This window comes from Plodia interpunctella, chromosome 20 (assembly GCF_027563975.2).
Source record: "Plodia interpunctella isolate USDA-ARS_2022_Savannah chromosome 20, ilPloInte3.2, whole genome shotgun sequence".
In the NCBI taxonomy this organism is placed as follows: Eukaryota; Metazoa; Arthropoda; class Insecta; order Lepidoptera; family Pyralidae; genus Plodia; species Plodia interpunctella.
This window is the reverse complement of record NC_071313.1, coordinates 4,807,739-5,336,036: the sequence shown is the minus strand read 5'-3', so window position 1 is coordinate 5,336,036 and position 528,298 is coordinate 4,807,739. Positions and strand designations below refer to the sequence as shown.

Here is a 528,298-nt window from a genome sequence, read left to right as displayed (position 1 = left end):
TTTCAGTCCACTACGAAGTCGTGTATAAATCTCTATTATTTCTGCAGAAAAAAGACAATGTTCCAACAAGTTTGAACTCACAGCGGCCGGCGACGGACTTCCGTTTCCGTCTTGACGTACGGCCTGCGTGTAAACGCTTCTATTTTATTACCCTACTGTGTAAAAAGAGGGTGGCTTTTTTGATTCATGTAGGTATGCAGAATCCTACTCTCTCGGTCGGTAAAAACTACCTACAAATAACTTCTCTCTCGAAGGCGAGAAGAATTTTAAAAATGGAACTGAATTTTGCTCTCTAACAATTTTGCAAGATTATTTTCAACAAAGATAATTCTTTTATCCAGTGTCATAAAAAAAATAAACAGGCCTGTACGGATGTGTTCCATATTTCAAATTTACCAAAATACAATTTAAAAAAAAATAATAATTTAATTACTTTTTACTTGCCTCAAATTCGAAATAAAAATTAAGAATGTTTGATATATGTATATAATTATATTTTATCAAAATAATCGATATCTCATAATGAAATAGGATTCCTTTCTAGCCTTGTCTAATAAATCTACTATACTTCTCCATTATTAACCACAAAAACATTGCATCAACAACAACGAACTTTACGAGGGGACGGACGTCCGCGTAACTTTCAAACTTACTGCATGTGAACGGTTAACATGTTTTTAACATGGTTTTGACTGCTCAACTTTGACGATACGACGGGTAGTGATGTCGAACTATCGATTGCTACACTATAGACAGTTGAAATTTAAAAAGTATTCATTGTAAATTAATAATAAATATGAATTTTATTATGAATATTATTATGAATTTTTGTATTAATTTTCTAAATGTTATGGAAGATCGAAATCACCTAGCACAGGCATAATTTGATTTCAAACTAAAAGATGATTCAAAACTCCAGCAAATGTAATTGAAGTCTTTTCGATGCAATACATATATATTTATTTATTTATTATTGTTTATTAAAAACATTTATAGTATCGAAAATGAAAAAAATAAATGTAAAGCGTTGTTGATGACTTGCACTAGTATTGATAGTTCTACATCTTGATAGATGAGTTTAGATAATATTCAAGTATCAAGACGTAATACTATCTAAAACTATCGGTAGTTTTGAACACTATGATTATCTGGTTTCTTCTCAGCCATAAAACGCCGATGCCCAGAGTCGATTTACATTGGTGCAATATTTGTTTATTTATGTATATATTTATTATCATTTTCCAAGTGTCATTGTTACAGGCTTAACCCTAATACGACTACACTATACACAAGTTATAAATATCGATGGAACATTGGAGCATCACTTTAGACGGTTTTCAGCAACTGAAGTCGAACTTGCACACTGCCTTATTGTGTGTTCATTCGTTTTCCAATACTTGTGATAGATGAAGCTTAGGGATATAGTTAAGGGAGAAGCTACATTTTGGCCGCTTCTTAGCCTGCGTGAATTTCCCATGGCAACAGTACTCAACACTAAGGTTGGTAGTATGGTGGGGATAAAACTTGAATTGATAACAAAAAAATACTTTTGGATTTATAATATTCAGTTCGGATTGTAATCAGGATTGAGTAGCAGATAGATTAACACATCCCCTTATTCTGATTGCAAACTTTTAAAGACCGGAAGACTGCGTTTCGGCCTAGGTATTTAGAATTGTAAATTTTTGCGCTCATTCTTTTCTTTCTCTCTTTGCACATTGCTTATTTGCAAGTATTTTATATCTATATAAGATTTGTTATATTTTTTTGATTTATCGGCATTTGAATACTAAGTCGTATATTTGTATTGTGTATATAATCTTCTGAATAAAAAAAAAATTGAGCAGATAAAAATCTGTGAAAACGAATAGACATGTTTTATCGTCCTGAAAATCAACTTGAAAGTCGGACGGGCGCCGTGGTGATCACCACAACACAAACAGAGGTCTTAAATTTTTAAGTCTACCTTGACTTGAGGTTCCGCCCTCGAATAGAACCACCCCGTATCACCTCACGTCGCATAAGAGGCGACTAAGGGACATATAACCTTGGCATCTGATATGCAACAATACTTATAGTATTCCCATGAAGGATTGAAGTCAAAATTTTAATTTATTTTTACGCTGACCTCGGGATTGGTAGCGTCACAATTCCGAATGCAACCAGGAACACGCAAAGATGAAAGAGTAAAAGAGACGGGTCGGGTGACATAGCTTTCCCATAAACACCCTTAATGGAAACGTCCACTATTACTCCAACAAGGTCATTTAACTTTTGACCGCGTTGTCCCGCCATTTTGCAGCAACACTCAAGCTTGCCAGTAATTTCATTGTATCTTGAAGCGGGAGTGGTTTACAGGCGGTACTCTCAGCAACATAAGTTATTTAGTTTTTTTTTCATATATATACTTATCTCTTATCTTATCGTTTTGAGTAAGGGATTGAATGAGAGTCCCTACGGCCAAAGGTCCTCCTATCATAATAAATAAATAATTCCAACTAATATTATAATTGCGAAAGTAAGTTTGTTTGTTTGTTACTCTTCACGCATTATGTACTCGACCGATTATTATGAAATTTAGTACACGTGTAGAATACTGGAATAACATATAGGGATATGTTATTCCAGTTATTTTCTCTCACACGCAGGGACTTTCATTCAATCCCTTACTCAAAACGATGAGATAAGAGACAGTACCCTTAGTGTTTATCCCGAAATTGCCACGGGATCGAAGCCCCGGGGCGCAGCTAGTAAACTATAAAAATAAAAAAATATTACCCTATAGTACCGAGCAGGTTGTTTACGAGATACAGACTCGCGTCTAGTGCGGAGATAGTCAACAACCGGACCGGGGTAGGGAGTACTCACTATTGCTGTAGCAATTAATTTTAATAGTTAATTGCAGAAATGAAAGGTATACCTTTCATCTCTGTAAACAATTAACTACAATCTAATGTCAATTGTGTGTTAACTGTTTCTTATTTATGCTCATTAGAGGATTTATTATATTAATTATTTACCATATCACTTTTATCGCCGACTGTACCTCACAACCGAATTACCTCTCATTGGCGACGTAATGCACTCACTTATTGCTGTAAACTCGTGTCACCGGCTTTTAGTCCATTACACAACTAGTCTATTATTACCAGAAAACTAATAACCGAGAAACGAAAAGCAGTGGTGGTGTAATAGTTAAGACCGTTGTGGATCAAAAGGTTCCAGGTTCGAATCCTACTCGTGCCACACGAGCTGGATTCATACCTGGAACATATGTATACCAATCTGACTCATCCAACCATCAACTGCTTTCGATGAAGGAAAACATCGTGAAATGGAGAAAAGGCAATGGCAAACAACTCTATTACTAGTAGTGCCAAGATAGTTGTAGTGTGTTTCATTCCAAGTAATGACCACGACCTTCAGCCTTGAATAACAATACTGAATAGAGTAATAACCGAGAAAAATAGGTAAATTTAAATTTTTTAAACATCTTTTAAAAACATGCCTATCACGGGTATACAAAAAGACTAAAAGACAATTTTCTTTTGAGATAAATAGAACCTTTGTATTTGTTCTTATTTTATACAGTTTCTTATATAATATTTATATGTATGTACATAAACTTAAAAATATATTAAAAAAAACAGAGAACCCTAGACTCAAAGGCTCAAGAAGAAACCAGGAATCCGCTCAGAGTGATTGACGACGAAGAAATATCGAGAAAAAACGCTATGACAGTAAACAAAAAAAAATTGATAAATCGCGTGTCACTGGCTTTTAGCTGAGGTTCTAATCACAAAGTTACTTGCGAATCTAATTGACAGAATGCGTGTCAGTATCACCACTGTCACAATAAATCTAAGCGGTAATGACATATCAATTTATAGATTTAGGCTATCCTACTCGTGATAGCTAAATATAACCAATGAGCTTTAATATAGCAAACCCTACTCCTTTAGGTTAATGCTTATGTACAAGGTGGTTCGTTCTTATTTCTCTGTGATTAATTGATCTAATTAACTTTTTGGCCAGAGAAAGTACGATTTAGTATTGCTGACTTTACATAGTGTCTGTAGCCTAATTACCCGACTGCAAAGGAAGAATATGGTTTTTCACGTATATCTTGTATGTATATATGTAATATTCTTTATTATTTCGTATCTCTAAAACCGCTGAACGGATTTACATAATTGAGGTATCGCTACATTCGTCTTAGCTGCCAGAGTGTTCTTATAGATGGGTGACGTTAAAAAAATCAAACATGGCGGCTGTGCAACGCCGTTGTAGTTGGTAAAAACTTTTTCGAATACTACAATAAGAATAACTCAACAGAAGGATTTTTAAGCAGGCAAGATTTCTTTTTTGCTGGTTTAAATTTTGAATTCAGAATACCTATTGGTTTTGATTTTGACCTCATTTGTTCGGAACAGTTCAAAAGTCAATTCCTTATGTCACTCACTTTGATCGTGTTCCGCTCAATGACAACGACACAGAGAATCAATTCGGTCGGCGCAAAGAGAAAGAAAAAGAGCTGCAAACTGGATTTTCGCGAATTCAATTCCAACGATACAGGTTCGTGGTATCCGATATTTGAGAGCTCGCCGATTTGTAATAGGAGTATTTCAGTGCCTTGTTTCTTAGGAAGTGAAAATCAAAATTAAATTTGGAATGAAAAAAGAGTAAATTTTTTTATTGGCCATCAATATTTTTTGAAGAGGAATATAACAAATAAGATACATCAACATGTATCTTCAAATCATGTATGTTCTGTCAACACAGAACCTATATTTGCAAAACGAATTAATGTTTTTATTTTTGAAACATCAGTTGCAATCGTATATAGTCGCACGTTGTCAAAAACAAATAGCTACATTTTAATTAAGACAGATATAACGCCACATTGAACTTCATTTGTACTATAGTATAAATGTGAAAGTTGGTCTGTTTATTCGTCTCGCACATCAAAATAGTGCATGGCTTGAGTTAATTTTTGATGTGGAGATAGTTGCACGGCTGAAGAATGACATCAGCTACTTTATACCGAAACAGAACCACAGGCAACTGCTAGTTAATCTATAGGTATATGCCCATACTGTGACACGATATTTCTCATCTCGAATGACTTTACTTTCTTCTCATTCATGTTCCCGATTGCTTTTGGGGTTGTGAAGCCGCGAAGCCCGGGGTCAACGTAAAAAAAACCTTAAAATTTTGAAGATTCGCCTGTGATTTTACAACCGGCCGCCTGCCTGACGTCAACCCTCCTTGGGAATGCTATTGTTACTTATAAGCTGCCCAAGCTGTGTGTCCCTTAGTCACTACGTACGACATCCACGTGAGGATATGGTGCGGTCCTATTCTAGGGCGGAACCACACGCCACCCGAACGACATTACTATAGCACCATTAACAATTGTTCGCCTAAACCTGCATGTGATCTACATCAAAATACGGCTAATATCCCTGCTCACATGTAAATCACCCCCCTAGCCCCCCTTTCATCCCCTTCTTGGACCACTAATCGGCCACCTCGCGCCTCTCCGACCACTAATTAGGTGTAAATCACTAAAACGACTACATTTAGGCGACGACGCCAGCTCACTATTTACTGTGTGGGATTGTGCAAAGATGTTAATTTAAACTTTCGCGCTATTTCGAGGATAACTGAATTTGACTCAGATACAGTATCACGTATCTTTTCTAACGGGGTAGACATAGTCCAAGAGTTGCAAAACTGAAAGACGTATTGGTGAAATTGAGATTCAATATTTATATGTTGCTAGCAGAGATGTCGGTAAATAGTCGTAAAAGTCAAGTCACAATTTAGGCGACTTGAATAAAATCTGACACTAGTTTTAGCAATAACCATGGATTCAGTAAGTACTGTACCTACTAATTAGTATACCATGGCAATAACCCACATAACACTTGAAAATAAATTTTGTCTCTTTCTGTCAATGTCAAAATACGATCACTTTGACATTGACATAAGAGACAAATGACTAAACCATGTTTTAGGTTAACAAAGGGGTAAGTTTTTAAAGTTTGACATTATTTCACAAAAAAAACAGATCTAATCCCCGACCGAATAAAATCTTTGTAAACCCCAAACGGCTTGTCAAAGGTAAGGAAAACAATTAGATGCGGTACACGAAGGTCCGCTATTAAGCGCAGAAGCAACGAATTGAGAGCTATAATGGATGTACTCCAAACATGGATTCAAAGAAATCATTATTCCGCATGCCTCCTTGCGCGACCACTCGGAAAAATAGGAAGGGGAATGGCGCAATCTATCGACGAATATGTCGATAGTAGATTATTTTTAATCGAATGTATACAAAATTGAATTTATGTGAACTTGGAAGGAAAGTTTAACAATTTCTTGAATGTAGTATATATTTTAATAAATAAATCGAAGTACTTACACGTCGTGAATGTACAAATATTTCTTTCGAGTGAACGCTTGGCCATGTGTACATCTAAGGACTTAAAATGTGAAAATTAAAACTCATGTTATTTTTTTGCCTTATTTATCTGCCATACAGCGTTTTTAGATTATTTCCGATAAAAATTAAGTTAACAGCTTTAAACTCTCTTCTTATATATGAATCCTATGAACTAAACATAATATGTATCTCTCTCTCATCCATTACATATATACAGTTATATTCGGAGCTGTTATTCCCCTAAGCCTAGGGTTCGCATCAAAAATCTTTTTTTTATTGATACGAACACTGAACTTTTTTCTTTAAATTTTGAAATTTTTACTTTTACAACCGGCTGCCTGCCTCTTTGGGCATGCTATTCGCCTTTAAAAAAATATATTTATTTTTTTATCGACAGCGTCCCATCACTAAAGCCAGGTACGCCCGAGGCTAACGAAGCTAATCTGCGCTCGAGTGTCGACAATTCGAGACTCAACAACAGAAAATAAGAGGGACTTACTGCGAGTAATGCGCATCAACATTCTAATGTAATGACACCGTTTGTTGCTTTCTTTGTTTGCGGGTGAACGAGATTGTTTTCTATTAATTTGAGCCACAAGATGATTATGAACCTCAAAAACAAGAGTTTTAAAGCCTAATTGTAACAAATGATATGCATAAAGGTATAACTTACACATTTTCTATTCATCTTTTATTTTAATCTTAAATTTGAAAACCATGCTCGTAAGATCAATAACAAAACATAGACAGATTACGAAAACTCCGATCAGTTAACACATAGAAACTTCAACGTATTATGCATAAACCATTATTTACAATCTTATTTACAAATTTTAGTTTTTTTCTAAACTAAATAAACAGAGATTTTGTTAATGTAGTACTAACTTCTGCCTAACAAAATCTACCCAAAAATGCATTTAAAAAAGTCTTAACTGAACGCCATTAGTACAAATTATGATTTATCAGATTCATATGCTGAAAAAGTATTTTCGCGTCTCATGGCAATGCCTACAGAATAAATCAGAATCTTTCGCGTGCTTTGCCGAATATTTACTTAGGCCGCAGTTCTATAGCTGCGTACCCTCCATCGCAAATAGACAAATTCGAAACTGGACAGTTTCTCAACTAGCGTACTAACTTATGCTATGCGTTTTAGATAAAAAAATATGACTGATATAGACGCCATATTATACATTTCACAAATATGACATATCCTATGTTAGATAAATAAAATACTAAACTAACAAAACAATAACCTAAGTGATCTAATTATATAATTATTATATATATATATATATATATATATATATATATATATATATATATATATATATATATACAAAAATCAACACATTCATTTTAAAAAAATATATGAATTATTAACGATTTTGTTTATAGCTGATATAGCGTACATAGCAATGGACTACCGTCCTTACAGGCCTTACAGCGAATGCGACATATGCTAACGTTATTACGCATTGGGGGACATTTTTTACTCATAAATTAAGTGTAGGATAGGAAAACGAGTTTTTCATGCGCAGTCGGTTAAACTCGCTACTTTATATCGTGAAATTAAACGCATAAATTACAAAGCGCAATACATTCCGTGGAAGTTTGTGTGTCGGTCTGTTTTCGCACAGTTCCGGAGTTCATTAGACCAGTTAAATCATAATTATTGTTCGGCGTTATATTTTTAAACTTTAGCCAGATATTTACTACATACTCATTACATGGAACGCTGTATTCCATGTAATGAGAATATAGTAAAATATAGTCTCAAAAAAAGCATTGTTAAAATAGAAAAACCTTCATTTTCTACTTTACATAGTCCTCTTTTGATAAGTAAAATCAGATGATTGGTCAATGATATTTGTATGAGTGAGATTTTTTTATTATTATTAAAGATTAATGTAAGTAAGTCGAAGCTAGCTTTATTAATTTTGTTACAGTTACTTACAATTATTGAAAAATAATACAAGTTTCTTTGTAAGAAACCACGATTACGTCAAAGTCAAACTTGTCTACAAGAATGCACGCAAAATTCCATCTAAAACGCAAACAACGTCAAACATAACCTATAAACAAGACAATGCAAACAAACAACCATTCTAACTGATATCACACAATCATTTACAATTTCAGTCTTACAATGAAGAACGTTTGAAAAGTCGACAGAAATTGTAAAAATTGAAAATCGAAGACAATGTACACTTATCACATGAAAGAAATGTTGTACGTGACAACTTGTAAAAAAACATTGATAAAAATTAGTCTGTACGGCTCTTTATTTCTCATGGGACTATTGGTATCATTGTTACCCCACATTATAATAAATAAGGAACAGAAAACACAAATGAAACGCTTCCCAACAGATCTAAAGTACGTATTATTTTGGTATCCAGATAAAAATAGAAGAAAAGCTATCACTAACAGTACGGAATTTCCTGTGGGGCAAACGGCATTTATCGATCAAAAATGTCCGTATGTGAACTGCTATATTTCGTACAATAAATCCATATTAGCAGACGAAAGTAACTTCGACGCAATCGTATTCAATGCTCAAGATATAAGCAGGATGTCATTGCTTAACTTAACTCTACCTAGATCGCCAGAACAAAAATATATATTTCGGTCCCAAGATCCCGCTGAGAAACATCCTGTATGCCATAGAATTTTCGAGGATTTTTTCAACCTAACATGGACTTACAAATTAAATTCTGATATACCGCAGCCCTTTATTAATATTTACGATAAGACCAACAAATTGATTGGACCACGGAGAAGTGTAATTTGGATTGAAAAGATGAATCACAGTGACAGTTTTCGTAACAAAATCGAGGGCAAAAATAAAGCCGTCGCTTGGATTGTAACAAAATGCAGAACGAAAAACAGTTATTCTGATTTTATAAATGAACTAAGAAGTGAATTGAAAGGGTATAATTTTACTTTGGATATTTTTGGTCCGTGCGGTGACATGAAGTGTCCGGGACAAAGTATTTACTCATGCTACAAAATGATGGAGAAGAAGTACTTCTTCCAGTTGGTTGTCGAGGACGCTATGTGTGAAGACTATGTCACTGAGAAGGTGGTGAAAGCTCTGACTCATTTTATTATACCTATTGTATATGGCGGTGCGAACTATACAAGGTATTATGTTTATTTTTAATAATGCTTTCCGTGTTTCCACAGTAGAAAATGTTTATGTAAACACTCCAAAGTTTCCATGACTTTGTTTTATTGTTTTAGTACATATTACTTTTTCACGCGATTCACGTCAAATAAGAACTTACATAAAAAGAGGATGTTGATGTTAAACATGTGCAACACAGGTGAGTTAGGTAGGTAGTAACTTGCCCATAACAATCGCGACCACAGGCCGAATAGGACATTCACTAAAAAATGTTAGTCAGCTCGGCCGAGTTGTTACGTTCTTAAAACTGTTAGTGGTCGAGTAGACCAAACGATCCTGAAAAAATTAGTGTGTAAAAATACACACGTTTAAGAATTAAGATGGAATACAATATAAGGTGAAATTCACAAACGCATATATCACAACATGAGTTCTTGGAGAAATACTTTTTTGAACATTGTATGTAAAAATTAATCGTTCAACATATTTCAGATTTTTACCGCCTGGCTCCTACTTAAACTTCCAAGAATTCGGTATAAAGAAGCTCGGCGCTATAGTAGACTTCCTCATCAGGTCGCCACAGACATACGACTATCTCTTCGACTGGAAGAACCACTACACATACTCTGTGAAGCCCAGGAGCGACATCTGCGATCTGTGTACGAAACTGAATGACAATGAAGTTAGTCCGCCGCGTCACCATTTTAGACATTGGTGGTACTCTGATTATAAGGACGTGTGCGATAGATTGAAAATTATGACCTTGTTAAATTGGAAATAAGTAATTTGTATAAACATAATATACTAGAAGAATCGAGCATGGGACAGTATAGCACATATTTCTGGGTAACTATTCCGAAAAAAAGGGGCCAAAAGCTACTGGGTCCACATAGTCTAGACTTAAATAAAACAACTGTACAGTAAGTAATGTAATTTGTATTATTGATTGTAATGTGATTTGATTATTTTATTATAAATACACCAAGAATATTATTTGTCGTATAAAATTGATATAAGTTTAATAACGATTTTAAAATATTAATTAATTTAGAACTGTATTAGCCGATCAATGTAATTTAGCTTATGAACAATTAAATAGTTTTCTAAAATACCTAACAAAAAGATCTAATAGATAAATATATAATATCATTATCGTCATCATAATTTTGCCCCTTTTCTGGATACTGACAGACCTACACAGAAACGAGCACAACTCTCCCAGAACAATCAATAGAAAAATCCGTGCGCTTGGAATCGAACCTAGGACAGGCATTTGTTGTAAATTAATTCTTCATTATTATATTTATTTGTTTGTAACTTTTCAAAATCTCAGTACAGAAAAAGATTTCTATATCGGCGCATAGTTTTCAATAAGAAAGGGATATTATTCGACAATGATATATATTATGCGAATGTAAGTAACACATCGGATATAAAGGCGAGAATCTTCAGTTTTGCATTAAAAAGGGCTGCTGATATCACCCCCTAGGGGCGCATCTGTGATCGACGTCCCTAGCTCACATTTATATTGAATACTTTTTTTTTCGGGCACTCCATTCTTCGCTTATTCATCCATCTCCTGAGACGATGTTGTTTTTTAAAGATATCTTATTTCAATCGCTTTGTGATTGATTTCCGGGTGTTTTATCATAAATCTTCAGATGAATATTGGGCTTGAATTATTGGAAAAAAATATTAAAATACTACTTGCGCCCCGAGGCTCCGCTCCCGTGGGTTAAAACATACCCTATGTGTTCCAGGTTATATTCTACCCGTTGGTATACGCGTTATATAGTTGGTATACGGTATTTCATAACAATCCAGTTCAGTAGATTACGCGGGTAACAAACATCATACACACATCCATCCTAGATGATGGGTTCGTATTTTAAAATATATTGTGTGTAAATGGTAATTATTGTAGTCTCAGCAATGGTTCATGCAATTTAATATCTTCATCCCTTACGGGGTAGACAGAGCCAAGAATGGCACAACTGGAAAGGAACGTTTAGCTGTAAGTATTAAGTATTATTTAGTAGATAGTCGCTAGTCTATCGTCTCACTCGAATGAGAGGGAACCAAACCAAAGCGCTTACAAAATGGTACCTAAATTGAAATTCATTTTTCAAACTTATATTTTATTTGGCTAATAGATACTCGATCACTACTTAGCATACTTCTTCTTCTAACGGTGCCTCTCCAACTAGTGAAGGTTATTTTTAAGTCTTTTTGTCTTTATAATATACAAAAAATATTAACTTTCCTTTTTGGAACGCTTTGTAGCATAAAATATTATCCTATATACTTTAAAGACTAAATTGTTTAACTAAGTCTCTCTATTTTTCATCTAATGTAAAATCAAGGTCCAGGTTGTATACACCGCCATGACATCTGGAATCCCGGGATCCAAACAATCCAGATCTTTTATTTGCTAAGTGCAAATATACTTTACTCTCTTCATCACCAATAGGTTGACTGATAAAAAAAACCTCAGGTCAAGTTAAACAAACAAATAATAGTTTCATCAACTTAAAACTTACCTTCCTAAAAGGAAGAATGCCTTCAAAAATTTTAAGTTGGTTGGCGGTTTTACGACCGGCCGCGTGTCTGAAGTCAACCCTCTTTGACTAACTTGCGTAATATAACCTAAAATCTGCACAACCTTGATAGAATGGCTCGCGTGGGGCTATCAGTTATTTAAAGTTGTCAGTTACTGAGTAATGGATGGCGCTGAGTTCTTTGAAACGTGTACAGTCAACAGCACATCAAGTTACCCTGCATGAACCTCTATGGCGCGGTAATAGCGGCGTGTTTGCAATGAATTTAGATAGGTTGATGTGCTGTTGACTATACTAAATTTTGTTTATTTTCAAAACAAATTTTATAAATAACTGATGAGATTTTTAAATGTTGTTTATGAAATATTATCGTATATAACAAAAAAGGAAAAAAAGAAGCCATTTAAATTATATAAGTGCAACGTAAAATGATATTAGTTACTTGTCGTACGCGTCGCTAATAAATTAAAGTTGAGTTGCACCAGTCAACTTTGCCGTTGACTTTAACTAACCAGGCCCCTGACGTGATCTTGATGTTCTGTGTTCACTGAAATTCAGATACAGTCAGCACATCAACTTATCCAAATTCATTGCAAACACGCCGCTATTACCACGCATAAAGGTCATGCAGGATCACTTGATGTACTGTTGATTGTGCTGTACTTAAAATATTGTATAAGGCGGCGTTATTCTTATACATTATCTTCAGTTTATTTCGCGCTTTCCTCTCTCTCTCCCTCTCTCTTTATATTTGTTCATTCGCAATCGCTTACATATACTACAGTTTATACTTAGATGTTTACAAAATTTAAAGTAAGAAACATAAATTCTCGACAGGTATTGCGTAAACGTTATATCAGCTGTGCTACTAGATAGATACTTCATTTCTCAATAATGGATATCAACAATAATCGAAAATAATGTTTATGAAATAAATCTTTAATCAATGATTAAAATAATAAACATGTCTTTTTATGAAGCCAATAATCCCGGATGACATTTTAAAAATTATTATGAACCTACGGAATACGAACAGCACCGGGTATGATGATATATCTACCAAAATAATAAAAGAAGTAGCGTTTATCATAGCCCCCATTTTGAGTGACATTATAAATAAATGCATTGAAAATGGAACATTTCCAGAAAAACTAAAATTGGCTATTATAAAACCGTTACATAAGAAAGATGACAGAACAAATGTAAACAATTATAGACCTATAGCGCTTCTGTCTGTATTCTCTAAAATCTTTGAAAAAGTTATATATGACTGCCTTTACACATATTTTGAAAAGAACAATATATTTTGTGAGGAACAAATGGGTTTCAGAAAAAACAAAAATATAAATATGGCAATTTACAATTTTTTATATAGAATTCATAAAAACATGGACAATAGGAAACCAGCAGTTAGTATGTATATGGATATGACCAAAGCATATGATCATGTAGACCATAAAGTACTATCGCAAAAATTATATTATTATGGTGTACGAGGCAATGTACTACAATTAATTAATTCATACTTAGAAGGAAGAAAACAGTCAACTCATATACTACGCTTCGACCCAAAAACTAAAACAGAGAAAGTATATGCTTCGAAATACAAAACTTTAGCATACGGCGTCCCACAAGGTGGGGTGCTCGCACCTTTATTATTTCTTGTCTATATAAACGATTTCCCAAAGGTAATAAATCACCAAATGTCCTTATTCGCCGATGACAGTGCCGTAGTATTTAGCAATAATAGTCTGGATGAAATTGAAAATGACGCAAACGTTAGTTTAAAATTAATAATAGATTGGCTTACTAATAATAACCTAAAAATAAATCTAAATAAAACTATGACAATGAATTTTCAACTAAGACAAAAATATAACAGATCATTAAATATAAATTATAATAATCAGACGGTAAAAGAGACAAATGAAACAAAATTTTTAGGACTATATATCGACAAAAATTTGACTTGGAAAACTCATCTTGAGCACATCTGTAAGAAACTGAATCAATTTTCATATGCATTGTACATGTTAGGGAAAATAGCGAATAGTAGTGCCCTTCTGACGGCCTATCATGGGTTTGTTGCCTCTAACCTAAGATATGGCGTCATATTCTGGGGAAATGCATCAAATATTCATTGCGTGTTCATAGCGCAAAAGAAATGTTTGCGAGCTATATTAAAGTTAAAACCCTGGGACAGCTGCAAAATACATTTTCAAGAACTTAAGATATTAACACTTTCCGGGGCAGAACGGCGATTTTCGTGATTTGCGAAAATCACAATATGACACAACGCCTATTTACGCTAAAATATTTTTCAATTTATTTGCTAGTACGGACATAAGCGTGAAGATTTCATAGAGTCTATATGAAGTCACATGTTTACTGTCACAACGCAAGCAATTTCAATGGTGTACTGTCACAACAGAAGATTTTTAGCTGCAAACGTGTGGCCTTACACACACATGTAAACGTTCGCATAGTAAGCGTGTCGTGCCGCCACGAAGATAGCCGACGCGCGACTATAGCGCTGTGGTCGGTCAGTAGCGCAGTGCCACAGTGGGGGGCGATCGCTTGCGGCCGCGCAGTTTCAGCACGTGGTGTTTGTGGTTAGTATTTTATTCAATTTATTATTTTCTTGCTTTTTTGGAGTAAAATAATAACATGCCAATTATTTGTGAAATGTGTTTCAGAGAATTGAGTGTATTTTACGATAAAAATGACATATTTTGTACACCCTAACCTGTAACTATAATTATTATTATGTTTTATTGTATGTTGTATATCTATTGCAATCGTGTTATGTTGCTTCTGGTCTGGCTGTCTGTTACAATAGGTATTTTACTTATAGATGGCTACTAGAAAGAAGAGGGCACGTCAAAGCGAGAAATCCAAGACCTTGTTTGGAGCAGAAGAGTCAGGTAGTAGTCATGATCCGTTCTCTGACGTTGAAGGTGAATATGACTCCGACAAAAATTTTGAACCACCCGTGGAATATTCTAGTGGCAGTGAAGAAAGTATTTTTGACACACGTCCGCAGAACATACCCCGATCTCTGTCAGGAAGTGAGGAATCCAGTCAAGAATCTGATGAAAACTCTGAGAGTGATGACGGGACAGAAAATAACTCAGCTGAAACTCAGGAAGAAGGTGAGGATGCCGACGTAAGCAGCGACCAAGAAAGAAGCTCAATTCAGGGTGTTAGGGCTAGATCGCCCGAGCGGGTTTCTGGAGAAGAAGTTACACATCAAGAAGAAAATGAGGTAAACTGCTATTTGATACTTACCTTGAAGTTGAAACTTTGAGTTCAATTTTTTTTATAACCTATTTAATTAGTACAGTCAGCGTCATAAACATCTACACACTTTAGTACCCTAACACGTTGTAATAAGGTGCTATAGTGTGTAGATGTTTATGACGCTGACTGTACATATGTTGTAAAACCCAAAATGCGACTATACCTAAGTTTAGCCGACTAAATTTAGGTGTATCCGCATTTCGGGCTTTAGCTGTAACACATATCGCACTAACAATACAATAAGTAGTGTTGTAACTCAAAATAGGTAATTTTTCAGAATCAAAAAAGACTTATAAATCACTTCCTATTATAGATACACATAAAATGAATGTTTTCTGTGTTTTTGAAATGAAATTTTTGGCATTATTACAACGACGGTTTTATTGACTTGTGGGGCATTGAATTTTACGTTTGTTTATAGTGTTATGTCAAGTTAGATGTATTTTCAGTTACAACACTATTGTATTATTAGTGCGATATTATAAAGGATACAGGTAATTGAGTGTTGAATTGAAACTGTAAAATTTATGTACAGATTTATTTGATTTATTGTCAATAGTATGTTTACATTACTTTTTGTTCATACAGGACCAAAGCAGCAGACCAGAAGATTCACACGTTTCGGAAGAGGAAATCAGCCCAAGTCAAGACGAACCGATTACCGATCGTCAATCAAGCGCCAGTCAACCACCAGTGGCCCTAGTTTCTGATGGAAGAAATCAAGACTCTGAAGATTTTCCTTTGCCGCAACCACAGGCACAAGCTGAAGTGAGAGAGCGTGAGATAGAGGTCAGTATAGTTCAAGAAGAAAATAATGCCGGAAATCAGCTTAGTGTCAGTAGAGGACACAGACATTCGGTGAATCCTGTGCGCCGAGGTACTCCTCCACCAACTGAAAGGATTTGGGAGGAAAATGTATTAGATATTCCTTCATTTGAGTTCAGATCAGCTGCGGAAGGTCCGACTTTTGAAGTAAATGAAAATACCACATGTGAAGCAGTATTTAATGAAATTTTTACACCAGAGATGTTAGAATATTTAGTTGAAAGAACAAATTCTTACGGAGAAGCCCTAACAAATACTAATCGGCCGCATACACGCCATGCGCGAAACTCTGTATTCCGACCAACAAATACAGAAGAGATGAGAAAGTTCCTAGGGCTCATATTATTAAATGGTCATATTCATGTCCCAAACCAAAGAAAACTTTTCACTTACGATGATCCGCTGTACTTCCATCCCGTATTTAATTACACAATGTCCTGTAGAAGATACGAACAACTACTGCGGTGCTTATATGCAGCTGATTTGGGTGCAGATGGAGGTGCAAAAATTGAAGGATTCATCAATACACTGACACAAAATTTTCGAAACAAATTTAACCCTGGAGTAGATTTGTCTCTTGACGAGTCACTGTTGCTATATAGAGGGCGTTTGATGTTTCGACAATATATAAAGTCAAAAAAGGCGAGATACGGAATAAAATTTTACGTTTTAACGACATCTGATGGCTATGTGTTAAATATTAAAATGTATACTGGAGCGGAAGATGCAGATTCAACTGTGAGAAAAACAGATAAATTGGTCCTTCGTTTGATGCGTCCGTATGTGCTAAGAGGGCATAATCTCTATATGGACAACTTCTACAACTCTGTAACGCTTTCAGAGAAGTTAATAGATTTACAAACTCATTCTAATGGAACCCTGCGAAAGTCTAGGAAAGACAACCCAAAAGACGTCACAGGAAAGAAACTAAATAAAGGACAACATGTCTGGGCTAGAAAAGGAAGAGTTTACGTAAGTGCATGGAAAGATAAAAGAGAAGTCTGTATGATTACAACTTTGGACCACCCAGAACTTATTGAAGTGACAAACAGATTTGGTAAAAAGAAAACCAAACCCATAGAAGTTCATAGATACAACCAAAAAATGGCGGGCATAGATCGAGCTGACCAAATGGTCAGTTATTATTCGTCACCAAGAAAGACCATTCGGTGGTATAAAAAGGTTCTTTTCCACCTTTTGGACACGGCTGTTTGGAATTCTTTTTACATTTTCAAAAACTATGTGAAGAAAAACACAAAGTACGAGTTCATAAAATACAGAGAAGAACTGATCCGAAAACTGATTGGATTGAATGAAGAAAAAGGAGTCGATTTAGTACAAAAGTCTCATAAACACAATAGCCGACGATTTGTGGTTCAACCTGATCCAGTGCCCCAAACACAACCTGAAGAAGCATCTGCTTCCCCATCGACTTCCAATCACGGACATTGGCCTACACGCATGATGCCTTCTTCAGCATCAAAGAAGAAGTTTGCATTTTTGTCATGCAAGCAATGCTCAAAGAGTAAAATACGACGAGACACGAGCTATTACTGTAAAGGATGTGACAAATCTCCTGCATTGTGTCCATCGTGCTTCGAAGACTGGCACAAAGATCTCTAATATAATAGAAATGATACTTATATTTTGTTATATCTGAACTTGATACTGACGTTTTTAAGTTTTTTTTATTGTTATGTTTGCTGTGAAGAAGTCACATTTTTGTTTTCTTAAAAATAAATAGATACTGTAGGTAAATAGGTATAATAACAGGGTAAATTACTTTTATTTTATTGTGAGGAAGAACAAATTTTAAGTTTTTGTTAAGTTTCGTTTTATTTTTTTGTACACCCAGTATCATAAAGATTGATAAAACTGTGATTTGATGGAAAAATATGTTCCTACTTAGACTATAAGATTTAACTGATTAAAAAGACTTGGAATATAAAGACTGTATCTAAAGTTTGTCAATTATAGTTATTAAGTTGTAAACAAATTATAGTATGTGATTTAATTAAAGTGACTCTATTTTTTTCCTACAAAAAACACTTCGTACACAGGTATTGTGCAAACAATCATCAAAGGATTTGTAGTAAGTAAATATGCAACTTTACGTTTAATTATATACCAAAAACGTCTAAATCCGTGACGTAACAAGGCGTTGTGTCATATTAACGCAGTACATCTCTATTATTACCGGTCAGCACGTCTATTTGCGCTGACATACCAAGACGTTGTGTCATTTCTTAACTGTTCTTTTGATCAATTTTGGATACATCTCGACACAACGTCTGTTTACGTGTCACGTACTAAGACGTACTGTCAAATCCACAATATGAGCAGCAATGCTATACGACAGTACGCCTATTTACGGTCACGTACCCAGGCGTTGTGTCAGAATTTTACAGCATGCATGTAAAACCACATGACAGTACGCCTATTTACGTGTCACGTACCCAGGCGTTGTGTCAGAATTTTACAGCATGCATGTAAAACCACATGACAGTACGCCTATTTACGGTCACGTACCCAGGCGTTGTGTCAGAATTTTACAGCATGCATGTAAAACCACATGACAGTACGCCTATTTACGGTGACGTACCCAGGCGTTGTGTCAGAATTTTACAGCATGCATGTAAAACCACATGACAGTACGCCTATTTACGTGTCACGTACCTAGGCGTAGTGTCACATTAAGGTAGAGTCTGATGTAGTTATAATGGCAGTACGCCTACGTACAGAGACGTACTGCCATGTCAGCAGTTATAGTATCTTTAAATATGTGACACTACATTTATAGACGTGGTTTGAATTTGTATGAAAAAAAATAGTGCCACATTTGGTACTTGATCTAGTGAATAGTGTCCTTGAAAGTGTTAACTCTCCCATCGTTGTACATTTATGAAACTGTTATTTTTGTAAAAAAGAATATTAGTTTATTTCACCGTGTAGAGAGTCAACGTCGCTTAGACAAGCTACTCCTAGTACCTACAAATACTACATTCCTACACAAGAGTGTATATGCAATGGCGCCAAAGTTGTACAACAAATTGCCTAAAAATATACGAAATGCTAATAACTTTAATACTTATAAGAGAGAATTGTTTAAGTTTCTTATTGACAAAGCATACTATTCGGTCAATGAATACATTAATGATAAATTAGACTAATAAATTGATTTATTTCCATTTGATATAATAGACTGTAGCTTGTTACTGCATGATAGTATTGTATTTATAATGTAATAAATGTAATAAATTTTGTATGCCTTATGGCGGAACATAGAGAAACCCGTTCTTGTATACCATCTACATATATATAATGTACTACCTACCTATGTTCACAAAATAAATGAATTTGAATTTGAATTTGAATTTGAATCTTGATGTAAATGTCAAAATTAAGATTAGATTAGCAATGTCAATACAGTTTACAATATACGGGTTTACCTACGTGTGACGAAACAATTATATTTAGATCATAGATTTCTAAATATAATTGTTTCGTCACACGTAGGTAACCCACGTATATATTGTAAACTGTATTTACTTACATTATGCACAGGCTATCTGAAAAACAGAAATTAATCTCTACATATTTAACCAGCAATACAGCATACGGAGAGACACAATCGGTTTAATAGCTAGTGTGTGCAACTAACACGTAAAATATGTGAGTCACCAATGTTTATAGCCGGGTTTATCGTAAAGACTGCAATTTGGACACCCGAAACTAGATCCCAGGTGCGTAATAGTTCGACGCGTACTATTAGCGCCGATTCCGTGTCTCCTACTACTGATTTCAATTTCGAATCTTGAAATTCAAGCCTCAACAATTATGCCTATGAATTCTCTCTCGTCTCCGCGTGTTCCCGGTTCTAAGAAGAATTCTTCCGTATTCTTTTTAACGACAACATCCTGTGTGTGTTTGTTTGTTCTTCTTTCACACTTGTCAGTGTGTAGATAGCTGATACATATGGGTCGTTACGCGTTTTTCGGATAACACAACAAAACGTAGCCGACTTTCTCACAGCGTTGTCTAAAACTTCTATTTTAAAACCAATTCAAGGTCAACATAACGAAACAAAACGAAACAAATTGTGCAAATAACACAATTATCTAAATCAGTCTTATTACAATATCATAAGATAGACTATCGCATAACCGCATAGCGCCAAAAGTTAACATCGTAACTCATTAGACACCCATCTCTTTTAGCTGAGAGCTGAAGAGTGAGATAAGCTATCGGCGTCATAGGGAATCAAAGAGAATTTATAAGAAAATGAGAATTCATCTCGATGTTTTTTAGTTAAACACTTTCTCTTTTTTTATCTATCGAGTTATGTTAGTAGGTGACGCCGGTGCATCAGGTGCGTGGTGGTTGGGTTAGTGCATCGCCTGCATATATTGCAGTGTCGCATTCCAAACCAATTGCACTGCAATACGTACTTCTCTCACTTATTTATATTGTTATTTATGTTATTTAACATACATAACAATATATGAACAACATTGAAATAGTGAGAACATTGTGTTTGTCAGTGTCGGACATTCTATTATGAAATATTTTTTAGGTTTATTCAGAAACTTGTTTTTTGTAAGCAATTTTTGGACGTTTAAGGGAATCTTTCGCTTCATTACGTATTGATGAAGAAGAAGAGAAAATTCACATTTGCTCCAATCGCCGCCATCTTATCATGTGATCTGATCACTTCCTTATAATTTAAATGGTTTTATTAATACACGTGACACTGCTTTTTAACTAATTTTGAAAATAATGAGACATGAAACATTTTCCTTTTAAGTTTTTCATTTAAGAAGGCCTCTCACTAGCGCCACCATCGCATATTTTTATCGATTTCGAAAGTTTCTTTTTTTGTATAGAAACGTATACGATATTTTTTATATTCTTGTATAGAAACGTTCGAAATCGAGCGATCGGTAGGCGTCCATCTTAATTTGTACAGTAACAGCATAATTAAACTACTACCAAGTTGAAACTTTTTTTTTTGTTTTCGCCAATAAGTAAAATATTTGTTAAAAAAGTGATGGTGGTAATGCAGATTGGCTCAGTCTTAAGTTACGTTGAAATTACAAATTGAATTGTGTGTGTATTCCCAAAGATGTTTGACACCAGCCAAGTTGCCGCAGTAAAATCACAGGTGAATCTTAAAAAAATAGGTAATATAATTTTTTACATGGTGCCTTCGCGGTAAGAGAGAGAAAACTTATTAAATATTAATTTAAAAATAGTTATACAGATTTTAACCTACGACTCAAGGGTAGCATTCTATAAGATCTACGGACACATAATTTCTGACACTTCTCCTCATTCACACCAGAAAATGCAAATTTTGTCTTCCACCAAGTGTCTGACCACGCATAATTCAGCTCAGTGGCGCCCTCTACAAGCTTCTCGAATATTCATCAGCTGATTACGTGTCAACTTGACATGTACTGTCAACCGCTTGTCAGGTTACGTCATATTGGCCTCTATGCTGAGACAATGCGAATATACTGCGATGGGTGGATCGTACATAATATGCTTGATGTGTAAATTTCCTTGTCATATAAAAGGATTTAAGCGTTTAAGACAAAGTCTATTATATTACCTCGCTTGTAAATAAATAAATAATAAATATACATATATACACAAGTAAGTTCGAGACTTGTGTTTATATCCCACAACACAAGTCTCGAGTTAAAATTTTTGTAATATATACATATATAGATGAACACCCAAGACCCAGGTTAATCTGAAAAAGGTCATATTTCATCTCTACCTGACCGGAGATCGAATCCGGGACCTCCAGTGTAGAAGTCCGGCATGATGTCCGGCTATAGAGATCGTCAAAAATAAATAAATATTATACAGATTATTTTTACATTCCTATCCCTTGCGAGGTAAACAGAGTCAAGCGGCGTGAGAGCTGGAGTGAACTTATTGGTGGAATAGAAAAATAAACCTTACATGAGTTCTGAAAACATATTCAAGGAGAGTAAAATCAAGTCGCCTCTCGCAAACAATCGGAAAGCTCTTAGTCTATAAATAAAAAATATATCAAAGGAATTAATTCCCTTGAAAACTCGCTATTGCCTTTAAAATCAGGCGGGTACAAACAAACTGACGTCAGAGATTAGCATAGTGAAGTATCAAGTAGGGTCAGCACACAGAATTCTAAAAAGTGATATAGAATTGGCATCTGAAGTCACTTTCTCTCTCTCTCTCATATCTGAGTGTTGTCCCGACTACTACAGCCCAGGGTTTTTCTTTTTCTTTTCCAATTCGCATGGTCTTCAACCGCCTTAGGTGTCAAACAATTTTGGCAGTCTTATCATATCTTGACGATATCAAGCCAGCAACTTATTGGCTTTGTCCCATCTCCAGGGCCACGTAGACATGGCATGCGAAAATGAAAATTTGACAATCTTTGTCGAAAAAAAAAAAACAATCTATAAGATCTTGTCTAAGTTTATGTATCGACAAAGATTGTTTATTTAGGGGCTGTAGATGACAGAATTTGTTTTGTAGAAAAGATGCATCGCGCAGGCGCGAGCTCGTCGTCACAGCGCATGCGCGTAGACGGTAGCAAGACATCTATGAGCAAACTTCAAATTGGTCATACCAAACAATATTTAAGATACAAAGTAAAACTACAGATATATTCCTCATTGTCAGAACTCCGTGACCCACTGCTGGGTATTGGCCTCCTTCCTGTCTTCGCCAACTTCTGTCCTGGTCATGGGCCATCGTTATGCAGTTGTTCTCAGCAACAACCAGCCACCTGCCTCCTTGTGAATGCTATTGCTCCCTGACAGCCGACAAGACTAATTCCCTAAGTCATTTTTCATTCCCTGATTTCCTCAGTCATTAATTCAGAACTCAGATCATCAACTCACGTTTTCACGAAAATTTTAAATTGTATAGATTTTCTCAAACTGGCATATCGTCCCACAGTTAACAATAGATTCTATTTCTTCCTATTGCTACTAATAACTAAACTCATCGTCAGAAGCGTGTGTCCCTTCTAACCTGAATTATTCCGACTTCTGTGGGTCAGACAAAGCCTGCTGAATATTCGAGTAGGCGATCTCTACGATATGCTAACCAACTCGTCAAGTGACCTACCTGAAGGAAATTAATTTTTAAATTTCGCCTTCATTTTGTCTCATTCGTTGTCTTTTTAAAAACAAATAGTATTATGGTACTATGTTTGTAAATAATTTGTAGTTTTAGTTTTATAGGAATTAAAACATGTATAAAATTGCACATAACACTTTTTTTTGTTCAAGCAAAGACTTGTCCATGTCATATTTTCTTTAAAAAATACAAAAGCTTACTAAATGTCAATCTTATCACGGAAAGTGAAGAAAATTAACAAAGATTAACCTTTTGCAGCTGACATTTTAGAAGGAAAATTAGCTGTATAGATGTTAATACTATGGGTAGTAGATATTTTGTTATTATATGATGCCTGCGCTATTAAAACTTTTTTTTGTTGTTATGTTTTATTTTGGTATTCGCAGAACACCAGCGTCCAGGAACACATGTCTTGACAGCTGATAGACAACAAGAGCATCCCCAAAGAAGGTTGACCTAAGCCTAGCCAAATCATTGGCTTCGGGGCATCACAGCTTTGAATTTAACCGGGAACTCGCGAGGTAGATCCTTTTTCATGCAAACGTTGGAAATGTCTATTAAAATTTGCAATTTTTGATTGTATTACGTACCTACGTACGTACCAAATGTTTTTTCTTTTTTAAAAAAACTTCGTTTAGTATTAATAACAGACAATTGCACGTCAAGGTTCAGTAATAAATAATTTGGAATAATTTTAAATAGCTTGACGTGCTATTGACTGTACAAATGTTAAATAATGGAGTTACGAATAAAACTATTTGTAGTCGAAGTTGGATTAACATTTTTAATTACAGTATTTTTTTTCTTTTTTGTTTTTTTCTATAACATAATGTTTAGTACAAAAATATAAAAAAACTAAGTAAATAAATCATAACACGGTAAAATGGACGGTCATAAAGTTGGTTTTACAAGAAAGGACCCGCCTTCCGAAATTCTTAATTAAAAAAGATCATTTTCGATCAATTAAGCAGCATTTGCACAAAAAAGAATACGAAATCGGTTCAGCCGCTTGAAAGTTTCAATGACACATACAGACAGATCATACTTATTCACAGTGAGACAGGGCCACATAGAGATAGCCATATAGCGCGTGTGGTCGGTGAAATGATTAAAATCATTTAATTTTCAGTCTTTCGTGGTGACTGAAAAAAATATTATTCGATTCTCGCACCATTTTTTAACAGTCGTATAAACGTAACATGACATTTCTATTAAACTTAGACTCCAATTTTATTTTATGTAGGCAAATGTTGAATGCAATAACGACATTCTTAAGGATGTATGTTGAACACACGTTCCACATTCCAAGTGCTTTATATATTTTATAACATAACACAATGTATTAAAAATAAAAATGAATGATTTACATTTTGTCCACACGCAGCCAGATCGATGTATGTCCCATGGTCAAGAGTTAAAAATACACACGTTTGCAATCTATTTCGTCTCCACTATCGGATAGAGGGGTCTCTCTAAGTACCTTTGCTTGACATGTTTCCTAGTACTATTAATATAAGACACAAAATACCTTGCATCTTTTGCCCCCCTCGGGAGACACCTCGCGGACAACTGTCCTGAGTACCACCAATGTCTAAAATGCTCGTAACCACTATTGGCATTCATTTTGTCATCATCATTCAGCATTTGGCACAGCTCACAGATACCGTACCCGGCCGGAGTCTTCCCAATGGTGTAGAAGTTCTTCCAACGGAAGTATTTGAGGTAGATTTCTGGGTTCTTGATAGCGTAGTTGATGAACGCGGCAAGTTTTTCTACTGACATGAAACGGGCGTTCACGTAGGAGCCGAAAGGAAGGAATCTGAAAAATACAATTATTATCAAATATTTCAAAAAGTTTCAATATTGTTCTTTTATTTATTTACCAAATAGTTCAACAATATTATCATTTCGAACATAACAAATTAGGTATTACAACTCTGGATATTATGTGCATGAAACTTGTAGTGCACATAAATATCCACACAAATATTTAAAACAATAAACTAAAAAAAATGCCATCCAGGCTTCCTGGAAGGCTTTTTCAATTTATTTTTTCCATTTAATTTACAATGTGGCAAAATTTTTAATTTAAAAGGGTGTTATTTATTATTTAACTCGTTTTTACACTATTCCAATCAAAGTACCTATTAAAATACCTATTTCTACCTTAACCATCACAAATTTCTTAAATTTCTAACACATACCTATCTACGGTGAAGTTGGAGTACCGAAGGTAGATTGAATAATATTTTTTTCACTCACTGTGTGTAATCCGCTCCTCCGATGACAATGGGCACTGTATTGTGCTGATAAGCCTTCAGCACTTCCTCGGTCACATAGTCTTCTTCAACACTATCCTCGTAAGCGAGATAGAAATAATAATCTTTCTCTATCGCCTTCATACAATCTTCCTTAGGACAAGCTCTACGGTGTCCATAAATATCCATTTTCAGAGAGAATTCTTTTAAAGCGTTCTGCAGTTCCGTCGCGAATATCTTTCTTGGTACTCTAGTGATTTCTTTATTAATGATCCAAGCTACTGCTTTCGTTTTATTTGCTATGATTGCGGGGTCACTATAATTTGTATTTACCATGAGCGGGTTCCACAAAACATTAGGGTTAGGAGCCACAACTTTACCGTTAAAATCTTTCACTTCAATGTATGGAGCGACGATATCCGAATACAGCTTAAAAGTCCACGTCCAATTAAAATAGTTATCAGCGTGGATCGCACAAATAGGAGCAGTGTCTGATGCTATCGTGCTATAAAACACATATTTCTGTCTTGAGGTCCTTTTCTGCGGAAATTTTGACTGGTTCCAGCTATGTAGGACATTGATATCGAATATTATCGCGTCGAAATTCGTGTATTCACCTCCGAGGTACTCCTTAATGGTTGTCAAGAAGCAGTTTGTTTGTGGGCAGTTGCGTTTCATGAATTCTTTCTGTCCGTCTTCGAACGTTGTCAATAGCACGCCAGGGTCAGTCCAAATGAGAATATATTTTAATTCGCCTCCATGTCTATAATTGTGGTATGGTAATCCTTGGTAATCTTCTTGGACGTCGTACACGGTCGTGTAAGCCGTATGGAAGGTGTAGAACGCAAGGATCGCATACATAACGAATCCTGTGACGCTGATAATGAAGAATAATTTAGCGAAAGTGTCAGTTCTCATGGCGTAGGTCATTGTTCAAGAGCAAAAGTCTAATGAAAAGAACATGGCGGCTGACCGAGAGGTAATCTCGAGAATGTATTATTGTGTTGCGAACAAACAGGAAATTCTTGACATTAAAAATAAACAGAGTGGGCAACGCGTGTCTTGTAGCAATCTCTCTGCTGTCATATAATTCTTGATTGTACACATTAGGTATGTGTACAATCAAGAATTATTTGTGATTGAACATACAGTCCATAACATATCGACCTACCTAATTTCTACCGCCTAAATTACCGGCCTAATTTCTGAATAAATGATCTTCATTTTGATTTTACTCAAAAACGGTTTGCGTGCTTGATTGTATATAATAAAATGTGTGACATCAAAAATGTACAAAAACAAAATATAATCAAAAATGATAAACTGAAATAAATGTAAATTTATTTTAAAAAGCACCTAAATGAATTTTATGAAATGAGAAATGTTATTATACTTACTTTAAATTTTAATTCGGAATTTCTTGAAATTTACATTGAAAAGCACAGATTATTTAGACACGCGCGAATTGGCGTGTAAAGGCTAGTTAAATTAGGCAAAAGTCTGAGGCAGTCACTAAGTAAAAGTATTAAAAAAACATCGTAAACGCCGCCGCGCCACCCCCTGTCGCCTTCCGTCTATATACGTCACTTAGCATACAATTTGTTCGTCTTTTCACTGAAGCCCTCTCAAAGGATCTGTCTAGTTGCAGCCGAAAAGCTTTCGAGAAAAATTTTCTATCATTCGGTGTCTCCCTTTATTTGCTAAGACCTGTTTCGTTAGACGTCGTGCGCGTTTCCACAACACAGCGACATACTTGCCAGGTCGAGTTATACATATTTTACTATAATTGGTTCGCTAACTGGCCGAATATGTATATAAATAAGTATACAAGATACAAAATGTCATTCAAATTTATCAAACAGTTGCCAGCCTTCTTGCACCGATCACAACATGCACATTTGATCGGCTCTCAGTCGTTTAAATTTCAAAGCTACATATGATAAATGCTAAATTAGATTAAAACTGAACTACAGCTAATAGGGCAACAATAGCATAACCAAATAGGGTTGACGTCAGGCAGGTTAGGCGGCCGGTCGGCCATTGAAGCTTCGCTAATGTTGAGAAAGAAACTGACTCGGCAAATTTTTGTCAAATTGGTATTGTGAATCCTATTTACAAAAGTCCTGAAGCACAAAACAAGCGAATCTCAGAAAGAAATGACCTCTAGAACTAACAATTCTGAATCTGTTACAGAGAAAAATCAAATATCGTGTCGTTGTAGACAATGGACTCACCTCCCCTTTGCATGTAGAACGTCGAGTCTTCGGCAAATATGGACATCGCGTATGAATTCAAACAGAATTACGTATTCCATAAAAATATACCCCTTTGGCGCACGTGACTGCGAGGCCTTGAAGCCTTCGGTAGTTATTTGTAAATAAAAATCTTATTTTCTATGATGCGAGTGCAAAAGGCAGTGGATTTTTTATCCATGACTTGTAGATGATCGGTTTTCGTTTGATATACGAGTATATATCGATTATTCGATTTTTTTAAATAAAATTATCAAGAACTATAACAATATTGAATAGAGGTTAGCGTTGATTATATCCGCATCTTCCCGGTTGCGTTCGGGGCTGTGACGCCGCTAAGCCCGGGGATACAGCATTCGAAATCAGTTGCAAATATTAAATAATAAACGCCAAAATATTTAAACCAGGTAATTCTCACCGCCATTCGCAAATCAATTTAAAGAGCTCCAAACATTCGGCCACATGTCACTGGTGTCCGATATTTAGGGTTGCCACAACTTTTGCAGCAATTCGGGACGTTTTCTCTTTCTAGAAAAAAAAAAGGACTTCTCCATGCACCTTCTTCTTCTTCACCTTCTACTGGATGTTATTACGGGAAGTAAATAAAATGAACTGCAGAAATTTTACTGGTACAATGCAGTAAAAGACAAGTAAATTACAAGGTATTAGTGAGAGCCGTTTTATGGACCCAATATGCGTTCAAGTTGGAATTTAAACGTGACAATGAGTCATACAATTCAAGTTTAATATAATAATAACAATGCCATTCCCAAGGAGGGTTGACGTCAGGCAGGCGGCTGGTTGTAAAATTACAGCCTTTTTTTACGCTGGCCCCGGGCTTCGTAGTTTCGTAGTAGCTTCACAACCGGAGTATGCAGAGATGTGAGAGAGTTGTACCTATACGACTTGTGGTAACCCTACCGATATTCAATTTTCGATATGAAGCGCGGATTATTTTCAATTATGACAATGGTAATGCACCGTCGGGTATATAGGTTCGAAATCAGTTTAAAGCGCACCAGTCTGGATGTCTTTTTGTTTGTATTCGACATAAATGTGGACGAAATTGTGAATTTTTACGAGCTTCATACTTTTTAACGAGAAAAATTTCTTGAAATTTTGCATACTTACATGTAGTTTGAAGTATTGAGAAGGACCTTTCATCGCGGAAAAATAACTGTTCCCGTGGGAAATTTACATGGGCGAAGCCGTGGACACAAGCTAGTTTCGGAATAACTTCGACCAATTCAGAATAAAATTTCTCCGAACAAGTGTTCATATCACAACTTAATCAGTGGTCAACATAAAATAACATATATATATATATATATATATATATATATATATATATATATATATATATATAGGTACTTACTTAATACTAGCGGCTCGGCCCGGCTTCGCTTGGGAAAAACATAATATAAAGTAGCCCATGTCACTCCTGAAGGTTTCGCCTATATTTAAATATAACATATTTTTAAGTTATTCATTACAAACAAACAAAAATACAAATCTTTCCTCTTTATAATGTTAGTATTGATTGAGTAATGAAGATGTTCTACATTGTAAGGGCCAACGCATGCAGGAATCTTGGAGCGGATGCCAGAGATAGCTCCTCGAAGCTGCGGTCACCACACGAATAGTCTAGCATAGAAATAGGGTTGTTCCATCCGATTACGTCTCATCCAATTCTATAATTTTCCTTACTCATCCGATTTAAGTTATCGATATCACTCTCTCTTTCTCATCTCGCGTAACATTCGGAGCTGCGACGCCCAAACGCCTAAAACACGTAAAAAAATTAACCATTATTTTTTTCCGAAAAATCATTTATTTTTCAATATTGCCTGACGTCAACCCTATTTGAGAATACTATTGTTGACTATCTGTCTGTCTATAAGTGTCCCTTAGTCGTACTCGTATCCACGTGAGGATATGGACTGGTCCTACTCTAGGGCGGGACCACACATATTTTGAGACCCTATTGAAATATATTGTTGATTATTTATACTAACATATTTTTGCCATGCCGTATCTGTAGTCGAAGATCTGTGGTTCATAGTTTTTAAGTTGGCTTTTCCATAATTTCTGACATTTAAAAGTTGAAAAAAGAACACACAGCGAGGCGAGGTGGCAGGGTGCTGAGGCGCGCCATAAATCGTCTGAACATCTCCGCATCGCGGACCAATTAGAACAAGATGTTGCCAGCCCTTGCGTGGACGGCGTTTGCGATAATGAACAAATCTTTATTCTACCTATTTAAATCCCACTGCTAGGAAAAAGCTTGCCCCAACTTCTTCCACATACAAATTAACCACATGGATTCCAACCGACGGATACAAGACAGATCCATACTAATATTATTAAGAGAAAATATTTGATTTTTGTTTGTTACGAATACACTCAAAAATTCTGGAACCTTTAGGTGTAACATAGGCTACTTTTTTATTATATTTTTACCAGAGCGAAGCCGGGATAAGACACTAGTTTGAAGTAAGAAGGAAATGGCGCGCATGTTGCATAAATCGGTCCCAGACAGGCGCCCGCGGCGAGACTTTAGTTTTTAACGAATGCCGTGAAAGCGTTAATTACTTTCGCAGTAATTAATATGATTTAAAAATCTGCTCAAAGAAACTTGGAATTGCAACTAGCTATCTGTTCATTACATTTATTGAAACAAGCATTTTACTTTATCCTACTCGTGCCACATGAGTTTGTATACTAATCTGATCCGATGAAACATCACCCATCCAATGACCGATCATTGTGAGAGTTACTTAACCGCCACTATCGCAGGCCGAGCGCGCTAACCATTGCGCCGTTGGGCTCATCAGAATTAACATGTACTGTTACAATATCCAATATGTACGCATTAATCCCGGCATCCCAGCATTGTTTACAATCAATAGCCTATATTCAACAACGTAATCTACGTCCAGCACCTTTGTCTGCTTGGCCAGTGGCGTAGCTGTCTATGGACAAGACGGCGCCTTCCCAGAGGCCAAGCACGATTAGAGGGCCCAATAACCGTGTCCTTTTTTTTATAACGCACGACGCACACATTTCATAAAGCAGCTTAGTTCCCCAACTCACAAAGAAGATCCCGATGATCAAAGATGAAGACCCCTCCTCAAATTATCTTCTATTCATTCTTGACAACAATCTCCTTCGACATGTGTACAAAAGTTACATAATTAAATTGCTTATTAATAAAACTATTGAAACTGATTATTTTTGAACTTACTTATTGCTAATCCTTTTTTTTTGCAACGAAACAGGGTATTTTTAAATAGGTATATATAATTATACGCTTCGCAGGACTTCGCTATCGAGTTATCAAAAGTTGTAGAACAAATGTTGTTGTTTTTATAGTTTTACCTATCAAATTTTGCTAGATTTCTCATACTTAATGTGATCCTTTATATGTGTGTAAACTTAAACAGCCTATTAGGGGTCCTCAGATAATTTTTGCACCATGGCATATGGTCACCTAGATTACGCCCCTATTGGAACAATAGGCAATGCATCAGCGATGGCCAGCGACATAATCCTGCGTATTCTGTCACGGACTGTTTAGTGTGTAAGGTAATCTGAACCTACATGGATTGATTTATTACAGATTACATGTTTCGTCTGCGGCAAAAAGTGATCTGCACAGTTCCAGCTCTCTATCTAGACTAGACTATCTCCACACCTATGCTCCATTTTGTATGACAGACAAACACATTTTCATATTTATAATATTAGTATTGAAACATGGATAACGTTAAAAATGATTAAATTACATGGCTACTCACTGTATTTGAGGTTTTCACGAGTTCGTAAAATTAAAATTCTTGATTAATTTTAAGCCTTCTTCTATCAATTAATTAAAATTGCTACAACAGATGTGCGAAAATTCGCTGTTTTTTCCAACTACTGAACTCAAAGGTTGCAATAGTCGGTAAACCGAACCAACAGAACTACTTCTCCTAGAGGAAAAATAAATTGTACTTTGTATACAACGCGAGGCTATTACTCTAGAACAGAGTAAGAAGATGAAAATTCTGCATAATATTTTCTTTTTCTCTGAAAGTTATGATTGGGAGAAAATTTTACTAGTGAGATCGCCAACTTTGCCTTATTATAGCAAGTCTGATGTTGCTGGCTCTCACCTGTGCTGATAATGTGGACCTTCCTTATATATTCATGTTAAGGCTACACCCCGAAGTGCGCTTGCACCTAGGTATAGCCAGCTAGATCTATATGCAACCGGCCTCAGGTGGCAGACCAAGGTGTAGCCTGCTTAAATTCGGCAAGACCTTGATGCAGCCCGTCTTCGATGGTTGGATCTAGATTTAGCCTGCTAATGTTCGGCTAAAGCCCGAAGTGCCGCTGCACCTAAGTATAGCTGGCTGAATCTGGGCGCAGCCGCACTTCGGAGTTTAGCCGTAACATATATAACCAAATTGCATGGTCAAAACTAAATCGTCTCTTAGTTGTAATTACAGGGTAATGTGGCAAAGATTCTAGGCCACAAAGTAAGCATCGCGCGTTTAACAAACCAGGTGCTGTGACACCACTTCCATAAGACGATATATTTGGAATAAAAAAATCTTTTTAATTTTTTGAAAAATTCGACTCCTGTCCACAAAATTCTTTCGCCGCTCCGCGCCGGCTCCCGTACTCAAGTCGCGTATGAAGGAAAATTAGACTTTTTAAACTTGCCGCGCAAACTTCGATTTTACCTCATTCCTCTGGAGTTATTTGGTCGTGCAGGTGGGCCGGAGTCTCGCTATTTTCAATATTATTAGTACTAGTATTAGTTTTTTTTATCGATTTCTCAAATATAACTAATAAAAGGATTTGAAATATTACCACAGATAAAGTATTATTCAAAAATTAGACTGTCAAGGTAGATACTTCTTGAGTCTCGTCTATGCTTGTTGCCGTAGCATTTAAAAACCCGGTATTGATTTTACAAATATATAATTTATTTGTTCGTTATAGGTGCTTTATTGTATCTACTTCACCATTCTTCTTGATATCATCTTGTGTAGCCTTGAATATATAAGGAATATATGACGACCTCGGTGGCGCAGTGGTAAAGTTCTTGCCACTGAACCGAGAGGTCCCGGGTTCGATACCCGGTCGGGTCATGATGGAAAACGATCTTTTTCTGATTGGCCCGGGTCTTGGATGTTTATCTATATATGTATTTGTTATAAAATATAGTACCGTTGAGTTAGTATCCAATAACACAAGTTTCGAACTTACTTTGGGGCTAGCTCAATCTGTGTGGTTTGTCCTAATATATTTATTTATTATTTATTTATCATCTAATTTATATTTAGGTACCTAAGTAGTACGTCGAAGAATCTACGGTTGATAAGTTTCATTTCGGAAAAGGTACTTTCCCGTTGGAAATTGACCCGGGCAAAACAGCTGGGTTGTGTTGTGTTGTGTTGTGTTGGCAAACAACAAAACATCATAATCCTTTGTCACTTTTTTAATCTTTTACCATCGTCAAATTTGACGCTGATTTCAACCAGCGCGCCGCTGACGTTTAGACAAAATGGCGTACTTTGCGTTTTTCTGCGCACGTTAAAGTTAACATCAAAGTTGACGGTGCAACCCACCCTTATTAACAATGAATAGAAACAATATATCGACCTTATATGAAAGAGAGAAAGTGAGAGATATATCGTAAATTACCTTAAAAAATTCAACCAAAAACTATAAATTCGAATATGAAGCATTCATACATCAAAATCCGTGTAAAATAACAATAAAAAATTCACGCAACTTCCGCACGTGGCTGTTGATAAACCAATATCAGGATTTATAACGAACGGCCAGAAATAAAAAAAAAACGGAACTACACGGAACAAGTGAATTGTCATTTATTATTTGTCCTATCGGCCGTTTCCGAAACAGCGTTCCCGTGAATAACGACCGCTGTGAATAAATAAAATTATTCTCCTATCTTATAATGCCATGATTGTCTGTGTCGCGGTTTTCCGTTGTTTCGGAGAAAATTACTTTATTTTATTATATTTTACAAGCAAGTTTGAATCGTGGTGTAATGACTAAAACGCCTGTCGAAAGGTTCCATGTTCGGAATCCTACTCGTGCCAAATGATTTTCTGTGTAGTAGACCATTTCATTGACCATCACTTGCTCAACGCTATTGCTTAGGTATTGTCTGCTAGTATACATTTGGGACTCTTAAAGATGGTGACAGATAGATGGAGAAGTAAATAGATAATAAATTGATACAAAATTTGACACCAGTGTTAGCAATAACACACTCGAAAAGAAGAAGAAAAAGCAACACACTACACACGTCAACCACCCAAAAACTCCACGCATCTAAATATGAATAAACTCCCCCCTTAGACGCTAGGGTTGAGAAGGGGGGGGGGACACTTGAAAACATGCTTTTTCCACGTAATACCTTTGAGGAAATTAAATAAACTGCAACACCGCATCATAAGCATCCTTACGAGCGTAGTGAAAGGCAGCGAGCGTGTACATTGTCTCACGGGAAAAAAAAAACTTGTATCACTTTGCCCAGCAGTGGGTCATAAATATCTAGAAAAAAACCATGTATACCTAAAAAAAAACAAGGAAGCACTATCTATCTGTTAAAATTGTTGTACAAATCCTTTAAGTAAATAAAGAATATATTATTATTATTATCAATGATATGCAGTCGACTGTACAGCTTTGTAATTTTACTGTTTATATTAAATCACAATAGAAATAAATAGGTACATTTTATATATTTTTTTCTTGTTGTTGATCTATGATTTCATTAGAAATTGTTAAATTTGACTCTTACCACGAAATTTTGAAATATAAATTATGATAGCAAACGACAATGTCAATTAATACAGTACTGCAAACGTCGACCAAAAAGGCAATGAAACTTTGCTCCGACAAGAAGTCAATGGACCTTCACGCCTCTTCACTCAATCATGTTCTCATTCCTTCTCAAATTGACACTTGTTTATTTTTACCCGTGCATGTTAAGTTGACACTTAACGGAAAAAAATAATTTCGTTTCCGCGACGTGTCGTATCTAACCATGGACACACGCGCGCTTGATATCGCTAGCTATGGTCTACGGATGCTGCGCTCGGCTCTCGGCTTCCTTTTCTTTGGAGGCAAATACGATTTTAGATACTCTGCTACTCTGCTGAATACATAGGCTGCTATTTATGTATCCGGAATAACAAAATTAAACAAACATATATTATTACATATGGTTTTATTGTTTCTCGAAGTATTCTCCGCGATGATCTATGCACTTCTGCATACGATGAAACCAATTTTCAAAGCACTTTTTCCATTCTGATTGAGGTATGTCCAAAACGTGTGTTTTGAACGCATCAACGGCCTCTTCGCGGCTCGAAAAACGTTGACCACGTAATTTATTTTTAATGTTTGGAAATAAATAAAAATCATTGGGTGCCAGGTCGGGGCTGTACGGCGGATGACCCGTCAATTCAATCTTTTGACCCTCCAAAAAATTATTTGTTTCAGCCGACTTGTGGCAGCTAGCATTGTCGTGATGAAGTATGATTCTGCGTTGTGGGTTGTTCTTTCGTATTTTTTCAAAGACTTCTGGCAAACAAATGGTGGTGTACCATTCAGAATTAACCGTCCTACTATTCTCTAGTGGCACTGTAGCTACATGTCCGTTGATACCAAAAAAACAAGCGACCATTTGCTTTAAAGTGCTTCTCGCACGAACAACTTTTGTTGGATTCGGTTCATCTTGAAAGACCCACACCGTTGACTGCTGTTTAGTTTCAGGGTCATAAGCATAGATCCAGGTTTCGTCACCTGTGTAGATATTATAAACAGCTTTTGACGAGCCACGGTTGTATTTTTTTATCATTTTCTTACACCAGTCGACACGAGCCTGTTTTTGATCTACGCTCAAGTTGTGCGGAATCCAACGCGAACAAATTTTTTTAACAATTAAATGTTCGTGTAATATCGCGTGTATACTCGTCATACTAATGCCCAGAGACGCCTCTATCTCGCGGTATGTAACATGACGATCTTGCATTACTAATTGTCGCACAGCATCAATATTTTGTTGTACCACTACCGATTTAGGACGACCCTCCTTAATTTCATCCGTGAGCATAGACCGTCCACGTTGAAATTCCTTAAACCAATAATACACAGTGGTTTTCGATGGTGCTTCATCTCCAAAAGTTAAAATCAGTTGTTCGATGCACTGTTTTTGAGTTAATCCACGCCGAAAATCATAATAAATCATCGCGCGAAAATGTTCACGAGTTAAATCCATGGCAATGAAGACAAGCTATTTTCAAAATTGGCGCCAATTGAAAAAAACAAATGACAGGGACATGAAAAATATTTATTCTCTAGCCGAAGAGTTCTATTTTCAAATGTTGTAATTACTTTTTAAATATTCTAGAATTATTGGCCAGTTCCGGATACATAAATAGCAGCCCTCGTACTTCCAAAGACGATAAGGTGGAGTTTTATCTTACATGACACGATGGTTTCTTTCTATATACAAATTATCTTTTTTTTAACTAATTAAATATAGTTTGTAACACAAATTTTCTGTAAATCTATTTGAGTTTATAATAAATATTTTTCATACCCGGAAACTAGTGTATATATAGTTCGACTATACCTATATATGGTGGGAAATGTGAAATCCCACCCGCTAATGAAAAAAACTGTAGTAACCACTTCCTGATCAATGGGGGAAATAAATTTTAAAAATGGTTAAGTAGGTGTTGGCCTCCAACAAGTTTACATTGTCCAGATTTATTCGATTATAGATTAAATCACCTATTATAGACATGTACATTATCTATGCCCCTAAATTACGAATAAAAAAAGAAACTAAGCAATGATTACATTCCATATTTAAAATTTGAAATCGGATTCACAATTTGAACATATCATAACATAATATCGTATTTTACTATATTTTGGCGGCTTACCTTTCCACCCACACTATATATGAATTGACAGGGCTTTCAATTTTTCTAGGATTCTATCACAGGAAAATACACTACAAAAATAAAATAAGAACAAGAATATACCATAAATACAATTTATAAATTATCGTAAAGTTGCACAGCAAACAAAATATAAGAAAAACTACATCGAATATAATCGAAAATAATAAATGAAATACAAAAAATGCAATATAAAAACGTTTCTGACCATATAATATAGAAGGGGTTTTAGTCGTTAGTAGTCTGACACTAACCGGACGCCTTTCTTCACAGGCATGGCAGGTATCTCCAGCTCTTAATAAAATCCTAACTAATATTATTATACTTATATTATTGACAACCTCGGTGGCGCAGTGGTAAGGTTCTTGCCACTGAACCGAGAGGTCCCGGGTTCGAGCCCCGGTCGGGTCATGATGGAAAATGATCTTTTTCTGATTGGCCCAGGTCTTGGATGTTTATCTATATATGTATTTATTATAAAATATAGTATCGTTGAGTTAGTATCCCATAATACAAGTCTCGAACTTACTTCGGGGCTAGCTCAATCTGTGTGATTTGTCCCAATATATTTATTTATTTATTTATTTATTATAAATGCGAAAGTAAGTTGGTTGTTTGAAGAGGTCTTCACGTTCATCTACTCAACCAATATTTTTGAAATTTTGCATACATGTAGTTTGAAGTGTGGAGAAGGACACACCTTTCATCCCGGAAAAATAACTGTTCCCGTGGGAAATTGACGCGGGCGAAGCCGCGGGCAAAAGCTAGTATACTAATTTAAAAAAAACGTGACCGAATCGGCAACAAATTTATGATGTAACGTTTGTATTTTCAATTTTAGTTTCGTATACAATACAATACAACAATAAAGATCTACATGCGCACAATTTAGTCATCAATACAGAGTTAGTGACGGACAGTCTTGCCGCGATACAATATTACATCCAGAATTTCCAATGACAATGTTTTAAAACACGACCAAGAACAATATAACGTTTGTTATATTATTATAAACATTTCAGTGAGAATATACACACAGACATTCTCACTATTATATTGTAAAACAATGAGACTGGTATTCATCGATTAGTTCTGTTTTTGATGTCCGTGCGGAAGCACTTAAAATGTTCTTTGAAATTGTGTTCGTTGTCCACCTTTTTCTTGTAAGTATGGTTTTTTGTTATACAATTTTTTTAAACGGTCCAACCCGCGCCTGCCGCCTCCATAACATTTTTAACAATTTATTTTAATAAAATTATTTTGTAACGAAAAGTAAATGAATATCATAGCAAATTATGACTTTGTATTTATAACTGTATATTTATGACTTCAATTTTAATGATGTTAATAATTACAATAACAGTAATTTAATCTATAATGTGCCAAATATGATTATACGAAATAAACGTGATTTTATTTTAATAAGGTACACTAGACAAAGGATTTTACCATAGATTTATAAATTACTTAATATTCAATACCAGATTTTAACCAATGTCGTAACTGTTATTGTTTAGCAAATTCCGATTACCTGCGGATTTATGTTATTATGAACACATAAAACTGTATTACAATTCAATATTTTGTATATTATTGTATCGTATTGATGTATGTATATGGGCATATTTTATCGTGTAAACATAAAGACAAACAGGCCTTTGTTGATGATTTATCATCAAATAAAATGGAGAAGCCAATTCTGTGTATTAATGTATATTAGTGTGATGTACAACAAAGAGATTTTACGTCGATTAAAGTGGCAAATTTCACATTTATTTATGAATTATTAATCCACATAACGAAGAAACTATAAAAGCAGTCATTCAGCGCCTAAACCGACACTGCCCTGTCTATGAGCTCCCAACGTGCCATAGTGATGTCAAAATTAATTTGTAACGTCGGGAGTTCCGTCCCGTAACTCTCTGACCTCCGTGATTGTGCCTAGATATACGACAACTATAAGACTATACGTGAATCGGTCGGCTTTGTCTTTAATACGAAGAACACAAAAACAACTAGGGTTTAGAACGATGTAAATAGTTTTTCATTATTTCAGACCACATTGAATGGGGAGTCACTTGAAGAAATGAGTCCGTTCATGTACAGCAATGCTGGTAACGCTGTCAACTTCAATGACATCTACTCCATCACCAACAGCCTATCGGGCAACAACGCTGTACCCGACTTGAAAGAAGACGAGTACAATATCCACATCATCCCCTCACAACTAGTGGAGTTCAGCACAAAAACAACCACTGAATTTTACACAACCCCCATCACCGCTATTCCGCTGCCAAAATACGTTCAGAACATACAGTTGTTAAAAAATTCGCGCAAGCCAATGACGAGCACTATTGCAAAAATAACACCGTATAACAACAGACTTTCGAACATAGATGGAGCAACAAAAAATAATTATTTTACCAACATATTTACCAATGATGGTAGCTATACGCCAAATTTGCCAGCTGAAAAGCAACAAGTGAAGGAAGTTGTTGTTGATACTACAACAACGACGACTACTACCACTACGACGCAAGCTCCCACAACGACAACTACCAGGATACCAGCACATAGAGAAAGAGGAATTTTAGACTTACTATTTCCGCCTAAAAGAGTCCAAACTTTTAAGAGCATGTTTGACACAGTCAAAAGTATTTTATCCTACACGTTCAAGAGATAGTTTGGACATTCTATAGACACAGTGTTGTGTTTTATGTGATGTGGTAAACATTATATGGTACATGAGATAAAGACTACAATTTTGGGTGGATAATTGTATATAATTAGTATCTAATTTTTATAAAAACTAAATGCTATTCAACCTACTTCGAAACAAAGGTTGTGATATATGTTTTGTACAAGAACATTATATATCCTAACCAGTGATAGGTCAGCCAGCCCGACGCAAACCCATCTATAACCCGGGTTTACGCCCGACTTTTTGAGAAGAAACTGGGACTAAACCCATCTATGACCAGATAGATTCTATGTATGGTTTTGTATGGCTAGAAATGATCTGAATGAATTCTAAAAGTATATTTTTACTTATGTCACGTGACGCGATGTGACTTGTCCAATCAGTATCGCTTGTATAGAATAGTATGGAGGTATTCAAATTTCGCTTGTGTCATAGAGTATCAGCAAAATTTGAAAATATCCTTACAATTCCATACAAGCATTACTGTTTTGACAAGTCACATCACGTCACGTAATATAAGTAGGTATTACTTTGGTTCGTGCCTATCAACTGCCACTTTCCAAAGAGAAAGCATATTTTTTCTGTAAATATAACTATGTCAGTATTTCATTGCCTAAAATAAATTAACTAATTATTGTAGCTTTCAGTTCAAGTTATTCACTTTAAAGCTTTGAATAACTCCGGACTGAACACCAAATTAGTGCGTTCCTTCTAATAGCTCCTCTGCTGTCAAGTAAAACAATAAAATAATATTATAATTTACTAGCTGCGCCCCGGGGCTTCGCTCCCGTGGTAATTTAGGGATAACGAGTACCCTTATGTGTTATTCCAGGTTATATTCTAATCGTGTACAAAATTTCGAAACCATCCAAACCCAACTTTTGCATTTATAATTGGTAGGATTACATTCACAGACAACTTTATAGAAATTTAAAAAAGGCTAGCAAAACATCTGGAATGTAATAATTAATAATTTCATAACTTTTTCTGACAATTTTACGTTTTATTTTACTTTTTATGTTACAAGTGTCAACGTCATGTGTGTTTAAAAACATCGCATGACACGCTTACATTGATCTAATATATGCTCAGCCTGATAATAGAGCTCGATTTTGTCTCGCATAAAAATCCAGACTCTAATAAGAAAAAAATACCAAAATTTTTGCGTTTGTATCATAATTAAATTTCAAGACATTTACTCGAAATATTATGACACTGGTGTTTTAATCGCTGTATGACACACGCGTGCATTGATCATTAAACACACGGTCTTATATCGGATATTTCAAAATTAAGTCTCTATTGCAATGTCTATCATTTCCACCCGTGGGCATAATGTTTTTACAATACAACAGCAGAGGAACAGTGTTTGATTAAACTCACAACTAAACTCAACTGTATCAATGTTCAATGTCAAAATATGAAAAACGTCACGATCTGTCAATGTCAAAATCTGAAAAATGACAACATCAGTAAATGTCAAGGGAAGTATCCTGTACCTGTAACACAGAAAGTTCTAAATTAATTGTCCTGAATTGTCTATACGGTTGTATTACGCCTCTAATCAAATTCAGTCCAGACATTTTATTTACCGATAGGTATATCATATGCGGGTAAAGTAGTATATAAGTTTTTGTTGTACGGGTTTTTGGGTTACAAGACTAAATTAAAAAATATTTTAATAACTATTATGTTTTATTTTTGTATAGCTCTCTTCATAGTCGTATTCCTCAGGGTCGTGGTCATTTCGCGAAATGAACACACACAACATTTTTCTTGGCACTATTAGTGGAGCTTGCAATGGCAAGATCCACTAATAATGCCAAGAAAGTGGAGAAGACAATGGCCTTCTCCATTTCACTCATAATAATCAACCAGTGTGCAAATTTCCTCACGATGTTTTCCATCACCGGAAGTGATGGTCAATGAAAACTACTATACATGTGTCAGATTGGTATATAAACTCATGTAGCATGAGTAGGATTCGAACCTAGGACCTTTCGTAAAAGATATTGCTAGCAACAATTGGAAGGGAATGGCGCAGGACAGAGGTTGGCGCAGACAGAAGGAGTCCTATACTCAGCAGTGAGTCACGGTAACCCTGTATCGATTCTCTTCTCTTTTCAATTGTTAGTGTAGTTTAGGCGTGATGTGACTAAAAGCACCCTTACAAACTGTTAAGCGTTAACAAGTCATAGAATTTAATTTGTGGTTTTGTGCCATGGGTTCTACTATTTGTTTTTCAATTACAATTTCATAATTTTCGGGATACCATCAGCATTTTCTGTAATATAATTTATTTAATTTATGTCTTTTAACTTTACTTTTTTGGAACCGGGGATCGAACCCGGGACCTCCAGTGTAGTGATGACCATTAAGCCACAGAGGTCGTCAAAACACCAACAAATGAGATAATAAGAGTATTTTTTTAAATCACGAAAGTAGTAACTATTTAATCTGTCCCATCTCGTGCGCCAGTAGTAAGGCCCCACTCGGCCGAGCACTCGACCCGACGTGATTCCCCACGATTGCACTAATTATACTCCAGCCGAGAGCCCACTCCCGTTAACGCTTGTCTCCAATTAAATTTTTGGGCTTAAGCCAAGCTGTTCGAGCAACACTTGCCAGTTTCACGATTGGTTTGTACTTAAGTTTTATGCTCTCGCTTCACTCGGGAAAACCCGTAATAAATATATATATTTATATATACCTTCCGAAATCACACTATGTATTTAAAAATCCCGCTTCAAAATTCGTTGCGTACTTTTAATGATGATAGTCCCGATGTAAGTATACATAGGGACAGACAAAACAGGGAAGAGTCTCATCCGATAGGCCCCTATTGTGGGAACAAAAGGGGCCTATCGGAATAGACTGCAGGTGCAGGCCGTAGGCTTGTGCTCTGGGCGCCAACGGCGGTCGGCGAGGTCAGTGGTGTCCTTGCGCTCTCTCTCCGCCGCCTCTTTGCGGAGGATGACGCACTCCGCTAAGGCCTGCACCGCTGTCCACGACGTCCCGCTGTCGACCATACGGTGAACAACAATCGGCAGCGAAAGGAGAAGTCCTTTCGCTGCCGATTGTTGTGGGGGAAGCCCCACGACCGCGCACAAGGCTACGCGGTCTTCAGCCCAGGCTGGGCAGTCCTCCAAAGTCTCGTGTCCACATCCGTCGCAGTGGTGGCAAACGGCAGTCAGCTTCCGATCCGCTATGCAGCACAGATACCCTGTCGAATTCAGGTTCGAAAATTCAGATATCACTGGCGTTCAAAAAAAGGGCCGAGCCGACTTCATATGGCAAGGAAAGAAGGTGGCTTCCGTAACAAAACTCATCTTCATTGACCATGATCGACAAACGTGTAGTAAAACTTTTTAAATAAACTTCACGCATACGTCCAAAAAGTTTTTATTACCGTCCAAAGTAAACGAGTATCTTTTGAATCGATAGCGTGAGTCTTAACTTTTTTCGGCCCAACCAGTGAATATTAGCAAAAAGTCATTAAAAGTAAGGGTGCTGTTCATCACTGCGGTGAAGTCAAAGTCTTGGTATTACGAGACCCGGTGGCGGAACTAGCTGTACAAAGGCTCGGGGCAACATTTCTAGGCAGCGCCCCTTTAGGTATACATAAACTTAAACTAAATTTTTTTTATTACTATTTTTTTTGACTGCACATCCTTTCATAGCGAGATCCTATGTAAAAGTGCAGTCGTATCAGACCTTCATAAACGCTAGAAAAAATAGCTTGGCATTTCAAATTTTTTATTTTTATTTTTTACGTTGTCCTCGGGCTTTACAGCAGCTTCGAATATAGCAAACATGAGAGAAAGGAAAGGTTATACAGAAACCTGAGGCGCCTTTTTTTATATATTTGTGCGCCCGGGGCGGTCGCCCAACCGCCCCCTGCCTTTACGCCAATCCTGGCGAAACCCTAACTTATAAAAGTTCATTCATTTAACGCTTCCTCGCTCCCGACTCCTGACGACTGAATTTCAAATTTTCCCGTGTTATGAGTGGTCTCTTTGGTATTAATGTGATTTTATTAACCGACTTTGAATTAGTGTATTAAGTTGTTTTCATTATTCATTTTAATACTGTTTTTTAAAAAATTTCACTGCATACAAACACAAAATATTATAAATATTGTAAAGTATAGTATATTTTTTAAATAGTCACATCTGTCTGTGCTTGTCGCTGAAAATCGGAATACAGAAAATACATTTCAGAAACCTTGGCATATAAGATTTACACGAGTTGAGTAATTTTTTTGTTATTTTTTTTTATAATATCGAATCAACTATCGGTTTAGTGGTCAACTCATTTTTAAATTGACTCACAACAACTGTCGAATAACTTAAAACTGTGCCAAAAATGTTTTACATCGTGAACTCGATATGTACAGACAAGCTATTAGACCCAATGAAACTCTTTAATTTGCAAAAGTTGGTTTTCCGCACCATCGGCCGCTTTTATCCTATTAGTGATAATTAAATCGAACTTACGAATACCGGATTCGTATTCGCGGGTTTAAATTTCAATCCCGCGCTACCAAAACTTCGGGAACATTTTAATCCGGCCGAGTATTGTTTTAATTGTATGCGTAACTTCGAGAATAGCCACCTCTGCCCGCAATCACGATAATAAGGATTAGGCCCGTTCGGGATTTTAATTTTTAATTGGAGGTTATTTTAATGAAGGTTCGCGATATTATAATCGTTTTAATAAAGCTAGTCTTTTAATTGTAATTTATATTGAGCACTGAGAAGGAAAATTAAAATGATGTTAATAAATCGATTTGGTTTAAAGCACAGATTTAAACTAGGTATTGTAGTTTTTCATTAACGTAGGTAGATAGAAGAAAATCGCTGAAAATTAATGACATAAGTACAATTTTACTTTTTAAACACAGAACAATGAAAAACAAAATTTAAACAAACATTAATTTCAAATTAAAATTATTTTTTTATTTCTAACACCTTTCGAACATAATTTCAGTGTTTTTTTTTATTTTAAATTAAAATATGTACCGGTATTCTATAAAGTTTTGTATTTCGTGCAACTTCCTAATTTTTTTATCAATTCCATTGGTGTTCGCAATTCAAATTGGGGCATAAATTATTTTTTACTTTCTAATGCCAGTTCTCTTTTCAAATTCATAACATTGACAATCAGCAGTTGTCGCTGTCAGACACTGAAAATAAAATTATCACCTCCGTCAGCGGATTCAACTCGATTTTAATAAAAGGCGGGAAAAAGTCTCCGATGTCCCCCGATGCTGAGTTAGCTCGTCGTTAACGAATCTGTTTTGATTGAAACTTCAAACCTTTTAGCTTCTGAAGAAGAGTAAATGAATGTATTATAAAATTCTTTGAATGTTTAGTGTTTAGCTTGTTGCCGTTGAGTGTTGTCCGTTAAAAAAGTCCTGTTATATATGTAGTCATGACAATGTGTTTAAGATGTGGAGAAAATATGCCTCAGCATATCACTCATCTATTTTCAGTTTGTTTCAGGAATACATAATTTTAAACAAGCTATTTGGCGATCATTTAGCGATTTATTCTTTTTTTTTCATTGTGAACACAAACCATTAGAAAACTAATATAAATTTCCGCCACCGCAAGTGGGGGCGCCACTTGTCTATTTTTGTCATTTGCATACTAGCCGTTGGTCGAAAAGCACGCGCGCTCTGCACACAAAGGGATTTTCATATTTAATTTTCTGTTTAGTATAATTGCCGACAATATTTCCTCCCGTGTCCAGCGCTTTAAGCTTATTTGCATATGTGAATATTAACAAAATTATCTCGTTTGCTGTTTTAAAACGAATCCTGTTTAAATAAAGCTATTTTCTACAACTATACGTAATGGACCATTATTTTAAACAAGAATGGAATGAGCTTCGAAGAAAAGTCAACAATGTGTAACTTGCGTCATACTCACACATTCATTGATACCAAGAAATGTAACAAGCAGACAACATTTTAGATCATTTTTCCTTCATTATTGAACATTATCGTATTTTCTGTCACTGTGCGATGATGTCTAGATTAATAAAAGCGGCATTATTATGTGCGTATTTAACTGTCATCTATCAATACATACAAGCTCTATTACAGCCGGAGATACGTGAAGAAATATTAGAATTAAATTATATGTTAAAAGATCCAACATTGAAGAGGTTGGAAAGAGAAATGAAGAAGAAGAGAGCTAAGAAAGTTGCGTTACAGCTAGAAATTCCTACGCGACTGCCTACTGATTATAAGTACATATTAAGGTACACGAATGCCTTCTCGCATAGATCCACGAAAGCGAAGGCTGGACAAGAGGAATTTATCATTAAAAAATGTAAACACATAAATTGTTATCTCACAAACGATAAACGACTGCTATTTAATTTCCAATATTACGATGCTATATTGTTTGATGTTGAGAATACTTGGGACTACCACCCGCCGGTTAGGAGTCCCCATCAGAGATACGTATTTATCGCGTGGGAGTCGGCTCAAGACAATCCGATATGTAGCAAGTTGTTTGATGACTATTATAACCTGACATGGACTTACAGACTTGATTCCGATATGAAATGGTCCTACTTCACGATTTTTGACAAAAACGGAACGATTGTTGGACCTAATATTGATATGAAATGGGCGAAAACCATGAACGATACGCCGGATGTTGTGAAAAGTAAATTGGTTAAAAAGAAGAAAGTTGCCGCTTGGTTCGTGTCTAACTGCGATGTTAAAAGCAAGAGAAATGATTTGTATCAACATCTGTATGTCGCATTTGAAAAGTACAACATGTCAATTGATACTTTTGGGGTGTGCGGGACGAAACAATGTCCCAAGGACAGAATGGAAGAATGTTTAGACTTGGTTGAGAGGGAATATTATTTTTATCTCTCGTTCGAGAACTCCATATGTGAAGATTACGTCACGGAGAAGGTTTTGCATGCGTTTTTGCATTATTCCGTGCCTATTGTTTACGGTGGAGCTAATTATTCTAGGTAAGTACGAGTACCAAATATGTTAAACTAGCGACACCCCGGATTTTCGCTCCCGTAGATATTTATTTTATTTTCTACCCGTGTACTAAATTTCATCGAAATTATAACATACTCACATCTGAAACATCCAAAATGTCATTATATATTTTTATTAGTAAAGAAGATTTGGACATGCTCCCGGTTTCATTGTCGGCTGGGACGCCCCAAAACCCGGGCACTGCTTGAAAAATAAAGCATAAAACTTTAGGGTTCAGCTGGGATAATAGTCATGAACTTTTTTTAGATATGATGTTGCTGATCTTGCAGCTTTCCAGTCTTTTGAAAAATTTTGAATGATTTTTTTTATGTATAAAAGTATTATTCTTTCAGGTTTTTACCACCAGGATCATATATAAACGCATATGACGAATCTCCAGAGAGAGTGGCCGATCTCGTGTACGAAGCCGTGAAAAACAGAAAAGTTTATGAAAACTATTTTAGGTGAGTCTCATTTATATTTATTTTAATAAAATAATCTTCGAGCTCTTTTTGCAAAAATCCGGGACTGATATCCCGGATGCAAGCTTGTGACAAAAATATATTTTCCAGATGGCACAACAACTACGTATACAAACCTACAGATGACATTGGTGATGTGTGTACGCTGTGTGAGATGATGAACACTCCCATGGCTAACAGATCGGTGAAGAAATTCAGAAAATGGTGGAACCCTGAATATATAACCTTTAAAGCTGATTGCAAATATTGAAATGGAAAAAAATAGAGTGTAATGAACATCGACAACCAATTTTGAATCACCGTAAAATGATCCAGCTTAAATGTTTCGGTCTAGATATAAATTGATAAAATAATCATAAATATATTTTTTATCTTGATTATACATATAATTTATTGGAGAGAAATATTTTTAATCGTTAATATTGTCTTTTTTAAATTGCAACGGGTTCTTTATGTTGATTGTTATAATGCCCGACTCCCCCCCACTGCGGTCGTTTGACGTGCGTCACTATAAAAACCCTGTACACTGCCCGACGAGACACACTTTTGTTTTGTTTTGTTTAGTGTCAGATAATAATTCTTATATTTATGTTTATGAGTAAATGAGTAAATCTATGATTAAATTGTGTATCACAACTTTTACACAATTTTAAATGTGATTTATTTTAACATGAGTTTTTGTGTGAAATAGGCAAGTACCTACACATTTTTTGTTATATTATATTTATTTAATAAAATAAATATTGATTATTACTATATTTCAGTAATTTTAATTCATATTCGCTCCCATATCGTCGTTTGTCTGTTTGAGGAATACTTGTATCAATTACAACTTGTTTTATTTTAATATAAATTAAAAAATATCTAAATAGGAGAACTTCGTGATGTCACGTCATGTCACGCTTCTATCTAGACCGATTTTAACGAAATTTGATATTAAACGTACAGTGATCCAAGGTCAAAGGCTGACGCGGCCGGAGCGCGCGAGGTCTACAACTCGACTTGGGCCAAAAATACATTTTGTGTAGCACCTTATATTTGTAACGCGATAACTTTCGAACCCTTGGTCTGATTTTGGTGAAATTTATAAAGTATGTAGAATCCGTCAATAGAATTTTTAAGTTCGTGAGGCATCAAAATCGGTTCAGTCGTTTTTGAAATATTCACGATTTTGTAAAAAAAAAATATCGTGTTCGCGAGGTCTAACACAATTTCTTGTTTAGCGGGATATAAAAAGTGAATAAACTGGTCGCTTTCAAAAAGTCCATTCAGACCTGAAGTTTTTCCCAAGCCAGGGTCCGGCAATCCTCTTAGAGTTCCCGTTACAGCTCTCATTATTCAAAGCCTCAAATTTGCGCGGAGATAATTCCAATTAAGGCGGAGTCATCGCCATTGCCAGGGTTCCGTATTCAATAAAACTGCGGCAGTGTATCATACGTACATACATTATTCAAAACAATTATTTTTTTATATAGAAAACCGTATTCAATTGTATTGATTATTGATTCAATTTCAACCCCACAGATTTTGTTTATTTTTTTCCAGTAATAAAATGTAGTTAAGAGGTCAAAAACATTTGTGAATATTGTGAATATAAATGTAAATCAGAAAACTTTATTTGCCAGAAGTGTACTGAACCACAAACCAGAAGGTGCTGTGACCTACTAAAACCATACATCAGAATAATTTCATATAATTTATTCATTCTGCAAGACGAGCCGATATAGTTAACTAAACTTTTAATGACAAAACAAAATTTATAAGAATCTAAGTTTAACGATGATGCAACTTGCACATCTTTTTTATTAATATTATGAATGCGAAAATTTGTGAGTGTATGTATGTTTGTTACTCTTTTACGCAAAATCTACTGGGGGATTGTTATGAAATTTGGTACACAAGTAGAATATAACCTGCAATAACACATAGAGTACTTTTTATCCCGAAATTCCCACGGGAGCGGAGCCCCGGGGCGCAGCTAGTGAAGTAATAAAATTATAAGGAACAGTAACTCAAAGGTACAGCGGTGAAGCGCGATTTTTTATTAGAAATATAATTAAAATTTCCGCTGACACCTTGGAAGATTAAAGCTATTACGTTTTGATGACGAGACCCTCCGTGAAATAAGTATTCTGTGAAATAAAACCTCCCGTTCGTCGAAAGAGGTTTTATTAGTGCTTAGAAACTGAAAATTGTACAAAATCATACCTACATTACATACTTTTGTTTTGGTCTGAATAGTTTTTGAGAAACTGGTGGTTCTCAGAGCGTTTCGACCTTTTGGGCGGCACTGTCTTTATAATTTTTCAATAAGTAGGTTATTTTTATTAACTTCAAGACAAACTTTGATAAAATTTTGACACAAAACATTATATTTTACAAAAATACGCGAGCGAAGTCGCAGACTGCCGTTATAATTAATAAGTTTACATAGACACTGTCATAAGAATCATAAATTGCAACACAACAAACGAAAAAATCTTTTTAGCGTTCAAATCAAACCTCGTTATCACTAAAAGAAATTAAATCCAACAATTTCAAGCTGCAATGAAATATTTATATTGTTGAAATGTATTCGCGATTCCCAGGTGAGCGGGAGCGAGTTGCGGAGTTTGTTCAAGGTGCTGCACTAAAAGTGTGCGCAAGTTATGATTGGGATCCTTAGTACACGAGAGAATTTTATGGACATCACTAACAACACATGCTGCGCCCACACCTACCATGTTGTCGCGCAGATGTTTGTAGCTTTGTATGTTGTCTAATTATTGATTAGCTTGAATTTTTACGCTTGCAAAGAAAATAAAAGGATATGGGACAGTTGCAGTAAGTTACTTGAAGCCTATTAGTTTCATTAGTTGTGTGAATTTATCTGAGTACTTATACGTTCTGTTAATAGCTAATTTTAAATGATCATGCTGTGTACACAACTTTTAGGCATTTAACTTCAGTTCAGTAATGTATAACTCTTGTAATTTTTCTGTATGTGTACCGTAATAAATAAAATAAATAAACAAGTTTCGTAGTATTTGTGGGCGCAGCATAATGAATTCATTATTTTCCATTAATATAATTAGTGAAGTAATATCTAATTGACGCCAAAATTTTACTAATAACTAAGTAAATTTTTGCCTGCCCCAGTGAAATCAAAATTTCAACAGTTTCAAACAGTTTCATTTCAAAAGATTTTTTTTAAATACTTGGCGACCAGGCTTCACAGCCTTGAAAACAAACCAAGAAAGCCTTCAAAGAGAGAGTCGTATCCACATTAAAACCAACGTCAAATTTATCCGGACCAAAGTCGTTTCTCGCGTTTCGGAGTTAAATAAAGTTTCCACTAGAAATGTATGTATTTGCGACTAATGATGTATGCCATCATTCCTCGCTCTGTAATTTAGTATTGCAAACTTAAATTAAGTTTCAACGCATCTACATTTTCTGCCGTTTTTGCTTAAATTGCGGAATATTCTAGATTGTGTTTATATCCTACAGTTTTTAATTTTTATTAACCTCTATTATCCCGCGACTAGACAAAGGCATTCACTCTCTATCAATAGCATCGCTTTATTTTAATGGGCCCAGAGATAACGATGTTTCAAAAAGTAATACATGCAACAACTAGCTACGCCCCGGGATTTCGCGTGGCAATTTTGGGATAAATGTATCCTATGTGTTATTGCAGGTTATATTCTGCCCGTGTACCTGATTTCATAACAATTGGTAAAGTATATTTTGTGTGAAAGAGTAACAAACTTAACATGCATACACACATTCTCACAAACTTTCGTATTAATAATATTAGTAGGATGATATGCATAAGGCAATGTTCTCACTACTAAGGATACCGAAGACCGTGCGAGCCTTTGACTCCAACGCTTAAAGGCTAAGGAAGAAACCGGGAAAACGCTGAAACGAAAGCGATAAACTTCCAATGATTGTAGACAAGCGGAAGAAAAGTTGTTTGCCGCATCAAACATTTACGTTGACATCAAGTGACTTTTGTAAACCTACTAACCTAACAACGCTTAAACATATACCAATCGCGTACATATGTAAACATCTGTGTATATACGCCACTCAACTAATTAAGAAGTAACTGTTATTTTTGCCGAAACTTCCCACCCCCTAGTAATGTAGTTTAAGACACTCAGCAACTTTTCTGTGGTAGCCAACTAGTTAGAGGGAAGGTTTATTAACTTGCTTCTTAGGGATTAAGACTGAGCAAGGTGGTGCATGGCAGTTTTTAGGGTCCCGTACTCATGGCGTACAAAGGAATCATATTTAGACATGCCTCTGTTGTCTTGTTGGGTTCTATCTCTGATACTATAATAGGTTGAAATTAACTTATTTGTACTAAATATTCCTTATATCTATATATATAAAAGCGAAAAACACTCACTCATCACGAAATCTCAAAAACTACTGAGCCCATTTAGATGAAATTTGGCAGGAAGGTAGTTTGTGATTGGGAGACGTCCGCTAAGAAAGGATATTTCGAAATTCCATTAGGATTGATTTTGGAAATGATTCCTTCTTCAAGAAAATTGACTGATTGTAATGACAGCGCGGCCGCAGCGGTCGAAACGCTCTGAGAACCAGAAATATTGGTAAAACAGGTTGAATATAAAATTCTCTCGATATGCAAAGCGAAATGCGATTATTCCAACTGAGTACAACCAAGTAACAAGGGCTCGTTAGTTCTTCAAACTTCTTCTTTTTCTTTTTATTCTTCAGCTATCTTTGTAACGGTTGTCTTGGAGGCACTGTCTTGCTCAACAATTGGCTTCGTATTCTTCGTGTATACACTTTGTGATGGCAGTGGCAGCTAAAAATCTGAAAAACATAGACAAGGCACAAGTTTATGTTTTCAAGATTTTTAGTTTTCAATTGTGTTGCCGATCCATCCGTCCGTCTGTCTGTCTGTTTTTAGTTATCAACCACATATAAATATAACACTTAATTGGCATATACCGATAATTTTCCAACTATAACATATTGTATGTTTCTTCAATTGCAAATAATCAAATTGTTATTAATTTCGATTGCGATAATATATCTTACTTCCGTATCTTCTAATCTTCCATGCCGATACTATAAAAGTGAAAGTTTGCCTGTCCTTACGTTACGTTTTAATTGAGAAGACTTTTGATGTGGAGATAATTTAAGAACTGAAGAGTTGCATAACCTTTTGAGCGGGCGAAGCCGGAAATAACAACAAAGTATAGATAAACTTATATATAAAAAATATTAATATTATACTCACAACATAAAGCAACAACAGCGTCAGCAATTAGCCAGCATACATTGCTGGTTAATTGCGGTAATTAAATGATCGTATACAAACTACGTTATGTTCATTCAATTGCGACGGCGGAGATTGGGGATAGTGTGCAGCCAGCATAAGTGGACTTCAGGGTTCGAAAACGTAGCCGACACGCTCGGAGGAGAGAGAATGATAGAGGAAGTATATGTAACACCAGAGAAACGAACAAAATTGGAAGTCTCAGCGAACGCTGTAGTCAATCGCTTCGGGAAACATCCATCGGGCCGACACGAAAAAGGCGGTCTTCTCCCGATGAGTCAGTATCGACGCGGTCTAATAAAGTCGAAAACAGTACTGGATTTACTAGTAGGATGATGAAAAGGGCGGCGGCTTTTTGGGAGTGACAAATTTTACACAAAAAAAATATGTGTTTTTTCTGTAAAATTTGCCACCCTCAGGTTAGTTTCACTTAAAAAGTTTAACGTTCGTTCTTCGATACAATTAAAAAAAAAACATCTAATAAATATTCAAGACATATTATCATACACTATACATAGATTTGTAGCTAACTCTATTTTCGTGATTTGTCCCTATTTATCAAAAAAAAAATGTTTCGGAGATCATTTAAAATTATTTAAATTTAAGGAGCGGCTAAAATTTGTTAGCCCGCTGACGGTTATGAAAATCCGCCACTGGTCGAAGAGCTTCGCAGACATTTTAGTACCTACTTACAGGCGAACCCTTCGATTTTGTCTCTTTATTTTGGTACATACAGGGTGGCTTCGTAAATACCAGCCAAATTTCGCGAGACGTAATTTTCTTATGTCTTTGGGTGATTTCAAAAAATCGACAATATCAACTGTCATATATGTAATGTCAAATATTTATCTTCCTATGAGTGCTTTGCACCAGTAAAATTTGACATTAACAAGCTGCACAGAAAAACGCAAAGTACGCAATTTTGTCTAAACGACGGCGGTGCGCAGATTAGAGTTAACGTCAAAGTTAACTGGTGCAACTCAGTAAGTTAATTTGCTTAGACTTATGCACTTATTACCACAGATAAATTACCTCTGATAGAGAGACTGATACTGCATTTCAATAATTTATTTTTCAACTAGCTTTGTTTGTTTGTTTTTCTCCGCGAAAGCGGAATCTATCAAGATCAAACATCAATCAAGACATAATTTTCATACAAATTTCACTCCCCATTAATAGTCATTTGAGGGTTGATTTTTGAAAAAAAAAGTAGCATATATTTGAACGGGGCTCTTTAACTACATGCATAACAAATTTCATCAAAATCAGACCAGCTGTTTAGCCGTGAAAGCGAACAGACAGAGAGACAGACTTTCGTGTTTATAATATTAGCATGGATGTTATTTGAATGTGTTGTTCATTTGCACTTCAAATAAACAAGAGATCTCGTCTTATTTTTCGTAAGTTGTTTAATTTCATGTACTAAATACATTGTGTAATAGTTTGGCTAGCGATTCACCGTGCTGTATTCGAAAAATAGAAAATTAAACGTGGGTAACCAATTATAATCACCGCATTATAGCTATATAATCAACAATATACAAACAAAACCCATCCACAGGTGTGGTCAGACAAGAATGGTATATTGTGGATTACACATGACGTTTTCTCTGACACGGGTGCGAAAACGAAGAATTATAAATAGCGTTTAGTATTTACCTAGCTATGTAAAAAATTTTGGGCAATGCTACGTTTTGTTGTTTTGCTACAATCCATGTCAAAAACCATACGTAACCATAAAATATTATAGAAATTTACTATTTCTGTGTGTGTTTTCTGTGTATACTTACTATCTGTTAACCATTCCTTAAAATATAAATGCGGTAACATTTTAATTTCAAATATGTACTTAAGTATGTATTTAATGATTTGTATTTTTATTTTCATAATAAAATACCTTTTTTCGAAAATTATATACCTACCCAAACGTAAAAACATTTTCTCATGTGAAAATTCTATCATTTATGTAATATAATAAAATTACGTTAAATCGATTTTACGTCACCATAAAATTAATTTAACGCCAAGTATCCATTATGATAGACGAGAATTAATATATAATGTGTGCTACGGGTCAAGACAAACGCCAACGTAAGGCAAGAATGAATTATATTACTGACACTGACAGGCACTGGAAAAAAATCCAACGTTTTACGCGCCCAAATTCCATTCGGCTACATAATTTAGCGTTTGAAAATAGAATGGTAAGTAAGTAAACAGCAACAGCGGCACTACATACAGCGAGCCGCATCTCGAATTAACGGCAGCCATGTTTGTTTTTTTCCCGCGCTCCCGCAAAGCGCATTCGGGCGCGTATCTATTCATCATTTAATTTACATTTGAGCGGCCGAACGCGCCTGTATTTGTTTCAGTATAGAAAGAGGTAACTGGCACTATTTTGTGATCAATTAAAAATTTATCGACGACATCCAAATACCTTTTAAATAATTTGCATTATTGTTCTTCTTGGCGTGTCGATGTATTTCCAACGATTCATTCAAATATCCCTGTATAATATTTTGCCATAGGTGGCCGTCATCAGGTCAGTCTGGGTGCAGGTGTTAGGGCACAGGGGACAGGTTTATATTTAGAGTATGTGTAAAAATTAATATACATTGATGACTGATTGACTGACTTTTATTAAATTCTTTTACTCAAGTATTACAATTTTATATCTTGATTACTAACTAATACTGAATGGTTTATAGGTGAAGTTATATAAATTTGGATATTTAAAATAAAATATAATATTCCTACTTACTTAAAAAACTAAACATCGGGCTAGAAAAATGTTGTTTACCCAATCCTTCTCCACCTCAATGCATTTTGTGCTGTACGTTTTTGTTTTACACGAATGTGTAAAATATTAGTTGAGGATCGATTTGTTTGTGCGGATATTTTGCTTTGTAGATTTTACCGTTTTAGTTATTTTTGAATGTTTGATCCGTAACTCAATTCTCAACTCCAAAAACTGACAACTTCGACTCAGGACACACGTCTGTGAAGCTAAAATGAAACTGGACAGAAATTATTTTCCATATAGGTAGTCTGCAGCCGGAACTTTGTGCCATTTAGCTACTCGTTTCATGATTCTACGAAGTGATGGTGCGTAGTTACCGCCAGAAAAGTATCACTCCATATTCTCCGATGGATGACATACATGCTGCAAGGATAAAACTCCTTTACAACTAGGTGACAATAGTATTCGCAAAAATGATTGACGTATCGGTCATATAAACGCGATGTGGAGAAGAAAACGTATGAACGAGGACCCTGGATTCAACCGATTTATAGCGGGGTAAGAATGAGATAGTTTTATCGATGGTAAAACCGTATCTCGACTAAAGATTCTTACATTTCAGGCGGATAAATCTTAACAATAATATCTCATATCTACATATTTATACTAAGTTGTAACAAACTGTAAAATTGAATAGGTATTAACAGCTCCGATTCTGGGCGATTCTTGCCTATAGAATGAAACCCACTAGATTTTTTCTTAAAGCCGATCGTTTGAAAATATTAAAACGTATATGTGTTTAAATGTCATATTTGAGAGGAAAATCTTTAAAAATAAGTGATAAATAATTATACACTTCTAAAATTACATACGTACCTATGACAATCAAAATATTTTTTTTTGGTGACGAAAAATGATTTGAAGCTCTCATGCTTGCTACTACGGAACACTTAATTGATGACTATGACTACGTCATTGATCACTTTTTAATCTATGAAATACTAGCCGCAACCCCGGCTTAGCTCCCTTGGAAATTTCGGGATAAAAAGTATATGTTGTTCTAGGTTATATTCTAACCGTGTATCAAATTTCATAACAATTGCTCCAGTAGATTGTGTGAAAGATTAACAAACATTCATACACACATCCTCACAAACTTTCGCATTTCTGATATTAGTAGGACATAACCATTTAGTCAGTGCATCTAAAGAAATCTTCACTTTAAAAAAACTAAATCATTATTAAATCTAAGAATGACCCTAATAAGTATAACTAAAACCATGGCTGTATAAAAAGCAATTTACGTGTATTATGTATTAAATACGACCACTTCAGATGGAGCGATAAACTGTTCAATGCGGACGTTAAACCCGAATAATGGGTATTGCAAAAGAATTATTTGCTGTGATATTGTTTATACATTTTGTAAGTTATTCTCGCTTCTATCAACCCCATAATGTATATTAGACGTGATACTGATTAAGCAAAACCTGTTGGTACAACTAAGAATGCCGAAGAGTGGAGAAGAAAAAGTAGAAAAGCGGATTCTCGGGCACCGATGATTAACGGCAGGGGATGAAACCGGAAATACACTTTGATTTTCATTGCTTTTCTAGTTTATTTCAGGGACACGCGCAGGAGTCTCAGACGAAACTGCGGCTAAATTGATGCATTTCATCAAACTTTTACCATCCAGTAATCAAGTTAACGGAAAATTAAAAGTCGCCTTGGCCAATGTCCTCAAAGAATCAAATTCGGATATATTCAAACAATCATCGGACGAATATGAATTTGAACAGGACTTAGCCAAATTGAAAGAGCTGGATCTGGCACTGGAAGAGTTTATTATTAGCAATAGTCATCTACTGGATACCTTTCATGCCAGTCTACCAGATTCCGGAAAATCTCTAAAAAATGCCCTGTTAAACGAAACCGAAGTCAACGAAACGGATATAATGAGAGATGCATTAATCAAAAACGCTAGTGCGTCACTAGCCGATATACATGAGCAAATACAGAGAGAAGAATTCGCGGACCATGTAAGCTTTGCAGATTTAATGAAAAAATCAACAATCCACAATTATATACGTGAAAACTTTGTTGACAGCAATTCTAATGATAAACAACAGACAAGAATGAAAAGGGACGATGCGGTATATAAACAAATTGAGTCTAATAATGCTAATATAATGAAAGTGTCATTTTTAAACAGTACATCAAAAGCAGACGTACGAAGCATATCGGACAATGGAGCAGCCGAAAAAGTAATCAATCTTCTGAGAGAAGAAGAAGCCGATGTTGATGAAGATGATAATCTGGAGGATATCGAAGAAGATGAAAAGCCTAAAAAACAATCACAATCACAATTTAAAAAAATACCGGGTAGATATATTCTACCTTTATTACGTAAGTTTATTTTTTTTTTTTCATTGATTTTTTTTTCTTATTATTTTAAAAAAGAGTGGAATTAGCATGTTTCATTGTAGAAAAATAAGTAGGATGTTCTCACACATAGGTAACAAATTATATATTTTGAAATGAAAAATAATAAAAAAAAAATTTACAAATTTATGTAAAAAAAGAAACCTAAAATTTCAAATTTTCTTCATTTTCGAACAAAAAATGCAATATTTAAATTGACAGTTCAAACATTCGAATAATTCTGTAAATTTTTATTTCGTTTGTATGATTTGACTTGTTTTTTTTTTCAGGTGCTAAAAATATGGCTTCGAATGTTGTGAACACCGGTTATCAATCTATAAAGAATGCGACCGGTAGTTTAGTAGAAGCTTTAAAGAAATTTGGGTAGCTGTCAACTTTGCCTTACACATAATTTCTCCCATTTTTTTGTCACAGTCAAAGGTCACTTGTTTTCAGCACAGACAAAAAATATTTTACAAGAATGTCATTTCTAAATTCTGCAAGAAATAAATTCATATAGACATTCCAAATTTGAATCTTATTTGAGAGAACTGCACGATTTTTTCTAAATAATTTTTCTAACATGACAAAGGAATTATTTGATGGAATATATTCTATCGTATTGAGAACACGTTTACCCTTGACGTTTACGAAACCCGGCTTTTAAAAAAGTTACTCAATTGACTAAAAAGAATCTTGGTTCTTGAATTATCTGCTTAGTCAATAAACAACAACGCATTTATTTTTACCTCTTTTTAACATCATAGTGCTAAAAAGAGAAAAACAAACCGTTTGCTTAGACGAATCGATGTAACTAGATTTATATTATTTCAATTCATAAAATTGATCAAAATAAGTACCATATAAAAACCCTGGAGCTCATAGTTCCAACGACTTTTAAATCCCAAACAAGTAATTCAGGAACCGTCTCGGTAAAGTTTCTCTTTCTAATGCAAATAGGTCGACAAATTAATCTCTAAAATGAAGGAGGGATCAAGTTCTCCCAATCGGATTAAATGCTATTGAGCCGACACGATTTATAGCCTAAAGACTCTTTATGTAGCTACTTATAATGAATACTTTTAACGGTTATTATCTCTAATACTTAACAACATTAGAATTCACTCATTCATTCACACAACTTCATCGACTGTGTGGCCAGAGCGGAGTGAGTCACTGAGTGCTGTTTCGGTGGGGTTTTATTGACATGATTCGCCGAGACGACGCGCTAAGAAAAATTACGATAAGTTGAAGTGGTCATTATTTTCACGTGTATCAGCGGCTGCTCACTCACACCTGAAAAAAAAAGTATTACATTCACACAAACAAGTATGTATGAGTATGTAATACATATCCATACTTCCATACTAATATTATAAATGCGAATGTCTGTCTGTTCTTTCACGGCTATTATGTGAAATGTAATACCTACACACAACTTCCTGGTAGCTGATGTATCAGCATGTAGTGTAGGTTCCTCTGTCTTCCTTTACTGGCATGAGACAAGAAAGAGGAACCAACATGACAGAGGAACCAACATCATATGAGGAATGTATACCAATCTTGGTAAACAAACTTAAATTTACAGGCGAACCTTTTAAATTTAAAGGGAGTAATATAAAAAATAGGTACTCATTTTCTACACCATAGATCAGCGATACTCAAACTATGGATCCGCCGGTATCAGGCTATAAGCGATTGTAAAAACGGAAGGAAAGAAGCTGAGGTGGAATAGGTAGAATCCTACTTGTGTAAGAACTAATTAATTCTTATACCTATCAGACTCATGTATAGCAGTTTTCATAGGTCGACACTGAAACCTGCACACTGGTGGACAGTAGTGAGTATGTGACTACCTGCCACTAGATGGCGGTAGGTAGTCGTTAAAGTCATGTCAGTTGCCTTTAGGCGACTTGAATAAAATCCGACACCAGTGTTAGCAATAACACACTCGATATGATGATGATGATAGATCAACACTTATTGGCGGCAATGGAAAACATCGCGAAGGAATTTGACACTTGTGGACAGTTAATTTCAGTATTACACTCTATCTCTCTCATCTCATCTCAGAGAGTTAAAGCACACTTTAAGCTAAAGTATTTTTTATCTCGTTCTATCAATGCCAAATTTTTAAGAAGTGCGATAGTGACATAACATAGTTTAGCTATAAGTATGCTTTATCTTATTTATTAATTACAGGATATGTCTACCGTAACTAAATAGCGGTAGGTACTAGTAATCCATGTTAGTATATCTTTATACGACTTAAATAAAATTTGATGCGAGTGTTAGAAATAACCGCAATAACATATCGGTTGAATAAAAAAGAATAATTGACAAAATTACCGGGCCATAGCACAGCAAAGTTTGGGAAACACTGACATATTATGACTCTATGCACCGCAGCTATTTACTTGTCCTCAGCTCCTCAGCCCCTGTATCGCATTCACATTCACCCAGCCTGGTTACGGGTAATCTTATCTCTGAAGTCATTTCCTGTGACGTGTTATGCTCTCTTATATCGGCAAATGTGAATTTTCAAAGGCAAAATGAAACCTGCACATAACGTGAGACCATAGTTCTGAAATGATTGGGATTTTATCGTAAATTTTTACGTAAACTGTGTTTCAAACTTCTATAAAAAAAGATACTGAAAAACATTCTCAGACAATCAGCATGATCACATGCTATTTATGTCAAAAACTAACTTCTATGTTGAGTTTGTTGACAGTGATATCCTGTGACGTCATAATTTCGGAGTTAAAAAGCACATACCTACATACACTTTAGTCAGAATTAATAAATATTAACTAGTTTAATTAATAAAGGGCTGATGAATTAATGTGACCTTTAAATATAGAATTTGATTATTTAAATATATACCTTATGCATTTTATTTTTACCCAAACAAATAGCCAATTCTTTACAGAAAGAACTAGAAAAAATTATTACTCATAAAAACTATATAGCTCCATGACATTATTTAATAAATGGACATTTTGTTTCACAAATAAACACCAAAGATGTGGCTTTCAACTAATTAAACTCAGTGGACAAGAAATTAGTTAGCTAATGTGAAAATACAATTTTCTCTTGGACTCAGGCACAGAGTAAACATGGTCAGAGGAACGGTTATAAACAAAAATATTTTTTATTTTATTATAGCTGACATATCGTACGACGTCATTATATATGTAATCACTATGGTTCAAGTCATAGAAAGTTATGTATTCAAAGTACGAAATTTAAGAATTTTTATAGTAAAAAAATTAGTATGTGAAAACGTGCAATCTTGCAAAACAATTTACAATTAAAAGTAATTAAGTCGAAAACTTTGAAGAAACAATCCGGAGTCTTAAAAGAATCTTAAAAATACTTATAATTATATTATGTATGCATAGCTTTACACGAATTTTCATTTCATTTAGAAATTTCTAAATCCGCTGAAACTGTACAATCAATATTTTCTCTTATATTAAAAATCTATCCAAGATATTCCTGTATTTGACGTCCCCGCTCGGGGCTAAACCCTTCTCACGAGAATATTTCTAAGAAACTTGCTAGGTAATTATAGCCTACTGTGATAATTATATAAATGTGGTAATTATAGCCCGTGTGAATTTTGTCTACTAGAGACAGAATTCACACGGGGGATACTTGTACGGGGAAGTTGTGAATAGGATTTATTGATAAACACCAGAAACCTCACAGGTCTAAATAGCTAACATTATATACAATAACGTATATTTGAACTAAATATATGCAGGGATACATCACACAGATTAAATTTAGCCCTTAAACTTTAATATAATTATAATTTATGTATATTATTTTCATTTTGAACAAAATACCGAATGTTGCAAATAATATCTCATGTGTTAGTCTTCTGTATTTTATTTACTCTGCAATGCTTTTGTGTACAGAGTGTGCAACTGGATTTAATAATGAAATGGATAGCTATTTTTCCTCATTTGTAATGGAATAAAGCAACCTAATGTCGATGTTATTTTTTAAGGGTTCCTTATTGTTGATAATCTTCACATAGCTAAAAAAACATCTATAAATAATTTTGGCTGACAATATTACTTCAATAGTATATATTTATTAATTCATATTAATTCATTTATTCATTATTCATAGACCTAAATAATTCACCAGGCACAATTTTCATGTAAACTTTCACCCCGTATTGGTCATTGGTCATAATAAGTAATAAGTATTTTATTTGCATTTAAAACGCACCATTCGTTCATATCGAGTGTGTTATTTGAATTAAATCTGACACCAGTAGCAACTGGTGTCAGATTTAATTCAAATCGCCTTAAGGCATCTGACATGATTTTAAGACTACCTACCGCCATCTAGTAGCAAGTACTCGCATATATAGTAAACTGAACTGCCCACCAGGTTTCCTCACGAAGTTTTCCTTCACCGGAAGCAAATGGTGGTCGATGAAAACTACTATACATGAGTATTGGTATTCAAACTCATGTGGCACGAGTACGATTCGAATCTGGGACCTTTCTATCACAAGTGTGCGGTTACCCACTAAGCCACCAGCACTTCGAAATAAAATGCACCACTGAAGTAATATATAAGCATAGTACAGTAAATACCCGTGGGTTATCAGCTGGCACGTCGCCAGCTCGTCTCTAGATACCGAATATTGCTGAATATTAGTCGCAGAACATTTATATTAAATGTACCGAATATTGCTCTTGTGAAAACGCCGCCATATTGGATGTTGTGCTGTTTGCTACCTGTCGCTCTTGGAGTTTTGGAATGTAATATTATAATGATTATACATAATCTTCTATTGCATAAGTAATTAGACGTTATGTTGTTAAAAAAACATTTTATAATTCATAAATCTCAATTTTTCAATTTCGGTCAGCGTAATATTCTTATTGGCGCTTAGAAGTTGTAGCAAGAAATAATCTAATTTTATATAAATACCAAGGTATTTTATCTAATCTGTCTGACGTCAACCCTCATTGGAAATGTTATTAGTACCTGTCATCTGCCAAAGCTACATACACTCACATTAACATGTGTGTGTATGTAGCTAGTATGTAGTCCACATACCATGCCACACTAATAATTATGGCTTATGGCTATCTTTGATAATGAAAATTTGAAAAAAAAAAAATTTTGAATAACAGTTACAGTTTCTGTAGTAGTCTAACCTAAGTACTCATTACAGTGTATGTACTTTGCATGCGTAGGTACTATGTATAACTTGTGGTAAAAATATATCTTGTCATTTGTAAATTTTTAAATTTCGAATCATGAGCTTGTTCGATGCATGGGGGCCAATCACAAAAAAATATTCGGCACTGAAATATTTTATTGGTCAGTTTAAAAAAGGAATCTGAAATGTAACGAATGCCCGCCGGCTTCGAAATTCATAGTTCTATTAGGACAGCAGTCGTGTCGGCTAAAATGTTATGAATAACTAGTGTCACGTTGGCAGCAGCGTCGCACCGTAGTACCTTGTCGTAGTTAATAAAAAAAAATTACAAGTTACCTAATTATACTTAAAGTACAGTTTATTTAGTGTCATATAGTCCTAAATATTAGCCGCATTAGTTAAAAGTTGCCTTTATGCATCCGAAGTAAATAGAGTAGTTGCCATCAATCCAAATTAGTTTACTTTTTTCCAAATGTCAAAAAAAAAGGATTGTGTCAGTGAGATCAAATGACGTCACGTTTATTTAGAGTTCATTATTTCAATATACTTACTACATATAAAATTGTACAATTGAAATTATATTTGTTTATCGTATTTTATTATATTAATGTTTACTTTTAGGTACCTACCATACATTTTATTTTTACCATGTCAACTAAGTACTTAACTGATATTGTCTTGAGCTAAATTAAGTATCTCATAACTTTTCAAACCTCTCAGCACGAAAAGAAAATACTTAGATAATAATCTATATTGCAATTTTATCTCCCACATGAAATTAAACAATTAAGCAGCGGTTTCTCTTTATTTTCGCGGCTTAGCGTTCGTAACTCAATCCGGGATCCCGGCGGGAATGAACTTTTAGAATCCCGCAGGAGTTTGCTAAGTCTATCGATCACGCCCGGCCCTACTCGTTTTGTTTGACTTGCGAGCATTCAGCACCAGTGTAAAAAGAACAACTGGATTTTGCGAAAAACGAAGCGAATCTGAACTAGATTGATCTTTCGACGCTTGTCCTAAATTTTTGCAAGTACTTATTTAGGACGAGACAAGACTAACACGAAATTAAATTTGGAAGATCATGGGCGATAATGGCAGACAATTTGAATTCCAGCCAGTTACAAATATTATCCTTTCCATTAAAAAAAAACATGAAAGCAACTCAGTTTTGATTTTCGAACAACTTTATCTCGATCATCAAGTTTTCCATTACCGATTTTTAATTTCAGTTTTTTTTAACGCTGGCGTAAATCCATAAATCTACTTTTAAAAGAGTCATAGAAAAAAACTGCCATAAATTCTAATTTTTTAAAAGTTCCATATATTTAGGTATGCATTTTTTATTTTTAATGTAAATAGTTTTTGAATAGCATATTACAGAAATATACATAAATCGTCACATATATTTATAAAACAGAAGAGATAGGATATATAAAACTAAAATAAAATGTTTTCCACCGATCGACCTCATCACCCAAGATTGAGTTAGCAACTTTCATCCACAAAAGAAGGCAAACATACGGACAGACGGAAGTTAGCTAGTTAAGCAGCGGTCAGTCGAAATAGGGGTCCGCAACTAATATAACAAAGTTTGAACAACTTGTTATTTATCTAATTCCAGGGTTCAGCGGGATTAGCGCGGGTGTTTTGTAAATGAAGTTTTCTGTTGTGGCAACACCTATCGCCTATGTACATTGAATTGCAGTTAGCCACGATGAGTTACGAACATAAACAAACTTTGTCTATATATTATACCTTATTTGCATTCTATAGAGTTCTGTTTGTTTCATACATGTTACATACAATATTCATTCTAAAGTGACTTAGAGATCTGGCTTTTATTATTTTCACCTGTCCCGATATTTGCTTGTCTGTCTGTAATCAAATCTTGCAAGCATTATTATAATATGCATAACCTGATGGTGCACCCAGGATCGGCTCCCAACGTGGGAACTTCTCAACTCAGGTTTCCTCATGAAGCAAGTGGTGTTCGATGAAAACTACTTACTATATACTATACATGATATATACTATACATGAATCAGATTGGCATACAAACTCACGTTGTACGAGTAGGATTCGCACCTGGGACCATTACACCACAACCGCTGAAGTGTTAGCAATTAACGCACTCTAAAAGAAGAACAGTTTTAAGTTTCACAATAAAGACATCCAACATACAAAATTCTCAGACATTAATCATCAAAAGTGCACGGTACGATGTCGCGGCAATAAACATCAATATAACTCCGGACTCGGATTCTACGGACATATAAACGATGGGAGAATATTTGTAAAGGCTGGGCACACTGGTAGAAAAGAACGCCCGCAGACGTGGCGCTACTGTCACTGCAAATAACAATGTGGCCTATCTGTTACTGATATTTCCTCTTTTAGCCACGGGCCTTCACTCGTGGTACGATCTCTATAGCGGTACTATGATACTATAAAAAAAATCTTCTGTCTATGGATGGAATAGATAGTATTTCGTATTTAGATATAAGTTTGTTTGTTTAGACAAAAAATAGTTTTATTGAAATATTTTCACTCTAAAAATGAACATCTTTTTACATTGCAAATTAATGATTTTAGAAATTTTAATTACATTATTTATCTCAATTATCTCTAATATCTAATGATTTAAAGTGTACATTTCAGTAAATTCATGTAAATATTGTGTACTTTAAAGTGCCTAAATAAACGCAGTTTTCACGTGATTGAGGAACAAACATCAACACGCATCTAAATGAACAACACCATTTAAGTACTAGACTTAAATCTAACTTGTACTAAACTTGAATATAAACCAATTAATTATATTAGTAGGATTAGTTGATTCAGCGAGTGGTGTGCCACGAACCTAACACGTATCTTGAAAGCATGTCACTCCGGCACTATTTGTCATATGCTAAGTGAATTCCCGCGTAGGGCAGGATTTGTAGAATCACTGCCTTGCCTTATCCTTCACCACTTAAATATATTTCTGTAAATACACGATATTCATGCCTGGTTATTTCTCATTGCAATTTTCTTGTTTTAAGTACTGTTTGGGAAATATTTTACTGTGTAGGTAAGTAATGTTGTTAGTTTCATAAAGTTAAAAGAATTGATTCTATTCCTCAAAATTTTTTACTTGAATTTTTTTGCCAATGACAAGCATTTTTATCCGATTTCTGCGCTTACAGTTTAAGATGCTCTTATTAACTCCTATATGGCCCCAGCTCCTATATCCAGAAGGTTATAATCAGAAACAAATAACAAATCCCTCTTTTTCCTAAAAGCAAAACAAAACTGCCCTCGCAAAACAGGATACACGATTAAACAGGATTAAAAGTTAAATTAACACTGGCCGTTATAGTATCGGCCATTATCGCGTTTTAATCTGTTAAAATAATTTAAACTTGGAACGGCGTGTTTTCGGCCAGCTCGCACGCCGCATGCGGGTTCATACCAACCTTTACAAAACAAATTGCGGCTGCAGATTGGTAAATAGTTTGGATTGTGTTAATTTGTTTTTGAACTTCAGTGTGTTGTTGTTGAAAAAAAAAACACTTGTGGTTTTCATTTTGGATATTATTTCAATGGATTTGTGGATGTTTATTTTATTTGATACAGAAATAAGTCTTATCCGAAGACACTTTTTTCGCTATATGGCGTGTTTCGCCTCAGTATTTTTTCATGTTAACAAGAGGCCTAATTGACAGAGAGATATTATTGCATTCAATATGTTACAAAAATTATGTCCGTGTAATAAACCGTTGAGGAGTTCCCACTTCTGGAGCCGTTCATGGGTACACCATCAAGTCATGCTTATCATAATAATGCATTGTCATCCAAACTAAAGGTGTATAAAAACTTTCAGCTCAACCGGTTGAAGATATCTGCTTCAAACTTGTGTTGCAAGATTCTATCCGAAACAGAGACATACATAGTTATAATTCAAGTTAAATAAAAGCTTGTTAAAGTACAATTTTGAAAGAAAACTGAAGTCAATAATCTCAAACAATAATTTTATTTAGAAAAAACTCGAAAACCAACTGTCACATCTCTTTCTATAATCTGGATTCCACCAAGCTCTGAACATATAGAAAGACACCTTCAAAGTAATCCAGGGATCATGATTCAGGTTTCTGCAAAGATTGCACGGATCCAAACCGGTATAGTCTGTGATAACGTAGTGGTTCTTCCACTCGAAGTACTCGTAATAACCGCTACGGTTCTGTATCAAACTGTTCATGGTCTTGGCTAAGTATTCTACGTCCATCTCCATTGCATTTATGTACGAGTTCTGTGGAAGGAAGCTGTGAAAGACATTTTATTTAGATATAAAAAATAATTAAAAACTAAAACCAGGTTTCTAGGAACAAACCAGGTTACTAAAAGCTAATGTCCAACACAATACTTACTTGGGATAATTTGCGCCACCATAGACAATCGGAACAGCATTATACTTGTATCCATACAATATTTGTTCAGTGATATAATCCTCCGCTATCGAGTCTTCCAAAGCGAGATAGAAGAAGTAATTCTTTCTCAACTTCCAAAAACATGGCGCCATCGATTTCCGTTTGCATTCCTTTCCACATTTCCCAAATACGTCTATACTTAATTTATATTTTGCCAATTCTTTTTGCAGTTCGAGTATAAATTTTTCCCGCTCACTGCGGCTGTCACATTTGTCTAAAAAGATGGCCGCTGCCTTGGATTTGGAGTGATATCGAGACTTGGACAAACGGTCAAGTTCCATAGCCTTTGTCTTTAAGGGAAAATATGTGCCCAAGTGTTCGTCGTTAAGGTTTTTGACGGCGAAATTCTGATACGGTATCGTTGAGTCCAGTCTGTGAATTTTGAAATTATGTAACACATGTAATAATAGGAAATATAAGAAAAATTTAAAAAAGTGATATACAAGAAAAAGAGATAAATTAGGTATGTTAGATATAAAAAAAATATATTTTTATAATAGTTTAAAAATATAATTAAATCACAGAATTCGAAAACACAAAAGACTATGGAAAGTTAAATTTTATTAGGAAAAAATAAATATTTAAAATTTATACTATATATTTAGCCACCGTATCATACAAGCCACTTACTTAAATGATTTATTTAATGATAGACTCGGATAGAATTTAGGGCTAGTATAAGTACATTATAATTCTTTTTTTGTTTTGGATTTGTAGTGGATGGCTCTTTATTTATTTATATTTGCATACCTATATTCGGTAAAACGTGTAGGTCTAATTCATTTTGACATCAATTTGTCTATTTGTACTCATGTACCATGTGTCTATTTGACATCAATTTGTCTATTTGGCAAATAAATGTTTTCTTTCTTTCTTTCACTTAAGCTCTGACGAAACATAATCTAAACTAAAAGACTTACTTGTAAGTCCAAGTCCAATTAAAAAAGTCGTCATAAACTGACTTGCAGACCGGATAATTGTCAGAGGAGTCGTTCGCAACAAAGATATATTTTTGATAACCACTCCTCACAGAAGGTAGCTCCATATCACCCTGACTGACATCCTTCGCGTCGAACAGAACCGCATCAAAATATCTCAGATCACCGAACAAGGTCCTGTTCCTACTCGCGTAACAATTTTTTATTGCACATTTTCTCTTTAAAAATACATTCTGCCCTTCTTCATCGAATCCTGGTACGTCTGTCCATAATAGGATATGCTTCATGTCGTGTCGAAATCTTGTGATATTTCTATAAGTATAATGTTTTCTAGGGAAACGACTAATGAAATAACTCATTACGCTTAAGTAAATCAAATGAGGGATTAATTTTGTGAATTTTATTGAGCGAGCCATAGACTAAATATACTCGACCTCACTGAACTCGAGATGCAATGGCAAGAGCGTTATTACAAATGTGTTACTAAATGAATGCGTTCGATTTTAAATCTCTGCGTCGTATTTTGTTTGTTATTTTTCAAGTCGTGCGCAAGGACGTTCTTCGAAATTATCCATCGAGAGATTGTATCACATTTAGAAGAATCATGACTTGATTTGCGATCATAAACAATTTTACTTGTTATTCTTTTCTCTCTCCATTAGCCCGTAGTGGACTAAAAAAGAAGCCTCAGGCTTTAAGTCCGCCATTTACGTTTTGTTATTACAAGTAAAACAAATGAAAAATATCTTCATGGATCTTCATAGATTGTATTTCACTAAAATCAATGTAATACAAAACTACTCCTCTTTTTTTTATACAGAAATTGGTACAGATAATAGAATACTATAATCGTAATTATTTTGTTAAAAGCTATCATTGGGTTCTGGCCTTGTAGAAGAATCAGAAAGAATTGTGTCTAGGTATTAACCAAATATACAATTCATTTGTATTTTTTCTAAACCGGTTAGATCTATTCTATATTCAAACTTATTTTAATAAAATCAACATTTCCGTCCTGAAAACCGCCAACATTCCTTTTTCAAATTGAATAGGCACACAGAAAAGAAAATAATTTGATTTGTCCGCGATTTAGTACATTTTTTTTTACAAAATGGCGACACGTTTTGAGATCGCATTGTGACGTGACGTGGGTCCGGCGGATAGAATTGTCCATTGAAAGAAAATTTGATGGACGTAATTCATTTTTTTTTTACATACAACCCTAACTTAAACATGTTTTTCCATAGATAAAAGTAATATTTGTTAATATATAGGACAATATTTTTTTATTGCATTGTACTTAGGTGATTGTAAATGCAAGAGCAGCCCTTCGAGCCAGTAATATGTATATTTATTTAGTAATATGTATATTTCAATAATAAGATCAAAAACTTTAATGAATCAGAACTTTTTTTGAATATTTTTTATTTTATTTATTTAAGATTTATTGTACAGGAATACAATCTATATGTGTAATAGAAGCGGTGGTAGTGTAATTGTTAAGACGCCCGCCTGTGGATCGAAAGGTCACAGGTTCGAATCCTACTCGTGCCACATGAGTTTGTATACAAATCTGACTCATGTATAGTAGTTTTCATCGTCCACCACTTACTTGAAGGAAAACATCGTGAGGAAACCTACATACTAGTTGATTATTAACTTGTGTGTGAAATGGAGAAGGCAATGGCAAACCACTTCATTAATAATGCCAAGAAAGTTGTTGGGTGTGTTTCATTCCACGTAATAACCAGCCATGACGAATATGACTATGAAGAAGAATACAATCTGTAAAATTATTATTACGATAGGAAAATATATACTTAAATATTTAATTATAAAAATGTGGAGGCAGAAAGCCTTTGCCCAGCACACAATAGGCTACAATAGGCTAACAAAAAAAATAATAATACAGTACAGTACATACGCCTACACTATACAATTAAATATATGCTATAATATATAGTCTCATAAACGAATATGAGAATTTATATATGCAGCAAAAAAAGTAAATTTTATTAACTTAAGACTACAACAAGTTAAAATAATCCGATTCAGAAGCAAAAATCACTAAATTGTACACAATATAACAACCATTATAGTAAGTGTAATTCAGAAATCGTAAAGAGAATCTTATACGAACGACATCAAAAGAACAATTTTCAAGAAAGAATATAATCTTATCTAATAAGAATACGATTTTCCAAGAAGAATACTGGAAAGTACCTGCACATTCTATTATCGTGTTTGTTTGAGATTTAATACGACATATAATAACTACAGTACAGAAAGGTTACTCTTAGATAACGTAACAGTCTCTCTCATCTCCGCATATTCTGTTTCTGTTATTTCACAACCGGCTACCTGCCTGACATCTACCCTCCTTGGGAATGCTATTGTATCCTATCGTCTGCCAAAGTTATGTGTCCCTTTGTCGCCTCATACGATATCCGTGGGAGAAGGTCCTATGCTAGGGCGCCACCACCCGCTACAGATGACTTAAACAGTATTTAGGTTATATTCAAAAATTTTGGAAATATATTGTAATGTCTTACAGAATTGAAATTTTCTACATCACTTCAGCTTCCATGATAATGTATTATTAATGATAGCATGACCTGAGTACACCCAGGATCGGCTCTCAGCGAGGGAACTCTTCACTCTTCAACGGTTGATGAGTTCCCCGCTGTCACCCGCTGCTGCCGCGTTGTCATTACGCTCCTCAATTTTCTTGTGGAAGGAATCATTTCCAAAATCAACCATTCATAAAATTGGTATAGATTAATTTTCTTTTTGACTTTTTTGTTTTAATTATTTTAAAACTAATTGTTGTGTGTTAATATTGGCAAAATTTGTAATGACAGCGAGACCGCAGCGGTCGAAACGCTTTGCGAATGCACCCTAATCTGCCTTTTGGAGCACAGAGGAGCTCAATTAAGATAATACATATTGCACTCGTCCAATCACCGACCATTGTGAGAGTGTCTTAACCGCCTTTATCACGGACCGAGCGCGCTAACCACTGCGTCCTCCTATTAAATATTATTTTTGGTATGTTTCCTAGCAAAAACGGTCAACAAAATTCCAAGTTGTATCTGTTGAAACTTTAATTTGCAATCGAGATGTGGTGATACCGCGCTTCGCTCAGTATTCAGGAGGCGGCGGTGATTTTCCAATGGAAGACGATGTCTTACTGCGTCGCGGGCTTATTCTGTATGATATTTTCATTTCGAAAGTTTTTTTTTTTATGTAGCTCTCAGGTCAAAAGCCTTCCAATTTGTTTCCAACCACTTCTATTCCTCGCCAGTTGTTGCCATACCTTATCGAAGACCGACAGTTCGCCGGTCAGTTTAAAGTCGTTCGAAAGATTATTTATTTATTTTTTAAATAAGCTTTTAGTTCACATAACTAAAGGCAAGACTAATTGTCAGTAATCAGCATGGTAAACATGTGTACTTAAAACATTTCAGCTCAAATTGAAGATATCGGCTTCAAAATTGAGTTGCAAGACCCCACCCGAACAAACATAGGGATAGGGTTTATCATCATTTCAGCTTCTTTGTGCCTACTCTTAGCTTACGCCAACCTCATCTATGCTGTGCCTTTCTCTTCCACGTACAACCTGCGACGTTTATACATACATATTTGTTTCATATTATCAGGCAAACAGGCAAGCGGCTTACCTCATGGTAAGTGTTCACCGCAGCGTGTAGACACCTGCAATACCAGGGATGTTACACTCGCTACCCACTTTATGGTTTGGGGTTTTTTGCCTCAGTTACTGTAATTTTGCTGTAAACTGTACTGTAATCACCCTTCAAACCGGAACACAACAATTTCAACCACTGCTATATGACGGCAGAAAGAAATAAAAATGTGGTTATGAGGTACACCTCCAGAAAACCTTTGTACAAAGTTCTACCTCTGGTATATTGGAAGTTAGGAAGAAAGAAAAAATGTTTTTCTTGATTGCTTGCATTGTATAAAAAAAAAACTTAAAATTATAAAATTACCTACAACGCTCACACAGCAAGTTAAATAAAATGTTATTAAAACAACTTCACCTGTACAATCGCGCCCAGAATAGACCTCCGCCGAGCGAGGCTCACTAATGAGATTCTTTGGCTCGCGGTTTGCATTCTAGATCAGTTGTCTGTCTGTACTGAACTCATTGCCTACTGACGACATTGGGTCGCTTTCTTAGTAGATGTACAGTCGACGGCAAAAGTTGTGGATTAATTTTGTTTGGAAGAAAAATGAAAAGGAAGCTGTGTTGTGTATATTTAATACAATTTAAATGCGAAAGTTGTGATGTGATTGAGGATGTTTGTTACTCGGGCAAACAAAATCCTCAAGACGAAATATATGAAATTTGATACATGGGTTTAGTATAATTTAAATGGCATATAGAGTACTTTTTGTCCTAAACTAATAATTTAAATAGAAACATAATTTGTTTCTAGTTATGTAGTTTTTCCATTTAGATTACATTTTATATTTTTTAATAATCACACTACATTTTTTCTACGATCGTTAAAAATAATTTTTAGAATACAAGTGTTAATAATAGATATAATACACTCGTGGAAATTTTGTTGATTTTGGTTTCTCAAAATGTAGATACATTTATGTTCAAATAATCGGTAAATTCAATTCTGCTTGACACAATTAAGTTAGGTAAAAATATGTTTATAAACATTAAATATGTTATAAAAATTGTTGTTTTCAGTCTGATCTTCCAAACTCACGTAATACGACCATAACGGTTGTATTACGTGAGTTTGGAACCATGTTTGAGCTATAAGTTCTATGTACTTATAAACCTATTTTAAAAGAAATACACATTCTTTTAACATATAAGCGTCATAATACTCAATTGAATCTTCCGTTCCTATAAAGGACACTATGATTTATAATGACCATAACTCATTCAAAAGCTATATAAGGGAGAACAACAATAAGAAAGGACTCGAAAAAATCCTTTTATTGAAACTAGCCTTATCCATTATATAGTAGACTCTCCTCCGGTGCGTGACCATTCCACCCCGAGCGACCCGTCCTTACAACGACAATATGAATTTATTCATGTTTCTGAGTTATAACACTGTTTAAATATTTTTTTAATGACATTTCTTCTCGGCAGTGATCGTTCCTAAATGCCAGTGGTATGTAGCTTTTTGAGGAGTACATACAATTTGAAACATGACGTGAAAATCTAGCCGTTGCCCGTCGCTACGCCCACGGGCACTTTTTTCTTATATCTATAACAAATTTAATCACAATTGGTCCACAGCGTGACATATGTTACTTACATACAATTTGTGTGAGGTACAGGCTACACAAAAATGTATGGATGAAAGAGAGAAGTGTACGACACACGTCGTACTCTCGGCTTTGACGCCATAAAGTCCAGTGTGAAGCCAGCCAATGTTTACACGTCATAAATCGTAAACCGCAATTTACCTTTCATTCAATCAACGCAAATATAAAAATATACAAAAGTCGATCAACAAGAACTTTTATGTTGTTACTTGCTGGTACGGAACCCTTAATGGGCGAGTCCGACTCACACTTGGCCGCTTTTGTAAAATGCTATTTATGACTATCTAAGACTCCTTATCCCTTAGTATGACAGTTCTTATGATGTCCACGGAAGGATACGGGGGCCTATACTAGTGCGGAATATCCTAGCCACCATTGAGCTGCGTCGCTATATCTTGCCGCATTTGAAGCTCAATTAGGTCCCGGGTTACGATTCTCAAATATTCACGACATTCGGCTGTAAAACGTAGACGTCGTTCTAATCAGGACAGGATTGGCTTGGATTTAACAACTTTGAATGACATTAAAAGCTGAAGACTCGAAAATATGTTAGGCTTTACCTCTAGGTACCTACATTCTATTTGCTTTGACTGAAAAAGCTGAGGTTTGCAACTAATCCTTACTTCTTAACATCATAAATGTGAAAAACTAAAGTTCACTGAACGTGGTCGAGACCCTGATCGCCTTATATATCCCAGACATAAAACCGCAGCTTTTAGGGGTAGTTTCCGATATGCTGCGACCAAGTGTTGGAACAACATCCCACCACCTATTAGAAAGAGCATGACATTAAAAACGTTTAAAAATAAACTAAAAAGACATATTCTTAATATTCAAAAGACATAAATCGCAGCTCCATAAGTAATTACTAAAAATTTTTTGTTATATTTATTTATTATATAATAGTATATTTTATTTTATTGAAGTAGGTACATCACATTACAAATTGCTTCACCCAGCACAGTGTAGTATAGCGCCAAAATAACCTTTTATTTCTAGTTTCTGTGTTTTGTATCGTCAGTGTTTTTGTAGTTTTAAGGCATCCGCGGAAGACCAGCGTTGTAGCTCACGCTGCGACATATGCTGAGCGGAGACCTTTTTGGTGTTTTTTTTTTTTTTAAATATTTCATTGTCATGTACATTATGATATGTTGGTGTTCTATTGTACATTTAAATTGCACCGAATAAACATTTTTCTTTCTTTCTTTCTTTCTTTCTTTAAGTATGTTTCATTTGTTTGTCCAACCTAAACTATAAATTTGACAAATTACCCAAACACTATCGTAGCATATCTACGAATAATGCTACGCGTCTACGCCGTAGACGTTAGATCGTCTACGATGTAGGCTACGATTTTGCTACGAACTTTTTTCATTCGTGTGAATTATTTTTTGTCTTCCATAATTTTTTTATAAAAAAAAATAAAGTTTACTATTTAAGGAAAGAGAAAGGACCATACAGATTTATATATGTTTTTCTCTTATGACTTAAGTATATGAAATTAAATATACGTCTATGTATTTTGTATGACTATAAAGATAATTAATTTTATTTGTGAAATTTTGTTAAAATAATTTCTGATTTATTTATTTTCAAAGAATATATATATGACATAATGTAGTAAAGGCTAGATTCAAACTAAAATAACATTGAAATATTTACAAAAATTCCCGGACCCGGCAATTCGTTGCCGCGATGCAAAGTGCCCAGAAGACTGGCGGCATTGCCACATTATATGGCAAAGCTGATTCTTTGAGCGAGATATATATCAAATTGTTAAAAAATAAATATTTTTTTGAAAAAAATCTTTTCCGTATCGTCTAATACAATGTAAACCAACAGCAATGATGCGCGCATATCTGCAATATTCAGTTTTTGCCTGTCTATCGTGTCCCCTGGGGGCCACATCTATGACACATGTGTAGGGCGGAATCACAAATGCGTCCCTTGAATACATTTGCTCATAGGCACGACGTTTTTTGTCGCCATTCCAGATATTGCCATGTTAGAATATTTTATTTAGTTTTTACACTTCGCTTGTTTCGGATATTTAGCTTTTAGGTTTATTTATACTTATTTATATATATTATAGGCTTTCAGGTTTTATTGGTTTGTGTTTTGTTTTTTACATATTATTTTTTTCTCTCTCATCTATCGATTTTTCTGATTGCATTCGAAGCTGTAGCGTCACGAAGCCCCAGGAGCATATGTAATAGGCCTATTTTGGGCAGAATCAAATGCCACAACTATATTAACTTTTTGCACACTAACTTCACTTCTTGTGTAACGTTTGTACATCTAATGAAATAACCGTTAAACACAAATGTTGAACGGTTTCGCCACTGTATATCCTCCCGCGTATGACGTACAAGGCGACTAAACACATGGCACGACTGGACACATGGGTCGTCACAGCTGACAGATAAATACAGCATTCACTTACATGATTGACGTCAGGCCGGAAAATTTTGATGTTATTTTGCACGCAAATCATATTCTATGCCGCACATTTACCAATATATGTTTGGTAATTATTCCTCATGCAATCTTAAACTTATGCTATAGTTGGCACAGTATAATTAATTTGGTAGTAGTCTCACCAACTTAAGAGCACCATTTATCATAGTTGTAACGTTTTGGGGGGGACGTTTAGTTAAGTTTCTTGTATGCAACTACGTATAACCAGATAAATGCATCCTATAATATCATAACCACGAATCTAAAGGTTGTTTGATAGTTTGCATATGTAGAATAGGAAGTATATTTTGTCACTATTAAACTTTACAAAATTGGCCATTGACAGAACGAGACAAAACATACTTTAGCTTAACAAAATATATGCTATCTTTTTTATTGATAACAGGTTTATTCTGTACTCATAATGGTGTTTCCGTCTATAAAACTGTTAGGACGCAAACTTGCCGGACAGAAGCTCGACCACGTGCCGACGTAAATCAATTACGACGCAACGTTAAATAGTTGGCAATATTGCTGGCAACTATGTGAGGAAATTATATCGTGGGTACTACCGTTTTAGCTTTTACAACGTGCGATCGGACTGTGTGTTTGTATGTAATTCCAAAAACGTCTGTCTGTCGTCGGTCAGAATATTTCTCATCGATTAATATTATATAACCTAATCGATTAAAATTATATAAGGTTCTTGCCTATATGTCTATGATATTTATCTAATAAATACCAAAAATATACGAAGATAAATAATAGGTTTCTATTTATATATATAGTTATGTTTATCGTAGTGTAAAAGTTGTACAAAAGTTGGCGTTTATTGGCTTGGTTTGTCCGGCCTACAAAAAATCGCTATCTTTTTATTCGCACAGATATTACATTGTAATGTTCTAATATCTGTATTTATTAGAAGTTTTCTACTATTTCGATCGATCATACAACATACAACTCGAACTGTACTCGATTCAAATTTGAATTTAGAATGCATGTGTGTGACTGGTTCCTTCATGTTTACAATTATAAAACTAATCAAAAGGCGGGACCACAGACTAAAGAGGTTGTCACTTGGCGATAACAGAAGCGGACAATCACATGACAGTGCTTCTGTGTCTTTATCACGGAATTAGTAGGTTAATCCTGCTAATTCCAATGGTAAACAAATATAAAAGTAATCTGAAATCGTGTCGAAGAGTTTATTTTAACGGCTTGTAGATGAATGCAACTCCGGAATAACGCGCGCCCGACAGTGCGGCCGCGATATTGCATATTTTGATTATACTGTACACGGAGCCTATTTTCCTATAGACACTAGCTCCAGACCCACTCATCATATGTTTATTTAATCACTTTCAGCAACAAAAGGTTTCCATTTTTTTAATATAATGATCTAAGTGCGTTTGACCTTAATTTAACTTGATGAAAAGCCAAGATTGAGGTTTAATATGGTAGTCGCAAACTCAAAAAAGGCCTATTTACTCTTGCATTGAAGATCCTTAAATTGTGGAGTGTATAATTTATATGTTTTACCCGAGAGCCGAGACGGGCTGTTAGTACGTAGTAGATTTAACGTAAAAACTGTGCCCGTGAAGGTCTAATTTCTGAATAAATCCTTTGACTTTGAAACACTCGCAGAAATACCGTTGACATCAGCCCAGACGGACGCTTAGCACCGCTGCTAGAAATCGGAGAAGCTTAGTGCTGGTTTGCACTTCACTTCTCACTATCGATTCGAAGTGAGACGCAGCGAACCAATCACATGGCGCTGTGGTTGTCGTTGCGAGAGAGAAGGCACTCACAGAAATAGATGAGGCACTAGTTACCGATTAGAAATACCAAGCGCCCATAACAAAGAAGACATCGATCAATTTGCTAACAACGCGCGGACAGGGTGACCACGCGTCTGCTCCATCTATCTTCATCTCCTCTTGCGGCGCGTTCCCATTGTCACCCGTGATATATAGCCAGTTTTGTTTGCGCCATGCATGTGAAAGAAGACGTACGTATGATTGATTGTGGCTTGTAATTGCGGTTGTTCTTTTGTGTATTGGAAAATTCGTTTTATTTTTGTTATTCTAACTTTTCTGTACGTACCTACGTGTCTAACATTTGCATATATATATAGCTCCATGTAAAACTGCTTTGGTAGGTCATCATTTTGCTAACAATTTATTGCAAATTTGGTAGGTAACTTATTTCTTTACTCCAATTTGAACTTTGACTGAAAAACTGAGCTATTTCACATAAAAAGTGCCTTTTATCGCGAACATGACAAGTATTGTATTTTTTTCCATATCGTTGTGTTTTTCGAACATGTTTGGAATGTGTGTTTAGGGTGATTCGTGGAATATTTTCGTCATTGTTTTATTTTATTCGTGGCTGTTTTTATACCGTATCTTACTAATAGTTTCCCGTGCCGCCTCCAACAATGTCGACTGTCCGTGATTGACTGATATTCCGGGTAATAGTGGATTGAGTGATCACAGCAATCCGACAAGTTTTACTTCCCTGATCGATGGCCGTCGTGCTTCAGCCAAGTGTGTTATTGATTGACTTATTACTGTGATTTCTGGACCCCTTACGATGCTATTATGAGAATAACATACGGACAATGTAGGTCGATATACGAAACTACAATGAAAAATAAAAAAGATAAAATATGGAGAAAATCTAATTCGTTTATTAGAAAATTTCAATGCTAAGCGCGTTTTAACGTTTTTATAATTATAATAATATTTATACGATTACCATAGTAGTAATACTTAAACCACATCGACAATCTCACCACCGCCAAACCCCGCTGCGGCAAAATATATCTAGACCCCATGAAAATTATCTATATAAGTTATTGAAGTAATATGTAAGCATTATATATTACGTCCATACTTACTTGTATGTAAAACAGTAGTTTCGTTTAGGTTTCGAAACTTAAACGAAACTCTACTCTCTCATTGCTTATAACTAAATTAATCAACAGTTGCATGCCAATTATTATGTGAATGTTGAAAAAAAAATCTATTTTCGAAAATAATAACGAGATGAAAAAATTCTGGAATCGAGCGGGAATTGAACCCGCGCCCCTGTCTATCCGGTTTTCGGTGATATAAAAAAAAACATTATTTTACTTGTAACAGTGGGATATGTTGATTAGCTATTTTTTTTAAAGTACTCTCAAAGTACTAAGTACTCTCTAATGAAAATACTGTAAATTTTTTCATCTCATTATTATTTTAAAAAAATGATTAAAAAGCATATGTGACATGTATAACAAATACATTTAAAAAAACAACTAATTTTTCAGTCCATTAAAATTTAATAAGTAGGTAATTGAATAGTGGCGATCGCTCGACAGTCTGAAGTTTAAAGGTGGTAAATACCTAATGGCGTGAAGGCTATTGAATAAAGTTGAGTATTCCAACGCTGAAGTACTCGCCTAAGCCTCTGCAAGTTAGGTGCCGACTCGGAATCTCCCGCCAAACTTTCTGAATTTTTTAAACATTTTATTTTTTAAATCGCCCAAGAACTGGCAAGAGGATTTCGCGACTTAAAACCCACCTCTATTAGTTGGGAAGTTTTATATCCTGTGCTGGAATCACGTCATTTTAGTGTTCTCTGAGTCAGGCAAATATAAAAGTGTTATTTTGAGAGCATTTTAAAGTCGATATCATCTTTTATCTTTACAACTTTTCGCATTTGTAATAGTAATGTTTAAAAATAAGTATTTGTATGAATAATCTAAATTTGATTTTAATGTACTTTAAAATAATAAAAAATAGTGTTCGAAAATTAAATGTGCTTTCCTGAAAAGCACAAAACCCTTTTAACCCGGTTTAACTTTGATATTAACTTTCTTTTCTATAAATCTATGGTCATATTCTAACTTCTAACAGTACGATCGATCGCAAACAACTGTCGCGCGGCAATCTGATTATACAATACAGCGATTTACATCCGGCAGATCATTACCATGTCAAACAAAACTCGGAACCCGGGTTAAAGACAACATCGCTTTGCATTTTTTATCTGCGCCAGTATTCTTCAAACGAAATATGAAGGAATATTTCGAAATTTGAACAAGTTTTTAAAAAGTAAACTTTAACACTTTTGATTTTCGAATAAGTATCTTACCAGCCTATTCTTTTTTTTAGTTAGCCCCTACACTGTGAATTGACAAATCTATCAATCGACCAACATCCATACGTGAATATTCGTAAGGCTGTTTGTGGGTGGTGGGCATGGTGTTTGATGAATGTTGGTACACGGGCGACATTTAGTAGTTATGGTCGTACATTTAAAACTTATCTCGATAAAATTTATAAATTGCAATTGAAGATTCTAAAACATGTGGTAAATAAAAAAACAAGACGTCAGTTCACTCAAAATTAAATTGGCTTATTCAAACATTGCAAAATACTGCCAGTGCATTCTCAAATGACATGTAACTTTCTAAAAGAACAATTTTTTAATAACACAGTTTGTCACAAAGTAAATCACCCTCGAGCTGTTGCCAGAGAGAAACTGTGCACGTCTATAGCCAACAATACGTACGGGCAGAGGACAGCGCGATATCTCCTTCCGAGATTAGTTAACGCACTACCCACCTCTGTAAAAAATGACTTAACTCCTAAAAATATTAAAAATAAACTTAAGTCCTACTTTATCGAACAATTGTGTTAGATTGCAACTTACTACTAGGTACTTGTTTTGTTTAAAGTGGTCTACGTACGTGGTTCCTATATTACTGTTAAGTGATTAATACAAAAATATTTTATACTACTGCTGACGTTGATGCTCACTGTGGACAAACCTCTGTGGTTTTTGTCAGTGTTCTTATATTATGTAATATATATATTTGTTCTTTATATGTGAAATAAAATAAAATAAAAAAAAAACATAATTCCCCGAAATTCTCACGGAAGCGGAGCCCCGCGGTGCAAAATAGTTGCAAAATAGTAGTAATTCTATTTTACAACCCAGTTATGTAGTTCTAAGAAGCAGCTAGAGAACTTAATTCATGATTTCCCAGTTGCTCTAACTCGTAAAATGTAACGATCTCAGATCTAGCCGTCAGTTTGTTAACCCGTATATCACAAACAGCGAACAAACCCCATTACCGACACCAAATCACGAGTTATGATAACCCTAGTACCATAATATGGTGTTATATTATCTCAGGACTGGGATAATTGTTCTCCTAATCAAAATACCTTATGTTTAAAGTTCGGCCCTATTCCAACCCGAAAAAAACTATTTTTGAAGATTACTCAGTAACATGAAAATGTTTATATGTGTATATATATGTATGAAAATGTTGGCGAGTGTGTTATAAACTTTAACTTAACTATTTCCGGTTACTACACATTGTTCAGGACAACAGCATTTACATCCTAACAATTGTATTGCTAGAAAAATTAACACATGTTTCCAAATGCACAGGAGTAAATATCGAAAAAAACACTTCGATAAATCTGAAGAATTCGAGTGTTTAAAAATGTTACGCCTAAAGAGTATTTGATTTGACTGACGCTATTTAAAAATTAATGATTCATAAATAAAGTTGTAGTGTATTCTTAATTTAAATTTCAGAAAAATTCTCTGCGTTACAAACTAATAAAAGGCTAAAGTATTTTTTCATAGTTATTTAACTTTCATATATATTTTTTATTATAGAAATATATTTAAAAAAACATGAAAATTGTATGCTCATTACGGTTATAAGCCTTAGGTTAGACACATAAACCTCCCACAGTAGCCTGCCTAGTCGGCGCATCGCATAGCGAAACTTTCCTCGTAAAATTAGGTATAACCTAAGATCACTCAAGTTGGGGGAATTTATGTTTTATGAGGAAAAATTGTGAGGTGCCCGCCACTAGCATACCTAATTTCGCTTTTACGACGGTGTTTCAGAAATAATTTATCTTGTTATAAAGTTCAGGATTTGGCTGTCGATGGATGGGTATCGCCGATCGATTTTAACTGTTGGAAAGTTCGAAAATTTCTATGGATCTTAGTTACCGCAATTTTTTTTTATTCGAAAAACTACTCTTCGAGACTTTAAAAAAAGGCACCTTTTTTAAAGAAATAGGCTGACAGACGGAAGTTTCTCTCTGTTTTTTTTTTTACATTTCTATTTGATTCACGGCAAAATAACTATACCTAGTATAAGTAATCTAGCTTTTTAAACTAGGTAATTTAGCCTGCAATGGTCTATATAATATTAATAACATAATAACATAACTGAAAATATACTAGCAACAGCGCTCGAAAAATATTCCTTCGAAAATAGAGGGAAAGGACTTATTAACTGGAAATTCTTCTCATATATGCAATAGGCTAGGGACTTGTCATAATTTTAGAATCTGGTCGTGACTAACTGTGAGTTTCGCGACTCATGACACTGTTTACGCCGTAAGATATAAAGACGTGACGTACAACTTCCCATGCGATTCGAACCCAAAACAGCGCGTCGTATCACAAAAGACAACTAGTTTAAATATTAAATTAGATATCAAAGTAGGTAACTATTCATTTACAATTCAATTTTGTGCAATATTGCAGTCTTGCTCGTTCCGAGATCGAGGCAAGCTGTCGGTAGTGCCAACATTATCAGCGTATTGGCGCGACAATTTTCAGATATAGTCCTGCTATTCACAATTTATTAGTATTGTTTCTGATTTTGTAACATGGCAATGGAGAAAACGTTTTATCTACAAACGAGGTCCTTTTGTCTGTTCTCAACATTTATCAGCAAAATGATATGTTACTTACTAGATCTTATTACGTTTTTGATGAAATTTAAAAGGTATATAGGGCCTGTCAATTTTTAAGTTCGTGGGGCATCAAAATCGTTTAAAAGTAGTTTTTGAAATATTCACAATTTTGTAAAAAAAAATGTATTCGCAAGGTCTACGTTCGCGGCGAACAACTAGTTTATAGTCAATCGCGCGTCACGATAAGTCTCAATATAATTGATATATATACATATATAATATTTTAATGTTTTACATTTTTTTTTGTTCTCATTAAAATATATTTGGATTACCTACAGCGTTGCCAGACGTCCCGATTTTTGACTTCAAAATTTACGCTCTGTCCCGCTTTTTTTGATTTGCAGTCGGAAACAAAAAAAACACTACATCGGCATAATTTTGCACGAATTCTATAATAGAAGTAAGTAGGAAATTTAAATTTACAATATAATGTATCTATTGGGTTTTTATTGGAAATAATGAAAAAACTATTTAACTGTATTATTTTGCATCTCTTTCTAGTCCCGCGTTTGACGTAATAATCTCGTTTTTTATTCGTTTCATTAGGTTTGAAAATCTTAGCCTTGTATGTAATCTGACTTGAGTATGTACAAAGTATATTAAAACGGTATACAAATAAAGTGCCCATTATTTTATAATTCTGTCTTTACATACTTCTCACAGATTTTTCAGAGTAATAAAGGAATAAGTTTTGTTGACTCCGAAATCGTAACGTCATAGGAATCAACTGTCTGTCTGTCTGTCTACAAGGTACTTAGTTGATAAATATTTTTTGACATAAAAAAAATTGTTTCACTAGTTGCTGCTAATAATAACAGCAACTAGTGAAACATTTTTTTTTTTCAATTTTAACTTCCCGTTCTAAAATTGAACAGAGGATATCTCTGTCTCTCTGTTCAATTTCAGAACGGGATTTTTTTATTATTCGGGATAACTATTCGAAATTCAAATCAAAAGCGAATCAAAAATAAAATCCACAGACTAGAAAAAGAATAAATTACATACATACTGAACACGTTCTTTATTACACATTTTTCCTTGGTCTACAATATTCCCTGAACATTTTCACTAAGTAATTAAGGTAATCTAGACATGTATCAAGTAGGACATCGGTTTACATCACTAGTATTTAGCTAATGGATCGCCAGAGATAGGGCAGACCTCGGCCGGGAATTATTGTTATACGTAGAACTATTGGCTATGGCAGAGCAAACAGTGAATGGCACGTAATTGATTACATACTTTGATAATGGATATGTTGAAAATAAGTGATTGGTCGTGTGCTGCTGGAAACTGTTCAAGGAAATAGTAGTGTAGTAAGTAGTAGGTAAGAAATAAAAATGTATAAAAATGCATAATAAAATTTACAATCAATTTCATTTCTTTATCAATTTCTTCTTCAAAACATGTCGCTTTCAGTCAGATTTGTATACAACTTCACGTGTGATTTCTAACCTGAGACCTTTTGGTTCACAGGCGGGCGCCTCAAGCATTATACCACCACCGCTTTAGTAGGTATAACTTTTTAGAACTCCAAGAAATACACATGTTCTCACTGTCATTAACTTTTTGGTTTTTGACAATTGTAATTTGGCCCTAAAATTGATTTTCCTCCCGTGGATGCCGTCCAAGGCGACTAATGGATATATGGCAGCTGATAGGCATCAATAGCATTTCCAAGGAGGTCATAAACGTGCATTCCTACGTAAGACAGTCGGCCGGTTGTGAAATCGAAGCTAAATTTTAAGGTTATTTTTTACACTGACTCCGGGCTTCAAGGCGTGACAGCCCCGAGCGTAACCGGGAACATACAAAGATGTGAGAGAGATATATATATATATATATAAATTACAAACTGAAACGAACCGAAACCTTACAAACTGTTTGAACGTATACTGCGAGCAAAGTTAGATGCGATTTTCATTAAAAATGAAACGTTGAGCTTCGCAATGGGCTTAACTTGTGCAACTCCAACTCGCAACTGCTTAGTGGAAGCATTACCTTTATTTTAAAGCAACTTAAATGTTTCAAGTGTTTCTGATTAGAGCGAATTGAATGGTGTTTGTCGGCGGTGGTCCTGTGATTGAAAGAATATTCACGGGACGTTCAAATTCAAGGACGTTCACATCTTACTCGTACAACATGAGTTTGTTAATCTGACTCATTTATAGTTTGTATATTGATAGTTTTGACTTTGAAGGGTGGTCTAGTGATTATCTGAATCACCCTTCGATCGAAAGGTCTCAAAGTTTGAATCCTACTCATGCCGCACGAGTTTGTATGTATCTGAAGCATTTCTAGATTTTTGAAGGATACTAATACATACTTAGTCGAAGATAAATCAATAATCGATTGTATCGATGTTTCATTGATGTTGACACAACTGCGATTCACAGCGGTAGCACCCTTTTATATGGTTTTCAGAGTCAACTACCTATCGACAGCTGAACTATCGATGTTGCGGCTACACTACACTGTGCCAAGCACCTCGTCCTCATAACGACAGTAGGTACCTACGACCGAAAGACACATTTCTAGCTACTTACGTAATTATTATTCTAAGCGCACGCCCCCCACAAGACGACGATAGTTTTTGTCGACACCGATCTAAATTTCTAATCCTGACGCTGCCAAACGGTAGTAAATTAAATCAGATATTACTAAGACGTGTTGGAATTACTGATGAGTACAGTTAACGGCACATCAAACTTGACACAGTCATTGGAAACTCGCCGCTATCGCCGCTACATAGAGATCAATGCCAATTAAGTAATTTGAAGTGCAGTGAAAAGAATAAGGTTGAATTCACACTTAACTACATTGATGATACCTAGTAGAGAATATTCGTATGCTTCTAATAAAGCTCAAATATTTCTCTTTTACGTCACGTCCGGTCTCTTTTAAACTATTTATTTGATGCAAAATTATGATTTTGTGATGCTGGATTATTTTTACAAGCTTTTGATTTTACTTGCATAACTATGTAATGTAGGTATGTCCTTATGTATCGAGAGGAATCTTGCAATTCAAGTTAAGAAGCAGATATCTTCAACCGATTGAGCTGAAATTTTGCACATATGTTTCGTTTGGATGACAATGCATTATTATGATAAGCATGACCTGATAGAGCACCCAGGAACGGTTCCAGACGTGGGAACTCCTCAACGATTTACTGTACGGACATGATATTTTTGTCACAAGTCGTATGCTTTAAGATCTCTCTGACAACAAATATCACTAAAATATAAAAAAATACATTAATATATTCCGTAATTTAGGCACAACAGAATATAATATTATCAAGTTTTTCAGGATGTATGTGTGTATCACAGACCATTTAAGACTAAATGGTATGTGGTGTGTCTTGTGGTGTATTTGTCACTCATTCACAATCAACTGGACGAATTATTATGAAATTTGGTACACGCGCGTACAATACCCGGGGTGCAACTATTATGCTGTAAATGTTAATAAAGTTTTGATCTAGTTGATAACAAGAACGGATTGATCACAGTCAGACCAACGTCGTAGGTGAAACTAAATACTAGCTTGTAAAATACCGGTATTCTCCTCTCAGTTAAAACTACAGTATTTTTTTGCTGTGCAAGTTTTTAATTTAAACTATGCGGGACTTTTGAAATGTTTAATGGGACTGCCTGTTTACCTTAGCAGTGAGCTGAGAACTGAAAATTGGCTACTTTTAGTACGACGTTAGGTACTCATCTTAACTGTTTATTTTACTTGTATTTAACTGTTCGAACAAAAAATATCTAAACTAATATTATATGTTTTATGTGTATAATTGTATGTTTAATAATATGCAAGTTTGTTTGTTACCTCTTTACGCTCTATCTAGAGTCAACCAATCTTCTTGAAATTTTACATACTTACAAGTAGTTTGAAGTATAGAGAGAGGAACATAGGTACCTTTCATCCCGGAAAAAATACTTTTCGGGAGGGCGAAGCCGCAGGCAAAAGGTAGACAGATATAAAAGCCAATGAAGAGGATTTTTTTAAAATCCGTACCTCAAAAGTTAAAAACGGAATACACACATCGTCAACAAAATGATCCAATGATGGTTTAGCTTTTGAGGTACCTAAATAACCCTAATAAACTAAAAATCTTATCCAATAACTGAAAGTCTGTGTGTCTGTTACATTTTTTAATTATCTTAAAATTGATTTAAAACAATCATACATATTCAAACTTTAAACCGAGCCAAGTTCTGCATTACCTCAGGCAATTGAATAATAAAAAGCTAATCTCCTGAAGCAAACGCACCGGAGCTAAATAAATTCCCGTGGAAAAATTAAAGAACTGAAATAGTACAGCAACCAATCTAAGTTGCGCAGACAACTAGCGCCAACTCATTTACCTACGCAAACGTAGACGATTGCTTTTTCTCAAATTCCATTTTAAACTTGAGTTCATGAGGTACCTAACTCACCTTTGTGCCTTTACTAAGAGAAATAAACTGAGTAATGTCTGGAGAAATGCACCAAGAAAGATTAATTTTTGAAGAATTTTCTAAACCGAAGAATTATTGTTATTAGTAAAAATTTGAATTTTTAAATTTAGATACTACTTACTTATTACTTATGACCAACGAAATCGCTAAGCGTAAATATGTCAACTTGGATCATATGGGTGTGTCACTTATAGATTGGATCAGAAACACCATTTGATTCATAAAAGTGACCGTTATCGTCTCTCTGAATTCAGAATAAGCAGTTCGCATAAAACGTAGGGTAGGGGGGACGGAAGATGGGTCTACTAAGCTGTAGACCAAAGACATAATAACTGATAAATTATCTCTGGAGTAGAAATTCCAAAGGCCGAAAAGGTTGGAGTGCATTATAGGAGGCTTTTATCCTATGGAGGATGTGATAAGCTATAAAAAGAAGAAGAAAGAAGATTTTTTCCGGCTGAAAAGAAGCTCTTGAGGGTGAAATATCATATTTTTCATTTTATTCATTAGTATAAAAACAAAAACCTCATTCTACTACAGTCGAATAAAAAAGTATAGGTCAGCTGTCTGTGAATTTCATAGACAAAAACTTTAAAAAATTAAAAACTTATTGGCATTGACACTTTCGACTTTGACAGATAAATTGACAAGTAAACTAAAACAGCTGGTTGGTACACAAAAGATAAAAATCTAAAAATATTACATAAAATCTGTAATAAAATTAGTGAGAACATAACTTCAGTGTTCTTTTCAACATTTCCCAGAAACAAGACTATTAGTACTTCTACAGTTCTAAGTTGTAAGAGTTAGGTTATGTTATTGTGAGTCATTGTGATTGTAGTGAATGATTTGAAAATTTCGACGCAGTACCTTGAAGTTTTCTGCCTTATATGGGTTGAGGAAGTTTTATCGTGTTACCTGGATCAGTTAGAATTTGTAGTTAAAAATGAGTGATCGCGAAGGTGCTAGCAGTTCAGGGTCGCCAGGCCCAGACAAAGGGGAGAAACCTACGAGAACTCCACCTCAATCAATGCCTGCTGGATCAGGGTTAGTAGGTGAAAACATTACGATTATTATATTACCCTCAACTTTTCTCAACTGGTAAACAATAAACTTTATACCTAATCAGAAATATCTACATCTTTGTCTGTATTTTGACAATGGCATACTAAACTAGTTTTGAAATGAGTCACAGATTGAGGTATTGCTCAAAATACTTAATATGATCATGATTACATCTTTTCCTGTTGTGTCCTGCAACAGCACCTGTTGTCACATTTAGACTTCGAGAATTTTTAGGATGATTGAAATTAAAGTGAGATACCCAATTTTCATTGAGTAGATTTTACCTTTTTGGGTAACAATCACACACATCCAAACAATGCATTTATAATATTAGTAAGTATTCAATATATTTTTCAGCCCAAGTGGAGGCAGTTACTATGCAAGTGAGCCGATTCAATTCAGAGTGCGAGGTTCAACCATTACCGAAGCTTCTCCCCCGAAGTTCGTCACTCTGGAGGACATCATGAAAGCTGCGCACGGTATGCAGAACATGGCGCTGGCTCATGAGATTGCCGTCGACCAGGACTTCAAGTTGGAGCCGTTTGAGCCACCAGACAACAGGTACAATAAACATATTAATCACACCTGTAACACTTGCTAGCTAGTGGTTGCTTGCTGGCTAGTGGTTTGATCTTTTTCAACGGTCACTGGATATCATACCGGATACCGGTTCAAATATACCTGATATCTGATTAGCTGCAAAACTGCTGCTTCAAGAAATAAATACATGGCCGAATGGGATGACTACCACCTGGGTTCTAGGTCTTGTGCTAGTGAGGAAAAAAAATTTAATTAGTAAAATGCCAGTTGGCATAGCACAATCAAAAATGTTATGTATTAATAGCAAATAATTTTAATAATGAACATTCTATCATAAATCTGTCATAACAGAACTCAATTGACTTCATAACACTGTTTTGGTATTTTGTGAGCCTCCTTTCACAAAAAGATTAACCATTCCAATTAGATTAATAACTATATAGTTTATAATTAGTTAGTATACAATTACTTCAACTCTGCTCATCAGTATAAAAAATAAACCTTAAATTTTTTGAAGATTCCACTGTGTTACAACCCTACTTTGGAAAACCATTCTTGTCCATGAGCTGCCTTGGCCATTACCGGGCCATCAAATTTAGTCGCCTCTTACAACATCCACAGAAAGATATGTAGTGATCCTATTTGAGAACAGAAACGTAAGCCACACACATTGGCTATATATCGAATGTATTGTATTTTTTTCAGCTACCAAAAACTGGTAAAAGAAACCATGCACAAAGCCTACTTCGACATATTGAGAGAGCAGCTCAACTCAGACCCACCAGAGTACAAGCAAGCTCTAGTACTACTTGAAGATGTTAAACAGGTAGTGATGAAACGAATGAATGAATATTTATTTGCTTTTGAAGAGATACACGTAATAGTAGATGGTTAACAGAATATTGATCACCTGTTCAGCCATTGTCATAGCATGCAAATAGTTTTACAACAATATATATAAAATTACATAATTAATGATCATTAGTTGTGATTGAAGCTGAAATATTCTTGAATTGTGTAGAAATTATGTTCATTGAACCAGTCAATCATTAGTTAGTTTTTTAAATAATCTTTTTTGAGATTGGATAATCCATGGATAAAGATATCTAGTGGATGGTTTTTTGATCTGAATAGTAATTAAGTAGCGATTAACAGAAATATATGTATAATAAAAAATCGACCATAGGTACCTTTACCTGTGGAATGTCACAAATCACGGAAATGAATTCTTTAAACTTCATTTTTATTTTGTATTTTTTACATAAAATATGTCTGCTTTGAATCCAAACCAATTAATTCCCCAGGGTCTATTCTCCATCCTGCTCCCACGCCACACGCGCATCAAAGAGATGATTGAGGAAGTTCTCGATACAGACTTCATAAAGCAGCAAGCCGAGAACAACAGTCTGGACTTCCACAAGTATGCGAACTTCGTCGTCGACCTGATGGCGAAGCTGGCTGCCCCCGCGAGGGACGAGATGATACAGCACATCAGCTCGTTGACTGACACGGTGAGATTAAGGCATTAGCACCATCATCACATTTTTATCAATTTCTTTCGTTTCCTACCGAAAAAAATATATCTTGACAAATTATGTCACATTAGATAAATCGCGGGGCACGGTAGTGCTACCACGAAGTCGAGCGAGAAACGAACAAAATTATTAATTGTATTAATAAAGAAATATCAGTAAGGAACCTTACTTTGTCTTTACCTGGATATCATTACTTTTTACAGAGAAAAAAACAGCCTCATCTCAATAGACTTGGCTAGTAAAAAATACAGGATGTTTTTTATGTGATAATTTTATTAAAAAGTATCATAGTATTCCATTATGCAGTTGACTAAACCGAAGCCAGTGGCATGGAATGAAACACAAAATTACTTACTTGGCACTGTTAATGGAGTGGTTTGCCATTGCCTTCTCCATGTTATACACACAAGTTGATAATCAACCAGAGTGCAGGTTTCCTCGCGATGTTTTCCTTTACCGGAAGCAAGTACTGGACGATGAAAACTAATACACGAATCGGTTGGTATACAAGAGTTGGTATACAAACGCATGTTGCACGAGTAGGATACGAACCTGCGACCTATCGGTTAACCGTTACACCACCACCGCTTAAGTTGTGACATTACAGGTGGACATATTCCGTGCAATCCTGGAGACGCTGGAGGTGCTGAAGCTGGACCTGGCGAACACGCTGATCGCCATGATCCGGCCGCACGTGCAGCAGGAGAGCGTGCAGTACGAGCGCGGCAAGTTCCAGGAGATGCTGCAGCTCGCGGAAGGTGGGCTTCGGGGTTTTTATGGGGCGTCTATACACCAATATAGACGACAATTTGATCCCACTTTCTTTCCTGATTCTTCTTTGATGAACGCAAAAAGGGCAGGCCTAACTGTGGAAAATTGCCCTCGAGGGAAGTAAGAAGTAAGTTGATCAACAATTCCCCCTGAACACCTCTGCTCCACACACCACCACACCAGTATGAGGGGGAAAAGGGATCAATTCAAATATCATCAATTTTTGCTTTACTTCTTTAGCCAAATATCACGCAACTTAAAAAAAAGTTCAAGCTTCTACAATACAATAATATATATTTTTAGTAAAGCATTACATATCACTCTGTGTGAGTTTGACGTCTCTGCATGTTTATCTGTGGCATCGTAGCGCCCAAACGTACGAACTGAAAATAAATACACAATCTTAATTATTATATTATCTATTTATTTATTATCAATAACTTTTGGTCAAAAAACTGGCAAACGCGACTCGTCTTAGCTATGGGTCAATTCAATTTTAACATTTTTTTTACCCACTTTCAGACGGGCTCCAACACACACGGGCCTGGTTACAGCGGCACATAGACAAGGCCGGTCTCAGCTTACCAGTCACCGACCAGAACATCATCAGAAACGTCACAGCACAAACACTAGCTAAGGCCTATCTGGAACTGCTCGAGTGGGACGACAAACATGGCTACCCTGAGGTAATTTTAAGAACATTTTTTACAAAAATGTAATTTTTGTCGTCAGAGATGTCTTCTTTCATTCAAAGGGCGACACAAAAAAACGTACCGGAGAGTTCTCTTCTTGTTTAATTATTTGTGGTTGACCAGGATCGTTATCCTGGTCAACCACAAATAATGCATTGTCATTCATTATTCATTACAAATCTGTATAACTTTTATGACAATTTTAAGCATATGTTTAATCTGCTTCAAAATTAATAGTTACCTTTTATCTTCATGTTTTTATTTACCAGACATTAAAAAAAAATCTTTTAATTCCAGACATTAACCCTAGATGCGCCGCGCTTCGCGGAACTGGGCATCCAAGTGTACCGCCTCGTGTGCGTGGCCTCGCTCATGCTGGTGAGCCCCAGCTGCGCCAGCGACGCCGCCGCCGCTCAGCACAAGCAGACGCTCAAGGACAAGATCGTCATCATCATGGACAACACTTCTAATGACACGTGAGTCACATCTACTTGCCACTTTAAAAAAAAACCACTGACCTTGACTTATGACCTTGACTTGAAATGCCCCCTGGCGGTTGTTGAATGAATGAATGACAAGATTTCCATGCATGAAATGAATGAATTAAAGTGAATATTTCCTCGAATGAAATCATAGAGTGAATGAGAAAATTTTCATAAATGAAATGAATGAATAATAAGCATTCTCTCTCAAGCTGTAGTTTGTATGCAACTAATGCCACACAATAATGGCGTTATTCGTAAAAGTCATGCCAGATACCTTCAGGCGCCTTGAACAGAACCTTGTGTGACATTCTATAAGAAAGGTTCGTTGGTGCAGAATAATATGTCCTACGGAGACTCAAAGTGAATGAAAGCGCGTCTATCAAATTCTAATAACGACTTTGTTATATACGACCGGCTGCCTGACTGACGTCAACCCTCTTCGGGAATGACATAGTTGCATACAAACTACAGCTTACATCGAGTATTCTGAATTCCGAGCACGTGTTTTGTCTCTATTTCAAGTTCAACTATATCCAGTTGGAGCGAGCTACTCTTTTTAAATTATTATATTTTTTTAAAATAATAAATATATTAGGACAAATCACACAGATTGAGCTAGCCCCAAAGTAACTTCGAGACTTCTTTCTACTAACTAACTCAGCGATACTGTATTTTATAACAAATACATATATAGATAAAGACCCGGGCCAATCAGAAAAAAACCATTTTAAACCGAGATCGTCAATGTATGAATGTATTTCTCTAGAGAACTGAAAGCCGTCCTGCCTTCCATAGCCGAGGAAGTGATCCTAGTGACGGACCAGCTTCTGGAAAACCTCAATCAAGACCCGCTCACAGCCGACACTAAGGAGCTTATCCGAACACAGATTATATCGCTAAGGGACCCCGAACATAGGGTGCGGCAGATTGTTCGTAAGTATATTTGGCTACTTTCCAGTTATATACAAGGTGTTTGGTCAATGGTATATAAAGCCGATATTATACCTATATTATACCGTATATTATACCTATCAACATTCTCAGAAAAATATTTCCTTGTGGAAAACATGTCACAATAGGGAGTAAAATTAAGATTTTAGATTATGGTAAAATTAGTGCAGTGCCAACCAAGTTTTTGAAACATTTTGAGGCATGGGTTAGAATTGTACTAGGAGACTAGAACTTAAATGGAGTTTTAAAGTGGCGGACGCTTTCGGGTGGCGTCAAGTAGGACAGCAATACACCATGTATTTCTGTCCTTTTCTATAATTGAGGATGCCACTAAAGAAAAATAAATATTGTTTCTTTTTTTATTTTTATATGAGAAAAAATATTACAAGATATTTTTTTTTTCGTCATCATACAACATATATGACCCTTGGGGTATACCTTGTCACGGCTTTATATAACATTCAACAAACACCTTGTATAATGCGTAGCTTGGTCAGATGACCTACCACGAAACATGCACGATACGTCCACATGCTGTCTCTTTTTCCCATACGCAACCTTAAATATTATAAAACTCTGCCGCGTCTTTCTGTCTGTCTGTTCGTGATAACCTCAGAAATGACTGCACGGATTTTTATGCTATTTTCACCATTAGATAGTGTGATTCCTAACGAAGGTTTATTTATTATATTTTTACCCAAACGAAGCCGGGTCGGGCGGCTAGTCGTGTATAAAAAAGAGAACGTGTGGACGCAGTGACGAGCTACGTGTTTTGTGTTCCATGGCAGTCCCCCAGATTTAAAAATTACGTGATTTACATTTTTTTTTGTTCTCGAAAGTATATTAGTAGTTAGTAATTATTTTTACTCCAATCGTGACGTCATAGCACATTACTTGAAACGATGATGGCCCAGTCATTAAGGCAGTCCGTCTATGATCAAAAGAACCCAGGTTCGATATCTGCTCGTGTCACATGAGTTTGTATACCAATCTGTATTTTGTATAATACGACAGTACGAGTAATTTTCATCGACCACTACTGGTTTCCGGTGAAGGAAAACATCGGAAGAAAACCTGCACACTGGTGGACAGTTTATATCAGTGTGTATGCGACTACGTGCCACTAGATGGCGGTAGGTAGTCGTAAAAGCCATGTCGGATGCTTTTAAGCGGCTGGAATTGACACTTGAACACAGTCGATATTATTAAATGAGCACATCACTATATATAAGCTACGTATATATATTGTTTTTGAAATTAAAAAAAAAAGATAATAAAGAGAAGTATTTTATACAAGGCGTTACTATCTAACAAAATCCTTATATATATAATGAAATGTAGCTTAATCTTTAGATTACTCTTTTTAGATATTGCCGTAGTGGCGCTACTGCGCCGTATTGGCCACTCGTGGACAGCCATAAGGAATACAACTATAAAAAGAAGAATTTGCAACTTGACTGGGTATAAAATAAAATGTATTTGGATCAGAATTATTAATTACGAGATTTACTATTTTTCAGGGTCATTATATTATATTAGAGATGCTTTTTGTATGCAAAATCCGTGACGTCACAATACATCACCGTCATACAAGCTACATATATTTTTTTTACATTAGAAAAAAGTATCTAATTTGACTAGTTGGAAAGTGGCCAATTGTTTAAACTAATTATATTCAAATCTTAAAGAACGGAAGAAATTCCACTACCGATAAGACGCCTATTATAATTTTTTCTAGTCGTCTTGTTCAAAATTGTACCTTGTTTTTGGTGCAATAAAGTGATTTTAGTTACTTCATTTTATGGATGGCAGTTGCGTTCGGGGCTGTGAAGCCGCGAAGCCCGGGGTCAACGTAAAAAAACAACCTAAAATTTTTATTCGACATTCGGCTATAATTTTACCGTCAACCCTCCTTGGTATCTATCAGCTGCCTAGTAGTAGCGTCGCACGACATCCACGAAAGGATATGGAGTGGTCATATTCTAGGGCGGAACCACACTCCACATGTTTTTACTTATTATTATTATTTGCAGGTCAACGCATCCTGGAATTTCTGAAAATCATACTAGTGTGCGCGGGGGGCTCCCGTCAGATCCCTGTGGGGCTCTCGGCCCTCGCCCGGGAGCTGACTTCCGTTTCCGGCACACTCCTGCGCTACGTCATGCACAATAAGGCTGTGTTCACCAGCTACTACATAGATATAGTCGCCGAAGAACTCTCTAGGAGTTAAGAGATGTATAGAGTTAGGTACTAATAATATTTACGCTATAGGGAAGTTTTTAAGGAGCATTTTGTGAATTTCAAAATGGGATTTGTATGAGATTGGGATTGAACAGTATACTATTAAAATATAAATATTTTTATATGTATTTCAATACGACTAACAAACAATTTCGTTGAAAAAAATATATATATAGCTATAGGGGTAACGATCGAGCTCCATGCACGTCTAGCTCTGATGTCTGAGAATTTTTATTTTCATTGGTACAACTTTTTTTATTGTTGTATGTGCATTTGGAATGATATCTTCGTAAAGATATTACAAGCAAACAAAAATACCCAAGTATCTACTAAGTATTACTAGTAGAGTACGGCTAATCCCTAATATACGCAATGTATGTACTGTCAATGAAATTGAACATTTAAACCTTCAAACTTCCCTATAGTACTCCTTTTTCACAAATTTACTACGCTACGATTAAAATTTAATACACCTAATAACAACCAATTTTTAAATGTCTGCATAAATATATTATAGATTATTAATGATATTTCTTATCATACTAATATTTACATAATACTTGTGTCAAGAATAAATATTTGAAAGTTATAAATTTTTACCAAGATTTTAATAGCATTGTATCTGCGTATATTTCTAACAGTAAGTACGTAATTTTTATAAATATTTGTCGAAACTTTTCACATTTAATATTAATCTCTGATTTATCGATGTAATACGATAGATTATTATACTTCTAAGTACATAACCATTCCGCCTTGTATCAAAATAATATTTAGTTAAAGATTCGAAATCAAGAGATTATTAAATGTCATAAAATGTTACTAAAATGTACTGGCAACACCGAAACAGAACGGAAGACCTTAAATCTCATGTCTACGGCCAGAATATTATTTTTAAATCGCATTTTTACTGACCGTGACTAATACTTTTGTAAAACATATAAGAAGTGCATTTATGCAACATTATTATTCGGTCGAGAACAATCGATGGTGTCAATAGCATTGTTTTTCGTTGATAAAAAACTATAACTATTGCCTCATTCTGAACCATCGAGGCACATGCAAAAAATGTCTCTTTCACAAAATGTACCCTAGTCGTAAAATGCCACTTTCGAACGTCTCTTACGCCGAATGTCTCTGGCAAAATGCCAAAGAATGCCTTAAAAAATAATTAACGAGAAGAAAGTTTAGATTTAAAAAATATATGTTTTTCTTTAAAAATCGAAATTTTATGTCCCCGTTGCGACATTTTATGAAAGAGACATTGTGTGAAAAATACATTAATAGAAGGGGACATTTTGCGCATGAACTGCTTTCGATAGTCTTTCTATCGGAGGTTAATTCAGTAAGGGGTTATACACTATGTGTTAGTATATAGTTTACAAATTCTCAAAAGAATTGGATTCCATATCCATTCACACTTCTATACTAATATATTTTAAATGTAAAACTGTGTTTGTCCTTCTTTCACGTTAAAACGGAATAATGTATTTAAAGTGATTTTTTGTATGGATCTCTAGTGATTTTTTGGAAGGGTGGAGTGACATAGGACATAGGTTACCTATAATAAATATACTATTTGGGTACCTTCTTGCCTCGGGCAACGCTATTTTTGAAAAATAATGACAAGAAATTTGTTTAAAAAATACAGTAAAACATGAAATTAAAATAATCGTACTAATATTATAAATACGAAAGTTTGTGAAGATGAATGATGTGTATGTTTTTAACTCTTTCATATAAACTCTACTAAACGAATTGTTATGAAATTTGATACACGGGTAGAATATATACCTACATAGAGTAGTATTTATCTCAAAATTCCACGGGAGCGAAGCCTCGGGGCGCAGCTAGTCATAGAATATGGCTGTGCAGACTACAGTTAATTTGACATATAAATACATGTTTTGAAACCGTACGCAAAATTGTCGAATGTATTTTAAAATCATATTATTATTGTATTTTTCTGAATGTGTTGAACAAAATTGTTTTTTGTTTTATGAAATGTAATCAGATGAACTTGTGCACTAAATAAAGTATCGCTTAAAATTATAATTAAGTTTGATTTATGTATCTTTCGCATCTTCTTCTCTTGTGTTACGGCTCCATCGCTATCGCTAGGCGATGATTCAGATATCCAAACTTTCATAACATATTTCGTTAGAAAGTCTTGAATATCTTATATTGTGATTATAGGCAAAGATCAAAAATTATTAATTTTTTTGGCATCACGTCGCAATTCAAGTACTACGTTTTAAAAAAATTACTTTAAAGAACCTATAAGGACTCTGTTTATTTTTGTGTTAAGGAACTCTTAAACAAGAATAAAGGAGGGCCCTCCTTATTCTTGTTTACGCATTTGTCGAATAAAAAAAAAATTGACGACCTCGGTGGCGCAGTGGTAAAGTGCTTGCCCCTGAACCGAGAGGTCCCGGGTTCGATCCCCAGTCGGGTCATGATGGAAAATGATCTTTTTCTGATTGGCCCGGGTCTTGGATGTTTATCTATATATGTATTTGCTATAAAATTTAGTATCGTTGAGTTAGTATCCCATAACACAAGTCTCGAACTTACTTTGGGGCTATCTCAATCTGTGTAATTTGTCCTAATATATTTATTTATTCATTTAGTTTTAGACACTGGTCTGAAACCAAATGCGTATGCAGCACGTATGTGTAAATCCACAAATCCCAACTAATATTATAAATGCTAAACTTTATTACCTCGTCACGCACACGCATTATCACCTAGATCAATTATTATGAAATTTAGTACCCGGATAGAAAATAACCTGGAATAACACATAAGGTACTTTTTATCCCGAAATTCCCACGGGAGCAAGGCTCCCAGGCGCAGCTAGTAATAAATAAAGATCAGCGTTGTGTCATAATAATGTTTATTACTATCCTTAACAATTCGATAAAATCTAGTCGGAGCCACTGTGTCTTGAAGTCGCGCTGGACGCCGACCCACTCCTGGAGCCCTGGATTAGAAAAAGTACACTTAAAATCCATAAAGGTTTGATTACCAATTTAGGTTCTACTTCTAATTAAAATTTTCTGTATTTCCCTTAGAAACTTAAAAGTGGGAATACTTTTATTTTCTCCCTATTATTACATCATTTGATAGGTCGTCTAACAAATGAGTGTTCATAACTCATGATTTCATTTAGGGGTGGGTCCGTTTGTAAAATATTTTGAAAGATCAAAACTTTTTACTAATTGTGTGTTCCCCTCCTCGATCTAGTAAATGATATCTGGTATGGCCGGACACGTGACAAAATTCATCATAGTAGCAAAAACAATGATTCAATTGGAAAACTATTACTGCTATGTAAGGTACATACGTTAATGAATAATAGACGTTAGTCTCACAAAATCGAAAACAAATTTCATGTAAACATGTTAAAATCTCAGTCACAATCGTTATTTATTTTCATCGAAGCATACACGTGTAGGACATACTTTCGGAACCGTCATAGCGTGTAGTACGACACGCACTTGACCATAATTGGTCAAGTGCGTGTCGTATTTCCCTGCCTGCCTGCAATAGGGCTGTGTGTAAATGTGGCATAGAGCTCACCCGCCTGGAGCCGCTGCGGGACCTGTCGGAGGAGCCCCGCGACGAGGCAGGGGAACTCGCTTTGGAGCCCTAGAAATATAATAGAATAAGTTTATTCAAAAAACTACTGACACACACATAATAACAAAAAAAAAAAGATTTAAAAAAAAAAACTAAAAGTGGGTAAGTACAAAAAGTGATTATGGGTGTGTGCGCTGTAGTAATCTAAACAGACCACAACTCAGTGATGTTATTACTCTAGGAGCAATACACTGATTTTCAGTTGGAGCCTTTACTACTAAGTAGGTTCTGGTGCGAAACATTAGTGCAGTAATATAGTGCTTTAAAATATATACCTAATGAAATATATACTGGGATACTACTATACGATACTAGATAGATAGTTAAATAAATAAACTGTTTATTTGATTCTACAAACAATTTGAAATTAAGTTATTTGTAGACTATTTTCGTATTCTTTGTAGGGACGTTCGCGGGTGCACAATATTGCTTTTACACAACAAAAAAAATTGTCATCTACCCTGACAATTTTTTTTTTGTCACTATCGAGGGCCCTTATATTGTTCGAAACAATTGCTCAAAATAATGACAATTCTTTCAAAGGTATAACAAAAATAAATTAAACAACTAAACCTTCCTTCCTTCCTCAATCCGTGCAATAAGTTTTGAGTTTATCGCAGAGACAGACGCGGCAGAGGACCTTATTTATTTTATAATATAGAATATAATGCTTTTAAAATAGTAAACCTAACTAATATTACAAATGCGAAAGTAAGTTTGTTACCTCTTCACGCTCTATCTACTCAAGCAATCTTCTTGAAATTTTGCATACATGTAGTTTGAAGTATGGAGAAGGATATAGGGTACCTTTCATTCCGGAAAACGAACACGGGCGAAAGCCGCGGACAATAGCTAGTTCTTTATAAATGTTTCGTCAATTCAGAAAATTTTTATGCCGTCGGCGCGAGGACGGGACGATTTTAAAGAAATCTGAAATATAATTTATGACCCGAGATCTAACATACCAGGTGCGGAGGAGCTGCGGTCTACAACTAGTGTATTATACAACCATTTTTTTTCAATGATCTGTTTTACCTTCTCACTGCCCTTGGAACTGGCTTTAGACCCTCGACTGCTAGCTCTAGATCCCTTCCCGCTGCGGGAGCTGGCGCGGGAGCTGGCACGGGAGCTGGCACGGGAACCGGATTTAGACCGGGACCGGGACCGGGAACGGGAACGGGAACGGGACTGGGAACGGGAACGGGAACGGGAACGGGAACGGGAACGGGAACGGGACCGGGACCGGGACCGAGATGCGGATTTGGAGCGGGAGCGCGCCGAGCCCGAACGAGACCTGAGGAAAATATTACATAAATCATGTAATAAAATTAGATACTTTTTTCTGATATTCCACTGCGACGAACTGAAACATAGCAACTATTGTACTACTTTTGAGTTGATCAGATGCGAATGTTCTGCTAGTTATTTTTCATTCTTAACAGACCTACCATTTCTAATTGTCAAAAACATTAATATAAATATGGGTAGGATGTATGACTGTTAGTAGAAGTGATGTCATTTTTTGTGGACTAAAAAAGCGTTACAAATTTTGAAATGAATGAGGACAAAAAAAAATTCAAACCATATATATATTATACATGTGAAATTGGTTTGTCTTTGTTTCACATCAAAACAGAACATTGTATTGAGCTTAATTTTGGTGTGCAAATAGTTGAAGAGCCACACATTATTAAATTGTTTTTAAAAATATACATACTAATGTCATCAACACCAAAGTCTGCCTGTTCCGCTCTCACGACTAAACCGCTGGACTGATTTTGTTAAAATTTGGTATACATGCAGTTAAAGACCCAAATTCAAACATAGCTACTTTTTTTTTCAAAAATCAATCCCCAAATGTCTATAATGGGGGTGAAAATATATTGATAAAAAATATATATTTGTGAATAATATATATTTTTTAATATTACCTAGCCGATCCAGATCGCGCAGACCCAGACCTCGACCTGGACTTCCTAGACCCGGAGCCGGAGCGCGATCTACTCCTGGACTTGGACCTGGATTTAGATCTCGATCGCTCGCGAGACCCGGACCGAGACCTGTCCGAGCCTTTAGACTTGTCCGACCCGGCTGGAGACTTTGAGCCTGACTTTGAACGGGAACGAGACCTGAAATGTTTCCATGGTTTTGGTGAATTTGGCATCTTACATGACTTTGACGACTACCTACCGCCATCTGGTGGCAAATAGTAGTAAATAGTCGTAAAGGTCATGTCAGATGCATTTAAGCAACTTAATTAAAATCTCGACACCAGTGTTAGCTAACACTCGATAAGACAGAAGTGAATTTGGTGAATATAGTGATGAGCAGTGAAATAAGGAAACTCTAAAAAATATTATCTACCTACTACAAATGTAAAAAACAACTACAAAAAAGCGAGAACTTAACTTTTAATATAAAATCTTTTCATTGGATTGTCTTCACTTGTCTGGTAATGTGTCTTTCTTCTTACCACTTGAATTAAATTAAAATAACTGTAAATTAATCTCAATTCCACCAATAAGCCTAGCGCGTGTAACGCAATAGAGACCAAATCAAGGGGTGTGACTTTTGGAAAATAAAATTAATCAATGTCTTTCACATTTTGTGACAACCCTGACTGCATAGTCGACGTGGGCAGCTGTTTCGCTTCTAGTAAGGCCGTTGAACAACTATAAATCTCATTAAACTGCGATAATAATGTTTAAAATCTTATTTAATTTTCACTCACCTTTCCTTATCATTGTTTTGCTCCTGTTTATCTTCTTCTTCTTCTTCGTCGTCATCTTCTTCCTCTTCCTCGTCTTCCTCCTGAGGACAAAAAAGTATGTAAATATTTTTTCCTCTGTCTACTTTTACTGGTAACTTTCATTAGGTTTTGTTAAAGTATGTATTTACGTAAATACAGAACTTGCTGCTCAATGTAAAGACAAAATCTAACTATGCGCACGCGCAGCGACCCCTTCTTTAAACTTCTAATAATATATATACAAGCTGAATGACTGAGCTTCATCTGGATTGTAATATTTGAATATTGTTCATGTAAAATATGAAATTAAACATTATAAAAGACTAAATTTATTTTAAATTACATTGTATTTTTCAAAAAGCTACAAACTACTGGCGTAGGCGACCCTGCGGTATTACCTGTGGCGGTTCCAGCTGTTTCTCCCGCAGCCTCAGCATGCGGTGCTCGGGTCCGCTGAGGGGTCTGTGGGTCACCACGAGTCTAGTGAGCGCCTGCGCGGCGACACCTGCGCGTGCGCGGCGCTTGGACAGCCGCACGCGCGTCTCCAGTTCGTTGTAGTACACACAGTGGTTGCGGACCACCTAAAAGTTAGCGAAGATAGAAATGTATTTATGTATTTTAAGGAAAGTGAATGATTATCAATCATATATCAGATAACTATTAAGATTATAATAATCTTTAATATCAACCACCATTTTAGAGTGAATTTATAATTAGAAATAGAAAATACTTAAAAAATCAAAAAGGATTAAATATTCAATCATTAAAACAAAAATCTTACCAGAAAATAGTTCTCCTCGTAACCCTTAGAAGCCTTACTCTTTACGTTCCAGTTGTACTCTCTAGCCATCTTATACTCGTACGTGTCTCCGTCCATGTACGGTATGTTCTCTACGATGTCGCGACGCCGCTTCTGTATGGTGTCCTCGGTAGGCAGGCAGTATGCCACAAACTGTTCACCACTCTCGTCCATCACACCTCTGGAAAGTAGATTTTTATTTGATATTTTTAAAGGTAAAGTTCTATACACTCCATTCTCCATCTATACACTACCTCTCCTCACACAACTCTACTGCATGAGATTTCTTTTGAAATATGTACAAAGTTTTATTATATGCAGTTTCCTGTGATATTCACAGTGTACATAAAAATGGTATGATGTACATAAACATGAGACTGGCTCTGGACCAGAGGAACTGGTTGCGAAAAAAGGGAGGCCTGTTACCCAGACGTGGGTTGATGTAGGAAAATGTTGAAGACATCAACATATAATCTTACCGAATCATAGCTTGAGACATAGCCTCAATCTGTCCAGCAATATTTTTATCCGATGGAGCAGGATCTGAGTCGAATATGACCTGGGCGCATGGGTACTTCCACATGTCAAAGTCTGGGTACACTGGCATGACCTCCACTGGTGTGACTCCTGGTTTGCTGTAGTGCTTCTCAATCGGCTTCTTGTTGTCTTCAAATGTCTTCTCAATAGCCTTAATCTGACTCTCGCGGTCCATGTACAGGGTTTCTTCACTAAATATCTTCTTGACATTGTAACCCACTTTGGCTTCAACCTATAACATAATTTGTTGAGTACTTAACTGTGTTGTTTTGTGTTCATGTGATTATGGATATAAAACAAAGTTGGGAGATGGACTCAACAGTCACTACACTATGTTCTGAGAAGGTATTAAACCAAAAAGGATACATTTTGTTGCAACAAAATTTAGATCAGATCAGCAGATGCACAGGAATTGTATCATTTAACTATTGTTGTCTGGTGTTCCCACATACAAGGCTTATAGATATGTATAAAATAATTACCTTCTCCATAGACTGAGGCTGGAACCTAGTTTGTTCTGTAGAGATGTACTCCGAGCGACGCAGCCACGAGACATTTTTAGCATGATGGCGAGATCTTTTCGAATCCTGTGGCGTCAACACGTCATCTTCCAATAACTTCTCATCTGCGGGATCCAACACCGCATTTCCATCTCCCTGATATATATCTCGATTTATCAAGTCTATGTGTACACCAAGATCGTGTTCAGTGAGGACTTCATAGCGATAATTCTTCTCCAAAGATGTAGGATTGTATTGTATGAAACGCGTGGAAGGAAAAGGATATGTAATGAATTTCAAATCGAATGGAATGTCTGGTAATGTGTTGCAGTATTTAACGCGTGTTACGAGTTCAGATCTGCAAAATAAGATTGGTTTCTTAGCAAAGAAATACCGCTTTGCGATGAAAAGCTATTGGTATTTACTTACCTTCTCTCCCCGGTCCGTTGGGGACGTTTATCGCGTTCAGGTTCATTAGTTTGCACTGTTGGAGGCATATTTAGTTGATGATTACACTATTGCTATTTACACAACAAACGCCGCATTACCTAAATAAATTAAATTATCATTTTTCATCACACTGTTCATCCGCCATACACAACACAGACAAGAAAGTTTTCGTTACATTACGATTCCAATGACAAGTCACGCTGTCAGATTGACATTGATTTTTTTAAAGTTTTGTTTTTGTCAATTAACCATAAACAATTAACGCCCTATACGCTTTGTAATTTGGCTTGTACTACCTACTAATTCAACACTGTTCACTCTGGGATCTCTGTTATTATTTACCAATTACAACAAGTTGCTTCATAACCACAAAGATGTACCCACAACGTTAACTAAGTTATACAGATGCACAATAGCACAAGAGGGTTGGTTCTTCTACACAACATCTACTCAACGGATTATGTTGAACAGTTTAGGCATTAATTTTGATCTATGGGTTGATCTATTAGGTTTACAATTTCTTTCAGCTGAGAAAAACACGATCTAAAGATGTGACCATTTATGTTGCATAGTTTTGTAATTATAAAAGGGAATCAAGGCATATGGGCTACTTCTCAGAAATCTAAAATAACTAAAACACATTTTATGGAACCTTTGGTGCACAACACGAGTGTCCATCTCGCACTTGTAGGTACAAAGTGCTAGTGGGATATGTCGCCGGTGGCAGTTTCATTTTGATATTTCTTACATTCAGATCATTTTCTATAGTCGGGTAAAGAAAAGGGGACAGTGCATTTTTTTTTTCATATTGTCTATGGAAATCTTAATTTCCTTCCGGAAATTCAGCCAGTTTGATCGTTCACAAAAGTCAGTTCGTTCATTCGTATAGGTCATTGGCTCAAATCGTCGCCATCTTTTCTCCTAATTTTTGTCGGCATTGAGGTATGTAAAATTATAAATATCTCGTTAAATATATGGTTTTGTGCAAGAAGAAGAGTGTGGCTGTTTAGTTAATAGTATAAGTAATTGAAAATACTATTGCAATCGTTTAAACTTTTGTGATTTTGCTAAAAGATTGGTCGACCATGTGGTCGGCTGAAGCCTATTAGCGGTGTACTACGCATTATGTTTTACAGTAAAAATCGTGGTAAATAAGTGGTGTCTGTCGCTTATAATCATATATTCGAAGAATTTTAATTAATGCTTGATGTGTCATATCCTGAACTTAAATTTTAAAAGTAAGCCGGTATGTGACCAACGTGGCGCGAACATCATAACGTTTTTTTATTAATTGTTTTAGAATCAAGTGAAGATGGGTACCGTAGAGCGTTCTGGTGACGACCACACTTCCGAGGTGGAGTCCGGAGAAGAGGAAGAGATGGTTGGCGGCGGTGAATTGGCCCAACACCTGATGAAGAGGTAAGACTGCGGCTCACTGCTCACTGTCTTTATAGGTTAGCTGCGCTCTTGTTCTGTTTTACTACAGGAACAAAGTAGATAAAACTTTCATTGTGATATTTTCAAAATAGCTGTAAAACTAAATGTACCTACATATTGTTAGCTACTTATTTAAATTTTTGAATCTATGCTATATTATTGGTAGGTAATAAGTGATAACTTTTTCTCTTCTCACTCATTAAAAATTGTCTGTTTACATATAGAAACTTATAAACTTATAGGTTTTTAAACCTATTAATGTTGTCACATCAATTTTTGTTGTGTGCTCAGAGTATATAGTTATTAAATACCTATGTAGGTAAGTCCACTATTAGTCTAGGTATACAGTCCACCATGTAAAATTACCTCACATGGACAAAAGATCCATGCGACGTAACTTTATTCAACATAAAGATGAGTTTGATGTTGTATAGACTGATCCTATATAATAAAATGTCTGATGTATGTATTTTAGTGATTTTTCCTAAACATTTCCATGACACTGTATGATTCATACTTAATAGGTTTTTATTCACATTAGCACATTGTAAAATAAAAAAGTATACTGAAATTATTCTTTAAAATCTTTCAGATTAATTTAAGAATTGCTTGAGAAGGGTTAAACTTCATACTTTGGTTTAAAACTGCATGGTGGGTTCATATTGTGTCAATTAGATCACATGTGCCTAATTCTTTGATGGTGAGTCATCTGGAGCAATAAAGACTCGTCCGAAATAATGACTAATTTTCCCTCCCGTGTGTAATAATTCCAAGCAAGTTTCTAACTGTAGCATTACTGGTAGTTTTTTTGCCCACTTTTTAAAATATTATCTTAAATAAATAATATTTATCCTCAAGGAGTTAATGTGTTGTTATAGTATAACTAAAAAAACTCAAATTTCATTATTTACAATTTTTGTTTCTAGATCAGTTCTTGTAAGTACTAATAATGTCTCGTTTTGTAAGATAGTTTTCCTACGTCACTCTATTCATTCATAATTAAATCGTCTCCATGTCGTTAAAATATTGCATTGTTATCCAATTTACATATGAATGCCCAGCTTCTTTACGTTTTGTAATCTGGAAAGTGGGTCAGATACGTGTAACTGCCAAGATTTGATTACAGACAGAGGGACAGAGAAAGACAAAATGGATGAATAGGTAGAGTGAGTGTGATTTCCTCACTTGAAGGACTGCTCCATTTTCTCCGGTGTGTGTCAACTAGTATATAGGGATAAAGAAACTTGACAGTTGACAGGCAATACCAACAGCAGCAGCATTCGTAAAGAGGGTTGACGTGAGGCAGGCGTAAAATCAGCCGAATCTTCAAAAATTTAGGGCTTATTTTTTACGCGGATGCAGTACGGGGCGTCGTTAGAGCCAAGAATGAGAATGAGGGAAAAAACCTACATTCTATTCAAACACACCATGATTTAGTCTTACTTAAATATGTATAATTATCTCCAGTCCATTAATGTTATCAAGAAGTAAAAAATATACTAAAAAATGGCATCAAACAAAAAATAAAACGCATTGTAATCATAGTTCAATGAACTATCGACTCATTCCGCTCCACATGATCAATAGTCGGTTTAATCACATAGCAACTCTATAAAATCGCGGCTACACATACCTAGCTACTCTTGAGCAGTCAATAAGTAGGTAGTCATGATAAAAAACTCCATTGCAACATTTCTTTAGCTAAAGTAGGTATAGGTACCAAGTTTCATGTCGAAAAATCACATTAGATTTCCATTTGAAAATCAAAAAAGAAATAAAAACCAATGTGGAATAATTATGCCATTTACATACTTTAAACATTTTTCAAAATGGAAATAATGCGAAAAGCATATTCTGTGACATAAAAAAATTAATTTGCGATCGTTCATTCATGTCGGCATCTGTCGCTTTCGTGAGTTCGCCGATAATCCGATCAAGTATGTATAGGTAGGTATATCAGTCATACTCTTGATCAATATGGCAACTTTGGTCGGCAATTTCAATCAAAATTATAAAATGCGAAAGTATGTCTGTCTATCAAGCTTTAACGGCTAAAGCGCTGGGCCAATTTTGATGAAAGGAATGGATATGATTAATGACCCGGGGTCAAACATAGGCTACCGCGAAGCTGCGTGCAGGCAACTGCTAGTTCTATTATTATAAAATGAAATCTTGATAGCGTAACGTTGTTTACGTTACGCTATCTTGGATAACGGTCCAATATCTTGGAATTGCTAAAAATAATTTAAATGTGTGCACATCATGAAATGTGAAACATCACGTCTCAACCTATACCTATTTGCTTTTTTCATTTCACTAAATCAAAAATTGTTGGCTAGTGAATATAATTTCTCACGGTATGTTAAATGGAGTTATGCGTGTGATAAATGATTTCTCGCTCATATTTATTGTTTTAGCACGAATGGAAAAAACAACCTCAAATTGTCTCGTCTATCAGAATAGATGCATGTACATGCACGCACATTAACGCTTACACCTTAGGATCTGTTGCCTCTTGCATAAAATCGGTTATGTGCATGTATGTCTGTTAATTTAAAAAACCTACTAGATTGGTACTACATGTAAAATAATGGTAATAATGTTATAAAAAATCTTAAGTTGTAACATTTTTTTTTATTAAATGTAAAACAAGATTTTGTTCAATAGTAAAACTATATTTCCTTATAAACTAAAACTCTGAAAAGTTGATTTTAAAAACCTGCTAAAACACTTTTTATGGCTTGTTTGTGACGCCATAGAAAATGGCAATATTTCAGTGAGGTTACTTCTTGAACTTGACGAAAACGAACACTTAAAAAATATTGTTGCTACATCATCGTCGCTCACAATGAATACTTGGCATTGGTACTTCTATTGTGGAAAATGATTCACCAAGGGAATGGTTACTTAAGACTCATTTGCAATTAAAATGTGTGACTTATCTTCTATGACTTGTGTATGCGATTTTATCTGAAGAATATCTATTAATGTCATCAGTTATGATAAGGAATGATATTATTTCATTATTTTGGATAAGTATGAAAATATAGAAAACGAAACCATCGGCCAGAATGAATTGATTTTAAAAAGACAATTTGCCGTACAGGAAATTCGACCGAATTAAAAAGAAAATTACCAACCAGAAAAAATTAAAAGCTTTGCAAATCTTGCGACCCATAAGATTTATCCATTGTTTAGGTCCAGCTTTCATACGAACCGAAATTCTGCCCCAGATTCTGCTTTGGCTCAGAATGTATAAATTGGGCTTAGGAATAATATCCCTAATAAGAAAAGCCGCAAGCATAAATTAGTTATATTCAAGATTGTGTGATATTTAAAAAAAAAACTTGCAACAATCCGTATGGGATAAATGGGTTTCAGCTAGTATTCGTTCATGTTAGGGTTTTCCATGTTTCACCACTTCATAAAAAAGTAAGATAAGTCTACAACCTGACATTTTGTCAACAGTGGCATAACCCGCAACGAGATGTTGGCGGCGATCACGAACCGCATCCACGCGGAGGCCATGGCGTCGCTGCCGCCGAACGTTCGCCGGCGAATCCGCGCGCTCCGCACACTGCAGAAGGAGTTCGTCGACATCGAGGCCAAGTTCTACAGCGAAGTGCATGCGCTTGAGTGCAAGTACGAGAAGCTGTACAAGCCACTGTTTGAAAAGGTGAGATAGTTTTACAAGCCCTATTGAAATAAACCCTATTTAGTAATAATTTAAACCACTCACCAGGTTTCCGATTTCTTTTAACAAAATGAATGTGTTAATGTCCAGTTTTTGATTTAACACTGAATTGCTGAATCCTATTCTATGCTTATGAATGGATTCTGTGTTCTTAACTTTGGTGCCAGGGGACTGGCATTTCTTTTCTGAAAGGATATGAAAGTTTGGAAATGTTGAAAGTGTCCACCTTTAAATGTTGCACAGTTAGTCTAATAATTTAGCAAGAATTGTACTACTTGGGGCAATGTTCCCCAGAGTGGGAGAATCAATCATCTAGTGCCTACGCTGGAGTTCCCATCTAGTAAATATTAATTATACTGATGTAGTAGCCAATGGTGAAGAAATAAATCAATAATAATAAAATAATAACCCATGCGATTTTCCTCATCAGCGCGCCCAAATCGTAGCCGGTGGTTACGAGCCCACAGACGACGAGTGCCTGAACCCCTGGCGGGACGAGAATGAAGAAGAGGAACTAGCGCGCGCGGTCCAGAGTACCGCCATCACTGACGGCTCCGAGAAGAAGGAAGGCGAGGAGAAGCCAGCCGAGTGAGTTTCACTTTCAAAATTTTTATTTTATTCAACTAAGGATGATATACATCAGTATATCATCTCAATTTGAACAAGTCATAAATTGCCTTCAATGATATCATTTGAAGTAAATTTATAACTTATTGAAGTGATAATTTCAAATTAAGGTTACCGCCGGGTTTTCCTCAGAGGTCAATTAACAAGTGTGGATCTTATAGCTTAGTTTGCATTTATACTGGCAGGACATTCTGAAAAATTAAACTATACAGTGTCAACAACAATATTGGTATAATTGTGAATTAAAATGATGACAATCAACACCATTTAACTGAGAATCATGATTGATTTGTTTAACATGCATCACCAACTGAAGCAAATATAACAATTGACCTCCATTCTCGTCCTCTATCCGTTATAAACTTTATTAAATAATGTTCCAGGCCTACAATGGACCCGAATGTGAAGGGAGTTCCAGACTTCTGGTACACCATATTCAGGAATGTGTCGATGCTGTGTGAGATGATGCAGGAACATGACGAGCCCATCCTCAAGTGCTTGCAGGATATTAAAGGTAATTAGTATTATTATTTCCTGGTTGGGGTTTTCCTAGTACACTAACTGAAATGATGACATATTATTATCACCAAGAACTGAATGTCGTGACAGATAATTTAAACTGATATTCCACAACCATCCCAAATCACCAAAATATAAACAACGAAAATCTGACACTTTATTTCTATTGCAGTGCAAATGCATGACGACCCGATCGGATTCACGCTGGAATTCCACTTCGCGCCAAACGAATACTTCACAAACACAATCCTCACCAAGGAGTACTCAATGAAATGCAAGCCAGATGAGGAGAACCCTTTGGACTTTGAGGGACCCGAAATATATTCTTGCAAGGTATGTAAAGCGGTGGTGGTGGTTCAAACAGATGGGAATCTGTAAACCAAAATTCTGCCCCAGGTTCTGCTTTGGCTCAGAATGTATAAATTGGGCTTAGGAATAATATCCTTAATAAGAAAATCCGCAGACATAAATTAGTTATATTCAATATTGTGTGATATTTAAAAAAAACCTGCAACAACAAATGATGACAATCAACACCAATCAACTGAAAATCATGATTGATTTGTTTAACATGCATCACCAACTGAAGCTTAACCCTCAAGCAATTTACTAAAATCATATGCACTAGACATGTACTAAAACAAATTATCTTTCAGGGCTGCGAAATCAACTGGAAGAAGGGGAAAAATGTGACAGTGAAAACAATAAAGAAGAAACAGAAGCACAAGTCGCGAGGCTCTGTCCGCACCGTCACGAAGTCAGTCCAGGCGGATTCCTTCTTCAATTTCTTCACGCCGCCCACCATGCCTGATGACCCCAACTCTACCTTGGCTTCGGACGTTCAGGTATGTTAATATTTTTTCATTCCTCATCCTTAAGTCCTAGTCAGTAACGAAGAGCCCAAACGGCCCAGAGATTTTTTCTTTTTTGTTGAAATATTACTGACATAGAAATAAACAGCCAGTGTAATTTTAAAAAAATAACGGGCCTGTGTGTTCCATATTTAAAATTTTAAAAAGCAACCTTTATAAGAGCAATAAAACAACTGAATCTCAATCTATCTGAGCGTGTTCCCGGTTACTTCAGCCGTTGAGCGTCTGAGCCCAGGGTATACAAGAAGTGGATCTCATAACGGTGTTATATTCCAGGCGCTGCTGACGGCGGACTTCGAGATCGGGCACTACATCCGCGAGCGAGTGGTGTCGCGCGCCGTGCTGCTGTACACCGGCGAGGGGCTCGACGACGACGACGACGACGACTTCGAGGAGGAGGTCGGTGTACATCACGACACTACACTCAACGGCCCACGCTCGCTTGTAGCGCGGGCCCGGTAGACACAAACACAAACGGGCACTACACACCGAGAACCGCAGACATATATTTGTGAACACAGGCACATTTATTTGCCCGCGCTGGGAATTGAACCGGGTGCTCCGGATCAGAGATCAGGGAATCGAACGCCACGTTTAGCTGTATAGTGCGCTTATTGCTGGCATTTAGATTAAAAACAGGTTAGGTAGGTAGCTGGTTGCTAAACGCTAGCCTATATGAAGAATCTCCAGGTTATAGCCCTTTGATTGATTTTACAATCTTTGTTAAGAAGCAGCTGAAACATTATATTTTGCTCCCAGACCAGCATAGTAGACAAAAAACTAAAGATCGTATATTTCACAACATGCAGTATTGATGTGCGTGCTTTAAATTTTGCAGAATTGGATGTGATTTTCCGTCCGACTGCCTGTCGGACGTAAATTCTCTTTAAGAATGCAATTGTCGCCTATCAGTTGTAAATATTTGAGGAGTTATGATTTCCACGGGTATAATGGTCCTATTCCATATCTCGGCCCTGCTTATGTATAAAAGTCATTCAAAAATCTATAAAACATATTTCAAATATTAAATAGGCGTTAAGACGTTATCTATTCTATACATCAGCCAAGATGGCTAATATACATACATTGCTTCGTTTTATCCTGCGTGAATTAAAAAATAAGCAGTTTATATAAGATTAACTTTAAAATTATATCCTGAAATTTTAATCAACAATATAGCACTTTTAGCATGTATTACACAGCCTTGGGTGTGCGGTTACGAAATTTTATTGATAAGTCGTAGTGAATTCTACAGCCATCTAGCGTTCTAGAGTAGTAATGTCTGCATGGTAGAACCCTGTGGTAGAACTTGCTTGCTTAGTAATGTGTGATTGAGTTGCCCAATCCCTTCCCCAAGGTCTCAGACGGAGGTACAGTATTTTGACGATGGCTGAGCTTTGAGTCTGTGTAGGTAGCAATTTTTATTTGCGTATTAATCATTATTTACTCGTTGAAATTAAGTGTATATTGAAAACTTTCGGCTGCGTACGATTGTGATTTTGAATCGGGGCGATCTCTGATTTGATTTGCCAAATGATCGCTTCCGCTGAAAGAATACTCTTGTCGTTGAAGGTTGAATTTCGAAATAGTTTGAGAAGTGACCGCGTTGCGAACAATTTCTATAGAAAGCTTCTCTATTTTGCACTTCATACTTTTTAAAGACGAGATTATTATTTGCAAAAGCACGAGTTTACATTTTTTACAATGTGGTGTTAAAACGAGGGATCGACTATGATGCAGACTATGGCCTGGACCATCATAGAGTCAGAAATAATATAAAATATATTACGTTTAGGAAACATACTAGTTACGGCTGTTGTTGTTCATGTTCATCAAATATTGAAATTTATCTTCTCTTTATAAAAGTTATAGTTTTCAATGAAATTTAGCACATGTGTAGAATAAAGCCTGGAATTACACAGAGTATATTCCAAATCTCATGAACAGCGCCCCGCCCGATAAGGACAAAAAACTGTCAATATGACAACTGTCAATATGTCAATATTAATGGCAATACAGTTGCCTATACAAACACAAAGCTCAGTCTCCCTCCTCTCCCTCCCCCTAGCTTGGTCATACAGTATCGTCGTCTGGCCGCGGGGACAGCAACCAACAGCGGTGTGTTTGGTTTCAGGAGGATTCGTACTCCGACGAAGACTCCGGCACAGAGGAGGTTTCGGACGCGGACGATTGATGCCCACTCGCTCCACTGATCTAGCGTTTTTACTCTGTAAAGTTGTCTCGTACGCTCGCGGTTCGCCGTGCATAGCCTCCTAACGGGCGTTCCTATCTGTGTCACATTTGGATATCGCTATCCATCAAGTATATTAAATAACATCGACAAGGCCTCTTTCGAGTTATTTAATATGCTTAAGACATAATGGGAACCGAGCCCTTTATATTTGACGCGTAATTTTTTATCGAAATTTAACCAAATATTTTTTGATTTTTCTATACGATATATAAGAAATACTCCTGCGACACATCGGATTTTTTAAATTAGTACATGTGCTAGCATTTTTGTTTTTATAACGCGCTTTTTCAAAGACGAAGAATTTCAAGTGAATGTTGGAAAATAATTGCAAATGAGATTTATCTATTAGTAAAATTATATGGCTAATGAAATATTTTGTCAAAACATGACAATTATCATGTTTGTGACATCTCATTCTTCGTCTTTAAAAAATAGTTTAAACAATTCTATGCATGGTTTATCTCCGGTTCAGATAAATATGTTTTAGAAAGCCAATTGTGCTGAAGCGAGCCCAACTTAGATTTAGAGCGAGAAGCGTATAAGGTGCCTTCTTAATGATTAATGTATAAATAATGCATGTCACTTGTTATGTCTGTTACGTTACCTATACTGCATTTCTAGTTATACAATTTCACGTTTTTATTTATTATACAGTAATTATAGTATTTTTGTTTACGAATTTTACTTGTTCGTTTGTGTACTTTGAAATTCCATGTGATATTATTATTCTCTAAGGCTATTGATGTATGTGTCCAAATTAATGTGTTGTCATTCCACTGAGCTCTTAGCAGCCAACGTTATAGACGCCGGCCATCTCGTTAGTGAATCTCTTGTTATAGTGCCAAACCGCATTTTATATTCATCACTACATCGCAACTGTGATCTTATTCGGAATGTATTAAGTAATAACTTGACAATAGCTATGTCGGAGTATAGATGTATATTTTTTATTTATATAACTTTCTATTGAAGTTAGCATAATACGGTCAATGTTTGCAGCTCTCGTCATACTACTGGTTATGGCTTACGTTTTGGCATGTTGTCACTACGATGACATTAAATTGTATTGCTTTATATACGAGTCTTTTATTTTTGTATCCCGGTTTGCATGATTAGTTGTGCGAGTTTGCGGAATGCAGATGGTTGCAGAATTCACGTTATTATCGATAAGGTAATATTTTTGTGTCGTTTAATTAATGCCAATTGTTATAGCTGCTAAAACCCTCGAGGTCTAAAAAACCTGTTTTGCTTTACGTCGAAATTTACCAATACGCCGTTTAGATTTCGAGGACATTGACGCAATAAATGAAAATCTATTGCTTCAAAAGTAGCACGTGTTTAATATATATGTGTTAAATTTAGCATTGGTTAATTTAACAGGAGGAGGAAGAATGTTCGAGCGAAGAAAGCGAAGATGATGAACCTGCGCCGCGGAGACGCGGGAACAAACGCGCAGTGAAGGGCAGTGGCCAGGACAACCCCGCCGAATGCAAACACCAGTAGCGCCCTCTAGCGCACGAACGGTCCAAACGCACTTCTTAGCTGTAAAGATTCGCGTGGTGCTGTAACGATATGTAATTTATTTTATACGAGTTTTTTTAACACCAGTCTCTCAACAGCTTTGGATCATGAAATATAGCAGTGACCAAAATTTATAAATTTACTTGTGGACAATCGAGATTGTTTTAATTCTATTTCAGTGATTGTAGTATTGTGAAAAGGCTGGTGAGTAAAAAGTAAAAAGTTCTGTATATTATAATAACCGCCGCCGTTGTCTGGTTGAGGTATTTTGAAACTCTGATGCAGAGCTCTTTAATTTTATAGTAACGTTTCAATTATAGTCGACGCGATTCTGTGATTGTTGCAGCCATAGTTGCGCAAGTTGCCTTGTGTAAAATAGGTAGTGGATGCTCTTTTGTTAAGTGAAATATTTCGTTGAAGTTTCGACTGAAAAGCCTCGCAGTAGCTTCTGAATATTTCCACATTCCTTGATGTAACTTGTATGGAATGTATTGTTAAGTTTCCGCCTCATGTCGTTTATTTTCCCAATTTTACTTGCAAAGTAATGGCGTCGAGGCATGTTAGTTGCTAGGTTCCAAGGAATAGTTAGTACCATTAACGGTCTATAAGACGGTATTGTTTTTAATGTTTACGTCCGATGTTATATGTCCCCAATCCAATATAATGCTAAATAGATAGTTAACAATTTACTATTCGGTATTAAAATATCAATTTAGTAGAATAAAAAATTCCGTGGAATGTGTATGGTTATTTGGTGTGCAGGTTTCAATGTGATTTCAACGCTTATTTTTATATCCAAAGTGACATCAGATCCATAAGGTTGTCTTCGAGCGGCAGAGCCCATTGTTGTGTAAGAACATTGGTGTCGCGTAAAGCTGCAATGCGTATACCAGCTTTAGAATATTTGTACACATCTTTTTAAATAAATTTAATAATTCAACTTCATTTCTTTTATTTCATGGGGTTTTGAATGAGTAAAGAAGAATGAATGAATCTTTTCCTAACATAGGTAATAAGGTTCTATTTAAGATTTTTACGAGGGCAGCATCCTGCATCACTAGTCACACCACAACGCTTGATGGCGCACGATAACTAAAATCGAAAACCAATTTTCTAATCAAACGTAAACCAATCTTCTAAACTACATAATTTATTATTATTTATTTAAACTCGTGATAATATATTTGATCAATTTTTTTAGATTTTGCTAGTAAACAAGAAATTGGTACAAATGTTATGGTGGCGCTAGTGTGCAGTTGTTATGTAGTAACAAAAAAACCTCTTCGTAAGATCAATTTATTAACTTTCAAAAGATGTAACAATATATTTAGGTATCACGTTTTGTCTTTTGCACAGGTCAGATCTGGGGTCTCCGAAACATATGTACATCGTGAATTAGGTCTACTAAAATATACACATCTACTTCATTGTGATATCTACATGGAAGCGTTCAAATCCTTTACTTGTATCGTTCGCACGGGCGCGTTTTCGTCGCGCGTTATATATCCATGGAAATAATTTGTGTTCACATGGGTATTTAACGCGATTATTATTCATTCCGATATGAACGGTGTACATTAGTAAGTTGATGGTCGAATGATTTTTTCGCCCGTTCGAACGTGGATTAAAGTCTTAGAAGATAAAATAAATATGAAACTTTGACATTAACTACATTGTCACAAATTAGACCAGTTTCTTTCTAATCTGTCGCAATATATACTCTAAAAATATTGTGTGGTCTGAGGTCACTGCAATTTCACATTGTTGTAACTTCGCGTACACTTGCGTTCAAATTAGACCCTTGTGTAACGTATACAAAGGAGCGTTCCGACTGTTGCGGCCGCGTTATGATTACGATCCCGTCGATTTTCTTAAAGGAATCATTTCTAAATCAATCATTTATAAATTAATTTATTATTATATTTACAGACAAAAAACCTAATTCTTGTCTTAAAATTTGAAAAAATGTTATAGCAACGCAGCTGCAGCGGTCGAAATGCTCTGAGAACCACCCAAAGTTGACTATAGTCTGCACCACGACGGCTGACAAAACAAAGATATTAATAGCTCCCCATTTTGCCGCGGGACTTCTTCGTGGCGCGAATTCTAGCATTTTCGTTTATTGTCTATTAGGAAGCTACAGGAAGAAATTTTCATAACTCAGGCGAAAATCCTAATGTTAAATTAGGTTACCTGTTGGTTTCTTTTTATAATTACCGTTTATTTCCATATTATGGCATTACATTTGGAGGGGCATAGCGTTTTAAAAATCAATAATTAATCAAAACCTAGCGACCGGTCTAATACATTTTCATATCAAAATCTACATTTTGTACTCCTAAATTAATTTATACACTTCATTTAATGTAAGTACGAAATTCTTAAACTTCATAACATTGTATTTTTTTTGTGTGGATGTACTATATTATCTGAAAAACTAAAACAATGCGACCAAACTATTACTTTACACAAATATGGCAGCGTAACAATGATCAATTTTCTAAAACGATTTTATCTACAGCGATATTCATAAAAAAATTGAGCCATGCATGGTTTTCAGTCTGAATTGTCTATTTAGCACCAAATTTGCCTAAAATTAATCATACAGCTAAAGGTATATCGCCACACAAACAACAGGGAATGACACGATATGATTTACAATGATAGATGAAAACGCACTTTCACTGATCCAAATAAGTACGTACTTATTCATAAAAAAATCTTACTTTAGTGGAAATGTGTTGTCTCTTTCTTGTGACGAATATAAAATAAGACAGGGACAAACACATCTTAATATTTTTATGAATCAAGTATGGGTTCAAACTAGTAGTTTTACAGTAAAATGGTCAAAACTACCTTATCTATTGAATCTCGTTTTTAGTATGCTGCCATCATAAGCAAGACAGCGTATCCAAATTTTATTCAAAATCCAAAATAAATATGCTGTGAGGCTTTTCCATATAGAACATGTAAAAAAATCGATAAAAAAAATGGATGCGCTCTTGCTTATGACGTCAGTATGAATATCAATATCTATGAGTAAAGGAATGTCAATAATGCCAAATAGCATTTCGGGACCACTTCATTTAAGTACAAATACACACACATACAATGAAATTGTCGCGAAATGCAGAATATTGACAAGTCCTCTGCATAGTACTTAATGAAATACTGTGGTGTATGTCTTGTCTATCAATAAAATATCTGTCTATCAATGAATTCTGTATTAATATTATTTTTCATAATTTAATTTGACGTTTATAATTGCCCATTTTAAGGATAATAAAACGGGGAATGTATTCAAATTGCTATTAGATGAAATAATCTGAATCACAACAAGAACAACTAAACGACAAGTTTTGATAATGAAACATTTAAATCGATATAACCTTAAAACTCTGATAACATTGCAAATGATTGACCAAAAAAAGGTTATACGAATGTCAACAAGAGGTATTTTAACTTCTTTAGTATTTGAAAATGTCTGGCAGTTGATGTATAAAACTTCATCACAAAGATATGATTTAGTTAATAAAACAATCCAACAAATGACATTTACGTATCAAGACATTAACGTTATAATTGATCTGATTTCTTCAACAGGATATTGAAATGATATATTTTCGAACGTAAAATATACTGACGCAGATTTGATATAAAAACGTAATTTTTCAACATATATGTTTACTGACGTATAAAAATAAATCAGTGAAAAACACGCAGTCTTTCGGTCAATAAATAAAACATTTAAAAAAAACAACTAATATTAAATAAATAAAAATAGACAAAAAAGGGTGAAAAAAATATGGACATGGCATCACTAATATTTTTAAAAATCACTTATATAATCCACCACAAGGCTGGAAAAGGTAACGACAATAAAAACAATGGCCAATCAAACTGAAACATGTTATCAATAGTCATGACTTTTCAACGTTACAAAACAGATACGTACACTGGTATTTTTAATTAGCTGGGATAAATAATTCATTCCATAAAAACGTCAACCCACATTTTAATATTTTTATCACACAAAGTCATGACTAAATCGGTTTTTATATTATCATATGCTAATTAATGTCGATAGACTCAGTTATCGACATCGACATATTGATAGTTATAGATATCTAAAAGTGAATCATACACACGATAAATGTATCGTATCAATACATTTTGAAAACATCCGACCACAAAAACTGCCGGCGTAACGCGATTTTTCAATACCTCTGAGACATTAAATATAGAACCTTAGTGTTAAGGTTCAGTCTTGGTAAGCATGTTCTAATATATTAGACAGTTCTAGTGGTCGATTAATTTATTGCAGACAATCGAACATAATCACTGTAGCAGCTAGAATGCTGCTCGCGCGGGCAGCTAAGCTGTTGTCGCGTCGTCACGCGGGTGTCTTGGATTTTTTACCGAAAGGCAAGTGGATCCGTCGCTTTCGGGGTTTAGGAACGCCTTCGTCCTCCATTAGGGAGGAATCTGTCGATTCCTCTTCGGGAGGAGTGTTGCTTGAAGGCGTTGGTACTTCGTTGTACATTGCTCCTGGAATATGATAAATTTGTTTTGTTTGGCGTATAATTTTCACAAAGGTATTTTCATGAAAAAATTCAGTCGTATTGATTATATGAATTCGAAAATTTAGAAATCGGATGATAGTGAAGAGTGTGGTTGTCCATGAAATGTTTTCACACATCGTGAGAATTATGGAATTATGTGTCATGGGATTACATACGCACGCACTAATCATTTCCATCTAACATCCAACATTCATATCAATTTCTTTTATTTCTTAGCGAAAAATAAAAAATAAATATTTTGACAAATTATGCTACTTAAGAGGGTTTTATTACAGTTTTCCATCACACAATGGAGTCACAATGAACTAATACTACAGAATTAATTTATTTTGTGTAGCATAATTTGTCAAAATCATTGTTTATTTTTCGATAAGCTAAAAATGTGACTGTGCCACCAGTATGTTACATTAATGTATAAAGTCGCTCCAGTCACCTTCAGCCACCGTCTTCTGCTTGAGGAAGGGATGGCGAGGCGACGGCCGGGGCTCGTCCTGGGCCACGAGGTCTGAGCTGCGCGAGCGCGCGATGGCGGCCAGCGGGCGTCGCGGCGGCGGCTGCGGCGGCTGCGGAGGCTGCGGCTGCGGCGCGCATGCGCTGCGCACGGACGCGCGCAGCTGCGGCTGCGACTGGGAGTGCGCGCCGCGGCTCAGCTCCGCGCGGGATAAGTCTTCGCCGGTCCAGTTCACACTAAAATAGTGATATAACCTTAGTTTATCTTTTAAACATTCTATATAAACGCTACTACTTTCTGACAGACACGTTGCCTGAAATTATTTGCCAGTTTTCTTATCCAACACAATAAGATTAGCTATCAGATACTTTATCAGTAAGCGGTGAAAAAGTCACTGAGTCTCACATTTGTTCCTCTGTTATTTCATGTTTTTATAAGCTTTTATTTAATTTGCAATGTAACATGTCTCTAATTTGTCGTCATTCGCTTGAACTGAAATTTTGCCACCTAAATAAAATGCTTGTTGGAAATTGATTCATGTATTATACTAATATTAAAAAAAAAAACTTAAAACGACAATGGATCATTGATCAAGTTTGACTCACTTGTCCCCTCCCAACACGAAGTGCACCTGGTCCCGCCTCCTGTCGTCGACGGGACTCTTCCGGAGCTCATTGAAGCGGCTCACTCTCAGCTCCTCAGTGGAGAGCTTCTTCTCGTCAGGCCGCAAGCTTCGCTCCCGCGCCTCTTGCGCCAGTCGCTCTTCAAGCTGCATCCTGAAAGATATTCTAAGGCTACGGATTGGGTTTTTTAATTTTAATTAGTATTTTTTAATAATATTAAAAATTTGTAGAAAATGCCACTCGTAATTGATTGTACCCAGCTATTCTCTATTTCCATGAATTCTAGCTCATTTATATGTACTTCTAGTTTCAAGTGTATAATTGAATATTTTGTTGTGGTATTGTATTGAAATGAGTTTTTAGCAAGATTCATACCATTTAGTAATAAAAAACCTTGACAGCTGATAGGAGCGCTCACAGCATACCCAAAAATGACGACATCAGGGAGGTAAAATCACAGCCGAATCTTGAAAATTTTAAGATTTATTTTTCCCAGCTTCGGAACGTCACAGCCGAGTATAGAGCTGGCAACACTCAAGGATGAAAGAAAATCAGAGTGTGACAATGATTATTTCCCTTTTAAACTTCCAAGCCATTGCAAATCTATTTACCTGGCTTCAGCCAGTCTCAGATCTAGGGGGTAGTGGGGGGCGTCAGGCTCCTCGCTTCCTGAGGAGTCTTCCCGCCATCCGAAATTATCGGCCACTGGAAGACCAAAACAACAAAATTATAGACAAAATTTATATTACCTATACATACAGAGTTTTGTTTTACTTAGATTTCGATGATGCAGCTGAGTTTGTTTCTAAAAAAATTATATCAAAAATAATATTTTTTATACGTGTACAAATTCGCTGATCAGCTTTCTGGACATGTGTTAAAAATACCCTAATTAATAAAAGTAAATTGTATTGATAACGTTACTTATACATAATTACACAATTTGTAAAGCAAAAAATTGATTTATTTGAAAATATAAATTAAAGTATATAGAAAATATCAAAATCTTTTTGTGAAAGTTTCTACCACGAACATTTTGGTTCCTATTCCTACTTTTGAGGTCCATATAATTGAACACGAAATATGTTTGTGTAATATTTTTTTATGTACAAAATATTTACCAAAAAGCATGTATGAAATAATATGGAAACTCAAGCAATCAATATGGAACAAGCATGTCTAACTCAAAATTGTCTTACCTGCAGCGTGCTAACTTTCAAATAACAACTAGGTCACAAAAAATAACACCGAAAGCACATCTAATCTATGGTCATAGAACATAGGATAGGCGGGGTTCTCAAACGCGTATACAAAAAAAGCCTTAACTATTAAATTCAGTCGAAAATTTATATTTTTATGACTATATTTTTTACCTACATATGCTGCCAATTTGTAGGCCATTTTACTATGATTTTGATTTTTTTATGGACACACCGATTTTTTTTTATTTGCTTTATATATTTTTTAATTTGTTATACTTACGTAAATTAATTTACGTAACTATTTAGTCGTAAAATTATATCAATGTGATTCATTTATTTCATGGCGTCTATGCCTGTTGTATACGCGTTTGATTTATGGTGGCAAAATAAATAAAACAATATCACAATCGTCAAAAGCTTTCAAACGTGCAAAGGAAAATTTTAGAAACTGTTTTAGAATTTTAATTTTACATATTTGACATTACAAACGGAAGCTTCCATTTCAAGTATACATATGAATTGAGAAATATAACACGAATAACTTCAGATTTTTAACACAAAAATTAAACTAAACTATTATATTTATTAATTTGTTATAGAAAGCCAATGTTTGTAAGTTGGCGTGAAAGATGAACAGACCAAGGAATGAATTCTATTACGTGCAGTTACATAGCGATTAATTTGTGCAAATTAAGATATGTGAGAAATGGTTATTCACTACGACTACATAAGAATAACTCTAGGAAGAGCTAGACTAATTCGTTATATTTTTCAACTTGCCTTGCATTTAGATGCTTTTTGTTAAAATTCTTGATCGATTAATAAAAAGCCAATACATATCTAACTGCCAACACCCAAAAGTGAACAATATAAATGTGATAAAGTGCTACCAACGTATTTAACTCAACGAAAATGCAATGGAATTTTCCTAGATTTTTAAATACACTAACATTATAAATGCGAAAGTTTGTGAGGATATTTGTATGTTTGTTTGTTACTCTTTCACGCAAAATGTACTGGACGAATTGTTATGAAATTTTAGTATACGGTCGCCTGGTATATAGCCTGGAATAACACATAGGCACCTTTTATTCCGAAATTCCCACGGCAGCGAAGCCCCGGGACGAAGCTAGTATAATATAATTTGCAACTAAACAATATGTGTAGGTACATGCAATTTAAAAGAAAAACCCACACCAGATGGAAATCGACAATTACTAAAAAAAAGGTTAATTCAACATCTGAACAAACATCTTAATTATTCAGAAGACAATACTCAAGTACAGTGGCGATCATCCAAGCATCACTTTTTCTGGGAGTGAGTCCTTTGCTAGCAAAAATCTATATCGGCATTGTCGGCTCTATCACATTTATTATTCAGCTACCAATGACACTACTTTACTGAGTACTTTCGTTACATCTGTTTTCGAAAAGAACTTTAAAATTCGAATTTTTATGACTGTCATAATTATTCAAATTACCCGATCGGTTATTATATTTGGTCACTACAGACGAAAATGAACTTAAGGACAATAATGCTTGCAAGATTGCGACGTACATCAAATTTATGCCATACTAAATTTCCCACTATACTATATTTCTAGAACTATTAAAAAAATCTTTTGTAATTTCATACATGCTTTTGGTTTCAGGACACACTTAAAGATACATAACAAAAATAGATTCTGATGACTTGTTGTAATGTTGACAAACTATCGGTATCGATAGATTTATAGCGATAAAATCGAACAGCACAATGCTATTTATAGCGGGACTATTACTGTAACTTATATAGTACTGGCATCCGAAATAGCATTCAGCTGCTGCAAGCTGTCGATACTATCGATATAGAATAGCTCAGCACTAGCTTGCCGACTTGTGACAAAGCAAATGTATGTTCTGAATTACGTAAAAAATTGACGAGTTTTTGATGATTTGTATAAAAAATGCCTGAAAGCTTCCTACCGATTGTGATGGCTGCAACTTTCCACAGACATTTATTTAATAAACAAAGTACACTTAAATGCTACGAAATAAATAACTACAAAAGACTTATTTAGTACTTTCAGAATAGAATCAGATCCGAACCAGGAACTATTGCAAAAGCATTCAAAAAAGAAAAAAAATTAAGTACGAATGTTAGAAATTCAGATTTGAGCACTATAAAAGTTGAAGTTTATTATTTATTAATAGATAAATTTTATAATACACTATTTACTTTCAATTAGATGATATTTTTTTAATAAAAAATCTTATTTTATAATACCGTTAAATTTACATTTTTAATGGCAAAACCATAAACCTGAGTATAATAGTCAAAATAGTGGTAAAACGACCGCTTATTCAACAGATATTTTAAGAAAAGACGTCCTTGTAGCGTTGACAGAGAAAACTAGACTTCGTCAAATCTTTCTTTTTACTCATACAAAAAAGGCGTACCTATTAAAAACGGGACAGAGTACTAATGTCTTTTGTCACTCTTATCGCCGGGAAGTACTTCGGAAATGTACTCTCATACATAATTGTTTGTTTTTCTTAATAAAAAAAATATTAAAAAGTACATTTTATTGTAGAAGAATCTAGCTGCCTTCCACATTGCGAAACAGGCTAACATTTCATTTTATAGATGCTTACAGCGTTATTCATAAATAGTTGATGAACATGAACATTTTAATCAAAATATCCCGTCCCTATTTTATTGTCCGATAACAAAAGATAAATACAAAATATATGAAGTCACCCATGTTCGTTAACGTTTTATTTAATTTACTTAACATTCCGATTAAAATTACGATAATAACAGACTTACATTTTATATTAAATCACGCAAAAAATATATAGAAGTATTTTATAAACGACATAATTTTTCTGTTATTTTGTGTTTTGTAAAATCAAATATTAGTTTATAAGATAAAATAGCTTATCAGATTAACCTAAATAAAGAAAAAAATATTTTCTATTAAATCCGTTCCGATACGATTACGATTTAAGTTTTACTATAGTTCACTTTAAAATTTTGAATATTAAATTAAAAATTAATTAATATTCAAAGTTTAATTATAGTTGAAGTACTAATAGCGCAATTAGATGAGTTACATTGGCACTATAATTATTTTACACATAGAAACATACATACACATTACAAATTGAAGGTAACTGTATATAATAATAGACATGTGATCCATTTGATCAGAATACTATCTAAAAATAAAAATCAGGGATATTTACAAAATTTTCCATTAATCAATACATTAAAGTTTTATCCGAATAACTTAGAATGGCTGTTCGCAGTCAAGTCCAGAGCTGCCATCTTAAACGATTCGGATTATACTCTGGTCGTTTAATATGAAGACGATTTTTTATGAACGACTTACCTACATGTTAGCTTACAGTTTAAATTTTGTATTATATTGAGAAAGTTGTTCAAAAGATGAATAGAAAAAAATACCAGGATATTAAAATGATAAACTAAGACTATGCAATTTTCAAACCTAGCGTGTTTAAAAAAGACAGTAGGCATAGGCAAACGGGAATAATAAAATACGGAAATGCATGCAATACAAGCTACTATTTACATTGAAGCATGCGTTATTCTCAATATATTACAAAACATGTACTACCACGAAGAATCATATTTTATGTGTGCGTAGTGCGACTTTGTTATCTCACCATCGAGTCGATTGGCAGTGAGACGCAGGATACCAATCACATTGCGCTCCACTGCGATGCAACGACAACTAAACCGCAGTGTGATTGGTTCGCTGCGTCTCACTTTGAATCGACTCGATTGTGAGAAGTGAAGTGCAAACTCGTACTTCGCCCTCTTATTGGAAGACATTGTGATATACTTTTAAAAATTAATCGCGGTAATGATAAATTAGTACCTATTAACACACAAAACTTTAGTAGTTTTATATATAATTTCTCTAGAAAGAGTAGAAAGCCGATTTTTAACGAATTACATTTTTTCGCCATTGCAATACCAAATGGTCAAGATTGGCTGAAAAACACCCAGTGGCTGGCAACCAAGAGGACATAGGGTCCTTATTTATTTACTACTATTTTTAGACAGATTGTATGTATTCAGGTAGGTATGCGTTCTTGTAGGTTTTAATTACATACGGGATTTTGTTGAGTCCAACATTAATATTTAGGCAACTGAAATATCTATATTTAATTAAGATAAAGTAAATTATGTTAAAATAATCTGCTTCGATTAAAGGCAAAGGTGTGGACGATGCGGTTACAATTGACAATAATACTATAATAATTTCAGCTACCTAATTAGGAATCACAAACCATTCACAGTAGCTAAACCTGACAGATCAAAAATAATTAAATTTGATTTTATTATTGTAAAAATAGGATCGCCATTCACTTTTTGGTGTCATATGAACTATGTATTGTCGGATTTGAGTAAGATTATGACAAGTTTCTCACACTCAACAAGTGAGAAACCTATTCGTCATCGACATAGTACAAATCCCGGTTCAGTCATAGATTTAACTACATTCTTGATAGGTTTCTCACTTGTCGAGTGTGAGAAACCTATCAAGAATATAGTGAAAACTGTGAATGAGTGGCCGGCAGTCAGTCCAGTCAGTCGGCGTGCGCATGCGCGAGCTTACCCGAGCACAGCGACGCGTCGTCGCCCGCGCTGAGGTCGTCCTGCGAGCTGCTCACGCGCGCTGCAATGTTACACACTATTACTATGTCATGTCTGCGACCGAATAAAAAATTTTCGTGCTAAGTCCCGCTAATATCATTGTAGTTATGGGTTCAAAGTGCGAAAGTTTAAGACTGACTATTTACTGAATAAAAAAATGACATTTGGATGATTTCCTGCGGGTCTATCAATTAAATTTACATATATATAATTGAAAGGAATAATTAAAATAAATGGAATTACTCTTATGTAGGGAACAAACTAGATCTCTCACCTCTGGCCCCGGGTCTTCCATTAGCATTCCTGTAGAGAGTACTCTCCAGGAACTGCAGGCCGTTGTTGTTGATTATATTGAAACCGCACAGACGCTCGATCTGCTTCCATCTGTGCATGCGCTCCTGAAGTACATAATGATTAATGTATTTGACTACATTCACTTACAGTGTGAGGTATCACCCTACAATTGGACCACTACATATCCTCCTATGGATGTTATATGAGGCGACTAATGCACATATCATCTTGACGACTAAAAGGCAACGATAGCATTCCAAAAGAGGGTTGACGTCAGGCAGGCGGCGGCTTGTAAAATCATAGCCGAACCTTTTCCGACATTGATGTACACTCGTGATGATATATACTTATAACCGATATAATAAAGTGAGAAAATTATAACAAAGTTCTCTCTCTCATTTGAGTCCAGGATTCGCTTTCCTACTTTTCGACTCTATTTCGCACCAACGTCAGCATCTAGTTGTCAGACCATTTGCCAGCATTTCTTGGGTTTGCCCCTTCGACCAAAGCCAGGCGGGAGCAGCATAGAGACATTTGTTCTCTACGTAATTTGCCGGTCTATGCCAGACGTGGCCGTACGAACTCAAGCGGTATTCCTGGAGTTTATCTGCTATTATGACACAGACGTGAAGACTGGCGCGAATGCTTCTATTAACAAGTTGTCTATGAGTGGTTATTCTTACAATGTCAACTCACCTGTAGCTCCTGAGTAACTTCATTGAGCGCAGTTCTGGCCTCAACTATGGAGCGGTCAACGTCATCTATTGACTTGCCGTGTGTTGAAACAAACGCGCCGACCAAACTCGAACGCTTCTTGCGGAGTTTCTCGCACTGAAATTGATTTTTAGTTTTAGTTTTCCGAAATCGACAGAATTATGTAGATAAAAATCTGTGAAAATATGTGACAATAAGTGTTAACTGGTGTGATTTTCTTCAGACAGGTTTCTCGCAGGGTTATGATTCATAGTTATTGCAAATGCTAAACGAAAACCGGTCCTTCGAGCTGGATACTCACAGCTTCTCTCGCTTGCTGCAGCTGCATGTCCGCCTGCTGCTTCTTCCTCAAATAGGATCTGTTCTCCACTTCGTGAGTCAACTGCAGCCACTGCTGGAGTCCGGGGGGCGGAGCCCAACACCTGTCTTCCAGCTCGCCTTCCGCGCGTCTTAGTTCTGCGCGTAACATCTGGAAATTATTATGAAACTTGTAATATACAAATACGCTGTGGCATCTGGTTCTTCCCTAGAATAGCTACCCACACCATATCTTCACGTGCATGATGAGGCGAGTATGGGATACATAGCCTAGGAAGCTAATAGGTAACAATAGCATTCCCAAAGAGGGTTGTAAAATCAAAACGGAATCATCAAAATTTATTAGGTCTTACGCCGAACCCGAGTTTTGCCCTCCGGGGGCATAATGCATTCATTTTTTACAAACTCTCTTTCTCTCCCATTCATGTTCCATGCTGTGACGCCGCAAAGTCACAAAACACAAAACCCAGTCATTAAATCACAAAGAAATCGTCAAAATTTAAAGGTTAGTTTATACGTGAACACTGCGCTTTGGTTGTTACCTGTCTCTCTTCCTACGCGCATAAAAGTGATGGTTATACACAATTCGACGAATATCAGACATGTTTGTCATATGTTTATTCATTTGATTAGTGTCTGTTAGCAGGGTTACACTACTTCCTTATCTGTCACCAGAACTCCGAACCCAAGCATATTATTTAACAGAACTACAATGTGACAAAATTCACTGTCTTTAACCGTGCCGTTTCCAATAACCTACACTTTTCCGTCATCGTCATCTCTTTCTCTGTTTGTAAAAGTCAATCAAGGTAAAGTCAAACTGGGGATTATTTTCATAAGTGAAAGGCTAGCAACAAATCGCTATTAAATCTCAATTCCATCAATAATCCCACCATACAGCTAAACGAGGCCTCTAAGTTTCGCAACTCTTTGCTCTGTCTAGCCCGTAGTGGTTAAAGACGAGATACTGTGTGTGAATATTTCACACAAAACATATTATAACGTAAATTTTAAAGCTATACTAATACAACACGGAATTCCTTTTAAAATTTGAATCATATAAAAGGGTCGCCTTGCAATTATTGTACATAATAATATTACTATTTACATGTATTTTATTTATTGTTTTATGTTATCTGAATACAACAAAGAAATCTGTATTTACTCGACAATTAAACGTAACGGTGACCGGACGTAGAAAACAAAAGCACATGATAATAAAGACATTGACCCGAGAAAACGAATTTCGATTCTGATTCAGTAGTCCAGAGAAATATTTCACACGATAAGATAAATATTACGAGTAACATTGTGATTGCGATACCAAAATAAGAAGAACCTTTCGTTCGCCCCGTAATATCCATTTCTCATCCCACCTCTCACTTTATCTTTTCTCCACCTTTTGATGCAATATATTTTGTAAAAAAAGCAGTTTACCTCTATTTCAGCTTTGAGCTGTGACACCTCTAAGTCAGATGATGCAGAGTTCAACAGCGGCGTGTCGCCAGCTTCTCTTAATTTCTTCTCCAAATTCTTTTTCTCCGTTGTCGCACTTTCCTGTAAAGAATAAACAAGTAATAAATTATAACTACGAGATGAGCAACAACAAGATATTGCAAGGTTTGAATGCCATTTTTAAAAACATTAATTATTTGGGAAAATGGCATTTTTAATAGACAATTCTTTTTTATTGGGTTTCTCATCTGTACGTTGATATAATTATATAATTTTTGTTTCTCGTACCAATGTGCTACGAGAGCTGATAAGGAGTATGACCCACCACGTGGCTGCAATTCAGATTGGTGGCTTAATGTAACAACATCCTCATAAGTTTCTCATCTGTCCCATGTTTGTCTTGGTTTTGTTCAGCTCATACGTTTCTAGGTAAGATTGAGAAACGTATGAGCTGTTTTAACATTTTCTCATTTTCTGATCGTCTAACGATGAATGAGATTGCCTCACCTTTTCCAATCTCGCACTCTGCAGCTCTTTCTGCATATCGTCAAGCGCTATTTCCGCCTTCCTCAGCTGCTCCATGTCGCGCAACATCCGTTGCACCTGCGAGCGGCTGGCGCGGCCGGCACGCAGCGCCGCCCAGCCGCCGACGACGGCGCCGAGCAGGAGGGACGCGAGGAGCCAGTCTTTCCATCGGCTGCCTTCTGAAATTACGTGTGCATAGCGTTAACAACTCGCGCGTGCGCGATGTGAGACTTTTGACAGCCAACGGAGACGTTAATTTGAAAAAAAAAAAAAACATGTAAATTCACTTAACCCCCCGATGGCGCAGAATCAAGACAGTATAGATAAACAATTGTTGGACCGGTACATTTGCACCGGTTTGTAAGGTCAGAGAATAAAACATGTCCGTGTAGTAAACTATATGCCCGCCACGAAAAAAGTTCTTATAGTGGCCGACAACAACAACGTGGCCGACCTGTTATATTGACAGTTCAACAAATTGCTGCAGGACTTCTTACTTGGCAAAATATTCAATAAAATACTGGCTTACTTAATGTACCCAGATGGTAAGATATAAAGATTACTAAAAGTGTGTTTAGTTCAACTGGGCGTATAAGCTGAGGTAAACTAAACACACAAATTATACCTAAGTATATAATTTACAATTCCAAATCTCAAGACATGTATAGTTCGATTAAAATAGCTAGTAGAAAAGTCGGTTTTATTAATACGAAATCATAGACGAATAGTCAAGGACACCATCTCATCTTTACATCACTGATTTAATATGCGGGCATAAAATATGTTTTTTAAATAGAATAAAGTTTAGACGCTGCTAAAACTGGTACTAATGGGATATTCCAAATATTTTTTAAAATATAAAACATTCTATGTTATGGCGTATTTTTTATATCTGACACTCATATAGACTTATGTGCACATTATATGAACATGACTCAAGGCATAAACTGGTTAAAGTTTCAAAATCGGTCGATAAATTAGGAACGGTAGACGACGACGAACATTGTAAAAAAAACGAGTCACTTTTGTCGTTGGAATGATATCATAATTATATGCTTCTTTAAGGTTTTTATGTAAGAAATATACTTTGAACTTGGTATTTAACTGTGAGAAGTTAACGGTTATTAAAACTGCAATAAATCAGACAGTGACAGAACATAACAAACTTAACTAGCCAATCAAATGATTTACTATACTGGAAACTGGTAGACAATGCTTAGCATTAAATTTACTCTTTCCATATGTATCCCCTGTAAGTGCAATAAATATAAATAAATATGTTCATCTCAATCTAAAATTATTTTCATCTCATTTCATATCCCCCTGCTAGCCAAAGAGCTCTATTTTATGATAATACACCATAGCTTCATTTCATCTTAAACTTAGTACTTCATCCATTAAAAAAACATCACTTGATTCCCCTTTTCACGGTCACACAAGTGCACTTCACACAATTACCACTTATTACTCAATTACCATCATCACTCAGGTCCACATAGCGGCCACTATAAAGCAGATACACACAATACGAGGTTCCTATGGCCAGCCAGGTGTCGAACATTTATAATGTCACACATCACATTGCTTCGACGACATCGTCGATAGACAGAACCGTCGCTGCAAAACGCACGGTACGACTGAACCAAACCAAAACGTTGTTGTAGTGACGTAATCTTAGTGTTACCACGAATTTTGTGATCACAGGATTTTTAACATAAATTGGCAAATATTACGTGCAGTGGTTGATATGTTTGAAATAAATAATATATAAATTTTTAGTATGATTAATAAGTAGTCGTTTCGTCAAATGGCAGTCTGTAATGACTAAGTCAATTTTACTGATAATTTACTAAAATAAGCAGGAAACTATTTTCCTTATTAAAACATTGTAGGCGTAAGACCTATGAAATGATGTCATGTTTGGGTAAACCTAAAATGGCCATTATTTAAATAAACGGTGCCTTTAGGCTATTTCAAACATATTGAGTTTCATCATAAGTGTTTTTTTCTTCATTTTTTGATCTCTATGTGTGTCTCGGGGCGTTTTAAAACATACAAAAATCGAAAGATGTCTTAATTGTCAAAGGTTGTACCAAAATTATGTTATTATGGCGTGATATAGAATACAAAAAATCAAATATTCAATCGAATGAAGTTTTAGATTTTTATTCTTGTAATTGCCTATATTTCACTGCTTGGCGAAAGTCATATAAGATACCTGTCTCTTTTGTGAAAAATGTCTGTTTTTCTCGCCTTATCTCACTTCAGCAATAAAAGCATGGTTTCCTACTGAACCGCGGTTTAATAACACACTACAGGCAGTAATCACGCGCGACCTGTCATTATATTTCTGGTTTGTGCATCAACTTCAAATTATTTATACTAGCTTTTGCTCAAGGTTTGCCTCCCATAAATTTATCCTTCTTAAATTGGTATTTAAATTTTAAAATAATAAAGTTTAGGTAAAATTATTGCCAAGTTCAGGATAATGACATTTTCATGTTGGTCATTTTCCTTAACAATGCGTAACGTAAACGTTTATAACGATCTGTTAAGTACTATTTAAAAGGTTATAGCGTAATAATCATACATACATACTAATATCACGCTTTTAGCGATCATATTGAGAATTCTTCTTTCTTTATCAAATCAAATTATTTATTAAGCCTTTACAGGCACTTTTTCACGTTATATTCTCGAAGATCATATTTTAGAGTGTGTTATTGCTAACACTGGGTGTCAGATTTTATTCAAGTCGCCTAAAGGCATCCGACTTTTAACACTACCAACCGACATACATATAGTAAATATCTAGCAAGTAGTAGCATATACACTACTAAACTTAAATTGACAACAAGTGAACAGGTTTCCTCACGACGTTTTCCTTCACCGGAAGAAAGTGGTGGTCAATGAACACTACTATACATGAGTCAGGTTGGTATAAAAACTAATGTGGCACGAGCAGGATTGGAACCTCCGGTTTTCGGTGTGTATACGAGTACAGTCGGAGAGTGTCATAGGCTACTTTTTGGCGCGGGCTACACCTACCTAGTCCATACTTTATAATATTACTAGCTTTTGCCCACGGCTTCGCCCGCGTCAATTTCCAACGGGAACGGGTTTTCCTGGATGAAAGGTACCCTATATATCCTTCTCAGTACTTCAAACTCAATATATGCAAATTTTCAAGATTAGTTACAAAGTTAGGATATATGCAAAAAATTTTTTAACCTTTCACTATCACGCTGGTTCAATTTAGAATAGATATAGTTAATGACCCGGGATCAAAGACAAGCTACAGCGGACACTGCTGCGGGCAACATCTAATGTTACTTACATAATTCAGTATTACTGGTGATAAAGTACAACATTTTATGCTCAACGTGTGTTATTGAACTAGCAAGGTCAGACATAGTAAGTACAAGTCTACATAATATATATGTTATAACATCACATATTTATAATACATTGACATTGTATTATAAATATGTGATGTTCATCTATTGTATGAAATAGATTGATTGTACCTACTCATATATTATGTTGTAGTTTCGACAAAAAAATATGTAAATTTCCTTCCTGTAGATGAAGCGGTTTGTACCGATGGTGGTTCAATGGTTATGGTCGACTGTGGACCGAATGCCTTATGAGTTGGTATACTAATCGACTAATATATTGTAGTTTTCTTCAGCCACCACACGCTTCCTAATGATAATCATCGTGAGAAAATCTGCACTATAGTTTTTGATTCATCAGCTACACTGTAAAAAGGACTGAAGAAGGCACTCTATTAATATCGACAAAAAGTCGTGTGTGTTTCATTCCACATTGTTGCCACAACCTTAAGCATGAGGAATATGAAGATATCTTTTAGCAAACTGCAGGAAGCAGCTTCGCTCGCGTGATATTAAAAAAAATATCCACGACCTATGTCAAGGTCAAATTTAAGCAACCAGTTTAGCAAGAGGTTTTTTAGCACTCATTCAGTTGTTTTTCAAAATATTAAGCTCGGTCAGGCCAAATTTTATTGGAGCTACCAAAGGATCGTTGATATTATACAAAAAAAATGGAGGCAATGGCCAGCAGAGGGATCAAGCATCTCAGTCCACGTGCACCTAAATGGACCTTTGTCAGAGGTTTCATAATATACATATTATATTTATTAATACACATCCAAGTACATCACAAAATGTCTGTCCTATTACATGTTTTTATCCCCCACGGGGTAAACAAAGTCATGAGCCGCGGATCACTTCACAGGCGGTGGCCATATCCAGAGACCACCACCATTTCCACTTACGAATATTTGGAACATTTTGTAAATTTTTAGGGCAACACTACGAAGAGAAAATAATCATTGTAAATCCATACTAATATTAAAAATGTGAAATTGTGTCTGTTTGTCCTCTTTCACGTCAAAACGGACACAATACTGAATTAATATGATTTTTTATGTGGAGATTCTTCGAAAAGTGTTAGAGTGGCACAGGCTACTTTTTGCCGCGAACAGTACCACGGCTAGCGACAAAATAAAGGAAATAAGTTATTGGAGCTGAGAGTCAATTATGTAAACGGTCGGTTTTTGCGGCGACATCCCACACACAATCATAATAATTTTAGTTTTGACGAGTCATAGCCATTATAATAACATAAAACGATTCAAACTAGTACTGGCAGACATAATTTTTGCACTGTATTCTTTGTCGTTAACTTATACTTTTATAGTAAAATTCATTGATTATTCTTACATAGATTTTATGATGACCCAGAATATTATAAGATTTTGAATGATACCACAGTTTAATGATATTCAAACTGTTCTATGGCTTCGCTAAAGGCGAAAAAGCAAGACAGCGTTGATAATGCAGTCAGGGTTGTCACAAAATATGAAAGACATGAGTACACCATTTGTTCATATATTTTTTGTAATTTTGTGCAATTGAATTTTAAATAAAGACGTGATACCTAATTGTTTTGCCTAAAGTTACAGCCCTCGTTTCAGATCCCAACGTGTCGTTCGTGGAGACGTTTAAATTCAACTCTAGTTGAAGTTAGGTTAGGTCCCTAGTGATAACAATGTTCCAGTCCACAACTAAAGATAACATTGTGGCAATTATAATTATAATTTGTTGTAAACATCTATTGTAAGCTTTATCTGATACAATTAAGATCTATGGCGGTATTATTGAGAGCGACTGTGGTAATTGTTCATAATTGTTGCTACTGTATTTGAAAACTACTATACTACCACAGATGGGGCTATCCCGACAAAATATACGAAATATACGCGTTGTTTATTTGTAAATTCTTTATTGCACAAACAAAATACCAACTTTAAAAAAAGTAATAAAAAGAGACGCGTACAAATATCTCAGAAAGGGATAAGCACATTGCATGCTGTCATAAGTTTTTATTTTTTGGCACAAACAGTCACTATAAGAATCATTTTACGATAAAAATAACATGTTATATGGACAAAACATTGCCGAAAAACAAAACCTACGTATAGAGTGTTGACAACATAGATACTAGTAAATTAGTTGAAGAACAAGAAAAAACTTACTTCTATTTATAGTGTAGAAGTGACAGTTTTTTTTTTTTTTTCATTATTAATTTTACGTTTTAGGAAGTTTGTAGAATCATCGAAGGTGTAACATGTGCGAATGAGAAAAGAAGATGTTAGAGTGTGCCATAATCACAGCGTCTTAGTTAAATTATCAGATTTTAATTAGATTGCCAGATGTATAAATGTTTCAATTTTCTCAGTGTTACCTATTACTTTCTTATTAAATGTTATTGCTAACACTGATGTCGTATTCATACACGTCGCCTGAAGCCATATGACGTAACTTTTACAAATACCGCCATCTTGTGGCAGTAATAGCATACACACTGGTGTACTTACAGTCCGCAGATTTTCTCAGGAAGTCAGTGTCACTAAACGCCTACACTAGGATTTCAAAAGTGATTCACATATTCATCTCTTTGCTGGTTATATGTTCGTAGGCGCTATAATTTTTTCTAAACGATAGAAAGAAAATTATCGCACGAAGTACTCAGCACAGAATTAACAATACTCTCAGATGCCTAGACTCTCCCTCTTGTAAATAACACTATAGTACAATATTTGAGATTGTTAAAACGGAATAAAAAAAAATACTACAATAAGTTTTACTATTTACAAGATAGTTTCATCTGTTCTGTCTATAATCAAATCTTGCAAATTTCTGCAACTTTCGCTTGTCTTACAGAGTTGAAAATTTCCACGTGGCTTTAGTTTCCAAGACAATGCATATGTAATGTGTATAACAAGGATGACCTGATGGTGCATTTAGGATCGGCTCCCGACGGGGGAATTCCTCAACAGTTTACTGTACAGACATGATTCATTTATCATCTCTCTCGCGACAATTACATATATACAAAAGAGATCTCTACAAGCGATAAGTCCGTCGTTGTATAATTTAATATTATATGTGTCAATTATTTGTGTTCCTCTTTATCGCACAATAGTCATTACAATAAAAAATAATGCTATTAAATTGTACTAGAGGGCTTACCTTTAGGTGGCCCGAACAGGACTACGTCCATCGCTTTAAGGGCCAGCTTCTGCTTGTGAATAGGGTCCTTGATGCCCAACACATTGCTCAGGTACTGCATGTTGTTCACAGCCAATCTGTTCACACAATTCCTCATTGGTGAATTTTATCAATTCAGTCTGTATCTTCTAAAAAGAACTGCGGGCCTACCATCAACTTTTACCGAACGATTCCAATGCAACTCAGTTCAATTTAGGAACCTAAAATGAAACGCATTCACACTAAGTTAGTTAAATTAAGTCGATGGTACGAATTTGTGATGCAGATCAGTTTAAGTCGCAAAGTGGATCGCGTTAAGAGATGATGGTAAGCCCAAGTATTTAAACAGACTGAAGGACCTATAACTTCACAGATAATGCCAGATATAATAAATTTTTAACATCTACCATTAAATGATGACAATGACTAGTAGATAATGTGTCGAACCTGGGCAGAGTAGCTCCAGTGACCTTATGCTGCAGGAATAGAGTCTTGTACTGCGGGAGATCAACCGACTGCGACAGCCACTCGACCGTCTGCTCCACTGTCCAATTGTGAACCTTTAATAAAAAAAATTCTACTTTAGTAAGCCCTTCACATATTCTTCCATCTAGCAAAAATCTCAGTTGGATCAAAGTCAAATCATTTATTCAGAAATTAGATCTTCACAGGCACTTTTTCACATCAATTTTTATATTAAACAGTTGAGGAATTCATACTTTTCCTTCCAAACATTCATTGCAAGTTAATAAAAGCGTGTAATAAAGAGAATACTAATTCTACTAGCGGTTCGGTCCGGCTTCGCTCGGGTTAAACCATAATAAATTATACACTTAAAACTTCTTCAGGAATTAAGACTATTAAAAAACCAACATCAAAATTCGTTGCGTAGTTTAAAAAAATGCATATAGGGACAGACAGACAGCGGGAAACGACTTTGTTTTAAATTATGTAAGCTACCTCTGACCGAAGCCAAGCTTCCCAGAGCTCCTTGACGGAGATGTGCATGTCATCATTATGATGGAACGCCCGCTGCCTCTTCTCATAGCCGCTGTCGTACTGCAACTCCTCGCGGAGGAACTGAAACACAAGGTACATCATTACAGGTACATTTTGTATGCACAGATAAAACAGCATATGTGGCAATTTTGGAGAAGATTTTTTAATAAAATCTTAGGTTATTATAAGGCTTAAGGTTATATTGTCTTAGTATTCCTAGTCACGTTTAGAACATTATGCCCATGCTCCGCCGGCCTCTTAATAATAGAGTTTCGAATGAAACTCTGTAAAATGTACGAGTCATTATTCCAAGAGGCGGTAGGCGTTTCGTCCTATGAATTTTAAAATGAGAACACTTTAAAAAAACCTAAATATGTGTTCTGCTATTCGTCCTAATAATATTCTACTACAATATGGGGCCGTTTATAATATTGGGTTATTATATAAAATTATCAATACTTGATGTTTTTATCAAAATTAACTTTTACTTATTTATGTCATTATTAAGATTTAAGTATATATTCACATTTTAGCAAAGCCATAATCTTACGGCATTGCTGAAAATTGGAACCTTGAAATTCTCCGCTATTTTTATGTTGTGTCAGCGATTCGTCAGATTAATGGGTATTTTAGAATGTAATTACATAAACAATGCACGATTTCGCTTTCATTATATGTTTGTTTAACCGCAAATCCGTTTCTAGATCAAACAAATTGCTAATCGAACTCTAATTAGATCGGAAGCAGAGGGAGAAAATATTTTAAAATATATTCAAGAAAGTATTGACGGAAATGCTATGCGTGGACAAAAAGTAAAAAAAAAGTGATATTTAATGGACGTATGGGTCGTTTTTTAACTTACACAAATAAAACTGGCCAGTAACACACAATAAAAAATAAAAAAACTCCGAAAAGATACTAACATCATCGCTCTCGCTGAGGTCAACGTTGCCATTGGCGTCATCATCCAGCTGACCATGGAGCGCGGCTATGGCTTCCAACCCCGCGCGGTCCTGCAGGCACGCCGGATCGTTCTGGCACGCTTCCAGCAGAACTGGAAGAATAAAAAATAAAAATTCAAAAACAGATGTCATACACTTTTGTGTACAAACTTCCGTTCAAGAATAAAGATTCAAAATTAGAATTAAATGTCGTGGTGTCCACGACTTTCGCAGAAATGAACCTTTGACACACCATTGCGGATTCGTTTTTTTTTATATATTGATGATTTTGCTACGACATCTTGAATCTCTTAATTCCATTTATATTATTTCTCTGTTAAACCTTTTTGTACATCACGAAAGAGAAAGACGAATCTGAAGAAGGGACATTTATTTTCCCCTATTTGATCTCATCATCTTCATCAGGCATGCTTGACCCAATACGCGGCCTCAAAGCAGATAAATGGGATATTTGATCTAAAAACAGTCCCACACAATAATCTTTTATCCGATATATTTATAGATACATTATGCGTTTTCAGAGATAACTGTAAAAGGTAGAGTAAACAAGTCTGGTCTAATCTAGCAGGTTAATCTCGACTAAATCATAATAAAGCACTACAAACATTAATTCCCTGTTGGGGTTATCACTTATCAGACCCATTGAGAGTTCGCACGATATTATGACCATAGATTATGACTATATTGTCGTGACGCGACCGAGGATATGTTGCTGGTTTATGAGGTGATTGGGACCGAAAAAACACGGCCTACCGTCCCAATGACATAAGAACTTTTTGGAATTCGTCGAATGGAACCGCATTCTTATGAGAAGACATATTTACAGACATTTTATTACACATCCACACAGTCATTTTGTCCCACCACAATACATAACCCATTCCAAAATAAAATGTTATATTATATTCGGATTTTAACGATGCATTTAAATGGTATTGTGATGTTTATGCATGTCTCACATGCTTCTTAATTAATTATACTCAAGTTCTATTTTACATTTCATTATTATTTTAAAATTTTTACAACTTCATTCTTAATAAACCCATTCAGATACTGCGCTTGGGTCATTGGGACCGCGGTCCGACTATCTAGCGGTCCTAATCGCCTAACGACCCACGTTGCTGGGGAAATTTGCAATGACGTCATCTCACTGAGTCTAGCCTAAAAACATCTATCTTTCACATAGGGTAATTATTGTGAACAATAGGATTTAAGTTATGTTTGAATATCTTGTTGTAACTTATAACTCCTTTGTGAATGGTGCAATAAAGTGTTTATCTATCTATCTAAGTAGCACGTGCCGCACTATTTTATTTTTCCACACATTTCGGCACGAGTTACACCATATGTGGTCTGCATACCTGTTGTGTTAGCTATACACAAGCTGTTACCTTTCAAATATCACTAAAATACATTGGTTATGTGATTTCAGAATTTCAATTCCACCAACCTTCCCACCATCAGCTAAATATGGCCGTTTAGGTCTGTCTATAGCAAGGGATAGACCTGATATATGTATGTGATTTTAGAGATTTTAACATCACATAGCCAATACTTTACTATAGGTTATGGGGCTGTGAGTTTAACACCCAGACTACGTCTATTCCACGAGGGACGAAGACATGATAAACACATTTTTTTTCCTGTTTTAATCGATTTATAATTTCGCATTAAAACGGCAGTTGTGATCAATAAATAAGGATTTCACGACTAACGTAAATCATCATACAATAAAACGTCTGTCTGTATAAACGCAATAAGCTATATTTCTCATTCAATGATTGCTAATTGTTTCATTTCCTGTGGACATTATCACGCGATAATTATCGATTTGATTCCATAGTAGATAGATTGTGTAGTGGTTATTTATTAAGGCACTGACTGAATGCGGTAACTCTGAAATGAAAAAAAAATGTCGGACGATTCTGCTGTGAGATGAGCCGAAGACATAACCAAATGTCGCAGGGTACGTGGTTGAGAGAAGCACAAGGCTGGGATAGATGGTGGAACAGAGGTTTATGCTCAGCAGTGGCCGGAAAAAAGCTGAATTGATGTGGATTATGGATTCTGTAATAGACGCCCATTGTTTTGTACCTGAGCCTTGGTCTTCCTGACCCCTACTACTCGTCGTTTATCTCATTCAATGATAATCTATCCCGTCATAGGTCCTAACAATTTGCACGACCCTTACAGATCATTTGTATCTCTTCTTTTGCAATCATCATCACTAAAAAAGTGACAGAAAACAAAAATAATAACGTTGGGACAAGAGGGAAATATGAACTCGTTTTTATATAATAATAATAATTCTTTATTTCAGACACAAGATCCATATACAACAATACAGTGACAATAAAATCAATAAAATAAAAACATAGAACATTAAAAAAAAAAATTGAAATTATAAATTAAATACCTTCATAATAGGTATCAAGTTAAGAGTTTATGGGTTAACCTTACCCAACACCCATATCTTGAGGTCGTTATAAGTCTTTCTGCCTGCCAGATGATAGTATTTTTACACCGATCAATCCGGGTTATGAAGGACGCTATTCGTTTTCTCTGGATGGCATGAAAGGAGTCAACTCGGGCTTCTGTAAACATTTCTGAAGCGGTACAATAGCGCTTCAGGCATCAGTTGCCTGAACATATTATTATAAGCGACCCTGATGCCATCCAGTGATTTGACAGTGTAGTCGGTCCAGAGTTGACAAGTGTAAAAGTTCTGACATTAAGATCCAAATAGTGTAACTTTCACGTCAGGAGCAGACTGCGAATTTCCTGGCAATCCATAAAGCCCTACGCTGCCGCTCGATATCTGCGTCGTCCTTCAGAGTTGACGTCACGACGTGGCCAAGGTACTTGAATTTGTCAACGATTTTGATTAGTTGGCCGTTGAGACAAACCGCGGGAATATTATCCGGATCGTTTCCCGATCTCAACACCACCATGTCCACCATTATATAAGCCGTATTTGAATTGGTGTTTGTAGCTACAAATAAATATTCCATTTTATGCTATGCGCCTGCGCCACAAACTCGCAAAGGCTCCAATCAATTTATTATCATGTCGGCGTTAATTTCCAAAATGGTTTTCGTGTGGTTCAAACAATCGCCTCTTGTTATGCATCCTCGTTATAATAACATTTCCCATTAACCCAGATATAACTAGTATCAATTTGGACATTTTTGGTAATCGATGTTAATAGAATGATATTTGTTGTACTATTTTATTACTTAGTATTGACCTAGTATATATAGTTTTACATACTAAATCAATATTAACGAAATACACAACACTTTTGGTAATGACCAGTCCGACCAATTTTGGCCATGGCGACCACTTATTTCTACTCCTATCTGTTAATCTGGTGCTCGTAAATGGCTTCTGTAGCCAATGTTTGCGGCTAAATCCCATGTACATTGAGGCATATGGTGGAACCATTCCATAGCCGTGAACTTCCTACGAGGTGATGAAGGTAGACAGCTTTGGCAGCTGATACGCAATAATAGGAAACGCGTCAAGTAGGGTTGACGTCAGTTTGGCGACCGGTTGTAAAATCACAACTGAGACATTGTCTAAAGCGGCTCTTCACACGACCACTGTGTGCTGTCCGCGAAACCGTCCAATTTGCACAAATTTGCTTTTACAACGACCCACCTGAGTCCTAACCCAGTTGATGGCCTTCCAGATGGACCCATGATGATGACCCGGGGCTAGATTCTCAAGAGCAATAAAACCATGTCGACTTTTTTGTCAATGATTTAGCCTTGCATTGAAAGCATTTCAATACATTTTTACCTTTTATATAATACCATTTTGAATTCTCGTTCTAATGTATAGACAGTAAATAATAATGCAGACAGCGAGGCGCTGTAATTGAAAAACTTAAAACTATAACATTTTATTGTCGATTGTTATGACGCACTTAAAAATAAATTCTTAATTAAAAACAATAGTTTACGAACCTTGCAATTGGAAGTGACGTTTGGCCTCCCATTCAACATAATATTAATTTGTCTGATCGTGATTCACACGAGGAGCTTGCCAATACAGACCTAATGTAGTAAAAATATCACAGAGCGGTTCACTGATTACGACAATGTAATAATTGTAACATAATAAGAGTTCATATTAAGACCTATGATAAATCTACGTTAATTACATAGATTGTTGCAATTTAATAGGGAATATTGCTGCAAACGAAGACCAAGAAAACTATATAGACGAAGGAAGAGTGTAACCAAATGAGATATAATATGCCCATACAAATTCCGGCCCAATTAGGTTACAGGTTAATGTGGCAACTTGAGCCGGACACGTGACGAGGGACAAAATACGTCAGTGCTCTGTCTCGTTTCTTATGTATTTATTGTATGAGCGAAATGGTAATTAAGACTGGCTATACGATCCCAGAAATTCAAAGATTGAAGATTTCTAAAAAAACATTTCTTAAAAGTAGGACAAATAAGTCTCACTAGTTCAACGGTTGTTCTAAGAGAATATGACGGAAATGTGCGCTACGGAAAATTACACAACAATATACCTACAAATATTGTATACATTGATGACTATTTGTATTTTGTAAATCTATATCGAGGGCCGTGTCACATGGATTAGAAAATTGAGCAACTGTAAATAAATGTGTATTACGATCGCATTGCTGGCTATCAATTCAATGTCGGCCGCGTAAGGCTTGATGTCCACTCGGAGTGGAAAATATGTGAGTCAAAATATCTAAAACTTTTTGACGATTCGGCTCTGATTTTACAGCCTACCTGTGGACGTTAGTCCACCCTTTTTTGGTATGGCATCGTTGCCAAACTATATTGTTATTATAAAACATTTCTTATTCGATATATTTTTTTAATAGTGTGACCTAGCCGAACTTAGACAGTGAAAATAATGCATGTTATCGATCCATATTTCCATACTAAGATTTAAAATGTTATCTTTGTTTGTCCGTCTTTCAGGTTAAAACGCTACTTTTTGCGGAACAGACTTAAGGCCAGTGCAGACAGATTTATTGTGTGGAACTGTGGCTGGCTGCCGGTGCGTTTGCGTGCACGTATTCGTTACAAGTCCACCAATAAACGGCACCGCTATGCTTTTGGTCTGAGCCGGCCTTTAAGACTGGAATCAAAGCGTGCATTCATGTCCAGTCAGAATCATTTAAGAGTTGAATAAGAGTTTATTGAGATCAATTGGCGTGTAGTGCGTTGTGTTTGTAACTATGCCATTCAGCGAACACTGAATAGTTTAGACAAGACTATGCCATTTACACATCCTCTGGAGAGCCTCAATTTTGACAATATCTGTAGATTTAAATATTAAGATTGTATTGGAAAGATAGAGTCTCTCTCATCTGAGTGTTATCCCTGTTTTATCCGCAGCCGTTGAGCGTCGGAGCCCAGTTTCCGTGTTGGAAAAGTTTATATGTTAGACAAATTAAAAAAACCCCGACTATATTCATTTCGCTACAACTTTTGAACGGCTGAACCGATTTTGATCAAACATATCTAAGAACCACCGCATAAAAATTTACTATCAAATAATAATTATACGTCACGTACACAGACAAACACACTTAACGGTCAAACTTATAATAGGTACCCCTCTTTTTGCGTCGGGGGTTAAAAATGGATCATCTTGGACACATGGTAAAAAAATGTTGTAGCTCTCGTGAGAACTCCGCGATGACAAATACATACCAGTTTTACTCAAAACATGTGCCAAATTACATGAAAATCATTTCACTCATTCTGTACTCATAAACTAAGTAGATTTTGTTTTAATAAAATGTATAGTATGCATGATGTATGACTAGATGTTGCCCGGAGCTTCGCTCCTGCGGGAATTTTGAGATAAAATATAGCCTATAGCAAGATAAGGTACCTTGCAAATTGTGAAAGAATTTTTGAAATCGGTTCGGTAGTTTCGGAGATTACCCGCCTCAAACATACAAACTCACAAACGCTTACCACTTTATAATAATAGTATAGATGTATAGATTTAAATTTGATATTCTTGGTGTCTAGACTTAGGTGTCGGTCTAGCCTAATTAATCTTAAATTTCCTTGATGTCGTGCAAAAAGTGTTAATTTAATCGTTTTACGCAGAACCAAGACAAAATTATGCTCAAGGTTTTGTATTAAGAAATATTACAATGAAAATACTAGTTTACTATTGTTCATTGATTAAATCGACAAAATAGATTAGAGTAAATTTTAATTACTTTATCTATCGTTCACTCATCTTCGCATGTTACGCATTCGGGGCTATGACGCCGCGAACCCAATGGTCAGCGTAAAAATAAAACTTATAGTTAAAAAAAACTCACCATGCACCACGTTTTACTAATGATTACAGAAAATATATAGCCAAGTAAAGTAAATATGAAATCGTTACTGCGGATATAATGTAGTCTGCGTCTTGCTTGTGCAGACAAAGACAAACTATGAATAACAAAGACGGAGGACCTTGTAAACGGAAAACCCCGGAACGATCTACAAATTGCGATTTCCCCAAAATGGTGATGAATTTGCCATTTGTTAACATTTTAACCAAATTGTCGTTTATATAGTTTACGATAATACATACTGAATTATGTTGCTCGCGGCTCCGCCCGCGTGAATTTGAATTTGATGATGAACAGTTGAAGATTTATTGAAAGTTGAATAGATAAGTGTGAATAGGTAACAAATAAATTATTTTCATTTTTACAGTATAAATTCGGAAGTTAAGATAAGGATATTCAGAACTAGCTCTTGACCGCAGCTACGCCCGCAACAAATAGCACCTATCTTGACGGTTTTTCATCGGTCTACTATCTTCAAAGTTTCCTCAGCAGGATTTAAGAGGATGGTTTTTTTTAAATACCTTATTAGACCTCGGGGTTTTTAGCTATGTATTTATCTAAATTTAATACAAAACGGTCCAATGGTTTACACATGACATCTTAACAAACATACGGTAGTATCCGTAAAGGCCGTAATTCATATATTGCTTATCTATTTTCTTAATACTGACATTTGGCTGTTGAAAAGACATGGATTTACACAATGTTTGGCTCAACAGTTATTTAGTTTTAGCAACGCTTGTTTGCTAATCTTATTGTCTGGATTTGCGTATGTACAGAGATGATGTCATATTCTATACTTTACATTTCCTATCTCTTTCTACCATTAAAGACTTCAGACCAAATATAAACAATTTAATCTAAAAACTAGACTTAAACATAAGGCCTGATCACATAGGTAACAATTAGTCGTTAACATTAGTGCTACTAAGTGCGTCGCTAAGGGGGGCAGGGAAGGGCAGATGTCTCCCTTAGTGATTCTAAAAATGTTCTCATTCTAGATCAAAATGAATTTCCTCAGGTCAAAACGAATGAATTCACTAATTCCATTTCTAGCATTCATTGCGTATTACATTCAAAATGTTGACGCGTGAAAAATATCACATCAAAAAAAAATAACATGTTTTTCATATTATTTATTCGCCAACCAAGTGTTACAATGATCTTAAAGTAATTACAATTAGTGCATATAACTTAGTCACCTTTTACATAGGTATTGCGAATTTCGGCACCTCTGTATAATAATATTAGTAGACATTTACATTATATATTCTAAGTCAAGGACTTAGAATACATTATTTTCTTATTATTTATATCAAATTACATCCCTAACCCCGGTCCGTCTGCTGGCGACGCCTTTGAGTGCTACAAGACAATGTCACGGTCACAAATAATTTTACGCGTAGATTGATGTGAATGGGACAAGGAGATAAAAACTGCTTTATGATGAGTTAGTCCACAGCTTCGTATGAATAGAGTTACACAAATATCATGTAAATAGTAAATGGATTTGACAATTTATAAAAATTTGCATATGACTTTGAGTATGGGGGGTTAATATGTTTTGCAGGCATAAATCTGAAAACCATAAATAACCACAAAGAATCCTCAGTGAGCGAGTCCAACTCGTACTTGACCGGTATTTTTTTACCAAATCTCGTAAAGCTATCTGAAAATGGCCTTATAATAATAACTACGCCCTTGACTCAAACTCGAGATGAAATAATATTTCTGCGAATGTCCAATTAAGTACCGAAATATTTATTTCCTTCAAGAGATTCGCTATCTATTTAAACGTGGCCTCCTAATTTCGCAATTATTGGCTCTGTCTAGCCCGTAAGGGATAAAAACGTGCTTTCCGGGCTCTGAGAGACAAAAAAAAAAATTGGACAGATTCGCCTGCCTGACGTCATACCTCCTTGGGAATGCTATAGTTGCCTATCAGCTTCCACTGCTATACACTAAGTCGCTTCGTACGACATCCACGGTTGGTTATGGAGTCCTATTCTAGTCTAACAAGTCGCCTAAAGGCATTATTTGATTGGCATGATTTTTGCAAAAAGTCGGCAACGCTTCGAAGAGCTTGGTGTTGGCAACCTATGTTATTAAAAAAAACTTCAAGGACTATCGCCATCTATGACAATAGTGATCTAAACAGTCACCCAGTGTGTAGCTTCTTCATAATGTTTCCATTCAAACAAGTAGGTGATGGTCTACGAAAACTAAAACATATGAATCATATTAGTATACAAACTCATGTGGCACGAGTAGGATTCGAACCTTTCGACCATTCGATTGTTGTCTTAACCACTGGACCATGGAGTCTTATGTTTAGTATAGGACTTGTTAATGTGATGGAATGGAACATATATTCTGCTGTCAATATTTGTCGTGTTTCATTACACAACCCTCAGCAATGAGGAACACGATTATAGAACTACAGATGGCTATCATCAGTATCATGAACATATATTCATCTCGCTTAATGATCTTATTGACATTGAATCGATGTTGATTGCGACTGCGCGCGGACCGTAGTTTACACCGATTTAAATGACCAACTGGTCAACAGTTGTAGGAAAATAAATAAAAGCAAACCCGAAAGTGAGAGAGGTAAATAAATAAAAAAAACGAGGTCGGTTTTAATGAGAAGAGAAACCCTGACATTGGCCTGGTAATGTGCCGTATACTGATGTAAGTAAAGGTCATCGATGACTACACTTTGGACAAACTTATTTACTTACGTTCATAGTCATTTATTTGCCAACTAAGTTACGTTACTACCTACGACTGATTAGTTACTACTATATATAATTACTACTCCTAGATTGATGCATACAAATAATGAAAGAAATAGAAAATTTATTGGAAAAAATAATTGGTACATGCATGTTACACGTGCATTATTAAAATAAAATTTAAATATGTAATGAGATGGTTTCGATTCATGCTTGAACCATGATTTTTTTATTTCATTATTTAAATATTTTCTGTAAAATACTATCATAGGAATTTAGAGAAATCATACATTTAGACAGGAGCGCAACTGGAATAACGCTATGCAAACATGGAAAGAGCTTCCCGTTATTTTGATGAACGCAGAGATTTCTAAATGGTAAAAATATACCATCACAATAGGACAATGTTCCAAATTGAATGACAAATAACCGCTAATAGTCGAGCATAGCTTCCGAGTGTCGACTATTGACCGAGATATACATAATACTCATTTTATCTGAGACAGATGTAGGCTAAAATCGACTTTATACATACAACAATAAAGTAGATAATATGTCTTACGATTGTCGGATTAATGTAATTACAATTTTATGCTCAAGAAAATAAAGACAATTATTTCTACCTATAAAAGCATGTCGGAAAGAGTGGACTGGACCACATCGCACGTGACTTTATGTAACAATAGTAATCACAATACAGTCGACATCAGATCAACGTATCAATTCATTGGAAATTAGCTTTAATTACAGCTACATAGAAGGCCGCAAAGAAAAACTCGACATGCGGTCAACTGTACAGCCAACGACACGTTTAGTTGCTATAAATGAACCTGTCAGTGGTGGTAATAGCGACGAGTTTGCGATAAATTTATACAGGTGGATATGCTATAGACTGTACCTATAAATACTCGTACAAGTATCAAGATGGTGAGACGCTTGGACTGCCAAAGAATTGATCAAGTAATCGGAATGTCGTGCCAACAACAATACGTTTTTCAAAAACAGACAATACAAACAGAAATGCGTCTTCCTTGTTGTGACGTCTCCTTTTAGACAGTGTAAAATAAAGTCGTTTAAATGTCTCTGTATGTTGGTCTTTCCTCTCCTCCTAAATACAAAAGATTCTAATAAGGCATTGACTTTTTCTTCCCGACACAAACATTTTTTTAAATTTTTGACATTAAATAAACCATGAATAAAACACTTCAAAACCATGCAGTTATATAAAGAAATAAAGACGTAGGGAAGCGAAATTATGGTGATATTACGAACAATTCTATAGCAAACACCATTCTCTTCTATAAACTAAGTTAAATAAAACATTTACAAGTAATAAATAGCGGAATTGGTGAATACCTATATGTTAATTAAATTGCTTAAAAAAAGCTTTAACAACCACAATTAAAATCTACTGAAACTGGCACACACTAAATTCTAAAGGCGCATTCACACGTTGAACGTTGCGGTCGTCAACCAGCGATAGTTTTACGCCTGGGCTCAAACTGGACAGAAAAACCTGTTCAACCTGATGACCGAATGCGTATGAAGCAAGTTGAGTTTTCATACAATCGTGAATTGTGCTGCGTACTGCATTAGGTGTGCACGGGCCTTAAAAGTTTTTGCCCGGACATAAACCAAATTCCGGTTGCGGCCAATCAACGTCCGTTGCTTAGGTTTCATGTGAGTTCATGTGTTGACACATGAAAAAACTAAGCAATGTACTAACGTGTATGCTACTCAAAACTTGGCAAAACAAAATGGTCCTAAGCAACACAAATGCTAGGTTTTCAAGAATGGGAGAATGTCAAAAAATTATGTTACCTACTTTTGTTGTGGCCGTGGACCGACGACCTCACCACTGCAAATAATAGATCACCGTTATAGAAAGTAGTGTTATACAAAAATCTAGACCTTGGGTCATAGATTATTATGATACAGTGTGTTTAGTAACTTGTTTTTTCACATTTGTTTTTTAAGAAATTTAGCTACCATATGAAAGTTAATTTTATTATTAACGTTAAATGCAAATAAACCACAAATAAGCTACGTTGTTATGCCATAAAAGTGTCTTAGTTAACAAAAACTCGCAATAAATGAGACCCTAAGGTAAGATTTCTGGACGATCAAGACGGAAACGTCTGTTACACGTCCCACGTAATTGAAAAAACCATGGAAATTATGAATTTTCCGCCGGACACCTTGTGCGATATTAAGGCTATTTTTCGATTCGATAAATGAAAATAATCCTAGTTATCTTGCACACACTTTTTTCATAACAATTTTTGTAAGTTGTTTACGCATTCTGATTCTATAACTATTTTTACAGTATTACGTGTACACATGTCTTTGTTTCCTATTGAGATAAATAAATGCTAATCAACATGGATTGTCTATGATATTCATTGACTTATCAATAGTCAATTGATCAATGAAACACGTCATTTGCCTTGTCCTAGAGTAGTTAGATATTGTATTGTTTATTTAAATGTATTACTGCATGTCTATACCACGGATATTTTGGGATGTATAGTCCGATTGCAAGTTATTTCGGTATTATTAGTAATACCGTCTGACAGGAGTCTATTCTATGGTATGTGGAAATATCAGATTCCACTACTATAAGGGCTTTGCGACTAGATGCTTGACAGTTTTAATCCAACCAAATCTTTACGAGTAAGTTACGTACCTAGTAACAAAAATGGATGTATGTTGTCACAAACTTAATACAATGACTCACTTTCACAATTTGGTGCCGTGTTCATTTTAAAACACGTGGGTTCAAATTCCACTTAAATCATGAACGTTTCATGAAATTTGAACTTTGCCCCAAAATGTAAATTAGTTTGATAGATTACATCAATCACGTAGACTATAAGGGTGTAAGGTGCAAACAGACAAATTATAGCATTCGAATCTGGCGCCCAAAGCATTGCAAAATGCACATTTATTGAATTTAAAAATAAAGTGGTAGTGGTAGGTAGGTACCTCGTCTGCCGTAACTATCGTCTGCCAGTCATTGATTCGAATTTCGAACGCAAGTGACTCATCACTGTCTCAGTGAACAAAATCAAACTATTACCGACCTTATTACCTTACACATAAGGTCTGTGTACTGGATGATGACATTGGGAGTTCTCGTCTATATTGTGGTAAATTATAAAAGCTAATGTTACCACGGCGATAATCGTTTGGGTGATAAATTTACTAACTACGACATAGGTACGCCTGTTTGCCACGAGGCGGCGTTGTTTCGGTCTCATAAAAGCTTTAGTTAACAAAAACACACAATAAGTGAGACTCTAAGGTAAGACTTCTGTACGATCAATACGGAAACGACTGCTGGTCGTCCCAGGCATCGAAGGATTGATGAAGTACTGAGACCTGGATGCCTTCCAAAGAGCCGATACTAGCAAAAAGTGACGCAGAAAATAAAAGAGACGCGATAGGTACCTAGTAAGGCCTCTGTTATTCTTGTACTTCTCATTATTGCTCCTCACCTCTGTGTTCTATCTTGCTTGACGAGGAAAAATCTATAAGTAGTATATTTTGATATCGTCGAAGAAGGAAAATAAAACCTAATTGGGGGTTTTCTCACATCGTGTATTAAACTTAATGAAGTCTGGCTGCACAGTAAAAATATTAAGTAGTTAAGATGAATAAGAAAAAACTCTTTACGAAAAAACTAAATAAAAAAGCCTGTTACTTAGTAGACGCCGCGACACCGAAGTTCCTTTACTTGGAAGTCAAAAACAGAGATAGGTTTTTGCCGGAATAACCCATCTTTGATAGTAAGTAGGTACCTACCTACTGGCGAGACGGAAATTTATAATCTTGTATCTCCAAGAACCGGTCGAGGAAGCGAACTGCAGCCTGCTTTAAAAAAATATCCGTGAAATTAGCAAGCGTTTATATTAAAACCGCACACATTACTTTCGAATTTTGACATCCACAATCCACACAATAATAATAATAACCATGCATTCATTCAAATGTCATCGAACTTGCCGAATGTAAGGAATTCGAAATTTTAAATTCGTATCTTTATATGCCAGCGTGAAGGCATTTGAAATTTGAAATTAGAATATTTTATCACAGAATTTCGTTATTGCATGGCGTGCCCCGTGTAGCGCCAGTATCATGAGTATAACGACAAGGTCATGAGGCAACACTATGATAAGCAGTCGTAGTTTGTAGACTGCAGCCTATTAACATGCCTCTTTAATTTAACTTGGGTGTTTCTGTCTAAACTGCTCAATTTTAATAATAATAAAATAATAATAATTGTAGTACCTATAATGAAAAAAAATATATACTAAGATTGTTGTTATACACATAAATGCATTAAATATATTATAATACCTAACCGGTTCAAACTCATATAAAAAATATATTCAAAAAAACAATCCATATAATATAATGCTACCTTGTTTTGTTATTATTAATTTGAGTGCCTTATTTCTTTGTTAAAATTTACTAATCTCTAGAAAGTTATTATTAAAAAACAAGCTTCTAGATAATTTTATAGAAATCAATGCTGTACTATAGATATCTATTTCAATAAGTAACTAGGTACCTATAAAGTAAACATTCCTTTTCTAGAATAATAAAAACCAGTTTCATGTATTAGCACTAGTAAAAAAACAAAACAATATGACTAACTAATGACAATTTAGATAAAAATTAATGGTAGGTAACCCTGTAAATTAACTAAAAATTATTAGGTGTAGCACCCAATCAATTCTCCATGTATATCATTTTTATTCTATTCCAATATTATCTAAAATTATTTATGAGAAGAAATTATAAAATGTACAAAAACATACCTACATGACTGAATTTCTAGGTCATTCTATCTTATCACAAAAGATTCAGAGTCAATGACTCCTCCACTTTTCTATCAGTCAAAGATAAAATTATTCTACCATTAATATTGTAACAAAGACATGTTGAATAACAAACAAGTACCTACATGACTGTTCTAATCAGGTGTGACAACATTTTATAGAAACCTCTCGTTTTTCCAATTTTATCAGAGTTTTTAAGCATATTCGTAATTGAATTAATTTTAATTAAATGAAAAATATATCCGACTTGAGCTGCAATGGCAGGCAGGAGATTAGAAAGCATGTGAGACATGCATAGACCAGACCTTAACCTATACATTTGAATACATTAATTAATTTTAAAGTGATACCTTAGGTATTCATCCTTATAATATGCCTTACATAGTGACACAGTAGCCATATTTCAATGGTTTTTATTTACATGCAATAAGAACTATTTTCAGAAAACATTGAAAAATTACTTAGGTATTACTTTGAATCAAAACATCCTATAGATTTCTGATTGAAATGGATACTTGAAGCACTGTCAAAATTGCCATATCAATAATAGATAAATTTAAAAAATCTTGCCTAATCTGAAGTAACTCATAGTGCACAGCACATTGACAAAAATTTGAACAATTATTTAACTGATGGAATATGTTTCAATGATGTAATACAGTAACAAATGTGGAATTGATGTGGTATTCTTTTCCAGAAACCCACACAAACATATGGCTCTTGTTTAGATTAGACACTTTCAGCAAGATTTATCTTGTGTGCCAATAAAACTAACTTGTTGATCATCTTGTACACATCTGGTACACCATTCATGTGGGACATGAGTTTTAACAGATACCAGCTTTATATTGATGCAATAAGGTTTTAATTTTAAAGTTTCACAGAAACAATTACTACTTTGGAAGCACTTTTTAATGTCCTATTGTCAGATTGATGACTGGAAATGTACTTGAAACTTTAGTTTTAATTGTATCTTATATTTTTTGCAAGTTCTTGATAATAGTTAGAACAAAAACTATTTAATAATTAATTTAATAATCCATTAGGTTTTTGTAGGTAGGTAGGTTGTTTTTGTGAAATTAAAGATGTTATAGAGAAGCTTGGGTATAATTTTAAAATATAAACTATTTTAATTCACTGCAAAGAGGCCAATAACAACCAGATTGCAAACAATTCTTGTATTACCATTTAAGGTGAACAGATGTTAAATAAAGAATTTTTTCTTTCATTTGTCCATAACCAGGAATATTGAAGTATCCTCATAGAGAAACAATGTACCCAGTGACGGATATAAATAAACCCGGTAATTAGCAACGAAACTTCAGTGAATGATGCAAACAGGTGTCATTGTGAGCGAGTAACAATTCAAGATCAAACTCACTCTGCTCATTGGATGTTGTGACCACACCACTATCACCAGCAAATGACGCGGTTCTCACTGCGGGGCCCCACTGCTGCCTTCGTCCACCATCTCTAGACTCTATCCTCTCCACATCATCTGCTCTGCATGCATGGAGAGCAAATACGCACCAATAAAACATAAAACCGATACGCATCGTGATCTCTCAATGACACTAATGCATTAACCGCACGCAAAAATACAACACCACTGCCGCTACGTTACACACTATACACATTATAAAAACGAACTTAACAAAAGTCTCTTGTTTTTAAGGCCAAATAACGAACTCGCGTAAAAAATACTAATCTACCAATTTATATCACAGAAAGAAAAATCTAGCGAGGTCCGAGGTCGAAAAAATTTTGACGTTTATATTTCCAAGAAATGACAGCTACGACACGGCTGACAATGACATTTGTCTATGGTGCAATGAAATAAGTTGAGTACCAACATTCGAAAATAACAAGCTTAGTGCGCTTTACACTTGTTTCCATTTCCTTCACGTGAATAGGATTGAGTCTGTGACAAGTTTTATGATGATTTTTAGAAATCGGTAAATGAACGCAACTTTACGTCTATCTATTTACCAAAATATGTCAAATGACCTTGCCAGTTTGTAAACAATACCTTGAAAGAACACAAAACATAATTTTCCTTGTGGTTTAAATCTTAGCCTTTTATCTCAATTTCGTATTTTATTTTGGTTTTTTAAGTTGTAAAACGAGATTCAAAAAGGTAAAAAATGAATATCGATTTCGAAGAAATGGCTGTATTGGAAGAGGAATCCCAAAATGTGAGTACATTGTTTTCTTTGTTTGACACGCTTTATTAATTCTGTTTTTCATTTGTTAGGCAGGTATGTTTTACGAAGCAAAAAATTGTTACAACATTAACATTATATCACTTCCGTATTTTGTACGTACCCATGTCCTACCTTGTTTTTATAATGTCACTTTTCCTTGAGTCATTGAAGACAGTAAGTTCATTGCTCAATGATATGAAAGATTTCATCAGGTCACGGAGCATTACTTCTTAACTTGGTTATACATATATAAGGACCATATGTACTTACTAGTTAATAGCTGTCTCTTGACAAAAATATTTCCTTTTATTGTCATCATAAAATATAGAAAAGAACTACATAATTACAAGTAAATTTATAGTATTTAGTACTCCACATATCAATATTATTATTGTATGTATTGAATTATTATTATTGAACATAATTGGATGATTTTATGTATCGATGATCACTACAAATTAGTCTTTTACAGCCAATGTTTCATCTGTGGTAGTGAGATGCCTTATTTATCCAACCATAGACATAAACTAGCTCTTTCTCATCTGAGCATTTTCCCAGTTTCTTCCTCTCCCTCTCCCCTTGCTCAGCATCCTAACTCATAACATACCTACTTTTTCTTCTCCACTTTGCACAATCTTCGGCATCCTTAGTAGTCAGACCATTGGAATGCATATCCTATGACATTAACAAAAATATATGTCATAATTGATTAAATATTATTGTTTTATTTAGTCCAGCGTAATGTGACCATTCACATGGGTTATCTTGTTTTGCTTATCACAAGTGTCAAGGCTGGACCTGATTGTTTGTGTGCAACTAGAAAAATCTGTATTTCCTGAAAATGTTAAATAATTAAGCCAACACTGTAAAAAACTATTTAATCGTAAATATATTTTCAATTGAATACTTAAAATAACAATAATAAATTGAGTAGCAATGATAGAAATATTATGATTTTCCATTCTCTAAAATGTCATCATGTGCGCCATCTAGTGCCTTCATCAAAAAGTAGCAATGAGTAATTGCTTACTCAATCAAATGATAGATGGCGTTAATAATATAATACACTATATCGGCCATGATTATGACTAGAAGAGAAGTACATCGCTGGGTATTTCTTTGCGTCAGCTGTGTATCAAGACAGCTGATATAGCAGCAGATCCATACTATCGGCAAACAGTTCGAAGTACATTGCTGGTTTTTCCCTGCGATAAAAAACTCGCTACTTCGTTACAGTGCCGTAACTAGTGTTTTGTGCGCCCTTATGCCAGCTCCACCCTGTCGTCGAACAGTTTGCCAAACATTGTTGGATTTATTTACCGCGTTTTACTAATGTTCACGTATTCGTGTCGACATGTGTCTGAGTTCGGCAACATTGCGGAACTGGCATTAGGTTTTTTGTCCTATATGTACATAGTTGTTAGCTGGTACATTGGCATAGTTATTAGCTGGTACCTACGCACTGGCTTCACTCTAAAAGCTTTTTTAAAAATAAAAATAAAAAATATATTTCATAAATAAAATCTCTTTCATCCGTTACTAACATTCAATATTGTCCACAGTGAGTAATGATATAATTAGAATACAATACTCTTTATTGCACCAAAAGTGAAATATACAAAAAAAGAAACACCTATCACCATACAAAATAAAAAAAGGCACAAAGGCGGACTCTTCCAGTCAACCTTGGGGTGGGAGGAAACGATAATGGAGAGAGGTGTTACAGTACCTATTTTGTATTGGAATAGAAATAACATGCTTATCGATCAAATTTAATGCCACACCCACACTGTTGCCGAACTCAGACACACGTCGACGCGAATGCGTGAACATTGCGTAGTTAGTATGAATGGTTTGTCACGAAAGTTTGGCGACTCACGGCTGGGCATAGACCTCTTCCGCCCTTGCCGCTCCGAGCAGGAGCGTGGCGCGATTTGCCGGCCTGTATAAACAAAATGGAAAAGAAAGATCTTTGACCACGACACGAACTTCCGCCCATAGCGTAAACGCGCGCGGAAGTCACCGAGCGAATGGCTGCGCGGCGTCGTCGTGTGTTTTGTTAAGAGCGGGGGGAATAATAGTACCTACCTAAACAGCGAGCGACGCCACGAAATACATTGGAACCAAAACCCAGGTTTAGCATAAAAATATTGCATTTAATTTTGAAGATTTGGCTATGACTTTACAGCCGACCGCCCGCCTGACGTCAACCCTCTTTGGGTATGCTATTGCTGCCTCTCATTTGTTATGGCCATGAGACTGACAGTTGCCTAGTACGACATTCACGGGAAGATATAAAGTGGTCCCCACATGTCATATAGTGTATTATATTTTTTAATTTTGTTGTTGATTATACCTTCTAGGGAAGGAAGTGTTCGCTTCCTAAGTGTAAACATTCGCTTTGGTACTGGTGTGATACTTTCCTCGATGACTTCATGCCCTTCACAGCAATGAGTCATCGCATCGGAGTATCGTGCGTGACCTAGGACATTAAATGCGTCGTTACCTGAATGACTATATGCACGAATGCATACAGTTTTACTACGCAATTACGAGTGTTCAAGCCCACTCTCAATACGTAGCAGTCTTGCAGCGTAAGTATTAATAAAACGTAACGCATTATCTATATACGTTTTATTTTTAGGGTTCCGTACCTCAAAAGGAAATATCCCTGCTAGAATAACTTCGTTGTTCGTCTCTCAAGCTCTTTTTCTCAGGAACGAACTCTTAGGAAACACCTATTCGGGTCTATTTCCGAGCAAGTAAAGAGTACTTTAGCATAGCAATTAAAAGTTATAGCATAGCAATTAATAATAATAAATATTCTTGTAATTTTAGTAGCTCATAATCTGTCATGGTTTCACGCAAAAATACCCTTACTATTACGTAATAGGTACTCTAGGTTCAACGCAATCTATAACGTGAATATAAAAGGAAGAATATAGGTCGGTGTACAGACATATAATAGCATTTAATAATCACATACTTGAAGTAAACAATGTCAGCTGCTAAAATGCAGCAGACCTCATAATTTCTTGCTTTAATGATTTTACAACGAACGTATCCATAAATGCGTAGAGTGTTCGCTGTTACCAAGTGCAGTCGCGATAAGGTCACTTTGCCCAAGGTGGGGGGACAATGTATGTTTACTAGCATTGCTACACCATTCGCATCGTGCGTTGGTCGCATAGCCTGCGGTTCTCTTGCAACATTCGCCGGCGATTTAAAAAGTTGTTTTTAAAAAAAGAAGAGTGAAATCCGCGCGGTGGCCCGACTCGCGCATCGCTTCGCGCAGAATTCAGTTGGTATCGAGGCAGTAACAGAGACGGTCATCGCGCGCCGTGACTTCCACAAAACGTGAGTTATTTTGCACATTTTAATTGATTCATATGAGAAAAGTTCATTACAATATCGTCATTTTGAACTGTGTAGTGTAGTGTTACATTTGTGTCGAAGTGCGTTGAAGGTAAATTGTTTTAGGATAAGAATTGTCATTTTCTGTTTCTACGCCGCAATTCGCCGGCTTGCGGGAGCCTACGACGCAGTTTGGTTGTATCGCGGTTGTTGCTAACTGAATTAAACTGCGTATATAAGAACTGCATGCGTGATACATTTCTTTTAATACAACGCACCATATGATTTATTATTGGAACTGTGCTATCTTCAAGTGGTCATGGTAAGAAGCCGGTAGATTGAATATTCATGAATATGTAGATTTAAGGACTGCATTCGGTATAGTAATAATCCAATTTGTTTACTGTTTGTCAACTCAAATATTGGTAAACAATGTCTACAAATTACAAAATTTATATTTTGGTTCATAAGAACGTCAAACTTTCCTACTTAGGCACCTAAATTTATAAACTAGTAATCTTATTAGACCGCTGTTAACTTGAGGTAAATCCTACTGATGTAGGTATGTCATGACACTGACCTACTATGAAAGACAAGAAAAATTAAGAGAAGAAAATCATTCATCCGGCACTCTTAGTACCTAGTAAATAAATATTATCAATTCCACTTATTATTTCTAGAATATCAGCCAAATTTTGGTAACAAGTTCGTAATAGGTAGGCGCCATGCAATTTAATTTTATTACTGTTGTTTTGGTTATTTGAACAACGATTTTTTATTTATTATTTCAAATAGTTCAAATAACCAAATATATATATTTTATATATAATTGGTTATTTGAACAAGGTTTTTTATTTGTAGCTTCTAAGTCTCAATTAAATCGCCAAAAGCTTTATCAACTTCAACAAAACCATTCACACGAACATTGTTATATTCTCTTTCTTTGAGAACCTTGCCACCGCGTCACTCCTACGTGGCTTATTATCGTGAATCGATCAACAATTGCATTGTATCTATCTTGGCTTTTGTTCGCTGAAGAACCCATTTCAGTTGCCTAAAAAGAATTTTCTGGCAGGTTATATGATTGTTAAAACTTCGTATTAAAATTTCCATAGAAATGTTTTATTTCCTTACTATAATGATAACTTCTACTACAATATTCATGACCTGGTTACATTTGCATCGAAAAATCATTAAAACCAGGACATGCGTATTTGATGCACCGTGCGCTCATACCTTTATTACATCTATAGGTACCTATAATGAAAACCATAGCAACATTGCACTGGATCGATAGCTCCCGTGTCGTCCAGGGCTTAGCCATTAGCGTCCTAGATATCAATGCACTAGTACGTAGTGTACCGGTATTGCGCAGTTCATTTCCTTTATAAGTCTGCGTCATCTCCTTGAATATCGCGTGAAAACCTCAAATGAAGGCATAAATTGAAGTTTTGTGCATTGCTAGTAATGTTGTGGTTATTGAACGAACAGAGTTCAGATAAACTTGTATGAGCTGTGTTTTATGGCTCGTAAGCGCAAAGTTGAGAAGGTTCGAGATCGTACTTAACTTGAATTCTTGCATGCATGCCCTTTTTCTCTGCTTTATTTTCAAACTAGCGGCTCGCCCCGGCTTCGCTCGGGTACAACCATAATAAAAAGTAGCCTATACTATACTCCTGATGGTTTCGCCTATCTCTGTGCCAAATTTCATCTAAATCGGTCTAGTAGTTTTTAAGTTTATTCATTACGATCAAAAAGAAAACAAAAATATAATTATTTCCTCTTTATAATATTAGTATAGATTAATATGGATGACAAATAAAAAAATGGTGTTCCGAACGTTCCATTTTTAAAAATGGAATTGTTTTTTAATTTTTTGGACACGTTCCTGTATTAGTATTGGTTGCAGGATCCATGTCATTGTACTTTTACAACTGTTTTTATATGCCCCTTTTGCCATGCGTTCGTTGCAAATGGTTTTAAAAATAACTATTTTTATTTTTCGAACCTCTTTTGTAGTATCTGATAGGCAGAATAAATATTTTTGTCCGTTTTTGTACCATTTCAACTTCTGTGTACATTTTATTAGGTACTTGCTCTATTTGACTATTATCATCCTAAATTAGTTTCATATAGAGTAGTATTTCTTTTAAGTTGTTTAAGTTTTAAGACTAATTGAAATCAACTAGAGAAGCACCTATTTACTTTGTATCTAGTTAGTTACCTATTTAGCTTGTTTACAAAATTCGGCAATCTCTCTCAGGATGATATTTAAAATTGTTTTGACGCAGTAATATGATATGATCTATATAAAACTCTGGTACTTCATTTGAGTTTTAAATTTTCCTTGTACATTTTAACAAAACTTGATACTAACGGTCAGGCTACGTCCAAAAATATAATCACTTACATAACCATATGTTTCTTTAATACGGTCCGCTTGACAAAACCAATGTTTTTATAGTTCTGTCAATGGAAAGTCTGTCTCATGCTGTTGATGTTATGGTTTAATATTGAATGGATGTTGCTCTCGAATGTGCGTATGGAACAGAATGCTGCCGATGAGCCTCCGAAGTCAACGAACTTCTTTCGCGTGGAATCTTTTGTTCCAGTGACATCTTATTGGGTTTGGGAAAATGGCGTCTCAGACATATAACTGCGCCTCATTTTGGGAAGCTATAGGTAACAAACAAGGGAATTAACGTTGAAGGTTATATGGGGCAAGCTTTATTCTAAAGTACATATTATTATGGTGTGGGCACGTTATGACAAGGGACAACAACGTTGTAAGAAAGGAAAATAATTTGAAATTAAATGTATTTGTGATAGGAACAAACTTTCAACGTCCATTCTGAAAAATGGGTCATAAAATGTCTTTAAGTTGATCTAAAAATAAAATAATTAAAAAACTATACACACTACAGTATATTAAAATTTCATCAAAATTTAAATAGTGGTTTAGCTAAAGCCCCAGATACACTCGCCCAAACCGTCTGCGGACACCGCGATACAGGTTCATGGTTTCTCGTAATCAATATATATAATAAAACAGAAGAAAAATAAATTGTACATTGAATATATTTACATAAAAATAAAATTTGGCGATAGAGTCATAATAATAGAGTAAGAATTTGAAAAAAATCTGCCTGTCGGATCGGAAATCGGAACTGCTGGACGGATTCGCATTAAACTTTTTTGTTATATGCCTGGGTATATAAGGTATTGATTTTGAAAACTGTAGGAAACATAGAAATGAATGAAACATAGAATGATGATTTGATAAACTATAGGAAATATAGAAATGACGCCTTAGCAAAAGTTGTTTAGCCTGAGGTGCATTTTCTGTTGAGGTATAAAAATCGAAGATCTGGAACTAAAGTATAGGAAATATAGAAATGACGACTTAACAAAAATTGTTCAGTCTGATGAGCATTTTCTGTTGAAGTATAAAAATGGAAGATCTGGAACACCTGATGTAGACCTATGATGGTCTGGCTAAACTATAGGAAATATAGAAATAACGCCTTAATAAAAGTTGTTCAGGCTGAAGAGCATTTCCTGTTTAAAAATTGAAGATCTAGAACACCTGAGGAAGAGCCATAATGGTCCAGCTAAACTATAGGAAATATGGAAATGACGCCTTAACAAATGTTTTTAAATCCGATGGCCAACTTTATGCGACTTTCGTCGGAGTGAATAACTCTTCAAGTCTTTTTATATTGGCTCCCGAAGGAAGGATCTCCAATATAGTATTTAAATATTTTTTTAAATCTCTAATCATTTTGACTCCTCACCAAAAATACTTCGGTCACGCGAACGAAGTGGCGGGCATCAGTTAGTCATACAATAGGTGTAAAAATACAGACAACATAGGCTTGCAAACTGTTGAGGCATTTAATTTACATGCACGAAAAATCCATAAAGATAGATAAATTACAGACGAATAGATACATATGTATATTGTAGGTAGAATACAAAATTCTAAGTATATTGGCTGGAAGAGAGGCATCATGGGATAACACTGCACGTGGCCTTTAACTTTTTTAATTACTGATTTCTTTTTGTTATGTTAGCTATACAAATTTTACAAAGAGGTAATCGTTTATGAGTTTGTATGTTTGAGGCGGGTAATCTCCGAAACTACCCAAACGATTTAAAAAATTATTTCACCATTAGAAAGGTACATTATGCAAGATTCCTATAAGCTATACTTTATCTCAAAATTCCCACGGGAGCGAAGCCCCGGGCAACATCTAGTATGCAGTAAAGTTATTCAAGGCCTACACTAACTCGTCATAAGAGTACGGGGACTCAAACGCTCCTTTTTTAACCTTGAACTCAACTTCTGCTGTGAGGGGTTGCAATGGTTCAAGGGCAGGGAGGGCAAGGACTAATTTGACTGGCTTCTGACGATTTACATTTGGGAGAGAAATACAGATTATAAACGCTAACGTTTCCCTATTTTACGGCATTTATTTGAATTTTCATTTCTAACCGTGAAGTCTATTTTTTACAATTTCTCGATATGGTCTGTTACTGAATGGGTTACCAACATGGATTAAAAGGCTTGCACACCATAAACAGCAACTGCTACTGGACGAAGTGGGACCGACACACATGTATACAGGATAGTTATTTATCAAACTCGGTGGTGTACTGCGTGTGGAGTGGGTGGATCGCTCCCGACATTCCATAATGTATTCATTTTGGAATTTGTATGAGACCTAGCGGGGTTAGGGCCGTGTCAAGCAGCCTGTGTTTCGTGCAGGCCAAAATATAGACCAATTGACATAGCGCTATCACAAGCAGTTGGATTTGGAGATCTGTATATAATTTATTTGTTGTGTCATAATTTTATTTTTCTCTATTTCAGGAGTCCCTCGGAGGCGGGGTGTTTGGGTCTGTGGGGGCGGGGCCGGAGGGGGGAGAGCGTCGCGAGGGGGGGAAACGTGGACGCCGTCCTGGCAGAAAAGCGCAGCTTGACAAACAAGATATGAAGGCCAAGCTAGGTGTGTATATATTATTTTTTTTAATTATTATTTATTGGTGGTACTTTTATCAATAAATACGAAGAACCCATAACCATTATTTCTGACTAGCTGCTGTTTACCTTATTATGTGTTTTCATCTCCGTGGCCAAGTGATAATCCCACCAGTCGAGCCGGTCGAGCCGGTCAGATAATCCCACTTCTGTCTGTAGAAATGATGCCACTTCTGATCTGTGTACAAAGATGAAAGAGCTAATAGAAACTAGCATTCGCATATTTTTACCTCGAAGCAAAAACAATTTAAAAAAGCCTTACTGCCAATGCCCTAGCTCTCAGCTCCGGCGCACTACTACTGTTTTGATTTTGTTTACAGAGCGCAGTCGCCAGTCGGCGCGCGAGTGCCGCGCACGCAAGAAGCTCCGCTACCAGTACCTGGAGGAGCTCGTCGCGGACCGGGAGCGCTCTGTCATTGCCTTGAGGAAGGAACTGGACAAGGTGGTTCATTCATTTACTCACTCACTCAGTATCTATTTGTGGAAATATAAATCATTATCGAACGAATATCCGTATTATAACGTCTTTGTATAATTTAATTCATTCATTCACACGTTCATTCATTCGTTCCGTATGTGCGAGTGTAAGCCTTCCTCAGGAATCAGTTGTATTGGCGAAAAACGTACAAAAACCCGCCCGGATTTTTTTTTTCCTTTCATACAGACAGACGCGACAGTTTTTAGGTGGACCTATTTTATTTATATTTGCACAACAGATATGAATTATTCTTTCGTCTCTTTCTCACTTAGCGTTTTCTAAGTTCCGGTCTCACTCGGACTATTCTGTTATAATGGCGCCAAAACTATATGAATTACGATTTTATCAGTTTAGAAACTTCATGTTTTAATCGCATAATTTTTTATAATTGTTATCAATACGCGTGGGTGAGCTGATATTGTCACTTGTACTGATGTTTATATTTTTATCGTATTTATCTTATCTATCGTGCAAAGATATGCCTACTCAATTGTTATTGCAAGTTTAATGTCTACATAGTTTTTTCGCACTTAGATGTAATATGCGTTAGGTACTTTAATTTATATAATACACAAGTTGTGGACTGCCTATATAAATTTCCACTCTTCCAACTATATTCACCCTAAAAGTTACCTCAATCAAGCAAAAAACAAGGACAAACAGGCACACTTTAACATTTATAATATCTATACTTTAATATTATATTTTTCCGTCTGTCAGGAATGCGTAGAAGTATCAAGTTAAAATTTATATCAAACTAGCGACCCGCCCCGGCTTCGCACGAGTAATATTATGCATCTTAATGATACGGTCTTTTTAAGCAAAAACGACAATCCTTAACGACGTTTGGACTTTGTTATGGGTGTATCGTAAACCCCGTGCACATACGAAATGGTGAGACAAGGTCCAAGGCAGATCCACTATGCGAAGTTTCAAGTAAATATTAACATTACTTATAGAGTATTTGCTTACAAATATTATTTTTCCAGTATTATAAATGGAATCTGGAGTTAGACCAGGGTCGTATACCAGAGGGGCTGGACGCCATGCTGCAGGAGTTGGGAATGGTGAAACAGGAAGATGCGAAACCTTTTTAAAATAGCTTTTTTTTTTCATGTCACTTAGCATATGTTGATGTCTTGTAAAAAATATATTTCCGTAACATTGCCATGGTATTTGATGATTTCTTTTTCGTTTCACAATACTTTGTTAAAATGTACGTATCCTATATGTATGTATATGTATGTATCCTATACGTTTAAGTTTTTTTTTTGAAACATTCAATGTTTTAATTAAAACCTTAGTTCATTCATACATTGATGATTAAAACAATATGTTTCCGTAGTATTGCCATGGTAATATTTTAAATATTTTAGATTTTTGCAATTTTATATTTCATTTGACAAAACTTTGTTTTTTTTTTTGCCCAATTCAAAAACCCCATTTATTTTAGATAAATCTTTTTTTGTAACCCATTAATATTAGTTTTTTAATAGTAAGATCATTTTTGAAGTTTTAAATATGCGTGTTAAATTTTAATAGATGTTTGTAATTTATATAGAAATTCCTACTTAATAATAGATTTGATATATCCTAAATTTTGAACAACCCACTTTATTATAATTTAATGATTTTATATTTTTTTGCAAATATTCTGTATATTTTTGGAAAAATCATATTATGGTTACTTTACAATTTCTGTTTTGGTTAATATTTGTCAGATGTGTACGCTAGTTTTTAGTTTTAAGGATGTAAATGTCATTTAATTATCCATATATCTATGTTTTGTGTTTTGTTTTTTCTTATCGATATAAGTATCATGTTATGTTTTGAGAAAAAAGAGCTTTTTGTTAAGTTATATACACATAAGGTATAAGATGCCATTTGTTTTAAGTTTAAGAATAAAATTAGGAGCAGTTCTTATACTTTAAAAAACCACACGATACTTTACATGTTTGACTTTTACCTATTTTCTAATATTCGTATAGTAAGTAGTTCTCAAATACAGGTAACAAAAAACTATTTTTTTAATTATCCTCAAAGAGGGTCTAAAATATTTTTTTAATATTATTTTTATATTCGTAACAATATCATTAGTTTAAGATTTTTTTTATATTAACAGCGTATCTAATAATTGATGTTATCGCATTTCAAAAATATATTTACGTAAACGTAAAATATGTTAACTTAAAATTTGATAAATTTTACTTTCAGGCCTATTAAAATTCGATTTTATCAATGACTGAAGTAACAGCAAAACTCGCCCTAAAATTACTTCTGTGACTGTAAAAATGAATAAATTGGTTGTTTATTTCCACATGATATTTTGCATTCACGTACGTTTTTAGTACAAACTTATACAGACGTGACTTTTTAAACATCATTAAGTGATTTATGATTATTGTGTTTGAGTAATGCGCTAATTCATATTACAACGATTATAGTAAATTATATTATAACCTTGATTCCAACAATAAACTTACCACACATCTAATCGTGTCCCTCAAGTATCGCACTAATCGTGTCCCTCAAGTATCGCAGTCTTCTCGTCTCTGGTCTACAAAAAATACCACAAAAAGATCGTATTTTTATGATGTCATTTTTTATTTCACCATCAAATATTTTATAAGTTTTGCGATATTAAAATAAAACTGAAGATTTTACTGGTGTTTACAAATTCACCTGTATATGTACTAAAAACTTCGCAAATATGTAGAACTACCTATATGTAAATCTACACTAAATTACTTATATTTTATAGCATTATAATACTAAGCTAAGGTTAAGGTTGACAAATATTTATAACAACTATATGACGTAAAACACTAGTTGTATATAGTAAATAAGCATAAAAACTAATTTAACTATTACAATTTGTTTGTCATGCGCACTTCGACATTCATAAAAAGTTTAATAGTATTTTAAGCTTATTTGAGTTAAATACTTCAGGATAAAATATGTTAAAAGTGTTGATTAGCGAAATAATTATATTTAGTGTCGATTTAATAAAAATCTACATATTATCATAACATTCTAAAAATGGACAAGAGAAACCACAGTTGAAAAAATTTTGAGCTCTGTGTTTTAGAACACAAAGTTGATATTTATTTGTAATGATCACGCAACATTAGACTCTTAATTTCAATGGTGTGTGCTGTATTAGGTTTACAACGTACTCATAGGTACTAACACATTGGCACATCCATGTTACATGAATATAAATACCGAAATATAAGTAAGATTTTGTATTAAATGATATCCATATGAAGCCAGCAAAGCAAACAAATTGTAATTATATAGCATATTTTGTTGTAAACCATAATATATAGTGTTATGTTTAATTTGTCACTAGATGGCATACTCGTCAACGAAGTGATATTTTAGCTTGTTCTTTTATTTCCGCTTATTATGTATTGCGATTATAAAAAACTTAATCCTATCATTTGTATTCATAATAGATGATTTTCTGAGACATATTAAATTAAACAACTGGGTGCTTAAAAATAATAATTTTGGGTGTATGTTTGTGATATAATTTCTTTTCTTATTAAAGTTTTTTTTATATTGTTTGCACTTCCTACGTTCAATTATTAGTTATAGCTTGAGGTTTAAGTTTTCAAATCATTTTAGATTAATTTGCTGATTTCAAATTTATTTAGTTAGGTCATAGTGTAGATATTGCTATTCCTGTCGGCATTCCGCCTCGTTCATTTATTGTTTTATTGTTTGTGTTGATAAATGTTTTATGTGTGAATTTTTCGAAATATTTTTTTCTTTGTACGAATAATTTTTATCAGTAAATTTCGTTGTATAAAAATAATTCATTTTATTGCTGAGAAAATGTATTTTCTCTCGTCACACTATCTTCATATTGCATTTTATTGTAATGACAACTTAAAGCAATAAAGTACAATATAAAGGATAAAAACTAAATACTAACACAACCAACTAAAATCCACCTCAAATAAATATAAGGATTATGTTCAAATATTTATTTGGAATAACTGTTTTCTGAATTTATAAAGCGGGTAAAGACTTATGACGTCAATGGCTGCGAATGCGAAAAAGGATGATTTCGCTCACAACCTCTCGCTCTGTTTCGCGCCATAAGCCTGTTTGTCATTTTAAACAAAACACGCAATTTAATCACATATATAATGAAGTAATAATATTATTATATCAAGTTACACTGACCAACAACAGTTAACAAATGAAAATGGATATATAAAAATCAGTCCAAATAAACATTTGGATATAATAATCATTTTTGAACCTTTTGCGATGATACTACATTTTGTTGATAAATCATACCTATTTTATCTAATTTTATAGTAAAAAAGTTTGCGAAATAAGCATTAAAAATGTTATATATTTTTTAATGTTATATATTATTTCAAAATACCTACCTAAAATTATATCTCTTAGGTAACTCTTGCTTAAGTAAGGCATGTTGAAGAGGCAGTCAATACACTAAATTAAATCAACCAAATGTAGTCTCAGCATTGGGTACTAGGTATTAAGTGATTTATGTATCATATAAGATTTTATAAAATATATGTAACTACAAAAAGGCGCTAAATAATTATGAACATTTTTATAGGCATAGTATATTCTTAGGGTATAAAATATAAAAATTATCTTATATTATCCGTTTGCGTGGATACTGCGATTTGTCGATTTATCCAAGATTTTGTTATTATCTTTTGTAATGAAAAAAATCTAACGAGAACTGACAGTGCCTGCAATTTTTTAATAAAAAAATAATTTCTTTTCTTTGCTTTTAAATAAATAAAATATTAGATTGTCAATGTATCAGATAAAATAATAGATTTTTAAATTAACAGATTAACCGTATAAGTACAAGTTTTTTTTTTATATAATTGATATTAAATTGAAAGATATTGATATGATATTAAATTCTGATAAAAAAATATATAAATTTTTATATTATGACAGACCAAAAAAAATGTTAAGCTAATTTATGTGGTCCATACATATTTGTAATTCTAATTTGGATTTAAATATTGGCAAATCTACAAAATGTAATATATAATTATTAAGTAATTTATGATCATAACAAAAAATAATACAGTTATTAAAGTAAATATAATATAATTTTATAGTAAACGAGTGAAATGGATCAACAGTAATCATAGTATGTACATATAAAATATTAGTCGATATTTTTAAATAAATATCATAAGGTAGTATGTAGGAAAATTCTATAATTATATTTTGAAAGCAAAAACAAAAAAAATGAGGCACAAAGTACCTCAAAAAAAAAACTAAACCATTATAATTTAAAAAAATATTTGTCGATCTAGTTTACAATTTTGTTTTATGAATATTAACATTATTGAATATTATGATTTTATAAATACAATGTTCAATGATTCGTTCGGGGCTTCGTTCGTTCCCTTGGGAATTTCGAGATAAAAAGTAGCCTATGTATTATTCCAGGTTATATTCAATCCGTGTATCAAATTTCATAACAATCGGTCTAGTAGATTTTGCGTGTAAGAGTAACATCCTCACAAACTTTCGCATTTATAATATCAGTAGGATTATCCCTCCTTTTTTCGTATACATATTATTATCGCCAAAACTGAACGAAGTTTCGTGAACAACATAACATTAATATTATTATTTTTACTATTTCTAAGACCAGAATACTATTATTTATATATCTTGTGAATATGATTAAGTTGACTGAAAAATATTTGTGGAAGTATATGGACTACGTTTGAATTTGTTTAAAGTTATGAATCATTTGATTTTGAAAAGAGTTTCTATGAACTATAAATATGTCGTTAATGTAACGCTAGCCTATACTATTATTATAAGAGGTAAGCGTTTGTGAGTTTGTATGTTTGAGACGGGTAATCTCCGAAACTACCGAGCCGATTTAAAAAATTCTTTCACCATTTAGATAGGTCCATTATCCAACATTGGCTATAAGCTATATTGTATCTCAAAATTCCTACGGGAGCGAAGCCCCGGGCAACATCTAATAAATTATAGTATTATGTATATATATTTTTCTGAAGAAATATTTAGCACATATTATAATAAAAATAGTAATCATATTTAATTTCTAGATTACCCAGCAGTTGGTTGAAGTTGGCTTAAAATAATGATGATAATTCCTTGATTATAAAACATTATGTAGTAATAAACAGTTAGTTGGGCGCCATTATTATAGTTTCAATAAAAGGCATTGTGAAGTTATTGATCCCAGTGATAGTTAAGGATATTTCAAACTAAATGTTTGAATAGGATAGGAAATGTATAATAAGGTAGATATATATGAGTTTAGTATAATTGCATAGTATTAAAGTAACGTGCGTGCGTCTGCCTGCATCAGCCTAAAATATGTTTAGGTACTTAAGCTTAAGAAATTATTACTATATTAATATAAGGTCCATGTATTGAATTTAAAATTTGACTTTTTCACATTTTTACTGTACTTAATTATGTTTTTTAAAAATTGATTCTTAGTTTTTAAATAACCACCATATTAATTTCAATAATAGTAACTTCGTGTTTAAGCAAATAAAATCTTTATCCATACGGTTAAAACAAAAAATGAATGTCATTTAGTCCGTTTCTTACCGCCGCTCATTACTCCTGCTGTTAGAAAACGAATGTCACTATTATTTCATTAAATCACTATTTATTCAAATCAAAAATTCGTTATTTTCTCTACAATCTTAACATGGTATAATCTAGATATGTTACACATATATATATATATATATATATATAAGTAAGGCCTAGATCCTACTAAAATACGCATTGTTACCAATAGGTATATTTATAAACAATTTTTGAAGATACCTAGTTACTATACTTCATTTATTTTATAAATTTTATTACTTGATTTATATCAGTTATCATTGTTTTTTTCTGTATAAATATTTTAGCTATCCTACCGTATAATAGATAAGTTAATCAATACAGGGTGATTTCTTATACATTAGCAATATTTACTTTCGTATGGAAGCCACCTTGAAATCGCGAAAAAAAAACCACCTGATCCATTCATTTTCCACCAGTTAGGTATTTAATTTCGTATAGAATAGATGATTTTTTTTGGATCACGATTTCGGAGTTACTCCCTCCCATACTAAAAGTTGTTCCGAATCATGGACTGAGCATGTAGACAAAATATTGCCAATAAATAAAAAGTCACCCTGTATACTATGTCAGATCACGCGACAGTCCCATGGAAGGCGCGAATGACAATAATAGCCTTAAGATTGGTATTGGCCACAGCCATATCGTGTAGTAGTTTTAGATAATATTTAAGTATATTGAAAATAGGGCACTTAATATTGTATATAATAGTGCGACGAGAATATGCTATGTGAAGAATCGTATTAGATATAAGAATAAATAGTTATGCGCCACAATCTGATGGCTGTAAGTAAACTATAATATTAGGTAGATCTTTTAATACAAGGCTACCACGGGAACGACGTACGATTTTTTTATGCAACAGAATGATTAGTAACATACATATTAAATGGTATATGGTGTCATGTAAAACAAATAATATATTGTCATTCGAAATTATTTCAAAATGTACTTAATACACTTAGATGTAAACGTCGTTTGTAGATTAATTAATTATTATGAAAATATGATAAATAAAAGAAGAAAACTGGAATTTCCCCGCTTGGGACACAAGTGGTAAAACACCAGTTGTGCCCCAGCCCCATTCATATTTATTATCGGCTCGGCTAAAATATAGCCTATGTTACTCCTAAAACTTGCAACAACGAAATCTCTGGAAAAAATAACACCTGATATCATTTTCTTTAATATAGGTAGATGTAAGATAGGTATTTGATTTAGGTAATATACTTATGTTTTTTTTTTCATAAAATATGTTTTATTAACGACACTGATTGCATAAAAAAATATTGTAAAGTGTCCTGTATATTTAGTTCGAAGTAGTTTTTAGCGCGCATTTAGGTATTTGAGAAAATTGCAAAAATTTGTGGAAATAAATAACTATGTGTTAATAGGCTCTAGCATAGGGTAATAGAAATTTATGGAACACATAAATGGAAGTGTGCTGGGCCCATAACCTGTAATAAAACGAGAGGATAGTTTTCACAGAATAAATTTACTTCTTGAAACCATAAACGGACATCAACATTGTAATAGATGGCGCTAGTAAACACATTACGTTACAAGTTTTAATAAACTAATAGAACTGAACGATAAAAGTTTATGGACATAATGAGTACCAATAATAAAAATATTTTTCTGTGTGCTTTTTAAATTAGGTATATATTATTATGTTATATTTCTGAAATGCAATAACATCAACATTACTTAAATGTCGCAGCCATCTGATTAAATCAGTTATTTTTGGAAGGCCGTAGCCTTTCAATTAAATGGCTGCGACTAAACATTTGGTAGGCTTTACAAGGTAATCTAATTATTTAAGCTGTATTTTTAAGTTACATTTGATGTTTTGTTTGTCTGTTTTTTTTAAATAACGGTTTTGATGATGACTCTTATTAGTTTTATGTTATAACTTTTACAATTACATTTTATTTAGAAGTTACATGTATATCATGTGTCTTTATTTTTGTTTTGTTTTAATTTTTTTTTAGTACTTTTGTTTATTGATACAAATTTATATCATAAGCATTGGTGTCCGAGTTATAAAACTAGGTGTTTCGTAACCATATAAATATAAAACCATCTGTATTTATTTTGTCTTTTATTCAAACTGTTTCCTTACAATCTGTGCGGGAATAGGATTTTTAAAATTTCCAATTTATTTTTTTTTTGTTAAGACATAATTACCTAGTACCAATAAGGGGGGAACTAAAAAAATCGGCGAAGAACCGATATAAATATGTACAGAGCTCAAAATGTTTTTGCTGCAATATGATACCCATAACACGTCGCTGGCGAGTCAAAAGAAGAATAATTATAGTGACGTTCCAAGTGAAAAGTTACCTTAAAACGCGAATTATAATTAAAGAAATGAGAAAGCCAGTCTTTTTTCGTGAAACATCATAAATATACTTAACTAGCGACCCGTCTCGACTTCGCTCTGGTAAAAACAAATATACCTAAACTTTCTTCAAGAATCACAGTATCTATGAAAACCGTATAAAAATCCGTCTGGTGGTTTTTGAGTTTATCGCGTTTATACAGACAGACGCAATAGTCTTCTTTTATAATATAAGGGTAGGTACTTACCTAATTATTTTTTCTAGGTCTTAAAGATGTAAAAGGCAAATTGCAAAATCGCCCGTCTTTGAACTTCAATGGAATTTAATTTAATTTTCCTGAGCGATTCCCGTCATGGAAATTATTTCCTTAATCGGTCCTTAACTTTCAATTACTTTTTATTGGTTCATAACAACTTAAAACAATGTTGTTTAGTAAATATTGGATTATTTAAGTACTATTTGTACCTCCATCCTCATTCCTCCATCTCTATTTGGGATGGTGCCTCCCTAGAGTAGACCGCTCCATTCCCCCGTGGATGTTGTACGAGACGACTAAGAGACACGGCCTAGGCAGCTGCGATAAACATTAGCATTCCCGAGGAAGGTTAACACCAGACTGGCGGCCGGTTGTGATGGCTTGTCCTCAGAATGTACCATAGATAAAATAAATATATATTAATTTTATCTATGGTACCGCGAGTACCTATGCGTTAGAATAGAAGGTGCGCGCTTATTTATTAGTTGTATTTTATGGGTATTTAATAAATTTTGTAGCACGATAAACTTAGTATATGCCGGCTACACACTATCGGTAAACAGTTCGGCGAACCTTGGCGGTTTCGAAGTACATTGCTTGTTTTTCATTGCGGTAAAAAAGCTCACAAACTACGCAATTCACGTTCATTCCTCGTCATCTGTCTGAGTTCGACTATGGTGTGTATTTTCAGGTTTTGTATTCATTGTAAAACTTTGCAAAAGTTTTTAACTTTGATTCAGTTCCGGTAATTTTTCTTTTGTTCTTCGCAAATTTTAAGGTGCGTTCATTCGTTATTTTTACACAGTTTTTATTCGATTAATGATTTTTTCAGTGAGCAGATTTTTTTCTTAGCTCTTCATTTCCATGGAGAAACTTTAGAGATTTTCGGATACTTAAGCTAGAAAGTTGTCTGCGTACTGCAAATATATTTCATGGAATTCAGTTTTTGTATTAAGGCTTCTGTAAGAATATTCTAATTTTACATTTATAAATCATTAAAACATAGATAGGAGTTGTATGCGGCTCATGTGTTTGTTGTGATGTAGATAGTTAAGTACTTGTGTTTTTCATACGAACTTTCATGCCATGTTGAAAACCTTAGGGGATGATTTTAAAAAAAGCTAACGGATATCCGTTCCAAATTTCATCAAAACTAGTTCAGCGGTTTCAACAGGATCTTTCACTATGTATTATTTATGTTTCACTACAGGTAACACGAGTATGCCCAGCCACACATATCCAGAAAGGTATATAGTACTTTTATTATACAATTCTAAGGTCCTATAAATTTGATATGACCAAATTATTTTAGTACGCTCATGTTTATGCAAAAAGGGCTTTCAAAAAAGGTACATTTACTGCCTTTTATATAAATTCAGACGGGGAATTTCAAGAGAAATAAAATTCAGATGAACACTTCGACACCACAGCCAAGCAATCTACTTGATTCTCATAACACCATGGACCAGTGATTCTTAAAGTTGTGACTGCGACTCATATCACACAAGTTTCCACACTAGGGACCCACATCTAGGCTGTCTTAGAGAGGAGGAATAAAACTGGAAATTTTCTGATCCCTAGTGATGAATTCGACTGCCAAATGAATCCTAATTTAATATATTCTGGGTCATATTTTTTATGACTTTCCGAAGTTTTAAGTCATGCTAACACATTGAGGACATTTGGAAGTCGGGTTTAGTGCCGATTTTATCACTTTAAAATATCAAAACCCACAGTTTGGGGGAGGCTCTGCCATGGCATAACACCCGGAGAGTCGCCAGCTCAAAATCAAAATCAAATCATTTATTCAGAAATTAGGCCTTCACAGGCACTTTTTCACGTCATAATCTAAATTAAATGATGTTTACCAAAGCTACAAACTACTCTCTACAATGCCGAAAGAAACTCATTCAAACAGTGTTGGTCCCTATTATGCCAGAAGGGCTAACCATTTTTTATATATAAATTTATGTATAATTTTTTATCAGTAATATAACATTAAGTACATAATAAAGTACATGGTCAAAAGGTATACTGAAACATATTATGATCGTGATCAAGTGCTGATGAAAGGAAAATATATATATACTTATATATATATATATATGTATAATTAACCAAACAAAAAAAAAAAACTTTTAATAAAAGATCGAGCTGACCAGTTCCCCCGGCAGCACCCGTTCACGAGTTGACGCGTGAGTCAGCCATCGCGAAGCTCAACCACAATAGAGGGAACCTCCCGACCCGATCCACGATGCCGCTACCGGTTTGACCATTTGAATGTGCATGACATACTCGATCTCCATAATCTAACATAATATATACCTATGTTACTTTCAGACACTTGGAGATCACAAATCACGTATATGTTTTACAATAAATGTCAAAATATATGTAATAAACATGTCAAGAAAATATATAAATAATAATAAAAAAAATTAAAATCAAGTGTGAGAGGTGGAAGTTTTAGGAAGGGTCCAAGGTTTTTTATCATTTAAATAGTCGCTAATCGTGTAATAAGCATTAGCCATTAAAGCATTTTTAATATATGATTTAAATTTTGGCATTGGCAAGTTAATAGCCTCTACAGGGAGTTTATTGAACAATTTAACACTTTGACCCACGAAAGACCGCCTAACCTTTTTAAGTCGGAATCTGTTCATACAAAGTTTATGCCTATTACGAGTGACTACACTGTTAACATCGCTCAATGTTTTATACAGGTGTAAGTTAGATTTAACAAAAATAAGTACGTCGAAGATGTACTGAGATGCAACAGTCATAATATTTATCGATTTGAATAATTCTCGCAAGGAATCCCGTGGCTTAAGCCCATAAATAAAACGAATTGCTCGTTTCTGTAAAACAAAAATTTTTCCTATGTCAGCTGCATTACCCCATAACAATAATCCGTAGGACATTATGCTATGAAAGTAGCTGTAATACACGAGCCTAGCTGTTTCGATGTTTGTACACTGTCTGGTCCTTCTCACTGCAAAAGCTGCCGAACGAAGTTTTTTGGCCGTGATTTCAATATGTTTATCCCACTTAAACTTACTATCCACAGTAATGCCCAAGAACTTGGCACTGTGTACCTATTCTAATACTTTACCATTAACTACTAAAGGAATATCAAGTTGGGGTGCGTTTGAAAGAGAGAACTTAATACACTTGGTATTGTCTGTGTTTAAAGCCAGGTTATTAGTTGTAAACCATTCAAGCACAAGTGACATAATGTTGCTTACATTGTTATAATTTCTACTTTTTCTATCAACTTTAAACAGTAGTGACGTGTCGTCGGCAAATAAAATTACATCACACAATTGTTGGGCAAGACAAGGAAGATCATTTATATAAACTAGAAATAGAAAAGGACCAATAATGGAGCCTTGAGGCACGCCCATGTGCACAGGAGCGCTGTTAGAGGCTGCTCTATTAATTTCTACTTTCTGAGTTCTATTGTCTAAGTAAGAAGATAGTACATCAAGGGCCGCTCCAGTGACACCATAGAAGCTCAGCTTGAATGTAACTAGAAAATGTGCGAAAGGAAAGTTGGAATTGAATAGGACAAGCGTATTTAGGTCAAGATTTAATTACAGACAGATACTAAAAGGCTTGTAAAAACAACATAGTATAAATAATTCTACAACAGCCATTATGCAATAATCTATTTTTGATCCTTTTTATTTGCACAATTGTACACTTCATTGGCAATTAAAAGAATACAAATATTTTAATTGACCTTAAATATCGACTTATGACTAGGTATATAAATATTACAATTATTTTTCTAGGTACAAGACTAGATAAGTATACTTAACAGTAGATAAACATGATATTTGAATAACAGGAACTTTTCGCGTAGCAGTAAAGTAACATTTAATCATTCTTTGAATTTCTTTGTGAGATAAAGTAAGATGTAAACAAATTATATTTTTTTATTCAATAAGTATGTACAGATAAAAGTACATTATTGCCTCGTCAGTTGGGTTACTAGTTATTATTGAATAAACCAGAAATACAACCTTATGCATCTATTACAACATTGATATACAATTTCTTAGTAGAACAAAATTTAATCGTTAATTTCAAATACAAAAAAGAAATATAGGTATATACATATAATACTGTGATACCTATAGGCTATCCGCGTTATTCGTAAAAAGTGTTGTCACATTCACAATTTATAATATTTGAAATTAACAAAATGCTACTTTTTTATGAATGACAGGGTAAAGTAGATGTCGTTTTTAAGCCAAACATTCGCGACCACATTTTTCATAGGTACCTACATGAGTTAATCCTGGGACCAGTCCGAGAGATAAATAAATTACTTATGTACATCAATCACAATAAAAATACACGTAAGTAATGTAGGTAACCATTTTTTATTTGTAAACTGAAGTAATTTGAAAACGATATTTTCAAGAAACAAATGTAGGTACTTACGGCTTAAAATCCTAGGTCCTTAAGTAATGCCTCCTTACTATCATATTTTTAAAAGTTATATATTTACAGAATATACAATTTATATAACACATAGAACGTATACAAAATATTTTTGTACGTATTACTTAGAGAGTTTAAAAAGAACATTCACTACACTACAAGTAATCTAGCATATAAACTACACAACTATCGTAATAAGTGTATCTAACAAATTGATGTTTATAAAAGTAAAATTGTTTTATTATATCCCTCTAAATCAACTGGATAGATTTCGATGAAAAGTACCTACACGCAGCATAGGTGCCTAACTAGTATTTATCGAAATTGCCGCTAGTAACATATTTTATCTTCCACATTAAATGCGGACATTATCACCAAGTGGTTACACGTTCCCCGAGGTCCTTCGTCTAAAGCATTTCGTATGCAAAATCTTTCAATTTCTTTTCACCAGTTTAATTTGATCCTCTACAATGAACACGGCCACACCATATCATAGCTCCATGTATACTAGTCCTGTCTTCATATTAGTTATTCAGACTCTCAGTTCATTCATACCTACCCTATCGAATACTAACCAGAATAACATCTAGGTACGTTTGAGGAATATTTAATTTCCCATTGTGATACCCTCGAATAATTTTGGTTAAAAAAATACTGAAAAAAATGTACATTTTTATTACTGTAAGGTAAAATAAAGCATTGCTTTTACAGGTAAGTTGGCATAAGGTTATTTAACAAGTTAGAACGGTGTGGCGCGTGATCCCGCCCTGGAATAGCCCTTAGTGTCCTTTGCCTCCCATGGATGCCGTACGAGGTGACTAGGGGAGGCGAGTAAATCACAGCCGTAACTAATATTTTTAGTGCTTTTTTATCCTTATCCTGGGCTTCGCGACATCCCAGATTGCAAATGGAGGCAAAGATTAGGTCCTTACATATGAAATTGGCGTTTGGTATAGGAGGAACAAAAAGTCGAATATTTTTAATATAATATATTTATTTAATCAAAGTAAGAATCATTATTATCTATGCGCTTTTGCCATCTCATAGGTAGTTCATGATCCTTTTACTAAAAAAACCATTTGGACGGGAATCAATAAAATCTTTGAAGGCGGTTTGGACTGCCCTATCGGAATTGAATTTTTTCCCTTGGAAGAAGTTATCCAAATTTCGAAAAAAATGGTAATCTGTTGGAGCAGAGAATTCACTTTTCATCACAGGTAATGATTTGATTTAAAAACCCTTCATTATTGTGCCGGTTAAGTAATGTTACGCAGCAGTCCACACACGTTTGCCGGTTTGCTTCACTCAATTCGTGAGGTACCCACCTTTCAAGTTTCTTAATCTTCCCAATTTGCTTCAAGTGGATTAAAATGAAGCTAACTCGGACGTGGTTTGCGATGGATCCGCTTCCACCATAGCCTTCAATTCTTCATTATCACTAGGGTCTCCGACCGTCCACGGGGCTTGTTCTGCAGGTCGAAATTTCTAAAACGAAAACGTTGGAACCAAAACACACTGTGTTTTCTTTTGCGACACTACCGCCATACACATCATCAGCCCTTCAAGCCGTTTCCGCAGCACTGGTGCCACGGTGGAACTCGTACTAGTAAATAACGCGATATTTCAAGTTTTCCATTTTGGAAACTGAGTGACGCAAACAGAAAAATCAGAAACGAAACACAAATACATATGTAAATAGCTGTATAAATTTGAATTTGGGATTCCTAACCAAAGAGGAGAAATTTATGATTTGTGAAAGTGGCCAGTACAACAAAACGCCAATTTCAGATGTAAGGACCTAATATATGTCCTTTCATACCGGAAAAAGTATAATATTCTTATGGGCAATTTCCCATAACTTAGTATACGTACGTTCTATTACGCGTGCAAAAACTGAGTATATCAACAAAACGTAAAAATACCTAAGTTAAATATAATCTCATTCCCACAAGTAGTCATCTTCAACCTAAAAATGATCGAAGCAATCATAACTTTTAATCGGATCCGCGTCTTGTTAAGTTTGGAGAAAATTGACGACTTACCTACTCGCTCAACATTTCAGACATAAGAGTACCTACTTATTATTCCATCACACCTCGTGCCCTCTAAGTATTCTGGAAAGGTAAAAAAATACGCAATAAAAATATGTAACTGAACAAATTACGCAAATTTAGCTTGTCTATTGTGCTGAAGTACTTATTTACTAAGTATGTGTGTGTGTGTGATACTTATACTCAAAATAATACTTCAAGACGATATATTACTTTCTACCCGATGCGCCCTTTCTAAATCTATGCTTTTCACTAAATCTTTAAACTACTACTTCTACTTACTGGTGTAAACTAATATTATTTATCTGCTATTTCGACTCTAAAAGAAGACAAGGGGAATAGAATACAATCATTTACCTATTTGCAAGATTTACCTAGATAGATCTTAAGTCAACTGTAGCCAACCTGCATGCAGGCATGCAAATATTAATAATAAATAATATATAAATTTAAAACATATATATCGAGTCCTTATCTATATTTGGTCTGTGTCCGGAACCATCGTCGCTTTCAACAATGTTATGCCACGCGAACACAATATTGGAAATTGAGTCAGTTCGAAGCTATAAAACATAAATCAAAGATTATGTTCCAGTTGTCGCGTAAATTTTGCTTTGTATACCTAAATAGCATAGATTTAATACATCTATGCTAAATAGGTTACATAATATCGACCAGATACATTTCTCGTTTATGCTCTGTGTAAGTTATTGATTACGCCTTTTGATAGATGTTACAGATAAATTAAAGTACCTACCCGTGGACACCGTGATGAGTAAATTCATCGAAATCGCAATAAAAATTTCGTTAAATTAAAGATAATAATAGGATTTCACCAGAGCTGGTTTTAAATTAAATATCCAAATGATTAATTATGAGGCAATATCCATAAATTAATAGCCCTTAAATTAAATTAAATTTTCCGAATGACAGAAACATTTATTTTATCTTCACACAAGACCTCCACAAGACGGGAAGTAGCTCCGTTTGTCCAAACCAAATTGGGCCATGGTATGTACGGCCGGCCGTAGATTTGCAATGAAACTTCTTCATAGTCATAGTCGTATTCTTCATGCCTGATGGTCATGGTCATTACGTGGAATGAAACACACAGAACAACTTTCTTGGCACTAATAATGGAGTGGTTTGCCATTGCATGCCTTCTCCATTTCACACATAATTTAATAATCAACCAGTGTGCAGGTTTTCTCACGCTGTTTTCCTTCAGCGGAAGCAAGTCGTGGTCGATGAAGTACATAAGTCAGTAAGTACGTAAGTAATGTATAAAAACTCATGTGGCACGAGTAGGTTTCACGGGACCTGTCGATCCACAGGCGGGCGTGCACCACCGCTACTCTCTCACATTTCACCTACAGTGACACGAAGTTGTTACTGAAGCAATGTACCGTTTTGTCATTAGCATAACTTTTTTTGGCATCAATTTATCCCACGTCACGTCACGGGCAAAGTAATTCGTCGCGTCGACGACACGTCGTATCGCGTGAGGTTGATTCTGTATCACGTACGAAAATATTCTGTTCTACATTTTAGAAATTGGTTTATTTAAAAGCTGCCCGTTTCGGCTTCGGTCGGATAGAACTATAATAAAATACTAAACCTTCCTCAGCAACCACACTATTCATTACTATTGGCAAAAACCACGCAAAAATCATACAAAAATCCGCTCGGTAGTTTTTAAATTTATCGCGTTATACCTAACGATATACGTTACTACTACTTATAATAAGTGCCACTAATAGGTACTTTATACTACAAACAATAAACTAGTAAATGGCTACTAAAATAGTATTATTTATGTAAGTAGTTATATGTATGTAAGTTGATTTCTTTTCAGATATCTTACGATTACAAAACGTCACAATGTGTTTCCGCGTTAAATTACGACCATTGCTTATTTCGATTAGAATTCTTGAATATAAAACAAATTTATTTTCGCTAATTGAATTTTTGCTAATTCATTTACGAGCAATCTTTGCTGAGTCGAATCAAACAAACAAACGGTTTTACGATTTATTGCATAGTTCCTAATATGTTCAACTTTCATAACAATATACAACATCGAATGTAGGTTAGTCGAACTTATTACACTAGCGGCGCGTCCCAGCTTCGCTCGGGTTAAACCATCATAAAAATTATATATCTAAAAACCTTATTTTTTAATTTCTCTCATCTATTCAAAAATCCGCATTTAAATCCGTTGCGTAGTTTTAAAGATCAATTAAGCCTTCATAGGGTTAGATATAGGCAGCGGGAAGCGACTTTGTTACAATATGTAGTGATATGGTGAGTTGGGATATTGCGAGAACATTAAATAATGAAGAAAGGAGTTATTTTTATTTACGTAATTCCGAAATTTCTTAGTAGAGATCAAATAATAATATTATATCCGACTTGATTGTACTTAGCTAGAGGTTAATTGCGATCCTTTAATCAAGTTAACGACGCAGAAGAAACAAAATGAATCCTTCAGGGATTTCGTCACAAAGGAGAAAAAATCTTCGCATTTGATGCCACGTAAAATAATTTTATAGGGTTATAGAAGTATTTACTTCAATTGGAAGGGCTGAATCGTAATATTTTATTAGTTTGAACAGAGAACTAGCTTTTCTATTTGCCGAGATTCGGAATGTGTAAACACTGAACACTAACATAAAAAAATAGTTGAATTTTGTCGTAGTCGCTAGGCAAAGCACGGAATTTGTATGTCACTATCGGTCCGTCCCGGCTTTGCTCGGGTGAACACCTAATCCTTCCACTGGAATCACACAGTCACAGTCAATGAATAGTTTTAAAAATCTACGCATTCATTACAAACAGCCATCGGGAAGCAACTTTGTTTTTACTATTTAGCAGTTTACGGATTTATTTTGCTATAAATTTCGAGGCTGAGTTTGCACTTTGTGCGACGTGACGTAATCGACATAATCATACTGACACAATCTTATTGTTTAGTAGTATTTTATGTTATGGTGATAGGTTTTTTTGTTTGTAATGAATAAACTCAAAAACTACTGGACCGATTGTGATAAAATTTAGCACAGAGACAGACGAAACCTTCAGGTGACCTTTAGGCTACTTTTTATTATAGTTTTACCCGAGCGAAGCCGGCGTGGGCCGTTAGTTTACGATGGTTTGCGTCATTTCACGTAACGAAAACAAACTCGACCCGCTCCCAATCTGTGAGCCGGTTTTAATTACATTATTTCATACCTTCACGTCAAAGAAATCCCACGAGATAGTAATTAGATTTTGTGTATTCATAGTTTCCCTATCTATGTATATAGCGTGAGATCTGTAATTATATTATTTTGAATTTGCATAGTCTGTATGTTGGTAGTGCGTTGTGAAACATGTATGCAATTAAACATACCTATATGTTTAATTTATTTTAACAGTTTCTAAATGTACTCATGTTTATGCAAACAAATTTTTCTACCTTCCTAAGTGATTCCATCGCTGCATGGATGGCATCCCGGTTTCGTTCGGGGTTGTGAAGCCGCGAAGCCCGGGATCAGCGTAAAAAAACCTTAATTTTTTGAAGATTCTGCTGTGTATATGGAGTGGTCCTATTCTAGGACGGAACCACACGCCACAACATCACTGCGCAATTCAACAATTACATATACCTAGGTATTAGCAAGCAATACAACTTAATTACAAAAATCTCCTGTCTTATAAATAAGATATAAGGTATTTTATATAGCTTTTAATTATACCTAAAATTACTCAAGATCATATTAATATATTAATGTGCGTCTCATATTTTTTTTCTATTTTGCTGATCAATGGTCTCGACGAAAGGAGAATTAAAACCTTTGATTGCTTTCGTACGTTTAGACGACACCAATTGCCACTTTATCGGTAAAAATGCAGCTTAAATGGTAATTAACAGTTTATATTATAAAATATTGTAGCCCGTAACACTAATACTTATATACTTACTATCAGTACCAATCTGTGTGATTTGTCTATACATTACATATATTTCTGTATATATAGAAATGTTGAAATGGTGTACAAAACTTAGGCCTCATCACAGCTATTCTTGGCCACGTCACCGTTTCCAAAGTAGACATTCTTCACATCGCTGTAGTACTCTGAAGCGTCCACATTTTCTGTTGCGTCCACACAGTAAGGAGACGGGTCTTTGACGTAGTCCACCTTTTAAGAAAACAAAGATTGTAGCCACTAATATTACGAAAATCGTTGAACATACATAAAAAATATATACGCTTGAACGTACATTTATGAAAGTCGGTTCTAAAGAGAAAAGGATTCATTTTTGTTTTGAATAAAATACTACAATTTTGGTGAAATTTGGTACAGGGATATAGACCAGACAGGACTAACATATACAAATATAGCCTGCCTTTTATTTACCACAAACGAAGTCTAAAGCGGCTATTTTTCGGCTATTTTTTACATAATATAGTAACCATATGTAATTTAAATAAAATGACATGACACAATTCAGGACTATAGGCCGAAAATTCCTTCTCGAGTCTCTTTAATCTCATTATTTATACATACATAACAATAAAAATTGTGGTATAAATTATAGTAAGGCAATCCTTGGTGTGGTGACTGAACGAAACCTAATTCATATGTCATTTCGTGTCGCCATACGCTATCGTGATCAAAAATCTTCGCCGTGGGAGTCTGCCCAGCAGCACTACTCTTGCTGCAACGTGTACACACCTTGCTGATGAAAGAGATCCTCTCGCGGCGGCGACAGCTCTTGCCGGAGCTGGTCAGCTCAACGGTCTTGGACCCTCGCCGCGACGGACGGCATAGCAGAGTCTCTTTGAACGCCACGCGGTATCTGAGGACAATCACAAACATAAACGTGTTTCTCTGTTAGATGCTTAGCAAAATGCGTGAAATATTTGGTTTAGGGTTTGCCTCTAAAGTAAATTGTCAACAAGCTAATTCAGGCCCCCAATTGCATTAATTACTTCGACAAAATGTCAACTGATTAGCGCAAAATTTCCCTGTTTATCAGCGTCTATTATTATATAAGTACCAGCGGTTTATGTAAGCTACGGAGTAAGGTTATGGTCACATAAGTTTGTTTCAAATTACTTGGTGGCTATATGTTCGGTTTTAGAAGAAAAAAAACTGCATGATTGTTATGCTCAAATAAAATGTACGGAAAATAATCCTAACACCCTATAAATTCTCGTTACCACATACATTTGTAGGAAATTCATCACATGTTTGGGACGAGGAAGTGATAAATGGCTTTGAATGTTATTACAACACATTTACTTGAGAAATGTGTTGCGTTGTGTTGAAATGAAAAGTAGCGCAAATGTTTCTGTTAGTTTGGGTAGTACTCATTCTGTTATCAGCATGAAATAGAACACCTTTCTATTTAGGTTCAAGCTTGTCCAGTTATCATTTGGTATGGAGCGCTTTGGTAATTTTGTTTCATCGAAAAGGAAACTTTAATTTCCTTATAGGTCGAACGAAAGATCAAGATGTGGTGTGCCCGTGGTCCACCCAGGTGAAAACAACAGGTGGACCACGACCGACGCCCGGTCCAGTCCTGCGGTACCTGTTTAGAACGAACGATGGAAAGTAAAGCTGTGACCGAGTGGTATCCAAGAAATGTAAAACGGAGCGTAGGACATCCGGCAGCTAGATTGCATTGGAAAAGAATGTCCAGGACAGAGATGGTTGGCGGAGACGGAAGGAGGCCTATACCCACCGGTAGGTCTCGGAGGGATGCAGACAATTATGAAATGTTATAGATTTCTTGAAATTGTTTAACAATTTGTCTTTGTGCCTAGAAAAGTGATTTTATTATTTAGTTACAAATTATATTTCTATTCTGTAAACTAAAATAACAGACAAACTACGATCTGTCTGTAGGGAAATAACGTCGAGGGGAGATTGATCAAAGGCAAAGTCGATCTGAACATCTCTGGATCGGGGACCGTGACCTTTCAGGAACATAGAATTCAATTTACGTGAATTTTCATTTCAATTGAAATTAATTTATATCTTACCTATGGTTAGAAAATGGCAATGATTAGCAAAATATGATTGTAATCAAATATTTGATCTTTAGATTGGCAAAATTATTAGGTCCCATTGATATTTAAATCAATCTGTTTTTATCCGTCGATCTACACTACCTATTTTGAATGTATTAATTTATTTAAGATAAATAGACCAATATACTATATACTATACAGAGACACACCCATATACTATACAGATCAATAGACCATTTATTTGTCAATCATCTCGATCACTCAATCTCGATGTTGTCCACAGAAATTAAATTTGAGTGGGTACACCACTCCACTGTGACGTTCACTTTAACCTACGCCTCGCTGACGTTTACGCAAAATGGCGTACTTTGCACCGGTTAAAGTTAACGTCAAAGTTGAGAGATACAACCCATTCTTGTCTCAGAGCCAGACGGATAAATTGCTGATATAAATTATGACATGAGACAAAATATCACGTGTAGAATTCACAACAATGACTAAATTAATAACGCCTGAAACATATGAAAGGTGTAAAAAAATTAACAAAGCTCTCGGCCATGTACCTATTCAAGGTGACGCCTCGGTGAACAATTAATCCCATATAATACCTCCGCCCCCGCCACCCGATGTCAAAGTGTTTTCTTTTGTTTTCAATTAAAAACACCAACTAATTTTAAAAATCCGATGAGCAGTTTAAAGTGCGTGTTTAAATTTTAAGAGCCATACATGCAGCACGTTGTATTGTGGCTACGATGTGCTCCGTTGCTTTCTATAGTTTCTAATTACTACGTTATTTTATGTCGATCTTTTAACGGATGTCAACGTGACGAACGACGCTGCGAAACGGAACCGTGAGGTATGGCTCTAAATCGGTCTTCTAACGAATCGCGTTTCTACGCGGACAAAATTTTGTTATTTATGTAAGAATAAGGTTATTAAATATTAGTTCGATATCTTTTGTAATTGTTAAATTTTTTTTTTTTTAAGTTTTAGGGATTAGGAATTTCCTACTACCTATCTAGAAACTTCCAAGGCGCAACCTTTAATAAAATATACGATGTTATTCTTCTAATTTACTATACGATTGACCCAGTTACATGTAAACCGAAGCAATGTAGTTCCACTTCTGTTCAGAACAGTGGACTATAAGTATAAATGAATTGGAGGCACGAGCCTTAGCATGAAACTCAGTTTACGATGTTTTTCTATTTGTCATAACAAGTGTAACTAGATAATTAACAGTTCAGACTATCCTCCATTCAACGTTATCCCATTTGGTGATTATATATATATATATATATATTACTATATATACGTTACGAAGCTTGTATAATTTATATCTACTATATACTTATAGTAGATATAAATTATACAAGCTTCGTACTCGTATGTTGCTAATACACTAACTACTAGATTATGTCGTACTATATTATACTAGCATACTCGTAGGAGGTAGTCTGAGACACCACGTGGAAATAAAAATAAAATAGAGCGCAATAATAATTGAATTAAACCAAGGAAACGAGTCTCCTAAGTGTGATTGTTTGGAGAGAACTCCAGAACTTGTTGCTTTGAATGAATAATTATCACTTCAGTCTACTTGTGGAGACTTTCATAAAACTTCCACTATGAGTAGATCATCTTTGGGGTGACTGAAAGACTTTTTTCAAGTGGAGAAAATCCTTGTTGTCCAGGAAGTGTAAATAGCAAATTAACACTTTAAGCGATTTGTACCACTTCACAATTTCTTAATGAAGCTCATGAATATTTATACACTTTGTGAGTCGTCTAATTTTAACATGGCAGGTCTTGTTAAAGAGGGGCGTGTTTTATTGCCTTTTTGATTGCATATTTACATTATTTTTACATAATTTATGAATATATCTTTCACATGTTTCTATTTAACCAAATAGACAATCTATTTAGATCTAAATAGATACATAAATTGCACATTTTAAATTTTATTCCTTTAACATGGTATCCGGGGATGGGAAATGAAAAAAAAAATCTTAAATGTTTTATAAAGGGAAAATCGTACCTATATCTGATTTTAGACGAAGATTGATAGAGAAAGCGCAACCATCTTACAGGCTAAGTCAATTTAACGCCCATGTTTGTATAATGTTTATATAAGTGTCATCAAGATATGAGGAAGTGAACACTCTTTGATAGATAAAATGAGATTTAGTCTAATTGTGATTTAGTCTATTTGTCTACCTAGTCTTATTGATTTTTTTTAAAACCCACATATTTAGAGTGAGGAGCTATGCTGAATATAAGAATGAACCCTCAAAGAAAGTGCTGTTGTTGCCAAGCTGTCAAGCTTATAATTGTATCCCTTATTCACCTCGTACGATATCCCCGGGAGGATATGGAGTGGTCCTTTTAAGAATTGTCCTATTCTAGAGCAGGCCACACTTTGGACCCACACGTTACTATCTAAAGAATGGGATCAAAAACAAAATTAGATTATACTGGTAGTACAACCAGTTGGACATAGCAGTAGAGCCACGGGTCAGTAGGGAAATAATTGTACATCCTTATCGTTACATCCTTTCCTTTACATATTTTAAAATATCTGTCTGATGGATTCTGATGACCTACTGACGGGTTTTCATTCAGTTTTCAACAATAGATAGTGTGCATTCTTGAGAAAAGTTGAGATGTATAATTTTTTTTGTTTTTACACTAGCGAAGCCAGGAGGAAATGCTAGTTATCATTACAAATTGTAGTAGATAATATGTCCTTCTATTTTCTGATGATTAAAAATTCTGCGGCACAAGCTTAACCTCCAGTTTTCGTGAATCGAGGCCACCTGTTACGACTTATTTATTGCCATTCATTATTCTAACCTGAAAATGTGTTATGAAAAATTAGTCTCCCCACCTGAGACTAACGTGTATACTGAGAAATCTTAATTGATGCTAAATGTGATGGAGATGGGTGTAGGTTAGAGGTACTGTGATAAAATTTAAGAACGTAATAAAAATAAGATATTTTTATTATGGAAATATAACTAAATTTACGACTTAGTGAATTTATAATGATTGAAATTTTTATGGTGCCGTAGCTAAATTTATACATCATTTCTAAAGCGCAAAAAAAGAAACTACTTAAATGTTTAAGCTCTGACGTTACTGTTGGTATTAGTATAAAGTACACACATCAATCGATCCTCATGGATCTCTATATGGCGGTAATAGCGACGAAAATGCAATTTAGATAGCTTTATCCGCTGTTCATTGTACAAAATTAATGTGAACAGAGCGAGATGATACTGTCAAGATAAGTATATTAATATTATTTTATTTACATTTTATTTAAGATGTATGGTGCCCACGGCCTTCAGACGTAAAGAAGAGTATGGGAACAAGCCGTGCCAGGGCAAGCCAAGTCATCTGCAAAGATGTTAATAACAATCAAGGTCAACAAACATGCACTTTTTAATATTGAAAAAAGAATTATAGTCTAAATGACAAATATTTTAAAATAATATTATTATTAAGAATATTTAAAAATTATATTTATTAATTGTAGCCCGTCCCGGCTACGTTCGGGTTAAAAATAATAGGTAAATCACACACCAAAACCTTCCTCAGGAATTACACTATCTATTGGTGAAAACCATATGAAAATCCGTTCAATGGTTTTTAAGTTTATCGCGAACAGACAGACAGACGCAGTAGAGGACTTTGTTTTATAATCTATAAGGAAGGAAGTATGTAATAATATATAGTATTTCTCAAAAAAATACAAACTTACTGACATTTCTTCCATATATTTGTAGTGAGGATAACAATGCATATACAAGCTTTTATTCAACTTGCAGTGTATCCTATGTTTACTCGAGTGGAATCTAGCAATTCAATTTTGAAGCAGACATCTTCAACCGATTGAGTTGAAATTTTGTACACACGTTTTGTTTGAATAACAATGCATTATTATGATAAGCACGACCCGATGGCGCACCCAGGAACGGCTCCAGACGTCGGAACTACTCAATGGTTTACTGCAAGGACATGATTTTTTTGTCGCACATTTTATTATCTTACCTCCCGCTCATAACATTGTACAGTATGGGATTGACAGTCGCGGACACGTAGTACAGCGCGCCGGCCACATTAAACAGATGCTCATTGATGACCTGGAACTGCATGAGGTGCTCGCCGTAGATGAAGAACAGGCGCTGGATGTGGAACGGAGACCAACATACGAAGAAGGCTACCACCACCGCCGCTGGGGACATGGCAAGGACTTAACAATTGTTTGTTCATCATCAAAATCATTTCCCCACTACTGGGAATAGACCTTTCTTAATGAACGGCATCCTTCTTTCTTTCAACTTATCCATGAATGGTCTTCGTGGCTTTTTTTCCCTCTCCAAGCTCCTACTTTTCCTTCAGTCAATAATTTCATAAACTTGTTGTCAAACATAGTTATGTAATCTTAACAAATTGTATGTGCAAATATTTTTTTAAGCGAAACAAACTAAAAGATAAGTAACAATTTATTCAATTTTTTAAATAAAATTGTTTGTTTTGTAACTAGCTGAGGCCTGCGACTTCGTTCGCGTGGCCGAACAATTTTTGGTAAGGAGTCAAAGTTATTAGAGAAATTTAATTATACAGACAATGTAACCTATGCATATAGAAGATCCTAAACAGACTGAAAAAGTATATATTCTATAGTTTAGCTGAACTATTATGACTCTTCTTCAGGTGTTCCAGATCTTCGATTTTTATACCTCAACAAAAAATGCTCATCAGACTGAACAATTTTTGTTAAGTCGTCATTACTATATTCCCTATAGTTTAGCTGTACCATCATTGTTCTCTATCAGGTGTTCCAGTTTTCAAAATCATTTATACCCTATATATTGCCCAGGCTTCATAACTATATAACAAAATAAAGTTTCATTCAAATCCGTCCAGTAGTTCCGAAGATTAGCGACAGACAGACATACAGAAAAATAGACAGATTTTTTTTTTCAAATTGTTACTCTGTTGCTATGACTCTATCGCCTAATTTTATTTTTATATAAATTTATTCAATGTACAGGATTTCTTTTTCTACTGTTTTATAATATGTATTGATTGTGACATGGAAATTCAGGTGTTGGAATCTCCTTGCAAAAGTATGTCTGTGTTAGAATGCTCCGCCCTTATATTGCATAGCAATTTGTTTTATTTCAGCAATCAGCTATACTATCTAATACTAATACTATCTCTAATACTATATACTATCTAATACTATGTTTGAGGCGGGCAATCTCCGAAACTACCGAACCGATTTCAAAAATTCAGTCACCATTAGAAAGTTACATTATTTAAGATAGCTGTAGGCTATACTTTATCTTAAAATTGATCGGTGGAGCGAAGGCCCGGACAACGTCTAGTTTAATATAAAAAACTGAAAACTAACATTTTTTATACAATATAGGTAAGTAAATTAACTTATGTTATCATAAGTGTATATTATCAGTTTTCTATCATCAAATTATGAGTAGACGAATAAAGGTTTCATTCATACACTCTTTCATTCATGTTTTATCTCCAATTAGTCAAAGCATTAGGGGGAAATTAAGATAAGTCTCGGCGAATATTACAGTTTCAAAATCTCTCAAGGATAATTTCAAGAATTCCTTGAAACAATATTAAAAGTTTGATGAAATTTAAGCTCCTTTGGCATTCTGTAATCTCGAGATTTAAGCACTGGGGATGAATTAACACTCGTATGATTTTACTAGCTTTTATTTAATGCAAGTATGTAAGGTAATATACATATTCTAAATGCGACATTGAAATGGAACTGAGCGGGGCACCTGGCTACAAGGAACGATCTACATTAGATAAGGATAGCCCAGGACAGAGATGGTTGGCGTAGACGGAAGGAGGCTGTACCGAGCAGTGTGTCAGCGTGGGTGGCATTGATTTATTTATAACATCTGCAGCCCTCCGTGACCCATTGCTGGGTGTGCATTTGTAACTCAATTTTGAAGCAGATTGAGCAAATTCAGTCCATCAGAAAGTCCTTTGCCGCGTCTGTCTGTTCGCGATAAGCTCAAAAACTATTGCACGGTTTTTTAGGCGGTTTTCACTAATAGAATAATTCATCGCACATCAAAATCCGTTGCGTAGATTTGATCTAAGCATATATCGGGACAGGCAGCGGGAAACGACTTTGTTTATACTATGTACAGTGATTATGGAAGTCTTTCGATAGTTCAGCGATAAACTTCAAAAAACATTTAGGCACGTTAAATTAAACCCAAAACCGATAAATTAAACCGTACCTACGTCTTGGAAGTCTGAATAAAGGATTAAGGACCATTATAATCATATATTTATTGAATAATATCTGCGCATCTGCTATTGTCATCTTTATTTGACTGTTATGTCTGATCTACGATATGTCTATTTAACAAATTTATCAAAATAATATAGGTATGTTTATTTTTAAGTCTCGTCTCGTTAAACCGTTTAAGTACTCTATGCTTGTCCGCTCAATTTATCAATTCCATTCAAAAATGTTAAGCAAATAACAGAAAATACGCATAATAAATATATATATCCTGAAATAATATAAATAGCAAAGTTATAGCGCTTCTAATTTTTCTAATATTTCCTAGATATTAAACTGCAAACGCGGAGATTTTCACCATCTGGCATATCTAAAACATGATTAATCGTTAAACGATTTGTGATCATAATAAACATTTAGATCCCATTGTTTCGAATTAGATGAAGAACAGACAATCAACGTCAAAAGTATATTAATATTTCCAATTTGTTTTTGTTTGCACAGCTAATAATAAACTGCTCAAATTTTCGGCCTGGTTTTAGACAAGACAATCACTCCAGTTCACCCTCAGACAGGACTATAAATTAAATTTCATATATAATTTGGTACAGTATGAACCATGTATAAACCCTGTCGGGAAAGAATATAGTGGATAAATTGGAACGGCGGCAGTCCGATAAACCTTTTAGTTCCCGTGCAGCCTGATAGGATTGCGATCCTATTGTTCAATTGCTTTTATTTATTTATTACTAGCTGCGCCCTTGGGCTTCGCTTTCGTGGGAATATCGGGATAAAAATACCCTATGTGTCATTTCAGATTATATCACTGGTGGACCAAATTTCATAACAATCCGTCCAGTAGATTTCGCGTGAAAGAGTAACAAACATACACATCCTCACAAACTTTTAAGGAAGGGTATGATAAAAGTTAATTAAAATTAAAATGGATGCGCGAGTAAAACAGGTTCTCTATTTTTTTACGTGACCTGGCCTAGGGCATATTGGAGTAAGTGCCAAATGGCCGGCTTTAAAACTTTTTTTTTCAGTATTTTCAGTTAAAATGTAGCTTTTATTTATTTCTCTTTTCTTCGTTTACTGTGCAGCAATCAATATACTAATTACTTATGGGATAATTATATACTTACAATACATTTTTGTAAATTTATTGTAATTTTATAATTCTTACCCTTTTTTAAGTAGTTTGTCATTTCCCTTTTTTTATTAGTTGTAGTTTAATGTATAGGTAGGTACATGTGTAATTAATTTTCAATATAGAAATAAATAATACTTAAATGTATAACGTAAAAAAATACATATCTCTAAATTAACAAAAAGTAAATAACATTTAAAATGTCATTGAAAGACCACAGCCAGCCTATATCACTTCAGAAGTATGAACCTCAGAAATAAAAACAAAATACATTGTCCATTTGTTTGATATAACTTTATTGTACACTAGATATTGCTCGGAGCTTCGCTCCCGTGGGAATTTTGAGTTAAAATATAGCCTATAGCAATCTTGGATTATGTACCTTCCACGGTGAAAGAATTTTTGAAATCGGTTCGGTAGTTTCGGAGATTACCCACCTCAGACTTACAAACTCACAAACGTTGTGCCTCTTTATAATAATAGTATAAATAGATTGAAATTAATACAAGAAAGATGCATATACAACGACGGACTTATCCCATGTAGTCTTCAGTCAATCCGCGATTGGTATATACCAATCGCCGGTTGACTTGACAGCATCCATCGGGTAAAATATATCTATATTTTATCCGATGTTGATCGAAATTCTCAAGAATCCTGCCTTTGAAGTCGAAACTACACATCTTAGTAAAATTTAATTACAATGTCGGTCGGTATGTCACGTTAATATCCTAAAACAGAGATTCTCAAAGCATGTATTGGGTAACCACAAGAATTTTGATCATATTGAAAAAAAAACCTAAACCATCTTATTAAACGCACATTAGTTACGACATCACGAGCAATATTTGTTTAAATATTTATCCTCTAGTTTCCGAGAAGGACTGTAATGATATTCATTAAGTTTTATAAATAGGTGCTTACGGGGGTAATAAATTGCTATATAAAAAAGTACCCTATCTGTTTTTCCAGGCCATATTCTACCTTCTACCCATGTACCAAAGTTCATAACTATAGGTCCAGTAGATTTTGCGTGAAAGAGTAAAAAACAAACATACACATATCCTCACAACCTTTCGCATTTATAATATTTGTAGGATAATAATATTGTATGGTCGTGTCTGAATGGTATGTATTGTAATTTATAATATAAATATATAATTTCTCAACATTCGCTTATTATAAACAAGATCCGACCACCGTATCATTTATTCATTAACATTATAATAATAATTAAATAAAAGGTACCTCTAATATAATAATATTAGAGGTACCTTTTAGATCTAGATACCTAGGTAATTATAATGTTGATTAACTTTTACCCGCGGCTTTGGTCGCGTTTATTTCGTGCGTTCAATTATAACGTATTATTGTCAATATCTCTGGTTCTAAGTAACGTATCTGGATTAAACGAATACCAGATTTTAAGTTAAACAATCCGCTAAACAACTGTGGAAACCGCATCAAATATTATACAGTAGTTTTAGTGTGATGCATGAACAAGCAATCTATGTATCATATATTGTATCAATCTATGTATCACTATAAACATAAAAAAACTGTAAGTTGACTATGTTATGTTCATATATGGCTGTATATAAGAGATAACTATGGGGGTCATTATATGACTAAAAGAAGCCAAAACATTTTTTTTTAGAATTTTTATTTATTTATTTATTTATGTACACAACATAACAGTGTAAATATAAAACTTACAAATAGGAAACTAAGTACAAAGGTACTACTTATTTCTATAGAAATTTCATCCAGTAGACCCGCGAAAGAAGAATGGGAAAAAAGAGGCATTGGCGTGTACAAAACAGGAAATTACAATATACTTAAATATTTTGTATAATGCATAATATAATATAATGTATAAACCATGTATAAGAAACTATAATAGTAAATACAAAAAATATATACATATATACTTATATATATTAGGATCAAACAGAAAGGAGATGTTCCTTAACCCTTTTCTTAAAGACCGAAATTGTTTTTGACTCCTGTATACTAATTTTGTGTCTGTATGTTTGTTAGCGTAACACGCTAAATATGCATAGAATTTGATGCAACTTAACTTAAAATCTGGTATAGGTTTCATCGCGATACGTCGCTTAGAACTGGAGATATTATAAGTTATAAGTGGAAGCATGAAAAACGCGGGCAATAGCAAGATTGAAATAATATGTACTTTGTGTCACGACCTTCATTCTCCGCTTCTAAGTAAAGCTGATTATATCAGGTATTTAGTACACTTTCACATAAAATACTAAGCTTACGATATAAAAAACTTTTCAGAAATATCAACTTAGGGTGAGTTGTACACTTTGATGTTTACTTTAATCTGCGCGCCACCGTCTTTTAGACAAAATGGCGTACTTAGCGTTTTTCTGTGCAGGTTAAAGTTAACGTCAAACTTGAGACTGGTGTATTATTCCCTCTCTTTTGTTGGTATATGTTTGAGACTTTGTTTAATTTACGATTTAATTGTTATCGAAACGAAATCAAATATTTCTTCACACTGAGTTATATTTTCATGATTTATTTTGTGAACAAACATAAACGATCCATATTCCCAGCATGGGACGAACTTAAAACAATGGACAAGAGATATAGAAAGATTCCGAGAAAATAAAAATGTGTGGAAAATCCATGCTCATACTTATAATATTACAAATGTGAACGTCGGTTTGTTTGTCTTTCTTACAAGTCGAAACGCAATAGACTGATGTGGATGTTGTTGTGTTGTAACCTTGTGTTTATTACAAGATGATTCGAATCTGGGACCTTTTGGTTCACAAGTGGGCGCCATAACCACCGCTTCAGCTTACAATATAAGACCAAGAATTTGTTAACGGCGCCATTTTTTTTTTTTTTAGGACAAATCACACAGATCATTTTCCATCATGACCCGACCGGGGATCATCCTTTTGTCCAATTTAGCAATGATATCTCAATTGGTTAATTTCAAACTACAAAATTAGGTATTTAAAGTAATAACCACTTAATTAATTTCCAGTGTAAACCCACGATATATTGTGTTTGGCGTAACAATCGCCTGAGGACTTGCGAATTCAAAGTTTTAAGGCGTGCTTTTGTTGTCAGTATCGCCTTGTCATTGAACTTGTCGAACCCTTCTTATTATAGAGTGTGTTATTGCTAAAGCTAGTGTTAATTGTGTATTAAATTGAAATTAAATAATGATAGGATGCTAGCCTATTTCTTTATATTAGTTCTATTTACATAAAATATGGACAAATTTCTAAGCATTATAATCACTTTCTATATTTATCGAAGTCTATTTATAAGAAAACCTACGCGAAATTTTCCTATCGCGATCTTATAAAGTAAAGGATGCTAAATATAACTACTGAAGTAATAAATAAGCTAGCCTAATTGTCACAGCCCTTGTCAACGCAAACCCTTAAGCATAATTTATGGGAAATATATATAAATGTACTTTATCTTTGATTGTAAAATTAGTTAACATATAACACAAAGATTTAGTTGCAATTGAATATTTTTTTCGAAAACCGATTTTCGGTTAGATTTCTCACGTCTGTCACTTACGGGGTAGACAGAGCCAAGAGTTACGGAACTAGAAGCCTATAAATAAAACAAATTCCGAGGATCAATTATCACATTTCATTGGTCTAGCCTAGACCAGACTTACAGACATATATAGCCCGAACAATCAATCACAAATACTTGATACAATTTAGTTTCAATATTGGTAGTGTAGATATTAATGAACTGAAACCAAATTTGATTAATCACTGAATCAGGCTGAGAATTAAGTTAAAACAAAATCAATAACAAAATAGTCAAGAGTGTGTCGATAGTTAACGAAGTCTAAACGCAATTTTTTGTGTTGTTTTTGAGTTTTACTGTAAAATTTAAATACCGGGGTGTGAGCATGATTATACCATAGGAATACCAGATGCAATTTACATATCAAAGCGCTTTCTCGGTTCCTTCAGCTTAAGCCAAGGATCCAAAGTCCAAAACTACAGGCATTTATTTATGGCTTGTTAGAGTATTTGTGGCCAAGTTGATGTGTACGATATATATTTACTTAAATTCTATAATAGTGATAGATTTACAAGCATAAATCAATCGTGACTTAGATTAATTGTATGGGACCAAAAGGCAAAAACATATTTGGTGAAAAAAAATGTTTTTCACCAAGTCCAATGACGTTGCAAAGCCGCTATGTTTTTTTTTAATGTAACCTATCTAAGAACCATGGATTTAGTAAGTACTTCGTACAGAGTACCTACTGATTCCATGCTAAAAACACGGGCAAAAACGAATACCCTTCTTTTGCAGTCGGGTAAAAATAGCTACATGGACACAGCGATCCAATATTGCGTGAACATCGGGTCACACAATATAGTTTGATAAGGATGTGATAAAATATAAATCATTCTTAGATTCAGTTGTGGGTGGGGGCAGGAGATGGCCCCGGGCGCCACCATTTCGAGGGTAGAAAAATTATCCTTTTTTTTTCTATTTCAAGGGGCACCCAGCAAGCCATGTCTGTAAAAAAACCGCCGCCGCACAAAGTCACATGTGGAAAAAATGTGTGATCGCGATCATTCAGACAAAATCAAGATCTTGCATACATTAAATACTGTATGTCCGTCCAATCCGTCCGTTAATAGTCTGTATGTCCCACGCGAGTTCTAGAAACACCTACGATTTGTACTCCTAGAGGCCGGGAATTTATGTCGTCAAAGGGGCGGCAAATTCTGATTTCGCCCCGGTCCATAATAATCTATGCTACGCAACTGCTCAAATGTGATGTGTAGTGAAACTGAAAGGTTTGCCCACTGTTCAAATAGCCAGTAGACCGTACCAATGCCAATATATAAGCTGAGTGTCCACAATAAGGCTTATAAATAAATATAAAATAAACAAATATGTATTCAGGACAAATCACACATTGAATTAACCGAGTTATGGGTTAATCACTCTTAGATACTATATTTTATAACATATAAATATGTATAAATATATGTGTGACATGTATAACAAATCAATTTAAATATAAATATATAGATAAAAATCCAAGACACAGGTGAGTCCGAAATAGTCATTTTCCACCTTGACCCGACCGGAATCGAACCTAAAGGCCCCCAGTGTAGCAGTCCGGCGTGATAACCATTAGGCCACGGAAGTCGTCTAAATCTGTTAGATAATTTTATTTAAGACAGCTGATTTAATTTATTTTCATTATATTTTACGAGACGGTCGTCTATAATGTTGCCGATGAAATTCGCAATCAATTGACTTGACCAAGGTAAATGAAAAAAATATATATATGGAGTTTAAGTGACCACACGAATGGTAGCTCCGTATGGTCATTTAGTGAATGACCCAAATAAATACATAAATAGTGTAAAACATAATGGGCGAACCGTGTTTTGTAACGAGAGCGCCTGGAAGATAACTACGCTTGTTGAAATAAAAGAAATTATACTTCTGAGAAACTAGTTTTCTTTATTTTAAATATAGTAATAAACTAATAACAATTTGCAAGATAAAAGCAGGACGTACACCCGGGAACGGAACAGTCAAAAAAGATCCACAGACTAACAAGGTAAATAGCTGTTTATTGCGCTCTCGAATCACTATATTATGCTACTTGTATTAATATTATAATTTACTCTAAAGTACAACAAACCTAATCTGTTTTTTTTTTAATGTATTTCACGAACTATTTGACGAATAATTTTTGTATATTTAACGAACGAAATTTGTGCACCTAGCCTTAGATACGGGACAGATATTTCAAGGCACCATATGACAACAGTATAATATTCGCTACATTTGGGAAAACTGGCTTATATTGCGTAGATGTGTAATACAATTGACAACACTATCTAAAACGACACGTTTGTATTTAAATAAGTAAAAGCATATCAAAATATATAGGTACGTACTTATATAGCTGAAACGTATGTAATTTATATCTGCCAGTGTGATTTACAGCAAAATATGATTTATATTCTAAACAGACCAAACGGGAAAGTACTGATCGTTACGGAGAGTCTCATTGATCAAATTCCAACTTTAGCCGTCTGTGGGAATTTTCCAAAAATTTTCCAAAGCAAAGCATATTAATATATACATATTAAATATGCATTTTAATTAAGTAACTGCGTGATCTTATGAATAGTTCATAAATATAGATTTCATAGAAACGCCAATAGTCCTAGGTGAGCGATAAAAGCTGCAAGTTCGAACGATCTGCTATGATTTTAGAACGGTCATAAACTCTGCACGTTTGTAATGTATTTAAGAAACAAAAATCTTTTACAAGCTTTTAGCTGAGAGTATAAAAATACAAAATTTAAAATTGCTTACATTAAAACTTTGAAAGCATTTTCCCAGAAACTTTGATAAACTGCAATCACATAGCTATAATAGAAACAATTTTATTTTTAAATATTTTTCAAGAAGGTTAGATAACCGAAACATTTACTTGAAGTGTGGTAACCGTACAAAGTAACACTGATCAAGCGTGAGTCGAACTGAGGCTTCCGTACCTTGAGATATTGAAGAATTTATTTTCTATGAAACGTATCGTATAAATATTTTAAAAACCAATTACTATGTTGACTAACGAAACAATATGTAGTCAAACAGATAGCTGTTTGTTCGCGATGAACTCAAAAAATACCGAACGGATTTTTGTACGGCTTTCACCAATAGATAGAGTAATTCCTGAGGAATCAAATTTATTATACTCGACCGAAGCCGGGTCGGGCCGCTAGTTTAATATAAATTTAACTATACGCATTTCTGAGAACCCTTTTCTCAGGAATGCGAATTTATCAAGTTGATCAACAGATAGACGGGCAACGAAAAATTGAAGGGTTCCGCTTTTTTTAATACGTATGGAACCGTAAAAAATTGCTGAGGTTTAATTTTGCAAGTATTGTATACCAATAGGGGCCGTTTCTTCGTCTGCATATTTCAAGTCTTGAAAATTTCGATACAAATGTTCTTTGTGTTTTTGCATAGTTGCAAGAAAATAAAATGAACGTCTGAAACGTGTTGCTAAACTTATAAATTTAAGAACAGCTGGACTAAATTTTTTGTATTTCTTTAAGGTATTCGTAAAAGCTGCTTTCTTTGCAATATTCGTTATAGTCCTAGGAAAATCTTTATGAAGAAAAATAATGTCAATCCCCAAAAGTTGAGATGTTAGAAATTAGTAATTGCTCTAAAATCTCTCTTCTCTTCAAGTATTCTTAGTTGCATCCGGGGCTGTGACGCCACACAGCTCGGGATCAGCATAAAAAATAAAACTATTTTGTTCAAAATTCAACTGTGATATTAATAGTAACAGTAGTTAGTTCATTTTATTTTAAGTAATTAATAACGTTTAAAACCTAATACGAGCACCAGTGAAGTGACCCATATTATAAAATACCTTACGACTAACATACATATAAAATTATTGTACACAGATCACACGGCAGATTTTACAACTGGTTCAGTAACTGTGTCGAACTGTCGAGATAAAAATCTTTTTTTGTTGTATAGCTAAGAAGCATACATGTGCAACAGGATATATAATTTTTGAAAACTGAAACAGCTTATGTCCTACTCTAACTATCACTAATCTTTGCAAAAATCTTTTCTATACACAAATCTTTGATAAAATCCTTCCAGCTGGTTTGACATTACTAAATAACAAATATCTTCACTTTCGTATTTATGATTCACCGGGGTCCACGCGAACGAAGTCTTCTAACTAGTTTATAATATTAGTATAGCTTATTTAATACTGAGATTTTACTCACCCAGCATTCGGATGATGGCTTTCCGGGATTTGGCCTGCCTGGTCTCCCCGTGGACCTGCCCGTTCAGGAGACCCACCTTCGTCTTCTCATTCACGCTGGTACTCCTGAAAAACGTATGTATTTTATAACAGATAGCTATCATGACGTGATTCTCGATACTCCCACACAAGTAGCTACAAAATTATTCTGATAAAGCGGATGTTTTCTTTAAACCACTATGTGTTTTATGAATACATAATTATAAAATTATTATGTATCATATCCCTTATTTATAAAAATGTTATCCTCTGATTAGCCTCGGAAGAGAGTATCGTTCTTTCAATGTCAAATGTCAAATACTAAAAAGAGAGAGGGGGACAACACTACTCCAAGCCTATTCAGAAAACTATTTTTTTATTAGTAGAGTGAATACAGGTTACATACAGGTATATAAAGGTTTTTATATCTGGGATACATTTCTAGTATGTGAACTCCAGTATAGCGTCAATGGCGAAGCTCGTAGCATTTTCGTAGCAAATGTCCGTGGCGTAGCTTTACGCCGAGAGATCGTAGCGCTTTTCGTAGCAAATATCCGTAGCACATACCTACGAACCAAATTAAAAGGAAAATGTGTTTGGCTATTTTCCTTTGTAAAAGAGTCATTGTTTACACTTTGATTCCCTCGATATAGCCGCTAAAATCCCGTAATTTCCTCATTTTCTAAACATAATATTTACATTGTTTCGAAATTAAAGGTGGCCAGGAAGATAAAACGAAAAAAAAAACATTAATTTGTTCATCAATAGCATAGACTGTTTATTTGTTTTACCGTTATAGCTTTGGGGTATCGACTGCCAAGCAAAAGATATATAATGTTAGATACAAACTATGAAACAATTTGTTACCTTTTAACAAAATGTATTTACATATGTGATAAATGTTTGTACAGACTTGTTCATCACAGCTTCTCTATTAGACATTTTAGAATCTGAATAGCCCAACTTTCCCCAAAGAATATTTATGCATTTGATTATATTCATATATATATCAAGCATATATAGGCACTTTTAAATCGGACCCATATTTTCAAAGAAGCCATCAAAATAACTACAGTTTTATTTCATTATATTAGTGTGACAACTAGGGATTACGAAGACCGTGGGAAATAGAAACGAAAAGGTAGGAAAGCTGACCCTGGGCTCAGACGGTCCAATCTTTTATTTCATTTATTTTTACACAAGTGTTGTAACAGATCGAATAAAGGATAAATTCACTTACCAGAGCAAATGATAGGATGAAATTCGATTACTTATTACAACAAATCGTTCGGTTGTCCGACGTTGAGGAATGGCGGCGCAACGCGGGTCTGCGATCAAATCATATTAAATGGACTGGACTAAAGCAACAGTCCCATTCTCACACAATAAAAGTCGTGACGGATTTATTTCAGAGCATTAATTGACAAAACATGTGGCGGAACACGCGGGCGGAGTCGTAGTCAAAAGCTGATGTACTCACTATAACACACAGTGAAATAGAAATCAAACACCAATTATCAGGCATGTTTAAAGCTATCTGGCGCTTTAAAAAGCTGGACTATTCCAAAACGTTTCGGCCCAGCGGTTACCCATATCTGTCGTCCCCTAGAAATAAATGACCGGCCATTAAACCCCATTCAGTGAACCTGAAATACGTGCGGGCTTATATCCAAAGGGATCTTTCACGTTCAGGGCATCACGTCTTTCATAATAATTTTTCTGGACTGTTTTGTCTTTATTGAAAGATAATATGTCCGACATGGTGTCCATTTGTTACAACGCGGCAACATTTGGCCCGAAAAGAGACTATAACTAGGTTTAGACACGGCTAGAACTTGGTGCAGCCAGTCTCATTTGCTTAGACCTAGATGTAGTTTATTTATATCCGTCTAGATCTAGCTTTATAATGTCGGCTAGACCTAATGTATTAGCCATCGAAAACCGGCTGCGTCTTCGGCTAAAACAGATACACAAGAATTAATTTTAAATCTATATTTAATCATATGACTTCATACAGGTCTAATCTATATGATGGATAATACAAAGACAGGCTAAATCACTTGACTACACTTGGCTGACTATTTAGCAAAAATTTTCACGCAAAAATGAACCCGGAAGTGCCGGCTATTTTATGCAAAAACAAATTACAACAAAATCATAATTTAAGTCAGATTCTGTTTTTGTGAAATAATGTTATCATAATAAAATCTTTATTCAAACCAACTTATTTATTAAAATCAATGTTATAGTCCTTAATAACTAAATCTTGTCTTTGATAAAATTTGTAGTCGCAGCGGTCAAAACGCTCTGAGCTTATTCAAGTCGCCTAAATCTGACTTGACCTTTTACGGCTTTTATATCTGTGGTCTACCTACACTATATACACACTAGTGAACTTAAACTATCAAATCTACTACATAAGTGTTTGTGAATAATAACGTATACATATTTATATATACTAGAATTGAATAACCATTTGGTTCATATTTTTATAGGGTATGGAAAGCCTACAAAATATATATTCTTTGTTGATTCAGGATCTAAGCATATTTGCTTAGATCCTGAATTATATCAGGCACACATCGCTAAAGAAAGGCTGTACAGGCAGTATGTAATGTACAGTGAGTGGAAACGGTAATTCATTCACGTGCAGATACTGCCAAAAATCTAGACTAGACCATAGAGATTCTAGAAGCGGTGGTGGTGTAATGATTAGACGCCCGCCTGTGAATTGAAAGGTCCCAGGTTCGAATCTTACTCGTGCCACATTAGTTTGTATACAAATCTGACTCATGTGTAGTTGTTTTCATCGACCACCACTTGCCTCCGGTGAAGGAAAACATCGTGAGGAAACCTGCACACTGGTTGATTCTTATTAACTTGTGTGTGAAATGGAGAAGGCAATGGCAAACCACTCGATTAATAATGCCAAGAAAGTTGTTGTGTGTGTTTTTAATTGCACGTGATAACCACGACCGTCAGCCATGAGGAATACGACTTTGAAGGGATAGAGATTCTAAATTCAAATCTACTTTTTCTTCTTGCCTTGTCGATGCCATTACCATGGAATTAGTAGGTACTCCGTTATTAAATCCGGGGCCATTACAAACATTCCAACTATATATTAAAATTCCTTAAATGAGCTCTGCCATTTTTAATGCCTAGGTAAATCTACTTACCGAGGTGTAAAAATCGTACGGAAAAAAAATAGTATCATATTACGGCTCAACCGCTGGATTTTGTTGAAATACTTGAAATTTGTAATAAAATATAAGACGTATTCCCTATCAGAGGAAGATATTTACATATTGCTTTGTGTTGCTTTTGATAAAAATTCACAAACAGCATAATATCAACAGACTCGACACAACTCACAAAATTAAGCTTGATTTTCTCATGATATAGGTACCGTATTTGATATATACCGGATTTCGTCTTTATCTTTTACGGGGTACACAGAGCCAAGAGTGAAACGTGAACTGAAATTGGAATATTTGGTGAAATTAAGATTGATATAAATGTAAAGTGATGCTAGCCCGTCGCGGATTATATTATTAATCTCCATTTAAAACCCTGTCATTGGCTATTACAATTTACGCGGGAAGACCAATCTGCAAAACGTAACGTCAGCACAAGCCAATCTCTGATAGGTTCGGTATTCAAAGTTGTAAGTATTCTTTGTTTTGTCTCGTTCAATGTCAAAGAGAGAGAGGAACAGAGCAAAGAATATAACTATTCTAAGTCACATTCTAATCGGCTTAACTCACAGACCAGAATGGAAAAGTATAAAGCTTTTAAATTATTTTTTTTTATCGAAAACATCGTTTTTCACCTCCAATCTATTTAATCAAACAATTATTTTCACACTATTTATAAGAGAAATATAAATGACGAGAATTTAAATAAAGCTGGGAGATGGGTCTAGATGCGTTTATCTCAAAGAAGATTGATGATGACTACGAGTTACGATTACAGTTTTTTTCTCCATTTACTAACGACAAGAGTTAACACAGTCGTGCTAGGTTTTATATGTATTTATCTGTTTATGAAATCTTTTTATCTTTGTTATAAATAAATCTGTATGTTAAAGAAATACGAATATTCTTTAAAGTCACATTGCAGATGAAATACGTTTTTAATCCCCAACGCATAAAGAGGGGTGTTATAAGTTTGACCGCTAAGTGTGTCTATCTGTGTACGTGGCACCGTAGCTCATCAACGGGTGAACCGGTTTGGATGCGTTTTTTTTTTATTTGATAGCAATTTTTTTTTCTTGGTTCTTAGATATGTTTGATCAAAATCGGTTCAGCTGTTCAAAAGTTGAAACGAAAAGAAAATTGAAAGTCGGGGTTAACAAATAAACTTGTTAAATACAAACTTATCACATTCAGTACGTGTAAAAGAACTTTAATTTTACGAAGAATTTATGACCTATTGACGAAGCATGTTGCGTGATATATTTTATTTTAAAAAGTCAAGTGTCACTTTACTTTCAAAATTACGTATTTTAATACAAACTTGCACTCCACGTATTTTTCTATGAAACCCCTAAATGCGAGAAATAACTTTAGGCGTGGATTTGCCAGGATAAAGATATCTTTTTTCCCTAGTGTGCATGAAATTACATACAGACACTCCAATTTTATTTATATGTGCATACATACTTACGTGTGGGTTAAAAGAAGAAACTAAACTATCGAAATTTATCTTACCTAATTTGCAGACCCATTCGAACGTAGAGGCATAGGATGAGGATCCCGGGTATGAAGAAGAAGAAGATACTGCTCAGTTCCAGGAGTGGAGAAGAAGCCATCAGCGCGCAGAATGCGGAGTCCAAAGATACGTTCCCGGAATCTGAAACAAAACTTTCTAATAGATAAAATATAATTTTGTAACCTGACAGATAAACCAACTGTTAGATACATCTGCATGAAGATATTACCAGTTAACCCTATCCAATCATTGTGAAACACAATTTGTTACATATATCTATCAGACACTTTGTCAGCCAGCGGTAAAACATGCCAACCAGTATAGCCATTTTGTGTTGGAATCCTAAACTTTTTAACCGCATTTTTAACTCAAACGATAGACCCGGTTCCGCCGGAGCAGTAATTTATCTCAGAGATTAATGATCAAAATTTCACGTAAATTAGTAGAAAAATTCGTAACAAAAAATCATGTTTAACCAAGTGATGTAGTAACAAAACATTAATAATTGTCTGTTCAATACCAGTGTTGTTTGAAGCGAAAACTACTCATTGTAATTATAATTTACTAGCTGCGCCCCAAGGCTTCGCTCCCGTGGGAATTTCGGGGTAAAAAGTACCTTATATGTTATTTTAGGTAATATTCTACCTGTGTACCAAACCGTGTACTACCGCTATACAACTGTCAAAACCGCATCCAATTTTATCCAGTAGTTATTGCGTGGTGCGCGAACAAATATACTTCTATTTTTCTTTAATATTTCTATAATATGTACGGACATAGCCCACTTACAGTTTTATTATAATATGTAATGTATGTATATATTCTTTGTAGATTATGGTAACAGACCTTTGAAGTCCTCCAGAACTTTTGGAAGGCAACTTGTTTTATGTACTACACAAATAGTACATTTGCTTGTATGAGTTTCCTTTATAGGGTCGAAGGACAAAGGGAAAAGGTATATCAGAAATTCATATATTTTAGCACATACCAAATATCTTTAAATCTAAAAATATTTGAATGATTGAGATTTCACATTGAGGTCCTAAATCGCCTATTTCCTTGCTTTGATTGGGGGTAGGGGAACAAATAAAAACACTACACGTGTACAAATAAAATCCCAAACGTGAAAATGTACATGGTTACGTATTTCTTATGTATAAGCGCAAAAATGGACTATAAATAAAAATAGATTTTTTTTATACTTCATTTTTGCGCTTATACATATAAATACGTAACCAACACGCCACAGGGAGGCAACGTGCTCAAAACACTGGCAGCGTTTCCTCGCTCTATTGCGCAAAAAAGCTGTCAGTGTGCGTAGTGCGACTTTGCTTTTAACATCTCAACATCGAGTCGACTCGCAGTGAGACGCAGCTAATAAATCACAGTGCGTGACGCGACGACAACCACACCGAAATATTGGTTCGCTGCGTCTCACTTCGAATTCGACAGTGAGAAGTGAAATGTAAACCCGCACTTCGCCCTCAGCTCTCAAATCTCCTGCGATTACGATATGTACGATATTTTGTCCCTACAAATATTTTGTCAACCTATATATTTTCAAGGGTTTCTTTTAATGAGGTCGTAATTATTTAATTTAAACCCGTGATCTAAACACTCTTAATTTTTTGATCAACGCGCAGCGGTTCGTTTTGTGACAGCTAAATGTAGCGGTGAATTTAGAACCGGCCGATCGACCGATGTATAAGCATTTAGTTGAGAGCTTGTTCCAATCCTTTGATGCTGAATAGATTGCCCTTCATTCTGGTTGGAGCCTTTCAAAATTGATGGGAGAGTAAATGGATTTATTTTAGGTGAAGTTACGTGGTTATTCGGTTGGTGTTGAACTCGATTCAAATAATTAACACTCGTCTAAATGTTCTCGGTTGCTTCCCAGTCGTAAGCGTCGCAGCCCAGGGTTAATAAAATAATATTATTATTATTATTTTTACTAAAAACTATTTTACCATTTTTTTTTCATATTTAATCACAATTTTAGTAACAACTTTATGACGATATAATTAGTTATAAATTTAATTTAAAATGTTCAGATATTGTAAGTTTGCCATAGTGAGGAATGCTAATTTTCTCACTCGATACAATACTCACGTTTGAATTTGAAATTTACTGACCGGATGTCGTAACACCTGTGTTCGATGTTTAGAAAATCTTCATTCGATATTTAAAATGGGCGTTCGAAATTGGAATGCGCTGAGACTACCTCCACAAATCTTGATTTAATTTAGTTAATTATAGGCAAATTTACTCTCTATTAACACTATCTAATTATAGTGCATGTGCGTAGACGGTGGTGGTTGTCTGGTCATTGACCCTTGCTTATTGTGTTCAAGTCTTATAAAGATTGAAATTCGATAGTTGGATACCATTAAGATGTTGTCAGACCCATGCAATGATCAGAGCCGATATGATTTGTATTTTCTTTTGTGTAGGTAAATGTGATTTTCCCAAATTTGTTTGTTGATGTCAGTCAGTCATTATCAGTGAACCGCTTCAACAGATCGTCCTCAAAAATCTTATTTATGAATTATTTGTGCCTTTATGATAAATAATGAGACAAATGACAATGACCGTGGCAAAAACACTATACAATATATTTTGACAGAATAAGGCAAAAAATATTTGATCTAAATTTCAACTTGTTTTTATGAGTGAGAGGATTAACAATATTGATAAAAGCGAAAAACATTCACTCGCTCATCACGTAATCTTGAATACTACTAAGATGAATGTGATGATGAATTAATTAAGATGAATTTTGGCATATTATGACTAGGAGACATCCACTAAAATATTTTTGGAAATTCCGTCAATCGGGGGATGAAACAGGGGTTATTTTATTGGAAGGGAATGAAAAGGAGGGGATACATGCGGGCGAAACATCTTATAGTTTCCACTATGAATTCGAAAGAATTCCAGAGGACACACTTTTTTAAACCAGGTTGTCTACAGTACAATACACAGAAACACTTTTCACTAAAAACACATTTGGATAGTAGGTACCCCTTGATAATTATCTACTCCACAATCGTTAAATTCATGCGATTGTCTTCTATCCCTAAGGGACCTGTCAAAATTCCATGATAAATTTATTTCGGGACTAACGTTGCTTTCAGCTTTTTCAACACTGTGTCGAAATTATTTATGAGTGTTGATTCGTTTCGACGTGAAATAAAAGATCCCCAGAAATAACGACAGACAATAAGAGGAAAATGTTTGGAATATAATAATGTAACACAAAAAAATACCACTATCTATCAATTGTTTTTCTTTATGTTTCTGTTTTATCTTGTAAAATACGTAATGTAACGAGGCAGGTGCATAATGTAGATTTTACTTTAAAATATTTGTACTTTAAAATATGCTTGTATGCAAAATTTCAAGGATAACATTTTTTTTTTCAAATCATGATTTATGATTTCAAATCATATAAAAAAATCAAGAACAATACACAATATGATGGATAGAAATGATACGGTTTTCTATGAAAAGATCCCCAGAATTGCGAAATGTTAACTGTAAATACTCTCTCTCCCTCATCCTGTTTCGAGGTCCGAGTTCCTAACCTGTAAATTTAGTCCTGTATTTTACAACCGGCCGCCTGTTTTCCGTTAAGACTCTTTGGGAATGCTATGCCTTTCGTCCATTAGTCGACTCGTACGATATACACGGTAGACATATCCTACCGTGGATGTCATATGAGTCGACTAATGGACGCTAGACTAGTGGCGCTATTTTAGGGCGGAACCACACGTCTCACCTTCAAATGCGCCAAAGAACTTACTTGGTGGATAATCCCTGTAGATGATATCAGTGTAGACCGCGAACGGAGACGCGCAGACGATTGAGATGAGCCACAGCACCAGGATGATGCGGGACGCCCTGGTCAGGCCCGCCATGGCGTACAGGTGCAGCGGGTGGCAGATGGCCAGGTAGCGCTCCAGGGAGAACGCCGAGATGGTCAGCACCGACACGTAGGTAGCTCTGCAACAAGTCAGGAAAGTAATCACGTATCAGGGACGTCACGTGATGCCGACCCCGCTCTACAGCGGGTAAGTTCGCCGAACTTTGACGGATTCGACATACATTGCTCGTTTTTCATTGCGGTGAATAAAAGCAGTTATACAAATTAGATAGTAGATTTACATACTGAAACGGACTGGGCCTTGTAAAACAGAGCACACGGTGAGGAACAAAAGATAACATCGCTGTGTCCCGTTTCTTTTCGTCTATTTCTAACACACATTTCATTTTCTAGTATAACAGAAACGAAAGATATGACGAAGTCATTTAGTCGATAGATTTCTCTGTCCACTATACCAATAGATATCATAAAAGAATAAATCGCTTAAGTCTATGCCTTTCCCTTGAACTCTAGAAAGATTGCATCATGGTTTTTAACAATTATTAGGTACGTTGTAGCGTACCGCTGTTGCATCAATTTAAACCAAAACAATAGAATACGTTCGAAAATTAAATTGAGTAGGTAGGTGTCAAATTTCGTCGCGCAAATAACGACACGCCACGGAAGTCAAGACCTAGAAGTATTCACGGCGATACACGAAAATAACCTTTATAAATCGTCTGCATAGAAAAACCATAGATAGTTCCTTAAGGTCAGGTGGAGTCATCTTTGGTGGTGTGCATAACAAAAATAGCAAATTTTCCGGAACCCTCGGTGCACAAGTCCGACTCGCACTTGACCGATTATTTCAATGGCGGCGAATGGGAGACGGAAATCAAAGGTTATATTTGACAGACGTACCTTTTTCCAATCTCATGTTTGTTTGATGTAAGGATATAACAATATCCATATATCAATCAAGCCAATGCTTTGTCTGAGATTACAATTTCAGTTGTTACTTGGGCTTCTTTGCTACTCTTTGAATTTCCGATGACTGATTCTTCATCACTTAACTACTTAGGGACCTCTTAAATCCTAACTAGAAGGACGTTGTATGTAAGTTTGAATTGTCTGTGTATTTGTCACATCGTAGCTCCCATAGGGATTAGCATATATAGGGATATATGTATGTATATATCCCTATATAAATATGTTCTTAATAATAATTTTATTTACATATTTATTTTATGATTACATCAGTCTGTTTTCGGCAAACATTTTTGCCCATGGGAAATAGGCGAGATGTCATTACATAGTATTTGTAGTGTTAATATTAAGTATTTGAATGTAAACATGATACCTATTTTGTTAATTATGTTGATTAACTAGTCTTACTCATAAAGAGATAATGTAAGTGGGCACGCATGGACATTACCAATTAGTAGTCAATGGACAAGGGCCGGGTTAAGATCCGTCGACATTATCAAATATATTATCATAATATTCACTGACAAATACATGTTAAACAAAAGGGAAAAGGCTTCAAGAACCTTTCAAAAGTAATTTCCGTTTTGTACCATTTGTTAAAATATTCCCATTTTACGGCCCCAGCGGGAATCCCGGTAATAATCCGGAAAATTCCCACTTGTCACCAAATGTCATAATGGCGCCGCATCACGAGACTTCTAGTGGAATCACATTACTTGATTTAATGTAAAATCGTACTTAAAATTAATGTAGTGTAAATTTAATGTAAAATAAACTCAAGAACACGGACCAACGTAAATAAAAAAAAACAGACTCGCTATAAAGGGTATAGTAGCAAGTATAGGTTGGGCATATTCTAGCTAAAAATTACCATTTTCATTGTCAAAGTTATGTTTGCATTTTTTTAACAAGAAAATTGGTGGTGAAAAAATCTATCTACCAAGCCTATAGTGTCGGGAAAAATTGACAAACGGACGAATTATAAGTGCTCCGTGCTCCTCATTTGCCTATAGAACCCTAAAAATCTGCATAATAAAAGCCTGAGGAAATTCGGCGTAGGCTTAATATTTCATTCTAGATTTTACTCTGATTACATCATCTAAATTTTTAGCGGTTGAGACGTGATTGAGTAATAAACAATCGCATCAACGAAATAGTGCAGTTATAAAATTGTATAAGTAGTGGCAAAATTGCCACAAAAGCAAACAAGGACACAATCTCGAATCGGAGACAAACAACTGTTTATGGAGATCGCGGAAAATGTATAACCACAAACGTCGGCAAAATAACAAGGACTGCTGTAAACATTTGAGACTGTCGGTTCCCCTTTTAAACTGCACTTAGAATTTCATATTGCCCTATTGGCAGGAAGAGCCCTAGCCGATGAATTTGCGACGGGCCCCAAAAGTGGTAGTTACGCTACTAGTAATCTGATGCGGTTTCGTACTACAAGTTAGTTTTCAAGTTCATCCAACGCATGTGGAGTATCAGTATAATCCTGCAAACATACAAAGACACAACTTCGCAAACTAAGTCATACAACTTCACTACAAAGTTACATTTTTCAAATTATCCCACTTCGCCTGTTTGGAGTTATAGAACTCTGAACCTAGAGACTATTATAGAACTTTTTTTTAAGTTAAGACCCTTTTCTCCATTAAGACATAACTAGGCCTGTTAGTAGCAAGTCCCAATCCCAACTAACTTCTTCAATCTTCATAAGGCAGCTCATAGGCAACTATAGCATTGCCAATGAAGGTTAACAGCAGAAATTTAATTGCAAATTTATTTTTAACGCTTGCTTTGGGTTTCACATCTTCGCAAACAGGAAAACGTGAATAGGAATGAGAGAGAGGGGGGGAAACATTACAGAAAATGAATCAATCAAGGCAGAAACTCTCGGGAATTGCACAAAATCACGTTAACATATTAGTTTCTGCATCATACATCACCGTCAGAGGTTCACCTATATGCTGCAAACTATGCGGAAAGTAGGTAAGCTATGCGTGTCGAAGTATCTCAAGGTTCGGTAATGTATCGATCGATGTTAATTGGATGTCGATAGAATAATTAACTCAAAATTTATGCAATGTGAAATCTTAGGGTGTTGCACTAATCACTTTAACCTGCGCGCAATTGGCTTTTGTAGATTTTACGTGACTTGGCTCGTTGACTTCTATTTAACAACACAAATATGAATGATCAACGGTCGATCTCGTAAAATCCAAAGAAGTGAGATCCTGTAAGGAACCTTACTCAGCTTGATTTTAACTAGAGATTTCAATGCTTTTTATAGAGAAACAAAGAGCTTTATCGACTTAACTAGTATTTTTAGAAACTAAGTATTTTTAGAATGTCTTTGATGGGAAATACAATAAAAAACGTAATCTCAAAATAGGTCAAGTGCTATCACAAAGAGTTCCGTAAAATTCGGGTTTTGCCTTGTTAGTTACAAATATATTTTCAGTTTACAAAATTCCTTAACAATTGCAAGGCCTTTAACCTTTTAGGTCCAGGTTCTAGATTAACGGGAAGTGCAAAATACGCGATACAAATGGCATTTATATCTATATGGCATTTATATTTTATAACCATTTATATCGCATATTTGCACGTTTGATGGCATTAGATTATAAATTAAATTTTTTCACATTTGAAAGATACAGACCTGAGTATTTGATATTTTCATATTGATACCTCAACACGTTCCAGAGAAAAGGGTCTTGTCAGATTGACAGACAGACAGATGATGAATTAATAATAAGGCTTCTGTTTGTTTTGAGATACGGAACACTAAAAACTATGTCGCATGAAATATCGACGACATGAGGCTCTGAGTCAGAAGGCTGGATGCCTACTTCATTTCCAATGAAAAGAATTGAGAAAATAAATAAACTTTCCTAACCAACAATAACTACTGAGCAATAAAATATATTTATCTTTACATTATACTACTGTCTCACGAAAAACCCACATATAACGAAGTAAAAGAATAAAGAATTAAATACAAAGTTCATTTGTTGAAAATTGAGCAGCATTATTGACCTGATTGCTCCTCACCTAACCATAATATTCAATAAATGTATATCTGAAGGCGTGTTTCCAGATTTAATGAAAATAAGTAAAGTAATTCCTCTATTTAAACAAGGCGTTATATCCCACAAACTATAGACCTATTTCTATATTACCTACTCTAAGTAAAATATTTGAAAAAAATATTTTGAGTCAACTTGTGTCGTATTTTAATATAAATAAAATTTTACATAATCGTCAATACGGTTTCACCAAAGGTCGTTCAACTACTGATGCAGCAGCCACTTTAGTCGAAATAATTAATGAAGCTTGGGAATCCAAGCAAGATGTCGTAGGTATTTTCTGTGACTTATCGAAAGCTTTTGACTGTGTAGATCATAATATACTCAAAAATAAACTTCAACATTACAGTGTCACTGGCGCGGCTCTTAGTGTTCTTTCGTCTTACCTAGATAATAGAACACAGAGAGTAGAAATTAACAAAACAAGTTCCGATAGTGCACCTGTTCACATAGGCGTACCTCAAGGCTCCATTATCGGTCCTTTTTTATTTTTGGTTTATATTAACGACCTCCCATGCCTTGCCCAACATTTATGCGAAGTAGTTCTATTTGCAGACGATACATCTTTATTATTTAAAGTCGATAGAAAAAGTGAAAACTATAACTTTATAAGTAATAGCATGTCGGTAGTGCTTAACTGGTTTACAACCAACAACTTAGCTCTAAATACAAGTTTAAATTCTCTCTCTTAAATAACTCGCACAATGTTATACCTTTAACAGTAAATGGTAAAGCTCTAGAATGGGTACATAGTACTAAGTTCCTGGGCATCACTGTGGACGACAAATTAAAGTGGGATAAACATATTGAAATCACGGCCAAAAAACTTAGTACGGCAGCTTTTGCAGTGAGAAGGATCAGACAGTGTACGAACATAGATACAGCTAGACTTGTGTATTTCAGCTACTTTCATAGCATTATGTCCTACGGACTATTAGCATTTTGCATTACGCAGCTGAGATAGGAAAAAAATTGTATTACAGAAAAGAGCTATTCGTTTTATTTATGGATTAAAACCTCGAGATTTTCTCTTCAAGAACTCTTCAAATCAATTAACATCCTCACTGTTGTGTCTCAGTATATCTTTGATGTGCTTATTTTTGTCAAATCAAATTTACATTTATATAAAAAATTAAACGAAGTAAATAGTGTAAACACTAGAAATAATCACAAACTTTGTATGAACAGATTCAGGCTTAAAAAGGTTCGGCGGTCTTTCGTGGGTCAAAGTGTAAAATTATTCAATAAACTCCCTGCAGAGGCTATTAATCTGCCAATGAAAAATTTTAAAACTTATGTTAAGAAAAATTTAATGGATAAAGCGTATTACACAATTAACGCCTATTTGACTGATAAAAACGCATGGATCCTCCCGACAACTTTGCCACTCCACACATGATCTCCTAATTTTTATTTTACTGTTTTTTATTATTTTATTCATAATTTTTATTTTTGTTATAATAATTCGTGTATTGTGACATTTAAATTTTATTTGTAAAACATGCACGTGATTTGTGATCTTCAAGTGTCTGAATTGTACTTCTGTTTCGACGAATAAGATTTGTAATTGTGAGGTCATGGGAATCGAGTGTGTCATGCTCACTCAAATGGTCAATCTGGTGGTGGCGTCGTGGGCCGGGTCCCCTCCATTATGGTTGAGCTACGCGATGGCTGTCCCATGCGTCAACTCGTGAACGGGTGCTGCCAAAGGGAGGGTCATCTCGTTTCTCATATATTTTCATGTAAGTTAATTGTGTTTCACATCGATATATATATATTATATAATCAGCACTCGGATCACAATCATAACCTGTTTTGATATACCTTTTGCCTATGTACCTACATTATGTACTTTTATATATTATTAGAAAAAAAAAACATTGTAAGAAACAATAATGGTAAGCCGATCTGGCATGATAGGGACCAACACTGTTCAAATGAGTTTCTTTCGGCATTTCTTCTCAGCAGTGGTCGTTCCGAAATGTCAGTAGTTTGTAGCTTGTGAGAAATAACTATAAATATAAAAATTGACGAGAAAAAGTGCCTGTGAAGGTCTAATTTCTGAATAAATGATTTGAATTTGAATTTGGAAATAAGATAATCAGAAAAATATATGTAAGTACCTAATTGCGAATGGATTTTCACGCAGAAACTAATATTTATTTGTATTTTTTTTTATAAACTGGCAACCAAACCACGACTTCCCATTATGCCACCTGAACTAATGCTTTGAAACATCAATAGGAAAATGTAAGTGCTTCATTTTCGAAATTCCATGAATTACATAAATACATTCATATGTATTTTTTTATTTCTATCTATATGCTTGCACACTGAAATCGGAATCATTCATATTATTTCCTGATACATTCAGATGGATATGCAGCGTGTGGTTGCGCCCTAGAATAGGACCACTCCATATCCTCTCGTGGATGTCGTACGAGGCGACTAAGGGACACAAAGAGCAACGATAATATTCCTAAAGAGGGTTGACGTCAGGCGGGCCGCAGGCCGATTGTAAAACCATAAACAAATTTATCAAATTTAATGGCGTCACAACTCCGAATGCGCGAATGTGCGCGAAGATGAGAGAGAGATACATTCATATTGAAATAACAATAACAAGAGACAATTATGTACGTGCAAATATTGACGACAAACAAAACCAACGGCGGCGCGGTGAAGGCGGGAAATAATTATGGCGCGAAAATTACGCCACCTTTCGCGTCCTAACTGACTACACGGCATGATGCGACGCTACGCTTATGAAAGATTATGGTTAGTCGTTACTATACAGGACACCCGCATAAATACAATAAAACACGTAAATAAAAAATATAAATGTTACACCTAGCTACACCTAGGTGTGGCATGTTTATATTGGGCTAGACCTAGTTTTAGACATTTGTGGATGGAAAATACATTATGCACCGACTCCATTTAAAATGGGATTTGGTAAGGAACACGAAAAGTTTGTTATTGGCGCGCAGCGTCGCGCTGCCTTGTCGCATTTGTATATACAAATGCGACAAGGCAGCAAGGATCCTAACTGAGCTATATAGCTCAGTTAGGATCCCAGATTACACATTCATGACCGAATCGCACCTAACGAAGCGCCTTATGAGGCCATGGCTTTTTCAACATGACTCCCAATTTACCCAATTTTTTTATTTTGTACGGTTAATGCGACATTTTTTATAATATGTTAAAAAACATAGCTGGCATAAAACCCACTTCTTCAAAGGAAGTAATGCGATCAGACGCCAGTTCCACAATATCGGTGAACTCAGATAAATGCCGACGCGAATGAACATACATTGCGTTGTTTGTGAGCTTTATTACCGCAAGAAAAAGCCAGCAATGTACGTCCAAATCGCTACATTTGCAGAACAGTTTGCCTGTAGTGAGGAGTTGGCATAAATGTTGGTGTTGATATTGGTATTTTTTCTTCTTTATTGATCTATGGGATATATTATGCTGATATCCAAAGTATAGGGGGCAAATTTATAATTTAGTTTAATTATCACCCTGGGAAATGTATTTCCCACCTTTTAGGCTGTTTTCCACCAGAGATAAGCTAAGCCACGTTGCTACGGTTATATTATTTAGTACATAGCTTAGAATCAGACGCATCTTTGTAGCTTAGCTGCTAGCTTAGCTAGTGGGGAAACGGTGACGTAATTTTGTAGCACAGCTCACACAGCTTCATAACTTAGATTAGCTTGTGAAAGAGAAAGAGAGAGTGTGTAAGTCGTGAAAAACTCTTGTCACATGAATATTCATTAATTTTCAATTTTATCTACATAAAGTCACTAAGCAACGAAGGATTTGATTAAAACATTTATCATAAGGCTCTGGTATTTTGTTACAAAGAAAAATTGCGAAAGAAAATTTCTGTAAAGTGCGACTTCTAATATTTATTTAAGTATTCTACCTAAACACCTTTGAGATTTTTTGAGTAGTAGAATGGCAAAAAACGGGAAGCTTACCCATAGATTGACGTCTTCGTCACTGCAGAATAATTACTTCTGACAGCATAATTACTCGTATATTGTTTGTGATTAATGTCTTTACGCACACCCGATTACTAATTTCTAGGACCAATATTTTTGTGTAATATTCTATTAAGTCGTCTATGGTCGTATTTTCAACATATATTTTTTAAGTTATGTTCGAAGATCATTCATTGCACATCAGTCAGTGCGATAAATAAAAGCTCTCATACGAACTACGCGATGTTCGTGAATTCTCGTCAGCGTGACTTCTGCGACAGTGTGTAGCCAGCATAAAAAAGTACTTTCGTTAGTAGCGTCCACTAAAACGAATGCGAAAATCTTACGAGCACTCGTCTAGAAGTATTAACATTAACTTGAAACTTCGCATAAAACATCTACCCAAGGTCCGTATCTTACATCCCGGCATATATTTTGTAACCTGTATACAAACCGGGCCAAGTATCCGTATCAATCAATTTTCTATTTAATGTGCGAATGTCCAAAAAAGCGAATGAAAAAAATACGCAATGTTCGAAATTACACTAAAGCTATACTTTAGTAGATAACTAACGTCGTCGTAATTTACGAATCACCATATTTTAGAGATTAGGTTATCTTATCAGAGATTTAATTAAATTGGCACAAACACCAGGCTTGTAGAGCTTCGTAAAAACGGAATACCATATTTATAGCGCTATCGAGTTTACATAATCTAAAATTATGGCGTATATAAAAATGGTACCTAAATATAAATGCTAGTGCATTTATGTTATTATTGTTCATGTCAGTAATGTAGTAAGAAAAGTAATTATACATTGTAGTCTAATTCCTTAAAATTAAAAATTATTTAAAAACTTGATACTTAATTGTATTTATTTCCAAAAATCTCTATTGACTGCAGTAAGGTCCCCCTTTCTATGGTTGTGGCCCAACAATGGGACACGACTTAGGGCTAGAAAAAATAAACGTATTTATCCAAATACTCACGCCTCGGATATAAGGGCCCGCAACTTGCAGAAAACCATCCCTAGGCTGTACGGATACTGGTGCCAGTACACTGATAGATCGTTTGGCAGCCCTGGAACAAGAGTGTGAGAGTTATTTTTTACGGTAAATTAAAATAATTACCAACCTAGAAAGAACATTTCTACAGGAGTAGGTACTTTCTTTTTTTCATACCGGTATGGGCGTCCTCCCGCGCACATTGTCATCAATCGAAAGAAAGTGCTACAAACTGGAAAATCTTCTCGTAGGCGACAGGCTAGCAACGTATCACTAAGTATTTAATCTCAATCTCAACAATACGCCCGCCATACATCTAGACGAGGTCATCTACTTTCACGACGTGTGACGACCGCCCGCCCAATAAAAAGTCAAACCATTTTTTTTTCCTGATTTCCAAGTAAGCCCTGATTTTATATTCAAGAAAGAACACAGTTGAGCTAACCTTAGGTCTAAAGTGATTGCTTATTGCATATAAAGTAACATCTACATACGAGTACGTTACATCTATATATGTATACTGTTAGACAAAAGTCATCGTAATAACATTTGTTCAGCTTATTAAATACTATGGAACAGACCTAAAATACTGGTCTGACAGTTTGATTATATTGGTCAGACAATACCGACACTAACGTATAAAACAAATGCGTATACACAGTCATAGTATAGTCCACTACCAGAGAGGGCTCAGATTTATCTCCCCGAGACTGTACATGCAAGTGGCTTTAGGTCTTTAGATTTGAATTAAAATGTAACCCACTCGATTAGACAGAAATAAGTCTACTTAAACGACAACTGGTGACGCAATACCAGGGAATCTAAATGGCATCGTGATGATTGCAACTTTATTCGATATCAGCCAGTAAAACTGAAATCCAAAATCCAATAAATTTTCGACACGATAAAAAGCTATAAATAAAAAGTTCGTTGGTAGAAAGTTTAACCTAATTTCCCCACTGTTAATACCATGAAAGGAGGTAAGGAGGGAAAGGGATTAAATGGAAAACGTAGGGTGCCTTAATAATTATGTTCAATATCAAAGTTTAAGCTATGTCTTCCCTGTTGTAATAAGTACAACAAGTTTAAATTGCCCATTACCTAACATTGCTCGTTCAATATTAAGTATTGAACTTACTCCTATTTCCAACTTCGTGTTTTGACATTAGGACTTTAATTCGAAGTAACAATCATTAATTTGATTTAATTATTTCTCTAAGTGAAAGCTGTTAGTCCACGTCCTCACACACAACAAACCTTACAAAGCCACAAATTCTACGGTAAAACAAAAAATCTACGGTGAATTAAACAATTCAGACATCAACGAAGCGTCGTCTTGGCTAGCAGATTCCTGAGTTGCCTCTTCAGTTGTATCCATTGAGTGCGTGGATGTACCTGGTAGATTTTGACGGTGTTGGTAACCTGTAGTTGTGGGTTCTCTATTATTGAGTCTACTCTCATACCCTCGGCCAGTGTAGTCACTATCAAGTGTTTGATATCCTCTTCCAGCATATTCACTTTCATACATATGGTTTCGATACCCTCGATCAAATTGCGTACTATAATGAAATGATGGTTGTTGAGCATTTCTAATAGCTCTTATGATTTCACATCTCGCTTCCAATTTATTGGATTCTGGAATTTTTTTGAACTCTCTTAAAAGGGATAACAAAAACAACTTGTCTTCGTCATTTTCCATTTCTTTTTTATACTCCAAGTTTTTGTTCAATACTGATACTAATTGTTGTCCAATAACGTCTTCATTATTACTTTTTTTCTTTTTTTTCTGACTAACTAAATTCTGTGATGTTTCATATGGGCCATCATGGTCTTGGGAAAGATTGTTGGCAATGTCTGACTCTGTCTCATTTACCATAGTAGAGTCCTTTAAGAATAATAAAATATTATAATAGGTATATGGGCTTTTATGTTTGGCACCTGAACCGCTTTTCATGTTTTTCATATTTTTCGAAGCTTTTACAAAACTATCTTTAATATTCCGCCATTTTTTCATAAGTACTTTACCTGTAACAATAACCATTTAAATTAATAAAAAAATAATTATGTTTTTAGATATTTGGCAACCGGATGTACATTCGCTGAACTACATTACACATTTCGAATTGGTGCGAGTACAATAGCTGAATTTGTTCGTGAAGTATGTTCGGCAATATGGTTACTGTTAAAAGAATCTTGTTTACCGAAGCCATCTCAACAAAGATGGCTAGATATTGCAAAGGGTTTCTCTACAAGAGCTAATTTTCCGAATTGCATTGGGGCTATAGATGGGAAACACATACGGGTAATAAAGCCGTGCCATAGTGGATCCATGTACTACAATTATAAGCAGTTCTTTTCCATTATACTTATGGCTATATGCGACAGTAACTACAAATTCATAACAATAGATGTCGGTGCTTGTGGCAAATTTGGAGACTCAGCAGTTTATCAACACTCTAACTTTTACAAAAAAATGATAGCAGGAGAACTTGAGATACCAGAATCAGTACCCATATCACAAGTAAATACTATTCCAATGCCATATGTTTTAGTAGGCGATGAAGCCTTTCCCTTATCCACGAACTTAATGCGACCTTATGCAAAACCAAAAAATTCTAATTTAAACACTACTAAGAGAATATATAATTATCGGCATAGTTAGAGCACGGCGATATGTCGAATGTTCGTTTGGAATACTGAGCAATAAGTGGCGTATATTCCATAGACCTTTAAATGTGGATATTAGTTTGGCTACTGATATCATCAAAGCATGTTGCATTTTGCATAACTACGTTCGAGACAGAGACGGTTATAACTATGAAGATACTTTAACATGTTACATGTCGCCTGATGTACCAGAAACTCCGAGAACATATAATCGAATAGGTAATAATATCGCTGAAAGAATTCGTGACTCTTTCGCTCAGTATTTTGAACATGAAGGTAAATTGGAATGGCAAGAAAAATATATATAAGTAAATATAATGGCATTAATCCGCAAAATCGCAGGAAATTGCGAATAAAAAGTAGGTATGATGATTGTAACATTGTAACCATGATTAATAAATAACGTAACTTACCGAGTTCTTTCTTTTCTTCCGATGTATCATCTTCCTTTGCATATATATTAATCATTTCCTCCCAACATTTTAACTTTTTATTTCTGTCTGCATAATCAGCGCATTTGCTATCCCATATTGCGGGGCGTTCTTTTATTTCTAAAATGAACTTTTCTGTATCAAAATCCATGACGCGCACGAGTAGCGTCTAGCGCGTGAAACAAGCGACGACGGACTGGCGGGCGGGACGCGGCGTTTGCGACTACCGCGCCGAGTGCGTGGTGGGGATGCGGTGCGCCGCATCATTCAACCGGCGCGGCTCGTCGCAGCTCCGGAACAACCGGAGCGGTTGACGGCTGGCCGCAAATCAGTGCGTCGTTATCGTGCGGTTTCATGTACTAATCGATGTGCGGCCTACCGCAACGGCACGCCGCATGAAACCGCACGATAACGACGCACTGATTTGCGGCCAGCCGTCAACCGCTCCGGTTGTTCCGGAGCTGCGACGAGCCGCGCCGGTTGAATGATGCGGCGCACCGCATCCCCACCACGCACTCGGCGCGGTAGTCGCAAACGCCGCGTCCCGCCCGCCAGTCCGTCGTCGCTTGTTTCACGCGCTAGACGCTACTCGTGCGCGTCATGGATTTTGATACAGAAAAGTTCATTTTAGAAATAAAAGAACGCCCCGCAATATGGGATAGCAAATGCGCTGATTATGCAGACAGAAATAAAAAGTTAAAATGTTGGGAGGAAATGATTAATATATATGCAAAGGAAGATGATACATCGGAAGAAAAGAAAGAACTCGGTAAGTTACGTTATTTATTAATCATGGTTACAATGTTACAATCATCATACCTACTTTTTATTCGCAATTTCCTGCGATTTTGCGGATTAATGCCATTATATTTACTTATATATATTTTTCTTGCCATTCCAATTTACCTTCATGTTCAAAATACTGAGCGAAAGAGTCACGAATTCTTTCAGCGATATTATTACCTATTCGATTATATGTTCTCGGAGTTTCTGGTACATCAGGCGACATGTAACATGTTAAAGTATCTTCATAGTTATAACCGTCTCTGTCTCGAACGTAGTTATGCAAAATGCAACATGCTTTGATGATATCAGTAGCCAAACTAATATCCACATTTAAAGGTCTATGGAATATACGCCACTTATTGCTCAGTATTCCAAACGAACATTCGACATATCGCCGTGCTCTACTATGCCGATAATTATATATTCTCTTAGTAGTGTTTAAATTAGAATTTTTTGGTTTTGCATAAGGTCGCATTAAGTTCGTGGATAAGGGAAAGGCTTCATCGCCTACTAAAACATATGGCATTGGAATAGTATTTACTTGTGATATGGGTACTGATTCTGGTATCTCAAGTTCTCCTGCTATCATTTTTTTGTAAAAGTTAGAGTGTTGATAAACTGCTGAGTCTCCAAATTTGCCACAAGCACCGACATCTATTGTTATGAATTTGTAGTTACTGTCGCATATAGCCATAAGTATAATGGAAAAGAACTGCTTATAATTGTAGTACATGGATCCACTATGGCACGGCTTTATTACCCGTATGTGTTTCCCATCTATAGCCCCAATGCAATTCGGAAAATTAGCTCTTGTAGAGAAACCCTTTGCAATATCTAGCCATCTTTGTTGAGATGGCTTCGGTAAACAAGATTCTTTTAACAGTAACCATATTGCCGAACATACTTCACGAACAAATTCAGCTATTGTACTCGCACCAATTCGAAATGTGTAATGTAGTTCAGCGAATGTACATCCGGTTGCCAAATATCTAAAAACATAATTATTTTTTTATTAATTTAAATGGTTATTGTTACAGGTAAAGTACTTATGAAAAAATGGCGGAATATTAAAGATAGTTTTGTAAAAGCTTCGAAAAATATGAAAAACATGAAAAGCGGTTCAGGTGCCAAACATAAAAGCCCATATACCTATTATAATATTTTATTATTCTTAAAGGACTCTACTATGGTAAATGAGACAGAGTCAGACATTGCCAACAATCTTTCCCAAGACCATGATGGCCCATATGAAACATCACAGAATTTAGTTAGTCAGAAAAAAAAGAAAAAAAGTAATAATGAAGACGTTATTGGACAACAATTAGTATCAGTATTGAACAAAAACTTGGAGTATAAAAAAGAAATGGAAAATGACGAAGACAAGTTGTTTTTGTTATCCCTTTTAAGAGAGTTCAAAAAAATTCCAGAATCCAATAAATTGGAAGCGAGATGTGAAATCATAAGAGCTATTAGAAATGCTCAACAACCATCATTTCATTATAGTACGCAATTTGATCGAGGGTATCGAAACCATATGTATGAAAGTGAATATGCTGGAAGAGGATATCAAACACTTGATAGTGACTACACTGGCCGAGGGTATGAGAGTAGACTCAATAATAGAGAACCCACAACTACAGGTTACCAACACCGTCAAAATCTACCAGGTACATCCACGCACTCAATGGATACAACTGAAGAGGCAACTCAGGAATCTGCTAGCCAAGACGACGCTTCGTTGATGTCTGAATTGTTTAATTCACCGTAGATTTTTTGTTAATGTGATTCTATTTCTATGTGCCTTAAATAAATGTGATTCAACTTAATATATTGTTTTCTTACCTGATGGTTATAATGAGCTTTTCTTCCGGGGATATAGATATCCGAAATCGTGTATCCTGGCCACGAATATTTAAATATAGTTTTGTTAATAATTCTTCATACGATTTTACTGACATCCTAGTGTATCCAAAGAACTTATCTTCAAATTTCTTTAGGTTTGAAATAAAAATATTAAACTCTTTGCCGTCATGTCGTGTCACCAATAGAGGATGTATCCAAAATCTATGTTTATTTTTTTGACGATATTTTCTACGATGATATAAATAAATGACTGCCGCAACTTCCTCAACGTCCATCATGTGCAAAATTTCTAGAAGCACTGACGATTGCGGCAGACCGCAGTGAGCCAAGACCATACGGTTAGCCGGAATACGGCGTGCCGTTACGGCTGACCGTATATGCTGCGGCCTGCCGCATCGGCATACCGCATCGCGGCAGGCCGCTAGTGCGTTTTAGCCCTAAGGTAGTAGCTGAAGCCTTAGGCCTATAACGCACTAGCGGTTGGCCGCCATGCGGCGTGCCGTTGCGGTAGGCCGCACATCGATTAGTACATGAAACCGCACGATAACGACGCACTGATTTGCGGCCAGCCGTCAACCGCTCCGGTTGTTCCGGAGCTGCGACGAGCCGCGCCGGTTGAATGATGCGGCGCACCGCATCCCCACCACGCACTCGGCGCGGTAGTCGCAAACGCCGCGTCCCGCCCGCCAGTCCGTCGTCGCTTGTTTCACGCGCTAGACGCTACTCGTGCGCGTCATGGATTTTGATACAGAAAAGTTCATTTTAGAAATAAAAGAACGCCCCGCAATATGGGATAGCAAATGCGCTGATTATGCAGACAGAAATAAAAAGTTAAAATGTTGGGAGGAAATGATTAATATATATGCAAAGGAAGATGATACATCGGAAGAAAAGAAAGAACTCGGTAAGTTACGTTATTTATTAATCATGGTTACAATGTTACAATCATCATACCTACTTTTTATTCGCAATTTCCTGCGATTTTGCGGATTAATGCCATTATATTTACTTATATATATTTTTCTTGCCATTCCAATTTACCTTCATGTTCAAAATACTGAGCGAAAGAGTCACGAATTCTTTCAGCGATATTATTACCTATTCGATTATATGTTCTCGGAGTTTCTGGTACATCAGGCGACATGTAACATGTTAAAGTATCTTCATAGTTATAACCGTCTCTGTCTCGAACGTAGTTATGCAAAATGCAACATGCTTTGATGATATCAGTAGCCAAACTAATATCCACATTTAAAGGTCTATGGAATATACGCCACTTATTGCTCAGTATTCCAAACGAACATTCGACATATCGCCGTGCTCTACTATGCCGATAATTATATATTCTCTTAGTAGTGTTTAAATTAGAATTTTTTGGTTTTGCATAAGGTCGCATTAAGTTCGTGGATAAGGGAAAGGCTTCATCGCCTACTAAAACATATGGCATTGGAATAGTATTTACTTGTGATATGGGTACTGATTCTGGTATCTCAAGTTCTCCTGCTATCATTTTTTTGTAAAAGTTAGAGTGTTGATAAACTGCTGAGTCTCCAAATTTGCCACAAGCACCGACATCTATTGTTATGAATTTGTAGTTACTGTCGCATATAGCCATAAGTATAATGGAAAAGAACTGCTTATAATTGTAGTACATGGATCCACTATGGCACGGCTTTATTACCCGTATGTGTTTCCCATCTATAGCCCCAATGCAATTCGGAAAATTAGCTCTTGTAGAGAAACCCTTTGCAATATCTAGCCATCTTTGTTGAGATGGCTTCGGTAAACAAGATTCTGAAAACAAACATATACTGACCGTATATGCTGCGGCCTGCCGCATCGGCATACCGCATCGCGGCAGGCCGCTAGTGCGTTTTAGCCCTTAGCTTCTCTCAAACAAATAGCCTAGTTTCGTGACTCATATCGGCATACTACTAAGGTAGTAGCTGATATTTATTTGGTGTTAAAATATCGAAAAACGACACGTGTAGCTATATATTTATAGAAGTGCCGGACATAGTTCATAAAATGGGTCTGCTATTTGAAAATGACGTTTTTTTCTAAATTTGAACAAATATTTCAGTAAGTAACTACATTGTTGACTCCATAATTTATTTTATCTATGGTTGATTCTAACATGTCACCGACACTCGATTCGATCATTAATATTAGGTATCAAGTTTCTCCCAACTTAGCTATCTACAGACTGCATTCTTGATCGCAGATGTGTAAAAACTGTTAATTTTTCTTACTGCGTGTGAAAGTTTAGTCTGTGATTGGAGCCTAAAGGACCTAGGGCATAAAGTGTGATATTCTTCGCTTCAGAAGGGTAAGTTGTACAATCAACTTTTATCTTGATTTTAACATACGCCGCTAACGTTTATAGAAAATAAGAACAGGATCGGTCAGATAAGAATGAGATAGCGAGCTGGAGGGCTATAATGAAACACAAGACACGTAGCATTACATTAAACACGTAGCATAGCAATTTTGCGTCCATATGTTCTCTCTTTTTTACACGATATGAGATACGAGTAAAGAGACAAGCGTCAGGAACATACCACGTATTTGTATGTTTCGTAGTAAGCCAACAACAAATAATAAAACATTTTTTTTTCCAAATTGTTCAAACGTTCCTCTGTACAGTGAGCTGTTCAGTTGCTCTTCTTAATAAAGCATTAATTAGCTCTGACATTCAACTGGGAACTATCCAATCAGGTCACTTCTGTACTGTGGATTAACGGGCATTGTACATGCCCGTTAATCCGATAGTGTATCCACAGGATCTTTGAGATTCGACCCAAGATCAACTGTGCCTATTTAAGTTTCCCATTTTCTAAAAAAACATATAAGCAATTTCCTTTATATCTATTTTTTATAGTCCAAAAAAGACAAAACATCCGGAAACTGTGAATATGTAAGTGAAAAAAATAATAATTTTACCGAGCCCCGAATTTAGGCTTTACTTTCGTTTGTTCTAGGTAGTTGCATTACTGTAACTAGGTACTTGATATTTTAATAAAATTAATTTACCATCCGATTTGATGAGTTGTTAAATTAGTTCTACCATGTATATTATGCGTCCTACCATGTAAGGTCGAATTATGAGGGCCCAGTGTGTACTATACCTATAATCCTGTCCTGTCATTATTTAGGACTGAAACAAATTGGTTTATTTCTGATACAATTGAGTACCAATACCAATTGATACAAATTCGATCAAGTTATTTTTAAACAGATTTTATTTAGCTTGCCCTGTTTATTATGTTTCTAAAAGTAATTGAGATAAACTTATCAACCTATTTACTTATTCGTTAGTATTATTACATGCATTAAACATTTTTTCATAATTCCTAGGAAAATTTTGATACCTAATATCTTGAACAACTTGAACTACACTGGAAAGAGTTATTAATTACCATTAATAACTCTTTCCGGATACATATTTTTAACATATGAATTAGGTTGTTATGAAGTAAGTTGAATTTCATTGTCTGCTCAGCAGGGCTCAGCAGCAACAGACAGCTGGGCAGACAAAATTTATGTTAAATATATAACAGTAATCGAGAGATACATTGAAGATAAATAACGATTAGTAACTATTATTTTTATATATCAACATATAGCCGGATCCCGCTGGATGGAAGAAAAAATAACTTCGGTTTATGTCAAAGTGACTGAGGTACATAAATCGGTACATTGAACAAACATAAGTAGATAGAAACAACTCATATTTTTTTCAAATATTTTTATTTTCCTGTTTATAAAACATGAGTCGTTCTAATCAGTTACGTATTCCAAGAACGTGTCGACCCAGAGATGGAAACAAACTTTGGTTTGTTTGATACAAGTGGTTCGTTTCCCTTGACCATTTCCAGTTAATATAATTTAACGTAAATCACCACTTCCACATCCACCTCATCGTCATTCTCATTTTTGTCTATGACGCCCGCAGTCTGGTCTCACAAACTTTTTTTATAGATTCGGCGTTTTGCACTTCGCACTAAGTCATATTCTGAACATCCTTCTTCGGAAATTCCGCTGTGAGTGAGTTGCCGTAAGCATATGTTGAAGCTTTAAAAGCAAAGTATTTTTTGTAAGTTTCCTAAATCTATGATTAAGTATTCCACAAATGTACAATTATTTCCAGTAATCGTTTTTAATGGCCTAGGTAAGTAAGTATTTACATATTTAGGCCAGGTTAACTGCACCATTCCTCGGCCGACGAGACAACAGCTCGCCCATTCTGGTAATGGCCCGAAAAGCTATCAGGTAATGGCCCGAAAAACAATTTCTAGAGTCGTTAAATAAACCGTTTCAGGCTTTTTGAAAGTTTAGAATCCCTAGCATAGTTTATACACACGATAAAAAGGGGCAAAGAGGTCAAGTTAATTAGGAGTTACTTCCAACATATACCTAATATTACTAGCATTTGCCCGCGGTTTAGCCCGCGTATCCGGGATGAAAAGTATATCCCATGTAGGTAAGTACTTCGAATTATATATATTTCAATAATTTAAGTGGGTTGCACCAGTCAATTTTGACAATAACTTTAACCTGTGTGCCTCCGTTGTCGTTTTGATAAAATGGCGCATGGCGTACTTTGCGTTTTATGCGCAGGTTTTAGTTAACGTCAAAGTTGTCATATAGCACGCCTCTGTTTGCGTCAGATCTCACGAAATAATCAATTTCGTGATCAAATCACGTAATCCCGAACCCGACTCGCTAAGTACAAAAAAGTCGTAGAAAGTTGGGTTTGGCCTCGAAAAAGTTACTTTTTCATTGCCACGAGGATTAAGTCGTTCTCTAAGCAGTAAATTAAGCTCTGGCAGTTTCTATTGGTCTTAAATGTTCCGAAATAGATACTATAAACATCACTTTCAATATAAATTATTTTTATACTCGTAAACAACTAACGAACAAAACCATAACTGTCACATGAACCTTCCTCAGGACTCATACTATTAATTTTTAAAACCACCATCAAGATCCGTTGCGTAGTTTGAAAGATCTAAATATACAAAGGGACAGACAGACAGCGAGAATTGACTTTGTTTTAAACTATGTAGTGATAGAAAATACCATCTTAAAAAGAGCGATTTACAGGATTTCGAAATGTAAAGGTTTATTATTTAGTCGACCCCTGGACCAGAAACGCGAGGATGAAAGAGATTATTAAAAATAATGAAATATCAAATGAAAAGTAAATTTGGATGTTTCAGATCGGTAAATGTTTCTTTTTAATAATTAGTTTTATACTTTTGAAATGTTTGTAATGGATCACTCCAACTTTATTCACTCCACTCCAAATTTTGAAACATAAATGATTAGGCACTCAGTTTAAATAATAAATTATTGTATAACAAACTTTGTAAACACAGCAGATTTGTTATGCAATCATTTATTATTTAAACAAAAATTTACTAAAATTAATTCAGCAAATGTTCTTATTTTCACTGTAATTTTTATTTATCTGTAAGTAAATTTTATGTCATTGGAGTGAAAGTTTGTATGAAAAACACACTTGCCGCGAGCGGAGCAGCGGGTAACGACTAGTCATTAAATAAATCTATCATCACGTCTGTTTGCAGCAAACCTTCAAAATTTTAGAGGAGCCGAAATTCGGATTCTGTGTGACCAATACCAATGGATACAGTTGATATAGAACCTGGACTGCATTTTAACTACAGTCCTCGAGGCTGTGGCGTAGCTAGACTCCCATTGGCAAAAAGATCTTGGGCTCCCAGCTATAGGTACAATTTTATTAGATATATTTATTAAATGAGAAAAAATATAGGATTCTATCTGTCAGACACGTAAGAACGAATCCATAAAACAGACTTTTTTTACTAGCACTCTCATTCGAGGGCCCCTTAACGTTTTCAACCCCGTCTAATCCTTCCGTAGCTACGCCACTGTCTTAAGGGCAAAGCACGTACCTCCCACTTCCGACGTCGGTTGGAGGGTTAGCTTAACTTCCCGAGTGTCGAGCTCCCCGCTTTACGCTTTTGGAATACAGTCCAAATCTTATTATGATCTCATGGGAATGTCTTTAAAGCTGACGTGTTTAGGCGGACATAATGTCACATATTATAATTTGTATTATCTTTGTTCTTTCCTTAAATAAAGTGACATGATCTTAAAATTTATAGATCTACTAGCTTTTGCCCACGGTTCCGACCGCGTGAATTTCCCACGGGAACAGGCATTATTCTGGAATGAAAGGTACGCCATGTCCTTCTCCTTACTTCAAACTACTACGTATGTGTATGCAAAATGTCAAGACGATTGGTTAAGTAAATAAAGCGTAATGAACAAAGTAACACCAAACGTAATTTCGCATTTCTATACTATTATTATAAAGAGCGTTTGTGAGTTTGTATGTTTGAGGCGGGTAGTCTCCGAAACTACCGAACCGATTTCGAAAATTCTTTCACCATTAGAAAGGTACATTATCCAAGATTGCTATAGGCTATATTATTCTCAAAATTCACACGGGAGCGAAGCCCCGGGCAACATCTAGTATTATATATTTTTATCAAGCTGTTTAAGTCCCACTGCTGGGCAAAAGCCTCCCCTTACTTACTCCACACATTCCTATCCTCGTAGTTCTCTTTTATTTCTTATTTATTATATTAGTTAGTATAAATGAAGATTCAAATATTAAGTTGTATTGTGACGTTGGTAATGTTCTGAATAAATAAAATAAAAATAAATTAACAGGTTGGTAAGCACATTGCATATCCCATTGTTTCTCTTATTTGAGGATCTGCACAGGAAAAACAGCTGCACAGGAAAAACAGCTATAATCTACGATTTTCTATCGATTCTGAATCCTTATTTTGTTAGATGCTGATCCATCTCATATCAAAAATAGGCTCTATAATCTAACTACGTGATACTGTATGTATGTAAATATATTTGTCAAAATATGAAAGTAGGTACCAACATCTTGTTATAAACCCGTGAATAGCAAAAATTCTGTTCGGCGTGTTTACGTTGGTTCGGATAACACTGATGTTTAACGTAAACCCTTGCTATTTTTACTGAAACTAGGGTAATCTGGTGTTAATATTTACCTTACATCGTTACATGAACTGGCATTCGCGTTGACTGTGAAAATATCATCGCTTTAACCACAAAATTTTTATTTCACTTCTAATCTAACCCCGATAAAATCCCAATAAAACAAATGCTGAAATATGTTTTGTCACTATCGCACTTTATAATATTTACATTTGATGGAAAGAGACAAAACATACTTTAGCTTAAAGTGTGTTTAAACTTTTTTTATGATTAACAGGGCCCGAAAAGGACTAACCTAACCTACCTGACCTAACTTTTCCAATAATTTTGATATTGAATATAGATAGATGTTCACAAACTTCAACAATATTGAATTGAAAGGATAAAGTTAAATAATAGTCACTTCATATTACAATATAAAGTTCCCCAACCGCGTCTGTCTGTCTATATGTTCGCAATAAATCAAAAACTACATAACTATTAAATCAATTTATTAGTTGATTAACAGATAGTACGGTTTTCAACAATGAATAAGGTAATTCATGAGGATGGTTTTGTAAATATGTTAAGGTAGGAACTTTTTTTTAATTTGAGAGTTATTTGTAATAGTAAATAGTTTATAAGCTTTTGTAACAACGACTAATCGCTATATGTACTCATTTAACAAAACTGTATACATATACAGTCATATACAGCACATGCTGTACATAGGACATCTGTACATAGGAGGTATTACAGAATATATAATTATGGTGGGTCTTTGTGTATGATGAACTGTAGATATCTCCACTGCAGGACTAATAGAAGCCATAAGAATGTTTTTTTAGAAAATACTTAGTGCTAATATTAAACTAATTACTATGTAGAACTTATAAAACATAAAAAAATATATAATCATTTGAATAACAGATCGGACACAAAAACCGATTGTGACCCTTGGGTCACGATCGGTTTTTGTGCTTTGATGGGTTTTTTGCCAGATCTAGGGTTAACACAACCTGGACATGTCAAGACATGTCCAGGTAAGCCTAGATCTGGCAAGTCTTAACGCACCTAGATGCTGAAGCACCTGACATCGCCCCAATGAGTGCTGTATCGATGGCTTTCGCAAATCAGATTCACCGAGTCGATGCGCTAAAAAGGAAACTCCTAAGTGTTAAGTATATGACCTCTGTGACCAAAGTCTCCACCTCTGTGACCAGAGTCTGTGACCAAAATTAATCCACTCGATAAATTGCGATAAAATCAAATCTCCAGCGCAGTCAGGAAATTAAAAAATTCTTATTTTGAAGCGGAGTGCTAACATTGAAATATTTCTTGACGTACTTCTAGGAGCGACAGTTACTGACTATATTGAGTTAACGATAGGAAGATTAGCTTACAAGCGTAAACGGCAATTGGTTCTTGCGCTAGAATCGGACCGCTTGATATTTTCCCGTGGATATCGCCTATAAATAAAAGCCTTGACAGATGAGAGATAGTTAAAAGTAAACGTTAGATCTATATACATTACTAGCGGCCAGCCCTGCTTCGCTCAGGTAAAAACATAATAAATTATACACTTAAACCGACTACACTCAAACTCAAAATCTACTGCACGGATTTTTATGCAGTTTAGGAGGAATCCTAAACTGCATAAAAATCCGTCGCCGTAATCGCGAACAGACAGACATACAGACAAACAGACGCGGCATCCTATGCTATGCTTACAATTCGAAGTAAGTGAATTTTAAAAATAGAACTCAATTTGGCCTCGAACAAATTAGCATATTAATTAAGGAAAAATATTGATAAACAAAAGAAAACGCTACGATATTTTTAGTGTAACAAACAGCCAGTATCATAAATAAAAGATGAATGAATAAACATCAGGGGGCTTGTGCCGCTGTGCGTTTCATGTTAAAATTTGAATTACTTATGTAAAACATTTGGGTATTTTTTTTGGATTTCTTTTCAGAATTTTTCAGTAAATGAGTCCAGACTCGTGTAGAGCAGAATTCCAACACCATATGGTTGGATTGATTCCTTTAGAACCTTGTCTTCTAAAAATCTTCTATTATTACTTTTCTATTAAGACTTGGACTTAAACAGGATTAATTTTATCAAAGAACTAAAACAAAATTTGTTTGCATTGTATTGTTTAGTCAACGAGACGCTACACCACCGTAGAAAGATCTACGAGAAGCTACGACGCGTAGCATTCCTGTTGAATGTCGGTTGTAGCGAACTATTTCGAAAAAAATTCGCTCGATTTTTAGTAATCTTATATGTTACTTTGGCACCAACCATTCAATCAGTTTTTCGCTAACATAACTAATGTTATAAACCCAATTGTAATTTGTTTGTTAGCACCTCGTGCTTAGTCTATTTCTCTTGTAGCTCGCATAAATATAGTTTCAGAAGGACATAAGGATAAAGATATAAGGAGAAATTTACGATACCTCTCATCGAAGACAAAAGTAATGTTCCCGTAGAAAATTTGCACGGGAAAAAGACTAGTCAAGCGAAAGAACCAAATATAAACTCTTAAATATTATAAAAAGAAGCTTCCTGTCGTATCTGTCTGTCTGTATGAACGCGATAAACTCAAAAACCACGGATTTGTACTATACACTATATATTGGTGATAAGCGGTCCTAAATTCCGTATTTTGGTTTTACGCGGACGAATCCAGGACGGATTAAAATAAAATATTGGAAACACAGAAAGAAACAAGAATTAAGAAAATATACCTATCATATTTAATTGCAAATTTACTTAAAAATTTGTTCAGTTGAGGACTAAGACATCGTCTAGGTAAGTCTGCGTTTCACGTGAAAAAGATGAAATATTTAATTTACGTTAATTGCTATGTTAACGTCCTTCCATCGTAAATTATTCTACAGTTTTTAGAAAAATAATCACATATCGAATATGTTTTGAAACTAGTACGCTACGCATTCAGTTAAATTAAATTTATTTTTGCTTATATCTTACATACACGTTACCTGATCACGTTTATATTAGAAATGTATGTGCAGTGACTGACTTTTTATTAAAGAAATATGAAATAAATTGATTACTTTTTGAATTTGTTTCTAATACCGCTTTTATTTTTTGTTTATCTATGGAATACGGGCATAATCGTATTATGAAAATTCAAACGGTAAAAGTCTCAAGAATTCTAATCAACTTGCTATATTCAATATAGCATTTTATAAAGAGCGGAATATTTTATTATCTCAGAAATATTGTTTGAATTTTTTCCCCAAATTTATTTTAATAATATCACATTACGCAGTGCTTTCGTTTTTAATTACCTTAAAAAGAATCTAGATTGTTTTTTATTTAATCCTTTCACCACCATTGCGGCATTTGGGGGTTGTTTATAAAAAGAGTAGCCAGCGTCTATAAATATAGTTATTTTATTTTTGGCCCTTGAGAATCGACCTTCTATAACAAGTTTCATCAAAATCAGTCCAGCGGTTTAGCCGTGAAAGCGCTGACAGACTTTCGCGTTTAAATAATTAAATAGTATGAAGATACGTAAGAAAATTAGGGAAACGGTACAATCTAAATAAATATTCTTCTTCATATGCAGAATTTCATAAATATACAAATAAATTGTACAGGAAATGTAATATGTACACATTCATCGTACACGTAGACGCTTGTGGTACACTATTTTCAAAATGTATGCAGAAACTGGTGTGATGATTTATTTTTATTCCGCGACTCATACATTTCGAAAGTAGCACTTTCCTTATAATAAAAAAGCGATAAAACTCACCAAACAACAACAGTAACAAATCGCTGACAGCCAAACTGAATAAATAATAGTTGGTGGCCGTGTGCAGACCAGGATGTCTCACTATCACCACACACACGCACACATTCCCTATCACCCCAGTCAAAAAAATCACAACTAACACCACGCTTATAGGAATTATCTCCTTCAAAGGAAGCCTTCTGGAACCCATTAACCACCATAACATCTCTTCTTCGCTACAATCGAATCTCGATAGATTGTTACAACGGTTGTAAAAGTCATCAATAGTTTCATTATAGCGAAGGAATGATTGGACATCCATAATTTAAATTTCAATTAATCGCTATTTAATTTGACATATTTTGAAGTTTCTAACTTAGTTCTTTATCTAATTTTTATTATTGGCGTAAATAAACACATCAATATGAAACTAAATATTATGTCGAATGTTTACGTAAATCGTAACAACTGTGAGGACACGGGACGCGCGTCTACGCCCACTGCTCTCACCTCACGCACTGAATTTCGATTCGACTAGGATAGGATTCCTAATTCCTATACCTATCCATGACTACCATTATTTATACAAACCTCTGGACCCGGGACAAAATTCTTTGGGAAACTTTTGAGAGCGTTTGTTTTTACACATTTTGATGTGAAATTTCATTACTGCATTACATTCATTTATGAATAGTTGTTGAAACTAAATTGTAAGTTGTTGGTACAATATATGTTTTAAAGATTTAGATTAGGATTTAATATTATATTTAGTAGGTAGAGTATTATTTTAATAATAATTAATATAATTATTGTCTTAGGCACTTTTAATACTACACTACACAGTTGAATACACCTTAAATGTAAGACATACTATATCTTTTTACACTGAATTCTTGCAAACAAATGTTGATTGATTTAGTTGTTGATAAGTATTAAAACGCAAAATTACTGAGCCCTATTAGTTTTTGCTCGCAACTTCGTAAGTTCTTGACTTCTAAATTATCACGATAATTTTGAATATTTCAATATTTAGGCAAGCCCCGGGTTCGTACATCACGAAAAAAAAATTGCCTAAATATTGAAATATTGATGAGCTATTGGGAAAGGATCCCACCAGAGTGAACTGGTCACTTGACTCTCATACATTTTTTAAAATTAATTTATGTATATTTTTATTAGCACGTAGGTACATCGATTACAATATTTTTTAATTTTGGACTAATAAGATAGAAAGAATTTAAACAATACAACCATTATCAAGTACGTAATGTAAGTAGGTAATTTGAGAATTATTTAAATTTTCTATCTCAAACACACAAAAACAAGTCATTATTTGTTGGACATACCCTATTATTCTGTATTAAACCCTGTGGTTGTGGCGGTAAAATCACTCTCGCAATGGTCGGTCATTGGATGGGTGACCAAAACGTACCCGCCAATCCGCAATGGTCCATCATCATCAAACACTGCTGGGGCCCAGGCCTTCTTTATGGATGGATAAGGAGTATGTCCATGAAACACCACGCGGGCCCATTGCGATATTACTGACTGATGTAACTGATAACTTCACTTTACTGTTTAATTTCAGATATGTACCTAAAACTGATTAAGCACCCAGTAGCACCATACTATCACAACAAAGTGCTCATACAAAGTAGAGGATAGGTACCTTTTTTCGCGTGGAGAGACCTAACTTGACCTTATTTGATTCCAAAAATAACTTACTCTCTAAGAATAATTTTCGTAAAGCATTGTACGCACGTGCGGAAATTGAAGGAAGTCTTAGGATTGAAAGAAGTAAATAGATTCTTTGTTACCTATGTACCTGTGCTATGTACTCACCCACCTGTTCATATTGACATACACACAATGGCGTAGCTAGGTATGCAAAGGCCCTGGGGCAAAAAAAATACAGCTAAGGTCCCAACTATTCAAAATCGTTTGTTGTATATGTTCGAAACATAATTAAAGTTGCGAATTCCGAATACTCGAGATTTGATAGGAATTCCCTTCTTTTTTTAAATGCAATTATTAATGATCCAGGAATCTGATTTATTTATATTCTGAATGTGGGATAATTTATCACTTCTTTTCTTTTGCTTTTCTCGCCGCCGATCCCATTCTCTAATGACAGTAGTCAGGAATGCTCTTGGACAATCTGGCCAATTTATACAATAAAACAACGCCAGTAATAGGGCATATTACGCAAATCTCAGCGCAGATTTCGCTAATGATACAACTAAGGTACACAAACATTGCCAATGGAGGCAAAAAGCGCCAATTTTCAATATTGTTACAGATTTACGACCAAAAATACCTTCTACGCAATCGTGGTATGAGTTTAAAGGAAAAGGAAGGATTTAATGGATTATCCTGAAAATATTATTACTATTTTAGGTTATGTTTATATCAACTATATTATTTGGTCAACTGTGGTCATAAACCACCCATAAACTGATATAAACTTGATTTTGACTGAAGATCTTACCTGTATGAAGTCCATATTTTAATAAGTCTTCACGTGTGAAGTGTTCCGAGCTTCTTTTCGACTTTTTTACTGGCTCGAAAATTTTACAGCGCGAGGCGTATTCCATAATTTTCGAAGTTTATTTTATTCTATGGAAAACCATTTTTCTCAATATTTCGGCACCCGAATATGCTACATTGTTGTATATTTTTACAAACGAATGCTTACTTAATAAAAGGATTAATAAAGTACTCTAAAATAAACGTTTTAATTGACATTGCAAAAGGCGGCAAAGCTTTTGTAACTAACGTACAGTGCTGTACTCTGGCGGGATAAATGTGCAGTAATACTCCCTAAAAAAATATAATAGCAGTATGATTTCAATAAATAATTTGTAACAAACAAAAAACGTATGTTTTTAGAAAAATGGAACGTGTCTTTTCTGACAACTTTATATCCAATCAAAAGGGTGACAAAAAGCTCCATTTCTATTGGCTAAAATATGGGCTGAGAACAACTAAGATTATCATCCATTGGCTAATAAAATGTCAAACAATGCCGTTTTAACCTCCGGGAATGGCGTTTTGTTTGTGTGGCATATGGTTCCTCGTAGAAATTTTAGGAAATAAATTTCTCAGCGTCGTAAACATGTATTAACAAATTATTACTCTCTAATTATTAAACATACCACGTTATCACCGTGGTTTTTAGTAGTTATACGCATTTTGTGATATGAGTGAAGATATCAATGATATAGAAATGACAAGTACGGAAGCAGATTCTTCTCAAACACACGGACATGAAGGTAAATAAACAACATTTTTAAACATTCTTTATCTTTTCACTACATTACATTCTTATTCACAGATCAAATACATACATACTGTATTCGATATAGGAATAAAGCTCTTTATCTAAGCAATTTATTCTTATTCGCTGTTTGAAGTCTGTTTTTATATTACACTAGCGTCTCGTCCCGATTACGCTCGGGTAAATACATATTATATACCTAGACGTTCTTCAGGAATCACACTATCTATTGGTGAAAACCGCATGAAAATCCGTGCACTAGTTTTTGAGTTTATCGTGAATAGACAGACAAGGATATGGATGGTAACATGGATTGGGTATATATATATATACATATACTTCCAGGCTCTCTTTTAGGATTACAATAATTGTAGATTTAGCGATTATTTTCGTCTCACGACGAGCCCCCCTTTTCTAAGCCTAAATATATGAGGCTAGTACAGGATTCAACATTTGTAACAACAAATTTCAGCGACTTGTAGCACAAATGCTGAGGAGACCGCGTCGAGTAGCACGTCGGCCAGCACGGAGGGACAGGCCTCACGGCAGTCCAACTTGCAGAGGATACAGCAGCGAAAGCAGCAGGTGTACAGCTGGCCACACAACAAGAAACTGCTTAAACTGGCTATATACTCCGCTTGTCAGGTCACTACATCATTCTTATGTTGTGATTAGAAATTATGAATATAACATTTCATATCAGTCAGTGTTCTTGCAAATTATTTTAGGTTGTATGGGATTTCTGGAAGACTACTTATATCCAATATGTCCAATAAATGATATTGTTCAGACTTTCTTGTCAAAAGACATCATTGTGTATAAGAGATGGGACACCTAGGTTCAGACATAAAATCATAAAATCAAAATGTGAAGGTTGTTCTTAATACTTGGGCTAAAACACCATATAGACTTTTAGAGTCTAATCCTGTGAACTAGAAATAATGTTATCCGAAAGACCAATCACGAGTCTGGTGCTTGTGCTGATGTCCTCACAAGGATATAATAATAGATAAATGTAATACCTATGCATTGGGTCATCACAGAAAATAATGCAAGCTGAAAAAATTAGATTAGATATCACAATCAAATAAATTGGAGTCAAAATAACCTTTTGCAGACTCCGGATTGCAACTGTAACGGCTGGAAGACTCCTGTGCCACAGCAGGCCACTAAGGGCAACCAGCGCACTGACAACCTGCCACTAGCCAGCTTCACCGACCCCTGCCGCAATTGCAATCACATCCTAGGTGTGTGTGTCTATGGTAGACACACACACCTAGGATGTGACTCCACTTATTCTAGAATTTGATAATTTTAATCCATACATGGACTCATCTGTCTAAACGCCATATTTATTTATTGAGAAAACCAACAGTGTATGCATTTAGTTTAACAATTTTTATAATATGACAAAAGACAAAGCCAATAAAAGGTTTCCCTGTAGTGATTAAATTGATATAAATGTTTATTTTACAAGTAAAGTTCTCGCTGATTTCCATCTGATCACCATGATATTATCTGTGCCAATGCCAATAGTGTATGAACAATTCCAGAGAACCACATAACCCAGCTGAAGGGTCTCCCCGTGCCGGAAGTGAACCGCTTGCTGGGTGCTGTGGTCGACGTGGAGAATATCTTCATGTCTATGCACAGAGAGGACGACCACGACACCAAGAGGGTGTACTATTACCTGTTCAAGGTGAGACATGATAGATTATATTTATTCACACAATTTTTAAGTAAAATAAATTAACTAATTATTATTTGCGAATGGTTTTCTATGCAGCAACAACTAAAGAGTGAAAGTTTCAATTCACATCTATGAATGAACCCCATGGGAAACAGGCAGGATAAGATATATGTATGCATGATATGACCCCCAGCTGCTCCGGAAGTGTATCCTGAGCCGCACGCCGCCGCGCATCGAGGGCCCACTGGGCCAGCCGCCGTTCGAGCGGCCCTCCATCGCGAAGGCCATCACCAACTTCGTGCTGTACAAGTTCCAAGCGCTGCCGCAGCGGGAATGGCAGACCATGTACGATCTGGCCAAGATGTTTCTGCATTGCTTCAACCATTGGAACTTCGAGACGCCTAGTGTTAGGAAATTGGTGAGTTTTATTTATTTATATAGGTACACAACATGACAGTCTAATTATAAAACTTCCAAATAGGAAATGAAGTACAAAGGTACTACTTATTTCTATATATTTTTTTTCCAGACCTGCGAAAGAAAAATGAAAGAAAAAGAGGCATTGATGTGTAAAAGAAAGAGAGATAAATATGATACGATAAACGTAAATATGTATAAAGCATATACAAAAATAAATATGAATTACATTACATTAGTTATTTTTCATTTTAAGAGGTTGTCTGGACACTAGCGACACTGTCACATTACCTCTTTTTTTATTTATTAGTATTGATTACAAGTTACATAAATTATGTGATTTGATTTGAATATTATTTTTCAATTTCTTGTAATAAAGTAATTTTCAAATAATATCAGTAAATTCACATAAAAAGTGCGGCGACATACTGAAATCTATTTTTTATTTATAGTTTTACCCTAATTTTTAATAAAATAATGTACTTTTCAAATTGAACGAATGTGTTGTCATATTGAATAATAACTATTTCACTAAAACCATCCATATATTGTTAAATACATTCTTCTTTCTTTTGCAGCAAGTTTCTAATCCCGAAGACATATCTGCATACCAAATTAATTACACGAGGTAAGCAATATTTCTAATTTTTAATTATTTACTTTTATTTTAATCACCAGTAACATTTACATATCTTCTTTATCGAGTGTGTAATCAGTAACACTAAGGTGTCAGTTTCAAATAGCCATAGAACAAAATCTCTAGTTCTACATAGATACAATCAACAATAGAACACTAAAAATATACACCCGAACCCAAAACCTTTTTTGGAAGTCGGTTAAATAGAGGAATAAGTATATATGTACTAATAACAAATTAAGACTACTAGAGATATCCTCCATAGATAAGGAATATTGCCCATACTCCTTATGCATCCATGAGGAAGGCTTGTGCCCCAGCAGTTTAAATGGATGTTGGTGATAATGATGAGTTATGTATACCCCCCGTTCCAGATGGTTAGTATTCTGCCACGTGCCAGCGTTCTGTGACTCCCTGCCACACTACGAGACATCATTAGTCTTCGGGAGGACTCTCCTCAGAGCGGTGTTCAAGTCAGTGTGCAAGCAACTCATGGAGAAATGTCACTCGGAGCGGGACAGGATGCCTCCTGAGAAACGGGTGAGTCAATAACTTAAATGTAATGTAATTATATATAACCACAGTTCCATTCTCAGTGCGGGCAAATATTTATGATCCCAGATCCTATCATCAGTCGAGAGACATAAGAATAGACATAAAAATAAAGTTTCAAAATAAATAAATATTTATGAAGCCTGTCACACTTTCATGGTTAAACTGCTACACCGATTTTGATGAAATCCAGAATAGATATAGTTGAAGACCCGAAGTCCGTAGGCTTAAGCTTGTTCTTTTAAAACCAATATATAACTTTTAGAAAAAAATATTTTCTTTTCTAAAAAAAAAGAATGTATCGTCACAGGTGTTGGTCCTCACTCACTTCCCCCGCTTCCTGGCTCTCCTGGAGGAGGAAATCTACAGCGCCAACTCTCCGATCTGGGACCCCGAGTACAAGCAACAACCACCCACACATCTGCAGGCCATACTCGACAACAAAACTAGTGGGTGTCTAGTATTTTTAAACTTTACACAATAAATATCATTATAACATCATATATATTAACAGGGTAAAGCATGAAGCTTCTTTATTTAATGTAGATGACGTTTCAACGATCTTGCAGTCACCGTGGTCACAGCCTTTACTGTGAAAACGGTAAAGTCGTTGAAACGCTACATAAAATAGGTTGGTACGCTAACTTTTGTTAATATATATGTTGTGTGTGGTTACCTCTTTCTCACCTCTCTCTTCTGAGCGTTCGGAGTTCTTACGCAGCTACTGAGCGTCGGAGCCCTGGGTGCGCAGAACTACAGTTCCAGCTCCACTTCTTAAGGTGCATTTACACCAACCGAGCGACTGCCGCTTCCATCCTCATTATTAACATTGTCACTATTATTAGCATCGGTTCAATACAATCAGTATCCATATAACACCATCAATTCTCATCAACTTTCAGCGAGTCGCCGCGGAGAGTTCGAGCGAGTGACCACTAGTGGTGATAGTAAGGATGGATTCACCACTGTATCTCTGTCGTCAGGTAAGTCTTCCCACTAAAATTTGTCCGGCGTGGGGTCATGGCCACTTCACCTATATGAAAGGCAGTTTGGTCATTAAAAATGCTAATGGTAAAGTTTTTTTTTTTAATTTCACTTAAATTCAAAATATAATTCACTTATTGACATCAAAAAATTACTTAAAATAAAACTAAGTCTAGTGCCGACTTCCAAAGCGCAGGTGAAGAATAAGAATTCATTCATTCCCAAAGAGGATTGTCGTCATGCACATTTCCGGTAGTAAAATGTCCATTTTGCAATGTTTTCCGTCACCGGAAGTAAGTATAATTGCTGATATTAATCGTAATTTATTTACCAGGTACAATAAAACAAGAGGGCCTGAAACGCGGCCTAGAATCCCGGTCAGGTGACCCCCCCTCCGCGGCCAAGCGGCGGCGGGTGGCGGACGAGGGGGGGGATGACGTCAGCGAACACACTGTCGCCGAGATCGTGGCCACTATAAATGACCCCAACTATATGTGTGGGCCTGACGTGAGTATGACGCCTTTATTACTCACTTGCGTGTTTTTTCGCGTTAATTTCTCACAATTTCTATGCAGCTTGTATGACAGTGATATCTTGTGACGTCACAATTTCTGAGTCAAAAATTATTCCCAATAGACTTTTATAAGAACAAAAAAAAATTCAATCGCGTAATTAATAAAACTGATTAAAGCGGCATTTCATTATCGTATTCGATTTATTTAAAAACACATTAATTGTATCTTTTACCCAGTCAAATAGCCAAATAAAACGTGTAATATCTTTGTAAATGATTGTCAGGTATTTTAGAATATGACGTGAAAAAGTGCCTGCGAAGGCCTAATTTCTGAATAAATGATTTGATTTTGTTTCAGGCGCTGTTCCAAATGCAAGCGCCCCGCGACGAGGCGGCCAAATCCGAGGAACACCGCAAGATGATCGAGTTCCACGTCATCGGGAACTCGCTCACCGGCGCCGTGGACAAGCAGACCATGCTGTGGCTCATCGGTAAGTGTTGCCACAACACGTTGTCAAGCGGTCGTGAACTAGTTGTTAATACCATTTACCTGTGATCGTAAGGTCCGGTCAGATTCCAATCCTACTACGTGTTTGTATACCAATCTGACTCATGGATAGTAACTTTTCATAGACCACTTGCTTCCGGTGAAGGAAAACATCGTGATACCTGTACACTGGTTTACAGAACCCCCACCGCCCTCCCCGCACCTCACAGGGGGGTGGGCAATGATTGCCCTGTGGAGACATAGGAACAAAGTAAAGAAAATTTGTTTCTTCGTGGATTCTCCCATAAAAATTGGCTGATTACCTGATATAATGAAAATTGGAAATTTTATGTATGTAATGAGCATGTTATACAAAATTTGTACAGTGTCAAAAAATAAATAGTTTATATAAAACAAATATACATAGAGGAATGCAGCATATTATTTCCAAATACATATACATATATTTATGTACATTTTGATTAATTTTTTTACAGGATTACACAACGTATTCTCCCACCAATTGCCTGAAATGACCAAAGAGTATATATCACAGCTGGTGTTCGACCCGTAAGTACACTGACAATATAATTAATAGTCTTTTTTTTCGGCTATAATAATAAATGATAAAATAATTTTTATCTGGATGACCACAGATCCAAATATGTTAATAACAATAGCAAATATTAAAAATTCAAATTCTAATTAAAAGTCATATCAGATGCCTTTAGGCAACTTTATAAAATCTGACACCAGTATAAGCAATAACACACTAGCTGTGAAAGAAAGAAGTACAAAATTTTTTGTCATTACAGAAAACACAAAACATTGGCTCTGATCAAAGAGGGTCGGCCCATTGGCGGAATTTGCTTCAGGACTTTCCGTTCTCAGGTAATTTCATCATTTAACTAGGTTTTTGTGGTGTAATTGTGAATTTTTTTATATATATTTCTTTTTACACATAAATGTACATAATTCTCTAGCATATTATAAATATTATGTTTAAAAGCTTTTAGGCACATATTCATTGGATTATAATTTAAAACAACACCAACAAATGCTTGTAATTTATCAATTATTGTATTGTAATCTGTTTTGTGTGTTAATAAATAAATAAATTGTCCAGGGCTTCAGCGAGATAGTATTCTGCGCGGTGACATCCAACGAGCAAGTGAAGGGCTACGGAACCCACCTGATGAACCACCTGAAGGACCACCACATCCGGAACAACATCCTACACTTCCTCACATTCGCTGACGAGTTCGCTATAGGTATGCCATGTCTAACTTGTTTTGATTGTGTCTGTACAAAAAAAGTATTCATACGAAAAAGTATTTGTACAAAAAAGTTGTATTTGTCACAACTATCGTAACTATAATATTATAAATGCGGAAATAATTTTGTTTGTTACCTCTTCACACTCTATCTACTCGACCAATCTTCTTGAAATTTTGTGAAGTGTGTAGTAGAAGAAGGACATAGGGTCACCTTTCATCCCGGAAAAATAACTGCTCCCGTGAAAAAATTACGTGTGCCAACTTGTTTTATTTAATTTCGTCCAGAAAGCCTAATCACTCGAAGCAGTAGTATAATCGTATGTGTTATCTTAACAATGTCTTGTCCCAGGCTACTTCAAGAAGCAGGGCTTCAGCAAGGACATAAAGCTGCCTCGTGCCATGTACCAGGGCTACATAAAGGACTACGAGGGCGCCACGCTCATGCACTGCGAACTCAACCCCCGCATCGTGTACACCAGCTTCACCGGCGTCATCCGCAAGCAGAAGGAGGTAGCTGTTGGAGATTGCTATCATTTTTTAAGTAACAGTATACTCTTAAGCTTTTCGCACTTCAAACGTCAGATATGACTTTATGATATGACGCAATTCGCACGTCAGATATGACTGAACGTGTGAAACACTCCTGATTTTTCCACCATTGTATTCATTCATTTGATTTCAGCTTTGTTTTCCACCATTGTATTTAAGTTTGCTAAACTTTAGCGGATTCGGTATACATTGCTGGTTTTTCATTGAGGTAAATAAAAGCACTCATACTAACTACGCAATGTTTACGCATTCGCGTCGGCGTAAGGTCCCGACAAATGCGTGGCTTTTCAAAAGCGCTACATTTTAAAACAGTGAGAGCCTCCAACCTTGGGTGCTTATATTTGTTCGACATTTTTGAAAATGTAAACTGATAATTAAATAATATATTTTCTTCTTTAGATTGTGAAAAAATTAATAGACATGCGGCAAAAGGAAGTAAGAAAGATTCATCCTGGTCTTACTTGTTTCAAAGAAGGGGTAAGAATTTGTTTTAATACATTTTAACTCTTATTGATAGTTGTAAATACAAGCTTTTTGTCGATATCTTTTATATATTAGCGAGAAATAAAACATGATCTTAAAAAATATGCTACACAATATAAACAATATTAATAGAAAGTAGTTATTATATTTTTCCATTACACAACGTGACCACAATTTACTAAACCGAAAAGTAGCCATTAAAATCCGTGTAGTCAACTTTGAGTTCTGCGAAAGCTAATTCCATTGATATTGAGAATATATGTATTTCGTAACCGCAGGTGCGCAGCATCCCGGTGGAGTGTATCCCGGGCGTGCGGGAGACGGGATGGCGCCCCCTCACCCGCGCGCCCGTGCCCCCGCCCGACGCCGACCCCGTCGCGCTCAGGAATGTGCTGCACGCCGTGAGTACACGCTTGTCTGCTACATATAATACTATATAGGAAACTCTCGTCTTAGTATTTTCGAATTTCTTTCGCCACTTTCACTTCACTTCCACTTTCTATCTTTCAAACATAGAATTACAATTTGACATTTATAATATTTCCAGAGTTTGCCGTTTATTTCGTGCGTCCACTTATTATTATCGATATCACGGGATCTTATCAACGTATCGCGATGAAACCTATACCATCTTAAGTTAGACGTTCCAAATATATACATTGTATGTATGTCGCTATACGCTGTAAAAATCGCATCAAATTCCATCCAATAGTTTTCTTGTGATGCCCAAACAAACATACAGACAGACAAAAATTCTAAAAATATGTTTTGGCTTCTATTAGTGCCATAAAGACCCCCATAATTATTTTACTTTGACATCTCATATACAACAGACATATCCCACTTACAGTTTTATGTATAGATTATCGATTTTCAGGTTCGCAACCACGCGGCCGCCTGGCCCTTCCTCAAGCCGGTGGACAAGGCCGAGGTGCCAGATTACTACGACCACATCAAATATCCCATGGGTAAGTGACGTCATACCATGACAATTTTTTTCTTGTCACGTGTTTATTGCTCTCTGACGACAATAAAAGTTGGTAGCAAAAATGTTTGTTTGTAACATCTTTATTGTACAAAGAACATATGTTAAAAGTACTTACATAACACGAAAGTAAATATACAATGGCGGACTTATCACATGAGAGAATCTATTCAGAGTCCACCAGCGGTATGTTGAAATTTCTATAATGTTATTTTTTTAAAGGCCTTTTCTTAGTCCTTTTTATTGTAAGGGGGCTTAAATTACAATTTAAAGAAAGAAAAATTAACGGAACCCTTGATTTTTAATAAATAAGAGTGTGAATGTTATGCGCCATTTTTCCAGACCTGCGCACCATGGGCGAGCGTTTGAAATCGCGGTACTACGTGTCTAAGAGGCTATTCATAGCTGACATGACTAGAATTTTCACCAACTGTCGGCTATACAACTCGCCAGATACAGATTATTACAGGTAATTGTGATTGTGAACCTTATTACCAACTCATGGAATTCATTCTTGCCGCCTCTGACAATTAAGAAACTATGAGTTTGTTATTATCAAAGTGATTTTATACGAAAACAGTGTCGGTTGTCTGACCTCATAATGTCAGTTTGATGGTCAATCAAATCTTTAAAATTATTGCGTTACGAAAATTTGCAAAACTAGGATTATTGTTATTATATCAAAATACTATAAAAATGTGGTTTGAGTCGAACACTATCGGAATTTCGGGATAAAAAGTATGTTTTATTCCAGGCTATATACTACCCTGTACCAAATTTCATAACAATTCGTCCAGTAGATTTCGCGTGAAAGAGTTACAAACATACATACACACATACATCCTCACAAACTTTCGCATTTATAATATTATAGTAGATCAGGATGTGAATAAATCACCAAGTTTTTTTTTGTACAGATGCGCGAACACGTTGGAAAAATACTTCCACACCAAGATGAAAGAGGCCGGGCTGTGGGACAAATGATCCAAGTTCGATTTCGACGAGTTCTTCGTGAAGGAAGTCGCGGGCAACGTTCAAGTCGAATGATTTTGTTGTAGATAATTTTGTGTATGCTGTCTTTTTAAGACTGATTTTGTTTACGTCTGATGAGTAAGATATATAATTAGAAATGACGTGAAGAAGTAGAAAAGCGAACCCTGAATTACGTCGCTTTACGGCTGAAGATGTAACTAGGAAAACGTTTAGATGAGAGAGAAGATTCATAAATATTATCTCTTCATTGAATTATAAATTTTATGAAGTTCTTAATAAATGATATCTGATAGATACTTTGTCAGCCAGTGGTGAAAGAGGCTCTAAATGTATTTTCTTAGTATTGTGGATACGAATGAATAAAAATTTTGTATACGATTGATTGGTAACAAGGTACCTACAGGAAAAATAGTTACATGTTTATATTACGACAATAGTCTGACAACTGGGGATGACGTCGACCGTACGAAGTGGAGACGAAAATGTAGGAAAGCACAACCTGGGCTCCGAAGCTCAACGGTTGGGAAGAAACCGGAAAACGCTCAGATGAGAGGGAGGGAGGGTATAAGTTACCCCATTTACGCATGAAAAGTGAACCATGAAAAGTTACTAGTTTTATACGTGCCACGGTTTGTCCAATTAATATTTGCCCATGTCATGTTATTAATGTGAAAGTATGTTTGTTCTTCTTTCATGTCAAAACGGAGTAATAATTAATGTGATATTTTTAGTGGAGCTAAGAGGGGTATATAATCTGGTTTAGGGCGGGCAACAGCTAGTGTCCCGTAAATCGTCTCCTGCGCAGGCAAACAACATGACAATGCAAATAAACTGTTTTATGGTCGTATTTCTTTCATCTATCGTGGCGCATGTAACGTGCAAATTAGGGCATTATTTAATTAAAATAGGGAAGTTTATGGGATGTGATTTTAATATAAATATAATTCGAACTACATGGATAAATTATGATTTTGTTATAATAAGTAGCAATGCAGTCACAGAAGGAAATTATGTAATCTTGAAAATCAATTTAATAAATTGATTATTTTTGGAAAAACTACATAATGTGAGTTATTAGATTATTCATCATGTGCTCATTTACAATGAAATGTAAATAAGACATATTTTGGCACATTGATTACTTTGTTATAAATTAATCTGATACCAAAATGCTACATAGGTTTATTTAGCATATTAGGTAAATTGCAGATGTAATAGTGCATTTTAAACAAAAATAATTAATATGCTAGCATTATTAATTAGTTTTAAGTTATCTATTCTATTACTAGTGTTAACACTCTTAGCGTAACCGCTAGATGTATGTTAGTGGATAATTGTAAATAGCCTGAAAATAATAAATCAATTCTAAAATCCACGTATTTTCTTTTACTTCGAAATTTACATACCTTCTAAGTTCATTTGTTTCAAGTCGCGCTGGATACCTTTAGGCTTACTTACTTTATGTTAACAATAATTATTGTCTTAATTAAGTCTTCCATCCATTAGAGTATATCGAAAATCAAACAACAGCACAAGCTTTTACGATAACGTTCTGAGAAGTCTGAACTTATATCTGGAAGACAAGACAGCTTTTTTACAATATGTAAAAAAGCTGTCTCGTCTTTCAGATATAAGTTCAGACTTCTATTTTATAAAATTGAAAGATTGTCTAAAGCTTTTATATAAAACAAAAATTTCCTTATTTCGAACCGCACGCAAACGTAAGTTGTGGACACAGTTAGCTTTTTGATAATTTTGCAAGAGCAAATTTTTCGAGCCATTCAAGTTTACATGCGATTTCTAAAATAAATTACTACAAACTCACACACTACTACAAACTGCAGGCCTACCATCAACTTTTACAGAACGATTTCAATGCAACTCAGTTCAGTTTAGGCACCTAAAATGAATCGCATTCATACAAAAAATTAAGCCGATGGTACGAATTCGCGATGCAGTTCAGTTTAGGTCGTAAAGTGGATCACGTTAAGAGATGATGGTAGCCCCCTTAGGAGGCTTACTCATCTGTCACGTAAAAATTCGTAGCCATTTTATTTGTAAAGTAACGTCAATTTCTGGACATAATTTATTAAAGAGATTTGGAGGATGGTTACCTACTCGAAAGGTTTTTTAAATTCTACTTCAAGATTAAAAAATAATTATACATATAAGTATATATTTTTTTAATCTTGAAAAAAGACATATTCGTATATATATATATATCGATAGAAAGTGTTTAAAGGAACAAAAATGAAAAACAAATTTCAATACTGTTTTGGTTTTTATTTCAACACTTGCTGTACACACGCGGAGCACGCTACTGAACGTTCATAAGGGAATGTAAATATCTTTACACGTTATCTGTTTTTATAAAGTACATACCAGTCTCCTTTTTAATATAAAATCCAATCGGACGTAAAGTACCTTAGGTGTACTGTAAGTAATAACTTAAATGCTCACTTAAAATACTAAATAATATTCTGTTACTTAACATAAAGTTTGAATGGACGAAGCCGCTTAAACACAATTAACATGATTTATGAAGCTATTATTAAAGTTTTTAATTGAGTTTAAAGCGACCAAATTCAGACTAGATTTATAAAAAATATTATCTTATAGTCACAGTCCTAAGTCGCGATGCCTTCCTCTATACTTCATAACTTAGTCGCAAAATTCACGAGTGACTTACCGCATACACATGCTTATGAAAATTAATGCTAGTCAGCGAAAATAACCTTTAAACAATATAACATTGTCTAAATTATTTTAACATGCAAAAGACAAAATATAGTTCTGTTATATTTATTAATAAGCTACAAAGAAAGAAGCATCCTGCTACAATGATCGGTTATTGATACTAGCGTTATGTAAAGAGAGTAAAATACATAATCATGAAACACATAAATTAATTGCTTGTTATTCATTAAAAAAGTTAAAAGTGTTTTATTTGAAACTTCTCAACTCTTTCAATGTCAGTAGACTGAAACAAATTTAAATTAAACTAGGTTCTAATTTTTTCATGAGAATTTAGTCGTTACATTCTACAGAAAACTTCTGTTCTCTGTAAAACGTCAAATAAAAGTAAATTGCATCAATTTCATCCCGTTTCGTAACATAACGTCATAATAAAGATTTCATAAGGAATCTAGAATACAGTCATAAATGTTCCAAAATGTTGTAGGGTAATTTATATAATAAAAGTTTAACATGTACAGAAAGTTCATTGGTTTTATTAACTTTTGCTAACATAAACAAACAGTAAAAAGATTTCATTTTTTAAAATAAACATGATCAATCTATATACCAATGTACAAAAAGTGTAAAATCTTTTTATTGTATACTGTTTGCCTGTATATAGCATATATTATGAGATCAACAACCAATTTTAAGTACATTGGCTCGACAGCCTGCACCTAGTCTGATTTTCACCCTCTGTAACATCCACCACTTTGGTTGAATTTGACCAACCCACAAAATTGCAGAAAAATAAAAAAGAAGATATTTTATAGAAACTTTAAACTTGCAACACTTGGATAATACAAAATAATATAGACCTTTGAAGAAAACACAACAAAAAATAAGGAAAAATATTGCTGTTGACTCGTGTGAATTGGTCGTCCTTTCTATTTTTATTGTGTAAAACGTTTTTTTTTATTATTTTATGTACAAATCCACAGTTCTTATATTCTAACTAACATTCACTTCATTAGTCTTAAGTATCAAAATGTAGATATAAACGATTTTGTAAACATCACCAAAGTAAAAACAAACTTTTCTGAATTTCTAAAAGGTTGCATTACATGTCAACAATCATTTCATATCTACACATGATACTACCAAGCCTAATTTTAATTGCGATACTATTTGGCATGAAAGGTTCGCGATGATAGTTTCGTAAAAAAATCACATATAAACGTTTTTGTTGTTGTCAATGGATGTTTTGTAAAACTTGACGTTATATATGAAATTTTTGACGATGACGAAGAAACCATTTTGATGTCACTACTAGTATCGAAATGAAAATAAGACTTCAGCGTGCCTCACATGCCGACTTATAAAATTGTTCAATTAATTTAGACTTGAAATTTCATAATGCCTTAAACAATTTACACCATTTTATCAATATAAAACTGAGTTTTGGATCGATGCATTGCTTTAAGTTCATATTTGGCATACAATCATTTGATGAATCAGCAAATAAAACCTGCAGACTACAGTCTAGTGGTCTCACATAGATGGCATTGTTCTCACAAAGTAGGCTGAACATAACACTATTTCGTTGACTAGGCGGAGAAGCGGATTTCTGTCTATTTACTATCCATACAAAACTATATTGTCCTTAAAAATAGAAAAAATATCACGTGTCATCCACCTAACTCACTGGAAGTCCGAACCAATTTAGTTTTTTTTTTTTGAGTATTTTTTTAAAATTATTTTGTTATGAACACATCACTGTCTTCCACACACGTTTTCACTTCACTCGGTTCGCGCCATTGTCTATGCCTCGAAATTCAAAATTTCTTTCTCGAATTTTAAGTCGATGTGGCCAGTATTTTCCTTGGGAAGTGGTCGTGGTCGATAAGGTATGTTTGGCACTGATTAGCCAATCTAATCAATAAGCTCAGAGCTGCGGGGCGTCGGCGGGGGGGGGGCCGGGCTCCGCGCGGCCGCTGCTCGGGGACGGCGGTGCGCTGGAAACAATACAATATCTAATTAATTTTAAAAAGGAGCGGCTGCACGCATTTATATTAACCTGTATGTTGCTTTTAGTGGAGGCAGAGTTAATGTTATTAGAGGTGAGGTAATACTGTACGCCAGCAGGCAAACAGGGCACAAGCTCGTCGGGAGAGGAGCGACTGCAGCCATTCGATATTGAGCTGTATGTCGCTAGCAGTAGAGGTGAGACTGACCTGTACGCCAGCGGGCAGGCGGGGGGCTCCCGCCGCAGCGTGGGCACGAGCTCGTCGGGAGAGGAGCGACTGCAGCCATTCGATATTGAGCTGTATGTCGCTAGCAGTAGAGGTGAGACTGACCTGTACGCCAGCGGGCAGGCGGGGGGCTCCCGCCGCAGCGTGGGCACGAGCTCGTCGGGAGAGGAGCGACTGCAGCCATTCGATATTGAGCTGTATGTCGCTAGCAGTAGAGGTGAGACTGACCTGTACGCCAGCGGGCAGGCGGGGGGCTCCCGCCGCAGCGTGGGCACGAGCTCGTCGGGAGAGGAGCGACTGCAGCCATTCGATATTGAGCTGTATGTCGCTAGCAGTAGAGGTGAGACTGACCTGTACGCCAGCGGGCAGGCGGGGGGCTCCCGCCGCAGCGTGGGCACGAGCTCGTCGGGAGAGGAGCGACTGCAGCCATTCGATATTGAGCTGTATGTCGCTAGCAGTAGAGGTGAGACTGACCTGTACGCCAGCGGGCAGGCGGGGGGCTCCCGCCGCAGCGTGGGCACGAGCTCGTCGGGAGAGGAGCGACTGCAGCCATTCGATATTGAGCTGTATGTCGCTAGCAGTAGAGGTGAGACTGACCTGTACGCCAGCGGGCAGGCGGGGGGCTCCCGCCGCAGCGTGGGCACGAGCTCGTCGGGAGAGGAGCGACTGCAGCCATTCGATATTGAGCTGTATGTCGCTAGCAGTAGAGGTGAGACTGACCTGTACGCCAGCGGGCAGGCGGGGGGCTCCCGCCGCAGCGTGGGCACGAGCTCGTCGGGAGAGGAGCGACTGCAGCCATTCGATATTGAGCTGTATGTCGCTAGCAGTAGAGGTGAGACTGACCTGTACGCCAGCGGGCAGGCGGGGGGCTCCCGCCGCAGCGTGGGCACGAGCTCGTCGGGAGAGGAGCGACTGCAGCCATTCGATATTGAGCTGTATGTCGCTAGCAGTAGAGGTGAGACTGACCTGTACGCCAGCGGGCAGGCGGGGGGCTCCCGCCGCAGCGTGGGCACGAGCTCGTCGGGAGAGGAGCGACTGCAGCCATTCGATATTGAGCTGTATGTCGCTAGCAGTAGAGGTGAGACTGACCTGTACGCCAGCGGGCAGGCGGGGGGCTCCCGCCGCAGCGTGGGCACGAGCTCGTCGGGAGAGGAGCGACTGCAGCCATTCGATATTGAGCTGTATGTCGCTAGCAGTAGAGGTGAGACTGACCTGTACGCCAGCGGGCAGGCGGGGGGCTCCCGCCGCAGCGTGGGCACGAGCTCGTCGGGAGAGGAGCGACTGCAGCCATTCGATATTGAGCTGTATGTCGCTAGCAGTAGAGGTGAGACTGACCTGTACGCCAGCGGGCAGGCGGGGGGCTCCCGCCGCAGCGTGGGCACGAGCTCGTCGGGAGAGGAGCGACTGCAGCCATTCGATATTGAGCTGTATGTCGCTAGCAGTAGAGGTGAGACTGACCTGTACGCCAGCGGGCAGGCGGGGGGCTCCCGCCGCAGCGTGGGCACGAGCTCGTCGGGAGAGGAGCGACTGCAGCCATTCGATATTGAGCTGTATGTCGCTAGCAGTAGAGGTGAGACTGACCTGTACGCCAGCGGGCAGGCGGGGGGCTCCCGCCGCAGCGTGGGCACGAGCTCGTCGGGAGAGGAGCGACTGCAGCCATTCGATATTGAGCTGTATGTCGCTAGCAGTAGAGGTGAGACTGACCTGTACGCCAGCGGGCAGGCGGGGGGCTCCCGCCGCAGCGTGGGCACGAGCTCGTCGGGAGAGGAGCGACTGCAGCCATTCGATATTGAGCTGTATGTCGCTAGCAGTAGAGGTGAGACTGACCTGTACGCCAGCGGGCAGGCGGGGGGCTCCCGCCGCAGCGTGGGCACGAGCTCGTCGGGAGAGGAGCGACTGCAGCCATTCGATATTGAGCTGTATGTCGCTAGCAGTAGAGGTGAGACTGACCTGTACGCCAGCGGGCAGGCGGGGGGCTCCCGCCGCAGCGTGGGCACGAGCTCGTCGGGAGAGGAGCGACTGCAGCCATTCGATATTGAGCTGTATGTCGCTAGCAGTAGAGGTGAGACTGACCTGTACGCCAGCGGGCAGGCGGGGGGCTCCCGCCGCAGCGTGGGCACGAGCTCGTCGGGAGAGGACGCGCGGCTGCTGCGCTCGCTCGCCGCCTCCGAGTACGAATTGTCGCTCGTCAACTGGAAAAAAAAATGCATATAAATACAGATTTTAATGACCTCTGACTTTGAATAAAGACGAAAGTCCGCGACACACAGAAGTTACATACTAAATTGATTGATAAAATGTTTAAAAATATATTTATACAAAGAGAGAAGATAGGTTATTTACCAGAGTGAGCGGCTGCCGGGTCCTGCTGGTGACCAGCGTGCGGCTGCGGGTCTCCTCGACCTCGATTTGCAACATGCTTTCTTGACTACCCGTGTACTGGAAACAGACAAATTATTCCATTTGTATATTCAAATATCTGTAAATGTAGTATGACCCTCAGCTCTCACAGATTCAAGTATATGGAAAATTGTGCAAAGTGGTTCACAAAAATATTTTGATTTATGACAGAGCGCTCATGTCACATTCAATGTGTGACAAAAAAAATATATCCGTGCAGTAAACCTTTAAGAAGTTCCCTCGTCGGGAGATGAGATGTGATCTCATAGTAGAACGTCCATACTTTACTATATTATAAATACGAGTGTCTGCCTTTTACGGCTTCTCAGCTTTTTTAAATTTGTAATAGACCCATTGTATGTTTGATACAAAGGCTACCACGAGCGGAGCTGTGCACAACAATATAGTTACCACATAGCCGTAGTACTGCAGGATGTCCATCTTGCACATGGGACACGTGCGGTGCTCCAGCAGCCAGGGGTCGATGCAGATCTTGTGGAACTCGTGTCTGAAACGGAACGCATTCACATATAGATACCGTTTGATTTGTACAAACTTTTCTTTTGTTTTATGTCTAACGGAATACACCAACCTTTGTATAAAGTTCTGACGAATTCTATAATTAGCCTTCTTTAAACAAGTACTAATTTATAAGTACCAACTGTAAACTTCAAGAATAAATAAAAATAAAAAATAGTATAGTTAGCTTGAAATATATTGTTAGCCAAACTTTGCTAATTTTTATTGCGTTAAATAAAAGCAATCAAACTACGAAATGTTCATGCATTTGCCTCAATATCTGTCTGAGTTCCGCGATAGTGTGAACTACATTACAATCATTGAGATGAAGTTTGTGACGCGATGCGCCATGCGCCCCAATGAGGACAACGCTTTAGCATAATAAAATAATAATTTCTGACACTGACCTACAAGGAAGAGATCTAAGTGTCTCGGACACTTTGTAAGGCTCTATACAGATGGCGCAGCATTCGCCGTCACCCTGCACCTCCTGAAAATATGTATATATAATGTATTATATTATACAGGTACTTCTTCAATCAAGAATTTATTTGGGCAACTCAAATATAGTGCACACCTATCATTTTTGACCCGATTTTTTTGTATTACTATATTTATTTTTTTATGTTGTAGAATGCTTTTCTATTTTATCTGAACGATGTATCACAGTCTCCCTCAGCCAAAGCAAGTCGGAAAACAGGATCCAGAACCACTCGCGTGCTTTTATACAAATAAAAATGGGATATGAACATCGAAAATAGTGCCAATAAAACGAACTAAAACAAATAATAACTCACTCTATCTTCAGTCTTTAAACTCTTAACAGGTATTTTAGACAACGCCTTCTTGGCTGCACAACATAGCCGCTTCTGAAACAAGATATAACAACATATCATTAATATATGTATAGATTTCACAGCGGTGAGGAAACTTGAAGAAATGTAATGCATTTCATTTTTATTTAACCGTGTGGCGTATAATTCTGTATGTATATACATCACAATTAAATAAAATAGGTCCAGTGCTATATCCATCTATATATCTTGCGTTCAAGATGATAAATTTGCCCGGCGACCAAAATGCGCAAACGATAAAATGTTCGAAGTTGCTGGGACGAATTTGTTGAAATTTTGAATAAATATAGCTGATCGGATCAGCTATATTTATCAAACAAAAGCTACCGCGAGCAGCGAGCAGCAGCTAGTTCATAATAATAATAAAAGAAAAATCTACTGGAGGGATTGCTTTGAAATTTGGTACACGACTAGAATATAACCTGGAATAACACATAGGATAGTTTTATCCCGAAATTCCCACGGCAGTGAAGCCCCGGGGCGTAAATACATAAATTAAAACATTATAGACATTTTTTTGGCGGCTCAAAGCCGTTCTCGACTCACCGAGAGCCGGTCCTTGGCGTGTATGTACCGGAACCGCTGGATATAGTAGAACACGAGCCACGCCAGCGAGATCACCATCAACACTATGAATGATATTGACACGAACAGCACTGATGTTCTGAAATCAAATCAAAAATATTATTGCTATTGTTATTACTCCATTTGTGTGATTGATTTTTTCATATTGCCCACTTAAAATGTATCTATTCATCCAGAAATTTCTTTTGTGTAAGCAAAGAGCAAAAACACAGAGGACATTTCAAAAGTTAATTTCCTGGTTCGCGTTAATGAAAGAAAATGTTGTGAAAATTGAGTTCTTCCGGATTCACTAAAAAATAACGGCATTTACAGCTGATCGGCGATCGATTTTACGGTTTTATCAGTTTATGGACAACGTCTGAGGAAGAAACCGCTCAGAAGAGAAACAAAACCCTTCATTCTCACTACATTCTTAATGAGAAAGTTCGTTCACAAAAGCTTGCAAAAATTGGATCTAAATTAATACTTTGGTGAAAATACGTTGGCGTGAAACGTAAAGAGATAATTTATTCGGCCGAACTGGCATAGTCTCGATAGCTCAGTGGTTAAGACCAGTCAGCGTGGGTTCAATTCCCGCTCGATTCCACAATTTTCGCTCAGGTGAGATAGACAACGGAAAGAGAAGGCTTACTTGTTGATGCTGTTGCCGACACTAGTGAACTTTCTCCCCGGGGTGATGCCGACCATCACCCGCGTGCCGTTGTCCAGGAGACGAGCTATCTCCTCACCCTTCCACTTGTATATGAATACTGCGCTGATGTTACCTAGAAATAAAAAAAATATTCATTTCACCACTGTAAACTGTAATTATATGTGTTTTCCTCAGGGTTTCACTCCTCCCGTGTAAAATTTCAAAAATACCTTTTGTGCTATTCCGAATGGATATTCTACTTTAATAAATTTCACCGAAAACCCTCTAGTAGAATTTGTCAGATTGAGTAAAAAATATTTTATTAAACAAATAAAAATGAGATATTTTTTTTTATTCCAAACTTAGCATCGACTTCAACTGAAGCCGTAGATAACGTACATGCTAATACATTTTTGTCTCTTGGATTATTGAATGAATGAATGAATTTATTTATTTATATAAGTAACAAAGACTCATTTTGTTAGTAGAGCTTAAAAAAATTAATATTGATAATAATTATTGAATAATAATAAAAAATTAATAATTATTGATTTTATTTCACGACCTTGAGCGTATGAAATATTGAACATTGTATTGTACTCACACACATCAAAACTTTCGCATTTATAAAATTAGTAAGATTTAATAGATGCTCTTTGCCCACAAGGAAGACCACGACAATGGGGACGACCAAATAGCTGACGATCAGAGTGAGATGGTCCTAGTCTACATTTATTGTTTACAAACAATCAAACAATAATGTAGGTACCTATATTCTTCTACATTTGGTCGTGTATTTATTTATTATTCTATATCATTTGCGCATTTTAGAGAATTGTATAAAAACGTAATTATTGACGTCAATAGCGTAATGTGAATAAACTTGAGACCTCTGACGATAATGTAACAAAAAACTTGCTGTTCAATACTATAGATGAAAATAAATATTATATGGACAAATCACATAGATTGAGTTAGACAAAAAGTAAGTTAGAGACTTGTGTTAAATACTTGTAGAAACTATTTCTATCGCTTTAAAATATCTCTGTTTTTTATATAACAGAGACTTTTTTGTTAAGTAGTGTTAATAATAACTCTGAACATAACTAGTCATGTACTTAACAAAAAAACGATTTAAAAATTAAAATATTTTCATTTCACAATCACGAGGTCATTAAAGATAATAAACGAATGTGTTGGAGCAGATTCCTAAAACACAAACAATTGCGAGCAAAACCGTTTCATCAGCTTTCTTTGTTGAAGACCGAGTGACTCATGTTTTGGAAGACAAATTCAGACACATTTTATATTAGTATTGTCCATTGATTGTTTGTTGTGTAAGCATTTATGTACTAAGACCCCGTAAGCTAAAGAAAACAAAGACGCAACAGATTTCGATGCGTGTTTTTTTAATAGGAGGATGGCTTACAGATATATAAAATCTATAGATATAAAAAAATTGCACCCGTGTGAAGCCGGGGCGGGTTGTTAGTTGTTTTACTAATAAAGAAAAGTGATAAATCAATATAATACACGAAGTAAACATATTTCTACAATTCAAATTCTATGCAGAAAAACAGTACTTATGTAGTGAATTTTTTATGATCTTTCACTCCAGCCGCAATCACAGTTATTTGAGGTTCATGTAGAAGTTGATTTCTGTAATCAACTAAATAATATAAATCCCTGGGTGCGCCGAGTTTATTTGCACAGCAAGTAGGCAACGCACCCGTATCCGGGTTACCGGTGTCCATGGGCTGGGGTGTTTGCTTACCATCAGGCAATCCGCATGGTCTAACTGGGATCCGAAGTCAAACTCGGATCTCAAAACGTAAGGATTTTCATACCATTTTCGTCAACAAAAAGGGTTTATTTAACATGGTGAAGAAGGCTTATAAAGGAATTTCTCAAATCTTCAGAATCTACGCTGTAAAAAGAATATGTCGCAAAATGTCCTATCACGTTTACCAAATCTTTTTTTCGTTCATGTATTGAATTATAAAAAACCGACAATCATTATTTACGTAGCACAGTGCATTAGCATGCGTTTTGATAGGAAAAATGACTCAACTTACATCAACAAACAGCTAACCAGCTCTATCACAGGAAATTGATGCGTCATAGAATTGTGCTCCTGATTACATTAAGAAATTATTTCTCAACATTCGCAAAATAAACGGATAGCCAGGTCCTGATATAGCGACCAGTATAATAAATCCCACCAAAAACATTTTCATGTAAAAATGTTGCCAAGACTAGTACTAGTTTGCTTCAAAACTATACACTTTAGTCAAAATGTATGAAAAAGTGGTCAGATCTCATGTAGAGCCAAGATTCTTGATAGATGCGCCCTAACTTTACCAGACCTAACTTCACATACTCAACATTCAAGTTAAAACGTGTAGCTTGGCCGTCGTCTTGGCGGGGGCATTCCCGTGCCCCCAGATAGTACTAGTATGCAGGAGGACGGCCACTCCCTGCCTCCAGCTAACAATTATGGGGGTGGATCGACTCAGCTCGAAGGCCCTTTGCATATTGTTGGTTTTTAACAAGTCGAAATACAGGGTTAACGTGCTATCTGAACTCGTAGGAGATCAAAAAAATACTTTTTGAATGATGCTTAAAAATACTACGAGTATCACAGGCCGAGCGCGTGAATCATTGCCTGAGCTCCTCAGACACTTTATGAGAAAAAAACCAACAGTCTTTAATATTAAAATGCCTTTTCTGGATCACTCCAACAGAATGAAGAACCTCTGGACGCTAACACAATGCAGTGTGTGAATATTTTAGCACCTTTTATAACCAGACCCGAGGCTGGCCTTTGTTCACTGAGCTAACTCCATTTTAACCAAACACTAACAAGTTAACCCGAGTTAACACTGCTATTGTTCTGTATTGGTGGCATAATGTTTGAAAACATTTACTTTTTTGGTCTGAAATATTGGGAATTAATGCAATCGCACGACACGTGTAACCAAGGCGGATATTTGGTAATTTAATGGTTTATAAACCTGTATGTATATGGAAAGACCAGAGACAGAGATACACGAGAAGAGAGAATGGAGACTTTTGTACAGCAATGGAACAAGTTGTAGCTATTTAAAAAATAATAATAATCATGTCTTAATCTATCCACTAAGAAATTAATTTTGTAAATTCCAAGCATAAGGAGGTGATAAGATCGCAGACGCAGGCGAAGCCGTTGGAAGATGTCAGTTAGAATAGAACAAAATTATACAAACACTTTTAAGACGAAGAAAAGAAAGATAAGTAAGTTTCTGATGGTTTAAAATGGAATGCAGTTTATACTTATAATATAACACCAAAAATTAATTTAATCAAATGCTCTGTTTTGACGTGAGATAACACCAAACACACTTTCACATTTATAATATTAGTATCTATGGATTGTAGACAGTCCCAGGCACCTCATCAAGACAAACAGTATAAATAAAAGTAATTGTATTTGAGCGCGTGCCAAGTCGTCAGGCCAAAACCGAAGGCGCCTGCGGTCACCACTGAATGTGCAGCGAGCGCCAAATAGCTGGGATAGGAGATAGATAGGAAAAATATCAGGGTTAGTTTCTAGTGGGCACTTTAGTGATAAACTGGCGTTGATGTTATAATATTGTGACATGTTGTGTTTGCCTAAATAACGTCCTGATACTCGTTTGTTGGTTAAGTATAACTTTAAGGCACGAAAATCAGTCCATAATAGTAGATTAGTAGCCAAGGGCTGGAAGGCATCAATTGCTCGGGCTAAGCCGAGGGTGCAATTGATGCTTACACCCGAGCTAACTATTCTGCTTTACATCTCGAATGTGATCGAAGGTGTCTCGAAGGTAAGTAGAAAAAAAACCGGCATTACAAGAATTGTTTTTTTCTAAAAAAATCCCAAAAACAAACAAAATATAAAGTTTTTTATTCCCGCCATTTTTCATTAAAAAGAACAAGGTAAAGAACTTTTTAATTTTTTTTTTCAAGAACGAAATTGAGCTTCGCCGTTCATTAGGATATTCATCATTACTATATTCATACGAAGACAAGGCTGAGTAGCGAAGCGACCTCTTTGGTCATTGGGCTGAATGCATGATGTCTATTGCCAGTATGATGGTTAGATGTACGCGAACTTTTTGAAAGAGTGAAGTTTTTTTTTTAATTACTTATCCCCTAGGGCTTTACTAGCTATATTATTACCCTAGAGCGCTAATTGGTCAACTACATTTAGGGGTAATAAAACCTACTTACCGAATATGAGAGATGTAAATATATATAATATATTGGGACAAATCACACAGATTGAGCTAGTCCCAAAGTAAGTTCGAGACTTGTGTTATGGGATACTAACTCAACGATACTGTATTTTATAATAAATACATATATAAATAAACATCCAAGACCCGGGCCAATCAGAAAAAGATCATTTTCCATCATGACCCGACCGGGGATCGAACCCGGGACCTCTCGGTTCAGTGGCAAGAACCTTACCACTGCGCCACCGAGGTTGTCAAATGAGATGTAAATTGAAATTAATACAAGATACATGTACAATTACTTCTATATACTATTTGTGAGAGAATATGCATCCAGTGACCCAGAGACATAATAGATGGAAATAACCACTCAACTGCACTGCAAAGGTATATCTGGATACAAGTCCTGATTCTCAGACTCGAGAATAACATCTAATGCGGCTTAAAATCCAAATTAGGCACGTTTTGGGCTCATAGGATAGAAGACTATCACTCAGCGTGACCAGCGTTGTTTTCTCAAACGTGATTCGCACACGTTACCGGCACAGGGGATAAGCAATGAACTACGGCACAGGATACCCTACAAAGTAGACATGTGATGTCTCCAAACGTGAACAATCACGTTTAAAGAGGATTAATATTGGACAAGGCCGTCGACCGGCGCGCAAACATTGGAATTGGATTGAAATCGTCTGTGGAAGATTATATAGTAGAAATGGCGGTCAAGAGGGGTCAGGGAAACGTTAACCTTTATTGCACAGAACAGGTTTTGCACAAAGACTACACAAGCAAAGTTTAAAAAACTGTATAACTAAACTACTCTTTGTTATGGTTTTGTATCACATGATACGCGTTGTCCCGGTTGCTTGCTCCGCTGCATAGCGTCGGAGCCCTCTCTTTATTATACCTATGTAATAAGTACTGTGGTATATCTATGTATCGCGTATTGTATATGATATCCAACGGGTATTATATTAACGAGACAGATTGAACCTATCGAGTCCCGATACTAATTGAAAATAAAAGCCACCACCTCTCAAAACCCTCACGATTGGCCTGAGTGTGCTTCTGGTGATAAATGCTTCTTTAACTGTGCACTTGGAACAGCGATTGCTGACACTGCCATGAATAGACATTGATAAGCTCAGCCAGGGTCACGTCGGTGCATCGCTGACGTGGCGATGCACCCCACGCCACTGTGATCGAATTAACTTGACAGTGAAACCCGTCAAGGCGATCGCATTAGGACCCAGTGGTTCTTAAACTATGCATGTCCAAGTTCACGTCACGTATTATTGTTTTAGATTATTTGCAATATGTTATACGGATAAATTATTTTTAAATATAAGCCCTTCTAGCATGCCTGGCGAACACTGTTTAAATGAGCTTCTTTCGGTATTTCTTCTTAACAGAGGTCGTTCTAAAATGCTAGTAGTTTGTAGCTTTGGTAAATGTTATTTTATATATAATTTAGAATATAATTTAGAACATAAAAAAATGATAAAAATGACCCTGTAAAGGTCTAATTTCTGAATAAATGATTTGAGTTTTGATTTTATTTAAACCATTTTTGGAAATTTCTTCTTTGCCGTCTTTTTGTAACTATTGCTATTTCCTATCGGTGACTAGTCCGTCTTTGCTATCATATCAGTATTTTTGCTTTTCTTTTGTATTTTCTTATACAATAAAAATTATATCAAACAAACAAATCAACGAATGCAGATATTTTTGATTGAATGAATCGGCTGATATTTTTTTGGATATAAATAAAATGATATTAACTTAATATCAATGACATAAAAGTTTTAGAACAACTGCACAAAAATATGTGACGCCCACGCTTGGACAAGCATCACTTACCCAATGCATGTTACTGGAATATGCCAATTAGCACCTGTGGCACACAGAACGAGACACAACATTTTAATTGTTATAACTGCTATAGCAGTCTACTGACCGCTAAAGTAAAAAAAGATGTCCAAATTTTCGCGTTATGAATTACAGAACGAAAAAGTTGTGGACAAATAAGCACCATATATACGTCGCATTTAATTAAATGAAAAAAATAGATTAACCTTTCATAACTTCAGATTTATCTAATCTAAGATTTTGTATAACAATTACCAATCGATAAAACCTCAATTAAAACCATAGATAAGCTGAACACATATCAATCCATAAACAAACACCCGGTGTGTGTTCACTGATTCGCAACGTTACTTCATGAATATTTTATAGATTTCATAGTTCATTTCATAATATGCAGATTACGTGGTCGATAACGACGCATTCAGTTTTAGATTACGCGATGTTCAACCGGTTATATCTAATCGCGTGCATGTTTTGCGATTTACGACATTATTCTTTAACTAGCTTTGCCCGCACCTTCGTCTGCGTGCGGTTCGGAATAAGTAAAATTTTCTTTTTCATAAAAGCCCTAAATAATCTCATCGATTCATTAATGCGATTTTTTTTGTTTAAAATAAATAAATTTACTCAAGAATGTCCTTAGCCGTGATTCAATATCGGGTTTTTTTAAAATCATAGTTTAATATGTTGAACGCTACAACAAAGTGTGTTTGTTAAATAAAGTCACTTTAACATTTCAACCAGAAACAATGGTGTTTCATATTAACTACGACAACATACAAATGTATAGCAAACTTAATTGAAATGACCCGCGCCACTGCCGCAAAACGATACAGTCCACAGCACATTTTAACTATGACTAGACAAGTCGAGTTTACATCTCAATCAAACACCTTCAGTCACTGTCACTGTCCGTGTTCTGGGAACTTTAGACTAAACCTTCAGGAATAACATAGGTTTATTTACCGCGGTCGAAGTCGCGGACGGAGCGCTAGATGGTCAACGAAGTTTTATTAAATCAACAATAATCTGTTTTGTATGATTCTCATCTCCGCATGTTCTATCTAGTCGAAACTAAACAAAGACACTTTTAGTCTCAAAAATATACCTGAAATAAAATAGGACAAATCTAGCAACTGTTCGATCATAAGCCCAACGTAACTTAACGTCCCAACGAGCCACAAACCACCACGCGTGCCTACAATGCAGTTTGATCATTACTGTTTTAACAGCCAACGTCTGAAGGTACCTTCAAAGCTCGAGATACATTTTTGGTCACCCATCAAATTACCACCACAGCACTACGACAGTGGTCACTATCGCAGGCCGAGCGCGGACCACTGCGACATTGAGCTCCTCAAGCAATCTTTAACAAATAATACCAAATCGTAATCTTGTTTGTTATATGTTAATCGACAGACTGCGATATGTTTATTTATAGCTGTGGGCCCCTGTGAAATACTAATTTCTCTTGCCCTTTAAAAGACTTTAGTTACGTGTTAATATTGTCAATATTTATCAGTATTGGCTTTTATATCTTTAAATTTGTTTACACTCCATTGTACATATAAATACTTAAGTGCTCGAAATTTCGAAGCTGATTGCTAATTCCAGGTTATTCTTAACATATACAATCAACTGCATGGCTCTCTATGCGGCGCGGTAATATAGCCACGAATTTAATAAATAACTTCATGTTGACTGTACCAAATTTTATTAGAATCCGTGTGCGATATTGATTACACCCATATAAACTTTCGCCTTTAATAATTAGTAAATGTTTTTTTTTCGTTTTCCCGTAATAATTTGGGGAAACCCTCATTAAATGCTTATATCCCCTCAAGAAACTTACATACAACATCAACTTTCTTCGCCCAATAGTATTGCTGAGAATTGTCTGTCATTCAATACCGAAGGAATTTTTATATATTTACAAGAATTATTTAAAATAAGGGCCAGCAAAAGTCACTGCAAAGGGATACAGGATGCAGTACTCTCACGTATGTATGTATGAATGTACACCGGACGACCTTCAGACGCGCCGGGCTGCCTATATACGTCGACGAATAATAAATACACAGCACATATTGACGCTAAATTTATTTATTTATGCGTGTGATCACTACATACTAGTACAATACTTTGTATTTACGTTCAGATCGCAGACACCACCAGTTTTCGTGATGCATGTAAGAAAGAAATATTTATTTGTTGTGCCAGTCGTAATTTCAGTACCCACATACAGTTTTTAACGATGATAATGATTTATAGATGCTAATCCCACTGACGTATGTGTAACGTACATGGTTTTAATTGTTGACAACCTTCTTTTAAGAAATTACTATACCTACACTTACAAGAAAATCACAAAAGAAGTAACAAATTGCGGAGTCATTAAAATTTTACAGACGTGGTGGATTACAAACGGTTGCTATTGCATAAACACCATAAATGCAATTTTCTCATAACATTGTTACTCATACATTACATGTATGTACTGTATGTATTGTGTTTCCATATGTAACTAATTGATGTTCTACGTTTCAAAAAAGAGTTGCTTAGTCAACTTTTATTTATTAGTCAATTGACGCATATAGGGCTAAAAGGTGTGTTACCAATAAAAATAATTACATTCTCTTCTATCACTACTAAGACACGGGCTAACAAATTAACTTTGAGTTTTTCTTTATGATATACGACAAATGAGCAAGCGGGTCAGCCTTAGGTAAGTAAGTGATCACCGCTGCCAAGAAACAACAAGAAATACCAGGGTGTGAGGGCATCACAGGAAAATTGACGGCCTTTCATTAAGTAGTAGCTACTTTCATTAAGGAAATTCTGGTGTTACATTAGTGTGATCTGACATAATAGTGTGACAGAGCCATACAATGTCGTAACGAATTTGTTTGGTGAACTCAAGTAAACTAATAAAAATAGACGTTGCCTGTGGGTCAAGCCGCATTTTATTTCATCAGATACATGACATTGATCTTTTATCAATTTATTTTATCTCATTTATCTTTTATTAAAAAATATATATGGAATGTAAACATCTGCACATAATTTTCTTCGCACGAAGATAAATTGATTTTCTCGACGTTACAAATGGAAATAACACAATGAAGTCCAAGGCATATTAAATTATGCATATTCTCGTCTCGGTGGTAAACGTGAATTTGCGTTGTATTTGGGTTTGTTGATGAGGTCGGCTGTACCTGTGTCGTACGGTGTGCGAGGTCATGTATGTCAGTAGTGGATTTCTTCCTTATGTTGGTACCATTACTGTATGCATAAAACATGTTGGGCATCTACGTGTATTTATATGCAATTTATGACTGCAAGTAAACACTGTAGTTCCGCATACGTCCACATTTTAAGATATACGAAATCCTTTGTTTGATTTATCGCGAGACTTTGTGAAAATTATCTTATTCACATATTTTGTTGTGAAAACAATATTCTGATTGAAAAAAGATACAACGAAATTGTTTATAGAATCTTTGTGAAGTTTGATGCTGTTACAAGTGCTTATTGATATATTAAACGCAGCTGTTCCAGGGTCAATATAACATGCATACAACCCTGTTTACTTTGAAAAGCATCGTTGGGTAGGAGGTGTTAAATACAGATAAAGGGCGGTGCAGACATAATGCGTAGCCAACCGCCATACAAGAAACGCGTACCGCCACGCATTTTTTATACTATACCAGGAACAGGCATGCAGCCCGCCTGATGAGAAGTTGTCTACGCAGCGGTCGCTTGCATCACCCAGGGGTATCATACGCGCCTATCCGACACTGAATTAATATTTTCAAATACTTTGAAGAATTTCATGTTGTAGGTTCAAGGGAAAACCATTGCAGATTAGGTCTGCACCGGTCTTAAAGATACGCATTTAACAATTTAGGCATTTTGCTTCATAGACGTTATCACACCTGCTTCATAAACTATGATCAGGAAATAAATTAAGGCGTAGAACCAATGACATATGGTAGCCCTGACAGCTAAGGGCGTCTCTGGTCAATGAACTGAAAGCGTGGGTGCGCCGGGGCGTGAACAATGATCATATTGTTACAACAAGGGTAGTTGTAACAACACCATAGATAATATCGCATTTAGCAACGCTGGTGTTGCACCGATGCAGTTGTCTTATTGCATTGGAATAAGTATGTTTTCTGTAGTTTTATATGGGTTATGACTTTTGTCGAGGCCTGATTTAGGGCAGCACTAATGCTCCAAAAGAGATGTTCTCCACAGCAAAAATACAGAAAGGTAAACATTTTCTGTTGTTTTTGGTAATTATATTTTCGCATTTTTACCGTAAATCTTGCACAAAACTTTCTTTCCATAGAATGTCGGAGCCCAGGATCCGCTTTCGTAATACTGTAATGTTCTTTCTTAGCAAGTATTTCATCAAACTATTGGCACGCCAGGTCCTATAGCCAAATATTTGTTAAAGACACGTCTTAATCCTGTGATTGCCAATTTACGCGAATTTAAATTTTTATTGCTAAAGTAGGTAATAAGTTATTACTTATATTCATATGCATCATCATTCATGTCAACTATGTCATGGGACTTTTATGAGCCGTATGGACTCAAGTATACGAGTTGCGATTGCGACACGGAAGGGATTGTTTATTTCCTTTGTTCATCGATGATGTAAGCTAATAATTAATAATATTCTATTAATGATTAGGTTGGACGTTGCGTAAAAGAATCCTACATTACAAACGTACGTTTTCCTAGATTATCCGGCTAACTCAAATTGGCCTATGCAATTCGGAAAATTGAAAGTGTTAGATTGATATCACAGATTGATATCGACATGGAACGCGAACTCCAGAAGAAAAAGAAACTCCGACATTCTATGGAAAGAAAGTTTTTGTGCAAGAATTTACGGTAAAAATGCGAAAAAAGAATTACCAAAAAAATCGAAAAAAAATTGTCTTTCTGTATTTTTGTTTGTATTTTTGCTCTGGAAAATATCTCCTTTGGAGGCCATAGGGCATTAGTGCTGTACTGTACACACACCTAAGCCGAAGCAAACAAGAAAACGCTCAGATGAGAGGGAGAAGACACTTTTAAAGTGAGCAGTCGTATAAAAATATGAACTCACGTCCATTATCCGTGGACAGCTTCATCTTCTCCAGCTGAGGGTTGTCCCTGTCGTTGTAGACCAGCACGGCTGACGCGTTGGCGCGCCACGCGTTTTGCACCTGGAAATCAACAGTATATTGTTATGCCGGCTGGTCATTTCGAAAAATAAAAGCTCTCGTACAAATTAAGCAATGTTCATTCATTCGCGTTGGCGTCTGCCAATCTGAACATCGCTATAGCTGAACTAGGACAGATGTCCAAGTTCAACTATAGCGATAGTGTGTCCCCATAGTTGTAATAAAAATTATTATTTAGAATTAAAAAAAAAAACTGCCACTAGCGAAAAAAGTAAACAATATCACTGTCCATCTTCTCATAGCATTATACTAATCGATTTTTCGGAAAAATAACACGGCTGAATACATTGTTGCCTAATCCTATAATGGTGTTATTTGGTTTTTAATCTATATTTGTACGTTGTATAAATATATTTAAAAGTCGAATCGTTCCCCTCTGTATCTGTATAGATATTATGTCTAGACCTCTGTATATATTAGAGGTTTGTCCCGGCTACGCTCAGGTAAAACCATAATAAAAAAGTAACCTATGTTACTTTTAAAGGTTTTTTCTGTCTTTGTGCCAAATTTCATTAAAATCCAGTACAATCGTTTTGAGTTCATCCATTACAAACAAAAATACAAATCTTTTCTGGCCGTATCTTTATACCTAATGGCCGAATGTTTTAAATTTGTATCTAGAACGTAAAACAAAATTGGAAAATGTATTTTAATCAAAATTACAAAATTATTGTTGGCCTTCCAATCATCATCATCAATTAATTTAACAACTTTGTTCTTGTCAGTGGAACATTTTCCATCTTATTCTTCCAAATAAATAATAAAATAATAAATTCTAGCACATAGGCACCACACAACACAACCATAAAGCTTATCATAGGAAACCTAATAGAGAGCTATATCTCTATTATTGCTAGCTTCGTCTGATACCAGACAATCGGTCTTCGGTATCTGACTACCAAATCCCGATATAATGATACCTTTATCAGTATCTACTGGCATTCCAAAATGTCCATTTATTTATAGCAATAAGAATTTTATCACAAAGATACGCGAAATATTGGACTTTATCATCCATATTATGTTAAAATGACATGAATTATACATAACAAGCCATGTAACACAACGCAGTGTAATCAGAGTTCTAGCGCTGACCATGCGATTTCGAACTATTTATTATGACATCAACCCTGGCGTGTATTCTATACACATGCTTGGCACGCGTGTACCCACACGATCTACGCCAGTGCTCATAACAATGCGTTTGTTTCTATTCTATACATTTTGTCAGGAGTGTCAGATTACATTCGCAGCATTCTTTGAGCTAAACTTACCATCATCCCGAAGATCCGGGGGGTTCCTGTGCTAGCGCCTCCATGAGTGCCACAGGTGACAGCAACGATGAGGTGCAGCCCGTGTGGTCACCCCCTGGGCCATGAGCCCAGGCCTTGATCAGCATTTAACGACCACTGACAATAGAGGCAGATTCATTCAAGTACGGTCAAGTCTAACCTTAATTTCAAAGTTGCAGTTCCCTCTCCTGATGACCGCTATCCAGGGTTCCTGCGGGAGCGGCTCCATGGGCGCCACAGCCGATAGCAGCGGCCACGTGCAGCCCGTGTGGTCCCTCTCCCCACCTGGGCCCTGGGCGCGGATGTGCACCGCCATGCCGCGAGCGTTGCCGATGTAACCCTCGCCATACTTGCCGGTCTATGAAGAAATAGAAAAACTGATCAGCTGTTATTTTTAAGGGATATTTTCTAAACTAGTTTACACAATTGCCTAATGCTACTTGTACGTCGTATTGTACAATTGACCGGTCTGTTAAAATTCTTCAGAGAGTAAATGCTACGTAACATCTTACGTTTTTTCTAAAAGAACATTATTCTTGATCGAGTAGCCCTGATAAGGTAATATAAACTATTGATTCGTATTTTTAAAGTTAATAATTATTATTTTCTACTAAAACATATGAGTCATTAAATGTTGTCTCTTGCATGTCAGCGATGACTAAACATGTGACACCTATCCACAAAAATGTGCCTTTCATAAAATATAATGCAGCATGTGGGCCACCAATCGCAATAAAGATCATTCATCCTTGGTCAATTATAAAGAATTGTTCATTCATTCATTCATAAACACGGCGCAAAAATACTAAAATACTGGAGAAGGCAAAGGAACTAGTGTGTACATGTAATTGCGGTTCCAATTTTATAAAAAAGTTTGACCATAATCCTAAGACGTGAGGAGTAAGACTAGTTAGTTACAGGAGGAGGACTAATAAAATAAAATGGAATATAATCATTTATTTGTATAATTTGCATTAATGTTTTTGTGACGATGATGCTCCGCCATTGTAAAGTAGTATTTACTTTACAAAATTGTAATTCAAAACACGTGCATCCTCAACCAATCTACTCCATCGTGGTGTGGAATAATTCATTACAAAAGAATTAGGTGTACGGTCTGCCTTCATCCTACTGCGATGCGTGTAACTCCTGAGTAGTGCTTGAGCATCATTTATAACCTGTGTTTATAACCGATGACATATACATTTAAAGACTAACTACTTCCTTTCCTTATCCTTACATATTATAAAACAAAGTCACGGTGTATAATGTGCTATGTTTTTACCCGAGCGAAGCCGGGACAGGCCGCGAGTAAAAAGTAAAAACAATACGTTGAAAAGTGGTAAAATTTACAGTCCAACTATACTATAACTAAGCATACGTCCATATTAATATTTACTAATGCGAAAGATGAAAGTCTGTCTGTCACTCTGAAAAAGATCACATATTCATACCTATACCCAGATTATATATATGTATATACTTATACCCACCAGTGGGCTAATGTGGTTGTCTAAAAATTATAGGCGTAAAAGCGTAACAAACACGAAATAAGTATAAATATTCTATCTCACAAGCTTAATTACCTGTCAATAACATTTCCCGTCCGATCCAATTATATAGTTCCTTGATAACTATTAGGTACTTCCAAAAGCTATAACGTACATTCAGTAACAACTTATGCGTCGCCAAAAAGTGTATCGCACACGAATAATGTACAGTCACCAGCACATCAACCAACTCAAATTCATTGAAAATTCACCGCTCTTATCGCCACATACGGTGGTCCATGCAAGCTATTTAATTGAGTGACTGTACGACATTGCCAAAATAAATTTGTATTTTTCGAATTATTTTCTATTCAGCTAGTTCTATTTATAGGTAAAATTCCAATTTCTTTTTTCTATTCTCAAACATTCTTCCGAACAGGAAAATTATTTGGAATCTAATCAAATGGAATTTTACCAAGATTCATGCAGACGTTTGGTTATTCTATTTCCTTTCGTATCGTTGTCGTACAAGTCAAAGCTAGAAGGTTTATCTGTTCATCAAATCCTAAGTATGTTATTTAGTTTACAAGATTCAAGTGCTTCTCATTGATATCCTCGAATGCAATACAGATCAGCAAAATAAAATAAAAAACTTTCTTCAATATTCCCGAAACTTATCATTGGTTTCTAAAATTACATAAATTTAATGAAATAGATAATAACTGTTAATCGTGTTAAATTAATTTTATTTTATCTGTGATTGTATAAAATAATTTTCACCACCCAATTTAATTACATTGTTACATTACAAATAAATATACATTATTTGAATTGATTGAGATAAAAACTGACAAAAACAATCGAAATAATTTCATCCGATTAAGAGGTACAATAACACACATATTAAACTTTGTATAACTAAGCAACGAAATAAATATTCCTAAATTATTGGTCTTACTGCAACGAGATAATTGATTAGATTCTGCAATGCACCGTGAACGTTACTCTAGTATTCAATCGCATAGTCCTAGGTGAGCAGCAGACCAAAGCACGACGCGGTGCGTTACAACAGATAGGGGTGCCGGCAGCGCAAGGGTTGCAAGGGGGTCAATTACAACCACCTATAATAAAAAACAATTACACATTTTTTTTACCCGTCTGAACCAGTGGGAAAGTAGTGTTTTTCGGGTCTGTGTACATAATATTACGTGTAGATGCAGATGCACCTCCTTGCATCATCATGCGACGATAGCTGCCTTGCAGCTTCCGTCGCTCACCTAAGACGCAGAGTAACCCAGATTTGGTGAGTGCAGAAGTGGTGGCAGCTTGCCGAATCAATTCAATAAGGCCAACGTACTCAATTATAAATAAACGTTTTGAATTCTCACAAGAACATGAAGGGAATGACCGGCATATATTTTTTTCCTCGAGCAGTTTCATTTTTATTTGCGACCAGTCTAAGTTTAGAATTTTAGATTTGTGTTTACTACGCGCGTATTAAAAATGCGGAACGGGGCCTTGTGTGCGGATATATAAAAATAAATTCTGTATTCAATACATGAGCTTAGCCAAAAATACTAAAATAAGTAATTAAGATATAATACGTTGCTTTACTTAGATATATTCTCTGTATTATACTATAGCTATTAAGCTGTTCATTTTGTGGAAAATGCATTATTATTCTCAACATGCTTATGATTATTTCCGCTGATTTTTTCCAAAAAGGGTTTTACTATTATTATTATTAATCCGTAGCTTGTTCTATCATTTTTCTGACTCAATGTCAAGCTACTCAATACAATTTTGCGAGCCTTAAAATACTTGACATGTAACGTATTAACTAAATTGCAACCGTACCTTAGTTAGTACTACATACAGTCTACAATTAAACCCTGCTAAAGTATTGGAAATAACCGACTTGGACTTTACTATCCATGACCAAATCTTTAAATTTACATCAATTTAAGTTCTCCTCCGTTTTCCGTGTTGCTTTTCCATTTAGTTTTGCTACTGGAAGTGTTATATGATCTGTGGTTTTGCCAAGTATAGTATACCTAAGCCTAACTATAACCTGACACTTTTTTAATAATAAAAAAGCAGTTATATAAATATTATCACATAAAATCACAGCAAAGCTTATCAGAGGAAAAGAAATAAAAATGAATGACAAAATTGTGCATAAAAATGATTATGCACAGTATTGAGTGTGTGTTTATTGACAAGGTACCAGTTGAGTACACAAGCGAAGCCGACTGACACAGAAAGTTGTAATTTTAATATACTAACTTCAATGTAATGTTTACTTAAAACTACTTGCAATAATTGTAATTACCTGAGCCACAGTATGATATACCACTATAATAATGTGCACTATAGTACCTGCGCTAGTACTTTAAATTATACTGTGACTGTACGGTCACAGAAGATGACGATGCCGACTAAGATTCTAGAGGGTATACATATATGTATACTATAGAGTGCATTCGGATTTCGATTGGACATTTTCGAACGCACTACGACTACTGCCAACCCTGGCGTTATACCAATTATACACACTGGCTGAAAGCGTAAAACGGCGATGAAAATAAATGAATGTGAACAATATTTCATTATTTTTCTCTCCAAATATGTAATGTTTGTTCTTTATTTATTGAATAAATAAAGATTGTTCATTCATTTAAACTAGCTTCGAAAGTTATCGCATTTAAATATACATAAAATATATTTTTGCCCCAAGTAGAATGTTAGATGGATTATTATAGATGGATGTTGTTTTACTCAGAGATTCTAGAATTACACTGCCAGTTTTTTAAAGTCCCACAAATTAATTTGGCCCTGGTGCTCACACAATGGTCCAGCTTATGCATTATGCATTTTACCCACAATTCAAATGGTAGGTACCAGTTGAGAACGAACTTACGTGCTTCACGCGTTTGAAGAATTCAAATGCTTTTTAGTCAAACAATATTCAACAAAATAAATAGTACTCAATAATTGGTCATCAATAAAATGTTTCCACGATTTTATGTGTTAATAAAAACTATGTATTGTAGTATCAACCAAAATAAGTAAGTACAAGAATAAACTTTATGCATCAAAAATAAGATACAACTTTGAACAAGACAATTAAAAAGATACACAATAGGCGCCTTATCGCTAGTGCAATGGCTTCCAGGCTATCTTGGGGAAAGTAGTTACCAAATTTTTTAACGCATTTATGTATAAAATAAAACAATTAATGTAAATAAACACATGTAACATAACAGTACATGCTAATGAAATCAACTCGTCATTAAACAAACTATCTTATCTCCTGATAATGGAGTTTGTTCACTTGCGTTGCTAATAATGATACGGTTATTTAATTAATTTATATGTATGTTACGGCTAAATCCTGATGTGCACTTAGGTTAGCCAAAGATAACAGGCATCAGGTGTAACCATCTAAGGCCGGCTGCACAAATACATAGTAACAAATAGTTAAATATGCTGCCAATGGATACGATATTTCCGCGTGGGAATGAGGTATTTTTTATTGTTCTTGGCAACACTACATTAAACAAAATTTTATATTTATTACAAGTATGCTAATTTGGTCTCATTGATTCATGGATGTTAGGTAAGTAAACATTAAAACTTGTTCAACTTTGAATATCTATATATATAAAAGAACAAGCGTTTTTTACTAATCAACGCCCAGCCTAAACCATAAAAGCTATAGCGAAATTTGGGCAGTAGATTTAGGTTATTACGTAGTGCTCAGATAAGAAAGGAATTTTCAAAATTCGACCCCTAAAGGGGTAAAAATTGGGGTAAACTTTGTATGAAAAATAACGAAAATCTTTATTGATCTACTTGAAACTTGGCATAAATGCTATGCAACAAAAATAATGAAACGTGTTTCAGGATTTCTTAAAATTTGGTACCTTTAGGGTAGTTAAATAAGGGGTTAGTAAAAGTTAGGGTAGTTAAAGTTAAACAATTATTTTGAATGAAATCTGATTATCTGAGAAAGTTTTATTATGGTTTTACTCGTGGTTTTAACCTAGCAAAGCCGGGACGGGCTGCTAGTTTATAATTTTGTAGAAAATTAGGTATGCCATAACTTTTATGTGAGGATGTCTCCATCTGAATTTTGATAAATCTGAAAAACATGTGAAAAACTAGCTGAAGAATCAATGAACCTGGCTGGAGGGCTCAATTATAATAGTTTCCTCGAGGTTTCTTACTCTGAAAACCTTTCTTCGATACCTCTATTCTGCGGCGTCTTGTTCAATCGATGGCTTCTTATTACGATGTTTCCTACCTAGACCTACATATAAACAACTAAAAAAATAACGCGTGGTTCCTGCCAAAGAAGACGACTTCATTATCCTCGCCTTGGCAGCTGAGAGGTAGGAACGGCATTCTCAAGAGGGTTGACATTAGGCAGGCTGGTCATAAAACAACCGATTCTCCAAAATATTGAGGACTTATTTTCGGCTTCAAGGCAACACAGCCGAAACACACTCTCAGATGAGTGAGAGTGACTTTAAATAAACAATGATAGATATCTCGAGAAATAAATTAAACTGCCAGTAACTAATTGTGTTGCTTTCGACTATAGGTTTTGTAACTAGCATCGACCTAGTTGGAAGCCAGTTTGGTGTGGTGCCCTTTGTGGGCTTAGCGAGTGTTGTAGATTGTAGAGTACCTTCACTAGATGTTATAAGTAGTTGCGAGATAAGATCCGCTACACACACACACGCGCTGCGATTTAAGGGACAACAGAAAGAGATGCAGGTATACAAAAGACAGAGATGCAGGACAGCCTACCTTTTCTATTAAATACGTGCATCCCTTTATACCATATATTGCCCTTGTGGCCGATGTGTGAGGGAGGCGGCCTATCGCCTAACCTTGATATACATATGAGAAACATGAACTGGACTATTTTAACGGCCGTGTTGGTACAAAAAGTTTGAAAAAGTGCAATAAAAACCTTGTCTGTACCTACTTTGTTTTCTTTCATTACCAATAATTTATTCATACTTATTTATTTATTTACTAGTGTTTGATCGCGGCTCTGCCCGCAGCTAATAGTTGCCATGCACAGACTATTTAATTAAATGGTATGTGAAGCCATGTCACCCTTCATATTCGAATTCGTTTAATTCATTTCAATATGTTTTAATAGGTATACACTAAAATTCTATATATATCGCTTATTGACATCAATTTAAAAACTTACTACTCTAACTCTACCGCCGCCAAATACCAGACCCGTTAAAACAAAAAAAGAACTGCCCGAAACTTACACTTACAACAGCAAATTCTCTCAACACTCACCTCTGAGATCTCAGTGTAGACAACACGGTGTTCGTCCTCATACGTCAAATTAATCATAGCATTGGTGATAGTGTCAATCCTGTCCTCCGAGGGCCCGTACCTCACGGAACCCAGCTCGCTGCCAGGGTCGTGGCACCCCACGAGTGCAGCGAACCAACCCAGTGCTGCCAAACTGCACCACACCTCCTCCGCCCGCATTATTAACACTATAACTCTTTAAACCCCGTACACAATGTAGCACACACACACGTTTCGATACACACTTTAACGGTCAAATTGTTTTTAAACATTAGTCGTTATCGGCACTGCACTGCTCAAACGACTCCGCACTGCCTAGCCGCAAGACCAACTAAATCCAACTGATATAAATGCGTGTTTTTTTTTTCTTATCTTCGTTCAGCTATTCTTCATTAATACTGAAGAAAAACTGTAATATCACTTTGTTTATCGCGTTTCAACGGTGTTTGTTTGTCTGTCATTCCACTTGGCTCGTAGTCGACTGCCGACCCATACCCGTAGAGGAACTTCACCGTAGCTGGCAACTGAAACAATGGAGCGTGACGTCAGAATCGTAATATTTTTTTATTTGAGTCACGTAGGCAGTTAATTGGTGCTAGTGGGTGTGGAGTGGATTGTTATGATAGGTAGCCGGCTACCGTGATATAAATCAATTTAATTACGTCTTGAACCCAATGGACCTTCAAGATTCGAGTCAAAAGCCAGTGTCCTGTCTTGATTTATAGGCCACGTTAGACCTTCCTAAAAATATTAAATGTGCCCATTGGACTTATTTTTTTAAATAGCCGGGGTATATTCAAAATAGACTCTGTCTTAAGATGCATTTTTAAATAAAGGGCACTAATGTATGTAATGAACTATTGATTGGGAGGAAAAGAAGGTCACCTCCCATTAGAATCTAGTACATACCCATTACCGTAGTAGGCACTACAGAATAGATCGAATCACGGAGATCCAGTGGGAACGAGATCTATAATTTTGTTGTTAGTTTACACTATACCTATACAAACAGCAGCTATCTTGAATAGCCATACCAAAGTTTAATCATATACCGTATAATAATGTGTACATAATTATTATCAATGTTTTCAATTTTTTTATTTCTTTACATACATAAAAGATAGGAAAAGTCAGCCGATAGAAGAATCTAGTATTGATGACAATGTTTGCACAAAAGGAATATGATTAGTAACTCTACTTTTTATCTACGTGTTATGTTGCATTCGTGGCCGTACCGCCGCGAAGCTCGGGTCGTGAAAAATAAAACGCTCTTATTAATAGTATGCAGTCTTTTTCTCAGAAGTGTAGTGATCTCTTATCTGTCGACTCTTATTGGTAGCTGCATTTGGTATCGGTGGAGTGCTGTTTGCTTAGCATCAAGTAATCAGCTTTAGAACTAACCCCAAGACACCCAAGACACACAGTCTTGCTAAAAGTATGAAAGGTATATGTTCCCGTAAGGATATTAATCAGACTGAACCTGTGTTTTGTACACAAAATATCATCCAATAATACGTAAGCGTAGACATAAACAAAACAATAAAACTTATCAATATATTTTTAAAACTTTGATACACCTATATATGAAACAAGGTAACAAATTAATCAATAGCTATCTGTTATCAGACAGATTGCTAAATAAATTTTACATGGTTTTCATATTCTTACCTGATAAGTTGGTATATTGTTTTGATATAAGTATTTCAAGAAGTAGCTAGTTTTATATTTAAATAATGTTTAAAATAAGCAATTAAAAGCAAGTTTTGTTTCATAAGGATACCTTTTGTAAATAGTGATTTTCTACATTTACTACATGAGGAAATGAAATAAAACATCGACATAACAAACGAATATTGAGAAGTTATAAAATATCACACTACATATTGTAAAGGAAACAAGCTATAAAGTGAATTCTCCGGCACTTTTATTATAAAATTGAGAAATTTTACTTTTTAAAATTGTGTAGTAGTCAATAGAATATTAAAAACCCCTAATTTATTGCAAATTCGTCGCTATCACCACCTCATAAAGATCCTAAAAAATTGGACAGCAGATGATCTAATTATTACGTAAAAAGTGACACGAGTTCATTATAAACAATATGATAACGCAGGCTGTAAAGTGAGTGCTTGACGAGGAATGTTATTAAAAACAAAAATGTCTAGAACATTAATAAAGATGTTATTTTCCAGCATGTAATCCAATTCTTGATCAATTTATCCAATATTTTTTATATTTTATATAAGTAATTGCATGTCTCATCGTGGTACATTACAGGAACAAGCTTATTAGGTGCGGGGTGTGGGCATTGCTACTGTTGAACAAAATTACTTTACGAATTGACTTTTGAAATTTTCCCATTTTGATCACCGCACCGGCATATTGTAATAAATGCAAACACCGCACAACCTAATTCGAATCAAATATATTTGTAGTATAAACGTATGCATTATTACACATCATTTGACAGTAACAAACCTATTATTATATTTATCCTATAGATCAACAAAAAATAATAAAAGTTAGGTACCCGGATTTATGTCGACCCGAATTTATTCCGTAAACATGCAAGCTAAGTAAACCTATTTATTAAGCACCCAATAGAGCGTTGTAGATTTGCCATCAACACGCAAACATGAAGTACTTAAACCCAATGCCTAAACCTCTACTTTTTTCATATATGTATAAACACTACAATATCGTCATTTATTGCAAGTAAACATGAAAGAGATAACAAAAGAAAGTTATAAAAGGTTAATCGGAGCGGAAGGTGTATAAGGGACGGAAAGGGCCTCAAGCTCCAAACAAGGTCGCTTCGACCATGACAGAGCGAGTTGTGGTGGCCCTGTGGAATGCCATGGGAGGCTTCATAATGCGATATCGATAAATATTTAATGTTTACTAAATAAACGTCTTACTGTTCTGCTGTTCCGAGAGCGATAAGAAAACAGAATACGCCAGCTGCTTTTCCTCCAACGCAAATTGTGAAAGTTAATCAAGGGAAAAGTTTATATGCTATCCATATTTCCAACGTTTATTCATACACATACAGTTGTTAAGCTGGAATATGCTTTATACACACGTTAGAATGATGAAGAGGCACTTAGAGATTTTGACAATTATAAATTATTGTCCCAGACTGCTTATTCATAACAAATCGATTCGTCCATGAGATATAATAAGGTACCAGACGTATAAAGACAGACATGACTTAGAGAAAACTTCTAAAATTTTCGTTGAAGCTGATAAAAACTGATATGAGAAAAGTCCCTTTTATATTCATAAAAAATCTTACTTTTCAATATTTTACATCATAAAGAAGCGACTAATCATGACTTGTCTTTAAAACGTTGACATGCCATTGAAATGTCTTCATTGTGTTTTGATATCGATATCCAATCCACCGCCTATTTCCCCACCCTAAGAAAGGGGCGCTGTCGCGTGACGGCGCTGAACTTGGTACACCCACCATTACTTCGAGGTCGGAGTGAACTTGCACCCTAATGATGTGGCGGCCCTGGGCGAAAGCGGCCTCGGCTTGCTGCTCAAGGTTGAGGTTAGTGTGATGTTGGTTTACCACTTTCTGTTAGTCGATCGAGACTTCTGTGTAACTTTAAAAAAGTATTTTGGTATAACGATTTGTTACAGATGTTAATAATTCGTCGTTACAAAAGTTAAAAATCTTGTTACAACTCTGATGATTAGCTGGTAAAGATCAATCTTTCCCATGATCTCTAGCAGTCAATCACGAGATGGCTTCCTGACTTTTTGCTGCCGCTAATCAACTCGCGAAATGGAGCGAGGCACACTTAATCTAGTGTTTTTGTACCAATTGCTGCCACTGTGGCATTTCCGTGGCCGGTGAGTGATGGCCTAAACTTACAAAAATGCGAGTAAACTAGCAACTACAATGCTACGACATTTCTCTCTCTCAAATGTTTTTCCAGTTTCTACTGCCATCATAAAGCGCCGGAGCCCAGGGTCCGCTTTCCTAATTGTCTCCTCCACCTCGCAACAATTGACAGGCATCACAATTACATGCTGGTCATCTTGTTGCATCTGTACATATGGCATAAGTTAGTATCCTATAAATATCCAAATGCTGGTAGCATTTGGATATTTATAGGATACTAGCTTTTACCTTTAACCTATGTACTTCAAACTATTTATATGCAAAATACAAGACATAAGGTTAATAAATAAACAGAGATAACGAGCAATGAACAAATAAACTAACTTTCGCATTTATATAATTAGTTAGGGTTAGGAAGTTTATACTTTATTTATAAGTCCCTTCTCTTGTAACTAAGACAATGAGGTCACACAAAGGACAAACAATTGTTCCAAAAACCTGGCTCTCGAACCCAATTTGTCAAAGATATGCTGACATAACTAAGGTAATATTACCTAAAATTATAAGGCAAAGAAAACTTATATTAGACCGTCGACAATTGCATTAGCGTAAATGTTAGGGCTATTAGGTAGATTCGCAACACTTTACAAGCAAGTAATCAATACAAATTAAGGAAAATTATGTTTTATTTGGTTATTTTTTTCGCTTCTATACATTCGTCGAAATTATTCCGTACGCACTACTTACTCATTATCATTCCAAACAAAAATTATCAGCATCATTATCAAAAACTTCCCATTATCAAAAGTTCATTATTGACAGTGGGACGTATAAGTAGACAAAGAAGTTTATTTGTGTCATTTTACAATAAGTTATACATACTTTTTAAAACACTACAATTTAAAGTCATACAATGATTCAGTAATAAATATTACTTTGTAACGAGCCGTAAAAGGCGAATACGACCCGATAACGACATAATGATCGTGATTTTGTGACGTCACGAGACACCACCTCGTATGGAGCAGTCTTCCGTATCGGTTAACTTCCGTGATGTAGACATTATTTCCACCCTATCTGTCTCTTGATCCATTTTAAAAACATTGCAAATTTTATCAACTGCTAGTAAAATTTATTAGGTTATAAAGTTATTAGGAAATTGCAAAGTATAAATTCGATATCACAGAATAAATATTATCCTTGTTATTCAAAAGTTAAGCATTCTACAAGCTTAAGAATACCACATATGTGTGGTAGTGAAAAATGAAATATTGTGTAAAAGAAACCAGTAGATAAAACAAGTGTGACAAAATAGTGTTTGCATCCCGAATCTTATTCTACTTTTTACTGCGTGCAACACGATACGTCTATCCATTAAACTGCAACTAAACTTACCCTGCATGGAATTTTGAAACTCCAATACCGATGTATAGTTTGTCTTAGTTGAAATTATATGCGTCACTATGCGTAACGCATACAAAAATATGCTTATTTATTTATAGGTGAATTGCGACAGTAGCTCGCGCATTTCAGTAAACGGATGATTAATTGAAACTGCAAATTTAAATTAATTCCTAATATAATTAATAATTTAGAACCAAACGCTGTAATTACGCTTTCGATTTTGCAGTGCTCGTCATGCACCAATTGTGCAGGAGTTAGCATACCAGTGTATACTATCTATACACAGACACTATTATCTATAGTGCTTTGTGTGGTGACCTGCAGCCATTGTTCGTTTCATGGCCTGAATCCTTTTGGTTTCAGTACGCCCTTAATCTTGTGGTCCTAGCGAATATTTTGCGAGTAGTAATCGATTTTCTGTGGCTGTGATTCCGCCTTAGAATAGAACCACTCCATATACGATGCATTTCGTATGAGGCTATAAGGTACACATAGGCAGCTGAAAGGCAACAATAACATTCCCAAGGAAATGTATATGTCAGGCAGGTGGACGGTTGTAGCATCATAGACGAATCTTCAAAATTTAAATGTTATTCGAGCGCGTTACATGCGGAGATGAGAGAGAGAATGTAACCGATCTTTTATAATTTTAAAGATCTAGATTAAACGGAAGGAAAACAAACTGTCCTACTATACTTTAACGAGATAAAGTCTTAAAGCTTATTCAGAAAATTGTTTACAGATGAGGAAAACAACAAATGTAGGACATCCGTGAACTACGTGCGTATAGTCGACATTAAATTAAATTATTATTTCTTACTATTTACCTTGAATATTATTTGATTGTTATCCCGAAATCCCACGGGAGCGAAGCCCCGGGGCGCCACTAGTACTATATGTATGTATATATGAAAGAACAAATAGTGGTACAGTCTACAGCCAAGATATGGCGGTAAAAGTAACGAATTCGCAATATTGAGTAGGTTGATGTGATGTACTGTACAGTGTAGCGTTAGTACGGTTGATAAAAATCAACGAACTTTCGCCTTAACGAACCTTAGTTCGGTCGGTAGTACCGAATTGATGTCTAGTCGTGAGAGTTTGTTGGCGTTTAAAAAATAAGCCTATATATCCGTAGACCTAGGCACCAATTACATTAAGTATGTCAACATTAACAGATAAGCATTTAACAGCTATATCACAAAAGACGTGGCCTCACCTATCACCGCGAGATAATTGGTCCATTGTCCACGCGTGCATGTTGCGTCAATATAGGAAATTATAATCCAAGGATGCCTATCTTTCGTAACACTTATATATAGTGTGCCAGGAAGCGTTTAGATGCACACGTAATGGAAATGTTAACTTGAGACATGATTATTAGGTTTGCGTACAGCGAGTTATGAAATAATAAATGGGACTAATTATTCGAATCATGTTGACGTCGCAAGGTTGACGTTAAAAAAGACAGCTCGTGGCAAAAAGGGACAAAACTAAGAAGTGCTGGCTTGATGTCGTCAAAGATGATAAGCGTGCCAAACGTCTGACAACTAAGAAAGACGAAGACCGTACAAAGTGGAAAATAAAAGTAGGAAAGCCGCCCCTTGGCTGCGACGCTCTACGGCTGCGAAAGAAACCACTAATGCACTAAAATTAGAAGTAATACCTAAATATCACGGTAACTTTCTCTCAATATAATCAACTGAATGCTTCATTCGCCGAGAAATCAAAAATGTATCTTACTCTCGATTCTAGATCATAAAAAGATATACTTTTACAAGATACTAAACAATTTATTGACTTTCGTGACAAGATGGACTGCCTCGCCTTGACAACAATCATATAATCTACTCAACCTACATTCAGTCATTCAGACATCTAATAAATCAGACTAAAATTCCTATAATTAGATCCTTTTTATGGTTTTACGCGACCGATCGCATTTTAAATGGGGTCATATTTCCTACCATACCTTTCATTGACCGAACGAGCGAAGAGAGCGAGGTCTACAATTCTACTTGGGTCAAAAATACATTTTTGTTATGTATATTGTATATATATGTGTGTGTGTTTGTAACGCGATAACTTTCGAACCGTTGTCCGATTTTGATGAAATTTAAAAGGTATGTAGGATCTGCCATTACATTTTTTAAGTCCGTGGGACAACAAAATCGGTTAAGCCGTTTTTTTAAATATTCACAATTTTGTAAAAAAAATATTGTGTTCGCGAGGTTTAAGTTCACGGCGAACAACTAGTTAATAGACACCAGCTTTTCAGCAGTCATTCTCTTCCTCTCCGTCTATCGACATATATTTATACCTCCCCCTTAGTAAGAGATCTCATTCCACTGAAATCAAGTACAAAACAGAGTCTGTGGAAAACGTGATATATGTTACGTTATTTCTTTTAAATTGTCACCCAATACGCCATTGTGGCGCACGATTCGCGTTTCTCTGCTCACATCTCTTTTGTGTAAATACGAAATTCTATAGCGGGGCTCCAACAATGTGCTTGGCAGCGATACTGTGGCTTTTTCATTACTCTGTGTATCGGCGTCCTAGGTGAGCGACAAACGCGTCAAGGCAGCATTTTTATTTGTTGTCGGCGTAATCACTCGTAAATATCTTCTCAGCAGTGTTTTTTTTTTTTTTTTCAAATTAAATTTTCACGATGTTTTTTATATTGTCTTTATCCCGGATACACATATTTTATATATAGGTAACAGGATATACATATTTTATTGGAATATTCACGATTTTAATATTATTTTAGTTTTAGCTAAATATACATATATGGAAAATTCATGCTCCGCAATTTTTTTATTTACTTGTTAAATTAAACCTTGATTAGTAAAATTTATATTTTAAGCCTGAATTTCCATTGCTTGAATATGTTAAGATTTGAGTCGTATACATTACAAAATGCTTGCTATCCTTGGTAAAAAAAAAACAATTTGCGTTGTTATTTTATCAACCGATAAAGGTCAATCATTTAAGCCTGTGTTTGATAAAGAGTACTCGTGTGTACGGTCAACAGCCGATACAATGAGCCGGTCAATAAACTGCATGAAATGAGTCGAATATTTAAAACAAGTTTTTTACAAAAAATCATTTTGCCACAAGCTTTTATTGTCGTCAGCGAGATCTTGTGACATTAACGTCTGACAAAAAACCCATGTCCGTGCTTTAAATCGTAGAGGAGCTCCCTCGTTGGGAGCGGATCCTGGGTGCACCATCAGGGCATGCTTATCATATAAAATAATGCATTGTCATCGAAATTACTATGGATAAATTACTATAGAATGGTATGGTAATTGATACGTAGACGACATGAATCTGGAAAAGGTTTACAGGACGCAGCTCGTGAAAAAAAGTAGTAATGAAATACAATGAAAGCGAATGTGTCATTAACACATTGAAATGACTGTAAACACCATTACTAAAACGATACGGTTTTACGACATTTGACTTAGAGAGGTGAGTCACACACGCGAATATTCGTTGAAAATAATTCAAACGGTTATGTAACAAATCGTTACCGTTGGTAACAATAAAATTAATCGTGTTCGTGTAAAAACGGTTAACAGTATTAATGCTATTAGCATATTAGTAGGTAGATCGCAACAAAAACATTGTGAGTCACCGCGTATGTTACCTAGGGTTGCCAAAATAGGCTGTCATTATTATCATTTGAGCCACGAACTACATAAATTAGAGTTTTGTTATGGTAAGTATCTGAGATTAAACTGTAGTCGGCTGTTATACAAATGATTATTATTTTTTAAATATTTAAATTCGTTATTTTCCTACAAAAATTAAAATTGTTTGTTTATATTAGAGCTAGCAATCCGCCATTGTGGAAATCGTTGGGAGAGGCCTATGTCCAGCAGTGAATTTTTTGTAGTTGACATTATCATGATGAGTGCTATGTTTTGTTGGACTTTTTCAGTAATCGTCATATCGTAATTTCGTTCAAAATGATCAGTACTTGTGAATTTGCCAAGTGAGAATGCAGAGAAGCGCCAAATCCCGCAAAAATCTGGGAGTTCACGGCCATCTCGTGACCCTGGGGTTCCGTGATGCAAATGGATTGGACACGACTACCAGTTACAGTATATATTTAGTCTATATGGTCTTCTCCCCTTCACATAGTCTTGGTCAGACCCTCTTTATCATGCCCAGGGTTCGCTTTCCTATATGGTTTTCTCCCCTTCACGCCTTCAACATAGTCTTGGTCAGACCTTCTATATCCTGCCCAGGGTTTGCTTTCCTTCTGTTTCTTCTCCACTTTTCAAGATCTTTAACATCCTTAGTTGTCAGTGTTTTCTTTTAACGGCATCAAGCCCGCATTAAGTATTAAATGAAGTATAAAATACTATTTCTGTAGAAATTTCTTCCAGTAGACCCACAAGTGTCATTGGCCTTTTACCTATATTTTTTTACGTGTATTTATTGTCGTTTATATATATAGACACCGTGCAGTAACGTGTAAACCCCTATCATTTCCAACATTACAAACAACAATTAAGTTGCTAAATTACGCGTGATAGTTAATACATAACACTAAACACAATTATTACGTAACACTAGTGAAACGTCTGGAATTTACTTGTCTTCCAAGCATAATTTACTGCTAATAGACACACTTAACTGGTTTAGAAACCTTCGGTCTACAAGACAAAGAGGTAAAACAATGGTGACGATAAAATATACAATTTTATTTTAGACACAGAAGAAATGGTTTGTAATACATAAATTAAATATTCAAAAATACCCGTGATTGAATAATGGCTAAGAGCATTCTAGATTCAAATCACCTTGGTTTTAAAAAGATTAAAGATTAAAATAGGTTCATCTATACATTTCAAAATCGGAAATTATCAGAAGTCATTATTAAACTTCATTTTCTTGTCAAATTTATCAACAGCTTACTTCTTCATCAAACCAAAATTACTTGAAGAACTGTCTATACAGGATGTCGAACTTATATGTTTTCGTGAGATAATATCAATAGTGTCTTACGAATTGATCTAATCGTCCATTGCACCGGTCAACTTTAACCTGCGCAACAGCGCAAAGTTCGCCATTTTATCAGGTTACAGTTAACGTGAAAGTTCACTAAGCAATTTAGCAATTGAGGCTAAAATATGTAAAAGTTATCTAACATTTAACTATATCTCGATATTATCTCAAACGAATGACGCATGAAAGAATAATAAAAAACGAATTGTCTAAGCATGTTCTACTTAAGATAGGATTTTATCATTCCGGAAGATACTAATTACACTTGTAAAGAAGATTAATGAAGTACAGATGAATAATCTGGAACAGTAGTCATATAGGAAGGCCCTTGAGTCTATAGGAAGTGTGTGGGAATTATAATATGCTTAATTCGACAAAAATAACCCTTTTCAAGGGATATTTGATACAACATGGAATGGATGTAATGTAAATGTATGCTAATATTTAATACACCGTTGGCATTGTAGATGATTAATAATTATACATTGCTATGGAATAATTATGATTATGCTTCAGTCGGTGTACATATTTATTTTATCATAGATAAGAAATAAAATTTTGTTGTGTTTGGTTTGAATCTATTGAAAATAGAGTGAACAGCTTTAGTAATAAATTAAACTGGAGTACAAATAACCGTAAACGGATGATAATAAGACGTAGCTCATATTTGAATTTTGATCTTTGGTATATCTTAACCAAATTTCATCAAAATTCAGCGGTTCATTTAGAAAGCGTAAAAAACGATGAAGCAAGTGAAGAATATATTACGGCGTGACATTAATATATCAGATAATAAAATGGCGCCCATCATGCCATGATTTCATCAAAGTCCCCTAGACTCTTTGTCAGTCATAAGTTACGGCGATTTATGCCAAGTAATGTCCAGTCAGTCACACAAGTCCATTGTTAAGTCACATGACCTAAATTGGTGACAAATCACAAGATATTCATAAATCCGATGATATGACGAAAGCCACGAACGATCGATCGATTGATATATATGCTTTCTTGTGTTGAAAGAATTGACTAAATTACGCAAAACTATGTCGTTATTTATGAAGTAGCACTTCGCGTCATTAACTACTTTCTTATCGCCGAACTCTGTCTGAATGAATGAACATTGCGTAGTTTATATGAGAGCTTTTATTTACCGCAAGGAAAAACTAGCAATATACGTCGAATCTGCAAATATTGGTGAACTTTTACCTGACTTTTATTTAGTGTATAGTCGGTATTCGATTTCGCTCTCATCTAGTTCGCCAAACAGTGCAGTGCTTGCATTTGCAAAAGATTTTAGGGAGCAAAGTCGGCAGCGTGACCGCGGTGACCACTTCTCATCAAATGTGCCGAATGTCTGTTTGTCAGCTTGGTAGTATAAAAAAAAAACGAGTTACTTGAAACTGTTTTGGTACAAAATATTTATTCATTCTACTACTCAGTGACCTTTGAAACGAAAGTGCGCGCGTTTTGCCGTTTGCGGCAAGTCACCCGACAGTTGACAGTTTCTATATTTTGTCCAAATACCTCAGCCCTTTGATGACGTCACTAATTAATATGCGCCCGACCACTCCCAGATAATAAACTGGAAATTCGGTCAAGGTCTACGTGATCCCTTTTACTTTTATTTATGTTTGATGTAAGTTTAGGGCAAATTTAATTCTCCATAACTGTACGTAGGTACTTAGAGTGGCAGTATTTTAAAAAAGAAACCGTTCAAAGGAACAGTTTTTGCGTTTCGCAAAAGAAGAGAATGATAATGCAATATGCCAATTTCACATGATCAAGTCAAACAAAAAATCTAGATCAAAATCGGTTAATTCCTTTGAGAGCTACGATGATAAAGACAAACAGATAAAACACCTTAAACACACACACATCTTAACATGTTTGAGCTATAAAATTGTGTGTGTTTGGTTGTTCATCTTTCAAATCAAAACAGTGCAATGGATTGAGGTGATTTTTGGTGCGAACATAGTGACAATGTTACTTCTTGTCGGGCGGAGTCGCGAGCAACAGCTAGTAAACATGTTTTTAATTCACGGCACGCAAAGGTTATGTAGCAGATGCCAAATTAAGTAAGTTAAACTATATGTATGTCTCGATACTGCTAGTTCAGTAACTTTTCAGTGACCCATTGTGGTACTTCCCGCTATTGTCAAAATGTGTGTCAACCGTTAACGCGCAACTGTAGAAAAGTTAATTATAAATATTTACTAATGGTGTCACCAGTCAACTTTAACCTGCGCGGATAAACGTAAAGTACGCCAATATCATATGCCGAGCACGTTGACCACTGCGCCATTGAGCTTATTCACCAAAGTAAGTACGCCATTTTATCTAAACGTCTGCGGCGCGCAAGTTAAAGTTAACGTCAAAGTTGACTGGTGCAACTGAGCCTAATCGTCTGTGAAACGTTTTATACGCGAAAAATATGTAATGATTTTTCAAATAAGGTTGCAACAACCGGAGTTTATTTTCGGGTGCTAGTCTCAGGATGTAGGTTCGTGTAGTTACACTTTTACCTCCTTATTAATAAAAACTTTATTCTCTGATTAGCCCTGAAATAATTATTCTTTGTAATGTCTCGTTCTTTCAATCTAAAATACTGAAAAGAGAGGGACAACACAAATAAAAACTACTCCAAGCCTAATTAGAAAATTCAGTGTTTATTAATAAAGCGGGAGAATTTTCTGTATTCTGGGTTGAGATTACATAAATTACTATGGTAAAATAAGAATTTTTACGAGATTAACCTATTGTTAACTTTATAGGTTGTAAAATAAAGTTTAAAATAAAAATATACTATATTTCTTTAATCTAATCGTACAAAATGGTAGAAAGTGGCGGATAGTTCCTATGAATTTGAATATCCAAGAGAGAGCAGTACATTATTTTAATTGTTAAGACTAGCGATATTTATGTTAGTTAATATTCAACCGATTTGAGTAGAAAGTGGAAAGCACAGTAGGTTACTATTTATTTATTTGCAGTTTATTTGTATACGACCGAGAGAGGAGAGTCCAATGATTATATCTTGTCTTATTAGATATCTCTCTCTCTCTCATCCAAGTTTCATTCAAGGCTATAAAGCCGAAGCCCAGAGTCCGAATCCAAAATTAACCGTAACCGTAAAGTATTTTTTTGAAAGAGATCATATCATGACCCGGCTGAGATTCGAAACCTGGACCTCTGTTGTTGCTGTTGAGACTTGTACAAGTTATCATCGATCGTGTACTTAGTTACAGTTTACGCCCTTGAGAATCAACCCGGAAGCTAAGTTAATAATGTTTGCTAACCTTCCTAAGGTCGTCTTTTATACATCGACCCTCCCCAAGTTCAGCCGATTGAATGCACAAGGCCAGAAGAATGATAACAAACGTCTGACAGGCACGTCGGTAGCCCAATATTACTATCTAAGATGAAGTTACTTGAAATAACTTCCGCGTAAGTCTAATTTTGGTTATGGTTACGTCAGGACCTCCGTGGCGCAGTGGTCACCACGCCACACCGTATAAGGTGGTGATTTGAATAATAAGAAATCTTCAAGTTTTATGGCTTTTTATGAGGCTACTATAAAACATAAAACACGTAGCAAGTCATTACGTTCACTTTTTTTACACTATGCGTACACGATATGGAAAAATAAAGACAGGATTGACTAATTAGTGTGTTGTCGTTAGCCTCGTAGGGGTTCTGTATGGTACAGGAAGTGGGACAGTTGAGGAATAAAATAATGTGAAATGACAAAAAATAGATAGTTGTGGAAGATAAAAATATGGCAGTTGACCCCTGTTACAATGAGATCTCGAAAAAAAAGGTACGGTGAATTAAGAATCAAAATTAATATATATAAATTATATTTTCCTATAAAATACTGAAGAGGAATTGATCAAGCGTATCGTACGAAACTACGCGGCTAGATTGACTACACACAAGGAATCATGCACCGGCGCAGAAATATTATGTTTCCAGAGTTACGCCATTGTGTTATGTAATACAATAATAATGCGAATTATACACGTACTTTGGCGCTAGTGGACGGCACGACAGGTCAATTTAATTGATTCGACGTATTATAACTACGTGTTGTTTTGATGTGATGTTTCCTTTATCCATATTATTATTATAAATGCGAAAGTAGATATGTCTGTCACGCTTTCGCGGCTGGACCTTGATGGATTTTGATTAAATTTGTAATAGATACACTAGTTAAAAACTATAGTTAAAACATAGCCTACTTTTTTCAAGTATCTACCCCTCAAGATCAGAAATGGGGGTAAAGGTTTGCATGACAAACGCACCCGATACATTTTATGAGGAGTTCTTAATATTGATGTAAATTTAAACAATATCCTTTCTTTGCAGTCGGGTAAAAACGATCAACTTCAAAGACCAGCCTCAGTCTAACAAGTATTACATGACAGCAAAATATTGATATGTTAAAAGCCACCTTTTATAACGCGTGAATTTTAAAATTTGAATTTTATAACTCTATTCTAGAACGACGCATATGTTGCACATAATAATGTCCCAAATCTGTGCCCTTGCGGGAGATATAGGATCGCTTCTGAGAATAAAATTATTGTCAATGGCACAAGATGGGATATGAAAGGCGATTTCTAAAGTCTAGTGTAGGTATATGCAACATTGCCTTGCTTGAAAATAAATGTAAACATAGGTAACGTATAAATATTAGGCCAAATTGAAAAAGTGGCAACAGTCGTCTCTTAATTACCACATAAACCGCCAAAATATAGCTACGAAGTCTAAAAAGCTTTAGGGATAAATTGTCTAAAGAATAGTGAAACTATATCAACATCCGTTGAGTGTCAAACGGTGGAGATCCGTCCCAAGCTGCAGCCAACAAACCAGGTAATAAAGAGCATCGCTCTGGTATGACCTGAAGTAGTTTTTGCACCAGGTTTCACTCGGCCAGCCTTGAATGGGAGCTCGTCAGGTCGACTTTCAACTAAATAGCTGTTTCCAACTCAGGAGGGAAACTATGCTTAGACTCATTATACTTAACAACATTCAAATTTACTTTAGCATTGTACGTTGCAATTTGGAAAAATAAATGTTTTTTCAAGTAGTCGAAGTAACTAGAAAAATCTAAAGTAAATATTAGCCAGAAATATTTCATTCCATATTCATATTTTGTCGTGCTTATGTTTTCAATTTTACTAGGCCAACGACGGTATAAAACATATGCTAGTTAATAAAATTAAAATTTTATTATAATTGTATATACCAAATAGTAGTCTTGTCGTTAGTAAAAAATAGGTAGATTGCCTCAGCAACCATGTTATAAAGTGACTCCATACATGATGCAAGTGCATCTGAGTTAATAACAAAGTTTATTTTCGGCCAGTCACATTTTCGTTAGTTATTCGATTTGCAGCTTAATGTCAAGTGTGATAAAGCTTTTGATCGTAATATAAGTGTTGTAAGTCAGTGTACATTTAAGCTTTAGCAGATATTGTAAATAGACTCTCAGTGTGTGGTACGATTTGTTTGGCGTCTGTACTCTACATGTGTTTGCTCTCAGAACCTGCCCAATGCGGATATAGTACTGACTGCATAAATTAATTAACTGATTTCACATACAACTGGTTTTCTTTTTAAAATGTACAAAGAAATTGCTTTCTGATTATTTGATACTGCAACATTTTATAGAGGTAATATAGATACTTATAGACTATAATTAATGGCACAAGTGAGGATAGAAATAGAAGATGAGATATCTATTGAAGTGCTCCAAAAATAAACGACCTACTTCACTTAATAGCCAAAACTGTGGCAAAACAAATTGATAGCCAAGTATTTCATAAACAACATATTAATTTTGTTATTTTCAAATCTACATCAATAATAAATTTATATTTAATCAAATATTTAATCCGTGCACCGTGCATGGATCAAATACTTGGATTAACTTATCACTCTAGGATATCCCGAGATTCTAAGAGGATTCATGCAACTAGTTAATAAATGCTGATTTTTGAGAAGCTTAAATACTAATGGCAGTTTATAATGAATGCCCATTTCGGCACATAGTGAAGCAATGTCGATACGATCTGTTATTATTATTCTGGCAATCGCATCGGCCGCCGGCCCAGCTGAATACACATTGCGCATAGCAAACATAACAAATGTGAGAATTGAATTATATAGAAAATTCTTCGATGGAAGCCAAATAAACGCACACCAAAACAAGCATTCGAAGTAGACAGAGAAAACAATTTATATACTTCGTCGTATCTTATATTTCGCTCATACAAGAAATGTATTAGAATAGAAATAAGAAGGTATCTCGATTAGTTCTAACTCCTTGTCTACAGTTTTCTTTGTCTTTGGGTTTCCGAAGAAAGAATAGCAATCGTTTTCAGACTACATTTACTACTGAGCATATGCCTCCCGTTTTGAGAGCCATTTCTTACGGATTTGTGACAATCATTGACTTATTACAATAACATGCAAACAGGGAAATACCTTTTTTCAATGGTCCTTCGAGCCTGACTTTTATGAATATTCGTCAACGTTCTCTTTTATTCCTCATCAAGGTAATTAAGTAAATAAAGTCGATCAGACAAGAAATTCCGGTTGTTTGACACTAAATACTTGTTTTATGTGATTATCCTCTAAACTCTTATGGTCTCTCAAATTTCAAAGTTCCTAAACCTAGGCGTTATAGACATAGCAAAAACTGGAAATGATCAATCTCTTATCTGAAGGTTTTCCTGGTTTCTTCCAGTCATTGAGCGCTGTAGCCCAGGATCCTCTTCACAATTTTTTTGTCTTCCTAATTATCAGACCATTGGCATAGACCAAAGAAATTGTTTTTTTTTTTCAATAATCTGAATAAATTAACTCAATGCGAGCAATCAATCCCGTCCCGCGTGGGGCGCCATAGACTAAACAATATAATATAATATGTATTACTTGTAAGATACATTGTTTTCATGCGATGGCCAAGTCGATCTATTTATTTTGAACTTATAAGATTTCAAATATTTAGATATGATAATAACTTGCGTAATAACTTAAGACAGAAGGTCCCTCAAGTACGGACTAAGTAAATTAATCGACTTGGTATTACATGGATCTCACAACTTTCACAGCATGTTTTTGATGGCATTCGATCTTGTCAGCTGCAATATTATATAGAGACCGGTGCACAACGCGTTCATTAGACATAGACCTTGTAAGGGATTATAACACAGACATAGATTACGCGTCTACGTAACCAACTATAATTCCATAAAATAAACGTGCAAGCATACTCTTTACGCAGTCGGTGTGCATCGGCGAGGTGTCAATATCGTAAGAGAAACGAAATAACGGTTGTGCTGCTATATTAACGCACGACCGTTATTTTGCCGCGGGAAATTTCGACTACCTCCATTGCACCATAAAATGTTATGAATGATTTAATTTCAAAACCATTAAAATCAACGTTATCTGTGAAAACACAATAGTGAATGCAAATGACCTCACAATTCCAAGAGGAAATTTTCACAATAGATATAAGTTAACTTAATTTATTACCAGCCAATAAATTTTTAGTCCTAATTGTCAACTTGTATCCTTATTGCAGTCTGTTTCCGTATATTATAAAACTATATATATATATATATATATATATATATATATATATATATATATATATATATATATATATATATATATATATATATATATATATATATATATATATATATATATATAATACTTACTTCATAAATCGGACGACAAATTCTTAATTCGAGGCCAATAAGTTTCCGGTCTACCGTATTAGTTTATTTTTAGGTAGCGTCTTCCACTTACACAGGAAGCGTAATCAAATTGTTTCTTAATCTTATGCCAAGCGCGACCGAACGGAAAATTATGAAGTGGCAACACTTCCTTCTGCAGTGTAGAACAATAGCTGCATAATAAAAAAAAACTGTTTATTTTTAAAATTTTATCACGGAGTCTTTGCATTGTGCACTCTGGCTGGACAGAGGATTAAATTGAACCAATTAAAAAAATATGGTTTAAAAATAGAAGCCTTTGTTTTGTTTCTGTAGGATTACTTTTCATTGAAAGTTCAAACTCAAGGAAAGTCTTTCACATTTTTCAATGGTAACAGTGGTATTTGGAGAGCTACTTTGAAAACACTTAAGACTGCCATATCAAGTATAGGTCAATGACTTGCAGATAATAAAATAAGATTGTGTAATATTTTTTTGTATTCTTGCCTAAATTGTCATGGAGTTCGGTTTTTTTTTAGTCCATGTTTATTTGAAATTAATATCTGCCCAGTATGGGCCATTGACATGATAACACACATAAAAACATTAATAGGCGAAAAGATGAAACATTAAAACAGTGTCAATGCCTGTCCACGACGATTTCAAATGATTTCACCACTGCTGTTGGCTTGGCAGCCATGTTGAAACGATCGCTGCTGGCATACCGAATCGAATTCACGCCATTACCCTTTGCTGAAACCTAATTAATCTGACCAACCTAATTATTCCACTTCAGTAACTGCTTTCTTCTCAGTGGACATCATCTGCTTTATATTGTCCTTTTTTTAGTTAGTATTTCTGGTGTGTTCTCTCCACAGCCCCTTATCGTTCTCACATTTTAATATCTTTACTGATACAGTCCATCATTCTACCCCTGTATCTATAGTTTCGTACGAGAATATAATAACGTCGTCAAATATTATGATTTCATTTTGGTAGACACGATATTGCTTATCAACTTTTGATAGATGAAATCTCAGATGATTTCTCTTATCTAAAATTCGAGTCATGTGATCGGTTTAATAAACCGGAGAGAAAATTATCTATTAAACTCTTGGAGATGAGGAAACTCCTAGTCTAAACTTTGTGGTGAAATAAATAGCTTGGACGACGGATGGAATCCATCCGATGGATATGACGATGTCGAAATTTAGAAATCCGGAAAGCGCAGTCATATGCATGTCATGTTACACTGGATGCATCTCTATGAGGCGGTGATAGTGGTGAATTTGCTTTGATATTCGGGTTTTATGTGCATTTTAGCAATACAACGTGTGTAACTCAATCGTAAATTATAATATTTTTCTCTGAGACTTTATAAACACTCAGCCGCAAGCTCTGGCCATATGTTTATATTCAGGAAATGCAATATCCTCAAGCGTTGCGATACTTTCAAATTCGGCCGATCTAATTTTGGCCAGCAGTGTCATTCAACCCCCAGACTTGGTTAACCATTGACCGTGCGCCATTTTAGGGCCAACGATATTGGCCAATTTACGAATATTAAACAACATATAATTGGTGAAACTGGATTCATTAGATGAGCTTTAGTTGTTTTTCCAAAAGCCTGATCTTAATTCTTTATGAAATTATGTGGTACCTATGTCCTCTAAAAAATGGCATGCATGTTAATTTCGTCGTATAATCATCATGAAATTAACAGTCGTTGTCAAACGGAATAATAAGTCAATAAGTTTTAAAAACATTTTTTTAAGAAGATAAGTTAGCTAAGCAATGGACTTTATACTACACATTAATTAAATGATAATATATTTTGTGGTCTGTGCTTCCAGTTTTGATTTTCTCAAAGAAAAATAAACCGTAAACCAGAATATGTATTATTAATATTACTTAATTAATATCTCTATGTATTCTTGAGAAAAATGGTCCTTACAAATAAACAGATCTCATGGTCTAAGGGTTCCGTTTTACCTTTTGTGGTAAGGAACCCTAATAAAACATTTTTTTTTCAATGATTATATGGCCCAGCATTATTTAATTGGTGTGCCAATTAATTTCATTAATTAAAAGCAATAAAAACATAAGTACAAGGCGATAACACGACACACAAAATGGTACGATTTTCGTCTGGACCGATAGCAAATTTTATCAGGTTTATAAAAACATTGTTTCGCTTGAAACAATGAGGACAACAAACCCATAAAGGGAGCGCCTTAGTATGACTAAGCCAGGATTTGCTTGCAACTATTGTTTTGTTACTATTGTACTGTCAACAGCAAAACCTCAAATTCGACTCTAACACCACCACATAAAACTCCGTCTACACCAATTTGACTTGTGTTCGACTCTACCTATTGTTTCAGGCCGCTGCTGGGTTTGTAAACGCGAACAATGTGTGTTATTTCAATAAATATTTAATTAACTGCTTCTAATTATTACGAAATATAAGTTCTGTCGCGTTTGTAGACGTCAAAGAAAATATTTTGTTGAATAGCGACAACCATTTTTTTTTATTTCTAATGCAATCGAACTGTTCAAATACATTATGACATTTTTATAAATCATATGAAATTACTTAAATTTCGGATTTGGTCGACACACCAGGTTAAAAGGAACGATGGAAGGTGCAAAGCTATAACAGAGTGGTATTCAAGAAATGGAAAATAGACCGACTGCTGAACCTGTTTAGATGAAATGCTCTTTTTTTTTCAAAAATCTTCCTCTAAATGACTATCATGGGGTGTGAAAAAAACTTCGTGTGAAAATCATGTCTGTTCCGCTCTCGCATTCACGCGGGCGAAGCCGCAAACGCTCGTTTTTTATAATTAGGCCATACAGAATTCCGAAATTCCAAGACGTAGAAAGTGTGTAGAGTGTAAGTGCATCGAATATCTACATCACAATTTCATACATTACACAAACAAGCACGACGTATCTTAGCGGCTCTAATGCGGTTGGGAAACCTTCAATTTTATCGCATATAAGCCCGGAGACAATGTTACTGCATGTTTCGTCATTCATTGCAAATATTTACGAAATAGGTACCCGCAGTTTTTAACAAGTATTGGCCATCAACACGATTTAAACTAGATATCGGGATTAACTTTGCGGTTTTTTTTCATATGCACGCATAATGCAAGAGATACAAACAGTCGATATATTTTTATTTATTCATTTACAAAGAACAATACAAATAGACATATAAATATTCAGGTAATATAAGTACAGTATAAAACAAATACAGATGTCAACGACCCATATTATAAACGTTCATAAAATGTTTTTTTAAAATAATTAGCAAGTCAGTTACAGCGCAATATTTGGAGGAGGTTTTACAAAACAGCGGCAATGACTCAATATAATGCAATGTTTGTTCGAAGCCCTTAATGTACAGTCAACAGAACATCAACCTACTCAAATTCATTGCAAAACTCGCCGCTATTAAGCCGCGCGCTAGCGGTTCATGCAGGGTTGCTTGATGTGCTTGACTGTACAAGAATTTATTAGCACGTATGCATTTTACCTTTCAAACAAAATGAGTCAAGTTTTATCGAATTATGTTATGACTACGACAGTATCCTTTCACTACTTTCTCTAAAATCGTGTAGTGAAACTTGAATACAATTTAACCAAAGCCTAAGGCCCGAGGTTTCTAACCTCAGAGGACAAAGGTCCAAAAACTTGTATATCTGACATCTACCATCATACTTTCGCCTCACTTTCTCAGATCTCGTGAACAAGTAATGCAGTCTTTATTTTTTGGGAATGATAACGTGATTTATATACAAAGTACCCAAAACAAAAAAACTGAAGCATAATCTACGGCGGCTAATTGAAAGTCGGGAAAGAACAAACTCGCGAAATGTACTTAAATACATTTTGCGAATAAATATTTTTTAATAGGCCTGGAACAGTTATAGGAACAATGATCAAGCGCAGAAATGATTTCATTTTACCTAAAAACACTTCACAGAAAATATGAAACCACAGGAAAATGATATCACTTGACCCACAGACTTGTTCTAAAATTCAGGTCTTTTGAAATAAATTCTCTTTAAGAAATCTGAGTCAATTTGTTGTATACGTCGATAATTGGAGCACAATAGTTTTAAAAAAATTAAATATATTTTTCTTTGGTGTAATAATATTTACAAATAAATATAACCATAGCATAGAATAGAATAGAATAGAATATTTATTTATTTGCTTTTGTACAGGGTAAGTATACAGAAGGTGGTAGACAATTTTTCCTCCCATACAGCCATTGAATTATAGCATGCAAATTTTCAAACCAGTACAATTGTCAAAGTTAGCTATTAAACAAAGTATAAAGTCTTAAACTGTTTTAATTATTAATCAACTCTTCAATGTCAAAATAAGATTAAGTAAATAAGATTAGTAAAATTGTATTTATTTGAAATTGAGAAACTCTTGTATTGTGTAAAAACCACGCTCATTCAGCCAATTAAATAAGGTTTTCTTGAATAAATTAAATGTGAGTTTTTTAATATGTTCAGGTATTTTATTGTATATAGCTATACACATACAGTAGGAGTTCTTTTTACATAAAGTACACGACATGTACAAGAGCTAAATAAGTGCCTATAAATATTTTTATTATTAGTCCCATTGTTCTTCCAATCTAATTATGTGTACTGTGAAGGAAATAGAGATGTGTATTTAATTAATAATACAATGCAATAGGTACTGCCCACAGATAAATCATACAATGATTCTAGAATTAGCTGGGGACTTCAGTTGACCCATTCTCTGGAACTACCTGACTAATTGCTTTTTTATTTGGCTTTGTATTAGAAAAGCGTCGCAGTCCAGGATTCAATTTCCTGCTTTTTCTTATTCCACTTCGCATGATCTTCGGTATTCTTAGTTATCAGAGCATTGGCACGCATGTACATATGTAGTTAGTTTATAATTAAATTCAAACTCACTCATCAAAGTCATGTAGCATAGCTAGTTTTAGAACATCTAGCATATTTTTTTGCGCGGACACAAGAGATTGACTTCCGTCTAGACATAACGTGTTGAGTACCCGATACCGATATACTATCTCATCGTCATTTTCAGCCTAAATCAATATATCATGCTGCGTATAGGGTTCCCATTTTGCGCGCCACTTCCAATTACGACACTGTGCCAGTCATGAGACTGGCCATCGGTCCCGTGGCCCGAACAATGTCATCTGACCAGCGCATCTCTAATGGGCTGTAATTAAATCAAAACAGGGAATCCTCACGAATGCACGCACACATGTCAGCGAGCCTACGACAGCACAATCTTATTATGGACTAGCTACTCATCCCGTCTTCGTCACGAATCACGTGGCGAATCCAAGAACATTTTGAGCTAAATATTCTCTGGCAACTTCAATTTATTGAAAAAACGAATTATGGTAAGTGTTATTTATATAATAGTCTTAATAAAAGCGCCCTTTACAAATATGTTAGGAATAATTAAGTGAAATACATTTAATAAAGGATTCCAACATAAATAGGTAAGAAACATTGTACGTGTTAATTAAAAAAATCTAAAATGCAAACACGAAATATAAAGGTGGAATTAAAAAAATGCTGTAAACCGATTTCCGCATGAATCCAACACTTTTATAATATTTCCTGGGGATTGAAAACAACCAATTTCGCCATTGTTCCGTCCACAAGAAATTCTCATGGTGGAGGTGACATTAAACAAAATCCATTGTATTTCAAACAAAAGAACGAAGCGCACGTGTGTATACAAATTCAGTAGTCTTATTTTTTCTCGTATATACATCTCTCCCTCTCTCTTTAGCAAGGCAAACTAATGCAAACATACTAATAAAATAAGTATATAAATCATAGGCCGTGCCGTAAAATGATAGGCAACAACAGCATTAATAAACCGCAGCTAACTGGGAACACGCGAGAATTAAGGACACGCTAAGGATTACTAGTATTTACATCATCTGCAGGCAGTCTGGTCGACGTGACTGTAAACACGTTAGTTTGCAACAAAATGAACGTTCTGACGTTTGGGATATACGCCTGATTACAAAGAAACCGGTTGGCGCAAATCGGAAATAACATCGTAAAAACATTATGTAATTTAACACTTTACTGCATTCCAGGTAAACTATATGTTAAAGTAATAAAATCAAGTTAAAATAATGTATTTATATGATCAAAATCTTTAAACAGAGAAGAAGAAAATTAGTTTCGTTTTTGTATAGAAATAAATGTATGAAATAATCTCGCAAATTGTACTATGCCATGCCTACCTCGAACGGGCTGACAGTCTCGCAGGTTAATAATCCCCTGATAAGATTAGAAATTACTAAATGGCATAAAATTCACAATCACAGAAGTGATCCTCTTACAATTTGCAAAATGAGTGGGCTTGGAAACAACTTGGTCTAGTAGCGGACATGATAAGTTCATTACCCTCAGCCATGAGGATACGACTATGATGAACATGACTATCGGCGACTATGAAAAATAGACCATTTGCAAAATTAAAACTATCGTATGACATTCCACCATATTAGGTACTTATAACTTATAAGATTGACTTTTTGGGAAGAAATTGTAAAAATATTGGGCGTACTTTGTAGGATGTTTGTAGTACGAATTTTGTAGGATGAAACAATTTTGATCTACTTCATGATTTACTTAGTGTTCTTTGCTATGATTCAGTGTTAGTTTGTATTTATATATTACGATTGAATTGAAAACTTCACTTGGCACTGTTGACGTACGAAGTATCGTTAATTATTGTAATCAATTCGCCGATAAAACTGTTTATTATTGGCGCAATAAACACAATCTTTTATGTGGTTAATGACTGTGCCTGCCTATCAGCTTGGATATTGGACGTCAACTTATTAATAGTACACGCTCATTATAGCCTAAGCAATGTTTCGATTTCATGATCATTCTAAGGAAATAATTATATCAATTCAAATTTAATCTTAGCTTTGGACTTTCATCAAAATATATTTGTAGATTTTGCGTAAAATTTTCGTTCGCGTCCTCACGTACTTTCGAATAAATTTATTTATAGTTAAATTCTAACTCTAACACGATCCCAATAAATATTAATTTTAATGTAGGTTAGGTACCTGTGTTTTTGAGTTCAATAAAAGTTATGACAGTCGGTTACCATTTTTTTTTTTTTTTTTTAACGTGTGGAAAGACCCTCGTCCCGTCCATCCGGCCACGGGAAGCCGGACAGGTGTGTGGGACTTGAACCCACTAAAACCACACGATGCCAACGCCAACCGCATTTGTGCCGGGACCATGTGCTACTCTCGCTCCACAGCCCCGGCGCGGCGGCCGCTACCACGGCGGCCTCGGCTCGGCCGCTCTCCTCGGAGCGGCCAGCGGGACGGCTCGTCAGCCTTCTACCCGCTTGGGTAAAGGCGCGCTTGGCATGGGCGCGCCTTTCTACCCGGGGGCCGTTAAGCCGGGCGACGGGAAATCCCGTTTCCGCCACCCGACCGGCCCTATTGTGGGGGCAGCAGGTGCAGGGCGTATGCCCGCCTCCTGCGCCCTGTGCGCCGGCGGCGAATGGGGAGGTCGGTTGTATCCTCCCTCTCCCTTTCCGCCGCCTCTTTGCGGAGCATTACGCTCTCCGCAAAGGCCTGCACCGCTGTCCACGACGTCTCGCTGTGGGCCATCTGTCTTACGACAGCCGGCAGGGAGAGGTCGTCCCCCACAACCGCGCGCAGCTGCGCGCGGTCTTCGTCCCAGGCTGGGCAGTCCTCCAAAGTGTGCTGGGCGTCCTCGTCAGCACATCCGTCGCAATGGTGGCAAACGGCAGACGGCTCACGCCCCGCTATTCGACACAGATACCCCCCGAAGCAACCATGCCCTGAAAGCATCTGCGTCAAGCGGTACGAAAGCGAACCGTGCTGCTTCGCCAACCACTGGGCCAAAACTGGACGAATAGCCTCGACGGTTCTACGCCCAGCAGAGGGCCGCTCCAACCTGTGGCTCCACTTCTGAATGCTGCGCTGACACAGCTCGTTGCGGCGCCCCGCAATCTCCCTAGGTGCTGGCCGGTGGCCCCGGGTTAGTGCCTCCTCACGCCATTTGAACAGAGACGCGAGGGTCCTGGCTTCTAAGTCCCAAGGAATACTACCGGCCAGCAAGCACGCTGCCTCACAGGAGATCGTGCGATAACCTCTGGAGGCCCTGATTGCCATCACCCTCTGCGGACGTCGCAGAAGAGCGATATTTTGGTTACTCAGGGCCTCTGCCCAGATGGGGGCACCATAGAGGGCCATGGATCGCACGACCCCTATGTACAAGCGTCTGCAGGACGCCTCCGGACCTCCGATATTTGGCAAGAGCCGTGTCAGCGCACCAGCCGCCGCCATCACGCGCGGCACCAACGCCGCAAAGTGGGCGCCGAAATTCCATCTGCCATCAAGGACGATGCCTAGGTACCGCATCGTCGGCTTGATGGCGATCTGAACCCCGCCAACCGTCAAGCTGGAGTCTGGCGGGGGCCCCCTTCGAGGGCCGTGAAAGCACAACGCCTCGGATTTTTGAAGGGCTACCTCCAGACCCAGCCGGCGGATTCGGCGCACCACTTGCGCTACTCCCGCAGTAGCGACCAATGACGCCTCTCGATATGTGGCTCCACGGGCCGCGACCAGGGTGTCGTCGGCATAACACACCAACTCCACACCTGGTGGATTTACGGCCCGCAGCACCCAGTCGTATCCGATGTTCCACAGGAGCGGTCCTAAGACAGAACCCTGTGGAACACCGCGCGTCATTGTGCTCTCCTTCCAACCATCTCGAGCAGGGAATACTATCCTCCTATCTGAGAGGTAGTCCTGGACGATCCGGCGCAGGTAGGCCGGCACCCCGTGGTAGCGAAGTGCCTCCATAATGCACGGCCAGGGGAGGGAGTTGAAGGCATTGGCGATATCAAGAGACACCACCACGACCACCTCACCCTGGGAGACCGCATCCTGCGCCATGGACTTCACCCTCAGAACGGCGTGGACGGTTGACTTCTTCCGGCGGAACCCGTACTGGCAATCCGCGAGGTCAGGACCTACTCTCTCCAGGTGCTCGACGAGGCGGTCAGCAGTGACTTTTTCCAGCAATTTGCCTGCCTCGTCGAGCACTACGATTGGACGAAAGCCAGACGGGGTATCCGCCGGTCGTCCCTCCTTCCGTAGCAGGACCAAACGTCCCGCTTTCCACGCCTTGGGAAACCTTCCCTGCCCGAAACAGGCGTTAAACAACCCCCTCAGTCGCTCCCCGAGGACGTCTAGAACGAGGACCAACGCTCGACCTGGAATACCATCTGGACCCGGGGCGGTATTCTTGGCGCGTAGCCTGAGCACGGCCGCGCCAAACTCGTCCCGAGTGATCTCAGGAATTTCCTCCCGGTCCTCAAGCCCCACATCCAATGGTGGAGCCATGCTGGGGGGCTGGAATGCCGCTCCCTGCGGGAACAAAGCGGCAACTACCTCGCCGAGGAGCTGCGGCTCCAAGCTCTGCGTCAAAGGGACACCGTATGGCCGAGTCTTGTTGCGGACCAGCTTATACGGACGCCCCCACGGATCGCGATCCAGCGAAGCCAGCAGCTCCTCCCTGGCCGCTTCCTTGGCGGCCGCAATCTCGTTCGTCAGCGCGCTCTTCGCCTCCACTAACGCTGCACACAAGGCGGCCTCTACGTTCTCATCCCGGCGCCGTCTCCTCCGGTACCGGGCGTACTGGCGTCTCGCAGCAATGCAGGCTTCGCGTAGCCGCGAAAGCTCTGGAGACCACCAGTACACCCACCTTCTGGGAGGACGAGTACTGTTCCGGGGCATTGACGCGTTACACACCGCTGTCATAGCGCCGCGGAACCACTCGGTCTCATCCTCAACCACCACGTTTACTGGCGCACGGCACCAGGCTTGTATGATAGCCGCCTCGTGGAGCAACTCCTTGTCGAGGCGCTTTAATTGCCACCGTGGACCGATCTCGTTCGGGGCCCAGCTAGGGCCGCTCGGAGCGACCGAGGACGCGGAAAGATCAAACCGCACGTAGCGATGATCGGAGAGCGTCTCCACGTCCTCCAACACCTCCCAACCCTGAACACGGGTTGCCAGGGCAGGGCTAGCAAGCGAAACGTCCACTATTGACCCGCCCTGTTGCCGCACACACGTGTTAACTGTGCCCCTATTCAACACCGCCAGTCCGACGGTGATGAGCCATTCCTCCATAACCTCACCCCGGACATCTGTTGCTGGAGATCCCCAGGCCGTTGACTTGGCATTGAGATCCCCAACAACAAGCACAGGGACAGGATGGCTCCTGTGGACAAGCGCCTCGACTTCGGCCAGGAACGCCTCGAACTCGCTGAGTGGACGGTTGGGAGAGAAATAAACCCCTACCACAACTAAGTCGCCCAGACGAGCCGAGACCGCTCCATGACCGCGCACCACACTCATTGGAGGCGAAGAGCTCGCCGACGAGACAATGGCGACCATGCCGTCACGGTCCGCCACCCAGTTGTCCCTAGGGGGGACAAAGTACGGCTCAGCGACTACCGTCACGTCTATCAACCACTGCGCCACGCTCTGGGCCAGCAGGTCTTGCGCCCTGGCACAGTGGTTGACATTCGCCTGGAGAACTTTGAGAGCCATAACTATTGGGAGGCCCCCGTCTCCATCGGCTCGGCTCGCTGAGCCGCACGGGCGGGCTGCGTCTGGGCCGTAGCCGCGGACGCACCCCGCCTTCCACCTCTCTTCCTGCGCGCACTCGGGCACGCCGCACTCGCGACCCGGTGTCCCGCCGGTTTGCCAGACTCAGAGCACAACACGCAGTTCGCAACTGCAGACGTGCACTGGGAGGCCTTATGGCCTGGTTTGCCACACCTGTAGCACAGCGTGCTCCTATCCACCGCTGCAGTGCATACCTGGCTGACATGGCCAACCTCCAGGCAGCGGTAGCACTGCATTAGTTTCGTCGGCAGCAGTTTCACCTGCGCCGACACCCAGCCAACAAGGAGACGCGTGCCAGGCGCGGTCAACCTTTTAGCCGCCACGACGGGACACCGTACCCACACTGTTCGGGTGCCAGTGCGGTCCACCCGGATCTCCCCAACTTTTACGGCAGTATCGGGGCACTGAGCAACCCGGGAGACCGCACCGCGCACCAGGTCCTGGGTGGCCGAGTCGCAGAGCCCCATCACGCGCAGGTCCACACACTTCTGGGGGCGGGACACATCGACCAATTGAGGGTCCATCACCTCCCTTAATTTGGTGGCCAGGGCGTCAGCCTTGGCATCTCTTTCGGTGCCCGCAATTTCGATGATACGGGCACCGGTGGCCGCTCTCTTTAGCTTAACACCGGAGATGCCAAGCTCTCCGATGTCAACCCGCTGCCGCGCCTGCTCCAAAATTTGGCCATACGTGGCGCCCCCTTTTTCGGCATCCGGCTGCATCTTGAGAAGGATGGCAGCCGAGCGCGGAGGACGCAACTTAGCCTGAGGCTTCTGCAAAGCAGGCCTCGCCGCCATCTGGGGGGCAGACTGATCTCCCGGACGGGTGCCGGAAGTCGCCTGTTTCCGGGTGCCCCTTCTCACCACGGTCGTCCATGATTCATCCATAGACGCCGGGGCTGGAGGAAGGGCACGTGGCGCTGGTCGAGGCGCTGACTGAGGCGACGATTGAGGCGCCGACTGAGGCAACGACTGGGGCGCAGACTGAGATGCCGACCGAGGCGCCGACCGAGGTGTCGCCAGAGGTTCCGCGGTTTTCGGCACTGGCTTTGCTCTAGGAGGTGGGGGCGGGGCCTTCGCCGTTGATGGCAGTGGGTCCAACTCCAACAGGGTGAAGGAGTTCGATGAAGCCCCAGGGGGATTAGACTCCAAGGTCTTCCCCCCACTTTTCTTCCCCTTCCCCTTACCTTTTACGGGCTTGGGGGTGAGCGGGGTCTTCCTCCACTGGGCCACATTGCTAGCGACCGCAGGGGGATCTTCCTCCTCCGACTCCGATGTCAACGTGACAGTCCCCACAATGTTTGAACCTGTGCGGCGCTTGTCCGTCGCCAGCGGGGGGCGCCATTGCGGTTTCGGCAGGAGACGATCTTCAATGCCGTCCAGGCGGGCGTTTACGAAGGGGCCCGCCGTCTCCAATATGAGCCGCTTCAGCGACTCTATGTCCCCAGCAGGGACGTCCGCCAAGGAAGTGCGCGCTGGCGACACCGTAGGCTGCGTGGACCGCTGTATTTCAGCACGCATCTCCACCATCTCCTTCTGCAGCGCATCCAGTTTATTTTCCAGGCGTTTATTCTCCGCCTGTAGCCTTTCAGCCTCCTCGCTGGCAGTGCGCCTGATGAGAACAGCCACCACCTCCTCGAGAGACGCAGCTGCTTCCTTAAGGCCCTTCACGAAGGTGCCCTTCAGATTATTCGAACTGGCCGCGACCTTCCTGATGACACCAATATTGGCGTCGGCCAATTCTTTAAGGGCACCTCCGACTTGGCCCTCCACCGTAGAGCTGCAGAGCACTGTCGCCCTTTTCGCAAGGGCGATTTCAGCCATTCGGGTCACCACCCGTTCAGCCTCATCACGACGTGCTACCGCCAGCTCACGCCTGGCTTCGGCCGTCAGTGCCGATTTAGGTCGGCCCCCTTTCTTTGCCGATGCTGTTGGTGGGCGGATCTTCGGCGCAGACTCGCCATCCGACCCATCAGCCCTCGGCTCCACCGGATTACGGCACCTTTTCCGGCGCCTCGGCTCCGACATCTCCACGTCGGACGCCGCCACGACGCTCTCCACGCTCACCCACGACGATGCGTCGGATAGTGAGCCAGCCTCTGGCTGCGACGTCAAATTGGAGGAACTTGCGTTCCTCAGGCGGTTAGTGCCCCCCCCAGATACGGTGGGGCAGCCCACACCTGAAGGCGTGGGAAGGGATTCTCCGGCTAAGCCGGTACCCTCCTGGGGTAGATTGTTTTTACTACTCGCCATTTCATTAGTTTCCTAACCGAAGACACGGGCGCCTCTGCAATGGAAAAACGCAGGCACAATTTCGACACATATGTACCTAAAAAAAATTTTACGAGAAAATAATGTCAGTTGCCTGGACTATCTTTTTTATTATGTAGCGAAACACCAACGTTCTGAAGTAGGTATGTAGCACAATGTACTCATGTTCACACATCTGGGAATGTAAACAATCAAACATTTTCTACAGACTATATCAACTTTATCACGAATGCTTGTTTTCTGCGACTTTTCCGTACAAATAACATAAGTCTTAAATTTACTTTGAGGCTAACTCAATCCGTATGATTTGTCTCTATATATTTAGTACAAAATATCAATATAACATCACTTAATGTGCCATTTTCCTTGTGGCGCTTTATGTTTTATGTTTGAAAAATTGCTTGACCAGTAGAGTTTAATGTTAAAGATATTATACACCTATAACTTTCCAGTTTCTAGTCAGCTTTAAACACGACAAGAAAAACCCGCCATAGTTTGTTGTAAACTGGCCTTACACATATAAAAAGTTAATTGAATTTGTTGGTTAAAAAGGCAAAAAATTTGAAGAGGCGGAAGCACAAGTTAAAGAAAGACTTAGAAGATCGGCTCCCATTGAATGCCATCATTTATCTGTAAAATAAATTCACTTATCGTTTGTATAAATTGTGGTTACATTGATAGTTACTCGGATAGTCCCATAGATAACAAGTCCGGTATACATTAATTCAAATATAGTTTACAATAAGTTTGAAGTCAATATCGTCATGTAAAATTTTAATTAAATGGCATTCTGATTCCGATTCCTTATTATGTATTTGCTACGCCTTTAGAAGTTAATTGATCACCCCTAGTCCCGGAAATAAAGCTAATGCCACACTTGAATGAAAAGTCAATTCTTTTAACAATAATTCTGTATTTTAGTTTTATGCTATGATATTCTGTGAGAATTAGAAATTATCACACACTCGTCGAATAAATAAATTGGTAACTTTAAATTAAAAGCAAACATTAAAGATTTCTCAGATAAATTCCCTACTTTCCCTATTGTTGCCTATCAGCTGCTAAGGCTATATGTCCCTTAGTCGCCTCGTACGACATTCACGTGAGGATTTGGAGGAATCGTATTCTAGGGCGGAACCACACGCCTCAAACAGAACATTCATTTTTCATCGGGAGCTAGAATATGTTTACTCTGCAGCGTGGTTAATTTGTGGCGGAAGTCAATGGAAACTACCTGCCGATGTTATAACCGAGAATTAATAGGCGAATGGTTGATTAGTGATTACGTATTAATTTCGTTTTGTTGGTACTAAGTGATAACCACCTACTAAATGCCTTTGTCTTAAGCACTTAAAATAAGGTTTGTCAATATTTTGAATATCTCTCTCATCCATACTAAAATTATACATGGGAAATCTGTCTTACTGTCTGTCATGCTTTCACCGCTGGGCAAATTTTGATGAATTTTGGAATAGTTCATGACCACAGGTGGAGCTGCAAGCAACAGCTAGTGTAGTGTAATTAAATTACAATATACTACACTACAAAACATTTTATGCGCAGATAGTTAGACAGATTTCCCATGTATAATTTTAGTATGGATGAGAGAGAACACAAAAGTTGTAGTATGTTGTTTGTAAAGTTCTAGTTGTAGTATGTTTTATTATTTTACAAATTAGTTAAAAAGTACTTTATCTTGCAGCCATAAAATAGATAGCTCAGATATTCTATGTATTTTATTATATTTCTTTTGTGATATGCAATGCAAAGATATTGATAAAGATATTTTAGAAGTTTGTATTTGAAGAAATTGAGCTTTTGCCCAGTGGGACTCAAAAGCTAGAAAAAAATTTAATTACTTATTTGAACTGTCTCAACTGACTGTAATCAAATGTTGCAAGTTAAATTTTACTTACTTCCCTAAAGAGTTGAAATTTTCCATGTCTTTTCAGTTTTCCTGACAATGCATTTATGATAAGCATGACCTGATGGTGCACCCAGGATCGGCTCATGTGAGGAATCTCCTTAATGGTTTACCTCCCTGACGTAATTTTTGTCATGTTGAATGCAACAAGATCTCTGTGACCACAATATGTGTAGAACTGTGTGTCAAACATTAAATGTTTGTAAAAAACTTATTACATTGTATCACAGAACTAGTAGTACTAAATTATGATTATAGAGGTACATAACTATGTGATTATACAGTAAATAAAATTTTAGACTATAATACGTAGTTATGATACATTAAAATAATTAATATATGTATAAGCGATTAATGATACATTAAAATAATTAATATATGTAAACCTACCATGTGACCATGAAAAGTGTAGTACACAGACAAAACTTTTTCAATAAGCACAAATTAAAACATAGATTGGCAAATATATACTACGGTCGTATCAGATGCGATGGTGATGTATCAGATGTGTAATGTTATGATAGCAAACAAAAACTCAACTTTTGTGTCCTTTGTAACTATTTTTCTCAAGGAAATAAATTTAATTGGTATTATTTTATAGAACCAATAGTTATAGTAGGTACCTTACCACTCATTTTCTTCTTGAATTGGGTAGGTACTAATATTATGTTTAAATAGTTAATGATCAAGTATATAAAATAAAACTCGATTTTCTTTTGTGTATTTGTCAAGTACCTACCTACATTTTGTTTTTAATTTTCACAGGGACACGCAAAACAAAATAATTGTAACATAAACAAAGTATAAATTGCCACGTACTTACAATATGAAGCATAATATGCCCAAACAGCTGGTAGGAAATTCTTTTCGGGTGAAAACAAGACAATCTATTTTATTCAACACACCGAACGAAAACACACAACACCCCTGTTTATTTTGTATAGTCAATAACTTACAGCTTCTTTGAAAAGTTCATGCAAGAAAGGCTTGCCGGCACACAAAAAAACACGCTATAAATCGTTGGTTTTCGTAAAAATACTACGAAAAATACAAGAACTGCGAACGCACAGTAGTCACGACAAGAACGCGACACACGTCTCGCTCGCCGCTGTTCTACGAACTATTTGATTTTTTTGTGTTGTGTTTGTGCCTGCTTAGTACTGTACAAATGAACGAACATATGAATGACACCATTAAGTTTGATCAACAGTGACAATGACGTATGTCACTAGTCACTTCTAAATTCGCCAGATGACTTTTTTGTGTTTCTAACACGTCTATACTGTTAAAGTACCTACTAAATCCATGGTTTCTCTAGAGTAGACATTGTTTACGACTAGGTATTCAAACTGACGCGAATCCCACGCGGGACCTTTGGCGCGACATCGCCTCATTTGGACTATTCCAAACTTTCTTTTAACATTAATTTTTTTTAAAACTAGCCTGTAGGTGTTGTGTCCCACTGCTGGGCAGAGGCCTCTCCCTTATTTTTCCACTCATCTCTCTCCATACCAAGTTCTGGAAGTAGAAATTTGTCATAATTTTTTGAAATTTAAATATCATAATATGAAAATAAACCCTTATAAATTAATTTCTACAAGAACCGGTTCTAATAAATGGTTACGTAAATTAATACGGTTCAGTGAAATGGTATTTCTTTATGACCACAGTTGACCAAATAATGCGGAACGTGACCTAATAGTGTTATTATTTTCAGGATAATCCACTAAATCCTTCCTTTTTCCTAAACTCGAACTACGATTGCGTAGAAGGTATTTTTGGTCGTAAATCTGCAACAATATTGAAAATTGGCGTTTTTTGCCTTCATTGGCAATGTTTGTGTACCTTAGTTGTACCAGTAGCGCCTTCTGGGCTGAGCTTTGCGTAATATGCCCTTTTGTCTATATTTTAGTTTTACCGCGGCTTTTTGGCTCTGTGGTAAAATAGCTCTTCAATAAAAATGATCCACTGGCGAGCGGATTTTGCTAGTCCATGGATTAGAAAATTAAATGGCTTATTACACATTTTTACTGGCAACATCTGATTTTGTCCATCATCCATTTTCATTTCGCAAACTCAAAAAACGACGGAAAAGAAAAAGAAATTTCTTTTTGTCGGTTAAAATAAATCTTCTTCCTGGATAATGTGAGTGTTTATACGTTTATGTACTCAGTGGTTGCTCTAATTAGATAAATAAACTCAACTCTGCAAGAAAGGACGATTATACGGTGAGAATCGTAACATTTGATTGAATTTGTTTGTTGAACGAGAAAGTGTGACCGTTGATGTGGTCGATGTTAGTGGAGATGCGATCTAGTTTCACATCTCACTATAAATGTGTTACTATAAATGAACCGGCTCGCAATTAACTATTTGTTCCGCAATATTGGTCAAGTAGCCATTACTCGATTCGAAAGGAGGCACCGTTGAATCATCACTTTATTGTCGTTTTTACACGCACAGCTACCCTATCTCAGTTATTTAAAACACGCCTACACTAAAAAGAAAGTTATAACATACAAAAGAAGTAGCATTATTAAAAAAATAGATACAAATTTGCATGTCTTGTGTTAATCAGTATTCATTGTTTATTATAACAAAGTAGGACATAAAGAGCCTTGGGTGTGTTGACAGTAAGTTTGAATCAATTTATTATATCAAAAAAGCAAAATCCTTGACACCAGGACGTAGCTGCAAGTAAAATGGGGCCACATGTGTTGCATAGTGTGCATTTAATTTGCCTGTAATTTACAATCAGGGTTAACTGGCATCCTTTTAAAGAAAATAACTGTGTGGCGACCTCTTGATGTAACTGGCAATTTTAAATGAATTTATGTTATGATACATGTTAAGTTCTATTAAATTGTGTTTGTTAGTAAAATATTATTTCAGTAGGGTTTATGACAGACACTATGAAAGCAACAGAGCAATATGAAATCAACTATATTTTGAAAACTATATTTTTCATATTTTGTTGCATTTTTTTTCCAAGAAAATAATACAAATTCTGCGATGTAGATTTGTAACATTCCAAGGGAAAAGGTACCTTATGGAGGCTGAATAAACCCAGTATTCCCAGAATGCATGAAATAAATAAATTTCACAATTTACTTTATCTCATAGGTGAAAGAAAATTAAATTTAACTGGAACAGAGAACTGCAGCTAAAATTTGACAACATGGAGGATGAAAATGAGTATAAAAAGTTGCCAACGGAAGATAAATGTGTCCACAAACTTTGGAAGGCCCGCGTTGCTGGGTACGAGGAGGCTATCAAACTTTTCAACCAGATTGATGATGAGAAATCTCCAGAATGGAACAAGTATTTGGGTCTGATCAAGAAATTTGTCACTGACAGCAATGCAATGGCACAGGAAAAAGGTAAGTTATATGTAGATAAACAATGTTAGGTTTAAGCCACAGATACACAGAGACACTTTAAGTGTATTGAAGTACCTACTTAGAAATGTCTCCCTAATGAACTGGCATCAGCCTTTGCATCTTATCTCACTCTTAAATCTACAACACCACCACTATAAGTGGGACTAGCTGCACCCTGGGTCTTTATTCCTGTGGGAATTTCGGGTTAAAAACCCTATATGTTATTCCAGATTATTATCTACCCATGTACCAAATTTCACAACTATCGGTCCAGTAGATAATGCATGAAGCGGTAAACTTACTTTCACATTTATAATATTAGTTGTGATTGGTACAGCATGTCAGTCTCCACTTCTCGCTGTCTGATGTTAATAATTAACCAATCTGTTAAGTTTCTCTTGGGACTTCCTCTACCTCTTTGCCATTCAATTTCATATACTGTACCCTTTTTACAAATATTGTTCTCCATTCTCATATGTGTCCATACCATTGAAGCTTAATCAGTAAAATAGTGCACACACATACAAGACCATTCATACATGCATAAGATTGAGCACTCATAAATCCACTTACTTATTAATATAATTCTTCTGTAACTGGACAGCAGTCAATTAGATAATGGCTGATAGTATGTTGTTTGGTTGCGCTCAATTTAGCTGCCACAGTGATTTGTAGCATGATCAAGAATTAGGTAATCAAACTGCAGACTATGATGGCTGTAATGCATTTTATATTCTTGGAAAATTTTAAATGTAAGGTTTATCACATCTTTATTTCTTGCGAGGTGACAGAGCCAAGAGATGACTGAAAGGGGCCGGATCTCCCGTTTATTGCCCTTTCCCTTGATTGACTTTTACAATATGCTCGGAAGGAGAACCAGCTGGCACATTCTATTGAAGACTTATCATCATATATACATAAATATATATTAAACTTCTATTACAAGCACTTATTATAAATAGGTACATAATTGAATCTAATATGTTCAATCACAGTTACACGTGATTGAATCCTCCAAAGTAGCGACACCTATAATCCAATAGATTTTGCCTGAAATTCAGCCAATTAGTTTCACGTGGGAATACCGGCCAGCTCATATAAGGCATCGGCGTCACATGTCTAGACTTATTTACATGACTATCGCAAAGATTAGCTTATTATACTTTTGGTAATTTAGAGTGCTGGTAATGGTAAATTACCAAGCCCCCCCCCTCTACCATTACTTGCACCTTTTTTGTATTAACTTTTTTTAAGCATAATAGGTATTGAACTTAAATTTATTATAATACCTTTTTTATTATAAACTTTGAAGTAGCTATGATTTTTTAAAAGATTTTATTGTTTTATACTTATGTTTTATTGACGTTAATGCTATAATTCGTCTCGTCTTTATTATCGCGCTGTTCTGCGCGTTTCGCGTCGCACGACATACCCGCCCACCTCGTACGTATGTCCATCATTTGCACGTTTGTATCACACTCTATACACTATTATTCTAGGTCTAGAAGCGGCGTTAGTATTCGTGGAAAACTGCGGTAATGCCGGCAAAACAGTTGGCGAGGTGATGTCCGGGATCGTCGCCAAATGCATCGCCGCGCCCAAAACGAAGACCAAAGACCTGGCACTGCAAGTAAGTCCATTGTAATCTCTATGACCAGATATAATGGGTTACTTTCCAACTAATCAAATCAGAAACAAAAAATTATATGGAGCTTGTTATAGTATGGAGCCAGTAGTATGTTGTGACGTCACAATTTTGGAGTCAAAAAGCATTTTTAATGAGAACGAAAAAAATATTTTATTTTATTGATTTCACTAGAATTTACAATTCTTTTTCCAGGTCACATTAATGTATGTAGAAATAGAAAAACACGAGATTGTAGAAGACGAGCTACTTAAGGGCATGGAGCAGAAGAACCCCAAAGTTGTGGCGGCGTGCACGGCGGCGCTCAATTCCGCGTTAAAACAGTTTGGAAACAAAGTGATCACAATCAAACCTATGGTGAAGAAAATACCAGTGCTTTTAGCGGACAGAGACAAGACTGTACGAGATGAGATGAAGGCTCTTGTTATTGAAATGCACAGGTAACTAGGTCTATTTATCACAGTATGGATGAGTTTTTGTACCCGATTTTGTTATTGTATCCGTCAGGTTATATCAATAGTGTGATATAATCTGATCACTCTTTAGAATAAAGCGTAAATTAAGTGTACTATAATGAGATTCATTTTCAAATGTTACAATTCCGTGAGGATTTCTGAAAAGATAGAAAGCAGGCTGATGTCTCTCTAATTAGTTTCCCTTCTAATAAAGAGGGGCGAGAGAGAGTACTGCTCAGTCCAGTAATCCCTAATAAATTCCTAACGTATTAGTGTAAACTTGATTTGTTTTTGTAATATTTAAGTTGCATTTTATTGTTTTTCTATTTATCTGTTTATTTCTCAAAATAAAAATAACATTGAATAGCTTGTGAGAAACTGATTGCAGTCAATCGAAAGTGAAAAAAATAATTAATTGTCCCTAATGTTTTAGATGGATCGGCGCAGCCATAGAGCCGCACATAGCGTCCCTACAAGCGGTCGTCCAGCAAGAACTTCGGGAGTCGTTCGCGGGCGCGGGGGGTGGCGCGCAGCCTTTGCGATATCTCCGCTCTCAGCAACATCGGGTGCGGGACACCAACGTCGCTTCCGACTGCGCTGACGGTGAGTTTCTGATACACCTTTCTGTACATGGCGACCCTGCAAGCTATACAACAGCTCAAAATATTTCACCGGCTGCTCTGACGGTAAGGATAAGGACATGAAATTAACATCAAATATCGGACTTGGGCGGTGGACAATTGGTAACGAAATCGAAAGTATGCTAATTTGTTATTGCTCAAAGAACTTTTTGTTAGGATTGATATCGGCCCATTACTATAATGGTGAGTAGTAGAATGGTGACAGGATGATGTATGTGTTTTCTTTTTTTATTTATTATTCTTATAAGATCTATATTTATTGCAATGCAGTTACTAAAGATACATGTCTGTATCGGTTAACGCGTTTAGGAGTGGTTAGGAAATTACCTATAATTAAGTACTTAGTCGTCCCATTTGACATTTTTGTATTTATTTATTTAAAGTTTATGCATTCAAATACATTCGATATACAATAGGTACAACATGCTAAGCATTATCTGTTTACCGTAAAGACATTTTGAGAAGGTGATAGGCGGGGTGCAAGATTTGTGTCATTCGATAATACTACTTAGTGAAGCGCTATAGATTCTGACGATTCAACTTGAGTGCAGTATTTTTTTTCCATGTAACAGTTCGGCCAACCTGCAGTTACTGTATCAGAAGTAAAGGAAATGTCCAAGAGACCTCTGCAAAGAAGACATCTCCTTTATGTTTCATCTGTTGTTGCTGTTACCAAGGCAAGGGTTGTCTTTTTTACATTGTGGCTCTAGGCAAGCATAGTTTCCAGAGTTAGGGGTGGCATTTCTGAAATTCGTTTCTTAGCGCTCACTTACATTGTATACCTACTATTTTGAAAGTGTACTCAAGTAATGACAAATTGAGTCCTCCTTCAAGTTTACGACGGGACTAGCGTCGTAGTCAGGCTAAGTACAGCCTTATTCCGTCTAACATAGAGATGGTTTTGCGTTTGGACACAAATTAGGCAGGGGCGTTATCAAAATATTCGAACAATACGTATAATAAACCGTTTTTATGACAGTCATCCAATCACTTATTGTAACGATCCTTGTACTATAATGAGGTCATTGACATCAATTTTATTTTTTCAGGCGCTGCCGATGACGATGATGCAGACATAGCCGGCGGCGATTCTGCTGACTTGGACCCCTACGAACTCTTCACTCCTGTGGAGATCTTATCCAAGATTCCAAAGGACTTCTATGATAAATTGGAAGCTAAGAAGTGGCAAGAGAGGAAGGAAGCTTTGGACTCCCTGGAAGCCATATTGAAGACTGCCCCGAGATTGGAGCCGGGGGATTATGCGGACCTTGTCAGGGCTTTGAAGAAGGTTAGCAGGATTCTTATCTTTTTTTTAAAGCTAGGAAGGGTATAAGGGTAATAACTTTAATGTACGAAAAATAAGTACAGACCTACATAAATTTAAATTAGTACAAGGATAGTCAATTTTTATCAATATTATGCCGCTAAGTTTGGTTTAAACACTTTTACTAGTATAAAAGTTACCATTTAACCGATAGGGTGCAGGGGTGAAGTGGTACCAGAATTATTTTTTTGGTATGGTTATTTAGGCTTTTAGTATTATAAGCTTTATGCATATTATATTATTTAACCAGAAATAACGTGTTAAAATTATTTATTATCGAGTGTGTTATTGCTAAAACTTGTGTTAGATATATTTTTCACATTTCATTGCGATTTTTCCAGATAATATCAAAAGACACAAACGTAATGATAGTGGCCCTTGGCGGCCGTCTCCTGGGAATGGTCGCGAGCGGATTGCGCGCCAAATTCAGTCCGTACGCGGTGGCGTGCGTGCAGGCCATACTGGAGAAGTTCAAGGAGAAGAAGACTAACGTTGTCACCGCTTTGAGAGAAGCCATCGACGCTATCTATCCTAGTGTAAGTATCTTCACATACATAGATTATAATATATATTTTTTTAATTGAACACGATTAGGTCGAATTTATCTAACCAAGACGTAAAAATGTATGACAAAAACAAAGTAGTACAGAAATTAACACATTAAAACAGCAAGTTGAAAGTTTAACTCAAGAATATATATCATTTTCTTTTTAATACATGTCAATATATAAAGAAAAATGACATCCGCAGACGAACCTGGAGGCGATAATGGAAGACATGATAGCGGCGTTCGACAACAAAAACCCGCAAATAAAGGCGGAAAGCGCCCTGTTTCTGTCCCGCGCGCTGTGTGTGACGCAGCCAGCCAACTTCAACAAAAAAATTATGAAGGCCTACGTCGCCAGTCTGCTCAAACTTCTCGAAAGCGCTGGTGAGTTTTATTTGCTTGATTTTTGACGTTTGAATATATTATGAGTTAATTCACAGTTAAATACATATGATTACCCAAAATTACAGGCATAGTTTGGGTAATCTTGATCTTGTTTTTAATTGAAACCTGCCAATAAGAAGAAAGTTGAATACTAGTGGGCCGTCCCAGCTTTGTTTGGGTAAAACCATAAAAAGTTGTCTATTTTACTCTCAAAACTTTTCGTTTATCTTTGTGCCAATTTTTATCACAATCGCTTAAGTAGTTTCTGAGTTTATTCATTACAAACAAAACCAAGAAAAAAATTAAAAACGGATAATGAACATTCTGACGGCTATTTGTCTCCGAAATACAAACTACCGTTTAAATAGTTTGGAGACAGCCTGTGGCTGAAGAATAAAATATTTAAGCATATGATTAAAAAATTGAAAAAAAACTTCATTAAAAAATATTGTTGTCGCCAAGGATGATATGGATACTAATGGTCTGATAACAGTCTCTTCCGAAGTGTAAACAAAAAAGTAGAAAAGCGACCTTGGACTTCGACTGAAGAAACAGGGCAAACACTCAGATGAGAATGAGGATTTTTGTTTCAAAAGTTGATCTAAAAATTGGAAACGTTGAAACGACATCATCCCGTCTACGGTCTCCTTGATTGCATAGAATGTTGTGTTTGTAGAGCCGGTAGTGCGCGACGCGGCCGCCGAGGCGCTGGGCACCGCCAGCAAGCTGGTGGGCGACAGGAACATCGCGCCGCACATCGGGAAACTGGACAACCTCAAGGAGCAGAAGATCAAGGAGTTTGCGGACAAGGTATGTGTACTAATAAATAAATAAATATTTTATGTCCGTTTCCCATATAACGTTAGTAGCAGGTTGTAATCATAGTTTGGTTGGGTGTTTCTCAGAGCGTTTCTACCGCTGCGGTCGCGCTGTCATTACAATTTTTCAAATTTTAACGAAGACGAAACATCTGCCAACACTAATAATGCAGTAAGGATTATATAATATTAAAGACGGTGATACATACTTTATCTATTTTAAATAATTTTATTTTCCAAAAATTACAACCCTAACTAGTTCATACATACTACCTATATCATATTCTAACGTTCCATACATTGAAAGTACCCCCCTCCGCGCCTCACAGCACCTCTCTGAAATTGTATTATTGTGAACAAGTTATCAATATTATGAGGGTAGTTCGCGAACTTATGTTGTGGTTCTAATCATAAAAATAATCCTGTCCCGAGAACAATATCAAACACAGATGTCATTATAATCTAAAAATTATTCGTGTTTAATTTCTCAATATAAATGTTCTCTTTTCAGGCGGAAATCAAAGTGAAAGTGTCGGTAGCCAAGAAAGATCTGAAGCCCAAAGCTTCAGCGGCCGGTAAGGGGGACTCCAAGCCCGCTGCGGGCTCTGCACAGCCCAAACCTGTTAAACGCCCCGCTTCAGGTCACTACATATTCCAGCATTTATTATATTTATATAGCAAACTTGCATCTATCTTTACAGGTTATTTCAAATACGGTAAATACAACAAGCTATATTTTAAAATCATATCAGGATTATATTAAATTTGGTAGGTGCTTGGCCAATTTTCAGTAACGTATATAATACTAGCTTTTTCCCGCGGCTTTGCCTGCGTTTTCCCACTGGAATAGTTATTTTTCCGGGATGAATGTATCCTATGTCCTTCTTCACACTTCAAACTACATATATGCAAAATTCACGAAGATTAGTTAACAAACTTTCGCATTTATAATATTAATTAGGATTAGTGGGAGGTGGGTTTAAAAGATATACGCAATATTTTTGTATATGTGTCGCGTGCAGGTCCCGCAAAGAAGCCGACGGTGACAAAGAAGTCAGGCTCCCGCTCACAAAGCAGCCCGCCGCGGGAACAGGAGCTGTCGCCGGAGGAAGTGGACGCCAGGGCCGAGGCGCTGTTTGCTGTCGACGTGCTCAATGGTAAGCGCCAACTCCGCTTTTGTCTTCCAATATATTTTTATGTAAACATTATTACCGTCTTTTTATGATTTACAGAATTAAAAATTAAATTCCATGTCTTTTTATAATTGTACAGAATTATTAATTAAATTAGACTTGAGGATATTACTTTCGCCGTTAATAAAAAGTTTTACTTTAGAATGTATAGGTTGGAACTAATTTTTGATTATTTTCAACAAAATTCAACTATGTACTGTTAAGATTGTTTACATGTTAGGACTCGTAAAAAAAAAGAAGTGTAGGTTGCTTGATTTCGCCGCCAGGAGCGCTAGTGTGAGCGAGGTTCATGGTCAAAGGAAAATTTAAAAGGTTTTGTGGGTGGTCGTTTTTACAAGCTTCTATTTAATTTGACCTGTCCTAATGTTTGTCTGCATTCAAATCTTGCAAGTTAAATTTCACTCAATTCCATTTGTGCTATAGATTTGAAATTTTCCACTTCGCTTCAGTTTTCATGATAATTCATTATTATTACATTTTTTTGTCTTGAATGCATTTCTCTCTCTGTCAACATTAAAAGTGTGTGACGAAAATTTATTTTTTGTTTGTATCAGGACTCGGCGACGGCAATTGGAAGAATCGCCTCACAGCCGTGCAAAGCTTTCTGTCCACTGTCCAGGGGCTGTCGGCGAGCGACGCCGGGGCGCAAGTGTTGTATCGCATACTGAACAAGAAGCCTGGCCTCAAGGACACCAACGTGCAAGTGATGAAGGCCAGGCTAGAGGCTTGCAAGTATATCACGGAAAACTTCCCTGTTTCCACGTGAGTTATTTGGTTATTTGACTCATAAACCTCATATTGATTATAACACTGGTATACTGTAAAAAACTCATATTTGATTATAACACTGGTATACTTAAATTAAAAAAATATAGATTTTGACAACTAGTAACTAAGTCGTTGCTGAAGTTATAAAAGACTAGCTGCTTGCGCCCCGTTATTCAATCCCCTGGGAATTTCGGGATAAAAAATGCCCTATGTGTTATTCCAGGTTATATTCCACCCGTGTACCAAATTTTATAACAATCGGTCCAGTAGATTTTTCCGTGAAAGAGTAACAAACATACGCACATCCTTCAAACTTTCGCATTTATAATATTAGTAGGACTTATTGAGTGGCACATTTCTAATCCTGCTATTATTTGGTTTTTCCTTGTTAACTCCTAGTTTTTTGCTCCCAGTGTGGCAGCAGACTTCGTCCTACAAGATGTGATAGCGAAGCTCGGCGAGGCGTCGTGCGCGGCCATCGCCGCCGAGTGTCTCACGGCGCTGGCGGACGCGAGTGGCCTGGACCACGTGCTCAACGAGGGGCTAGGGTTCGCCATGGACTCGCAGAGGAACCCCAAAGTGCAGTCTGAGATGTTCGCCTGGATGGCCAACGCGGTGAAGGAGTTTGGCTTCGAGTGAGTTTTTTTGCATATTATTTGGAAATTCTTCTCTGCCTTCTTTTTGGGCTCTGATTTCTTGAGTGACCTGATGTAAATTCTCTTTCTATGGAGATATGAATTTACTAGCGCCTCGGAGCTTCGCTACCGTGCAAATTTCAGTGAAAAAAAAACCCTTTGTTCTCTTCTATATCTTCCTTGCGAAGTACGACACCTATTGATTTGCGTTCAGTATTTAATCTCAAACATGTAATTTCTCTACAAAATGTCCAGCATGAAAGTGACGTCCATAATCGCGCACTCGAAGAAAGCCCTGTCCGCCACAAACCCGAACGTGCGGACATCGTGCGTCACTTTCCTCGGAATATTGTCCCTCTACGTCGGGCCGTCGCTGGTGAACCACTTCGACAGCGAGAAGCCGGCCACCAAGCAGCTGATCAGCTTGGAGATCGACAAACATGCCAATAGTACACCCCCCACGCCTACAAGGCATCCCGCTACTGCGGTCAGTAAGGTATGAAATTGTGTTTATTTTTTATTTACATTTTTTATTACAACTAGAGTAGTGTTCTAAAGTTAGTCTATTTCTTCCAGTACCTTGGTCCACTCCACTCACTAAAGTATGCTTAGTCTCTTTCTGTCAAAGGGCAATTATTATAAAGTGCGACAGTGATAAAATATATTTTAGCTTAAAGTACACTTAAACGTTTTTATGAATAATAGGGCGGCTTTTTGTCGCGGATAACAACAGCTATTACAAAATATATACACTTCCAGTCCGCCAGCAAAGGGTCAATGGGCGACGACATCGAGGAAGTGTACGAAGATGCGGCGGAAGACGAGCCCGCCGCCGCCGACGACGCCCGCCCGCGGACCGACATCGCGCCGCTCATCACCGAGGCCTTGGTCGCTGAGATCAACGACAAGAACTGGAAGGTACAAACCAACAGTCAATAAAATAAAAATCCATAACACAAGGAATCCTGGTGTGGAGTCTGAACTCAACTAACTGTCCTAAATTGAACAAGAACAATTAACATACTTAATATAAAATAAAATATAGATATCTATGGGGCTCCGAGCTAGCATCAACTTTAGCCCTAGCCTAATATTTTTTATGCTTTAAAATTCACCTAATTTAAAGCTAAAATAAAGCAGTCGCTTTATTGTTTTAAAACTATAGTTAGATTTTCATTTGTCTATTTCAATTTGATTTATATGTTTTTAGTTACAATCATAAATAAGAGTATTAGTAATTTTTATAATTATTATTGTTTTCTATAAATCAAATAGTAAATTGATGTCACTTGAACGTTAGGTCCGCAATGAAGCCCTAGAGAAGGTGAAGAGCATTATAGCGTCGTCATCTCCGATCAAGTCATCACTAGGAGAGTTACCAGCAGCGCTGGTGGCGCGGCTGCTGGATTCCAACTCGAAGTTGGCACAAAGCGCTTTGCAGATTTGCGAAGCCCTGGCCGTAGCTATGGGGAGCAAGTGCAAGCAGCATGTCAGGACTTTCTTCCCTTCGTTCTTCCAAGGTAAACATTAAAAATTTATAATTTATGTTGTGGTTAAGTCTCGAATTGTGGCTTAGCTACACAGTTAGTGCACGTTAATATTTGCTCAGTTTCTTCCCAAAAACTAAACGATGGGTTTGCGGTTTGATTTTTTGGGAAAAAGTTGGGCAAATACTGGGCGTAAACACATCTCTGCGTAACCTAAGTTTAGTCGGTTAGACCTAGGGATGGAGACCAGTGTTTGGATTGTTATAAATTTTTCTTCATAGTCGTATTCCTCATGGCTAAGGGCCGTGGTTATTACGTGGAATTATATACACAATAACTTTCTTGGCATTAGTAATGGAGTGGTTTGCCATTGCCTTTTCCATTTCATACACAAGTTAATAATTAACCAGTGCGCAGGGTTCTTCACGATGTTTTCCTTTACCGGAAGTAAGTGGTGGTCGATGAAAATAATTATACATGAGTCAGATTGTTATACAAACTCATGTGGCACGAGTAGAATTCGAACCTGGGATTTTGATCCACAGGCACACAAAATTTTGGTGTATTGGGCATATATTGCTGGTTTTTCATTGCGGTAAATAAAAGAACGAATTCGTGCACAGTGTGTAGTTGTTTTTGTTTAATAAAGAATGCATATGTTTATGATGCATCGTGTTCCAGCGCTGGGCGACAGCAAGCAGTGGATCCGGTCGTCGGCGACGTCGTGCCTGCGCGCGTGGTGCGCGTGCGCATGCGCAGGTCCGGCGGCGGCGCTGGACGCGGACATGCTGCGCGAGGCGCTGGCTGCGGGCTCGCCTGCGCTGCGCGCCTCGCTGCTGCTGTGGCTCGCCGAACATCTGCCCGCCGGTGACTCTCTCTCTCTCTCTTTCTCTTTTTTTGTCGCAAATACTGGCCAAAATTATATTTTTAAAACTTGCCACTGTCACTACATATTATAAAATAAAATCGCTTCCCGCTGTCTGTCTGTCCCTATAAATGGTTAGGTTTTTAAAACTACGTAAATTTGATGCGGATTTTTTCTTTATATAATGTGATTCAAGAGAAAGTTTTAATTAAATAACTAATCCGAACGAAACCTACAATACTTCCTTATTTACTTTAAAAAACAATATTTTCTATCTAATCAATGTTAGTTTTCATAAAATTTTACAAGCTTTTAATTTGCCTATACTGTCAAATCTTGCAATTCAATTTATTAGTTTATATCGGTTGTGATTTTAATTTGTAAATTATAATGTTTTCCTTGCCACAGTGCCACCAAAGTCGTTCCCCCGCGAAGAGTTATCGTCGTGCGTGCCCTTGCTGTTCTCGTGTATCGAGGACCGCGCGGCGGACGTGAGGAAGGCGGCCGCCGACTGCGTGCTGCCCTTCATGCTGCATCTCGGCTACGACGCGCTGCACAAACAGATGGACAAAATTAAGGTGAGGACGTTAAACAACTATTTTCAACATTTGATCAATGAATAATACACAAGACGACAGATTTGTCAGTTTAATCCGACCCGCATTACTGTATTTCCTCGTCTAGCAATTTCCCAAAAGGTTGTCTGGAAGAAATTGCTTACAGCGATTAGGCCGTCTATTGCACAATGCCTAAATCTATGTCATAATGTCATGCTATGTGTGATTATGCATTTTATACTTATGTAATTAATTTGTGCAATAAAAAATTATTGTATTGTAGATTGATCATAATTAAGAATTTATTACAATCATATAGGTGAAGAAACGAAAAAAAGTCAATAATCTTTGTTTGCATAAGTATATGAGTATACATGTACTTGTGTGTGTGTGTCTGTTTGATGATATCTCAATAAATGAAATTCTGGTATCAGAATAATATATATATACTATTCTGATTACTGATTCTGGTAGGATATATATAGATACATTTTAGATGCCTACCAGACCAATCCATTATAATCCGAAGAGATACAATACGCGTGGGTTGCATCACAACAAAACTTCGACATAAACATACTCGGTACTCCTAACCAATTAGAAATTTGCATGCATAAAACGAAGCAAACAATGTAGAGGTAACAAATAAACCTACATTCACTTTTCATTCATTCTTAATTAGGATAATAAAAAGACATGTAAATAATTTTAATCAACACAAAATAAACGTTTAATTTCCAGCCTGCATCTAAACCGGTAATTCAAGCGGCGTTGGACAAGGCTCGTCCTAACTTGCCGGTACAGCCGCTGCCAGCGAAGGCCAAGAAGGACGACGCGAAGGGCGTCAAAACTGGTGGAGCACTCAAGAAGGACGCTGAGAAGAAAGCAGTGCCTGTCAAGGGAAAGGTGAAATAGTTACATAAATTACATTCATTGATAATTTAAAAAAAAGACGATATATTATAATAAGATATATTAGTCGCCTCGTACCATATCCACGGGATATGTAGCTACTGTTACCATATCAACCACATGTCAATCAACTTGATGTGCATGTACCTATGTAAATAAAATTTATCACGAATTTTATTATTGTTAAATACAAAGAGCGGGTCGGGGAGATTTAGCTATAAATCAAATCAAATCTTTTAATTAGAAATTAAACCTTCACAGGAACTTTTTCACGTCAAATTTTATATTAAATAGCAATTTCTCACAAGCTACAAACTACTGGCATTTCGTAGCGACCACTAATAAGATCTCTGTGAGTAAATAAATTTTGTTTTTTTTTTTATTGTAGGTACCAGTGAAGCCCGGCTCTGCATCGAATCGCAAACAGAAAGATGACGAAGATTGCACTCCATTGCTCCCTAACAATAACGCTAAAAACCAGCGCATTATTGACGATCAGAAGTTGAAAGGTAAATTAAGTTTTTTTTACAAAAATAAAAACATTTTTGAGACAAGCTTTTGTAGTTATCTAAAAGATCTTGCACCATTCAACATGTGACAAAAATGTCCGTGCATCAAACTGTAGACGAATTACGTCGTTTGGAGCCGATCCTGGTACCACCAGGTCATGTTTATGAATAATGCACGTCATGTTTATGAATAATGCACTGTTACGCAACGCAACTCTTCTCAATGCAATTAAACTTGATTACAGACAGATGGGATACGTATGTTCCATCTTGTTACATTATAAAATTATGGATTTATGAAATTAGTTATTATCGGAAGTTGTGCATATTTTGAGGATTAGTTAGATATAGCTAATATCATTGCGCGATGTCACGTTAGCCACTATGAAGAAGGGTACTGGGGTATTATATAATCTGTGAGAAGGGTATATACAGTGTAAATATTTGTATGCAGTACTGAAATGGAACTTCACAACGCCCCGCGAGGAATTCTTCGAGCTTCTCAAGGAGCAGATGGCCACTGCGGGACTCAATAAGCAGCTTGTGGCCAATATGTTCCACAATGACTTCAGGTAAGATAACTTGAGGGCGCAAACCGGCACACTAGCTCTCTTTTATTTATTAGCAAAACTGTATTACATATTTTGCTATTTTGAAGCCTAAAATAAGATAATAATTTCCAGATATCATCTAAAAGCCATCGAGGCCCTCTCCGAAGACCTGAACGAGAACGGCTCAGCATTGATGGCCAACTTAGACTTGGTCCTCAAATGGCTGACCCTGAGGTTCTTCGACACCAACCCTTCTGTCATCCTCAAGGGCCTGGAGTACTTGTCGTTCGTGTTCCATTACCTCATCGAAGCCGATTATACCATGGCCGAGTATGAGGCTAACTGCTTCATACCCTACTTGGTGCTAAAGGTGTGTGATACTATTCTCATTTTGTAGTTTAAATTTTAGCGGTTGTTTGGACCAGCGTAATTTACGTAACTTAAAGCTAAATAGGTAACTTTTTATGAATAAGAGAGGTAATCTTTTTTATAACTATATTTTATAGTTCACATATTTAAAATACTTGTTACATTGGGAAGTTGGGATGCCATTTTAATAAATTTACAACAGAACTATTTTTTTGTATCATATTAACAAGATTTTATGTATTAATTTACATGTGTTTTTGCAAATATCTTTCTTTATTTTTACTAATGTTAAAGGTGGGAGATCCAAAAGACACAGTGCGAAACGGTGTCAAGGCGCTATTCAAACAAATCTGCGTGGTTTACTCCGTGACCAAGCTGTTTGGATATTTAATGGAGGGGCTCAAGTCCAAAAACGCAAGGCAGAGGACCGGTAAGAACTATTTTATTTAATATTTTCTTTTTATCTAGTCTATTCTGTGTCTAAAGAGTTGAACATTTATTTTTATAAATCATTTCGTCAATAAGACATGCATTATGTACATAAAATCATCAGTGATAACTTAAAAATTAAATGTAAGTACCTTACAAACTATACAGCACATTGGGATACACATGGGTATGTAATGGTTAACGAAGTACATTTTTTGCTATTACTATATCAAGATTGGTTGATAAACATACAGAATTACCAGCCAAGAGGTTATACAGCGTCGTCATTTATTTTCTGCTCTTTTTAGACAAACGGTACTGACATTGGGTGCTAGCCCCTAGTTTTTGCGAAATCACAATCGTATCGGTAAAGTTTATATCGAAAATAGTAGGGATGTAAAAGGAACTATTATTTTTCTGTAAAAAAAAATCACATTGCCGATACGATTACTTTTTAGCCAATATTCGTGCTAGCACTACAAGTAGCACTCATTATCTAAAGTCGATTTACATAAGTAAATATTAATGATTTTGAAGAAGTAATAATTTGTTATAATCTTATCAGTTGACTTATCATTATCCATGATAATTATGAAATTTTAGCATGTGTATATTGCATTTTGGTTGCCCGTGTTTACATTATTTTCTATATGTTATACCAAATACCAACTTTGTAAGGGTTGTTAAGACTATCTTACAATCTTTCTCAAAATCTGCAACACACGAGAAACATCGCGCAGTTGAAATTAAGGCGAAGGCTAAAAGGCGTCAAAGTAAGTGCGAATCTAGTTTAAAAATTCATACAATTTCTTCCCCAGAATGCCTAGAATGCATCGGTCACTTACTAGAGACGTACGGGGCCAGCGTGATGTCCCCAGGCGGGGGGTCACTCAAGGAGCTAGCGAGACATATAGGGGACAGGGACAATGCCGTGCGGTCGGCTGCCTTGAATTGTGTTGCCAGCGCGTACTTCCTCGAGGGGGAGAAGGTGTACAAGATGATTGGACAGGTAGGAAATTTAAACTGTGTTTATGGAAATAATTTCACGTGATTTATCTTTTCGTCAGTGGTGTAATTCGCGGTTGCGAGGCTTAGAAGCTAACGGCCAGCGTAAAAAGTGAGCCTTAGAATTTTGATGATTTTGTTTTGACCTCAACTATCTCAAGAAAGGCTGTTGTTGCTTCTTAGATGTTAAGGCTATTGTACTTATTTTTTATACATTTTCCCAAATTTTGCCCAGTGTATATTCCTACGAGGTTGAAGTTAACCTGTGCGACTTATAAGTTATGCTTATAGTACCTAAATCAATTTGACATTCGTCACTTTCCTACTTACTTCCGTACTTTCGGTCTTTGGCGTTCTCAATAAAATGCGTTGCATTGTTAAGAATGTGAATAGAAATTGAATGAATCGTTATTGTCATTATAATGTCGATTTCAGATCTCGGATAAGGACCTGTCGCTACTGGAGGAGCGAATCAAGCGAGCGGGCAAGTCTCGCAGCGCCGAGGTGCGGCGGTCGATGGTTGTGCCCTTGTCTGCTTCCGGGCGGCCTATACTGCAACAGCAAGAGGTTTGTTTTGTACAATTTTCTTTCATTCTCTTTTTCTCATGTTCGCATGTTCCGGTTCCGTTCGGGGCTGTGACTCTGTTTACGTCTTCCTCTTCCCCTTATATTGATCATGAAAATTATTTCAGGAGGAGCCACCTCGCCGCGTTATTTCAGTTGAGGCGTCGCCAGCCGATTACGAGGAAGAAGAAGAAGAGGAGATGGCGCCACCGCCGCCTCAGCCGTGAGTTTTATTTTCATTACTTTACATATAATATTTGTGTGTTGGTTCACTTACGTCAAAATGTAGCAAATTATTGTACGCACGGTATGCACGATTTGGCCAAAAACACAATAAAAAAATCACAGAAACATAAGATGGGTTATGGTAAGTTATGTTAATACTATCTTATAAAAAAATCCTCAATTCTTCCCGGAAGAAGATATACTGGCCCAAATTAGAAACTAACACGGGTGAATCCGCAGGCAAAAGCAAAAGTAAAAATATTTTCTTTATAAAGATAAATATATTTGGTCTTCCACAGAGCAGCACCGGAGCCCAAAACAATCTCAGGTCCGTTCGGCTTGGACCCCGAGCTGATAGCGCAGCTGGACGCGGCCGTGCCCGTGCTGCGGCGGCCGCAGCTGCCTGAGCTGGATCTCAAGTTCCTGGACGAGCCCATACCGGTCGCCAACCATAGCGCGCATAACATCACTCCCGCTGTTCGACAGAGGTGATTGTGTAACCTAGGTTTTAAATTTATTTATTGCTTTTTTTATGTAAATGTAATGGCTGTTACTTGTTTTGCACACCTTATTAAATCGAATGTAAATGTAATGACTCCTACAGCAACGTATAACCGAGACTATGATCGCAAAAAGATGAAAATTTTTGGACGAGTTTTGTTATAAGATATGCCTATCCAATATTTGAAAAACACATTTTTTAACGCTGCTTTATATGTTACATTTAGTGGTGAAACAGGCTCTTACTTTTTTCGTAAAGTATGAGATACAATAAAGAGGGATTAAAAAAATATGCGAGATTTGAGTAACATGCATATATTCAATTCCAGTATGGTGCCGATGTCGCCCCCGCGGCAGCCGTCCCACCCGCTGCCGCACGCCGCGCCGCAGCCCAGTGTGGACGACTCCCAACTCGCCGATACTATACATTCCATCGCCAGCCCCGACCTCAATGTGAGTCGTGTTTTTTTTGTTATTGCCTTATCGTGGCTGTCCATATGACATCCATGGAAGGATATAGAAAGGTTTTTTTCTAGAGCCACCAGATTAGTAACATAAGCAACATATGTGAATCAAAACGAACTTCTCAATTGAAATGTATCTTCGGTGTAATTAAGGATAATTACATTCCTTTAGTGAGAGAGGACCCTCTCTAATGGATCGGGTACACACCTCGCTCTAAGACGCTTCGATTTACGATGTCGCTGCATAATCTACTAACAATTATATAATATAAATTCGTTGGTGCTGGGTAGTTATATCACTATGTTTTGCCTCCAATTAGACGTAGAAATATAAATTAAAAATTACATTACTAATACTTATTCTCTTTATATTCTCGTACTCGTATTGTTTCCGATTTTAATCATGCACAAAAATATATATGCATATAAAAAATGGAACGATGGGGCCCAACACTGTTTAAATGAGTTTCTTTCGAATTTTTTTTCCAGCTGTGGTCGTTGCGAAATACTAGTAGTTAGTGGCTTTGTAATTAGTTTAGAATACGACTTGATAAAGTGTCTTTAAACGTTTAATTTCGTAATAAACGACTCTATTATCACTACATAGTATAAAACAAAGTCGCTTTCTCTGTCCCTATATACCTATGTATGCTTAAATCTTTAAAACTACGTAACGGATTTTGATGCGGGTTTTATTTATATATAGTTTGATTCCTGAGGAAGGTTTAGGTGTATACAGGGACGGGTCTCTAGTAATGTTATAATTGATTGGAACCAATTGCAGGCGGCGATCCGCGCTCTGTCGCTGATCTCGGGGGCGCTGGTGTCGGGGCGCGGCGCGGCGCTGGCGAGCCACGAGGCGCGGCTCGTGGGCGCCGTGGCCGCGCAGGTGCGGCGGCTGCGTTGTGGCGCCGCGCATCTGTCGCCGCATGAGACCGCGCCCGCCTACAAGTACCTCGCCACTGCGCTCACTACGGTAAATATTATATTATGAAGGAGGAAAGTTTATGAAGTTATATTGTCCAAAGGAGACACAGATACATGAAATAGTAAGAAGAGATAGAATGAAAGTAGACGTGCACTAGGAATACAGATACAGAATACTAGTGAGAAAGGAAGAAGAGAAAACGAAATTATAATATTTACGTAAGTGCGGAAGCGTGCGAGCGGAGTAGCGAGCGACACGGCCGCGGTGTCCGAGAGCGGGTGGCAGACTGGCGGGCGACGGACACCGAGTGCGCTCGGGCAGCCTTTTGTAGTACCGTCAGGTTGCGCGTCTCCATTAACGTCGCACGAGAATATCGTTGACGTCGTCGTTAAGGATTGCCACACACACGTTAACGATAAGCTAGTTGGTAATATATTGCAAATAGAAATAACTGTGGTAATAATATGCTAAAGTAAAAATGCTAAAAAAAAATAATAAGTTAAAGATATGACAAAAATATTTGGTTCCGTCCAACTTAATGAAATGTTCGCAAAAAAACTAAGTTTGTTCGACCACTACGTTTATGGTGATGTAAATTTTATTACAAAGTTTTTTTTTATGATGGTTGAGTTGAAAATGGATGTGAATTATCATAGTTTTCCTAAATATATATATTTTATGTACCTTATTGCAGTTCTACGAGACGGCGGGTTGCGGGGCGCACGTGGGCGAGGCGGCGCTGTGCTCGCTGCTCGGGGAGCTGCTCAGGGTGCTGGGCGGCGCGGGCGCGGGGGCGGGGGCGGGGGCGGGGGCGGGGGCGGGGGCGGGCGCGGGGGCGGGCGCGGGCGCGGGCGCGGACGCCGAGCGGCTCGTGCGCGTGCTCAACAACGTGTGTGTGCGCGTGCTCGAGCACTCGCCGCGGACCTGTCTGCTGTGGTGGGTGTCTACCTTTGTCTCTAGTTGTCTGTGGCCTTGTGCTCATCGTGACAGACTACACTGGAGGTCCCGAGTTCGAGCCTCAGTTAGGTCAACATCGAAAATGATCATTTTCAGATTGACCTGGGTTTATCACTACATCGTCGCTTCCCGCAGTCTGTCCCTATGTATGCTTCAATATTTTAAACTACGCAACGGATTTCGTCCTGTGAAAGGTTTAGGTGTGAAAGGCTGATATTTAACAATCTTACAATAATTTATATAAACCGATTCCAAAGCATTTTCTAATAAAATGATGATTCATTTCACAGCGCAATCGTGTCACTTCTACACGAGTCGATAGGCGTATCGGACCCCGCGTACCCCCGCTACCAGGACTTACTCCTCAAATGCTTCTGGAAGACCCTCAAAATGATATCAACCTGGGATGTGGACTCGATAGACTACGACGCAGTCTTATACAAAATACATCTGTTTTACAAAGCGTACCCGAACAGCTATTGGAAGAAAAATCCGGATATAAGTGACACGCCGTACAGGTTAGTGATATTAATGTTTATTTATTTACCTACTCCGTGCGGTCGCCACGCCTGAACGCTATCTGCAGGTTTTAGGTTTGATTCCCACCGCGAAAATATAGCTATTTGTTCTTGTGATAACAAATATTTGTCTGCGATTCTGGGTGTGTTGTGCCACTTTTCTATTTTGTTCATAGGACCCTCAATATAAGCTGAGCGCTTAGTATTGTCGTTGAGTTTCGCTATTTTATTATATTTTAGACAGTTGTCGTACACAAAAAAAAATATAATTTAGAAACAAATAGGACATGGTCTTTTAATTAAATATTTTTATGTTTGAAATTTTATTGCACACAAAAAAAAGACAAATAAAAGACAAGTACAATCACAGTGCTATTTTAAAAAAGGGAAATTCTTCCAAAACCGTGCATTTGAATCTTACCCATAAATTTTTTGGTGTATTTTTTCAGAACGGTGAAAACATTGGTGCACACTTTAGTCAAAATGAAGGGTTCTTCAATCACGAACCATCTTACACAGATCCCTGACGTCAACGAGTCCGATCTCTATCCCTACTTACTCAAAGTTCTCAAGGTAATTTTCACAATTTTCCACGGGAACAGTTTTCAGCATGAATATTTTTCTCCATACTTTTAATTATATGAATACAACATTTCAAGAAGTTTTAGTAGATATCACGTGAACTGGTAACAAATAAATTTACAGGTTTATATAGTCTCAACAAAAATTTAATTATTTTGAGATTACAATCTAAAAATTTTACATGTACGTTCACGAAATAAATGTTCTGATTCGAAAGTAATAACAACCACTTTAATTTTTTAAGACGATATTATAAGAATATCCATTTAAAATTTGCCGCCGTACACTTTCCAGCAACTGAAATTGGACGAGAAAAAAGAAAACACAGCGGACGCCCTCAACGGCAGTTCTATAATGGGTGGAGTGGGCATCGGCGCCGCACTGAGCGGCAACGTGGCGCTCTCCGCCGGGAGGCTGCCCAGGGGCGTGCACGAGGAGCTGGCGCTCATCTTGAAGAGGATCGGGAGTAAGGAGCACAACAAAGATGCGCTGTCTCAGCTGTATGACTTGCGGGTGAGTGGGAATGTATAACATGTATACTATTGCACGGGGCTGACCAGATGTTGCACTAGGTGGCAACGCGCCTAGGGCTTATTTGCTTCTTTAATTTGAGGAGTTTTCACAAAGAAGTGGATCTTTTATTATTATTAGTATTTTAAATAATTATAACGGTAATAAAGTTATTAGGAAAAAAAATAACTTTTAAGAGTTTTATACCTACATTTATATATATTTTTTTAAGTTAATAAATAAATTGTATTACAGGAGCGGCATCCAGAAGTAGACATTTGGACGTTCATGCAAGGCTCGTCGTTCTACTTCCGCAACTACGTGGAGCGAGGCTTGCGGGAGGTGGCCGAGCAGAGGAAGATGGCCACTATGCCCATATACAAACACGACTACAAAAACGACAATATTGGTGAGAATATGTTATTTTTCTCTCTTAGCCGGGGATCTCATATATGAGGAAGGTTCCTCCTATATATGAGATTCGAACGAACATCACCCTGGACTGACGGCGTAATGATAAAATTTATTCTATCCTTACATGTTATAAAACAAAGTGCTCTGCCGTGTCTAATGGTTTGCGATTTTTTTTTTCAAATACCCATTTCATAGAATATAGAATATAGTGTGTGATAAACGCGCCTGACACATTTTGCTGTGGGTGAAGCTGTGAGAACAGTCAACTTTTTTATACATATTTATGATGATAGAAAATGTTGCTGGATTTGATTGATCTTGATTTATTATTTTCCAGATATAAGCAATGAAAACGATGAGAAATCACACGTCATATTCTTGGAAAGACTGCGAGCTTTACAGGTGATTATTTAATTTGAATTATGTTTTTACTCTGTTTTCTGAGGAATTTTTAAAAAATATATGATATATTTCCATTCTTCTTTTTTTAATTACTACGTAAGACAATGCTCAGAGGAAATGTAGAGAGAAACTCATTTAAACTATGTTGATCCCTATTATGCCAGAAGGGCTTACCATTACTGTTTCTTGTATGCCTATGGAGTACAACGGAGCGGCAGGATGCAACGTAGCAATGAGGCCGGGGACTATTATTTATTATTATTTCCTGGTCAGAAACGCCAGCGCAGGCACCAGACGAGTGATCGGTCTTCTCATGCTGGAACCATTTCCCCGAGACCTTTATAAGATGCTAAATTTATACTAATTTTATAAAAAAGATTTGTAATTTTTTTAAATTCAAAAACTACTAGACCGACAGATGAAACCTTCAAGAGTAACATAGGGTTTGTTATGGTTTTAATATGTGTCGCAGGCTAAAGCGGGCCTGAAGAGCGAGTCCCCGCCGACGTCGGTGCCGCGGTCGCCGGCCGCCGGCCGCGCGCTCGCCGACTGCCTCAACGACAACTCCCTGCCGCGGTCGCACACCATCGACCCGCAGCTCGAGGTGAGGCCACTCAGCTGTCTCAGCAGGCCAGGACGTGCTAAAATAATATAACCTTCGAAATTCACCCTCATTTGAAAAAAAAAATTACTCTTTATTTATAGGATTACACAATATTACTAAATTTCACCTGATTTGGTTCAATATATTCGGAACAAATTGGCTGTGACAGACGGACGTACAGACAGACGCACGAGTGATCCTATAAGGGTTCCGTTGTTTTTTCGGTATCTTAAAAACTATTACGAAGAACGAAAGGCAAGCTACTCCTCATCATAAAGTTATTGCTAACAAAAAAAATATATATAATATTTTATCCAATTCCAGCTCCACACGACCCAGCCGATGTCACAAAAGAACGAAGCGGCCGTGGACGCTCTACGCCTCAAGCTGCAACAAATCAAAAGCTCCTCCAAGAGATAAAGTCTACAACACACTTGGCAGCTCTCTCCAGCGGTTCCACTCATTTATTTCCCAAACCGCCACGCGTTGTACCGAGGAGTCTCGAATAAACTTTACATTGTCAGAAAATACTTGCTAGCAAGTGAATTTCTCCCGGTATATTCGCGCCTTTATTTATTATAATCAGTATAATTTAGAATGGCGATACTGAAGTTAGTCACTTGTGCGTTGCAGTAGGTCATGCGGGGTGTTTTTTTTACACGACTGTTTATTTATTAAAGCTGATAACCTGATAAAAGGTAACCTATGTTACTCCTGAACGTCTAGTCTGTCTCTGTGCCAAATTTCATCAAAGTAGTCCAGAGTAGTAACGAAATTAAAAATTAAATCTTTCCTCTTTATCATATGGCGGATAGCACGCCACATCATTCCCCCAACCAGACCATAACTACGGTCGATAAAAATCTGGTAGCTTCACTCTTCTACCGCTGTGAGTTTTTCTTTCTTCAATCATATCAGTATTAGAGATTATGTCTTTGGGGACGTCAACTAATTTACACATTTATATTTACTTTGCAGTTTCAGACTGTCATTGGGGTGCTGGTTGATTGCCAACTATAAATTGGGGGTTATCGCAGCTAACTTCAGTCCCGCCATCTTGTATGATTGTCACTGTAAATCTCAACAGTTTCATACATCGAGTATTTGTTTGAAACCTCGACTCTTAACTCTAGTCTGAAAAAATCTCGAAATACTCGATTTGTAACACTGTTTTGTTGAAATTTACTTCACGAGCCATTATCATTAGTTCCTAAACTATTTAGTATTAAATTCCCAATTGATTTGATGGCCTAAATGTGTCTTCTGTAGAAACGTCCATTGTTGTGACCCTTGCCACGATACTCGTGACAAAACAGCTGAACAGTATCGCTAAAGACAGGGTAAATATGCTTTTATAAATCTTTCGCCGTCTTATGAAAAGTTGGAAACGTCAAAACGTGTTTTTAGTTGAAACTTGTTTTTAGTTGAAACTTGTTTTGTTCTTTCAAGGTCAAATATTTGAAAAAGAAAACATATTTTTTACAAAAAATAAGTTTTGAGCGTTTTTATGAATAAGACTGTCGATCATTGTCTCTTGGTAAGGGGTTGTTTTCTTGTTATTCTTAGCCCTCGGTTTTCGTATCGAATTATTCGTTCTTTATCGATAGCCATGTTGTTAATGTTGATACTGTTAAATCACAAACACCCGGTGTTAAAAGTCAGGTTGTCTATGTTGACATAGAAGTCATAACAATATGGTAATTGTATATTCTGGATGTATAAAATTCTTGTCATTGCCATGTCACTAATCACATGAGGTTCAAAAGTTAGAAAACAATTTGATATTATTTTTAAAAAACCCTTAAGAGAGAAAGCGTGTATACTTACTTACATATGTTTGAATAAACGCCAGATATTGGCTAATGTAATGGAAAAGAAATTCGTGTCGTTTTGTATGTTAGATTATGAATTAACATACATTGTTAGTTATAGAAAGCTATTCTAACATAAGCACATAATGCATCTATTTACATAACCAGCGAACGAATTAAGATCTGTATACATACATGGGAATAATAGATCAAGAGCAAACATGCCCTATAGATATAATATGATTACAGTTTGTCACTAACTTATACATTGTCTATTGTAGTTAATCCATTCAATATATTATATCTTGTATTTACAAGATCTGAAGAAAATGTATGACATTCATAACATAATTGTGCTATCTCTATGTAGTGTCCAGTGAGCTGTAATTACTTTCTTTGTTCAGTAAAACTTGTAATCAAATATGTTAACATAGCAAAATGATATAAAAACTATGTGATTAGAACAGGTAGTGAGAGTTATATACTAGTTTTTTACGAGGCAATGTTGTTTTCATTCTCCATGAAAACCATCTATTGTCTATAGCTGCTAGTGATGTAACGGGTAAAGTTTTCGGGGTTTATGTCTGTTGGCGACAGTCAATTTGCCACATCTTTGTCAGTTACACACATTGATAAAATATAAACATTATTTTTTTTATGACGAATTGACTGGCAAATCAACAGAGGCCCAGTTTTTTGGTTGGATGATTTTAAGACTGTTATTAGCGTTTGCGACGTTAAGCAATACTCATTTATTCTAATAATTGTTTAGAATTCGACTTTAATTTACGTTTGTGTTTGTATTTTGAGTTTAGTGTGAGAGGTCATCCAGTAGGTTTGTCAGAAAACTTTATAGCTGAGATGAGGCCATTTTAACATGTTATACCACAAAATTATTATTGTAAATCCTAACATTCCCTACAGTATTGATTTCTATGTACAAAATTTTTAACATAACTGTTCATGTTCATCGTCATTAAGATTCGGCCATATTAAATTTATGCTTTATTATTTTTATTAGGGAAAATATCGATCGGCAAATCTGGCATCCAAATATAATTTGATTTTTGGACAAATCAATTCAGTACCGGTCGTACTGAATTGATTTGTTCATCATGTATTGCGATCGTCATTTTTAAAAGCTATGTTCAAATGAGAGTATTAAATTGACTTGGCTAGAAAATACAACTAACGGGTTTGTTGTTCAAAAATGAAATTAACTGCAGACTGGTGAGGATCGTTTCATAAATTGACGAGAAACCTTTTTTATTTATAATTTTGCAACAGCAGTAGCATATTGGAAAATATCATTGAATTATTTATGTCATTATTTGAATGCCATTCTTAAATAAATAGATCCCTGATATTTCTAAATTAAGCCTTATCTTTGTAATAACTTCGTTTATGTTCGAATTTTCATCATTAGGTTAGCATATTCACTCTAGTTTTAATTTCGCTTTTTATTACTAGTAATTTGACATTTTATTATTGTGAGCATTTATTTATTTCGTGTAAATTAATATTATAAATCATGATGTAATAATAAATAAAGTTCATGCAATATTGTAAATGTTTTTTTAATAGCTAAGATATCGTCAACCATTTGAAATAATGCCATGATGTAGATAAGTTCAATTGAGTTCAGAAGAAGAAGATGGTTATTTCTAAAAAAAACCCCCGAGAAGAGTCTTTTGTCACTATCGCACTTTATAATGTTTGAAATTGACTGAAAGAGAAAAGCTTTCTAGTATGGTTTCTTTTTGTGGTGCGAGTTTAAAGGAAAAAGGAAGGATTATCCTGGAAATAATAACACTATTTTAGGTTATGTTCTGCATTATTTGGTCAACTGTGGTCATAAACTGATATAAACTTGACTTTGACTGAAGACATTATCAGTATGAAGTCTATATTTTAATAAGTCTTCACGTGTGAAGTGTTCCGAGCTTTTCGACCGTTTACTGGCTCGAAAATTTTATAGAGTAAGGCGTATTCCATAGTTTTCGAAGTTTTTTTATGTTATGGAAAACGATTTTCCCAATATTTCGGCACCCGAATATGCTACATTGTTGTATATTTTCACAAACGAATGCTTACATAATAAAAGGACTAAAATAAACATTTTAATCGACATAACAAAATGCGGCAAAGCTTTTGTGTACCTAACATACAGTGCTGCACTCTGGCGGGATAAATGTGCAGTAATACTCCTTAAAATAACTCATTGTGTACAGAGATTTTAATAATATTTAATAAAAGCAAGTATGACATTGACAATCATCTGGCCAATAACTACAAAGTAAGCTTAATTTTGATTGGTGTATTGAATAAGCGTGGTATTTTTTGTGGCAAACACAATCGAGACGTTTTATGAGTCTATGGTACACAGCACAAGCCAATGGGAGGATTTTTCTTGACTGTGGGCATGAAATGAAAGTCCGACATCGCCACATGTCCGCCATATCTACTACATCTTCTTTCTAATAGTGACGTTCATATTATTTTGTGTTATTTAGCACTGTTGTGTAGATATTTGTTGTTTAATTTAATTATTATTTAGTTTATAAAATAGGCGGTGAGTTACATGTTTGTAAGCATTTGTTGGATTGATAGTTTTTGATTTAGAATATGTTTAGCCGCGACGTGCTGTACCAATTTGTCAAATCGAAAAATCATTATTTTCTTGGTTTAAAACGTAATTACCGGCGTAATTAACAAGTTATCGTAACTTATAACACGGTGTCGACGTTTTAAAGGTTTTTTGTTTTGTGAATTTGTATCGAGCAGTGTTTATTTGTATTGCTTGCAAGATAATATGGATTGTCGTGATTCGCAGGCCCTGCTCGGCGGAAAACACCATGGAATCCCCGAGAAAACTAAATGATTGCTACTTTTACTACTATTCTACATGCATCAAGGTGAGTACTTTTAGTGTTTTTCTGATTATTGTGAAATAGAAACCTGCAAATTAAATTGCCTGTCAAAATACTTGACAGCGCCTAAACAATGAAGAACTTCAGATATTTATACATTTATGTAACAAAAATAATCACCATGTACTTTTAAATAATCAACATGTTAATATTTACCATATTTATTGACAATGTATTGATTTTGGTACCTGCTGTATATATTTAGGGGTTGGTTTACTTTAATATTTAATACAGATTTTTTTTGAAATCGTGATAATGATTTTGGAGAGGATAAGTAAGTGAATACGTATTTTCCTAGGTCACTTGTTCCTTTACATAGGTGACATGCATAAACCACAAAACTACTAATAGTAGACTAGTATTTCTCCTCTATAGTTGTCTAGGCAGATTCTGATTCTGGTTACCAAATGCTGTGCAAATTGAACCTGTGTTTAGACGCCAAATGGCTGCAGAAGAAACCAGGTAAATAATAAGATGAGAGAGCCTGTGTCATGTGGTCCTGATCTAGAATAGGACTACTCCAAATCCTCCCAAGGAAGTTGTACAAGGCGACTTAAGGGACTTGCTAGCTGATAGGCAACAATAGTATCATGTTACTTAATAGCAAGAAACAAATTTCATTTCAGGGGGACAACTGTGTATTCCGGCATGAGCCATCGGCCCTGGGTTGCGAGACCATGTGCACCGCATGGCAGCAGGGAAAATGCTTAGACAAAAGGTGCAAACTCCGCCACATGGAACTTAGGGTATTGTTTCTATTCCTACTAATATATATATAAATGCAAAAGTGACTTTTGTAAGAATGTATGTGTGTATGTTTGTTACTCTTTCATGCAAAATCTGCTGGACTCATTGTTATGAATTTGGTATACATGTAAAATATAATCTGGTATAACATGATAGGGTACTTTTGAGCGCAGTTAGTACATTAATATAAACACACATTCACAATGTAGTTCATGAATAACAATGATGGCTGTACCTACTTGTTATTACACTATTTTCTAGTTATATATTATTAACTATTTGTGGAACTATTTGTTAAATGAGAGTGTCTAAAAAGTCCACTTCTGGGCATAACCACCGAAAACAGCAAGCAAAGAAGAGAATGACACATTGTTCACTTCTATTCACTTTAGTTAATTAGGGGTATCTCAAGAAAATGCTGCGGCAAAGTTTATTGCGCTACTTCTTCACCTACACTTTGAAAGTCAGCCACAGACTTAGTTTTAAATAAATTTTTGACATCAGTAAGTGAGGTAAAATCATTATAAGTTGAATAACGAATTTCGAATTACATTTTTAACTTGAAAAGTCTATTTTGGAAGGGTTTATTGGTTAAGCTTAAATTTTGTATGGCGGGATTGCAGAAAAACCGCAAGCAAATACCATGCTACTGGGAGAACCAGCCGGGCGGCTGCCGCAAGAAGCACTGCCCCTTCATGCACAAGAACCCCGACGCCCGCACCGACGGCATCGCGCCCAGTCAGCCCGCGCCCCCCGTCTCCGTTAGTATCTCTATATCTACCCATACTTAAATGCGTGAATTTGCTCCGGAACTGGAGGACCAACGTTTGGTGCTTGCGCTGGCGTCCCCAACCAGGAAATTATAATATTTACTCTTAACTTAGTGACCCCAAAGTGGATCTAGGCCCCCGAAACGGAAGAGCGCCATAGTCTTCTGCTGTATGCTATTTTTTGCTAGTTCATAGCTCCCAATTAACACATATCAGCCTCCACAATGTGGCATCCATATATCCAGATATGTAGGTTATATCTGGTTGGAGGACTAGAGTCATTTCGCAGCAGTGATATTCTGAAGCTTATGCAGTATTTCAGAAATCCTACTGCGGGTGCGCAAGGTATGGGGAGTACAATGAGCACAAAAAAAGCCAACAGTTCGATGTGCGTTTACAACTCACCCCATTGCATAATAATATTATAAAGTGAAAGAGAAACTGTCATCTTTTCACGGCTGAACCGATTTTGATTAAATTTGGAATAATAGTTAAGATTATATAAGATACAAGTCAAACATAGGCATTTTGTTTTTAAAAATAAACCACTTCTATTTTAATAACTTTGCCTTTTCTATATATATGTATATACACAAGCTCGTGGTTGTTCAACCTCCTGGGTGTAATATCTGAAGAAACATGTTGATTTCGTTAGCAGCAATCAACGGCCGCGGCTCCAGCGCCGGCGCCGGTGCCGGCGGTATCTGAGAGCGCGGCCCTAGTGTCCGCAGTGTCAGCAGTGTCGGCGGTGTCGGCGCAGCCGCCCGTGCCACTGTTGTGGCCGCAGCAACAGAGACAAGGTACAATTTCTTTAGTTTTAGTTGTTTTCTAAAAAAGAATATTCAAAATCGAAATATAATGATTATCTAATAGCTAAATAGTTAGCTAGTTGACAAATGTTGGTTTTGATACTATTTGAAAGCCCTTATATTAATAGAAACACCAGTGAAAAAACTTACTGTGATGACTATGTAATGCTTTCCAAGATATGATAGAAAATCATTCACACATTTTTGTACTCATCATAAATGCTTTATACTAAATGACACGAACTATTTGACGTCACAACTTTCTAAAATGTTCGCAAAGAAAGACATGTTTGTTCGACAGCTACATTAGATATTACGTTTATGGTGATGCCTTTTTAATAAAAGTTATTGCAAAATTTCAGTCTTAACTATGGTCGAGTTTGTTTTAACAATTTCATATTTTTTTAAAATGGCCTTTTTAATTTTAAATCTTCTTATGATCACAATGATCCTATATCTATTTAACCTAGAATGCACATATTTTTTACAATTCTCTGATATCAACTACTCTATCGAATTAGTGTACGATCGCCTGCAAAAGTTCAGTCATACTTTTGAACCGAGGAAATAGAATTGAAGAGTATAACTGAAGTTTTGTAGCCGAGCGTGGACGGAGGAGTAGGCCAAGTATAACCGTGATTGACGATCCAGTGGTGGTAGACTCAGCCATCCTGGGCGTGCTGCCGGGCAGTGAGCTGCTGCCGCGCCGCCTGCTGCCGCACGAGCCGCTGCCGCCCGCGCCCTACCCGCTGCCCGTGGACCCGCTCGTCGTCAACTTCGAGGAAGGTATGAGGCTCTACTGAAACTACATGTATTAAGCCCCCGCTTCGTGATCTCCCAGCTCTTGCTCGTGTCGATAAGCGAACGTGTAGACGTTGCACCGGTCCGACTTTGATACGCGGACACGTGTTATTGTTTTCAATTTTGACTATTAAATTTGTATTGTGTTGTCGAGCGGTGTTAATCTACGCGCCGATGGCGTTTAGATAAAATAGCGTTGTTTATTATGGTTCAAAGTTGACTGGTGCAGCCTAAAGGTGGCGCCGTCGACTTTGACGTTAAATTTAACGTGCGCGGATAAAAACGCAAAATACGCCGTTTGTCTAAACGCCAGCGGGGCGCCGCTTAAAATTAACGTCTAATTTGACAGTGCAACTCACGCTTGGTGTACTAATGTAAAAGATTTCGGCCCTGTTTCACACCGCTTTCTGATAATATAATATTTTGTAATCTGAGAGATAAAATGAAATGTTAGATAAATCTGTCTGATGTGATTGACCAGATAGCCCTATTCAACACTTGTAAAATACGATTTTAAGCTATCTGTTTGATATGTTACATAAGCTAAAATATATTTTGTCACTATCGCCCTTTATAATATTTGAAATTGTCAGAAAGAGACAAAACTTATTTTAGTTTTTTAACTATTTTATTAATAAGAGGGTTTATCGGCAAATGGTGAAACGAGCCAAATTACCTTTTAGTTGGTTTAAATTTGAGAGTAATCATTTAAAACAATATAGTAACACTTGAGATCTGGTGAGATGGAAACTAGTAAACATCTCCGTAGATAAGTGTAGCGATTGAGTTAAATTATATTTTACCCCCTTCATTAAACGTTGTCGATGAAAAAATGTATCGAAGTTATCCATATTTGACGCACTTCTTGCGTTAATTTTTATCATAGACTAACGATTTATGGTCTCGAAGTATTGGGAATCTTTAATATTAGTATTCAAGTCGATATTTGCTATGTATATGATAACCCTTTCGCTTATCCACAAGGTATGAAGTACGTCGTTGAAGATAAATAATTTGGCCCATCATAGTATTTGCTTTAGCATACATTGCGATTGTAGTTTCGGGCCAAATATAAATAATGGCGTCCGTAAAAATATCACGAATAGGGGCTTAATTATGTAACATTTTTAAATTCCACCAAATATTATGAAATATTAATTTTGTTTTAGTGCATTATTAATTTTGGTGATGTTTAAAAATGATTATACGGTAAAATATTTTAAGAATGTTAGTTGGCAAATGTAGCTACGAACGCAATGAACTTAGATGTTACCGGGTCGTTTATGTAACTCAATCACATAAAAGAAGCATCGTATATTCAATTAACAATGTTATGTGGGGCTAGCATGAATGTTTGTGAGACTAATCGAAATCGACTTTTTAATATGGAAAATGAAGCTTCTTTTTACGTTTTCATTTTCTGTTCAATTATGTCGTTGAAGAGACGTTTACGGTCTCGCAAACATTCGTGCTAGCCCACTGATAGTTATTGTCACTTTGCAAAATAATATATTTGTTTTATTAGTGACTCATCAAGCAATATTGTTTTTGTACAAATGGAGGTCTATAAATTTATTGAAACCTAGTTGAATTTTTGAGACTTGCATAGAACAGTGGCAGAGTTTTATATAATTGACTCTTTTATGTGATAGAGTTAACTTTCAGTCTAAAATGAGTCATCACTCTTAAAAAACTTTGTATTCTACCGGAGCGCGTAGGAATAAGATTTGGAAAGCTCATATTATGTTAATTTATCCTTATATGCTATGCTTTTAGAGGACTTTGGACTCCCTATGGCACTAATGTTAGGTCGATTGTAACGGGTTCTGAGGAATCGACTGAACAATGTCTTAAGTAAAACATACCTGAGAATATAGAAGTAGACATATCTATGAACATGTTAGTTATTAACTATATATGTATGTATCCCGTATACAGAAATTATGGTAACCGGCAAAATAATATGTATCAGGGTTGAGAGGGAGATAGCTGATGTAGTGTCATCCCTTTCTTTTTAATTATTGGTGGATGAGTAACAAACCAATGTCGCAACTTAAGCTATTTTTAACCATTACAAACAAAAATTATAACCTATTTTAATTAGAATATGTTTTGTATATCATACTTTACAATATTTGACAGTGAAAAACAAAACATACTTTAACTGAAATAGGTTTTTATTTATGAATAAGAGTGTGAGTAAAGGTTCTCTTACATAGCTGTTACAAAATGTTGTATAACATTTGTTGTCTTTGTCATCTGTTACAATGTGTGTGTACAAGTGAAAAACATACATTGTAACTGGTTGAAGCGGCTCTTTAGACATTGCTTTGTAAATCGCATCAAACATCTCTCCCAAGTCGGGTACGAATCTTGCCGGCCTGTGCTCGCGTACATTGTTTGCGCGACTCCTCAGACGAAAGTAATAAGAGAAACGCGACGGAAAAGTTATAAATAAGTATTTAGACAGACTGACATTTTCGTTTTATAAGTGCCAACATACGAGCCCATATGTGTTACGATTAGCTTGGAGATGTTTTATTTTACCCCATGTTATTAGTTGTAAGGAAGTATACTTATTTACATGGCGCAGGCGCGACGGGAGATTTTATTTATTTACATTTTCTACATGGGTTACGGTTATATAATTTCTTTTAGTGTTTTGTAAAAAGAAAATTATTTTTTTAGTTAAACTCCCGGCCGGCCGCGCCCACCACTCTGTGTAAACATAGTATTTTGTTTTTCCTCAATAGTCAATTAATGTAGTTTTTATATAGCGTTGATTGGATTCAGTTCCTTTTTTTATTAATTTGTAATGCTCTGACCCAAGTTTATATTGTAATATTGGAAACTGGATCCATAGAGTGTTTTCTTTTTATTTTAAAGTTTTTTGCCGATAGAGGCAGTGGTTTGGTTGGTTTTTAACAAGCATAGATAATGTTTCTTCACACAAAAGATCGAGTCGTTGCCTCAAGCTCGATCTTGGCTCTCTGTCCGACGTTGGTATTTTGTAAAACGTCGGTATTTTTATATTATGTGCAATAAATTAGGAGATATAATCTTTCATATCTTACGCGTTATTTCAACAAGTTTCTCGCAAGTGTCATACATATTTTAATTTCTCAGAAAGACACGCAGTGGGTCTACCATTAATAAAGACAAGTATTTGTGTGTTGAAATAGGCAGTTTTATATAACTTGTAACTACTATAAAAGCTAAATAAAAATTTGAAGTTTCGAGGTGAGAAACCACAGCGAGAATCTTGTTGCTAGAAATGACCCTTTATCTAATTAGATTGGTAAATATTCTCTCGCTTTTCATTTATTATATGATTATATAGCAGTTTACGTCAACATCGCAGTGCATTTTAAGTTATAGTCGACACTGTCGATCATTACTTAAAATTCACTGCACTATTTTTAAAATAGATGTTGGATATAATCTTTGTCTACGATAGAAAAGTACATAATAAATAGGTTAAAATACAAAATAAAAATATATATACACTATAATATAACTAATTATATAGGTGACGAAAAAAAGAAAAAAAAAAGAAGCTTTATGCCTTTAAATTGTTTGTATGTTAGTAAGTAGGACGTTAAGGGGCTTGCGCAGTATAATTATTATGGTACCCGCTGCCACGCCCCACTTTACATTCGCACCTGACAGTTAGATAGAGCTAATAAAATAATACAAAAATGTATATCTAGGAATAGGAGCGCAGTTGTGGAAACATTTTTTGATAAACCGACCCACAGACTGAAACGTTTATCGTGTTGAGTTTGTATTACCAAGTTTAAATGATTTTGAAATATATATTATACTTATAATTGTTACTGGTAATACGATTGGACGGCTCCCGATACACTAACGATTGAAATTGACTGGTTACGATGAAGTATCCGCGCGGACGCTCTGCAAACGGAATATTCGTTTTTATATATTTTTGCACTGAGACAAAGTTCCTATATTTATTACAAACAAAAGAATCTGCGAAATGTACGAACAGGACGCGTCGGAAAGCTAAAACAACTTGTCTATGGTCCATGGTACGCCTAGTCATTATTTATATATAAAAGTAATTAACAATTTAAACTAAACAAGCAAAAAGAAACGGGAGAGAATAGTTAGTTTTGGACAGAAGACGTTATGATAATTTTAAATGTGCTCATTAATTAAAAACTTTTACTTTGGTCTGTTTTAAATTGCCTCTGAAGATATATCGAGTGGTATGAACTGATTTATATATAATTTAGTATGAATTAGTACAAATGCCTAACAGGCAGCTCGTAAGGCACCTTTATTTATTGGAATAAAACATCGGTTTCGTAACATTAGCAATATTTTGTATGTAGTGTAACATTAGTAGCGTCTTTAATATACTTACTATTTATTTACCCTTAGGTTAATTGTTGGACTGTTACAATGTTTTCTGTTAATCGAGAGTTTTCAATAAGTCCAGAATTGTTGCGACATTGGAGACCTTGACAACGGGGAGGTAAATTGGATTTGTTTATTTGACAGTCACACCTATGATGCAGGATCGGTAGTGCAGAGTGCAATATGCAGTCCTCAATGTCGCAACTGTTATAGTAGACAACAGCTCCGCTCGTCATTGGAGAGCGACGTCTGCCGTAGGAGCGGACGGTAATTATAGGCTTTTGTGACTTTAATGGTTGTTATATTTTAATATATGTCGCATGTGTTTCTCTCCAATGAATTGGTGGTGATTTGTCGATTTAACAATCGATTTTCTTCGGTCTTTAATAATGGATGAAATCGATTGTTAACCGAGTGATGTTTAATAATATTTGTATTTGCGTGAAGAAATAAGATGAATTTAGCATCGCTGGCACCTGACGCAATGTAAGCGTCTGTTCAGGAGTGCCGTATGCTGTAGCATAGTTCGATTTTGTATTGAAGAGCGGCCGCGGATGCTGCGAGCCTCGCCGGCTTCTTGTTTGAATTGAAACGGGGTTGTTGTTATGTTAATCTTAGTCTTATGTTGTGTAAGATTTTCAATATATCTTTAATATTAGTAACGCGTGTGTTTAAGAACTTTCTTTACTTAACTTTCAAACAGATATAGGACTCGTATTGGAAAAGAATATACTTTGGCTTTGTTTAATCAAATTGTGTTTAATATACCAACGAGTAAATAAAATGTTTCGTAATTATGATTTTTGTAATTATTTTTGACCGCCCATCCCGAGCTTTCAGGTCTGACGAGAACACACGCAAGTAAATCGAGTCGGGGTCGTTTCAAAATTAATTACGAAAATCGTATCTGTCACTCGTTCGGTAAAGACGATCCGACTAAACGATTACCGGTGTGTTCTTGCAGAGTCTGACAATGAGAGCGCTCTGTCGTCGACGCCGACCAAAACGGTGTCGCCCGAGGAGGCGCAGGGCTGCTGCAAGTCGCAGGAGCTGCTGCTGCTGGAGCGCATCCAGGCCGAGGCGGCCGCCTTCTACCGCTACGATGCGGCGCCTGCAGACAGCGACCGCAAGCCGCGCCCCGGCCTCAAGTACGAGCGGCTGTCGCTCGACGAGCTCGCCGGCAAACAGGCGGCCGAGCGCCGCTCCTCGCTCGACTTCAAGGTCCTCTCCCTTGAAGAAATCAGGGCTCGAAAGAAATCCGACACCATCATACACACCACTCCCATCACGCTCAACTTGAGTAGCAGAAAGCGAAAATTGTCCACCCAAGAAACTATCACCACCTCCGGCAATAAAATAATCAAAGTTGTTAGAAGTAATTCGATAGTTTATAAGAAACTTGATCAAAATGCCCCCGCGGCGTCTAGTCAGCCCAGAGCGGATCAGAAACAAAGTGAAGAAACCGTCAGTAGGAAGAGGACTCTGTCAGAATTGAGCATAGACATTTATGATATACAAGATGACGAGCTCGATGATAGCTGCCACGAATTCAAGAAAATTAAAGTGGCGGAACAAACGCAGAAACCTAGGCTCATTAGAAATAGGTCGAAGTCTAACAAAGAGAGTAGCGACAACGAGTCCAAATGTTATGAGGCTGACAGCACTAGAACCGATGATTCTGACTCAGAAGTACAACTAGTTAGTATAGAAATCAACGATAAACAAATAGATGTAAGTAGTGAAATTATAGATGTAGAAACTACAAAGTTAGGCGAGCCTATAGATATAGTGGACCTGAGCGACGACGATGTAGAGGAAAGTGACGTGACTGTGTCAGACTTCAGCAGTGATTTAGTAAAGAATGTGCCCGATGTTGTGGCCAGCTGTCGAAGGAATGTTAAAGAGAGTACAGATAATGTGATTTGTGATATAGATGCACTTCTAGATGAAGACTTATGATTTAATATTAGTGTAGGGTAGTTTAGTGTAGGATAAAACAAGATAATGCGTACAAAGTACTAACAGTTGATGTCCACATAAGTCGACATTACTTATCTGTGAAACTAAGTATGGAAGCCACATTTGGTTCAGACTTGGTTTACTTTTATAAATTTGACTTTAAAGTAGGTTTATAGTCTTTTTTGATTCTCCTCCACATGTGGATGGGAATTGAAGTCTGATACAAAAGGAACAAGTTCTTACATATTTATTTTATTTACTTATTAAATAAAATATTAAACACATCAGACAACAAAATAATCTTAGAAAATTGCCATAAATCCAGGCCAGGATCGAAAGAAATTGCTCAAGTATAAACTATGTAGTGAATAAGTAAATGCATTTTTAAAATGATTTCTTTTTTTATTATATTCTGGTTCAAATTTATGATCTTTCTCATACGGATTGTTCAAGCAATTTATGTTGTGTAATCGGCCTGTAGTTTATAGCTGTAGAAAGGAATTATTTACATATGCTAGAATAGCATATCAAGTTTCTTTAATTCTCATTGTCTTCGAAATCCATGGTGGGGATGGTAGGTCATCTTGTGTGTGACAGTCTGTGTGGTGTGACAGTGAGTCGGCTCCTCATTACAGTTTGTCGTTTTAAATTCTTTGACAGAAGAGTGCGAGCTAGGTACATAAAAGATTAGAAATGCATGCGAATTACGTACTGCATGTACATTTTTTATATTTCTGTGTTAATAGTTTTAGCACAATTAGTTAAAGATGTAGCATAGGGATGGAAAAGCTTTAACTTTAGTTTATAGTGCTGTAATTTTGTTGATGAGAAGAATAAATGATATAAAATCGTTTGGGTGCAATTTTGTTAACGTACGTTCGAAGATTTTAATGAAACTCGTTCAGAATTAGAATAGGATAGTACATTCATCAGCATATTAACATACCAAATTTAATGCAAATTCGCATCTATTGCCGCCAAATAGATGTGAATTTGCGTAACTCGACGTGCGGCTGACTGTAAGTGTACAAAATGTTGAGATTTCTAATAAAACAAGTTTGTTGATCCAAAAAATTATTTATATAATGTTGTATTTAAAATGTTTTATCGACATCACACAGTTATTCACAATCCATTAGAGTCTATAATTGTACAGTTATAACTAAGAATAATAAATTCGAAAGTAATGTCTCATTGGAGATCTCTAAATGATGAGTTTCATACCTACAGTGTATGTGTGTGAGTACAGTCAACTACAAAGATGATCTTTGTACAGAAAAATCGCAAACAGAATGTATTTGTTTAGCGACTTTTATCATCGACTGTACAATTGAAAAGAAAACTGTCTACAGCCTCAATTAATTATAACAATACATTGAAAAAGATTCACATTACTGATATCTTGTACACCAAAGGAATTATTTACAGTCTTATAGCTAACAAGCCCTGTTTTATGAAAATAAATACAGTACATCTAATGTTTTTTTTCTATTTTTTTGGACATACGATTGAAATGACCTCGCTTGAGATTCATAGACATTTACATCAAATATTCAGAGCTCGATATTATATCTTATATCTATCTATAGTGTCACCACTCTGCCACGATTAATAATTTCTTATTGTATTCAGGCCAATCAAATAATCTTCTACCGAAGTCTATAGAATCATTTTTTGACAATAATTATAATTAATAGCAGAAGGCCACAAGATAATAAATCTGTACAGGTTCAAATCCAAAATTTTTTTTTAACGATGATATATCACTTATTGGCGTCAAAATTTACTTAAGTCTACTTCCGACTTCCAAACGCAGGTGAAGAAGAAGCGGCGTAACAAACTTCATCGCTGTCTTTTCGATATTTTATGGTTGCATACAGGCGGAAACACAAGCTACATACTTTGCTATTAACAGGCATGCAAATAACTGGTACAGGATACATTTGAAAGAGTTACCCTGTTTAATTGGCTGCTGTTTGCATTCCAGAAATCGAATACCTAGCTTGTATGCAAGTTTACAGACATGCAAGTTAGTCTATCCACTTTTTGGTGGGTGGTATGTAAGTGTGCAAGTTACTTGCATGTCTGTTTCCGCCGTAATATATGTGGCTTTTTATTGGGGTCACATAGTATGAATATTCTAGCGTAAATAATAGATTTTATGGCAGAGTGGCACTAAATAAAATTGACACATATACACGAAAAGTATTAAATTATTTCATTCAAATACAAAAGACACATTTCATGTGCATCGCTTAATATTGATCTTATTAAAAACATCTTACTGCTAACATCTGAATGAAATAGTCTAATTTACATAAATACAATTTGAGCCTATATTTTGTGCTCTTACTTCGGTTTGTGGCAGCTAATGGATATGTTAATTCTTTATACTATACGTGTATTTTATAGTCTGCAATGTTCAAATCATGGATTTAAAGTACTTCGACGGACCTAAATTAGCTACTAATTCCATGGTTCAAATTAATATACCTAGTTGAACTATGGAAAGAAGGTAGGGGTACTTGATAGTTCTCAAAATGTAGCCATGAAAAAAGGTTGCGTACCTACCTACATCTGTGAAATAATAAAATTGTTTCTGATGTTCTGATGTATTTAGTTATGTTCAGTTTGAAGTACCTATATAGCGCAATTTCGCGGATTTGTCATACTAAATATGGCTATAAATATAAATTAGAAATATATATTTTATGAGATTCCAATTAAGATTTTGTTCAAATAATCGTTTACGTGGACAGATAGGTTATTTATGAAGAAAAAGTAGCGTTATATATTTGGTTGTCAAAAACAAACAAGCTGAATTTGAATCTATCAAATAAGAGAGTTTTGCCAATAATTCGAAGTTCACCAAGCTCCTGGCATTTCAAATTAGCAACAATTGGACGAAGAGCGATGATAAGTTCTCATTCCGGATTGGCTGGTTCAAATTACGAATTTAGTGGAGAGAATTGCTCACGTCTGACTGGCGGATAAAGTTTCCGACTTAGACGAAGAACATGCAGAGCAGTTAAAGAAGCTAATTCCACCAGGGTCACTGCAGCCGCGACCAGTACTGCTGCGAGTCCTGTCCCGGCACGGCCAGCGGTACCGACACTCCTGTGCCTAGCAAACCCAGCTCTGAAACAATTGTATCATATATATAGACTATATAAATAAATAAATATATTAGGACAAATCACATATATTGAGCTAGCCCCAAAGTAAGTTCGAGACTTGTGTTATGGGATACTAACTCAACGATACTACATTTTATAACAAATACATATATAGATAAACATCCAAGACCCGAGCCAATCAGGAAAAGATCATTTTTCATCGTGTCCAGATCCCATGATGTGAGCTGTTATTAATAAATGGTTACCGCTATAGGGCACATGAACCCTATGCAACCACCCCTTAATTCTGTGGGAGATATCGTGGAGAAACTTGCCCTATTCGTTTTAATTTTAATTATGGGGTAATGGAAAGTGATTTTGTCAGGAATATAATTGTACTATTTACGTAGTCAACAAATCATCAACTTCGTAAATCACTGCTCTGTTATCATGAGGCTTCGGGGGCAATTTGGTATCAGTTGTATAGGTACCAGTAGTGTGTCTTTGTAGTGCGATGGGTCTGAAGGGGTATCATCTATGTTACTGTTTTTTTTTTCAGAAAAAAAAAAACATTTTGTCTATTTATTTGACTCCATTATGTGTTTTTTTCGTTTTCCACATTACAACCAACTTTCGCAATGAGGAAGATTTGTAAGATGAACGTATGTACCTGGGGGAGGCGAGGAATGCTCCGGCTGGTAGGCGTGCGGGTTGTAGGGGTGCGGCTGGCGGTACAGCTCGTAGCGCGGGTACAGGAACCCGCCCTTGCAGAGCTCGGGCTCCGCGGGCTCGCACGACGGCTCCCCCATGCCGCCGCCGTAGCCCATCGGCGTCAGCGGACTGGAATTCACAATATTTATTTTTTATTCATAAACCAAATTGTAGTTAGACACCAGTTTTTTTAGACGGTTTGCATGAGGAAATCTATGAAAAATGTGGAGACTAAGCATAGGTAGGCATTATGAAGATTTGAATGGTGTTCAAAAGCCACCTGTATTGTATACGATTCCTAAACCGATCTACGAAATAAGCAAAATCTAACTTTGAATGATGTCTGAATTTTAGTCACGGTCAAAACAGTCACTGTACAAAAATTGTATAGGTACCTATTCAAGTAGCGGTCAAATTAAAGTAATTTAAGAAAATAAACCAAAAATTCACCTGTAAGTATCAACATTGAGCGGCGGCTGGTACGGCTGGTGGGGGTTGTGCGGGTGCGCTGCGTGCGGGTGCGGCGGCGCGTGCGGCGGCGCGGCGGGCGGCGCGGGCGGCGCATACGCACACTCGGGGCTGCGCCGCTGCGAGCGGATCTTCTCCTCGCGCCGCCACTTCGCGCGCCGATTCGAGAACCACACCTTAACGTCGGGTCAGGTTAACACAAAGCGCGGAGGTTACGCGCTACTACATTACATGCCTGCTACACAAAATCTCTACTAATAGGTACTAGCTAGAAAGTTTGTTAGTGTCGCATTTGCTGTCCTTTCAGGCTTAACTAGCATGTGATGAAATTTTGTTTTCAGTCGGGAAGAGCGAAAATGTTAGGATTTTCTAAACTTAATTGAAGCTTTGTTCAAGTTATGGGATATGTTACGTTAACACACAGAGGATAATGTTTTGTGCTACTATAAATATGTACATGCTCAAGAAAGGTTGCAATTTATGATGCAGTTTACGTTTACATTTATCACACCGATCTTGGTGAAATTTTACGGGGAAGAGAAAATTAGGCTAACACGTGATGCTGATGCATAGTTGACGCAAAGTTGGTTATGACTATGTTTACAAAGTGTGCTTCATCTTCTAGAGATGAGACATGGTACCTAATGCTATATATACTCAATATAATATTGATAGTGAAGGCGTACATTTTAAGGCGGATCGTTCGCGTGATGAATATCTGTATTTTTTTACTCTTCTCAATATTTATAATAATCAGTCACTGAATCGAAATAAATGAATTTATTATTAAGTATCTAATTCAGTATAGTGTGTGTTTTAGACATACTTATAGTGGAAAACGAGGATAATATTATCTTTGGTACCTATAGGACGGAATACGAGCAAGCTCGCTTGATGGTGATTGACGACTGTTTCATAGAGCTACTAGACTGAAGCTACTAGATAGCTAAGCAACTAGTGAGGCTCACCTGTATCCTAGCCTCGGGCAGCCCTATCTTGGCGGCCAGGCGCTCGCGCGCGAACACGTCAGGGTAGTGCGTGCGCTCGAACTCTGCGACACGGACGGTGCATTGAGATCAATATTTTAAAATGTAATTTGTACAAATTATGCTACACTAGATAAAGGATTTTATTTGACACACAATTTGCTACACACATTTTGGTGCCACATTTTACAAAACCAAAAACGATTAGGTACTCGTACAATATAATTTTATATGCTTCGAATAAACGTTTTTTTCTCCCTCACTTTTCTTTTTTTTACAACTGTTTTTCATTTGTTTTTGCCAGTTCTCGCTCGCAGCTTTGCCAGCGGCGAAAATAAGCCTGTCACTCTCAAGATCTCCAGTACCTCCACACTGAAAATCACAACAATCCAACGCTCCGTTTTGACAGAAAAGAAGGTTTAACAAACACATTTTCACATTTTTGAAAATAATAATGAGAGGAAAAAATTCTGGTATCGAGCGGGAATTGAACACTTTCACATTTACAATGGAAGTATGTATACGAGTACCTCTCTCTAAGGAGTCGATCTGGTCGTTGGTGAAGCTGGTGCGGTTGCGCTGTAGCTTGCGCTTGAGCCGCAGCCGAGCGGCATCGTCGTCCGCGCCGCTCGAGCCCGCGTTCGAGTTGTCGCCCGACCCGGTCTCGTCTGAGTGCAGCCCTTCCAGACCCTCCAGGGCTTCTTCTCCTGAGGAATGTCATATTTTTATACCGAATACATACGGTGGGAACAAACGGCAGCTAATTAACATTGTGGCACACAGCGATTACACATCGGGAGAAAAAATCAATGTAGCAGTGACACATTGCAACTATCTTCCTCTCGATGAGTAATACTGTTACTCGGTGGCACTCTGTACAGGTAATATTTACAAAACTCAAAGATATTTTTTATCTTAGCTGCGCCCCGAGGCTTCGCTAAAGTATACATTTTGGGATAAAAACAAAATTTCATCGAAATCCATTTGGAATTGAATCACAAACATCCACACACATGTCCAAGCTTTTGTTTGCCTATTTGCACTGAGTGCAAAATATTATTTCAGTTTTGTTATTACTTGATTTAATATTTTTTTGTGAGTGATCTCTTTTCTCGTTTGATAAAACTATAACTAAGTATATTTAGAAATCTTTTTCACTTCACTTTCCCGTACTATTAAGAAATGAGTTTCGACCCATCTTAGTAAGTTATTTCTCATGATAAAGGTGTTGAAAACAAAGAAACAGCAATTAAATAATATCGTGTCATTCTTGTAAATAAGTACCTCTATATATTTTGCTTATTATGTTCTGAATTACCCTATTTTCATGAACAGCAAAAGTTAGCCAAATAATTTAAAATCTAACCCGGCACTTTATCAAAGTGATTTCGGCGTCGACCGCTAAGCGTGATGTAATTAATTCCCAAATTTCCCAACAAAACTCGATAACAGTTGAATTTATTCGAGTTATATTCCGTGGCCGTTTCGTCATGGTTGGGAGTTCAATTGTGAACTGATTAACATTCCCGATATTATTTTGAGAGGTAGATCGGAGTACGAGGGAAGCATAGACCAATAAGATATTATAAGAATATAATATTCCAGAAGAATAAGAAAGAAATTATTATAATTTCGAATTTGAATTAAACGCATGCTACATTATCCAAACAATCGACTATTTGACTTGGTAAAAATTAACTGCATAAAATGTATTTAAATAATTAAAGACAATAATTAAATGTCACATTTATTAATTACGCGATTTACTTTTTAAAAATTCTGCTTAGGAATGCTTTATTACTTCAAAATTGTGACGTCACAGGATATGATTGACACAAGCTCCCTATAAATTTTTGTTTATAAAAAAGGATCTGTTTTGACTATGTGGAATATAGTCTTTTTCCATTTTCAAAATAAAATATACCGAGCACACAATCTATATTAGGACATATTTTGTGGAAAAGCAGCATTACTGTAGGACCTAAGTACTTCAGTTCTCTTCTAATGTTTGATTGAATGATAAAAAATCAGAAAGGTTGGTAATGGAAGCATTTGTGCTTCTATGTGCTGTAATTTTGTTCGTTATTCATGATTACCTATACCATATAAGTTTTCATAGAACTGTTCAAATGACTACACAAAATTACAATATATCTAAACTAACAGTAGGAATAAATTAAGCTCAAGTGTCAAGATCTCGCAGGCGCTGTCTACAACCGGGAGGGTAGGGGTAGGGAGGGGGAGAGACAGGGGGGGTGTAACGCGCGCGTTCATGCGGAAACTGACGATAACGCGGCCTAACACGTAACCCCGCGCTGATAACCGTATCGGCTAAAAATGTATGCCTAATAATGGCGGCAGCCACTTACCTGACAGATAAAACGGTTTTTGAATTATGGGAAATGTTTGCGGCTTGGTGCGCTATAATCGGAGTTTCGTTAGTAAAGTTCAGTACCTATATACATTTTCTAACTTTGAATTTAATTTAAATGTCTGAAAGGCGTGCACAAGTCATATACACATACACCTAGGATAACTAAGATTTTTTGTAGGTTTTATGCTCGGAGAAAACGATAATTTTACCATACTGATTCACAGAATAGATCACGTGCTTCTTACAACTGCAGGATGTAACTAAAACTATACATGGCGTTGTTAGAGGTAGATAAATAAATAGATAAATAATTTTGACGACCTCGGTGGCGCAGTGGTAAGTTTCTTGCCACTGAACCGGGAGGTCCCGGGTTCGATCCCCGGTCGGGTCATAATGGAAAATGATCTTTTTCTGATTGGCCCGGGTCTTGGATGTATATATGTATTTATTATAAAATATAGTATCGTTGAGTTAGTATCCCATAACACGAGTCTCGAACTTACTTTGGGGCTAGCTCAATCTGTGTGATTTGTCCTAATATATTTATTTATTTATTTATTTTATATTTAAATAAAATTTGTTGCAATGCTACGACGCTTGTAGCATTGACGTTTCAGTGATGTTCTCTGAAAATGCTACGAACGTCGTAGCTGTCTCGTCGCTACGAGCCCACGAACAAACTAGTAAGGTTGCTACGCCGTAGCAGCGGGTACACTATTTGATTCGTTTTAAATGTTTATGTGATGATGATGTTAAACGAATTCTATTCATTCATTGATCACGTTGACTATTTAATCCATTTATTAATTACCGTATATATATCTTCTATTTATATACATTATAATAAAAGACAACTAAGTACTACGAATTTATTTAAAAATTACTAAGTATAAGCTTTTATTTATTAAATTTAAAATAGTTTTCTTAATATGACACACTTTTAACAATGCTAATAAAAATAAATAAGCAAGTTCTATTCGTGAATAGTAAGTTATGAAATAAATTAAATGTAAAGAAATAAATATATATTTATTAGTATCCCTGAAGTACATCCGAAGCGCGGCAAGTTACGTACCTACCAGTGACGCTTACGTACGGTATGGCAGTGGGAGGGATGGTTTACAGCGCCCCTCCGAGAGGATTATAAAAATAATAACATTATAGTATAGTAATATTAATTAATCGATTAATTAAACAAATAATAATTGTTAAAATTAATTATAAGTAGTAATTAATTAGCAGTATTAATTAATTAATTTACTAATATTAATTAATCGACTGTTATAATTTATAATATAAAATGATAAAAGATATATGATGAATAAAAAATGATTTAGTAAATCATTTTTTTTGCAGTTCGCTCGGTGCGTATACTTTTTGATGATGAATGAGATGTTTGAATGTGTATTATTTGTAATCACCAATTTATTAAGGATTTTTTAAAAATTAACAGTGAAAATGTAGTTATAGGTAGTTCGGTAATTTAAATTATACCGACAACGCTTTTCTTAGTGGTCGATTGAAACTGTGGAATTATAATTTTTGACCGAAACCGAAACTTTTAGTATTTAATAATATTTTTTAAGAAAGAGAAAAGTAATTTTCATTTTCACAGAGGCACCTATTGATGGAAAAATACTAGTTTCAACGGGTTATACGTTTCGGCGCTGACTATAAAGAACAAACTATGAGCGAAATGAGATTTTAAGGCGATAATCTCATTTCGATCGGACACATTTTTATTTTTATTTATCTGCCGATAACAACAATCATTGTTATTGCTTGCTTTTGCCTTCGTCTACTTTGGTAAGTTATCTAACCAAACAAAAGTAAGAGAAGATTTTTGTTTCACTGTTTGGTTGAAGTTGCTTTTTTTTCATTTTGGTAGACATTCTTGTAAGATTTCTGAACTAGCAGCTGAGCATTTCTGCCAAAGCCATTTCTATATTCTGAAGCTATATTGAGTTAATATAGTTGTTTGGTAATTAATAAAAATAAATTTCAATCCAATAATTTCCTTTCTGAAACCTAAAATATTTTATTAAACGCAGTCTTGTTCCCTAATGTGAAAAAAAATCGGGTGTCCATTAAACCTGATTAAACCTAGGGTAACCAGCTTTATTTTTGTTCCAAAATTCGCGTCATCACAAATATGATACTTCGGAATATTTGAAACCACCACACTATTTGCAATTGGTCTACGGTTGCTTGCACCTTATGTTTGGGTGATAAGGTTGTGTTTCGTGTGATATTGTGGATTGTTGGTGGTGGGATGAGTTGGTATCAGAATCCCATCTGTCAAAGAGGCGAGAACATTAATGTTTCATGACGGGAGGAGATCTGTATCAGATAATAGACATGTCAGTGTGTTTGTGTGTTTACCGTCACTCAACAACATCCGCGGGGAGAGGGGAAATACTGGTGTTTGATTTACAGATTCTCTTTTTTAAAATAATTTGTTTTGTAATTTGGTGTATGTTCACCAAACGAAATCTTTCACAGATCGTTTTAAATATCAATAAAACTGGTTCCAGTTTTACTTTGCACTTCCATAAGCATGTAGTGCAAACTTAGTACTGTACATTCTGTCTCTACAAAAACATATATATATTTAAGTATAGGTATAATTGTAAACAAATGGAGTAACTGAAACTTTGAAAACCACAAATAAGTTCTTTCCATTATATCATAACAAATATATGTAGAAATCTAAATACTTATACTAATAGTCATCATAGACAACCAAAACGGCGACATAACCATAAACAAAACACGCAGTGGTGCATGTGTTATCGCAAAAATGTCCTTACATATAGGTATGTCTGTATGTATATGTCCCATCAGTTCCCCTACCTACCCTTCAGAGGGGATATTTTCTTTGGTTCTATATACTTGGAGCAAGACTTGGAGATAAGTATTTGGAATATTTTCCAACGCTTTTCTATGTAAGATTATATTGGTTCTTATTAGATGTTGTATACTATTGTAAGGATTAGTAAAAGTTGATTAGTAGAAAAAATAATCGGTTAAAATTGTTTTTTATCTAAAGTACCTATAATTGTGTAACTGTAAACCGGGGGTTCTTATTAAATAAATTATTCTTAGGTAGATTTGGTTTTATTTCCAAATATATCACAAGTCTTTTCACAGCAAACCAAAGGGACGTTTTAGGTAAAATGTGAGTTTTATCACATTTTGAAATTCTCACGACGTACAAAATGTGGCGTCAAGGGCAGAATAATTCATGTTTTAAAACACTTAACATTATCGGTGGAGTTATGAATAATCGTAGATCTGCAGTCTGGTCACGAGGCAGCCATTTTGTGCCATGGCGGGAAAGGGCCAGCAACACCCGAGCGCCCACAGGTGCGCCGCCTACTCATGTAAATGTTTAAAATTAGAATACAATTATAATGTGCCAGTAATGTATTCAAGGATTAAAAAAACGATTTATTCTCTATGGAACGACGAATACTTTTAACGAGAATGGCCTGAAGATGATTCCTTCCTTACCTAGTCATCGGTTACCTAAAGGAAGTACCTGAAAAATGACTTTATAAACTTAAATACAACCAAGGATCCTGAATAATTTGCTTTTTGAACACATTGAATGTATTCGAAGTTTTTTTTTAAATTACAATAAACTTTTATGTAATTAAGTTTGCGATTAGATTTTTAAATGTTTGGCAAAAATGTTATGGTATAATTTCAAAATTCGACCATAAAAGAAGTTCGACGACTGAAAACCAGTAAAATTAGATACCTACTTTTCAGTTCTTCTCAATGTAAAAGAAAAAAAAATATTGCTATTTGAAGAAGGAACTTACCATGATTGTTATGAATAGACAAACTGGCTTGATTGGGAAAAGTATATTTACCATATACGTACAATAGTAAATAATATTACTTTTATTGACCACATGGACACGTCATAAACTAAAAAAACGTAGTTATTTAGAAACATCTTATCTTAGCCACACTTACATACTAATATTACAAAGAAAAGAGATTTGTAATTTTGTTAGTAACGAATAAATTCAAAACTACTGGACCGATTATGATGAAATTTGGCACAAATACAGACGGAACCTTCAGGCGTAACATAAGTTACAGTTTTATTATGATTTTACCCGAGCGAACACGGGATGGGCTGCTAGTTTTCATTCGAACAAAATCAAATGCCAAACTATTTTTAATATGGATCTAGTCTGAAATAAAATCTTTCATTTAATTTTTATATTCCCAAACAAAGATTAATCCATAACGTGCTATATTTGAAGCAAGTATGACATCCAGTAGGTACGGTTTCGCGACACATACAATAATTATATGTTTACGTGGGCGGAGCAGCGGGGTGGAAGTAACAAGTCCCGCCCCCCGGACGACGCGCGAAGCCCGGATTTTTTTATTTATAATTTTTTTTCGTATTCCAATTGTTTCGGAATATCTGTCTTTTGAAAGCGTGTCGGGAAAATCGATATAAATATGATATTGCTTCAAATTCATTCTACATTTTTTATTTCAACTTAATTTTTAAATGAAACATGTTTTTTGCATTGAACAATAATCGATATAAGCTTAGTGCTTAGTGTGGTACATTGAGTGTTGTCCAATTGTGTAATAGGTATTTTATAGGGTTCCCTATAAAAATGAAAAAAAATGCTTCGAGTCTATTGGATCAAATCGGGATAAAATGGTGGTAAAATGGTGTAATCTAGAAAAAAGTTTCGCAAAATAGTGTTATATATCAATGAAAGGGATATGAAGTTCTAATAGGTAATAAATTCTTAGATTCGAATATAGCTTCTGTTATTATTTAAAATAAGCAGTTTCGATGTTATTCATGAAAAAAGATTAAAATTGACTATTCCCAAGATCTCCGAAACTACTGAACCTAAAAGAATAATAAAAAAAGAATTACAAAATATAGTTTCCAGGAAAACTATAAATATAAGAATTCTATAAATTGTACGAAACCCTCTTTACGCGAGTTCTACTCGCACTTGACTGGTTTTTGCTAAATTCTGGAGTTCGCTTTGTATTGGATAGTAGGTATTTTTATGTTATTGTATGAAGTGTTTTTATAAATTTCGCAAAACCCGTGAGTGAAAATTAATTAATGTTTTAACCACACATGTAATGTAAATACATGAATGTGGTCAGTGTTCGTTGGACCTGCTCTCGTGGGTTGGTTTTGGTGCTAGCAACAGATAATGCAATCCAATACCAACTCTGAACAAAAAGTTTAAGTGCAAATTTTGTGTATTTTTTTTCCATCAATCTAAAAACAACGAATGTACAAACAACACAGATAGGCTTGACCAAAGTAACGTGTCAAGTATATTTTATCTATATTTAAAAAAAGTAAACATTAGAAATGTCTGTAATTAAATTCATAAGCCTTTCAAAACCACTTGAAAGACCCATCTCCATGTAATAAACACCCCGAGTCGTTAGGCAAAACACACAAATCCATGCGTATTCAAATTAACAGATATAATTACATGTAAGCGAGAGGGCCAGCCGCCCTTTAGCAACGTTTTCATGTTTTATAATCCTGTTTCATGCGTTATTGGCTCGGAGGGCGACGGGGCCCTTTGTGAGTGGCGTGGCGAGACGGGACATGTGGGAATCGTGGAAATGGTACTGGGAAAGTGTGCTCATATTGGTGATAGTTATTATACTCTATGTTTTGTTCGTTTTTTATTTAAATAATTAGGATCCTGGATGTTTTCTTTATATAAGCATATACGTTACGTTCCACGGATAAAGAAAAACTCTTTAAAAAAACTGTCCATTATGTATATGGACGGCTTTTTAACGAGTTTTTGTGTTCGTTTGATAAGTATTCAAATCAAAATATGCGTAATTATAAAAATACAGTAACATGCGTATCTAAAAATCGAGTATAGAGTACTTTTACCTATGGGTTAACAAATATCATATGTAAGAGGACGTCGTAAAGTAGGATTACACTTATTTCACACATTTTAGATTTTTGGAAATGTCATAGTTAAAATTAACGCGGGCGAAGATGCGGGCTGCGCTGGTGCACTGTATTTCTATTATCCAATCATTTCTTTTATCTATGATAGCAAGCAATATAAGTTTGTTTTCGAAAACAAAAAAAAAGTTATTTAATGATTGATTTGGAATGTTGACAGGTTATTCAATTGGTTTTTGAAGTTTATATTGTCCTAACCTAACTATTAGGATTATGATAGTATCTATTTCATCAGAAATTTTCTTCTCTTCCAAACAAAACGGCGTATATACTCTACCGCACGGGTTTCCCTCCGGGAGGTAATGAGGGAACATTTAATTGCTATTTTGCGTGCGTTCGGATCCGGAGGGACGGCCGCTTTCATCCGGAACATGTAGGTGGTTATGTGTGTCTATGGTTTTAGGTATTCTCTGTGGTAATACGTGGTTAGTCTGTGGGCTTTGTAACACCTATCTATGTGGTCTATAGATGCATGCAATGCAAGTTTGTCAAAGGTTTTTTTAACTTGATATTTTTTTGTTATTACCCTCAAAAATTTCAAAATTTGCGTCTTTTCATTCTTTTTTACTATAGTAAAATATATCTGATTTGACTAGTTGGAAAATTGCAATTTTATATGCATCTAGAATTTCTATTTATTTATTTTATTTCTTTTATTTTATCCGTTCAGAAATCTTTAAAATGATTTAAAATTATTTAAAAATAAATCAAAAACACTTAGATAAATAACTATAAAGCCTTTTACAAGTTTGCACAATTAAAAACTAAAGTAGTATTAGAATCTAAGTACGCGCTAAGATAACTACCTATTTTGTTTTAAAATTTCGTGATGAAAATGACATTGTAAACCACTTTCAATGGCTAGCAAAATAAATCCGAGGCCAAACCAGCATGTTTCAAACAAATGTTAAAAGTTTAGTCACGAAAATACAGCTTAATTTATCTTATGCTTGTGTATTCATGGTATATATGTTCCCAAACAAATGTTAAAAGTTTAGTCACGAAAATACAGCTTAATTTATCTTATGCTTGTGTATTCATGGTATATATGTTCTCAAACAAATGTTAAAAGTTTAGTCACGAAAATACAGCTTAATTTATCTTATGCTTGTGTATTCATGGTATATATAGACATGGACGTCGACTGTCAAAACATACAAACATGGGCCTTATACCTAGCATGGTATCGGCGGTGTTCAAAGCTGGATCGGGGCGGCGCGTCCCTTTGATCTGCTCGTACGAGCCGCCATACTGGCTGAGGGCCTGGATTTCTAAATAGTCCCTTCAATTTCAGTCCCGTTTGAACCCATATTTTGGTTAGGTTTGGTAGGTTGGTTTTGGATGTATGTTAATATTTTAAAGTTTTGTTGCAATAAAGAGTTTTGTATATTTGCCAATTAGATAATACATTTTTCAAAATGTATTATGTAATTGGCAAGTATTTTTTTATTTAGATCTTATGTGACGGTGCAAGTACTTATTTAAAATATTTAACAAGAACTACAAATAAATAGAATAGTTTATAAAACATCTATCAATTATAATGTCGTTCATTTGAGTTAATTATATTTAAAAAAAAATTTATAACATTATATTTTTTGCCCGGTAATTAAGTAGTTATAAAATAATGTTTATAAAAAGTCCGATTTCTGCCGGGCTGTTTGGCCAGCCCTCACTCGCGGAGGCTATTTCGGTAATGTGTATATATATTGCTTTAGTATTGAATTCAAGGTTGAAGTGACATGAAGAGACTTAGCATCAATTGCTTGTGGTGTTTCAGACGGAAAAACTGAAGGGTGATGACGAGTCATCAACCCTTCAGTTTTTCCGTTTTTGTTTTTTGTCCGTCCATTTTTGTATTGAGGGTACCTTTAATACGTTCTTCATGGATTTATTAGTGTGATGTGGACATAGCACTGGGTTTAAAGCAAATAAGGTATCAAAAGCTTTTTTACTTCCAAAAATTTAAATCCAATTATATTACAGGCATTTTTTTCAATTATTGCATTATTGCATTTGCTACTAGACCTTGGTCAATAAAAATTTACTACACTCAACGGCCGACTTTGGCACTAAGCTTGTACCGGTCGATCCGATGGCCTATGGCCTATGTACACAGTTTCTAGTAGATTTTTAGTTCTTGAGCTAAGGGCTTTGATTTATATTGATAATATATTAATTAGTATTTCAGACAATTCATTGACATGCTATGTTATGATTTTAAAGGTCTTTTCAAAATGCATGATACATATTCAGTTACGACTGCTCCCTATAGTGAGGACATAAGTACTTAAAATCACAGTTCCCCGTTGAAATTCATTCGGGCGAAGATCGTGTAAAAGCTACTGATTCTACTAAACTCTATTTTCGCTGTCAAACGAAAGTGTCTTCACACATTTGATTTGAATGCCTATTGATTTTATCATTTTGTGGGGGAGGACCCCAGACATTAAGTTCTGTGATTTTTGCGAGCAAGCGCCCCAAATTACTTGATTTCGACTTGAAATTGTGATTTCACTGTCTTCATGTTCGAAAGTTTCTGTTTTTATCAGACTACAGCGAAGCGAGAAGCCTCGTTTGTTTCCTATAAAACAAACATACGACTACGACTTTCCTTGTTTCGTACTTTTTAGGTAGTAGTGCGCAATTTTTAGGTAGGTATATTAGTAGGACACAGAAGATAATCTTTTTTAGTAAGTAAAAGATAAAAAAGTAAACTTAATAAGTAATTTATATTTTCGGTTAATAGTAAGGATTGTATCCAAAATGCTTTTAATTAACGCCGATGGATCTCATGATTAGTAAAGAAAAGACCGCCGAAATCCAACGAACAATGTTTTCCCATAATCGGGGCTAGGAATTAAAATCACGAAGTTAGCGACACACATAACACTTCATTACTCCCCGGCCATAACTTACAGACTAAATAAATATTCAACGGCGCCATACATCTCACTAATTTACTGCTACGGAACCCCATAATAACCATTTATCCGACCGCGAATAAATATCCTGCGACATTTTTCTTCACCTTATCTGTAAGACCAGACGAAATTTTGTCCCTTTTTGTCTTTGATATTCATGTATAGTTCTATCTCTTTCGCCTAGCATTTATCACAAACGACCTCCCCGTTATTCGCGTTTTATTTCGTTTCTTAATAGATTTCGCCGATCTAGGTCTTTGACCTTGTGTTCGTCTCGGAGGTGTCAGGAATTCATTCTGTCCTCTATTCTATTGTCTCAATTATGATATTTGACATGAGTTATTAAATATTTAGTTATATCGATAAAATGTAAGTACTGTGACGGACCAACAAACGAACGAGTAATGGAGTAGCTAAATTTAAACATTTGATCTTAGAAATTATCTAAATAAGAAGAAAGTAAAAATATATGCGTACTTACAATGAAAACAAATATATATCTAGAATCGTAATTGACCAGATTATTTTTCAATAAAATGTCAGGGAGTCATAAAATATGTAATGATGTTTAAACAATGAAACACGATAATTAAAATATCTTTTTAATTCGTTATTACGCGATTTGCAAATTTTTTGTTCTGTTACAAGTATATTAGGAGTGGTTTTTGCCTCCCAATCGTACGTCATAACACATCACTGTCAATCAAATATGCAATTACAACATCTTTCGATTTTTAAAAATCGAATGATGCTTTAATTGGATACTTTTAGGCCTAGAAATGGATCGCTAAAATTGTTGACACGGCATTGTTGAATCAACAGTAATTATATCAACAAAAAAAAAAGATGAAATCAGTGACTCAGAATATAATATAAGAAAGAAATAAGTCTTGATCCGAATCTGAAACAACAAATCAAAGTTAAAGGTACTATACTAACTAGGCGTTTAGAATTACACCATATCTTACCGTGTAAATCGTACGAGGCGAGTAAGGGACACATCCTTAGCCTTAACAGCTGATAGGCAATAAATCATAGCTGAATATTTAAATTCTTTTAGGTTTATTTTTAAGCGCACCCTGGGCCTCGCGGCGACCCAGGTCTGACCCGCGAACACGTAAAAAAATGACAGAGATTACATTTTATTAAAAATTAATTATCGAATTTCTTATTCATACCTAAAATACTTCTCTAATAACTAGGTATGACATTTTATTCTACATTATATTCTATATATTTTCAGCAAAATGTTCAGTATAAATAAATCTTAACAAGTTATTGTTGTGCCGAGAGGGACATAGAGTGAAAATAAAATTAGTTCCACCGTTTATCCTCACCCTCGCACTCGACCCACCCTCAACCCTTATTTTAATACTGTCTAAACTCATATTACAACCATTTGAGTGTCTGTTAACATGTATATTTTAACCAATAACTGACAGATATGTTTATTGAGATTCATTTCTTGGTGGTCAATTATATGGCATAGCGCCATAAAAATACCGAGACATGAATCCCAATGATTGTAACGTCACTTACATCTGTTAAGAAAGTAAGAAAATTTATCTTTGACGTTGACGATTGACATTACAATATCAAATAGAATGGTCAAGATAAACACTCAGTGTTGCCAGCCAACAGGAGACAACGCCCTCATTTAATTTCTTCACTTTTTTTACAACTCGTACATATATTTTTAATTTTGAAATTTTCGAAAACTTTCACCATTGACGATACAGTTTTTATCCAACTATCTGGTCACATTAATTACAAAAAGGAGACCCGCAGACGCGGCTCTGCTGTCACTGACAACAGCAACGTAGCCAATCTGCTATTAAAAGTTTCACATTTTGCCTCAAGATTTCTTTCGTGGCACCTACAGACTCTTTAAAATTCAAGACGTCATATAAATATAATTAAAATGTCTAAAAATTCAAAATCGTAATAAAATTATCTATTTATTTTTCACATTACAATGTGTAAAATATACTATAACTCTGTAAATTGGTAGCTAAGATTGCAATAGGTTATAATCAGTTCGCAAACAAAGCTGTGTTTAGAGAGCGTTGATGTCAAAACAGTGCATGCCTGGGAGGCACACTTTGTTACTGTTCACCGATTACCAAGCGCATAGCAACAGACCGCCCTTTGTGCCACAGGCCGCATGCAGAAACGGTCTTTGCCAGTAGCACCCGAAAAATATTGGTTGATTTTCGTAAAACTTGGAAGATATTATTAGAAAAAATATTAATGTTGGCAACAAATATTTCGTTGGATCTTTAGTACTGGCAACATTTTGTTATAAAATAATGTATTGTACCCATTTCTTTTTGTCTTTAGATAATTTGAATTTCGAAGTCACGCGCCATGATTATGTTCACCTCCTCCTCTCCTCTTCTTCCCAAGTTCACATATCGGTCAGGGTTGCATCGTTCGATTTTCAAAATTAATTCAAAATTAAATCATATTTGACAATAGATTACAATGTTTTTTGTTTTAATTACGTAATGGTAAACGAACTCAACTCAAACATCGAGAGTCTCCGAATGATCGACTAAAACATCGCTGGCCAGCGAGCCGTGATAGAGTGCTATCGCCTTACCGATTTGCCGGCACTTTCACGCTTTGTGGCGAGGAACGAGATGATACTTCTCCACAAGTTGACAGGTTTTGGTTTATTTTTTTTTATCTGATAGGTATTCAGATATTGACTTGTTTGATTTATTCGTATTACGTAATTATTTTTTACTCGATTAATATAACACGAACTTATGTCAAATACATTTTAATACCTTAACTTACATGTTTCCAGATAGGGCTAAAACTACGGTTACGACTTTGGTGTTCCCCAAGGAATTCCTTTAATTTTCTGTAGATACTTGCATTATTTGCTGTTAGATAAGTCAATAAGTTATGTTCTGATAATGAACGTGAATGTAAGTTGAATGTTTATATGAGAAAAAGCAATAATAATAAAAATCGTCTAAGACAACAAATTCTTTTTAATCCATTATAATCGGTATTGCGATCGAAATTAAAAATTCCATAACTTCAAGCGTCTATATGGGACTTTCAGAAAAATGTTCAAAGCCTAATTGGATACAGTACAGACCACTACAAAGGGGGATGTTGAGATAAAAATGAAAATTAAATCTTCCAGGCGGATGGGCAGAGTAATGTTTTTGACGGTATCGTAGGCGGGACTTCCCCCTGCCCGTCGGGGGGAGGGGGGAGGGGAGCCGCAAATCGACTATCAAAATGCTGGTGAAAAAAGTTGTTGCCAGACAGTGTGACCGGCTGTTGCGGCTTTTCAGCCTTTTTGGCATCGCTTTTGTTTTGTTTCCGCCATTTTGTGTGACGGGGACAGTTTTAATCTGTGGTTCGGGAGTATAATGCAATCGAATTTTATTTCGACTCATTGGAAACACTCTTTGAGACTGACTCGCATATACAGAAATTTGAACATTATTTAATGCAAATAGCATTTTCAGTTATATAAACGCCCAACATCGCCCAGCCAAAACAACTGAGATAGGCATAGATCAACAAAAAACAAAAATAAGTAGTTACATGAGGCATTGACATTCTTTATACTGATTTATTTTTACGACCTCGATGGCGCAGTAATAAAGTGCTTGCCTCGGAACCGAGAGGTCCCGGGTTCGATCCCCGGTCAGGTAATGATGGAAAATGATCTTTTTCTTATTGGCCCGGGGTCTTGGATGTTTATATATATATGTATTTGTTATAAAATATAGTATCGTTGAGCTAGTATCCCATAACACAAGTCTCGAACTTACTTTGGGGCTAGCTCAATCTGTGTGATTTGTCCTAATATATTTATTATTATTTATTTATTTATTTATTGTACTACTTATTCAAATATTTCTAGATTTTTTGTAACTACGTGTTTACTACGGCCCCACACATGTACAAAAGAACAATTAATTGTCACATTAACACACTGTCACATGACACTCACTGATATTGTTTTTTGTTGAAAGATATAGCTTTCTTGATATTGGACCTCGATAGCCTTACATAAAAGAAAATCCATGTTTAAGCATCCAGCAGTATTCAATGGAGATAGGTGTAATGATAGATGCAAGTATTGGCAATATATACATGTATCTTTAATTAAACCCTACATAATAACAATAGCCCTTTCTGAATGACCCTAAGGATGACTGTTGGATGAACTTTCTCTTCCGTGGTTGGATAATCCTAAAATTAAGTCCGCTTCTTGTTCTTTTACATGTATTTAGTCCAATAAGTATCTTATATAAATAAAAGAGTTCTGACCTTTCTTCATAGTCATGTCCCCATTGCAGGCGATAGGCTGCGGGCCGGGACTGAGGCTGTGGAGCTGGTAGGGCGGCGTGCGAGTGTCCAGCTGCGACGGCCAGGGCGCGCGCGGCCACGTCGGTGCCGAGCCTGGATGAGGATGACACTTAATTATGTTACAATAGAAAAAAATAAGACCTTATAATAATAATGTATAATAAAAGAAGATAAAAAAATTATCAACTAATGCGATTACAATATTATTTCCATGGATACCTGGAGTCCCCAGTAATCGAAGCCTCTCATAGACGGGGGTGGCGCAGTCGGTAGTCGGCTGCTGACTGCTAGATTTCTCCTTCTGCGCTGCCAGGTTCCTCAGCACTCGGTTGATAGATGACACCTAGGAAGTTGGATAGTTAGGGTGGGTTGAACCGTCAACTTTGACGTCAACTTGACGTGCGCAGGAATTCGCAAAGTACGCCATTTTGTCTAAACGTCAGCGGCGCGCCGGTTAAAATGAACCTCAAATTTGACGGTGAAATTTACTCTTAGAAGCATCTTTATTAATGCGGCAGGATCTAGAAAGCGACCTGCTTATAATAGGACCACTCCATATGATTACATTAAAATTAACACATAGCGTTAGCTTTTAGGCAATAATTCCATTCCTAAGGAAGGATGACGTTAGACAGGCCGGTTGTAAAGTACAGCCAATTCTTCAAAATTGTTAGGTTTATTTTTTTTTCGCTGAAATTTTAAAAAATACAATAAAAATATGTACTTAGTTAGTGCTGTTTGATTTTTTAATTAAATATCGTTTTTATAGTACTTTACTTAGATTTTATTAAGTATGTATGTACACTATAATCATAAACTTGGAGAAGACGGATTAGGTCCATAATCCTCCGACGGCGACAAGACTCGCTCGGACACGGCCCGATGTCACTATAACAGTGAGGGACCGGCTCGGAAGGGCGTGCAAGAAATTGATTGAAAAAATTATATCTTCGATGTCTTTCGGGTGGGATTCCTGTTGATGATACTTACATTAAACTTCATTAACGAGCGATGAGCCTGGACAAAATAATAGAAAAACATTTGTGTAACCTAACTAGCTTTTGACTGTGAGTTTCCTTCCCACCTACCCTATGCACTCCGTATAATACTCCTGACTTGTATGCTTTAGATTATAGAAACTTATAGCACTTATCTTCGCATTTCTAATACTATTAGAAAGTAAAATACCATTCAGGACTAGGAGTTAGGCTTATTGATTCGGAAGTCAACTACTTCTAAAGTATGTTCTTTTGAGAACTTGTGGAACGTTTATCAATCTCAAAAGAACATACTTGAGAAGTACCTATAGTTTACTTCGTGTCATAGTTGTATGTTAATAGTTATTGGTGGAGTGATCTTATGGCGAATATCTTTTAGCTTTTATGAAAGTGTCTTGTATCCCTTGACTAATAGATATAATGTGAGATAATACGATTATAATATTTGATCAAGTTTAATGATGATATTAAGTGATTGATCAACAAGTCGAATAAAATCGATAGGCCACCCAAGCCCGGGCGATATGACAAGGGATATCTGAAAATGTCCTCTACGGGCGTACCAACTGTCACTGTCACATCCGCGGTGACAGCGCGCCAAACGGACGTAGAGCGTAACTTAGACGTAGGGCAGGAAGGCGAGGCTGTAAGACGATAGATGGTAACGTGATATGTTACCGCGCGGTGGTCCGCGCTGCGTGGTGACTGGCAGCTGACGGAATGCCCGATGGACCGAGAAAGCGCGGCACGTTCGAGGAATGATTCTTTTTTTAAATAAAACTTTTTGCCTATGATTCTTTGTTGACAGTTTATCGATTGCCAGTTCGCGTCATGATGTTGATACCGAGATTGGAAAAATAGGAGTATTAATTTAGAATTTTTCTTTCTATCTAAATTATGCCTTTATGACAATATATGTTTAGCGACCCTCGTCCTCCTCGTACTCCGGTAACAGCTATAATGAGTTAAATAAATTATAAAAGGTTTGATCTCGCAGAAAATTTTAACAAGTGTTTGTTAAACTAAAAGTCAGCCGTGTTTCCTGGAATTTAAAATAAAAATCAAATAAAACGGTAATTGGAAAGGGTTATCGGAACAACTTTTCATACAAATGAAATGGAAACTTTTAACAAGCAGCATCTGAGAACTTTTAGTAACATTCAATGAGTCGCATCAATTAAATGTCTGTTTACCAATCCAGTAAATTTTAATTACCAGCTAATTGCTAAAACAATATTATTTTATTTTTAACTGAGGAAAAAGCGTATGTTTTTAAATTCGATAACTTGATAAACTTTTTAAGAAATCAATGCAAATTGGACATTAAATACTATTTACATTACAGGAAAGTTTATAAGTAATCTCATGTATCACAAGCAAAAAACACATCGTTAATTTTAAAAGGTACATCTAGATATTGTAAAATAAGTATACCTTTTACCTATAGGTATAACAAATATTTAAATGCGAAATCGGTAACTGTCCATTACGGATAGACTGAAAACGACCCATGCGCATATGTGAGTCCATGTGTGAAAATCCTGTGTGCACTGTCCATAAAAAAAAATAAACCCGACGCAAAACACAGGCCTGTAAACAGTCCCTTAATTCGAATTACATGCATCGATTGACTTGTTCTCACGATTGTAATACCTCAATTAGTTAATAACCCTTGAAAATTTTGTTTATATGTGTTTACAACCATTTAGTTTTTGAAAAAGTGCACATAGACAATGTCCTGTGCACAATAGATTTTCGTGCGATTTCACCCAGACCTAGTATTAATACGTTTGTGGTTTCGTTCATGGTGAATTAATTTTAATTTAATTCGGTTTTCGGTGCCGCTAGCGGGGATTTAGGTATCAAGATTAGTTTTTTGGTAATCTTCAACGGATGAGATTGTGCACTTGTAAGCACGCTGACTTGTATCTTTTTTGCGGGATTAATTCTGTGAGACGACTCAAAGTTGCAATGTGTGAAAAAATATTCACTGTTTTGTTTTGTTGCCAAACTCTTTTCTCTCAATAAAATAGACTGTACCTAGGCCCGTAGCCCCGGTAACCCGAATATATAAATTTATATTAGTTTACATTTCGACGTTTTTTTGGAGTGGCAGGCAGATTGTCATTTGTAGTCGGAAATTCTAATTCACGGCGATTATTTATAACAAACCAATTAAGGGAAATTAAATATTTAAAAAGTACTGACTCGCCGGAAAAAGTAGGAACCCATTTAGAAATCAGAGCGTTTATTTTATTGCAAACAGGAATACCAACCGTCAATCAAACGTTCCATATCACGCGACGCGTTCTGAATACAAAATAAATTACATTAAAGTGTAGCTACCATCAAACGCCGTACAAGTATGAAAGGTACCCCCTAAATACCGAGTGAGGTGAAGCGCAAAAATTATCTTATATTTGTTCAAAGGCCGTGAACGCAGGGCGACTGAGAATACTTTTCAATAAGCTTAGAGAGCGATTTTTTGCGAGTCCCATCTTGTAAAGCGCGACTCGGATCGCAAATAGAGGGTGTTTCATCGATCCGTTTGATTTTTAACTGGCAGCGCGTGTTTTGAGTTATTATGAAGATATTTTTTTGAAGATATATTTCTAAGGTAGTTTTCTTTTTCTAAGATAGGTTTCTAAAGTAAGGGCGATTGGACTGAAAGTAAAATGGAAGTCATAGCTAATACATATACATAAGTATACATACTTCGATTCGTATTTAGATTCTCCTATTGAATTTAGATTCAAAATTTTCGCTACGCAGTTGACTCATAAATAAAAAGTACGTTCTGCTATAAAACGCTAAAATGAAAGGAATTAAAAAAGGTTGAAAAATTTCCACTTTGAAATAGAAAAATGTTCCGAAAATAAATCCCCAAAGCAAAAAAAAAAAAGAAAAGTGGAATTCATTAAGACAGTCAATAGAAAAGTCGTTTTCACATAAAATCCGGCGCCATTCTACTTTGCGAACAAAAAAAGTGCATTACTATTGTCAAGCGCAGCCGGGGCCACAAAAGGCAACCTGCTGGGTGCATTGTACGACAATATTTTGGGTGAGTTTGCTCCTTAAAAGTGCTCGAAACGCACAACTGCGCACCTTTCACTATTTGTTTTTGCACTTACTGATTAATATTCGATGTATTGATATTGTGCACATTTTCATTACAGATATTGATGTAATTTTTTGCTAAAACGTATGCTATGTTATTGGGATTACACATATTTAGTTAGTATACTATTTTTGACAATCTACTTATATATAGTTCGATGTACAGATTTTATAAATTCTAATAAAGTTACGAGTGAGGTGAGATTTGCAAATCATAGTTATGGATGTCATTCCAATATTAAAATAAATTAATATTCTGGAATTGTGCATTTCCAAATAGTTATAATAATTACCTGTAGGTATCTTTTATGTTTAGTGATTTGTTCATAAGTAATCATAAGCTATTTATCTGAATGCAATTTTCTAAACGGTAGCTCTTAAAAAGCCGAGAAATCAAAATTTCGAACGCTTCACCCCTCAGTCACAGAAAACAATTATTTCCATAAATAAATTATTCCCAGACAAAGCCGAAAGCATTCAATTTATTAAATCCAGGAATCGCCAACAATTAAATCATCAATCACAACAAAACGTAAGATGTTCACACAATCCACATAAAGGTGCGCACACACCCATCCCCGCCTCCGGTGAGACTACGATGACAACATTAACTGCATTTAATTCGCGTTATTCCCACGAAATTCAAATCTAATTGTCGTTCCACTATTGTATACTACAATCAAAGAAATGGGTCAATACGTAAGAGGCTCATACGGTATTGTTTGATTGACTTATAGGAGTTATAGGCATTCTGTCGATACTCGCGCGCTTGTGTCGCGACGGGGGTCACCGGACCCCACATATTTATTAACTTCTAAGGTGCGCGGGGCCTATTGGGAATCATTTGAGAGTGAAATGATATGCAACGATTTATTAGGTGAGTTCTCATCGACTCGGATTTATTGTGGTTTAATAATGTACAGAGAATTGTTTGTTTTCAATGGAAATTTAATTTCTCAAGTACAAACTTTTTCACTTCAGTTTCGCCCGCTGGCATCCCTGTTTTTTAACATCGTGCGTTTTGTTAATTGTAATTTTTGAGTATGTAATGAAATAGAAAGGAATAGTCTACTCTTTCCACCAAATAATCAAAAATATTATTTTTCATCATCTTTCTGCCTGTAAGGGAAATTATTAAAAGTTTATTTGTTAACCGTCCGTCCCAGCTTCGGTAAACATAATAAATGGAATGACAATATATATTTATGAAAACCGCATGAAATTCCTAGTAGTATTAGTTTTTGAGTTTATCGCGAACAGACAGAGAACTGTTTTATAATACTCATATGTAAGAACTAAATAAGAAATCTAGGCTAAAAATAGAAGACGGAAGTGCTAAATTCAAAAAAGATTTGGTGCCCCGTCAATATCCGTCCAACCATAGAGATTTTTGTGTCCATAAATAATAAATAGGTATGATTTTCCCGCCTTACGCCGCGTCAGATTCGGCGGACGCGATTTTCCGCTAGATGTGTTGCCAGAATAATAAAAATCCGACAAAAATACTCGGGACCCACAGGCTGGCGTAAAATTGATTATTGATTTTATATACATTTGTACTTTATTATAATGTAATAGGGATCTTCGGGCGTCATGCGACCGTAGTAAGAAATAATGGGGATTGAAGTGTGATAAATGTCAATAAAATAATGACATCTAGTTATATGACAGATTCCAAAAAATCCAGTTTAGATTTATTACATAAAATTATATAAAACAAGTCTTCAAAAACCGTAATATTCTTAAGTCTATGATTTTATTATTACTATCTTCATATTTTCGAGTGTGTTGTTGCTAACATTAGTATCAGATTTTATTCAAGTCACCTTTTCTAGGCGATTTGAATACGTACGACTATGCTATCTATCTATGGAGTTTTTTGGAAAAAAATCTCAGGATTTTAATGCAATTGGCTATTTCAATTAATTTTGGGTAAATGAAATGCATAAAAATAAAAAAATCAAACACTATAAATGCCACTTTAATTCATTAATTTTATTATGGACGCGGTTTACTTTATTTTGTTCTGATTAAAGTATGTCAGGTTTTATATGCATTTTGACTCCGAATTAGTGACGTCACAGAATATCACTGTAGGTATACAAACGCCATAAACATTGTTTTTATATTAGAAAAAAGTACCTGATTTGACTAGTAATTGGACAATAGTAGTAGAAGTGAAGTTTGATTATCAAGAAAAAAGTAATTGAATTTTATGAAAAACCTCAATTTCTCACAACGCGAGTCAAAATGGAAATAACAACAGCTTATTGTTTACCAGAAGTCGTGAAATATGGGACAATATAGTATGAAAACATAGCAATAGGGTCAACATAATTAAATACCTACGTCTTTGAAGCCCAGCCATTTGGCAAGAGTCAATTGTATTTATTTCATGAACCGCCATTATAATTTTATATCAAAAGTAATAGCGGCCATTATTATTATTAAAATAATATAATAGTGTATTATTGAGCGTCGAGCAGGGATGAACGCCTGACTGAATCAGAATGACAATTTTTCAACGGCTTTTTTTGCACGTTTTTTTTTTGTTACAATTGTGATTTGAAAAAATATGGCGCGTGCTGTTTTGCGAGATTTTTATTTTATATGTACCAATTTTTGCCATGGGATTGGAAGCTTCAGTGTAAATAGTGGTTCGGTAAGTACTACTCATAGAAATAGGATTTTTCTGTTGTACTATATTGTACCACTTGTGTTTTATTATGTTTAAGAGTCACAAAAATATTAAGCCAGCTATTTTTAGCTTGATAACGGAGTGGAAGTTTGTGTATTGGTCTAATTAAAATATTCTGATATATTGACAGTTGCTAACCCATCACATATGAGAAGAATCTAGAGTTTATAAGCTTTTTCATTGATTTATTATTACAAAATAATAATTACAATAGAACAATTTCCATTGATTGAATTTTGCAATATGTGCGAAAGGAGAAGTCTTTTTCATTTTTGAAAATAAGTAACCTGATTCTCCGGAGGTCTTTAACTACATTTAGGTATACTAAATTTCATCAAAATCGGTCTGTGAAGGCGGAACAGACAGATTCGATAATATTAGTATGAATTTTATTAAACGAATCCTGCGCAATGTTGCGGAGTACATAACATTAATACGAATTTGTCAGTCCAATAAGTTAACTAACAACTTATCCAAGCAAACATCATTACCAATCGTATTACATTACAAATCCGAAAATGCGCAAATGTAATGTGTAATTAAACACCAGAACGACAATCGCGCGCACCGCACTGTGGCTTCGAAATAGCTACCATGATTATGGACAACTGACACCCAACAATCATTGGATCAAATCTAGCATCGAAAATTGGTCAAGTACGAGTCGGTAGACTTGAATGGTCCCGTACCATTGCACCATGCACGGTGCTATTAGTAAAATCCAAGTTGCGGCGTAAGTACAAAAATGAACTAACATTTTTAATTGTCCCACTGCTGGGCAAGGCAAATACTTTTAAGCAGTTATATAGAGTATAGTTTTAATTAATTTATTTTTTATTTATAATTTAATTTAGAAAACTTATTTTTTCTTTTGTATTCCATCATATATCGCGAAAAATAAATATAGAAAAGAGGTCCAGTTTTTAGCTATTATTTGTTATTTTGTGTTGCGTTAGTACTCTTTTGGTACGGAACCCTAATAAACTTGTTAATATTCATGATGTCAAGATAGTGTTATTACATTTAATACCCACCCTCGAACAAAACGAAACGATGTCGTTTAGCGAACAATAGTGCGGACGCCGCATAAAATTATAATAAATATTGACAGAGCGAGACAGATACAGTTTTAGTGTAGATGGAGGGAGATAGCTAGCGGTCATCCCTAATGTTGTTTGCGATGTCACCGCGCTATAAAGCCGGTCGTCCAGAGTTGAGAGATACGCTATATAATTTAAGGATACCATATAAAGTTTTGGGTCAATTAACTATATAAACATTGCTTTTCGCATTGTTCCAACATGATTTCAATTAAATTTAATCAAGCAATATTCTCAGCTGAATTTCATTACTCCACAATTTTGAAACTTAGAACTCATTACTCGTATTAATCTGATATATATAACATGTATGTGGCATAATGCGACTATGCACAAAGGGCTTTTAGCTAAACACTATCCATTAGGCTAATTTTCAGCAGGTGTCCTGAGAATTATGTTTGCTAGCGTTTCATACACACAAATATCACCAAAGTCTTTATTGACATTGGATTATTTATAAGCATAATTTTTAACATATGAATATTCATAAACTCTTACGGTTTTAGGTAATATATCTTGGTTAATTATTTTTTCTTCTACACATACGGAATTCTTATGCTAAATGTAAAAAAATACCTTGGGAATTGTAAAAGTGCGTTTAATTTAGTTTTTTATTTTAATTATTTTCTTAACTTGTTACGATACTCTTTCTCAAAATAATATAGTAACGGTATTTAGTGGAGTTTCGTCCTAAATAATAAAGGTGACAGTGTTGTCTCGTCATAGGGATGTGAACAAGGGCTAATAGATGTACTTCAAGTGTCCACGGGGTCTCGCCTCATAAGTCATAACTCATGTGGCAACTAGGGTGCTTGAATTGTCTGCACTGCATCGGATTCGGATCGAATCCTATTATTGTCGCATGAGTGACGATACTGAGACTCCCTAATGTCAGTGTCATCTGTATAATTATTTAAAATGGCCTTAAATTTGATAAATGTTTGGTTAACTTTTGAAAGGGGCAGAGAATGAGGTTATAGGGTAAATAGTGATTGTAATTTACAATGTTCTAAAATAAGTTCATTTGTATTAAAACTTCTCAATTATAATGCAATAATTATAATGTAAAAATAAGTAAAAAAAACTAAATTAATGAATCTCCTATTGTAATATTAACCACTTAATACAGCTTTTTCTTTTAAGAAAGCTTTTAAAATGATTTCAGGAGAATTTTGACAAATGTTTTATTGTTGGCAACACCGTTATCTATCTATCACACTCGAAAATTCACAATTCAGCTCCAGGCACAAAAAAAAAAACGACAGCTCGTCTTTATTCCTTACGGAGCGGACAGAGCAAGAGTTGCGACTGGATGGCGAGCCTATTGACACAGTAAAAACGTAATAATCTATACATATAATAAAACTGTAAGTGGGCTATGTCTGTATGTAATACTTGATGTTGCCCGGGGCTTCGCACCTGTGGGAATTTTGATATAAAATATATACATATAGCAATATTGGATAATGTACCTTTCTAATGGTGAAATAATTTTTGAATTCGGTTCGATAGTTTCGGAGATTGCCTTAAACATACAAATTCACAATGTCACAACTCACAAACGCCTACCTCTTTATAATAATAGTATATGTATGAACAAGTTAGTACTAGGCTCGCAGCACGTAGCTGCGACGACGACGTATCGTAGCGCATCCGCAGGCGGTTATCCACGTATGTGTACGATATGGATTAATACAGTCAAGCCTAAACACGCGTCTCAAGTCTTAAGTAAAAGAAAAAAAAAACAAGTTTTGTCACCAGGCAAAATAAAAATTTAATTATTTTTAGGTTTCCATAGCAAAAAGGTACTTATCACATTTATAGATTTGTCATGTCTGTCTGTCCGTAAGTCAGCTACTTAATTCTGAAATTACATAATAGGAATTCCTGAATGCTCTATATCTGTGTATCGTCAGCCATTTGCACTATTGCCAGTCATTAGATATGCATTCCTGGCGGAACTAGAATGTGCAACGTGCACGCCTATGCGAATAGTTCGTGGTTACATGCGAACATTCCAATGATATGAGTGAACTGTATGTATTCAGCTGTTTGTGATACCATAATGGGCCATTTGACTGGATAAATTGACATTGAAAATTAGTACCAATTTTATTTAAAAAAAACTTGGAAGTTGATTCATGTTAAAAAAAGATCTACTAAGTCATACAGATACATAAACATGTAAAGTTTATAATATTATTGCGTCGGGGCTTAATAAATTAATTAGGCTGTATTAATTTTTTTCTAACAGTTTCATAAACTGATTTATTTTTCATAATACTGGCACTTGTAAATATACTTTTATTTTTAATCCATAAAAACACGTGTATAGCGTTCGATATTCAAATGGATTATATTGACGCGGGCGCTAACTGCAGCATATGTCTGATTTGAATGTACCCACCCCTCCGTGCAAACGAGATTTAGCGGCACTTGTTTACGGGGCTTAAAAACAAATACGTTCCATTTTCGAATATTGTAATTGTATTTATTGCTAGTGTTTCTTACATTTTTTTATGGTTAATAAATATTGTTGGAAAGAAAAATATAAAATAATTTCAAACTATTTAGGTATATGTATCTAACTATTCGTAAAATACTAATACTTTATTTTAGAATTGCTACTTTTCAACTAGTCTTTGGTATTTCAAAACTAAAAATTAATATGGATAATTACATTACATAATGTTCTTATATCTGTGATATGGAGTTTGCTTAACAGTGATGTGTTACGACAAGTTAGTTACGATTTTGAAGTCAAAATGCATCTGTACACTATTTTAATGATTAAGAGCAAAAAAAAATTAAAATTCTCAATTATAGAGAAATTAAATTTTTGTGTTTATATATTGCGGTTTTAAAGTTATTGGGTGGAATTTTGAGAGAAATCTGAATAGATAAAACAGTTTTCAGTACATCTATGAGTAAGTCTGTGAGCATATCTATGAGAAATTCTGGTGCTGGCTGCAAAGGAGAAAGAAAAAATATTGAATTAAGATTAGAGAATTAAACATTTTAAAATTAGAACGCAAATTAGTTGCCTGCCAGACGCCAGACAGCACGCGGCAACAAAGGTGCTCCGAATTGTTTCCCAACTTGGCGGGCAAGTGAAAACAAATTAATCCAAGATGTTAATGTTGCTTATCAAAGAAGGCCTACGTCTGATTATGACTGCGAGTTCCCCGTTTGAAGTGCAGTGGACTGTGAGAGCCCAAGAATGCCTTGAGTCGGGCTCCCCACTCCGCTTTGAATAAAATGTGGGTAAATTAAATTGAGCTTAAGATGTAACCGCTATTGGTAATTCTCTAAGACATAAGGGCTATGAAGTAGGATTCTTCAATTCTATCACAATACAGAAAAATATATATATGAAAGAAACAATAATGGTAAGTCCTTCTGGCATGATAGGGACCAACACTTTTGAATGAACTTTTTACGGCATTTCTTCTCAGCAGTGGTCGTTTCGTTTGCTCTAAAAAGACAGATTGCTTGTTTAATTACTAACTAAACATTTTGGTTTTATTTGTTTAGTGAGTTCAATATTAAATAATTGATCTGATCTACCCTCTATAGCATGTATGTACTTGTTTGTAATCGGTATCTGTCTGTTATCGGACGATGTTATCGCTATTTAATATTACCCCGGGTTAGGGGAGGGTACCGTTGGCAAAATAGAAAATAGTCTTAGTAAAATCTAAGATTGTGTTAAAAACATATTTTGAACTGTTTTTGTAACAAAATCTTTTTACACGATATTTTATTGGCAGATTCTATTAATTCAACGAAACATATTTTTTGTTAAACACGATAACTTTTTTATGACCCAGTATAAATATAAAGTACATAGCTTTATATTAATATTGGCTTTTATATTAAAATATTTTAACTTGGTCTTCAGATTTTTTGTTAAACACGACATTTATATTTTTATATAAATAAATATATATAAATATAAATTAGGACAAATCACACAGATTGAGCTAGCCCCAAAGTAAGTTCGAGACTTGTGTTACGGGATACTAACTCAACGATACTATATTTTATAACAAATACATATATAGATAAACATCCAAGACCCGGGCCAATCAGAAAAAGATCATTTTCCATCATGACCCGACCGGGGATCGAACCCGGGACCTCTCGGTTCAGAGGCAAGAACTTTACCACTGCGCCACCGAGGTCATCAAATTATAGTCTCTAAAAATTGTATTTGAACATGAACTTTATAAAAATAAATACTTGTAGTCGTATTTACATTCCAGACATACACAATGTGGCTCAATCAATTGTTATGTGCCCAGTACCAATGCGGGAGGATCATTTGGGCCGCAGCGGGATTTACTCTTAATATACGCAATCTGTTGCGTAGTATGTCCAGTCTATAGTAAAGTAAGTGTGTACGATATCACCGGGAATTTGTGATTTCAAAACAGCCAGATATTTGTTCCTTATGTAATTTACCCATTGTTGTTCATTTTAGTAGTCGATGGACTCAACATTTAGCATTGATATATTTTTTTATTTAATACCCCTTATCAGATACGGACACTATAATATTATACACTTAGCAGTAGTTGAACAGGTAAACAACTTTTAATTACTAAAAACGTGTATTCTATGAATACCCCTATGAATTTAATGATGAACCCTAACAATGGATTTTGCTATGCCGAAAAAAAAAGAAATCGCTTCTAAAATTGAAATCTCAATATTCTCGTCATAAAACAGTCGATGCGATACTGGCAGGCGATAATAATAAGGAGCGAATAATACAAAAATTGCATATCCCGGCTTAGCGCGCACGTGGCGCACGATGGTTATCTCGCTTCGCTTGGCACCCTCGCCTCGCCCGTGTTTCTGTTGACTGTACCGCGCGGCCTGATTTGCGAACTGCTTAACTGTTTGGCTAGCAGGCTGGCTGTGTTTGAAAAAAAAAATATTCCACTTCATTCACAACATAGGTAACCACGAAAGCGAAAAAACTACGTAACTACGTTCCGATATTTATATTCATGTTGGTGATTTTGTGTTGTTCTTGTGACTGTGATGGCTGCATATGGAAATGCAAAGAGATCTTAGTCCATACAATTATTAGATTCATAGATCCAAAATGAATATGTCAAATGTAATGAATATGAACTATATATATATATATATATATATATATATATATATATATATATATATATATATATATATATATATATATATATATATATATATATATATATATATTTGAATATATAGAACTAAAAAAGTTTACACTTTATGTTTCTTATATTTTTTCAAAAGCATATAGTAACTAAATTCGGTTGAATACATCCGAGTCTGTGTATGCTGTATATTAGGTCAGTTCTTGTTTTGAAAATTTAATGCATAGATGTTATATTTAATTTGTTAAAATGAATAATAGCCACAAAAAAATCAAATCACTATTTAAAACATCGATAACTGAAGTGGATAGTTAATTTGAAACAAAAATAAAGCTTCTCCCTCTACCCCGGAGGTATTTTTGCGAATGACATCAAAATTAACCGCACATGGACGAGACAACCGTAATTCTATATATTTATTTGCTCTTCCGATTACACACTCGACATCAATATAAGCCTTAAATCCTTTGAATTGTGGTATTAATTTCCCTCCAACACTTCTTATTTTTAAGTTACTTTCGCGATATTTTCCTTTGCGCGAAAATAAATCTAACTTGTTGTGCAATAGACGATATTTTTCTTTGTTTTTTCTATAATCTATCTTCAGTGTAGGAGCAAGGAAGTATGAACTTTATTCCGTAAAATATAAGGTTAATTTTCGCTAGTTAAAATGAGAGTAGGGTAAAGGCGCCTATAGTGGGCCGCATGCAGGTCACGCGTCGGCCACGCGTCCCAGAGATAATCTCTTTGCCGGACTGCTTTGTTACAATTTGTTGCTGCGATATATCCCCTCCACCCCCGTGAGATCCGAGTCTCAGATATGAGTCGTAATGATATTTTAAATCAGCGATACGAGCTATTTATTTATTGGCTTTTATTTATTGAGAATGGGATTTCACTCAAGTCAGCCGTAAGGATAAGTAGAAATCAAATCTGTTTTTGTTGATATAGCACTTGTAATGACACTTGAGGGAGTAATTGTAGCTTAAGGGCTGTACAGCCTAAACCAAAATTCGATTTGAAAATTAAAGTTGTATGTACAGGTACGTGTCTGAATCATTTATAATAAACTAGCGACCCGGCCCGGCTTCGCGCGATATAATACATAATAAGACTGTTTTGTATAACCTTCGGGAATAAATTGTGTAAATAACAGTGTATCAAAGTAACTTAAGTATAACTTAAGTATATCAAAATACTTTGCGTGGTTTAAAAGAAGAAATCTTCTAAACCGAACGAGAAACCACGCGATTTTTGTATGTAGTGATTAGATGGAAGACTAAAGAGTACTAGTATTATAATTTCTAATATCAGAGTTCCTGATATTATATGCATATATATGTCAAAAGAATATTTGACGATTTAACTTAACAAAGAAAGACACAAAATTTAGATCTCGTTACAATGTAAATAAAATCAACTTTACCGAATTACAGTTCTATTCCAAAATTAAAACCATAAAATTTGTGAGGACATTGTGGAAACACTAACCGTGAAACCTTGCAAAAGTCAACCGACTACCGAAAAAAATAACATGCCTGTCAGTAAGTGACAAGAAAATATAACAATACAATGAAATAAAGTTGTCATCCCCAGTTAAAGTGCCGGGAGCGTGCTAAATGCATTAATTTGGCCTGGATTTAGTGGTCCGGAAGTGATTTGCAACGGGAACGCATGCTCGGCCGAGATATGGCCCAGTGACAACTATTGACCCTTGTACCCTACCGCAATCTCCAAAATCTAATTTAAACTCTATACGTGTTGATATTAAGTTATTTTTTGAGTGGTGCGGTCAGATGTTTAGGGATGTATAATAGTGATAGGGTAGCACTACTTTTAGTTAAGGGTCGTTACTGTGAAGGCTTAACGACAGTTTCGTGCTGTTAATCTGCTGTAGAAATATTAATGACAGCTTACTTCATCTTTGTACTGTAGCTTAGTTTTTGTAATATTTTTATATTTCATATTTAATTTTAGAGAATCATAACTTCATTTCATACTTAATATGTATCTATTCATTTGGTCTCTATTTTAACACTTAAGGTGATACATAACTGCACACTAGCGCCACCATCACATTTTACCAATTTCTTTTGTTTATTAGCGAACACTAAAAATATTATAGAATATAGTCACAATCTACTAAACCGAAAACGGTGGCCACCAAAATCTTCATAGTAGACTATAATATATGAAATTAAAATAAAGTTAGTTAAAAGATAACACGAGAAAAAGTTTTTAACCCTCATTCATCCCCATCAAAGTTTGTTGAGTTTGTGACATAGCTGACAAACTTCAGTAGTGCCGTCTGGGAGGTACGGCCACGTTTTGTGTAAACATATTATGCCGAAATGTCTATGCCGCTTCCGTCCTGGCAGAAAGGACAAAGCTAGTGCTGGCTTGATGTTATGTCGATGGATGGTAATGACAACTAGGATGCAGAAAACCGTGCGAAGTGAAGAAGAAAAGTAGAATAGGTACCCTGGCTCCGACTTTTCACAGAAGAAACCTAGCAAAAATATGTTACTTGTATACTGTTTCAGAGTTGTGTTAAATACGTGACAGTTATATTATCTATTCAGAGTTGTGTTATATATGTTAACTATCTCAGAATTATGTTAGCTTCATGTATGGTCCCGTGCGAAAATCATGTGGGTGAAGCCGCGGGCAAAACTTATTGTTTTTATCTAAAATCCATTCAGATATTAATCTTTTCAGTCTATCAAAAACAAATTATCTCGTCTATTTTCAGTTTTCATTAAAACTTAATAAAACCTGACGAGACTCGACATAATATCAAAATGAAACCCCACATATTCAATATCCAAGCACCCTTAAGACAATATATCTACACAAACTCCAATATAACCGATATTTCAGTCTCAAACACTCTTTACCTATAATAATCGTATCTTATAGGTACAGAGCCACCCTTAGAGGTTCCCTCGCTGATAACTTAAAGACTTTATCCCCTGTATAGGAATTTTTACGGTAACAAAAGCCCTCATATTTTCTTTATTCATGCCGTGTCAAAATCGCCCGCTTTCCCCCTTTTAGACTCGGAAAAAAGAGACACCTATCCAACTCTTTCCCTCTCATTAGCGTTTGTGTATCGCTGTCTCGTTTCGAGATTTTCCCTCTGTTTCGGTTTCGTGTTTTTCTCGATATCCTCCGCGGTACTTAATGTGCAGTTTTTTTTGTGAAGCGTCACCAACAGGATGATCGCGCATATTTCTTAATTAATTTATGTTAAGTACTCGAGAGGGAGATCTCAAAAAGGGTGTTAAAATTCCTAAGAAGTCGTAAAAAGTTTCTAAGACTCACGCAGTTACAACTCCTTCGGTACATTAAGTTTACGGTGTTTTATTATGGACTCATAAGTTTTTCACGGATCTTAAACACGATATAACGTCAAACGAGACAAGTTCTTAAAATCTCTCAAAATACATAAAACAAGGGTAAACACCCATGTTTATGTCTCGAATTGTCTGTCAGTCACAAAAACATTGAACTTTTCTCGTATCTAAATATTAATATTAGATACCTAGTCTATAACTTATACTTATGTTTAGGTAATAAGAATTTTCTTTGAAGAAATATATGATTTAATCTGTCTGCTCAATCATCCTTTAGTATACTTGAGTGTATCTACATATTAGCAAAAAAATGTATTTGTATTTGTTTGTTTTCGTATTTCTACTTTTCTAAATTAAAAAAATCCAATTTACTCGATTAATGTAATGGCATTAAACTGTCTGCTTGTAAATGATTTAACAACTATATAGTATTTTGATACCAAATACATACAGAAATATGAATAAATCGAAACGAATTTCCGTTAAAACCCGGGGCAGGGTCGACCCGACATTATTATAAAAGCATCCTCTATATTCAAAGACGTATCAACGTCTAAAGGATGTCCCAGTAGGGAGCGGGCCGTATTCAAAAAGGGGAAAAATGAAGAAAAAAGTTATAACGTCATATTGTTTTGCCACGGAGCGGGCGGGTGGGGAGACAGGGCCCTCCTGTATAGTGCGGGGGTAAGATAAGGCGTTATAGCATCCTGTATAACCACAATATAGCTACGAGCAAACCATTGTGTTCCAAGGCTCGCCCTTCCATAATTTCATACTTTCCAAAGGCGTTTCGCCGAATCGTGCCTTTACCGCGACGTTCGAGAATTATTTTTCATTTCGTGTTTTGTTTAAATTTTTGGCTATTCATTTAGATTTTCATATTGTACAAATACATTTTGAAATGTGATTTCGTATTTTTGCATCATTTCCGTTGTATGGCATTTCATAAAGATGCAAAATGAGCAGCAAAGATGGTTATATTAAAATTAACTGCAAAATACACACAACAAAAATAATATTGTACACAGGGTACTATAATATTGTACATATGTTATTTTAGTGTTTCGTCTATCTAGTGTTATATCGATATTTGTCTTTAATTTGTACGTTTTTACTTTCAGTGAAAACTGAATAAGTAAGTCATCTGAATCAGCAACACTTTTTTCATGCACATTAAAAAACCGAAGGCTTATAAATTCTTATAATTAGGTACTCACGCTAGGAATATTATCAGAGGTGCAGACGCCCTCACTGAGCAGACGATCCCGTATTTCCCAGGCGAAAATAGACGGGCACTCCCTCTTGTATTGCGCGATCTTGCTGACCACCTCCGCGGTCGCCACGCGCGGTTTCGAGCCGCCAATCGCGCGGGGCCTGATCGACCCCGTCTCATAGTACCTGCGTTGAAGGGTTACAATTTATTTAATTAATAGCAACAGATGTATATCTTACAATCTACCTAAAATCAAGATTAAGGAGCTGGTATAAATTTTAATCCCTAAACATATTCTGTAATATGTACATACATTGTTGGTTGTCAGTAAAATGAAATTTACATTTTTAACACTCGACGATAGGAGTGTGGTGTAGAGTTTAACGTATCTGTGTATCTGTATATCTGGCCGTGGCTTCGTAGCAGCTAAACGGTTGAATAAATTTTGACTGTAGCCGAAATAAACGCTAAATCAAACAGCTTGATGGTAATTAATAGTTATCCAATGTGATGTCCACACTCACATATCCACATGGCCTTGGTATTGTATTATCCACATAGCTCACGTTCAAAACGCAAAAGGAGTACAAAACAATTTTGTCACTGCATTAGGACGGTCGCCAGCGCTTCATAGAACCACGTCATAGTGACGCAGCATCTATCGGCTAGGGTGTCTCGAGACAGACACGTGACTTGCAATGTTTGGATGCTGTGGTGAGGACTAATCGTGTTGAATCATTAGTTATTTTTGAGTGTGGCAATCTTTTACACTTATCCGATAAAAGTACTTTCTGTTGTGGTAATACTAGCAAGTTTCATTTGTTTAGCAGTCTGTCTCGGATAACCATAATTTGGTTTTTAACCATAATTATATACCTATACCTAATCTCCCTCTGGAATGACACTATCTATCGATGAAAACCGTAAAAAAATCCGTCCGCTAGTTTTGACTTTATCACGTTCATACAGACAAACATATGTGGACACTCTTTGTATAATGTGTAAGGATGATTTATAATTTCAAAATATGAATCTATCTTTGCTTTTGTAACTGAAATTTTCCCGCGCATTAACATTAAAGTAACCCGCGGATTGGTTAACCAATCTCGTATGCGTGCGCCATACAAAATTGTTATTGTTGAACATTGACAAAGCGACGGCTATATTTAACATAACCTACCCCGTAAATTCCACCACCGCAGCTTCACACCGCAAATACTCCCGTCTGGTACAACCACGGCGACTACAAGGTCGTTGAAACATCAGCAACATTAAATAAAAAAGGTTCGTGCTTTGTCCGGTTAATATAATTAATGTAACTACAAGCGGGCCAAGCCAGGATGTGATGTCGGGAGTTTCAGTGTTAAATTTAAGCGGTTCCAACATGGTAGTCTTCAAGGGAAGGTTTCAACAGTCGCCAACAGTTGGCACAGGTTCGCGAGGGTGGTCCGGTGTCCGGTGTCGGAGCCCCGGCCGCCCGAGGTGTCGGGTTCGGTTCCCGGTACGTTCGCGATCGCCAGCTGACGGTGACAGGCTTACCAGTACAAAATTATTTATTATATACTAGCGGCCCGATCCGGCTTCGCTCGGGTATAAACATAATAAATAATACACCTAAATCTTCCTCAGGAATCACACAATTTTTTGGTGAAAACCGCATGTAAATCCGTGCCGTTGGTTTTGAGTTTATTGCAAACAGACAGACAGACAGACACGGCAGAGGACTTTGTAATATATAAGGACTAGCAACCCGGTCCGGCATCAGACGATGTCTATAACTTTTCCGGAACCAATTATCTAAACAACAGTTTTGCATCAAAATCCTTTGCGTGGTTTAAAAGAAGAAAACTTAGTAACAAACAGACGCGGAGGGCGACTATAGTTTATACCTACTATGTAGTGAATTTGCTAAAGCATTCATACATGTTTGTATGTTATTTTCTCATGATCGATATTTCAAAACTGGAATTTAAAAAACATTTACGGCTGAATGGGATCTGATCAATGTAAATAAAAAAACACTACTATTTTTAACTACTGAATACTAGGTACAATTGAATATTTTTGTATTTCTATTTTGACAACAAAATTTCCGTTTCTGGTAATTTTCTTCGTTTGTGGATTCCTTTCTTCCTTCTTACTTTGTGAACATTGTTACTTATTTCTCAGATCATAGGTAATACTTATAGGACAATATCAAATTCAATCGACGTTGAAACCACAAACAAAAAATATACAACTTTAGTAGATATATTAAAATAGACGTGATCAAGTTACCTGCTTACCTCCGTCACCTTGTCTGTCTGTCTGTCACATGTTGCTGTTAACACTATCAAATTCCTAAGGTGCGTACACATCGACATTAGTTATATGTCATATAGTTAATAAATATAAAGATAAGATATATTAAATAAAAGTATAATTTAAACTTGAAATCAAGATTATTTAACCACAGTGTCGCAGAAAAACATTTATTAATTGTCCTTCATTTAGGTCAGTCTCCAGGAGATAGGTACATGCATACCAAATTTTATCAAAATCGGTCCCGTGGTTTAGCCGTGAAAAGGGGAACAGACAGACAGATAGACTGACAGCCAGACTTTCGCATTTATAATACTAGCTGCGCCCCGGGACTTCGCTACCGTGGGAATTCTTGGATAAAAACCCAACTGTTGAATTTGATATTATCCTATAAGTATGTGTTATTCCAGGCTATATTCTACCCGTGTACCAAATTTCATAGCGATTCGTCCAGTCGAAGAGTGCGTGAAAGAGTAACAAACATACACATACACATACATCCTCACAAACTTTCGCATTTATAATATTAGTAGGATTAGTATGAATATGGTTATGCAATATCAATCACCTTACGAATTCGTATACGCGCCTTAATTACTGATTGATTTGAGTCCACGAAGCCTGCGGTTTGGAGGTATGTGGGTATAATGCTGCGGTCGCGACCAGTTAGCTGGGGATCCGCTTCCATTGCATTTTTCAGATAGTTCTGGATAGTATTGCCTTCTATCAGAACTGTGGTTTTGTTCTAGTTAGTGGTTCTGTGTCTAGTTCAAAGTAGCTTTTTTCCCTACACTTAATTAACTTTCAGCAAGGCATATATCAGTTTTTTCTTTTTTTGTCAAACTTCTGCCGGATCTGTCACAATCCACCCAATTTATCTGTGACCACCCAATGCTAGTGCAACTCTTAATCCATCCATCATGGAGAATCTAGGTAGCTCGTTAGGAGGGTTTGGAGTCGAGTGAAAAAGTAGGCTAGTATGTAGCTCAAAAGTTACTAATTTATTTTATTATTCTTATATTTCTTATTCTTATATTCTTTAGTGTAAAACCTGACCGCTGAAATCCGATTATTAGACGTATACATTTCTTTTTTCAGAAGATTTGTAGCATGTAATCGATGCATCATGAGATTGGATTTACGTCTATCTATTGAACCGGTGCAAATGCGGGTTAATCTGCATCATTGGGTGGTCACAGAAAAAATGGGTGGATCGTGACAGATCTGGCAGAATATTGACAAAAAAAGAAAATGTTGATATGCCTTGCTGAAAGTTAAATAAGTGTAAGTAGAAAAAAGATGTCGCAAGGCCACACGTCGGTGTGTCATCTATATAAGACAGGAGATTTGGTGGCACACTCTGACCAGCTGTTCTATATTATAGAATGTGTGTGTGAGCTGACCTGCCGAGGATCTTGGACACGCAGCCGTTGGAGACCTGCAGGATGCGGCTGATGTCGCAAGGTCGCGCGCCGGAGTGCGCCAACTCCACGATCTTCTGCCGCGTCGAGTCCGGCAGAGGCCGCCCTCCTACAAATACGCCGCCGAGCTGGTTAACACCGCTGTGACCTGTCGCATCATAAGTCTGCTTACTCCAATTAATCACGTCCACAGTAGACTTGGTAATGCAACAGGTTTATACACTACGTGCATTGTGGGGCGTGCGCTGTGTTTGACAAGTCTGGTGTGCGACAGAGATGGTAAGTAGTAAGCGATGGTTCAGTCCATCTTTGTTGCATAATAGACTTCACAGAGCACGCCCTTAGGACTTGATGTAGCAAACAATGTAATAATAGCCAAATCTGTATAAGCCACAATATTTTGGACCGACTTCCATATAAGATCAAGAGTATTTTGTCCAAAATTTTTGAGAGATTACTTTCCAATCAATATAACTTTAATTGTGATTATGTTATTTAAGATACGGATAAAAACGCGTGTCGGTTATTTGCTATTTCAAGTCCTTTACCAACTGCGGTGACAAAATACTTCAACTATTATTTTTACTAACTTTATAAAAAAGTTCGTAAAACTAAAAACACTTTACAGAATTACAAAAATTTTATTGAGAACTAAAAACACTACATACACTTATTATAAATAAAATTGATGAATTAAAGTGACATTTGATTATCGTGTTTTATTGTGTGAATGTATAATACCTATATACATTTTATTTAATAACTAGGCAACTACCCAATCACTGTCCACGCCTTGCCTCAAAAATGGCGCCCGATTTGTATCTCTCAAGAGTTTCACGGGCCATAGCCCGGTCCTTTGAGGCTTGCATGGGGACATGGGTCCAACATGTAGAGGCCTTGTGAGATGTTTGATCTAAAATGGTGTGGGGCACAATCCAAAGCACGCTCGCAAGCACGCCACGGAGATGTACTTGCGAACAATTTTTAGAAAGTGCAGGACTATTGGAATATAATGTATACTACAACGTATAGGGCTATTGGGTTGAATAGGCTGTATATGTGTACAGGTCTGTGAGACGAAACTATGTCGCCTGCCTGACCAATGTATAAACACGGATAAAATAGGCAGGCGGTGACTCGCCAGCTCTGTCAATGGGCTCCCGAAAAAGGCTGCACGATGCAAAAAATGCTGCAGAGAGGGCGTGTAGTTGCAGTACCTAGTCGACCATTTTTATGAGAAAATATGGAAAACATACATTTTCCCAGATACATGGGACCTAGTTTTCGATCAGATCTGGGAGCTCTAGGAGTTAGACATGTTAAGCAAGTTTTATAGAAATTTCTACAAATCGCTTTGGAAAACGCCATTACAAATATTGCTCGTGTAATAGATTAAATAAATAAACATGGCAATCACCATTACCTTTACCTTTGTGGGCGAGGTCGTCCATGCGGTCGAGGAGGTTGCCGTCCGGTGGCCAGGGGCTGATCGGCGCCAGCTGTTGGGCCGGCATCATCGTGTACACCCCGTACTCTTCTATGGTGCCGACCTGATGATAGACAGAGACAGAGAGTGTTAAGTGAGTTACTACGCTACTGAGCTTTGTAGCTTTGAGAATTATTTAATTTATAATTTGTCGTAAAAAGTGCCTTTAGAGTGTTGTTTATTCTTCTTTTATAACAAAATGGAGCGATGAATTAATATTTTTTTAAAGGTGCATATTTTTAGCCGCGGGCAGCTAGTTATTAGGTATATAATTGAATTGTGCCTGTGAAGTTTTAATTTCGGAATAAATATTATGATTTTGGTAAACTTAAAATATCACACATGTGATTTTAAAGAGAAGCCGAACACTTGTTGTCAGTCTGTAATTAGCTTGGAAAGTTTGACGAACGTGCGGTCTGAGGGCCAATTTCAAATGAAGATTGTATAATACAGGACAGTGTTTTACGATAATATGTTGTTTTTACAAATTTTGTTATGCAAGACCTTAGATTTTGGCGTAAAAACTTTATCTGTAGCAAGTACAGTTTTTGAGATACAGCCGGGCCCTCAGACAACACTTAAGACTAAGCGCCCTACTTGAAAATTTGGCTTTCACAAAATCTAATTCCATCTTTCACACTTTCTTTTGGAATGTTCACTAAATCCCAAGCATATTTTCATAGAATTTCAAGAAGTGGGCCCTCAGACCACACGCACATGTTTTCTAAGCGATATCGAATCAGAACGGGGACGTCCCGCCTTTGGTAAAACCATAACAAAATACCTAAATCTTCCTAAAAATCCATTCGGTAGTTTTCGAGTTTGTCGAGTTTATACAGACATACGCGTCTGAGGGACTTCTTTTTACAATATATAAGGACTATTTCGTGTCAGACAATAAAGGCTAGATATAAATTGACAAAATATTCTGATCTGTTTACGAAATAATAGTATACTAGCAACATAATAAGGTCGCGCCATACAGCAAAACGCGCCGCGCTTCCGCTCCTTGTGTTACGAAGCTCCTGCCGCTGTCTGCCTCGTTAACTATACATATATACACGTGATTTTTGTATATATGTATATTATTTGTGTAATTTGCTGTTATAGATAGATAATTATATATCGATCGATAGTATAATTAGATATCGATTCGAATAGATTATAGCTACTATTACATAAATTCATCTATCAGCGGTTGACCGTAAGAGATCTCGGCATATAATAAGTTCCTCATTTCTTGCCTTATTACAAGACAAACTAATTATAAGTAAACGCGCATTGTACACATTTTCTGTAATTGCTACCTAATATTTTCATGTACTAATGTTTACATCTTCGTGGGTTCTTAATTCACAAATAGAATCTATATTCTATTTGTGAATTAAGAACCCACGAAGATTTTGGAACTTAGTTGAAATCGATAACTATAAAAACGAGTAGCTCCATTTTTTAATTTCGTATAAAGCTTTAATTTCTTCTAACACCAATTTGTATGTACTCATATCTTTGGCAAATGTTTTATATCTTTCTAATACTTTTTAACCCTAGACGCGGTCAGAGTAGTATCTTACAATGTTTCTGTCTATGTGTATATCTATCTGTGACACCGTGTCCCTAATAGATCCTATCCTAATAGATGAATTGATTTTAATCATATATGTAGTTTGTGATTATTTTATGTATTTTGATCTGTTTTAGTAGATTTACCATGATTCAGCGTCGGTGGATTTAGTTTTTATTATTAATTTTCCTTCAATTAAAAGTAATAAATTTATGGCTTGTTTGACAGTTTAGACTAGACTATTATATACCAACAAAATTTTCCAACAATTCCCACTGATATGCGTGCAACTAGATATGGCAACTGGATAAATTTTTGTTTTCACATAATATTAAAATTGGTACACGGGTAGAATATGACCTAGAAAGTGTCCTATGTGTTATACATAGGATACTTTTTATCCCGAAATTCCCACAGGAGCGAAGCCCCGGGGCGCAGCTACTAAATACATAAAGTAACAAATTAGTTATAGTATAACTAACATCATTCATAGATGTGATTTTAGAAGATAGCTTGTTACATTTATCGTGATAGGTTTATCTCGTGATGATTTATGTAATACTAGACTTTGCCTACAACTTCGTATGTGAGTAAAAATCGCGGGTCGCTAGTATCTAACAATTAGGATGTCACATCGAAAACATTGCATACATTAATAGCAAACGCAAAAAACGCATACGGCACCTAGAACTAATAAATCTTGGGCTTTAGTAAATTAGAATATCACGCTTAAAAATTAAAATGGTATCGGAGCATTCAGTCGTAACGCACACACATTAGAAGTTTTTATTCACAATGCGATACTGCGTGATATTGTGTATTTTTCCTATTAATTTTCTGATTATTTTAAGTGTTGCAGCCGGAAAATGCTTGGTGCCGGACGAATTGATACCAGAATTGTACTCCAAGTACAGGGAAGCCGTGAGCAGTGGTATGTGAATAAATCTCGCACTCTTATTTGAGCGTTCTGCCGTTCCATCCTTAGCCGTTAATCGTCGGAGCCCAGGGTCTGCTTTCCTATTTTTCCCTTCTTCACTTCACACGGTCTCCGATAACATTGATTATATTGTACTGTAGCATTTAATTTTTGTATTCGTATTATATCTATATTTTTGTTATCTATTTTTTGTTGATGTAAATGAACTTTTTGTCTGTCATATCTACTTGTTCGGACCACCGTATATCCTCCTTGATGACGTCAAGCCAAGACTTTTTGGGTTTGCCTTTTCTGGCAAATATTTGCCTTATAGCAACCAAGATAGATGTTATTCAACATTTTACAAAATATTCGTTCTGATAATAGTTAACTACATCTGTTACAAGATGTAGTTAACTATTATCACGTAATTCAGTGAGACATAGTCCATCCAACCAATCCCTGAATTTGATGTCTTAATTATTTAATTTAACTTAATTTTAGGTGGGTTACGGTCATACCGAAGATTGCTTAAAGAGAACAGAGAATATAAAATACATGTCAAGAAGCTTAAAGAAGTTAATGGTTATAAAAGACATAACCTGAGAATCAAGGAAATAGCTAGAGATGGGTCGCCATTGAGTACATTCTACATCAACAATCCACTGGAATCTAAAATGCCCAACTCTTTTCTAACATTCAGCGAGTTTAAAGATGCCTTGACAAATAGAGCTAATCAGAAACGTATGAGTAAGAAAAAAATTACACTTAAAGGTACACTTAAAGGTAAAATATCAAAAAAAAATAAAAATAAAGATAAAAATCCTTTAAGATCACCAGAAAAATTAAAAGCTAAATCAAAACGGCGAGCTGTGAAATCGAAGGACATTAAAAATATGAAATTGATAAAACATTCTAGGGGAAAGCTGTATTTGAGAAATAAGAAATTTAATTATACGAATGGATATGAACACGTTACATATTTTCCACATGTTGAGAGTACCAAATTTAAGAAAACTGTCGACGTTACAAAACGTACTTCAAGTAGGATTTTGGCAGAAAAGAATTCCAAAAATAATATAGTAAAACTCCCAAATATTCCACTGGTTGGAAAAAAAGTTCATAGTAGTAACGTGACCACTGCTAACGCTACTGAAAAAAATGTTGATGCACCGACGGCTTCATCAAGTGCATCAGAGGTTAACTTAAGAAATAATGATGTACCTATAACCACTCCTGCCACAGAAACTCCTGCAAGTGGGACAGATACTACTGTTAGAGAGACGGATACTACTTTAAGTGAGACACAAACTACTGCAAATGACACAGAAACTGCTGCAACTGAGACAGAAACAACTGTGAGTGAGACAATAACTACTGTAAGTGAGACAGAAACTGGTGCAATTGAGACAGAAACGACTGTGAGTGAGACAGAAACTACTACAAGTGAAACAGAAACAACGACCGCTGCTGCAGATACAGAAACGAACGTACCATTGACAGATCCACCTTCTACCAAGCGATCCACTTTAGCGGTAAATTTGCTCTAATTAGTTTACAATTTTATATGAGATTTTTGTATAATGTCAAATTGTATATCTATATTTGAACTACATATCAGAACAGTCTTATGCACTGCCCATATAAGATTAGACATATAGACTTTTTTTTAAAATGATCTAGACAAACAATGTGGTTCAAATAAAAATTACATAATTTTATTTAAAATACTTATATCCGTCGCCACAGCGTCTACATGATTTTTTTTTTTTTTGTTTCAGAGGCCTTTGGTTTTCATGGGAGGAAACAAGTAGATTGGTAGATAAAATGTTTTTTTGGAAACATTTCAAACTCTTGTACAGTTTTTGTCTAACTAGGCAGATTAATTAGGGGTTTTTGCAAAAATACGATTTTTTTTATATTTCACTCACACTTCGAATTAATATTCTTATATATAGGGAGAATACTACTGGTTTGAATAAATGTGTGTCGGTAATACTCATAATTATTTGAACACAATTTTTGTAATATGGATTAATTAAATCGGGTTTAATGTTAAAACTTCTCAAATACAAGATTCAAATTCAAATCATTTATTCAGAAATTAGACCTTCTCGTCAATTTTTATATTTATAGTTATTTCTCACAAGCTACAAAGTACTGGCATTTCGGAACGATCACTGCTGAGAAGAAATGCGGAAAGAAACTCATTTGAACAGTTGGTCCCTATCATCTTTCATTAAGTACATGGAAGTTGGCTAAAGGCTGGCAAAAGTTAGTATTATAAGAACATTAGGTATGTTCTTATATAATACTAGCTTTTGCCCACGGCTTCGCCCGCGTGATATTCTCTCCGAAAGCGGAACAGGCATAATTTTCATACAAACTTTCACCCCCGATCACAGTTATTTCAGGGAGAACTTTTGAAAAAAACAAGTAGCCTATGTTTGAACGGGGCTCTTTAACCCCCTTTACATGCATACCAAATTTCATCAAAATCGGTCCAGCTGTTTAGCTATGAAAGCGGAACAGACAAAAAGACACACGGATTTTAGCATTTATATACAATACTAATATAGTTTGAATAAAAAAGAAAATTTAAAGTACTTTTCTGAGCAGAAATTAAGTATGTACGTATTGTTTTTACAGCTTTTTTTATTGTGTATATAAATAGCTTATATAAATATAACTTAAAATAAATGTCGCCACGAAATTGACGCGGAAAATAGTTTTTGAAGAATAATTCTACTATACTTCAGTAAAATTTGAAAAATAAAATAAATTAGTGAGTTTAAACGTAATATATCTAGGTATTTTAAACTTAAATGAGCGACGAATTATTTCAGGTCATCTTTTGGTCATCATTCATCCAGGTTCGTTCGGAAGAATAAAAAAATGACAGACATGACATATTTATTAGATATTTTTTTAAAGATGTCAGTTTCCTCTGGTACGTACGTGGTAGGTTTGTAGTACAGGCTTTAAGTTTAAAAGTACATAGTTTATTTCTTTTATCTATTTTATCTATTATTACATTAACTTTAGCCTGCACGCCGTCGTCGTTTTCAGCGTCGGTTAAAGTTAAAGTCAAAGTTGACTTGTGCAACCTAATTGTATGTAAGTATTAGATTTAGATGTATTAGAAGCACACATTGTTGGTTTGGTTGTACATTTTTTGCCAATAAGTTACAAATAAACATAAAGTTGTCATTAAAACTATAAATGCTAATTACGTAATTTATTCGGTAACAAACATATTAACATCATAACGATGAAATTTGGACCCGGTATTAGGTGGAGCAGAACGGCACTTACACACACAATAATTATTGAGTTTCTAAAAGTGACTTTCTGCTTTTCATGAATGATTTTTCTTTTCAACTACCGATCTTTTTAACAACAGTATTCCGTATATTGTATATAACGTTTAGCTTCGGAGAAAGTCAATCTAAATATTTCGGATATTTGGCTGTAAAACTCACCTTAAATTACTTCTAAGGTTAAATCCAAGTTATTGCCTCGGCAATAACTACAACAGTCTTCAACTGGCTGCTAAAGACATCACTAAAAACTTATTTCCCTAAACTGATTGTTCACAAAACTTTTGGCTGTACAAAAGAGATTTATTTGCACGACGCGAGCTGAAAACACGCAAAAACTAGTTCCCGCCAAACGAAACGTCAAACTGTCAAACGCGCGGACATCGCGCCTCTGCTTCTGAATAAAGGCGCCACTTCACTGATTACAAAACACAATCTCACGTGCAACGGTGTTCAATGTGTATAGCCCTATAACTATAACGGCACAGCTCCGATCGTCTCCGCCAGAAAGGGACAACTACATCGCCCTCTGCCAGCGCCCATTGTAAACAGCTTACTGCACACAGGACTGCTCATTTGAGTAACAGAGATGCCTATCTTTCCTTTGTGCTCAGCCTTAATCGCGCACCGCCCATTTCTCATTTAACCCCCCAGTGGTGGGGTAGACTTGGACAGTTTAAAATTATCTATTATAATAAAATTATTTCACAAAATAAGGGGTTGGTTATGGTAATGATGTGTTTAATTTATGTCTATATCTTTATCTTTAGAACCGACAGTTATGACAGTTGCTAAACTCATGGCATAATTAAATTTGAACTGGTTCTTAAGATATCGTATACTTTACGAGGAGGTTAGGTAGGTAGGTACTTACATATTAGGTATGTAAGATAAGTAGATGTTCAAAAAAAACAATAGAAAGTAAGTAGGTAATTGAAGTTTAAAGTAATTTAGTATCTTTTTAGTTAACTATTTTATTTTACACGTCTTTAAGTAGGTTTTAAATTAAAAAAAAATAATTTGCTTTTATTTTATATAGATATTTATTTATTTATTCTCAACTGATTAATAGCTATCTGCTATTGGTAGTAGCAGATAAAGCTACATATTATTTTAAAAAATCCATGAATATAATCCTTTCACTAAAGCTGTCCCTCTCCCACACCTACTAATAGGCTTACAGACGTTTGTTCCATCTCTTTTCGTTGCTCACTTGTCATTTGTGTAATAAACGACTGAGCAGAATGAACGAAAACCCACTTCATTGCTTAGTGATAAGGTTGATTATGGTTTAAATTTAAAGGCTCCACAGTTTCTGTCAACATTTGCGGTCGAGTTTCGCGGTTTATCTCCCCCGCACAAATTGTTAGTCACACAATCATTATCTTTGACCAATGGTACGTAACCGCGAAGCTTTTCCAGCCAATCAACGCTAAACAAAATTTTGGAATCGCGCGTTTTCAAATTTAAATTTTTCGTTTTTCTGTCGGTTTTTGAAGTTAACAGTCTTTTTGTACACTCGCGCTATCCAGAATCCTTTTTTAAACTAAGTAAGTTTCTATACCTTCTGGCAGGGATACATTTCATAATGGGTTATGTTGCTATCGGAGGATGCTAGTTCTATATAAATTACTATATAATTCTATATAACTTCACATTTCATAATTTTAATATCCTGTAAATGCTGTCTCACGAATTTCTGGTCTGCGTAATATACAATCGGGGCAGATGAACTTGAAAATAAAATAAACACAGAAATAATCAATAATATATTTTTGTAATCTCTAATGCCGTCCAACTCCTATAAATGATGTTAATTCAAATTTAAAATTGTCTATTTTTCTCCGCATTCTAAGTACGCCGATAGAGACTATATAAAAAAACGTGAAAACAATAAAGATTCTGCCAAAACAAAAATATCTAAACAAAATCCTCAACATGGCTTTTTGTGTAGCAATATTACATATTTATAATCATGCTCAAGCACACACTTAGATTTGGTAAAAAGTCGACTACAATGTGGTATAGCAACTATAGAAAGACCTTTGCGGATGTTTTTCAGTATAACTAGAGTTCTGATCCATATTTTATCAGCCTTACTAAATTTTTAGTGATGAGTGATGAGGAAGTAAGAGTAATATGTAAATATAGAAATCAAAATATAGGAAGTAAAAAGTCATACTTAGTTTCTTTTCGCCAAAAGGAGCGCGTGAGATACTTATAATAAATCATATCATACGTTATATGTACAACTAAATTAATTAAAAAGTGCCTCATCATCATCAATTATCAACATCCATATAAACGTGCCCACTGCTGGGACACTGGCCTTCCTTATGGATGGATATGGGAGTTTGGGCCATGACCCACGCGGGCCCATTGCGGATTGGCGGGTTTAACGACTACAAATACAACCGGGACCAACGGTAATACGTGCTTTCCGAAGCACGGAGGAGCTCAAGATAATTTTGGTCACCCATCCAATGACAGACCATTGTGAGAGTGTCTTATCCGCCACTATCACAGGCCGAGTGCGCTAATCAAAAAGTATCTAGCAAATTTAAAATGTTGTATATAAATCGATATAAATGATAATGATCGTATGACGTCGTAGTTATTAAAATATAATTCAGGAGAAAATATATACAAAATTGGCACTGTTTGGTCTACTATATTAGTATATTTTTTATAATACTTTTCGTGCCTAAGACTGTTTGTGCTACAATAAATGACAAAAAAGAGCCTCCTCTTTTTTGTCAATGGTTTATGTATTTATTGGAGAACGTATATGACTGTATTTGTATGTTCGGTGGTACAGTCCCTGGTCCTAGATACGATAGTTGGAATAAAAAGCCACCTCCACACTAATACGACATTCTCATCGCAGCGCACCGTAAGCAATTGAATGCCTATCAATAGACAGATCGAATGCCACACTAAACAAACATTGGCTCAACGGTTAATTCGTATGCTATCGTAACTTGCTTAACATTCCATCCTTCTTAATATTATAAAGGCGAAAATTTGTGACTATTTTTGTTACTTCTTCACGCTCAAACGCTCAAGCGAGCCTATTTTTATGAAATTTGGTATTGAGGTAGCTGATTTCTCGAATAAACATATTTACTTTTTATCCCAAAAGAACGCGATCCCCTTAGGATTTGGACAAAATGTCTGTATGGCGCTTTATTTTTTTTAATTAGATGGCGATACTGCTCACAAAATTAAAAAGAAAATAAGTAATTGCAACAAATGATAATAATGAGCCGCTGGTCACAGCGCGGGGCGCAGCTAGTAAATCATACTATGAGTATAATCCTAGATCTTTTATTAGTCTATACATATTATAAAACTGCAAGTGGGTTATATCTATACGTAGGAAATATTAAAGAATTCATTATGGGGACTAATAGAGGCCAAAATAATTCTTTTTTTAATTTTTGTCTGTCTGTATATTTGTTCACCGCATCACGCAAAATCTACTGCATAGAACTGGATGCGATTTTCACAGTTGTACAGCGGATGGTCTAACTTAAAATCTGGTAAAGTTTTCATTGCGTTACGGTGCTTAGAACAAGAGATATTGAAGTTAAGGGCGTATGTAGTAAACGCAGGCGAAGCCGCCGGCAAAAACTAATTTATTTACAATGAATTAATTGCAAACGATTGCCGTAAGTATTTGTAAGAACCATACTACAGAAGCTACCAAAATTTCCAATTTATCAACTATTTATAATTAAGAACTAATCATCGAAAAGAGATCATAATATATTTGTAGTTACAGTCCACAACTCAAGGCTTCATCGATTACATACACTTATGTGGCAAATCCGTTACCAATGTCGGGCTGCCGGTAGCAAACTGACGTTAAACTATTTTTTTCATATTCACTGCAACGCTGTAATAAATATGGCAATTTAGTCAGAAATAATCCGGCATCACTTAAATCAAATATATTTTTTTAATAACTCAAACGTAACGTGTTTAATCTGTAAATTAGACAAATAAAGCTGCCCATCCACTGAGTCTCCAAATTGTGTGGACACTGCGGCGTGGGTCCGCCGAGCGTTATAATGGGTTTACACCGCGGCTTTGTCTATGGCTAGCTCGTTCTGACAAAGTGCTTTTAATAAACGACACTCTATTATAACTATTTGCATGCAGTTTATTGTAAAATGTATATAATGCATGTGTCCGTGACTTATATCACGTGGACTTTCGAAGTTCAGGCCGTATTCCATCCCAACTTATATTATAAATGCGGAAGTAAGTTTGTGTATTTGTTGTTAACCTCTTCACGCTTTATTTAATCAACCAATCTTGAATTGTCACACATCAGAGAAGGACATAGACCACCTTTCATATCGGGAGAAAATATTGCTTCCGTGGGAAATTCACGCGGTACATCCGCGTGTAAAAGCTAGTAATCTATATTTGATTGCGCAAATATGGAACAGTTCTTCAGAAAGATGGGAGAGGCTGATGTTCTGAGATGCAAGAATCTGCTTAGAAAGAAAGAAAGAAAGAAAGAAAGAAAGAAAACATTTATTTGCCAATAACATGAGTACAAATAGACAAATTGATGTCAAAATGAATTAGATCTACACGTTTTACCGAATATAGGTATGCAAATAAAAATAAATAAAGAGGAGCATGCTATCCACTACAAATCCAAAACAAAATTATAATGTATACTAGCACTAAATTCTATCCGAGTCTATCATTAAAGAAATCATTTAAAGTATAATAACATTTATCAGTTAAAGTTAAAGACTTGAGGTGCTTTTTAAATAGATTTAAATTTAAGCTTTTATATTGATTTGGAATTTTGTTGTAAATTTTCGGTGCCATACATACTATGATATTACCGAGTAAAGCAGTTTTTGATGGGTGCATGCATAATCGATAGATATCTCGATGATTCCTCAATACAGTAATTAGTTCAGACATCAGTCTCTCACAATCGAATGCACGTACTTTATTGTTAATGTTTATAATTATAGTTATACTATCACTATAAACTAGAATTGTGAGAGAAATACATTTGTGATTTCTTTGATTTTATTTTGGACTTGAAATAATATGAACAAAAATGAACAGTTAGTCGGATAAGTCTCGTAGCACTGCTACGTCGTAGCGCGCTACGAAGTTTCCTATGCTAACTCTGGAATGTTACGTTTTGATTTTATTTGTTTGTAGTATCTTATTTCAGTGAATTATTCGTCTTAGGTGAGCAACAAAAGCGGTAAAGCATAGGTACTTACTTGTGGCATAATATACATATCATCCTAAGTTGAATAAAGAATTTTGGATTTGAATTTTATGAGTGGTTACGGCGACAATATAAGCCACAAGTAAGTCACTTATTGACGACAAAACGTCATACGTTCAACAGCGTTCCCTCGTGTAGTGTTTCGTCGCTCAGCTAGGACGGTGGGTTGCGTTGCATACTCCTTATTACCGGGAATCAACTTTATTTACTGTAACTGTATATAACATGTTACAGCAACCAAATACGAGTATGTTATATTTAATTAAAATTTCTAAGTAATCAAAATTATAAAATTTATTACTGTATTAGTAGTATTAGTATATAGTATTTCGAATAATATTAGCGTTTTGGGTGCGTGGTTTTCCTTCTTCTTCATAGTCGTGTTCCTCATGGCTGAGGGTCGTGGTTATTATGTGGAATAAAACACACACAACAACTTTCTTGGCATAATGGAGTGGTTTGCCATTGCCTTCTCCATTTCACACACAAGTTAATAATAATCAACTAGTGTGCAGGTTTCCTCACGATGTTTTCCTTCACCGGAAGCAAGTGGTGGTCCACCTTGGATTGGTCTACAAACTTATGTGTCCTACTCGTGCGAGTAGGATTCGAACCTGGGGTCTTTCGATCCACAGGCGGGAGTATTAACCACTACCTACCACCGCTTCTGGATTTCGTGAAAATGTTAGTGAAATTTAGTTAGTAGAGGAAGAATGTATTGCTGCTCCCTCATCCTTTCGTTTTTACCTTTACTATCGCTGCGACGCCCCGAAGTCCGGAAAACACCTGAAGATTCGACTGTGATTTTACAATCTGACGTTAACTCTCTCTGGGAATATTGTTGCTTTGCAGCAGTCAAGGCTTTTTGTACCTTAATCTCATTCACGGTAGCATGAGAAGTGTTCCAATTCTAGCGCTGTAACTACACGCTTTCTATAGGCGGTATCAAGCTAAAAATAGCAGACACATAGTAAAAACTTTGCAGATGTAAAATATGCTATATAGTATTGTATATAGCATGGAGTTATTTAATCGTATATATTATATTATTATGAAAGCTAATTTAAAACTTCCATCTGACCTCATGCTTACAAAACTTATTATGATGCAGTTAAAGTGCATACAATACTAATGCATGTAGAAATATGTGCAGTCACTGGGCGCACTTCCTACAACGCAATTATTATGCAAATTAAAATGCAACATGGCTATCAAGCTGCCATCCTGGTTTTTAGGGTTGGTTAACCAAATGGCAGAAAACGGTATACATATATGGCCATCTGTCCGTCAATAAAAATGTCCAAAATATTAATAATACGGAACTCTAAATGGGCGAGGCTAAATCGAACTTGGCCTATTTTTGTTTAGAATTTCGTTGTTTATCAAAACAAGGTGATTTAATATTTTGGGTCCTATAATGTCGCAGACATATGTATATAAAGTTGCATACATAATAGTGAATTAAATAGTCAAATAGTGTGGAGGTTTCCTCACGTTGTTTTCATTTATTGAAAGCAATTGGTGTCTTAAGAAAGCAACAATGCATCATGAGTCACATTGATAAACAAACTCATGTGGCTTGAGTAGGATTCGAACCTGGGACCTTTCGATCACAACGAACGCCTTAACCATTGGACCATCTCTTTGCTTCGCATTAATGAGGTAAATCTTATCTCTCGCAATGATAAACATTGTGGGGAAGTCAGCATATTTATCTTAATTTGATCGCTCTCATAGTGAGATAACGTTCTGACCCCTGCACACAGTCTTAAGTATCTGATGCAACATGCATATCGCTATTAATCCTTACATATTAAAAAAGTCTGTTCGCTACAAACTCAAAAACTACTGCACGAATTTTCCTGCGATTTTCGCCAGTAGAATTGTGATTTTTGAGGAAGGTCTATGATATATCCGAACGGGCCGCTAGGTCACAATTCCATAAAAAAAAAAGTGACTGAAATCCGGTGCTAAATTTCTCAAATTATGTATTTGTGGATGCGTTTAAACGGGTTTAATATTATCTTTTGAAAAATGTTTCTTTCAATATCAGATTTTGACCTACCATCCAGAAAAAATATTCACCACTACTGGCATCTAGTCACGAAATGTTTAAACAATACGTAAGCTACCCCTCCACAGAGAGCGCCACGTATACAAACAGTTCCTTTTAAAATCAACAGAGGGCGTTTATTGGTGCTAGTTTATTATTGCTTCTAAAAGTATCAGAATTATCTTGACTGAGTTATTAACAACTTAAAATACAAGATGGCGCTAGCAAAATAAATACTCCGGCCGCATTGCGTTCCATCGTCCTGCGTTGCGTATATGTTGAAGGATGAACGCAGAACAACGTAGTAATTGTATGAATATTTGACGTACGTCAACATATGTCTGTGTAAAAACTAACCACGTAATGGGGTTGTTTAGCTGTGGCTGGCTCTGTTTAATTTTTTCCTCAGAAGTAGGAATATGCCTTATTAACAATTGAATATCTTCAGTTCAAACTAAGACTACTATAAGATTTTGTCTTAATTAATTTTCAAAACTGATATTTTTACACTCTTTTATTTAATTTCACCAATCCCTATGTTTGTCTGTAATAAATCTTGCATGTTACATTTCACCTATTTCCGCTTGTCCTATAGAGGTGAAAATTTCCACGTCGCTTCAGTTTCCATGTCAATGCATTATTATGATAAGCATGTCCTGTTGGTACACCCAGGATCGGTACTCTTCAACGTTTTACTGCACGGTCATGATTTTTTGTCACACATTGAATGTCAAGATTTCACTGACCACAATATAAGCTTTTGGCATAATGTTTCGTTTTTGTGAAAAAAAAAAACTTATTAACGAGTTCAGAGTACTTTACGTTTTTAAGGAAATATCCTAATGTATTCAAAGCTCGTGTTGCTCGTGCCAGTCGTCACATTTTTAATCATAATTTAAACACTAGCACAGATAGGTAACTAATGGTGTGCTATTAAGGCAGCTTAGCAACAAAATTAGCTGAACCTAGTGGCAACGCTTTAATAAAGGAAGGTTTATGTTAATGAAGTACCGATTAACACTATGATTCTCGCTGCAGGGAGGTGGAATATTACTAGATTTATCATAGATTTATAAACGCATTGAATGTAGAAGGGATATTATTACTGGCTCCAACACTGTTTTAATCCTTTAAACCAGTGTTGGTATATTGTGCCAGAAGAGCTTACCATTTTAAAAAAATATACACGTAATAACGGTAGCGGTCTACTAGACGAGGAGCCAGTAATAATATCCCTTCTACATTCAATGCGTTTTTTCGGCGGCTCTTCTCAGCAGTGGTTGTTCCGAAATGTAAATGTAAAATAGTTTGTAGGATTGGTAAATATTATTTTAGAATATGATGTGAAAAGTGCTTGTGAAGGCCTATTTTTTAATTAAATTTAAATAAACTAAGTGATTGCGTTACTTTTTTCGCCTCTTTAATATGACAATGAGTTTAGAATACTCTAAATATATTGTATCTTGCGAAAAAGCAACTCATTTGCTTAAAGTACCTAGGTAAAGAAATTATGATAAAATAAATTATAGGACTGTAATATCAAGACGAACAATTATGTATGAAACTCCTTCTGGAGTTATTTTTACTCTATGAAGATTTGCATTTCATAGTGTTTTTAAGTCTTCACGATATTATAGCAACAAGTATTAAAAATGTTGTTTAGTGCGGTCAAAGTCAACGTTATTTTTTAATTAATTTCATTATTCATATTAAACTAGTTAAAATTAACGTTAACTATGTCTATATCAATTCTAATGGCAACTTCACACAGTCGCCGAACTCAGCCACACGCCGACGCGAATGCGTGAACATTGCGTAGTTAGTATGTGTGCTTTTATTTAGCGCTACGAAAAACCAGCAACGTATGCTGAATCAAAGTTTGGCGAACTGTACAGCGTTAGTATGAAGCAGGTATTACAAAAATAATGTATTTTAATCACGCCCCAGTTGTAATCGCCTTATGAAAATTACAAACAAAGCTAAACAAGTTTTCATTTTCCTCTATATTTGCCATTTGTTTTGTCAGAAAAAATTCAATCTAAAATGATAAGTGAAAAAGCATGATAATTCTTATTAACTGGAAAATAAAACCGCTTTCTTATAAAAAATCTGAACAGTAAAGAATCAAGATTTTATAATTGGTATAATGTCAGCTCCACACTGTCGCCGAACTCGGACACATGCCGAAGCGATTGCGTGAACATTGCGTAGTTAGTATGAGTGCTTTTATTTACCGCAATGAAGAATCAGCTATGTATACCGAATCCGCCAAAGTTTGGCAAACTGTTCGACGACAGTGGAGCCGCATTAACACGTCAATATAATAACACTGTCACTATTAAATGCCAGTTGTTCCACAACTAACGAGTTATTACCCGAGTCAGAATGCTGATAAAATACAATAATACCACTTCATATCCTCTCGTGGATGTGATTAAGAGAAAGCATAGCATTGGCAGCTTATGTTAGCAATAGCATTCCCAAAGAGGGTTAACGTAAGGCATACTCTTAAAAAAATTTTTTTTTCAAGCAGATGGCTTCTTAGTGTCACAGCCCCTGAAGAAACCAGGTAAAGAGAAAATTTATGAGAACAGAGCTGCCGTGTTCACGAGTGCGTGAGATGATTATGTAAGTTCGTATTTGTCTATAAATAATTATATAAATTATTCCATTCTACTAGTAATATATAGAGCTCTATGAAAAGCCAAAAGAAACACTCGAATCGCCGCCATCGGGTTATTCACTATGAGACTATACAGACCTAACCACGACGCGTATGGTCAATTGGATAAACTATCAAAACGAGTGCTGGCACCATTATTGGCGATAGGGATACGGGATAATATGTAGCATATGTGCTAAACAGGATATGTTTTACCCCTGTACCAAATTTAATCGAAATCCGTCCAGTCGATTTTGCATAATAGACAAACATCTTTAGACGCTCAAACCAAACTTTTGCATTTATCTCATCTTCGCGTGTCCCGGTTTCATCTGGGCGTATGACGCCGCGTAGCCTAGGGTTAACGTAAAAATAAACATTAAAATCTTGAAGATTTGGTTATGAATTTACAATCGGCCGCCTTGCTGACGTTAATCCTAACCTGCTACTAATAAGCAAGAATAGCACTTTCAAGGGAAGTGCTATTCTTGCTTATTAGTTGCCACGGCTAGTTAGTATAGTTACCTATAGGTAATATTAGTGGAAATTGGGATTCATTCTTGTACCTGTTTGCCAGTGTTCAAACAATGGTGTGGTCAAATGATGAATGGGAGATTATTTCTTTAGCCAAATAACTACACGTATGGTCATCTTAATGTGGTCTCATAGTGAATAACCCCGTCTTAAGATTAGTATTAGTGGCATTAGCGTGACGTTTGTGTGTTCGTCTGTACGTGGGCCGAATCCTGCGGCTATTCGATCTCGCATTCAAAAGTGTGACAAACAAATGTCTGAGAGCCAGTGTACTGCGAATGACACTTCTTGGTACTTTATTATCTTTCGTTGAGCTTTAACACTGTCATTCGAGTAATTTTTAAGTAGTCGTCAGCTTCTATACTATATAATAGCTGCGCCTCGAAGTTTTGGTCCAGAATCTAGAAATTCAGTATGAAAATATTGTTTGTTGTTGTTGATTATTTCTGTAAAAAATTACAAAATTCACGCAGTGGATTTTGCGCGATAGGATGTTATGAATGTTATGTAAATTGAATATGACAAAAAGCTAACCGTAAGGACAATTTTATCATTATTTTAGATTTTCACATGACAATATAGTAGTTGTGGAGCAAGACAGTAAGTAGATTTAAGTGTAAAGTGAAAATTATGTGTTTTGAAAAGAAACTTTCGTTACATTTTTTCTCGATAACCGCTTCTGTATAACCGTTAGTATCAAATAGACAATGTGATGTACCTCAGACTCCAAAGTATCAAGACGCTCGCTCCACTCTCAGCCGTGTCCTAATATGATCACGTTTACATCGCACTCACTCTCAATTTGCACCCTACGTGGTCTAAGTATTCTAAATAATTCTCCGAGAGATTCCACCACCAGAATATCTCGGGTGGTATTGGGGGAAATAGTATGTCTTAAAGCGGATTCTATTCAAACGATGAGCTGATTTACGCCTCTTTATGAGCTCTTGAGGGCGTCAGGCCCTTCGAGTGGTGGTCATTCACGTTTTTCGGTAAAAATCCCGACATGTCATATCTCGACGTTTTTTGTTTAATTCATACGACTATGTATAAAAAAAAATATGATTCATGAAGTATTTTGAGCGCTATAATATTCTAAATTCGCTTAACAGGTTTCCTCTATTATTTCTAGCGGCCCGTTTCAGCACCGCTCGGGCAAGACCATAATAAATTGTACACGTAAACATAAAGAAATCACGCTATCTATTAAAAAACCAGCATTAAAATCCATAGCATAGTTTTAAAGATCATACATAGGGACAGACAGAAAAAGCGACTTTGTTTTATATTATGTAGGTAGTGATTATTTAACCAAGGAGGCAAACTGTGAGTGGAGCCAAACCCAATCGCCCCAATGTATGGATGCCGGCTAAATCAGGGGTCTCGCGCGTTGCCGACTTTCTGGCCTACGGATGGTGGCCCTATTACTGGTTTCCACCAATTCTCACTGGTGGAAATGAGCAATGGGCATTTCAAGTACTGATGTTTCCATCACGGGTTTGTTGAACCCGCGGTGAAGTTAAGTTTGTCAGCAATTTTTTTTATACCCCGATTAAAAATTTAAAAAATTGTGATTTATTTATTTACTTTGTCTATGTCACACACAATGCACTATGGATATATATAAATGTCTGATTATATTATTCATTTACTAGCTGATGCACGCGACTTCGTTCGCGTGGCCGAACAATTTTTGGTAAGGAGTCAAAATTATTAGAGAGATTAAAAAAATCTTTATGTGTTATATTGTTTTTTTTTTTGATAACAGGAACGACATACTGATTAGTCTGAAAGATCTATCAATAATCTATTAGATTGAGATCGAGCTATGTCAATTAGAATCAATTACTTGGTTTCAGAAGTTTAATTCGTGATTAAAAAAAATAATAATCTAAAATGAAATTAAAATCGTTAATCCAGTTATTAATTAATAGAGCGGTGATCACGGTGCATTGACCACCTAATATAATAAAGGCGAACGTATATATGTTTGTTACCTCTTCACGCATTATCTTCTCAAACAGTCTTCTTCAATTTTTGCATTCATGCAGTTAGACGTAGGCTATACAAATGTGAAAAAAATGCAAGTAGTAGTAGCAGACGCAGTCGCGGGCGAATACTGAATATAAACTTTAATTAATTACAATACTACTTAGTAATTAAAGTTTATATTCAGTACTAATATGAACTAATATGCCTACTGCACTGTCATATAAATACTAGCCACCCCTAGTACCTAGCACGATGTCTACAAATATATGGGAATAAAATGTCGAAATAACAGTGAAAACTGCATCAAAATCCGTTGCGTGATAAAATAAAACCTTAGAAACAGACACGGATAGTTACGACTTAGTTATAAAGTATGCAGTAACTTTTCACACAAATAATTTTCCGTTGAATTAACCCGAACATCAAAAAAATTAATAGTAATTGACCACAATTGACAATGTATGAATATAAACACTTCAATTTAATTGGCGTTGATTCCTAAATGAATTATCTCAAAACTCGGAACGTGATTTCGTAGCCGCAGCGGCCAGTGGTCCCCAACTTTGCAGGAGTTCAATACGTTCAAGAATCTTCTCACTAATTGATGTAAATTAAATTAAGACGAAGGTTTAATTGTTAACAGGTAAGATGTTCACTCAATTTAACTTTTAATTTCATGAGAATTCATTGACAGTTTTAAATTGTTTTATTACTTAGGTATTTTGTACTGAACAGTTTCATATAAAAATAGTAGTAAATCTAATAATACGTAATATACGACATTTTTATTTTCTTGTATATTGTGACAATTATTATCACAATAAGAGAGAAAATGGTGCTCATTCTAGTAAACGCTTTGCTAGTTTTTTTTTGTTTATCATATAATCTAATAACGCTTAGTCTAAAAAAAAAATTAACTATATAAACTTAGTAAATATTCTTATCAATGTCTTAAAATCATGCAATGAGCTTAAAATGAGCATGTGATTTTAATGAAAGTTGTATATATAGTACTTCTTATATTAAAAAATCCCAAAACGCGGAAACACAAGTTATCTAAATCAGAATTTCGCCATATTTATATTATGTAATAGATGTTCAAACCGATTTCATAAAAAAAGTCATGATTTTTTTTTTAATAACTAGAGCTTTTTCTTATGATCTCATATTTGAATAGCGGGAATCGAACCCACGTTTGCAGGGGACAATAAAGCATAATTATTATGTGACGTGCATATGTCGATATAAAATACCAAGATGGTCTTAGTACTCCTAATTGAGATATAGTTTATTTCAACAAAGTTTGGGAAGCGCCGATGCGAGGGCGTCCCGTCCTATATAAAGTGGCTACAGGCTCTGTTACAGCATTCGGGGGCGCAACAGGTGGCGGAACGGAGGTGAGCACCTCACTTATTGTTTTAACCCACTTCGATAAAAAAAACAGTGATCAATTTTCAAAATTCGCAAAGCCACCGACAAAAAAACGTGAGTAGATTTTTCATAGAGATTGTTAGTAAAATATATTTTTTTAAAATCTTTGCCCATAGTTGCTGAACTTTATAGGATTATATTATTCTCTGTCTCGTCTGAATGTTTTCTCGGTTGCTTCCGAGCTGTTAAGTATTGGAGCCCAGGATCCGCAAACATACTTATTCTATTCCTCTTCACACCTCCGGTAATACTTATTAGAGCATGATATCAGTGACAATGGTTACACAGGAAAAAAATGACTATTTAATTATATTATCTTCTAGCTAAAATATTGGAAGCAGTGTATATGTTGTTTGGGAAAAAACGTTATTCCTAATTCAGTACTGTAAACTAAAAGTTCAGTTTCACGTCATTATTACATGACTACAATCCTATTAATAAACAAAAGTAAGTTAACGTAGGACTCACTAGCCCATCCTGGCTTCAGGTAAAACATAATAAAATATACACTTAAACATTCCCCAGGAATCGCACTATCTAGTAATGAAAACCGCTTGAAAATCCGTCCAATAGTTTTCGAGTTTATCACGAACATAGAGCCACTGTGCTACGTCCGAGTTCGGCGATAGTGTGTTGCGCACATTACATACAGGTCCACAGCAGTCAACTATACGTTGTCACTGGAAGTATTGTATTATCTGTGACATTGCGTACAGTTTGTTGAAAAACTCTATGTTAATAAGACGAATCGAAACTTTTCTTCATTATATTCATGATCATAATCACGTTTCCCATCTATAAAAGACATAATTTTCAACAAAAAAACAATCGCCAGAAATAATAATCCCCGAAATTTATTCATTTATGCAAAGTCATTTGTTATTTCCAATTGAATTCCAATAAAACTGTATTTTTCAAGTCCGATAACTGATTTCCTGGGTTACAATTGTTGCCCAATTAATTTTAGACTTTATTAACTTAATTTTAGATCTGAAAGTACGTAATCTTCAAAGTTTGGTAATAATCTTTTCACGTGTAAAACTGACAAACCGGTAAAAAAGTTCAAGATTTTAATTCCTTTAAGAAGCTCTTTTTTTATTTATGACTAGCTTTTGACCGCAACTTAACTTGTGTGAATTTGCGAGTATCTTAGATAAGAATAATACCAAGCTGTAATTGAATTACTGTTTAATAAAAACTTGCATCCTTCATTTCATACCCTTAGCGCCAGAAATTTCAAAATCCAATGAAATCCACTAAGTCATTAATTTTATTATCTTTATAGTGACAATTTCATCAAAATTGAATGATTCCGTTTCAAAGATTCCCCTGGACAAACGGACGAAAAAATAAATGTTTTTAAACAGCTACATTTAAAAACTAAAGTAGACATGGAAATAGCAAAGGAGCCATTGCAAATGAAAATAAATCAAGTTGAACACTAGTATTTACACTATTTTGAGTTTAAATTATATTTAAATTTTAATATCAAAAATAATTGCAAGGAAATTCTAAAAGTAAGAATGAAAAGTAAAAAATAATTTACTCACCGCCACAGCAACCTATGAAAAATATATTTGTAATTTCCTGAACACACCGTATTCGTTGCGGGACCTATAGAAAGAAACAGCAAGAAAAAGTTGTGCCACCTACAGCGAAGGGTTCTGTATATTTTAATCTTCTTTCCTTCCATATTGTCGTATTCCTCAGGAATGAATGATGAATACATGATAATTTATTTGCATTATATTTCATATTATTATTTATATTTCAGTAAATTGTGTGTTACAGCAGAACAAATAAATATTTTATCTACTTATATATCTTATTATCAAAAGCGGTACAAAAGCAGTTGTTCTTTATAAATATCATAAATTCCTATCTCACTATTAACCTTTCTAGACATGCAAAACTTCTGCAAAATCATCAGAAATAAAAGTAGTTGGCTCAACCATCTTTTTGTCAAGTCGAAATGGCTGTTCAGACGATGTTCGACCAGTATGTCGTATGTCGTCACGCTGATCGCTCTGTCGTTGGCCTCATTCAACCCAATATATGTTAATTATGGCTCAGGTTAGTGGTCATTACATGGAATGAAACACACACAACGACTTTCTTGGCAGTATTAATGGAATTGTTTGCCATTGCCTTCTTCATTTCACACACAAGCAGATATTATTAACTGGAGTGCAGATTTCCTTACGATGTTTACCTTCACTGGTATTGTATATATATTGTATTGTAAAATGCACTTGTATACCTAATTTAATTCAAATTCATTAAAAAAATATGTCATTGAATAACAAATATTATCATAATATCTCAATGTTCTAATTTTGAGCAAGTATATTAACGATTGTATGCATTGTATGCACAAAATGCGAGGTTCATTTCCCTCATCGTTAACGGATCCCTGAAAATATAATGAGAACTTTTGATTTATCTCACCCTCTATTCAAATGAGTCCGTCCAAGGCGGAACTTTTATAATTCTATTTCTTTTGTAGCTCCTTGTAGAGTGCAGAAAGAATGGAAAACCTGAAATATATAAAGCCATGTATAATCCGTGGTTCCACAAGTATTCATGTTCAGAATAAAATATTTTATGCAAACAAACTGACATTAAAGTAAAAAATTAAACTATATTGTTATACTTTTCTTTGAAAAATCTTCTTGCAAAACGTAAATATTAATTCTTATGAGAACAATTTGACAAACTGCATTTTTTTGTATATTCATAAGGATATTTCTAACTGTAACATTTTGTATGGAGCACTTTCAATGTTTCGTATAAAAATGTGACAGAAACATGAAAAAACTAACAGTAATCACCATTTACATTACATTCACCATTTTTGAATGAGATCAAATCAAGTTACAAGGGTTTTGATTAATGCCATTCGTGTCTTTTTTTTAACTTATGAACTTTGTGTGCATCGCTCACCGATTCAAAAGATTGTAGATAATTTCCGTTGACCTAGAATTAATAATTATACCAGTTGTGAGTTTCCGCATATGATTTTTTTCGTAAAATTTACAGACAGAAGAACAGAAACTTTTATTTTATTTCGTAAAATTACGTTGAAAGCGGAATTGCCAGAGTCATGTCCTTATCATCCATTTATGTGTTAGTTTTTTCTTAGTAAATTGTTTACAAAACGCCTTAACATCTAAAATTTTAAGTTTTTATAATTAGCTGTTTCTGTCAGCTCTGCATTAATATATAATATTAATATAATATAATAAAGAGTGCTAATCCGTACCAATCCGAAAAAATAACCGCCCTAAAAATACTTAAACATGCCCTTCCTTATTATCAACTGCATGGAATCGATGCAAGTTAATAAAATAATCAAATCATTGGTTTAAAAGGCACCGACACAAACACAATATCTGTGTCAAAACATGCAAATATTTGGCCGGTAATCGAACCGATGATGGTCTAGTCAAAGCACGTAATGTTAATCCGGATATTGAGGCATCTTACGTAATGCCAGCTACACACTGTCGCCGAACTCAGACACATACCGACGCGAATCCGTGAACATTGCGTAGTTAATTTGATTGCTTCTATTTACCGCAATGAAAAACCCAGCAATGTATATACCGAATCCGCCAAAGTTTGGCAAATTCTTCGACGACAATGTGGACCGGGCATAACAAATGCGTTGGTGTATAGGCAATCAATCCATTACTACAGATTATTTTCGATTCGATTTGATTATTTCCAATAAGTAGTAGCTTTTCCAGTTAGTCATAAGTGCCTATTCCCACTCCTACCGTGTTCTAGCGGTTGCTCCTTAAAATATTTGTAGATTCGGTCGTATTTCACAACCGGCAGGCTGCCTGACGTCAACCCTCTTCGAGAACGCTACTGTTGCCTATCAGCTGCCAGGCTATATGTCCCTTAGTCAACTCGTGCGTCGATATGGTGTTCTATTGAAGGACAGATCCATTTACCTCTTTTATTCATACGTAGAGTTAAATAACCTATATATGTATTTGTCATAAAATATAGTATCGTTGAGTTAGTATCCCATAACACAAGTCTCGAACTTACTTTGGGGCTAGCTCAATCTGTGTGATACGTCCTAATATATTTATATTTTAATGCCTCATATAAAATATAAATATATTAGGACATACATATATAGATAAATATCCAAGAGCCGGATCAATCAGAAAAACATTATTTTCCATCATGACCCGACCGGGGGTCGAACCCAGGACCTCTCGGTACAGTGGCAAGAACTTTAGCACTGCGCCACCGAGGTCGTTAAATCTATGATATGGATCGTAAGTAATAAAATAAGTTTTTACATGTTTATGCACAGCAGCGCTTCTATTCTAATCTACTTCATAAAGTGCCTAATCCCATGGAAATCGCGTAGTTTCGGTATAAAAATACCCTTTGTGTTAATCCAACGTATCATTATGTAGTTCAATATAAAGTTTCATAAAGAAGCAACAAACGACTCACAAACTTTCGCCTTTATAATATTAGTGGGATTCGTTATAATAATTTTCCGCCCACCGCTAAGCATATCCCTCTCTAGGGCCTCACTAGTATTATTTCCATAATAATATAACATGCAAATCAACAATTTTAATCTCTACGAAAGTTAAATTAGGTACGTAGGTACTTGTTTTAAATCGGTCTCCATTAAACTCGATTCAGAAGATGTAAGATAAAGCCAATGTTATTATAAGTATCGAACAATGTGAATGTTTAAACTCCTCTAAACTGTCCTTAGTGAGCGACTGAACGCTTCACGACGCGATTCGACGCAGTGCGTGAATGAGTGATTAGGACTTCATATATTCGTCCACACATACATATTATCACGCCTGTTTTCCATGGGGGTTGGCAGAGACTAGGGATTTTCAACTTTCATCTAAACTACCTTCATATTCCTTTTTAATTTTTGTCACTTCATCTTCTTTTATACTCTCATATTTCTCTTATAATCTACACTCAAAATTCGTTCATACATTTGATATTGACGCAATGCATCGCGTCGTGATGGCTTGCCGCGTTTGTCGTTCAACTAGGACTTACAGATTCATGTGAGCTTAAAGCTTAAATAATATTTACTCACAAATCTTCAGGGAAACGATTAAGTGGTATTTTCATAATTATTGGTGATTAATTAACCATTGCAATAATGATTAGGATCTACCTCAACATAGTGGTATTAGTAGTAAAGCTTCCGTTGGAATGTAGATGTTATTAGAAGTCAGTAGTTTGTAGCTTTTTGAGGAATTACCACATAATATAAAATTTAACGTGAAAAAGTGCTTGTGAAGGTCTAACTTCTGAATAAATGATATGATTTAATTTGAATAGCATTTTTTGTCACGCGTTGAATGCAAAGCTTCGCGACAATAAAAGTTTGTTTTTGTTTGTCAATTAAAGTTTGCATTTTTTTAAAGAACTGTTTATTATACAATACTGTCATCTGTATATCTGTCTGTTTGTCCGCAGGCGCCATGCAGTCACTAGTTCGCCTCGCCGTTAGCCTCATCCTCCTTACGTCCGTCCTGGCGAGCGCTTACCGTAAGTGTTTGTTTTTCTGCTCATTCTCGTGTTCCAGACCCTCGTGACGTCACCGAGGCTTTGCGGAGTTGGAATTGATGTCACTTTATTTCATTTAGCGTAGGAGTCACACCGCTCTGAAACTTGTGAAAATTCTAGAGAGTAGAGTGGAGCAGCGGACCTTGGGCTTCGATGCTCAACGGTTGAAGGAGAAACCGAGATAAGGCTTAGATGATAGGATATATAAAAGAACATATTACAATGTATTATATAGAAAACATATGACAATGAATATATTGAATTGTTTGAAAATTCGTAGCCTGCTTGAGCAATTGATCTCCTTTTGAATGTTATTACAAAAACGTCTTGTAGACGTTTTTTTTTAATGTTCGTTTTTTTTTTTAATTTTATTTTTTTCATTCCTTATGTTTCTTATTTTTTTCAGAATGCTGGCCATTATTTAAATGGGTATATTTAAATTATATAATTTATAATTGTATACGTTTAATAAAGTTCTAGAAACTGGGTGTTCTATTCTTAGACCGAATATTTATTTACTCTGTGGCATATGCTAATTTTGACACAGAGACTGTAGACTCCCCTCTGTGACTACAACATTATTTGTCATTTATACAGCTAATAAATAAATAGTGTTGTTTTCCCTTCGAACACAAACCTTTGAGTAATTAGACGTAACTAAACATACGCACGATAAGTTTTACGAAAATCATTTAATCAAATTAAGTATAATTCAATATTATGTTTCTAAGGAAAGTTGAACAAGATAAATTAAGTCTATTTTACAAATATTTTTTTTTCCAATGTTCATACATCAAACCTTATTGAACATACTTTTTTCATATCAGTCTAGCCAGCCAGTTACTTTATAGGTAATCGCAAGTTAGATGTAAGAGTTTATGTATTTTTTTTTTATAAAAGACATTTTACCCTCCACAGCCATGTACTCGGTCATTTATTGAACGTTTCGACAATTTTCAACGTATAATTGATTTTTAAATTTTTTGTGTGTTTGATGCTAAGCTCCCGGCTTATTCAGAATTGAAGATGAAGTGGTACAAAGCGGTTTATGGGATTTTAATGTCATCTTTTTTGGCACATATTATAACATCCGTGGGAGATTTGGTACCTAACTTTTATACCAAATCATCTTTGTTAAGTATTTCATAATGCTGTGTAAAATTAAAAAAGGTATGACGCGGCTTTTTGTAAGGAATTGATGTCTAAGTGTCGTCAATTCAATGACAGATCAAAAAAAGGGGAAGGTTCTCCATTTATCGCGATCTTTTATTTCAACCTGTTTTTACAATAAAGTTATCCCAACCAAACAGAATCTTTCGAAAATTCGAGGTGAGGCTAAAGATTACATATAAGTGACAGTTAAATTGAAATCGATGGCGGGTCTCCTTAGTAGCGACAGCACCTGTGGCCATTTGTCAGCCAATTTGAGAACTGATGTAATATATAAAAGTGACCTAAATAGATGGAATTTTTGGAATTTATAGGTATGAATTTGGGTTACATAAAAGTCTATTCTGTGCCTAATTTTCATGAATCTTCATCGTTTTATCTCAACTATAATCGAGAATATTTCCTTGATGAACAATATATAACATTAGCTCGACTGTACTTTCGAAAAGGTAACTACTTTTCTTAAATCGAAACTAAAGAAATCTCTCTCATATATCATTGATAATTCGCCTGTGATTTTACGACCGACCTGACGTCAACCCTCTTTAGGAATAATATTGCTGCCTATCAGCTGCCAAGGTTGTGTCCCTCAGTTGTCCCTTGTATGACATCAACGGGATAGAGAATGGACTGAATGTAGGTGGTCCTAATGTTCCCACCCAGAGTGTATCTTAGACATTCACGGGCGGATAAAATATGGTCCTATTCTAGGGCTATTTATACATACATACCATAAAGATGTGTGGAACCACACACATCTTTATGGTATATATGTATAAATATCTATTATATCTCTCTCCAACAGACAACAACGCAAAACTTCGTCGCGATGGGGTCCTGAACCTGTACCCTTTCCCACGCGTGGGGCGAGCAGGCCGGCACACGTGGCAAGTGCCGCTACCGCCTAGCGAAATGTACTTAGGTAACTGGACACTCAGTCTCAAATACAGCTTTAATATTCTGAATCTGCAGCCAACATAGATTTGAAATGTATTTGGCCACATGGAAAAAAGACCATCAAAAATTAATATATATATATTTTTATTGGTTGTTCAAAAACCAACGAACAAAGAACTAAATTTTAATTTTCGAACAGTTTGAGTTTGTAGTGGTGTATTGATGATTCTGGCTATTACTTAAAATAATGATTACGATTTAATATTTAAGTGCAGCCTGTCTATAAATAGTAGAAAATAAATTAGGACGCTGCTCTTCTTGGTTTGATACACTTAGATACACTATTTTTGATTCATTCTTTTCAAAAATCTATTTGTTATTAATAAATTGTCTGCAATATAAATATCGGGAACTGTTACTTCCAGAATACGAGCCGCTAGAGAAGCGACAGTTGTACGCGTTCCCGCGAGTGGGTCGCGGCGACCCATCGCTGTTTCGCGACGCGCTGCGTTCAGAAACGCAGATGCCGAAGAGACGTGGCGGCGTCTCAGAAAACACGGGCATGTGGTTTGGTCCTAGGATCGGAAGGTCGTTCAAAAGCGAAGATGACGGTAAGGAACTTGTTTAAAAATACAAAGACCTAAAATACTCACGGTTTGGAGATGTCTATGATATAAAGATGCCAAACTCGCCTTTTGAGACTTTTTGCTGTACTATTTTAAGCTTATTCGGTTTGTGGTTCTTTTTACCCCGATTTTCAGATGCGGCTTAGTTAAGATAGTTCAAAAATAAAATTAGCAAATATTCACATTATGTGCGTAATAAACTCGAAAACAGGTAACTAAGTACAAAGGTTTATAAAGAAATTTCTGACTTAAAGTACCCACTGATTTATTTTTTTTAACAAGAGAATTCTTTAATCAACAGATATCACGTTCCAGAACGAAAGCAGAGACCACAGTGATCCAGAACAAATGGACCCGGTGCCTGTCGACAGGGAAAAGAGACAAACTAAACAAAATTAATGTGTACTCCTCACAATACCGCTGCAATACTAAAATATCCGTTCGGAAATACGTTAGAGTCTGTTCCTAGCTTAATTATGATAAAGTTTATCGATAAATAACAGTTAATACCAGTTCTCAAATGTCCCGTCTCTAGTTGATCATAAATTCAATTTATACATTTTTGAAATTGTAAATGCGAACTCTGTCATTGTAATTTAAATATAGAATAGTTACGTATTGTAATAACTAAAATTATGATTAAAAATGTTATTTATTCTAGTTGCCAGGAATATTTCGAAGGCTGGGTGGATTTTTTTTTATTTTTAAATGTATTTTGCTAATTTATAATCCACGAAATGATCCTGGCCAAATGTATTATTCTATTTGCGATTAGTTGTTTGTAAATCGATTTAATTAAAAGAAGAGTCAAATAAAATACAGATAATTTTGTTTCATTTACCCATTGCATCCGTGAACATGAACATGATATACTTATTAATAAGACTACTTAAGTATTTACTTAAGTATTTAATGTATACGCTGTTGGTTTTCTCAATAAATAAAAAAAAATAAAAAAAAATATTCGACCGTGCGTATAACCGTTGTTTATTATAGGTTGTAAAATGCGTAACAAAATTCGAGTACCTAATGTGACAAAAAATAAAATTTCACATCAAACTTGACATTTATCAAAAGTGCAACACAACGTTGAGTTGTTGAAAAAAATATTCAAATGTTTTAATTTCAAATGAAAATAATGTTAAAATGTGTTTTACTGTGTTCAAACTGAACGTAACTGATACTGAGAATTTCATCAAAAATATTAGTGTGCAGTATATTCACCCAACCCTATACAATAAATAATACAATTCTACCTTTAGACTTCATAAACAGTTCATTAAATAACGTTGCATTATTAACTTGAACAGAGCAGGATCATCCGTCGCCGCGACCGTACATTAATAAACATGGAATTTAAAATAAACTTGTTTATCTATGGTCTTGTAGGAAATCAAAGTCACGCCATTTATCAAGAAATTAGTCCTCAACAGGCACGTTTTCATATCAAATTTTATATTATAAAGTAATTCAAAAAGCTACAAATTTCTGATATTTTGGTATATTTTTTATTGATAACTAGCAAATATCCGAATGAAAAAAAAAACAAATTATTGAACAAAGACTTTTTGTTGTAGCAGCGATCGTAGCATCGCGTAGAATATTCGTAGCCCTCGTAGGCGTTCGTAGCACCTACGTAGCGTTTCAGCTTATCGTTAAAAAATGTTTATTTGAAGTCCATACTATTACTAATGCTAAAAAGTAAATTCTGCAAAATAGCTTAAATTAGTACTTCGTTGACGTTAGACTGCTAACTGCATTCAGCTGTGATTTTAAGACCATTTGACTGACATCAAAACTTCTGTTCTTGGCTATCAGCTTACGAGGCATTTTTATATCTTACTATACATTTTTATATCTACCTCCTCCAACTACAGCAAGATCCATATCTTGCTGTAGTTGGAGGAGAGGACAACTCCATAGTTGTCCTGTCTACGGCTACTACTACTTAATGAAATAAAAAAATCTGAAATAGAATGGGAATTGAATCTACGCCCCTGTCTATCCGGGACAGTGCTGACCATTGATCTATGTTATCCTAGATGTGGGTTCAATTCTCGCTTTTCGCTTTTAGATTCCAGATTTTTTTCATGTCATTATTTTCAAAATTAGTAAAAAAGCATGTATAACAAATCCATTAAAATATTAATACTTCACTAGTTTCCCATTCGATCGCATTCCAATTCACTCTGTCACTGCCACCGCAAACCTGTAAATAAGTTACAAACACACAGGCGTGCGCAGGCGGCCAGTGTCCGGCTTTGCTGGCCACAATTTGTAGAGATGAGCTATGCAAACTTTATCTATTGTTGTGTTGGACGACCGGCCTGACGTCGATATTTCTGAAAATGCATAACATACAATATGTGAGGGTACATGGTATCTTAAAGTTGCGACGTTGCGATTAGCAAGTGAAATATCCTAAGCGACTTACCTTCAGAAAGAAGACTCGTTTATACAATGTAGATAGATAGATAAACTCTTTATAGCACCATTCACAAAGGAGCTATAAGTTACAACAAGATATTCAAACATAATGAGTGCAAAGGCGGACTTATCGCTAATGCAATTTCTTCCAGCCAACCTTTGGATGGAAAGAGACACAAGTAGACTAAGAGGGAGCAGTCAACTTAACAGTATTAAATAAACAGACAAAAAAAATATTAAAATAAAAAAATATAGGAGAAATATATAAACATACAGACAAGCGTAAATGTTGTTGTTATAGAACAATGAATAAATATATAATAAATTAAAGAGGACTAATATAATGAGACTTTACTTGCTTCCTAAAAGATGACAAGGTTTGGGCGTTGCGAGTTTCAGCCGGCAATGCATTCCACAAACGAGCAGCCTGGACAGTAAAGCAGTGGGAACAGAACTGGGACACGTGTACAGGAATAACTAGGCGAAAGGAGTTAACGCTATGTCGTACCTCGCGATTATTGACCCCAGTGAGAAAATTGAAACGTTCTTTGAGGTAAAGAGGAGTATAAGGGTTGTAAAGAACCGAGTACAGAAGTGAAAGGATATGTAGATTACGACGGTATCTAATAGGGAGCCACTTGAGTTGACTGCGAAAAGATGAAACGTGATCATATTTACGTAAACCAAATATGAATCTGATGCTGAAGTTTAAAAGACAATGTAAACAAACAAAAATTGAAATTATACTAAAAAAATTAAACTAAATACATGCACTAAAATGCCTCCCGCTCATCATGTTTCTCGTGAAACGTCATATACCTATTATGGCTGGCTGAAACTGCTTATTTTCTTATATATATAATCTTATTTTTGTGTACGTTATATAAGAAAAATACAGGAAAACTATATAAAATTCAATTACTATATCAAATATATAAATATCTACGAAATACAAGCACCAAATACAATACGTAACCGGCCCTGGGTCGACATCGTCCGCTGCGTTACAAACGAAGTGTGGTGCATTATACATAGTAATTTTCATATTTTTTTATGTAAGAAAAATGCTAGAAAATAATATTAATTTTGAGCTTTAAATAAATACAAAATACAAGCCAGGGCAAAAAATAATACAGTCATTGTACCTGGGTCTGCATGATCCGCTGCGTTACACATGACGTCGAAGGATTGACAGATTATCTTAACATGATCGCTCTTGCTCATGTGGTAACAGAATTATATAGGCACCCATTTTTGTGCGTTTATGTAAAAAAATACATACTACAAAACTTTATCAAAATTTAATCACTAAATAAATACAAAATACAGGCCAGTACTAAAAATAATACAGTCATCGCGCCTGGGTCCACATGGTCCGCTGCGTTACACATGTCGTCGAAGCACTGACAGACAGTCTCGACGTGGTCACGGTTGCTCGTATGGTAGCAGGGTTGCTTGCTGGGCACCCAACCACAGCTGCGGGTGACGCGGACACTGGAGTACGTGTCTGTGTGGTAGACTGGGGACAAAATATTTACCCTCATAATCATACAAAAGTTAGACAAATGTTTACTAGGTGAAATGGTCCCATGGTATGGCAGGACTGATCTTGCTCCGTCTGGTGCTCGCTCAGGCGTCCCCAAAAATAATAATAAAATAGGTAAATGTTTCCTCAGTCGCACTTTACAATATGTACATGACAGACCGAAATAACGTTTACACCCTAAATTTATAACAAAATTCCTCAAGAAGTTATAGATCATTTTAAATTTATTTAAAATGCACCTCAGGTCCTTGCTGATTGATAAATGTTATTATAATTTGAACGATTTTTTATATTTGATAGATTTATTTGATAGATTTAGATAAAAATTTAGTTAATTTAGTTACTTTTATTTATTCAATTTTGTTTTGTGGAATGATAGCATGCTCTCCATTTAAATTTTTATACCCGTGCACGGTGAAACATGTAGGATTAAGTTTTTCTTTTAACACCACATTGTAAAAAAATGAAAAGTCTTGTTTTTGCAAATAAATAATCTTTGTCTTTGACAAATAATACTTTAGATTAAATTATGCTTTGATTATTTTATGAATAAGAGTTACATTTATGAATAAATTGTTGGTCCAGGCAACAGCAGTTTATAAGAATCAAGTTGCTTTGTTGTATCTTATAAGTTACATACACTGCACAAACAATAATTCATATCTCATGTTATTCGGAGGTTTGGATCGTTAGGTTATCTTTAAAATTGGGTTACCGCCAAAACAAACGGAGTATTGTATTCATTCAAGTAAAGTAAAATATAACTATTAATTATTTAAACTAATTTCCGGTTTATGAGATAGTATGTATTTTTTTTTACGCGAGGTTTGTAAAAAATTCAACTACTTATTGGTTGACCAGCCATAAAGTTAGCATGCAGCGTTACTGTAAAAACATAGAATTAGTCTTTACTAATTCTATAATAAATATTTTCAATATGTGTCTTGTATGTTCTGCCATAACTACTTATACCATAGTTAATAATACTATCAGCCAAAGACATACACAACATTCGCAAGGTATGATATGGGAGTTTATATTTTAAAATAGACAATTTGGACATACCTAATTGCTCTAAGTTTGTTACAAATGCTAATTATGTGAGGTTTCCAACAGAATCTCGTATCAATTATAAGTCCAAGATGAGTATGTTCAAACGGAACATACTTATCTTGGACTTATAATATAATAGTAGTTATGGCAGAACATACAAGACACATATTGAAAATATTTATAAATTACAATTAAGATTACTTAAGACAATCACCCCAAAAAAAAATTAAAATAAATGCGGACTTATTTAGGCATTGTAAAGTTATAAATATATATGATAAAGTTAAAATGGAAATTATGTGTGAAAACCTAAAAAAATAAATTCCTTAAAAGTTAAAACTACAAGCTCTGGCTTGCGCAACTTAACATACCTACCTAGATATACCCTACCTTCAGTTAGCAATGTCCACGGTAAAAGAATGTGGGAGTATTTTCTGCCATCTATATTGAATGACAATATTTGTGAGAAAATAATTATTTTAGAAACCAGTACAACCAAATGTAAATTAATGCTTAAGAACTATATATTAACTGAGTAAATTTGTAATGAGTTATGACTCGCCTTACCACGTATAAACCTATATAGGTTTTTGTTGGTAGTGCTTGTATTTTTCATATAAAATATTGTAACATTAAAACATTAAATAAATTCACTTGGTAAATAATATTAGTCTTGAAATTAATTTTAATTTAATCATCAAATTTAATAATTTAAATTTAATAATTGCAATTTACTGATTCACCAAAAAATAAAATAAAATAAACAAAATAAATCACTAAGTGTATCGAATTTCAAATAAAAAAAATAAATAAAATAATAATAATAACAATCAAACCTACTTATTATCTTATAATAAACACCTTCAATTCTGCAACAGTAAAATTTTAATTATGGGTTGTCCATCTGTACTGTCGAAATTTTGTTTGATTTTATTTGAGGGTATGCTAATCGGACGGAATTTCGACAGAAATTTCGATTTCGATATTAATAAAATTTGCATGTTTTTGTAAGTAAATGTAAATAATTTGTAAATATAGTATTGCTCGTGTGCTCGCTGAGAAACAAATGTTCATGATTAAGTAGCTTTACGTTTCTCTGAAAGTGAATATCTGTATTCTTATGAGAAATAAATTCTTTAAACCTAACATAAATAAAGAAATTAAATTAAAAACTTTTACTTGCAAATTAGTTGAATACTTACGCTATTTTAATTTTGTCGTTGATTGTTTCCTTTCAAATACTTGATTGACTGGAAGAAATCCTTTTCTATAAGTCCGTTTCTGTACGTATCTCTTTTTTATTCTACTGTTTCTTTGTTATATATATATATATAACTAACTTTTGTTATATATATATAACTAACTTTTGTATATATATATATATGTATATATTTCTTCGTTGCAATAACAAACAAACAAACTTACCTGCTAGTATGGCCAGACATTTGACAAATTACGTAAGCAAACCCAAAAAGACACTAAAAGTGGTTAATGTCGACAAAACGACACAATCTATGCCAACAGTCTAACAACTAAGGATGCCGAAGATTGTGCGAAGTGGAGAAGAAAAATGGGGAAAAGGAAGAAGAAACAGAGAAAACGCTTAGATGAGGGAGAGAGATAATATATGTTTATTACTTACTAGTCTGAATAATCTTCCGACAAAAGAAGTTGAGGCGAATAGAACTAGGTATCGCCTTCTCACAGTCCACTATTGGTATAATCCTGGCGAGATCCTCTTCATCATACTGCTTTAGGTCCAGGCAGGCCGTGTTGTTGGCGCTGTTGCAGTAGTAGCAGTTGATGGCGTACGCTGGAATAGACAGACGAACAGTATTCGTGAGATACAAAATTATGGGAGTATACAAGATCATCACAAACAGTAATGTAGGTTAAAAGGTTAAGTAAATAATTATTTAATGAAAAGAAACATACATTTATTTCATGTTTAATATTTTCCTACTTACATTCGCTTACTAAAGTCATTAGAGCGATCGAAACCACAAATAACCAGCAAGGCGTCATTATATCTGAAACGAATATAAAAAATAAGTATGTAACTAAATATAAAATATGAAAAAAAAAATTGGTACAACATTACTTATCCGCTTTATAATTCATCCTAAATTTTCTTTCACTCTGTGATTCGTATAAACAGGACTGAATATAATACTTAACTCAATAAAAGAGTTCATATAAAAGAGTTGAAAATCCATTAATAAGTTAAATAAGGCTTTATAATAATAACAATACAGCACAATATAGAGGAAGCTGCTAAAAGGTTTGGTTATAGGTTAGAATAAATAAAATGGTGCTTGTATTTGGGTCAGTTGGTAATCTATAGATTTTTAATTTGTATAAACTTGCACTTCCTCATGTATACTGGCAGCGTCCCGGGGCTTTATTCTAGTGGAAGTATTGGGAAAAGATCTGTGTTACTCGGAAATAATGTAGCTTCCTATTGATGAAAGAATTTCGGAAATCGGTTGAGTAGTTCCGAAGTTTACACCTAACATATACTAAGTGTCAAAAAACTACTTTTTACGATTACTTCATACGAGTTCTTAACATTCTTTAAAATTTAGAGAACTAATAATTATTGTCGAGTCAAAAATCGAGTTTTTTTTCAATGTTTAATGCTCTTATAGACGCACCCCCACTGTATCGTCCCTCATCAATTTCAATACTAGGTGCCGACCACGTAATCCCACGCGAAAGTTGTATGTTATTGAAGTGTATAAAAATAACACCTATTATAACAATCATGTTGTTCGAATGTATAGAGCTTATAACGATCTAGTTCTCAATCCCAAATTTATTGATATTCTTGGAGTCACCTTGTGTTCCATCGAAAACAAAATTCGTCAGATATTTGACCTTTCGTAAAAATAATTTTTACTTCTTTTAGTTGTTGACATTGTGTGGAGACACACATAATGAACTCAATAATTTAATTCCTTGTAATTTTTTCCACTTGTTCCTAGAACTGAATTCTAAAATCCAAATGTTTTGATTTTATTTCTTTTTCCAAACGTAAATAAATACTCCATGATATACTTAGTCACTTTCTAGTAGTTTAAGATTGTTTGGCATCTGTTGTATTTATAAATTGTATGAACTTGTAGAAATTGTTATTAGTTTTTATATTTAAACATGTTGTATACACGTGTTATTTAGTTTTCTCAATTTTGTATATTTTTGGGAATAATTTGTTTTATGTATCATTAAATAAATAAATAAAGCATAAGCGTAACGATAGATATTTCAATTTTGATTCCAAATTCATGTTTCAAAAAGTTTTTCATTACAAATCATTTGATGACCACTGCGGGTAAAGTGCTTGCCTCTGAACGGAGAGGTCCCGGGTTCGATCCCCGGTCGGGTCATGATGGAAAATGATCTTTTTCTGATTGGCCTGGGTCTTGGATGTTTATCTATTTATGTATATGTTATAAAATATAGTATCGTTGAGTTAGTAGCCCATAACACAAGTCTAGAACTTATTTTGGGGCTAGCTCAATCTGGGTGATTTGTCCTAATATATTTATTTATTAATTATTTATGAAATTAATTACATATTTTTAAATTTCTAATCAAATAACGTATACGGAATTTTTAATAAACGTTTGTATTATTACGTTTCATGATAGAAACAAGCAAATTGTTGATAACATTTCGTTTCAAATCTCAATAAATCTACTTGGGTCACTTGTTAGAACACAAATACGTATTTTAAAAATCAATGTAAATAAGTATGGAAAATAACAATAAAATTCAATACTAAAAAAATCTAAAGCTACATACGTTGGTAGTTACTTGTAGTTTTAAAGTTCATTGAACTCATTGATCAGACGAAGATAACTTAATTACTTTGAAACATTTGATAATTTGCTCAAAGGCCCTGTGTGTTATAATTAAATTTGGTACGGTCTACCGAATTCATTGCAATTTAGCCACTATTACCGCGGCATAAAGTTTTAAGTTTTAAAAGTAACTTGACATTACATGCAGTTGACTGTACGAAAGAAACCTGATACAAACTTACTACCTCTTATTTTTGAAGTCGGTTGATAATAGTTAATATAATAGTTCGTACTTAAATATAATTTTGGAATTATAATCGCTGCACTAAATACCTATTCGTTTAAAAAATACGTTCGATTTATTCTTTCTCTAAAACAGCAAGACTAATACAATCTCCACTAATCACAATTAGAACAAATAACTATGCAATTAGTCAAAAAACATACCTGCCATTAAAATTTCGTGAAAAAGTTTTCTTTTTTCTCACAACTTACAAACTAGTCTGTACTGTAACACTCTAAAATTATGGTTTCAAATTTTAGGTTAGAAAATTTTAATAAAAATTCACTTTAACAAATGCACACAAGAAAACCCGATAACCGACTTCGAATTAATGTCATAGACTGGACACATGTGTAGTGTTTACACTGATACTCGTTAACTGGAGTTACCATATATATTAGTCGGTTGTACAATCTTGATCTTTGGTGCAATTTTTAAAGAATCCAGAAAGCAATAAAAGGAAAAAACCTACTAAAGTTGTTTTTCTTTCTTTGTTGGACAAAAACTCATGAAGTGAATGGAAATAAATTAAACTTTAAACAGAAAAAATCATATCTGTATTTACAGAAATTTGAGAATTAATATGAGTTTAATTTATTTATTATTATAGACAAAGATTAATACCTGAATATTATTTTTAAACAGATGAGACACCACTAACCCTATAGGAAATCAAATAGGCAAAGCATAATTGTGTGTGAATAAATAAGTATTTTGGAAGTGGCACTTACACTATCTAATATTTACATACATTGTCGAACTTATTAAGTAAGTTATTATCACATCGAGGTCAGTGACCTCTGACAGACCTTATGCGTAAGAAGGAAATGTAACTAGATAATGCTTTAAGTGAATATTTCATTGTTTAAAATGATGAGAAATATTGATATTTTCTAGAAATTTATTTTCGAGGCGAATATTTTCGTGTCGTTTGGTTGCTAAGATGCCACGGATTAACATACAGATATACAGAGACATCAAACATTAATATAATATATCTTCATTAATCCCTTTCAAAATTGTCGATAAAAATTAAAATTATTTAGTTTTCGCCCCGGCTTCGCTCTGGTAAAACTATAACAAAAAATCAATAATAAAACAATAGTTGTTTATAATAAGTAAATCAATCTATATGCTTATTATAAAGACAAAAGATTTGTATTTTTTTTTGTAATGAATAAACTCAAAAACTATTGTGCCGATTTTGATAGTATATAACTTGTAAGTATGAATGAATACATGTCGTGCAACCATTCTGTTAGTAAGAAATAAATTCACAATTAAAATAGACAAAAGTCAAGTTCTGTCAAAGTATCAAAACCTGTCTATTCTCAGCGTAACTGCACCGGCGACGTGCAGGATATTCAGCTTGTAAGGCTTCAGGACACGACTACAGTTTATGAGTGACGTACTAAAACATACATATAAAAGTAAAAAATTACATCATAAACATTTTCACACAAGCCTTTTTTATAGCGTCTAGAATACGGATATAACTAGACTAGCCCCTAATATTTTAAAACAATATTTTATGCCAGCTCCACACTGTCGCCGAAGTCACACATGCCGACGCGAATACGTGAGCATTGCGCAGTTAGTATGAGTACTTTTATTTACCGCAATGAAAACCAGCAATGTATACCAAATCCGCCAGAGTTTGGCAAACTGTTCGACGAGAGTGTAAAGCCGGCATTAGATAGTGAGATATGGACTACCGTATAGTCTCATTGAGACAAAATCGCGGGCAATAGTGACTGAACTATTAGTTGTTTTGATTAGAACTGCATGTTTACAACAATTTAACAATCACTTAAAAAACTATAAAGGGAAAAGTTTACTTTCTATTTACTCATTCATAATGAGAAAAGAATTAACTTAGTCGCGACAATCAAGGTACGAGACGACCTATTTTTTAAAAAACTTTGTAAAATGTTATTGCCGCTTAGAATATAGGAGTAGAAGGTGTTTTAATTAAATGCAAAATCCAGAGGTATTACTAGAAATATTATATGATATGAAGTTCCGGCTTAGCTCGGCTAAACATAACACAACACCTAAACCTACCCCAGGAATTACACTATCTGTTAAAGAAAACCGTAAATCCATAATTTTAAAGATCTAAGCGTACATAGTGACAGACAGACAGCGGGAAACGACTTTGTTTTATACTATGTATTGATACATATTTTTGTTTTTTATTTGTGCGATAGAACTATGATTGTAACGCCTATGGCGATGACATGCGAATCGAGATCTTATTCAACTTTGATGACAAAAACCAAACTTACTCACTTTCTCATCACTTCTTTTGCTTCGTATTTGAATACTACGCGCTTTATTTTCTGGTTTTATGTTATAGTTTGTAGATAACAAATAACTTCTCAATATCTGTATAGGTCGGATAGATTTTACATATAAAATTTTACGAATAAAATGACAAAATACAGATTGACAAATATATTTGGCTAAGAAATGTGATGTGTTATTACAAAATTAACTTTGAAAGTTGAAAGTGCAAGTAAAATGAAAAAAAATACCCTACTTACAATATACATGCACTCTGCATTTCATTCCATTTCGTGCAGCGCATAAAAAGAAATCGAATATTTCCAATTAAATTTATCACTATTGATCACTATTGTCAAGCGTCCAGTGACAAGTGTTCCGTATTAGCAATACGATTAAGTGCATTCGATTGCAATTGTATGCATTTAATTGTTCTTCGGAGTCTTGTAACTTGCAATTGCACATGGGTTCGTCCGTAATAAACAATTAAAATTGTCACCAGTCTGACGTCAAGATTGTGAAAAACGGAAGACATTTTGGTTTTAGAAGCGCAACGCACACGGAATAATAAGTTGTTCAAAAATCAAAACCAAGTTTCAGAGTTTTTCAAACGTAATCGTCCTGTCTGCTTTTGTCAAGTTTTTGTAGAGTCGATTTTATTAATTGCGTTTGAAAAGGAACCGTACACTTAATTGTTCTGAATGATATTGAAATTGTTGCTACTTACTTATAGTACAACTTAAATATTATATACTTTTTACATTTTGATCTACAAGTATTCTTCACACAAATGTATGGTGAAATCACCATAAAAGTAATTTTCTCGATGCACTAATTAAACAAAGTAGCAATACTCGTTTTACTATTAATACGGGTTAGTTGCTTTCTGAACCACGTTGTGGACGTACATAGCATAGAATTTAGAACCTAAATTTGAAACTAAATATAAAACTGAAACTAATTATAAAATTAAATGAAATATACAGGAGTCCAACTCCAATAAACCTATCTTTTTTAAGATACTGAAATGAAATTTATTTGTAATTTCTAAAGAATTTAAAAAAAAGTAAATTTTCTAAAATGGCAGAACTGAGAAAAAATAAAATCCAACTTGACACGCACGTAGAGGCTGATGGCCCCAATTGGTATATTGGAAATTATTATTGGAGGGACTTCCAATATTTAAATCCAGTTAGACAAAGAAATAACGAGATAAGACAGGCTGGTAAGAACTGTGACGACGAACGTTCGGGGAAGAAAAAAATTAAATCAGCTAATTTGTGGGCTGTGGAAGTGGTGAAAGGTGTAAAGCAATTTTTCTATGGTGGAACTTTACATGGCGTCAAGTAAGTAATTATATAATTTTGATAGGTGAGTAACTAACATGTGAATGCATGTTATGTAATTACTTACTTGACGCCATGAATGCCATGATGACAGAATATGTTTGTTAAAATAATGAACTAACTAACTTAATAGCTGACAGCTTAACAGCTTCAGCACACAATAAAACAAGTTTTATTTTTACTATTTTAATTTAGGTCTCCGTCAAATGGTTTTCCCAAAGGGTTCCCTCGAAAAGGTTGAGAACCGCTGCGTGTCTAACGCAGCGTTGGGTGATTAAAATAGTTTAAGTTCTGTGGTTTATTTAGGCAGGTTTTAGTTATTCACTGTCTTCGAAAGGCTACTTCTAAAGGGTAGTTTTAAACATGGTTGGTAAACTTTGATTTTAAAATCCAAACTTAAGTGTTCGAAATGCTTCCCAAAAAAAAAACATAAGATAAGGAAAATAGGTCAATTTCACAATGACTATATTTGGTTAAATTATTTAGTCCATTAAATATAAAAACACGTTCGAATCCGACCAAATAAACCTTCGTGCGTGACCGCTTGTAAAAATATCCGATGAATCGAATGAAACGAATTTTAGATTTTTTTAAAATTTCGGTCTGATTTTCTCGGTCATCTCATTAAATATTTTTAATATTATGAAATATATACCTAGTTATCACATTTTCATTTAATTTCTTTTTCAAAAAGGTACATCTTTGAGCCGACCTTCAGCACGCGCGAGCGAATCACATGGGTCATCATTGTTGTCATCAGCATTACGTTCTGTGCCGTCAACATCATCAGACTCTTCAGTAAATACACGTCAAACCCCTTCGTCAATGTCATCGACTCTCTGCCTACCCCTATCTGGGCCATACCCTTCCCCACTGTGGTTATTTGTCCCCATCTGAGGGTTAAGGCTTCGTTTGTTAATGTTTCTGAGTTGAAACCGTGAGTATACTATACTTCCGTATAGATAATATTTTTTTTCTTCTTTTCAGTTTTGCTCAACCAAATTTGGTGTTCAGTTCCAGCCACTTTTCCTTATTTTGGGCAGTTAAGAACCAGTTGCTGCGCGCTATAATTTTGATGTCGTTTTTCCATCTCATCTTCAATAAAATCTGACACTAGTTTAAACAACAATACACTAAGATACATGAACAATAATACACTAAGATAATGATCTCAAATTTTTTTTATCACAAAATAATATCATAAATGTGAAATAAAGTGTATTTGTCCGTCTTTCACGTCAAAACGGAACGGAGCAATAGATTGAGGTGGCCTTTGCTCATAGTAATTTTCAGAAAAAAAATGTTTTTAGATTCAATAAAATATTATTCATTGACCTTTCTTTGTCTATTAATTATTATTACTATATGTGTTTCAGGTTAGAAGAATTTTTTGCATCAAATTTATGCCCACGTATGTTTCAAACAAGGTTGAAAAACCGCCTCACTCCAATGGAAAATATTCTATTACAGAAATTTATAAATGGAGTAAGTAAATTCATAAACTTATCGAAAAACATGTTATATAGATCACACAAAAAGTACGTAATATATTTAAAATTTATTACAGACTGTTGGGTGTCTTCTTTTTACTTTTGGGAAATTTCGTCGGAAAAACGATAGAAGGAAACGTAAATACAAATATAGATATTTTTGCAAATAGTAGTTAGGTATAAATATAAACTGTTTACACACAAAATCTGAACTGATTATTTACACATACAGACGATTTATTGAAATAACTATTAATTTTTGCACGCGATTAACCGCGAAAAATATACATACGAATTTATCATGTATATTTATATATACATGTATATTTATATATACGAATTTATCATGTATATTTATATATACATGTATATTTATATATACGAATTTATCATGTATATTTATATATATGATAAATTCGTATGTATATTTTATTTATATACGGCATTATATAAATATATTCTACATTATTATTTAATTTATTATAAATCAGGGTTCCCTGAAATGCTCCGACATAGTGAAACGCTGCAACTGGCCGACAAGACACGACAAGAGCTGGGTCACCGACTGCTGTCAGGATCTATTCAGACCTGTCTTCACGGACTACGGCTTGTGCTACGCCTTCAACAGTCTACCTCTAACTGGCATGTAGGTACCTATACAGACTATTATTACCAGAGTACAGTACCGACCTCTCCCTGCCCCATCTAGTTACCGACTGACTGGGTCGCTACAGTTCTCAAACGCGCTGGTACAATGGCGCCAACCCAGGTATCTTATCTCACTCGTGTACACATCGTACGCTTTCATCTGGTATGCACAACGTGTTTGTTTCATCACCGTAGTTTGAAAGTTTATTTTAAAGCCGCTCAGTCTTTCTGCAAGACAGTAGTATTGTATTTACTATACTGCATGTAAATAGTACGTCGCTTTCCTGGACCTGCTCTGAATCTAACGAAAGCATTTGAACAGTTTGTTGCTGAAGAGAACTAATTATTCCGTAATTTATATCGTGCTCTCCATGTTCATTAGAATACACGCTAACTATCAAAAGATCGTATTTTCTTAGGACTAAGGACATGCAACCCTGGCATAGAAGTTTCTCCAACCTGACCACACCTGGGCCATCTATCTGGAACCTGGACGGGGGTTATCCTATAACGTACCCACCAGACCCAAACATGCATCCGTACAGAGTGATGTTGGCAGGCGAAACCTTCGGCTTGAGCGTGGAGCTGTTTCTTAATAATAGTGAACACCAGTATGCGTGTGATGGGAATAGCCTCGGGTTTACGGTTAGTGTTGCTCCTGTGAAGTCAACCAATCACAGTGCGGCGTTGTAACATGACGACAAACATACCGAAAAGTGATTGGTTGGCTCGACCGTCTCATTGCGAAATGTCTTGGTAATTGCAAAGGCACAATACGGCGTCTGACGGCGATGACAGTTGATGACGATTATGTTATTGTTGCTAATATTGATTTACTTAATTTACTAAGAAATTAAAACAAAGGACTGGGTCTACTACATGGTGATGTGACAAGTAACATTAATTCAGGGCATTTAAGCTAAGTATGTGTGCCACTTTTTTAAAATTACATTAGCTCTGAATGTATATAGGATATGGCAAATGCAGTATACAATAAAGAATTTGAGTATATTTAGTGGAGATAAAGTGCCACATTCAAACTAAATGCAGTGAAATGAAACATCGCAGGTCTTCATAAGATCTCCAACTAACCACGCCTACACCAGCACGGTCCTACGCATCCCAATGGACAAAATGACCACAGTGGAAGTCTCCCCCATCACATACAAGACAGACGTGGGTCTGCGGGCCATGGACCCTGAGAGAAGACAGTGTTACTTCCAGAACGAGAGGAAGTTGGAGTACTTCCAGTTTTACACGGAGACCAACTGTAAAATGGACATCTTTATAAGGGAGGCTGTGTTGCAATGCAACTGCTCCATCTTTAACTGGCCTAGTAAGTTTTTCCAATTTATTTTGTATGTTTTTTGTTGTCAGTTTGCTTCCAACGAGAAAACTTGTCAATAACGGCACAAACATGATTTTTTTTTTCAATTGTCTATTTCACATATTTCCATGTTTGTGTAGTGCTGTTAGTAACCAATGATTATGGCGCTCGTCTGTGATCTAAGAGGTCTCAGGTTCGATTTCTTCTCGTACCAGGTGAGAAAACATCCGTAAGGAAACCTAAAGTGCTGGTTTGCTTGACATTGAAGCAAATGGTTGCAACTAATATGAAATGGGGAAGGCAAATTCGCTATAATTATGTTCTGTTTCAGGGAAAGCCATAGCAGATCCTATCTGTTCCACCGCAGAAGATTTCGAGTGTATTGATAGAGTCAGAAGTTAGTATTTAATTCTTGTTAGGTAATTGTGCTTTTGGCTGACCTGCATGCTCAGAAACTGTTTGTAATTTTGAAAAATCTATACTTCCATATGGATATCCAATTGGAAAACACATACGAATAGCCAACGGGCGCGGGGACCATACGCTACGAAGGTCTTTGAACTTAGAATAACGACATCTCAATTTTCCAGGCATAGTGACAAAACAGCAGATTTTCGCGTATTACGACGACTGCGAGGAAGGGAAAACATCAAACAGCGGCGGTACTTCATGCCATCCGTCTTGCAATGACGTCATCTATTACAGCCAGGTGTTCTACTCCGACCTTGTCAAGGAGACCGGCGACCCGTCACCTACGTGGGGTGATCCAAAACGGTATCCTAATAGTATTAAATTCCATTTGTGGTGCAATCTTCCCCTTATGATAAGACTATACTTGCAAATGTCGTAGGAAACCACTGATAGGGAATAATAGCATCCTTTAGGCAGGCAGGCGATAGAAAATCACTACAAAATTTGGAGGTTATGTTGCATTTTCAATGCTTAAGCAAAAATCACTTATTTTAGTTACTACTATTTTGATATTTATTTTTGATATTTATTCCAATTTTATGATATTTATTTTTGTCTCAGGAGAGAGTTAACTCAATTGAACGTTCACTTCTATGAAGATATGTTTTTGGGACAACACCGTCATGCTCAGTATGATGACTACTATTTTGTTGGTTAGTATGGCTATTAATTCAGTAGAAACATTCCTCATTTATGAAAGATGAGCTGACAAAACAAAAATATAAACACCCAGGAGAAAAAGTACCCTACGTTTTATTCCAGGTTATATTCTTTCTACCCGTGTACCAAATTTCATAATAAACCGTACAGTAGATTTTGCGTGAAAGAGTAACAAACAACATACACACAAACATGCTCTCAAACTTTCGCATTCATAATATTAGAAGGTGGGATTTACTAGCATTATGGGCACAGCTATTTATAGTTACCCCATATTTCTTAAATGGGCCCCAAGCTTCGCTTCTGGAATTTCGGGATTATATTTTGGCCATGTATGAAATTTCATCGAAATCCGCTCCAGTAAGTTTAGCGTGCACACGTTATAAAAATCCTGACCTGCTTAAATCGCAACTTTCGCATTTTTTATATAAGTGGGATACTAAATGCTGTGCAATAGCCTGATGGCAGATTAGAGTGTGTTAATTGCTAACATTGGTCTCATATTTTACTCAAGTCACTTAAAGTCATCTGACATTACTTTCACGACTTAGTACCGCATTTGGTGGCAAGTAAGCGAATTCAAATTGATCTGTTTCAAAATAATTGATACTAGCTGTTGCCCGCAGCTCCGCCCACGGTTGTCTATATTTGTTTCCGAGCCCATATTTAAAATGTCATCGAAATAGGGCGAATGCGAAATTGTGACAAACTTTCGGATTTACTACAATATTCATTTGGATATCATGTGGATCAAGATTCAAGACGGTGGCTAACTGGGAGGAGTATTAACTCTAAATATTTTTTTACTGTCCCCAGGTGCCATAGGAGGTCTCCTCAGCCTGTTCCTGGGCTTCAGTATCATCAGCGTGGCAGAGCTGGTCTACTTCGTGCTACTGCGCCCTGTTTATGTCGTTGTCAAGGAGCTGACCAAGGACGTCGACTGTCAAAACTGGATTCACCAATAATATACCACTTGATGTTTTCCACTGTAATAAAATCGGCATCCCTATATCTCTTTCTCTCATTTGAGCTTTTTCTCGGTTGCTTCGATTAGCTTTGGAGCCCAGAGTCCGTTTGTCTACTTTTTCTCCTGCACTTCATACGGTATTCGGCATCCTGGGATGTCAGACTACGACGGTATGACCTGACCAAATGTCGCCTATCAAATCGGAATTCACCAATAAAGTACTCTTGGTGTAATTATAATAAATTATATTATATTTAATGTTATGTTTTCAAATGTGTTTTTTATGTGCTGTTGTTAGCACCACCCTTGCCTACTTTTCACTTTTCACTTGCCCATTTCCCACTATCCTATCCCACTAATTATATCTATCTCGTAATATTATAAAGAGAAAAAAATGTGTATTTTTGTTTATGAGAATAAACTCAAAAACTACTTGATCGATTTTGATGAAATATAGAACAGAGACAGACGAAACCTTCGGGAGTGACATATTGGCTACTTTATTTATTAAGGTTTTACCCGAGCGAAGCCGGTACGAGCTGCTATAATAGATGCGGAAGTTGGCATGAGAGAGTATCAAGGTGTATCATATTATTTGTTACTCAATAACGCAAAATCGACTGCACGGAATTCGATGAAATTTTACACACGGGTAGAATATAACCTGGAATACAAGCACTTGCTCGTTGCGCCTCGTGGCTTCACTCTTCATATAAAAGTACCCTGTTATATGAAGAGTGAAGCCACGAGGCGCAACGAGCAAAAATAGTTTAAAGAAAGTTTCAATGGCATTGACAAACTTTTCCCAATAAAGTTATATTTACACTAATATTAACACACCTATAGATTTCCGATGCGTGGGCTATCTGTAAGCGTTTCCTGCGGTTTTGTTAATGGAAGCATATTAGCGATTTTCTAATGAATTCTCTACGCAACTTACCTTCTTAACATTTAAGGAAGATGGAATCTTCAATTTTAGATAAGATACGGTTTTATTTATCAACATAGACTTTGAAATATTTCACAAATATAAAATGAGCTTTATTTTTTTGGGAATAAAAGTAAGTATATATATATATAATTATTTTTATATATAGCGCGATAACAAAATGACTGAGATGTTACTTCGATTCTCTTCTTTCGAAGCCTCGGGCAAAATCTAGTCTTCACTATAAAGTTTTAATATAAACCTCTATATAGAAAGACGAGATAGATGTCAACATTGTCAATGATGTCATTGTCATTGATAAATAAAACTTTATAAACACAACACTTGCATGATTTTATAAGTTCAATTAATTCTACGATTTGCCTCATCATGTTTTCTGAAGATGGCTACATAGGTTGCCCTCGGGGCATCGAGCGTTTGAGGAGTATGAAGGACAGATTGAGTGATAAAGTACTAGAGCAGGTCAATGACTGCCAGGAGCTGGTTATGCTGAACAGCTTCTCCAGGGAGGCCAGCGAGTATCAGATCAAGAAGTCTTTGCAACAGAGGTAAATGACCTAGGCAATAAAAACCAAAAGCTTCTTATGAAATGTGACCTTCAGAGGCTTTTCCGCATCACCTCAACCAGGTCGCGTCGCTCAACTCATTGCTGACGTCGTACTTAACTTTTGCAGGATCTCTCTGTATCAATGGAAATCTTTATGTAAAAAAAAGAAAATGTTTTTATTATCAGCCAATAAAACCGTGGTACAGTTTTATAAGTCACATTTTTAAGATCTTTTTTAGAATTATAATTTATTTATTACAGGCAACAAGTTACATTACGATAACATAGGCACATATTCACCTTACAAACTAATATAGATATAGTTAAATATACCAGGTCCCACATTTTTGTGGCGATTTTTTATCGTAGCCTTCAGAGAACCTCTTCCATCCAACATCTCTAGAATGTAGACCGTAGTCTCTTACGGTCCAAAATATCGAATCAATTTCTAAGAAAAATAAAATGTGTTTACCAACTTTCGCCAATCCTAGTCTTCTTTCTTTTCGAGTGTGTTAATTGCTAACACTGGAGTCCTATTTTATTCCAGTCACCACGAGGGAATTGATATGACTTTATACTACTGTATACCGCGTCCAGTAGCATGTAATCGCATACACACTAGTGAACTTAAATTGTCAAGCAGTGTGCAGGTTTTCTCACGATGTTTTTCTTCACCGGAAATTCAATGAAAACTACTATAGGTACACGAGTCAGCTTGGTATACATACTCATGTAGCACGAGTAGGAACGAGTCGAACACAGGATTCGAACCTTGGACTTTATGACCACAGGCGGACGGTCTTAACCACTGGCACAGGTTATATAGTACCCCAGTACCACTGGGCTAGTTCTGTGCTAGTTACTATGCGGTATCTAACATTTTACGGTGTAAATGCATGCATAGTTCATTCAGCGAGTGCATCCACTATAGGAGCCGATACCGGAAACGCTTTCACCGGCACACTAACTGAATTACACCCGTCTATACTCTACCTATGCTGTAAAACACTCACTCAAATTGGTAACTTAGCCTTTGATCTAAAAATCATCAACATCAAACATCTCTATGCAATGTGATTAATTTTAAGACAAATTGGTTTAGGGTACCATACCCTTAGCCGGTAAAACATGTAGGATTAAGTTTTCTTTTAACATCACATTGTAAATGATGTAAACTCACGTTTTTGCAAATAAATAATCTTTGCCTTGGTTTTTGTCAGGATAGCCGACATAGCCTCCTGGCGTTGGGTTCTTGAAGACTTGTCAAGACGTCTGGACGACGGTATCGCAGCGCTGAAGCACGAGCACAATGCACTCCGAGTGGTGGTCCAGAGGCTGCAGAACGAGATCAACGATCACTCCCGGGAAGCCAGCAGACCAGGAGCCTTGAAGCCGAGGAAGGACATCGTTGAAGATGCGATTATGGAGGTGACCTTTATTTAGTCGCATTACAGTTCAATAAAGTCGTTCGTTCACAAATCTTGTGCTTTGAGACGGCACATCTCCGAATGTAACCAAAATTTTGGGTTAGAGATGAGAATTTTACTTAAATATAATGTTGTTTCAGTAGGTTAGATATTAAAAATCTTTAATGGCATGAACATATTCAGCTTTTTCAATATTGTCTTATCCAGAGCTAGTCTGAATAACTGTTCGACTGTTTCGACTCCCGTCCACTCTCTGATAATTATGAACCTAGATGTCTTGCATCAACAAATTATAAAATTGCGGTATCATACATTTACTAACTGTATTCCTGTATTTTGTATTCCTGTAAACAAAACTGGAATACAACTTCCTACGGGAACAAATCATAAAATTACGGTATCATAACGATTACTAATTTTTGTTTACAGGAATACAACTTCCTACGGGAACAAAAGAAGAATTTCGAAAGGATGATACCAGGATTGGATAAACAGACGGCTGTACTGGAGAAAACGAAGAAGAGAATAGAAACAGACTTGAAGTGTAAGCAGGAGGCTATTACGGTGGAAGAGTCTTGTGCTAAAATAGACATAAATTCCCTGACAAGCTTCAAAGGCAAGAAGAATAGAAAGAGAAGGCAAGTACAGATTTGATTCTAAATTCAAAATATAAAAAAATATGAGTTCTAATGGTCTGACAGCTAAGGTGACCAAAGACCTTGCGAAGTGGAGCCACAATTTTGCCCGCTATCTTAAGGTTTTTTTTTTCTCTGTTCATAGTTTTTCGCCGTTATGCCGATGGGAGAATCGATGTGCCTCATTGAAGCGAGCTGGTATCAACGCGCTCAGCAATGCTGTGATAACAAGACAACAGGTTGAAACCTTGAATTGCATTGACCACTATAGTGACCCCAGAATCTCCTGTGTGGTTCCCGCCCTAGAGTAAGACTACTCTATTTCCTCCCGTAGATGTTGTACCTACCTACAAGGAGGTTAAGATATAAAAATCCATGACAGCTGAGAAAAAACAACATTAGATAGACATAAGCAAAAAGTCGACAATTGATTTTTTAAATGTTAGGTTTACTTTTAAAGCGGAACCCGGACATCTATGTCCGGGTTCATTCGGCATTTACAGCTTAGAATCAAAGGTAAAATAAAGATGAGAGAGAGAGAGAGAGAGTAGTTCTTCTATGAACGAATGAAAAACATTTTAGGTGCGAGGCGCGAGAGTGCAACTGTCCATCGCGGCACAATCATTCGGGGCTAAAGTAGACGCGGCGCTGCGCAGGCGGCTCCATAACAACACGGCAAAACTTCAAGAACTGCAATGGCAAAGGGAAGAGGTAAATATCTGGGGAGAATATGCATCAATAATGTTTTGTTTAAGTGCAATAATAATATGAAGGGAAAATATAAAGATTGGTTTTATTTGTTATCAGGCCATCAAATGATTAACCCCCAAACAATCACCTAAGACATCTGACACGACTTTTACGATCATCGTTTCGCTAGAGGCTATGGGAAAAAAAGCATGTGGACATTAGTAACGTGCTGTGTTTGTATGTTTCGTCGCGCGTCCATATCGTAATACTTTATTTTAGAAGTTCGATCGACTGTGATTCCTTTGCAGGCTGTAAAAGATTTAGGGTCGCTAGACGAAGAGCTAATAGCGACGGAGCAGAATATTCTGGAGACCATGGATCAGGAGCGGGTGGTCGAAGCAAGACTTGCTGATCGTACGCTTAGGCCGGCGAAGGAGACCACCAGGGACGAGGTGGACAAAAGCTTGAGAGACGAACTGGCAAGATTGAAGACGTTTAATAAGAGGTTGCAGGAAAATATCGAAAAAATCGCGTATGTGTTATTTTTTAAAATAAACCACTTATTCACTACACTTTAATTCTATTTATCACTCATTTTGCCAACGAAGACAGAGCCTTTGGCTAAATTGTTTCTAGTGTTATTTATTTAACAAACGTGCAGAAATTTTCATTTTTCGTAATTTTAAAATTCTTCCTACGCCTATAGCATAAACGGATAACAACATATATCACAAATTAGAGAGCTTGCAGTTTAGCTTTTATGGTTTTTATTCCACTCTTTGTACTATAATGAGTTTAATAAAAAGTTTTATTTTCAGACGTTTACAAAACAATCTAAACGACACAATATCACGCATCGACTGTTGTGCCGAAGATCTAGCTCAGGTAGTTCGTCTGGACCAAGACCGCATGGCTTGGAGACTTGGGGAACAGGTCAAATGTGACTCAGGTACCGACGCCGCGCCTCCACCTAGAGCTGTTCCACCAAAAGCGGCAGCACCCATAACTGTGCCTTCCTACTTCGGAACCTCACTCCGAACTATAAAGGAAGAAGATGAGGAGGAAGATGACTATCCTTTCGATGATTAAGATCCTCATATAGAATAGCGTCACTTTATAGCCGAGGCAAATGAGTAAGCGCCCGGATATAGATCCTCCTATCATTTTCTTAGAAGGGTTTCTAGAGGACAGATTTATAGATGGTCAAAAACTATATGGCCCAAAGTCGGTCCTTGAGAGACTTAACGGCGGGTCTGAAGGGAGAATTAGTGGGTAGGTACTGCATAATTGAAATAGGCTACGAAGCAGTTGGCATCGTAGATAAATTAGGTATATTTCTAAAAGCAACGTGCTATGGAATTATCAGGATAAAAACTATCCTCTCACGTTGAACACATCGAGAGTCTTTAAATAATTGAAGTCACTGAGGATAATCTAGTGATTTTTTGAAGATTTGTAGACGTGTCCATATAATGAGATAGATTTGGCATCATTAGACACATTGTCATAAAAAAGTGACACAGAAGAATTAAGAAATCAGTCTTACTTATTCGCTGCATTGTGTAAGTAGTTGATAATATGTTGTGCTCTTAGTTGAACACTTGCGCTAGATAGAATTAATTTTAAAATGTACCTACTTTCATTAAATATTTAATACACACGATACATTAAAAGATTAAATTTTCTATTTCATACATGATAATTTTCGTTGTATTTATTTATCTGATTATTATTTGTATAAAACTTTGATTTGTTATATTCTATGTATTACTTTGCTATTCAGAATAAATTATTATTAGGATATAAGTACGTTACTTTCCTTTTTAAATAAACCTTCAACAGATAATACACACTATAAATTTTAAAACCTATAAACTATTATTTTTAAATTTTATGTAATATATTAAATTCAAAGGGGTTCCAAGAGGAATAAAAGATTAGGAGCAGAAGTAATATAAAAATCTGTGGACGCAGACCTTTTTTCCGCTCTGTCAATATGACATGTGTTAAGGATCATCGTAATTTTCACATTTTCATTTTACCAATAATGAAATGTTGAAGAAGAAATAGAATTCATTAGTAGGTTATTAGTATTTTTTCACTACATAAAAAGTCAGCATTTTGTATGTAAATTATTTTTATTATAATATTTTGGAATCATATAATTGAAGAAAATTCAAACAAAGTGCAAAGTTTACAAAACAAAAAAAAAATTGAAAACAATTCATTACACATTTGACTAAATTATTAACTATTTATACACATTCATTTTAATGTTAAATATTTGTGCATTAACTACAAGAATATTTAATACCAGTCTTGTTGATAAATAATAATCATGTTAACATTGGTATAATAAATATTTGTTTTCTTTTTGCTGCAGTTAGATTTGTAACATTAAGCTATGTTTTGGTTGTCCACCTGACAGGATCTGTCCTAAGATTATAGACTACTATGCAGTTTCTTTATATTAGATAATTTTGCTAAAACAATGCAATATTACTAAGACAATTCGAATATTCACAGACACTTTAAAAGAATCATATCCAGTATCAAATTAAATACCTAATTTTAATAGAACATCCATATAACAGTTACTTGTAAATTGTTTACTATTATAAGTGAAGCTTTTTAATATTAAGACTCAAGACAAGCAAACACAACTAAAACTATGATACTGTCTGTCATGTATCCTACTATTTTTTAATTTTATGTTTATCAAACATTGGCCACAAATATAATAACATTCATCTTTTTTGAAGCTCTAAATACAATGCAGGGTTTATCATGCATATATACAAACCCAGAAGAAATGTAACAATCAGAATAGGTGATTAATTTAAATAACACAAAGGTAGTGGGAAGACCAAAGGCCTATAGAACAATCTCGAACTGCAATATTGATGTGGACAGGCCTAACCACAACAAAAAGTAAATGTAAAATAGCAATTTTAACCCAAGTTGTTGAGATGAGATTCACTATGAACATGGTTCTCTATACTCTGAATATCGCAAATTATTTCTAGGTCACATCTTTTGCAGTAAACATTGACTTCGTTCTCGTTAGCTAGATACCGCTCCAGTGACACATCCTGTTCTTCTATAAGATCCTCCATTTCTGCAAACCATTCTATATGCTCTTCGTCATCATCAATATGTTCTAGAATAGTCTGGACTGTGTTGTCTACGTAGGCATCGCACACTTTGCAATACACCTCCTCGTCATTGTCTACTGCGAAAATGCCATTGAGTGGTTTGAGTTTTTCTAAAATATTTCCTCTATGGACAATGCTGTTTACGTGACTTTCTATTACTTGCAAGCTACAGTTGATGTCTTTTTTACAAACTTCGCAGAACGCTTCCTCTTTTTCTGATGTGAGGTAGGGCTCCAGCTGTATATATTCACCATCCGTGAGGTCTTCAATCGCTGCTTGCCAGTTCGCGTGACTTTCGCTGTCGATGTGTTTAGACACGGATTCTTCTTCATCCATTACCCGTTTACAGGGTTTACAATACAGCTCATCGTCCCTAAAGATCATTCCGTTCTCTGTCATAAGAATTATGTTGTCCTTGTGCTTGGCTCCGTTTGTGTGCTGCTCGATACATTTGTTCGCCTTAGGGATGTGAACTCTGCAGAATACGCAGCGGACTCGTGTCTTTGAGCTAGCCACTATTCCATATAGAACGCCTTTCTTCATTTTGCCTATAATTATGAATAAATACGATGAGTTTTGATTGAAAACCCAGTGTTTTGTAGGTAATTTAAAATAGATACATGAAATTTCTCGATTTTTTTATGATTTGACTTGACAGTGACAGATTTCCGATCTCAGAAAAAAATAAATATTTGGGACAGAGACAGCTGATTCAAAGTTGCCATTCTTCAAAATGTTCAGAGGTCATGATTGGTTGGGGAAGGCCTTAGATTACTAAAAATATAGGGGGAAGGCAGAGCAGGGCAGGCTGCATGCTAGTGATGTGCCGCCTGAGAATTCCTCCTTCAGAAAGTTTTCGAGAATAGAGAAGGAATAATATGTATAAAACTCGACGCAGTGAATGGCTTGACATTTGGTGAAAAACAATACCTAGGTACCTATCGCAATAGTTCTAGTTCACAGAACTTTGGTTGATTCGTTATACATTTCTAGGTTTTACGTATGGGTTGTGTTTATGTGTCGAATGCAGTAAATAAAAGCTCCCATACAAACTACGTTCGTACTGGTTCCGTCCAAATTTCGACCAAAAAGACGACATTTCAGTGTATAAGTTTCAGATATCAACACAAAAATCCAAGTTTCGGTCCAGAGTTCAAGTCCCGGATTTTGCCTAAAAACTTTTTCAAAAAGTCTTTCGGACCCACAAATATAAAAACGTTTGGGCCAAATCTTAGACTTTTCGAGCCATAACTTAGATTTAAAAACATGGACTTAATTAGCCGGTCCGCTAATAAGTCTGTTCATAATTTTCAGTAGAAAATCCTCATTAGAAATTTCTTGAAAATACTTATAGCCGGGAATTTACCGAGATTAATAGGGGTTTCTCAAAGGAATTATCTTGTTACTTGGAAGTACTCGCGGGAATTTACCAAGATTCTAGGTAATTAGATAGAGAATATTACAGAGATTCAGGAAGTGTAGTTGTACAAGTAAAATTATACTAAATCCATAAACATGAGTTTCATAGATTAAGCTTTTGTCTGCAGCTTCGCCCGCGTAATATATACACCATATCAATATGCACCACCCACAACAATTCTCATGATGTAGATAAACTATTTTTACATTTTCATACATCAATGGGGAAAATATGTGACAATGTGTAGATACCAATATGACATAACTATATTAAAGACAAAAACATGTGTGAATTATTATTATTATTAATTTATTATTGTAGAATAAAATAACATGTTAGACAAAAATATAATTAATTTTAAGTAAAATAAAGTTACAGCTCATATAAATAAAATCCCTTTAAATAATTCCTTAAAACTAAAACACCAGAGATGACTGCAGTGTTTCTCAAAAACAGTGAATTGTAAATGCCTTTAAATATGTTTTCTTTTTCAAATTAATTATAGAAGTAGGTTATGTCGTAATATTAGCAATCAGTCTTGGGTGACTTTTTTTTCCTTTTTTTAGGTAGTTACACAATTAAATTTCCATAAATGAATTAAGCTTTGTTTTGATGCAGACTACCACTAATGTGATCATTTAGATTAAGAATATTGCATGCTACTTCTTTGTCACATTTATTGCAAGATGCTTTATCCTCCTTACCATTCACAAGGTACCTTTCTATTGAAATATTTTGGCCATCTTTCAGTCTTAATAACTTTGTAAGGCTGGTTACATGCCAGTCGTCATTATCAACATGCTCAAATATGCTTTCAACAAAATTAGGAATATATATTTTGCAAATTTTACACCAGAGGTCTTCATCAGTTTCTTCAACAGAGATTATACCATTAAATGGTTGTATTGCTATTGCACGGGCTCTTCTATGTGTTAAACTGCTGACATGCCTCTCAATCTCTTCTAATTTAAATGCTATCTCATGATTACATATCAAACAATTCAGCTTCTTTTCAATCTCGCTATCAGGCAGCTCTATGAAACCCCCATCTTTGTTCACAATTTGTTTTATTTTGTCCATCAGCTCATTGTGATGCTGTTCTTCGATATGTTTAATAATAGAACTAAATACAGCAATTTCATTACTGTTACAAATTGAACACTTTACTAAATTTCCGCTTAACTCCATGCTGTTCCTTATTAATAATCTGTTGAAATAAAGTTTCTTGTGATATTCTTCATTGTTATGAGCTTCAATAACAACACTGTCGTCTGGTAAGATAATTGAACACAAAGCACATATTAACTTTCCATTGTCATCTAATACATCTTCATAATATGCCATATCGTCCATTAAAAAATAACACATTCAGTTCAATTTTTTCTAATATCAGAGTAGTATTTAATAAACTCTTCCTTTCTTTCTTTCTCTTTGCCAGACTGACATAGCAGCCAGGCCAGGCAGCCGAAAATGCCGAATGCGACATTGACAGGACTACAGTGTCAACGATAATTAAAATTATTTTTTTTTAAATATTATTTAAGGCAACGATAAGCTATCAGCTGAAGCTAATTTATTGGCAGTCAAGTCGCAGTATTTGAGTAGATAGAGTGTGTAAAGTAGCAAACATACTCGTGCAAACAGCATTAATTTTCATAATGAGTTCTTCGGCAACTGGTTTTGTATCTCAGTTGCCAATGTGGCGGGGGAATAATTTACTAAATAAAATAAGTTTTAATGTGATTTAAAATCGATATTTCATGCAAATGGTATAGCAGTTGGGTACCACCATTATAAACTTTCAAACTTAAAGTTTATAATGGTAGTTCCATCCGATGTGTGTACGTGTGTGTCACACGAGTTTGTTTAACAATACGACAAATGTAAAATATTTATCGGCCACACGCTTGGTACTTGCGGTGAAGAAAATCATCGTGAAAAAACCTGTATATTCATATCATGAGTTCACGATTACCGTCACCGTGCGATCACCGCACCAACGACACGGCATGAAAATGTCAATATTTTTTGTATGTCATATGTCATTATGTTTATGTCAGTGTCATTGAAAGTTATTGTTTGTGATGGATGGTGATTTCTTATTTCCTCCAGTTTGTTTTTATTTGCTTTTTGCTGGAGTTTGTTAGATTAATGGTGGTTAATCCTTATTCAATTCAATAATTTAACAGGGGTTATTCATATATATAACGCCAATATGTCACGAGAAACAGAAGATGAAGCAGAGATCCTCGAAAATGTCACAGAAGTTGTAGATGGATTAGCGGTATGTATTGTATCTACCTATGGCCGTTCCAAATTTCTAATCTTCTTACTCTCGTAAAATGGACAACAATAACATCATACAGCTACAATCTTTGGTTTTGTGCCTTCTCCTTATGACGCTTCCATTTTGGCTAGATACCTTTCTCCAAGCCCCAGTTTACATAGGTATCTATCGTATGAAACGTTTTGAACATTTTAGTTTACTGCCTCTGCTACCAGAGTTGTTGTGTTAGGTTTGTAAGTAGACAGTGACTTAAAACTGGGTCAGCCAGTGTAGCAGTTATCTAGTTTCAGGCTGAAAAAGTGGTTGAGTGTTTCAAATATGAAGAATTGTTGTGATGTGATGTGTAACAAATGAATTAATATTTGATATTTTGATAAAAAACTTGTAATATTTTAGAAAGAATTGAAGGAGCTGTACTCATTTAGAGATCTATTTTTTGAGAACCATCCTTTGGAAATGGCGCGAGAAAAGAATAAATATGTGGAAGAAAAGAAAAATGTTCTTGTTGAGAAGTTTGAGGCTATAAATGGTGAGTGTCTTTTTTGATAAATTATCAACTATAAACATATAACATGTAAACATAAACAGAACACTCCTGTTTTAGCATGTGGTTTTTAAAATTTAATATTTTGCTCTTCAGTGGATACCCAAATACCATTCTCACTTCGTGCCCAATTCCTGTATATGAAGGGCCGGTGCTATAATATCAGCATCACCTATGACCCCAGAGCCACCCAGTGCCTCAGCAAAGCTGTCAAGTTGAACCCGCGCCTGGTTGATGCATGGAATGAGCTTGGGGAGTGTTACTGGAAGAATATGAATGTGAAGGAGGCAAAGGCCAGTTTTGAAGGAGCTCTCAAGCATGTTTGTATAATCTTTAATGTCTTGACACTACCAACCTCAGCTGATGTGGAAAGCTATTGCAATGAAAAAATAATTGTTTCTGAATTCTCTTCAAAATGTTAATGAGAAACTGAAATGGAAATATAAATGTAAATTAAATGAATGATTTCTTATGAAGTGAAAAATATATAGGTACATATAAACTATATGGTATAATGAGTTCTTCGGCAACTGGTTTTGTATCTCAGTTGGCAATGTGGCCAGGAATAATTTACTAAATAAAATAAGTTTTAATGTGATTTTAAATCGAAACTAAAATGAAACCTTAATCTTAAGTGACATTTATTTTCATAGTGAGAATCTTTATTTTAGCATGTGGTTCCACCCTAGAATAGAACCACTGCATAATCCTCCGGTGCATGTTGGATGACTAAGATGCATATTAAGGTTTATTTTTTAAGCTGACTCAGGAAGCACAAGAGAGATACAGGTACAGATAACTAAAATTTTTATTCAAATAAAATCTTTTGACAATAATTTATTCTATATTTGTTAGGAAAGAAATCGTCTATCACTTCGCTGTCTGTCAATAATACTTCGACAAGAAAACGGTGATCAAAAGCGCAGTGAAGCCTCGCAAGCTATCCTCAAAAGTGTGGAGTTTGCCAAGGAAGCAGTTGCACTGGTAACACATTTTTGCTCTATTATTTACAATGTCACTTGCCGACACGAATGCGTGAACATTGCGTAATTTGTATGAATGCTTTTATTTACTGCAATGAAAAACCACCAATGTATACCGAATCCACCACAGTTTGGCGAACTGTTCGATGACAGTGTGGATAAGATTTCAGTGCAAATATGCCTTCATCATTGTCAAATTATTAGACATTGTGAGGAAACCTGTATGCCTACAATTAAAATAAAAAATAGATATTTAGCTAACTACCAAGCAAGCAAACAGGCGTGCGGACCTCCTGGTGGGAAGTGATCACTTTAATTATATAAATGTGAAAACATGTCATTGAAAATTTATTATACCTATAGTTAAAAACCCAATTGTAACGTAATGGTGGAAAAATTTGTATAACATGGAACAGCTAGTTATGGATAAACTGTTGGTATGTAGGACATCAAAGATGGTGTGTCGTGGTCGGTGTTGGGCAACGCATACCTGTGCCAGTTCTTCCTCGTGGCGCAGGAGCCCGCCACGCTGAAGTTGTGCATGAGCGCCTACAAGCAGGCCTGGCTCGACCCCGTGGCTAAGGGCCAACCCGACTTGTATTACAACAAGGGAGTGGTGAGTTTCTCTTTGATATAATTTAATTGTTTGTTTGAACTTTGAAATCACTTTATTGCATAACAAAATAGAAAAAATTAACAACGGCAACTTGTACCGTGCAGGATGTTTTATTTATTTCATAACAAAAATTGATTATCAGCAACATACTTCCACACGATAACTTCACGTAATTTATATCCGCATGCATACAAGCTTCGTCAACAGAAAAAATAAATTTGTTAGTCTTTTTTTTAACCTGTTTCGTCCCACTGCTGGGCAAAGGTCTCCCCAAGTCTTTCCAAGCCGCTTTAAAGCCAAATCAATTAATAATTTATAAATAAATTAATTAATTGTCTTTTAGCTATAATATATTCAGCCATCTGTCGGTGCCTCCCAATTCACCATAATTTTCTTAGTCCAGTAAAATTGAAAACTCTAAACAAAGTCCAAAATAAATATATTCCAGGCATTAAAATACGAAGAACAATACGCTGAAGCGCTAGAGAATTTCGAGTACGCGTGTCGATTGGACCCGCCGTGGGAGACTCCCAAACAAGAACTGTCGAAGCTGACCCAGTACTTGATTGCGGCCAACGACCTCGTCCGGACTAAGGGAAAGATCAAGACGAAGAAACTAACTCAAATGGTGCAGGTATGTAGACAATTCTTTTATATAATTAATTAAGGCCTTATCACACACACACTAGAGCCGCCATCACATTTTTATCAATCTCTTATTTATTAGAAAAATAAAAAATGATCTTGACAAATTCTAACCTAACAAATATAAAGGACTAGTGGCCCGCCCCGAATTCGCTCGGGTAAAAACATAATAAAAAGTAGCCTATGTCACTCTTAAAAGTTTCGTCTACCTCTGCGAAGAGTTTATTCATTACAAAAAATAAATACAAACATTTACAATAACTCATTACAATGCTAGTATGGATATGAATTACAGATAGGACATCTCACTTTTAGGGTTCGTGCCTCACAAGGTAATAACGCAATCCTTATTGGATCACTGTGTTTGTCTGTCTGTCTGACTTTAAATAAAAAAAATTACAAATAGATGATACAAATAGATAAAGGATAAAATCTAAAAATTATCCTTAATAAATCCACCATTAAATACTTTCTTTTTTTTTTCAATTCGATGGTCGAATTTTTCAGAGCATAGACAAAAAGATGCTCGGCGCGTACGCATCAGGGACATTCCATACATTCGGCGCCCGCAAAGACGTGTCTCTGGACTACGCGCGGCTGGATCAGCTACAAAATGGCGCCAATGAATGCAAAGTTATACTTGGAAAGGTCGTAGGCTCCATACATAATGAGAACTCTGTGCCTTTGTAAGTTTACGCATACATAATTAATTCTACTTATGGCCTTTTCATTCCAGTAGTACTTAATGCCTATAATTGACATATTATTTCATTTATAACATACCAGCACGTTCGCGATAGTGGATTCCAGTATGGAGTGCGTGTGCGTGACCGTGTACAACTGGGCGCACGGCCGCGGCGCCATCATCGGCGACTGCGTCTGCGTGCCCGAGCCGCTTCTCACTGTACACCAGCATGACTCACCCACACTGGTAAGTATAAATAAGTCAACGAGTGAGTGAGTGAATGAGTGTGCGAGTGAACGAGTGAGTGAATGGTGAATGAACGACTGAATAAATGAGCGAGTGAATGAGTTATAATACCAAACTTGGGACCAGGATCTCAATTCATTTTTTTTTTAGTTTTTAATATTAAGCAAATTCACAATAAAGAATAAATGTTAAATGTAACACATGCAATGTCTTACTTTGAAAAATAATAATAAAACTATTTTTGGAATGTTTTTCTCCAACCTAAACAATCTATCTTTTCAGCAATACTCATTCAAATCTATCCGCCTGAACAACCCTCTGCTGATGCTGGTGAACGGCAAGCGGGTGTCGCGCAACCAGTTCGCCAGCACCCAGGTGTCCAGCACCTACGAGCTGCAATGACCCCAGTACTGCCCTCTGCAGGTGCCGCATAGGGACACAGTGATACAGTGAAGTGAAGTGAAGATAATTCTAGTGTTGTGAAAGTGAAGTAATGATAGTTCCAGAATAGTGAAGGATAGAAATCTGTCCATTCTTTTACTTCAACGGAAGAAAGTACTATACATGTGAATCAAATTGGTATACAAACTCATGGTTTTGAACCAAGAACCTTTCGATCACAGGCTCCTAATCTAACCTACCTAACTTATCTTTACCAATGGACCGCCACGTTAGTACCGTTAATGTTGTGATAAAAAATGGTCTACAAGTGCACTACTATACTATACACATAAGTATACTATACGTGCACACTCTGTCCCGTTCCTTGTTTGTCGTCTAGAAATCCGCGCTAATTTTATCAGATGCAAAATTTCATAAAATGATAGTTGGTCTGAATATCCGAACTATTTTTTAATTTTTGTAGAAAAAAGGGTCCCTCTGAATGTTGGAACAATTTTCAATGTTTGTAAAAATTATATTGTGTTTATGTAATTTAAAAGAATCAAGTATGTAAATGGTTTCAAATGGCGTTGGTGCTTAAAGTGTTGATAAAATATCTGTGATTTGAGGAAGGAAGCTCAGTAGTTAGATATGTGGTTAATCCAGACATGATTACATGGTTCTAAATATTTGAAATAATACTTGTCTTGTGATTTTTTTAAATCAATAACAAATAAATGTTAAAATTAAAAATACGAACACTGATTTCATAAAAATTATAACTAACATTGAAAATAAAATAAATAATTCACAAAAACTCACATATCTTTAAAACATATTACTAAGTATTTTATTTTTACATATATGCTATTTAATGTTTTAATAAAATTATTTTTTTTTTTTTAGGTAGGTACTAGAAAACAAAAGGAACCATGATTTGTATTTTTATTAAAGAATACACTTTAAAAACTCCATCTCACTAATATTAAAGGATAAGTTTGTGAGTATGTTTGTTACTTCTTCAAATTCTGGGCAAATTCTTATAAAATTTATTTTGGCTTTATTAAGTAGATTATGCATAAATTTGTAAGGTAATTTTAATACGCGGGTGACACCGCAGCGTGCAGCTAGTCAATAATAAAAACATCTTTGCACATTTGAAACTAAATACGTATTTATAACAGAATGAATTTGTATTGTAATAAAGATTTAAAGTGTGTATTTAAATAAAAATACATGTCGACATTGTGTATATTTCAATAACTGAGCAAATTTAGTATGAGTATGTAATGATTGTATAGACCTATATTAGTATTTGCTAATATGCTAATATGGGTTCGTGAAGATTTTGTATTGAATAAATATAAGTAGGCATTAAATTGTGATATGTTTGTTTGGTTAAAGTATGTATGTATTTTTAGGATAGCATTATATGGCAACTAATTATGGTATAATTGTGTGACAAATATATGAGTTGTAGTCAATGAGTAAATGCCAGTAGGTATGCAGGGTTAAATCTTAATTTCTTTGAGCAATCAAGTTTTAAAATAACCAATAGGTTATTTTCAAAAAAACCAGTGTCAAAGTCTCTATATAAAAGTTGGGTTTTCACTCGACTACTGGGGGAAACATTAAGATTAAACCCATATTTTAAAACAAAACAACTACATTTTCTGATTACAGCATCTTATGTGGTATATGCTGACCAGTGAAATATTATATCAATAATGCTTCTTTATTAAAACTAACTTAACTTTATTTAAAGTATTTTATATAACTTATGTATTATCTTAGAGATAACGAATTAAATTCGTAATAAAATTATAGACAAATGTACAACTTGGTCGAAATTTTGTACTATCTGCAATAGATAACTATTAAATTTGGTACTAAAATATTTTCACTTATTTAAATAATATGCTTACAAATAATGCATGCCTCAAAGTCAGAACTGTTCAACTTATGTTGTATCTTATCTTTATATTATCTACACCATATAACTTCACAATAATTTTGCAATAAAATTGTGTTTTAGTCTGTCTTCTGTTTGTTTTATTATAAGTGTTATTTAGCGAGCTTCAATAACTTACAATTTATTTACAAAAAAGTTACGCTACATTAACTTCCCATAACTGCAAATCGTTTTCAACAATCTCTGCATACATATCGCCCTTGCGTCGATCCTTGAATAAGGGTCTAAGGGTCTTCAAGCCCAGCCCTAGTAACGCTCCGTTGTCGAGTAAGTGGTTAAGTTTGTAGGCAAGCATAGGGCTGTAGTGCAGTCGGAGAAGGCTAGGTCTGGAGTACAAATATTGGCTGTCGCGAAGGTTTTGCCTCGCCCATGATTCTATTGTTTTGTTGCCGCTTGCTATCTGGAATTATGATAATGATTAGCGTTTGCGCATTATTTGTTTTTATTATGTTAGTTATATACACTAAAAAAAAACGCCGAACTTGGTGATTTCAACGTGCGTTACTGACTTTCCTTGCGTTAAAAATAGCAGTCTAGTTGGTTGGTGTCTGGTTATTTGAAGTTAACAGGCTACTCATATGCCAAAATTTTTATATCTGTGGTAAGTACAAAACGCATACCTACCTATAATTAAAGACCCGACTTAAAACATAGAGACTACATTTTATTTTTCCAAATTTCTACCCCGAGACCCGAATTGGGGGGGAAAGTTTGTAGCATATTATCTTATAAATAGGAATACATATCGAATGTTACTAACCCGTATATCACCGACTTGTGTGAGGAAGTATGATGAGAAGTAGAATCTAAGGTTACTGGACCCGGTCTGTAGCCCGCTGCGGATCTTAGCTTTAAATGCGTTGTACCAGGGACGCTTGTACTTGAACACCTGGAAGAAAGTGGCAAAATTAAATGGTGTTTATGGTATTAAACTTTATTTAATGTACTTATATGTATGTGTATAAGTATGATAGGCATCAGAGTTGTGTGGTGGCAGTCTATCGACAATACTTATTTGAAATGAATTTGGGTTTGTTGTTGACTGCACAACGGCGGTACTTAACATAGTTATTTAGTCTGCAATCACCTTAAATTTTCTGTTTGACCTAAAGGTTGACTGTTATGCAGACTATAGGTACATTATCGATAAACAGTTCGCCAATTTTGGCTTATTCAGTATACATTGCTGGCTCTTTATTGTGGTAAATAAAAGCTCTTCTTAACTACCTAGTTACTAACCTGATAAATAAAATTGCCCGTCACATAGGAGTCAATATAATGCGTGCCGTAGCTCTTCATAAACCGCCTCACTTCGCTAGGGTCACTGACATTTAGATTCTCGGTCGCTCTCTTCACATAGTCCTTCACCACGACGTCCTGAAGGTCATCCAACTTCTCCGACTTGTGCTTCTTCGTCAGCCGCACGAGGACGTAACAGCAGTTGTCTGGTTTCCCATCGTAGATGATGCCCAACGTCCTCATGATTTCGTCGATGATCCAGTCGCCCATGAACGCTTTCCATGGTTTGTCTGTTCTGTGAAAATTTGAATTCGTGCAGCGGGTAAAAATAGTTTGCAGAAGAAGGGAGGCTTGTACATAGGTACCCAGTGGTGGTCAGTGATGAAGATTGATAATAATGAATAGGTAGGTACATAATGTTTTTGTTTCGAGTAAAAAAAAACTTGAACTTGTAGAACTTGGTGACAATTTAATTTACTCTTTTGGTTTGAATTTGTGAAAACCTTACGTTTTCAATCAATCATTTATTTTTGGAACTTACTTAATTTTGAAATGGTTTTGTTATGCATGTCACACATGCTTCTGTTAGGTCCCAAGCTTTGACTGTGCAATAAAGTTTAAATAATTTAAAAATATGCTTTTCAACTAATTTTGAATATAAAAATGAGATGAATAAATCTTGAATCGAGCGGGAATTGTACCTACGTCCCTGTCTATCCGGGACGTAGGTGTGTTCTTAAATTACTTGTTTGATTGAAAAACGTGTGGCGAATTTTATATTCGATTTTCGTGAAAATTTTTTCAGTCTCACATTTGTGAATTACATTAACGGATGTGACGCCAAGAATCCCTGGATCCGCTTAAAAAATCGTAACAAGCTAAACAGTAAATGGCTATTATTTACTCACCCTTCAATCTCGAAGTTACTGAAGTACTTATCCAATAAATCTTCGAAGTTCTCACACAGCAAGATATCCATATTAGCTGAAAGGCTCTCCCATTCGTTCTCAGTGCTGGTAGCATTGGCGAAAACCCTAATATTCTTCTCACTGAACGGGACTATTGGTTCCTCTTTTTCTTCTTCTTCGTACTCCCCTGAGACCACTTGTGTGACTTGGGAGAGGTCGCCGTAGCTAGAATGTGCAGAAAGACCAAAATAATATTTTTCTTTGGTGAAATCGAAATTTTCCCGTTACTCTCACTTTTTTTAATACTGTTTACTACGGTAAGCGGTCACCACAGCCTATCAACGCAACAACAGGGGTGTAAAACGCGCGTTCTCCCTTGTGTGGCCTAAAAAAAAGGGCACCTTTCACCCCCGAAAAATAAATATCCCCGTGGAAATTTACGCCGGCGTGGCAGTGGGTATAGGCTAGCAGTAATAAATTTAAAAATAAAGCCAGTAGACAGAAATAGTTCTGGTGCGTCTAATTTTGACTTGGCAACTTTGGTCTGATGATGAAGTCTGGAATGGCTATTGTCTTATTTTGACCTAGTTGCCTGGTTCTTGTAACGAATACCATTAAGTAATAAGTCAAGGTGGAAATACTGAAGTCACAATGACTACGTTTGACCCCTGATGAATATGTAAAAGCCGCTACAATCAACTGCATGTCAATAACCTGCACGATCCTTATACCATAATAGTAATAGTGGTGAATTTGCTTCGTATTTATGTGGGTTGATGGGTTGACTGTACGTGCCTGTACAATGTACACACACGTGGCTAACGTAAGAATGGTGTTCGATTTTGAAGATTCCCGACCCTTCTACCCTTCCCGTGTACCCTTCAAATCAAATAGATTTCCTAGGTAGGATAAATGTAGGTAGGTATATGTCTCCAACAATATACCTGGATAAAAATTGTTTTTCCTGAAAATAGTACATACAAATTTTTGTCTGATATAATATTTCCTGGATGAAAATTGTTTCCCTGGAAAAAAGTAAATGCTAACTTTCGTCTGATATTCGCGTGACTAGTTAAGAGTTAATTTACATGAAAGTTTAGGTAGGTACCTACTTATATCCATTTTACAAATGCTCATTGAACTTTATTTAATTCTTTTTTATTTCTATTTCCCACTTCATACACTCAAAATGTGAAAAATGCCATATATTAAATTGCCTTGTAACAGTGGGATAAAAACAAATGCTAAATATATAAAGATAAAAATAACTCTGGTTATTAAAGCCGTTTAACTTTAGCCATTAACAAATAATAATTTATACTGACACTATCCGAACACAATAAATAACTCAACATACTTTGCAAATACGTCGATAGCATTCCCGATGTTCAATCCAAACCCGAGATCACTTTTCTCGCTCACACACACGTTGAAAATGAACAAAAGAATGAGACAGAACAACATTTCGCACAAGTTAATCCGCTGTAAATGAACGGCGCGCGTGTACTGAGATTTTTTTTAATTTTGCTAATAAATGTAGCAAGTAAACATCTTTTGAACTTGACCTGACAGATTAGTTGGTGTACTTATCTAAATGTGTGAACTATGCGCGGTTACACGTACAGTACACTTTGCCGGTTGGGTTTCCTAACTGGGAATAACTATATCTAGATAAAACTAGATTTTGACTGTGACTACAGAATTTGTAACACTGCGACTTCGCTACGAAATTAAAAATAAACGTAACTTGGTTACTTATTATTACTTAGTAGAAAAATACTTTCTGCATCTTGCATATATCAAGCTTGCTTTTATTTTATAATAAAGATAATTAAAATGTATTGTTTCATATCCTCCTTCAGACTTTTATTGGGAGAAAAAAAAATACACAAAATTTGTATTCAAGTGTCCAAGAAATAATTGAGTAAAATAAAGTATACCTACACAAAATAGAATACAAACAAACTTACTACATGGCCGGATGATGTCCATTTTGGCGTCAACCAGGCTGGACCAGCTGGTGGCGTGTGTGACTGAAAGTGTCTTATGGTGAGGTGTCTTATCCTATTCAATATTTTAACAAATCATATACATAAACACGTGTTATTTGCAGTTAACTAATGTACTTTATGCTCCTAACAAAAACCAAGGACCAGCGATAACCCCGAGCCATGTGTGTCTATCTACTACGACTGAATGATAAAACTAACAATCTACATCGGCTCCGCTTCGTGATGCGAATTTTATCAAAAAAGTGTGTTCCTCTGTCTCTTTTTACGCCCTAACTGCAGCTAATTTTCATTGAAATCCTAACTGATACTATAAACGCGAAAGTAAGTTCTCCTTACTATATGGCGCTGACATGTCACCGGGTACAAATGACGTCACAAATGTTGGAAGTCAAAATCCGTTTTAATTATACATTCAAAAAATATTAAATTTTACTATAAATAAAATTGATAAATTAGAGTGACATTTCATTATCGTGTTTCGTTACATGTGAATGCCTTTATATATTTTATTTTATACATAGGAAACTATTCAGCTAGCACAGCTGTGATAGCTGTGCCTTACTCAGCCATGGGCTGAATAGGACACAGCTTGTGTTGTAATGTCTGCATGCAGTTTTATATAGGTACATTGTTTATGTAACACAGTGCACTGTTTACAGTGTTACAGCAGCAATCATACCGGATATCCGGTTGCACAAAGATTACAGCGAATAAAGTTTGTTAGAGACACTACTTTTAGTATGTACCTATAGAAATTTATACGAAAACTAGCTGTCTACTCGCGACTTCGTCAGCTAAATAACCAATTAAGTCGGTTCTTTTTTCGACATGACTTTCATACAAACTTTCACCTCCCATTCTAGTCGTTTGGGGGCTGATTTTTGAAAAAAAAGTAGCCTATATATTAAGCACCCAATAAAGCATTGTAGATTTGTCATCGACACGCAAAGAAGAAGTAGTTACATGCATACTAAATTTCATCAAAAGACATGCTAAGATCTAGGATTGTTAGGGATTGAAAAGTGTTTTACAACTTTCTGAGAAATTATCATTGTAATCTGACGGATAACCTTAGCTGCCAGATGAATATCCTGATGTGATTGGCCAAATAGCCCTATCTAACTTTTGTGAAACAACTTTTTATTCGATATGTTACATATAGGCTATCAGATACTTGATCAGCAAGCAGTGAAACAGTGGACTTATAAGTATAAACGAACATTAGACTACAATAATAAAATAACGGAAAGAAAATTATATATAGTTATAAACCCAATCACTTAGTTGTCTGGGTGAAAAATAAAATGTTTTGATAAAAAATACAGTAATAAATTAATTGTATTTCATTATGAATGTATTAATATTTATTTTATGATTCAACTATACAGTATATTTTAGTGTTCATAAAAATACAAATCTAAAACGGTTTTTATTTTGACTCCATGGTAAGTGACGTCAACTCATCCGTTATTAATTTAGGGTTTCGTACCCAATGGAAGTATATTATTTTTTATATGAGACCTGTCCTTCACCTGGGATTTCATCATTTTGTAGAAAGTTGAATGACATTGTATCAGCCAGGTTTGTTTTGCGATAAAAAACAGGCAATGACCGCATTTTGCACGATACCACAGAGATTACGAATTTAGGAAGTGATTAATCTTAAGGTATTTAACCTTTAAATAAATATTTATTATATAATAGATATAAAATAAACTAAAACAATTGATTGTTTATTTTTTTTTTATTTGATTGGCTTTGAAAGAACAAAGAAAAATGAATTTATTTTAACTAAGATAGATGACCGGGAAGCAATTGTGAAACGTCAGTTCTATGAAAAAAAATTGATTATTTTACTGTTTGATTAAATTTTAGCGCCATCTATTGTCGAATAGCAGAAACTGACGTTCGATAATAGATGGCACTCATTGCATTCGATGGGAATGGGAAATTAAAATAATAATAAATTAAATGAATTTATTTCATTGCTTTATCATTATTCGAAAAATATTTACATCAGAATATTTACTACTTCTTAAGCAACACAAATGTAAATGCATTCTTAAAATTGATCCCACAATTTGTGAATTATATTGATTTACTAATATTGCACTTTTTTACTTTCAATAATAATCTAATATTTAATGGAAAAATATTATTATATCCGTTATCTACAATTTATTTATATTATTTATTTATTTCAATAAAATTTGTGGGGTCCAAATACTACTTATTCTTATATCCCTAAAATCTCTTACAAAAATATCTGCCAAATATTTAAGGCGAAATTTTTTATTTACAAAAATACAATTCTATTTATTTCTAAATAAGTAGTATTTCACTGTATTTTTATTTTGTTCTATTTTGTCTTTCAATATTGTAAATAGAATTTATGATGCTTATTTGTCGCATTTCGTTGAACATGTAGGCAGCCTGGTTAAGGTTAGAACATCATTAGGTAGGTATATGTACTGTAATAAATTATTTGTAAAATTTAATATTTGAGTTCCATTTGGAAAAACTTTACATCACTTACAATATCAACTCCTTAATTTATTTCGGAAGACATTATGTTTATAAAATTGTGAATCAGACTTTTACGTTGTATTTGATTCATACAATTAAAAATAATTATCATAACAGCTAAATTTGAAGTAATTTGTATTCGAAAATGCTGTATGTCCATAACTTGCAACTTAGTAAATGATATAAAAATACGCCTCGAGATGGGAGAAATTCAATGGCACATGACAACCTTTTTATATAGGGACATGTAGATTTTTTTACGGGTTATGGAAGTGTCATCAAACCACAGCATTTCCGAAAATTTAAGTATTCATTATTAATAAATCTATTCATGTATCACGATCACATATTACTCTCCCAAAGTTTTAAATAATTATCTATGACTTCTTCGAACCACTTCTTCTTTTTCGCGTCTTTAAACGCAGGCGATAATGTCTTTAATTCTAATTGTAATAAGGCCTCGTTCCCTAGGAGCGAGTCGAGGCTTCGCAGTAAGGCTGGCTCTCCATGCAGCTTCAGAAGGCTGGGATATGAAAATATGTAGTAGTGGACGCGAAGCCGCTTCATGGCCCAGCTTTCAACAGTTTTGTTGCCACTGGCCACCTGAAAAATAGAGGTTACAAAAATTTTCATTCAGTTTTATGTAGTCGCTAGATTTGCTAAGGCCATACCATACCATACACCGGAATTTAGATTTTGATTTCTTCAGCATCATTTAAAATATCTTGAAACGAATAATGAAAACAAATGATTATGCTAATGAATATGAAATAATGAATGAAGTGTATGTATATTGTGAAACCTGTAAAAACCCAGCACCTAGTACCTACAGTGCAATGGGCAGTATTATGTTTGCGTAAAACACAATAGTGTTACCTTTATTTGCCCGATATGCTTGGCGTGCCAAGGGGAGAAATATCCCTCCAACTCCTTTGCTGTTATATCAGCGACACCTTTGCTTTTTAATCTCTCTTTTATCATAGAGTATGCAGTTCTAGAGAACACAAATACCTGGAGCGAGAGCATAGACAAAAATATTGAAATAAATCGGAATTCGTTCATTAAGGTAGTGGTTATCCCCAAGTTTTCATTTCAATTATGGGGATCAATGTTGGATTGACAAAACTTCTTTGCCAATTTATCAAGCGGTAGAAACTTGAACGCTTTTATAAAATAAATCTCCAAAAAAATATTCTATCCCGTAATACACGTCCGTTTTTTATTTTAAAATAAATGAATGAATATGAATGAATAACACCCGTTTATAAGAAAAGAAACATGAAGGTGATATTAGAAAAGAAGTTTTGTGGTAGAATGCCTGGATCTAAGCAGAAAATGTAATTCATGAAATGATTGTCATGAAACGTAATAAATGAATCGTGGACTTTAAGTGATTGTGAACCCTTTGATGAATTATCTGCTGTAGATAATCCGCTAAAGGAGCAATACCCATATCATATATTTTTTTAAACCAATATGATTTTAGAATCAGGCTTAAAATCCAACCTTGACCGCGCCGATGTGTTCTGCGTAAAACGGGGAGAAAAAGTTGTTAATTTCACTAGGAGGTAGCTCTGTGACACCTCCAGACTTCACTCGCTCTTTTATCTTCGCGTAAACCCCGCGGGAGAAGACGAAAACCTGAGGATAGTGAGTTATCTAGAATTAAATTTACAGTGATAATTTATGTGCCAAGCCAAGGTTCAAGTCCTAGCATGCTGATGCAGTGAAGAAAAACAATGTAACCCAATTTAGCATCATTATCATCATGTTGGATCAACACTGATTAAAAGACTTTCTATACGTATCTATTCCCTCTCAGCAATGGTCGTTCAGAAATGCTAGTAGTTTGTAGCTTCGTAAAATATCATTTAAATTAAAGTACCTATGTCATCGAGTCTGCCTATGAAGGTTTATTATGAAGAACGCAATGTCAACGTTATCAATTGATTTATTTACTTTGTGTACCAAAAAATAATATAAATTTCTAGTGATATGAACATTACAGTTTGTTAAATACAGTAGTGTCGATTAAAAACCTCCTAGTCGCAAAATTATCGTGTGTTTCCAAAACGTCCGTTCTAAGAGGTAAACAGTGTCACGTTTCTGATACCGTACAAGGCTGCGTGAGATGACTGCACATTGCAAACAGTATCCGGTGATTTGTAACACTATGTTTAAACAAATGTATTTGTTTAATGAGGTTATTACAGGCCATCATCTATTTTGACTTATAAATTGTAGGAAAATTAAAGGAAAATCGTATTTTCTTCAAAAATCGGTTTAAATTATAAATCAGAAAATGTGGAAATTATTATTCCAGTTTTTGTAATTTTAATTTCAATAATGGCTACGCTTTCCTGACAGGGCAAACTGTACAAGTATTTTTTGTATACAGATACATACTACCCATATTATATAACTTCACTGTTATTGCAATATTGTTGAGTTTCAGTTTATGTGTCATTTGGACAACTTTACTAGAGGCAAAAATATGTCATTGTACCTATTCTTGTCTTTCAGGTATTTAAAATCAAAGAAAAAATCTTTCTCACCTGATAGAGAGAATTACCCGTAACATAAGAAGCAATATAGTGCGAGCCGTATTTCCTAATGAAGTCGGCAATGGACACTGTATCGCCTATAACAGATTCCTGTATTGCTTCGTACACAACATCTTCTACGACTATGTTGTTAGGCAAGTCTTTTAGTTTTGCTGTTTCACGAAACCTGGAAGATATAAGAAAATCTATATAAGAATCGGACCTTTATACCTAGTTGACCGAACATTATGTTATGTCGGCTGCACACTATCGCCGCACTCGGACAGATGCGATGCGAATGCATGAATATTGCACAGTTTGTATGAGTGCGAGCATTATAATTACAAGGGTTACTATACCATTATACCTATCAAGAGATCGTTAGATCGTCGTATTATCGTCAGCTGGTGAAGGAGTACTTGGTTCCGATATTTCCCGCCATAATTTAGGTGGACCCGCGCGTCTGGACATAACATAAATAATAATTATAAATAAATAATTATTGGTACCTTGAGACCCTGACGAGCACGTAGCAGTGGTCGCCGCTGATGAAGGAGGAGTTGATGCCGAGGTTTCGCGCCATTATGTCGGTAGGCCAGCCCGCCGTGAACGCTCGCCAGGGGCGCTCTAACCTGGAATCATGAGAAATAACTGTCAACTATTTCAACTGAGCGTTTTCCCGGTTTTTCCTTTCCAGAACCCATGAAAATATAGTAGATAGGGAATAAATTAATAAATATATAGCTCTAAGCTTATACGCAAAATCAAAGAAAAACAATTCACAAGCGACATCTATTGTCAAATAACTAAACTAATTCCATTCCATGTAAAATATAAAACTTTATTTAGATAGAAAATTGAAGATGAGCATTATTGTCCTACCTTTCAAAAGTAAAGTCCCTGAAGTAGGCCTGTAGTAGCTGCTTCAGGTTATCGCAGAACTCCATGTGGAAGTCTCCGTCGAAGATGGTCTTGGCTTGCCTGGGCTTGGGCGCGATGGAGTACTGGTCCACTTCTCTGAACACGCTGACTGTGGGCTCTCTGAACACCCAGCCTTCTGTATCGTTGCGGGGGACCACGCGCATGCAGATGCTGAGATAGCCATATCTGAAAGAGTTGCGGTGTTATGACAAGAGATGGCGCCACTGAGTAAACTGTGCACTTTGTTTTTTTTTTATGTTTTATGCAAAGATTTAGTCTCAAAAATACGTGAAAAATAAATAATTATGTATTCTGTTATACATGTGCGACCATTGTCAACTGAAATAGACCGGTCTGTTTTAGTACGTTTATTATCAGTGGTTCTAGTGAGTGACAACAAATATTTCGCACGCGTCCATTCTTTTCTTTTGCGGAAACTGTTTGATTGCGTTAGGTAGCTATAATAAAATAAAACAAATAAATACAAACCTCATGAATATGTTGATCGCTTTGCCAACGCCGAGCTCAGAGTCGAGTGTGGTGGCGGCGCGGCACAGTGCTACCACCAGAAGCACTGTGTGCACCCGCACCATCACACCGACACTGCCCACCTACAAAAAAAATATTTGAATAATTGAAAAAAAATTATCTCCCCGGCGGGGAATCGAACCCCGGTCTCCCGCGTGACAGGCGGGGATACTTACCACTATACTACCGAGGATATGTTGCCATTGACGAAATTTACTTATTAGTTTGTATTGTAAATAGTAGGCAATATTTTCTTTTCGAATATTTTCTGCAAATATGTCTAACTACATCTAGGCCTAGGCCCCCAAACCATTGGCTAAAGACACAATATCACAGTCTTACCATTTGTAAAACAATACCAGAAGATTCGAGTGAAAAAAACGTGAGTAAATAAAAAAAAAATTCGGAGTTGCTAAAAAATGTGGATAAAGATAAAAAACGAAAAAAAAAACTTTGTCAGAAGTGGGATTCGAACCCACGCCCTCAGAGAGGACCAGAACAACTCATACCTGATTACACAGGCAAGGTAAACCTTGAGTCTGGCGCCTTAGACCGCTCGGCCATCCTGACAGTTGAGGAGATCGACGAAATTAGCTATCACGTTCAATGGGTACGTTTTGTAATAATAACTGTAGATGTCGTTATTATCAATAGGATAGAATAGGATTTATTGAATACACGTCATACAACATGCATAGCAATAGAAAACAGAATATTGAAGTGTGCGTTCACAGTATTTAATAGCAACATGATTTTTAATAGTTCTTAGAAATCTAATAAAAATAAAAGATCCTATCCTAGGTTTAAAAAAATATGGTTATACATTTATTATTGAACATTGCGTATGTTGTACGAGAGCTAATATTTACCGCAATGAAAACCCAACAATGTTTGCCGAACTTTTCTGCGAATTGTTGTTCTGAATGAAATAATAAAAAAATATATATTTTCAGTTTAAAACATCTAATGCCACGAAAGTTCCACACGTGGCGCTACTGTCGCAGACAAGAACGTGTCCGATCTGTTATTGATAGTTCCACAATTTGCCGCGGTATTTTAGTGATTCTCTGCTCTAGACAACAAAGTAAAACAATTCATAAATTGACCTATTGGCCGTAATAAATGAGATGATTGGATCTACAAGTTACAGCCCTTGGCCCCCTTAGTGCATTACGACGATTGTGCAGCAAATTGCATTCAGTCACAATTTAGAGATGACACGCGAAATTGCGACTGAAGTCATAAAGCCGGTCGTCCACTGCGGACAAGTTTAGCTCGGATATATTGTACAGATTTTCAAAAGCCCATTTTTGAGTTTGCCCCTTCTGCCAGGATCTCTTCATTTCAATTGTACTTTCTGCTAATATGATGCCGGCTCCACACTATCGGCGAACTAAGCCAAATGCCGACGTGAATGAACGTGGTGTACATTGCGTGATTTGTGTGCTTTTATACCACAAGGAAAAAACAGAAATATACGTCGAAACCGCCAAGTTTTAGTGAGCGGATAGTGTGTAGCCGGTATTATAAATGCGAAAGTTTTGATGTGTATGAGTTTGTGAGGATATTTTTTACATAATCACCCAAAATCTACTGGATGGATAGGATTTAACCTGGAATAGCACATAGCGTAGGTACTTTATATTCGTTAGTATAATTTAGCTTAGTATTTGTGGAGTCTAGACTTTACACTTGATGATCGGGTTTACAATAAATCTTATGTGAATGTAGATACTTATACCTACACGTTAATTTATAACTTTAGTTATATTTTAAGAAGATTGAGGTTTGGGCTTTCATTCTAATACGCTATTTCCAAAAAGGAGCACTAGTCAAGTCTTTTATGTTAAAAACAATTAATTTTATACGGAACTTTTATGTAGATCTCGGAGTCAGTGAACGACTTTCTTTACGAGTCAAAAACATTTTTATTAATTTAATTTAATTGTACTTACTTTAAAATATAGATAAAGTTGATTAATAAAATTTATCAAGACATAGATACATATTGTGTTTCGTACCTTGTGAAAACTGCTTTATTTTTTTATGATTTGCTTTTTCGACCCTAAAATGTTTTAAAAAAGTGAGCATCGATTTTTCTTTGCAAATGTCCCCATCAACGTCATTTCCCGGAGACGGAAAGTACCTACCCATTTTCTATTGTCTATGGTCGTTTATGGTCAATCGTCGAACTGTAGCATTTGACCCAGCCTCGCACTATACTTGGCCCCGATTGTGCGAGTCAATGCCAATTCAATTATGCGATCTAGATTGCTGCGCCGTAATCAGAAGTTACGAATTACGACTCTAATACGGCAAAAACATCGATTGTATAACGGTAAGTTACATACTTCTAGTTGCTTTTATTTGATACTAGCGGCCCGACCCGGCTTTGTTCGGGTAAACGCATAACAAATATACCTTACTCAGGAATGACACTATGAAAACAAATGAAACCGTACGAAAATCCGTCCGGTAATTTTTGAGTTTATCGCGATTATAGACACAAACGCGACTTCTTTTTATAATAACATAAATTGAGCGGACACTGGGCTCCGACGCTTTATTCCCGCCGCACGTGCTGTGTTCCGAAAGGAATCGAACGAGAAAATGCTCATATGAGATATGAGATGACATTAAGTGCTAACATTGTCGAATGACATTGACATTTGGAAAAGAAGCGGAAATCGTGTTGTACATTTGCGGCACGAGAAAAAAATACAGATTCATAGATCTTTTTTTTTGTTTTTAAAAAATACCTTATATCAAAAAAAATACCTTTGGGATTGGGCGTTGTCATTCTTTTCTTTTTAATTAAATCTTTCAAAGCAATTTTTGCGTAGGGCAAGTGTTGCATCTGGTGCCTGCACACATAAAAAATCGGTCAAGTGCGAGTTTAACTCGCGTGAAGACGTACACTTTACAGAATTTTTATAGGTTTTCCTTTAATGTGCAAGCAATGAACTATACTTTGTATTTTTTTGTATTACAGTATTATTGAAATTTAATATGACAGACTGATATTTAAGTGTGACAGTATTATCTTTAATAATAATATCCTTTTTTATTGTGATTTTATAATTTACTTAATTTTATATAATGTTGATTTTTTTTAAACACAAAAATATTATTTACATTTTATTACTAGTTCCATTTTCGGATTACACAAAAGTGCATAGTAAAACAACAATAAAAGTTTAATAATTAATTAACCTACTTGGCCGAGTGGTCTCGATGGCTCTCGAGCCGGCGCATCCTAACTGCATAACAATTAGTGAGTGTTTACTGCACTTGACTTATTTCGGTGTATGCAGACATGCGCTTGAGCATACAGGTTACAGGTTGTAATTCAAATTCGTTTATATCGGCGTTTTCCAGGTTTATTCTCCATGGTCGTCGTTCCAAAAGGCGCTGATAGTCTGTGGTTGAAAATATTAAATACTAGCTTTTACTCGCGGCTTCGCCTGCGTGATTTCCCACGGGAGCAGTTATTTTTCCGGGATGAAAGGATACTACTTCAAACTATTTGTATGCAATAATTTTTAAGATGCGTGAATATTGCGCAGTTACTATGGTTGCTTTTATTTACCGCAATTAAAAACCAGCACTGTCTACCGAATCTGCCAAAGTTTGGCAAACTGTTCGACGACAGTATGGAGCCGGCATAACGGTTTCGTATACATATAGATGGAACGGTTAGTAGATGCTCGAAATTTTAGATCATCACTCAATATTTTCCTATTTCACTTCACTAACTTATATTTCGAAAAAATCGGGATTAATTTTATTTTGCATGATCTTTCTGGCAACCCTACTTCCAGGTAAATCATAATCTAAGAACATAAGGTGCACAGAACTTTCAAGCTTGCATTTGCATTCCACGCAGGAACGCCCGCGGGCTATATTTAGCCCAACACAAGCGGAGCACTCATGCGCATGTCGACTGGAGCAATAGCAATAGCAAAACAAATACTCATTGTGAAAAAATACAAATTAAAAAATTAGATAACAAATAAATTTAAAATGATACAGAAACATAAAATGTCGACATTAAATTAGATTCAATTTAGATTAAATTGGATTGATATGAAATTTAGTACACGGGTAGAAAATAACCTGGAATAACACATAGGGCACTTTTTATCTCTAAATTTCCATGGGAGCGTGGCCCCGGGGCGCTGCTCGTTGTCCATAAATTTATTTTTCATTTTCCGTAGTCTGGTATTTCTAGTAATTCCATAAATAAAGTTGAAAATCATACGATTAAATAATGATCAGGATGAAGCGGTGCAAAAGGCTTGACGCTATGCGTGCCAATTATCTGACAACTAAGGACGCCGATGACAAGACAGTGCAAGTAGAAAAAGCAGGGAAGCGGATCCTATAGGCTCTGAGGACAATGCTCAAATGAATAAATACGTAAAATACGTAACTATGGGCCTGTTTCACTGTTTGCTGATAAAGTAACATATAGCTTATATACTATCATACTATATGTATTATGTTATAAGTTACATATATTGTATTTTACAAGTGTTGGATAGGGCTAGCTGGCAGTTAGATTATCTCTCTGATTACCTACTTAAGATATTTTAACAGAAAGTGGTGAAACATTTTTTGCTAACCCTACTTAAGGCCAGGATTTAACGCGTTAGTATTTAGCTACTAATTGGCTCCGTGTAAACATGTCTATCTTCAAAGAGGGTGAACTGTCGCCGGGGTACGGAAATACACGTTAAATCTACCATCATATACCTATACATCACCGTAGCCATTTAAATGTTAACATTATTAAACGAAATCATCAGAACTTTGACCCTTATGACGGCCATATTCAAAATTTCAAATAGGTACGGATGCGATTTTTTTACTTTCCTTATATTCGAATTTTAAAGTAAAGTTCGCAAGGGCTGAAAAATATCATTCAGATATATATCTTATAAGACAACTTCTACGTCGGAAATTATTTCGAGCGTTGGATTATAATATTCCACAATTTCGTTTAGTACGTATGTATGCATACGATGCATTCTAAACACTAAACATGGCTCGTGGCAAGCTTGACTCATTGTATTATGGTCTTCTAATACGATATATTTGCATAAGTTTATAATAACTTGTTTATAAAGGCCATCTGCAAATGCAACTTGGGTTGTTATGCTTTGGCTCTTAGCTGTACTTTCGAAAATAAACTTAATCATGAAGGAAGTTAACGTGGAGAAGCTCGGTAGCTCAGTGGTTCGCGTTCGGTTCAGTTGTTTACAATGGTCAGTCATTGGATGGGTGACCAAAATGTTGGAATTTTCAATTATTCCTTGTGGATAACATTGGGGACATTAAAAATAAGTAATGACGATTTAACCACTTATAGCTACAATAATGAACATATATAAGTAGTTTCATGTGGTCAGATGTACAAATGGACAAGACTCAACGGCCCAAACTAAGCATTGCTTGTATCGCGGGTCCGATGCACACACACGTAACCAGAACCGCTGACAAATATTTGTGATAAAATGTCAAATATTTGGCTACGCTAGGCATCGAACCCAGGACCACTAGGTAGTGAACGGTCGTGGCGACCTAGCGCCACGGAGTGTTTAATTGCAAAATATGACAAATGTCAAAGATTTTCTACATTATCTCATCATAGCTCGCAGCTCATCATATTCCATTCATCGCCATTCCATACTAGTTTCGTAATTGCTTGACCATACCAATTCGTGTAACTTTGTGTTTATATGCATTCTGTTCCGGTGGTTTAACATTACTCATTAAGTCAGTAACCTTATGTTAAAGGCCAGCAAGGTATTTCGAGGTGTTGTTGAACTGTTAAGTTATAAATTTCAAGTAAGTAAGTAACTAGGTAATAGCTGTATAAATTTATTAATGATAGCTTGGCCCTTCGTTAGAATAATTTTGTTACTCATAACTATACTTTTGTAAGTACTTTTGTTACTACATATACTATATATTTATATATTTTTAGCTTTTGTATCAGGAAATAAAAGCTAAAAATACATACAACAAATAGCGATATAGAGTTAGAAATAGAAAATTAGCTATTTAATTAATCTCTTAATAAATCAGGCTACGCCGTGCAAATAACTATTCAAAAGAAATATAAGTTGTTGAATGAAGTAGCACTTGCCGCAATGTTTAGAACCAAATATCAATATGTAAATATAAAGCTACCTATGTCTGTACGTACATAGAAGATAAATAATTATTGAGGGTTTTATGGGACTAATAATAGAAGCCAAAACAGTTTTCTTTTATTTTTTTCTGTCTGAATGTTTGTTCGAGCATCACGCAAAAACTACTGGATGGAATTTGATGCGGTTTTTGTATAGCTGATGGCCTAACTTAAAATTCTGGTATAGGTCTCATCGAGATACGTTGCTTAGAATCCGAGTTATCGACAGAAAATTTATGAGCGACACATAATAAGAAGTCGCGGGCAAAAGCTAGTTGAAAATATAAATAGACATACAGTTTTTTGTACTAACACATTCAGATTAATACTAACTTACTAGTAGGAGTTAAGAGCCAGGCTCTATATGATAGATTGCTCCGATGCATCGTGTCTCTCCGTTGTTTTTCATAGGTTGACGTGGATTGACTTAAGTCGGATCTCCATACAATTTCTGCGTTGTACGTCGACGGACGTCAAAAAAATAAACGGAGCACGACTTAGTAATGGGAGTAGGAGAAAACTCAATAAGCGTATATAAGTAATTATTAAAATGTATAATAAGACTTAATAGTGTGTTGCCTGTATTTTAAAATAGGAAAAAAAATATGCACATTATAAAAATAGACACGCAGAGAATCTGATAGTACACCTGGCGACAGGAAATCCTCTGCTCTGAGTCACAACGCAAACGATGTTATGTGCTCTGTCCATCAGACGGTGGTAATAAACACGAATATCGAAATGTAATTCTTAGGCAGTCGTAGCTTAGTATTATGCAGATATAATACACTTATAGATTTGAAACAAACTTATACAAAAAGATAAAAATATCACTGACACGAGAACACAAAAAGGACTTTACAATTTACCTACTTAGCATATATGACACTGAACTGAAATAGTACACAGGCTACATCACTTTGAAACTGAACATTATGCTCCTAATTCAGTTACTAATCTTTGCGTGCTCCCGGTTTCATTCGGGGCTATGTCGCCGCACGCCGCGAAGCCCAGGTTCAGCCTAAAAAAATAAAGCTTATTTTTTTTAAACCGGCCGTCTGCCTGACGTTTACCTTTTCTAGGGCGTGGTCCTATTCTAGGGCGGAACCATGAATGGAATGATGCACCTACAGACAGTAGATGTATAACTATTGAATGTTGTGTATCAATTTTTATGAAGTTTATAATGTTTAATAATAGAATAATAAATCATTATACTTCCCTTTTACACATTTAGGGATTAAAAATAATTCCATCATCATCGAAAAAATACTGTATCTATGTAAACTATTGCAGTTGATACAAAATTAGTTGTCTGTATTATAATTTCTTCTAAATGTTCACAAAGAAGCCATCACTTTTAATTTTTTGGTCTTAGGCAAACTGCATTGAATACAATTTGCAGTAAAATTTAATTTAGTGTAACCTCAACAATTGTGTTCTGGAACGGAGCTAAAACGGTGTTCTAATTATTATGCAAGCCGTCAGTCTAAACCCTAATTAGATTGTTGTGGAATTCCCGTGGGAAAATATTGGTTAATGTTTGTAAAACAAGTTTAGATAACCAGAAACCGCGCAATAACAAATCAACTCAAAGTAACAATGTTTACATTGGGATCGTATTTTATTTGGTTATAGCGGCCCGTTCCGGCTTCGCTCGGGTAAAATCACAACAAATTTTACAATTATAACTTCCTCTTGAATCACTCTATCTATTTAGAAAACCCGTATCAAAATCAGTTGTGTAGTTTTTTAAAGATCTAAGCTATATAGGGACAGACAGCGGGAAACGATTTTGTTTTATACTATGTAGTGACGATGCGAGCTCCACAAAGTCGCCGAACTCTATTTCATCCGAATGCGTGAACATTGCGTACTTAGTTTCAGTGCTTTTACTTACCACAATGAAAACCAGCAATGTATACCGAATCGGCCAAAGTTTGGCAAACTGTTCGACGACAGTGTGGAAGCCTGCATTAGTTTTTGCTACAAACACGTTTGAATATTGTTGAATATATTGTTCCTTTTCTGATTTGTTCAAGATAATAACAATAAAGACAAGGATTGTCTTTATCCCTGCACATTAACGCCACCTCACATATTTATGAATTTCTTTAACGAAAATTAAAAACAAAATTACTTAACAGATTACGCCATACAATTTTAGTTGAAAGTATTGTAGTTTTTCTTTGCATCACGTAGTCACAGTTGACTAAATCGAAAACGGTGGCCACTAAATTCCTTTTAGTCTACTATGTCACCACATAACTATAATATTTCTACTAAAATTATTTATCTAGTATATGCATATGCTGTTAAAATATTTTATAATTTTCGCTAAGAAATATGACGTGTCACTAGTATGCGTGGATGTTGGTATTCAGAGAGAATCAGGAGCTGTAAAAACAAATGTGAACATGTTTCGTTAAATAGGTAGGTACTTAGTGAATCTCCTAAAGACTGTTGTAGTTCAAAGACTAAATCAAGGTCAGCAGGTGTATGCAGCAGGTTACAATACATTATACGATATAGGTAGGCAATATATCAGATGTTTGCACTAATGTTTAATGCACGATACTAATGATCTTATAATAATGGTCAAATGTATTTTGATTATAGGGAAATGGTATAGTACCTACGCCGCGGCGTCTCCAGATGTACGTGGTTACTGGAAGTAAGTATTATATAATTTGTGACACGGTAATGGGCTAAATTGAACAAATTCATGCAACCAATTGGACTGTTCAGTCCAAAGTGAAATCGTCTAGTTTTAGCCATCTTATTGGGTCTTATTAGGGCTAAAACATATCGGACTAAAACCATTTGCAAAATAAATATAGTACACAAAAGCATACCCTACCTAGTCAGACTATTATATCCTGCACCGGCTTACTTGAGTGCGCAGTCCGTTTAGCAACATCCAAGTGGGCCAGGGCTGATCATGGACAGGCGCAAGTTCCTCTCGCAGGGCAACGAAATCGGGTACTTTGTGACTTCTCTCGCTTCTCTCCCATGACTCGAATCTGGCAGTTGTGATGTAGGTATCTCTGCATTGTGTGTATTTGCAACCATCTCCGTTCTCGGTGCGTTATGAAGGTCAATGCCCAGAACAATAGCATGATCGTCGATATCCTGTCATATGCACAGAGTGCAAGCATTGTGCCTTTCTTCGCGATGCGTTTTGAGTAATTTATTATCGGTATTTGCCATGTACCACTTCTCCTCTCTTCTATAGAATTCTGGCTGGCTGGCGCATTTTTTGCATGATTTCTTAGGAAGGTTTAGGTTTAGAAAGTTAGGCGAGCAACGCCGGGAAGGGCTGCTAATTCAATACAAAAGTAGTAGTAGTAGTATTGACCACGATTAGGGGATAACCGGGGACAACGATAACATGGTTAACAACTTTTATACAAACTGTCTCCGTGAGAAATTGATGCGGTAATAGCTAGTAAAATTAATAAGGAAAATTTTCAATTCGATCTATAGCTATCAAAATTTCATGACAAATTTGCCGTTACTATCGCGGCACAGAGATCTATCCCGTTTAACTTGAGATGCAGTCGAGTGCAGACTTATTGTGTGATCTATTGGTAGAAATCGAAGTACATATAATCGATTCATATCACTCAATCCTGTTTTATCTGATGCCTCGTGTACACCGACATTGATCGCCGCTTTCGTAGTACATTGCTTAGTGTTTACTTGCGTTGATACAAAACTCACATTAAAATTAAGCAATGTAGTTCGAGAGATGTCGATCATGGCCGATCAGATTGCGTGAGAGTTCACACATGTTCCGTTTGGTCTAAATACCTAATTACTCCTTATCTTCGAGTGAGTCAAAAGTCACAATAAATTATACTTACAATCACTTTAGAACAAACAATTTGCACAGATTTAGCTATGTGTGTCTCAAGTGTGTTCTTGTTTTGCTAATATAACACAAGAAATGTATAACTTACTAACTAAACTAAGTACTTTTTATAGCTTCGAATTGAACATTGGAAATCCTTATAGTCTCGCCCTGTCTGTCTGTCCGCGACACAACAACATTCTTGGCTTTATTAATAGAGTGGTTTGCCATTGCCTTCTTCACACACAAATTAATAATCAACCAGTGTGCAGGTTTCCTCACGATGTTTTCTTTCATGTGGTCGATGAAAACTACTATACATGTGTCGGATTGATATACAAACTCATGTGGCACGAGTAGGATTCGAACCTGGGATCTTTTGATCCACAGGCGGGCGTCGTGTCGTAATCGTTACACCACCACCGCTTCAAAACTTTTCGTTTAAAATCTTGTTAATTCAAAGAAAACATGAAACTTCCGCTAGTAGAGATTCGAGTTGAACATTATTGAACTTATTTCATATTGCTTGTGTTCTATCGCTATAACAACGACATTGAATCGCGGTGGAAAAACTTGTTATTCCACTGTTTATTCAAACAAACATGTAAAATAAGGCATAACACATCAGCTATGACGTCATACTGTGAATAGTGTTGCCGATCTATTGATAAATTGACTTCGAAATCGGGGTATCGATAGGATAGTTCGATAGTGTTCAAAACTTTATATCTATCATGTCGATAGCATAAAATGTGATGATACTATTGGTGACTGACAATAATATTGATAGTTTTGAGAATAATAATGAGAGGACTTCAACGGGAATTTTTTTCATCTCGATTATTTGGAGAATTAGTTAAAGAGCCAGCTTGAAACAAAAACATTTAATTGTTGTTAGTTTCGATGTATCCCTTTTTGAGAAGTCACTACATCACCGACAATATTTCGATATTTCGTGAACACTATTATTCGTATAGGTATTGTAGTTTTCATAGACCACTTCTTGCTTCCGATGAAGGAAAACTGTGAGGAAACCTAAACATTAGTTGACTAGTAATTGCAACTAGATGCGGTAAGTAGTCGTAAAATTCTTATAAGCCTATAGGTGACTTGAATAAAAGCTGACATCAGTGTTAGCAATTAACACACTCTTTAAGAAGACGAACACTACCGATATCATTGACAATCCTTTCGACATTTCCACTATTCCTGTAACATCGATAGCTGTGATCGATTAGTGTGATCGATCGGCACCGCTAACCGTGAACATACACATTAAGTTCGACTTCAAACAAATTACTACTCAAAGACAAAACAATCTCTCTTCAAGAATTGGATATTACACAATAAGAAATTACACGGCGTAACACGGGCCAAGGTCATAAATAAAACATGATATAATGACGGCCATTTATCAGAACATCGAATGGAATACAAAACGGTTTTGTAACTTGGAGCTTTTTTACCGTGCACTTTGGTATGCAAGGCGGGCTGTTGTTTGGTGATCATTTTTATCCTAAAATAATCAATATTTAGTTTTAACTGTCTATGTAAATTTGAGATGATAGCCATTTTACCCTGGGTACACTTGGATCCGATGATACATATGTGGGTCCATTATATAATAATATTCGTTATTACAAATCGTGCTTATATTTGCTTCTTATAAATATAACCATTCCAAAACCTCCCGTTGGTCCGTATGAGATAACAAAGGATGTGAAGCCTTGACAGGTCACAACAGCATTCCCGAATAGGGCTAATTTCAGGTAGCCGGATTACGCAGACCTCACGGGGTCTTGGGATTTGGGCATCACAGTCGCGAATGAAACAGAAACGGGAATGAGAGCAATGAGAGATGTTGCAACATTTTCAGAAACAAGTTTGTAAACACGGATGTATGTTTGCCATTGAAATAAAAACGTTAGCTAACACAGTTGCAATATTATGAGCAGGGGAGTGGCTATTTTTGTATTTATTTCAGCCAATCTGATGACATTTTTTTTAAATATTCCGTTGGGTCAGGGCCAGTTCGACAGTTAAAACATGACAATGAAGACAAGAGTCTACAAAATTGTAACATCCTTGTTTTAAAAATATCAAAGCATCTTCTTATGCTTATATTTACATATTATGTGAATACATCCATTGCGATAATTTTATCTATGTTTAACACAATAAAGATCATTCATTCATTTTTTTGTATTCAAACGGTCAATATGCTCTTTCTTAAGATCTCATCTGAGCGTTTTCCCTGTTTCATTCGCCTCCATAAAGCGTCGGAGCCCAGGGTCCAATAAACGATCATTATTACAATCTAACAACCCTGTAACAAACGTTATTTTCAAATACCACGATACAAAGGAGACCTTTGAGCCTCACGTCTCCACATTTTAGAATTTGGTCATGACATTTGAAGACATTTACTGAACGAAGGTGCCATTACAAGACGCGTGTCTGGAATGTTAATTAACCATGAGTGTTTATTATTATTGTTATTTATAGTTTTTCGATTATGACAAAGTAATCTTGTTTTGGAATTTCAAAGATCATCAAGTAATAATTTAAAGCTTTTGGAAAATAAAATGCTTTTAATTAATCATTTATTTATTTACTCAATTATTTATTTATAACTGCTGATTGTAAATATTTCTATGATTAGAATTTTTTCCTATCTCATTCGACTGATCAGCACTTATACTTGTTTGCATTTGTGAAACAAAAATGTATGTTCCATTCCAACGTACTTTATACAGATGTTTTAATAGTTTCTACGTTATTTGATAATTAAAAATTGATTTAAAAGGTACAAAACTCTGAAAATAAATTCTCAAAGTTACGTAAGCCATTTTAGTGAACCAAAAGTTGATTATATCATAGCTCAAACAAGGTCAAAAACTAAGAGGAAGATCACATTATGTATTGAAATAAAGAGCAAGGTTGGTTCTCCAATCATTACGTTTAATATTTTCTGATTGGTTGCTATATAATGATTGGATTTATTAGACATGCTCATATATTTCACTAGTCATGACTAGGCTATTAGCTTCTAACAGCCTAGAATTTAAAGACATCGACTTCCACAAAAATCCTAAATAGATAAAGTTCGTAATCGGATATAGATAAAATGCTAAGATATATACAAACAGATTTAATTTTGGATAACTATATTAGGTTCCTGTGGTAATTTATATCATGAATACAGTAATAAAAACAGTATAAAAAATTGTAACATGGTTTTAATGACATTTTTTACAAAAGCCTATAAAGCATTTCATATTTTTTAAAGCCTCCGAAACCTTATCTCATTTCTTTTGCATCATATTTCAAGGAAAAGTAAAACTTCTTTTTCAAACCTTGACTTGGCTTATTTTTAACCATTTATATTGATTAATATTGGCATTTCATTTGAAAAATATAATTTGACATTGAACTCCAGAAAATGAAGACATTGATGTAAAAAAGCTATTTTACATAACACCGTCTTCATTACATTCAAATATGCAGTTTTTCGAGTGTGAAGGATATGCAATCTTGGTTAGCTAAATACTCTACGCGTTTATAAGTATTGCTCGATTTAACTATATTTTTCTAGTCATAGATCTTTATATCTCAAGAGTATATTGTTTTCGACACACCTAAACGAAATAACTAAAACAAAAACATATTAATAAAATAAAATAGGCAACTAAACCTCACTAGGCCGCAACAAATAGGTATTTCCAACTAAAAAAACGTTGTTAAGTCGACAATTTGCATTGAATGCAAAATGTAATGTCGATTACGTAAAATTGCAATAAAATACAATATGTTTGTTTGCAAGGTTGCAGCTTTGTTTTAATCGCATTTCCCGCGGTTTCGACCTGATAACTTCTGATGATTGTGACAAATTGTTAAAATAATAGGACATTGTCCATTTACATAACTTTATCTATGTTTTCAGGTATGGGTCAGTGGCAAAACTGTATAATAGAATGTATTTCTATGTGGAATAAATTTTAATTGAATATTTGAAAAGAACAATTAATTTTTACTGAATATATTTAATACCAGAACTGAAATTTAAAAAAAAAAGAATTTTTCAAATTGGTCCAATCTACTTCGCTAAAAAAGGATCGCGACGAATTTAGAACATCCAGGGAGGATTTTTGAAGTTTGTTCAAAATAAAATTTCATTAATCCAACGATACGGAAATAAATTTTGTCTTAGCTAAATTACTCATAATATCTGACCCAATTATACTAAAAATTAAATAATGGACCGTATCACTTAGGCATAAGTATAGTAAATTAAATTACCTTACAGAAAACAATAACAAAAAATAACTTATAAATTAAAAATGTCTAGGGATGGGAAATTATAACTGGGTGAACTGTTAATCAATCTTCCACGTTTTTTTTCTATAACCAAAACCTACTTTCCATGGTAGGTACAATAGATTGCGATTCTGTGTGTGAACCATTGTTTTTTTTATCGGTTTCTACAACACTACGGCAATAACTACCGTTATAATTATAAATTAAAACAATAAATATTGCAAAAATGTGGGATTAGGTTTACAAACTTCTTTGATATATGATGAGAATACCATAAGCGTATAACTATTTGGAAATACTTAAGTAATTTATGCCTGCAGAATGTACAATAACTGGTAATTTCGGTATTAAATGAGATTGAAAAATTGTCGCTAACCGAGTGATTAGCTATGACCGTTTCACTTCAAGATCACTACATTTACAAATATAAAATATCTAAGTGAGACGGTCCATTATTTAATTTGGTTATTGGGTTTAGCTATTATGACGAATTTAGTTAATCCAAGTATTTTTGCGGATAGTAGGCGTTACGTAAAGGTTATAATATGACTGAAGCCACAGTAATAATAAAGAGGACTAGCCGAAACTAAAAATATTTTTTAAGAAATCGCCTATTGTCTAACGTAATTTGTTACCTAAATTTATGCGATTAAAATGCATACCTGTCTTGTCATTGACACAAAATAAGCTGAATACATAATATATTCTTACCTAGTGTTAAAAAACATTTTGTGAACAAACGAAACATTCAGTGTTTTAATAAGTATATTTTCGCGTCTTTGTCAATTTCAATGTCTTAACAAAAACAAAAGATGTTCCAACTTGCAATGAGTTATTATTTGAAGTTTATGATGATGAATAGGTATAACGTCTGGCGGAAACTGTTAAATGACCTTGGAAACCTGGTCCTGGCGAAAAGGACATGATCAAAAATAGCTGGCTATCAACAAGATGTTTTAATGCATGCTAATGGTCTAACAGCTAAGGTGCCGAGATCGTGCGAAGTGAAGAAGAAAAAGTAGGAAAACGGACCTTGGGTGCCGACACTTGATGGTTAAGGAAGAAACCGGGAAAACGATCAGAAAAGAGAGAATGTTATTTGAAAATATATCCTGATGATATTTACGAATGGAAGGCACTGGAAATATTAATAATCTGTAGTAAAGGGCACCTGTTAGCTCTGGAGGAGGGATTCCATCTTTATCGCATTTCTGCATTTGACAGACTAAATGCATTCAGGTATGCATTAAAGTAGGTTCTCGTCAGAATGGGTAAAAAGTTAGTATATAGCCCACGGCTTCGCTCGAAGAACAGGCATTGGGCAATGTGATAGAGAAAGGACACGTTGAAATTGATCTCGATGAGAGCTGGCGCAAGTTTGCGACTTAGAGCGATTCTCAATTGAGCTTAGTTCGGTGGTAAATAGAAATAAAGATTACATACTCGTCTGTGGAACGCACAAATCAACAAAAAAAAAAAAACAAAAAAAACAGCAGTACTTAACGGCATTACTGGGTTCAAAAGGTTTGCACTTTATATTATAGACATGGATTTAGTAAGTACTTCGTCGGAGTACCTACTAATTCCATGTTTAGTACTTAATCTCATCTCATACCTCATAGTTGTACGAAGTACCTACTAATTTCATGATTATAGAATCTTCATGAGACGCAGTCAAAATGCCAATCACAATTTGGCATTGTGACACGACGACAACCATACCACATGTGATTGGTTAACTACGTCCCTCTGCTAAAAATGAACTGCCACTTGCACCTAAAACCTCTTCGGAAAATTTCAAATCAAATCAAATCAAATCAAATCAAACAAAATTGCTAATGTATATTTATATGCGAACCGAACTTGACATAAAATGTATTTGTTGTTTTTTTATTTAATGTAAACATTACATAAAGTTGACATTAAATAAAAATTATATATGTATAAAAACATATATATAAATACTCATGTAACTTTTTAAAGAAACTATAACTATCCCATGATTGCAATTTTTCGCATTATCTGAATTGAAGTATTTTGTATGATACAAGACTTTAATTCAGAGAATGCGAAAACTATAGACGTTTGTCTATAGTTTTCGCATTTCGTGGTTTTCAACCTTGACCTTGATAAAATTATCGATTTGGCTAACGATGTAGCCATGATACGAGAAAAGAAAAACAAAATCATCGTGTAATAAATAATAAAATATTTTTTACATCTTCCGCTTGCCACTTACATTTGGACCACGGTTTTGCAACACCACAGTGGGTAAATAGAGGTTATTTGAAGCGAAGTAAAGTACTAATGAAGTGAAACATTGTTTAATTCGCGGTAGACGGTAGACATGACACCGCAATTGCATCCCACATTGCATTGCATACAAATGCCTGGGAAAGTGCACTCGGACGGAATATGTCGGAAAATTATGTTCTGATAACAATAGACATTTAAAATACCTACATGAATGCATTTATCGGCGGAATAGTTCCATGGTGAAAAATATTCAATCATGAGAAAGTTCTGTGCACTATACCTTCCAATTCAGACCTCTCTCGACCTCTAATAACGTGTGTCCCCGTTTGTGTCAGCGTAGAAAATAATGGTTTGTTAATTATTTATTATCAGTATCAGACTCTGGTAATTCTGATCTGAAGAAAGAAAGAGGCTCTCTCTTTCTCTCATCTGAGCGTATACTCAGCTTTTTCCTCACGGCGTCGGAGCCTAAGACTAGCAGTTTATAACGGACCCTGGGCTCCGATGTCCATTTGTCGCCTCTTTCGATATTCACATCGCATATAACTCCGAAAATATCGGCTTTGATTTCATAACCGACAGCCTGCGTGACGTCAACCCTATTTGGGAATGCTTTCGTTACTTTTGAGTCACGGCTTTATATCCCTTAGACACGTACGACATCTACATGAAGTTATAGAAGGTTCTATGATAGGCGTTTCTATAAAAAAAAAACGTTTTTGTAAGAATATACATAATTTATAAAATTATATGAGACATAACAGAACGTCACGTCTGCAGGTTTATTTATGTATAATGTGTAGACAATGTACTCGTATGTGGTAATAACAGCACGTGCATAATGAATAATATTACAAAATATTATTCTTATAGTTATGTAGATGGTCTTCTATGTTTTATAAACTGGCGGAAAATATGACACTGATGTAAATATCAGGTGTTTGAGTGTTATGAGACAAGTGGTGGTAGGTATAGGTATGCACATTGTACATATCTATGTACAAGGGCTTGTAAAGGCTATTTGAATATGACTGTAATAAAATATTTAATAAATGTATCAAGATAATACGACGATATCCACCTTATAGTTTTATTATAAACTACGTATTTACGTATTATAAAACAAAGTCCTCCGCTGGGACAGACAAACATACAGTGTTTGTCTGTTCGCGATAAACTCAGAAACGAATGATTTTCATGAGGCTGCCGATAGATAGCTATTCCTGAGGAACGTTTAAGTGTATAATTTATTATGTTTTTATCCGAGCGAAGCCGGGTCTGGCCGCCAGTTACCAATGAGAACCTTGCCCTGTAAAACAAAGCATCTATCCATCCAAACTATCCATAGGCACCTACTAGGATATCTACTAATATTACAAAAATAATAGGATATCTACTAATATTACAAAAATAACTTTCAATCGAATTTGATGAAATTTGGCACAGAGACCGACGAAACCAGAAGTAACATAGATTAATTTTTCATTATGGTTTTACCCGAGCGAAGCCGGAACGAGCCGCTAGTGCTAAAGTTGTTTTCCCCAGGTTATGTTTCGTGCCAACTTTACCTCTATAATAACTATGTAAGTACATACTTACAGCTTTCTTAGCCTTACTTAATGTGCGATTGTTTTTGCAAAACTGCTTTGTTTATCGTCGAAGTTTTCTAGGTTTTTAGGACCCCATTGGAAAAACATTTTCTCTGCACCTACTTTCTTACAGAATTTTCAAACCACAAAATAAGTAATATCAAAATCAAATAATTTATTCAGAAATTAGACCTTCACAGGCACTTTTTCAAGTCGTATATTAAAATAAATAATATTTACCTTAGCTACAAACTACTAGCATTTCGGAATGACCACTGCTGAGAAGAAATGCCGAAAGCCGAAACGCATATTCTAACAGTGTTGGTCCCTATCATATCAGAAGAAACATTTTTTAAATATTCTTAAATATAATAGTAATAGAAATACTAGAAGTATTATACTAGTAGCAATAATTCGGTTATCTGAATTAGTCCAATTTTTGAGTAGCAATCCCTGCTGGCTGGTGACGGAAAAGAGGTCGCCCCAGAACAAGATGTTAGGACGATTTAGATGCGACGGATAAAAACTCGAGGAGTTACGCAGTGGACAGAGATGGATGGCGAAGTAGAAGGGAGAGGCCTTTGGGACACCACAGGCTATTAAAAAACAAAAAAAACATTAGGATAACAATGTATTATTTTATGAAAACAGAGGTACACGCAGAAAGGGCCCAATCAAGATGCCTAACTGCAGAAAACAGTCCTTGAGGAAAGTAAGAGGTTACGAATCGCCTTAAATTACATATTACCTTCACAAGTTCTTGTATGTACATACAATATGCATTATCACACTTCTCTCATAATTCTCGGACGTGATAATTACATCAGTGTCGTATTTCCCGCCACATTTTCCGTATTTTGACGATATTTATCACACATTCTTGTAACGTTCGCTATAATCGAATAATCATCTCGTTTGACTCGATTTATACATATAATCAAGTCGAGTGGACCCGTTCCGTGTCGACTTAGATTTCCAGCTATATCACCTAATTTGACATGGTTAGTTGCTCCATCAAAGAGCTCGTTTTAACGAACCATGAAAAACAATGCTAGTGTGCGGGGCAAATTGAATGATATTCTTGGGCTTTCAAGTTCGTTTTAGAGGATCATTTTTCACATAATTTTACCTTTATGGTCTTAACTAAATTAAGTACTTAATACATTGAAAGGTATGTAATTTCTATCATATCATATCATTGTCTTTACATTTACCTAATCGAATTAACTTTGATCGCAGAATTTTATAGAATTGTTCGGCCTACTTCTTTACGTAATACACACGCGACACGTTACACTTAACGAAATGACTGACCTCACATATGTTGCTGTGCGACATTGAACCCTAAAGTCTTATAATAAGAGCCACAAGACCCTTGGATGGTCAAGTTAAGACATTGATCGTCCTTATGCAACGATTGCAAGCTTACAACAGACAATCCTTATGCGGTGATGCGCGCAAATTAAATTTATGTCCAGAAATATATTTTACACTCGCCAAAAGGCCTTTTGAAGCACAAAATTCCATTCAGCATACATAGTGACGCTTGTCGATCGGTAATGCTGATCCGATACATATATTTCTTCTTCTTATAGGTACCTACTAAGTGATTTTCGAAAACGAAATTTTTGGTTTACACGCATCTTCATTTGAATTTGGAACGTGAGATTTTCAAATTGACAGTCCACAAAACAGGAAGTGATCACAGCAATCGCATCATCAAAAGAAAATGCTGGCCAGCGAAGCAGAAACGTGATTTATGACCACAGATAACAAAGAAAAAACGTGACACGAGGTGGGCGGACGTACGGAATCGAAACCCGAACGGCCAAGCAAGGTCACGGCACGTAATGGTATATGCAAATAATATGGTACAAATATTGAGAGTTGTAGGTGTACACGAGATAACTTCACGTTCGAATGTTTTTGATTTATCAGAGTACACTTGCAATAGTTCGCTTAGTCTAGTCCCTTAAATGATTTTCGGTGGGACATTACCTAGTTCTAATAAATGCAAAATAAAGTTCTGCAAAGTAATGCACCCTCGCCTTGGTGCGCGGGGCCAACTCGCACTTGACCGGTTCTTTTAAATTTATTTCTGTTCTATATTCAAAAATTTATGAGATAGTATTATATATTAGTAGAATATTACAGAATAAAAAAAAAATAATATATAAATAATATGAAATAATAAAAAATGTATTCTTTTACATACTCGATTACAAATACTTAATGAAAAAAAAAACCTTATTTATCACCATGTACCACATATAAATTTTGGATTAATTACTTGGTATTTCCAATTACAATTACCTACGATAATCTTTTTATCATTATATACAAGTAATTACCTAATTTTGTATGCTTTTAACTGAGTATACCTATTATAATAGGTATGTGTAAATCAATCAATGCAAATAGTCTCAAGATAAATACCATTATTTATTTCAATAGTATTAGAGTCTACGCAATCCATCATTTTGTTTCGCCATAAAATATAATTTCAATAGAGAATTAGATTTTGCAAGAAATCCGAACAAAAGGTACCTCAACAAACGACCTACCTAAGGTCTTAATTCATGTATTATTTTTGCAATTAATTGTAATGTATAGTCAAGGTAACTCCTTTCTCTAACATGGTGGATAATGATTTTAAAAGTCCCCTTTCAGAATTGAATTGGAGTTGAAATTGTATAAGAAAAGTATACACCATACTGATATTATAAAATCAGAGATATCAAAAAGTTTTTTAAATATATCTTTTTCACCTGAGCGTTATCTGGCAATGCATTTAATAAAAATCTCCCATATATTCCCTTGAACACTCCTATTTTGGTCATTAGAGTAAAAACCAGTTCGGAGTACTTTACCCATGACAGGAGATGACAGACATGAGGTGAAATGTATAGAGCAAGGTCGCAGCAGGTGCAAGCTGCTAGGAGCGACATACGTAACCCGTATTGTACTAGTGCGTAGTGTGAACAAAGTCAAAACCAGTCAAGTTGCTCAATAACTAGTATATGAAGTTGGTAAAGTAATACAATAAACTTGGGAAGCATGTGGTTGGCACAAAACAAAAAGAAAAGAAATTAAGAAAAAATGAATGATGTCATCCATGTTCCTAAATGTGTGTAAATTTTTAATATTTTTATAAACTTATATTTGTACGTATATTTGAATTGTGACACTATTTTTCAAATAGGCATATGAATTCCACAATTTTTCCTGTTTACATTGCACTAGCCAGTAAAAACTGAAATTTAAAAGTATGTCCGATATTTAAATTATTTTCACAAGATCTAGGAGCAGACTGTGACTTCACAGGCCGGTAAAAAAGATCCTGAACTGTAAAACATTACACATATGAAAAACATTGTGAGTAAATCTAGAAGCCTGCACTACATATTTGTTTATATTGGAAGCCAAACAATATTTTGCCACACATATAAGAAAATTGGTACAGAATATATTTGAAAATCGAAATTAATAAACCTACCCACCTAACAAGCCTTTTTCCTTTTTAAACTTGTCGTTACCCATATGAAGGCATCGGGTTTTGTAGCATTGCAAATTCTATTAACACTTACCACTTTATACTGGTTTAACGAACACGATATCCTATTGGCTATACATAGAAGTACATAATAGTTATTTATGGTGGTCGTGGGTTCGTATCCCGTTGAACAAGATCTCGGGTTAACGTGCTAGTAACCTTAACATTTACGGTACCTGCTGAAGTTAAATAAGTAGTTAAGTTTTCCTTTCCTTTGGAAATGTCGTAATGAATGTGTGGTTGGTATGTTTTAAATCAATTTTGAAAATTCTTAAAAAATATTTGATTGTGCAGTCGCATATAAATGTAGCGGGCTTATATGCTTATTCACTGAATTTGCCATTGCAAAGAGAGATAGGAGACAGCAAAGCTCAGACAGTATTTTTCCAGAACCTAAAAATAAATTAGCTAAACACACAAGTCAGCCTCCCGCGGCTGGGCAGTAGGTAGACGAGGGTCGTCTCCACAAGTAAAATAAAAATAAAGGCATGCAGAACGCATCCTAAAAACAATGATTAGTATTCAACAGTTGGCAAGCCCTCATGTCACGTAAAACTGAGCCAACCTCGAGCTAACAACCCATAACCTTAAAAAAAGGTTAAAAATCGAACACTGCCAGGAATTAGTGGAATTGCGATTAGATCATTATTCTTTTACGGCCATGATTTGTTGCAATAAAAAATATTCTAAGCCTGTGTTTGCCATTTTGTTTCTTTCATTAGAATAATAATGAAGGATGACGTAAATCAAGGTGATAACATGATTTGGGATTTAGTAAATATTTGTTTCACGTCTATTTAACAGGATTTTATTTTTACATACTTTTTAGAATTAGGTAAGAGTTTCACGAGATCACTGTACAACTTTAATTTTGATTAGTGTACCTACATATTTTCGTGCAATAAAGTTATTACAAACAAACAAGCTTTATCATTTGAGCGCTATGTTTAAATTGAGTCATAATTTTTTGTTAAAATCAGACACGGATGTTAGATCGTTAAATTTACACACAACAAAAAGTTGAGGTATGACGAGCACCAGCTACATAGTAGCAAATTTCTGCCTTCTGAAGACCTGCCATGAAACATACAAACACGTTACTAACATCGTAAATCGTATATGCATCGTGTAAAAGAGGGAACTTGTGGACGCAATGATGTGCTAAGTACCTGTTTTATGTTTCATGATAGCCCCCCGTTTGCCGCGGTCAATGTTCTCAAATTGTATCTTGACTACACATAATTTCGAGGACTCGGCTTAAAGTACAGGTAAATAATGCAATTTGTACAGTATTACCTGCTAATTAAGTAGTTGTTCATCACGATCAGAACAACTTGCGTGACTTGGACTTTCGGCCAAGGTTTCTTGAGGATCTGAAGCCATTTTTAATAATACAATTTTTTGCTGCTGCTTCGCCGTACGAATTATACTAATTTTCGAGATATAGGTATCTTTAGCTTCAAAAGCAGCAGCATGTGTAGAATAGGACCACTCTATCGTGGATGACGTACGAGGCGATAAAGGAACAAAACCTAGGCAGTTGATAGGCAATAACAGCATTTCTAAGAGATCAGACATCAGACAGGCGGCCGGTTACAAAATCACAACCGAAACTTCAAAATTTTAATGCAAATCTTTACGCTGATGCCTGGCTTTGCCGCTTCACAGATAGAGGATCAAGACATAGAGAGAAGAATATGGACCAAATAATAAACCCAATAGAATCAATAATAACATTAATATGAAAACTACAAACGCAACAATGTTAACAATGACTACCATTAATGATGTGATTGATGATTGATGAAGGAATGACCAGAACAAACTAGACACAATTAGGATTGACGTGTGCTGGTTAGAAGATGAGCAGTCAATATGGCAGTGCTTACAGATGGACAGACAGGAAACGCCAATTCAGAGCGGGATCATATTAGGTCAATTGTCGAGTGTTAGGCCCAGGACTGACCTATTAAGGACCCTATAGACACAAAAAAGTACTAAAGCACCTACTTAAACGGTGAAGACTCTTGAAAAGGTGAAAGCTAATTATAAATAATAAAAACTACGTAGTATCTATATGAAATTTCCAGCCGAGATGAGACTGTAATGAAAATGTGAAATGAACTAAATCTAGTTCTAATTACTCAATTCATGGCCACTGTGTTATTGCTTATCGCAGTTGTAATCAGTTAATGCAAGCCACAGCTAAAGACGACCATCGTCAATCATCCATAAACAATTACACAAGAGATTTAAGAAATTTCATATTATGGCGACTTTATTGCATTGAGAGATCAACTTTCGAGTGTTGAAGGGTTTTCTGAGATTCAGATTTTTAGTTAGTTTTATAGAGAACAATAGAGTATTATTCATTTCTTCTAAAATAAGACAACCTTTCTAGTTCGTGATGAAAATAGTCAATAAAGTCGTGTACTATCGTAGTCACGAGTGGCAGCTGGCAGTATTGTTGCATACCAATACATTAATAATGATTTGGGTAGGTTGACGGACAAAAGTTTTTAGCTATAATATTGATTGTAACTTGTGTTTCTTTCAAGAAACGCCTCCATGGTGTTTTATCTCTAACATTCTGATTACTAATAAAATCAAAATATGAAAATGTTTTTATTAAATATTTAATTAGCGACATTAAAATTTAATACGAAAATCTGAAACAAGCAGAACCTATAAAACAATTATATCGATTGAGTAATGATACAATGGCTTTTATGTCCATTGTTCAGTTAGCGGTTATATAAGTAATTATACTGTTGATAAACCGTTTACCTGGTAATTTTATGTAATGAAAATTAAGTTTAGGAAGCTTGGATTATTTTCATCTTAATTAAATTAGAAATGCGAAGGTTTGGTTCGGTTTGGAAGGAGTGACTGATTTATTGATTTATCAGCCAAAAACCCGCAATCAACTAGACAGATTGCGATAACATTTTGTGCAAGGATTAAATAAAACCTGGATTTATATATGAAGTTATTCTGAAATTCCTACGAGTTTAGCCTCAGGGCAATCCGATGCCCGGAGGAGAGCAACAATTTTAGTTGCCGAATATACTAGCTAAATAAATTTTTGATCTTTTGCAACTGACTGTGTGTCTGACTCTGTGACTGAACCAGAGTATAATTGGATTTTTGCGCTTTTGATAATAATGATGCAACCAATGCTTGGTTGGCTCAAAAATAGTCTAATGTTTTCATAAAGATAACACAGGATGTGGGAAGGCAGTCGAGCTAAGCAAACATTCAAAATAGACGGGCTTGACGGGACGGGACGACATAACATAATACGATTTAGGAGACATTTTTAAGTCAATTTTTCTTTAGGCCTTATCTCAATTCTTGTGAGGGTACCGTGAGCAGTTTTAATTACTTATGAAAATTATTTATAATTTTATCCTATCCTCCAATTTAGGAATATTATTGGGGAAAAATTAAATCTCTAAATTTGTTTTATTAATTTTTCTGTACCTCTGGAAAAAAATGCCATGATTACATTTTTTTCGTACTTTGCTAAACATTGTCTAACCACATACGGTTTCGAATTTTATTATATAGTTACAAATATATTTATTGCGACTAACAAAGATAGAAATTGTGACAAGAGTTTGAATGAAGGAAGGAAGCTTCGAAAAAAGGAACACAACAACTAAACTAACTTTGATAATATAATTTTAAAATTATTTTTTTTATAATTTAATTTGCAAAACTCGACCTTTGTCCGTCAGTTTACATCATTCTTTCTTCAAGTAATTACAATGTAATATTATTGACGTAAGACGTATGTTTAAACTTGTGTGTTTTTTACTGTTTGCTTGTAATGAAGGTTATGGCTATTTGTTCCTTGGTTCTAAAAGTGTAATGGTTTGGAGAATCAGGATTTCCGTTATCTTAATTTTTTGTTGCCTCGAAGTGACTTGACCTAGCTGACCTGATAATTGCCGTGGTGTCATGTGTTATGACTCCATTAGTAATACATGAAGTAAAGTCTGTTGTATTTTTGGTTCATTTTATTTACATGCAATACTCTTTATCCTTACAAAACAAAATTCTCCGCAGCGTTTATCGTCTGTCTATTCGCGATAAATTTAAAAACGATTGCCCGGATTTTATATTTATATATTTTTTATTATATATATTTTTTCATTTTTTTTTTCGTATACCTAGCTATACGGTAAGTGTTATTCCTGAGAAATATTTAGGTGTATAATTTATTATGTTTTTACCCGAGCGAAGCCGGGCCGGGACACTAGTTAACTACTATACTATTAGTAAGTATATGTATGTATAAAAAAATGTATTCAAAATAGTAAATACTATACAGTATTTTTAACTGTCAATAGCAGAATAATTTACACGTATCTTCGAATATTACCAATCGTGATTCCTAGTGGTAATGAGGTAGGAATGCGGTCAAAAGTCCTATATAGAAAAATTAAGTAAGGTCCAACACTCAGCCTTGCGGGACACCAACGCTTTATAGTAAGTCTGCTCAAATTAACAATCGTTTCAATCAAGTGGCGATATAACATTTAGTCCACTAAGTATGTAATTACTAAATTATAATTACACTTTAGAAAGACTAGAACCTTTTACGTTATGCATTAACTACTGCGTTGCAAGAGATATTTCCAAATACTTGCTTAAGGCTTATTAAGTACATGCGGTTAAATGAAAACAATTAACCTCGAATTTTGTGAAATGAGTGCTCTCTCTGAGTGCGTTCTCGGTTACTTCCTTGGCCATAAAGTGTTTGCCCAAGGTCCACTTTTTTACGCTTCGCACGGTCTTTGGCTCCATTGTCAGGACATTGCACTTGGCACACATCATTTTGTACTTATTTGAAATTTCATTTTTTTGTCAATAAATAAGGTTTTACAAAATTAAATTTAACATTGCATAATAAATATTTTTAAAATAAATAAGTTCCTGCCTACTACCAAATTTAATTCAAGGTCCGGAAATGTTACAAAACATTTTACATCTACGACGAGGATTTTGCAAAAGACCGCGCGCTTGGACAAGGCTTGCCCGTGATGGACGCTGCCCACGGTCGACCAGAAATTATTGTCACTTGTGAAATACCTATGAGTGTAGACTAAATAAGGTGGTCTTGGTAATTCAATAATTTCCGCCATGCTTTGATTTCTTCAATTCTATATTTGAAATCAGTTTGTAATAAAAGAAAAACGATTGTCATAGAGAAAACAAGCCCGTAAACAGAGGACAAATTCTTTACCAGAAATGGGTTTATTTTTATACTAACATCATAAATATCTGTCTGAAATAAATATTGTGAGTTTGAATTACTTATACCGCCGATATTTGCTACTGTGAAATGAGCGGGAGTAGAAAAAGTAGCAAAGCGGACCCTACCCTAGACTCCGACGATGAGGGCGGGAATAGGAAACATGCAAAAATACTTACCTAGGTAGTACCTATATCTTATCAGATATAGGTATCACCATAGTACAGGTCATCACCTGTACTATGGTGTCACTTTTAAGGAATCTAACGGGACGAAATCATGTCATATTAGATTTTAGAGTAATAACAAAGTAAGTTTGTTCAATCTAATACCTGTACAGTACACATAACTTTTACATTTATTCGGCGCTCAAATTATTAATATATTTATGTCCCAACTTAGCAGAACTACTTACTTACCAGTTGTTAAATCCCATGTAAGTACAAAAACGTATTTCCTAGAAGCTCGCTCCGCTACAATAACATCCTTCCATTTGGTATACGATTCGTATCCATTCACAAACAATAGAAACACAAGAATACGGGAATATCGCGAACACAACCGAATATAAGCAAAATAAATGATATGTCCCGCGGATTCGAAGCACTTCACCGGAAAAGTTAAAATACAATCTCTTTATAGCTGTTTCATACTTATTGTCATTGAAAAGTTTTTGTTTTGGTTTTTACGATTCACGAAGTGCGAGCTATATTTAGACCAGCACCAATACAACTCCACTACTGTGAGCTCCAAGCCCAACTGGTTCAGAGTCAAGAGCGAGTTCCAATTCAAAAGTAAACTTAACTTGATCAAAACCTATTTAACTTTTGACTTCTAGCTTGTGGCATTTAAACTCAGTTATAGAACCTGTGCTCGCCACTAGATGGAGCAGCTTTTTTACATTGCCATCTTGTGGATTATTTTGGTACTATTTATCACAAAAAGTTGTTAGTTTATCTATTATCCGCTAGATGTCTCTTGATATTTAGTAAGTATACACGGCTATTCGGCGTGAGATGTCGCTGTTTTGAATAGCGCCATCTCATAGATTTTTTTTGTACTAGATACTATTTAGTCCTAATGAAAGTACTACGATACCAATAATACTACGTGCTTTTGTTTCACTACTCTCTCCTAGGTGACCTTATAAATAATATATACATAGTAAAAATATATAATTTATTTCCAAAGAAATGTGAAACGCGTGCGTTTTTTTGTACCCATATATAAACGACATAGCAACGCAACGTAGCAATGGGGCGTGGCTTACGTCCCATTACTACGTTGCGTCGTGCCGCTCCGTTGTTTTGGCATCTTGGCCGAGTTCTAATAGTAAGGAGTTGAAGGTCAAATAATGTAACATTTTTTTCCATCACTGACGTATTTAATACCATAGTGAAATTGCAGCAATAATATTTATATATAATACACAGAAAATCCATAGAACCAATGAAGATTCTGATCCGATAGACAAAGCAGTAGTCGAGTTAAAAATATTTCTAAAAGCAGCTAGAACCTAAGGAGATGCTGAGCGGCCTTTACTTGTGATCGGTGTTCCGCTGCCTGTTGCTGCATTACCCCCTATAATCCTGAACCCTGGTAATACCTCTTCTCCTGAATTTCTGCGAGTGGTTTCAACTGTTTTACTTGATGGTGAAACACGAGCTATGCCCAGATTTGCAAAAAGACTTATGGATTTTCTATTTCCATTAGTTGTATTTTCCAACGTCATGTTTTCATTGTTTAGTAAGTCTTTTGTTACATTAACATGGTGGGGCGCAAATGTATATTTTCCCAAGATATTTTTTTCATTATCCCAGCCTTGCATACTTGTTTCATCAAAAGTATTCCTTAAAGGCACAACGCCTAGAATCGTAAGTGGGGACATATTTACCAACATTACTCCGATTACTTTGGAAGTCAGGTGCTGCTCATCATCAGGTGCTCTTATTATAACGCGAATTAATTTGTATTGAGAAAAATCTACAGGTTCTCTATTGGCATTCAGTATTTGGTCATTTATAAGGCTATATCCATATCTTTTCAATAAATTAACAAGATGAGATTGAAGTTCTTCTACAGAAATGTGTTGTGAATCTACTGAACTTAATTCGGGAAATTGTATTGTCTGTTGACTAAACCAAGTCTTAAAGTCGGAACCTGGCCTAATCCAATCATTTTCAATTGTATGGAGAGCAACTTTTAATTCATCATCGAGTTCTGTTTTCTCTGGTACTACTGAGTCATACCAAACATTAGTTCCAAGAATTTGTGGATTTTTGTGGTCATATAAATTTGTAATATCAGCTGTTACTAAATTCTGGTCTAGCCAAGGGTTCAGTGAATTGATAGCTGGTTGAACGTCCTGCTCTATGTCCTGATCAAGCAAATCTGGATAGTCAATTGTTACAAGATTTTGTCCCCGAGTGTTGGAACTACTAGCTAGGTTGAAACTACTAGGTTGAACGTTCGTTTCTTCTAATATCTGTTCAATCAAATTTGGATAGTCGACTGTTAATACATTTTGTTCTTGTTTCTGAGCGTTAGGTGAACTGTCTATAGTTTCAACTTTTTGTTGTATTTTCTGGTTATACGAAATTGGAGAATCGATTGTAATTACATTTACCTCCTGTTTTTGATCATGCCAAGCATTAGGTGAATCGTCAACTGTTTCAACTTTTTGTTGTATTTTTTGGTTAAGCAAATTTGGGTAGTCGACTGTTAATACATTTTGCTCCAGTTTCTGATCATGCACTGCCACAGGTGTATTGTCAATAGTTTCAACGTTTTGCTCTATAATCTGTTCGTAGGGATGTGGATAGTCAACCGTAACTACATGTGGCCCATTGTTCTGCTCATTCCACGCGTTGATTGATTGGTCAATTTTCTCTAATTGTTTATCTTGAGCGTTAGTAATTTTTTGGTGTGGATATTGATTACTTATTGGATTTTGCACATCAACGGACACAGTAATGGTGCTGGTTTCAAATGGTCTGAGGGAGAAATCGCTATTTACTTTGTATAGATCATCGTATTTTCCGAATGTAAGTTCAGGGATTGATACCTGTTTATCATTGTTCGGAGTGAACATGTATATATCGTTGTTTGTTTTGTCCCTGTAATAGAACACGACGACTCTCTCGAGATCTGAATTTGGTTGCTTAATAGCTTGGGACACTTCATAGCCGTGTTGTGGATGGCAGAGGCAGCTAGTGCCAGCGTTGGCCACAACATTGGCCACGTCTTGAGCCTGGCGGAGGACATAGACGTCGTACCAACATTGTTGACTGTAACAAACATTGCATTAGTCAAATCAAATATGAAGAAGGACCAAAGATGAGATGGAAAATACGTGATATTATTAAGTTTTAAGAGAAAATGCATGTGACTGGAAACAGAGATCTGTGGTAAGATAAGACGTATTGTACTGATCCCATATGATTGGACATGGTAAGCAATGTGATGAGATATCTGAATCAATAACAAATAAAAATATTAAAAATAGATACCTGATGATGGTAGCGAATGTAGACGATATGATGCCGAATAGAATAAGTGCCTGGAAATAAATTAATCAAATAAGAAGGTAATGCACCCAAATAGGAACGGTAGTTCTGCGAATTTAATTCTGACAGTATTTATACTGTCCTACTATGAAATTCACGCGGGCGAAGCCGCGGGCAAAAGCTAGTCTTGGTATATAATTATAAATGTGAAAGTATGTTTCTTTGTTACCTCTTCACGCTTCAGCTATTTAACCAATCTTCTTGAAATTTGACATACCTACATGTTGTTTAAAGTACTGAGAAGGACATAGGGTACCTTTCATCCCGGAATAATGAATGATGATAAGCCGCGGACATCGTTGTCAATGCGATCTCGAATACAAATATTTTCCCGCCCTGGGAATTGAACTCAAGACCTCCAACGGACGGGCGTGATAACCCCACGGATGTTGGACAAAAATAAACTTCTTATAGATGGATGTGAAATTTACTGTACCTTATGCCGGCTCCATACTATCCGCGAACAGTTCGCCAAACTTTGGCGGACTCGGTGTACATTGCTGATTTTTCATTGCGGTAAATAAAAACACTCATACAAACTACGCAAGGTTCATGCGTTCAATGTTGCGTCGGCATCTGTCGGAGTTCGGTGATAGTGTGGAGCCTACATTACAGTATGCATTTTAATTTGCTTTTAAATGATACGCGAGGAAGAAGAACATAGCACTTACCTCTCTTACTCCCATCCTGCAGCTCCACATCGACTGAATTAGACACAATTAATATTGACTTCATATTTATACCTGAAAATAATTAGCGCAATTAACGGCGTTGGCGAGACAAATTTGGGCTTTTACGAATTGGTTTATTAATTTTAATTGCACATTCACAGTCGAAAACAACTGAAACCATGAAATTCGAAAGTGTGAAGGTAATCGTACCTTTAAGTAAAGGTACGATTTCCTAAATTCACAAACCAATTTATAAAATAAGAAACGGCATTAGTTGTCTATCTATGTCACTCTTCAGCTCTCTATCTTGGTATCTAAAATCATCGCAATCCAATGTTCCGTTTTGACGTGAAAGAAAGACAAACACACTTTAAATAATGTATACACTCAGATATAAGAACATATAAGAATATTCTTATATCTATGGACAAACACGAGACGTAAGTAAAAGTCACAGATATTAGAACACTTCAATGTAATGTTCTTATATTATCTGTGGTACCAGTGGGTACATAAGTTTACAAGTTACAAGGATACTTTTTACAAAACATTGACATGACACGTAATAAAAAAAGCATGTGTCAGGTTCACAAAATTTCCTGTCAACAGGGCGGACGTATTATGAATTTTCTGAAATTGTCCCCGCCCGAAGTAGTTCAATCATGCAGGGTTATAAGAAACAATGGGTGCGCTCTATGGAGGGAATGCAGCAGTGAATCAGGACCGGGCTCCGGGGCAGGCAAGGGGGGCGGGGCGGGAGGATCTGTTAAAGAATCAGGTATGAATCGCGCGGGCGATGATCCTACTATCTATCCAACGCATATGCGTACTGTCTACCCATACTAATAATATAAATGTGATAGTTACGCTTATAACAACTAAACAAAAAAACAAATATTTTTTCTTTATAATATTAAGTATGGATTTAGTGTGGATTGGGTGGAGAGTGACATAGGCTACTAATTGTCGAAGCCAACAGCTAAAGTAATGTAAAGAGTTTATATACGAAAGATAGGAAAATATGTAATTAACACAATTTTTTCGCAACATTTACGTGGAAGAGTGAAACCGACAGCAGAAACAGACCGTGGTTGGGTCTGGATTAATGGACAAGAAAAATATTTCTTCTTGTCGACTCGGAATGACTATTCAAAGGGTGAAGGAGAGTACCTATGTGGCTACGCTGATCGCTGGCCTCAATGAAGTCCTGTATAGTGGGGCAGTTGGGAGAGGATAGTGGGTGAGCCATAGCTTGTACAGCACCGAAAAAAACTCGTTGTTTCGGTTTTCGTGGTATCTACTTGCACTTGGTATCTACCTGCCCGGAGTTTCGATATAATTCCTTTCTAAGTTCCTAAAGTGCTTGTTTCGTTTCTAGGTGGAGGTCTGGGTCGCTACGCAGCTGCTCAAGAAGAGGGGTTCTTCTACAACAAACAGAAAGAGCAGATAGAGAAGATGAAACAGAAACTCAAGTCAGAAGAGTCGACGAAGACGCAGCCGAAGGATAAACCAGAAAAATAAATTATGATTTATACGTATATTATTATGAAGTGCAGTGACTCTGTATGATTAAATGAAGAAGTGAAATCATTTGCGTTTATTTATAGGAGGTTTAGTTATCATCTGAACGCGTTTCCGATTGTATCCGAGTTTCGCCCTTCAGTGCTTGATTTTTTGAAAATCAATTTTTGACCTTGGGTTAAATGCGTAGCAATTTTTTTAGATGTGAAAGCGTGGCAGACAGACATTACCATTTATAATATTAAGTAGTGTTAGTGATTGCTAGTAAAATTTCAATAAAAAAATATCTTCTAACAAAATAAATGCATACAATTTATGACTACAAAAGCTAAACAAATAAACCTACCTACAGATTTCACGCAATTAACATGTTATTACACCTGCACAATGGGTGCAAACTTACTTTAAATTAATAAAAGTCCAGTATAAAAATGTAATCAAATATCCAGTGATATAATGTTTCCCACATTCCATAGACAGACGGGCGGATGGCCCCGTAGATTGGACTGCTGTTTTCTTGACAGGACTTGAACCCTGGACCTCACCACTGTCACTTCTTGTCTGGGGTACGGTTGACAAAAACGAGGATGCTATTCCGACGCACTACACATTTTAGATGATAATATAGCTTCATTGACATTTTAATGTGTAAGTAATTAATTTTTTGTAATATTTTTTCATTACAAATCAAATCAGTGATTAAAAATATGTACTTACTTTCATCTTACTGGACATAGGCCTCTCGCAAGGCCTTTCGTGAAGTTAAAATCAATGCATTTATTCAAAATTAGAGCTTCAAGGTCTTCAAATGCACTTTCTTTGTATCGTAACTGTACACCACGTTTTATCAGGTCTTTCAGCTTATTATGGTTCGGGTTCGGTGGTCAGGACGTCCATGGGCTGCAGTGTTTGTTTACTATCAGCTAACCTGGATGCTCCTATGCCCACTATACTATAAAAAAGCGACAGAAAATTTATTATAAAAATATTAATGCTTACATTTTTATTTGCATACATTTGTATGCTGTTGGTACATGACTACATGCGCAAGAGCACCGCACGGGAGCTTCACGCTTGACGGGCGCAGCGTGGGGCCAATCTCTGTTTGTGGAGATAATCTTTGGCTGCCAACTGTACGCGTGTGTAATTATGTCGTGACGGACGGACGGACTGTTTGTGTGCTACTAAGAAAATGCCCAAAAGCTGGCATGCAGAACACAAGATTAAAAACTTACATTACGTAGGTACTGGGAATAACAGTAAAGGTAGTAAACCCCATCACGATTGCGATGGATCATATTGCATGGAGGTTCCGGGTTCGTACCCCGGTCTGGGGATGCAAGGAAATGGACTTTGGTGGGAAAACTTTTAGTGACTATAGTTTATTGCCTGTCTGTTAATTAATTTACCTGTTAAATATTTAGGTATACTACGGATACGTAAATATGGGGTGTGGGTTCAATTCCCGCTCAATTCCAGAATTTTTTCATCTCATTATTATTTTCAAAAATAGGTTTAAAAGCATGTGTGACATGATTAATACTTATAAATGCAATAGCTTGTTAAGCACGTAGGTTACTTTTTCCAAAGGAATTATATCCCTGAACGTAGGCTTGTGGCTGTTAGTTTAGAAATATATAATTCCATCTGCAAACTTAATTAAAATAAATCAAGTGTTATATACAGTAGCCACAAGCCAAAATTCGTACACGATAATGGTATGTAAGTGGAACGCGATTGCCTAAACGTCGTATCGAATTAAAACGCGATTCGATATTCAAAGAGAGTCGATACATCTCGCCGCACGCGCATCAAAAGAGCCGCCATCTTTGAAACAACGCTTTGTGCGCTACCGAAACCAACAACTAGTGTTGGTAAGGTTTAAAACCCCATTAGAGGGGATCTCACTCAAATTTATCAAAAAGGTAAACTTTCTCAACATTTCTTATTTTCTCTCTCTCTCTCTCATTAGAGCTATTTAAGCCATTACTCGCTGCACACTAGCGCCTCCTCACAATTTTAATCTCTTTTATATGTAGCGGAAATTAAAAAATATTTCGATAAGATAAAGAATTTTAGTACAAAGAGTTTTCTTTAATACATTGTTACAAGAGAAAGCTAGTTTAAAATAAGTGGACATAAAAGTGGAAAAAGATCCATCGACGGATCTTCAAGATGGATTTTAGTGGACGCAGGAAAACTAAGTCTCTCTTCGACTCAAGCCTTTCCCATCCCTACACATAACCAATACAACACAATATTCAACTCTCAATTGATAAATTAGCCTTTCAACAGCACTCCCAAAGAGGAATTCGTGTGAACCTTTTCTTTATCATCAATAGCAACAAATTCAATTGTTTGTGGGTCCAATCATTGTTTTCTTATTGCAGACTTGCATATACTACTGGATCATCAGGTTTTATGTTCATTACCGGTGTAGCTTGTTATTCATAAAAAAAGTTAATGCATACTTTAAGCTAAAGTATGTTCTGTCTCGTAGATTAGCTTAAATCGCAGATTAAAAAAAACATTTAAAGTATGCTTTATCTTTTATAAATAACGGGTAAAGTATTACGAAATTTTTGTGAAATTGTCGTAAGGTACTCTATTAAATCCATGGTCGTAAGTATTACAGCAATGTTGGCTTTGTAAATTGATATAAGAATATCGCTTTCTTAGAATTTTGAATTTTTTTTTTTATACGGACACTGACAAGAGTGTGTAGGTAGATCATGGATTTAGTAATATTTACGGAGTACCTACTAATTCCATGAGGTAGATATAGCCAATAGCATAAGAAAAAAGAAAGAAAATGAAATTATACTTGTTGTATAATTTAATTGCATCGTATAATGTGAATATGTGAAGATTTCTAGACGATGACGATGCCAAATATATACGAATATGAGTAAATTTTATTCGCAAATACAACTGTGCTTTTAATTTTCTTAAAAAACAGCAATTTGCATTTAAAACACAGCCAATACGAAACAGCTCAAAAAGCGGCGTCTTTGCGTAACCATATCATTACAATTACAACAGATAGTATCAAAAACGAATTCCTTACACAAGCACACCGACAAAGTAGCCTGTAGCCTGCAGCCCACAATGAAGGATTCAGTCCAGGATTATCCTTCAAAGAGCCGAAACCTCCCAAGGCGATTTTTTGCGAATTCACGAAATACGCACAATGATCATACGCTAGGACAGGTTTAAATTCGGTAGTGATAACTGTATGGTTCAGACGTTTTAGAAAAAAAAATACTTTTACACTAAACCTGTCATGCACGAATTTTCTGCTCCCAAATCTGATCCTAGATATGTTGATAACGGTGTTATGATTATTATGGGAAATAGTGACAAACAGGAAACGTTGCTTCATTATAAAAAAATATCATTAATGAGTTTAAAATATTTTTTCGTTGATTCTATAACAAATCTATAAATGCGCGTTTCGACCGCTATGGTCGCGCTATTATTACGAGGAAGGAATCATTTACAAATACATAAAATTGACATTGCCACAGTACAGATTAATTATTTTAAAGATAAATAGTAAAACGAATTCTTGTCTTTGTCAAAGTTGTAATTATAGCGCGGCCATCACGAAATGTCAACTATTTGTTGACATTTCGTAGCAATACATTTTTCGACACGAAGTAAAAACAACTATTACACATATGCCCATGGAACAAAAAGGATACCCGACTACCAAAATAAGAACCTCTCTCTTGAAGCCAGTTAAAATCGCAATTTCATCGGCGTCATCAAACAGTCGGCTCTGTCCAGCAGTGGCCGGTAATCCACAATCGCCGGTAGAAAACTCTTAAACAACAATAAGTTTTTGAGGTGTCGGCGTGCAATCAAACACAAAACCATTTATGCTCTAGTGCATATCCATTACAAGTACAATGTACTTAAATCCTCGCTTAGTATTAGCGGCGGCGGCAGTTTACATCCTAAGTCCCTTTTTTAAGCAACATAATGGAATATTCGGCTTTGGGTTCCGTCTAATATAGTAGATCTTACATATAGTGTAATAAAAATGTTTGTACAAATTATTTATATTTTTGTAATTAATGTAATCATTTATTTTCGTGTAATTGTAAATGCCCAGGGTCAGCTGTTAAAACTCAATAAACTATTATCCAGTGTTTACGGAACATGTTAAACAAATATGTTTTTAAACCACTTTTTTTGTCTGTCCTAATGGTTAGCTGGGATAATGCTTAATTAGCATTAAATTCGCCATTTGCTTATAACTATGTTTTTATTTGGAACAAAAAAGTTTAATTATATAAATAAATAAATAAATCGTATAGTAAACAGTAGCGTGTAGTTAGAATAGGACCAATCTATATCCCCATGGTTATCGCATGAGGTGTACGTACACATAGGCAGCTATAGGCAATAAGAACATTTCCAAAGAGGGTTGTTGTTCAGGCAGGCAGATGTCATAAAATCATAGCTGAATATTAAAAATCGTAATGTTTATTTATTACGCCCCAGGCTAAGCGGCCTCTTTTGCTGCGGACCCCTAAAAATGGCGCCGAACAACTGACCAAAACGTGTCCAATTGAATTTTTCGAAGAGCTCCTTAAACTTGGGCGTTCGATTGTTTCGATCGATGGTTTTGAATCGATTCTCCTGATCACAGTAGGTGTAATGTGGTGTGAGCTCTCCAATGAGGCAGCTGAGAGGCGGCTTGATCAGAAATTTCCATTACGATACCTTTCAATGGATACTGATGTATATATAGAAAACATTTGTTGTATTTATGGTGATACTTGAATATAGATAACGCTCAAAGAAAGCCTGTTGTATAGATAGCAGGTAACTTTTCTCATACACACGAATAGGTATTAATGATAAGTATATATGATAACTGGGATATAATTCATATATATCTGATGCTGGGGTTTGGTCCATTATCCTATTTGCCGAAAGACATACACCGAAAATACTTATTTTTGAAATAAGTTTTTAAAAAATATCTAACTCTATACTTTTTCTTACTGATGAGAATTCCACGAACCAACTCTCACACTATGTTTCACATATATACTTTTTGTTCATTTTTTACAATTGAACGTATCATGGAAGCTTCTATTTCTCGGCCCACTGCATCTTGACACGTGAAGGAATCACCTAACCAACTAAATTACATTATAGTTCGATACGACAAAAAAAAACTTAATTTAGACCTTGAGTTGGGGAGATAAAGATTAAAATCTGTTGTCTAAAAATGAACTTGATGTTTTTACTTGTTTTGTCGTATACAAGAAGTTTAGAATCAATTTATTACAGGTTTCTTTTATACCACAATCAGATTTTCCCAAAGTAATTCAAATATGACTTTCCCTATATTGCAACTCGTTACCAATAGCCTATTCATTATCATCTTATGAATTAATCTTTTTTTGTATTCTATTCGTTTAATAAAGGATAGCTGATAAAAAAAATTACACTTGTGTTGGATAATGTTCTAAATAAAAACACACACATTTATTTAAACATCCAAATTCTGCCATAAAATAAGTACTCCACGAACGTTTTACCAGCTCCTTGTTTTAAGGTGAATGCGCTTAGTTAAGTTTTCATTCGATAACTATTAATGAGCAATACACATACTCTCACAGCGCTACTGTGTGTATGATTTATTACACGCCCAGGATAATTGCGAGGCAAGAAAAATGATACATCTTTTGGGAATTCTATAAATTCGCCTACTGATTCTTGGTTTGTGACAAAAAAATAATTGTAGGATGGGATAAAATGTATTCCCGTTGTCCCCGTAATTTTGTCATGGGGACCACGGGAATGTCAAAAAATTACATGACCGTTGTTCCCGTTGTACTTAAATCCAATGGGGACAACAGTCAGGTTGAAATTTCACGTATTGTTGTCCACTTTAATTATTTTTTCTTCAGGGGTAATATAGCGCAGTCAAGTAATTTTAATTATTTGATTAAATTCCCGCTATCCCGGTAACGGGGATTGCGTATAGGGACAACGGGAAGTAGATAATTTGAATTATTTTATTAATTTCCAATTGTCCCCATTAATGGGGACATCGAAGACGGGGACAACGGGAATACACCTTTTGTAAACTTAGATGTTAAAATCGTATCCATAGACTATCGACTCGATCTTGGCGGTTTCAATATATATTTACCTGTAAGTTCCATTTTTTATTACAAGTCTTATTAAGTCAACAATATCGCAGTGATTTTAATGTAATATAAATTACAGGATATTACGTTTGTGGTTAATAAATGTTTTACATTACAATTCTATTGTATAGGTTTGAAATAATATTAGATTTATTTTTAACAAAATTCAACAATAAGCACTGTGAAGAGTTTTTACATGTGTACATTGCTGGTTTTCCCTTGCGGTAGTAAAAAGCTCACACATCAAAGTATTCAATAAATTGCTACTGAATTTGTTTTAAAACTTTTCCAGTCATTCATCATACCAGTTTGACGAAGATCATTTTTTATAATCTTTTTTTGTTTACGGTCTATTTGGTAAGCTAAGATGAGGCCAAGAGATTGTAAATCTGAAATCTATTTTGATTAAAACAAGGATGGCTTTAAAATTGTATTAGAAATACTTATAAATGTGAATACAAATTTTGTCCGCGCTGAAACAAATCTAGCAAGGTTCGAATAAAGGACGAGCTTTTTGCCTACTAAGTACATAACGCAAATCATATAAGTGATGCCGGCTCCACACTGTCGTCAAAGAGTTCGCCGAACTTTGGTGGATTCGGTAAACATTGCTGATTTTTCATTGCAGTAAATAAAATCATACATATATACTACGCAATGCTATACTACGTATTGGTCGTGTGTATACTATGCATTGGGTTCGGCATCTGTCTGAGTTCGGCGACAGTGTGGATCTGACATAAAGAATGGTATTTTCAACTTGATCCAGAAAAAAATGGTCTAAAGTAAAACTATTCTAATTAATATTATAAATGCGAAACTAAGTTTGTTTGTTACCGCTCTATCTACTCAACCAATCATTTTGAAATTTTGCATACATGTAGTTTGAAGTATGTCCTTACCTACAAGGTAGGATTCTTTTCATCTCATAAAATTAACGCGGGCGAAGCAGCGGGCAAAAGCTAATATATTATAAATTATTGCTGTTCAGAGAAGGAACACAGCGATCGTAATGGGAACTCTTGCAGAGGAGTTTGTTTTTTTTTTATTTGGAAAGTTTGTAGTTTTCCCTAATAAATTGAACATTGGATGTTTCTTTCATTCGAGCAATATGTAGCTTTTTTTCTTCAGATTAAAATATTCAATCGCAGAAAGACTTTGCACGCTTCATCGTTAAAAAAAGAGAAATAAAAACAATTCAAACAGCAATCAACTCACAATATTAATGTTGTTTCTGGTTAATTCTAAAACTGTAATGCTACGTCGAACAAATTGGAAATGGTAAAAAGTGTAGGATGGTAGAATTAATTAAATTACCATTTGACCTCAGGTGTGAACTGCGGGAGGCTGCCAGTAATCGGTTATATAATTTCGTGTGGCCGGGACTGCTTCGATTGGTCAATGATGTAGCTGGCTGGATGTACTAACTCTTTCTCTCTCATCTAGGGCACGCTTTTCGACTTTTTCTTTTCGGCGGGTAATCTCCGAAATTACCGAACCGATTTCAAAAATTCTTTCACCATTAGAAAGGTACGTTATCCAAGATTGCTAAAGGCTATATTTTATGTCAAAATTCTTCCACTGGAGCGAAGCCCTGGGCAACATCTAGTTTCTTTATATTCATGCACTGGATCACAGAAATTGACCCTAATTCTCGAAATAAAAAGGAGGGATTTCAATAGAAAACAAAAGGGAAAATTTTTGTGCAGCGCTATCGGTTTGTCCTCAATGTACTTATGTAATAATAAATATAATTATCTAGTGAAAGTCGTATACATTTTGATCACCCAAGGTTTGAAATTCACCTTCATTTTGACATTGTATTATATGGATATACGATTTTATTTTTTAGCTTGACGTTTATGAAATACTAGCTGTTGCCCACAGGCTCGCCCGCAGTACCCAGTTTGGCACGAACGTTAAAATTTTAAACGTTACCAATTAACGATAGTTGCTTAAATTAATTAACCTATTTTTGTTCTTAAATTAAATAATAGTATTATGTTATACGCTTATAGTTTAAACACCCATCTCTAAGTTATATTATTAGTATCGACTTTAACAGGTTTATCATAATACTTACAGCTTTGTTTTGCGTGAAAATATTTTTGAACGTACTCGAATATATATGTTCATTTCATTCAGACATCACTCGTTAGGTTAGGTTACTGCCACCTTTGCAAAAAATAAAATAAAAACGACAGTGTCACTTGAGCAACTCGCCGAGTCCGCCATCGTGCTGTCAAAGTGCCTATTTATTTATTATTTGATTGTGGGGCTATACCTATATTTTACCTTTATTACAAAGGGTATATGTTGTAGTTTTCAAACATATAACTTGTTGTAACCTAAAGTTGTTTTAAATATTTTTATACAAATTTAAGTACCAAGTAATATTTTTTAACACAATGCGCACTTTCAAGTATGGATATAATCCGACATTGATTTTATAATGTGGTTACATGAATGAAGAAAGGTGTATAACTGGAAATGGTTACGGGTAGAATAAACAAATACGTTACACACATACATATAAAAAAACCTGAAAACCATAATACTCGATTTTTTGGGCGCTCTTGTTAAAAATGTCTCATCTAGAGATCTTTATATCATATAGGTAAGTGTCAATCAGCAAGTGTCGATTGATCATTCACACTTTGACAGGAGATGTATGAGGTTCGCGCGACCTCTGTGCCCTGCATCACTTTTTTTTATATTTACTCAGTGGTTTCCAGTAGTAGCGTCTAATTGCAAATACGATAACCAATGTTATTTATAACTTATCAAGCGGAATAAATATGTGAATGGAATGTGTATCGTTAACTTGTTTTTTGCTCTACAAATTTCTATTTAAAATAGTTTATTCGAAACGAGTGTCAAGAATAAGGTAGTAAAAATAAATAATATATTGGTTTAATATTATAAACATAGAGAAAAGAATTTAATTATGTTAAAATAATTGCGACGTTTCAATACATATAATAGAATCACTTGAAGTAATATTCATTCAATTTCATTTTTTTATAACTTATTTTATATCTGTCTGTCTATTGGCGATAAACCTTTTGACTATGTACATTACGTACTTTTATATATTATTAGAAAAAAAAAAACATTGTAAGAAACAATAATGGTAAGCCGATCTCGCATGATAGGGACCAACACTGTTCAAATGAGTTTCTTTCGGCATTTCTTCTTAGCAGTGGTCGTTCCGAAATGCCAGTAGTTTGTAGCTTGTGAGATATAACTATAAATATAAAAATTGACGAGAAAAAGTGCCTGTGAAGGTCTAATTTCTGAATAAATGATTTGAGTTTGAATAAACACAAATAATACTGTACGGATTTTCATGCGGTTTTCACTAATTGTTAGTGTGATTCCTGAGGAAGTTATAGGTTTATAATTTATTGTGTTTTGTACCTGTGCGAAGTCAGGACGGGCCGCTAGTAATTATATATAACTCTAGTAATCATTAGCTAGGCATAATTTAAAAAATTACTAGCCGAAAAAAGCTGCGTTCAGTTAGCGGAGAGAACATTTTATAAATGGAACCACGAACAAGATTTAATTTATTAAACAGACCGACTAATAAACTATTAGTACTTTAAAACTTCTATCTAACAAAAAGAAAAATAGGTTCTGTTTTTAAATTCAAAGAAAGAAGGTTAAAAATCTTGTGGCCAGTATAATAACTGCATTTTGAGCTTAAGTGATAGGGACTTACCCTGTAAGGCTGTTTGAAATCTTTCTCCGAAATATCCCACTTTACAGACAAACAAACAATTTAATAAACAACAAACAACCGAGTTATACTTATCTCACCCAAACGGATTATAATAATGACATCTCTTTGTTATAAACACTTAAAGAAAACACATTTAATGTAATTTTCAACCATATACTAATGGCATAAGAGTTAAATTGTATAAAAGTTTGGTTTTTCTAAAGGTTTGACCGTTAAAATTAACTTTTGCCCAATAAATGACAATAGGGAAGTTAATATGCCATAGTTATTCAGGCTACTGGGCGGTCCAAAAAAATATAAATTTTGACATTTGTGAAGAAGGATCAACTGTGATAGAATACAAGTGACTTTTTCTGGTTATATAATTGATCCACAATCTTTCACAAAAACCGGGAATTCGAATTTACGAAACGAAGTCTACATAAATTCGATTTAAAATTTAAAATTTTTCCTAGTCATCATAAATCAATATTTAATTTATATGAATAAATATTTATCACTTTTATTAATTACACTGTTATTCTAGGTTTTTTAATAAAAATATTTAGGAATTAATTTTGAATATGGAATCGTGATGTCACTACGACATCACTGTCATACAAAACTAATGTTTCTGACATTCAGAAAAAATATCCAATTTTATTATTCAACATAATTGAGAAGCCTAGTTTTAAAATGAAAACGGAATATAAATATGTTGTGAGTGTGGTCATTACAATATAGATCAATAATCTCTCCTATCTCTCTTTCTCTCTCTCTCATTTGAGCATTTTTCCGATTTCTTTGAGCCGTTGAGCGTCGGAGCCCAGGGTCCGCCTAAAAAAACAATATCTGATTAGCTAGGTACTCTTTTCGTTTTAATCTCAAAATGTTGCTGATTCCTTGACACGTACCTACAATATAATAATATTTAAATTATTATTTAGTTAAATTTACATTGCATTGCTGTAGGAAATATCCAAAATATGCCGTCTCGCCAATCGAGGTGAACAATATCGTTCAAATTTTACGATCAATTGGGCAAGTAGGTTGACGTCTGACGCCACCTAGCGGCGAGGTGACAATGACTTTATATACCGAGCTTGTCAAACTTTGAAATAAATTATAATTATGTCGGCTATAAATTATCGCCAAACAGTTCGCGAACTTTGGTGTATTGCTGCTTTTTCACTGCGATAAATAAACGCTCTCATACAAATTACGCAATATTCATGCATTCGCGTTGGCATCTGCCTGAGTTCGGTGATAGTGTGAGACGGCTTTAATTATATAGAACAGTTTTGAGTAAGCAGCTATGTTTGATGTCATCAAGGGTAGGCGTGCAACTGCTCCTAATAGAGGTAAACTAACAAAATCCTAAGAGAATGTATCTTTTAAGAAAAATTAATAGAAAAACAGATCGTGCAGTAAATTGCAAATCTATATAACTATATAGATTTGCAATTTACTTTATTAAACTATGGCACTAACTTACTTACGGCATAGAGGTGAATTTAAAGCAGTGTGTTTAGATTGACGTGCTGCCGAACATATAAGAGTAAATGGCAGAAATACATTTAGTTTTAACGGTGTTTCTAAGCGAAGAAAAAGTGAGATCATGCGAACCCTGGACTACAACGCGTCATTGCTGAGAATGACACCTCAGAAGACAGAGACAACTGTAAGTAACAAAAAGTAATATCAACGTGTACGTGTGAATATACATTATAATTTTCTTAGCTATATAAAAAAACACAGAGCACACTTATCCATGTTGATCTAAAAGAAACAAATGATTAATTTATGATTCACGAGTTAAATTCAATCGGTTGCGAGAAAGAAATCGATACATTAAACTCAAAAAGCCCGAAAGAGTTTCGGGACGAGTGAATCGATTCGGCGATAACGATTATTCGATTACAAAAACGTACGCGACGCTCCGACACCTCGTCGGCCGCTGCCCGATTCATCATGTTCGGTGATTTTTAATGTTTCTCAAACTTTATTAATTAGGTCTTTCGATTATTTGCCATGTGTTATTGAAATCAACATATAAATGTTGTATAAATAATTATTTCTTACAAACTTTATGTTATTGCACATGATTAATGCAATAATGATAAAAAGGAAAGTTACCTTCATTTCCGTCTTTTTTATGTAGTTTCCATTATATTTGGGAAATAAATTTGAAAAAAAAGTGTGGTGGTGACATTTTTTTGAGAAGATGTTTTCCTTAAAAAAGACAAAATAATACATAACAAATTTCTCATTTCTATTGAAATAATCAACATCTCTTCTATGTTTCACCTTTATATATTTTTGATATTTTTTCTTTTGTTTTTGTTCAGAGTGCGATATTTTCTTCGACAACAATTTTCAATCATAAAGTTCGAGAAGCGCTGTGGTTGCGGGCGGTCGGGCGACAACTTCGTCTCGACTAATTATCGATACACGACGATTATTCCGAATAATTAGAGCTCTTACAACCTCCATCGGATTTTTGTTCGAATTCCTTTCAATTTAGTTATTGGTCATCATAATCGTTGAAAAACAAAATATTATAACAAATTACAAGAAACGTTTCGCATACACAACTATGGCATTCCAGTGCCTTAACTTAGAGTTATTATGAACTACCTAGCTTCGATTTCCCGCGGGGATAATATTTTTTCAAAGATTAAAGGACTATAATTTCTTGCAATATTTCACGTATGTCGATTGAATAGAAGCTAAAGAGGAGAGGAACATGCAAACTTAGACGTATTATGAATTTTTCGCACCCACCACTTCCTCACCTAACACTAATTGCTCAGTAAAGGTTTACTGAGCAATTAGTGTTAGAAAACTCGCTACAATAGGAATAATGACAGTCAATAACAGATAAGTCGCCGTTGTTGCCAGCGTTTAGTGTATGGTCCCACACTAGATTAAGATTAAAATCACTCAACGTGGATATCATCTAATCGATGTGGCGAAAAGGGTGAGTTGCATCAGTAAAATTTGACGTTAACTTTAACATGCATTTTTCTAAGCAGGTAACTGATAGCTAAACGAACAACTCTGCAGATCGAGCATGGATCATCCAACTCATTAAATTACGAGCCGTGTTTTCATAAATATTAAAAACAATCAAGCCAAATTTCGAAATTATATTTTTGTCATCCCATCTCTTTATCTTATGATCCAACTTTTTGTCCTATATTAATACCACGTTTTAAACGTATAGGACAAACCATTACATATTCATTTCGATCCTTATAAACATTTAATTAAGATTCAAATTAGTTGGTTTAATAAATTATAATGACATTGATAATTTGGCATTGTTGTCGAGATCGGTCGACATTTTGACAATTTGGTTCTTCAAAAAGTGTCAAGTGGTTTGAGGACCACCAGGCCGAGTCTCGCGCCGAAAGAGATGTCGGAAAGAGATAACGATAGTTTAAATTACAATTAGTGAGAAAATATTTTGAACATTAGTCGTGACTATGCAATTTTGAAAAAAAATATCGATGTCGAAGAGCGATTTTAGTCAGTATCGGTTTGAGTCGGTAGTATAAAAATTTAACTTTATTTTTTTACATCTTTTATTTTTTTTATTTACATTACATAATGTTAGCCATATAAAAAGTTACTCATTATTTTCATTATATTTGACCGAAATATTTCACGATTGCTAGTTGTTTGACATTTTAAGCATTTGTTGTTCAATACATACGGATTTGCCCCAGTCATTGAAACTATTGGTATTTCCATACAAACACCGCGGCATTACAAGGGCGTGTAACAAAACGCGAACGCAAAGCGATGCCGCCACAGCAAAGAAGCTTTAAAAAATAATAATCCACAGAGTATCAAATAATAAACTTGGTAGCAAGTGAATTCGGGGATCGGGTTGCGTTGTGTAGCGCGGTAAAAAAACTAAACTTTTTTTTTTCAATATAAAGGTTCGTGTGTTCGGAATTCAAACGTGATGGGTAGTGTCAGCGGCCAGTTCGAAAAAAGTTTGATGCAGATTCACTTTCGTTTTGAAAAAAAAAAAGAAATGGTTATTTTAACGGTCATGATAAAATATTAATATTTAATTAATATATTTCCAAAAATGTTGAAATTACGCCAAAGTTTATCAAAACACTAAGCAGGTAATTAAAACCTAGTTGTTGATAGGGATCGTGAGGGTGAAATAGAAAGGAGTGGACGGGAGTATAACAGTAAATAGAGACTTATGGAAAGAAAATACATATAGAGCCGACTCCAAATAATGGGAAATGGTACGGAAGATGGTGAGGGTTGATGGAAGTTTTTATGTCTTTCTTTCATGTCGACCTGGATTGAGGTGGTTTTTGGTGTGGAGATAGTTGGACAGCAAGAGAGCAGGCGGACAACAGCTAATAGGTAAATAATAAACCGAATCTGGTTATTTTTGCTACAAGTTCAAAACCATTTCTGTTGCGTGACTTAATATTTCCTTATATTCCTTCAAAGTATTACTTTTTCGTGACGTAATATGACCTTCTCGGATTAACAAAATTATAAAAATGCTTCCACTTAATTATGCATTCATCGCGTCCGATGCACGAAACGAAATACCCCACAACAGGTTACTGAGATAACAGACGATTAAAAATTATATTTATCCCATATCTTGATTTCGTTTTTAAAAAGAAACCTTTTTACATTGTAATAAAAACTATAAGTTGAAAATTCTGACTGGTAGATTGAGATGGAGATAAAGAAACAAAAATAAAAGGCGGGCTGTTTGAATAAAGAACGTCACGTCAAGTGAAACGTCAAAATGTGACAGTTTCCGCGCGGGCGCGTGTCGGTGCTGTGCCAGATCGTTGCTCCCACCTTCTTGGAAGCAGATCAGTGGGCATTTCATTGAACTTAATTAAAAACAATTAATGGAGAGTTATTTTTCCCTGCATCACGCTGAGCTCATGATCTGAGCTTGAAGATGAGACATCAGTACGATATCTTTGGAATGCTAACATTTTAAAACTTGTTCGCAAAGTTTTTATCAAGTTTGACATGTTTCTATGTCTTACCTGCCATGCAAAAAGAAAAATTGACTATTTTTTCCTAATCTAGTTTGATTAGTAAGACAGATACTTCGTACATATTGAATATAGAAGGACGTCTTATTGTTCATATTTTTTTATAATGTAGGTTAATTTGACTAAATAAGAATAAACATGGCCTAAAAATGGCTATATAAAGTATAGATATAAGTACCTACATTACAAAAAAATGTGAACAATAAGACATCCTTCTATATTCAATATAGTCAGCCTCATTTCGCTCATCTCAATTTATTGTTATTGACAGCACGCATCTAAATAACCTACAACAATTATTATGGATTTTATCGGTCCAATAGACCCATGGACAGGCAAGGACGACAGCCATCTTGAATCACCGGTGACATACGGACGGACCGGCGGAAACGCAAATTATGTTATCAAAACAATTATTCACGGGTAGTTAGATTTTTGATGAGAGTTATGAGAAGTGAGTTTACTTAAGTCTCTTTCAGAGATGATTTCAGAGGGGTTGGTGCGGGTTAGCATTTCACTTCTCACCATCGAATCGATTCAAAGTGAGACGCAGCGAACCAATGACATTGCCGTGTGGTTGTCGTTGCGTCACAATGGCGTAATGTAATTGGTTCGCTGTGTCTTGTTTCGAATCGATTCGATGGTGAGAAGTGAAATGTTAACTCCACATTACCCACAGCTTTAGATGTTCTTAGAGCGTTCCGAAGCAGCGGTCGCGTACCATTTTTAAAATTTTAACAAAGACAAAAATTACTTTTACCTTCTGACTTTAAAATAATTAATCTGTACTGTGTTAATGTCAATTTTATGAATGAACAACACGTAACAAACGAGACACTCCTAATAACACGATATATTTCCCATGGACATACCACAGATATACAGTATCCGTTACGGGGTCTACCCCGTAACTAGTAGTCAGACAGAGCCAAGAGTTGCGAAATCAAAAGCCATGATTAATGTGACATGTGATGTGGTCCAACTCTAGAATAGAATAGTTTTTCCAGGCTATATTCTATTTGTGTACGAAATTTCATAAAAATCCGTTCAGTAGATTTTGAAAGATCGAGTAACACACATACAGATACATCAGTCAGCATTTATAATATTGGTAGGATTAGGCCTTTTTCATGTCAAATTTAAATTTAATTTAAATGCTTCCTGGGCATTGCTTTTCTCAAAATGCTACAAACTACTGGCATTTCGGAATTACCACTGCTAAGTAAAAATCTATGATAAAAATATCTATGACAAGATATGTTCTGATGAATTATTTTGTTCTAGTTTCCCCCAAAAACACATTTAAAGAGAAAATTATTTTAAGAACTTTAATAAATAAAAATAGTATATTTGAAAACTTCTGAAGACTTGAGCTTTGTTTATGACAGTCGTATACGTATTATATGGTAAAGATTTCATCGTGATTCACCAAAACCAATACATAAAGGCGTAAAGTTTAGACGGTAAGGGGAAACAAACCGCCTTCCCACTGTCGACTGTTTAAATTGAAAATATGGAATAACTTTGTAAACATCTAAGATGTGGATACTAAGAGCAAGAGGTTTTGATACTCGGAGTTAATCTTATCCTTTTATTAGTTATCCTTTTTGAAAATGCCAAAAAATACATTACCTATTCATTTTAAAACACCAAAATAAAATATATAAATTGTACCTATCTTTTTTTGGTTGGAGTTTTCTAAAATATGATGATAATTGTGTACTGAAAATAATGGGTAGAATATGGTCGTTCTATATCCTCCCGTGGACGTCGTATGAGGCAACTAGAAGGCAATAATAGCATTCCCAAGGAGAGATGAAGTCAGGTAGGCGGCCGATTGTAAAACACAGCCGAATCTTAAAAAAAATCACACTGAACTCTGGCTTTGCAGCGTCGCAGCCGCGATTGCAAACGGAAACATTCTAAGATGAGAAAGAACATGCTTGTTTGTTTGAAATAACTTTATTGTACGAAAATAAATACAAATATAAAAATTAATACAAGAAATATACATGTACAACGGCGGACTTATCCCATGTAGGGATCCCTTCCTCATTTGTTTTCAACTGCTTAGGTAGTAATAGACAGAGTTACTTTGGATACGTACGTGATAATGAGGAAAGAGGGACATTTGCTAAAGAAGGCATTAACTTTGAAAGTGGATGGTTATATGGTGAGAGGAAGGATTGTGACATGGAAGATATGAGGATGTTGAGGGAGGATTTAAGTACAACTATAATATAGTGAATTATGGAAAGAACATACATATTGCGCCGACCACGGAAAATGGTAGAAAGGTAAAGAGGATGTTCATGTTTTCAACAGCTATGGTCAAGACATTTAGTCGCAGTAGCTCAGGAGCCCAATGCGCTGATGCGTGCTAACCAAATTACGGCGGTTTGCTAAGTGAACTATGAAAATAGGATTTCTTTGCTACACCCCCGCGCCCCGCGGCCCCCGCCCCAACCCCCCTGAGACCAGGTAACGGGTGGGATTACGAAGATTATCAACAATTGATATCCAAGACAGATGGCCCGTAATTACTACATTAGCATAATAATGCTTTGGTATTACTTTAGGGTATGGTTAATTATATATTTTTTGTTTTTTTTTTATTGTCTGAGAGTCTATGTGGATGTAAGGATTATAATTGTAAGAATATGTGTTGTTATTTTTGTTTTAGATATACCAGTTAGTCGTCAAAATATGAAAACCAACTTAACAAAAAATATGGCACACATGTTTAGAGTATTAATACATGTGTGCCATATTTTTTGTACCATATTGCTTGGGAAGAACTTTTTAAATACCTACGTTTAAACAAATAAAAAAATTTTAATTTGTATTTGATGAAAGAAAACAAGCCAATACTTTTTTATTTAGTTTTACTTTTACCTGTCCCATATATCTGTAATCAAATCTAGCAAGATAAATTTCATCTACTTCCACTGATCCTACAGAGGTGCAATTAGGATCGGCTCTCAACGAGAGAACTCCTCAACAAGTTACTGAACGGAGATGATAATGGTTACAAAAATATACCACGATCAATGCAAGAAGATCTTTCTTCCAAATGTGTCGAAATCGATTTTTTTGTAAAAGGATTTTGTCGGTCAGGCTATCAATCGATAGATAAAAATCGTAGCTTTGTCTACAACGGTCGTAGTACGTGCTACGACGTAGCTGCCCTCGTAGCCCTTTTATAATAATATGTAACATGACTGTTGATTTGTAAACCATCTACATAGGATATGAGATGAAGTTATGCAAAAGAAAGAGATGTAGAATGGGCTTCCATTTCCATTACATACCTATATATTTTTCTCTTGCAGTTACAGATGGCAACTTATGTTGAAGGTTTTATTTGCAACTAGCTGCGCTCTGGGGCTTCGCTCCCGTGGGAATTTTGGGATAAAAAATACCTTATGTGTTCGGTCTTAGGTTATTTTCTACTCGTGTACCAAATTTCATAATAATCGGTCTAGTAGATAATGCGTGAAGAGGCAACAAACAAACAAACTTACTTCCGCATTTATAATGTAAGTTGGGATTGGGATTTATCAATTAAATCTCTGTTACGATCGAGTGGCATTACGAAATTTTACCTACATAAAGATCTACAGAAGAAAGAACGGTCTACAGAAAGTTTCAAATCAGTCATCTAGGTGATGATCTGCGAAGCTTTAAGAAAAATGGCTTGGTAAGAATTGAAGGAGTGAGACGAAATATGTGAAAATAAGTAAAAAAATATTGTCTTTATTTTTAAATGCATTGTTATACATGTCACACATGCATTTTTAACTAATAAAAATTTTGGAATCGAGCGGGAATTGAACCCGCGCTCCCGTCTATCTGGGACAGTGCACTTTCAGATTTAAGGTAAGTAATTGCCAATACATTAGTGAGCTAAACTGTCCACGAATGTGCACAAAAATGTGTAAAAAAATCACTAGGTATCTAATTTAATAAAATTTAAAATTATGAAAAATGAAACATTCATCGGAGATGTTAAACCGACAACAAAAGCCATCGCATCGTAATACGGCGAACACTTGTTTGTCTGTCTGTTTGTCTATCAAACAATGGCGGAGATTAACGAAATCCATTGCGTAATCGTTACAAAGAAGCCGACGTACAGACATACCGCGGACAAAGATATCCTTTGATACAACCCGCGTTATAACATATAGGCTTTTTTATGGGAATAATAATTTGTTTTTAAAAAATTGCATTCAGTTGAAATAACAGTTCAAGAATGATAGAGAGAATTATATTCATTTTCCATATGAGATTTTTCGAAATAGTTTAAGAGACCGAAGTAGCATAGAATCAATGAAGTCTGATGAAGAAGATAATATAAAAATCGATGTTGTGTATTTGCTAGAATTAATTTTTTTTGATAATAGACGTAAATAATATAATCTAGCTTTTGTTTTCTTTTTATAATACCTAAAACTAAAATTAGGTACTCTATAGCCAGCGCCATCTTTCGCAGGGTGTCAAAACTGCGAAGCCCTCGCACGGAGGGTGCGCTGCCCTCAATTACTCTCCCGACTTTGCAAAAATATAGCGTAAGTAAATGGTTCTTGCTATTATTTGCGCAAATGCATTGTTTATACTCGTGTTAGATGTCACTAGTAGTTTGAAATGTTGAATAAAATATTGACAATACTCAACGGCCCTAAGTAGATATTGTAAATAGGAGAGCCAACATTTGACCATATCATTTAATACTCTCAGTCACTTGTTTCACGTTTTTTAAGCGATTCTCTAGTCCGATTTTATTTTATTTCAGTTTATATCATCACAAATGAGAACATAGCATCTTAGGACTTAATAAATGCATATATTTATTATTGCTGAATCATTTGTGAGTTTATTTTGTAATTATTTCTCTCTTTATTTACTTGTAGATTTGATAAATATAATTTCAAATTTTAATTCTTCTACTTTTAGATAACATATCAATCAGTTATTTCTCATTGGAGCGTTTCTTAATTAGTTAATTCCTCAGCCAGAAATGTTTACAGCCCAGCCCGCTATCCTACTCTAAAAATCCACCTAACTAACCAACTAAAAGTTTGATAACTAAAAACTCTAAAAAAAATCACTATATTCCCAAACCCCAACCACAGATTCCCAATTCCCAAACTATAGTGACTCCCATGAGCTCAATTACAAGCGTACGATGTCGCCGATCATTAAGCAACAATTATATCAATGGCGAAACAAATAAAAATAAGGGACAATAAATATAACCCCCGTTCACCCTCTCAGCATGCCGCGGGGCGCTCCCCATTGCGAGGTAGGGTTGGGAAAGAGTGCTGTTGGAGCGATGCTGTATCGATACAAATTGGCTGCAAACGATTTTGGACTTTATGATTGCAAATTCAGATGGTTGTGTAATCGTGATATATTTTCACTTGGCGATGGACGATGAAGTAGTGTTGATTACCTTACTTAGATAGTTACTAATTTGGATTTTTACGAGACTTTTGATGAAATTAGCGCGGAGCACGTCATTATAATGTGATGATCTAAAACTGTTGAAGTTAAATAGAATAAAAAATATGAAGGCGGAGTTTGGTCTCCGACGATTAATGATTGTATAGTGTATAAAATAAATCTTTCATGTATCATTTTAATTAACCTTAATGAGGCTAATGACAAGAGATTTGCTGTAGCTACTTATTGTTCTGAAGTCTGTTACTTCGATTCGAAAAGATGAAGAAGAAATATTTCCTTACTGTGTCAGATTGTAGGATTATTTTAGCAGGCTGCTGTTAATCAAAATAGGTTCCTCATATTTTACAATGAATTTCTTGTATTTTAAGTAATATAAGGGTGTTGTATGCGTTATCAATTGCAGCACTTCACTTGTTATTTACTTATTTATAAAATAAAAATAACGATGTTTATCGTAGAACAAATGAATTCCAATGTTTCCAATAACTCACTTTTGTAACAAAAATTATAAATAATACTTACATAGAGAAAAATCATATACATTGACTTAGTACCAAAGTATGTTTAAGATTTGTGGTACGGAATATTATTTCATAAATAAGTATTTTATCATATTAAAAATTATTTTAATTTTTTACATTCTTTGCTATGTTATTTTTTTTCATTGATTTGCTTAGACCTTTAATTATTTGCGATTTGAAACTTTTCCGTAACGAATAAATAGATCAAAAGGTTCAAAATAGATTGAACTCGAAGTAGGATTACCGATAGCGTCCCAGCCCTAGTCGTCGAGGGTGGATCTGATCCCCGATACAATTACACTCAGTGTGTAGACTCGTTACTACACAATCTTCTCAACACTACCCCACAACACTCTCCATTCAACCAAAAACATACCCTAACAACACTCCAAAAAGACCACATTTCTCTGTCAACCCATCCCCAAACTTTCACCTCTTTCAATACGAGTTTAAACCTAAATACCTTGCGTAGGAAAGCTTTCACTTTTCAGGAATTATTTTACTCCACTCTACAATCTGATTTTAACTTAGAGTGTTTGTTTTAGAGTTGCTTTTTGGTTGTATTATGTAGTTTTTCCGAAGGCGGTAAGCTTAAAACTCTCGAAACCAATTCTGAAGGGTTCCAAAGCCTCCAACAATGGATGGAACAATTCGATATTTAGCCGATTATAAACGTTCGGCGTAATGCTCTTATCGAGGTGTGATTTTTGTCTTAGATTTCAAGTTAGAAAATTAATTTGATTATAAATTTAGGTTTAAAAATGGAATTCAAATGTGATTGTGACTGTGTAAGCAGCCGACAAAATCGCTAGTTATGGCTATATACGCAAAACGCGGTTATGGCTTTTCAGTCCGACAACATCTTATAAAACGAAAAATAATTGTTGGCAACATAATGATTATTATGTATAAAACGCCGACACGATTTGTTTGCAGTGCAATTACTCTATAAATAATTATTCTGTGGCCAGGATAAGAATTGAAAAACTTTTATAAACAAACATATGTGGCATCATCGCTGAGGGGGTATTGGGATGAGGATGTAATGGCCAGGTCTTTTATTTAAAAAATTAATACAAAGTAGTTTTAGAGTGAATATAACAGAATACCTTTAACATGTTTCATTCCAATGATAATAACCTATTTTCATTAGATATATAATTATATATGAACAGAATACATAACTATATTCGAGAATCTCTCGGAATATAATATAGGATTTGTTATTCAAAATTATCTATCAAGAGCTCCTTTTGTATCTAAATAAGTACGTACGTAAGTAGATAAGTAGTAAATTTCATCGGTATTATGTGTTTATTGAAAATTGTGCTCCAAATACATGGGTAATTAATTCCCAAGCACAGTTCATCACGAACCAGTGCGTATGCGCACCGCGCCGTGTAACGCAGTAATTGGGTGCGTGGCCGTGTGCGCTGGCCCTTAACTGCACGCTCGTCGATCTCGGCGCCTGATGATATTTGAAAATCGAACGTGGCTTGGTTTTCTTTGTGGCCAGTGGTGAACAGTTATTTGAAAATAGAACTTAATTTTTCTTTGTTTCCAGTTCATAAAATTAAATAAATAAGTTTATTTGTTTAGTTATTATTAATCGACACAAGTATTGTGCCAATATGGCAAGCACACCGTGAACTTGCGAAACTAATACTAATATTGCGCTCTAATTAAACTGTTGGTAATTTTATAACTATTTCAGGTAATAACTTTTGTACCTACTCTCTCTTATCTGAGCGTGTTCCCGGTTGTGTCCTCAGCCGTTGATTGTCGGAGCCCAGGTTCGGCTTTCCTACGTTTTCGTCGGCACTTCGCACGGTACTTTATAAAGTACGGCTACTGTGTAAAACAAACAATGTCAATGACCCTCTCTCTTATTTGAGTATTTCCCGGTTCCTTCCACAGCCGATAAGCGTCGGAGCACAAGGTCTGCTGTCCTACTTAATTTCCACGTTTCATTTTCACATTCTCTTCGTCATTCTTAGTAGTCAGAGCATTGGTTGACACGTATATCCAGTAATCCAGAAGATAATAAAAACTGAAGTTAACATAGAAGAAAAAAATAAGATTATAATATAAATGAAGTCATAGTGTGCGTCGTGTAGAGTTGTGTCGCCGAGGCAACCGGCAGGCGGCTGCTGCTGGCCACAGCATCATTCAATTGTAAGTCTGTGTCACTGCTATGGACATTTGTATGTTATATGTTGTTATATTGAATGTAATTCTGATTATTTATAATTAAAAATGTTTAAAAAAATATGTAATTTTTTATGTTTTATAAAAGTAAAGAACTTAATTTATATTCCTGTAAGAAATTTAAATAATTCTGACTAGCATACGGATATTTTGGATGTATTGTTTGAAAATTTGTATGTGTTTTATCACATTTCATACCATCATTTAATTTAATCATGAATTTTTGTTTTTTGTTAGTGATATAAACTCAAAAACTACTAGGCCGATTTTGATGAAATTTGGCACAGAGACAGATAAAAACCTTCGGGAGTAACATAGACTACTATTTTATTATGGTTTTATCCGCGCGAAGTCTAGGCGGGTCGCTAGTAATTAAATAAAATAAGTCACTTATATAATCATTGACACTTAGTATATGTACTGGCATAAGCACAGAATGGACGGATGTTTTGTAACCATGATAAATATATCGGAATGTACATAAAGAACTAACTTGACCCAACTTTCGTACCTATTCTAAACTAAGTATCCATTTAGATTTACTGCAAAGGGCAATAGAATGAGAAAAACATTATACTGTGTTAATTTAGTGCAGGTTGTAATTTTATATTGTTTATTTTTATTACATTGTAATGTTTGGAAATATTGTAACTGAGGTAACTCTTAATGGTGCGCTCTAGGCTTTGTTTATAAAATAGTTAAACTAATTCTGAATTTTAGAACAAATTGTCTATAGTTAGCTACGGTTATATAATTTAGTTAATTTGAAAGTCTTCTCTCAAAGGTCTATTCGCATTATTTAATTGTATTAAAGTAGGCACGCTATTTATAAATATTTATAAAATATTATATGTACTTATGAAATTAATTATTATAATGTCAGTTTCCAACTTACAATTCTTTTTAACGTTTTTTGTTCAAAAACGCACATAATTTAAATATTTTAGAATAACACGAATAATAATTAGGTACTAAACACGGTTAAAACTCTGTTATCCTTTGATGGAAACAGAGATGGACAACAAAACAAAAATGGAACGCTCTTTTTAAAACTAATCGTATACAAAATTTCAAATTTCGAACGCCTAGCGTCGGGAAAATGCCGTCGGTAGGTTTGCCGTCGGCGACGCACAGCGCCATTCGCCCCTCCGCCAATCGCATCGAAGTTCACGCCCCAAGACGCTCGAAACAGAGGCATGCGGGAAAACTGCGCGTGGGAAAGAGACGGGCGATGTGCGTGTGTTTATAGTCTGTACAGGGGGAAATATGATGCATCGTGTTGTTTTAGTATCGGTTACTGTTCGATTTTATATATTTTTTGCGAAGGAGTGCATTAATTCGGCATTATGTATGTCAAGATCGTAAAGTTTCTTAGCCTCGTTGGGTAATTCTAAAAATATTAATAGAAATGACAACTTATCAATACTGCAAGCATATATAGTTATTTAAAATTAAAAATCACAAATACCTACTTAAAAGTAAGAGTTGTGAAAAAAAAACATTACTTTTTTTAAATAGATACCAATAATGTCTACACAACAGGTACGTACAGAGATACCTCTTGATACTTACGCGAGTCTGTAGTAGTGAAAAGTTTCTGTCATTTGTGTGCGTTTCCCGCTTTCCGCTGAAGGGGAAAGCGGTTCAACATCGCATTTTGAAAATAGAATGTTCTTTTTTAAATACATGAATTTATTTACTAAATACTAGCAGAAATGAAAAGAAATTTATAATACTTCTATATACTGGAGTCTTGTGAGATTGCCTTTTCTGAATCTGATTAAACTCTGATTAATATACCTAGTTAAACATATACTTAATGTAAATGTAGTTTTAAACGTGACCTAAATGTACCATGTTAATATAACTTATAGAGTTTATAGTGACAGACTCTTAAGGGTAAGTATTAGAAGGCTATATTTATCCAGCTCAAGTTTTTGTCTGTCTCTCATGTTCCACTGCTGGGTAAATTGTTAATATTGCAAAAAAAACCTAAATACAAAGTAATTGTATCATGTCCTTGAATGACACACTGCAAGTATGAACTTCCTGAACTGTACTGAATGTTATCTTAGATACAATTGATATGACATAAAAAAGTAACATGAGTCAATGTCACGCAAAATTAATTAACGTGGGCATGCGTCGAAATGTAGTAAGTACGAAAAATCAACAAATCGTTTTCACACGAACGACTACAATGGCCGACACGCGGCGACCGCCACGCCGCGCCGCTAAAGAAAGAGCTGGCCCTAATTTATACAAGCTTAATTTCACGGCTGCTCTCGCTTATTGTGGGATTTCGCGATGCCATGTCACGGTATTCGATACACTCCGATTGAGATATCATTTTTATTTTTTTCTTCCTAAGTCACAAGCCAGACTAAAAAGGGAACAGAAAATTAAATCTTCTTGTTTATTTATTTATGTGCAATAATATTAGATTTAATAATTTGTTTGGAATAATCTTTTTATTATATCAATGCACTTCAAATACAAATTTAAAAAAAAAATGTTTAATTTATTTCCCGTTCCACTTGCCTTTAAAGATTAGATACTTAATCGATAATGCAGCTTAGTAGCTTTATACAGACAATTGAATTTATATTAAACCAAAAGATTTTATAAATACTTACTAACTTAAAACTTCGTTTAAATATTTATGGAAGACTATAGAAGGTATGACAATACTATTCTTACCTTTCTACACTTTCCATATTCCGAGCCAGTCCAGGTCAAAAGGTTCACTATTTGTATGTTTATAAACCCGATACAAAGCATCGGTTGGGCGCTAATTTAAACTCCGATTAATTCAACCATCTAAAATTCCACAATACATCACTAAAAAATAAATAATGGAGGTATTCGGTGCACAAAGATGTTTGTCTAAGAACATTGTTCTTTACCGCAGCGGGACATCTAGATACGCGGGACTAAAACTTTTTTTATATATTTGCGCTCGTTTCAGTGAATAGCGTTGGATTCTTAATTTACGCATCGCTTAATATTTTGTAGTTTCGCGATAAAAAGGGATTGTTCTTCGGTTGTTACATTGCGTGTAAAGGGACGCCACGGTGCGGACCTATTGTCGATGGAGTTGGGTTATTTTGCGATATCGCTTTTGATTTTGCCATTCGTCATTACATTTAATTTGTCCGTTACTTTAATTGCGGATGTGAATTGTGAATATAAGGAATTTCCTGCAAGGGTCTGTTTGCATGTTTATGTTATGTTGTATTTACTACAGGCAATTATATTTATTGTGTATTTCCTTATTATTTTTGCCTTATTTGCTAAGTTTTTTATACATTTTGCTTTGAATCATTTCATAGTTTAAAAAAGTTTCTGTGTCTGAAGACTTTATCTTTTAAATCGCATGCACTTTTCAGTATCATACAAGCTTGTAATTAATCCTGTAATGTCAAAATAAAGAACAAATATTTATAAATGTGAAACAACCAATTAGTTTCACTATTGATGTCATATCGATAATTGTGCTATAAAAACAAAAACTCCATCGATACCGAGCTCTATCCACCCCGCAAACATGATAGACGTGTAAATGTAGTAAAATATATTTAAACCACAGTCATGTTCCATTATCAGAAAGTAACTTTTTACCATTCTATCGTTCCGAAGCTCTGTCCATCCCGCAAACGAGGTAGACGTGTAAAATTGGTACAAATGTCTGATGCCGCAGCTGCGTTCCTTTACACACGCATCACTGGCGGCTCACAACACGCCGCTAACGCAAGCTTTGATGCCGGTAGATTACGACATGGTCCAAGCTATAAGCTGCAGCAGTGAAAAGATTTCTGATGTTATTTTAAAAACTGATAACAATGAAGAAAAGAAAAACAAAACATTGGTCTTTTTGACAAAAGATTAACTTTTGCCAAAAAGTCCAATGTTTTGTTATTAATGTTAATGTTTGGTAATTTATTCTGTACAGCCTAGCAAAGCTCATCCTTTCGCCACTGAGAAGCAGATATGATACATTATAGATATGTCCGATTGCGGATTTAGCCTCGTGAAGTGCAATTTCGAAAAACATAAATCTTTTATAATGTTGACAATGAGCAATTAGCGAAAGATAAACAGACTGGTAAAGTAAAGCAGTGTTTGAAATTTTCAGAATTCCACGGTTATAATTATTTATGGGTTTGATTTGGCGTTTTAATTTTAGTAGCTTTTGGCATATGTGATTTGATGGTAGAATACTTAAATCACATCCTTCTAATCACTGATATAATTTAGACCATGTCCTAACTAATATTATAAATGCGAAAGTAAATTTGTTTGTTACCGCTTCACGCTCTACTCAACCAATATTCTTGAAATTTGCATACATGTAGATTGAAATATGGAGAAGGACATATGGTACCTTTCATCCCAGAAAATAACGGTTCCCATAGAAGATTTACGCGGGCCAAGCCGCGTTCAACATCCAGTAGCTAATTAAAACGGTCTCTCATGAATTGAGCCGCAGTTTAGCATTAAAAAAGGATGATGTTTCGCGATAGGTTACCGATTAGACCGGCATGCAGCCATTGACGTGTCTTTCGCAGTTCTGTGCGGTTTGAGATATCAACCCATGCACCTATGGTGCACCCCAGCATCAAAAGGCGCTTTTTAGACCGATTCATTGGTTGCCTATAAGATCAAAGGAAAACTGATACGTTATGAGTACTTGTATCGTTCTTTTAAACAAGGTTTACAAGTAAAAGTAGAAAAGAATTAACTTAATTTTAAATTCTTCACAATGTGTTTCTTATCAATCGCTGAGTGTTATGAGTTATCTCACTCAGATCCATACCCAATACTGCTAAATACTAAATTCAGATATATCTTCAAATTTTCTTTTACTCATTCTTCAATTCTTGACTATCGGAAAAATATTACGTACCAACGTTAATTTAAGTGTTATTAATTAAACCATTTTTAAGTTTACTTCTAGAATCCATTGAACTGATCATAGTGGATTTGTTATAACCATCTATTCGACATTAAAAAATAATGTGTGGCAGATTATGGACGTTACATGTACTTGGCAAATTGTTTATGACAAACTGACATAAACAGAACTGGCAGAACTATTTTTCATAGGTGTAAAGACTTCTGCCAATGAATACTTTTACTCACGTTGAATTTATACATACCTCATTTCAAAACAGACCAACATACATTAATCATAATATA

General features: G+C 35.6%; 31 protein-coding genes, 3 long non-coding RNA genes and 2 other non-coding genes across 67 annotated transcripts; 20 read left to right on the top strand and 16 right to left on the bottom strand.

The window, feature by feature from the left end:
- The first annotated feature begins 6,044 nt into the window (after window positions 1-6,044).
- On the top strand, window positions 6,045-10,571 carry LOC128678817 (alpha-(1,3)-fucosyltransferase C-like). Its single transcript, XM_053760641.1, has 4 exons — window positions 6,045-6,126; window positions 6,846-6,975; window positions 8,398-9,595; window positions 10,071-10,571. Exons 3-4 carry the CDS (start codon window positions 8,652-8,654, stop codon window positions 10,357-10,359), a joined length of 1,233 nt encoding a protein of 410 aa, XP_053616616.1. The 5' UTR covers window positions 6,045-6,126; window positions 6,846-6,975; window positions 8,398-8,651; the 3' UTR covers window positions 10,360-10,571.
- Window positions 10,572-14,370: 3,799 nt separating this feature from the next.
- On the top strand, window positions 14,371-18,280 carry LOC128678749 (piggyBac transposable element-derived protein 4-like). Of its 2 annotated transcripts, XM_053760515.2 has the most exons (3): window positions 14,371-14,748; window positions 14,991-15,401; window positions 16,025-18,280. In XM_053760515.2, the coding sequence occupies exons 2-3, from the start codon at window positions 14,991-14,993 to the stop codon at window positions 17,882-17,884; spliced, it is 2,271 nt and encodes a 756-aa protein (XP_053616490.1). In that variant the 5' UTR covers window positions 14,371-14,748; the 3' UTR covers window positions 17,885-18,280. The 2 variants fall into 2 exon arrangements, with proteins under 2 accessions (XP_053616490.1, XP_053616491.1); XM_053760516.2 differs by having other exon boundaries at window positions 14,371-15,401.
- Window positions 18,281-24,187: 5,907 nt separating this feature from the next.
- LOC128678670 (alpha-(1,3)-fucosyltransferase C-like) lies at window positions 24,188-26,609 on the bottom strand. The gene is made up of 2 exons (XM_053760383.1): window positions 25,664-26,609; window positions 24,188-25,220 (listed from the first exon to the last, which is right to left on the bottom strand). The coding sequence occupies exons 1-2, from the start codon at window positions 26,587-26,589 to the stop codon at window positions 24,839-24,841; spliced, it is 1,308 nt and encodes a 435-aa protein (XP_053616358.1). The 5' UTR covers window positions 26,590-26,609; the 3' UTR covers window positions 24,188-24,838.
- Window positions 26,610-37,824: 11,215 nt separating this feature from the next.
- LOC128678813 (phosphatidylinositol 4-kinase-like) lies at window positions 37,825-39,987 on the top strand. The gene is made up of 2 exons (XM_053760636.2): window positions 37,825-38,070; window positions 38,964-39,987. The coding sequence occupies exons 1-2, from the start codon at window positions 38,032-38,034 to the stop codon at window positions 39,588-39,590; spliced, it is 666 nt and encodes a 221-aa protein (XP_053616611.1). The 5' UTR covers window positions 37,825-38,031; the 3' UTR covers window positions 39,591-39,987.
- Window positions 39,988-42,469: 2,482 nt separating this feature from the next.
- Window positions 42,470-42,950, bottom strand: LOC128678912 (uncharacterized). The gene is made up of 2 exons (XM_053760823.1): window positions 42,929-42,950; window positions 42,470-42,831 (listed from the first exon to the last, which is right to left on the bottom strand). The coding sequence occupies exons 1-2, from the start codon at window positions 42,948-42,950 to the stop codon at window positions 42,470-42,472; spliced, it is 384 nt and encodes a 127-aa protein (XP_053616798.1).
- A 2,689-nt stretch (window positions 42,951-45,639) lies between these two features.
- LOC128678911 (alpha-(1,3)-fucosyltransferase C-like) lies at window positions 45,640-47,564 on the top strand. The gene is made up of 3 exons (XM_053760822.1): window positions 45,640-46,607; window positions 46,977-47,087; window positions 47,196-47,564. The coding sequence occupies exons 1-3, from the start codon at window positions 45,640-45,642 to the stop codon at window positions 47,353-47,355; spliced, it is 1,239 nt and encodes a 412-aa protein (XP_053616797.1). The 3' UTR covers window positions 47,356-47,564.
- Window positions 47,565-56,442: 8,878 nt separating this feature from the next.
- LOC128678818 (uncharacterized) lies at window positions 56,443-58,096 on the top strand. 2 transcript variants are annotated; one of them, XM_053760645.1, is made up of 3 exons: window positions 56,443-56,569; window positions 56,761-57,550; window positions 57,856-58,096. In XM_053760645.1, exons 1-3 carry the CDS (start codon window positions 56,522-56,524, stop codon window positions 57,951-57,953), a joined length of 936 nt encoding a protein of 311 aa, XP_053616620.1. In that variant the 5' UTR covers window positions 56,443-56,521; the 3' UTR covers window positions 57,954-58,096. The 2 variants fall into 2 exon arrangements, with proteins under 2 accessions (XP_053616620.1, XP_053616619.1); XM_053760644.2 differs by having other exon boundaries at window positions 56,453-56,569; window positions 56,771-57,550.
- An 8,058-nt stretch (window positions 58,097-66,154) lies between these two features.
- Window positions 66,155-68,582, bottom strand: LOC128678910 (alpha-(1,3)-fucosyltransferase C-like). The gene is made up of 4 exons (XM_053760821.1): window positions 68,146-68,582; window positions 67,166-67,597; window positions 66,798-67,060; window positions 66,155-66,234 (listed from the first exon to the last, which is right to left on the bottom strand). Exons 1-4 carry the CDS (start codon window positions 68,577-68,579, stop codon window positions 66,155-66,157), a joined length of 1,209 nt encoding a protein of 402 aa, XP_053616796.1. The 5' UTR covers window positions 68,580-68,582.
- Window positions 68,583-87,814: 19,232 nt separating this feature from the next.
- On the top strand, window positions 87,815-97,522 carry LOC128678696 (uncharacterized protein). 2 transcript variants are annotated; one of them, XM_053760427.1, is made up of 9 exons: window positions 87,815-88,234; window positions 88,610-88,813; window positions 89,498-89,618; window positions 90,097-90,303; window positions 90,935-91,085; window positions 91,621-91,784; window positions 92,088-92,266; window positions 93,042-93,208; window positions 95,260-97,522. In XM_053760427.1, the coding sequence occupies exons 1-9, from the start codon at window positions 88,134-88,136 to the stop codon at window positions 95,454-95,456; spliced, it is 1,491 nt and encodes a 496-aa protein (XP_053616402.1). In that variant the 5' UTR covers window positions 87,815-88,133; the 3' UTR covers window positions 95,457-97,522. The 2 variants fall into 2 exon arrangements, with proteins under 2 accessions (XP_053616402.1, XP_053616401.1); XM_053760426.2 differs by lacking the exon at window positions 95,260-97,522 and adding an exon at window positions 94,594-95,218.
- Window positions 97,523-98,346: 824 nt separating this feature from the next.
- Window positions 98,347-104,318, bottom strand: atms (antimeros). 2 transcript variants are annotated; one of them, XM_053760561.2, is made up of 11 exons: window positions 104,124-104,318; window positions 103,677-104,052; window positions 103,137-103,426; window positions 102,640-102,838; window positions 102,257-102,439; window positions 101,841-101,920; window positions 101,041-101,238; window positions 100,352-100,403; window positions 100,145-100,315; window positions 99,050-99,118; window positions 98,347-98,450 (listed from the first exon to the last, which is right to left on the bottom strand). In XM_053760561.2, the coding sequence occupies exons 1-11, from the start codon at window positions 104,189-104,191 to the stop codon at window positions 98,394-98,396; spliced, it is 1,743 nt and encodes a 580-aa protein (XP_053616536.1). In that variant the 5' UTR covers window positions 104,192-104,318; the 3' UTR covers window positions 98,347-98,393. The 2 variants fall into 2 exon arrangements, with proteins under 2 accessions (XP_053616536.1, XP_053616534.1); XM_053760559.2 differs by having other exon boundaries at window positions 100,145-100,403.
- Window positions 104,319-104,874: 556 nt separating this feature from the next.
- Window positions 104,875-116,008, top strand: LOC128678618 (nucleosome assembly protein 1-like 1-A). 4 transcript variants are annotated; one of them, XM_053760260.1, is made up of 9 exons: window positions 104,875-105,086; window positions 105,445-105,563; window positions 109,050-109,257; window positions 109,706-109,863; window positions 110,286-110,416; window positions 110,594-110,754; window positions 111,078-111,266; window positions 111,570-111,692; window positions 114,928-116,008. In XM_053760260.1, the coding sequence occupies exons 2-9, from the start codon at window positions 105,457-105,459 to the stop codon at window positions 115,048-115,050; spliced, it is 1,200 nt and encodes a 399-aa protein (XP_053616235.1). In that variant the 5' UTR covers window positions 104,875-105,086; window positions 105,445-105,456; the 3' UTR covers window positions 115,051-116,008. The 4 variants fall into 4 exon arrangements, with proteins under 4 accessions (XP_053616235.1, XP_053616237.1, XP_053616236.1 ...); XM_053760262.1 differs by having other exon boundaries at window positions 104,932-105,086; window positions 113,428-116,008; XM_053760261.2 differs by having other exon boundaries at window positions 105,078-105,291.
- Window positions 116,009-116,350: 342 nt separating this feature from the next.
- Stim (Stromal interaction molecule) lies at window positions 116,351-154,165 on the bottom strand. Of its 7 annotated transcripts, none has more exons than XM_053760252.1 (16): window positions 153,760-154,165; window positions 149,360-149,392; window positions 138,400-138,530; window positions 137,438-137,557; window positions 136,925-137,037; window positions 136,460-136,575; window positions 129,882-130,078; window positions 129,357-129,476; window positions 127,903-128,070; window positions 127,584-127,718; window positions 126,868-126,991; window positions 126,556-126,615; window positions 121,337-121,430; window positions 120,708-120,896; window positions 120,085-120,338; window positions 116,351-119,616 (listed from the first exon to the last, which is right to left on the bottom strand). In XM_053760252.1, exons 1-16 carry the CDS (start codon window positions 153,932-153,934, stop codon window positions 119,462-119,464), a joined length of 2,184 nt encoding a protein of 727 aa, XP_053616227.1. In that variant the 5' UTR covers window positions 153,935-154,165; the 3' UTR covers window positions 116,351-119,461. The 7 variants fall into 7 exon arrangements, with proteins under 7 accessions (XP_053616227.1, XP_053616229.1, XP_053616228.1 ...); XM_053760254.1 differs by having other exon boundaries at window positions 120,708-120,890; XM_053760253.1 differs by having other exon boundaries at window positions 129,882-130,075.
- Window positions 154,166-154,354: 189 nt separating this feature from the next.
- REPTOR-BP (REPTOR-binding partner) lies at window positions 154,355-172,183 on the top strand. The gene is made up of 4 exons (XM_053760264.2): window positions 154,355-154,573; window positions 162,810-162,945; window positions 163,298-163,419; window positions 164,445-172,183. Exons 1-4 carry the CDS (start codon window positions 154,523-154,525, stop codon window positions 164,550-164,552), a joined length of 417 nt encoding a protein of 138 aa, XP_053616239.1. The 5' UTR covers window positions 154,355-154,522; the 3' UTR covers window positions 164,553-172,183.
- Window positions 172,184-177,362: 5,179 nt separating this feature from the next.
- LOC128678608 (neuropeptides capa receptor-like) lies at window positions 177,363-237,450 on the bottom strand. Of its 2 annotated transcripts, none has more exons than XM_053760242.1 (8): window positions 237,158-237,450; window positions 218,134-218,224; window positions 209,010-209,209; window positions 205,207-205,348; window positions 200,478-200,581; window positions 189,263-189,446; window positions 183,909-184,032; window positions 177,363-183,371 (listed from the first exon to the last, which is right to left on the bottom strand). In XM_053760242.1, the coding sequence occupies exons 1-8, from the start codon at window positions 237,261-237,263 to the stop codon at window positions 183,234-183,236; spliced, it is 1,089 nt and encodes a 362-aa protein (XP_053616217.1). In that variant the 5' UTR covers window positions 237,264-237,450; the 3' UTR covers window positions 177,363-183,233. The 2 variants fall into 2 exon arrangements, with proteins under 2 accessions (XP_053616217.1, XP_053616216.1); XM_053760241.2 differs by lacking the exon at window positions 237,158-237,450 and adding an exon at window positions 234,691-235,164.
- On the top strand, window positions 185,947-189,413 carry LOC128678611 (uncharacterized). Its single transcript, XR_008405655.2, has 3 exons — window positions 185,947-186,065; window positions 188,536-188,634; window positions 189,286-189,413. It is a non-coding gene; the product is annotated as an uncharacterized LOC128678611 (long non-coding RNA).
- On the top strand, window positions 220,205-221,231 carry LOC135309930 (uncharacterized; the record flags this gene model as incomplete). Its single annotated transcript, XM_064436625.1, has 2 exons — window positions 220,205-220,621; window positions 220,803-221,231. Coding segments are annotated over 2 exons (738 nt in total), but the record flags the coding sequence as incomplete, so codon positions are not given.
- Window positions 222,013-224,331, bottom strand: LOC128678609 (uncharacterized). The gene is made up of 2 exons (XM_053760243.2): window positions 223,875-224,331; window positions 222,013-223,021 (listed from the first exon to the last, which is right to left on the bottom strand). The coding sequence occupies exons 1-2, from the start codon at window positions 224,228-224,230 to the stop codon at window positions 222,121-222,123; spliced, it is 1,257 nt and encodes a 418-aa protein (XP_053616218.1). The 5' UTR covers window positions 224,231-224,331; the 3' UTR covers window positions 222,013-222,120.
- A 241-nt stretch (window positions 237,451-237,691) lies between the features above and the next one.
- On the top strand, window positions 237,692-248,889 carry Gcn5 (Gcn5 acetyltransferase). Of its 2 annotated transcripts, XM_053760238.2 has the most exons (20): window positions 237,692-237,941; window positions 238,419-238,591; window positions 239,064-239,193; window positions 239,500-239,645; window positions 239,830-240,054; window positions 240,632-240,681; window positions 241,065-241,230; window positions 241,553-241,691; window positions 242,145-242,225; window positions 242,561-242,733; window positions 243,099-243,231; window positions 243,725-243,797; window positions 244,043-244,118; window positions 244,354-244,498; window positions 244,854-245,014; window positions 245,453-245,530; window positions 245,815-245,937; window positions 246,414-246,504; window positions 246,864-246,990; window positions 247,439-248,889. In XM_053760238.2, the coding sequence occupies exons 1-20, from the start codon at window positions 237,869-237,871 to the stop codon at window positions 247,503-247,505; spliced, it is 2,430 nt and encodes an 809-aa protein (XP_053616213.1). In that variant the 5' UTR covers window positions 237,692-237,868; the 3' UTR covers window positions 247,506-248,889. The 2 variants fall into 2 exon arrangements, with proteins under 2 accessions (XP_053616213.1, XP_053616214.1); XM_053760239.2 differs by lacking the exon at window positions 242,145-242,225.
- An 887-nt stretch (window positions 248,890-249,776) lies between these two features.
- Window positions 249,777-311,008, bottom strand: gol (goliath). 2 transcript variants are annotated; one of them, XM_053760237.2, is made up of 12 exons: window positions 310,691-311,008; window positions 276,904-277,445; window positions 270,246-270,443; window positions 268,676-268,775; window positions 257,432-257,564; window positions 256,762-256,879; window positions 256,159-256,230; window positions 255,769-255,851; window positions 255,254-255,350; window positions 254,786-254,881; window positions 254,516-254,634; window positions 249,777-252,205 (listed from the first exon to the last, which is right to left on the bottom strand). In XM_053760237.2, the coding sequence occupies exons 2-12, from the start codon at window positions 277,099-277,101 to the stop codon at window positions 252,136-252,138; spliced, it is 1,284 nt and encodes a 427-aa protein (XP_053616212.1). In that variant the 5' UTR covers window positions 277,102-277,445; window positions 310,691-311,008; the 3' UTR covers window positions 249,777-252,135. The 2 variants fall into 2 exon arrangements, with proteins under 2 accessions (XP_053616212.1, XP_053616211.1); XM_053760236.2 differs by having other exon boundaries at window positions 310,695-311,008.
- Window positions 311,009-311,916: 908 nt separating this feature from the next.
- msps (mini spindles) lies at window positions 311,917-338,395 on the top strand. Of its 2 annotated transcripts, none has more exons than XM_053760225.1 (37): window positions 311,917-312,016; window positions 312,995-313,251; window positions 314,751-314,881; window positions 315,092-315,336; window positions 315,785-315,954; window positions 317,042-317,280; window positions 317,658-317,852; window positions 318,067-318,247; window positions 318,924-319,057; window positions 319,577-319,706; window positions 320,088-320,222; window positions 320,813-321,020; window positions 321,440-321,661; window positions 321,917-322,157; window positions 322,421-322,579; window positions 322,962-323,181; window positions 323,830-324,015; window positions 324,422-324,591; window positions 325,312-325,476; window positions 325,871-325,991; window positions 326,446-326,563; window positions 326,675-326,912; window positions 327,206-327,341; window positions 328,159-328,349; window positions 328,781-328,912; window positions 329,038-329,132; window positions 329,434-329,622; window positions 329,965-330,088; window positions 330,884-331,075; window positions 331,722-331,963; window positions 332,275-332,502; window positions 332,952-333,075; window positions 333,379-333,597; window positions 333,850-334,003; window positions 334,346-334,410; window positions 334,883-335,014; window positions 335,339-338,395. In XM_053760225.1, exons 2-37 carry the CDS (start codon window positions 313,050-313,052, stop codon window positions 335,432-335,434), a joined length of 6,129 nt encoding a protein of 2,042 aa, XP_053616200.1. In that variant the 5' UTR covers window positions 311,917-312,016; window positions 312,995-313,049; the 3' UTR covers window positions 335,435-338,395. The 2 variants fall into 2 exon arrangements, with proteins under 2 accessions (XP_053616200.1, XP_053616199.1); XM_053760224.1 differs by having other exon boundaries at window positions 311,918-312,099.
- An 823-nt stretch (window positions 338,396-339,218) lies between these two features.
- LOC128678539 (zinc finger CCCH domain-containing protein 11C-like) lies at window positions 339,219-350,699 on the top strand. 5 transcript variants are annotated; one of them, XM_053760122.2, is made up of 7 exons: window positions 339,219-339,397; window positions 339,659-339,740; window positions 340,382-340,501; window positions 341,126-341,263; window positions 341,928-342,072; window positions 342,742-342,867; window positions 348,227-350,699. In XM_053760122.2, exons 2-7 carry the CDS (start codon window positions 339,681-339,683, stop codon window positions 349,219-349,221), a joined length of 1,584 nt encoding a protein of 527 aa, XP_053616097.1. In that variant the 5' UTR covers window positions 339,219-339,397; window positions 339,659-339,680; the 3' UTR covers window positions 349,222-350,699. The 5 variants fall into 5 exon arrangements, with proteins under 5 accessions (XP_053616097.1, XP_053616096.1, XP_053616094.1 ...); XM_053760121.2 differs by having other exon boundaries at window positions 339,220-339,397; window positions 341,931-342,072; window positions 342,733-342,867; XM_053760119.2 differs by having other exon boundaries at window positions 339,220-339,412; window positions 342,733-342,867.
- A 137-nt stretch (window positions 350,700-350,836) lies between these two features.
- Window positions 350,837-401,328, bottom strand: LOC128678540 (paired box protein Pax-6-like). Of its 5 annotated transcripts, none has more exons than XM_053760125.2 (11): window positions 398,954-401,328; window positions 392,929-393,055; window positions 391,488-391,653; window positions 387,788-387,968; window positions 370,365-370,488; window positions 370,107-370,238; window positions 355,033-355,209; window positions 354,485-354,567; window positions 353,499-353,665; window positions 353,008-353,177; window positions 350,837-352,359 (listed from the first exon to the last, which is right to left on the bottom strand). In XM_053760125.2, the coding sequence occupies exons 2-11, from the start codon at window positions 393,020-393,022 to the stop codon at window positions 352,274-352,276; spliced, it is 1,380 nt and encodes a 459-aa protein (XP_053616100.1). In that variant the 5' UTR covers window positions 393,023-393,055; window positions 398,954-401,328; the 3' UTR covers window positions 350,837-352,273. The 5 variants fall into 5 exon arrangements, with proteins under 5 accessions (XP_053616100.1, XP_053616098.1, XP_053616101.1 ...); XM_053760123.2 differs by having other exon boundaries at window positions 353,499-353,692; window positions 398,954-401,327; XM_053760126.2 differs by having other exon boundaries at window positions 353,499-353,692; window positions 391,488-391,614; window positions 398,954-401,327.
- Window positions 381,397-391,605, top strand: LOC128678542 (uncharacterized). The gene is made up of 3 exons (XR_008405653.1): window positions 381,397-381,447; window positions 382,324-382,450; window positions 391,469-391,605. It is a non-coding gene; the product is annotated as an uncharacterized LOC128678542 (long non-coding RNA).
- On the top strand, window positions 395,280-397,560 carry LOC128678541 (uncharacterized). Its single transcript, XM_053760128.2, has 3 exons — window positions 395,280-395,486; window positions 395,976-397,006; window positions 397,253-397,560. Exons 1-3 carry the CDS (start codon window positions 395,351-395,353, stop codon window positions 397,283-397,285), a joined length of 1,200 nt encoding a protein of 399 aa, XP_053616103.1. The 5' UTR covers window positions 395,280-395,350; the 3' UTR covers window positions 397,286-397,560.
- An 11,351-nt stretch (window positions 401,329-412,679) lies between the features above and the next one.
- Capa (Capability) lies at window positions 412,680-421,839 on the top strand. Of its 3 annotated transcripts, none has more exons than XM_064436607.1 (5): window positions 412,680-412,701; window positions 418,220-418,291; window positions 420,285-420,401; window positions 420,802-420,987; window positions 421,318-421,839. In XM_064436607.1, exons 2-5 carry the CDS (start codon window positions 418,225-418,227, stop codon window positions 421,338-421,340), a joined length of 393 nt encoding a protein of 130 aa, XP_064292677.1. In that variant the 5' UTR covers window positions 412,680-412,701; window positions 418,220-418,224; the 3' UTR covers window positions 421,341-421,839. The 3 variants fall into 3 exon arrangements, with proteins under 3 accessions (XP_064292677.1, XP_053616296.1, XP_053616295.1); XM_053760321.1 differs by having other exon boundaries at window positions 421,304-421,838; XM_053760320.1 differs by having other exon boundaries at window positions 412,680-412,789; window positions 421,304-421,838.
- Window positions 421,840-424,711: 2,872 nt separating this feature from the next.
- LOC128678628 (uncharacterized) lies at window positions 424,712-430,832 on the bottom strand. Of its 3 annotated transcripts, none has more exons than XM_053760276.2 (4): window positions 430,739-430,832; window positions 427,996-428,058; window positions 427,671-427,841; window positions 424,712-424,948 (listed from the first exon to the last, which is right to left on the bottom strand). In XM_053760276.2, the coding sequence occupies exons 2-4, from the start codon at window positions 428,051-428,053 to the stop codon at window positions 424,731-424,733; spliced, it is 447 nt and encodes a 148-aa protein (XP_053616251.1). In that variant the 5' UTR covers window positions 428,054-428,058; window positions 430,739-430,832; the 3' UTR covers window positions 424,712-424,730. The 3 variants fall into 3 exon arrangements, with proteins under 3 accessions (XP_053616251.1, XP_053616249.1, XP_053616250.1); XM_053760274.2 differs by lacking the exon at window positions 430,739-430,832 and adding an exon at window positions 430,279-430,470; XM_053760275.2 differs by lacking the exon at window positions 430,739-430,832 and adding an exon at window positions 430,283-430,470.
- A 4,363-nt stretch (window positions 430,833-435,195) lies between these two features.
- On the top strand, window positions 435,196-439,353 carry LOC128678909 (pickpocket protein 28-like). The gene is made up of 8 exons (XM_053760819.1): window positions 435,196-435,231; window positions 435,728-435,882; window positions 436,304-436,529; window positions 436,953-437,220; window positions 437,543-437,608; window positions 437,802-437,985; window positions 438,244-438,335; window positions 439,159-439,353. Exons 1-8 carry the CDS (start codon window positions 435,196-435,198, stop codon window positions 439,305-439,307), a joined length of 1,176 nt encoding a protein of 391 aa, XP_053616794.1. The 3' UTR covers window positions 439,308-439,353.
- A 1,207-nt stretch (window positions 439,354-440,560) lies between these two features.
- LOC128678815 (tektin-2-like) lies at window positions 440,561-445,350 on the top strand. Its single transcript, XM_053760638.1, has 7 exons — window positions 440,561-440,806; window positions 442,026-442,233; window positions 442,662-442,870; window positions 443,013-443,106; window positions 443,450-443,578; window positions 443,866-444,089; window positions 444,376-445,350. Exons 1-7 carry the CDS (start codon window positions 440,628-440,630, stop codon window positions 444,644-444,646), a joined length of 1,314 nt encoding a protein of 437 aa, XP_053616613.1. The 5' UTR covers window positions 440,561-440,627; the 3' UTR covers window positions 444,647-445,350.
- An 842-nt stretch (window positions 445,351-446,192) lies between these two features.
- LOC128678794 (uncharacterized) lies at window positions 446,193-447,388 on the bottom strand. Its single transcript, XM_053760602.1, has one exon. It carries the CDS (start codon window positions 447,253-447,255, stop codon window positions 446,509-446,511), a length of 747 nt encoding a protein of 248 aa, XP_053616577.1. The 5' UTR covers window positions 447,256-447,388; the 3' UTR covers window positions 446,193-446,508.
- Window positions 447,389-450,184: 2,796 nt separating this feature from the next.
- On the top strand, window positions 450,185-456,560 carry LOC128678557 (tetratricopeptide repeat protein 5-like). The gene is made up of 9 exons (XM_053760153.2): window positions 450,185-450,416; window positions 450,816-450,948; window positions 451,060-451,283; window positions 451,819-451,947; window positions 452,392-452,562; window positions 453,011-453,196; window positions 453,715-453,893; window positions 453,994-454,138; window positions 454,421-456,560. The coding sequence occupies exons 1-9, from the start codon at window positions 450,348-450,350 to the stop codon at window positions 454,538-454,540; spliced, it is 1,356 nt and encodes a 451-aa protein (XP_053616128.1). The 5' UTR covers window positions 450,185-450,347; the 3' UTR covers window positions 454,541-456,560.
- LOC128678559 (torso-like protein) lies at window positions 451,758-460,764 on the bottom strand. Of its 2 annotated transcripts, none has more exons than XM_053760158.2 (5): window positions 460,609-460,764; window positions 458,639-458,863; window positions 457,731-458,025; window positions 457,252-457,380; window positions 451,758-456,891 (listed from the first exon to the last, which is right to left on the bottom strand). In XM_053760158.2, the coding sequence occupies exons 1-5, from the start codon at window positions 460,611-460,613 to the stop codon at window positions 456,628-456,630; spliced, it is 918 nt and encodes a 305-aa protein (XP_053616133.1). In that variant the 5' UTR covers window positions 460,614-460,764; the 3' UTR covers window positions 451,758-456,627. The 2 variants fall into 2 exon arrangements, with proteins under 2 accessions (XP_053616133.1, XP_053616132.1); XM_053760157.2 differs by lacking the exon at window positions 460,609-460,764 and adding an exon at window positions 459,996-460,163.
- A 1,858-nt stretch (window positions 460,765-462,622) lies between these two features.
- LOC128678558 (torso-like protein) lies at window positions 462,623-495,004 on the bottom strand. Of its 2 annotated transcripts, none has more exons than XM_053760156.2 (7): window positions 494,612-495,004; window positions 467,130-467,251; window positions 466,602-466,826; window positions 466,229-466,351; window positions 465,732-465,906; window positions 464,053-464,187; window positions 462,623-463,779 (listed from the first exon to the last, which is right to left on the bottom strand). In XM_053760156.2, exons 2-7 carry the CDS (start codon window positions 467,231-467,233, stop codon window positions 463,519-463,521), a joined length of 1,023 nt encoding a protein of 340 aa, XP_053616131.1. In that variant the 5' UTR covers window positions 467,234-467,251; window positions 494,612-495,004; the 3' UTR covers window positions 462,623-463,518. The 2 variants fall into 2 exon arrangements, with proteins under 2 accessions (XP_053616131.1, XP_053616130.1); XM_053760155.2 differs by lacking the exon at window positions 464,053-464,187 and adding an exon at window positions 464,683-464,817 and having other exon boundaries at window positions 494,612-495,000.
- Window positions 467,290-467,361, bottom strand: TRNAD-GUC (transfer RNA aspartic acid (anticodon GUC)). The gene has a single exon. It is a non-coding gene; the product is annotated as a tRNA-Asp (tRNA).
- Window positions 467,623-467,738, bottom strand: TRNAL-CAA (transfer RNA leucine (anticodon CAA)). Its single transcript has 2 exons — window positions 467,701-467,738; window positions 467,623-467,667 (listed from the first exon to the last, which is right to left on the bottom strand). It is a non-coding gene; the product is annotated as a tRNA-Leu (tRNA).
- Window positions 495,005-495,534: 530 nt separating the features above from the next.
- Window positions 495,535-498,501, bottom strand: LOC128678556 (uncharacterized). The gene is made up of 3 exons (XM_053760152.2): window positions 498,430-498,501; window positions 497,702-497,751; window positions 495,535-497,479 (listed from the first exon to the last, which is right to left on the bottom strand). The coding sequence occupies exons 1-3, from the start codon at window positions 498,457-498,459 to the stop codon at window positions 495,709-495,711; spliced, it is 1,851 nt and encodes a 616-aa protein (XP_053616127.1). The 5' UTR covers window positions 498,460-498,501; the 3' UTR covers window positions 495,535-495,708.
- Window positions 498,502-498,961: 460 nt separating this feature from the next.
- Window positions 498,962-500,016, top strand: LOC128678560 (uncharacterized). Its single transcript, XR_010370178.1, has 2 exons — window positions 498,962-499,207; window positions 499,808-500,016. It is a non-coding gene; the product is annotated as an uncharacterized LOC128678560 (long non-coding RNA).
- Window positions 500,017-528,298: the final 28,282 nt, after the last annotated feature.

What these genes read in the sequence shown, in the direction of transcription:
- LOC128678794 (XM_053760602.1), bottom strand. Translation starts at nt 447,255, where the DNA reads ATGAAGAAAGGCGTTCTATATGGAATAGTGGCTAGCTCAAAGACACGA.
- LOC128678556 (XM_053760152.2), bottom strand. Translation starts at nt 498,459, where the DNA reads ATGTGGAGCTGCAGGATGGGAGTAAGAGAG. An exon ending in GCAGGATGGGAGTAAGAGAG is followed by an intron (nt 497,752 to 498,429) that starts GTAAGTGCTATG and finishes ATTTATTTCCAG; the next exon opens with GCACTTATTCTATTCGGCAT. An exon ending in ACATTCGCTACCATCATCAG is followed by an intron (nt 497,480 to 497,701) that starts GTATCTATTTTT and finishes TGTTTGTTACAG; the next exon opens with TCAACAATGTTGGTACGACG.
- LOC128678670 (XM_053760383.1), bottom strand. Translation starts at nt 26,589, where the DNA reads ATGACCTACGCCATGAGAACTGACACTTTCGCTAAATTATTCTTCATT. An exon ending in GGAGGAGCGGATTACACACA is followed by an intron (nt 25,221 to 25,663) that starts GTGAGTGAAAAA and finishes TGTATTTTTCAG; the next exon opens with ATTCCTTCCTTTCGGCTCCT.
- LOC128678541 (XM_053760128.2), top strand. Translation starts at nt 395,351, where the DNA reads ATGCGATACTGCGTGATATTGTGTATTTTTCCTATTAATTTTCTGATT. An exon ending in CAGGGAAGCCGTGAGCAGTG is followed by an intron (nt 395,487 to 395,975) that starts GTATGTGAATAA and finishes ACTTAATTTTAG; the next exon opens with GTGGGTTACGGTCATACCGA. An exon ending in CCAAGCGATCCACTTTAGCG is followed by an intron (nt 397,007 to 397,252) that starts GTAAATTTGCTC and finishes TTTTTGTTTCAG; the next exon opens with AGGCCTTTGGTTTTCATGGG.
- LOC128678540 (XM_053760123.2), bottom strand. Translation starts at nt 393,022, where the DNA reads ATGATGCCGGCCCAACAGCTGGCGCCGATCAGCCCCTGGCCACCGGAC. An exon ending in GGACATGACTATGAAGAAAG is followed by an intron (nt 355,210 to 370,106) that starts GTCAGAACTCTT and finishes GACATTCCTCAG; the next exon opens with GAGAAGAAGCCCTGGAGGGT. An exon ending in TGCCCGAGGCTAGGATACAG is followed by an intron (nt 353,693 to 354,484) that starts GTGAGCCTCACT and finishes CCCGACGTTAAG; the next exon opens with GTGTGGTTCTCGAATCGGCG.
- msps (XM_053760225.1), top strand. Translation starts at nt 313,050, where the DNA reads ATGGAGGATGAAAATGAGTATAAAAAGTTGCCAACGGAAGATAAATGT. An exon ending in CTTGTTATTGAAATGCACAG is followed by an intron (nt 315,337 to 315,784) that starts GTAACTAGGTCT and finishes CTAATGTTTTAG; the next exon opens with ATGGATCGGCGCAGCCATAG. An exon ending in TGTTAAACGCCCCGCTTCAG is followed by an intron (nt 319,707 to 320,087) that starts GTCACTACATAT and finishes TGTCGCGTGCAG; the next exon opens with GTCCCGCAAAGAAGCCGACG.
- Gcn5 (XM_053760238.2), top strand. Translation starts at nt 237,869, where the DNA reads ATGAGTGAAGATATCAATGATATAGAAATGACAAGTACGGAAGCAGAT. An exon ending in CGCCTAGTGTTAGGAAATTG is followed by an intron (nt 240,055 to 240,631) that starts GTGAGTTTTATT and finishes TTTCTTTTGCAG; the next exon opens with CAAGTTTCTAATCCCGAAGA. An exon ending in TCATCCGCAAGCAGAAGGAG is followed by an intron (nt 245,015 to 245,452) that starts GTAGCTGTTGGA and finishes TTTCTTCTTTAG; the next exon opens with ATTGTGAAAAAATTAATAGA.
- LOC128678815 (XM_053760638.1), top strand. Translation starts at nt 440,628, where the DNA reads ATGTTTTCTGAAGATGGCTACATAGGTTGCCCTCGGGGCATCGAGCGT. An exon ending in AAGAAGTCTTTGCAACAGAG is followed by an intron (nt 440,807 to 442,025) that starts GTAAATGACCTA and finishes GGTTTTTGTCAG; the next exon opens with GATAGCCGACATAGCCTCCT. An exon ending in AAGAAGAATAGAAAGAGAAG is followed by an intron (nt 442,871 to 443,012) that starts GCAAGTACAGAT and finishes CTCTGTTCATAG; the next exon opens with TTTTTCGCCGTTATGCCGAT.
- LOC128678558 (XM_053760156.2), bottom strand. Translation starts at nt 467,233, where the DNA reads ATGGTGCGGGTGCACACAGTGCTTCTGGTGGTAGCACTGTGCCGCGCC. An exon ending in GTGCTCGTCAGGGTCTCAAG is followed by an intron (nt 465,907 to 466,228) that starts GTACCAATAATT and finishes TATATCTTCCAG; the next exon opens with GTTTCGTGAAACAGCAAAAC. An exon ending in CGGGTAATTCTCTCTATCAG is followed by an intron (nt 464,188 to 465,731) that starts GTGAGAAAGATT and finishes CTCTCGCTCCAG; the next exon opens with GTATTTGTGTTCTCTAGAAC.
- LOC128678909 (XM_053760819.1), top strand. Translation starts at nt 435,196, where the DNA reads ATGGAAAATATTCTATTACAGAAATTTATAAATGGA. An exon ending in GGAATAGCCTCGGGTTTACG is followed by an intron (nt 436,530 to 436,952) that starts GTTAGTGTTGCT and finishes GAAACATCGCAG; the next exon opens with GTCTTCATAAGATCTCCAAC. An exon ending in TGATGACTACTATTTTGTTG is followed by an intron (nt 438,336 to 439,158) that starts GTTAGTATGGCT and finishes TACTGTCCCCAG; the next exon opens with GTGCCATAGGAGGTCTCCTC.
- LOC128678696 (XM_053760426.2), top strand. Translation starts at nt 88,134, where the DNA reads ATGAGTGATCGCGAAGGTGCTAGCAGTTCAGGGTCGCCAGGCCCAGAC. An exon ending in TCAATGCCTGCTGGATCAGG is followed by an intron (nt 88,235 to 88,609) that starts GTTAGTAGGTGA and finishes TATATTTTTCAG; the next exon opens with CCCAAGTGGAGGCAGTTACT. An exon ending in GATGCTGCAGCTCGCGGAAG is followed by an intron (nt 91,086 to 91,620) that starts GTGGGCTTCGGG and finishes ACCCACTTTCAG; the next exon opens with ACGGGCTCCAACACACACGG.
- LOC128678818 (XM_053760644.2), top strand. Translation starts at nt 56,500, where the DNA reads ATGCGGACGTTAAACCCGAATAATGGGTATTGCAAAAGAATTATTTGC. An exon ending in TGATATTGTTTATACATTTT is followed by an intron (nt 56,570 to 56,770) that starts GTAAGTTATTCT and finishes AGTTTATTTCAG; the next exon opens with GGACACGCGCAGGAGTCTCA. An exon ending in ATATATTCTACCTTTATTAC is followed by an intron (nt 57,551 to 57,855) that starts GTAAGTTTATTT and finishes TTTTTTTTTCAG; the next exon opens with GTGCTAAAAATATGGCTTCG.
- REPTOR-BP (XM_053760264.2), top strand. Translation starts at nt 154,523, where the DNA reads ATGAATATCGATTTCGAAGAAATGGCTGTATTGGAAGAGGAATCCCAA. An exon ending in TGGAAGAGGAATCCCAAAAT is followed by an intron (nt 154,574 to 162,809) that starts GTGAGTACATTG and finishes TCTCTATTTCAG; the next exon opens with GAGTCCCTCGGAGGCGGGGT. An exon ending in TGAGGAAGGAACTGGACAAG is followed by an intron (nt 163,420 to 164,444) that starts GTGGTTCATTCA and finishes TTATTTTTCCAG; the next exon opens with TATTATAAATGGAATCTGGA.
- LOC128678608 (XM_053760241.2), bottom strand. Translation starts at nt 234,991, where the DNA reads ATGGATGTCCAATCATTCCTTCGCTATAATGAAACTATTGATGACTTT. An exon ending in TTTGTTACTGTTGTTGTTTG is followed by an intron (nt 218,225 to 234,690) that starts GTGAGTTTTATC and finishes CTCTTGTTCCAG; the next exon opens with GGCTGCCAAACGATCTATCA. An exon ending in AGCCATCATCCGAATGCTGG is followed by an intron (nt 189,447 to 200,477) that starts GTGAGTAAAATC and finishes CCATGTCCCCAG; the next exon opens with CGGCGGTGGTGGTAGCCTTC.
- LOC128678539 (XM_053760119.2), top strand. Translation starts at nt 339,681, where the DNA reads ATGGAATCCCCGAGAAAACTAAATGATTGCTACTTTTACTACTATTCT. An exon ending in ACTATTCTACATGCATCAAG is followed by an intron (nt 339,741 to 340,381) that starts GTGAGTACTTTT and finishes ATTTCATTTCAG; the next exon opens with GGGGACAACTGTGTATTCCG. An exon ending in AGCCCGCGCCCCCCGTCTCC is followed by an intron (nt 341,264 to 341,927) that starts GTTAGTATCTCT and finishes TGATTTCGTTAG; the next exon opens with CAGCAATCAACGGCCGCGGC.
- LOC128678749 (XM_053760515.2), top strand. Translation starts at nt 14,991, where the DNA reads ATGGCTACTAGAAAGAAGAGGGCACGTCAAAGCGAGAAATCCAAGACC. An exon ending in CACATCAAGAAGAAAATGAG is followed by an intron (nt 15,402 to 16,024) that starts GTAAACTGCTAT and finishes TTGTTCATACAG; the next exon opens with GACCAAAGCAGCAGACCAGA.
- LOC128678628 (XM_053760274.2), bottom strand. An exon ending in AATGACTTTAGTAAGCGAAT is followed by an intron (nt 427,842 to 427,995) that starts GTAAGTAGGAAA and finishes TGTCTATTCCAG; the next exon opens with CGTACGCCATCAACTGCTAC. An exon ending in TCGGAAGATTATTCAGACTA is followed by an intron (nt 424,949 to 427,670) that starts GTAAGTAATAAA and finishes TTTTGTCCCCAG; the next exon opens with TCTACCACACAGACACGTAC.
- Stim (XM_053760252.1), bottom strand. Translation starts at nt 153,934, where the DNA reads ATGCGTATCGGTTTTATGTTTTATTGGTGCGTATTTGCTCTCCATGCA. An exon ending in TGCAGCAAGCGAGAGAAGCT is followed by an intron (nt 127,719 to 127,902) that starts GTGAGTATCCAG and finishes AATCAATTTCAG; the next exon opens with TGCGAGAAACTCCGCAAGAA. An exon ending in AAGTTACTCAGGAGCTACAG is followed by an intron (nt 126,992 to 127,583) that starts GTGAGTTGACAT and finishes TATGTACTTCAG; the next exon opens with GAGCGCATGCACAGATGGAA.
- LOC128678813 (XM_053760636.2), top strand. Translation starts at nt 38,032, where the DNA reads ATGTTCTTTGAAATTGTGTTCGTTGTCCACCTTTTTCTT. An exon ending in TCGTTGTCCACCTTTTTCTT is followed by an intron (nt 38,071 to 38,963) that starts GTAAGTATGGTT and finishes TCATTATTTCAG; the next exon opens with ACCACATTGAATGGGGAGTC.
- atms (XM_053760559.2), bottom strand. Translation starts at nt 104,191, where the DNA reads ATGCCTCCAACAGTGCAAACTAATGAACCTGAACGCGATAAACGTCCC. An exon ending in CAACGGACCGGGGAGAGAAG is followed by an intron (nt 104,053 to 104,123) that starts GTAAGTAAATAC and finishes CTTATTTTGCAG; the next exon opens with ATCTGAACTCGTAACACGCG. An exon ending in CAAAACAATGATAAGGAAAG is followed by an intron (nt 101,239 to 101,840) that starts GTGAGTGAAAAT and finishes GAAACATTTCAG; the next exon opens with GTCTCGTTCCCGTTCAAAGT.
- LOC128678618 (XM_053760260.1), top strand. Translation starts at nt 105,457, where the DNA reads ATGGGTACCGTAGAGCGTTCTGGTGACGACCACACTTCCGAGGTGGAG. An exon ending in GCCCAACACCTGATGAAGAG is followed by an intron (nt 105,564 to 109,049) that starts GTAAGACTGCGG and finishes TTTTGTCAACAG; the next exon opens with TGGCATAACCCGCAACGAGA. An exon ending in GTGCTTGCAGGATATTAAAG is followed by an intron (nt 110,417 to 110,593) that starts GTAATTAGTATT and finishes TTTCTATTGCAG; the next exon opens with TGCAAATGCATGACGACCCG.
- LOC128678912 (XM_053760823.1), bottom strand. Translation starts at nt 42,950, where the DNA reads ATGGTCAATGAAGATGAGTTTT. An exon ending in GGTCAATGAAGATGAGTTTT is followed by an intron (nt 42,832 to 42,928) that starts GTTACGGAAGCC and finishes TGAATTCGACAG; the next exon opens with GGTATCTGTGCTGCATAGCG.
- LOC128678559 (XM_053760157.2), bottom strand. Translation starts at nt 460,102, where the DNA reads ATGTTGTTCTGTCTCATTCTTTTGTTCATTTTCAACGTGTGTGTGAGC. An exon ending in GCTATCGACGTATTTGCAAA is followed by an intron (nt 458,864 to 459,995) that starts GTATGTTGAGTT and finishes TGCACATTCTAG; the next exon opens with CTACGGCGACCTCTCCCAAG. An exon ending in CGGGCAATTTTATTTATCAG is followed by an intron (nt 457,381 to 457,730) that starts GTTAGTAACTAG and finishes ACTTTCTTCCAG; the next exon opens with GTGTTCAAGTACAAGCGTCC.
- LOC128678910 (XM_053760821.1), bottom strand. Translation starts at nt 68,579, where the DNA reads ATGGCTCGCTCAATAAAATTCACAAAATTAATCCCTCATTTGATTTAC. An exon ending in AATTGGACTTGGACTTACAA is followed by an intron (nt 67,598 to 68,145) that starts GTAAGTCTTTTA and finishes CAAAATTCACAG; the next exon opens with ACTGGACTCAACGATACCGT. An exon ending in TTATAGAAAGAGATGTGACA is followed by an intron (nt 66,235 to 66,797) that starts GTTGGTTTTCGA and finishes ACCAATCTGCAG; the next exon opens with CCGCAATTTGTTTTGTAAAG.
- gol (XM_053760237.2), bottom strand. Translation starts at nt 277,101, where the DNA reads ATGCGGGCGGAGGAGGTGTGGTGCAGTTTGGCAGCACTGGGTTGGTTC. An exon ending in TCTACACTGAGATCTCAGAG is followed by an intron (nt 270,444 to 276,903) that starts GTGAGTGTTGAG and finishes ATTTCTTCATAG; the next exon opens with ACCGGCAAGTATGGCGAGGG. An exon ending in GTCGGCAACAGCATCAACAA is followed by an intron (nt 256,880 to 257,431) that starts GTAAGCCTTCTC and finishes ATTTGATTTCAG; the next exon opens with AACATCAGTGCTGTTCGTGT.
- LOC128678817 (XM_053760641.1), top strand. Translation starts at nt 8,652, where the DNA reads ATGTACACTTATCACATGAAAGAAATGTTGTACGTGACAACTTGTAAA. An exon ending in GGCGGTGCGAACTATACAAG is followed by an intron (nt 9,596 to 10,070) that starts GTATTATGTTTA and finishes AACATATTTCAG; the next exon opens with ATTTTTACCGCCTGGCTCCT.
- LOC128678557 (XM_053760153.2), top strand. Translation starts at nt 450,348, where the DNA reads ATGTCACGAGAAACAGAAGATGAAGCAGAGATCCTCGAAAATGTCACA. An exon ending in AACTAACTCAAATGGTGCAG is followed by an intron (nt 453,197 to 453,714) that starts GTATGTAGACAA and finishes CGAATTTTTCAG; the next exon opens with AGCATAGACAAAAAGATGCT. An exon ending in AATGAGAACTCTGTGCCTTT is followed by an intron (nt 453,894 to 453,993) that starts GTAAGTTTACGC and finishes ATAACATACCAG; the next exon opens with CACGTTCGCGATAGTGGATT.
- LOC128678911 (XM_053760822.1), top strand. Translation starts at nt 45,640, where the DNA reads ATGTCTAGATTAATAAAAGCGGCATTATTATGTGCGTATTTAACTGTC. An exon ending in GGTGGAGCTAATTATTCTAG is followed by an intron (nt 46,608 to 46,976) that starts GTAAGTACGAGT and finishes TTATTCTTTCAG; the next exon opens with GTTTTTACCACCAGGATCAT. An exon ending in GTTTATGAAAACTATTTTAG is followed by an intron (nt 47,088 to 47,195) that starts GTGAGTCTCATT and finishes TATATTTTCCAG; the next exon opens with ATGGCACAACAACTACGTAT.
- Capa (XM_053760321.1), top strand. Translation starts at nt 418,225, where the DNA reads ATGCAGTCACTAGTTCGCCTCGCCGTTAGCCTCATCCTCCTTACGTCC. An exon ending in CGTCCTGGCGAGCGCTTACC is followed by an intron (nt 418,292 to 420,284) that starts GTAAGTGTTTGT and finishes TCTCTCCAACAG; the next exon opens with ACAACAACGCAAAACTTCGT. An exon ending in GCCTAGCGAAATGTACTTAG is followed by an intron (nt 420,402 to 420,801) that starts GTAACTGGACAC and finishes TGTTACTTCCAG; the next exon opens with AATACGAGCCGCTAGAGAAG.
- LOC128678609 (XM_053760243.2), bottom strand. Translation starts at nt 224,230, where the DNA reads ATGGTCTTGGCTCACTGCGGTCTGCCGCAATCGTCAGTGCTTCTAGAA. An exon ending in AAGCTCATTATAACCATCAG is followed by an intron (nt 223,022 to 223,874) that starts GTAAGAAAACAA and finishes TTATGTTTTTAG; the next exon opens with ATATTTGGCAACCGGATGTA.